This window comes from Callithrix jacchus, chromosome 2 (assembly GCF_049354715.1).
Source record: "Callithrix jacchus isolate 240 chromosome 2, calJac240_pri, whole genome shotgun sequence".
NCBI classification, from domain to species: Eukaryota; Metazoa; Chordata; class Mammalia; order Primates; family Cebidae; genus Callithrix; species Callithrix jacchus.
Genome location: NC_133503.1, coordinates 53,260,089 through 53,716,243, shown reverse-complemented (window position 1 = coordinate 53,716,243; position 456,155 = coordinate 53,260,089). Strand labels below are relative to the sequence as shown.

The following is a 456,155-nucleotide window of genomic DNA, read 5'->3' as shown; positions in this document are numbered from 1 at the left end:
CGGAACTTGCTCCCTGAGTGCTTCCCAGGCCTGAAATCTGTGTCCATACTTCCCATCTCAGAGACCTGGTTCTGAGCAGGACTCTGGGAGGTAGGCAGCAGGAGGACTGGGGAGGTCAATGCTGCCTCCCATACCCTAGTGCCTCTGCCCCTGAAACCAGAAGCAGGGATGCAGACAGGACTCCAGCTCTGAGGTTAGCCGCGGCTCTGTATTCCACAGGCCCTGTTCCGGGGGAACCTTCTGCCAGGGTCGCCAATCCTCTCCTGCTTGCTTTAGCAGCCTGAACCTGGAAGGAAGCTAGTGGAAGGTTCTGGCCCTGACCTGATGGGTAACTTCAGGCAGGCCCTTTACCTCTCTGTCTTCAGCTCTGACCTTCCTGGTATCTAGGAAATGCTGCCTCAGTGGGTCTCAAGGCAGCAGCAGGGTTGCCACGGTGACAGGCTAACCAGCTCCTGCTCCCAGAGGCCTCTGCCGGGGTTGCAGTGCCCACCAGGTAGGGCAACAGTGCCTCAGCAGGGCCCTTTATCAGGAGAGAGCCTGCCACAGCGGCCTACAGAGGGAGTGTGCTTCACCCACAGGAGCAGGCCCGGCTCGGGTTGCAAGTCTGGTTAATGCCTTCATGCATTAGGCCTGTCGCCCGTTGACAGGATTTTTTGTTTAATTGGAGGTATAAGAAAACAATAACATCTGTCGGCATGAGGAGGGCTGCAGGAGCACGGCAGGGAGAGCTCTTAGCGAAGTGGGGAGGGGAGTCTGTGGCCTGGGCGCTGCCAGGCTGGCTGGGTATCCCCGGGCAGGTCTCTTCTCTGTGGGTTCCAGTCTCACCATCAGCAATGAGCAGGTTGGATGCACAGCTAGCTGACTCAAAGTGTGGTCCAAAGAACACTCTCATCAGAATTTCCCAGGGTATTGACTGAATGCAGATTCCCAGGTCCTGTCAAGCTCCTCTGACCCAGAAAGAGGCTCATGAATCTGCTACCACGTACTAAGTGTGTCTTGGCAGGACCTACATCAACGAGTGAGAGCTGGCCCTGCCATTCCCAAGCATTCAGCACAGGGTCTGTCTCACAGGAAGTATTAGCTGTTCCTAGGAGGAGGAAGTTAACAGAATATATTACCAAAATGTTCATGGTGCATATATTTTCCCTTTTTCTTTTTTATTTATGAGCACTTGCTGATTTTCCACAGTGAACATGTATAGCAGTGCAATTGACAAAAATAATTGTGGGGGAAAACGAGATGGCTCTACAGTTTGGATGATGCCTTGGTAGATGCTTATGCAATATGTATTTAAATTGTTGTCTTAATTGGAGGCCAGGTGCAGTGGCTCACACCTGGAATCCCAGTACTTTGAGAGGCTGAGGTGAGCAGATCACTTGAACCCAGGAGTTTTAAGACCAACCTGGATAACATGGTAAAACCCTGTCTCTACAAAAGACAAATCGAAAAATTAGTCATGGTGGCACGTGCCTGTAGTCCTAGATACTCAGGAGGTTGAAGTGGGAAGATGGCTTCAGCCTGGTAGGCGGAGCTTGCAGTGAGTTGAGATTGTGCCACTGCACTCCAGCCTAGGTGACAGAGTGAGACTATCTCAAAAAATAGTAAAAATAAAAATAAATTATCGTTTTAATTGTACAACTTTCAGACTACAACAGTGTTACAGGCTTACTAAAACAAGTAGAACAATAAAGCATAAGTGTGTGCACATGCCAAGTTCTTATCTCACCCCACAGCCGTCTGACCGTTGTTAACAGCCCAATGGCGATTATTCCACATGATTTCTCCCGCTGACACCTGAGATTGACATCCTTCTGTATGTCAATCTGGGCCTTGCTGTTATTGCTGGTGCTTTTACTGAAGTCAAATCAGCTTGTACTCTCTTCTGCAACTTGTTTTTCTTTCTCGACAATATATCATGGACAACCCTAGAGATAAACTGTATCTCATTTCTTTTTAGACTTAATAAATATTTGATTTTTTGTGAGCTGGCTGTGGTGGCTCATGCCTGTAATCCCATCACTTTGGGAGGCTGAAGTCGGTGGATCACCTGAAGTCAGGAGTTTGAGACCTGCCTGGCCAACATGGTGAAACCCTGTCTCTACTAAAAATACAAAAGTTCTGTGAGTAGACGAGGACAGAAAAAAAAAAAAAGAAAGAAAAAAGAAAAATACAAAAGTTAGCTGAGAATGGTGGCACACAACTGTAGTCCCAGCTACTCAGGAGGCTGAGATGGGAGGATCACTTGAACCTGGGAGGCAGAGGTTGCAGTGAGCTGAGATCACACCACTGCACTTCAGCCTGGGTACAGAGTGAGACTCTGTTTCAAAAAAAAAAAAAAAGAATTTTGATTTTCTTTCTTACCTCTACAAATGGAAAGAAATGAAAAAGCAAGTTACTAACTTCAGCGTTCCAGTTTGGAATTTTGAGCTAGATCATTCCATACTTATCCCCCTCCCACACACATGCACCTGCACACACACACACACACCCATGCCCACAGGTATGCGCACATGTATGCACACACTCGCCTTCTTTCCTCTCCTTTGTATTGTTGGTGAACATGAAGTCTCAGCCCATGAACTCTTACCTCTGGTCAAGAGCAGGCCTGGGTCTCAGTCACCTTCGATCCTCTTGGCTGCTCAGGGCTCAACTCACACTATGAACTCAGACCCTGCTTTCTAAATGGGCATCTCCATCTTCAGAACCTGGAAGTCAATTATGTGGTGTGGCAGAAGGGTGGCTTTCACTTCCTTTTTTTTTTTTTTTGAAATGGAGTCTCACTCTGTTACCTGGGCTGGAGTGCAGTTGTGCCATCTTGGCTCACTGCAACCTCCACCTCCGGGGTTCAAACTATTCCCCTGCCTCAGCCTACCTAGTAGGTGGGATTACAAGTGCATGCCACCATGCCTGGCTAATTCTGTATTTTTAGTAGAGACAGGGTTTCACCATGTTGGCCAGAATGGTCAGCTTTCACTTTCACACAGCAACCATGTAAACCAGCGCCTCTGACCCATAGGTGCAAACTGAAACCACATTCAGCCACATATGTGTTTGGTTTGACCCAATCAGCATTAAAAATGTGTTTGAAGTTAAAACATTTGAAAACTGGGAGTTTGATATAATAACCTAGATTCCTGGCTTTTCCTGAAAACTCACAGGATTTGGCAGCTCTGAGCCCACATTTCCAAATGGCCACAACTAGCTTGGCTGAGCACTGCCTTCCAGCTTGACCTGCTCCAGTCAATCACAGCACCTGCCTGACCACCGCAGGCCTGCCCCTTACGATGTGGGCCACCTGGAGGAAAGACAGCACACGACAGTCCTTGCCATGGGCTTCCTCTGGCTACTTCACTGGCTGAAATATGTCCCAAGCTAACCCTGTGTGACAGGAAGTAACAACACAAGAATAATGAATAACATCTAAGTTTATTGAGTACTTACTACATGCTGGGCACCAAGCTAAGCAATTTACTTTTAAGACCTCCTTTAATCCTTTCAGCAATCCTGTTTAGGCACTTGAACGAATTAAGAAACTGAGGCTCAGAGAACTTAGGTAACTTGCCCAATTGACACCATTAGCAAGTGACAGAGCCAACCAAATGCTAAAGCCCAAGTACTTAGCCTTCCAGGCCCACTGCCTCTGGGAGCAATGGCAATCTGCTCACGGGCATATTAACCTAACACAGAGCGGGGAGTGGAGTGCTGTGGGCCACAGCAGCTTACTCTTCCCACTTGAAGATAGCACATTGGAGTGGTTAAAAGCCCAGTTTTGTTATTAGACAGACTTGAGCTCACAGCCCAACTCCTAGTAATACAATTTACTAGCTGTGCTACCTAAGGCAAGTGACTAAACCTCTCTGAGGCACAGCTTCCTCTTCTGGGAAATGGGGAAAATAACATCTGCCACTTGGGGCAATTAGAGCGTTGAAATATTGCATTTAAATGCTGTATCTTTACATTTCTTTGGTGGCAGCCATCAGAAACAATTTGGCTACAAGGTCAGCAAAAAGGGATATTGTCAGAGAACAAGATATGGAATACATAGAGAATCCCAAGAAAAATTAAAAGAACCAGGGATGCTCCAGGAATCAAGATAACAGGAATAAGGAATAACCTTGTTGAGAGCTACCACCAGAACAGTAAGGTTTCAGCCTCTTTTACTTCCTGTCTTTGATGCAGTTTCCTCGGAGACTGGCCTCTCTTGGGTCACATTTCCACCTGGGTTATGGCAGTGTCTCCGGAAGCAGAGCTTGAGACAAGGATTCTTGTGCAGTATTTTGCTGAGAGTGTTGTCAGGGGAAGAGGAGGTAGCGGAGCAGGATTGGGCAAAGGAAGAAGAAGCTGGTCAAGGTGTGGTTTTGGGAGGAGTCTAGTCTCTCAGCCTGATGCTGGGGTAGGGTGAATTGCACCCTTGAGTTTGTCCCACCTACAGGCAAGAGGGCTGGGTTTACTCCACATTAGTTAGTCATTGACCCCAGGCCACTCCCAAGGGAAGAGGTGTAACCTTTCAGGTAGCCCTGGGTAAATCACCTCAGGCAGTTCTCCAAGGAAGGAGGCAGCTGTGAGCCATTGGCATCCAACATTTGCAGAATAAAGGGTATGTGGGCAGGCCACCAATGACCTCTGCTACATCACCCATTACTGAGTGTCGCAGCCAGACACACACAATCAAGGCGAGGTAATCACCTAAAAAAGAAATCAGGGTGCCATTTGCAGAAGAAGAAGAGATAGATACAGAGAGCTGAAAAAAAAAAAAATATTCACAACCAATGCTTAGACCTGAGCCTGCCCTGTGTACAGCAAACATTAAATTAATGATGGCCATTATTATAAGTGTAACAAGATATTAAAATTGAAACATCAGCCTAGAGGTCAACATAGAAGAGATGCCGCATTCCAGAGTAAAGAGTAAAATCATGGTACAAAGTTTACAAAATAGACAAAGATTGGCTGCTCTCAACCCCTATGGTGTTGTGTGCGGGTTGGTGTTGTTGTTTTGAGATGGAGTCTCACTCTGTCGCCCAGGCTGGAGTGCAACGGCACTGTCTTGGCTCTCTGCAACTTCCACGTCCCGGGATCAAGCGATTCTCCTGCCTCAGCTTCCCGAGTAGCTGGGACTACAGGCGTGCGCCACCACACCCGGACAATTTTTCTATTTTTAGTAGAGATGGGGTTTCGCTATGTTGGCCAGGTTGTTCTCCAACTTCTGACCTTATGATCTGCCCATCTCGGCCTCCCAAAGTGCTGGGATTATAGGCCTCTGTGTGGGTTTTAAAAGGTTGGAAGTAGTTGGGGATGAGGGAGAAATATCTGTGTGTGTTTTGTTTGTTTGTTTGTTTGTTTTGAGACAGAATTTCACCCTGTCATCCAGGCTGGAGTGCAGTGTCATCATCTCAGCTCACTACAACCTCTGCCTCCCTGGGTTCAAATGATTCTCTTGCCTCAGCCTCATGAGTAGCTGAGATTACAGGCAGGTGCCATCACACCCGACTAATTTTTTGTTTTGTTTTTCTTTTTGTACTTTTAGTAGACATGGGGTTTCACCATGTTGGCCAGGCTGGTCTCAAACTCCTGACCTCAGGTGATCCTCCTGCTTCAGCCTCCCAAAGTGCTGGGATTACAGGCATGAGGCACAGCACCTGGCCAAGGGAGAAATATTTGAAGAAGCAGTTGATGTGCTGTGAGTCCCACCTTCTCTCAAAAACCAGCAATGGAGGATGCTTCCCCCACCTCCCACTTCGTCTCAAAGGAGAACAGCTCTTTAAAGTGACCACTCCGAGCTCTGCTATGGTTCAAATATATGTATCCCTCCAAAATTCATATGTTGGTTGGAACTTAAGCCCCAAGGTGATGGTCTTTGAGGTGGGGCTTTTAGGAGGTGATTAGTATGAGATCAGTGCCTTATAAAAAGTCTGGAGGGAACTAGCTAGTAGCTTTTTTCCCATGTGCCTTCCACCATGTGAGGGCACAGTATTTGTCCCCTCTGGAGGAAGCAGCAACAAGGTGCCATCTTGGAAGCAGAGACCAGGCCACCACCAGACATTGAAACTGCTGTTCCCTTGATCTTGGACTTCCAGCCTCCAGAACCATGACAAAGAAATGTCTGTTCTTTATAAATTACCCAGTCTCAGGTATTTTGTTAGAGCAGCAGGAATAGACTAAGACAAGCTCAAGGTGTGTCTCCTGTGTTTTGGTGGATGCTACCTGTTGCTATTTGACCCTGCCTGTTCCTTTTAGAGGGCAGCCTTTGTGCTGACCAACTTCTGTAACAATGGCGCAGAGGTGAAGTGGCTGCACTGCTACTCACCCCCAGAGCTTACTAGAGCCAGAAATGTGGATTTCTTGTAAACTCATGTGGGACAGCTAGAGAGGGTGCCAGCATGGGCTTATCTTAGGATTTGTCCACGAGTGACTCCTGGAGGGGCAAGCGGACAGCCGAAAGGAGCTGGAGGTCTTGCTAGACAGATTCGTAGGGGCTGAGGCAGGAGAAAGCCACCAACTAGAGTAGAAGTATATCCACCTGGCAAAGGACCTGCAGGCAAGCAGCTTCTCTAACTCTTCTCTCACTCCAGAGCTCCAAAGCTGGAGAGTCAGAGATCAAGGCTGTCAGATTCTTCAGGGAAGGATGCATGCAGGGGACAAAGAGAAAAGAAGCCCAGTGTGCCCTTCCCTGACAGGCTTCATAATTTCCCTGCAAAAAGTTCAAGCTGGGGATGGCGGGGGCACCAGCAGGGAGAAGGCTCAGCTTTAAGTCAAGTTTGCAGGTTCGATGATCTGGAAGGAGGGATGAACTAAGACTATAGTTAGTGCCTGGAAGTGGTTGTAGGACTTTTTATTATCTACGGTGACCAGGAAACTGATGACTCTCCCCACATTTATACATGTGGGCAGGATAACTAGCCTCATAAGATATACAAAAAGGGACAAAAGGAGGCTTCTTTCACATGAAAGCCTATATGTTCTGTGTGTTCAGATAATGGCTATTTGAAGAAAGACATTTGAAACCACATTGTAAATATATGGTCTTGGCAGATTGGGGCCTGAGTGAGTGCTGGGCCTGAAGGTCTCTTAGGAAAACTAGGCCCCACCATTTTGGGGTTTGGTGAGCCTGAGCTCAAGGTCACACTGTGTTATGAGACTTAGACTCCAGCTTGGGCCAAACTGTCCCAAATCTGTGTAATGCCACCTCCAAAGGATTTAGTGCGTTTGACACATGTCACATTCCCCAGGCGAGAGAAGGAAAGGTGTCTGCACTGGCAAATGATGTATTCAAGGTTTCCAGGTTGGATTGAAGAGGTTTTCTGGCTACCCGGGCTCCTGAACCTGGATTCTCTTATTCTGGCCATGACATTATGGCTCCCAGTGGGACTGCTCTGATGTAATCAGCTATGAGGGAGGCCTGTGGGGTTTCTCAGAGCTGGGACAGGGTGCTGGGGATGACATACCAGGCTTCCCAAGGATGGACACTAGGTGTTTATAAATGAAGTGAGAATCTCATTCTGGAACCAGTGAACTATCCAGAGCTGGAAGGGTCCTTAGAGACATCAGTCTCTTCACCACATTTTATAGATAGGGAAACTGAGGTGCACGTAGGGCCTGGGACATACAGGGACTCAGTCTAGGCTCAGGCATAAGTAGATTTTAGCCCTGGCCCTTCCTCTGGAAGTGTACCTAGGAGATGCCTTTGGGGCAGAAGGAAAGGCTCCCCTGAAGGAGCCAAGTAAGAACAGTTTAGAGGGGCACAGAGCTGGGTTAAGGATAGGTATTGTTCTTTTTGGCTTTTACAGTAGGGTGTGTGCAGGGCAGATAAGGCTCTCAGGAAGGTGGCTGAGGACCTGTGATGAAGAAGGTTGGCTTTCATGCTGTGGAATCCCACATCACTCTGCAGGCAAAGGAAAGTTCTCAGAAGGGGCAGGGTGATGGAGAGTTGTAATAATAACAGCAAATATTTGATGAGTGTTTATACTATGCTAGGCACTATTGTAAGCCCTTTGTTTTAATTTTTATTATTTTTATTTTTAGAGAGGCAGTCTTGCTTTGTCACCCAGGCTGGGAGTACAGTGTTGTGATCCCAGCTTACTGCAACCTTGACTTCCTGGGCTCAAGTGATCCTCCCACCTCAGCCTCCCCAGTAGCTGGGACTATAGGTATGCACCACTATGTCTGGCTAACTTTTAAAATTTTTGTAGACACAGGGTCTTGCTATGTTGTCCACGCTGGTCTCAAAACTCCTGATCTCAAGCGATCCTTCCACCTTGGTCTCCCAAAGTGCTGGGATTACACGCATGAGCCACTGTGTCTGGCCCTATAAACCTTTAGGTGTATTATCTCAATTAATCTTTACTCAAGCCTGTGAAGTGAGTTCTGATCTTAAACATTCATTTAACAGATTACTGAGGCAGAGAGAGAGGTTAAATCATTTGCCCGAAGTTGCCCTTTTGTTGGAGTCAGGATTCTGGCCCCCAACATCTGCCTCAAGAGCCCACCACACTAAAGCTCTGCCTTGCCGCCTGTGAATGTTGTAGGAAGAGCTCCCTGGTGGTCAGAGGTGCAACATCACAGATGAAGATCTGGGGCAGGAAGAATGGCTAGAAGCCGGTGGAATCTCCCTCAAGAACTAAGGCAGAACTACAACCAATGAGAACCACACAGAGTTTGCCAGGATTTCCTGAATCGGAAAAATGACACAATCACATAATCTGCTCATTTAACGTCTCATGTTTATAGGCGAGAACATTGACGCTCAGAGAAGCAAGATGAATTGCCTCCAGGGACAAGCTGATTATCTAGGCTTGAATCCAGATGGCAGGACTCCAGGGACGGGAATTGATTTTAAAATATTAATATGTTAGGCTAAGCACGGTGGTTCACACCTGTAATTCCAGCAGTTTGGGAAGCCGAGGTGGGTGGATAACTTGAGCTCAGGAGTTTGAGACCAGCCTGGGCAATGTGATGAAATCTCATTTCTACCAAAAATACAAAAAAATTAGGTATGGTGGCACACACCTTTGGCCCCAGCTGTTCAGGATGCTGAGGTAGGAGGATCACCTGAGCCTACGAGGTGGAGGTTTTAGTGAGCCAAGATTGTGTCATTGCACTCCAGCCTGGGCGATAGAGTGAAACCTGGCCTCAAAAAATTTTTTTAAAGGCTGGGTATGGTGGTTCACACCTGTAATCCCAGGACTTTGGGAGGCCAAGGTGAGAGATCACTTGAGGTTGAGAGTTCAAGACCTCCCTGACCAACATGGAGAAACCCTACTTCTCCTAAAAATACAAGATTAGCCAATTGTGGTGGTGAATGCTCATAATCCCAGCTACTCAGGAGGCTGAGGCAGGAGAATTGCTTGAACCCAGGAGGCGGTGTCATTGCACTCCAGTCTCAGCAACAAGAGTAAAACTCCATCTCAAAAAAAAAAAAAAAGGTAACAATACTTTCTGGGGACAGTGTGAAATTCTGTGTTTTCTTTTCTTTTCTTTCTTTCTTTTTTTTTAAGCCTTTAAGCCAGTGCAGTGTTGTGCACCTGTAGTGTTAGCTACATACAGGAACCGAGGCAAAAGGATCACTTGAGCCCAAGAGTTCAAGTCCAGCCTGGGCAACATAACAAGACCCTCTCTCTTTGAAAAATAAAAAAGTGTTTAAAATAAGTATATCTTTTGGTACTATTAGGAATTTTTCCTAAAGAATATGTTACAAAGACAATATATTTTATTAACAAATTAATAAAAAATTCCCAGCAATAAGGAGATTAGTCAAGTTAATTATGATATATCTACCCAAAAAATACTATGTAAACTTTAAAAAAGGAGATTATGTTATAGGTTAGGAGCTCTTAACCTGTAATACAGCAATGGGCTTCAGGGGACAGAACCGCCTCAAATTGTGGGTATGATATGGAAAGGTGGATTTGTACGGAAGTGGATGTATAGCCAAGATTTTCAAAGGGATCTGTGATCAAAACAGGCTAGAAACTACGATTAAAGAAGAATATTGAAAAAAACCTTACGTTAAAAAAGGAACATGAAATAGTGTCAACAATTACCAATTCATAGCCAATCTTGTTTATCTCCATTCCCACCCAATTCCCCCTCCTGTATTATTTTGAAGGGAATCCCAGATATCATTTTACTTAGAAAAAACTCAGAATTTGTCTCTCAAAGGACTCTTTTTTTTTCTCATTGAGAACTATTTTAATGCAGTTATGAAAAGGGGAAAAAGTGTCTAGCTCTTGATTTCTCAGATATTGAAGAAGAGGTAGTCATTTCATTTATCAAATATAAGAAAAATTATTCACCATTTTGAAGCTCATCCTAGACTATAAAAATTATTATCACTGCAGAGCAATTACTTTTATCATTATCTGAAGTTATCAGTATATATCCCTTGTCATAGCATGCACCTCTCAAAAAGCCTCGACTCCTTTCCATCACATCTGTTATCATCATGAATCTTTTAGTTCACTTCCAGATGCATCTTTTTGTGTTTTCTAAAGCATTTGATATTATCTTCCTTTCTGACCCTCTTATCCATATTTCTAAAAACAGGCACATTGTTGAGATGTACCTTTTTGGTTAATAGATATATTCTTAAGGAGCTTTTGATTGCTTAAGCTTATCTTTCAGGAATAATCATCGCTTTAACTTTTCCTTAGATAATATATTTTGAATTGTTAGAATAATTTTGTTGCCTTTCTCTGAGATCTAGTCTGTTTCTCTTCATTATTTAAAAATGCTAAAACATAGCTCACTTTTTCTCTAATACTGATTTAATATCTAACAAGGCAGAAGCAACATTCATTCTCCTGGTCTTATGTATACATTTAAGTATTAGCTTTCTCATAATAACAACCTTTTATTACTATTCTAGAGACTACACTACTGACACTGTGGACCAGCCACCAGCCTGATCACAAAGTATAACATTATAAAGTTAGTAAGGTAAAAACATCTGTGAGGGAAAATCCAGTTAAGAACCAGAGAATTTGGTTGTCATGTTTATTTAAGGAAGGGAATAGGTTTTGTAATCTATCATTTTAGAAATTATAAAACTGGCAAATACAATTTAATTCATATTAGTAACATCTCATGACCACTGACTGCTGAAAGTTCTAAAAAGAGTTTCTGTTGTGTTAAAAATGCACATTTAAGGGAGATTCACTCCCCTGTCTTATGAGTAAAAACAGACTTCACTAGGTGACCTAAATGAAACTTAGTGGAGAAAAGTTGCCATGTTTGGACAGAGATAAATGATAGTCACACTGTATGGTTTTAGAGATAAGTGATAGTCATACTGTATGGTTTTAACATATTAGTACATTCCAGAATGTAAAAGGATTAATTTAAACTTTGCAATCTACATCAATATTTTGAATATGTGAATTTTTTATGGGAGAATGCATTACATTTTGCTGAAATGAGAGCAAAGTAAAGAGAAAGGGCAAGAAAGCAACATTGCTGATCTCTCTAATATGACAGATTTGGAGAGAGTGTGGCAGTATATGTAAAGGAAAAAATGTAATTGTGTTGATTATATGTATTTTTTGAGATGGAGTCTTGCTCCATCTCCCAGGCTGGAATGCAATGGCACGATCTCAGCTCACTGCAACCTCTGCCTCCCGGGTTGAAGTGATTCTCTTGCCTCAGCCTCCTGGGCAGTTGGGATTACAGGTGCCTGCCACTGCGCCCAGCTAATTTTTGTATTTTTTAGTAGAGATGGGGTTTTTGCCATGTTGGTCAGGCTGGCCTCAAACTCCTGACCTCAGGTGATCCACCTGCCTTGGCCTTCCAAAGTGCTGGGATTACAGGTGTGAGCCACCATGGCGGGCCATCATACTTAAAAATAGAATATATTAGAGAACTATGATATGAAAGTACTCTGCTAATGTAAAAAATAAAGCAGGTGCAATTCTTTTAGAATATAAACTTTGATCCGAAAAAAAGAAATAAGAATAGAATATGAAACTTGAGCATTCTCTGCTGAGCAGTTCCCAAATTAAGTACAAGGAATTTTTATTCATTTTCTGCAATATACTGTATGTGATAGGGAATACCCAGCTAAAACGATAAATACGTAGAATATAGTGGTAATGGCTTTCACCTTTTTATAGCATGACTTACTTCATGCCATTCTTGTAGCTGTCCACTCTTAGAAACTTTGGGGGCCTTCTTTCATCTAAACTTAAAAGTAATTAAACTTAAATTTAAAAAAAAGAAACTTTGTTACCTAATATTGAGGATGAGGCTTTAATTTCTTTCATTTGGCAGTGTATGTCTGTAATGGAGCATGAAATTGTGTGTGCATTGCTATTGCCTGCTGAAGTTTCTCTTCCCTGGCTCTTCTGCAATGGCAAGTTGTTCTCTTTCTCACGAAGCTCCTGAGAAAACTATCTATTTCCATTTTTCCTTCCAAGAAATCTTCTGCAATATTATCAGGTTCTCCCTTAGCTTTGTGTGCAGCTACTTTCAGCGTTGCCTGGAGGGCACTGGCACTACAGCTCTCACTAAGTTCTTGCTGCTTTTGCTTCTTCTTTCTGAAAGTAGACTCCGTTTGTGTAAGTGATTCATACTTACCTAAAACAGTTTGTCTTTCTGCTTCCAAGCTGGGCTCCAAAAGGAGATTTTTTTTCTTGCTAGATTCTCAATACCTTTTACTAACTCACCTTCGTCAGTAATAATTTGTTTTAGTTGAGGCAAAGTCAGAAACTGTTCTAGTAATACCTTCTCTTATTCATTCATATCTGTGGGTTGTGACACACCTAGTTCTGAGAGTTCTGGAAATGCATCAGGGACATCTGGCATCTTGTAACCAAAACCATTTTGGCTTGTTGGTATTGAAATGTCCATTGTGGGAACAGGTAACGGCAGATCTGAAAGGATGCCAAATGAAGGAGGGGCGGGCTTGGCTGTGGTATGACTTGTTGTTGAAGAAGAAACAGTGTTAGCAACAGATAAAGAAGAGATACTTGTGTTTGCTTCTTGTGGGGGATATAGAGGAAGAAATGGAAAACGAGAAGCATAAGAAGGCATCCCACTTGGGTTACTGTAGAGGTAAGGAAATGCTGTTGAAATAGGAGCTAAAACTGGAGGATTCTTCCAAAACTCATTCAACAGACTAAATAATTTTTCCAAGATCTGAGTGCATCGTAAAATTGCTCCCTAATGGAGAGGTAGCATACACTCCTTGTTTATGCATTAAGTGATGTCGTATTGGTGGATAAACACTGATCAATGGTTTTTCCTGAGGAAATTATGGAGGAAGCAATATATGAATGTTAATTGTCAGTCTGTTTATGGCGAATGGCAATCTGTATTCCACATCTTTCTGTATTTCAGCTATACTGGAGTGTGAGTTACAGAAGGACTCGATCAGGCACTGCTTCTTCTTCTGGAGGCTGGCGAGGCCACCGGGGGACCCAGCTGTGGAGGAGGAGGTGCTCTTGGTGGTCAGGGGAAAGAACCAGCTCATCCTCCTAGGTCCCTGGGCCCCAGGCCCTGGAAGGCTCTGGCCTGCTTCTCCCAGCCGCTAGACCCAGCGGTTGTCCAGCAATAGAGGAGTGGGCTGAGACATCCATGGCCTGAGCATTGGGGACCTCGTCTTCTCTAAGCCAGCCCTGCTTGTGCTCCCCACTTCCTGGGGTTCTGGGGGACATGCTATGAATGGCGGGCAGCCGGAAAGGGGAACTTGCCACTCAGAACAGGCAGTCCCACCTTCACGGTCCAGACGCCCAAGCTCAGCTGGACAGTCAGGCAGCCTGACCACCCGGTGCTCCACCACCCTTGTCACTGTCTCTAAAAGGGCTCTTTTTTCCCCCCCAACCTACAGACAATGGGTACTTCTGAATAAAAGGACTCTTTTTTAAAAGCATGGGTACAATGTTATTATCACACCTTTAGAAAACCTAACAATAATCAATAATTATCATCAAATATCTAGGTAACATAAAGCAAATAATATTCATTGACACCCCCACCCTGGAAAAAAAAAGCCAACCACTCATTGCTAAGTGAGAAAAGGAAAACAGAATAGACTCTGACCCTATTTTGGCAATATACACATCCTAAGGTAACAGTGATTTGGGGTTAGAAAGATTATGGATGCTTTATTAATCCTTAAGTTCTCTGTATTACTTTTTGTTTGTTTGTTTTTTTGTTTTTGAGACAGAGTCTTATTCTGTCACCCAGGTTGGAGCACAGTGGTGTAGTCACAGCTCACTGCAGACTCAACCTCCTGGCTCAAGCAATCCTCCCACTTCAGCCTCCCAAGTAGCTGGGACTACAGGGGCACACCACTACATCCAGCTAACTTTTTTATTATTTGTAAAGATGAGGCCTCCCTATGTTGCCCAGGCTAGTCTCCAACTCCTGGGCCCAAGCAATTCTCCCACCACAGCCTCACAAAGTGCTAAGATTACAGGCGTGAGCCACCAGGCCCAGTCCATATTACTTTTTGAATTAAAAAATAATGCAAAAGGAAGAATAAGATGATAGACTTCTTTTTCAAAGTCGAAATCCTCTGCTTTATGATTTTAGTATTAAGGATTTATCCTGTCCCATCTTGAAATGAAGAAGACACAGCCCCCCAGAGAAGTTAAGGGTCTTGGCCGTAATCTCTGAGTAGGGGGAAGGCTGTGAGGAGAGAGGGGTATCCTGCTGGATTCCCAGACTCTTGGAGGAAACAGAGACAGAGGCCCTGGGACACCTCTCAAGCTCTGGTCCCTGTTGTCCCACTACCTTCACCCTCTTACCTTCCCATCTTTATCAAGCCTCACACATTTGGGGCACTTTGCTGCTGGAGTTGACAGACCAAACGAAACGGTGGGGAGGCAGATAACCAGAGCCCTTTCTTGCCACACCTAGTCCTGTTGGCTTGTCAGGTCTAGAGGAGAAGGCATCTTGTTTCCCCAACACATTCCAGAGTCATGTCCCCCCGGCTGCCTGGCCTCCAGGCCAGGCCCCACCAGCCCCCAAGACTTTCATGGTTGAGACAAAAAAGGAATGAAAGACTTGACATTGTTACACTCCTCTCTCCAAAGTCCCAGTTTTGCTGTGTGCCCTTGGGCAAATCCCTCTCCTCTCTGGGCCTGTGTTTCTGCACCTTGACAGAGAGGTGGCTGGGATAGACAATTTCTGAGACATTCACCCTCCTTCTCCACTCAATTCTGATTTCATTCAGAGTTTTAAAATCTAAATCAGTTAGGAAACAAATCTACCACACTTCTAAATGTCAGCTCAGAATCTCATGGCTCATGCCTGCAATCCCAGCACTTTGGAAGGCCGAGGTGAGTTGATCACCTGAGGTCAGGAGTTTAAGACCAGCCTGTCCAACATAGTGAAACTCTGTCTCTACTAAAAAAACAAAAAATAGCCAGATATGGTGTCAGACCCCTGTAATCCCAGCTACTTGGGAGGCTGAGGCAGGAGAATCACTTGAACCTGGGAGACAGTGGTTGCAGTGAGCCGAGATTGGGCCATTGCACTGCAGCCTGGGCTACAAAGTAAGACTCAGTCTCAAAAAAAAAAAAAAAAAAAAAAAAAGAATCTCATGGCTGTCACTGGCCACCGTGTGAAGGCCAGTCACAACTTTTCTGATGGAGAGGACATGAGGTAGACATTTTACCTCAAGAGTCAGTATACCCCCTACCCCCTACACACACATGAAATAATGTACCCTTTCTTCATAAGATGCACTCTGATAATTTTTATTTATGTTTTTTTAGTTTCTGATTGCAATCCATTAAGATTTTTCACAATCCACAAAACAGCCATCACTTGCACTTCGAAAACACTGATTTGTGTAGCTACACCCCAATTTCTTAGCAAGGTAATACCAGCTGATATAAATACAAGTATGTATATATATAATATGTGTGTGTGTAAATTATTTTTCCCAAACAGATTCCATATTAACTATCTTGGCTTCTCAAACTTGAATGTGCATATGAGTCCCTTGGAATGTTTTTAAAATGCAGATTCTGATTCAGTAGGTCTGAGATGGGGCCAAGATTCTGCGTTTTTAACTAGTCCCCTGGGTGAAGCATCCCAGACATCCATTTCACTGGTCTAACTATTCTCACTGATGAAACAATTTTTTCTCATATCTTTCTTTTCTCTCTCCCTCTTTTCCCATTTTTCTGTAACTGTGTTTGGAGACTTAATGGGTTCAAGTTGCAGCTCTGTCCCCTACCAGCTAGGGAACCTTGAACAAGTTACTTAAATTCTCTGGGCCTCAGTTACTCTACCTGCAAAATAGGGGTGATAACTGCACTTTCTCCTGAAGCACTCTTGAAGATTGAATGAGATAATCCCTGTAAATTACTTGATGCATTCCAACAAATATTTATTGAACATTCATTACCAAATAAACGCGGCTGTTGCTGCCAGCATTTGTTGCCTTGTCCTAGGCACTTTTCCTCATTGACTGTCTCCTTTCAGAGGAGTTATATTTTAAGCTGTATATTTAGTTTGAGTATAACTTTATTTTTTAATTATAAAAATTAGCGTCACAACAAGCGAAATACAATATGACAATAAGTTTAGAAAATGTAGGAAAGACAAAAATATTATCGATAATCCTGCCATCCCAACATGCCAACAATTGCTTTGGGTATCTTCTTTCTTTCCTATTCGTATTTTGACAGAGCTGTAGCAGCCCCATGTGTTGAATCTGTGGCCTTCCCTTTTACTTAACATTAGATCATATTCGTTTTTCTCCCAACAAGTTTACTCTAAAAATACATATGGGAATAGGTGCAAAGTATGAATTCTGGAATCCAAGACTCATCATCCCAGTGAATTTGACTGAGGTCTGACTCCGAGCACTGTCAGCACTGGCAGTAGGCACACGACTTAGGACCTCACAGATGACTTAGGATTACACAAACCCCTAGAACATTTTCTCCTTGGTAAGTAACTTGGGTCACATAATGAGGGCACACAAAGCTGTGAAAAGCTTTGGCCTTCCTTATGAAGGAGGCAGCAAGGAACTTAACTAAGGTGGAGAATCTGTTTTTCTTCCATTTTGCTAATTTGGGTGAGACTTTTTTTTTTTAATTCCTGCAGCTGATAATTGGGAAAAACATCAGCTGGTCAAAGGTGATTTTTTGACCATGGTAGAATCAGCTTGGCAAACATAATTGTGCTCAATGTGAAATGGTTTCCTGGATTGCTTCCTCACACAGAAAAGGGGCGTAAAAGAAAAAACTGGTGACATCTGAATAAAGTCTAAAGTTTATTTTAATAGTATTGTATTAATGTTAGTATCTTAGTTATTATAAATGTACCATGGTTGTGTAAGAAGGTGACCTTAGAAGAAACTGAAGGGTGAAGTTTATACAGGAACTCTCTGTATTATCTTTACAACTTTTCTGCATAGAATTACTGCAAAATAAAAAGTTTTTTGGAAATGTATGCACTTGATGTGAATTATATCTTAATAAAGCCATTACTAAAAAATGTATTTACAATGATCAAACAATGAATATGTGTATTAAGCATCTATTATGTCCCATCTCTCCTCCTAAAAGATTATTCCTTCCTAAGCACCCACCAAGTGGAAGGGTTGTATTGTATGATTGACTCCTGGGTGACAATGTTGCCAGTAGCATCTCCCCAGAATTGTTTGTATCAAGCAAGTTACTGTTCACTTATTCAACAAACATTTATTGAATGATTTCTCTGTAAAAGTATTGTGCTGGAGGTACATTAGTCAATAGAACAGACTCAGCTCCTCTCTTTATGGGGTTTATAACCTCATTGTGACAAGTCAAATAGATGCAATGTGATGAGCAACTGATGCTACTATTAAAACTGATGAACACGGGCTCACATAGCAGAAAGGATTTTTTTTTCTTTGAGAAAGAGTCTTACTCTGTCATGTGTGATTATAGCTCACTGTAGCCTTGACCTCCTTGTCTCAAGCTATCCTCCCACCTCATCAGCCTCCCAAAGTGCTGGAATTACAGGCGTGAGCCACCGTGCCAGCTGCAGAAAGGATTCTTAGGATATAGTGTTTGTGATGAAGGAATAAAACAGAGCACATTGTTTGGGTGATAGGTTCATATCTTCTTTAATTATTGTTGTTATTTATTATAACATATTTATAATACATTATTATGAATAAATATAATAAATAATAATACAATATAATAAATGTTATTGGCTGGGTGCCATGACTCATGCCTGTAATTCCAGCACTTTGGGAGGCTGAAGCAGGAGGATCACCTGAGGTCAGGAGCTTGCGACAAGACTGGCCAACACGGTGAAACCCTGCCTCTACTAAAAATACGAAAATTAGCTGAGTGTGGTGGCAGATGCCTGTAATCCCAGCTACTTGGGAGGCTGAGACAGGAGAATTGCTTGAACCTGGGAGGCAGAGGTTGTAGTGAGCCAAGATCACACCATTGTACTCCAGCCTGGGGGACTGAGCAAGACTCCATCTCAAAAAAAAAAAAAGTTATTTATCATAATTAATTATTGCTATGATAATATTATCAGAGAATTTAAATTTTTTTAGCATTTTAATTACCCCCCCCACACACACACACCCTTAATTGTAGTGGTTGAAAGCAAGAACTTCAAAGTCAGGAAGACTTGGGTTTGAATCCTGTTTCTCCCATGTCCTTGTTGAGGAAACTCAACATTAACTCCGTATCTGTAAAATGGCGGTAAAGGCTGTGATGATGAGATAAGAAATGTTTGTAAAGTGTACCACACATAGGAAGACCTTAGCCAGCAGCTGTCTTTTAGTGAACTGTGAGGCAGAGTGGGAGGTTTCTTCAAGGCTTTGGGAAAGAATTACACATTTGTGAACTGAAAAAGCCCAACTATTCTGTTTCTGGTTCTGCCTGCAATTTTGCTGGAGTCTGAAGAAACTGACTCAGACTGTTCTGTTTGGTACAAGGTGGGGACTGCCCCACTCAATTCCAACCCATGCTGATAGCTGGGCTGCCTCGGGCAAGGACAACCCTAAACTATTATCAGATAGAACAGGCAGAAAGCTGTCAGATCAAGTGACAAGACATAGAGAAAAAACATATACATGTTTGAATGTCAGGAGTCCAAGTGACAAATATATCTGAGTTTGTGCAATTATATATTTTTTCTTAGAGCCGAGAATGAAAAACAGAGTATTAGGGTTGATGGCGACTTTAGAGGTCATGTAATCTCAGTGTCACTTAACAATTGTTTCTTTCATCAAATATTTGTGTAGGCCCTACTATGTGCTAGATAGGTGCTGGGTGGTAGAAGTAGGACAGTGAAGATAGAGCTGCTCCCTCTAGGAATCTGTAGGCTTTGGCAGAGAAAGCTGGAAAACTGCAGCCCAGAGAATGTAAATAGCTTGTAAAGATCAAGGAAATTTTCACTTCCTTCCTATGTTTCTCTGTATTTTCTAATTTTTCACAATAGTCATGTATCATATTTAACTATGTATGTATATTGGCTTGGACAGAATGCCACAGCTAACAAGGAGAAGAATTTTCCTTGGTAAATAGGCCACTCTTGAGTACCGACTAAATCTATATAAATCATATTCTCAGAGGCATGGTTCCTGCATCAGAATCTGCTACTGAGCTTTCTTGAAAATGCAGATCTCATGCTCACTCCTCACCTACAGGGGTTCCCTGCATTTGAAACATGTTCCCCAAACATGTTCCCCATGTGACACCCACTAAAGTTGGAGAACTAACACCTATTAGGCTAATGGCAAAGAAAGCAGCAGCGACTTAAAACTGGTCTCAGAAATTTAAATTAATGAACGAAGTTAATGAAAACAAACACATTTATCTTTTATTAGAATAAAGCCAACTCCTACCTTTTTTCTCTCTAGTGCCACAGCTAATTGCATTCATTATGTGTTTTTAACAGGTGCTATAAATCAGTGTGCCCCAGAGAGAGGGAAAAGCACTGAGAGCCTGGAGAGAGTGGTGAGGGGGAGGGAGCATTCTCCATCTCACAAAATGAAATGCAATACAAGTGGCATATTTCCTTGAAGCAAGCAGCCCAGAGCTCCTGTGGCTGAGCACTTCTCCGCTCCCGCTCGATCACTTTCCAGGCCCGTCTCCCAGCCACCCCGCTTGCCGTGGGTTGCATAACAGTCTTTTCCGGGCCCTACAAATCACAGCCCTGTCCTAATTCTTGAGCAGGCGCTCTTTACACTCCCCAGCCCCACAGCCCTCAGCATTTTGTAACCTCTCTTTTTTCCAGGTTATCATCATCTGTCAGATCTGAACTTAAACAACAAAAAACATGTCAGTTGAGTGGCTGGGAGAGACACTTGGCTGTTTATGAGAAATATTCCATTACAATCTGATGCAAAATGTTAGGATGCATCTGCCAGCACCCAGGCTCCATAGATCTCCTCCAGGCTCAGAGAGGGTCCCTTCCGCAAGCAAGCTGATTAGTGTGTGGTTCCAACCAATGTTTATCCTCTCTGACTCCGTGGCAAACGCCCTTGGAAAAACCTGGCTCCATTGATGCCTGGTTGACTGGTACATTCAGACTCATTCAATTAGAATACCCAGTTTGAGACATAATGCATTTTGGCGAGCTCCATAGACTGATTGGTTTTTATACACATACACAGAAAGATTTGATTTCCTCTGCGGAATTTATGGCAGGGGAGAAGAGGTAATTACATTAATTTCTGGTCTGGTTTCTGGGGCTTTCCTTTCTGTTCTCTCTTCTCCTGCCACCTTTTTTTTTTTTTTTTTAATAGACTTTTTTTGGGGCCTTGCTTGTATAGATGAAAATGAATTCAATAACCTCCAACAGTTGGTTTGAGTTTGAGGCTGAGTTCCACTCTTACTTCTTGTTCTTCGAGCCGTGCTCTGGGTAGGTTTTAGGAAGCTAATGAGAACAATCTTGTATCCTCTGGTGTGTGTGGGTGAGGTGATGGGGGTATCCATGTGGCTAGGGAGCAATGCTCACACTGGGAAGAGTTGCTTAAACCCAGGCTTTCTGGAAGGGAACTTGCTCTAATAGTTGATAATGAAGTGAAAACCGAAGTGTGCTCCCGTTTCTTCAGTCCCCATTCATGACACTTGTTTTTCCTAATTTCTGGTTTTTTCTGTCATTCACCTCTCTTTACACCCTTCCCTTCCAGAGCAAAAATGAGCTGCAGTGCAGAAATCATAAGGAAGAAAAAGGCTGAAATCCAGAAAGGTGCTGGAAAGATCGACCATGGTAATGAAGAGGATCAAAACAGTTTACCGAGCTTGCAGGGTTCTTACTCCACTCTCGTCTCTCTTTCCCGTGCTGAGGCTCTTCTATCCATCCTTGACTTTTTAACGAAGGACTTCCCCCATTAAACTGAAGAGACAAAGGAGACTCCTGAGGGATTTAGATATTCAATGGAAAAAAACAAAACAAAAAATAAACAAAACAAAAAAAACCCACCTCTCAGAGCACTTAACTTCTCTCCCAAAAGACCAGAGAGCCTGCCAATTCACCAGCAATGCCAGCATTGCTAAGCATTTTCCCAGTGTCAACATTAAATCCCGTTTTTGTTTTTGTCTTTTAAAGTGTGTTTACAATTGACCATTATGGGAAAGATGATGGATGTGGCCTGGCCCCATTTTAAATAATAAGGCTAATAATGATATAGTTGTTTCTTGCACACGGACTGTTTCTGAAAGCCTGTGAGCAGAAGGAAAGGGTTGAGGAGCCCAGTGTTTTCACCATTAAATATAGCCAGCCACCAGTCCATCCCCACAACCCATTGCTAGTAACCCTTATGCTCTGGCAGACTTCAGAACTGCTTGGCTCCCCCGCATGCTCTTTTGGAGAAAAGAGCACAGAAGTTTGAATGAATCTCCAAACCCTGTTCCTGAGATAGCAGGACTTGGATGGATGAGTCTGGAGTAAACAGCTTGCCTTGTGCCCCATAGGAACTCTGCCAGAGAAACGCATGTTCCTTAGCAAGCAAGACGGAGATGTGGCTCAGTCCTACATTCCGGGAGAAAGTAGACTCAATGTTTGCTCATGAAGTCTCCGTGTGTCCAGCTCTGCTCGGTGTGTCTCTGGCAAAGACTCCCCACCTATGTGGCCAGCAGCATCTGTCCTTGGATAGCCATCCCAGCTCTAGCCTTTTCCCAGCCCTCAGCTGGCTTCTGCTCACAGGAGGCTCCAGGAGATAGGTTAAGTGGGTTGATTCAGGCCTTGATGCAGAATTCAGATTAGACTAGGAAAGGAAATAATTCTCCTGGCTAGGGATGCAACAGTCAGGCAGTGAAAATGACCTTTATGACACTGAGTGGAGATAAGCCTCTTGGCATGAAACGGCTCGGCATGCAGTTGATCAGTGGGCTAGGAATCGGCTACAAGCCACTGGACCCGACCCGGGGAGCAACCGAGCCCCAGGAAACTAACCAGCATTCAAGGAACCAAACACCTCCCAATATACCTAAAACAGCCTGGTGCACAGCAGAACTTCGTTAGCAGGTGGCCTGAAACTGAGTGCTGTGAAGCTGACCAGAATGAAGTTGCCCTGAAAGCAACGGGACAGGGTAAAAGAAACCGGAGTAAAATCCACCTGCCTGCTACTGACTTCGCAACTAACCATTGTGAGGGATGGGAGCAGGGAGGGCCTAAGAGGGCCGCAGGGTCGACGGGGCGGATACGGGTCTTTTGGTGTTCTGAAGAACCTGATCAAGCTGCTTCGGAGACGGGGGAGGGGGGTGTTCAGTGTTTTTTGATTTACAATCGCCGCTCCCCAAGCGATCCCATAAATTTGGGGGCCGTTTTCACCAAAACCGTGAGTTACGATTTTTCAAATAAATACATTTTCAAATCAGACCGGGTTCTGTTTAGATTGAACGCGTCCCGAAGCAGACATCTCTCTGTGCGGAAAATACACAGAGGAGGAAACGGAGCCGGGACGAAGCTCAGACGACATAAAAACTTATGTAAACACATTGTCATTTACGGGCTTCGGAAGAGAAAGAGAATGGGGGAAGGAAGACAGAAAAAGTGGGGGAAAACACATACATGTTTAATTCTCCCTTGAATCCTCAGGTCCCAGCCCAGAGGGAGGATAGAAACTTTAATATTCTTTTTCCATAAGCTTGATGTATGTTACTCATTGGACAATGAGCAGCAGCAAGTTTACCTTAAATAGATTTTGTGTTTTTGAGGCCTGTTAAAGAACTAAGAATGAGTACAATTGTTCCCCGCCCCCCCCCCCACACACAGCCACACACACATATGCACAGGCACTCTCTTAATTTTTCTTTAGGAAAGTATGGGGAGGAGGTAAACCAGAATGAATTATTTTGGCAGTGGAGGGTCTTTGATTTCTAGCTGTGTGCCCTTGGGCAAGGCCCTCCCCATCTTCTGGGTCTGTGTTTTACCAGTAATATGAGGCCACGGTTGCGAAGAAAAGCATTGACACATAATTCTGTGCACAATGGCAGGAAGCTCAGGAACCTCCTAGCCAAAAGGCAAAGAACGTCACTTTCTGCTTGGACCCTCTCTGGCCTGACCATATATCTCAGGAAAGAAGGTAAAAAGGGGAGACAGAGATCGCTGTTCACCCCTGGTCTCTGGAGATGTGGGCTCCAGCCGCGCGTCTGCCACCCATTGACTGTGTGCCCTTTGGAAAGTTCCTTCCCCTCTCTGGGCTCGTTTCTGTCTGCAAACAGAACCTTGGCACTCCCAGAAACAATCCACTTCGTGCCTATCTCTTCCCTGCCCCGACTGTCCACCATCCAGGGGAGCAGGCTGGGCCAGATTGGAAAATCCTAGGTCCTCTTTAGATACGGCAGAGAAATGTTTAAGGGATTTGCGCGCTCAAGCTGCGGGGTAAATGGTCCGCGGGCTGATTTATGGCGCGTTACTGCGCGACGCGATTCCCCAAGACAGCGAGAATATTTTACACCGCGCTAATATAAACAGGCGGCCGGCCGGGTCCTTTTTATGGAGTTCCTGTAATTACCCGGGCCTTGACAGGTCCTTGATTTACTGCCCTATTTAGATAAGGGGTCCAGTGCGGGGATTGCCCGTGGCGTCAAGGTCACGGGACGCGGCGGGAGAAGGTTTTGCGGTAGGCGCCGCGGCCTGGGCTCCTAGAGGCCTGCCAGTCGGGGGGTCGCGGGTAGGGGCGAGGGGAGAAGAGGGGAGAGGGCAAGAGGCGGACCTCACCACTGCAGAACGTCCAGGCTTGAGGGACCTTCGCCTTGCCGGGGTACAGCTGTCCCACTGTTATGGATGAGGGAACTGAGTCCCGTAGGTGGCCAGACCACACCCCCCACCAAGTCATTTAGGGAAGGAAATGAGGGTGGAGGGTGGAATCTGGAACTGGAGTTCGGGTCTCTGGCAACACAATTCCTACGCCTGGTGCCTGGCGACATCTCTCTACCTCCAGCCTTACGATGGCTTGTACAAGGTCAGTAGGGAATGGGAAGGACCCTAAGGCAGTCGGAAGCAGCTAGGTCAGGTGAGAACAGAGCCCTGCAAGGAGGATCACTGTCCTGGTCTCTTCTCCCCATCCAGAGCTTTGTAATCTTGTGGCGGCATGTAACTCGGTTTCCACCCCTGTGAAATTAATATTCCTAAAAACGGAGCCACCATTTATCCAGGCAACTGTCACTGGGCTGAGAGCCTTGTGCTTAGTCTTAGGCCAGCCCTTTACAGAGATTATTGTCCTCCAATTTACAGAAGAGAAAACTGAGGTATAGAAGCTTCACAGAGGGAGGAATAATGTATCCAGCTTTAACCCACTGGGCCCGATTCCACAGCAAGGTGGAATGTGCTTTATGTTTGTAAGCCCTGTACTTTGTAAAGCAGGGTAAAGAAGAGTTCCCCCGCCTGTCTCACCAGCACAACTGGGGAAGAACGGAGAAGCCTCCATTTGAAAATGTTGAGAAGACCAAACCTCCTGAAGGCACTCTTTAGGTGAGCAAGGTGGGTTAAGGGGAGGCTGCAGGTGGGGTGAGGTGTGGGACTAGGACCCTGGAAGTGCAAGTCCTTGGTCTGTTGAGATAGGCTAGAGGAAGGTGGAGTCCTCCTGTGGGGACCCCTGAGCTGAGCGCTAAGTCCCAAGAGGAACCATGGCAGGGTCCCTGAGACAGTGGGGAGCTGGGAATTCCAGACTATCAATCCTATTCCCTTCTTCTGCAAATGGGGAAACTGAGGCTCAGAACTGAAAAGGAACAAAGTGAAGTGCTAACTAGGCAAAGCCTGTCACATCTTGCCTGTCACATCTCTTGTCTGTCATCCTAAAGCAATTTTAGCTGAAATTCTATGTCTCAGACCTCCTCCTACACTATTGCCTGGGGTAGAGATAGGCAACAACCTTACAGGGTCCCCACCTTCCCGGAAGTTCTGCTGCTGTCCTTGGACTGGAGTAAAGCATTTTGGGGTCTCCCAAAAGGCAGAGTCTAGAGCCTAGCTGTACTTCAATCTCCCCCAAGGTCATCCTGCTAGGGGTTGCCCAACCCCAAGCCTCAGGAGGTGCCTTACAGCTGAGTTTCTGGTGGGGGCACTGCTTGAGAAATGGCACTGAATCCTTCTCTGGGTTGGGGAACAGTGCTTTGCACTTCACTGCTAGCTGGAGACACTCTGCTCTTTAAGACCCCTGGAGGGCTGCCGGGTCATCTCAGGGGCCCTCAAGGGGTCTCATGGGATTGGGACTCCTCACCCAGTACTGATAATGCATTCCCCACCAAGCTAACCAGGCCAGATATATGAGGGGTGTATACAACCTTGAGTGATCTGTGTAGTATCATGAAAGCAACTGGGACTCATATCGGTGGGTGCGTGGGCCACATATTTGTATGTGTGTTATGTGTGAGAATGTGAGATCCTCTATTTGTGAGCACCTGTGCATATTCAGTAGAAATTGTGGCTGTGTATGTGTGTACTGAAGGCTTAGTGGTGACAATGAAAATATACAATATGTATCATGGGATTTTGGAAGTTTGTGCTGTGAATACAATTGTGGAGAATCTTAGGAAGATACAAGCTGGTTTTAATTGTGACTATGAGATTATGTGTAAAGCCCTGCATTTGTGTAGCATTCAGAATTTATGTGTTTTACGACATAACTTTGGTCTCTGTGCATGCCTGCGTGGAGGATTGGGAATAGCTCTTAGCTGTAACACATCTGAAGCTGATGCGTATGTACCCTGTGGGTGACAGAGAGACAATGTTTAAAATCCTAGGAATGCATGAATGCTGTGTGTGCTGTGAGTGTGTGTATTATTGTGAGTATACACATACTTTTGGGCGTCTTATGAAGATATGGGCTTTAGTGTATGGCGGCAAAGTTGTGTGAGCCCGGGTGCATGCATCTGTGTACGTTTAATCAGAGGGCCTAGTGTGCCTCTATGAGAGGCAGGGTTGTAGATTGTGCTCTGATTAGGACAAAGACTGGGTGTGTGTTGAGGACTGCGGGTCGAGGTCCTTCTCTCGATAGTGTAATTACTCTCTCTACATGCGCTCTCTCTAGGGGCGCCTCTAGGCCGGCTAGGCTCGGGACCCCGCAGAGCCGCCGTAGCAGCGGGCGCCCAGCGCTCCCTCGCCGCTTGCCTCCTGCTCCGCGCTCTGCCCTACCCCAGCGCTGCTGGCGCCAGGCGCCGGGGAGAGCGGGGGGTTTCCAGCCCGCCTAGAGCAGAAAACCAGGACTTCCCTGCACCCCGGCCCCATGCACCTCCAGGGCTCACTCACAGCCCTGCTGAGCTCCCACAGGTGGAACCAGCAGGCTTAGGCATTTGTTCCCGTCTCTCCGTGTGTCACCCCCCACCCTTCATTCACTCCCTTGTCCAGGAGTGGAATTCCACTCATGCACTCCCTACCGGACCTCGAGGAAAATCACTCGTCCTCTCTGGGCTTCACTTTCCATATCTGTTCAAGGAGAGAGTGGGTCTTTCTCCCTCAGCCTTTTGACTAGTAACTTTGCCAGGCACATAGTAGGCGTCAATAAATAATTGTTGCATGAATGGATGAATGATTTGCCCTCTAAAAAGAGCACTCACATAAACTTCTCTTTTCCCCCGCTCCCCTCGACTTTGCTTTGGAGAGAGGCACACTCCGTCTACCCCGCCGAGGGAGAGGAGCTAAGAAACGTTGAGAGAATGAGGGACCCAGGTACGTGGACAGCAGCCGGGAAGGAAGCACAGCGGGAGGTAAGACAACGACGCAGCCTGAAGCGGCGCCACCCCGGGATTCCCAGGTTCCCACGTGAATCTGGGGAAAGCCCCCAGTGGGGAGAGTCGGGCCGGCAGGGAATGGCCCTACCCCCAACGTGAAATCTCGGAGGGTTGGCTGCTAGGGTGCAAGAGATATGCCGGACGTTGCTTTTGCCTGTACGAGCCTCGAGGATGCTGTGCAAGTCGTGGTCCCCTCTGCGTGCGTCTACCGCCGAATGCCGGTGTCTAGCTGTGTGAGCTTCCGGGCCGGAGTCTTTAAAGAAACAAAGATTCTTACGGAGTGATGATGATCTGGGTAGGGTGGCTTGACCTAGCCGCGCTTCCAGGTCTCGGTGCGAGTCTGGGGAGAGACCAGAGGAGACCTGCCGGTCAGATGCCCCGCGGCCAAGGCGGACGCCAGGCTGTCTCTGCGCCAGCCAGGCTGGCCTTCGGACTGGATCAGGCACCTGGGAGGCCCGAGTGGATCTCAGGCCCTCAAGCCGGGAACAAACCGGTAGGTACGCAGGGGCTTGGAGTCCGCCTCCTCCTTCTCTCCCCACCCTTACCCCTGCCTCCGAAAGGCTTCTTCGCTGGTCAGTAGCTGTCAGCCTGCGGCTTGGTCAGAATTGGCGGGCTGTTAACGACCCCATGCACAAGCGGCTCCCAGTCTCGCCATAAAGAGCCGATGACTAAGGGGTGGGGGTGGGGGGCTGGAAGGTGTTTGGGAAGAATGTTAGGGGCCTATCCTGCCTTCTGCAGCGCCCTCTCGTCTTCTATCTCTGACGCCGAGTGGGGCAGTCGGAGCTCGAGACTGGGAACTGCCGGAATTCCTATTTAGACTTCTAGAGTCTTAGAAGCAAGAACCTTTCTTTTCCTGAGCCTCAGTTTCCTTATCTGTAAAATCAAAGGTCGTGCTCTAGAGGTAGGCCTCCTTTTCGCTTGGTGATTCTGGATTCCTTTCCTTGGATCCATGGGGAGGGGGTGGGAGCAACAGTCCAGGGCGTTGGCAGGCCTTTGCCTCAAGTATGTAGTCCCCGCGCCCGCGCCCTCAACAACCTCAGCCGCCCCCCCCGCCCCCCACGCCCAAGCAGGGAACTGAGTGGGAGGGACAGAGGCGGGGCCGGTTCCCTGTCCCCGCTGGCGGACTAGCGTAGCTCAGGCTGAGCGTAAAACCTGGGACAGCCACCCCCCTTTTTTTATCCCCGCCCCCCTGCCATTGGCTCCCGGGAGAGGTTGACATCAAAGCTGCGGTCTTATATAAGCCAGATCCTGCAGGGGAGTCCGCAGAAGGGTTAAACAGTTCTTTGGGCATCGGCGTCCTCGCCCACGACAGAAACCGGCAAGAAGACTGTGGGCTGCGCGTCTCATCTTCAGCCTTGCCCGGACTCTCCCAAAGCCGGCGCTCAGTAGCGCGCGGCTCTGGAGCCACAGGTAGCCCCCGGCAGTCTTTGGGGCGCATGGAGCGGTGTTAATAGGGCTGGCGGCGCAGGCCTGGAGCCACTCCAACATGAACCTCGTGGGTAGCTACGCACATCATCACCACCATCACCACCCGCACCCTGCGCACCCCATGCTCCACGAGCCCTTCCTCTTCGGTCCGGCCTCGCGCTGTCACCAGGAACGGCCCTACTTCCAGAGCTGGCTGCTGAGCCCGGCTGACGCTGCCCCGGACTTCCCTGCCGGCGGGCCACCGCCCGCTGCCGCTGCCGCTGCCGCCGCCGCCGCCGCCGCCGCCGCCGCCGCCGCCTACGGTCCTGACGCCAGGCCTGGCCAGAGCCCCGGGCGGCTGGAGGCGCTGGGAGGCCGCCTGGGCCGGCGGAAAGGCTCAGGACCCAAGAAGGAGCGGAGACGCACGGAGAGCATTAACAGCGCATTCGCGGAGCTGCGCGAGTGCATCCCCAACGTGCCGGCCGACACCAAGCTGTCCAAGATCAAGACTCTGCGCCTGGCCACCAGCTACATCGCCTACCTGATGGATGTGCTGGCCAAGGATGCACAGTCTGGCGATCCCGAGGCCTTCAAGGCTGAACTCAAGAAGGTGGATAGCGGCCGCGAGAGCAAGCGGAAAAGGGAGCTGGTGAGTCCTGCGGCTCGCACGCTCCAGCCAAGGGTGCCGGCGCGGTGAGCACCGTCAGGCCATGCATGCAGTCGAAGGAGGCTGTGTTGTCGTGTGTCCGATTTGGAAAGGCTGGCAAGAGTTCTGAGATGGTCACAGTGTGCGATCTTGTGCGTGGAGGGAGTCAGATTCGTCATATAATTCATTTGTAGTATGGGATAAAGTTTGTAATACTGAGTGAATAATCTGTTTGGGGCCTCAGACCCCCTCCCCCACCAAAAGCCACACACCACAGATTTTGCTTCCAATTTAGAGAAATCCTGATTAATTACTTGGCTCTCCTGGAAGCCAAGTTAAGAATATACGTTAGAGTTCTTTACTTGGAGTGTGAATTTATGTGCCCAGGCTCATTTCCTGTTTTCAAAGGGCCTTTGCTGGACAGGTTTGTTTACTTCCATCACTGTGCAAATAGGGTGCTTCAGGACATAAAGAGCACCTATCTGAGGAGTCTGGGGTGGAGCTAAGGTAAAACAGATCGGGTCTTCTACTCAGTCCAGAGCGCGTTCCACTCCCACGGACTGGTTCTGAGGACAACTTCAGTGGCTTTGCATGTAAATAAGAGCCACTTCTTTTAGCTTTGGAGATCGCAGTGTCGTCTTGGCCTTCTTGATCCTTTCTAGTTAGGATGACACTTCCTGGCACTCGGCTTGGGTGTCCCGGCCTGGAGGCCTCTGAGCGCTGGATTATCAGGCTGGCCAATTAGTTTCTCTAGGTTGGGGCCCTAAGGGCCGCAGCGGAATGGAGCCAACTGAAGCGCCCCGCTGGGTTTTATCTAACTTGTGAGGGTCTGTGGTAAACTGAGGAAAGCTCATCCTGGGACCGGGGAAAGACAGATAGGCATCGAGCTTCTGAAAGGCTGCGCCTGCGCCGGACTGGGGATGGTGCAGGCCGGGCGGCGCCTCGACACTCGTTGTTATTGGGCGGATCCTGATCCCCCACGCGTCGTGGCTTCCTTTAAGTAGCAAGGCTTCGTTCCTGCTGAAAGAGCGGGAAGAAGGACGCTAGGCCGGGCCGACTTTCCGCTCTTTCGCTTCTTCATCTGAGGCTCCCAGCTCCGGCTTAGGGGCCCCAAGCCTGCATCCCAGCACCGCTGTTTAAACCAGGTTGGGAGGCTGGCGGAAGTGTGTTGGGGGCAGCGAGAGCGGGAGATGCGTGGTTTTTCACCCCTCCCTTCCAACCCCCAGCGATTCTCCCTTAGGTTTCCTAAAGCCAAACCAGCGAGCGCGTCAGTTTCACCAGACGCAGAACATTCTCCTTACCAAACGTTCCGAAACTGCCCAGCACCATTCCGGGTCCCAGGAACTCCGCGCATAAAGGCAAATTTACGAGCCTGTTTGCCTATTTCGCAAACAGAAATCCGTCACTTATTTAAAGACTCCCAGTTACTGCTCCCGACACCTTCCCCCCGCCCCTCATCTTACCCCAAGCCGGGCGTTCGGAGCAGAAAAATTAAAACTTGTCTCTCCCGCCTCTTTTCTTGTGTGTGTCCTTTGGCAGCAGCAGCACGAAGGCTTTCCTCCTGCCCTGGGCCCAGGCGAGAAGAGGATTAAAGGACGCACCGGCTGGCCGCAGCAAGTCTGGGCGCTGGAGTTAAACCAGTGAGGCGAGGCCCGCGCTGAGGACCTGGCCAGGCTAGCCACCCCTGGAGCCCCGGGAGGAGAGGAAGGCAGCGGCGAACGCCAGGCTCTGGGCTCTGGTGGCTGGTGCCATGCATCCCGCGGAGCCTCTGCTGAGCGCCGGCAGGTCTTCGGCTGCAACCACACACTTGGATCGCACGTGCAATGTCCTTTGAAAAATTTTAAATACATTAAGAGAAAGAGAAATTTATATATATCAACCCCGCCGAGGGCGGCTCTTGGCGACACCTTGCCAGAAGGAGGGACTGCCGAACCCCAAAGCGCAAAAACGCATTCTTCCGCCCTTCTGGGGCGAATTTAGAACCCCATCCCCACCCCCATTTCCCTTTCGGGCTCTTTCTCTGTTGTCCCTCCGAAAGATCCGCCCGGACGCCCCCTCCTCTAATTAAAATGCAATAAGAAATCAATTCTTTTCTGCCTGGGAAAGAGAACCAGACGTAGGAAGATGAAGGGCTGCCCTTTGTTGTTCTTTGAATAGTGGTGGTTTTATTTTATTTTTCTTTTTGTCGCTGCACTTCCTGTTTAGTTCCAATGGAAACGCTTTCTCTCTTTTCTTCCTTCTTTTCCTTCCTTTTTGTTTCTATCTAAATAAAAGCTTTCCCTGTGTTGGAAAGTTTTTATGTATTTAAACTACCTACCATGCCTGTTGTGCTCAGGTGTTTGTTCATCCTGCGATCCCCAACCCCTTTCTACCTCAAGTCTGTGTGACCGCTCACAGCTCCCTCCCTTCGCCAAAGCAGTATCCATGCTCTTGACTAATAAAACATTTTCTGAAATCATCTGAAGCCTGTGTCATGTATCAGCCCGGGTCACTCACGGACTCCCTTGGTTTCTACTAGGTGGAAAGCCTTCTGGTTCCTGCTCCTCTTCTTTTGATAAATACCAAAACCAAACTTCAAATCAAGGGAAGCGGGCAGCTAAAGAATGTATTTCAAGAATAAAGAACAAAGATTTTTTAGACTGGAACGGCAGGTCGGGATAACTTATGGGAACAGGGAAGAACAAAAACTGGAAACGAATTAGTCCCAGAGGGCCTGGGCTCAGGTTTTTGTGGGTGGGTGTTCGTGCTTGTCTGGGGGTTAGTATGCACACTGGTGTCTGCAAACAGTGGTTTGGAGGGGTTATTGGGAGGAAAGGGGGCCTAGCACACAGAGGAACACTATGCCTGGGGCAGGGTAGCTTAGAAGCGGGGGTTGCTCTGGAATACGTTCGTGTATGTGAAATTCTGAACATATAGATGTACATGTGGCAGTGCAGCAACTCATACGGAGCCCCAAGGCTGTGCAGGGGCTAACGACGGTCTGCTTAGTACAGCTGCAAGCACATAGCAAGGACTTGGCAAGTCACGGCAGCTATTATTCTTTTCTACCTGAGTAAAATAAGTTTGTGACTGCTTGTAGGTTAAACTGAGGGATTTAGGTTTTATCTCCAGCAACAAAGCACTCAAAACAGTTGTGAGAGCATATGGATTTGTGCAAAGGGATGGGGTGTGTGTGTGTATCCGTGCTCATTCGGGCGCTTGTGCAGGAGAGCCAGTCTTAGTGTCTTCACATGTGCAGCCATGCCTAGGTGTGGTGCGTATAAATTCGGTGTGTTTGCCAAGGGTCTTGGATGCGTATTGGGCTAAACTGGGGCGGGCAAATGCAGTCGTTTACAGGTCCAGGAATAATTATGTACGAATACTTTGGTTTGCGTGCAACTGTGTGCTAGGCACTGCGCTAAGCACTTCCGTGTCTCCCAACAGCTCCCACGGTTGCCCAAGGGAGCGCACGCTCTGCAGCGCCTGCAGGTCTGCGGCGCTCACCGAGAAGGAGGCGGGGAGACCAGCGCGGATCTCCTGGAGCTTTCGCTCTCCGCACCTGGAGCTTGAGCTCTCTGCCTGGGAACCAGAAAGGAGACCCCGGGCAGCTCCGGGGCAGGGCCTCTCGGGGCACCAGGCGTGCCCCAGGCGCCTTGTCCCAGCGTCGGGGTGAATATGGGACCCCATTAGTCTTGACTGTAAACACCGTAGCAGGGGCTGAGAGGCCACGCGGGCCTTTCCGGACGCGAAGGAGTTAATAAAAGGTGTTTTATGGGAGCTAGGAAACAGTGGGGAAGGTGTGACCTTCTCCCTCTACTCTCGCCCCCTACTTTTTTCTTTTTTCCCTCTCGCCACCCGCCACCAGATCAAACAGGCCCGCGATTTAACTAGGGCAACACTTGGCCGTAATGAGCCTGTCCGACGCACCCCTTCCCCGGCTTCGGTACTCCGCCCGAGGCCCCAGGGCCCCTTGGGAGGAGCAGAGAGAAAAATCAGTTTCTTTTTCTCTTGTTTTTTTTTTTTTTTTTTTTTTTTTCTTTTCCTTCTTTCTTTCCGTTTCTTTCTGGGAGTCCGTTTAGAAATTCCGGCGAGTGGCCGAGTGTGGTGGCTCACGCCTATAATCCCAGCACTATGGGAGGCCGAGGCTGGTGGATCACAAGGTCAAGAGTTCGAGACCATCCTGGTCAACAAGGTGAAACCCCGTCTCTACTAAAAATACAAAAATTAGCTGGGCATGGTGGTGTGCGCCTGTAGTCCCAGCTACTTGGGAGGCTGACGCAGGAGAATTGCTTGAACCCAGTAGGCGGAGGTTGCCGTGAGCCGAGATCTTGCCATTGCACTCCAGTCTGGGTAACAACAGCGAAACACCGCCTAAAAAAAAAAAAAAAGAAAAGAAAAGAAGAAAGAAAGAAAGAAATTCCGGCTAGCTTAGAGAAACAGATTCGGGGAGTGAGCCGATCCAAGCCCCACAGCACGGAGGGAAGTTTATCTGGATTCGAACCCAGGTCTCCAGCTTCGCTCACACACAGACTGCTGGCTATACACAGGTCCCAGCCCCCGGGACTATTTTTAGCACCGTGAAGTATCCTAGGCACGGAAAGAATGCACACCCGCGTCTTGCTTTCTCATAGTCAGGGAAAGAAGAGGGGGTGCTGAGGGGCACCTGTCCGCGGCTACCACAGCCAGATCTGGCATAGCCAGGCCTATTCAGAAAACCCAATCCTCCTGGCCCCAGGAGGAGAGCCTTGGAGCCCTAAACTCAATCTCAGAAACGTCCAGCCCCAATCCCAGACCCTGAACCTGGGAGCTGAGACGGAGCCGGTGCCCATTGAGGGGTCACTGGACAGTCTCCCACTGTCCGCACGCCTGACTCCAGCGGCCTCCCACGCCTACCTACGCTACATCCCCAGCTCCTGCGGCACAGCTGGAAAAGCGGACTCTAGAAAACGTCTCCAAGCTGCCCCAGGTTTCACAAACCATTCTGGGCCGAGGGTCTGCAGACTCGGGGTCCAGCCCTTCACGCTGCCACCCAGCTCTCCAGGCTCCCACCCCATCCGTAGCCCTCCTCTCTTTGAAAACATCTTTAGAGCTTGACCTTTACTTCTCTGCCCAGGTTTCAACGAGGTTTGTCAGACACCCCAAATCAGCTGTGGCAGAAGCAGGGTCATTATTATTTTTGAATTAAATACGTCTTTTTTTAAAATGGGAAAAATAGAATGATGACCAATTAAAAGTAAATTCCGAGTTTATTGCAAGGAAACATTGATGTTACAAAATGTTAACTATAGGACTATTCTATTAAAAAGTGAAACACAGGAAAACAGCACTGGCTCAATAAAGCCATCAGTACAGTGGGTCACAACTCAGCCATTAGAAAACATGTGGCAATTGACATGGAAATTGTTCATGATACATTAAGTGGGAAAATCTCCTCCCATGTTACACTAAACACTGTCCATTGTGACCCTCTTTATGTAAAAATAAATAAATATTATTCGTGGAGAAAAATTAGAAGAATATACATGAAAACCTTCACACCTTTACCTCTGCCTTGTGGGAATAAGGGTAATTTTAACTTTTCCTCTTTCCTCTTGCTTAGCCATATTTTTCTTAAATGTCTTATAATAACTATTACTTTTGTAATAAAAAATTAAGCTGCAATTGCCTTCTAATTTTTTCTGTTGACAGTATACTTTCAATACACCATTTATTTAACATGTATTTATTGTGTGCCCACCATGTGCTAGGCACTGTAGGTATAAATTTAATGAATAAGGTCCTAATTCTGATCAATTAACATACAACAGAAAATATTTGTCTTGAAGAGTTTATTATTCCTTGTACACACCAAATACAGTCTTTTTTCTTACATTTAAAGTCTATTGATGAATGAAATAATAATGGCTAACATTTGGAAAACAAAGTATTTAAACTCTTAGCGTGCATTATTTCATATAAGCCTCGCAGGGTTCTGTGAGGTCAATACCGAGGCAGCTGAGGCTCAGAGAGGTGAAGAATTTTGTTCAAGGTCACATGGATGGCAGATTGGACTTGTATCAAAGCGCAAGCATGGCTGCCTCCAGAGACCTGGTTTTCCCTACATCTCAGAGCGCCTCCAGAGACCTGGTTTTCCCTACATCTCAGAGCACCTCCAGGGAGTGTGTGTGTGTGTGTGTGTATACACACATATATGTGCCCAAATACAGCTTCTCTCAGTCTGATCTTCCTTAGTTCCCAAAGCAAGGTAGAGAAAAAAAGAAGGAAGGAGTTATGTGAAAGGATCTGGGATTCTAATTCCAGCATTCTTCTGGAACCCTCTTCCCCTATCAGGGCTCTGAGTGGATCCCATCTATAATATGAGGAAGAGAGTGGGCTCAAGGTGCTTTCCTGTCTGTAATATTCTGATTCCAGGAATCCACTTTCTCCTGGTGAAGAATTCAGCATGTTATTCTTTGCAGTAGCCTCTGGTGTTCCCATGGCACATTTACCCTACCCAGGTACTTCCACTTCTATAGGCACATTTTCCTCCCCATAATCTGGAAGACAGCCAAGGCAGGAATAACGCTCCCCATGGACAGATGGGGGACAAGCAAACCCAGGAGAGTTGATGTGACGAGCTCAGGGTCACACAGCCAGTCAAAGGCTCAGTCTGGATTAGAAGGCATGCCTCAAACCCAGCGTTCTTAGGGAAAAGGCACTGGATACTTTCTCTCTACGCAACCAGCGGTTACGCTTATAGTCTTGCTAAATCTTTACAAAAGAAACGAAACTAAGAAATCAGCCAGTCTCATTTTAAATTAAGAGTGACTGAGAAGAAAAAATATGCACGTTCTAAAGTGTCTGAAACCAGCCTCCTGATTTAAACCCAATTTGTTAGAAACAAAATTTTTTTAGTTGAGAGAGTTTTTACAGCTGAGCTCTCCCAAACTCATAAAAAACTAGGTTTATATGGGAAATTGTGAAAGACTCTTAACTATAATACACAGCGTCTAATGTAAGCAGACATAGACACTATATAAAGCTCCTACAAATGTTATTAAAACAAACAGAAATGCACATTTATCCCCACAAAATGGACAATGGAAGGCATCGGACTTCAGAGGAGTCCTGGAAGGCTTCTGTTCACTGAGATGTGAACGCACTCCATAACACTGAAACCTCAAAGGTCTCTACCCACCATCCAAGCATTTCCCTGATTTACAGAAAGAGACACTGAGGCTCACAAAGGAGAGGGACTTGCCCAGGGTCTCAGAGAAGTTGTACTCTTGTTTTCCCTTTGTTTACTTAATACCTTCTACTTCTAGTGGAGGGGACAGAACAACACAGGGGCCAGGAGCCCCTGCCCAAGTTACTGAACATTTCTCAACCTCAGTTTTCTTATCTACAAAATGAAAGCAATCATTGCTCAAACTTCCTGGGGTCTGTGAGGATGGAAAGAGATAAGGCGTGCAAAGCACTTAGTGTGTTGCCCATGGTAGAGCTATTTTTATTATTTTATTTAATCCTCACAACAGTCTTGTGAGATGCTGAGGGTTTATTTTGGTTTGTTTGCTGGCTTTGGAGATGCAGGGCATATTTCCAACAGATGCAGAAGATTTCAGTGATGTTCTCAAGGACACATAGCCAGTGCGCGGATTCCAGATTCAAAGCCCTTATAGTCCACATCATTAAGGTAACCCAAGGAGTAGGCAGGCTGGTAGCCATTGAATTTCAGAAACTGTTTTAGGCAGCACTGTACAGTAGAAATATCATGCGAGCTGTGTGAGTCACGTGGGTAATTAAACATTTTCTAGTAGCCACAATAAAAATGTGAAAAGAAACAGGTGAAATTATTTTTAATAATATATTTTGTTTAACTTAACATATAGAAAATATAATTTCAACATGAATCCATCTACAAATTATTAGTAAGATACTTTACATTCTTTTTTTCATACTAAGCCTTCAAAACCAGGGACTTTTTTTTTTTTGAGATGGTGTTTCACTGTTGTTGCCCAGGGTTGCAGTGCAGTGGTGCGATCTCGGCTCACTGCAACCTCTGCCTCCCAGGTTCAAGTGAGACTCCTGCCTCAGCCTCCTGAGTAGCAGGGATTACAGGTGCCCACCACTACACCTGGCTAACTTTTTGTATTTTTAGTAGAGACAGGGTTTTACCATGTTGGCCAGGCTGGTCTCGAACTCCTGACCTCAGGTGATCCACCCACCTTGGCCTCCCAAAGTGCTGGGATTACAGGCATGAGCGACCAAGCCTGGACAACCAGGGACTATTTTATATGATTTTATTTTAAGCATTTTATACTTCAAGCATATCTCAGTTTGGATCACATTTCAAGAATTTCGCAGTCATGCATGACAAGTGGCTGCCACATTGGACAATACAGGTCTAAAGGCCCATGTAGCGGGAATATTAAACATGGAGTGTGTTAATCATATCAATAAATAACCACATTTTTACCTGAGCATTTACAGTGTACTAGGCAGCAGTGCTCAACATACATGGGTTCATTTCTTTCTCCTAACAGGCACTGAGGGTGAGTTATTTATTCAGGCACATAATCTTTTTTAAATTTAATTTAATTTTTAAAATTTTATTTAGACAGAGTCTCGCTCTGTTGCCCAGACTGGAGGGCAGTGGTGCCATCTTGACTCACTGCAACCTCTGCCTCCTGGGTTCAAGTGATTCTTCCGCCTCAGCCTCCCTAGTAGCTAGAATTATAGGTGTGCACCACCATGCCTGGCTAGTTTTTGTATTATTGGTAGAGATGGGGTTTCACGATGTTGGCCAGGCTGGTCTCAAACTCCTGACCTTAAGTGATCCTCCCACCTCGGCCTCCCAAAGTGCTGGGATTACAGGCCTGAGCCATAGAGCCCGGCCCAGGCACATAACTATTAAATGGCAGGGCTGGCTACAGACCTAGATGCATCTGACTTGAAAACCTGCCCTTCCAGTCACTGAGTTCCATGACTCCTAGAGACATAGGGGGCCTGTAGCTGGGCAGTAAGACGTGGAGTGCCTTTTGGGCACTCCAATTCCAGTTCCAAGTCTACTATGAGTCAGGTGACCTTGAGCCAGTCATCTCCTTGTGCCCCAGTTTTCTAATCTCTAAGATGGGCTAACAATATCCTTCCTCCTCCCAACAGAACTCTTCTCATGCTCAAGTGGGAAAAGGTCTTTGAAAATGTTTTGAAGGCTGAGCACGGTGGCTCATCCTTGTAATCCCAGCACTTTGGGAGTCCAAGGCCGGCAGATCACAAGTTCAGGGGTTCGAGACCAGCTTGGCCAACATGACAAAAACCTGTCTCTACTAAAAAAATACAAAAATTTGCTGGGCACGGTGGCCTACGCCTGTAATCCCAGCTACTCAGGAGGCTGAGGCAGGAGAATCGCCTGAACCTGGGAGACGGAGGTTGCAGTGAGCCAAGCTCACTTGGCTGCACTCCAGCCTGGGTGACAGAGCAAGACTCCATCTCAAATATATTCTTAAAAAAAAAAACAACAACAACAAAAAAACGGAAGGCAGAGTTGCTTCCAGAGGCGTTTTGAGGATCCAGTAAATTAGATGATGATTGGGAAGCTCAACCTGGCCTGGAGTAGGCAGGTGGTAAACAAGAGCTGCTGTTCTTGCTGCTGTGGTGGTTCAGGCTGAGCTGCTGGGCCTGCTAGCTTCGTAAACAACAGAGCATGCCAGGGAAGGGGAAGACAGCGTGGCCCTTCCGGGCCCACTGAGACCCATGAGGCGTGGGAGCTGTGGCTAGAAGTGCAAGAAAAGCTGGTGCGGCAGGAAAAGCACTAGCCCCAGAAGCCAAGAGGAGGTTCAGTTTGCTGTGTTACTTTGGGTATTTCCTTGCCCCCACTGGACTCTGAAAAACAAGGAAGTGGGACCAGATCTAAGTCCCTTTCTGCATGGACTCTCTAGGATTTTTACAATGGTATGAATCAAAGTTTTCACCAAATAAAGCGTCTTTATAGGCGACAGAACATTCCCCTAGAAGCTTCCCCAGTGGCCGGGGGCTGCCACCGATTGAGGAAAGGGCGCCACCTGGTGGCCATACTCCCTCCTCTGCACTCCTGGTATACAGAAACCAGACAGGATCCTAGATTGCAAGGTGAGCCCCGAGCCATAGGACTCCCTTTCTTTAACTTCCTCTGGCAGTTCAGGGGTGCAGAGAAGGGGCTCAGCAAGTTCACAGAACCAGGAGTCCTGGGTGTGAGGCTAACTCCTGAGGGACGCTGGGGTTTTGCAACCCAAGATCTCTGAGGCCTTCTTCCCTAAAGGTACCTTAGGGACAGGGGTCTGTGTTTCCTTACTATATGAAGCCTAAAATGCCCCACACTTTTTTTCCTGTCCCTTTGAATAGAAGCCACTAACAAAACATAATCCTCTCTTAATAACTCCAAATATTTCTGCCACCAGTACACTGGGCTAATGAAACACAGAGGGCAGTTTCCCACTGCACTAAATACCCAGGTTGCTGGGATCCTGAGTTCTTCCAACAGCTTTTACCACTCTTCCATCTCCCCAGCATGGTCAATATTCCACTTCTCTCTGTGGTGCAGGTTGCATGGTGCATGGGGGAATGAGACTGATATAGGTTCAAATCCCAGTTCACTGTGAGAGCCTAGGTAAGTTACCTGACTTCTCCAAGCTGCAGTTTTCCCATCTGAAAACTAGCAATGAGAATAGCTTCTTTGCAGGTCTGAGTGAGGATTAGGATCATATATAAAGACCCTAGCACAGTGTCTATTTCTCAGTAAGTACTTACAAATAATAGCTATATTTCTGTAGCTGTGCCATTCTCACCATCTTTTCATATCCAGCTTTGGAAATATTCCTTGATATAAATATGAATAGCATATGTTTGAAAATGATATTAGCAACCAGAAAGAGAACACCCTTCGTTGAAGATGAAGGTGCCTCCTTGGAACTGTTTAAATGGACTCAGCCAAGTTTAACTTCATCTAGTTTAGATAAACCCCAGTAGGCAGGCTGTGGTCTTGTCAGTAATTGATTCCCTCAGTCCTCATTCTTTGGGCTTCAGTATGTTTCATTAGATATACAGTTTCACTTTCTGGCAGTTGCTGGTGGATGTGGCTAAGTCTGAGCTCTGCTGAACCTGTCCCAGCACAGCTGACTGGACGGCTCCCCGTGAAGCCTGGTCTACTCCTGCATCCCCCATCACTTAGGCAGGAGAGGCTCTGGTTGGGCACAGGTGCCCTCCCACTGCTCACTTAACAGAGGCCAATCTTGCTGGTGGCTATGAGCCCTCAGGAAGTCTCATTTAGCTGTCTTAGCTTAATTAAGCTCATTACATTTGCTAAGCCTCATTGGCTTCTCTAAGACTTCAAGAGCCCATTATGCACTGCTCCTTCCTCAGAAGTAGGGTTGGCACAGGGCTCCAAGCTTTCATCACAGATACTATAATTTTAGCAGTATAAGAACTACTTCCCACTCCTGTCTGAGTCTTAGCTCCTCTGAAATTCTCAGCTCCTGGAGGACAGAGTCCATTTCCTTTGGCACCTGGCCACAGCAGATACTCAAATATTCTTTTGACCATATTTCATTGATGGGATTCTTTTAAAAAAAATAGCAGGTTTGGTGACTCCAAAGTTCAATGTCCTCATTCCAGAATGAGGCGTTCTGCTCCTCATTCAGAGTCACATCAGCCTGGACTTCCTTTCACTCTCATCTCTTCAAACCTGTTGCCTTTAAGGACTTGCTTAGGCGCTTCCTCTTCTGGGAAGCTCCCTGCTTTTCAGAATGCCTTTTCCTTGGTATTTTCCTCTTACTCTGAATCATATAGATAGAGTGTGGCTATACATGGAGTTAGCAAGTAGACGCTTTGACTTACCTATAAATATGGTCATAGCAGGGCTGGGCATGGTAGCTCATGCCAGTAATCTGGGCTCTTTGGGAGGCCAAGGCTGGCAGATTGCTTGAGCTCAGGAGTTTGAGACCAGCCTGGGCAACTATATGGTGAAACCCTGTCGCTACAAAAGATCAGCCAGGCGTGGTGGTGCAGGCCTGTAGTCCCAGCTACCCTGGGGGCTGAGACAGAAGGATCGCTTCAGCCTGGGAGGTCAAGGCCACAGGGAGCTAAGATCGCACTGCTGTACTCCAACTATCTGGTGACAAAGTGAGACCCTGTCTCAACAGAAAAATTATATATGGTCATAGTTGCAGATATATGTGTATAAATATACATGTATACTATACATGTAAATATATCTATACAGATACCTATTCCATATAGCATGTATACAGATACTCTGTATACATATGTTTACATATACAGTATGTCTAAGCTGATATGCATATCTATGTCATTAAATATTTTACAACTATGACATACATATATATATAATGCTTTCAAAACCAGTCTCCTATTAGTTAATATATAGGTTGTTTCCTTCTTCACTGTTCTAAACAATGCTCTCGTGAAATACTATCTTACTCAATTAGTAGGCAGCCCCAAATTGTGGACCCTGGAAACTGCTGGACTCATCCCCACCACTTTCTGGTGACATTGGGCAAGCCATTTCACCCCTTTAAACGAGTTCTTCATTTGTAAAATGGGAATGATAATAGTACTCATCTCAGAGGGTTGTCAAGGCAAGTACAGTGCTTACCATTGGGCCTGTCACATTGTAAGGGCTCAATGAAAAAACGGTACCAATTTGGGAGGCAGAAGATGAGGATTTTCTTTGGCTTTTCCACTACCAGTGGTGACTTTGTATATCACTGTTTCATAGTGTGTGACAAAAACCGACAGCAGTGATGGATGACAGCGCTGTACAACACAAGTGCTTCCAAATTTAAGATTGCATTGTCGTTTCTCTATTTTCTGTATGTCTCAGGAATATGTACTGTAAACTATGCAAGCAGGTAGTAAGTGCTTTGAGGGCACTTAAAAATGCTTTGTTATTTTACAGTTATGGTAAAACTGATTCGTGCTCATTATAACCAGTTTAGATGATACAAAGAAAGCACAAAGAAGAAAGTCAAATTTACTCCAAAATCACCAACCAGGACCAACCATGGTTGCTATATTGTCTTTTTTTTACTTGGTGCCCCTGTGGTACCCAGGGCAGAACAGGGCAGGCTTTAGCTGTTTAATAAATGCCTGTTGACCTCAACCAGATTGACTGTTAACAGCAGCATGCTCCAGTTCTGTCCCTCAGCCAACCTCTGACAGTTTCATTAACCCCATTAAATCATGCAGGTGCCTTTACACCTCCTGGGCTTGTTAATCTCTGTTCACCTCCGGTAAGTTAAAACCTGGCTAGAAGGTTGGATGTACCTTGTTAACCTCCATTAAACCCTATTAAATTTCTTAACTAGAGTCCTAGTGATTTCTCAGAATCCCTCATTAAAGTTTAGTAAATCCAGTTGACTGGGACAAGGGTAACTGCTGTGGCCGCACTGCTTCAGAGCTTGGCATTCTGAGTTCTTTGGCAGTGGGGTTGACAGCGGTATCCCTGGAGCCAGACAAGCCTTGAGGATCCATCCTGGGAGTGCCTTTAGCTCTTTAGCTCACACTGTTACTTGGGTGAGTTCCTGACCTTTTCTGAGACTGTATTTACACCTGTATAAATTGGAGTTCATAGTTCCTACTTTATATGATTGCAGTGAGACTAAATTAATTAATGCATGTAAAACTATTAGCCATTGTCTGTCTGGCATGTGCTCTGTATTTGATTCCTGAATGTGGAAGATCTTTGTAGACAAAAAAACTGCTGAGTAGATAGAATACTCAGTCCCAGTGCTGTGTAAATACGGTGTCCTCCTCCTTGTCAGCTTGGGCTAGAATGGTGGGTTATTTTCATTCTGGTTTTATGCGGAATGAAGATCATCCACTTGAATTATTTATCTTTAACAGTGTCTTTGTGGCTGTGCATGTCACTCTGTTTGCTCAGACTCTGACACTTCTGAGCTGTTTGGTGCTGAACATAACATAGCTGTAATACTTTCTTGACCAAGGCCTTAGGGGGTGACTCAGTGGTTCCTAAGCCTGGATGTGCAAATAAATTTCCAAGAGGATTTTTTTTTGAGATAGAGTCTTGCTCTGTCACCCAGGCTGGGGTGCAGTGATGCAATCTCAGCTCACTGCAACCTCCGCCTCCCAGATTCAAGTGATTCTTCTGCCTCAGTCTCCCTAGTAGCTGGGATTACAGGCACGTGCCACCATATCCAGCTAATTTTTTTTTATTTTTGTATTTTTAGTAGAGACAGGGTTTCGCCATGTTGGCCAGGCTGGTCTCAAACACTTGACCTCAAGTGATCCGGCCTCCCAAATTGCTGGCATTACAGGTGTGAGACACTGCACCCAGCCTCCAAGATAATTTTATAAAAACATAGTTTTCTGGGCTTCACTTGACAAGATTCTCATGAAAGAGATCTCAAGGGGAACTTTTAACTAGCATTTTTTTTTTTTTTTGACACAGAGTTTCACTCTTGTTGCTCAGGCTGGAATGCAAAGGCACAATCTTGGCTCACCGCAACCTCCACTTCCCAGTTCAAGCGATTCTCCTGCCTCCTGAGTAGCTGGGATTACAGGCATGCACCCCCACACCCAGCTAATTTTTGTATTTTTAGTAGAGATGGTGTTTCTCCATGTTGGTCAGGCTGGTCTTGAACTCCTGACCTCAGGTGATCTACTCACCTTGGCCTCCCAAAGTGTTGGGATTACAGGCTGAGCCACCATGTCCAGCTTGACCAGATGATACCGAAGCTGTTCATCTCTGCACTGGGATTCGGAAACCTCTGGACCAAACTGATGCTCCTCAACTTTATTGAGCTTAACTCTTATCTGGAGAAATTTTATTACTGAGACTTAGCCCCTGAGCTTTTCATTCTGAGGATCTGGAATGGGGTCCCAGGAAGTGGCACTGCAACAGAGTGCATAGGGGGTTCTGATGGGGATAGAAGGTGGTAAGTGCCACACTTTCAAAAACACTGGACCTCAGAGGATCTGATTTTCGATATCCTAAAGCTCTAATTTGAAAAGAAAAAAAAGGGTGTCAGGTTCCTAGTGAAACTTCTGTTCTAATAGCATTTAACATGTGGGGTCATCTCCACCTTTCCATTAAATTAGTATCTGTGGATCCTCAAGGGATGTTTACTTCAGCAAGGGGTCAGTCAGGTTTGGGAAGCATGGGACAAAGCACCCCTTTGCCCTTCAGTGTGTGAGGAGTTTGGAGACAGCAGGCAGGCCCTCGTGGTTAGATATCGTATAAAAGAATGGGAGGATGGCAGAGGAGGTGAAGCAACTGCTTATGCTAAGAAACATGGTATGAAAACTGGAACTGCCTTTGCTTTCAAAAGCAACTCAGGGACCTGTAAACGATGGTGTCCTTCAGCTACACTCCAGCACTAGTTCTGTGAGCTCCTTGGTGAGAACCAGGACTCCCTGTCCTCCCAAATATCTCATGAAAAGCCATGCAGATCGCGAGGTCAAGAGATTGAGATCATTCTGGCCAACGTGGTGAAACCCTATCTCTACTAAAGATGCAAAAATTAGCTGGGCGTTGCCCAACTGTAGTCCCAGCTACACTAGAGGTTGAGGCAGAATTGCTTGAACCTGGGAGGCGGAGGGTGCAGTGAGCTGAGATCACGCCACTGCACTACAGCTTGGGGACAGAGCAAAATTCTATCTAAAAAAAAAAAAAAAAAAAGCCACCCTCCACACTCCTTACAGGGGAGTGGAATGGGAGAGGAGGATGTGGGAAGGGGAGGATCTGTACTTTAAACATTTCTGCGAGGGTTAAAATTTTAGAGCTAAGATGTATTACTTCTATGGTACTCATGATAAAGACAGATATTCATTGTACTTTTCCATTTTCATTCTGCTGAGGACAACGCTGTGGTAAAGTGGCACTGGAGATAGGTTTGAAATGGGAGGCCTGAACTCGAGATTTGCCTTTGCTCTTCTCCAGCACTGTGAGGCCAGGTGAGCGGCATCATCCGGTAGGCCTTGGGGATCTCCACCAGTAACATGCAGCCATACTGCCCTGGCTTCTCAAGCTGTAGTATCCCTAGGGAATGTGCTACTATGCAGATTCTGATTCAGTAGACTGCTGGCAGGAGGGGCTGTGAGATTCTGCATTTCCAACAAGTGCCCAGATGGTGGACCAACTTTAAATAGCAAGGCTCTACTTTAGGTGAAAAAACTCCAGGTCACATGCTGTTAAGAATGTCTTTGAGAAACTTAAACATTGGGATGTTTACATGCAGGTCTGGATTTCCAGCTCCTCTGGCCAAATTGCAAGACCTGGTCACACAGGGCTGATGGGCCCACGAGGATACAATAACGGAGAGCTGGGTAGTGGCTGCCCTTAGAAGGGACCGGAGTTTTCCAGTTTGCAGCTCACCCTCTGCAGATATTTCAATGTGCAGTTAATTCCCCATCCAGTTTATTTAGGTGGAGAACTGAAGACCCAGCAAGATAACTCTGTTTGCCCAGGGCATTACATGGAAGTTGAGCTCAGGACTCAGGCTGTTGGACCCAGTCAGGCTCTTTCCAGGTGAGCGAATGGGATAGCAGGACTGGAACTTGGGCTTAATCTTCTGGGATCTAAACTCAGTGTACACTGGGAATGTAGGTGCTAGTATTTGGAGCTGGGAGGAAAGATCACTGTCATTAATCACTGTAATATGCTGCCAGAGGCCAAATGTGGAAGTGAAAGCATCTGAATTCTATATAGAAATTCAAAGGGAAGACAGATGGTCTCTTACTCATTCAGATTGTTTATTAAGAGCAAAAGTTGGGCCATCCCATCTGTGTGATATTGCAACATGAAAAGTCACATACATACTAAGGAGACCCCATAGACTCGAGAGCCTTTCAACAGTACAGAGCCATAGATTACAAAGTTAAAATACAAATGATCCCCCAGATTTGGCAGGAAGCAAGTACAATATGAGGAGGCCTGGAATGGAAGGGCACTTACTTTTCAATAAGGCAGTTACAAAATGGAGGGGGAAAAAAAAACCCAAAACCTCATACCCCAAAATATACTCTGATGAGCATAGCAGACAAAAGAAATGTAAAAGAGGGATCCTGTACAACCCTCTGTCATTGGCAAATGTGTTCATTAAGTGAAAGCAACTGAAGGGTTTGTGTTTTAAGATGCAAGCTAGATAAAACAACTGACCGTACACATTTCTACCTCAAGAAAAGTTCTTATCTTGCACCAGGCTGGATTCTACCTCAAATCACCAAACCCACTTTACCATTCCTAACCATAAACTTGGAAACAGTCTATAATACAATGAAAGGAATAAAAAGGCACCCCTAAAGCACCATGCTTCCCAAGGCATGCTCTTGAGCTCATCTGACCTTCAGTTTAATGGCCCAGCTCAGTAACAGGGACCAGGAGCCAGGGCCAGCTGCATTACACAACCTCAAAGGATCACCTGGAAGGCAGATCTGACCAAGAGATCACAGATCAAGCCCATTTCATGAGAATTTAAATGCCAGGACAATACTACATTTCCCACTAGAGCTTTTGAACCCTGGTTTTAAATTACAGGCTAGATCTATTTTCCCTAATCACTCATTTTGCTAAACTTAACTGGCCTGATCATTCCACTCAATCTTGAGTTCTGCAGGTTGGTCCCTGAAAGCCAGGTTGGCCTTGGGAATTTCTGCTCAATTATAAGTTCTCAAGAATTTGAGGGCAGCTGATTTAGACTGAATTAGAGTCATCCTGTAAGTCAGAAAGAAGAACGCTAGACAGGCCAAGAGGGCCAGACGTTGGTTCTGGTAATGCCATATGACCTCAGGCACATCTTTTTGAGCTTTAGTTTCCCCATCTCTAAAAATGGATGACTGGACAACAGCAAGCTTAAAGGTCTTTCCACCTTGAAAACATAGCACTTTTCTGACACTGAGACTGTTCTCTCAGGAAAAACAGTGTGTGAAGTCCGTACAGGAATCTAAGGTACAAGCTCTGGGCAACCATGAGATCTTTAAACTTCATGGAAAGCAGTAAAGTTATAAATCATCCAGCTGAACTTTTTCCTGATGAGCATCCATTTTTGTGGGGCAAGCACAGAACTGAGTCCTCATCTATCTTGAGGTTTAGCAGGCTGCTAACATCACATCCCCTTCTCGTCCCCCCACTGCTTTGGCAAGAACAAGCGAGCATAAGCGAGCCAGTAAGGTTTTCTCAGCATTCTCCAACAAGGAAGTGAGTGAACTAATACTCGGGTAAGGACAGGACACCAAAGTGTCCACGTCCTAGCACTGCTTATTTCCAAAAGGCAAACGCTATGCCCTGGGACAGTGCCAGCAATTAGGTGCTTTGCCAAAAAGAACTTGTCCCACATGGCCCCCATGGGGCAGAGACTAAGATGGAAATTACAGAGAACATAGAAAAGCCAGAGGTTTACAAAGAATAGGCTTCTCCAGGAGGTAGTGGGTTCTCTATCTTCGGAGGTGTTTAAGTCCAGACTGCTCAACCCCTTGGTGGGGCAGTTGTAGGCAGAATGTCAGCACCTATGTGGAGCCTAGACTGGGTGATTTAACGGCTCTTTCCCAACTTTTGAGATTTTGTCATTGTAATGACTGACAGTGCCTGACTTCCATGAAGCACTGCTCTGAGATCTACACCAGGTGTAGCCTCCCTCAATAGGCAAGGCCTCCAGCGTAAGTTCCTTCTCCCACTCTTTCCCTCCCACCAGGCAACTGCCCTGCAGGCTATTAACAAAAAAACTCCCACCAAATAAAGAGCCAAAACACCAAAATTAGATGCAACACTGCAGCTGCAAACAATTGTTACTATCTATTCTCTGAAAGGCTAGCAGTGACTATTTAGCTATGACAGGAACATCTAACGACTTGGCAGCTGTAACACATACGTAGTAAAATTTCTCTTCATTTTACAACACTGGTCTTGAATCCTTTGGTTTTCAATCTTTTATGAGATTCAGCTATGTATGATCTATTTTACATGCTGTTGCCAACCTACGAGTTTGTTCCTTGAAGTAAGAAGTTTGTCCATTGGTTTTTAAAAATCTTAAAACAACATGAATGGTAGGTTATTGATGTTTCCATGTGAGAACCTTCAGGGCATATCAAAGACCCACACCAGGCTGGAACTGAGGCAGGAACCATACTCTTTAAGAAGACAATGCCAGTCCTGGATTTCAAATTCCAGTTTTGCCCAGGAGCACCAAGAGGAAAGAAGGCAATGTTGCTATGTCACAGGTGGAAAGAAGCTCGAGTCCTTGATGGGTGGTGTAAAAATGCAGCAGCCAAGATGAACACTGCTTTCCCCACACCCCACTGCTCCCTGAAGCCAGACCCCGTTGCTCTAGAGGGCCTGGCCACTTCTCACAGGCAGGAGTCCCTTGCCCAAAGATAAAGCCACCAAAAACTGCAGAAGAGGCTAAGGCAGGTGGTTTAGTGGTTTGATGAAAGAACAGATTTCTGCACATAAGAAAAACATAGGTTCAAATAGCTTTGTCTTTTCTCTTACCTGAAGTGTTTTAAAAGGTTGAAAGGATGACCACAACCTCCACTTTCCACAAGCACCTCTCCTTAGAGGAAAGACAATGACACAGCATCTGGCCGAAGGTGAAATATTTCCCCAGGTTTAGATTTGGAACAAAGATTCTTTCAGATATGCTTGAACAGATGGATCCTACCACCACATATTCTTGTGCAGAAGCTATTGTCTCTCTCAACTGGGAAAACAGATTTGCTGCTAAAGAAATAGTGGTATGACCTACATGCCCACAATTCTGGTTTACATATCAGAAAAATACACTTTTTTACTCATTAAGAAATGGACACTTCCATGGAGCAAGTTAATGATGCCTTAACCTGCAGGCCCCATGTGCCCCTCAACTCTAGCCCCTGGAGCCTTCTTGATCAGCATCCTTCAGCTGTAAGCAGGGAGAGAATCTCTAAGCACACAGTGAATGTGAATGACTGAAAACACTCACATGGAACATGCCATCCACTGCCAGGAGGCACACCAAAATAGGATCCCCTCCAGTCCAGAGCATATTCTATATACACTCATTTATACATATTTAATTAAAAAGGCTGCAATCTGCTAGACATGCATTTTGAACACAGGCGAAAGCTTTGCTGCAATGGAACATACTGCATTTTAGTGAGAGTGGTGACCCTGTCCCTATTCCACAGAAAGCATGGTACTCTGCTCCACAGAACTGAGACCTTTGGAAATTTTGCCACCCTGCTCAATAAGGGGTTTAGTTCTGACTTCTCTCAAACGGTGCTCAGATTAAGCTATCTGTGAAACTCTCTGCCAGGCTAGGCTGTCTGTCCATTATTCTTTTCATTATTTAAGGCTTAAGAAATAACTCAGAATTGAAACTGAGTAGGAAAATGACATCTTTGACCATATGTCAAGATGGTCATAAATTAGAATCTAAATCCTTTTCTTCTCTTTCTCCCACCCTCCTACCTCATACCCTCTGTCCTCCATTAAACTGATTAGAGAATTTTGCAAAAGGATGTTTTTGGATATAAAGCGTTGTTTTCACAGGATACTTTGGCTCTGATATAATTAGGTTGAGCAGTTCAACTTTTTGAACAACAAATTAGGTCTTTCTAAAAGTTATTTTAGCATTCTTTCTCTCTAAGAGGGAGGGAGGCAAATTGTTCACAAAAATGAGCATCGGATGGAATTGACCTTTGCTGCTCAACCTCATGATTTGCTCATGACCAGAGCCCAGGGAGTCAAGGCCAGCCAGACTTTCAATCCTAAAGTGGACTTACAGGCAGGAATCACATGGCCCCTGGCAGCTTGCATGGTGGTTGTGAACTTAGGATGAATACTTCTGAAAACACTTGCCACAGACTACTAAATATGTCAGTGTGTCAATGCATTTATTGCCCAGGAGCTTGGCTGAAGTAATAGTATCTAACTGTACCCCAGAGAGTAAAGCATAAGGGACCGTATCTTCTGTGAGGGTCTCTATATCACTGTTTCTGGAACCTCAACGAATACAGTTTTGCATATACAACTGTCCTGAAATCCTTATCTGATCAGAAACTTCCTTGTTGGTGCATCAGGATTTCCTCCACATTCTAGCAGTTAAGTAGTGAGCAACAGAAATGGCAGAGGTCTCAGTAATGAGAGGTGTGAAGCAGATGTTACAAGGCTGGCACTATTAGTGACAGCTCAATTAGCCAATACATACTGATTGAGTGCCTGTGTACAAGGCACAGGATGAGAGGGGGACCAGTGTCAAACTGATCTGCTGATAAATGACAAAGCTTGCAATGAAGCTGGTGGGATATCTATATCGCCGGCAGGCAGCATGCAAGTCCAGACTTCTGTCTGCTCATGCACTTCCACTGTCAATTGCACTTTGCTGCTATTCCAAGCTACGGCTCACATGTGGAAGCCTGGTAGATAAGGTGATTACCAAAGTATTTCTTATCCCACATTTCCAGTAGAATTGACTTAATGCTTTGCTGAATGCTGAAATACATAGTTTTTAATTCTTTTAATGATCCTGGTTTTTTAGTCCAGTTATTTTAAAAGAAAGTCTTTCTATACACATGCTAAATCATGAGAATATAATCCTCCTGGCCAAAAAGATTTACAGTATTCATCATTCAAACTTTTTTATTTACAACAATATTTAACAGTCTTTATGGGCTTAAATGTAGCAGATTATCACCTGTGCATCAAGCATTACACTTCATTCCTTTAAGATGTGCTTCATCCTCACTCAAGCTGCTTGCCTCCTTCCGATTTCTGGTCCAGTCTACTCTTGTTACTCTTCACCATGTAGATGAAGTAGGCAAGGGTCTCTTTTTCATTCACAGGTATGTTCCTGAAGTGTCGACTCACAGTCTATGTGTGGGGAGGGGGGAAAAACCAAAGTTCCTTAAACCATGCATAAATCACACTGCAAATTCTACATTGGATAAATAAGCGAACAGGGAGTTGCTTGCATGCTGTGGTGGGAATTACAACTGCTGCAGAACTTCCTGCTGTGCAGAACTCAGAATGCCCTTTGCCTTTCCTCCCCAGGGATGTAGGTGGTTTAATTTCCAGGATCCAAAAGTGGCTTTTTAACCCACAACTCTTCCAAGGTGCACTTCTATTTTAGTGGCAGCCAACCACCTGTCATGACATGATTTCACGGTCATACTCATGGAGGAGAGATGGGGACTGCTCTGGTTGGCTGGCTGCTACCAAATCCCTAAGGCCTTGAAAGTGGGCAGAAATGTGCTCTTAAAATTGTCAGGCAGGCATGGTGGCTCACACCCGTAATCTCAATGCTTTGGAAGTTAAGGAGGGAGGATTAGTTGAGGCCAGGAGTTTGAGAGCACCCTGAGCAACTTAGTGGAGAACTCCTCTCTACCAAAAAAAAAAAAATTAGCCAGGTGTCGTAGCATGCATCTGTGGTCCCAGCTATTTAGGAGGCTAAGGTAACAGGATCATTTGAGCCCAGGAGGCTGAGGCTGCAATGAGCTGTGATTGCGCTACTGCACTCCAGCTTAGGTGACAGAGTGAGACCCTGTCTCAAAAACATAAAAATTGCGTTAGGTCAGGCGTGGTGGCTCACACCTGTAATCCCAGCACTTTGGGAGGCCAAGGCGGGCAGATCACCTGAGGTCAGGAGTCTAAGACCAGCCTGGCCAACATGATGAAACCCGTCTCTACTAAAAATACAAAAATTAGCTGGGTGTGGTGGCAGGCACCTGGGAAAGGTGCCCACTTTCAAGGCACCCCCGCCACTTGGGAGGTTGAGGCAGGAGAATCACTTGAACCTGGGAGGCGAAGTTGCGCCGAGTTGAGATCATGCCACTGCACTCCAGCCTGGGTGACAGAGCAAGACTCGTCTTAAAAAAAATTGTGTTAAATGAACAGCCAAGTGAGCAAATTGAACGGAGGTATCTGAACCCCAAAATTCCTCTAAATAGTACATAATTGCCTCTTGAAAGACACACTGGATTTGAAGGAAAATGCATTATTTACTACATACTCCTAATACTTCATTCTGTAAGTAATGAGAATGCAGGTTCCTCTTGCCCCACCTCATTCTTTCCCTTCCACCAGGGAGAATACTGGCAAATGGGTGATGTTATCTTGAAGCAGGAGAGGCTTGTGACCTCCTCTGTGTCATCTGGACACTGTTGAAGAAGCTGTTTAAGTGACAGCTGAGCAAGAAACCTCTACAGGAAAAACCAAAAATGAAACAGGCTGGGAGCCTTTCAGGAAATCTCAATGGATCAAGGTAGTTGTAAGAGTTAAGACAGTACTAGACATAAAGAGTGGTTATCTCTGGATAATAGAATTATGTATTTTTTTCTCCATTTTCCAACTTTTCTACAATAACAGGCAGAAAAATACACTAAGAAAAGAGTGATTAAGAAAGAAAAGAGGGATGAAAGAATACCCATACAAATGCCAAGGATGGAATTATCAAGCCAGGCTGTTCATGTATTTAAAAAGTGGCCAATGGAGCATTTCCCCCTACTCCAGACTGTGTTAAGAACTCAGGGCAGGAGAAGACTTTCTTGGGTGCCATTCATTAAAATACTTTCATTACCAACACCAAGGGGAAATCAAGGAAAAAAAGAAAAATAGCTCTTGCAGAATGTCAGGAAAGTTTTGGAATGATTAATCTGATACATCTGATGTACAAAAATGATCATATCTATAAAGAATCTTGCTAAGCCAGGCACAGTGGCTCACGCCTGTAATCCCAACACTTTCGGAGGCTGAGGTGGGAGGATCGCCTGAGCCCAGGAGAATCATTTGGGCAACACAGTGAGACCTCATCTTTACAAAATAAACAAAATTAGCTGGGTATGGTGGTGTGCACCTGTGGTCTAAGCTAATCTAGAGGCTGAGGTGGGAAGGATCACCTGAAGTTGGGAGTTTGGGGCTGTAGTGAGCCTAGACTGTACAAATGCACAAAGTCTGTCACCAAAAAAAAAAAAGTATATTGCAAAAGATTCAAACAAATGAACACTCAGGACTTAGAATCTGGAGTCATGAGATCCCAGGCTCAATAATTCTGCTATCAACTTCTTGTGTGATTTTTTTTTTTTTTTTTTTTTGAGTGGGAGCCTTGCTTTGTTGCCCAGGCTGGAGTGCAATGGCACAATCTTAGCTCACTGCAACCTCTGCCTCCTGGGTTCAAGCGATTCTCCTGCCTCCAAGTGATTCCCCTGCCTCAATTTCCTGAGTAGATGGGACTACAGGTATGTACCACCACACCAGGCTAATTTTTGTATTTTTTTAGTAGAGATGGGGTTTCACCATGTTGGTCAGACTGGTCTTGAACTCCTGACCTTGTGATCCACCTGCCTTGGCCTCCCAAAGTACTGGGATTACAGGTGTGAGCCACCACGCCCAGCCTGCTGTGTGATTTTAAGCAAGCCCTTTCCTCTTTCTGTACCATGGTTTCTTTTCTGTAACTGAGGACTTTGCAGGTCTAAAGCTGTGGGGTTCTAAATTGTGCCAAAGAGGAATACAGAGTTGCTTCCAGAATTCTGGAGATTACACTTAGCAGACACATATAGTAAGGGAGAATCAGGGTTACCATCAGAAGCAGCACAATGCTGGCTCTTTTTAGAGGGCAATTTTGTCTACCTACTTCTGCTAACTGGGCCTTATTGAAGCCCGGTCTGGTCTGCAACTTGTAGTGTCGTTTATAACGTCGTAAGGTATTCACCTGCAGCTGGAACAGATCGACCTACGGAAAAGAGGAGAAAAATGTTACCCATTACCTGACCAACCAGGACTTACCAAGAGCCCACTATGTGCCTAGCACTATACTTGGTAGGGGTGAGGATGGGGTGGGCTACAAAAGAGGCCTTAGGTCTATTAAGGACTAGTAACTGGCTAGGAGGGCAAAAATAACAGTGGAACTGGCTGGCGTGGGCTGATCTCACAAAACTGGTGGCAAAGGTGAAGCTAAGCTAAGGAGAGGCAGGGTCTGGTAAGGCACTGAGAAACAAGATAGGGAATGAGGGAGAAAATCAGAGCACAGGCAGCTGGAAGAGGCATAGGTGGGCCAGGGGGTCACAGGCAACTGAGATGGGTTTAAAAGGTGAGACTGGATGGTAGCATGTCTAGAAAAACAGAAGGAGCTATCACAGAGGGTGGAGGGTGATAGTGCAGGATGGTTCTGGTGGTGGTTGTTGGGAAGACTGATGAGGGGATACAAAGGGAGATGCTATAGCAACAATCAGAATGCGATGAAGACGTTGAGCTTTGGAGGGGCAGTGATGCTAGACGGGACACCAAAGATGGAGAGTAAAGGCAAAACCAGAGACATCCTGGAGAAAGGCCAGAACGAGGCAGTGACTGGATAGAGGGGCACAAATGAGGGCAGTGAGAAACTGTAATCCTCAGATAGGTCTTTCCTAGGCCCAGCCTTCAGGTATTAGAATCCTTAACCTCCCTCCAGAGAAAGTTCAAAAGCTACTGTAGTGAATATGCAAACCAGCAGGTTAGGGTTGGGGTGTTTGCAGATGACTTGATAACAGAGGGGAAGGGACCCCCCCTTTTTTTTCTAACAAAGGAAGAGAGGAAAGCTGCATAGTCATGAAAAATTGAAGGCCCAGAAAGTTGGGCTGCCTTTACCTGCCTCTAAAAGAGCTGTTCTTGCTTCAGGCAGGTGGAGAGCACTTAAAAACAAAATGAATGATCAATATGAGGGGCCAAAGTCCTTCATTCTTTTCAAAACATTCCTCAAAACCTTTTTTTTTTTTTTGTGAAAAGCATTTAGAAATCAAATACATCCATTTCTTTATAAAATAACAACAACGCTAAAGGCAACAGCAAAGATTTTGTAAACCAATGTTGGAAAAGGGGACACAGGGAGGGGCAGAGGGAAAGGGCCAGATTTTCAAAGGTTTCCTCCACATCTGCAGACAAAGGCCCGCCTACTCTTTCTATTCCTACACAGTCATTTTCACTCTGAGTGCTAACAGGCGGTTGCCTTATGAAATATTCATGTGTCAAATACTCAATGTACACTATAAACAGTTCTTCTTTTGCCGGGTCTTGAGTGAAAACAATTTAGTAGAAAGAAAATCCAATATTCTTTCCTGAATCCTCACTTAATAGACACCGGCACCTGAAGGGAATGTAGCCTTCCGGTTTGAGAAGCCTAGGTCTCACAGTTTATCGCAGTGGTTCTCAACACAGGACGATTTTGTCTTGCAAAGGATGTGTGGCAATGTCTGGAGATATTTTGATTATCATGACTCAGGGTGATGGGTAGAATCCCACGAGGGGATGCTGCTGAGACATGCTGTTAAATATCCTACAATGCAGAGGACAGTCCCCACGACAAAAATTATTTGGCCCCAAATGTCAACAGTGCTAGGGTTGAGAAAACCAGGTCCAGTTTAACCAACTTTGAAATGGATCCTTGCAAACAGTCTGGACTAGGCGTCAAGAAATCATTGAGAGAAAATCAGAGTTGGTATGAACTGACGACTTACACCTTCATTTCACAGAGCAGAAAAAAGAAGGGAAGAGACTTCTCCCAAACCATTATACACTCTCTAAAGGCATAAACAGGGCTTCAAAAAAAGGTGACACTATGGTTGTATTTACGCATTGGTCAGGGGTGTCTTGCAGAAAAGCAGCGTGGTCTACTGGAAAGGGCCCTAGACTAGAGCCTCCAAACTATATACATGACCTCGGCTCTCTATGCCTGTCTGTAAAATGATGGAGCAGTCTGACCAGTTGGTGTCCATGCTTTTAGCGCTCAGATTCCCTATTACTAGAATTCACTTTTCAGATAATAATCCACAGCCAAACAAAGGAGACTAAAATTACTTCTTAACACAAAAAGTAGACCCAGGCCAGAGGTGAGGATCAGATTAGAATCCATTGTTCCAGCTTCTGCAAACTGATTTCTTTGACCTTTACCTCAGGAATGTCAGTGTCATGCTCAGGAGAATCTCCACCATCGTCACTTGTCTTCCTCTTCCTTTTATTTCGGACACTCTGGATGAAATTTTTGTGAAAATCACAGATATACAGGTGTCTTACCTAATGGAAAGAAAATCAAAGTCAGAGTTGGCCAATTCCTTGGAAACAGTAACAGGTATCTGTTAAATTGTGGGCTTTCTTCCACTGGAAGGCATTGGAGAGATAGATGGAAGACAAGATGTAGGCCACAATTCCCAGAAGCTCACTACTGAGGTGCAGAAGAACACAAAGTGGATGCTAACATTACACTTGGCGGTGTATCATACTCAAGCCTCCAATGCATCGTGAAGACAGTAAATGATTCAGCAAAGGAAGAGATTCCTGCAACAGAGATGTTCAGGATGAAGGGCCTTGACTAAAAGACAGGACTTTTTAGGCAGACAGGAAGCATTCCAGATGGGTAGGAGACCCAAGATTTAGAGTTTTCAATGAGGATGACAGAAAGAATGAGTGGGGAGGCCCAGAGTACACAGAGTCAGTTGGGTGGCATGTAAAAGATTATGAAAAAGTGAGGCATCCAGGGGTGGGGGAGGGCATGAGAACAACTTAGACTTTCCTTTAGATAAGAAAGAGTCCCTCAAGGAAGCAGGGAGTGATGTGACATTTTTAGAAGGCCTGTAGGAGTCATGAACTTACAGTAGGCTGGAATGCATTGTCCTGGGGAGGAGGAAAGCAGAAAAGAAGGGACTGTGGCAATGTATTTGGGAGACCGTATTTTTATACTGATAAGAGCTACTATTGTAGGATAATAACTCTCTGAAAAACTTTGTTTCCATGTGTCATAATTCTTGTATTACCTCACATCTGATCCACAAAGAAATGTGGAAAAAGATGTGGAAATTCTTACAAGGTAGAACCACATAAAGAAGGTGGATACTACAGATTTTCTAATGCAAGCTGGAGGCACACTAGTAAGTGAAGGTGGCGACAGCAGCTAAAACATGAAGAATCCTCCAGGGCTGGCTGGAGGAACCACTAAAAAACCCTTACAGAAACTGAATGCCTGGTAAATGAATTGGGGTTGTTGATACTGAAACAGCTGTTGCACAAATATTCTGCGGAGACTTCTGAATTTGAGTTTATTCCTTAAATCCTTCAAGATAAAAGTAAGCTGGCAGGAAATCGGCATCAATTAATTCAGACCTTTTCATGGAGAAAATAATGAAAATTGTTTGTTTATTTAATCAGATGAATGATCACTTTCAATGTGGCTGGATTAGTGAGTCATGAGTACTTTTAAGTTTATACTGGATGGTGTCTTGCAGACAACAGGTACTCGACAAATGCTGATGCACCAATATAGGCAGTCCCCTATATCTAAAAGTGGCTTAGGCTAATGAAAGCCACCATTTACATGATTACAAATTGGGATCGCTTTGCCAGATTCAACTCTGTCAAAGGACTTTAAAACAGCACATGCCACGGTCCCAAAGAATCCCACCTAGCTGATGTATATACTACTGGACATGCTTTTCTCCAGGAAGAAAGCACAACAAAGCACATTCTGCATCCCTGAGAGGAAGCTGTCCACTCAGATCAACTGCTCAAGTTCACATTAACAAACTTTATAACAGAACAGGGAGAATAGGTGGCTTCCAAAAGCTTTGGCTGGGAGATTTTAGATCAGGACAAGAGAATGGAATCTTAGCTGTAAAAGAACTTAGCAATCATAGTGCAATCCCATTGACCCCAATCCCATTTTCTAGATGGGTAAAATGAAGCCATCCAGAGTGACGAAATAACCTGGTGAAGGTCACCCAGGCCTTCTGCCCCCCCAGTACATGTCTTTTCTACCCCAGCATTTTCCTTTATACTATTCTCAACTTCCATTTTTCTCCAGAAAAAAAAAGCAGAAATATGTTAACTGGAGGTATATTAATATTTTAATAGCTCACAGAACACTGCCAAAGTCTACATAAAATGAGTTAAACAGCCTGAGTTGAATTTTTGGTGCTGTTATTTTAAAAGGTTCTCTGCTAGACTCTCTTACAAGATAAATAATCATCTTCTCCTTAACCATTTTCAACTACATACTGGTTTTCAGAAATTTCAGAGCTCAGTGGCCTTTGGGAGTGGGGTAGGGGCAGGAGAGTGGTAGCAAAGCTCTAGTGGTTTTTTTTTTCCTTCACTTTCTAACAGCTAAAAATTCTTGTAACACAGCCGTTACTTGGATTTGAATTCCTGCCCAAGCCTGTGAGAAACAGAATCCCTTTCAGAAATAATGACTTCACACCACCTTAAAACAAATTGTGAGTGATTCCACCTGGAAACCTGACTCCTTCAGAAGTACTTTTGGGAACACTAGTGCTAGGCTCGGGCTGTCTTTCTTCTAGACAGTGTGTGTGAAATGATCAGCATAGCTCAACACAGGTTTTCTAGTAGAGTCAATGGGTTAATAAAAGGAACCCCAGTTGCAGTAGCAAAATCATTCAGATGGGAAGGGATCTAGTGGTCTAAAAGGGATGGAAGATTCTATTTCTTGGAAAATATTATTGTAAGTTGATCAAGTAAAGCAGCTTCTAACAATACACAGAAGGTAGGCAGTGTTACGAAGAGGATGAATTCATTGCCATATTTCACCTCAACATGTGACCTAATGAGGGACCACCTTGGTGATTATTTTTAGGTAATCACCATTCATGCATCCATCGATAGAAAGCTGTAGTAAGAAAGTCATTAACTTTCTCCCAAACACTTAAAAATCGCACCTGTCCATGCAAGAGCTGCAAATGTATTATAACGATCAACTTAAAATGGGTTAGGAGGGAAGAGTCTGAAGAAAGGACGGGGGCTAGGCACAGTGGCTCACGTCTGTAATCCCAGCACTTTGGGAGGCCTATGAGGGTGGATCGTTTGAGGTCAGGAGTTCAAGATTAGCCCGTCCAGCACCGCGAAATAAAAAATAAAAAAATGAGCCAGGCATGGTGGCAAACGCCTGTAATCCCAGCTATTCAGGAGGCAGGGACAGGAGAATTGCTTTAACTTGTGAGGTGGAGGTTGCAGTGAGCTGAGATCTTGCCACTGCACTCTAGTGTGGGCAACAGAGTGAGACTCTGTCTCAAAAAAAGAAAAAAAAAAAGGGACCGGAGATTTTGTATTTAGTAGAGACTTAATGAAGAGTTATGTATAGGGCTTGGAAGTAAATCAGATAATATGTTTAAGAAATTAACCAGCCTCTTAGGTGCCCTTTGTATCGGACACCCTCACTTCCTATCTCGAGGCCTGTTTCAATCCTAAAATCAGAGAGGAAAGGTGCACTCCTTTTCAGTTTAACAAGCAGTCTCTGATTTCTTCCAAGTGTGGAAAAATTTTGATTCTAAAAGAGAATGGATGTTAACCACCTAAGCTCTTAGTCTGCCTGAATATTAAATACCCCCTTAACTCATTTCCAGTTCCTAATCATGAATCAATCACTTAAGGCTTGCAGCAACAGATGTCAAACTAAAAAGTTCTTAATTGGCTGACAATAGGCACAGCTTCGGAATTGTTAACTACAAGTGGAGAAATCACAGGAGAAGTTTCCTATAATAAGGCACAAAGAGCAGGGCAATTCTATTTAAATCTAATTCTCCACCCTCTTACTTCAAAAGAAACTACCACTAAGAAAACTGATGACTTTTCTTCCCCCTCCAGTCAAATCGACTACAAGAGCCATTTCCCAAGACCTGGCTTTGGCCTTATTTCTGCCACATCCTAGAAAAACCCACTTCCAAAGCTGCCTTGGAAGCAGCTAGCTCGGTGACACTCTGCAGATGCCGAGGCTGCGGGAGCCAGGGAAGTAACTGCCACCTTTCTCTGTCTGAAGGAATAACAGGGTTCCTAGAAGGAGAGAGAAGTTGGAAAAGAGCTGGGTATCTTCACCCCCTCTCCTATTCTTGCTCCTTCAAGGGCCAACAAAATTAACCCACCTCTCCCAGCTATAAAATCTAAACCAATAAAACAAGTTGGAAACTGCTGTCCAATCTTCCCAGGCAGCAGGAGTCCCGAAGCCCCCGCCCCCATCCTCCCCGATCTGGGCAGAATCACAGTCAGAGCATGTCAGCGCCGGAGCGGCCTTTGAAATGCCGAGTCCAACTCCTCAGTTCTGCAGACCCGGGGCGGCGAGGCCCACGGCGAGGAGTGCCCAGGGAGTCCAGACCGCAGCCCGGGGCAGCGGCCCGAGAGGGTGGGGGGCGCCGGGGCCCAGACCCGGGCGGGGGCGGACTCACGCTCTTGTCGATGTCCAGCTTGAGTTTCTTCTGCGAGATGCTCTTCTGGACCCTCTTGCTGAAGGAGGCGTTGCCCGCGGGCCGGACGCAGCGCTCGCCGTCCTCGATGAGGCAGCAGCTCTGGCCGTAGCCCGGGGCGGCGGCGGGGGCGGCTGGGGGCCCTTCGCGGCTGTCTTCCTCCGTGCTGAAGCCGTTCATCTCCCCGCCCCGGGCCGGTTCCTCTGGGGGAGGGTCCCCGGTAGGCCACTCCGCAGCTGCGCTCGCCGCGGGGCAGGTCGCTGAGACCCCCGCACCAGAGGGTCCCAGAGTCTGACTCCAGCCCGGGCGCTGCCCTGCCCCGCGACAGAGAGGCCCGGCTCCCTCGGCCCCCGGCCCTCTGCCTCCGGAAGCCCCCTTCCTCCCCGCTCGAGGCCCCGGGGTCGGCTCCCGCGGCTCGCAGGGCCCCGCCGGGGGTCACCCGGAGGCGCCTTCTGCCGGGGGCCCAGAACCGTAACCCTGCAGCGGGGGCGTCCGGGAGGGCGTCCCAGGAAGCAGCCGCTCCCCAAGGACTCCGGGCCCACGTTGCCAGGGGGTTTCGAAGGCCCCCGCCTGCTCCCGCCTTCTTTCGGCTGCGGGGCAAACTCGCTGCCGGGCAGCTCCCCAGGGGTGGCGCGGCCTCCTCGCGCGGGGCCCGGCCTCGAACCCGCGGCGCCCGGGCCCCGCGGCTCGTCCGGCCCACTCCACCCCTGCAGCCACTAGGCTGCTCCCCGAGTCCCGCGGCAGCCCCTGGGCCGCCTGGCCGCCGCCAGCCGAACGCGCCGCACCACAACAGTTCGCTCCCCCCGCCCTCCGCGGGACAGCGGAAGTCCCGCCTTCACGAGGCCATTGGCCACATTTGCTCTCTGGGCGGGGCCGCCGCTGCCGCTGGCGCGTCCCATTGGGTGTCGCCGCCGCCAGTCTCCGGCGCCAGGCTACTTCCTGGACTCTGCTGGGATGGGTTCAAAGTAGAGAAAGTGGAAGAGGAAAGAGTTACCCCGGAGAGCACTGGGAACCGGGCCGCAGACTCTCGGGTCCCGGGGAGGGATGGTGAGCAGAGGCCTGGCTGGACCGAGGGCCAGACTCCAGGAACAGAGGAACACATTCGGGGACAGACAGAAGTAGAGACGCGGGCGGGGACGCTGAGGGACACACTTGGAGGAGCGGCATATGAGGGGACCTAAAGGGGATAGAGGTGCTCACGAGAGGGGCGGACGAATAAAACGAAAGGGCCAGGACCAGAAGACTCGCAGACACATGGGAGGGAGGGTGGTGAAATAGGACGAAAAGCCAGTCATGGCGGGAAAGACAGAGGGACAACCCCATACAGATAACGCCGAAAGACATGCGGAGGAGGTGATGGGGGATCTTGCAAGGTAGTCGCAATATTGGCGGTAGCCGAGAACTTCCAGACTGTGGAGACTGGGACTAGCTTGGAAGGCACGGAAAGAAAAGGAGAGTGGGAAAGGAGACCCGAGGGGTTTGGGCGACCCCTCCACTGGGAAGAGTGGGAAGTCCGGATGCGGTCTGTAGGGTGGACTAGGTGAGCCGCGGTCAGGAGGAGGGAGCTGCAGGGGAGATAGAGAGAAGGCTGAGAGTGGGGGCCAGGGGCCAATCTCGGGATCGAGATGGGGAAGGGCTGCGGTGTCTTGGGCCCTCCCTGGGGCTCCAAGCTGTAGTTTATTGCTTTGATCCCCCGGGTCTGTCGGCGAAGGGACTGCGCCCTGCCAAGCCCCTGCGCTTGGTTTCGGCGCTCAGGGCACCACCTTCCCTCCAGGAAGGGCTGCAGGGGATCCTCTGGTCCAGCACTTCAGTCATACCACTCTCCGACTGGGCAACATGGGGACAGAGGAGGTCCGTAGGGCGATAGGACTAGCCCAGGATAGTGTAGTCATTTAGGGCTGGGCAGTGTTTTGTGGGCAGGGAAGAGCGGAGGTTGTGTTAGGTGACAGGTGAGCAAGTGTTCCTATATTCATAGTACTAGAGGGTATAGAAGGAGCTTCGGGTTTGTGTCCTGTTGAAAAAGGGAAAGCTACTAGTTTCCTTGTTTAGAAGCAGATGCCTGGTGATCTTAAGTTTTGCTCAGTGGCCATAAACACATATTTGTAGCATCTAAACTGGTAATTTCACACCTGGGACAGCCATCGTCAGAAATAGACCTACCCGGGATAAATGAGGTACAGTGATGTTCATTATGAGATTATTTATAATAGGAAAAATAAAATAGAACCTCACAGTGCCAAAAGGGAAGTAGTTAAGTAAACTACCTAAAATCTTCAGAAAGAGATATTGTACAGTTAGCATTTAAGGTAGTTTCAATATCAATGTAAACAATTTCTGTAGAGAATAACTCACCATTAATTCTTAAAGAGTTAAAAAAAAAAAAAAGCCTACAGCACCCAGTATTCCCAGGTGGAATTCCATCCCAGTACTAATCAGGCCCAACCCTGCTTAGCTTCTGAGATCAGACGAGATCGGGCGCATTCAGGGTAGTATGGAGAAATGCTTTTTTATAAGGAAAAAAATTCAGGATATGAAATTGTATCTATGTTTAAAGAAAAAATAAAACACAAAACTATTGGTATCAAACATATACCAAAATAGTAATAGTGATTATTTCTGGGTAGCAGGATTATGGTTGATATTTCTCTCCTTTTGTTTAACTTTGTATTTTCTTTAATAAGCATTATTTTTGTTTTTACAGTAAAAAAAAGACTAAAAATTAATAGAAAAAAGGCACAGATTAATAGGAGTCTTCCTTCAGAGTTCATGTTCTATTCAAAAGTAAATTGTTGTTGAACTCATAGGGTTGGCTATAGGAGGAGGATGAAACATAATCGTTGCTCTAAAATGATATCTCCCATCTGGGGTGCTCAGACATATATGTAGAAAATAGATGGGTATCTGTGCCAGGCACTGTGTGATGTTCGTTCTAAAGTTAGTTGGTATAGATCAAACCTCCTTGTTTCCCATATTTTTCTAAACCGCATTTGCATTCAGTGTTAGGCTACTGGGGCACACACAGCTCTTTCTGCACCAACTTCCCCTGGCCTAAGGGGATCTGGGACCTTTTCTTAGGTGCTCTATCTCAGTCCTTTAGGTAGTGGCTACTTCTTATATCTGCTATTCTTGTATTATTTAGCATTCTTTTTTCTTTTTACTAGGTATTTTCTTATAACTGTAGGGGACTACAGTCCCCTATTATAATTGATACATGTTTATATTAATATTTTCCTGTTCAAATTATTGTAGTGCTTACTCTTTCTTGATTACACCCAGACTGATACCCCCAGCCAACTTCTGTGTGTGTGTGTGTGTGTGTGTGTGTGTGTGGTGGCGGGGAGGGGGGGGCTCATGCTTGTAACCATTCTTTTTTTCTTTTTTGATACTGGGTTTCACTCTTGTTGCCCAGGCTGGAGTGCATGGCACTATCTCAGCTCACCACAACCTCCACCTCCCAGGTTCAAGCGATTCTCCTGCCTCAGCCTCCCGTGTAGCTGGCATTACAGGCATGCGCCACCACACCCAGCTAATTTTGTATTTTTAGTAGAGATGGGGTTTCTCCATGTTGGTCAGGCTGGTCTTGAACTCCTGACTTCAGGTGGATCCGCTTGCCTCGGCCTCCCAAAGTACTGGGTTTACAGACATGAGCCACCTCGTCCAGCCAACTTGTAGCCATTTTTTATGTATAATTTTGTAGTCTTTATTCAAGGAATACTTTTTCATAATCTTTCCCCATATTACTACGTACTTTTGACAGTTGCCGTTGTTCATGTAGTACAGTGCAGTTGCTGTAGTACAGTACCCTGTGGTGCTAAAGACAGTTGGCTTTGCTGTCAGAACTGGGTTCAGATCTGAGGTCCACCCTTTACTTGTTATAATATGTTAGCAAATTATTTCACTTCTTAAGTCTGATGAAATGGGTGGTGACAAATTCTTAACACTGCCTAGAACATCATAAGTGGTTAATAAATGTTAGCTATCATGATTACTACCATAGTTACATTTGCACCCCCTAGTAATTGGATATTTTTTTTGTGTGGTTCTGTGTAATTATTTTTGAACATAAAACTTTCTATTATTTAGGATTATTTTTTTTTTCTGGGTGCCAGAGCTAGAATTGTGGTCAAAGACCCAAGGTTTTCCAGGGTCTAAGGGCCAAGCTCACTGACTCTTCCTTTTTTTCTTTTTCTGTTTTTTCTGCCCCATGTCCTCCCCACCCTCACTCCTTCCATCCAGTCAGTCAGTCCCAATTGAGAAGTTATCCCCCACCACGCCTTAAAGAATCAGAGTGGGACACCTTGGCCAAGCAGTAACAGTCCTTCAAAAGCTCTTTCCTCTCCTCCTTCTCTCCTCTTTTCCCTTTTGGGGGAATGTGGCATATGGCTCTGGGAGTGATTTCCAATGACTGCCTTTCTTTGGGAACAGGTGGACATTTATGTGTCCAGTGATTGGGTTTCTAATCTGTGGGTGGCCCCTGATTGTATAATAGTGGGTATTTGCTGGGTTAAGCCTGTGGTTCTATCTGTAGTGGTCAGTTTCTCTCCAGCAAATCTGTTGGTAGGAATTGACAAGTGGTTACTGGGAGTGGTTAGAGCAGAGGCACTTATGGTGGGTGCTGTCTCCTGTGCTCCCCAGGGCCTGGTAGTTGAGCTTGCACTTGGGTTCCGTAAGGTACTCAGATATATTGGTGTAGACCAAAAGTATCGAGACAGGTCTCAATTTAGAAGGTCTATTTTGCTACGGACTAAGGATGTACCTGTGATACAGCCTCAGGAGGTCCTGACTATATGTGCCCAAGGTGGTCAGGATACAGCTTGCTTTTATACATTTTAGGGAGACATGAGACGTCAATCAGTGTGTATAAGATGTACGTTGGTTCCATCTGGAAAGGCAGGACAGCTCGCTGCTGGGGCTTTGAGGTTACAGGTAGATAAGACACAATTGGTTTACATTCTTTTGAGTCTTTGCTCAGCCTGTCACTGAATATACAATTTACATGTCGGGAAGGGGTGAGGTGGGTGGTAGAGGAATAGTCATTTATGCCTTTGTCCCTGTGAATCTGCATTTTTACATCAAGAATAGAGCAGAGGAAGCAACCAGATATTCATTTGTCTCAGGTGAGCAGAGGAATGACTTTGAGTTCTGACCTTTGTCTCACACCTATGAAGATAAGCTATCCATTTACATTTCCAGGGTGAAAGTCAACAGAACTGTTTTAGGGTAAAGATCTTTAGGCCCACAAGGAATTTCCTTGTGGGCAAATTGTGAGGGATGTCTATAGCTTTTTTTTTTTTTTTTTTTTTTTAATCTTTGTAGTTCTCTAATTTAGGAATAAAATAAGAGGTAGGTTTGCTTAATGCAGTTTCCAGCTTGACTTTTCCCTTTGGCTTAGTGATTTTGGTGTCCTGAGATTTGTTTTCCTTTGACATTGTTTGTCCTGGCAGTGCTGCAAGGACAAGGAACTGTCTATATAGTTCATCATAGTTTCGAGTGCCCAGGACTTGATTCATATTTGTTGAATGGATAGATAGATGGATGATGGATGACTTGACCTCTGGAATCAAGAGGCAGTACAGCATAATGGTTGGGATAAATCCAGATGTAGTCAGTTTATGCTGGAATCCTGGCTCAGCCACTGACTAGCCTGGGAGCCTTGGGAAAATTACATGTCCTTAGTATGCATTGGTTTCCTCATCTGTAAAATGGGGATCATAGCAACCTCTCAGGATTGTTGTGAAGACTGTCTGAGTTATTAGATATAAACCAGTTATTAGATATAAAAGTGCCTGGCACATATTGGGTACTCAGTAAACATTAGATATTATTATTGGCTAAATTAGACATAATTAGGTTTAGGAAGTAACAGAAAACCCAAAAATAAGCTTATATTTTTCTCTCATCAGGAATCCTAGAGGTTATCAGATTGTTTTCCTCAGCATCAGGGGCTGAGCAAGGCTTCTCTTTGGTTGGTTTGCCATGTCTAGCTTCCATTCCCAAGGTTGCATCACTGAGCAAGGTGGCTGCTGGAACTCCATCTACTAAGGCATTCTAGCCAAGAGGAAGGAGGAAAGGCAGAGGAAGGGCTCACCCTTGTTTTTTAAGGATACTTCCCAGAAGTTGTAGGTGAGCCTCCCACTTTGGCCAGAATTTCGCCATACCTAACAGGGGGAAGGGAACATTGGGAAATGTAGCCCTTATTCCTGGTGACTGTATGCCTAGGTAAAAACAGAGGGTTCTACTACATGTGGAGATGGGTGGAATATATATGGGGCTCAACCAGCTGCTCTGCCATACCTCTTTTTAGAATTTCCCCATCTCTTAAATTCTGGGAGTGTGTCTTGGTTAATTTTGGTTCTCTTTCTCTAGAGAACTCTGACTAATGTGGGCTGCTAAGACCTGTGGTTTTTGATTCAGGGACCACTGCAGTTTTGGCATTTTGCCATTTGTCAAGTTTCTGAATCTTTCTTTTATTTTTTTTAAGACTGAGTCTTGTTCTGTTGCTCATGCTGGAGTGCAGTGGTGCAATCTCAGCTCACTGCAGCCTTCACCTCCCAGGTTCAGGTGATTCTCCTGCCTCTGCCTCCTTAGTAGCTGGGATTACAGGTGCCTGCCACCACACCTGGCTAATTTTTGTATTTTTAGTAAAGACGGGGTTTCACCATGTTGGCCAGGCTGGTCTCAAACTCCTGGTCTCAAGTGATCCACTCTCCTCAGCCTCCCAAAGTGCTGGGATTATAGGCGTAAGCCACTGCACCTGGCTAAGTTTCTGAATCTTAACAGTGTTCTCTGCAGCTTGCATTGCAGGAACTGCTACTGTCTCCAACAGAGTACCATCCAGTCTTTATGGGAAATATTTCCAGGTTCCAAACCTAGCTCTACATCACAATCACATGGGGAGCTTTAAAAAAAATTACAAAAATTTCAGGCCTCATCTCAGCCCTCCTAAATAAAATCTTGGTGGAAAGAGTATGAGGCTCTAAAATCTATGTTTTAAAACACATTAATCTATGGATGATTTTTTTTTTTTTTTTTTTTTGAGACAGAGTTTCGCTCTTGTTACCCAGACTGGAGTGCAATGGCACGATCTCAGCTCACCGCAACCTCTGCCTCCTGGGTTCAAGCAGTTCTCCTGCCTCAGCCTCCTGAGTAGCTGGGACTACAGGCACACACCACCACACCCAGCTAATTTTTGTATTTTTAGTAGAGACGAGGTTTCACCTTGTTGACCAGGATGGTCTTGATCTCTTGACCTCGTGATCCACCTGCCTTGGCCTCCCAAAGTGCTGGGATTATAGGTGTGAGCCACTGCACCTGGCCATTCTACAGATGATTCTTAATGTACCTTAAAGGTTAAGACACCCTGCTTTAAAGGTTAAAGTGTAATAAATCTTCATTGGAGGCAATTATCTCTTCTAGTGTAACTAGCCTACTCATTTTCTTTCAAACATATGTATTTTCTTATGTCTACTCTTTTGCTTTCAATGCTCCCTGACTTAGACTCACTGGCTGTTGGACTCAGAAAGGGTCTTAGGAAACCAATCCTTTATTTAAGCCTGTGGGATCTGAGTTCAGCAAGGTTAAGCAACAAGTCCAAGCACACACAGTGATTAGTGGCTATTAGCATTGAAAAGGTATATGGTGGCAGCATTTGCTGGGATTATCTTTAAAATCTCCCTTTCCCCAAATTAAGAGGCCATTAAGGGGTTATACACAATTTATTTGCCAATTTAGGGCAGTTCCATCTATAGCCTCCACATGCTCCACCCCTTGACTTCAGGGCTGGGTACACTTGCATTCTCTTGATATCCTTTCCCTAGATGATACTAGGTTTCCTTACAACCATATGTTAATGTCTCCTGTCAATATATATCCGAAGACTTTTGCATAAAATGATGGATTTGAAAGTGAAATAGATGGCTGCCATTAGCAATATTTGGGAAAAATTCTAGTCTCTTTGTTGGGGGAGTAAATTTGTAACTCCAGAAAGGAAATAGGAATACATATTCAGGAATGAAGAAATGAATACAGCACAGAAGCTTCTATGATCCTGTTCTGCTTTGTGTAGGATTTAAGGTTCTTGAAATAGCCAAGTGAATCTGAATTGCTACATTTATATGTTTAGATAATTAATTTACAACAGTTGCTTAAATGCTTAGAAAGATTTTGCTTTTAAGATTTGTAAGTCTGCTCTATTGGGCATTTAAAGTGTTTAAGAAAATCAGGCATATTAAATTGATAATTGTAGTTTTAAACATCTAAGGAAATTTGATTAATTAAGGAGGTTAGTCTATTAAATGTTAAGGAGAATAGAATCTACTAAACTTAAGAATTAACTGTAATCAAAGAACAAGTGAAAGTGATTGTTCTTATCTTTATACAAGAAATTACTAGATTTAAAATGGAATAACAAGATTTGTAAGTTGAATTTCAAGTCTTTAAGAAAAGCTAGGTTTTTAAATGGGCAACTTGAATCAGTGACTAAGATTCCTGTCCATACCTAAACCTACCCCCAGATATTTAAAGCCACAGGTCAGTAACTCTCCGTTTTATAGTTCGAGCTGAGATCTCTCCTTTGAACTCCAGACAGCAACATTCAGCTGCTTGCTTGGGGTGCTCCAGAGGCATCACAGACCAAGGTGTTCAAGTTGAAACATTCTCTGACTCCAAATCCAGACTCCAAAAACTGTGCCAGCTGTACCACCCTTGATTCCCTCTCATCACACCCTGAGGCCACTCATCATTGAGGCCATTTTCTTCCACCATAGATATATTTAGAATCTGTTTCTTTTGCTTCATTTCCCACAGCTAGCAGTCCATTCCAGGCTACCATCATCCTTTTCCTGAAGTGAATGCCTCCAACTTGGTCCCTAAGCTGCTCTACCCAGTGAGGTCTACACAAGCCAGACCATGCTCCCTCCCGCTTAAAGCCCCTCATAGCTTCCCAGTGCATTCTGACAGTGCTCTCTGTGCCTCTTTGCCCTGTTCCACAAGGCTTGAGCTTTCTTATTCCTTTTTTTTTTAATGAGACAGAGTCTCACTCTGTTGCCCAGTCTGGATTGTAGTAGTGCAGTCATGGCTCACAGCAGCTTTGACATCCTGGGCTCAAGCGATCCCTCCATCTCAGTCTCCTGAGTAGCTGGGACTACAGGCATGTGCTACCACACTTAGCTACTTTTTTGTAATTTTGGAGAGAGATTTCCCTGTGTTGCCCAGGCTGGTCTGAAATTCTTGGGCTCAGGTGATCCACCTGCCTTAGCCTCCCAAAGTGCTGGGATTACAAGGTGATTCACTTCTGGCCTTTTTTTTTTTTTTTTTTTTGAGACAGGTTCTTACTGTGTTACCCAGGCTGGAGTACAATATTTATGATCATAGCTTACTGCAGTCTCCAACTCCTAGGCTCAAGTGATCCTCCTGACCCAGCCTCCCAAATAGCTGGGATTATAGGCATGTGCTATCACGCCCAGCCAATTTTTAATTTTTTTATATAGACATGGGGTATCCCTATGTTGCCCAGGCTGGTCTCAAATTCCTGGGCTCAAGCAATTTTTATCCTACCTCAGCCTCCCAAAGTGCTGGGATGCTTGGGGTGAACCACAGCACTGGGCCTACCTTATTCTTCCTTAAATTTCTCAAGCCATCCTCTTTCCTACCTCAAAGTCTTGCATTTGCAGTTTCCTTGGTCTGGAATGGTTTCCTTCTTTCTGGCTCCATTCTTCAGATTTCACATGTCACCTCCACAGAGCACCTTATCTGATTAAAAGGAGTTGGATCCCCACCTCCACCACTATTCTCTATCCAGTGTCTTTTCTTATTAGCATTTATCACAATATGCAATTATTCTGTTTGTTTTGTTGTTCTGCAAGTGTTTCTCCTATTAGAATATAAGCTCCCTGTCTCAAAAAAAAAAAAAAAAAGTGCTCATTGCACTTAAAAAAAAATCTTATCTTTGGAGACTGGGTCTCACTCTTTTACCCAGGCTAGAGTGCAATGGCACAATCATAGCTCACTGCAGCCTTGACCTCCTAGGCTCAAGCAATCCTCTTGCCTCAGCCTTCCTAGTAGCTGGGACTACAGGGGCGTGCCACTACATCTGGCTTATTTTTATTTTTGTAGAGATAGGGTCTCGCTATGTTGCCCATGCTGGTCTTAAACTTCTGGCCTTAAATGATCCTTCTGCTTCCACCTCCCAAAACACTGGGATTACAGGCATTAGCCACAACACCCTGCCATGTGGTACGTTTGAGATTACTTGAGGATGTGCACATGCACAGAGTGGCGAAGAAAATTTGAGTTGTCCAACATGCATTGTCACAGACTGAATATTTATGTCCCCTCTGAATTCATATGTTGACATCCAAATCCCCAGTGTGATGACACTGGGAGACAGGGCCTTTGGTAAGTGATTAATTCATGAGGGTGGAGTCCTAATAAATGGGATTAGTGCCCTTATAAAAGATACTCTGCAGAGCTCCCCTCCTTCTCATCCACCATATGAGGACATGGTGAAGAAATGGCAGTCTGTGATCCAGGAAGTGGGCGCTTACCTGACAGTGACTCTGCTGGCACCTCGATCTTGGACTTCCCACCTTGCAGGACTGTGAGAAATAAATTTCTTTTGTCAACCAGGTTATGTTATTTTGTTATACCAGCCTGTAGACATACACGTTCACAGCTAAGGTTGAACCAGAGGACATCTGCCTTCTTGTTTCAGCACTCATACTGTAAACAGGTGTCCGTCCTTTGGTGGTTTATTGAATGCCGCATTTTTCATATTTTTATGCTTTTTTTTTTTTTGGTGATTTTGGTTTATACGGTGCCCAAGCATAGGGCTGAAGTGCTATCTAGTGTTCCTGAGCACAAGAAGACTGATGTGTCTTATAGGGAAAATATATGGGTTGGAGAAGCTTTGTTGAGGCATGAGTCATAGTGCTATTGGCCGTGAGTTCAATTTAATGAGTCAGTCATAAATATAAACTAAGGTGTCTCTAAATAGAAATGCATATAAAAAAAGTTATGTCTTGATTGCTTGATTAAAATGTGATCAGAGGCTTGCAGGAATGTAGCCCTGTACTTTCCCTAGGGGCGATAGTTCAGTATTGTGTTCATGGTGACTTACAGAACATAACTACTATGAATTGTGACAAATGACCCTTGTAATTGTCATCTTACAGAACATAACTACCGTCAATTGTGATGATTGTAAGTCAGGATACGTGCCATGCGAAGAGTTACAGAGGTGCTGAGATTGATGACGTATGCCTCTGCTTGACAGGCCAGTGGTGTGGGGTAGGTGCTTAGCTCTGGGCTCTCATAAAGGTATACCTGCCATCCTCTTCCTCCTGCCTCCAAGTGGGAGCTGGCAGGAGATCAGATGCTACTTGGATTCCAAGGAGCTCATGAGCAAAGGATGTAAAGTTGCTAAGAAACCGCCTTTCTGAAAGTTCATCATGTGTTTTTTTGTTTCCGTGGTGTTATGTGTGAGTGTGAGTACATCCAGGGCTGTCACTCTGCCAGCCCTGAGTGAAGTCACACTAGAAGGGGAGAACTTCAGGCTGCTGTGTGGCACTACCACGAACCCTATGTGTTCCTAAGCTGGGCAGACCAGGCATTGAGGATGACAAAAGTGGAGCCAGCTGCCTGAAGCAAGAGGTTGGCAGAGCTGTGTGCAGCTGCAGCAAAGAAGCCTTGGATGCTCAATGTTGTACCTACTTACAGCAAAAACCAAGAAGCCCTGGGTTGGGAGACACCAATAACAGAACTGGGAGGGAATCCCATCCCTACTCCCCAGCTGAGCTTGGAAAGTAAATTCTTAACAAAAACAAGTCATTGCAAAATACAAGATGCAAGATTTATAGAACTCTTGAGTCCAGGCTGACCATTATCTAACTTGCCTCCTTCTCCCTATTCTCATGTAGAGAATCCAAAGCCTAGGGAGGGGAAGGAATTTTCTCAGTGGGATACAGCATGTAACAAATGCAGGAACTCAGTCTATCAGAAGACCTATGTGCTGTGAGTGGAGGAAAAACAAGACATGGCATGTATCTTAAACTGTAGTACTTATCCATTTGTCCATTCATTAAGTATTTATTGAGCCTCCACTAAATTCCAGGATCCCTTAAGCCCCAATTCCAATCAAACTTTGAGCAAAGCAGAACCCCAAACTTTGAGCAAATCTCCAGCTTCTCTGATTGTTTCCCAATAGTATGCCACTGCCAACCACCACTACCACCACCACCACTACCACCACCACATCAAAGCTCCCCCTGTCTAGCTCAGCATGTTAGATACCTCGGATTCTATTCTCGTTTGCAGTCTTGAAAGGAGGAGGAGCTAAAATGGGCGAGAAATGTAATACCTCCTCCCACTCTTCCACCAACTCAAGGAAAGAACCTTGCCCACCCGCCCCAGTGGTCAGTGTATTTGAGGAGGAGGGCCATTTGCCCTGGTTCACTCTGGGTACCCATTATGTGCCAAGCAGAGGAGTAAGTCGCTTCCTGGCTCCAGAGATCAGTCAAGGGCACATCTGATAATCTTACTGTGCCCAGTTTTAAATCTTTTAATGGTTCCTATTCTCTTAAAATACACATCAGAGTCTCCTTAACATGGCCCATAAGGGCCTATGGGGCTGGCCTCTGCCTACCCTCTCCCTGTTCTCTTTCCTTCTCGCTCGCTGCTCCAGCCTGCCTGCCTTTCATGCCTGAAATACTCCCTCCGTGGGGTCTTTGCACATGCAGGCCCCTGTATCTGGAATAATCTCCCCCTTTTATTTCCTTCTTTTTTTTTTCTTCCCTAGTAAAAGAGTTTAATCTTTTTCAGAAAATGCATAAACATTTTGGAAGTAAATATAGATGAAAGTTTATGTTATTCATTGGTGGAAAAGTATTTTTAAACAAAACACAGTTACAAAAGAAAATATTGATACATTTGGCCACATAAAAGTTGTTCAAATAAACTTAACAAATACAAATATAGTACAGGGCTTTAACATCTACGTATAATATAACATTATTGTGTGTTGACAATAAAGGAACTAAAACTTTAAGAAATACATAGTGAAAGATAGAGGCCAGGCTCACACCTGTAATCCCAGCATTTTGGGAGGCTGAGGCAGGCAGATCACTTGTCAGACCATCCTGCCCAAAATGATGAAACCTTGACTCTACTAAAAATATAAAAATTAACCAAGTATGGTGGCACATGCCTGTAATCCCAGCTACTCAGGAGGCTGAGGCACAAGAATCGCTTGAACCCAGGAGGCAGAGGTTGCAGTGAGCCAAGATTGAGTCACTATACTCCATGCTGGGTGACAGAGCGATACTCTGTTCCCCAACTCCCCCCCCACCCAAAAAACAGCTAAAATTCACATACCATAAAATTCACTATTTTAAAGTGTACAATTCAGTGGTTTTTTACAAAGTTGTGCAACCATCACCACTTCTTTTTAAATTGCTTATTTGTGTAAGTTTGTAGAGTAAAAGTATCATTTTGTTACAAGCATAAGTTACACAGTGGTGAAGTCAGGGCTTGTAGTGTATATATCACTAGAGTAATATACATTTTGCCCATTAGGTAATTTCTCATTCTTCACCCCCCTCCTAACTCCCACCCAATGGAGATCTGAGTTTCCATTGACTATTACTTCACACTCAATTTCCATGTGTACACATTATTTAGCTCCCACTTATAAGTGAGAACATACAACGTTTGTCCCTGTGTCTGACTCATTTTATTTGAGTTAATGGCCTCTAGCTCCATGTTGCTACAAAAGACATTATTTCATTCCTTTGTATGGCTGGATAGTATTCCATTTGTGTGTGTGTACGTATACATATGCACACACACACAGTGGAATACTAGTGTACGTATGTGTATACATATACACACAATGTATACATGTATATGTATACACACAGATGTATACATGTATATGTATACACACAGATGTATACATGTATATGTATGTACACACATGTATACACATATATATATACAAACATATGTATACACATACACACAGCACATTATCATTATTCAGTCATCTGTTGATGGACACTTAGGTTGATTCCTATCTTTGGTATTGTGAGTGGTGCTGCCATAAATATACCAGTGCAGGTATCTTTTTGATATAGTGATTTCTTTTCCATTGAGTAAATACTGTTTTCTATAAAGGTTATAGTAATTAACATCCCCAGCAACAGTATATAAGAGTTTCCTTTCTTGGCCGGGCGCAGTGGTTCATGCCTGTAATCTCAGCCTTTTGGGAAGCTGAGGCAGGTGGATTGCCTAAGGTTCAGAGTTCAAGACCAGCCTGACCAACATGGTGAAACCATGTCTCTACTAAAAATACAAAAACTAGTCAGGTGTGGTGATGGGTGCCTGTAATCCCAGCTGCTCAGGAGGCTGAGGCAGGAGAATTGCTTGAACCTAGGAGGCATAAGTTGCAGTGCCATTATACTCCAGCGGGGGCAACAAGAGTGAAACTCTCTCAAAAATAGACAGATAGGTAGATAGATAGATACTTTCCTTGGTTCTACATTCTGGCCAACATCTGTTATTTTTTTTTTTTGTCTTTTCAATAACAGCCATTCTAATTGATGTAAGACGATCCTTCCTTCCTTCCTTCCTTCCTTCCTTCCTTCCTTCCTTCCTTCCTTCCTTCCTTCCTTCCTTCCTTCCCTCCCCTCCCCTCCCCTCCCCTCCCCCCACCTTTCCTCCCCTCCCCTCCCCTCCCCTCGTTGTGATTTTAATTTGCATTTCTATGATGACTGGTGATGTTGAATTTTTTTCATATGCCTGTTGGGCATTTGCCTTTCTTCTTTTGAAAAATGACTTCGTATCCTTAGCCCACTTTTTTTTTTTTTTTTTTTTAATTTTTTATTGGATTATAGGTTTTGGGGTACATGAGCAGAGCATGCAAGACAGTTGCGTAGGTACACACATGGCAGTGTGCTTTGCTTTTCTTCTCCCCTTCACCCACATTTGGCATTTCTCCCCAGGCTATCCCTCCCCACCTCCCCCTCCCACTGGCCCTCCCCTTTTCCCCCCAATAGACCCCAGTGTTTAGTACTCCCCTTTCTGTGTCCATGTGTTCTCATTTTTCATCACCCACCTATGAGTGAGAATATGCGGTGTTTCATTTTCTGTTCTTGTGTCAGTTTGCTGAGGATGATGTTCTCCAGATTCATCCATGTCCCTTCAAACGACACGAACTCATCATTTCTGATTGCTGCATAATATTCCATGGTGTATATGTGCCACATTTTTCCAATCCAGTCTATTATCAATGGGCATTTGGGTTGATTCCAGGTCTTTGCTATTGTAAACAGTGCTACAATGAACATTCGTGTACATGTGTCCTTATAGTAGAATGATTTATAGTCTTTTGGATATATACCCAGTAATGGGATTGCTGGGTCAAATGGAATTTCTATTTCTAAGGCCTTGAGGAATCGCCACACTGTCTTCCACAATGGTTGAACTAATTTACACTCCCACCAACAGTGTAAAAGTGTTCCTTTTTCTCCACATCCTCTCCAGCATCTGTTGACTCCAGATTTTTTAATGATTGCCATTCTAACTGGCGTGAGATGGTATCTCAATGTGGTTTTGATTTGCATCTCTCTGATGACCAGTGACGATGAGCATTTTTTCATATGATTGTTGGCCTCACGTATGTCTTCTTTCGTAAAGTATCTGTTCATATCCTTTGCCCACTTTTGAATGGGCTTGTTTGTTTTTTTCCTGTAAATCTGTTTGAGTTCTTTGTAAATTCTGGATATCAGCCCTTTGTCAGATGGGTAGACTGCGAAAATTTTTTCCCATTCTGTTGGTTGCCGATCCACTCTAGTGACTGTTTCTTTTGCCGTGCAGAAGCTGTGGAGTTTGATTAGGTCCCATTTGTCTATTTTGGCTTTTGTTGCCAATGCTTTTGGTGTTTTGTTCATGAAGTCCTTGCCTACTCCTATGTCCTGGATGGTTTTGCCTAGATTTTCTTCTAGGGTTTTTATGGTGCCAGGTCTTATGTTTAAGTCTTTAATCCATCTGGAGTTAATTTTAGTGTAAGGTGTCAGGAAGGGGTCCAGTTTCTGCTTTCTGCACATGGCTAGCCAGTTTTCCCAACACCATTTGTTAAACATGGAATCCTTGCCCCATTGCTTGTTTTTGTCAGGTTTATCAAAGATTGTATAGTTGTATGTATGTTGTGTTGCCTCCGGTGCCTCTGTTTTGTTCCATTGGTCTATATCTCTGTTTTGGTACCAGTACCATGCTGTTTTGATTACTGTAGCCTTGTAGTATAGTTTGAAATCCGGTAGTGTGATGCCCCCCGCTGTGTTCTTTTTGCTTAGAATTGACTTGGCTATGCGGGCTCTCTTTTGGTTCCATATGAAGTTCATGGTGGTTTTTTCCAGTTCTGTGAAGAAAGTCAATGGTAGCTTGATGGGTATAGCGTTGATTCTGTAAATTACTTTGGGCAGTATAGCCATTTTCACGATATTAATTCTTCCTAACCATGAACATGGAATGTTTCTCCATCTGTTTGTGTCCTCTCTGATTTCGTTGAGCAGTGGTTTGTAGTTCTCCTTGAAGAGGTCCCTTACGTTCCTTGTGAGTTGTATTCCAAGGTATTTTATTCTTTTTGTAGCAATTGCGAATGGCAGTTCGCTCTTGATTTGGCTTTCTTTAAGTCTGTTATTGGTGTAGACGAATGCTTGTGATTTTTGCACATTGATTTTATATCCTGAGACTTTGCTGAAGTTGTTTATCAGTTTCAGGAGTTTTTGGGCTGAGGCAATGGGGTCTTCTAGGTATACTATCATGTCGTCTGCAAATAGCGACAATTTGGCTTCCACCTTTCCTATTTGAATACCCTTTATTTCTTTTTCTTGCCTGATTGCTCTGGCTAGAACTTCCAGTACTATATTGAATAGGAGTGGTGAGAGAGGGCATCCTTGTCTAGTGCCAGATTTCAAAGGGAATGCTTCCAGTTTTTGCCCATTCAGTATGATGTTGGCTGTTGGTTTGTCATAAATAGCTTTTATTACTTTGAGATACGTTCCATCGATACCGAGTTTATTGAGGGTTTTTAGCATAAAGGGCTGTTGAATTTTGTCAAATGCCTTCTCTGCATCAATTGAGATAATCATGTGGTTTTTGTTTTTGGTTCTGTTTATGTGGTGAATTACGTTGATAGACTTGCGTATGTTGAACCAGCCTTGCATCCCCGGGATGAATCCTACTTGATCATGATGAATAAGTTTTTTGATTTGCTGTTGCAATCGGCTTGCCAATATTTTATTGAAGATTTTTGCATCTATGTTCATCATGGATATTGGCCTGAAGTTTTCTTTTCTCGTTGGGTCTCTGCCGGGTTTTGGTATCAGGATGATGTTGGTCTCATAAAATGATTTGGGAAGGATTCCCTCTTTTTGGATTGTTTGAAATAGTTTTAGAAGGAATGGTACCAGCTCCTCCTTGTGTGTCTGGTAGAATTCGGCTGTGAACCCGTCTGGACCTGGGCTTTTTTTGTGTGGTAGGCTCTTAATTGCTGCCTCAACTTCAGACCTTGTTATTGGTCTATTCATAGTTTCAGCTTCCTCCTGGTTTAGGCTTGGGAGGACACAGGAGTCCAGGAATTTATCCATTTCTTCCAGGTTTACTAGTTTATGCGCATATAGTTGTTTGTAATATTCTCTGATGATGGTTTGAATTTCTGTGGAATCTGTGGTGATTTCCCCTTTATCATTTTTTATTGCATCTATTTGGTTGTTCTCTCTTTTCTTTTTAATCAATCTGGCTAGTGGTCTGTCTATTTTGTTGATCTTTTCAAAAAACCAGCTCTTGGATTTATTGATTTTTTGAAGTGCTTAGCCCACTTTTTGATGAGATGATTTGTTTGGTTGTTGTTGAATAGTTTGAGTTCCTTGAAAATTCTGGATATTAGTCCCTTTTGGATGTATAGTTTGCAAATATTTTCTCCCACTCTGCAGTTGTCTGTTCACTCTTTTGCTATGCAGAGATTTTAAAAGTCCCATTTGTCTCTTTTTGTTTTTGTTGTCTGTGCTTTTGAAGTCTTAGTCATGAATTCTTTGTCTAGATCGATGTCTAGAAGAGTTTCCCCTAGTTTTTCTTCTAGTATTTTTATAGTTTAATGTCTCACATCCAAACCTTTAATCCATTTTGAGTTTATTTCTACATGGTGAAAGATAAGGGTCCAGTTTCATTCTTCCACATATGGCAATCCAATTTTCCCAGCACCATTTATTGAAAAGGGTGTCTGTTTTACAGTGTATACTTTTGTTAATTTTGTCAAAGATGAGTTGGTTGTAGACATGTGGCTTTATTGCTAGGTTTTCTATTTTGTTCCATTGATCTATGTGTCTGTTTCTATGTAAGTACCATCCCGTTTGGTTATTATAGCCTTGTTGTATAATTTGAAGTCAGGCAATGTGATTCCCTCCAGCTTTGCTCTTTTTGCTTACAATTGCTTTGGCTATTTGGGCTCTTTTTTGGTTTCATATAAACTTCAGATTTAAAAAAAAAATTCTGTGATGACATTTTTATTTTAATGGGATTGCACTGAATCTGTAGATTGCTTTGGGCAGTGTGGTCATTTAATGTTATTAATTCTTCTGATCCATGAGCATGAGATGTTTTGCCATTTGTTTGTGTCATCTACAGCTTCTTTCATCAGAGCTTTGTAGTTTTCCTCATAGACATCATTCGTCTCCATGGTTAAATATAACCCTAGAATTTTTTGATTGTTTGTAGCTGCTGTAAATGAAATTGTTCTTTAGATTGATTCTCAGATTGTTATTGGTGTATAGAAATCCTACTGATTTTTGTACATTTATTTTGTTTCCTGAAACTTTGCCAAATGCATTAGTGAAATCTAAGAGTTTCTTTGGTGGAGTCTATAGTATTTTCTAGGTATATGGTCTTATTATCAGTGCATAGAGATGATATAACTTTTTCTGTTCCTATTTGGATATGTTTCATTTTTTTCTCTTGCCTGATTATTCTGGCTAGGACTTCTAGTACTATGTTGAATAAGAGTGGCATCATTACTTCTTAATTCCAGAACATTTTTAACCTCAGAAAGAAACCCATACTTGGCCGGGCGCAGTGGCTCATGCCTGTAATCCTAGCACTTTGGGAGGCCGAGGTGGGTGGATCACCTGAGGTCAAGAGTTCAAGACCAGCCTGGCCATGATGGTGAAACCCCATCTTTAAAAAAAAAACCATACTTATTAGTAGTAATTCCCAATTCTCTCCTCCCGCTATTCCTGACAATCATCAGTGGCCTTTGTGCCTGGCATCTTTCACTTAGTGTAATGTTTTCAAGGCTCATCCATGTTGTAGCATATATTAACATTTCATTCCTTTTTATGGCTGAATAATATTCCACTGTATGGACATATGACATTAATTCATACATTCACCAGTTGATGGACATTTGGGTTGTTTTCACTTTTTGGTTATTATGAATAATGCTGTGAACATTCCTGCACAAGTTTTGAGTAAATGTTTTCATTCTCTTGGATTATATACATAGGAGTAGGGTAGTTAGGTCATATGGTAATTCTGTGTTTAATTTTTTGAGTTACGTCAAAGTTCAGTATATCAAACTGTTTTCCATAGCAGTTGTACAATAGTACATTCCCAACAGTAATGTGTGAGGTTTCAGATTTCTTCACTTCCTCACTAACGCTTATTATTTTACATCAAAATAAAGTATAGCCATCCTAGTGGGTGTGAAATGGTATATCACTGTGGTGTCAATTTGCACTTCCTTAATGCCTAATGACATTTGAGATGTTTTTATGGGCTATTGATATATATTTCATGGCTATTTGTATATCTTCTTTGAAGAAATGTGTGTTCAAATCTTTGCCCATATTTCAATTGGGCTATTCATCTTTTCATTGTTGTATTGCCAGAGATTCCTTTATATATTTTGGATACCAGAACCTTGTCAAATATGATTTGAAAATATTTTCTCATTCTGAGTTTTCTGTTTTCTTTTCACTTCTTTTTCCTTCTGCAACCTCCACCTCCCAGGTTCAAGTAATTCTGCCTCAGCCTCTTTTCTTTTCTTTCTTCAAGGCAGAATCTCGCTGTGTCACCCAGCATGGGATGCAATGGCATGATTTTGGCTCACTGCAACCTCTACCTCCTGGGTTCAAGTGATTCTTCTGCCTCAGCCTCCAGAGTAGCTGGGATTACAGGCGTGCACCACCATGCCTGGCTAAATTTTGTATTTTTAGTAGAGATGGGGTTTCACCATGTTGGTCAGGCTGTTCTTGAACTTCTGTCTTAAAGTGATCTGCCTGCTTCAGCCTCCCAAAGTGCTGGGATTATAGGAGTGAGCCACTGTACCTGGCCTCTTTTTACTTTTTTAATAGTGTACTTTGAGACACAATAGATTTTAATTTAATTTAAACATTTAATTTAAAAATTAATTTTTTGGGGGGCCGGGTGCGGTGGGTCACACCTATAATCCCAGCACTTTGGGAGGCCGAGATGGGTGGATCACGAGGTCAAGAGATCGAGACCATCCTGGTCAACAAGGTGAAATCCTGTCTCTACTAAAAATACAAAAATTAGCTGGGCATGGTGGTGCGTCCCTGTAGTCCCAGCTACTCGGGAGGCTGAGGCAGGAGAATTGCTTGAACCCAGGAGGCAGAGGTTGTGGTGAGCCGAGATCGTACCATTGCACTCCAGTCTGGGTAAGAACAGCGAAACTCCGTCTCGAAAAAAAAAAATTATTATTATTATTTTTTAGATGGAGTCTCATTCTGCCGCCCAGGCTGGAGTGCAATGGCATGATCTTAGCTCACTGCAACCTCTGCCTTCCAGGATCAAGCAATTCTCTTCCCGCAGCCTCCTGAGTAGCTGGAATTACAGGTGCACACCACCATGCCCAGATAATTTTTGTATTTTAGTAGAGATGGGATTTCACCATGTTGCCCAGGTTGGTCTCAAACTCCTGACCTCAGCTGATCTGTCCACGTCAGCCTCCCAAAGTGCTGGGATTACAGGTGTGGGCCACCACGCCTGGCCCAATTTATTTATTCTTTAGTTGATTGTACGGTTAGTATGTATTTAAGAAACCATTGTCTAATTTAAGGTCTCAAAGGTTAATTATTTATGCTTTATTCTATCAATTTTTTAGTTTTCACTCCTACACTTAAGTCTTTTATCCATTTTAAGGTAATTTTTGTATGTAGTGTGAGGTAAGGGTACAAATCCACTGTTTTGTATATGGATATACAATTGTCCTAGTGCCATTTGTTTATTTATTTTGAGATGGAGTCTCACTCTGTTGCCCAGGTTGAAGTGCAGTGGCACAATCTTGGCTCACTGCACCCTCTGCCTTCTGCGTTCAAGTGATTCTCCTGCCTCAGCCTTCCATGTAGCTGGGACTACAGGTGCCCGCCACCATGCCTGGCTAATTTTTATATTTTTAGGAGACAGAGTTTCACCATGTTAGCCAGGCTAGTCTTGAACTCCTGACCTCAGATGAGCTGCCTGTCTCGGGCTCCCAAAGTACTGGGATTACTTACAGGTATGAGCCACCATGCCTGGTCTGTCCTAGTGCCATTTTTGAAAAGACTGTTCTCTCTCGATTGAATGGTTTTGATACCATTGTCAAAAAGCAATAGACTATAAATGTGTGGGTTCTGGACTCTCAATTCTATTCCATTGATCTATATGTCTATCCTTATGTGTGTAGCACACTGGCTGCATTACTGTATCTTTGTTGAAAATTTAGGAATCAAAATGTGTAAGTCCCCCAGATTTGTTATTCTTTTTCAAGATTTTTGTGGCTATTCTGGATCATTTGCATTTCCATATGAATTCTAGAATCAACTTGTCCATGTCTACAAAAAAGGCATTGCATTTTTTTTTTTTGAGACGGAGTTTCGCTCTTGTTACCCAGGCTGGAGTGCAATGGCGCGATCTTGGCTCACCGCAACCTCCGCCTCCTGGGTTCAGGCAATTCTCCTGCCTCAGCCTTCCGAGTAGCTGGAATTACAGGCACATGCCACCATGCTGAGCTAATTTTTTGGCATTTTTAGTAGAGATGGGGTTTCATCATGTTTTCCAGGCTGGTCTTGAACTACTGATCTTAGGAGGCCGCCTCCAACTCCCAAAGTGCTAGGATTACAGGTATGCACCTGGCCAGCATTGAAAAGTTTGATGGAGAGGTCACTGAATCTGTAAATTAGCTTGGCAAGTACTGTGATTTTTTTTTTTTTCTGGGACAGAGTCTTGCTCTGTCACCCAGGCTGGAGTGCAGTGGTGTGGTCTTGGCGCATTGCAACCTTTGCCTCCTGGGTTCAAGTGAGTCTCCTGCCTCAGCCTCCTGAGTAGCTGGGATTACAGGTGCCCACCATCATGCCTGGCTAATTTTTGTATTTTTTCGTAGAGACGGGGGTTTCACCATGTTGGCCAGGCTGGTCTTAAACTCCTGACCTCGTGATCTGCCCGCCTCGGCTTCCCAAACTGCTGGGATTACAGGCATGAGCCACTGCGCCTGGCCAGTACAGCGATCTTAATATTGTTTTCTGGTTCATGAGCAGGGAATGTCACTTCTTAGATCTTCTTTAACATCCTTCAACAATGTTTTGTAGTCTCCAGTCTTGCACTTATTTGGCTAATTTTATTCCTAAGTAGTTTATTCTCCCCAATTGCTGTTATTAATGAATTTCCCTTTTTGTTTTGTTTTTTGAGACAGGGTCTCACTTTGTCATCCAGGCTGGAGTGCAGGGATGTGATCTTGACACGCCGCTGCCTCAATCTTCTGGGCTCAAGGTATCCTCCCATTTCATCCTCCCATTTCATCTGTAGCTGAGACTACAGATGTGTACCATTATACCTGGCTAATTTTTTAATTTTTTTTTTTTTTTTTGTAGAGACAGGGTCTCACTATGTTGCCTATGCTTGTTTTGAATTGAGCTCAAGTGATCTACCTGTGTTAGCCTCCTAACGTGCTGGGATTATAGGCGTGAGCCACTGCGCCCAGCCATAATAGATTTTCTTAATTTTTGTTCACTGTCAGTGTAGAATACAGCTTATTTTTTCTTGGTCAGTAATACAACTTATATTTTCTTGGTCAGCCTAGCTGAAAGTTTGCCCATTTTTGTAGACAACGCTTTTCAAAGAACCAACTCTTGGTTTCATTGATTTTTTTTTTTTTTCTATTTGTCTAATCCCTTTAATTGATTTCTGTTCTAATCTTTATTACTGCCTTCTGTTTGCTTTGGGTTTCATTTGCTCTTATTTTTCTAGTTTCTTAAGGTGGAAGGTTGGATTAACTTAAATTTTTCTTAAGTGTAGGCATGTATAGCCGTAAATTTCCCTCTGAGCACTGAGTTTTCTACATCCCATAAATTTTGATATGTCATGTTTTTATTTTCATTTGTCCCACATTATTTTCTAATTTCCCTGGGAATCCTTTTTTGACCCATTGGTCATTAACAGTGTTTGTTTAATTTCCTTATATTTTAAAATTTCCCCCAATTTTCTGTTACTGATTTCTAATTACATTCTATTGTGGCTGAAGAACATATTTTAGTTCAGTTTTTTTACAATCTACTGAGTCTTGTTTTATGACCTAGCATGTGATCTATCCTGGAGAATGTCTGATCTGCACTTGAACTCTGTTGCTCTATTCTTTCTTCCTGTTTGTGTTGTATATGGTATTCTGCCGTTGATGGGTGGAGTGTTCTATAGATGTTAGTTCTAGTCAGTTTACAGAATTAAGTTTTGTATTTCCTTACAAATTTCGTGATTTTGTGTCTACTTGTTCTATTCATTCTTAAAAGTGGGGTACTGTATTCTGCAGCTATTCTTGTCAAATAATTATTTCTTCTTTCAGTTCTGTCAGTTTTGGCTTTACGTGTTTTGGGTTCTGTTGTTAGGTGCACATATATTTTTAGTTGTCAATTCTGGTTCAGAATGTTTAAAATTCAGAATTAAATTCAACATAATTTCAGTTGTAGATGGCAACTTTGCTCTTATATGGCTCTGTCCCTTTCCTCCTCCTCTTTCTTGTTAGTTATTGACATATAAATTACATCCTTATACAGTGTGCCCATTAGTAGATTTATAATTATTGATTTATGCAATTTGCTTTTAAATCATCCAGGAGAAAAAAGGAGTTACAAACAAAAAAATCCCTTATCTATACTGTCTTCTATATTTACCTATATAGTAATTTTGACCAGTGCTTTTCATTTCTTTATGTGAATTTGAATTACTGGGTTTACCCAATGGGAGGCAGTGAGTAGCAGATGACTGGAAGGTAGAAAAGGAGAAAGGACAGGGTATGTATTCCTCCCACCTCCTCTGGTTTTGGCAGTAGCTGCAATTTACTACCTGCAACTGCAGATCCCACTGGGAAGCCCCTGTACCTGGCTACAGCCTTCTCTGCATTCTAGAAACACCACTGCTTCTTGCCTTTTCAGGCTTAGGAGTAGTAACAGCTTCCCCTTTCTGCTAGTCCTTAGGTGCTACACCATCCTTTGTTGTTTCCTTAATTCTACCCACATTTGTCCAATAGTTCCTTCATTAAACTCCCTTCTGTTACTCTAGGATGGGCCATATCATGACAAGATCTTAGCTGATTCAGCATGCTCCATGACCTCCTTTGCTAAGGTCAAGTTCTTATAACATAATACCACATGCACTTCTCCTTTGCAGAACTTACACAGTCCCTAACGATACACTTATTTAAATGATCATTTATTTAATGTCTATTTCTCTAAGGTCAAGTTCTTATAACATAATACCACATGCACTTCTCCTTTGCAGAACTTACACAGTCCCTAACGATACACTTATTTAAATGATCATTTATTTAATGTCTATTTCTCTAACTAGATCATAAGTGCCTTGCACAATCTTTTTATTTCTAGCAGAGTGTCTGGTATATAGTAGGCACTTGATACATTTTTACTGAATGAATAGCTAATAATTTCTCTTATCTATTTCATGGAATTATTCTGAGAGTCTAGGGGGACACAAGTATAAAAGGCTTTAAAAATGGAATCTGAGCCAGGCACAGTGGCTCACGCCTGTAATCCCAGCACTTTGGAAGGCCCAGGCAGGTGGATCACAAGGTCAGGAGTTTGAGACCAGTCTGGCCAATAAGGTGAAACCCTGTCTCTACTAAAAATACAAAAATTAACTGGGTGTGGTGGCAGGTACCTGTAATCCCAGCTACTTGGGAGGCTGAGGCAGGAGAATTGCTTGAACCTGGGAGGCAGAGGTTGCAGTGAGCCGAGATCGCACCACTGCACTCCAGCCTGGGCAACAGAGTGAGACTCTGTCTGAAACAAACAACAACAACAACAAAATAAAGGAATCTCTCCCCATGTCGACAAAGCCGTAAGGTGTTCTTGTGTGAGGATAACACGAGAGTGGGGATACTGAAAACCTAGACTTCTTGACTGTGTCAGTCACTGCCATGTCATCTTGGGTCACGGGTTTCTCTGGACCTCAGTTTTATCTGCAAATTTAAGAATATGGAACAGTATTTTGAGGCACCAAGGACCTTTTAAGAAGATCCTCTCATTCCAGGGCTCAAACCTGCCTGCCAAATAGGCCAAATTTCCCCTTTCTGTTATTCAGCCTTCTTCAAGCCATGGTCCATAGCACCCTCTGGTGGGCCCTGAGTGACAGTATGAGGGGGCAACTTCCAGCTTCTGTTCATTGTCACCTGCAGCCCCCAACCAAGATTCAATCATAGGACCACAGGTGGAGCTGGAAGCAGCATGCAAAAACTTGTCATTTTACTTTGGAAAATAGGCCTAGTTGGAAGCAGCATTTGCCCAAGATCTGAGTTTTTTTGCGGAGCTGGGCCAGACAGTGCTCTTCCTACCACATCTAATACCCAATAGCATCAAAATGTTCTGGTAAATAAGTACTTGCACCTGATGGGTGAGCATCAGAAATGAGTTACAGCTGGGTGTGGTGGCTCATGCCTGTAATCTCAGCACTTTTGGAGGCCGAGGCAGGAGGACTGTTTGAAGCTAGGAGTTCAAGAACAATCTGGGTAACACAGCAAGACTCCACCTCTACAAAAAAAAAAAAAAAAAAAAAAATTAGTTGGGCATGGTGGTGCATGTCTGTGGTACCAGCTACTAGGGAGGCTGAAGTGGGAGGATCACTTGAGCCCAGGAGTTGAAGGCTGCAGTAAACTATGAGTGCTGCTGTACTCCAGTCTGTGTGACAGAGGGAGACCATAAAAAAAAAGTTATACTTATATCATATTGTCATTGCCCTCCTGAGATCCTCCACACCTGGGTGTGACACTCTGTGGGATACCCCACATAACTCTTCAAGCTCACCTCCTTCTTCACCTCCAACACAGGAACTTCTACTTACCTCAGGCCCTTTGCACTTGCTGTTCCCTCTGCCTAGAACTGTGTTCCCTGAAATCATCTTGATTCACCCTCCTTCATGTCTTTCAGCTCTCACCATTCTAGCTAACACTGACCCCCACCCCAGTCTCTAAAATATCATGGCTTTATATCCTTCATGGCCCTACTTGCATCTGAAATCATCTTGGCTGTTTTAGGTCTGCCTTCTACTCTAGAATGATGGCTGTTGGGAATTAGTTTTTAGTGCCCAGCAGAGTGCCTGAGTCCAAAGTGGGTGGTCTACGTGAAGAATGACGGAAAGAAGAATGACACATGAGAAGGAAGAAGGCAGAGACTGCTTTAGAGAAAGACGAGGTTTTACTCAACATTCACAATCACAATTGTACATGGTAAGTCAGTCCTTCACAAAGACTCACTTTTCCAGGCAGGAGGAGAGGCCAGTGGTCTTGAGCTTTCTGCATGGAATTCCAGTCTGAATTTCCAAATATTCCTGCCTGCAACCCCTTTGGGATCCTAGTCTTCAAACCAGTAACAGAGCAGGAGTGGACCTGTTCTGTTGCCTGGCATGGCTGAATCAAAGCCATTTTGGAAGCAGATGTTAAGATGAACTTGTCACTTGCTATGTAGTTCCAACTCCCACCCCAGAGGTGGCAGTGGGCCTTGGCTTAAGATCAAGTTTGAACTAAAATATTACTTGGATTTTTCACAAAGAGCATCCGTTGAAAGCAATAAAGAATTCCAGAACAGAACTGTACTTCTTGACCCCCCTCACAATTACAAAGCGTCAAAAAACATTAAAAATGCATTGCCTCCTAGGAATTACAAAAGATGACCCAACCTGTACAAACTAGATATCACTGAAGCAGGGAATCTGATTTCTCAGTTAGTACTGTAAAGTGCATTGCCACTCTTTTTGAGACTCCAGAGACTAGGAAAATGGAGATGCACAGAAAGACATATGGAGCTGTTTTCAAAGACATCATCTATTTCTTAAGGAAAAAAAAATTCCAGTGGTGGGAAGTTTGAAAAGTGAATGTTATGTAGACTTTGGAAATCCATTTGCTACATCTTCAACAGAAACTGCTCTTTCTTTCCTGGTAACATGCTCTTACCAGATTCCTCCTGCGGATATACCCTGTTCTGCCTGAGCAGTTTTTCCTAAAGGAAAGAATCAATAGTTCCTGACTGAAAAGCTGAAAGCTCCAGCTGGAGGCAGAAGATGGGATGCCTGCAAGTTTAGCCATCTGCAAAGGCCTTGAAGGCTTTGTACTTAAAGCAACAGTGCTCTTTGCATTATGAAATGTTCCTGGAGTTCCCCTTCGGAAAAGCTGCTGGTGGGCCACATGGTCACGATACTTTCTAGTCACACCCTATTTTGTGACCTCATCCTCAGAGTAAAGGCTTTAGAGGAAAAGGGACCCACAGTCTCACCCATCACCTGGCTGTCAGCATCTCTACAGGCTCCTGGTTGAGTTGTATTGAGTATCAGCTGGGGATGTGAGAGGAAACCTGAATCCTTCAGACAGGTGGTTTTCAAAAACGAAGCCATAACAATGAGTGGTTTAGTATTAGCAGTTAATCAGTTGTTCCAAGAAATGGAGTCAATCAAGTTCAGTTCTTCCTTCCCCTCCCACATGCTTTGTCAGGTCCCAGGACCTACTGATGTGGGCTCAGCAATGAAAATGGCCAGAGTGCTGAGAGGATGCACCCATCCCTTTTCAGGTGAGAACCCAGACTATAAAGGAGAACCAAAGGCAGGCTCGGGATGGCTTGCTGCTGCTCCTGCTTTCACGGGAATCCTGGTCATGCCAGGAATACTGCTGCCCACTTAGGGCAGGACTATGTGGAAGTCTAGCTAGTGCTCTGTACCCCTTAACCCCATGACGAGAAACAGGACAAACACTCTGAGGGTTCAGAGGGTGAACTGCAGGCATGGCCCCCAAACAGGTCCTAGTGAGGTAATAATGCAAGACCTCCTCTTGGGGGCTCATGAGGCCTTCTAGGCCACAAACTAAATGCACTGCCCGGCCTTTAGTTTGGAATGTGACTTGCACTGACTGGAATAAATCTGACCTCTTACCCTTGGGGGCATCTCAGTCTCAGATCTTGCTCCAGGCCTGACATCTGGTTGAATTAGACATTAAGAAACACACACTCAACCAGTAGGAACTGCACACGCCACCAAAAATGTTCCCCTCCCCACAACCCTGCCCCTTTACATTTGTCTAGCAAGGCACTAGGAAATGGTTCAAGTTTAGGGATTTGCTGTATATTTGCATTTTTCTTTTTAAAAGGCACAGTTTTTATTTTAATGACATTGCATTACTCTCTGATGATGAATCTTAATTCAACTCCTCAAATGGTCAACACTCTTGTTATCCGAGATTCTAGAAGGGGCCTCATCTTTTGACTTTTCTCCAGAGGGCCGCTTCTAAAGCTGCAGGGGCCACCTCTTGCAGACAGGTGGCCAGAACAGGGTTTGTGCTGGGCCAGAAGTGGAAGTAATTCTTTGCCAGCTACACATTCAGTCTGACTGGTGGATGGTTGGGAGTGTTTGTCCCTCCCTCTCCCAATAATTGATGGCCTTGAGATCAGCCAGCATCTCAAAGGCAGATTCGTGGCTCTGTTCCCAGACTTATGTCTTATTTAATTGGTAAATGTGACACAATCAAGAGACCCAACACTGATTGGAATGCTGATTTCAAGTATTTCCTGGGCTAGTTGGTGGATGCCATAGACTGTGGAATGTGATTTCCATTTCTGAATGAGTGGGTGGCAGGTTGGTTACAGAAATGCTTTCTATTAGTCTGGAGGCCCTCTAGGAGTCTGACATGTAATTAACAAAGCAAAAGGTAAATATGAAGGGCTGGCATGGAGCTGGGTGTGTATCTGGCTGTGGGACAACGGTTTCATTTCTCCACTGCAAATGAGACTGCAGTTGTGACGATGGTGGGAGGTCCCAGGGGTGCAGGTCTTCACCAAGGACCATGTCATACCACAGCCTCTGCTTGGAGCTGAGGGACACTCTCGTCCCCCGGCTTCCCCAACACCACCAACTTTGGATTTCACAGATTGTCTCTAGGCTGGGGGCTGCCTTGACTGTATTACACCTGGCTGGCTCCTTTAATCACAGCATTCTAGAAATCCATATTGGATGCTGGAATACCAGAATCCTAGGTAGCATTCTAGTTTGCAATCCAATTATAGAGTTCTTTTACTAAATGAGAACCAGAACCATGATGAGGTCAGAGGCAGGCACTTTGCCCACAGTTGATCCTGGAGGCCTCCAGACTCTGTGAGGTAAGCACCTCGCAGCACCTCTGTTTCTCTTTTGAGTCCAGTAATTGCCTGGGGAAGAGAGAAGGGGAAATGGAAGCATGGATCAGGGAAAATTAGCCAGCATTTCTAGTTTAGAGGTCTACATGGCCTTTTCCATAGGCTCAAGGCCATCTGAAACACTGCCCTGAAAAGCTGGTGGCTGGACTGTCCTTGTGCCTGGAGAGTGCTAAAATGGACATTTTAAATACCCAGAGAGCAGGGGGAAATATCCCACATGTTCATAGCTGCAGAGAAATGTCTGGGTGGGGGGGTCCCTCTTCTGACTCCTTGACCAGCATTCGGTACTGAACATTCTGAGGGCCCCAAGGATGGCATATGACCAGACCAAATCACCTGGGGTTGCGACAGAGAACAGAAGCTGGGCAGTAACTGCCATGTCCCCACCAGGAGCGCAGAAATCAAAAAGCCCCAAAAAGACTTCTTTCCCTTCTGCCGCAGATGAGTGGCATCGGTACTAAAAGCTGCCCCAAATGGAAATTTTACTTTTCTTTCTAAAGTACCATCATGTAGAAGAGCCACCTGAGGGCTGGGCAACCTTGCAGGACTCATTTTTGGGTGGTCTAGGCTACCCTGGTATTTCTCACATAATGCTCAAGGGGATGTAGTGACAAAGCTGAAAAGGCCCTGCTGCTTTTCTGTGATGCCGGCAGGGATTAAAGCAGGCTCTGCTCCCTGTGGGGCTTCTTGTGGGATCTGCTCTTCACCCTATGCCCCCAGCTCAGGGGCTCAAGGACCAGGCAGACCCCAGCCCCTGATTCAAGAGTCCTCTTCACCCTGAACCATTTGGCCAGCACCTTTCACACCCAGTGCGCACAGAGGCCCTGCTTCCCTTAAGAGGATGGCTGCTGTGAGTGCCAGACCCTGTGGGGCCTGCCAAGGGGACATGAGGGCTCAGTTCCTATTGAATTTTTCCAAGACTGTTGAGTTGGTGTGTTCAAACAGCCACTGCTGGGTGAGAGAGGATGGATTGCAGGTGTTCATGAAGATCCTGTGGTCACTTTCACTGCAATCCATGCAGCTGCCACTGACAGGGTGGTACAGGGTCTTGTCCTACAAAACATGGAGGTAATAAGCCAGACAGCACTGGAGACACATGACTAGTCAAATCACAGCAACAACACCAGCAATGAGAAAGTGAGGAAGTGGCTGACTAGCTGTTCATACACCTGTTGATTTCCCTCCTGAGCACACAGCCTGATGCTGCCCAGCCTCCCTTGCAGCTGCTGTTGCCATGGGACTGGGTTCTGCCTGCTGGGATGTGGCCAGAAGTGATGCTGCTTCCAGGCCTGGGACCTAGACACTGCCCATGTCCTGTCAGGCCTCACTGGTCCTTATGATGTGTGTGCATGTGTGTGTGTGTGTGTGTGTTTGCGTATGCACGCTTTCATTTTTTTTTTTTTTTTTTTTTTTTGAGACAGGTTTTTGTTCTGTCGCCCAGGCTGGAGTGCAATGGTGCAATCTTGGCTCACTGCAACCTCCGCTTCCTGGGTTCAAGCGATTCTCCTGCCTCAGCCTCCCCAGTAGCTGGGATTATAGACACGAGCCACCATACCTGGCTAACTTTGGTATTTTTAGTAGAGACAAGGTTTCACCATGTTGGCCAGGCTAGTTTCAAACTCCTGACTTCAGGTGATCCTACCACCTTGGCTTCCCAAAGTGCTGGGATTACAGGCATGAGCCATTGTGCCTGGTCATGCTTTTCTTTTTAAATGGACTCAGTTGCCTAGATTTGGGGATTTCACAGAGAGGTCTATGTTTCTGATTGATCTTGAATGACTGCAAAATTTGGCATGGTAGGTTTGTGGCACAAATGAATAAGTGGATAGGGTCTGTTGAAAGAAGGGGTGAGGCACTATATCTCCTTAAAAAAAAAAATCAAGCCGGTGCCCTGCTCCCCCCATCCCATCTTACTTTGCGGTATTTCCACAGCTGGTTGCCCTTCATGCTGTGGCAGTCATAGAGCGTGACAGGGCTGGTATGGGAGATGGCATCAAAGCAGAACTTCTTGGTGTGCTGGGGGTCTCCAGGCCGGATGTCCTCTCTCCAGGTGAAGGTGAATACCTGTGCACAGGGGCATTATAAATAGAGACAGCAAAGCCAAGGACTTTTTTTCCCCATTTTGTAAGATTATGGAACATGTTAAACTCAGAGGTCTAAAAAATAATATATTAACTGTGCTTCCCATTCTAACCACCTAGCTTTAAAAGTTACCAACTTGACCTGGTGTGGTGGCTCATACCTGTAATCCCAGCAGTTTGGGAGGCCAAGGTGGGTGGATCACTTTGAGGCCATGAGCTTGAGACCAGCCTGGCTAACATAGTGAAACCCCATCTCTACTAAAAATACAAAAATTAGCCAGGTATGGTGGTGTATGCTTGTAATCCCAGCTACTCAGGAGGCTTAGGCATGAGAATCATTTGAGCTTGGGAGGCAGAGGTTGCAGTGAGCTGACATCGCACCACTGCACTCTAGCCTGGGGTACAGAGTGAAAAAACAAAGTTACCAACTCAAGGCCATGTTGGTGCAGCTTTACTTCCACCACTGTCCCTACCCTCACATTATTTTGAAGCAAATCTCAGATCTCATATCATGTCAGGTATAAACACTTCAGTAAGTGCCATTATAACATCTAAAAGTAGTTACTACAAAATCCAAAATGCCATCAAATACCCACAGTTCAAGTGTTCTTGGGATTCCTTTTTTTTTTTTTGAGATGGAGTTTCACTCTTGTTGTCCATGCTAGACTGCAATGGTGCAATCTTGGCTTACTGCAACCTCCACCTCCTGGGCTCAACCAATTATCCTGCCTCAGCCTCCCAAGTAGTTGGGACTACAGGCGCATGCCACTACACCTGGCTAATTTTGTATTTTTAGTAGAGAAGGGGTTTCACCATGTTGGTCAGGCTTGTCTTGAACTCCTGACCTCATGTGATCACCGACCTCGGCTTCCCAAAGTGCTGGGATTACAGGCATGAGCCACCGAGTCTGCTCATGATTCTTACTGATTTCTTTTCACAGTTACTCTGTTTGAGTCATGATCCATTTGGTTGATAAACTTTTTTGTTTCTTTTCAGTAGCTTTACGGAATAATAACTGGCATACAATAAACTGCACACATTTAAAGTGTACAGTTTGATACAGCTTGACATACATTTACATCTGAGTAATCGTCATGATAATCAAGGTAATGAACATACCCATCACCCCCCAAAAGTGTCCTCATGCTCTCTTGTAATCTCTTCTGCTGTCCCCATCAACCCCCACATCTTTAGGCAGCCACTGATCTGCTTTCTGTTTCTAGTGATTAGTTTGCAATTTCTAGAATTTTCTATAAAGGAATCATACAGTATATATTCTCGTGTCTCCTTTCTTTCCCGCAATGTAATTTTGTTGAGAATCATCTGTGTCCTAATAGCATTGATCAATAATTCATTGCTTGTTATTGCTGAGTTTGCATTCCAGTTCCTTGCTATGGGACATCTTGGTGGTTTCCAGTTTTTGGCTATTACAAATAAAGCTGCTATGAACATTTGTGTACAAGTCTTTGTTATGGACATATGTTTTCTTTCTCTTGGATAAATATGTAGGAGTGGAATGACTGGTCAACTTTCTAAGAAACTGCCACACTGTTTCCCAAAGTGGCTGTGCCATTTACACTCCCATGAGCAGCATGCAGGTCCAGTTCATCCACCTCTTTGCCAATCCTTAGTATGGTCAGTCCTCTTAATAGGTGTGTGCTGGTATTTCCTGGTAATTGCAATTTCCATTTCTCTATTAACTAATGAAATTAAGCATTATGTCTATTTGCCATTCATATATTTTTTTTTTGGTGACATGTCTGCCTACTTTAAAATTAAAAACATTATTGAGTTTTGAGAGTTTGGGTGGATACAGGTCCTTTCATTTATATATTCTAGATACAAGTCCTTTATTAGATATATGCTTTACAAACATTTTCTACCCATCTGCAGCTTGCTTTTTTTTTTTGAGACAGAGTCTTGCTCTGTCACCAGGCTGGAGTGCAGTAGTGTGATCTCAGTGACTGCAACTTCTGCCTCCCAGGTTCAAGCAATTCTCCTGCCTCAGCCTCCCAAATAGCTGGGATTATAGGCACATGCCACCATGCCCAGCTAATTTTTGTATTTTTAGTAGAGACAGGGTTTCACCATGTTGGCCAGGATGGTCTTGATCTCTTGACCTCGTGATCTGCCCGCCTCAGCCTCCCAAAGTGCTGGGATTACAGGTGTGAGCCAGTGCACCCGGCCTGGCTTGTTTTTTATTCATTTTGAATTAGTCCAATTTATCAATTTTTTTCTTTTATGGATTGTGTTTTTGTTGTTGTATCTAAAAAACAATTGTTTAACCCAAGGTCACTCCACCCAGGCTGGAGTGCATGGCACAATTACCCTAACCTCAAACACCTGGCTTCAAGCAATCCTCCACCTAAGGTTCCCACAGTGTTGGGACTGCAGGCATGAGCCTGCTTGTCTGGCTCTTCGTGCAGGCTGGCTCACCTTCTGCATCCCACCCATCCTACAGTGAGGCTGACCATGCCCCCAGGCTCCAGGAGTCAAGGTAATGAACATATCCATCACTCCCCAAAAGTGATGGCTCTGTCCCCATCAATATGAGGAGTTCATCTCCTCTTGTATAATCAGCTCAGGGACACAATTCGTGGGAGCCAGGGCTTTTCCAGAACTCTTGGAAGGAGCATTCCTATCCATGGGGCTGCTGATGGCCACATCTGCTATTATACAGGAAGAACCAGGTTGAGAATGAGGCCCACAGAGAGGGAAGCAGTCTCTTGAGAGATCCAGCAACATAAGGCTTTTCAGTGACATGAGCCAATAACCCTCTTTTTGTTGAAGGCCATTTGGGCTGAGTGTCCATCATTTGTAACCAAAATGGTCCAGACTGATGATTTTACTGCATTGTGAAGGAATCCCCTTTCCATGGTGTTCAGGAAGATCTTGAAACGCATCCCCGGGGCTACTCTTGTCACTTATCACTGACTCATGCCTCTCCCTCCCGGCTGGCCATGTGAGTACCCCAGGCTGCAGATGTTTCAGGGAACCTGGCTGCTGGTCCCTGAGGGGCGGCTCTTACCTGCATGTTGTTCCAGGCGGCCTCCCCACGGCCCCGGACACAGCCCTCTAGCCTCAGTGGGGAGCCCAAGGCCCCATGCTTTGTGTCTGCGCACAGCCCTGTGCCCACATTTCGGATCTGAAAGAGAAAAAAGGGAAGGAGTGGACCACTGACTAAGGTGCCCACCAGGTTTCTGCCAGATGAAAGGGGAAACCAAGGGGGAGACATTAGCTGGATTAAGCTCCAAATTGTCTTGATAAAGCTTGCCCTGGGCTGTTGGAAGTGCCTTGAGCCTCTCCATAAAGGAAGACTCAGTCCACAGAGTGTAATCCTAAGGACTGCTGTGTTTAGAGCATGTAGAGTCCCGGGTTGGTGGTGGGGAACAGGAGGTGAGGAGTTGAACCTGTTGGTTCAACTTCTCAGGGAGTGGGGCCAGGGAGTCCTGGCCAAATTTTAACCAAATTTGATTTTAACCAAGGGCTGTGCTTTTGGCCAAAAATTGAATCAAATTTTACCCCCATTCCAGGTGACGCAGGTGCAGGTGGTCCAGGGACCATACCTTGAAAGCCCCTAGAAAAGGACATGAAACCTTTGCTGTATGTCATGGGCTCTCTGTCCCTTAGAGCAGGTGAATGGCAAGAGGTGGCAGGAGGCCTCCTCACCCCCTACTGAGATCCAAAGAACAATAGTGGCCTTTTACCCTTCAACCATGAAGATGGGTGTGGTGGGAAGAGCGCGGGGCTAGGAGTCTGAAGCCCTTGGCTGCTCACTTGCTTGGCCAGCAAATACTGATTGGGCACTTACTGTGGGCAGGCCATGGTGCTAAGTGTGTGGTGTCACCTATAGTTCCTACCTTATAGATATCAATCCTACTTTGTCTGAGGGGTAGGAAGCTGTGGTGGTTATGAAAATGCACCACTCAATTTCCTGTTGCAGGGAGTCTTATTGCACCAGATCCTGTATTCTGAATCTACCACTGTGTCCACCCACAGATGGATCCCAGCCAATGAGTGAGGCAGACCCACCCTTGTGAGAAGCTGAAATATTCTGGCTGGTGATTCGGCTTGGGGACTCTTCATTAACTTGGTTAAAGCTTCCTTACAGCTTTACTGCAGTCTGGGACTTTTCCTACCATGGCCTTCCTTCCTTCCCTCGCCCCTTCGCAGAAGTCAGACCAGCGTCCTGGTCTCATGGCTCTCCTAGTCTCCCCAAGCATCTTCATTTTTCCTCTCAAGTGTTTGACCCATAAATCTTCTGTGCGTCTAATCCCACTGTGGCATCTGCTTCTTGGAGGACTTGAACTAACACACGTGAGAAAGCCAACAAGCTGGTAAAGAGCCAGAGAGCCTCATGAGGGAAGTCCACACAGCAGTTTCTGGAAACTGGAAGTGAAGGGGTAGGTGAGCCAGGCAAGGGCTCTGCGATTTACTGTAAGAATTTGAGCCAATCATACCTGGTGTTCCCGCCAGCCCACCATGCCTCTCCCCTTCCTCTGGTAACACCACCCCAACTTTCCATGGAGCTACTGTTCCTCACCCACCCTGTGGCCAGCCTGAGTGTCCAGCCTACCCTGCTTTCCCTCTTCCCTGACGGCCCCAGTGATTGGTACAGGATCCAAGAATAAGACTTGATTCCTGTACCTTTACTGATTATACTGGGGAAGAGGTGTTTATTTTATGCTGGGTTGGCCAAGCAGGGGTGTTGGTCAGCCTGAAGCTTCTGGAAGCCATTTTGATACCTTCAGCATGAGGCCAACATAAAAGGAAGCTAAGTTCAGCAGGAAAAGGAGACTGACATCATTTGAACCCCCGGATCCAGGTTGTCTTGAGCCATAGCTACCCCAGGCTCCTATGTGATTCAGTACACAATTTATTCCTCCCATTTAAAAAAAAATTGGTCTTCTGAAAGAGCCCCAACTGTTATGCTTCCCTTTTCCAAGCTCCAACAACTCCATCTATGAATGGGTAGGTCCTCTCAGCTCGGAGACCCAGCATCCTATGATGGCATGCTCGTCTGCCTGTGGAGATTAGTCTGCCTTGGCCAGCAGGTGCTTCATAGACTGCACCATGTGCTGCTGCACAGGGCTCCATGCTCAGGAGGGCCTGGCTTGGTTTAGAGCTCTGTCGCTGCTTTCTTGAAATTCTGAATAATTTTATCTTTGACCTGTTTTGTAAGTGAAATCTGATGGGACAGTGGAGCATGTGCATGAACAGAGAAGCATGCTGTTCCTCTCTGCCTTGTCTGCATGCAGCATGTGTGAAGACACTAAGTGGGGGTGCTGGTGGTCCCAGAGGCCAGGCTTTCCCTTCAAACCAGAACTTGCTCTGGGTGCACTAAGAAGGGGAATGGCATCCTAAGAAGCAGGAACAACCAACAAGTCCTGTCCTGTCCTTTTTTACTTGGCTCTACTGCCCCGTGTTAGCCAAGAACTTTCGCAGGAAAGGCAAAGACAGGGCAACCCCTAGTTCCTTTTCTTTTTTGAGGCAGGGTCTTGCTCTGTCACAGGTTGGAGTGCAGTGGCATGATCACAGCTCACTAGAACCTTGACCTCCTGGGCTTGAGCAGTTCTCCTGCCTCAGTCTCCCAAGTTGCTGCAACTACAGCACGTACCACCATGCCTGGCTAATTTCTTTTCTGTAGAGACAGGGTCTTCCTGTTTTTCCCAGGTTGTTTTCAAACTCCTGAGCTCAAGTCATCCTCCTGCCTCAGCCTCCCAAAGTGCTGGGATTACAGGCATGAGCCACCACACCTGGCCCCTTAGTTCCTTTGCTTTCTAGCCCTTCCTTACTCATCAGTCAATGGGTGGTAGAGAGTGTTGAAAAATATGTACATTATCAAGAAGTGAAGTAAGAACAGCTGAGTTAGTTTTGTGCCATGTTTAGACTGTTCTGGCAAGAAGTATTTACGCATGCAGCAGGTGGGAAATACAGATCAGGTCATTTCACCCATTCTGAACATAGTTACATGCTGTTATTTTGCATTTTAAGCTGTATAATGCAAAGCTGAAAGGTAAGATTCATGCAAATAATTTAAAGTTTTAATTTTTCTACACTGAGAACACTAACCAATAAGTAAAAATACACCGTGACAAGGCGAGAGAGAGACCAGGAAAGAAAGGAAACAGTTTTATATTCATGCCTTTCCTCCCTGCCTTGTTTTCTGCCTTTTGAACATGGGGTCTGCATTTGCATTTTTGCACGCCCAGCAAATTATGGAGCCAGCCCTGCCCTCCAGACTCACCTCTCCCCAAGCTGCAGCTGGGGGCTCCACAGGTGGGTAGAACTTGGGCAGGTCCCAGGCTATCTTCATCATAAACCACTTGAAACTCTTGCAGTTAAGTGAGCTACGGAGCTTTTTCTGGGCAGTGACATCCCCAGCGGAGAGGTGGCGGTATTCAGGCCGGCGCTGGTAAATGTACTCTGCATACTCATCCATCCACACTTCTGCCACCCGCTTAAGGTTCTGTGGGGCAAGAGGCAGTAAAGGGGTCAGTCTCTCTGAGAAGCCAAAGCCAGGCAGTGAAGAGAAAAGGGTGCTGGCAGGTCGAGGTCAACCCTTCTTATTTTCTGTTGCATCAAATATCCCAGCCCCACCGTGTGTTTAGGCTTTCTGTGTTTCTAGTTATCTTAATGCATGTTTTAAGGGCTTCACAGCTTACAGTTGGCCAATAGGCTGCTATTGTTTTGCCTACCCATCTTCCATCCCCTTTTCTTCTAGCAAGAGCCCCCACTGATTGTCCTCTGGGCAGCCACTCTGTCTCCCCGTCAGCTCATGCAGCGAGAGGAAAGGCATGGACCTAGCCTGGCTAATGTGAATACAGGTGCCCTTGGTGCAGGGACTGCTCAAATAGCAGACACATTCCCTAAGCCCTACCAATCACAACCAACAGGCATCAGCCTTGGGATTTTTGTGGGAACTATTGGAAAAATCGCTCTGTTTCTGCTTGGATTGCTGGGTGAGACAGGATGCCAGCCAGAGCTGCTGGGCCATATGGCCTCCATACAAGGAGAGCATGTCCAAGGATGAAATCAACCCAGAATGAAGCAGAGTGGAGGGCTGGATCCAGGAATGCATTCTTGTGGTTCACTGTCTAACCTGCTCAGTCACAGAGGCAATGAGGACGGCTGTAGTTTCACTCCAACTGAAAGCAAGTCCGGCCACTCTGACCATGGCCAGACTGGTTAAGAATGATATTGAAATTTACCAGTGTTATTCTTAAAGGATTGAATAACATCTATTTTAATTCTAATTGTAATTACTGCATAATTGTATTTTCCAGACATAGCTTGATAAGCTCTTTCTCCAAGATTTTGAACTTTTTTTGCTACAGTTCACTGTTTGCACCAAAGGAAATGATTTTACACTTATTTCTCATGCTAATTCTGGACTATTACCAGAATCCAGCCATGTCTAAAGCCAGAGCTACCTCGGACTTTCCAGTTACAGGAGCCCATATATTTTCTCTTTGCTAAACCAATTTGATTTGGTTTTTGTCATTTTCAACTAAGAGTTTTGACCAAGTTATATGATAAAAGCAAATTATAATTTGAAACCAAAAGGTGTAATTCCATCAGCAGCTGGAATTTCCAATAATCCTTTTTTTTTTTTTTTTGAGATGGAGTCTTGCTCTGTTGCCCAGGCTGTAGTGCAGAGTCTGAACTTGGCTTCCGCAACCTCCGCCTCCCAGGTTCAAGCAATTCTCCTGCCTCAGGCTCCCAAGTAGCTGGGATTACAGGTGCCTGCCACCGCACCCAGCTAATTTTTGTATTTTTTTTTTTTTAGTAGAGATGGGGTTTAACCATCTTGTCCAGGCTGGTCTTAGAACTCCTGATCCCAAGTGATCCACCTGCTGCAGCCTCCCAAAGTGTTGGGATTACAGGCGAGAGCCACTGCACTCGACCTCTAATAATCTTTTGAAGTGCAAAGTTTCCTGCTACTTTCATCATGAAGCACAAAGATAATCAATTTTAAAAAATGACATCCACATGACTGGCAAGCAGAGGCAGCAGGTGAAGAAACCATTAATGAGTAAACCTGGGGACAGAGGAAGAGGGAATTCTTGTGTGTGATGAAAATTCCTTATTCCATCTGCAGTGCAGACACCACCCAGTGAGAACTTCTGGTATGTGACGTATCTGAGAGCAAAACTTCAGGGTTTAGGGGAAATTCTCTGCTCCAAAACATGTTTCTTCAACCCCTGGTGTTCCCCCATATCCCCCTTTTAACTCTTCATGCTTTACCTCCTTCCTAAGTTTTTTCCCTATTGCAATCCAAAATTTCCTCTGAAAGGTAAAGGGGAGTTAGCACTTTAAGCTGTTATCAGTCATCACACCTCAGTGTGAAGGACTGCTCTAGGAGCAGGTCAGGCAGGGGTCCCAAATGTTTAAACGTCTTCTATAAAGAGCCAGATAGTAAATACTTAGTCTTTGCAGACCATATGGTCTCACCGCGGATGTAGTTATAAAGCAGCCATAGACACCATATAAATGGCGTGGCTGGGTTCCAATAAAACTTACGGACACTGAAATTTGATTTTCATGTATCACAAAATCTTCTTTTGATTCCCTTTCCCTCTAATGATTTAAAAATGTAAAAACCATTCTTAGCTCACAGGCCATACAAAAACAGGCTGCTGACTCTTGAGTAATGGGGAAGGAAGCCAGGGAGGCCCCTGTACTGGAGACAAAATTCACCAGCTCCTCCATTTTGCTGGCTCTGAGTTGGGGACCAGGAAACAGCTGAATTTCCTTGTCGCTACCTAGTTCTTCCTGATGCTGAAGGGTCCACAGTGGGTTAGAAAATAGTTCAGGAACAGTGTTTATCCCCACCAGGCCCCTGCAGAGCAAAGGCTGTGTTTAATTTAAAATGTGCTAGAGGAACACTTTAAAACATGATATTTCCTCTGCTTTTTCAAGTATGCCCACCAGGGTCTTTTGGCTCAGTCTAACCTGCTCAGTGACAGGTAACGAGGAACTGCTCCAGTTTCACTCCAACTGAAAACAAGTCCGGCCACTCTGGCCATGGCCAGACTGGTTAAGAATGATACTGCAATTTACAGTGTTATTCTTAAAGGATTGAATAACATCGTATTTTAATTCTAATTACTATTTTAATTAATATTGCATAATTGTATTTTCCAGACATAGCTTGATAAGCTCTTTCTCCCAGATTTTGCACTTTTTTTTGGCTACAGTTCACTGTTTGCACCAAAGGAAGTGACTTTACACTTATTTCTCTCACATCTCCCCTTGTTAGAGACATAAAAAGGACCTTGGGATTTTAGTGGGCGTTGGGCTCCTCAAACCCCTACTCTCAACACCTCCCTACTTCTGAGTCCCAGTCCCGTGTGAGGCCCAACTGTACTTCTGCTTGGATTATAGAGATTTGCCTGGGTCCTTGGAGTAAGTCTCCATTTTTCTTTCACCAAGTTTGAGTAGTTTCTATTACTGCCTTCCTTTTTTCCAGAGGCAGAGATAAGAAAGATTTCAGCAAGTTTAGTAAACAATGTAAGACTGGCTACTTGTTCCTGAGGCAGGCAAGCTGGTGGACAGCTCGTCCTTCCTAAACTGCTGCTACCTCAGGGCTGTGAGAGAATGTATTAACTTCTCTTCCTAGGTTCACAGGGGCGTGGTTTCAAAGGCAAGAACTTCCCAGTGACATGCCTGACCTGCCTTCCTTCATGTCGCCATCCAGGAGCCTAGAGTTCTTTGTCTAACTTTCACTCACATGGGAAAGGTAGACTGCCCAGGTGAGCTTCCTTTGTTTAGAAAGCCCGGGAAAAGCTATGGGAGGAAAAGCTATGGGCCGGGCAGCCAATCCAATGTCAACGTCAAAGATAAATCACTCAGTGGAAGTTTGAAGGAACTCCTCTCATGGGACAAGAACTTGCATGGGGCGGGAGTAACTCCCAGATTAACAGACCCCTGCCCCTCACCTGTGCGGACTCCATCTCTGGATCCCCTCCCATGACAGTGTGGCCTTCCCTTTCTTTCTCCTTCCTCTCTCTTTCTCTCTCTTTCTCTCTCTCTCTCTCTCTCTCTCTCTCTCTCTCTCTCTCTCTCTCTCTCTCTCTGCAAAACTCTTTGGCTCCAATACTTACTTAAATGAGCCCACTGTACCTCCAGGGACTCTTCCCCATTCCTGGGGCAGGGGATGCCAAGAACCTGGAACACCCAGTTACATCTGTCTGGCTGTTCAACCTTCCGGAGTTCATACAATCTCAGTTTCTCTGCCTGGCTCTCTCAGAGCTTTTAGGACAACTCTTAAATCTATCAAGATGACCAACTAGGAGACATGCTCCAGAAGGCTTAGGATGTGGTTGTTAAAACACTGAGCATATATATATTTGAGACAGAGTCTTGCTCTGTCACTCAGGCTGGAGTACAGTGGCATGGTCCTGACTCACTGCAACCTCCACCTCCCAGGTTCTCTTGCCTCAGCCTCCCTAGTAGCTGGGATTACAGGCAGGCACCACCATGCACAGCTAATTTTTGTATTTTTAGTAGAGACGGGGTTTCACCATGTTGGCCAGGCTGGTCTTGAACTCTTAACCTCAGGTGATCTGCCTGCCTTGGTCTCCCAAAGTGCTGGAATTACAGGCATGAGCCACCACGCTCGGCCCACTGAGCAAATATTTTAAATGTGATCTGTAACTAACTGAGCGTTGTTAGTCACCATAATAAAATGCCACACCTGAATCAGGCATCTCTGTGGTTCTGCAAACGTACACATAGTCAGACCTAATGGAGCACAGGATACCTGGGGAAGAAGCCACGGGGCACCACTCAGATTGTTAAGTGGTTTAAAGCCAAAAACAGGATGCTGCTTCAGTACAGACAGCTAAAAGAGAAACCCGTTAAAATGCCTAAACACTGATTTTAGATAAGACTTTTAAATACACGTTCCAGTCTTTATTGTTAATATTGATGCTGACACTAATAATAGCAGTCATTGTTTAAGGAACAATTGCTATGTGCCAGGCACCTGTCAGACCTGAATTCTAGAGGCTCTAGTTACTTGATGTTTCTATTGCCAACATCACATGTTTCATGTTCCCCATCATGTTTTAAAATGGGGTTAAAAACAAGTGAGAATGAAGCGAGATAAGTAAAATGCTGTGCATGCCTGGCTCAAAGGGAATTTTTATAAGTGTTACTACAGTTAGCTATTATCCACTGAATTCATCTATAATAATGGTTCTATAACAAGCAGGAGGTGGTAGTATCTCTTTATCAGGTCGGCCTTTAAAAAACAAAAGCAAAGAACAATTTTGGAGATATGGTCTCGTTTTGTCACCCAGGCTGGAGTGCAGTGGCACACACAGTTCACTGCAGCCTCGATCCCCCTGACCCAAGCGATCTTCCCATCTCAGCCTCCTGAGTAGCTGGGACCACAGGCACACACCACCGTGCCCGGCTATTTTTATTTTTAGGTGGCCCTTACAATAACAGCTCTGCAGAGGAAAAGAATGCTTTGCGGTTGCTCCTGGTCTGGAGTCGGAGTGTCCCCATGGTCCCTTGTGGCCAGGAAAGTCGCAGTCTTGGGAGGACCGAGAAAGCATGGGCTCTTTGCCTGCCTGGCACCTTCCTCAGGGATCGCCAAATGGCCTTTAGAAGAAGGCGATTCCTGCTTCAAGGGGCTGAACCTACCCACACCCCCCGCGTCGGATGGGGCTGTGGGTAGCGCGGATGGCTGGTGAGGGCGTCGTTAGGCTCTGCTGCCACTGGAGGGCACTGCCGGCTCTCCTTTCCCTCCACTCGGCCCCTGACCCTTCGCGGAGCTCAACTTCCACACACGAATGGCGCTCAGGGAGACGCGCGGCCTCTTTGAGCCTCTCAGTTTTCCTTGGAAGTCACAGGACAAGGCTCGTCCAGGACCCGGGGGGCTACAACTCTGCACATCAAGGCTGTCAGGTGAGGAGGGAGGAGGCAGTGCCCTGGACAGGAGGCAGTGCGGTCTAAAGCCAACCCGGCCAGCCGGGCTCACAGGCTCCGCGGAGGGAAAGCTGTGCAGGGCCCTTTCCAGCTTCCCTGAAACCTCCCAGAGGCTCTTTCCCCCTCTGGGGACCCTCCCTCCTCTTCGTTTTTCTTTTGTGGTCACCTGGATTTATTTAGTTTTTCAATACATTTACTATCAAAAACAAAAAACAAACTCTGGCTAACAGATTTCCATTCGCAGTCAGTGGCCAATTTAATTGAAGCAATGATTGATTCAAACCATTTTAAGGCAATGAAACAGTTTGACATGCGGAGGTTTTGACAGTGAGAGTGGACAGGGGTAGGGAGGAAAGATACTGACATGTATGAACCCCACCTCCCCTCCAGAAACTTAATACACAGGCTTTCCCAATACAACACGCCACCTGTGTTAATATTTATCTAACATGTTTCTTTCCATCACCTCTGGTCTAACTTTGCACCTACTTTAGCTTTACATTAAGTAATAATATCTGTGAAATTACAAGTTAGCTACCCGAATACACACTAATTTAGAATCCACATTAAACACATGAACCAGAAAAATGTTCCTATGTCTGCTGCCTAAGACAATCTTATCTGTCACACTTTGGGAAACAATACCATCTTAATTCTCCTGGCAATGCTGAGAGTTGGAAAGAATTAGCTATCTTTAAGCCAAAGAAGGAAACACAGGTTCAGGAGTTAAGCAAGCCTCCTCAGGTCACACAGCCAATGAAGGGCTAAGTAAGGATTTAAGGAAGCTCTTTTAAATTGGATTTCCCCTGGAGAATGGGGGCACATCCTCAAACCCAGGGATCACACAACACAGTCCTGGGCCCCCAGGAGGCCTCAGTGCAGCTGATGGTCCTAGGCCAACCCCTTCTCCCCCCACCAGGAAAGCCACCACCTTACCCGGGCCAGGCTGACTCCAGCAGGGACCTTGTAGGGCACATACTTCCTGTAGATATGGCCCACTCTGGAGCAGGGGATGTCCTCCATGCGGCCCCCACACATCCACACCTGTGTGGCAAGAAAGGGAGAGACGATGACGTTTCTGCTTCCAGTTCACCATCCCATCAGGCCAGCACCCATAGTGCACTCAGCAAAAGCATCAGCCTGGATTGTCTACTGAAGCCTGGATCACAGAGCTAATGACGTGGGGAAACGCAGTAATATAATAACAGCAGTAAAAACAGCTGACAGCACTGAGTGCTTACCATTGCCAAACACTATGAAGATGGTCACATGTACAACCACACTTAAGCCTCCTCAGAAGACCTATAAAGTAGGTAGTAACAGAGCTCCATGTTACAGATGCTGCAATGGAGGCTCAGAGAAGCTAAGAAATGTGTCTAGGGTCACAGAGTAAGTAATGGAGCCAGAATTTAAACCCTGTTTTAGCTGACTCCAGAGTCTGAGCTCTAATCCGCTATGGAGTGGTGTGTTGAGAATTCTAGGATGGCACTGGAGGATCAGTGAGAAAGACCATGGTGATCACAAAGTGGTATCAGCCACAATAGGAGGAGTCAAGGGGCACACAGGTTCCACGGATTTACATTTGTTTTCCTCCTGGATCTGAGCCTCTGGCTGGGTCTTCCTGAGCAGTTCGGTCAGCCTCCCTGCCCTGCCTTCTCTGAGTCTGCCTTGCCAGGCTGTGCAGCTGGGTCTTGCCACAGTGTGGGATCTGATGTTTCTCCTTGTGTCCCTCTCCCAGGGAGGAATATCTGACATCACAGAGAGCTCCTAAGTTTGCCTGCTGGTCTGACAGCAATTTGGAAATCTGAACATGTAGTCAATACTGACTCACACCTACTGAGGGACCCAGCCTACACGAACCCTCCTTGGCAGACCTGGTTTCGAATCCTGGCTCAGCCACTTACCCATTTTATGACTTCGATCAAGGTACTTAACTTCTCTTGGACTCAGATGAGATACTGTGTGTAAAAGGGCTTAGCACAAGACCTGGCGCATACTCAGGACACAGCAGTGAATCAGTCAGCCGAGGTCCCAGACTCTGAGGTGGCCTCACACTCCCTGTCTCCTACTATTTGTGCCCCTGTGTAGATGCCTCCCATTGAGTCACATGAGGACTGACCTGTGTAACCCACAGGATACTGCAGAAATGATAGTCAAAAAGATGCCATGGCCTCTACCTTTCTCTGTGGGACTACTGGCTTTGGGGGAGCCAGCTGCCATATTTCAGTACACCCAAGTTGTGCTATGGAGAGGTCTATGAGGTGAGAGCTGAGGCCTCCTGCCCACAGCACTAACTTGCCAGCCAGGTTAGTGAGCCACCTGAGAAGCGGAGGTGATGGTCACAGACAAGCCTGCAGATGACTGCAGCCCTGGCTCACAGCCTAACTATTTCCCTATGTGAGACCCAAGGTGGAGCCATCGAACAAAGCCACTCCCAAATCCCTGGCCTAGAGAAGCATGGCCGTCATTAACTGTATGTTGCGTTAAGATGGATTCTGGCATAGGTTGCTAACATGGGAGATGGTTTCAGGTGGCGATGGCAGAGCAGGGCCATTGCATAGACTCATGGGGGTGTATGGGATGTGAGGCATGCTACTTTATGCTCCCCAGTCAGGGAAAGCCTCACTTCGGAGGGGATGTTTGAGGTAGAACTGAGAAGGTCAAAGTAAAGGCAAGGGAACAGGTGAGAGAAAAGAAAGCAGAAAGGATTTTGGCAGGACCAAGCTTGGTGTAATCAAAAAGAGAGCCAGGCAGGAGGAGAGGAAGAAAGGGGAAAACAGATGGGAGGGAGGCCAGAGAGGCAGCAGGGCTCCCACAGGGGCCTCACCGGCAGAACAAGGAGTCTTCACAGGTCTTCAGTGAGGGAGACACACAATCCACTTACATCTTACAAAGATGACTCTGCCTGTGGGGTGGAGAAGGGCCTGAAGTGGCCAGCCTGGGAGGCTCTTGAAGCTGTTCTGATACGAAGCTGTCCTGGCCCTGGGTGAGGGGCGCTACGGCAAATCGGGGGGACACAGCTGGATTCAGGACATTATTATTAATCTTGCTACCATATTCTCTCATTTGTGGAATGGGGACATCTGCAACCCAGATTCTGTGCGAAAGTGCTCTTTTCAGTTGGAACTGCTTGATGAGGTTGTGGGGATTGGGCTTCACATCTTGATTAATTCAGGGGCTCTAGAAGGGCTGCTTTTCCACTGGCTCCTAAAAGGTCCTTTGTCTCCCACTACTTCCTGCTATCTCCATCCCCAGCCCAGATGTACTCTGGCCCTCCTGAGAGGGGATATGCACGGGGCTGCAATTAGTGGAAGTGCTGCCTGGAGAAATGCAATTATATTCTGATCTTGGGGGAGAAAAAAAAGTCCAGTGAGTCAATAGAACAGAACGTTGGTCTCGAGATAATGGGCTCCTGATGGCAGATTAATGTCAAGGCCAAGCCAAGAAGTTTATTTTCAAAGCAGGAGATATTGATCAGGCGCCAGCATCCCATAACAATAACTCTTCCTTTATACAAAGTGATTGATGTGGAAGTGATGCTTTTGTCTGGAGATATTGCCCAGGTTGCTGTTGGGCTGCCTCCTGCCTTCCAGGTGGTACAGTGCCACTGAGCAGGTGGGACACCTTACCATGCTCTATTTCTGAATGTCTCCTGGGCAGCTGACCAGGCTGGCATCCAGCTCCTTGTCTTCATATTAAACTCACATTAGCTAATGAGGCTGCGTGTTCTGCTCTGCCTGGCACAGACACCTAACTTTATGCAGGTGGATGATAAAGTTCCAAATCCTTCTCTTCGCTGTGACCTCTGGTTTCTTTGGCCCCAATTATGCTGGCCATCAGCCTGAAGGTTCCTGAGAGACCACGGTGACCCTGATATGTCGGGAAGCTTGAGGCGTCCAGGAGGCCCTCATATTCGCGGGATGTCTGGAGGGTTTGGTCAGTGGGTTGACTCCATGGCTTCCCTGGCCAGGACATGATGCTGGTGGCCGACTCACAATGTGAACTACCCTCAGGAAGACAAACATCTGTTCAGATGAACAGATGTTCAGCTTCGCTCCTGGGTCCTTTAGGAGCACCTCAGTGCAGGCCACGCCCATCACTTCAGAATGTCCTGTGGCCTCACCAAGGGCCCAGAGCAACCCTCCACCCTCACCTCAGCCCAATCACCTCTTGCTCATTACACCCACTGAGTCCTCCCATAGACCTCCCTCTGCCTGCCTACCTCCTACTCATCCTTCAGGTCCCCTTAAGAGCCACCTCCTCAGGGGCTTCTTACCCTTTTATACTTACACATGGCACCTTGCTTCATTGCTTTTTCCAGAAGTGTGATAATAAATTATTCACAGGATTATGTCCCAGGTCTAACCTCCCTGTCATGGGCATCTGTTGTTTTTGCCTATCAGTGCACCTTCTCCCTATCAGGGACTGTCCTCCCAACTGCTCCACCTGGGGCCTGTGACCCAGGATGGCCAGCTGGAGCACCCAATGTCCTGGGCTCTGAAGCTGGTATAGGGCAGGGCCATGGGGTATATTTAATGGTCACCACACGTGCTGGTGCTTGATATGATGGCCACACACTTTCTCTAGGGTGGAGAGCAAAGGGGACAATGCAGGGCAGCTGCCAGCAATCACCTCCACACCACACAGTAAGGGAAGGCCTGTCCATGAATGCAGCAAGGGCAGAGTAGGGCAGTCCCAAGAGAGGAAAAAAGACACCTGTTTGAGCACCTGGAAGCAGACCTGTTGAAGGCAGCCTCCCACCGTGCCTTTTCTTTGCTATAGTTTAAGATGATTTTGTCACTTTTTGATTTTCTTTATTTATTTTTGAGACAAGGTTTCCCTCTGTCACATAGGCTGGAGTATGGTGTCACAATCACTGTTTACTGCAGCCTTGACCTCATGGGCTTAGTGACCTTCCTGCCTCAGCCTCCCAAGTAGCTGGGACCACAGGTATGTGCCACCATGCCTGGATTTTTTTTTTTTTTTTGTAGACATGGGGGTCTCCCTATGTTCCCCACACTGGTCTCGAACTCCTGGGTTCAAGCAATCCTCCCACCTTGGCCTCCCAAAGTGCTAAGATTACAGGCATGAGCCACCACGCCCAGGCTTTCTGTCACTTTTAACATAAGAGCCCTTACCAACCCCTCTGTGACCTGCTAGACTCAGGGCCAGCATTGGCAGGGGTCTCATCTGTTGTATTTGCCACTGGACCCCAAGTGCCTAGCATAGTGCTTTGCCCATAAAAGGCACTCAGTCATGAAGGAGGAGGTGAATCAAGACTAATTCAAAGTCTTGGGCATAGGGACTTGACTAAAGAGAAAGACACTCATTTTGTCATCCATTCTTCAGTCACCGGCTCCAAGGATTCACTGTCTTTCTTTGCTTTCAGTAATTCTGGCAACAATTAAGTTATAAGCAGGGAGCCTGAGGTTTCCTTGTTTCTCAGGCAGAAGGCACCATTTCCATATCTTTCGGGCCAGATCCTGGCTGGGTTTGTCTGGGGTGAAGTGGGACAGACATAGGAGGTCAGAGAGAGCATCGCCATCATGCTCCTGGCTTGCTCACCTCCCTCTTGTGACAAACAACTCTCAACACTGCCATGGAGAGACAGGATCCCAAAACAGGAGGGGACTGTCCTTCCAAGGACCTGCTGGGGTAGGGTGCTTGCCACAGATCCCAGGCGCTGTGGTTCTGCTCATGGCCCAGGTCACTTGTCCTTTGCATCTTTAGGCCCGTCCCTTCCTTCACAGCGGAGGCAGTGACCATCCAAGACCCAGGCAGACACCACAGACACAGCAGCCTGACTCCCCTTATGCCAGTCCTCACACCACCAATGCCTGCTATGGGACCTCCTGCAGGTCGCTGAACCTGGGAGCCTCAGTCTCCTCATCTGTGATGTGGGGATGATGATGCCTGTTGAGATGGCACAAGACAGCCTGTGAAAGGCTCTTAGCTTGGTGCCTGGCTCTTAGAGAACCAGATGAATGTCAGTCATTTCTACTTGCAGAAGAATGAGAAGTACCATCACCCTGAAGTTACAGAGCACCCGCCCTCTGCCCAACAACATCATGTATTTTCACCCTATGGCCTGACTTTCCAAATGGAGAAACTGAGGTGCAAAGAGAGGAAGTATTTTTTCTTAACTAACTTAGTGGCAAAATCTGCAAGTGACCAAGAGTGACATTGTTATTAAACTTGCTACCATATTCTCTTATTTGTGGAATGGGGACATCTGCAACCCAGATTCTGTGCAAAAGTGCTCTTTTCAGTGGAAACTGCTCGATGAGGTCATGGGGACTGGGCTTCACATCTTGATTAGTTCAGGGGCTCTAGAAGGGCTGCTCTTCCTCTTGGCTCCTAAAAGGTCCTTTGTTCCTGCTATCTTCATCCACAGCCCACAGGGCCAGGTGGGGTGGGGAAGAGTCACTGTATACGATTTGGAGCCTGGCTATCCAAGAGCACTGTCCTCTCACCCAAGAGGCAGGAACAGAGTCCAGCTGGGGGCAGAAAGAAGGGGAGCTCCAGGGATGGCAGCAGCTGGATTGTGTTGGACCGGGAACCCATCTTGTTCGAGATGGGGACAAATACAGGCCAACGGGATGACATTTTACAGTCCCTCTCCTTGTGTTGCTGTCAGCTTTCTCCCTGCCCTGCCCCTTTAACTCCCACCCCTGTAGGGGGGATGCAGCTGTCTGCTCTGGGTCCCTTGTTGCTCCACCACAGGAGTTCCCAGCACAGGAATTCCCAAACATACCCTGCCAGCTTGTTTCCAGGCCCCTTTCACTGCCCCTGTGGAAGTCTTCTCACTAGAAGCACCATGCCTCTAGACAAGTACAAATCTAATTGTGAAAGCCGGTTCTCCATTCATTTTCATTGCTGCTTTGATTTATTTTATTAGCAAACTTCTTTTGTGTGATGACAGGCTTCATTACAGTGTCTATAAAAGACAATTACTCTCTCTTATCTCCTAAACTGAGGGGGAAAGAAATGAGTGGTGATGTGCATTGGGAAAACACAATGGGATCCAGAGACAGTGCAGTGGAAGGGCCTGTCCATGAGGGTAACCTGAGAGGGCAGAGGCTGGGGCAGAACCTCTCTCTGTCGAGGAAATGGCTGCCTGGAAGCCAACCAGGAATGGCACGGCACCCGACCTGCCCAGAGATAAGGAAAAGACTGGCAGCCAGCCATGACTTTTGCTGTTGGCATCTCAGCTGTGGACCCCTATGAAGTTTAAACCCTAATCAGTTGCCCTTGGGGGAAAGACTATAATAATAATTGCCACCAATCATTAGGCATTTACCGTGTGCTTAGGAGGCACATGGGGTAGCGGTTAGGAGCTTGGTTCCGGAATTAGAACCGAGGTCTCACCCAAGCTGTTAAGCACGTTTTATAAATCTGAAAGCCTCAGTTTCCTCCTCTGAAAAATGGGAAAAATTATGGTGCCTACCTCCTTAGGGCTGTGGTGAGGCTAAAATGAGGTAATATAGAAGCTCAGAGGACACTGTGAGCTATCCATATGGTGTGTGGGCACGTGGCCCATCACTACTGATGGAGGGTGTTGCATGAATGCTACACAAATCCCCACTGAAAAGAAACTCATGTTGTTTTGAATGTATTGGTTTGTTTTCAACAAGATTCTGTTTCAAGAAGTATCATCACCATGAAAGGACAACCTCAGTCATGCTGGTTTTGGATGGTTACTGGATGCAGTTGGTTTAAAAAAAAAAAAAGTAGAAAAGAACAACTTTAGTTTTAAATTTACTTCTTAATATAAACTGTATAGGTTTTTTTTTTTTTTTTTTTTTTGAGATGGAGTCTTGCTCTGTCACCCAGATGGAGTGCAGCGGCACAATCTCAGCTCACTGCAACCTCCACCTTGCGGGTTCAAACGGTTCTCCTGGCTCAGCATCCCGAGTAGCTGGGATTACAGGCACCCACCACCATGCCAGGCTAATTTTTATATTTTTAGTAGAGACTGGGCTTCCCCATGTTGGCCAGGCTGATCTCAAAATCCTGACCTCAGGTGATCCATCCACCTTAGCCTCCCAAAGTATTGGAATTACAGGCATGAGCCACTGTGCCCAGCCTAGTATTTTTATATTATATGGTTTTAAACATATGTGCATCTAAATTAATAAATATATGACTATTTCAACAATATCCCTAAGTGTTTATATTTAGCTACTTCCCCAACAAGGGGGAATGGTTACTTTACATTAGGTTTTGACTCAGATTTGGAAATACAGCAATCTCACAGCATCCCAGTGAGGGAGGCACGATCATATCCTTTTACACGTGAGGAAACCGAGATTTACTTAACACTTTCCCCAGGGTTCCTCAGTGCATAAATGGCAGAACCCAGAATGGAACCCAGGAGTGGTCCACCAGAACTAGGCAGATCTGAGAGCTCCATGGAGACTGTGCCTTCCTAGGATCTGGACCGACCCTATCACGGTCTTCCTCAAAGATACCTAACAGCACTTGTACTGCCTGCAGAACACAGGGGTCACACATGGTTTGCAACCAGGCCCTCTGCCACCTGCTCCCATCTATCACCTTCTACCCTCTCCATACCCACTGGACTCCCTGTGTGGACGCTGCTGACAACTGGCCGCAATGCACTCACTTTTCTGCCCCAGGATGCTCGTGAATTTTTCCATCTGTGACTTTGAAACCCCAAACAAATATTAATTATCTAATTCATTCATTCATTCATACATGATCTGGTCATTGGTCAGGTTTGCTCTAAAGACTGTGAAGAAATGGAACAGAAATGAGCTGCCAAGGGTGGACCAATGATATAGAGCCTTGAAAGCCGGTGAAGGTGCTGGAGCTTGTTGGCTAACCTGCCAACCAGCCTGCCCATTTACTCTGTCCTTCCACACCCACGCCTGAGCATCCTCTCTGCACAACCTCCCACTCATTCATTAGAACCTTGAGCCGCATCGGAATCACCTGGAGGGCATGTTAAAACACAGCTGGCTGGACTAGGCAGCTGCGTCTGACTCAGCAGCCTGGGGCAGAGCATTTGTATTTCGAGCAAGTTCCCAGGTGATGCTAAAGCTGCTCATCCAGGGATCACACTTAGAGAGCCACAGCATACTGGAATGGTGACAACCTCTCAGGTGATTCTGCCTGCCAATTCACACTATATTTCCTAACAGCCCTGTGAATTTGGGACTATTAGTGCCCCTTTGTAGATGGGGAAATAAAAGTTCAAGAGAAAGGGCAGATGCGTCCAACGTCTCACAGAGAGTTTGCTCCAGAACTGGGCCCAGAGCCAAGACCTTTTGACCTGTTTGGCCAGCCTCTTTCTACTCTTGTCTTCCTGCATCCACAGCCCGATCACAATGACCACAACCATGCTGACAAGAACAGCTATCATTTAGTGATCATTTATTATGCCCCAGGTACCGAGCTAAGCTTTCAATATATTTTGACTAAGAGCATGCTCACAACTGCACTATGAAGTAAAGATTATTCTATCCCCTAAATAATATAAAGAGGAGAGGTTAAGTCACTTTCCCAAGGTCACACAGCAGCTAGCTCTTTGAATTTGCACTAGAACCCAGGCAGTCTGATGCTGAAGCTCATGTACGTAATACCGTGCTGTTTTGCCTCCTTACCAGAGGGTATGGTCAGAACAGCTGCCACTTACAAAGTGCCTCCTCTTTGGCTGGCTCTAGGCCAAATCAATGTGTCGTCCCATTTAGTTCTTACAACAAACTTTTGAAGAAGTTATTTTATTACCATTTTTAGGGATGAAAGAACCAAGACACCAAGAGGTAGGTGTGCACTGGTTAGGGAGTAACATACAAACAGGTGACACTTGGGCCTTTGAGCTGTCTCCTTAGAGGAGCAGTGGGAGAAGCAAACTCCGCAGGCAGGGACACTCATGGAATTTCAAATGGCTTGCCGAGAATCACGAGCAAAATGCCTGCCCTGTTTCCAGCAGACGGCTCTTGCAAATGGGCGTATGTGGCCCCAGGAGGAAAATGCTGCACGTATCTGAGCATATTCCCAGCATTCTTCGATAATAAGGAAGGAAGAAATGAGGACCAGGTTCCTGGCAGCCATGCGGCAGCTGTCTGAGGCAGAGCAGGAAAAAGGATGGGGAAATGCATTGCCATACAGGTGCCCGATGTGGCCCTGGATCTCCTTCTAGTGCTTGGGCTGGCTTTTGGCAATCATTTCTCCCTCCCAGGTGGCAACTTAACCCCTTTCAGGGTTGGTCCTGACCTCTGGGCCCTTCCTGTAACAGTGGCCCCTCTCTAGAGTAGATACACCTTTTCTCTACTCCTCCCATCAGGTGGAATGAGATGAGCACTGGGCTTGGAGCCAGGGCATCTGGGATTTAGCCCTGGCACTGCCACCTTCAAGTGGAGGGACCTGCCCAGTCACGTAATTGCTCTGGGCATATCGTATCGCAATGTCACCCTTGCCCACCTGGATGTGTCCTGCCTTCTTTTCACATGCCTGTTTCACTTAGTCCTCTTGACGACACTTGAGTTTTATGGAAAAAAAAATCAGAGAGTTTTTTTTTTTTAAATCTATTCAGGTAGCCTGGTACTAGGCTAGCCTTTCAGTAACCTTATCAGTATCACACCAAGCAAACCCCAGTCTCCTGAGTCTTCATTCATCTACCCAGAGAATGGATTTTCCTCTCAGAACAAGGCTCAAAGACCTTCCTGACTTCTTCAAGTGGAGGATGTCCTCCCCTCATACCCCCACATGGCTTTCCATCACTCCCTTGCTCCTGCAAGCCTGCTTCATGGAACCCTAGTGCCCGTCCACATCTCGCCAAGGACGGTGGGCTCACCTCTGCCTCCTAGAGGAGACCCTGCAGAATTGCTCTTGAGAGCCTCAGGCCTTCTTTGGGAGTCTCCCCATTGCTGCTGTGTGCAGAATCTCATCTCTGAGCTTGCAAATGGCCCAAATAATGTGCTGGAATGTATATGGATAGGGGTAGGCTGGGAGTGCTGAGAACACAACATTTTCCTTTCTTCTTGTTTTTTTTTTCCCTTGAGACAAGTTCTCACTCTATAACCCAGGCTGGAGTGCCGTGTCATGAACATGGCCTACTGCAGCCTTGACTTCCCAGGCTCAAGGAACCCTCCTACCTTAGCCTCCCAAGAGCTGGGACTATAGGCATGGAGTGCACCATCATGCCCAGCTAATTAAAAAAATTTGTTTTGTCTCACTGTGTTGCCCAAAGCTTGTCTTGAACTTTTGGGCTCAAGCAATACTCCTGCATTGACCTCCCATGACTAAGAAGAAGGAGCCAGGTGCAGTGGCTCATGCCTAACAGTGACTTGTCTTGTTGCTGTTGCACAGGCTGGGGTGCAGTGGTGCAATCTTGTCTCACTGCAACCTCTACCTCTTGGGTTCAAGTGATTCTCCTTCCTCAGCCTCCTGAGTAGCTGGGATTACAGGCATGTGCCACCATGCCCGGCTAATTTTTTTCTTTTTTTTAGTAGTGATGGGCCTTTGCCATGTTAGCCGGGCTAGTCTTGAACTCCTGATCTCAGGTGATCCACCCACCTTGGCCTCTCAAAGTGATGGGATTACAGGTGTGAACCACCGCACCCAGCCAGAAGTATTACGTACTTATAATGAACACATTCAATGTTACAGACACACATTAGGTAAAAAGAGACAGCTATACTTTGAAGCCTTCCCACCCCAATGGCCACCAGGAACAGAAAGGCTTAATGTCATTGTGAGTCATTTTCACAAGTGAGATAGGCTGGGTGCAGTGGTTCATACCTGTAATCTCAGCATTTTGGGAGGCCGAGGCAGGAAGACTGCTTGAGGCCAGGAGTTCGAGACCAACCTGGGCAACATATAGAGACCCCATCATTACAAAATACTAAAAAATTAGCTGGGAGAGGTGGTGTGCACCTGTAGTCCCATCTACTTGGGAGGCTGAAATGGGAGGACTGCTTGAACCCCAGGGTGCTGAGGCTGCAGTGAGCTCTGATTATGTCACTGCCCTCCAGCCTGAGCAACAGTATGAGATCCTATCCAAAAAAAATTGTTTTTTTGAGATCTCTAACTTATTTTATGTAATATTTTATTGTCTAGATATGCTCTAACTTATTTATCCCCAAAGGATTTGCATTTGGGTCATTTTCAGTCTTCTGCTATGGTAAGTAACACTTCAGCAAATAAATATTTGCTCATCACCGTCTCTCTTATATAAACTCCTAGGCATGGGATTTCAGGTCAAAGAATGTACTTGCTCTGAAATGTTACGGATTTTGCCAAATTGCTACTCACAAAAGATATAGCCACTTACAATGCCCCAAAGCCTACATTTTTCTCACTCTAGTTTGGTCACATTGTCCTGCTTGGATACTTTCTCTGTCCTGTATCTCATAGTTGGAGATATCCTAACCGTGGCCTCCTGGGGACACTGTGCAGTTTCCTTTCCGCTCATCCTGCTGCAACCACCCCTAATCCAAACAACCTCTCATATCTGTGCATGTCAGAGGCCTTTCCCCATAGCATCTCATTTGATCCTATCTTGTGGGGTAGGAAGGAAAACCGTATCAGTGCCGTCTGCGATGTGAGGCCTGGAGGTCAAACAACTGGCCCAGGGTCCTAGATGGAAGGAGAGCCTCCTGCTTAGCACCCTTCCCACCATACGCCATTGTCCAAAGATGGCCTCTTAAGTCTGGGAAGGGCAGTGCCAAGAAGGTTTATCAGTTGGAGTGATGCCACTAATATGCTAACAGTTACCGAAAACACTGATATGGGCCAGAGACTGGGGACTGAGAGGTGGACAAAACCTTCTTCCTGCCTCCAGGGAGCATGTGGATATGGGAGTGCAACGTGGGGCGGTTCCCAGGCAGCATGTGGAGCCATCTACATGAGCTGAGATTGGAAGGATGAGTGTGGGATGGCCAGACTAAGGAAAGGCATTTCAGGAGTGGACAGTGTGGGCCTGCAGAGAGGGGCTGGCCCATAAGCCTGGGTCTTACATGCAGTCTTGTCTTGACAGTTAAGGTAGACATCTATGGTTTGCTGTACCCCACATCCATTCTCCCTTCTGGGCACAGCACCTGGAATTTCCTTTGGGTAACTAGCCCATCCCCATCTTCCTGGCTCCAGGATGGGCATGTGACTGCAGGTGACCAATTACAGTGTTGTCCAGGGATGGGACCAGCAGGCCAATGAGACTCAACCTGGGGACTTGTATGAGATGATGGGAAGAGGGACTCTCTTTCCATGGGCTGCTGAAGATCTCCATGAAAAAAAGCGCACCTGAAGGGAAGCCAACTCAGGTAAAAGTAGGCATTGAGGGAGACCTAGCCCAAGTGAGATGGGTCAGTCCCTGCATCTGGCCCGGCCTTAGGGTCTACCCTAAGGAATTTCAGTGGTGTGAGCCTATCAATTCCAGCCTACCTGGAATTTCAGTGGTGTGAGCCTATCAATTCTGGTTTTTGCTTAAATCAGATTGACTATGGTTTTGGGTATCTGTAACCGAGAATCCAGATGAATGCAATGGATAAGAGGAAAAGGGGGAAGGAGAAACCAGCAGGGCCAGCTCATGAAGCTAGTTGGAGCCTAGGCTATGGAGTTAAAGACTTGTCCACCCACTAGAACTGGGAAGATTCTGATTTCCACATGAGAACGGTGCTCTGCTGAGAGAGACAGAGAGAAAAGGAGGGAGGGAAAGGGAAAGTCAGTGGCTCTTCTAGAAATTTCAGAGCTGTTGGAACACTTTTTGGGGGGGTTTTCTCAACAGGATAGACAGTCTAGTCTGAAATCAGCCCTCAGCCCTCAGCCCTGACAGTACATGTCGATTGATCTTAATTTCTGAAAATACACTCATGCCTTTCAGACTGGGCTCTTCTCTCTGTCACCAAGAAAAGGGATCTTAGCAGAGATGAATCAGAGGGAATTTGGTCCTTTGTAAATGCCTGGCTCTGGCTGAAAGAGAACACCTGAATTCCAGCAGGGAGCTGCCAGGGGTGAATGGGCTCGCCTGGTCCCCTCTGCCCTGCAGGCAGCCTTTCCATGGGGGCTTGGGAGACACTGCCCTGGCAGATGGGCTGTTGCTGGCTCCAGGAACTCTCCTTCTCCAAGCCAGGAGAGAGAAAGCCAAGGGAGAAAACCTCAGGAGCCTCCTCATTACACCATCTCATTTCCTCTGGACAGTGGCAGACATAATTGGATCAAATGGAAATGTAAGCCAGCCTCCTTCCCCCTCCCAGATGAGAGACTTCCAATATGGCTTCATTACCAAGTCTATTGTAAATAACTGTGTGGAGAAAAATGCCATTTGTTCTGCCATAATTGCCTGATGAGCATCAGTAGATGGGTCTTTGAAACACACAGAATGAAATCATTTTGGGTTGCTTTAGAAATTCCTTTGTGCAAATCTTTCTCCATTCACTGTTCTCCAAAGAGGGTTTTCTGAAGGGGGTCTTCTAGACCAAGGAGCCAGTTAGGAGCTTGGAGGCTGACTCCGGCCAGGGACACACTTGCTTGGAGTATTCAGCCAATATTTATTAACTGCTGTCAACTAAAGAAAAAAAATGAAGCCTTTAAAGGATTAAAGTTGGTTTTATTTAGAAGTCTTATCGAGGACTATAGACCAAGGCCTGTAGCCTGGGAAGAGGCTTTTAGAAAGGTTCTCTCAGACTCCTCCAATGTAGTATTTTAGTTTACACATGGGTGGTGAAGATTTAGTATGTGTAAAACTACATTAAGGTTTGGGTGTTACAGTACATCTGGTTATAGATTACAGAAGCATAGTTACTAATCTTGTCAAATGTTATGAGTAGAGAAAGGCAAGGACTAGGGTCATTTATCTTTGATGTAATGTAGTGACTCAGGTGAGAGACATGGCATTCTATCCTATTTTGCCTTTAAAACATCTTTCCAGAGAGCTGCATGGTGTCACAAAGTCAGGGGCTTTGTGAAATTCTCCTGGCAAAGGGAAATGGGCAAACATGGTCTCTTACATTTGCTACTTTGTTCCATAAAATTTTTGGTCATAAAATAATTGTCTGCTTGTGTTGATAAGACTAAGGTCGATTGTCTTCTGTAATTAGGAGGTCTCTTGTTTAGGAAGGTTGGTGGCTGGTAATTTTTAGTTGTAGTTGTATCAGGCCCAGTGTGTTTTTTTAGCCTTTTCTTGGAAAGCATGTTTTGGATTGAATTTAGTTCTCATTATTATGATGAGGGGTTTTTGGATGGTGTCTATTTTTGTAATTAATATTTTAATAGGATTATTATGAAGATGTTATATATTCTATATAGTAATATATAGTTAATAGTAATAAAGTCTGTTGTAGATTAGAAAAATATATTTAATAACACTGGAATATATATTTGTATATTTTTAATTGTATTGTTTTTTGTACTTATATTTATTAGCGTCTTTATGAAAGGCAATGCTGGACTAGAGTTTATATGTCTTTAGAGAAGAATTTAGAATAATAATTTTAAATAAGTGACAAAAATAGAATAATCACAGTTAAAATTTGCTAAAAGTTTTTAATTGATATGGATCAATTAAAACTAGTAAACTAGTAACTCCTTTACCGCTCCTGTCAGAAAGCTTCTCAAGCCTGTGAGTGGGTCAAGTAGGTTACTCACTGAAACTTTAACAATTTCTACCAATTATTAATTGCTGGTCACGTTCCCAGGTTGTGTGTTAAGCACTCTGTAGACATTATCTCATTTAATCTTCACGATAGCTTTGTAAGCTAGGCAGTATTATGATTCCCTGATTTCGGATGAGGAAAGAAAGCTCAGGGAGGTCATCTAATTTGCCCAAAGTCAGATAGCTACTGATGATGGGGATGGGATCTGAATCCAGGCCTTTGTGACTTTAAAAATAGAGCTTGTGTTCACTGGTCTTTGTCAAAGTCCTAGAGCAACAGATACAAAAGGGAAAACGAGAGGTGACCGAGAGCACTCCTCTAGGCCTACATATCCTGTTTGGCCTTCTTAGCTTCTCTGGCCCACTGCTGATTTGCTGGACATCTCAATCTCAGACCCACCATCTTGAGAAGAAGCAAGACCTTATTCCAACGTCTTAAGAAGACACAAGGCAAATGACAGAGCTGTGGTGAAGACCATCCTCTGGCTGCTGGAGGGTATTCCCTTGACCTCCCACACCTGTCGTACAACAAGGAATGGCCCAGGACCCCTGTCTTCTTCACCTGATGGGCAGAGGGGCTACAGAACCCTGAGGCCTCCAGTCTTTCCAAGCTCAGGCACCTGTCCCCTACTGGGACAGGCACCCAGGATGCTGTGCCAAGAAGGGGGCATCTGGAGGGCTGGCTCACCTTGAATGAGATTTCATATTGCTCCCCTCCCCAGATCTCCAAGCCAGGGTCATAACCGCCCAGCTCCCAGAACCACTTCCGATCCACAGCGAACAGTCCACCGGCCATCACGGGAGACCTGTCAAGAGAAGAACATGGTGTGAAGGTGCAGATGTCCTGGCCGTGTGCTCTCATGCAGCCTGATAACACCATTTCCCCAGTGATGGTGTTCCATGCTGCTCCCTGAACACAGCCCAAGTGTCTTCCAGGGAATCCAAGGCCCTTCCAGGTATCCCCCTTTCTTGCCTACAACTTCCCTTCTAAGAGCTACCTTTTAACCAAATGGGACCTGAAGTTCCTTTACACGATTAACACCTAAGAATACTTGTGAATGAAATCACAGTACTTGGTTCACATGGGCCCTGCATCATACATATGTACATATTAATCTTCCCACTAGTTAATTGGTCCAAACTGGGTCTCTCCACGCCTGTCTATGTTGCAGAATCTCTTAGAGAGGTGAAAAACATATAGCTTGCTGGGCCCCACCTCAGACCTGCTGAAACAATCCCTGTGGGAGGGAGCCTAGGACTCTGTGGTTTTGGACATACTCCTTTGACGATTATTACTCAGTAGGCCTGGCATGGATGTTCTGCTGTGGTGTTTACAGAAGAAGTCACCGTCTCTGTCCTTTCAGTTAAACTAGGAGGTAAGATTAACTCCATTCATTCATTCTCTCCTGAGTCTGTTCATCACGTGCCAGCTGTGAAGCAGGTGCTAGAAGAATCTCAAGGTAAATCAGAGTCCTTCAAGGGCAGCCCCCTCAGGACAGAGGGTGCATAACGGACCCTGGGAGGTACACAGAGTATTACAGGAATCTGAAAGTAGTGTGTCTGTTTCCAGGTTTTGGGGTGAGGAGGGTGGCTAGGGCAAGGGTCAAGGAATGAGACTCAGGGGAGGTGGCATTTAAGTGGATTTGGACAAGGGGAAGTTTGGTGGAGGGAAAGGAACCTGGAAAGATAAAACAACGTCAGCAAGCACACAGAGACGAAAAATCATGCAGTACCCACAGGCAAAGGAAGTCCACCTGGCACTGCGCTAAGTGAGGAAACTCCATGCTGCTGACTGCTGACGTCCCCCAGGGTATCTTGCACAAGACTGGCACCTGGTAGGGGCCAACCAGCGTTTGCTGTGTGAAAATCTATCAGAGAGTTGGCTGCATCCTTGTCTGGCTCCAATGGAAAACTCCAAACCCTCAAATCTAAACATTCCAGCAGCAACCTCCTTTCCCCCTCTTGGCCCCCAGAAGTACAAGCTCAGGGGAAGTGGGCTGATGGAAAAAGCCCTTAGTCAACCCACAAGCTGCCCAAGCGGCTCCTCCTTCCAGCAGCAGATGGACCTTTACAGCACAGACAGGACTCCCATAAAAGGGGAGCCCCTTAAATATTTACTGAGGGCTTGAATATGCCAGGTGTGATATTGAACTAATTTATTAATAAAATGAATTTACTCTTCACCTCGACCTTATATGGCAAGCCTCATTATCATCACCATTTTACACATGTACAACTGGAGTGCAGGCAGGGAGCTTGCTCAAGGCCCCAAGGCTATGAAGCAGCACCGCTGGGATGTGAATCTCCAACCTACGCCACAGGCCACACCCCTCTCCACCACAATATACTGCCTCCAGGCAGGCAGGAACACTCGAGGACAGGGCGTCAGAAATTGGGAACCTTCACTCTCATTTCTGCTCTCCTTAACCTGCTGTGTGACCTGAGATGCAGTGTTTAACTGTTAACCCTGTGCTGCCCAGGCGGCAGCCACTGGCCACCGGTGATGACTCTGCATTTAAAATGTGACTGGTGTGAACTGACATGTGCTGTGAGTGTGAGATACATACCAGATTTCCAAGACTTAGGATGAAAAGAGTATAAAAAAACTCATTAATACTTTTAAAGTGTTGGTTACATGTTAAAATAATATTTGAGATATACTGGTTTAAGTAAGATTTATATTATTAAGATGAATTTTACCTGTTTCTCTTTACCTTAAAAAAATAATATCACACATGTGGCTTGTATTATATTGGACAGTGCTGATTTAACCTCCTTCAGCCCTGTTCCCCATCTACACAATGAAGCGATAGCGATATTTCCTATCCCACCTTGCTAGTGATATGGTTTTGCTGAGTCCCCACTCAAATCTCATCATTTTATTCCCAGTGCATTTAAGTTATATTTACAATGTAGTCTATTCAGTGTGCAATAACATTACATCTTTTTAATGTATATATCTTAATCTGAAATTATTGCCAAAAAAAAAAGCTGATGATCATCACAGCTTTCATCGAGTCCTAGTTTATTTGCTTGCAGACCCAAAGAACTACCAATCAAACCTCATCTTAAATCGTAGTTCCCATAATCCCCAGGTGTTGTGGGAGGGACCTGGTGGGAGGTAATTGAATCATGGGGGCAGTTACCCCATGCTGCTGCTCTCATGATAGTGAGTGAGTTCTTATGAGATCTGATGGTTTCATAAGGGGATTTTCTCTCTTTGCTCAGCACTTCTCTCTCTTGCCACCTTGTGAAGAAGGATGTGTTTGCTTCCCCCTCTGCCATGACTGTAAGTTTCCTGAGGCCTCCCCGGCCATATGGAACCGTGAGTCAATTGAACATCTTTTCTTCATAAATTACCCAGTCTCAGGCAGTTCTTTATAGCAGTGTGAGAATGGATTAATACAGCTAGAATATTTCTAAAGTACCCAATACTATAAGAAGGTAAGGTGTTGCTAGTATCGACTCCCCTTTGTCTTCTGAAGATTGGGGGCTCCTGGATTTTTTTGGTGGGAGCCACAAATCTACTGCTTGGAAAGGCTGAGAGTGTTTCTGACTTGGTGCTTCATGGGAGACTGAACTCAAGGCTTTGCACATGAAAATCAGCCTGGGTCAAAGCAGGGGCAGGGGCTGAGGAGCTGTGCGGAATAGGCAGGATATCAGTCATAAGGTATTTGGCTTTGCCTCCAGAGAGAGGCCTCTCCTCCCAGGCTGTTCTGGTTTCTACTGTATTTGGCAATACCAGCAACAGTCTGAGTGTCCAGTGTCAAATATCTTCTTTCAGACAGAGATATTTGAAAATCAGAAATTTTATATAATCTGCTTATAGTAAGTGGATGAACTAGGACTGAAACAGGGGTCTGCCATTGAAATCATGTCTTTTAAACATCCTTGCACCACGCTGTGCTTGTAGATTGCCCACTTGCTGGGCACTCCACCATCAAGTGGGAAGGTGGGAAGCTGTGCAGAAAATGACCAAGATTTCTCTAGTGGCCACTTCCTAGGGTTCTGTCCAAGTTAAAAAAAAAAAAGAAAAAACAACAGAAGAGAGACTTCTGGGAAGAATCATGGGAGAGGATGGAGGGGCCCTCAGAAAGCATCTAGGCCAGTGGCTGACAACCATCGCCACACATCAGCATCACCTGGGAGCTTTAAAAAATGATAACTGCACCCCACCCCCAGACTCCAGTGTGATTGCTCTTGAGGGAAGCCTGGATGTTTTTACAAGCTCCCCAGGTGATGTCAATGTGTAGTCAGGGTCAAGAGCCAGTGTTCTCAGATGAAGCCAACCACTTTGATATCCAGATGAGGAGATTGAAGCCCCAGAAGACACGAGCTGGGCCTTTGCTACTAGCCAGCTGTATGACCTCATCTTAACCTTTCCCTACTGTGCAATGAGGATGATGACGGCCAAGACCCATCCTTAAGTACCTTTCAATGAGTCTGCTTATTGCAAAGGTTCAAACAATAAAGGGGGTTCTAATTACTCCCTTGGTTACCTGAAAATTCCATTTTCTGGAGTGGCTTCTGCAATCAGGTCATCTCAGACCAGACTTGTTTCTTTTCTGAACCACAAGGTCTCCATCAGTCAAATGAGGGTAATTCTACCTACAGCTGAGGATCCTACATTATTGTGAGGATCATACACAATATTGTCAGTAGAAATTGCTTTGCCAATGTAGGCCAAATGTTAGTTACTTCTGGTGGTGGTATTCTACAAGGATTTAGGTCAACTGAGGACTGATTCTGAGGTATATGGAAGGTGGGGCAGACTGCATGAGGTCTGGGATCAAATAGTAGTGACTGATTGCGTTTAAGATAAAGGTGGCCAAGAGAAGACCACAAATGTCTGACCTGCTGCTGGAGACATGGAATCTACTCATGCCCTCCACTGTTGGCTCAGGCCAGTCCATTGTCCTGGCCGCCTTTCATTTCCTCAAAGAAGCCCAGCTCTTCCCACCTCTGAGCCTGCCCTGGGGCCCACAGTGTTAGGGGTTCCTCTCAGGAGCCCTGGGTATACACCATGCCCATGAAGATGGCTGAGCTTCCAACACCCTTGCTCCTCATGGGGGGAGGGTAAGGCACAGAGAAGTGTCGTTCATTGGGGGCCAAACTGTAGTGAGAGGTGTGAATCCCCAAGTACGTCCATGTCTGAATCCCCAGAACCTGTGAATATGTTACCTTATGCTGCGAAAAAAACTTTGCAGATGTGATTAAGGTTAAGGATCTTGAGGTGGGGACATTATCTTGGTGAGCCTGATGGAATCACGTGTCATTAATGTAATCACAGGCTTATAAGTGAAAGAAGGAGGCAGGAAAAGTCAGTCAGAAGGAAATATGATGAAGGAAGCAGAGGTGTGAAGGAAAGCAGGGAGAGGGAAAGGGAGATCTGAAGATGGTATCCTTCTGGTCTTAAAGCTGGAGGCAGGGGCCATGAGCCAAGGAAGGTAAGCATCCTCTAGAAGCTGGGAAAGGTAGAGAAATGAATTCTTCGGAAAGCATCCAGAGGGAAAGCAGCCCTGCCTACACTATGATTTTAGCCTAGTTAGACTCATTTCAGGCTTCTGACCTCCAGAGTTTTAAGTATAAATTTGTGTTGTTTTAAGCTTCTCAGTTTATAGTAATTTGTCACGGCAGCCACAGGAAACTGATACAGCAGGAGGGCTTGGAGCACCAGAGAGGTGATGGGCTCTATCTCTCTTAGGCACTCACAGAGCTCCTCCTTCTGGAGACTTAGTTCTTCATCTGCAAGGGGCTGAGTTCTTCATTCGTAGGTTCCTTCCATCCTTCACATTCCAGGATGCTATGAGTCCAGCCCATCACCCTCTGCCAGCCTGCAAACTTTCGCTGTGGGACAAACTGTTATTTCCCTAACACTTCCAAGTGAATATAGCAGAATGATGGGAAAATTGGCTCTAGAGACAGACACAGACCTGCATTTGTACCTAGCCTTTGCCACTTAATAGCTGTGTGACCTGGGCACATTACTTAGCCTCTTGGAGCATTGGTGTCCCCATCTGGAAAACATGGATAATAATTGGACCATATATAGTTGTGGGGTGTTAAATTGGATCAGAGTGCAATGTGCTTAGTACTGGGCCAGGCACTTGGTGATGGTGATGGTTACAATTGTGTGCCAGGCTTGAGGAAGAGAGCATGAGAGACCCACTCACCCGTTGGCAATCCTGGAAAACTGTGCAGAGGTAGGCAAGGTGGAGGTGACCAGCCTGGTGGGCCCATGAGCTGAGATTGTCGTTACAAGCTGGGAGGGATGGTGCTTCTACACTTGGCACTAAGTAGGGCTGGGAAGCTGGACCCTCTGCATTGGGCTTTTAGGGAAGATAGTGATCCTGAGTTGTGTGTGTATTGGGGCGGTCATTGAGTAGCCACTGGGACTAGCCAGTGTTGTTCATACTTACTCAAATGGGTCACTTGGGTCAGCTTTCTGCAGTTCTGGAGGGATCGGGATCCGTTTGTAGTACATCTCCCAGTCAAAGGCTCCCCGCATGGCATCCCCTGCCTGCGTCTCGTACCGAAAGTCATCGTGGTCAATTACATCAATCATCGGGCACACAATGGTCTTGCGGTTCCGAGCAATGCGGTCTGAAGAAGCCAACAGATGCCTATCAGGTGAAGCAGGATGGGGGAGCAGCTAAGTGCATCGTCCTGTTCTGCAGCTCACTTGTGTTTTTAACATCTCTGAACCCTCAGTTTGACAATCCATGGCTGGGAAGGGAGAGTGCAAGCTTTAAGCACAAGGGACCAGACTGGGGCTCTCATCTCAGTTCTTTTATTCTAAATGCGGCCCTGAGGCAGCTGCACAAATAATATCTTCAAACCCCAGTGTTCTCCTCTATGCAATGGATTAAGAAGAGGCTCTGCCTCATGGTTATGAGGATTGACACAGTATGTCTGAAAATGCTTAGCATATGTGCCTCATTATTAGCATAATGAGCAGTACCACCATGGACAAAGATTGATTTCCTTCTGGGAAGGTCCCTGTTCCAGTCCTACGAGGCTCCTCATTCAGAGTCCTGAGCTTGACTCATGGGCCAAAGCAGTAGGCACTCCAGCACTTTCCTTCATGGCAGACTGCCTGCCCCTGACAGCTCACTGGCACCCCAGGCTGTAATCAGTGAGCAACTGGACCTTCTTGCAAGAATTCAGCTCAACTTTTTCAACCATCGGAACCATGGATGGGTGAATGAACTGCCCCAGGGAGTCTGTGTTCCTCAAGACTGGAGGTATGTAAGCAGAGCCTGGTGGACCATCACCCTGCAGGGATGCCATAGGCTGGGTGATTCCAAAGGTAAATGGGATCTTCACCTAGATGGCTTTATGGTCCCTTTCAGGCCTGGGAGAAGCTGATTCTATAAAATTGAGTCTCTGTTCAACCTACCAACATAATTCCAGCTTTGGTTTGCTCTGTCCTTCTTCCTTGTGCCAAGAAGCCCTGACCACAGCCAGGGGCTACCAGTGAGCTACTGGATCAGACAATCTGCTGTGGGGGACAAGTGGGCTGTGCTCAGTGCCTGGCTGCTTTGGGCCAGAAGTCAAATTCAAGGCTTAGAAATGGAAGCCTGGTAGGGGCAGGGCAGCCAGCAGCTTCCTGGGGCCCAAGGTTCCTTTGTCAAGTGACTGTAGATTTTTCTTCCAGGAGAGAAAACAGTATTTTTGCTTTTTTTCTAAACTGCAAAGCATGATCCGTAGGTGGGGTCATGAAATTGGTTGTGTGTGTGTTTGTAATAAACCAAAAAACAATACTAAATATCAGGCTGCATTCCAGGTGATAAGGGTTACTGTGACAGGTGATACTCTTTCAGAAACATGCTTCAGTCATACTGCATGAGTGTGTACATCTGTGTACTGGATTGAGATGCCCAAGGTGTTTCTTACTGGGGCATATAGTTTAAAGAGTTTGAGAAATACTGTTTTTGGCAGTGTACCCCTACAGGTGGATCAGGGGCCATCGGTGCCAGATGGACCTGGGAGTGTGTTTAAAAAACTCACGTGCCTGCCCCGACCCAGGCCCACTGAATCAGAATCTCTGGAGGTTGACTTGGATTTCCTTGTGGACAGATTCCCTGGGGATTCTTAATGAAGCTTAAGAATCTCCTCCAGGGAAAGATCTAGAATAGGGCCTTCCATTGAATCGTTCATGGCCAATCAGTGGACTTCACATCCAAGGAGGGCTGGGCCTGAGGACATAGTGGTCTCCTGGCTGCTGGCTGACTGTGGGAGGCATGAGGTCAAGGTAGCTTTGAAAGGCAGTGTTCTAAGGCACTGTGCCCACCTGGGGACAGAATGCCCAGGTTCAAATCCTGGTTTTGTCACCTCTTAGCAGTATAACGTTGGATAGGACTATCTGATGTCTCTGAGCCTCTGTTTCCTTGCTGACAAAGGGGAGGAAGACAGCACTTATCTCAGGGGGCCTCTGCGAGGTCCGAGTGGGATGATGGAGCCACAGTGCTCAGTGTAGCCTCTGGCACACCATCAGCACTCAGTGATGCTCTCCATGACCAGGATAACTAAGGGCAGCTCAGAAGCAGGAGTGGAAGGCTGAGCATCTCTCTTACTCTTTGCCTCTCAGTTTTCTTGTTTGCAAACAGTGGATAATAATGCCTGGTCTGCCTGCTTTACCACGCAATGGTCAAATTTAAATGTCAATGTGGCTGAAAAAGTGAAGGAGTTATTAGAGCCATGATAATGATGATGATGATGATCAACAGTGGCTTTCCACTGGGGGGCCGAGTCCTTCTCAGGCTCAGAAATGTGTATTCTCCAAAGGAGGCAGAGTGAGCTATGCATGGAGGTGTTAATGGTTTCACAGACAAAAGCCATGATGTGCTGTCAGCTTCTGATATTAGCAGGGACAGACTTTTAAATTTACACCACTGGTTCACATTTCTATTGGAAGAAGCAAAAAAAAAAAAAAAAAAAAAAGAAACCAAAAAAGAAAAAAAAAACCAACAAGGGGATGTTTCTTCCATGTATGTCTGCAGATGATGATAACTGCCCTCATATATTTCCATAGAAACAGAGTTAAGGGCTATTTAGACTACGAGCTCAGCTTCTAGCCCTAACACTTCATTCTCTTTATGAGTTACTGAATGACCCTACAAATGGGTTGTTCCTTCAGGACTATAAATTAGGCAATTTATGGTGAGGCTTTTTTCTTTTTTTTTTTTTTTTTCAGTAATGAGAGGCAACTATAGAATATCTCTTGGTTTAATTAAATAAATTACCAGAAATTCTGGGTTATATCCTTTTCCTGGCCCAGTGAAATCCTGACCCTTGGGGTCAGAAGCACAGAATCTAATAAGAAAGTTCCTTGCTGATCTGGGTTACAGATTTGCAGGATTATCTTTCTGTGTGTTTGTGTGGGTTCTGCTTTCTGTTCTCACCCCTGAATGGTGGCATTCCATAACCAGTGCTTCTCAAACTGTGGTCCCTGGACCAGTAGCACTGGCCTCACTGGGAGCTGGTTAGACATGCAACTTGCGAGGCTCCACCCCAGGCCTCCTGGATCAGAAATTCTGGATAGGGGCCAGCATCTGTGTTTTCACGGTCTTTCAGGTGATTCTGATGCATGCTCAAGTTTGCCCTAAACTTCAATCCTCTTTGTTCCCTAAGCTTTCTGTAGTGGAGAGCTTACCCATCCCTTCTTCAGGAGTTCATTTTTTGCTCCAGAATGGTAACTCTTCCCTAGTCTGCCTCCAGCCCTGGCTGTGTCCCTCACCTGACTCCCAGTCTCAATGGGACAGTTCCTTTTGTGTGTTTGCCTGTCAGGACCAGTATACTGCCTTCATCAAAACCCAACTCCTCAAGATTCAGGCCTCATTCCTCAAGCAGCTATGAGGCATGTTCCACCCAACCTCCAGTGCTCCCATCTCCCTTCTGTCTGCAGGCTGTGGTAGAGGGCTCCTGGATCATGCTGCCCTCTGCACAGCTCTTCTCTGATATCTGTCAGGAACTTTTGTCTAAGACGAAGTGAATACAGGGAGGCAATGTAGAGCTGTGAAGAATAGACTTTGGAGCCTGACAGATGGTGACTTTGACACTTATAGCCCAAGGGGACAAGCAAGTCATTCAATATCTCAGAACCTTAGTTTCTTTGACTACATAAGGGGTATACTTTTGACCTTGCATGATTTTGTGAAGACTAGAGATAATGCTTATAACTGCCTGGCTCACAGTGGCAGCACAATCTATGGCAACTCTTCTAAGCTGACATGATGATGTCTCCCACAGTTTGGCTATTAACAGCAGACAGCATGGGCTTGCTTTGCAATAAAATGAAGTAATTTGAGGTAAGCAGTCATGTTACTAGATGCTCATGTGCTGTGTGACTTTGGGAAAGTCACTTCCCCTCTCTGAGTCTTAACTTCTCTGTGAAATGAAGGGAAAGGACTGGCTGGATTTTAATTTTGAGCACTCCTGAACTTCTGAATCCCTTATGACATCTGGCATTGTGCTGGGGGCATCTGGAGCAGGCAAAGGAGGCCTCATGGATGGCTCCCTGCAGCAGGAGGGGCCACTGGCACTGGCTCATTGCAGTTTGCCTCCAAGTGGGAGGGGCTGTCCTACCGAGTAAGGGGGGAAGCCAGTTGACATTGGCCTCACAGTGTGAATCCAAGAATGTGATGACATCCCCTGTTGCCACTGAGGCCCCCAGCATTCGGGTCCTTATCAGCCCTTCCCGTTTCTTGGTTCGAAGAATCCTCACGCTGGGGAAAAGGGCCATGTAGTCTTCAAGTGGCTTCTTCAGGTGCTCTATAAGACAGAAGAGGACAGATGGGTGAGAACAGGTGCTTAGCAGTCATTCTTGTCACTCCTCCCTCACATGTGAACTGCACTTCACAGTCCAGACACAGCTTTCCTGTACACTGCCTCACTAGACCTTTCAGACAGGGTGAAGAAGGGCAGGGATCATTATGTGTGTACTACAGATGGAGAAATTAAGGCTCAAAGAGGTCCAGTGATGGTGCCCAGACCTGTAACAGAGAGATCTTCTGTCCAAGGGTGTAAGTATTTGTGGTTTATGCCTGACTGGGACCCATTCCCTCATCTTCTGGTAACAATATTTTTCTTTTTCTTTGGGACACTGCCCCTTCCTTTCCCAGTCCATCAGACTTTGTTGGTGCTGACTCCATTCCCTGGGGAATGACAGACCAATCAGGGCATTCCATTCCCTTGGGCACGGTGATTGTTTCAGGGATAGCCATGTGGCCTTAGTTGGTCCAAATAATGGGTGCTGAGAGTGTTTTTCAGGATTATTGAAAAAGGAGGCCGTTTCCTTTTGCTAGTTAATTGGCTGTAAGTTTGGAGCCACTCGTGACATCTTTGGTGAAATGAGGTGATGAGAGGTGGTAGGGGAATATATTGAGACTAAAGCCAACCTATAAAAATAAGAGTCAAAGTATGAAGAAAGAGAGACATTGTCCTGATGACATTTCAGTTCCTTAGACCTGCGTGCCTGAAGTAGACAGACTCCTAGATGCTCTTATTACACAAAACAGCAAATTCCTCTCCTTGCTTATCCTAATGTGGGTTGGATTTCTGCCCCAAGCGTGGATAAGTTGTTTTGAATAAATATCAAAGACAGTCTCTTTCTCCTAAAAGTTTCAGCCTCAGCACTGTTGTCTCTTGATTTTAATCAGGCTTGGGGTCCTTTATGAAGACTCTAGAATGGCTGCAAAAGAAACCTACAGCATATATCATACTTAATGATGAAATGTGGGATGCTTTCCTCCTATGATCAGGAGAAAACTGTATGCTTTCACAACATCTATTCAACATTATACTAGAATTCTTAGCCCGTGTAATTGGTAAGAAAAAGAAAAGGCATAAGGATTGGACATACAGCCAATAAATTCCTGGGTTTGCGGTGGAAACATGACGGTTTCCTTCTTCCAGCTGCGTTTCCTCAGTCTCTGACAATCATATACTACCATCTTGATTTTTGCTGCATTCATCTACTTTACTACAATTTACTTGGTTGTTTTAAAAATCAACTCACTTTTAAAAATTAAGCTTTTCATTAAAATTATTTTAAAAGGAAACTTTAAACACCATAGATGAAAAATTGGTATAATTTCTAATAAAGAGCTAATAAATAAAAATCTCCACGAAATAAAAATTTGTTGTAAGATTTTTTATTTCTACCAGATACTCCTGCCTCTCCACAACTATGAGCTTACAGTCTGCCCTCTCTTTGTCAAGCAGGAAGCTATGGAAAACCATTTGAGGTGATCAAAAGAATGAAAGAAAATTGAAAAGAGAAAGCTTTTTCTCTACATTATCCAGTGCTACTTACTGCAAAGTCTCTGAACCACCTGTAATCATCTTAGGTGTGACTTAAAATCACTTTTGGGACAGGCACTGTGCCTATAACCCCAGCACTCCAGGAGGCTGAGGTGGGGGGATTACTTGAACTGGGGAGACTGAGGCTGCAGTGAGCCATGATTGAGCCACTGCACTCCAGCCTGGATGACAGAATGAGACCCTGTGTCAATGAATAAATGAGTAAATGAATGAATGAATGAATGAAAAAATGACTTTTGCGCTGGTACACTTAGGGAAACACTGCTTCCAGCACTTTGATTTTTGTCACCAAGGAACTTCATTGAGATGATGTGTGTTTCTTGTAGGCAGGAGAAATTCGAATACAGAGAAAAGACGATCTACATACATAGAACCAGAGGCTATAAGGCTAAAAAATGTTCCAGGTCTCTTCTTGCTTGTGCACAAAGATTAATATGGCTTCTCTCACCCTTTCCCACTTCTCTTTGGAACAGTGACTCTGTAGAAAGCAGAAATCAATTTGCCCTAATTGAGGGACTAAATCTTTCCAAAAGAGACTTTCTTAGGCAACAAGACAAGATAGCAAGAGGCATGATCACATTCCAAATATGCTGCTGTTTGGGCAGGAACACTATCTTCAAAAAAAGAAAAAATCCATAATCACTCTCTGTGACCACCACTTCTTCCTGGCTGGGTTCAACTGGTAGGTCATTACAACGAGAATGAGATAATCTCTGTACCACACACCACTACTCCCATCAGAGGAAGAAATATCACCCCAGCTGGCTCTAATCATGGAGGGCCCGGCTTGGGCAGAGCCCCATCACTAAATCACCCCGAATGCAGATGGCCACAGCCATTACCGAGTGACCAATTAAGGCCTTCTGACAGCTTGTGGTAAAGTCAGAGCAATTATTTAGGGGCAATTATGCTCCTCCTGTCCTTATTAGATGGTGCATTTACATAAAATCAGGGCCGTTGCCCTATTTTACCACCCTGTCTTCCTGGATGAGGACATTTCATAAAATCGTAGAGTTTTAGAGCTGGGGGGGACTTTAAATGAAGATGATGTTAATTATGATGACAATTACAGGGAACAATTACTGAGCCCCTGCTCACATACATTATGTCTGACACCCACAGCACCACCACAAACTGGGTCTTACAGAGGAAGATACCAAGGCTCAGAGTGGGTGATGTGACCTGCCCAGGGAACATAGTTTATAAATGATGATGCCACGGTCTAAGACACCCTGCCTGATTGAGAAAGAGCAGGCTCTTCCTACTGCACCAAACCTCGTGTCTGCCTTGCTTTAGTCAGTTTCTCCTCAGAAGAGCAGGGAGAGCCAGAGAAGTTAAATGTCTTACTTAGAATCATACAGTGGGTCCTTGACACAGAAGGGTTATAACCTAGCTCAGAGCTTTTTCCATGCTCAGATTTCCCCCAGCTTCATAAGTCCTAAGGCAGGCTGGCAACCTGGCTTCATCAAAGTGCCTACACTGATGGGTTTGAAATGGACACCTAAAGCTCTGTTAAGAAAGATTCTGAAGCTCTATCCTGGCTCAGTATGAAAGCTCCAGGACTGAGAAGAGATGCCTCAGCATCTGACACAGAGTCCTTAATGCCACATACTCATCATCAATATTCTAGGGGCTGCCCTGATTGTAAACAGCACAGAAATGTTTTTGTCTTTATTATCCCTAATTTAATAATGACTCAGAACCATCCAAAAGACACTGAGGCTGATTCTGAAGGTGGGAGCGCCCATCATTGTAAGGCTTTATGCAGGTGTTAGATGAGCACTTATCAGAGAGGTGACAGATGGGTTCTGTGGCACATGCATCTGGTGCCCCACCCATACCCCCTCTGCATTTGGTCTCACGCCTGCCTGCCTGCATGCCACCTGCCAGCATCTGCCATTCTGCCCCAGGGGCTGCCTAGCTCCATGTATCGGACCTCGCCCAAGGACCCCCTAGCTCCCTCGCCCCTCAGGTGGGATGACCCTGAGCACATGCTCCATGCTGGCTTCCAGAATTCCCAGTGGACCATGCAGAGCTGCCCGCAGTGCTGCCTGTCACAGCCACTCTTCCTGGTGCCCCCACTTTCCGTTCTCACTTCCCTACTTCCTTCCTGATATTTCCTGGCATCTCCTCCCAAATAAACTATTTGCACTGTCCCAGGATCTGCTTCAGAAAACCCAGACTCAGATTCCAAGTAGCAGGCATGACTTAGAAGCTCTCCAAAGCTGAATGCGTGATTCCATGAAGCTCACAGTGATAACTTGAGCACAGCAACATGCAGTGCTTTGGTGCCTACTTTCTCTAAACAATGGCTAACGTTTTTAGCACTCCCTCGAACCACAGCCCCAGAAGCTTTACACCTGTTTAATCCTTCAATAGTCACAAAAACTCTATGATGCTAGTCACTAATTAATACCCTCATTTTGCTGATGAGGAAACTGGGGGCACAGAGAAGTTAAGTAACTTTTCCAAGGTCCACACAGTAAGTGACAGGATGAAAACCCAGGCAATCTGGCTCCAGAGCCTGTAGTTTTCCTCATTAAACTTTCAACATTAAGAATAACTGCAAACATATTTTTAAAAAGTAGAACAGAATGATGAACGTCCCATGGACCCATCCTTCATCCTGGTGTCTCTTGTTTCATCTCTGTCCCTGCCCATGGGATGACTCAGAAACAAATGGAATCTGTACTTGTAACCACCAAGCAGTAAGAGAAGAGCCCAGGAGATTAACGGAGAAGGATATAACAACTTCAAATCGTATAACTCTTGTTCCTCTCCCAAGAACACTCTCAGTAAGTTATCTCAATGTTGGGTAGGCAGTATCTTCTCAGGAAATACTTGATTAACCCTCTGAACCCCTCAGAGCTGATGCAAGGAGGATGGGGCAGGCAGATAGCATCACTTCTGATATTACTGGAAACTGAGACCTAGGGAAGGGAACCCCAACTCTTTCAGCTGGTGAGGTCTGAGTGAGGCTAGAACTCAGGCCCCACACTTCCCACAGTCCTTTCTCTATACGCTGCCCTGAGCGCGCACACACACACACACACACACACACACACACACACACTGTGGCGTGTCTGGGGCCTGTGGCTCTCTGAGTTCCTGTCTTAAAATGGACACACACACACACACACACACACACACACACTGTGGCGTGTCTGGGGCCTGTGGCTCTCTGAGTTCCTGTCTTAAAATGGACACACACACACACACACACACACACTGTGGGGTGTCTGGGGCCTGTGGCTCTCTGAGTTCTTGTCTTAAAGTGGAGACACACACACACACACACACACACACACACACACACTGTGGCGTGTCTGGGGCCTGTGGCTCTCTGAGTTCCTGTCTTAAAATGGATACACACACACACACACACACACACACTGTGGGGTGTCTGGGGCCTGTGGCTCTCTGAGTTCTTGTCTTAAAGTGGAGACACACACACACACACACACACACACACACACTGTGGGGTGTCTGGGGCCTGTGGCTCTCTGAGTTCTTGTCTTAAAGTGGAGACACACACACACACACTGTGGCGTGTCTGGGGCCTGTGGCTCTCTGAGTTCCTATCTTAAAATGGACACACACACACACACACACACACACACACACACACACACACTGTGGGGTGTCTGGGGCCTGTGGCTCTCTGAGTTCTTGTCTTAAAGTGGAGACACACACACACACACACACACACACACACACACACACTGTGGCGTGTCTGGGGCCTGTGGCTCTCTGAGCTACTGTCTTAAATTAGAGCCTCTCCCTCCCATCTGGTCTGAAGGGCTCTTAGGATTCCAATGATGGTTCTACCAAGTGGGTTGTGGCACAAGGAGGAGTTATTGTGGCTTGAATCATGTCCTCCCAAAAGATACATTGAAGTCCTAACCCCTGGTAGTTGTGGATGTGGCTTTATATGAAAACAGGGTCTTTGCAGATGTAGTTATGTTAAGATGAGGTCACACTGGATTAGGGTGGGCACTCATCCAATGACTGGTATATTTTTAAGAAGAGAGAAATCTGGACCCAGACACACAGGGAGGATACTGGTGATGATGGAAGCAGAGACAGGAGTAATGAGTCTACAGGCCAAGGAATGCCAAGACTTGCCAGCAATACCAGAAGCTGGGAAGAGGCACGGAATCCTCTCGATCCTTCAGAGACAGGAGGACACTTTGATTTTGGACTTGTAGGAACTGTGAGAGAATGAACTTCTGTTTTAAGCTACCCAGTTTTTGGTTCTCTGTTACAGCAGCCCTAGGAAACTCAGATTGGAGCGGTAAGATTCTCATGCACTGGCACTGTGACAGTGACCTGGATCTCATGCACCGGCAGGAATACAGCCCACTTGCATCCTCTGTTGTGCCTGGTCTGGAGCATTCCACGGCCTACTGCATTAGCCAGGGCTTACCCCTCGGCAGTCTAGTCTGTTTGTTTGCACAGTTCAAGTAGTCTTTAAAAGGAGCAATACATTGCATCTTGTCACTCTTCTACTCTCCTGCTTAAATTTAAACCCTTCTCGCACCTGTAATCCCAGCACTTTGAGACTGTGGCATGCAGCTCACGAAGTCAGGAGTTTGAGAACAGCCTGCCCAATATGGTGAAACCCCGTCTCCACTAAAAATACAAAAATTAGCCGGGCATGGTGGTGGGCACCTGTAGTCCCAGCTAGTCGGTAGGCTGAGGCAGGAGAATTGCTTGAACCCAGGAGGCAGAGGTTGCAGTGAGCAGAGACTGTGCCACTGCACTCCAGCCTGCGTGACAGAGTGAGACTCTGTCTCAAAACAAACAAACAAACAAACAAAAAATTAAACCCTTCAATAGCTTCCCCCTGGCTCTTGGAAGAAGGTCCACTATCCTTACTAAGGGTCGTACGACAAGTTGTGCGTAGTCAGTCTCTGTTCCTTCTCCAGCCTTATCTTGACCTCTCCCTCCATGATGCTCCTTCCCCTACCACCTTCTTTCTGGTGTTCAAAAGTCCCATGATGTCTCCCTCAGCCTCAGAGTCTCTGCCCATGCCAGTCCTTCTGCCTGGATTGGTGGACATCCCAAGGCCTCCACCCGATTCCTCCCAGTTAACTCCTGCTCATCCTTCAGATCCCAGTGCAAACTTCAACTCCCCACAAAGCCTTTCTTGATGTACCCAAACCACAGCAGCTTCCTGCATCAGCCCCTTGCAGAGCCCTGGAACTCATCCTTCAAGGCGCTCAGCTCAGATCACGCCGCATATCTGTGGAATTCATGTCTCACTCAACCCTAAGCTTATGAGGGCAAGTTCTGTGACTGCTCCTCTCACCAGGGTGTCCCTCGTGCGGAATTCATCTCTCATTCAACCCTAAGCTTATGAGGGCAAGTTCTGTAACTGCTCCTCTCACCAGGGTGTCCCTCGTGCCTAGCGCCCATGCCAAAGGCATCTGTGAACCTTCATCTCGTCTGATTTTCAAAACTCTGTGAAGGAAACAGGTCCCAGTTCAACACCCTCACTTCAAGACCAGAGACGTCAAGTCCAGAAAACACTTCTTGTCCAAGGCTACCCAGCTAACAAGTTATATGCTGAAGACAGGACTCAGATATAGTTTGGTTTGTTCAGGAATTTTCACTACTCTCTGTAATCATATTAATTCCCAAGTGGAATATTTCAGAGTTTCAATCTCTGATGGCACCGAGCCTTGCAAAAATACCAACGGAGGAGCACCAGAAGTAGAGGAGCTCTACTGTCCCTGTAAACCTCCCAGATGCTCCGGTATACTGGCAGGAGAGCACCACATGGAGCGGCCCAAGAGGGAAGAGGAGGAGCAGCAGAAGGGAAGCGGGGAGGGGGCCACCAACCAGATGAGTCAGCAGCATCCCTGGTGTCGGTCTCAGGCTCCTGGGGTGCTGCCAACCATGCAGAGGCTTGGGCTGGCTTTGGGGCCTGTCGGTGTTCTGGGCTTTGTCATGTCTTGGTTCTGCTTGGCTTCTGTTCTTAAAGTGCCATAGAGTTCATCTGTCTCCTGGGATAGATTTATTCACTTGTAAATCTTGGTGTATTACAAGGTACTGGCAATCCACTTGGAGAGAGAGGAGGGCACATGTCAGTAAACAGCAGCATTGTCCTTTACCCTGTTTTGATACTCTGGTGATTCAAGCCAAATGAAATGTTAAGATGAGGTGGGCCCTCACCTTTATCACCCTTGTCATGATTTCTGTTGGGTGCTTACCATGTGCCTAGGCCCTGTGCTGTGTGTCATACACACTGCCTCATTTCATACTTTATTTTTTATTTTTTTGAGATGAGGTCTCACTCTGTTGTCCAGGCTGGAGTGCAGTGATGCCATCTTGGTTCAATGCTGCCTCTGCTTCCTGGGTTCAAGCAATTTTCCTGCCTCAGCCTCCCATATAGCTGGGATTACATACCTGTACCACCCTGCCTAGATAATTTTTGCATTTTTTGTAGAGACAAGGTTTCATCATGTTGGCCAGGCTGGTTTCGAACTCCTGATCTCAAGTGATCCACTTGCATCAGCCTCCCAAAGTGCTGGGATTATAGGCATGAGCCACTGTGCTTGGTCTCATTTCATTCTTGTGACAACTCTAGGAGGCAGCCACATTAAGACTTTCTTAGACTGGGTGTGGTGGCTCATGCCTGTAATCCCAGCACTTTGAGAGGCCGAGGTGGGCAGATCACCTGAGGTCAGGAGTTTGAGACCATCCTGGCCAACATGGTGAAATACCATCTCTACTAAAAATACAAAAATTACCTGTGGTGGCTTGCACCTGTAGTCCCAGCTACTCAGCAGGCTGAGGCAAGAGTATTGCTTGAACCCAGGAGGTGGAGGTTGCAGTGAGCCGAGATTGCTCCACTGCACTCCAGCCTGCGCAACAAGAGCAAAACTCTGTCTCAAAAAAAAAAAAAAAAAAAAGACTTTCTTAGACAAAAAGAAACTGAGTCTCAGAAAAGTTCTATGTGAATCTATGTTCAGACAGCTAATAGGTGACAGCTGGGAGTCATACCAGGTATTTCTGATTCCAAAGCTGTTATTATTAACCATGCAACTACACCACCTCTCAATGCCCTTGGTCTCTCTGTCCTGCCTAGCAAATACCAGTTTCCAATCCTAATCCTCTAGGATGTCCAAGGCTTTCCCTTGCTTGAAAAACTTGTAGACAGGTAAATATAAACAGCAGGAAAATTAAAAAGACAGGTTGGGAAGGAAAGCTATGTTTATATGAGGATGGGTTTTAGCAGGTGAAAAGTACAGGCATTTAAGCATTCTTTACTGTTTGGAAAAGGGAAACAGACCAGCCCTTCAGGAAAGACATACTTTTTCTGGATCAGAGCCCCAGGAGGAATTTTAGAGAGTGGCAGAGTTGAAAGGAACTTCAGAGTTCAACTAGAAGACCTTTGTTTTCCTTTGATATGAGTCCACTCACAAGACAATCTCAGGCATAATAGACACTTTTGATGTGCAGCTTGGAAAGCCGATTATTTCTTTTTTTCCCTTCCCTCCCTCCTCCTCTTCTTTTTGATAACAGCTTTACCAAGGTAATTCATCTATTACGCAATTTGCCCGTTTAAAGCATACAATTTGATATCAATCAGCCATTTCTTGCACCAGAGCGAGAGCCTCTCTGCTGAGGAGAATCAGTCCAGTTTAACCAGGAAAGCATTTACTGAGCTCCTGCAGTGCCAGGAGCTATGTGGGGGTACATTCCTTTCTGGTGATCTCACACACCGGTTTTCACAATGTGGTTCCAGACTGGATGCATCAGCATTATTTGGGAATTTAGTAGAAATGTCCATTCTTAGGCCTCACCTTTAAACCTACTGAAGCAGATGGGTGGGGCCCACTGAGCTGGATTTTAACAAGCCCTCCCCCGATTCTCAGGCATGCTAAAGTTTGAGGATCACTGATGTGACATGCAGAAGATAAGTTCAGAAAAATCAACCTAGGCCATCTTGATCATATTAGGAACTCTAAATGATCAAAACCAGAATCCCATGTTTCCTGCCAGAATAATGGAAAAACTGAAGTTCTGTAAGGAATCCAAGACTATTCTGCCTCCCACCCCAGCAAATCTGTGAGCAGGTGGGTGCTGTCTGGGTGCCCTCCCATCCCTCCTCCTGTCTCTGAGCATAGCCCTCAGGTTCCCACCAGTTCCCACCTAGCCTGGCTGCTCTGTTTCCCTCCTCTTGCCTTCTAATGAGAAAAGGTCTGACAAATGAACACATCTCCTGATAGGGCTCAAAGCAAAGGTTCTCAAACCTCAGCCCTAAGAACCTCCAGAGAAACTGGTTTTCACACAGATACTGAGGTAGTGTCGTAGATTCTGACTCTATATAATCTGGGAACAGTGGCTTTCAAGCCTTTGACTGTGACTCATAGGAAGAAATACATTTTACATCGTGACCTGGAACAAATTCATACAAATGTATACACACACATATAACTGAAATACAAGGCGTGATTCACTGGGATACATTTTTTTTTCTATTCTATCCTCTTGCATTCCATTTTTGTTCAAATCCTAGATATGATGACCGTATAAACAGATTTTATGACCTTCTAATGGGTCTATTCCTACCATCTGAAAAACGCTGGCCTAGGGCACAGCCCGGAACCTACAATGTTACAAGGTGGCCCACTTGATCCTGAGACAGGTTGTCCTCTGTCATGGCCCCTGACTCAAGGCTAGTACTCTGCATGACATACCATGGTTACCATTGCTATTGGTATTGGCTTTCTGAGAATGGACAAAAATGTGCCCAGGGTTCTATAAACAGGACTAACATTGCATTGCTTACCTCAATAGATCATTACCAGAATTATTTTCTGTTGACTTGAGATCTCTGAAGTACCAATAGGTGGAGGAAGTGGTTATTCCCAAATAGCCAATTTCCTTCTCCCAAAGATTCCAGAGGGCCTAGTTTAGGTGTCTTTCCTACCACCATAAGAGCTGCCAGGAAAAGGTTGTATCAGAGCTTTTGGTATCTGTGGGCCTATTATCTTAGCAGCTGGAAAACATCAAGGACACAGCAGATTTGAGGGATTTGGACCTAACCCCCTTTGTCAAAGACCAACATAGATTCAACATCTGGCTGACTCACCCTCTAATTCAGGAGTTTTCTTTTCTTTTTAAATTTTTATTTTTACTTTGTAGCTCCAGTTCAAAGGAAAATTCAGGCGTTTTCAAGCCTCCCTAACTCAACACCCCTTTATGAAACAGCTGTTTTGTATGGTACCCTTTAATATCTTAAAATAAAATTAATAAATAATATAGCCTGCCTAACACCCATTTCCAAGAAATTTTAATAATGACCCAACTGTGATGTAAAGGAGAAATAATAAAATCATGTGCATTTCAACACAAATGCTTAGGCTGACTGCAAGAAGGCAGAGAAGCCAAATGCTCATACTTGTAAGTACCATATATTTGACTACACATTATTTTACCTAACAGACACGGCTGGCAGCTCAAGTATCCTAAGCAGCACTGCTGTTGATGACATGATTGTCTAAAACAGCCAACAAATGCTGGTGGAGTTTCAACCAAAATGAATACAATCTGCTCTTGATACACGTGCTTTCCTGGACAAGTCAGTGCAGTGGCAAGCCTGCGAGGAGAGAGCAAAGAGATGGAGACAATTCCTTTCACTGGAGTGCGGCTTGGGAAGAATAGTGTATTGCCTGTAAGTGGTTTTGGGTAGTAGCTGACAACATGGTAAGAGGAGTTTGGGTGAAATGCTAACTAATGGGCATGTTCCATTAACAAAATAAATTTCGGTGGGGGGGAAATTTAGGAACAAGGAGAGAGGAACTAGTAAGGCTGAGTGTTGTGTGGATGGAAGGGTGAGAGGGCAGACAGTCCCCAGCAGTGTGGCCTAGGGGGCTTGGGAGAGCGGGACTGTGTAGTGAGATTGTCAGTGGGCTGCTATAGAGTATGTGATGTAAACATACTCTATGTATGTAAACACGTACTCTATATGTCTTCTCTGCCTCTTCCAGCAAGTGTTCAGTTAAGTTGAAAGTCCTCCCTGATGATGGTTTTGTGCACGTGGGTTCTTTCAGGGTACTCTAGATTACTGCCAAGGTCAAACAGCTCATAGTGGCTTCTCTGGAATTCAAGCCCCAGTCAGTCTCTTTTCACCACCCCTTAACAATCGAGTCCTCCTGAACTGATGGCTTAGATTAACATGTTAAGTTTATTTCTCTAGCCCTTTTCCAAAAATGAATGATTGGAACGACCTGCAACCTAAACAAAGACTGTACGCTTTCCCCAAACATTTGCTTTGAAACCACAGGCCCCTCTGTTTTTAGGCATCATGTTACAAATTAGCCTACTCCTCGGGGTGCAGGTATTTGGCCTGAACATGCCTTTGGTGATTTTAAGAATGAATTATTCTTCTTCAGGCAATCACATCCACCAGCCAGCTCCCAGAAATAGAAAGCACTTCATCACACAAATTAACTCCTCTCTCCTATTTTGCAGAAGATGAGTAATCTATTAAAAAAGAGATCCTATTATCTAAACAGGCAGCCCTGTCTGCACTTTTAATTTCAACTAAATGCCTTGGTCCCTTTTCAGCGGTGGGCAGGGCCATAAATCTGTTTAATAATCAGACGACGAATAAAACACTCCAGAAACCACCCCTATCAAGTTAATTACAGCCACCTCTGTTTTCTGAAAGTGACTCCCCACCAATCAGCTAGAAAAGAGAAGAGAAGACTAGGCCCTTTGGACTCAGCCCACTTCACTTTTTCACCCAGTTGGAGCCCATCCAGGGGAGCAGATTCATGGGCAATTCCAGTTGTGGGCTTCTGGTAGCTGCTCTTAAATTATATCAGGTTGTCAGGTGTCAGAGAGCAACAAGTGTTTCATTTAGGATGCTGGCTTCCAAGACTATCATTTAAGGCGTTATTAGAAAAGAAAAAAAACCCCTTCCACTTCAGCAACAGTGTCAGCCTGTCAGTTTCATATTAGTTAAAGGGCAAAAGTGTTCTCCTGGGGGAAATTTTCCTGCTCAGTGCACAGGAAGAGAAAGCTGAACATATGTCAGAACTTTCTTTACCACCTCCTTCAACCACCACCGCCCCCTCCCCATGTAAAACACCTCAACCCAATCCAACACCAAATATCTTGAAACCTCCCATTCAAGGTCTCTTCCCTTTGCTTCTGCATGGGGATCTTCAGCCACTTACAAAATGTCCACACCGGCGGGCGCGGTGGCTCACGCCTATAATCCCAGCACTTTGGGAGGCCGAGGCAGGTGGATCACGAGGTCAAGAGATCGAGACCATCCTGGTCAACAAGGTGAAACCCCATCTCTACTAAAAATACAAAAATTAGCTGGGCATGGTGGTGGGCGCCTGTAGTCCCAGCTACTTGGGAGGCTGAGGCAGGGGAATTGCTTGAACCCAGAAGGCGGAGGTTGCAGTGAGCCGAGATCATGCCATTGCACCCCAGTCTGGGTAACAACAGCGAAACTCCGTCTCAAAAAAATAAAATAAAATACAAAAAAAAAAAAAAATACAAAATGTCCACACCTGGGACTAATCTGATGTGCACAGGTCTTCTGGCTTCTAATCCCTCACCTCTCATCCCATCCACACTACCGGTGCTACAGCGCAGGTCTACTCATGTCATGTGGTAACATTTCAGGCCTCTCAGGGATGGCCAGAGCCAACCTTTCCAGATCCATCTCTCATTTCAGCCATGCCCTGCCCCTGATGTATTTTCTGCTTTACTAACTTCCTTGCTGTCACTCTTTTACTCCTGCAAATCCCTCAGCTCAGAGCATCCCTCTCTGCTTCTGTCTCAAGGAATCCTATTCTTCCCTTCAGGCTCAGTGCAAAGTGGTCCTGAAGCAACATCTGCATGCTCTGATTCAGGACTTGTGTCTATCTGCTTGGCACAAGCTTCTTGAGGGCAGGACTCACAGTGATTGATTTTCCTCACAGCACCTGGCATACTGTAGGGACACACAGATGTTCCATCATAACTTAACGTATTTTGCTTGTCATTTGCTGCTTTTATTTTTTAAAATCCATATAAACGATGTGCTTCCAAAGACTCAACATGTCACCTAGGGGAAGATATAAAGATATAAGCATGTTTGGGAGGCCCTGTCACTCAGGTATTCACTTGTGAGTCTCCAAACATAGGAGGTAGCATCAGGAAGCAAATGCTATCATTCTGGCGGGGTATTTATCAATAAAATGACCACTCATGAAGTTCCCACTGAAACCTCACTCCCCACTTAATAGCATCTCTGCCCATGACATGCAAGTGTGTTTGTGGAGGGCTGTGTTTCAGGTGTGCCTGCCCAGTTAATATAACACATGCAGCAAATGCAAAGGCCCTGAGGCAGACTGGGCAGGACCTAAAGCAGCCACTGATTTTGTTGTTGTTTTAGATGTTTGGAGCCATTTTTTACAGATAAATACTGGCACAAAATCCTTTTGGGATATGCCTTGAACATTCAGACATCCTGCTAGGAAAGAAGTACCACAATTGATACAGGTGGTCTCCATTTTTGGACATAAAATGTTCTGGATATTTCATCTTTTGCTTTCTAAAATGGAAAGTCTTGACTATTTTTTGTGATTCTAAATATGATACATTTTTAAAAAATGTTTTAACCATCTTGGCAGAATGGAACATCTGAGTGACAAGCTGTGCCAGTCACACCTACCAGAGATGGCCACTCTTAAGATTGCTCTATTTCTCACCCAACTTCCCAATCTTTTTATGCTTCTTTATTTCCTCTGAAACCTGTTTTTTTTTTCCAGTTGACAATATGCCAAAATCATCTTTCTGTATCAGTATATACGGATCTAACATGTCCTTTTTTTCACTATCTCGCTTTGTCCTCAAATTAACTGAAGCCAGGGAGGTAGCCCCACTTTGACTAATACAAAGACTGAGGTTGGGAGAGATGGAGTTCTTTTGCTCAAGTGACAATTGGTAGGTTACATTGAATCATAAGCTGATTCAACAGCTTATGCCCTTGCCCTGACACCATGCTCTCTGCCTCCAGAAGACAAGACTAGAACCAGAAGACACACTTTGCAAAGAACTAGAGTTCAGCTCCATGTAAGGAAAGAGCCTTCTAATAAGAAGAGCTGTCTCACAAAGGAATGGGATACCTCATAAGACAGTGAGATGTCCATCACTGGAAGAATTCAATCAGAGGTAAAACTTACTATGCCAACAATTAAAAAGACTCAAATGTTGGAGAAATAGCTGAACTGTGTGGCCTTGAAGACCCCCTTCCAGCACTGGAACTCTGATTTTTCAAGATGTTATATCTCTCTGCAATTGGTTCTAGGAATGGTGAAAATCCAGCTGAAGACTTAGTCCTTTAACCTGATAGCTCCTCCTGAGATGCATTAGGAATTAGCATAGAGGGAATGTGGTTTTCTTTTCGTAATCTCTAGCCTACTTTATCTACCCCTGTAATTTTCTCCCTACCCTACCTGTGAGTGACTTTTACTTTTCAATGTGTTGTCAAAGGCCCAAAAGCACACTGAATGCTGCCTCTGAGAGAACTCCATAATGTGGGTGTATGTGAGGCAATGTGGGCTGGGAGGTCTGTGTGTTCTGAACTCAGATCAGTGATGGACAGAAAGACTGTCCAGTCCTCTGGTTGTGTATGAGCTGCTCAATGCCCAGGTATTCTGATTCGTTAGCACGTGCTCAAACACAGACATGAACAAACACACACACACATGCCAATGTCCATTCTTGAAGTGAGGAGGACACTTTTCACCTCCTGCTGGGGTGCCCAGTTTAAACAGAAGGAGCTGCTTAGATTTGGGGTATGATAAGCCCAAAAGCAAACAAGGAGCACTGTCCTGGACATGCTGTGGCAAAACAGTCTCAGCCGTGGAGAGGCTTGTTCCCATGCAGGGACCCAGATGGCTGTCTGGGTGGAGCCATCAATGACCCACATCACCCAGGAGCCAGGTGGTTTGAGCTGAGGCTTGTCAGCAATGCTGTATGGCTCCTCAGTACCTATTCCATTTGAGTCTGTCACAGCACCTCACCTTCCACCACTGGTTACCCTATTCTTGTGGGTCAATACTGCCTTCCTCTGGGGGGCATTAAGAAATTATACAAGTCATACTAATATACATGTTCATTTTAGAAATTGTTGAAAATCAGATATGTAAAAATGAATTAAATACCACCAACTAATCCACTGTCTAGGTGACCTCTTTTAATACCTTATGGTCTGTTGGAGCTTTCACGTTCCTTTAGCAGAAAATCCCTACGGACAAAAAGGTCATCCTTCCTTATTCCTCATTGTACAGTTTAGTACAAAATAACATTTAACTGATGCTCCAATATGTGTCAGGAATGGAATGAGTCGATCAGAAACCAAAGTAACCAAGCTCGGGTCCCAGAAAGAACTTGTTTTGCATGAGAACAGGAGTAACTGACACATAGTAAGAGTACTCTGTACCAGGTATGTACTAAGCATCTTCCATGTGTTACCCCCTTTAATGCCCTTGATGATCTTACAAGGTGGGACTGTCATCCTCATTTTAGAAATGAGAAAATTGAGGCTTGGAGAGTTGGAGGATCTTATTGCTGGTAGGTGGCAGAGCAGGGACTGAATCCAGGTCGGGCTGACCGCAGACACTGTGCTCCTTTCTAACCATTGTGCTTTCCTTTAACAATGGAAGTACATGCAAAGATCAGCAGCAGCTTTCTAGGAAAGGACTAAATTTGGGGAGCGGGACCAAGGGCGGTGGAAGTCTGTTCATTGAAACTCATCAGGGTGGACATTCTAGACAGGAAAAAACAACCCATGCAAAGATACAGAGTTTTAAAACATCTGCGTACACAGGGAATTAGAGTCCCATATCTTCTCACTAACAATAAATCTTTTTAATAAACAATGAAGAAGTAATTCATAATTTCTTTCAGTTGAAAGGGTGCATTTCTTAAGTATGCCTAAGTATCAAATATAGACTTTGCTGAGGAACCAAAATTTAGCCTATAAAGGATTAAGACACAAATCTCCTGCTTGGAGGGGAAGATGTTAAATCTCTAAAACCTCCTGGGAGATAAATTCTTGGATCAACCGCTTCTTTTCTTCAAGATAGTACCGTTTCTTTAATTAAATGAGAAATACATAAACATATTCTCCTTGTAAAAAGATATAAAACGTTATAAATAGAAGAGAGGGTGAAGTTTCCTTTGACCACAATCTTTAATCTGGGTTGGCTCCCCTGTCTCATAGGTAACCACTGTTAGGACTTCAGAGTATATCCTTCTGTGTCTTTTTCTCATTTACACACATATTCTATACACTGAAAACATATGGTATTGGTTGTATTCTGTGCTGTGTTATATAAGTAGTTCTGCAACTCACTTTTTTCACTTTATAATACATCTTAGAACTCCACTTATGTCACGTAGATCCAGAGCATTGTTTGTTGGTTTTTGAGACAAAGTTTTGCTCTTGTCACCAAGGCCAGAGTGCAGTGGAGCGATCTTGGCTCACTGCAACTTCTACCGCCCAGGTTCAAGTGATTCTCTTGCCTCAGCCTCCTGAATAGCTGGGATTACAAGCATGCACCACCATGCCCAGCAAATTTTTGTATTTTTAGTAGAGATGGGGTTTCAGCATGTTGGCCAGGCTGGTCTCGAATTCCTGAACTCAGGTGATCTGCCTGCCTTGGCCTCCCAAAGTGCTGGGATTACAGGCCTGAGCCACCATGCCCAGCCCAGTGCATTGTTTTTAATAGCTTTATCACATTCCATATTAGAGATATGGCATCGCTTATTCCCCTTAGCCCACTGATAAATACTGAGGTTGCTTCTAATTTGGTACTAGTACAAACAGTGCTACAGTGAGCATCCTTGTATATGCCCTTGGTATGAATAGTGAAGAATTCTCCAAGATAGACACTGAGAAGTGGGATTCCTGGATGATAGCATAGGCACATTAAACTTTTTTTGATACTTCCAAATTGCCCTCTGAAGTGGCTTTCCCAATTTTAGCCCACCACCAAGCAGTTCCTATTTAGAATGGTGAGAAGAATCTTGGGAGGGAAGGTGGGGTTGAGTAAGAAATGAGGCTGTATTTTAAATGGCATACATGATGTAATAAAATAGAAAAATAACTACTGTTTTCATAATACAAACTAGACAGGCCTCCAGTTCTACTTTTAGAGCTGGTCAAATCTTGGCTTGGGGTGATACATAAAAGGTTGGTTTCTCTTAAGGAGGAAGCCATACCCTAGCCCCCACAAGAATCTCTGGTGGGGCAATGGGGAAAGGATACAGGATTTACAAGTTTTTAGAAAGGAAGATTTCTCTCTCTCTCTTTTTTTTAAAGAAAGAAACAGAGCCCCATTAGGATCTAGGCAAAGGTCACTGACGTAGGGCCTGGAAGAAGAGGCCAAGTAGGTAGCCTTCACTCTTCTCCTAGGCCTCCAAGGCCACCTTGTGTTTTAGGAGGCAAGTCTGGTTACCATCAAAATCAGGGGCTGAGCATGAATTCCCTGGGGCCAGCAGCAGGACTGCTCCATCGACCTCATAAATCTCTCCAGGGTCAAACACTCCTGCCCAGCTGCTTTGAGTGGAGAGGGCTTGTTTAACTCAGACAACCCAGGATTTCAGGGGCAAAATATGGTTCTAGCAAAAAGCTGCATTTGTGGATGGCTGTGGTTAGGAAGGTGTGTTTACCATGGTGTTAATGATACATGAAGGAGGAGACAGCCCTTCAGGAGAGAGCCCTGCTCCGCTCCAAAGTGTGCACCAATTAAGATGATTACTGGTTTCCTTACAACACAAATACTAATGGCCTGTCACACTCTGGCATATTTTTCTTGGTAACCTTCAACTCCGAATGATTAACAAGGCTCCTGTGGCAAGGCTCATACACACGCAGGCAGAAAACAGGGGGATAAAATAATACAACACTCTGACGAAGACACATTCAATGAGGCAGGGGTTTGTGAAAACAAGCCCTGAAGGACCGTAACTGTTTGGGAAGCCACTATCGGTGGGGAGAGTGTCCTGAGAATGCTCTGAGCAGTTAGGCTGAGGATGAGCCATGTGACCCCACAAAGGTCACTTTCCTGCCCTGGCCCTTGGCATTGTGTCTGTTGAATGGGGCAGTAACCCTCTCCTGCTTGCCAGGCAGGATGTTTGCACTGAAGGGTGTATAAAGATGCAGAGGGTGGGGGCCCAGTCATTATTGGCAGTGGTGAAAGTGGAAGAGGGCACACAGGAGGAGTGGGAGCATAGCACAGTGTGTGGGAGAGGCTCTAAGATCAAAAAGATTTAAGTGGAATGTCTACTTTTCCAACAGACCAGCAAGCTCTGCCAAGTTACTTAAATTTCTCTAAGCCTCAGTTTGCTAATCTGCAAAGTGGGAAAATTAATAGAAGCCTTTTACACTGGGTGTTAAGATGATATAAGGTGATATCAGAATGCTCAGCAGGTCCAGTGACTGAGAGAGACTGAGCATTTATATTTGTTGGTGGCGATTGTTGTTGTTACCCTAAGCCAGGAAAAATGGCATCAGCTTTGGAGTCCCAAGGAGACCCTATCTTCCCAATTTGCATTTACTAGAGACCTTTCCCCACCATGCAGAACACTTTGAATCCCATTCCTTCCCCTTATCAAGGTAGAAGGAGAAGGCCTCCAATTGTCCTATATGCAATTCCTGCCCAGTGTTCCATGAGCTTTATTTAGGGAGAAAACGGTAAAGACTGTTTTCCACTTGGCCATTTCAGAAATGTGAACTGCCGAGTAGAGGTACCAACACCTCACTGATGTTTTTGTCTAACATTCAGTAATTATTGAGGATGTCGTCTGAGGAGGTTCTGCCTGATTGCTGTTTTTTTCCCCCATTCATTTTATGCAAAGTACCGTGCAAAGCCTTCTCTTCCACCCACTTGCCATCCCTAAACCCTTCCCATGAAGAAATTTTGGAGCATGCTGCATCTGGGGTAAGTCAAATGCCCACCTCAGCTCACATGGACAGCCGTCCCTATGGGCTGTTTAAGGGGACCTCAGGTTGGAGGGCTGGGAGTCCTGACAGCAGAATAGGGGCTCACACACTCCCAGGGCCAGGCGGGTAAGGGATATGTAGGAAATGGGCCACAGGGAAAGCTGCAAAGCCAACTGTAGCTTCATGGGAATGAGGTCTCAGAGGTGATATCAGGAGAACTGGAGAAGGAGATTTTTATAGGAGTTCTCACATTGGCAATTCAATCAGATTTTAAAAAATTATTTTGAAGGCCAAATAAGGAGGTTGATGGGGCTGTTTCCAGCACTTTGAAAGGAACATAAACTCTTCAAAGCCAGAAGTTTACGACCTAGAGCAAAGGAGGAGTAATTCACCAAATGGAGTTCTCTAAGACCAAAGGCGTTTAATAGATTGGAAAAAAGAAGACAATAAAAACCACCTGTAATTCTACCACCTAGACCACTATTAACATTTTGATATATATACTTCCAAGCATTAAAAAAAATCCACATATATACCCATAGTTAGAGATGTTTTGCCTGGTTTCTATATTTCATAGGAATGGGCCCAGATATACATCTCCATCTGTAGCCTTGGCTTTCCTGCACTTAACCCCTACCTTGCAATCATCTTTGCAGGCTGCTGTTTTCTGGCAGCTCTCTTGCACTAAACCCTCCTCGCTACCAAAATCTGCTCACTCGGCAGGTTTTCTGGGATGGGCTGAACCAATGTTTCCCAAATTTAAGTAATAAACAGTCCCCTTTAAAAGATAAAAAAAAATTGTGGTCTCTTCCATAAACATACCCAGGAATGTATCTAAGAAATACTAATCAAAGAAACCAAGGTTTCTGTCTTTTAATTGTGAATTTTCACCACAAAGAGGAGTATCATAGTTGGTAAAAGAATCTTTTAAGACACTAAAAATCAAAATAAAAAGACAGGTGAAATTCCTGTCTACCTCTTGGGTGCCATGAACCCTCATTTGAGAAGCACTGATCTAAGACATGATAACGGGTCCCTCAAAACCCAAGGTCCTTGTTGGTTCAGCCTCTGTAGCCCTGTTTATCTAGGGCCAGCCATGCTGGCCCTTCCTCCCTAAGGAGGCACCTTAGAAACTGCACAGGTCACTGGTTTGTATCCTGTATGTCCTGGAGCCCTGGAGTGCAGCCCAGATTCTCCCACAGTCTCCCTTCTTCCACCTTCATGGGGAGCAGACATCCTTTACAATTTTTTTCTACATCAGGCTCTTGGGTACTATTTCTTTTGAAAAAAGTTTTCACCCCCATTAAAAAAAGGAAAAAAGCTAGAAAAGCACAAATGTAGGCCATTCTCTTCATATCTCAGATGGTAAGATTATGATCCAGAGAGGGCAGGGCTTCCTGGGCCACTAGCAAGTTTGTGGCAGAAAGGCCTGTGACTTGGGGCTCCCTCCCCCAGGCCTGCCACACCTTGGGTCCCTCTCCCAGAGCCTTTCTTATACCCAACCCCCAGCCCTCACAGTATCCTGCTTCACTGTCTCCTTGCTTTCCCCAAAATAAGCATCAATTTTTAAGAGTTCCCTATGTATTTCCTCTCACATGCAGATGGGAAGACACAAAAGCAACGGGTGCAGAAGTCTCCAAATTGGATCCTGGCCTCATCCCAGAGCTGCGTATGCTGAAGGGTCTCTAGCACACAAAGAGAGGAGTTGATGCAGTCGGCAGATCTGTAATTGCAGACGTAATCTCTTTAGCTGGAGACACCTTTATGATTCCACTGAAGATGAAATGAATTCAATTTGAGAATTCATCCCCATTTTAAATACCAGAACAGAGACTTTCAGGAAATGAAGGCTCTCTCCATCCTGGAGCCAAATGTCTGATAGTGGCAGCCAGGTACTGGATCTGTGACCTGGAAGAGGAAGGGGCTGGGAGGTACAGGGTGGGAGGTAGGTGCCTTGGTGTAGACCTGGCTTCTAGGCCTGGTGGGCCTTGCCTCAAACTTGCCATGTGACCTTAGGCTACTCAGGTATCCTTCCTGTCAATTTCCTCATCTCTAAAATGTGTTCGCTGGATTGTAGTGAGAACGCAAATGATGAATGGTACCTGGAGGCAGGCTGATGTGTTTTGTCACCTAGCCCCAGCATGTCAGATATCTCATCTGCAAAATGGGAGCAAACAAATTTACTAATAGGGAGGGAGTAATACTGGGGTCAGAGATTCTCCATAAACAGGAAGGATACCAAAAAAATCACTTCTTTCTTTGACATGCAATGGCAGCTGCTGCCTCAAACATGTCATTTTTTGGTGAGTGCTGACATCACCAACGAGCTCTAAGGCATGCTTATTCCTGCTGGACCTGGCCCTGGTCCTTCCTTGGCTCCCTCTTGAGCTGGAGAGGCAGGGCCAGACCTGCAATGGGAGGGAGAGCAAATAACGAGGGGCCAGTCATTCAAGCTTTAGGACCTCCAGGGAAGAGAGGGCTGGGCCAGATTATCAGAGAAGACTTCTCAGAGGGCAGAGGGCCTGATCACCCTGGGCCTCGGGGGTGAGTGGCACTGTCAGGAGGCAGATAAACAGATACACATCGGACCATGAAAGCATGTGTGATAATGAGAGGGTGATGGGGGAGGTGCGGGAGGGGAGTTTGGACGGGAAGGTGGGGCCCTGTGCCTCCGTCTCCTGACAATGTCAGGCCTGACCTTGAGAGGGCAGACACCGGGCCCTGTCCTGTAGCAGCACCCACCCCTTACCTGTCCCACCCCAACTCTACAGTGCGAGACAGACAGCATGTGTGTGATACATTTCAAAGGAGCATTCTACATCTATCATGTGGATGTCATAATCCAGCACAATGCACAAACAGTACAATGACTTGACAGTCTGGTTGGGGCGATGAGAATTAGATAAGAAAAAGCAATATCCAATGTATCAGATGGCCTTGGAGCTGAGATGAAAACACATATGACGGATGTTCACAAAGTGACAGGATCACACAGATATACCCAGGGTCATGCGCAATTTCCATGCCCAGAGCTCTAAGAGCTATAATGCCATCTCTTTTTCTTCCACCCAGTAAAGCACAGGGCACAGTAAATGTGTCCGTGTCATGATATGAGGACACACTAGACACAAGCTGTGTACCTTCTGCAATTGTCCTTATCTGTCTCCTCTCCCCACTAACACCCCCAACCCTAATCCCCAGCATCCTACCCAAATCAGTTCACAGGGATATTTAGATGAAACATCACACACTACACTGGAGTGTGGGATGTGGCTTTCTGAGTAGCCACCAAAGGGCTGATGACACAACTGGGAAGTCAGTTTGAACTCTGACCAATGGGAAGCAGGAGATGAGAGAAAATCAGGTAGAAAAACTTCCTCTTCCTCTCGTCTACATACTCCTCCAAGATGCTGTTCCCCCTGGCGAGCTACTGGAGCAGCACCCCATGCTGCAAGAGCACAACTGCTAGGTGTTCGTATGACTGTGAGGAGGAAGCTGCAGTCACCACTCCTGGTGTTTTCCTGACTCACTTTCCCTTTTATTCTCACCTTCACTGTCTCAGGCTCACATTCCCCTCCCTTAAATAAACTGTCAGTGACTTAATCCTTGCTTAGGCTATATTTTCTAAAAGACATGGGCTTACGTATGACAAAGGATAACCATATATTTGATCTGATTTGTAAGATAAAAGTAAGTCATTCACAAACACTGATGCTTTTGGAATGGTCACAATATTACTTGTGACAGCCTTACAGCACATCCCAGCCCACAGTGTCTCTGGACCACAATGATAGGAAATGGTAGTTTAAAATACAGAGTGCTGGTGGGCTACAATTCAAATACTCAAAGGTAAACTTGTACCTATTCATTAATGCAACATTTCATGATGTTGCTATGTGTCTGGCACCATGGCGAGTACAGGGACACAGAAGTAACTAAGACATGGTCCATAGGAGGGTCAGCATGGAAGTGCAAGGGCAGGTGCCACATGAGAGCTGGGAGTCAGGGAGGGGGAAGAGAGAGGTAAGGCTGCTCCCTGTCTGAGGACAAGAGATGGAGAAGGTGTCACAAAGGAGGGGACTCTTGCGTTTGGTCCAGAAGGACGAACAGGATTTTGCCAGGAGGAAAACGTGAGTGGGAATGAATCACTCTTATATCTGAACCCCCTCTGCCTGTTGTTTATTCTCTCACAGTGTAGACTTCATTTTGCTATAGAATCTCGGATCCTCAGGGCAGGGCCCTTGTCTTCTTGTTCATCAGGGTATCCCTAAAGTCTAGCCCAAAACCTGGTTTGTAGCAAGGGCTCAGCAGAGGACACAGACAGCCCAGATCAGTGGTCTAGCCCTCCCTTCCACCCAATGAGCCCTAGGGACGTTGCTCATTCCTTCCCACTGGCCACAGTGACTCCAAGGAGCTATGCTTCCCATGGAAGGTGAGGTGCTGAGGAGTGACAAAAGCCCTTTTCGCAGCTTTGCTCCACTCCTCTGGGTGGGTGGAAAGTGTTTCCCCTGTGAGAAGCTTAGTCAGGGGTTGGCTAAGGATTAAATTGAGCATGGTAGGATAATATTTGGAAGGTTGTTTTGGGGGGTGGTGGTGTCATCGCAATCTGTTTTTGCTCATAATTGCTGCTTCACTCTCTCCACCATACCCCAAAACAAAAACAATTCACCTTGAACTCCACTGCCCCCAGAGAGGAAAGCCATAATCAACATCAAAAAATAAAACAAACAAAAGTTTTCAGCGAAAACCAAGGTCCTGACCCAGCAATCCATGTGGAGGAGCACCTGCTGAGTACGTAATCACCCCATGAGGCCTCATCAGTACCTGGACTGCAAACTCTCCTGGGCTTGGGGAGTGGGCAGTTACCAGAAAAGAGAGGGAAGAAGTCGGAGCTGGTGAGAATTCTTGGATCCAAGTTCACCTTCAGATGACACAGACCTTGAGACAGAAGGAAATTCTATTCTATGTAAAATGTTTACATCTTTGACCTGAGTTGGGCACCCTGTGAAAATTTCTTCCCTGCTATAGTCATGTCCTGATGCAAGACTGTGGGGTGGTCAAGGTTTCTTAAACAAAAATAAGTGAACGCAATTTCCTAAGCAGCTGCATTAAAATGCTCAGGCACTTGGAAGGGCTCACCTTCTTCCATCTGGCCAAGCTTCCATTGGTACACCTGCCGGCATCTTTGCTGTTCAAAGTGGGCTTTGCCCAATCAACACAACTTCAAAGGCTCTGTATCATTACAAGCTACTAAATGAGCCTCTGCATGAACAAACATGCAGTTGACAAAATTTTTAAAAATGGCACGTGACAGGGCCAGGTCCAAAGGCCGGTTCCTCTCTGCCTGAATGACAGGCAGGACCTCTGGAGGCAACATGGTAGAAAGCAGCGGTAGGGACCTGGGGCCCACCCAGCCTAGGGAAGCTCCCAGCTTCCATTTACTAGTGGTGTGATCTTGGGCCAATTACTTAACCTCTCCCAGCTGCAGGGTTTCATGGGCAAAATGGGGATAATATGATACCTCCCTTACAGGGCTGCTATGAAGAACTACTGAGATGTGAAGGTAACTCACTCAGAACTGTGCCTGGGACATAGTAAGCACCTTATCTAGGGCCAGGATCCCCAGGTGAAAACCCAAATTAAACAGGCAAACTTTATGTCCACTTGGGGAGGGGGTGTCAGCACTGTTATTCCCACCAGTGGGCCATGTTGAGTTCGGGGTGTGGAAGAGTGGTTGGAGCTGGGGGTGGCTGAGCAAGCATTCCCTTGTGAGCCTGCCTGGGAACAGTCCCTGAGGCCCAGGTCAGAGGGCTGGGTGCAAAGTCAGGCCAAGAATGGCCAATGCTAGAAACTCAGATATCTGGTGAACAGATGCAGAGCAGGTATTTCATAAATATTTCCTAGGTGAATCAATGGGCTTTAGAATCATCAACTGGCTGTGCATGCCTAACATGGCACATAGCCTTTCTGGCTCTCATTTTCACCTCTATAAGGTGATGATAATGTCTTCTTGTTGTTGCAAAGTTAAAATGCAGTAAGTAAAATACCTGGCACAAAGTAAGTGTTCAATAAATGGCAGCCATTGAATTACACTGTGAACTAGGAGCAGGAGCCAGAAAATAAATAAGTCATAACTGAAGGGCAATCACTCTACTTAGGTATGTAACCTCAGGCAAGTCATTTTCCTTTATTAAAGACTCAGTTGCCTAATCTATAAAGTGGAAGCAGTCAGATGGCCTAACCCATAGGATTTCTGTGGGGATCAGGCAAGGTACCCCATAGTGAAAACTTCATAAAGTCTAAAGTGGTGAACAGATGCTAGTGGCTGAGCAGAGTCAAGCTGGACTGTGGGTAACAGAGCAGTGGAAGCCATTCAAACCAAAGGAGCCAGAAACAAGGCGTGTACACAGTGTGCCAAAGTCACAATGGCCTTTCCAATTTATCATGCTTACCATGTTAGATATTTTTTCTGATTATAAAAATACTGCATTGTAGAAAATTTGGAAAACACATAAAGCAAGCAGTAAAACACAGAAATCTTCTGTGATTCTATCACCTAGAAATAACCATGGGTATTTGGTCGTGTTTCAGCGTGGCACTGCCCTAGGTGAGCCCCAGGTAAGCCCCAGATGAGTGGATACGAGGCCATACACCGGAGTGGTTTGAGGGCAGGCCCTGAGGTCAGCTGCCAAGTTCAAACCCTGTCTCACCTCCCACTAGATGTGTGGGAGAAGATTCCTTACTTCTCTAAACTCAGTTTCTTTGTATGTAAAATGGGGTGACAATAACATTACTTTCTTCATAGTAGTGAAGAATAAACAAGGTAATGCACATCAGTTGCTCAGCATAGCACTTGTCACATTAAATGAATTAAATCAGTGTAACTGATTTTTATACATACATATATACTCAGAAAACGGGATATTTTTGGTAATTAACATGTCATCAAAGTTTCTTCTACAACAGTAATTCTCGAAGTATAGATTCAGGGACAGCAGGATCGGCATTTCCTGGGAACTTGTTAGGAATGCAAATTCTCAGCCAGGCTTGACCTGCTGAATCAGAAACTCCAAGTGGGGAAACCCAGCAAACTAGGTTTTAACGAGTCCTCCTGGTGATTCTGGTGCACACTCAAGTTTGAGAACCACTGGCTTACAGCATATTTTTAATGGCTTCACAGAATTTTCTACCACGATTTACTTACTCGGTCTGCTTTTTTCAGACACTTAGGCTATTTGCTAGCAGTGTGCAGGAGCAAGCTTGCACAGGCTCACAAGAAGCAACTGTGAACATCTCTTCCCAGCTCTGTTCCATTGGTAGCTTCAAATCAGCCAAGGTGAGAGTTTTTACATCACAGAAATCAACAAATCCAATAAACCAGGGCTCCTCCCCTTCACTACAGCTTGTTGTTAACTTTTACCGGCATACTACTGGCTATTTCTATTGGTTTTTGTATGATAAACAACATTATGATAAATAAGCCTGCACGTACATCTATTTAAATATCTTCAACTGTCTCCTTAGAAAAATCTCTAGAGACGGAATTGCTAGATCGAAGAATATGCTCATATTTAAGGTGTTTTTATACAAACTGCCAATTTGGCTTGTCATTTTATACTCCCACTAGCAGAGTAGGAGTTTATTTTCCTGTACTAGTTGCAATGGATGTTTGAGCTATGGACTGTGGACCCAGGATCCTGCATCATGTCCCAGCCATGCTGAAGAACAGAGCAAGTCCTGACATTATAGAACAACCACTGCCCCCTACCCCATTCTCAGTGCCTCCAGGCCTATGGAGACTACATTTTTTTTTAAGGGAAAGCAAGTTTATTAGAGAAGTAAAGAAACAAAAAAATTGCTACTGCATAGGCAGAGCAGCCTGGACTAAATGTTAACGGCTGTGGCATGTGCTCTACACTTGTCTCTCTAGAGTAGGGCTGTCCAACAGAATTTTCTGTGATGACCTGTATCTGTGCTGTCTCAGTTATATATGGCTATTGAGCATGTGAAATGTGGCTTGTGTGACTGAGGAACTGAAGTTTCAATTATATGGAGTTTTAATTTTTTTTTTTTTTTTGAGACGGAGTTTCGCTCTTGTTACCCAGTCTGGAGTGCAATGGCACCATCTCGGCTCACCGCAGTCTCCGCCTCCTGGGTTCAGGCAATTCTCCTGCCTCAGCCTCCTGAGCAGCTGGGATTACAGGCACGTGCCACCGTGCCCAGCTAATTTTTTGTAATTTTAGTAGAGACGGGGTTTCACCATGTTGACCAAGATGGTCTCGATCTGTTGACCTCGTGATCCACCCGCCTCGGCCTCCCAAAGTGCTGGGATTACAGGCTTGAGCCACCGCGCCCAGCCTGGAGTTTTAATTTAAATGTGAATAGCCACATGTGGCTAGTGGCTACCGTAACAGACAACACAGCTCCTGGAATTCAGGAAGGACCAGGGCTTATGGTTCTTCTATAATTGATAACCATGGTGACCAGACATCCTGCATTACTGGTATCAGCTCTAATTTCAAATAGTCTCTTCCTACAGATCCATAAACACTAACATATGAAAAGTTCAAAAAAATTTTTTTTTTCAGAGATGGGGTCTTGCTATGTTGCCTAGACTGTAGTGCAGTGGCTATTCATAAGCACAACTCCACTACTGATCGGCACAGGAGTTTTGACCTGCTCTGTTTCCAACTAGGCTGGTTCCCTGCTCTTTAGGAAACTTGGTGGTCCCCTGCTCCTAGGAGGTCACCTTATTGATGTCTAGTGCAGACACACAATCAGCATAGTACACTAAAGCCCCAAACTCCCAGGCTCAAGCTATTTCCCACCTCAGCCTCCTGAGTAGCTGGGACTACAGGCACATACCACCTTGCCCAGATAAATTTTTTAAATGTCTGAAAATTCTGATATTTTAGAATTTAAATTATATTTTCCAGACTACCCTTTCTACCTGGAATCCTTTGTCAGATTAGGTGTCCCTTGGGGATCAGGAAATAATCTTCAGGCTCAGCAGGGAGGACAGAGGTATAGTAACTCAAGAGGTACAGCCTCCTGACAATCACTGCATAGGACTGAGTAACCATCTGCCTCTGTGCTTTTACTTATGCTGTTCCCTTAACCCAGGGAACCTCCTTCACTAGGCAATGACACCTTTCTAGGAAGCCTTTCCTGATTATTTTTATTTAAAATAATATAAATAAAGGTTTCACTGTCTCTGTGGCCACTAAACATGGCTCATAAAGTCTAATCTCAAGTGAGAGCCTTGAGCCACCCACTTAGAACCTATTTAACCCCTACTTTAGATAATACTTGAAAAAACTAATAATTGGATTTCTTATTCCAAAGCTGAATTGAAATAACAAATTAGAAAGGGTAAAAAGACCTAGGGACAGACATACTGGAGGTGACAAGAAGTAAACATCATCTAAGAGTTATATGCAGTAAGGGAGAAGATTCAGAAAAAGATATAACTGATATTAAGACATCTAAAAGGCATCATTTATAACTCTTAAACTCTGGGGAAGAAGTGAAGAAAGTCATCCTAGGGTTCTAGAATTTAAAGTTTGACAAGATCTTAGAAGTCATCCATACTTTGTAGATGCAGACATTGAAGCACAAAGAAGTGATGTAATTTGCTCAAGATCGTAAAGCTATTTATTTACTGGTAGGGCTGGAACCAAAGCTTCTCTACTTGTTCTCATACCAAGACCTAGAAAAGTTACTAATGGATGTTTTACTCCACAATGCCACTGAATTGACAAGGTATTTATAGAGGAAAAATAATAATTCCCCACCTCTCTACACAAAGATATTTTCTCTTATCACTGATGTCAAACTCTGGGAAAGAATACCTCTCCATAGAGAAACAGGTGTCAAAAGGAAGAATAAAACAATAGTTGGCATTTATAGCTTATGATTAATATGATATGAATAGTGCAACTTGGAGGTAATATAATATTTGAAAGGGCATTCTCTAATTGGGGTAATTAATATCTAAGGTGGTATTACAAATGGACAATGTGACCGAAGGCTGTAATAAAAATGAAATTCCTCCAAACATATGGCTATCCATCAAAATGCAAACAACTGATGATATACAAATGATTCCAATGCTCTCAACATCACCAGTCATTTATTTTGGGACTTGAGCCATGGAAGAAGAATAATACAATTGATCGAAGGCAGTTATGAACCACCACTGATAAATAAATATACATCTTCTGGCTCTATGCAGGAACAGGTATTCAGAACAAGGTGGTACACACAGACCGATAGCTCTTTAAATGCTACCTTGCAATTACATTACAGCCTTCCAGCAGATAATAAACCTTCAATATCTTGAATAATTTAAAATTTTGCAGTGGCATGAAGGTTGAAGGGAAAGAAAATCACACTCTGCTTTACAGGGCAAAAAATTCTCAGTAAATCAACCATGGAGATTGATAACCAAGTAGAAAAATGTCTAGTTTTTCATTCCTTCTCCTCATAGGTGAATATTTTGTCTGGCTCAACCTGGTCCCTGATTTTCAAAGTCAAAGTGCCAAAAGTGAATGGTTCTATGAGAAATAAATGAGGAGAACATAAGGCATTAAATCCTTAGAAGTAGGTCAGGTGTGATGGCTCACGCCTGTAATCCCAGTACTTTTGGGGGCAGAGGTGGGAGGATCATCTGGGCTCAAGAATTTGAGACCAGCCTGGGCAACACAGTGAGACCTTGTCTCTACTGAAAATTAAAAATTAGCTGGGTGTGGTGGTGCATGCCTGTAGTCCCAGTTACTCAGGAGGCTAAGCGGTCTGGGATGACTGCTTGAGCCCAGGAGTTGGAGGCTGCAGTGGGCTATGATTGCATCACTGCATTTCAGCCTGAATGACAGAGCAAGATCCTGTCAAAGAAAAAAAAATCCTTATAAGTTATTCCTACTATCACATAGGAGGTAAGAGGAAGCAATACCTAATAGTGTATCACTCGTGATCCAAATAAATCTGAGTTTGGATTCTCAGTTGTCCAGTTCACACCTTCCTAATCCTAATCAGTTTCATCTCACTGAGTCCTGTGAGGTTGGCACTGTTGTATATCATCAGACAATGCCAGACAACAATGCCAACCTCACAGGACTCAGCGAGATCATAAATCAACAGATCTGGGCACATAAAATGGTGACATTTATTTTTGTTCTCATATATTATTATCAATGATGGTTTAAGTTTGGGATCTTCAATGTGGAACTAGAAAGGAGGATGAAAGAAAAAGAAGGGATGAGTGAATGCAGAATTTCTTAGCAAGAAATGTTATGGTATCAAGGTTGATGGATGCTCTCAACCAGGCACTGTTCTAAGCTCTCTACACAAAATATGTCAATTAATCTGTAAAACTCTGAGACAGTAGCCCAATTTTATTCAAGCAGCCACAGAGAGGTTAAGTACTAGCTCAAGGTCACTCTGCTGTCTGACAAAGCTTGTGTTCTAAGAACACAAGGATTCAAAGCCCAAACAACTTAAGGTTTAAATATTGCATTTAACTTCTTTTTAAAATAAAATTTTGCCCAAGTGTGATTTACACTGTTATAAAAGCAGCACTACCTATAGGAGAGTTGCTGGTCATAACATTTGGTTCATGGTACTACCAAGGTGGCTTTTGTAATTAAGTTAGCGATAGACACAGCACATTGAGGTAGGTCCAAAAAAGTCATGAGACGAAATGCCTTTGTTAGATGACTAAATATGTTGTTCAGTCCTGCTGAAAGTATGTACTACATGTGTTGTGTTAGCAATTAGCTAAAATGTTAAGACAGGGCAGAACCCTGAATGCACTAGTCAAGAAATATACTTGAGAATGAGCTTTGGCTCATATTTTCCATACGGCCATTATGGAAAACAGTATGGAGGCTCCTCAAAAAGTTAAAAACAGAACTACCATATGATCCAGCAATCTCATTTCTGGATATATATCCAAAGAGAATAAAATCACTTTCCTTAAGAGTGATGCCATGTTCACTGCAGTGCTATTCCCAATAGCCAAGATATGGAAACAACATAAATCTCCATCAAGAGATGTATAAAGAAAATGTGGTATATGTGTATATAACACACACACACACACAGACACACACACACACACACACACACACACAAACACACGATTATTCAGCCTTAAAAAAGAAGAAAATTTCAGGCATGGAGGCTCATGCCTGTAATCCTGGACACTTTGGGTAGCTGAAGTGGGTGGACTGCTTGAGCCCAAGAGTTCAAGAGCAGCCTGGGCAACATGGTGAAACCTTGGCTCAACAAGAAAAAAAAAAAAAATTAGCGGGGTGTGGTGGTGCACGCCTGTAGTCCCAGGTACTTTGGGCAGCTGAAGTGGGTGGATTGCTTGAGCCCAGGAGTTCAAGACCAGCCTGAGCAATATGGTGAAACCCTGGCTCTACAAAAAATGCAAAAAGAAAATAAGCCAGGTGTGGTGGTGCATGCCTCCTAAGGTGCTACTTAGGAGGCTGAGGTGGGAGGATTGCTGGAGTCCAGAGAAGTCAAGCCTGCAGTGCACCATGATTGGGCCACTGCACTCCAGCCTGGGCAACAGAGTGAAACTCTGTCTCAAAAAAACAAACAACAAAAAAAGGAGGAATTCTGCCTCTTGCGACAACCTAAATGAACTTGGAGGACCTTATGCTAAGTGAAATAGGCCAGACACAGAAAAGTAAATACTGCATGATCTCACTCATATGAGGAATCTAAAAAAGTTGAACTCATAGTAACAGAGCAGAATGGTGATTTCCAGGGGCTCAGGGTGGGGGAAATAGGGAGATGTGGGTCAAAGGGTACAAACTTTTGGCTATAAGATGAGTAAGTTCTGGAGACCTAATGTGCAGCATGGTGAATATAGTTAATAATAATGTATTATGCACTTGAAGTTTGCTAAAAAAATAGACCTTAAATATTCTTACCACAAAAAAGGTAGTATGGGAGGTGATGGACACATTAATTAGCTTGATTGTGGTAATGACTTCACAATGTATACATATATTAGATCATCACATTGTAGACCTTAAATATACACAATTTTCACTTGTTAATTATCCCTCAATCATATGCAGGGGTTTTGGGGAGGATAAATTTTGATGCATCCTTGGCTCATGATATGTCAGCAAAGGAACAAAAAAGTACCCCACTAGACTGTCCATACCTGCTGCTGGCAGACTTGCCTTCTGAGCACATGGACAGTCATGCCACTGCAGCATGCCCACTGGGGACAGCCTGGACTGTGGCGGGCTTGGGCTATGACTGTGGGCTTGATTTGTGAAGGGGCCTGGCACCTTGTCAGGGCTATGCCTGGCCAGCAACAGGTGCACTCTGAAGGTGGAGCAGGACTTGTATGACCAGCTGTATGACTTTAGGAAGTCCCTAAATGTATATACTCATCTCTAAAATGTACAGGTTGGGTGAAGATTCCTGAAAACTGTGGAGAAATTCCCTGAACTCTGAAGTCATGCTGCTTGGGAACACTTGGCTTTCTACCATCAGTGGAAAGCCCTGATTTCTTTTAGATTTAAAAATAGACTTTGTGTGTGGGTAACTTGCAAACACCTGAACTTGAGGTTTTGCACATGGAGGCATGCTAAGAGATAGGATTCGTAGGAGTGTAGAAGAAATATTTAAAAATAAAGGTTGAAATGTGAATAGAAGTGGAGTATTTGTTCTTAAACTCACTCTACTACCACCTTTGTTGGAAATTTATTTTGCAGTGGAAGGAACTTGGGGACTGGGATATAAACAGGGTCTTCTAAAACCTGGAGGTAGTCATGGGAAGATCAGGGCAGATGCAGACCCCATTGATGAACTCTGCAAGGAGCATGATTCTAATTCAATTTGAGGAAACGCCTTCCTAAGAGCTGCCCAGTTAATCATGACACAGCAGGACAAACGCACACAGAGGCACAGAGGTCGTGATCGGGATCAGTGACCTGGCCTCAAATGACACTTGCAGCAAACCCAAGCCAGTGAGTACTCTGAACTGAAGAAACTGGTCTGTCCTGATTTCAGTTTTCCTATGTCCAAAGCCACAAAAATATGAGAAGTGGGCTCATATGGAGGAAGTATTTTGAGGGCAAAAATATTCATGGGTGAGTTTTACATGTCCCAAGAAAGGCCAGAAATCCATGTGCTGGAGAGCAGGGGTTTTTAACCAGGTACCCTGAGGTTGGGGGAGATGTGATCTACCCCCAGAATTCATAGGACCAGGCAACAGAAAAAGGAAATTTCTGACTGAGGAACAGGCAGGGCCTCCGCACATTCTTCTATAAAATATTTTTTTATCGGACATTTCAGGAGGAATTTATTCCATGCCGAGTGAATTTAGAGTTATGGGCTTGGTTGAGGCCTCAAACAGGTGATTGTGGTAATTTAGAGAGAAAGGACTAAGCCATCTCTGTCACAAGGCCGGCCCAACCTGAAAATAATAGTGCCTCCTTGTATTTATAGAGTGCTGAATACTCTCCAAAGTGCTTTCTCATCTATTATCTCATTTGTTCCTTACAATGGGCCAGAGATGTCAGCTGTGTCTCTGCCGTGGGGCTTTGAAGGAAGCTTTCCCCTCTCTGGGTGTCAGTTTTCCCACCGAAATGTAAGGGGACTGTGCTCATCACTCAGTATTTGTTCTCATCAAATATTCCTTGAGAGCTCCTACCACCAGCACTAACATCTGAAGGCAGAGTTTCTCAGCTCAAGGTCTCTGAACCAGCTGCATCATAATTCTCAGAAAGCTGGTTACAACACAGATTCCTGGAGTCCACCAGGACTGAGGACCTGGATACTCACAGGGCCCTGGGAATCTGCATGTTAAACATTCTTGCCAGCTGATTGTTATGCACACCAAAATTTGAGAACCTCTGCCCTCATATTTCATAACTCCTCAGCTTTGAGATCTTGTCACATAAAATACACGTGGGAACTGAAAAAATCCTAAAGAAGTATAAAATTCTGATGAGTGGGGAGAAAACAGTCTAGTGTTGGCTGTCTCTGATCATCCAGATAATAACAGCCTCTCAAGGATATAATTAGTGCCCTCAAAATTGGAATATATGACTGTTTAATAATTTAAGTGAGATCATCAGGATTAATGAATAGCAGCTGAAATTAAATGTGAGCCCATAAATCCACACAGGCCTGTTATACCAAGCCAATTATTTAGGACAAGACATCCTGGAAAACAGAGGTCTGGCCAAGGCTGAAGGCATCTTAACTTACATCTCCTCCCATGACCCCGTTCAAAGACATCACTATCCAAATCTATCATAAAGCACACTTAGCAACCTGCCATGACTGTAATCCTGTGTTTTCCAAAAGTCTGAGAAGCTTTTCACCTCTATCAAAATAATCTGAGATGTCTGTTAAGAATGCAGATTCCCGAGGCCCACCCTAGAACCACTGCATCAGAATTTCTATGGGTGCGCCCTGGTAACCTGCATTTAACAAGCTCCTCAGTGATGCTGATAAGGAGAAGAGTTAAGAGCCATTGCTTGAACCCAGATGACCTAGAGACCACGAGGGTATACTCCAGGTTTGGGATGTCTGCTTTGAAGGTCACTTTTTTCTTGGCTACCAGACTAGAAAGTTCTCAGGGTTCTTTCCTTCTGTGGAAATCAGCACCCTCTTGTATGTCCTCATGGTACTGTTTAGCTCATTAATCTTGCATTTCTAATTTCATCTCATTCCCATAATGAGACTTTGAGGTACATGGGGTAGCTCAGCGTTTCAGTTAACTAATAATAACAAGCATCACCATAACAACAGCATCATTAACAACAACCACTGAAGGAATGAGAGCCACGTGCCGGGACCCGCCACAGTGCAGTACCTCACTCAATCCTCACACAACCCACAAAAGGGAAGACAGTAGTTATGGCTTTGGGGTTGGAAGTGACAGAAAATCAACTCCAATGAGTTTACACAGTAAGAGAATGTACTGGCTCATGGGATGAGGAAAAGACAGGGTGGAACTGGTCTGAAGCACATCTGGACTTAGGACCCAGATATCACAAGGATTGGGTGGGAGGTGAGGAGTGGTTCCCCAAACTGACTATGTTCTCCATCTCCCCACAGCTTACAGGGGGAATGAGACAGGGTTTTGTGTCTACTACAAAAATATTCAGTGTCACTCTGCTCAGGAAGAAGGTCTATTTATAGGTCATTTTCATTCCTTCATGAGTTCAAGTTCTGTCATATGGTAGCAGAACGTGTATCCTGGGAAAGGTAAGGGTTAGTCTTTCTTCCTACCTGGTTAAAACCAATCTGCTGGCTGGTGTGGAGGCGCTGGGAAGGGAATTGTTAGTTTGAGTTTTCTATTAACAGAGACTGGAGTGGGGTTATTATTTAGAATATTCTAAACCGTAAGTTCTGACAGCATACAGGAAAAAAAAAAACAATTTCTGAGAAGACTGGACAGAAAGCATAGCCTTATAATTCCACTTGCTTTCACCTTCACTGCAGATTATTAGCAATGCCCAATAAATCTCATTCATTAACAAGCCCAGGAGTGGAGGACAAATAGGAGATGACAGGAAGTTATTGGTTATTTTGAGGTTCCTGGTTGCTTATAAATAAGGTGTGCATCTCTGAAGAGGTCTGCATTTATAAAGCAAATAAATAAAATAATTTTATTATTCTAGGAGGAATTAGCATTTTGGTCTTTTAGGCTAAGGAACTGAGTGAACATGAGGATCCCCAAAGGTTAGAAAAGGCAGCCTGCATCTGTGAATACTTTACAGGAACTGACATCACTAAATCACAAGAGAGAAAGGGATGTTACTTTGTCCTTAACACATGTCAATTTCTTTGTTCTGTATAATGATGTAAAAATTCCATTCTCATGAGATTTCTGTATTTGAGACAGTAAAACAAGAGAAAAAGAGGGAAAAAAGAAATTAAAATTTTAATACCCATGAACACTGTATTAATGTACAGTGCTGCAATTTTTAATAAAAATTGGAATAAATAAATGATATATAAATGTGTATATTTCGCCTCCTTGATCCTCAGAGCTGTCAAGTATCACCTATTTTTAGCTATGAAAATTGGTAGCATTTTAAGCCTCTGATGTAAACAGTTCTAAAGGTGCCTCCAGATTCAAATCAAAACAAAATTGACTCTGGTTGTGGCTGTCTGATAAAGATGTGCTTGAAAGCTTCAGGGGCAGGAAGTTCTGTAAGGAAATTGGGAAGAATCCCTGAAGAATCTGTGTTTGCAATGGGTTCACTTGGAGGCTGCCCGTGGGTTGGGTGTCAGGCAGTAGGTCAGAACTAATGCCTACTTTTTGGCCGATCTGCTCTATTTGCCTGCTAGAACCAATATTATTTAGAGGATTTATAATAAATGAAAACAGCAGAACATACAGAACACACCTATTAGACATATAGAGAGGTACCAAAGGTCACGATGGAGCATTTCATATCCGTTAAAAGTTTCTGTTGTTTTATTTAGGAGGTGGGGGGCACACAGAGAAGGGGAATCTCTTGGACTTTGGTTTGAATGCTCTACTAAACATGAATCTTCCCTTTAGGCAAATGTCTACAAAGAGGCTTCCTATAAAGTGAGATACAATGTGTTTAAGTCACTTACAACAGCGTCTGGCACATAGTAAGTGCTATATAGGTGCTGTGTCACATTATTATTATTGCTATAACCGCTTTTTCCCCTCTGCAATGCAGGCAAATGAGAACCTTCAGCTCCCCACTTACTGAGCTTGAGTATGTGAATGACGTGAATAAGACTTATCTGGTATGCACTAGACCGGGTTAGTATTAAGGAACCTATTGGGTTGGTGCAAAAGTAACGGTGGCATTTCCTATGAAAGGTAATGGCAAAAACCGCAGTTGCTTTTGTACTAACATAATACTTTTATTCAGCTTCAGATCTCATCTCCCTTCAAACCCTGAGTAAATAACTCACATCAGACCTCAGCGGGTGGAAAGGCCCAGGAGGTTTCTGAAGAAAGACTATGCCAAAAGGGGGTAGCTCCTCTGTCCTCTCCCTGGGGACATTATCGAAGGATCCCCAACCTTGTGTTTCATTGGCCTTTACTCACCTTTACTATGTTTTTAAGGAAACACTAAAACAGTAGAAAAGGCTACACTTTGATCCTAATAAGAAAATCAGGAGAATAACTGTGATTTACCACATTCTTGCTGCACCAAGTTTTTAAAATGTAGAAGGTTCACCCGCATCAACAGAAGCATCACCTTTCTGAAAATATAATGCAGCTATTTTCCACTATAGAAACAATTCTTTCCCAGACATCGAAGCTTTTGATGCTTCAGATGCAATCTGAGTGATTTATTTGATTTTTTTTCACTTTCTCAGTAAGTCATTTATACAGTGCTTAATTCACAAAATCCTGGATTTTCTTTTTAAAAAGATGCACGAAATATCCCACAGATATATTGGCTCTTGCATCCTGTATTTCTACCAGATATCCACCAAAAGGTTTATAGATTTCCCTTATTATAAACTAATTGATATTCTGTAACAGTTTTAATCTTCTTAGCTGTTCTCTCCTTTGGAGTCTGAGGGAGAATCGTTTAGGATGTCAAAGATATGAAAGGAGAAGAGAATCAAGAAAGCCTGTGGATTTCCTTAGTTGGTAAGACACCCTGGAGATTGATACTTGAGATGTGGGATTCTTAAGATTACTGAGGGGAACGATCCAAGATGGCCGATCGATAACAGCTCAGGATTGCAGCTCTCAAAGTGCAGAGAACTAGAGGACACCATACGTTCAGACAAATTCTGGTCGCTCACGGAGCAGAAGATCCCCAGTGGAGGACACACGGGTCGCCAGAGCGACTCTTGTGGCTGGCGCAGCGGGTTCGCAGGCACCTCGGCTGGGCAGCTCTAGGAGCAGAGTAAACAGGGCCGGCTCCCCTTCTGACCGAGGTTTGGAGGACCCACACGGGTCCCCAGCACGACTCCTAAGACCGGCACAGCAGGTGTGATGGCACTCAGCGCGGCAGCTCTCGGCACAGAGTAAACGAGACTGGTTCCCCTTCTGACTGAGGTTTGGAGCCCCGGGAAGGCAGAGTCGCCCATTACAGACACAAGAAGGAAGCCAGACTGGAGATTTCTGGGCAGAAAAGCACCATCAGTCTTAACGCCGCCGTCTGGCCCTGGGAACTAACAACTTGTACGTCCAATCAAGAGACCTAATCTGAAAGTTGGTAATTTCAAAGACCACAGGAGGATAAATTTACAATGATGGGAAGAAACCAGCGTAAAAAGGCTGAGAATACTCAAAATCAGAACGCCTCTCCCTCTAAAGATGATCACAGTTCCACATCAACAATGGAACAAGGCTTGATGGAGAAGGAGTGCATCCCAATAACAGAATCACTCTTCAGGGAATGGATAATAAGAAACTTCTGTGAGTTAAAAGAACATGTTGTAGCCCAATGTAAAGAAACTAGGAACTTTGAAAAAAGGTTTGACGAAATCCTATTGAGAATAGACAACTTAGAGAGGAATATAAGTGAATTAATGGAACTGAAGAATACAATACAGGAACTCCGAGAAGTATGCACAGGTTTAAACACTCGAATTGATCAAGCAGAAGAAAGGATAACAGAGGTCAAAGTCCAACTTAATGAAAGAAAACAAGAAGACAAGATTAGAGATAAAAGGATAAAAAGGAATGAGCAAAGTCTCCAAGAAATGTGGGACTATATGAAAAGACCAAATTTACGTTTGATAGGTGACCTGAATGCGACGGAGAGAATGAATCCAAGCTGGAAAATACCCTTCAGGATATTATTCAGGAAAATTTTCCTGAACTAGCAAAGCAGGTCAATATTCAACCCCAGGTAATACAGAGAACACCACAAAGATATTCCTCAAGAAGAGCAACCCCAAGGCACATAATCGTTAGATTCACCAGGGTTGAAACGAAGGAAAAAATACTAAGGGCAGCCAGAGAAAAAGGTCAGGTTACCCACAAAGGCAAGCCTATCAGACTTACAGCAGATCTCTCAGCAGAAACTCTACAAGCCAGAAGAGAGTGGGGGCCAATATTCAACATCCTCAAAGAACAGAACCTTCAGCCCAGAATTTCATATCCAGCCAAACTAAGCTTCACAACTGAAGGAAAAATAAAATCTTTTATGAACAAGCAAGTACTCAGAGATTTTATTACCACCAGGCCTGCTTTACAAGAGCTTCTGAAAGAGGCATTACACACAGAAAGAAACAACCAGTATTAGCCTTACTAAAAATATACCAAAAAGTAAAGAGCACCAACATAAAGAATTTTCATCAATGAATGGATCAAACAGCCAGTTAACATCAAATGGCAGTAACCCTAAATTTAAATAGACTAAATCCCCCAATCAAAAGACATAGCCAAAACCCAACAGCATGTTACATCCAGACCTGTTTCACATGCAAGGAAACACAAAGACTCAAAACAAAGGAATGGAGAAAGATTTACCAACCAAATGGAGAGCAAAAATAAATAAATAAATAAATAAAAAGCAGGAGTTGCAATTCTCCTAGCGGATATAATAGATTTTAAAGCAACAAAGATATAGTGGTAAAAGGATCAATGCAACAACAAGAGCTAACGATCCTAACACCCATATACATAGAGACTTAGATTCAATGAGACAGAAAATTAATAAGGATATCAAGGACTCGAACTCAGATCCGGAACAAGTAAACTTAATAAATATTTATAGAGCTCTCCACTTCAAATACATAAAATATACATTCTTGTCAATACCACATCACACCTACTCATAGGTTTAAATGAAACATTGATTGGCCATTATTAATACCCATTTTTTTTTTCAGAATAAAGCAATATTTCCTTTCACCCTCCCTCTCTCTCTCCCTCTTTTTTTCTCGCAAAAAAAGAAATCAACTTGTAAACCTCTAGATCCAGGTCGGCAATGTCTCTCTCATTGCTTGAATTCCTTCCTTCCCTTCCCTCCCTCCCTCCCTCCCCCCTTCCTCCCCTCCTTCCTTCCTTCATCCCTTCCTTCCTCCCTCCCTTCCTCCTTCCCTCCCTTCCTGCCTTCCTCCCTTCCTCCTTTTCTCCCTAAAAGAAAAAAAAAAAGATTACTGAGCCCATTGTGGGGAAGATCAATCCCTCTGTCAATGCGATTCCCAATGAGGAGGAGATGATTATGAGGGCAGGTAAGCAGCTGAGGCCACCTCCCAACCATCTCTCCAAGCCTCAGCTTCCTCATCTGGAACAGAAGTCACTTCCCCTGCCCTTGTACTTTCGTAGCGAGAAAACTATTTTGCCTCTAGGGAGGTTGTGGAGGTGAGGCCGGACAGGTGAAGTAAAAATGGTCACTGTGCCTGCACAGCTGGCTTTACCTGTCCTCCTTGTGCCATGCTTATTGGCACAGACCCTGTCCTATCAGTGAGGCCATGGTTCCAAACCTGCTAAACCTGTCCCTGGGTCAGTCAGTTCAGAAGGAAAGGGGTACAAAGAGTTTCATGTTAGGTTCTCTGGATCAGCCTCTACAACAATATAGCTGATATTCTGGTCTTGCTGGACTCCTGTTTCTGTGTCACCATTGTCTCAAAGAAGAAAAGATGGGTAATCATTTCATAATGACAAGGGGAAGGGAAAAAGGTAAGTGAAAGAAATCAGGATGCAAAGTTATATACGATTGAATGTTCACTCCCTAAATGTCCATAAAAAGGAACTAAATGTAGCTTCCTACTATGGAATATTATCTAGCTATTAGAAGACAAATGAGTTTGCTCTGTTTCTACTACTGACCTGAAGGATGGCTGTGATACATTAACAGAAAAAAAAAAAGTTGTAGCTTTCTGCCCATGGACGCCACTGAGGAAGCATCATTAAAGTCTCTCTTCCCACTGCTATCATGTTTAAGTCAGAGTCTCCTAAAGAGCCCGAACAGCTGCTGAAGCTCTTCATTGGAGGGCTGAGCTTTTAAACAACTGATGAGAGTGTGAGGAGCCATTCTGAGCAGTGGGAAATGCTCACAGACTGTGTGGTAAGGAGAGATCCAAGCACCAAGTGCTCCAGGGGCTTGGGTTTGTCACCTATGCCACTGTGGAGGAAGTGGATGCAGTCACAAGTGCAAAGCCACACAAGGTGGAGGGAAGAGTTGTGGAACCAAAGACACCCGTCTCAAGAGGAGATTCTCAAAGACCAGGTGCCCACTTAACTGTGAAGAAAATATTTGCTGGTAGCATTAAAGAAGACACCAAAGAACATCACCTGAGAGATTATTTTGAATGGCATGGAAAAACAACTGACTGAAATCATGACTGACCGAGGTGGTAGCAAGAAAAGGGGCTTTGCTTTTGTAACCTTTGATGACCATGGCTCCGTGGATAAGACTGTCTGTCAGAAATACCATACTATGAGTGGCACAGCTGTGAAGGTAAGAAAGCCCTGTCAAAAGAAGAGATGGCTAGTGCTTCATCAGCCAAAGAGGTCAAAGTGGCTCTGGAAACTTTGGTGGTGGTCATGGAGGTGGTTATGGTGGGAATGAAAACTTTGGTTGTGGATGAAACTTGCAGTGGTCACGGTGGCTTTGGTGGCAGTGAGGATGGCTATAATAAATTTGGTAATGATGGAAGCAATTCTGGAGGTGATGGAATCTACAATGATTTTGGCAATTATAACAGTCTTCAAATTTTGGACTCATGAACGGAGGAAACTTTGGAGGCAGATGCTCTGGTCCCTATGGTGGTGGAGGCCAATACTTTGCCAAACCACGAAACCAAGGTGGCTATGGTGTTTCCAGTACCAGCAGTAGCTATGGCAGTGGTGGAAGATTTTAATTACTGCCCGAAAACAAAGCTTAGCAGGAGAGGAGAGCCAGGGAAGTGACAGGGAATACACAGGTTATATCTTATTTGTGAACTCAGCCAAACGCAGCGGTGGCAAGGCCCAGTTGCTATGAAGAAGACATGTTTTAGACAAATACTCATGTGTATGGGCAAAAAACTCAAGAACTGTATTTGTGACTAACTGTATAACAGGTTATTTTAGACTCTGTTCTGTGGAAAGTATAAAGCATTCCAACAAAGGGTTTTAATGTCGATTGTTTTTTTTTTTTTTGCACCATGCAGTTGATTGCTAAATGCAGCAGTCTGATCATGATGCTGAATAAACGTGTCTTTAAAAAAATAGTTATAGTGCTTGCTTCGGCAGCACATATACTAAAATTGGAACGATACAGAGAAGATTAGCATGGCCCCTGCGCAAGGATGACACGCAAATTCATGAAGCATTCCATATTTAAAAAAAAAAAAAAAGTTATAAAGTAATGTGTACAGTATGATCCCATTCAAAGATGGCGAAAAAGCATGTGAAGCTTAGGAGTAAAGGTTCTGGAATCAGAATGAATGATTTCAAATCAAATCTCTGCCTCTTTGAGCTAAGTACACATCAGCAACTTACTTAACCTGTGTTCCAGTTTTATCATCTGGAAAACAGGGACAAAAACATTAAATTTATAAGTAGAAAAACCAGGTCTGATATCATTGAGGCTAGTATGGTTTTCACACTGGGCATGACGGAACCTATCACAGTGCTGTGATAATAAATGAGTGAATGCACCTAGCACATAGTAGAAGCTTAATAAATATGAGTTCTTCTTATTACATGTTGTTACATATTAGTATGATTATGCAGAATGGTCTGGGATGATATATACCAGACTTCGAACATGAATTTCCTCAGTGGGCTGGGACTGGAAGGGAATTGGCAGGGTATGTAAAAGAAAAGAGAAATGACAAAACACTGAGAACAAAAAGAAAATTTACAAATGGCAGATAAACATACAAAAAGATGCGCTATATCATATGTCATTAGAAAATTCAAATAAAAATAAAATTGAGATACCACTAAGCAGCTATTAGAATGGCAAAATCGAAAACACTGACAGTATCAAAAGCTGGAGAGGAGGTATTTACCTAAGTGAGCTGAAAACTTATGTCCACACAAAATCCTGTACACAAATGTTCATAGTAGTTTTATTAATATTTGCAAAACTTAGAAGCAGCCAAGATGCTTCAGTAGGTGAATGGATAAACAAACTGTGGTATATCCAGACAATGGAACATTATTCAGGACTAAAAAGAAATGAGCTAAAAAGACATAGAGGAAACTTAAGTATGGATTAGTGAGTGAAAAAAGCCAATCTGAAAAGGTTATATACTGTATGATTCCAACTACATGACATTCTGGAAAAGTAAAACTACAGCGACAGTAAAATGATTGGTGGTTGCCAAGAGTTAGGGAAAGGGAGAGGTGAATAGGTGGAGCACAGAGGATTTTTAGGGCAGTGAAACTACTCTGTAAGATGCTATAATGATAGATACATGTTATTATACACTTGTCCAAATCCACAGAATGTACAACACCAGAGTGCACCCTGATATAAACTATGGATTTTAGGAGAAGATGATGTATCAATGTAGGTTCAGTGACTGTAACAAAGGTACGACCATGGTATGGGATTTTGATAGTGGGAAACTCTCTGTACTTTCAGGTGACACTGGGTATGTTGAGGGTAGTATGGCCACGGACCTACCTACTTTTAACTCAATTTTGTTGTGAACCTAAGCTGTTCTAAAAAATAAAGTCTATTAAAACAAAAACCACTAGGAGAAACAGCCTAAATATTAATAATAATTGCCTCCAGGTGATAACATGGACAGGTCTTTCTGCACTTCCCACATTTTCTCCTCAACTCCCAGCCTGCCCTTGTCCTGTTCTTTCTGCCTAAAACATTATTCCCTTCCCTAACCCTAAGGAGTAATATCTACAACCCTTTGGATTAAATTTCACTGGAATTTTCTCTAGGAAGTCTGCCCTACTGTCCTCTGTACTCTATATTGCCTAGACTTTCACCAGGTAACATGTATTTCACAGTTTCACAGTCTCACAGTCTTACAATTGCCCCTTACCTCCTCTCTGCATACTGGAGCTATTTCACAGTTTCACAGTCTTACAATTGCCCCTCACCTCCTCTCTGCATCCTGGAGCTGTGGAGGGAAGCCTATTTGATTCCTCATATCATAGCACAAAGTACAATGTCTGGCACAGCGTCGTGTCATGAATACTGCTGAATACATGAACGCGAATTACTTTGATAAATCAGAACGGACATATAGAAAAACAAAATAAGCAACAAAAAACTCAAAAAGGTGAAAGAACCCAAGCAATAAAATGTAGACGGGAAAGGGCCACTCCAAGAAGTTGTGGTGGTATCAGAAGCAAACTAAGGCTGCTGGAGAGAAGACAAGAAATGGAGAAGAGATGCTTCTCAGGCAGTGTCAAGAGTGATGTGTTGAAATGCAAAGAGAGGCGGGGCAAAATGGATTTCCATGATGCGTTCCCATGACTGACATGGTATGAGAGTGCAGGTAAGAGTTAATAAGTCCGTCATAGAAAGAGGACTACTGACCCTGGCCTCATGGGCAAGGTGAGCTCACTACCATGTGAGTAAATGGGCCCAGCATCGTCCATACTCCTTCCAGCACCAATCATTGCCAATGACCTATCAACAGCTCAGCAAACACCTGCTAAGAGCTTCTATTGGGAACCATTCCCTATATTTGTTTGTAGAAAGGGAATTTAGCTGGAGAAAAGGCTGTCAATGAGATCATACCACAGCCTGTCACTTTTGTACTATATAATTCCAGGCAGCCTGTAGTTAATCCAAACACAGTAATTCTTTCCATTACCACGTATCTATTTTTTTCTGGAAAAACAACACTGTTTGAAAGTGGAAAGGCTAAGGAGAACAGGAAATAAAAACAAACAAATGAACAAGACCTCTCTTGTTTTTCCTAATAAAAACATGCCACCCAGGCAGTACAACCCAGGGACAGGTCTGCCAGCCTATACCCCATCTTTCCCTTCCACATGTGCAAAAATACCTCAGTGTCCTCCTAATCCTCGAGCAAAGCTCATACATTTGGAGAGCTTTTGGACACCCCTGGCAAACTGTAGTGTTCTATTTGTAAGTAGGGCCAGGATTATTCTGGTGTCAGTGTCTGCTTCCACTCTAGTCCCTGATGCTGCCTGCACAAAGCTCTGGATCTTATTTTGAGAATTCATTTGCTCCAATTTTGTCTCCTACCCGAGGTCTCGACCCTTAGCTGAATTACAATTAGTTGCCCTGAGGATCCTAGAGGAGATTCATTTCAGAGGAAAATCCCTTCTGCTAGGCAGTGCCAATCTAGGTTGTAGTTAGCATCTATGAGTTTCAGCTCTGAGAACAGAGTCTGCTAAGGTAGCCCAGAGAAATCTGTCTTGTAGGATGGTCCATATTTGCCATACTTTAGACAGGCCTCTCCATAATTCTGAAATTGTTTCTCCCAAATCTCATTTTTAAAACCATCACTGCTGAGAAAGTTTTCCTACAAAGCCACCTTGAGAATTTCTTCTTGAAACAAGAATGATTACTTTTCTGAAAAATGCAGGTTGCAAAACATGACAGCAGAGGTGCAAGACTGAAGGGCGTGAGGTGGGAGTTCTCCTCTGGTCTGTGTGCTTGATTGGTTAAGAAAAAAGGGGCAGTAATAGGGGGTCTTGGTTTTCATTCTCATCTGTGAAATGGGACAGTATTATTTTTCTTCTCTATCTTTTTAGGATTTGGGAATGGCACTACATTGGATTAATATTTTTGATCTCTGGAGAAACAAATGCACTTAAAGAATGACCTTGTTATGAAGTGGTCATATCTTTTCTTTGTCAAGATTGTTATACTTTTTATGGGGGAGAGGGGTTATTCTGTTATCTTTACCACTGGGTACAACACTAAGGAAACTGGTATATTTAGAGGTGCAAACCATTATAGATTAGGACTAACATGTTTGATGATGAATTCTTTTTAGCAAAAAGTATGCACCTTAATACAATGGGAAAGTAATTTATTAAGAAGTGCCCTTGAAAATAGAAAGGAATAATGCATTTCTGCAGATGTGTCACTTAACTAGCCGAGGTGAGAAGGCACAAGGCTGCACTGCAACCCAGATATGGGGTCTTGTCCCTCTTCTGCAACCAGCTAGTTGTGTCCTCCAGGCTAAATCTGCCTACTGCTCCAGGCCTTGGGCCTCCCATCTGTAAAATGAGCAGGCTGTGTTACACAGTGGTTTTCACATATTTTTTTTTAGAGTGGAACTCCCCCTAGTAAACACTTTTTCAGAAAGTAAATACAGACTATGCCAGGAGAGGCACCTGAACCCCACTTGTGCCTATGAGGTTCTCCATACTCTCACAGCATTTCCTGAGACTTCTCTGAGGCTTCTGCTGCTTTGAGGAGCAGGCACAAAGTCACTGACCTCGAGGATCTTGAAACTCTTTTCTAACTGAACAAGGAGAGATGCTTGTTTTGAATCTGGCTGATGTCTGATTTATTCCATCTCTGGAGGACGGATGCCCTGTGATGCTTAGAGGTGGATCCTGCTGAGTGTTGCAAGCCCAACCCCAGGGCAGCTGATACTTCAGAAAAACAGGTTACAGGGATCTGAGCCTGAAAACACAGGCGAAACTGCAGTGTCTTCCACAGCCACATCTGTCTTGCTGGCTGAAGACGGCCCTGCTGCTGGTGATGATTTTCTGTATGCGTGGGTAGCTGCCATACATTTCCTTCCTCCCTCCTTATGCGTCTATTCACTCATTCACAAATATTTATTAATCACCTCCTTCTAGACCCCCACAAGTGGTCTCGTGGGGGAAGACTGACAATGAATAAACAGCTCAACAGATAGCCATGTAACTGTGCATGCAGATGGTGAATAATGGTAGTGGTGGGGCCTAAATGATGATGGGATGAGGGTGGCCAGCCGTTGGAAGAGCTGGGAAGAGGGTGTTCAAGCAAAGGAAGAGCACAGGATCCCAAGGCAGGACAGAGCATGGTGTGTGCTGTGCTCCAGGACAGAGAGCTCTGCTATGGCTGGGTCTTTGCAGGGAGTGAGAGAGTAAGTACAGCCCTCACTGCCACTGCTGTGGCCCTGAGAAAGAGTGCAACAAGGAGCCTGCTCAGAGCAGGCAGCCCCTACTTGAGGGAAGGCCAGGTGTTTGTCCCCAGGTGGTGGAGGCTGTTTATGCTGCAGAAAATCAATTAATCCCCTGAGCAATTTGCTCATTTTTTTCCCTTTCTACTGCCCGGCTGTGAGCCCATGGCCTGTGGGTGGCAGCCATGCTGGGGAGAAAGATGAGGTTGGAAGAGGAGACTGGGAAAGGGAAAGCAGAAGAGAGGGAGCAAGAGGCAGTAGTGGAGCCAGGGCCTGGGTGCTGAGTTCACAGGCCTAGGGGTGCCACTCCATGGCCTGTGCTTTTGGGCAAATTACTTAGCTTGGGCTCCTCATCTGAGACAAGGGACCCCAAGGCTTCCCTCAGACTCTGCTGTCAAGAATAAATGAGAGAATACGTGGGCCTGGCATATTGAGGTTCTCCCTCAAATGGGGGCTGCTATTATAAAGAGATGGGTGAAGGGACAAGGAGATAATTTAGGCTGAGGATGAGACCAGAGACCATTTGCTCAGTGTTTTATGGCTTGCAAAAATCTTCTTTCCTATAGTAAGGAAAGACGTACCTACACCCACACATCCATCCTGTGCATGCTCCTCTGTACACTCATCCCTGACTCCCTTTCCTGCATACCAATCATAAGTAATGTCTACAACAGAAATGATACCAAGCTCAGATGTCTATTTTCAATGTTCATTCTGTGCCAGGCACTGTCCTAAGCACTTGATAGACCTCTATTAACTCATTTGATGGTCACAGCCACCTAAGAGGTCATAGGTACTATTGTGATCCCATTTTATAGATGAAGGAACTAAAGCTCAGAGAGGTGAAGTGACTGGGTCAAGGTCACAGAGACAGTATGTGGCAGGGCCAGGATCAGAGACAGCCATTGTCAGGCTCTCTGCCCAACAGCTGGACGAGGAAGGCACACCCTCACTGTCAGTGGGTTCACAGTCCTCACTCTGCGGATATCGATAAATCTCAAATAGTGTGCTTGAGGCTTACCGTCAGTACTTCCAGGGTGGAAGTACTAAGAAAACTGAAGAACCGAGCTCTGCTCATTCATCAAACATGTATTAAGCACCTACTGTATGCCCAAGGAGCTGGGGATCAGTGGTGAACAAGACTAATATGGTGGTCCCTGCAATCAGAATAGACAGTCTAGTAGGGGAGACACACAACACACCAGTGTTCACACAAATACGTATTTTAATTCCACCTGTGATAAGTGATAAGAGAAAAAAAGGAAATGTAAAGGGTGGCATGAGAATGAGTATATGTCAAGAGTTAGGGAAGACTTTAGAGATAAGGTAAGAACTGAGTTAAATGTCTACACATACTTTCTCTCTCTCTCTCTCTCTCTCTCTCTCTGAGGCCTCTGTGCTAAAGGCATGTAATCACGAGTGTGGTATTAAAATGGGGTGATGGGCAGGTGAGCCGCTCCTGAAACTGTCACATGCAATTTTTTTGGAGTGCATGCATACTCCCTCTCTTCACTGCTTATTAGTGCCTCTGCAGGAAGGTGAGAAGAGGAAAGGGTTTCTCTTGATTTTGCTGCAATTGAAGAAAGCTTTAATGCAAAGAATAAGCTAGAGGCCATTGGATGAAGGACAATTTCTTCTTGGATTTCACTTTTAGCCCTATCTCTGCATCCCAAGGCGGAGAGTTATTCCACAGAGTGAGACTCACAGCTAAGAGGCTCTGTATATAGCTAAGATCACATGCTTGGGGCCAGACACACAGGTCACCACATTACCATCTGAGAACCAAAGGTAAGTCGCTTAACTTCTCCGAGTCTCAGTTTTCTCACCTGTAAAATGGTGTGGCAGAAACTGCAATCCCAGGTGGGCTTACTTGACATCTCCAATCCATTTCTCCCATTCCTAACTCACCAAAGAGGCCACAAACAAGAACACTCACATTCCCTGCCTCCCTTGCAGGGAGTGGTGCTCAGACGTCAGAGATCTGGCTGATAGTCTAAGGGACACTTTCCAGAATTAGAAGGCAAAGCCTTGACAGGTGAAGGCTTTGTGCCCTTTGCTCTCCATCCTTCTTCCTGCCTGAAAGGGAGACTTGCCAGAGGTACCATTTTATGACCATGAGGATGAGGAAGCAGAAAGAAACAACCTGGTTCTTGGATGACAGCCCTGAGTAGCCAGTTGTACCAGTCCTGGATCTCTTGTTATGCAATATTTAACAAACAGATAGATAGAGACAGATAAGTGAATGAATCCTTACACTTCATTGAGCCATGTTTGTCAAGTTTTTTTTTTTTTCAGTTAATGCATTTCTAAATGGATACACAGGGGATAAATATAGCAGCCACTTCATGAGTTGTGAGGATTAAATAAGAGAATGTGTACACACTGCAAGGTCCAAGCATTCAGCCAATGATGGCCTATATGTTGATGCTGCTAAAGAAGGGAAAACCTGCCATCCCTTTGTTAGTCGCCAGATGAAGTGCAGTGGGTGTGAGGCTGGGTGGGTCAGATCCTACCTCGATCACTGAAGTCGTCGACCAGCACAATCTCAGCGACCAGCTCTGGGGGCGAGCGGTTGAGCACACTGTGGACTGTGCGGAGGAGGGAGGACCAGCCCTCGTTGTGGAAAGGGATGATGATGCTTGTGTTGGGAAGTGTCTCCAGGTAGCGCTTGCTGTTGCAGCTAGAGGGAAACACAAAGGGAGGCAGAGGGCAGGGTCAGCTCTCATCCTGCCAAGAGAACTCAGGCACAGGTTTGGCTAACTACAAATCCCACTTCCTCTCCAGACTTTAGGGAATGAGTTAAATCCAGGGAGACCTTGGTAACACAGAAACTTCTACAGGATGTCCCAAAGTCCCATCTCCAATCTCTGCATATACAGCACCCAGGGATATGTATAAAATACCTTCCTGATTTTGAATAGTCATGATTTCATGTGAAGGACAGCTCTTCAGTAACACTCTGGCCTCTCTGTCCAGCTGTGATATTGTGATTTATAATAAGAACTATAGACTTTGGTCTTTTTCCCTGGTTCCTGGCACAGAGCTTCTAAAATGTGTCATTTCCTAAGCAATAGGGGTGCTAGGAAAATCTTACGTTCTAATTTCATCTTTCACCCCAGTTCCTGACACAGAGCTCCTAAGCCTCTTGGCATTTTCTGGGTGATAGAGGCATCTTTTGTTCTCATGAGGTGACTCTTGATGGGATCCAGGAGGCAGGTTGGTCACCAGAAAGAAGATGCCATGATTAGAAGCTCGGAACTTTCAGCCCTACCCTACCATTCTCCAGGAAAGGGACAGGAGCTGGGGATTGTGATAATAATCTATCATGCCTGTGTGAAGAGGCCTCCACAAGAATGCGGGAGGTCGTTCCCACAGACCCTGCCCTATGCAACTCTTCATCTGGCTGTTCATTTGTATCCTTTCTAATATCCTTCATAATAAACTGGTAAACGTGTTCCACTGAGTTCTGTGAGCCACTCAGGAAGACAGTCAAATCCAAGGAGGGCGTTATTGGAACCAAAAAGCCGGCCAGTCAGACTTAATCTGAGGTCTGGATTTGCAAATGGCATCCGAAGTTGGGGGGTGAGGGATGATCTTGTGAGACAAAGGCCTTTACCTGTGAGATCTGACTCTAACTCCAGGTAGGTAGTGTCAGAATTGAATTGAATCACAGGACACCCAGCTGGTGTTGGAGAACTGCTTGTTGGGGGAGCCCCCACTCCCTGCCCCACACATTTGGTCACAGAAGTGTTCTGTGTTGCATGTGTGAGCAGAGAGGAAAAACAGTGAGTTTGTTTTTTCCTATTACACCTTCCTCTCCAATGGAGGAGAAACGATATATCCCTAAGTTTGGAAGAGTAAACTGAGCTTCAATGGCTTAGCATCCTCTTTCCCTCCCTGGGTTCTGGTCTCCACCAGCCCCACGGTAAGCTTAGAGATGCAAGGCCCTGCCCCTTGTGTGTCTTTCCTACCATTATAACACCCAGAAGAATTAACATTGTTCTTTAATATCATCAAATATCTAGTTGGCATTCAAATTTCCCTGATCTTACGTCTTTTTATAGTTGGTTGGTTTAAAACAGGATCAAAACAAGGTCCACATACTACATACAGCTCATGGGTCTCCTAAGTCTCTTTTATACATAAGTTGCCCTCCTTTTTTTTTCCCCTTCAATTTGTTTGTTGAAGAAACTGGGCCATTTATCCTATAGGATTCCCACGGTGTGCATTTTGCTGCTTGCATCTCTGTGGTATCTTTTAAACCATTCCTCTGTCCTCCTTTAGTTCTTGTAAACTGGTAGTTAGATCTATAAGCTTGACCTAATTCAATGAGCTATTCTGACAGCCTCTTCATAGGTGGTGGTGGAGGGATCCCTTAGGAGACACACTGTGTCCAGTTGTGTTTCCTTTTGTGATAATCGAGGCCCAAATATTTTATTTCATCAGGAGTTTGAAAAATGATTACATTCTAATTCTATTACTCTGTCTTCATTTGCTAGCTGAAATTCTTCTCTAGAGAAAACTTTACCACATCAACTATTTGTTCACCCCAAAGTATAGGAAAGGCAGGGTAAGTTCTCAATTCTTTACAAGTCTTTAGAATGAGTTGGTTCCCTAGCATCCTTCAAAGATGGTCAATTATGTTAACTTATAAATGGAAACATAATTAATGTGTTTCAATCCAATGCAGTTACTACTCTTACTGGTTCCCAGAAAACCCATCTTTAGCCAAAAGGAGTCTTCTCAGGTTGGCTCCTACGTCGTTTGGATATAATCAGAGTACTGATAGCTTCCTTGTTTTCTGATAAAAGATATGACAAGATTCCCCAGACTTAACTCACACATTTCCTGCCCTAACCTGGAATCAGCCATTCTGCCAAGGAAACTTTAATCCTTAATATCATCAATATCACCATGCAGATGCTGCAATGGTGACACTGCAATAAGCTCTAAGGGTGTTCCTTACTACTAACTTGGTTATAGTTTCTATGCCTTTCCAGTGGTCAGACTACAAATATATTTTAGTTTTTATTTTTTTGAGAGAAGGTCTCACTCTGTCATCCAGGCTAGAGTGCAGTGGCATGATCTTGGCTCACTGCAACCTCCACTTCCCAGGCTCATGCCATCCCACCTAAGCCTCCTGAGTAGCTAAGACTATAGGTGTACACCATCACACCTGGCTAACTTTTGTATTGTTTGTAGAGATGAGGTTTTGCCAAGTTGCCCAGGCTGGTACAAATATATTTTAAACAATACATTATGAGTTTTTTGGTTTTTTTTTGAGAGAAGGAAAGAAAATAAAAGGAATGAAGGAGAGGAAGAAAGGAAGAAAAAGAGGGAGAGAGAACGGAAATGTTGCTTTATTCTAAAAAATGGGTATTAATAATGGCCAATCAATATTTCATTTAAACCTATGAGTAGGTGTGATGTGGTCCTGACAAGAATGTATATTTTGTGTATTTAAAGTGGAGAGCTCTATAAATATTTATTAAGTTTACTTGTTCCAGATCTGAGTTCGAGTCCTGGATATCCTTATTAATTTTCTGTCTCATAGAGTCTAAGTCTCTATGTATCTGGGTGTTAGGATCGTTAGCTCTTATTGTTGCATTGATCCTTTTATCACTATATCTTTGTTGCTTTAAAATCTATTTTATCAGATGCGAGAATTGCAACTCCTGCTTTTTATTTATTTGTTTATTTATTTTTGCTCTCCATTTGGTTGGTAAATCTTTCTCTATCCCTTTGTTTTGAGTCTTTGTGTATCTTTGGATGTGAAATGGGTCTGGATGTAGCATACAGTTGGGTTTTGGCTGTATCTTTTGATTGGGGAATTTAGTCAATTTAAATTTACGGTTACTGCCATTTGATGTTAACTGGCTGTTTGATCCATTCGTTGATGTAAATTCTTCTTTATGTTGGTGCTCTTTACTTGGTGTATTTTTAGAAAGGCTAATACTGGTTGTTTCTTTCTGTGTGTAATGCTTCTTTCAGAAGCTCTTGTAAAGCAGGCCTGGTGGTAATAAAATCTCTGAGTTCTTGCTTGTTCATAAAAGATTTTATTTTTCCTTCAGTTGTGAAGCTTAGTTTGGCTGGATATGAAATTCTGGGCTGAAGGTTCTGTTCTTTGAGAATGTTGAATATTGGCCCCCACTCTCTTCTGGCCTGTAGAGTTTCTGCTGAGAGATCTGCTGTAAGTCTGATAGGCTTGCCTTTGTGGGTAACCTGACCTTTCTCTCTGGCTGCCCTTAGTATTTTCTCCTTTGTTTCAACCCTGGTGAACCTAACGATTATGTGCCTTGGGGTTGCTCTTCTTGAGGAATATCTTTGTGGTGTTCTCTGTATTACCTGGGGTTGAATATTGTCCTGCTTTGCTAGGTTAGAAAAATTTTCCTGAATAATATCCTGAAGAATATTTTCCAGCTTGGAGTCATTCTCTCCGTCGCATTCAGGTACACCTATCAAATGTAAATTTGGTCTTTTCACATAGTCCCACATTTCTTGGAGACTTTGCTGATTCCTTTTTATCTTTTTTTCTCTAATCTTGTCTTCTCATTTTATTTCATTAAGTTGGTCTTCGACCTCTGATATCCTTTCTTCTGCTTGATCAATTCGAGTGTTTAAACCTGTGCATACTTCTCGGCGTTCCTATATTGTATTCTTCAGTTCCATTAATTCACTTATATTCCTCTCTAAGTTGTCTATTCTCATTAGGATTTCGTCAAACCTTTTTTCAAAGTTCTTAGTTTCTTTACATTGGGCTACAACAGGTTCTTTTAACTCACAGAAGTTTCTTATTATCCATCTTCTGAAGCCTGATTCTGTTAATGGGATGCACTCGTTCTCCATCAAGCCTTGTTTCCTTGTTGATGAGGAACTGTGATCCTCTTTAGAGGGAGAGGCATTCTGATTTTGAGTATTCTCAGCCTTTTTACACTGGTTTCTTCCCATCATTGTAAATTTATCCAGCTGTCATCTTTGTAATTACCAACTTTCAAATTAGGTCTCTGAGTGGACGTCCAAGTTGTTAATTCCCAGGGCAGAAATATGAGCAACCCACCGCGCCGGCCAAAACAGTGGTGTTAAGACTGATGGTGCTTTTCTGCCCGGGAATCTCCAGTCTGGCTTCCTTCTTGAGTCCGTAATAGGCGACTCTGCCTTCCCGGAGCTCCAAATGTTGGTCAGAAGGGGAACCGGTCCCGTTTACTCTGCACCAAGAGCTGCCGCGCCGAGGTGCCGGCAAAACCACTGCGCCGGCCACAAGTATTGCACTGGCAACTTGTGGGGCTCCTCCACTGGGAATCCTCTGCTCCGTGAGCAACAAAAATTTGTCTGAAAGTGTGGCATCCTCTCGTTCTCTGCACTTTCATTGGGAGCTGCAATCCCGAGATGTTAAAATCAGCCATCTTGGATCGTTTCGAGAATCAATACATTGAGTTTAAGCAGAAATTTTATATTTAACATCTGGAATTACTGAGTTTTACTGAACTTGAATTTTATATTGTATCTCCTTTGTATTGAGATATCATTCACATACCATAAAAGTTACTCTTTTATAATTTAGTTCTTAATATATTCACAGAATTGTGCAACTGTAACTACTGTCTAATTCCAAAACATTTTCATCACTCCCAAAGAAACCCTTTGTGTACCAGTGGTCATTCCTCATCTTTCCCTCCTGCCAGCTAGCTGCTAGCAATCTCTAATCTGCTTTCTGTGTTCATGGATTTTCCTATCCTGGACATTTTATATGAACAGATTTATATTTGAGGCTTTTTATGTCTGGCTACACATAGTGTAATGTTTTCAAAGTTCATCCATGTTATAGCATGCATCAGTGCTTCATTTCTTTATCATAGCTGAAAAATAGCCCATTGTATGAATTCACCACATTTTATTTATCCATTCATCAATTAATGGATATTTGGGCTATTTCCTGCTTTTGGCTATTATAAATAATACTGCAATGAACATTCATGTGCAAGTTTTTATGTAGACATGTTTTCAATTCTATGGGTACATAGCAAACAGCAGAATTGCTGGGTCAAAGTAATTTCATTTTCAACTTTGTAAGGACCTGTCAAATGGTTTTCCAAAGTGATAGCATCATTTCACATTCCCATCAGCAATATGAAATGAGATTTCCCATTTCTACACAGCCTTACCAAGTCTTGCTATTGTTCATCTGTTTGATTATAGCCATCCTAGTGAGTGTGAAGTGGTATCTCCTTATGGTTTGATTTCTATTTCCCTAATGACTAATGATGTTGAGTATCTTTTCATATGCCTATTGGCTATTTATACATCTTCTCTGGAAAAATGGCTAGTAAATGTATATTTTATTTTCAGATTTTTTTTTTTGCTAGTCAGTGTACAGAAATACAATTGATTTTTGTATCCTGCAATCTTGCTGAGCACATTTGTTAGTTCTAATAATTTTGTATGGATTCCTTAGAATTTCCTAAGTACAAGATAATATCATCTACAAATAAAGAAAATTTTACTTGTTCCTTTCCAATATAGATGCCTTTTTATTTCTTTTTCTTGTCTTATTGTCTTGACTAGTGACTCCAGTACAATGTTAAACAGAAGGCAAGAGCAGCCATCCTTATCTTCTTCCTGATCTTGGGAGGAAAAGCTTTCAGTCTCTCATCAGTAGGTAAGATGTTAGTGCCGGCTTTTCACAGATGCACTTTATCAGCTTGAGGCAGTTCCCTTCTATTCCAATTTGCTGAGTGTTTTAATCCTGAAAAAAGAAGTGTTAGATTTTGTCAAATTTTTTTTTTTTTGCATCTACTGAGATGATCATGTAAGTTCTGTCCTTTATTTTATTAATATGATGTAGTTCCACTGATTTTCATATGCTAAACCAGTCTTGCATTCCTGCAATATCCTACTTGGCCATGGTGTATAATCTTTCTTACATATTGCTGAATTTGGTTTGCTAGTATTTTGTTGAGGATTTTTGCATCAGTACTCATAAGGGTCTATAGTTTTCTTATTATGTCTTTGTCTGATTTTATTGTATCTCTTTTGCTAAAAATATAAATTCTTAACATTAATATAGCTACTTATTTGCTTTTTTCTACAATATATAATAGTTTCAGAGAACAATACTAATATTATGGCTAACAATATGATTACAGAAAAGTTAAGATATTTGTCTCTAGCATGTATGGAACTAGGAATCTACAGTCAAATTTTTATGTTTTTAAGCCACTTCAAATAATTCCTCTCTGTATGGTTAAGCCACTAACTCACACACATTGGGCTCATTTATTTCATTTAGCTCTTTATTTTTAGGGATTGCTTTCTGCATTTAATTTTGACTTAATCTTGCTTTTATAATTATATTAAATATTTACATGGTTCCCAAGTCAAATCTAAAAATCAGGTAATTCAAAGATTTCTGGCTTTTATTTCTATATCCTCCATCTGTTTTTTCCTTCCTTCTAGGACTGTGTTTTATTTTATGGTTGATTTTTGCATTCTTTCTTTCTAAGTAAGTCTATTTGGTCACACCAAGACCATTTGCTTTAAATAAGCTCTATGATTTAGCCTTAGGAGGGAAGAGGAATAAGAGGAGGGCAGCAACTTACTGAGTTCTAAAACAGTGATTCTGAAAGTGGTAGCATCACCCGGGAGCTTGTTAGAAATGCAGATTCTCTGGTCACCCCAGACCACTTGAATCAGAAACTCTCAGGGTGGGGTCCAGCAATTTTTCTTTTATCAAGTTCCTGGGGTGACTTTGATGCCCACTCGAATTTGAGAATCATTACCCCAGAATATTCACATTCATAACTGGTAGCAATTGGGTTCCCTGGGAACAGATCTTTAGGTGAAAAATTGTATTTTGATGGCTTCTTCGGGAGCACTCTGGGAGATTCACCTGTAAGGAGGTGAGAGAGGCAGAGAAGTGAGGATGAAGCTGCCCCCATGTGGCTGCATTTGAGCACCCCCCCCCCCCCCCCCCCCCCGCCTATTTTACCAGGAACTCTATAGCTGAGAAGGCCTTTCGCAGTGGTCCTAGAGTGAGACAAGGTGCCTGGCCTTTATATCCAAGCCTCAATTAGTCATTGGGAGGGGCAATAACCTTGAGCAAGGCTGTCTAGGGCAATTCCCAGTGGGAACCACAGCTGTAAGATGCCCACTGCCCCACCTGCCAGCATCTGGGGACATTGCATCTGCACAGAGTGCTGCTTTCTCACTCCAACATTGACAGAACCCCAAATGGAAGGCATTATTATCTTTCCCATGTTACACACAATGAGCCTGAAGCACAGAGATGGCATGGAAACGTAGGCAGTCATACAACTAGCAACAGTAGGCTCCAAACCTGGTATTCACCCCAGAACCTGCCCTCTCAACCATGAGGCTGACAGCCACTGGCCACTTTCACATCCAAATTTTCACAAGAGCCCCAGGGAGCGGGCAAAGCAGGGCTTCCATTCCCATTTCACAGAAGGCGCTGAGGCTCAACGCAGAGGAGACGGCCCCCCAGGGGAAGGTGGAATTCCCAGTGCTGCAGTACTCCACAGTGGAACACAGCTCTGCCCCTGTGATGGGGCTTGAAGCACCAAACATTGGAGGGGGTGGTAGCAGTGTTCTGCCTGCCACATCTGTTTTCAGTAACTGACAGGATCTCAGGTAATGCTCAAAACAAGCCTGTGAGGAGGAAGAGACACAAGGAGGCTCAGCGAGGCGAAGGAACCTGCTGAGGCAGAGAAGCACCAAAAAATGGGCCTCCTCTTGGTTCCCTGAATGTGAGCAGGGCTTCCCCTGACTTCCCTGTCCACATCTGCCCCCTCAATTACATCACCTGACTGCCTGGCTGGCTGCTCCTCATACCTCCACATCCTAGCTTGAAGGTTGCCTCCTCACAGAAGTCATTCTCAGCCCCTGCTTCCCCAGCTGTAGCTAAGTCCCTCATGATATTCCATGGCAAAGATTAACCAAAACTACGGTCCAAAGGCCAAATCCAGCAGCCTGTTTTTGTGTGACCCTCAAGCTAAAATGACTTTTACATTTTTTTGTGATGGGGTCTTGCTCTATTGCCCAGGCTGGAGTATAGTTGTGCTATCATAGCTTACTGCAGTTTTAAACCCTGGGCTTGAGTGATCTCCCACCTCGGCCTCCTGAGTAGCTGGGACTATAGGTGGGTGCTAAGATACAAATCAAAGTAAACTATGCAATAGGGACCCCACATGGCCCTCAAAGCCCATAATATTTACTACCTGGCCATTTACAGAAAAAGTTTGCTGAGCCCTATTCTGTCTCCTAGCACCCTATTCTTTTCTTCATTGCATATATATATATATATATATATATATATATATATATATATATATATTCATCGCACAGAGAAGGTGTTTACTTCTCTACCTCTCTGCCTTCTTCCCTAGAATGTAAGCTCCAGACGAGGGAAATTCCCCCATTATGCATAGCCTAGCACAGTACCAGGCACACTGTCTGTGACCAATAAGTATTTGCTGAATAAATAAATGACCCCGGAGTTCACCTTCAGTCTTTTTATACCATACCCCAAGTTCTTTTGTCTACATGTCTCTTGCTTTGTAGCTGTAGGGCAGTTTGATTCTCCTGCAGGAAATGCTCCTGCCCTTGCTGCAGGGAGGCCAGAGTCCAGGCTTGAGGGAGTGTCTCAGGAACTGCACCAACACAGTGAGCTCTGGCTAAGGACATTGACTCCTTTGCGAGGATAGGGGATTTTCCCAGGGCCCAGAAGAGGGAACCTGAGGACCAGGCAGGCTCAGAAAGAACAACTGGCCACCTGTGTCTCCAGTCAGAAACCAGGTGTGGCAGGCAGAGTAGCAGCCCCCAAGGATGGCCACGCCTTAATCCCCAGACCCTGTGAACATGTTTACCGTACAAAAGGGTCCTTGCAGACATGACTGACGTTAAGGACCTGGAAATGGGTTTGAGGAGCCAGGATTATCCAGATAGGTCCAATGTCATCACAAGGGGTCTTTAAAAGCAGAGAACCTTTCTGTCTGCATTAAAAGATGAGAGAGAAGAAGCAGAGATTTGAACTATGAGGGGGCTCCACCCACGATTGCTGGCTCTGAAGATGGAGGAAAGGGGTCATGAGCCCAGGAAGGTGGGCAGCCCTTAGCAGCTGGAAAGAGTCCTCAGCTGATAGACAGCCAGGGAACAGGAGCCTCAGTCTTCAACCCAGACAAGCAAAGTTCCCCTAGAGCCTCCAGAAAGGAAGGTGACTCTGCCACTGACACCTGGATTTTAGCCTGGTGAGACCCATGCACGTTGTACTTTTGACCTACAGAACTGTGAGAATACCTTTGTGTTGCTTAAAATGGCAAGAATACATTATGTGTTGTGTTGTTTAAGCTTCCAGATTCATGGTAATTTGTTATGGCAGCTATAGAAAACAAATACATGAGGGGTCATCCTTGAGACCCTTTTTGCCCAGGGTGTAAACATTGTTTGCAAACATTTAAAAAGTGGAGGATTACACACAAAACCCCTCATTTCTGGTTTTTCTTAATCTTGGGAAACACTGACTTCAGAGTCTCATGTAACAGCAGTGGGCTGGAGGTGACAGTGGGTGCCCCTCTCTAGGGCACAGGTGCTCTCCAGATACTTCAGTTCTCCACACTCCCCACAACCTCACACCCAGGCAGCTTCAGCTGTTTTATTCCCTCATGTTAGCTCGCAGGTCCCTGGAGATGCTGAAATCTGAGAGCCTGGAAGTAAAAACCACCAATGGAAGGGGCTCCAGAGACTGGTAACAAGGTCTGGAGGTGGCCAGGTGCAGTGGCTCAAACCTGTAATCCCAGCATTTTAGGAGGCTGAGGCAGGAGGATCACTTGAGCTCATGAGTTTGAGACAGCCTAAGCAATATAGTGAGACCTCATTTACAAAAATCAAAACAAAAAACAGCCGGCTATATTGGTGGGCACCTGTAGTTCTAGCTATTTCATTTGAGCCTGGGAGGCAGAGATTGCAGTTAGTCAAGATCGTGCCACTGCACTCTGGGTGAGAGAGCGAGACTGTCTCAAGGTGAAAAAAAAGTTTTGGGGAGAAACTTGTGACATCTCAGGGCAATATATGTAACAAGAAAATCTCTTTGTATGCCACTGCAGTCTACTGTTCAACTGCCAAAATGGGCAGGAGTCTCTCTGCAACTTAGTTTGAAATGCAACAAAAAGTATAGTGGATTGAGGGGTGGAGAGGGCTGGATGGAGATGTAATCAAGTAAGTAAACCAATGCTAATTATGGAATCAACATGGTGGAAATGTGGGTGTTTACCATGTAATTCTTTCAACTTTCCTTATGTCTGAAAATTTTCAGAAAGAAATGTTGGGGGGAAAAACAGGTCAGAGTCCAAAAACTTCCTAGTTTTTGTACCTCTTCTAGAGGCACCAAAGGAAACAGTGGGAGGTAGATATGACCTTGCCCTGACTTAACCCTTGCAGTCCTGGCAGGAAGGAACCCTTGGCAGTCTGGCAGAAAGCTCATTCCATCTGTGTGAACAAAACTCCCCTGATTCCAGTGGTCCAGTTCTGATGGAAAAGTCAGCCTCTCTCCCTTTGGGACCTTCCAGACTTCCTTCACATCCTCTCTTGCTCTTCCATCTTGCTGGCCTCTTTTTATCTAGTCCCGACACAGCCCTCCTCTGCCTCCTCCCCTCCTCTCTAATCCTTTTAATCATTTCAGCCAGCATTCTCTGGGAACCTGCTCCAACTTCATTATGTTGGCCTTCACAAATAAATGAAAGCACCCCGTCTTAAAAATCCCCTTTCCTTAACTCGGTTGAATCCTTTGCAGCCAAGAAAGACTGGTGATATCGTTTTCTACAAAAGTTCCTGCCTTAACATCTAATTTCACAGGAGGCTTGCTTGATTGAAGCAGGGTTGGGGGTGGGGGGGCCGGTGTTAGCTGTAATAAATTGCCTGGGGTCCACAGGTGAAATACAATATAGCTATTACACAGCAGAAAGCCCTTACTCACTCCAAGCCCAGAGCCAGGCTCATAGCCTGCCGGTAGACACACAAACACCATCACGCATTAAGGGAAGTAGACAAAACCACAATAGACTAAATTCACTTCTAATTTAATTCAATCATGGAATTAAAGATTATTCAGAACTCAAATAAAAGGCTCAGCTTGGATCACAGCCCTGAACGTGTGCCTCTCTTTTTAAGTTTTTTTTTTTTATCTCTCTTTCTCTCTCTCCTCTATCCAGCCATTCATTTTCTAAATAAACATAAAACTTAAATTTGACTTTTGCCATGAGCACTAGTCATTAGTTTGGTCCCAGCTTAGTAGAGTTTCTTTGATTAAATAAAAACTTGTGTGACCTGCTCAAATTAATCTCTCCAGTATCCAGCAGGGTACCTGGTTCTAGAGACCTGCCCACAAGCCACCTTCCAGTTGAGAGCCTAAGCAAAGCCCCTTTTCTCTCCCTTTTGTGTGGCTGCAGATTACAGCCGACAAAGGGGACCCAGGGACGGCACAGAATAAAATAGCCGCCACTCATACCGGTGGCGCCCTCATCTTAGCGGCCCCACTTAAGACTTGTCTACTTGTTATGTTTTAGGATCTCAACACTGGATGGTGGAGTGTGCCCTGTTCTTTTGAGTATGATAAATGAGAAGCATCCTTTTGTCCATGTCTTCAGAAAGCAGCCACAGGAAAAGGGGCCTAGGGCGCTGCTCCTATTGCAAAGAGGCTGGGCATGGCTACCACTGTGGGCCAGGTAACAGTAACTTTGCTTCCTCATGGCTTATCATGCCTGACTGTTTAGGGAGCACTTTTCCTTCTCTCTCCTCTAATCTGTGTCATATTCAAATGAGGGAGATGAAGCAGGGAGTGTTAACCCCATTTTCCAGATGAAGAAAATGGAGCTCGGGCAAATGACTTGGATTCAGGCCTCAAATCCAAGTAGTATTTATTTAAAACAATACTTTTTTAAAAATTTCAAAAGTGATCGTTGCACAAAAGTCTGGAAGACATAGAGAAGTTCAAAGGAAAGCTGACAATAGCAAACATACTGCCCTGCCACTGACATGTGGGGCCGACCTCTGCTCAACATTCGGGATGTGTCCTCTCTGTGTTCTCCTCTGCATGCATGTATTTGTTTTTACAAGATGGTATGCAGCAACAAACTCTTCTGTGTCCTCCCTCTGTTCCCCTCACCCCAGATGGTACCCAGGTCTTTATGAGCTTCTAGATGCAGCGTGGCCTCCTGAGGTGCTTGGAAGAGTCTCTCTGGGGTCAGGACTGGGCAGAATGATGCCTCAGCAGAGGGTCAAATAATAACACTCTGAAATTTCCATCATATAACCTCAGTGTGGAGGCCCTCTTGAATCAATACTTCTAACCCCAAAAGGTACTGTGAAAAAAGAAACTTCTGTGGAGTTTAGAATCTTACAACTGAGAGTTGGTGGAAACCTTTTCTCTCTTGCAAAAGCACTTTCACTGCCCTTTGGTTTACAGTTTGATTGGGTCCCAACCTTGATTAAGCAAAGCTTAGTGAGAGGTGTACAGCCCAGGGACAGAGACACAGTTGGGGATGTTCACTGACACACGTTGAAATAGTAAAAAGAACAGAAACAGTGAATGTCCACCAAAAGGGGAAGATTAAATAAAGGATGAAAAATTCAAACTATGGAATACTGATAAGCAGTTAAAAAATAAGGCAGAAGGTGACAATGACAATACTAGAAAACATCTGTTGAGGATTTCCAATATGCCAGACAGTGCTGTAGGCACTTAATATGCATTAAGTCATTTAATTGTAAAAATAATCTTACATTGTAGGGAATATAATTCTCATTACAAAGAGGAAGAAACAAGCTAGAGAAGAAACTTGCCTATGGTCAAATAGCTGGTAAGAAATGAAGCCCAGATTTAAACCCATCTGTCTTTAATATATATTAGTATTTTATAGGGCTAATTTACCAATCCTGTTAATTGTATCAGCAAAAAATAAGAATGACTAGGTAAAAACCAAATATTGAGGAAACTAAGTAGGTCTTGGAATTGGTGGCTTCTAAGAGCCTTTGCTCTGCCATGCAACAATCCAAGTCAACAATTCATGCAACTGAGGTCCAGCTGAGACCTCAGTTGGAAATAGCTGAGGGATATAACTCAGCTACTGAGGTCTCAGCTGGACCTCAGTTTCCCTTTATGTCAATGAGGGAATGGGCAAGTCTGTATTCTTTCTCTTTCTCTTGGCAGCAGCAACCTGATTTTCCTTGGGGAATCTCCTACACCTCACCTGTGTAGGGCTGGGGTAGAGCTGACTCCTCTCTTGCCTTGAGTGTGGGCAAAGGAGCCTGGCTTAGCCAGACACAACATCTCACCTCTCCAGCCCTCTTACAGGTAGTTCTAGGAAACGTACCTGTAAATCAGAGAAGGTGTTTGCTGAGACAATTGGGAAAGACGTAAGCTCTTTTCTGTTGAGATTGAACATGGGAGGATATACATCTGGTCTGCCTGAGGCAACCATGTAGACTGTTCCTTGCCTCAGAATGAAGTTTACAGAGTGGAAAACAAAGCCAAGAGTTGGAGAGAAAGATTCCTAGTGGCATCAGCTGGGGACCTGGATACCTCTATGGTTGAAGCCAAGGACTATTCCTGGCCTTTTCAATTATATGAACTGATACATTTTCTTAAGTCAGCTTGAGTTAGGTTTTTGTCACTTGCAAGTAGAAGAATCTTTGCTGATATAAGTAGATAATCTCTAGGTACATTCAGTCAAATGAATCTGTTTTGGACCCAATGATGGCTTCTGAAGAACAAAGAGGTACAACTGTTGCCCAGACGTTACCTCTGATCTGAAGTGGGCAGGCTCTCTCTGCTGTAGGGGAACTCTGCTTATTCACTGACCAAGAGAAAGTGACCTGGGCCGAGGGCCATAATGGGATTAGGAGGAAAGGGAAATAACTCAGCTTGTTTGTGACCCAACAGCCCCTAATTTAACATTCCCTAAAGGATTCTGAGATGTTGGGACACAAAGACATATGTAATATACTAAGATGTACCACCAGAGGTTAATGCTGGAGCACTAGAAAATAAAGGTCAAAATACAAGAGAGGCATTTCTAACATCTTCTCTCCCAGTTAACTTTGAAATAGAACAATCCAATCATTTAAAAGGGAACAACAAACATTCAGTTCTCTAGCATGGGATACCATCCAGACCAAACTGAAATGCAAGTCACTTGAACGAACCCAATATTGTATGTGCCTAAGGGAGTAAGAATGCTCTGGAACTGGATTCAAATCCTGACTCTGCTCCTTTGCAGCTGTGAGACCCTGGCAAGTTCCTATGCCATGCTGAGCTTCAGTTTTCTTATCTAAGGAATGGGGATTGTAACACCATGAGAATGTCATGAGAACCAGGTGAGACAGTACATTTAAAACAGCTATGTGGAGGGATAAGTAGCTGGCTGTTCTTGGGGATGGGTAAATGCGTAGGACAACTCACAGCAAAGATTTGACAGCTCCTAATTTCAGTTCTCTCAGAATCAGAGCTGGCCACCCAGGAAGGGCATGGGGCTTTGGTAAGGCTTCACAGAAGAGTTCTGCTGTAGTAGACAAGAATCCCACTCTTGGTACCTCAGGCTTTGGCCAGCTCATGACTCAAAACTTTCTCATTAGCTTACTCCCTTGCATCAGGTACTCAAGAAATGTAATATACTGAGCACTTACCTTGTGACAGACACCATGCTAAGCCCTGGAATTACAATGGCAGGAAACAAGCTATATTTCCTGTCCCGTGGGATACAGAGTCTAATCAGGGTTGTAGGGGATAGGCAAATAACAAACAGTAATAAATTATGATAATTTCCTGTGTATGGCTGTGAGGTAACAGCAAAATGAAAACAGCCTAGAAAGGCATGGACTGAGGTATTATCAGTGTCACAGCTTCATGCCCAGGCCTGTGCCTTGCCATCAACAAGCAGGCCATGAGTAGTTCCTGGGTTGAACTGGAGTTGGAAGGGGCTTCATCCAACTTTTGTGTTTTCCAAGTAAGGTAGTGAGGCTTAGAGGAGCTGCTTGGTGATCCAGACCACACGGCCAGCTGCGAGGTGGACCTGGCTCCTCAGTTTAGTCCCAACACAAAGAGAAATCTTTTGGAGACCCTGGATGTAAATAACAAATCTAAATCAGACACAGTTTCAAGGAACCAATGTCTGCCATCATGTTCCAAGTGCTGCCTGTTGGCTTGGCAAGTCCATGGGGGGCTGACCACACAGCCTAGAGAAGTAGAATCTTCAAGAAGATTCTATGAACTTCAGCAACTAAAAACTCCCACTAATAAAAATATGGATGCCTTGGGGAGGGAACTCAAGATGGCGCGGTGAGAACAACCCAGGATTGAAGCTCTCGGTGAATGCGCAGAGAGGGTGAGTCAGGGCAGCATTTCCAGACGGATCTTTGTTGCCCACAAAACGGGGAAATTCCCAGGTATAAAAGAAACGTGGGACGCCAGGCAGAGGCTTTGGCTGGTGCAGCCGGCGGCCGGCGCTGTAGCGCAGTGACGCTACACAGTGCTCCGCACAAAGCGCACTATTCCGGGTGCCCTGTTGAACCAGCATTCTGAGACTTGAGAGGGCTGAACTTGAGACTGAACGGGACTTGGACAGTGAGCCAGCAAGGAAATTTCAGGGAAACAGCGTTTGGGGTAGCGCAGTGGGACAAACAAAACGGCGATTCCAGACGCTCCGGGTGGAGAGGTTCCCTGAGGGCACAGCTGAACCCAGGACGGTGCAGCTCCGTGGGGGAGGGGCGTCCACCATTACCGAGGCAATCCACCCCTACTGAGGTACACGCCCATTGCTGATGCAGCCTGCCATTGCTGAGGCAACCCGCTGCAACAGAGAGACTCCGCCACAGGGTGTAGCCCGTGGCAGCAGGGTGGAGACCGCAGCAGAAGGGCAGAGCCTACAGTAACAGGGTGAACATCACACCAGCAGGGCGGAGCCTCGGCAGACAAATAGTGACTAGACTGCCTCCTAGCTGGGCAGGACAGCACAAGGGACACTCACAAAGAAAGCCCAAACCGCCCCAAGACAGAGCATCTGAGAAAAAAAGGGTTTTTTTTTATGAGTTCTGCTGCAGCAGAATTAAACGTAGCAGCCTAACAGCCCTGAATGAACAACAGAGCTCACAGCTCAGCGCTTGAGCTCCTATAAACTACAGACTGTCTCCTCCAGCAGCACACTGACCCCTCTATATCCAAAAGACTGACATTTGGCAGGCATCATTATGAGACAAAGATAGCAGAAAAAGAAACTGGTAGCATCCCTCACTGTTCCGCAGCTGCTACAGGTGCACCCCAGACAAGCAGGGCCTGGAGTGGACCTCAGCAGTCATACAGTGGAGGGGCTAGACTGGTAGAAGGAAAACCAAGTAACAGAAATACTTCATCATCAACAATCTGGGCGTCCACTCAGAGACCCAATCAAAAAGTCAGCAACTACACAGATGACAGGTGGATAAATCCACAAAGATGGGAAGAAACCAGTGCAAAAAGGAGGAAAACACCTGAAACCAGAACACCTCGCCTCCTAGAAAGGACCAAAACTCCTCACCAGCAAGGGAACAAAGCTGGACGGAGAATGACTGGGATGAAATGACGGAATTAGACTTCAGAAGGTGGATAATGAGAAACTTTTGTGAGCTAAAAGAACATGTTTTAAATCAATGCAAAGAAACTAAGAACCTTGAAAAAAGATTCAAGAAAATGATAACAAGAATGGATAACTTAGAGAGGAATATGAATGAATTAAAGGAGCTGAAAAACACAATACGAGAACTTCACGAAGCATGCACAAGTTTCAACAGCCGAATTGACCAAGCAGAAGAAAGAATATCAGAAGTCGAAGATCAACTCAATGAAATAAAACGAGAAACCAAGATCAGAGAAAAAAGCACGAAAAGGAATGAACAAAGTCTCCAAGAAATGTGGGACTATGAAGAGACCTAACCTACGTTTGATAGGTGTACCAGAATGTGACGAAAAGAATGAATCCAAGCTGGAAAATACTCTTCAGGACATTATCCTGGAAAATTTCCCCCACCTAGCAAGACAGGCCATCACTCAATTGCAGGAAATACAGAGAACACCACAAAGATATTCCGCAAAAAGAGCAACCCCAAGGCACATAATCATCAGATTCAACAAGGTTGAAATAAAGGAGAAAATACTAAGGGCAGCCAGAGAGAAAGGTCAGGTCACCCACAAAGGGAAGCCCATCAGACTCACAGCAGATCTCTTGGCAGAAACACTACAAGCCAGAAGAGAGTGGGGGCCAATATTCAACATCCTTAAACAAAAGAACTTTCAACCCAATATTTCATATCCAGCCAAACTGTGCTTCAGAAGTGAAGGAAAAATAAAATCCTTTGCAAACAAGCAAGTACTCAGAGATTTTGTCACCACCAGGCCTGCTTTACAAGAGCTCCTAAAAGAGGCACTACACATAGAAAGGAACAACCAGTACCAGCCATTCCAAAATCACACTAAATGCTAAAGAGCATCAACATAATGAAGAATCTACAACAACTAATGGGCAAATCAGCCAATTAGCATCAAAATGGCAGTATCAAATTCACACATAACAATATTAACCCTAAATGTAAATGGACTAAATGCACCAATCAAAAGACACAGACTGGCAAATTGGATAAAAATTCAAAACCCATCAGTGTGCTGTATCCAGGAAACCCATCTCACATGCAAGGATACATAAAGGCTCAAAATAAAGGGATGGAGGAAGATTTACCAAGCAAATGGAGAGCAAAAAAAAGGAGGAGTTGCAATTCTCATCTCTGATAAAATAGACTTTAAAGCAACAAAGATCAAAAGAGACAAAGAAGGCCATTACATAATGGTAAAAGGATCGATACAACAAGAAGAGCTAACGATCCTAAACATATATGGACCCATTACAGGAGCACCCAGATATATAAGGCAAGTTCTTAATGACTTACAAAGAGACTTAGACTCCCACACAATAATAGTGGGAGACTTTAACACTCCACTGTCAATATTAGACAGATCAACCAGACAGAAAATTAACAAGGATATCCAGGACTTGAACTCAGACCTGGAAGAAGCAAACATGATAGACATTTACAGAACTCTCCACCCCAAATCCACAGAATATACATTCTTCTCAGCACCACATCACACCTACTCTAAAATTGACCACAGAATTGGAAGTAAAGCACTGCTCAGCAAATGCAAAACAACTGAAATCATAACAGTCTCTCAGACCATAGTGCAATCAAGTTAGAACTCGGAATTCAGAAACCAACCCAGAACTGCACAGCTTCATGGAAACTGAACAACTGGCTCTTGAATGTTGACTGGATAAACAATGAAATGAAGGCAGAAATAAAGAAGTTCTTTGAAACCAAGGAGAACAAAGACACAACATGCCAGAATCTCTGGGACACATTTAAAGCAGTCTCTAGAGGAAAATATATAGCAATAAGTGCCCATATGAGGAGAATGGAGAGATCCAAAATTGACACCCTATCGTCAAAATTGAAAGAGCTAGAGGAGCAAGATTAAAAAAAACTCAAAACCCAGCAGAAGACAAGAAATAACTAAGATCAGAGCAGAACTGAAGGAGATAGAGACACGAAAAACCCTTCAAAAATATCAATAAATCCAAGAGCTGGTTTTTTGAAAAGATCAACAAAATACACAGACCACTAGCCAGATTGATTAAAAAGAAGAGAGAGAACAACCAAATAGATGCAATAAAAAATGATAAAGGGGAAATCACCACAGATTCCACAGAAATTCAAACCATCATCAAAGAATATTACAAACAACTCTATGCACATAAACTAGTAAACCTGGAAGAAATGGATAAATTCCTGGACTCCTGTGTCCTCCCAAGCTTAAACCAGGAGGAAGCTGAAACTATGAATAGACCAATAACAAGGTCAGAAGTTGAGGCAGCAATTAAGAGCCTACCACACAAAAAAAAGCCCAGGTCCAGATGGGTTCACAGCCGAATTCTACCAGACACACAAAGAAGAGCTGGTACCATTCCTTCTGAAACTATTCCAAATAATCCAAAAAGAGGGAATCCTTCCCAAATCATTTTATGAGACCAATATCATCCTGATACCAAAATCCGGCAGAGACCCAACGAGAAAAGAAAACTTCAGGCCAATATCCATGATGAACATAGATGCAAAAATCTGCAATAAAATATTGGCAAGCCGATTGCAACAGCAAATCAAAAAACTTATCCATCATGATCAAGTAGGATTTATCCCGGGGATGCAAGGCTGGTTCAACATACGCAAGTCTATAAACGTAATTCACCACATAAACAGAACCAAAAACAAAAACCACGTGATTATCTCAATTGACGCAGAGAAGGCATTCGACAAAATTCAACAGCCCTTTATGCTAAAAACCCTCAATAAACTTGGTATCGATGGAACGTATCTCAAAGTAATAAAAGCTATTTATGACAAACCAACAGCCAATATCATACTGAATGGGCAAAAACTGGAAGCATTCCCTTTGAAATCCGGCACTAGACAAGGATGCCCTCTTTCACCACTCCTATTCAATATAGTACTGGAAGTTCTAGCCAGAGCAATCAGGCAAGAAAAAGAAATAAAGGGTATTCAAATAGGAAAGGTGGAAGCCAAATTGTCTCTATTTGCAGACGACATGATAGTATACCTAGAAGACCCCATCGCCTCAGCCCAAAAACTCCTGAAACTGATAAGCAACTTCAGCAAAGTCTCAGGATATAAAATCAATGTGCAAAAATCACAAGCATTCCTCTACACCAATAACAGACTTAAAGAGAGCCAAATCAAGAATGAACTGCCATTCACAATTGCTACAAAAGGAATAAAATACCTTGGAATACAACTCACAAGGAACATAAGAGACCTCTTCAAGGAAAACTACAAAACACTGCTCAACAAAATAAGAGAGGACACAAACAGATGGAGAAACATTCCATGTTCATGGTTAGGAAGAATTAATATCGTGAAAATGGCTATACTGCCCAAAGTAATTTATAGAATCAATGCTATCCCCATCAAGCTACCATTGACTTTCTTCACAGAACTGGAAAAAACCACCATGAACTTCATATGGAACCAAAAAAGAGCCTGTATAGCCAAGTCGATTCTAAGCAAAAAGAACACAGCGGGGGCCATCACACACTACCGGATTTCAAACTATACTACAAGGCTACAGTAATCAAAACAGCATGGTTCTAGTACCAAAACAGAGATATAGACCAATGGAACAAAACAGAGGCATTGGAGGCAACACAACATATCTACAACCATCCAATCTTTGATAAACCTGACAAAAACAAGCCATGGGGAAAGGATTCCCTGTTTAACAAATGGTGTTGGGAAAACTGGCTAGCCATGTGCAGAAAGCAGAAACTGGACCCCTTCCTGACACCTTACACTAAAATTAACTCCAGATGGATTAAAGACTTAAACATAAGACCTGGCACCATAAAAACCCTAGAAGAAAATCTAGGCAAAACCATCCAGGACATAAGAGTAGGCAAGGACTTCCTGACCAAAACACCAAAAGCATTGGCAACAAAAGCCAAAATAGACAAATGGGACCTAATCAAACTCCACAGCTTCTGCATGGCAAAAGAAACAGCAGAGTGAATCAGCAACCAACAGAATGGGAAAAAATGTTTGCAGTTTACCCATCTGACAAAGGGCTGATATCCAGAATTTACAAAGAACTCAAACAGATTTACAGGAAAAAAACAAGCCCATTCAAAATTGGTCAAAGGATATGAATAGACACTTTATGAAAGAAGACATATATGAGGCCAACAATCATATGAAAAAATGCTCATCGTCACTGGTCATCAGAGAGATGCAAATCAAAACCACATTGAGATACCATCTCACGCCAGTTAGAATGGCGATCATTAAAAAATCTGGAGACAACAGATGCTGGAGAGGATATAGAGAAAAAGGAACACTTTTACGCTGTTGGTGGGAGTGTAAATTAGTTCAACCATTGTGGAAGACAGTGTGGCGATTCCTCAAGGCCTTAGAAATAGAAAGTCCATTTGACCCAGCAATCCCATTACTGGGTATATATCCAAAGGACTATAAATCGTTCTACTATAAGGACACATGCACATGAATGTTCATTGCAGCACTGGTTACAATAGCAAAGACCTGGAATCAACCCAAATGCCCACTGATGATAGACTGGATTGGGAAAATGTGGCACATATACACCATGGAATATTATGCAGCAATCAGAAATGATGAGTTTGTGTCGTTTGTAGGGACATGGATGAATCTGGAGAACATCATTCTCAGCAAACTGACGCAAGAACAGAAAATGAAATACTGCATATTCTCACTCATAGGCGGGTGATGAAAAATGAGAACACATGGACACAGGGAGGGGAGTACTAAACACTGGGGACTATTGGGGGGGAAAGGGGAGGGCCAGCGGGAGGGGCAGCTGGGGAGGGATAGCCTGGGGAGAAATGCCAAATGTGGGTGAAGGGGAGAAAGGAAGCAAAACACACTGCCATGTGTGTACCTATGCAACTGTCTTGCATGTGCTGTACATGTACCCCAAAACCTAAAATGCAATAAAAAATTTAAAAAAAAAATATGGATGCCCTAAATATCCTTGCTCATGCCCATTCAATGTTTTTCTCTTTTCTCAGAAGTAGTTTGGTGTGGACTTGGAGCCAAAAAGACCAAAGGTTACTATCTATATAACCTTGGGCAAGTTATCAAACAGCTCCTTAGTTTCTTCCTTTATAAAATGGACATGTAGGTTTGAGCTGAGAAGTGAATAAGAAAGAATATGTTGGTGCTCTGTAAACATGAGAGTCATCAGGTGCCATCTTGATACAACAAGGAACATAGAAGCTGATTAGACATGATATCTTGCCCATGCCTTCCCTTCTGACAGAAATGGCCAAACCCACAGCCCTGGCTGAAGAAGGAGCCCTGGGTGTGCTCTATAACTGCCCCTTACCTGGCCACAGTTGCTTAGGGTAGAAGCAGAGTTCTGACAGGCAGCCAATCCATTGACTTGCCAGGGGTCAATGGCCTTGCAAGAAATCTGTGCCTAAATGAGGCCCACCAGACTACTCAAATTCTCTTTCTTGAAGACACAATCTTGATGTATGGAAAGGGTGTCACAGAATTAATGAGGGGAGTAGACAGAGCTACACAGAGGAGAGTTAAGGCCTCTTAATGGTGGAATCCAGAAATTCCTGGTGCTGAGGAGATCATATGAGAACCTGGAGGCCAGCCTTGGAAAGGTCTCTCGTTTCAGGCACTGGGAGGCCTGTCTGTGCTGTGGTTCCACCTCCTTCCCTTGGAGGCTTGGCATTGTGGCCTTTCTCACATTCCACCTACACAGCATTCCCATTTCCCTCGACTGCCCATATGGGATGCCCCATTAGTTGAGGTAACCTTGAAGTCAAGGAAGTCTGTTCTATCTCTAGATCCATTCCCTGAATTAAAAAACCAAGAGTAAGCTTCCAAAAGATGTAGTAAAGCTGAATTAATTATTTTTATTTTTTCTTTTTTATTGTGAAAATAATTGGATTCTTTTAGAATTAAGATTTCTAAACTTCAGAAGTATCAATAAAAGGAAATCTGGACTTCCAGGTCATAGACAGTGAGACTACTCAGACACACTGTTCTACATGATTTGCAGTGCCCTATCAACACTGAACCAACTGGGCCACCATGACATTAAGAGCAATTACTTGTAGCTCACAGCACTTCACCACCTCTATGTTCTCACATTGTGGCAAATTACTCTTCAGTGATTACAGGGGTTAGTTGTTTTTGTTTTCGTTTTTTTTGAGATGGAGTTTCGTTCTTGTTGCCCTGGCTGGAGTGCGATGGTGTACGATCTCTGCTCACTGCAACCTTCACTTCCCAGGTTCAAGTGATTCTCCTGCCTCAGCCTCACAAGTAGCTGGGATTACAGGCATGCACCCCTACGCCCGGCTAATTTTGTATTTTCAGTAGAGATGGGGTTTCTCCAGGCTGGTCTTGAACTTCCGATCTCAGGTGATCTGCCCACCTCAGCCTCCCAGAGAGCTGGGATTACAGGCGTAAGCCACTGCGTCTGGCCTAGATTTTGTTTTTTTAAGGAAATTATCATTTTAAAAAATCACTGTCGAGTGACTCTTGTTTGAAAGCTTTTTAGTGTTTGGACTCCTAGGTAAACAATCATGGGCACCACTTATCACTTTCTCATGGTAACCAAATCCAGCATAGCCTCCTTTGCCAAGCAGATGACAATTTTGGATTTTTCCCCTAACCAGATGGAGTTGATTGGGAGCTGGTTTGTATGTTGTGGGAGGCAGGGAGGCAGGTAGGTAGAAGCCAGTATCTCTTTAGGTTGAGGATCAAGGCAGAAGGCCAACTACCATTCCCAGGCCACATACACAGCTTCCACCTGAAAGGCCAATCAGAAGCAATGAATATTAAGTCTGAAAAGCCTGACTCTCATCTCGTTTGTGCTTCCTTGGTTTAAAGATGAAGGAACTGAGGCCTAGAATGAGGAGGGACATTCCCAGGGTCACAGAATGAGATAGCATATCCACATCTCAAACAGTGGCCCTCGGTCCAAGGGCAATAATTCTAGGAAGGGCACTTCCTTGGGATGCAACTACAGGTGTGGTGATGGAGCAAATAGGCTGAAGAGACACTTGGATCTGGGTTCAAATCCCACGTCTGTCACTTGGCAGCTGGGTCACGTTGGGAAAGTCATAACCTCCCGGAGATGTATTTCTCCTTGGGTAAAATACATCCTTCTTATTAAGGCTATCACAAGGAATGAAAGAGGTGCCACATGTGAATGCACCTGGTACAGCATCTGGCATGTAAATTTAGTTTCCACTTTACAGAAGCCACAGTATAGGTCATTTTCTAGAAAATGGTATAAGTTCAAAATTCTGGGATTTTTTTCCTCTCTTCTACGAAAAGGACATTCCCCTAAAATATAACATTCTTAGAAAGACTGTGTCCAGTGGTCTTGGAGCCACCAAGAAAGTGACTCAGTGGAAGTCAGAGACAGCTCCACCAGAATAAGAGGCAGAAACTGAGTCTTAGTGGATAGAGTGTGAAAAGCCCCTGTTCCCTTTCCCCATCCTCCTCGTGATGCAGACCTATGTCCTCTCTTGACATTGTAAGCCTGATTGTAAGCCTCTTTTTGCAGCTCAAGGCTCAGCTCTCCAGTCCTTCTCTACCCTCCTCTGGGGGATGAGAGAGGCACCAGCTTTCTCTTTAACACACTCTGGCTGGAATCAGAGGAGCCAAAAGATTACTGTGACAACATGGGCCAAGACTGACATCTTTATGAAGGCCCTTTGCCATTCAGGGGAAGCTTTGCCGAGAGCCAGCCAAACCCACCTGCTAGTCCCTCTCTTCAACAGACAGCTAAGAGACATGCAGAGGTTTATTCTTATTATTCATATTACTAACTATAAACCTCAGCAGTATCAGTTTGTCACTAGTTGTACACCCTCTGACTAAGACCAGAAATGTCAGATACAAGGAGTGTTTAAAGAACCTTGGTTTGTGCTGTCTTTTCCTTCCTTTTGAACTTACATTTTGGGAACTGTTTTATTCAGGTCAGATTTAGTTTAAAGATGATTATAAAAACAATAACTTTTTTTTTTTTTTTTTTTAGCTAGAGTCTTGCTCTGTCACCCAGGCTAGAGTGTGGTGATATGATTTCAGATCACTGCAATCTCCACCTCCCAGCTTCAAGCAATTCTCCTGTCTCAGCCTCCTAAAGTAGCTGGGACTGCAGGCGTACGCCACCATGCCTGGCTAATTTTTGTATTTTTTGTAGAGATGTGGTTTCACCATGTTGGCCAGGCTGGTCTCAAACTCCTGACCACAAGTCATCCACCTGCCTCAGCCTCCCGAAGTGCTGGGATGGCCACCCAAAGTGTTGGGATTAAAGGCATCAGCCACCTCACCCAACCTAACAATAATATTTTTGAAATATCTGTAACGGTTTTTTTACACTGCTGTCCCACATGATAAAATGTTCGGTCCTCCTACAGATGTACAAGCAATATACTCTACATATTCAAGCTTTGAACCAAGGATGAAAGCAGGAAGGAGGAACTCTGGTTAATGAATATGGTATGCAAGGCATAAAATAACCCTAAGGACCACACCTCACATCCCATTGAGGAGCCAGCTGCCAGCTGCGAGGCAAGCATTCCTTAGAAGGAAATGGACTTTGATATCAAGTTTCTTGACGATTCAAGAAAGGACAAAAGAAGAAATAAAAATGTAAAGATACGTGTTCCAGGATGTTTTTGCCACACCATTTCCAGAAGCAAGGACCTGTAGATGACCTGTATGTCTGTCTACAGAGGAACTGTCGACTAAACAATATTCCTGTGGAATATTACACAGCTATTAGAAATATCTTAAAATGCGACCATAATATATTAAGCACTTGTAGAATAAAACACAATAGTACAAACACATTATTATAAAACCAAACTGAACCAAACCCTAAGCCCCATTCATATGTCTCTATATATTGTATAAGCAATGAAAAAACTATAGAAAGTGATACACTAAACTGTTACCATTCACTACCTGGGCAGATTTAGGATTGGAGTGTAAAGTGCGGGGATAGAGAGGAGAGAGGAACTATTGATTTCTTACTCTGAAAGATGTGGAGAAGGAGGCTTACAATCAAGAGAGAATTATGTTCTCTTCTATGTAACAGTGCTCCTAAGCTAAGCTGTTCTACTTGTCTTATCATCACGCTGCCCTTGATACCATGTTAATGAAGGAGAGAATAGATGATCACTCTTATCTTCTAGTCATTATTTTCTTTTTTCTTAAACCCTTTCAAGGCCAACACCACTTAGAAATCAAACTCATCTCTGTAACCAATTTTGCTGAATGCTATTTATCTGCTCCTGGACAAGAACATATTACCTTCTGCATGGTGAGTGCCATGCATGCAGAAGAGTCTGCTGGTTGTGTCTGCTGGATTTATATAGCAAATCCCACTCCCTAGGCCTTGTCCAAGTACCTTCATGGACAGAGCATTCCAATTTAAAAATGTCTCCCTCTGCTGGGTATGGTGGCTCAAGCCTGTAATCTCAGAACTTTGGGAGGCCAAGGTGCGCAGATCACTCAAGGCCAGTCGAGACCAGCCTGGCCTATATGGTGAAACCTTGTCTGTACTAAAAACACAAAAATTGGCCTGGTATGGTGGTGTATGCCTGCAGTCCCAGCTACTTGGGAGGCTGAGCATGAGAATCGGTTGACCCCGAAAGGTACAGTTTGTGGTGGGCAGAAATCATGCCACTGCACTCCAGCCTGGGCAACAGAGTGATAACCTGTTGCAAAAAAAAAAAAAAAAAAAAAGTCTCCCTCCTCTGTGAGACAGGGGTCTCAGGTCTCAGGTTTCAGGTGTCAGGTCTCAGTCTGTGTATGATGCAATAGAAAAAAACACAGGCTTAGATCTAGGTCTGCTTTCTTTGCCTTCTACTAGCTGTGTGAACTGGAACAAAGGGCTGAGGTTCTCTGAGGTTTAGTTTGTGCATCTGTAAAATGGAGCTAATGATGGTCCCCATCTGATACAATTTCAGAGAGGCTGGAACCACAAAATAGTTGTAATAGTTTGTAAACCAGTGTTGAGTGTAAAGGAAATAAATCATCATTGCACAGCAATTCAGAACAGGAACAAGTAACATACAGCTGGCAAGGTGTTCAGCACAATGCCTTGCACATTGATAAAAAATAGAAGCACTTGACAAATAGCACATTATTAATGGAGAACACAGCATCGATTTCTAGAAGACTTAGAAGATGTATCTAAAAGATTTGCAAAAATAATAAAAAGAAAACAAACCACATATCCAGTCATGTAGAGGTAAGTGGCTTTTATCTAGCATAATTTTTAGGGGGTAGGTGCCCATATAACTTTTAGTTGATAGGCAGCCATTTTTGCTGATAGATTATTTATCTTCAGATTTCACCCTGAGGGATAAATTCACTGAACTCTTTTAAAAATTAAAGAAAAGAAGTCAATGTGAGAAATGTTATTGGCTGCCATTTTATTTTAAAGCATATGAGCACCTTTAAATCCCCATATTAGGTCCAATGGATCAATAACTGTTATCTTAAAAGAAACACCATTGTTCAGAAGGGTGTCTTTTAGTTTCAGAGGAGGGGAGCTGATTTAAGTCTTCTAAAAAATCAGTGATGTGGCTGGGCATGGTGGCTTCACACCTGTAATCCCAGAACTTTAAGAGGCTGAGGTGGGTGGATCACCTAAGGTCAGGAGTTCCAGACCAGCCTGGTCAACATGGCAAAACCCCGTCTCTACTACAAATACAAAAATTAGCTGGGTATAGTGGTGTGCACCTGTAATCCCAGCTACTTGAGAGGCTGAGGCAGGGAATTGCTTGAACCCAGGAGGCAGGCGGAGGATGTAGCGAGCTGAGATTGCACGACTGCACTCCAGCCTGGGCAACAGAGCGAGACTCTGTCTCAAAAAAAAAAAAGGAAAAGAAAAAAATCAGTCACGCTTAAAAAAAAAAATCCTAGAGTTTTTCCTTTCCCAGCCTATAAATCATTCCATCTACAGGACCTCCTCGCCCACAACAGCCTTGCTAACAACCTGCCAAAATGGGGAGGCTGCATTGCTCTTGAATCCTGAGTATCTCTGCAGCACTAATCTTATATTGAAGTACTCCATTATAAAGGCATCAGGCGAGCTTGCTCTACCACATGAATCATGATAAAAAGGGTAAAGACTGCTAATAAGTACTAAATACATCTTCTAAGCCTGTCACTGTTCTATGGAGGGTCTGACAAACGGCTCTGCACCATGGGGTGGGGGTGGGTGCAGACTCCTGTTATTCATTCCCAACAAAAAGGGTGGAAGGTTATGGGCACCATCTTGTCATGACCTGAACGCTGACCATAAACTCTATCACACTACATGCCACAGACCACAGCTGGTCTTAGGTCATTTTTAGGCTTACTATCTGTCATGCCTCAGGCATTTCTTGCTATACTGGGAAGGTGAGTTAATTAAAACCACAATAAAAACACAACTCAGAAAAAAATCCTGTTATCATTTCTATTTTTCACAACACAAATGGCATCAGTTATTCAACTGCCTACTTGACATTGACATTTGGATGTGAAACAGTGTAGCAAATTTGTCTGCAATCAAAATCATGATTTTCCCCAAAACCTGCTCTTCCCAAAGTCGTCTCCATTTCTGCAGATGGCAACTTCATCTCCCCAGATCCTCTGGCCAAAAACCTTGGCATTATCCTTGGCTCCTCTCTTATTCTCATATCCACATTCTTGTAAGTAAATCCTGGCACTTCCTTCTCCACCTTCCAAGTATGTCTAGAATTCAGCCACGGCTACTCCACTACACCTACCGTGGTCTGACTCACTCTCGCGCTCCCCTGTCTTGCTGTAACACACTCCTAACTCGTCTCCCTGCTTCCATCCTTGGCTGCCTACAGTCTATTCTTAAAATAGCAACCAAAATGATCCTTTAAAAATGAAAATCAGATCATGTCACTCTCTGTTCAGAACCCTTCCGGTGGCGTCCCGTCTTACTCATTTTGGGAAAAGCTCCAACCCCACCACAACCCCTGATCACTACCCAGATACCTCTCCAGCCTTACTTCTCATCACTCACATCATCAGGCCCCAGCCACACTGGCTTCTACAAGCCAGACATGGTGACCTCAGGGCCTTTGCATCTGCTGTTTCTCTGCTGCAGTGCTCTTCCCCCAGTTAACTGCCCTGCTAGGTCCCTCACCACTTCATAGCTCTGTTCATATGCCATCTTAACAGAAAGCACTTCCCTGATCCCTGACATAAAATCTACCCTATTCTTATTATTTTTTCTACCCTTTATCCTGTTTATCTTTTTCCCCTATATCACTTATTGCTATATAAAAAATCAATCCATTTATTTGTTTGTTTATATTATGACTCTTCCACCCCTACCCCCAGTAGAATGTTAGCTCTAGGAGGGCAGGAGATTTCGACTATTTGCTCATTGCTTTTCCCTAGGACCTAGGCCATACAGTAAGCACACAACATAGACACTCAACAAACATTTCCTGAATGAATAAATGGCTTTCAGAGACAGTTTTAAGTAACTAATAGGCATGAAATCTCTTCAAGACAGAAGCTATCTCTTGATCATTTTAGTATAATAAGCCAGAGTAGGAGCTGGCTGCATTTCAGGTGAGCTGCAGACTGGGGGCAGAAGGGTAGAAAAAAGCCCATAACACACACACAATTACCGTACATAAAGTTCCCAATTTAGTTAGCTCTGGATACATCAGTTGGGTGGCCATGCAGGACAGGAGCCCAAGAGCACAGGCAGCAGCTCTGCCAACAGCCTCCCTAGTTTTCAGGGTCTCCAACAGGGATGTACAGCTGGTGATGCCACCTGGGGCAGGAAAGCTCAATTCTTGTTAAATCCCTGCCCTTTCTTGCCCCAGGCTTACAACACCATTCGGGAAGACTCCCTTTCTGCTATAGGAATAGTTATGAACACCAAGTTTTCCACTTCTCAGGCCAAACTCAGCAGCACCAAGGCCACATTATCATGGGGCAGGTGGGTGGTCCCCAAATAAGACCTCAGCCACCAGCTGTGCTGGGCCCAGGATGCTATCTCTTCACAGTCCACTCCCTCCTTCTGATTCCCCACCCTTTTATCAGTGTGTTTTTAATGCTGCAATGGTTAGCAAACCATGACAACAAATCCATTTCCAACTGCACTCTACTCCACAGTCAATTATCTTTTAAAAGATTTAAACAATAGTAAAATAGCATATATTTACCCACATGGCTACTATTTGCAGTAATCTTTCTTTGTGAATAAAGATCTCTACTTTTATCTGGTATCTTTTCTGTTTTGGAAGATATTTTCACTATAGAATTCTAGGTTGACAGGTTTTTCTTTTCATATTTTATTGTTACTATTTTTTCACTAAACATACAACCCTGCCCAGGGTGTACCTGTGTGACTTTGGCACACCTCTTTATCCTTTGATTCTTCTAGTTGCTGACCTGAAAAAGGGTGAATATTGATGATGATACCACCTGCCCAAGCCATTCATGAGGGATATTGGTCTGTAATATTCTTTTTTTGTAATATCTTTGTCTGATTTTGGAATCAGGATAATGCTGTTTTTTCAATGACTTGGAAAGTATCCCATCCTCTTTAATTTTGGGGAAAATTTTTAGAATTATTTCTTAAATTGTTGAAAGAACTCATCAGTGAACTCATCTGGGCCTAAAGTTTTCTTTATGGAAAGGTTCTTAACTACACCGTCAATCTCTTTAGTAGATAAAGGACTATTCAGGTTGATCGTTTCTCCTTATGTGAGCTTTGGCAGTTTGTGTATTTGAAAAAATCTGTCATTTCAGCTAAGCTTTTAAATGTTTAGGCACAAAATTGTTCAGAATATTCCTTTATTATTTTCTTAATAATTACAGAATCTATAGTTATGTAACCTCTATCATTCCTGATATTTGTAATTTTTGTCTTCTCTCTTTTTCTGTTTATCAGGCTGGTTAGATGTTAATCAATTTAATTGACCATTTCAAAGAGCCAGCTTTTGGTTTCCTTGATTTTCTGTTTCATTGATCTCTGCTTTGACCTTTTTCACTTCCTTCTGTTTACTGTGGATTAATCTGCTCTTCTTTTACTAGTTTCTGAAAGTGGAAGTTTTTGTTTGTTTGTTTTTTGAGATGGAGTCTTGCTCTGTTGCCAGGTTGGAGTGCAGTGGCGTGATCTCGGCTCACTGCAACCTCTACCTCCTGGGTTCAAGCTATTCTCTTGCCTCAGCCTCCTGAGAAGCTGGAACTACAGGTGCGCGCCACCACGTCCAGCTAATTTTTGTATTTTTAGTAGAGACAGGGCTTCACCATGTTGGCCAGGATGGTCTCGATCTCTTGACTTCATGATCCGCCTGCCTCAGCCTCCCAAAGTGCTGGGGTTACAGGCGTAAGCCACCACACCCAGCTGAAAGTGGAAGATGATATCATCAATTTTAGACCATTCTTTTTTTCTAACATAGGCATTAATGCTACAAATTTCCCCTTATCTACTGCTTTAGTGACATTCCACAAATTCTGACATATTGTGTTTTATCATTCAGTTAAAAATGCTTTCTATTTTTTGCCTTGATTTCTTTTTTGACCCACCTTTTATATGTAAGTAATATATTTTCTAATCTTTTGGAAAGTTTTAAAGGATTTTTTTTATTGATTTCTAAATTTCACTGTGGTTGTTTTCTGGCCCAAAAGACAATCTATCTTGGTAAATGTTTCAAAGCCACGTGAAAAGAATGTGTATTCTGCTGTTATTGGTTGAGTGTTCTATAAGTGTCAATTAGGTCATGTTGGTTGACAGTGCTGTGAGAGTCTATTATATCCTCACTGATTTTCTGTTTACCTGTATTACCAATTATTGAGAGACAGGTTTTAAAAACTCATAATTGTGTCTTTGTTTATTTCTCCTTATAGCGATTTTTTTTTTCTGAGATGGAGTTTCACTCTGTCGCCCAGGCTGGAGTGCAGTGGCATCACCTCCGCTCACTGCAGCCTCTGCCTGCCAGGTTCCAGCGATTCTCCTGCCTCAGCCTCAGTAGTTGGGATTAGAGGCACATGCCACCATGCCTGGCTACTTTTTGTATTTTTAGTAGAGACAGAGTTTCACCATGTTGGTCAGGCTGGTTTTCAACTCCTGACCTGACCTCAGGTGATCCACCTGCCCCGGCCTCCCAAAGTGCTAGGAATAGAGGCGAGAGCCACTGTGCCTGGCCTCTCCTTAGAGTTCTATCGGTTTTTGTTTCATGTATTTTGAAGCTCTCTTAGTAAGTATATAAACATTCAGGATTGCTATGTCCTCCTTAAGAATTACCTCTTTATTATCAAATAACTTTCTTTGTTCCTGGTAATATTCTTTGTGCTGAAATCTACTTTGACTGATATTAATATTGCCACTGCACCTTTCTTTTGACTTGCATTAGTCTGGTATATCTTTTCTATCTTACATTTAACTTATTTGAATCTTTATGTTTAAAGTGTGTTTCTTGCAGGCAGCATATATTTGAATCTTGTTTTCTTTTTTTTTAATTTGTTTTTTCTATCACATTTTAGCTTTTGGGGTACATGTTCAGGACATGCAAGATTGTGGCATAGGTACACACATGGGAGTGTGATTTGCTGCCTTCCTCTCCTTCACCTATATCTGGCATTTCTCCCCATGCTATCTCTCCCCAACTCCCCACCCCCCACTGTCCCTCCCCTATTTCCCCCCAACAGACCCCATTGTATAGTGCTCCCCTCCCTATGTCCATGTGTTCTCACTGTTTGACACCTGCCTATGAGTGAGAACATGCAGTGTTTGGTTTTCTGTTCTTGTTACAGTTTGCTGAGAATGATGGTTTCCAGGTTCATCCATGTCCCTACAAAGGACACAAACTCATCATTTTTGATGGCTGCATAATATTCCATGATGTATATGTGTCACATTTTCCCTGTCCAGTCTATCATGGATGAGCATTTGGGTTGGTTCCAGGTCTTTGCTATTGTAAACAGTGCTGCAATGAACATTTGTGTATATGTGTCCTTACAGTAGAATGATTTATAATCCTTTGGATATATATCCAGTAATGGGATTGCTGGGTCAATTGGAATTTCTATTTCTAGGTCCTTGAAGAATTGCCACACTGTCTTCCACAATGGATGAACTAATTTACACTCCCACCAACAGTGTAAAAGTGTTCCTATTTCTCCACATCCTCTCCAGCATCTGTTGTCTCCAGATTTTTTAATGATCGCCATTCTAACTGGCGTGAGATGATATCTCAATGTAGTTTTGATTTGCATTTCTCTAATGACCAGTGATGATGAGCATTTTTTAATATGTTTGTTGGCCTCATGTATGTCTTCTTTTGTAAAGTGTCTTTTCATATCCTTTGCCCACTTTTGAATGGGCTTGTTTGTTTTTTTCTTGTAAATCTGTTTTAGTTCTTTGTAAATTCTGGATGTCAGCCCTTTGTCAGATGGGTAAACGGCAAACATTTTTTCCCATTCTGTTGGTTGCCGATTCACTCTAATGACTGTTTCTTTTGCCATGCAGAAGCTGTGGAGTTTGATTAGGTCCCATTTGTCTATTTTGGCTTTTGTTGCCAATGCTTTTGGTGTTTTGTTCATGAAGTCCTTGCCTACTCCTATGTCCTGGATGGTTTTGCCTAGATTTCCTTCTAGGGTTTTTATGGTGCCAGGTCTTATGTTTAAGTCTTTAATCCATCTGGAGTTAATTTTAGTGTAAGGTGTCAGGAAGGGGTCCAGTTTCTGCTTTCTGCACATGGCTAGCCAGTTTTCCCAACACCATTTATTAAACAGGGAATCCTTTCCCCATTGCTTGTTTTTGTCAGGTTTGTCAAAGATTGGATGGTTGTGGATATGTTGTGTTGCCTCCAAGGCCTCTGTTCTGTTCCATTGGTCTATATTATCTCTGTTTTGGTACCAGCACCATGCTGTTTTGATTACTGTAGCCTTATAGTATAATTTGAAGTCTGGTAGTGTGATGCCTCCCACTTTGTTCTTTTTGCTTAGAATTGACTTGGCTATGTGGGCCTTCTTTTGGTTCCATATGAAGTTTAAGGTGGTTTTTTCCAGTTCTGTGAAGAAGGTCATTGGTAGCTTGATGGGGATAGCATTGAATGAATCTTGTTTTCTTATCCAATCTGACAATCTCCACCTTTTAACCAGAGGGCATTTACATTTAATGTGATTATTGATATGGTTAGGTTAAAGTCCATCATTTTGGTATTTTCCATTTCTTCTTCTTCTTCTTTTCTTCCTTCTTCCTTCCTTCCTTCTTTCTTTTCTTCTTCCTTCTTTCTTCCTCTTCTTTCTTCTTCTTTCTTCTTCTTCTTCTTCTTCTTCTTTCTTCTTTCTTCTTTCTTCTTTCTTCTTCTTCTTCAAAAGATGAGGTATTGCTGTCTCACTAAGGCTGGAGTGCAGCAGCATGATCACAGCTTACTGCAGCCTCAAATTTCTGGGCTCAAATGATTCTTGCATCTTAGCCTCCCAAGTAGCTGGAACTACAAACATGTGTCACTATGCCTGGATGTTTTTTTTTTTTAATTTAGAAATGGGGTCTTTCCTAGATTAATCTTAATCTCCTAGGGAAGCGATCCTCCTGCCTCAGCCTCCTGAGTAACTAGGATCACAGGTGCAAGTCACTGCACCCAGTTCTATTTCTCCTTTCTGATTTTGATTCCCTTCCCTGCTTTTTCTACCCTATTTTGGATTTTTTTTTTTTTTTACAATTTCATTTTATCTTCTTTGTTGGCTTATCAGCTATAATTCTGTTTTGTTACTTTAGTGCTTGCTCTAGGGTTTATAGTGTATGTTTTTAACTCATCAGTCTACCTTCAGATGGTATTATATACTTCATATGAACTACAAGAACCTTATAATAGCAGATTACTATTTCTCCCCTCTAATCTTTATGTTGACACACATTTTATCTGACATACATTTTAAACTCAATAATGTTACTATTTTTGGTTACAAAATCAATTATCTTTTAAAAGATTTAAACAATAAGATAAATAGCATATATTTACCCATATAGCTACTATTTCTAGTGATTTTCATATTTTGTAAATAAAGATCTCTATTTCTACTATCTTTTTAAAAATACATATTTTCACTGGGTACAGAATTCTAAGTTGACAGAGTTTTCTCTTTCCATACCTTACATTTTTCTTACTAACCATAGTTTACTGACATTTCCATACTTTAAAGGTATTGCTACATCATGTTCTTGTTTGTATTGCTTACAACAAGAATTCTCCTGTTGTCTTATCTTTGTTCCTCTCTATATAACATGTTTTATTTCTCTGGCTGCTTTGATATTTTTTTCTTCATCACTGGTTTTTAGTAATTTGATTATGACAGGCCTTGATATCATTTTCTTTGAATTTCTTGAGCTTGGGTTTCACTGAGTTTTGGGATGTGGTATGATAGTTGTTATCCAATTTGGAAGACTTTCAGACTTCCTTACACACACTCTAATTACATGAATATTAGAATTTTTAAAGTTGTCCCATAGGTAATTGAGCCTCTTTTCAATTTTTAAAATTCTTTTTTTGTGTGTGTGTTTTAGTTTGAGTAGTTTCTTTTGCTACACCTTCAAGTTCATTAATCTTTTTTTTCCAGCAATATCTATACCATTAATCCCATCCAGTACACTTTTTTCATTTTAGACGCTGTTGATTTCATTTCTAGAATTTTGATTTTGATCTTCTTATAGCTTCCATATCTCTACTTAACTTTTTAAACATATGAAATACAGTTCTAATTAACTCTGTTAATTCTAATATCTTTGTCAACTCTGGGTTGGTTTTGATTGAGTGATAATACTTGTCACTGTGGGTAATGTTTCTCTACTTTTTTGCATGCCTGGTAATCTTTGACTGGGTTTCACATTGCTTAGTGCTGAATATTTTTGTATTGATATAAGTATTATGTCAAGCTTTGTTCTGGGTGCATTATGTATTTGGAAACAATTTGATGCTTTTGGGTAATAATTTACGATTTTTTAAGACTGGTCCAGAACACCATTTAGTCTAGGGCTGATTAGAACCTACTAAGGCAAAATTCTTCTAAGTACTGTACCTGATTCCCCATGAGTTATTAATTAGGAGGTTTTCCAGTCTGGGTGGTAGGAAGAGGCACTATTCTTAGTCCTGAATGAGCACTAGGCACTGTTTGCTATATCCTTTTAGGGTGTTTCCTTTCCCAGCCTCAGAGAGCTTCCTTATAGCATGTGCTGATCAATAATCCACTGAGAAGTTGAGAGGACTCTGTAGATCTCTGCAGTTCTCTCTTTACACAGCTCTCCTATCTCCAGTACTGCATCCTCTGAACTCTAGCCTCCTTGATCTCCTTGGGCTCTCAGCTCTATCTCCTCAACTCAGGAAGTCTTCTGGGCTCTATCTGGGTTTGCTCTCCCTGCACCATGGCCTGAAAATTCTCCCAAGGCAATAAGCTGAGGCAACTATATATAGGGCTCACTTCATTTGTTTCCCATTTCTTAGAAATTATTGTTCTTTACTGCCTGATGTCCAGTGTCTTAAAAACCAGCATTTTATGTATTTTGCCTGTTTTTTTTTTGGTTGTTTTAGGCAGGAGGGCAAATTTATCTGGTCCCTATTACTTTATCTTGGCCTAAATGTGATTTTATACCTATGTTTATGTTCCAGTTGGGGCACTATTACATTATTACTGCAATAAATGTGGTTGACTTAAATTTCCTTTGTTGAGAAGTTGTCATTTTTTTCAGGGTATGTATTTAATGCATGTTTGTCAAAGGTACTAGGTGATAACTCCCTTCTTGCTTCTTTATACTTTGTAAGCTGTTAGGGATGTAAAGGTACTCAGTAGAATACTGGGCTATTATAGTAATATGAGCTTACAAGTTCTTTTGAAGAAATTCAGTTTATCTCATAAATTAACTGTGTTAACAAAAAAGGGAATGGCAAAAAGGAACATGGAAGTAGGAATCTGGTAGACTTGGGCCTTTTATTGCAACAAAGGTTCATTCATTAGTAAAGGTAAAACTATGGTTTTAGTTTTAGGTCAGGATTGTAGGCTGCTTTCATTCCCACTATGGATAATCTTTGCATGGAAGAAACTGACCACCTAACACAGGGTTTGCATAGGAAACTGCGGATCCCAGGCACTTCAGCAGTTGGGTCTCTGTTGTGCCACCAACCCTGTGCTCTGGAGGGGCCACTACATTCAGTTGCCAAGCAGCCCAGCAGGGCTCCCAGGGAGTAGGGAAAGTGGGCCAGCCCACCAGCTCGCCAGTATTCACGCTCACTTGGCAGAAGGTGCAGAGGGCAGGCCCACTCAGAGCCAGCTGGCAGACTCCCATTTGCAGGTCCAGTGAGTCTGGGCCAAACTGCCTCGCTTTCGTTCTCTGGCTAGGCGGTCCCCAGTGCAGCTTCTGGTGGAAGCAAAGGCAGCTGGCACAAACAAACAGCCCCTCAATCCTGTTCTTGACATGCCGTTGCCAAAATTCACTTTGAGGGAACAAAAGGCAAACATAAACCTCAGCTCCTGCTGGAGAAGTTAAGCTAAAAGAAACCAAAAGGAGTGAGCAGCTCAACCACTCTAATTTACTATCACATTTCTGCTGTCAAACTGAGGGAAAGATTCTTCTCTGGAAAAAAAGGAAACCTCTTCAAGACATCTGTCAACTCATTTCTGAAAAGTCAGCTTCCATAATTGGTGGCTCTAAAAAAAGGGGGTGTCAGGAGCGCTGGCAGTAGTGACATCTTTTGCAGTTAGTAACTTGGATGCTGGCTTGCTGGGTGGGTGGGCTGGTGACAGGGGCTTCCTTAGCTCCACTCCCACCCACCTGGAACAGGAGTTCCTCAGCTTATTGATGCCAAGGGCCCATCTGCCAGGCTGGGGAAGCCTATGGACACTTCTCAGAGCAATGCTCTTAATACATAAAATAAAATGTACCAGATTTTAAAGAAAATCTCAATTAGACTGAAAAATAGTTATCAAAATTTATTCAAAGCCAAGCGTGATGAAGTTTTGCCCGTAATCTCAGCTCCTTAGAAGGCTGAGGCAAGAGGATCGCTTAAGCCCAGGAGTTCGAGACGAGGCTAGGCAACATAGCAAGACCCTGTCTCAAGAAAAAGAGAAGGAACAAGATCTGATGGTAAAAGAAATGATAAATCATTGAGGTGATAGATTTCCCAATTACCTTGGTTAGATCATTACATATTGTATGCCCATATCAAAATATCACATGTATCCCATAAATATATACAACCATTATATAGCCATAGTAATTCAAAATAAAAAGCAAATATCTAGGAAAAAAAGATCTAGTAGTAGTTCTAAAAACTACCCCCATTTCGAAGTGGTGATGAGTGTCCATGGCATTTCAAGAGGTCTGTAGGTAATGTGAAAGTAAATGCTTTCCTTGGGGGACAACATCACAGGGCTTTGTTGACTACATGCACAAATTAAGGGAACAACAAATTTCAGCTAAAGGTTAATTTTTTAAAAATTCAATGTTTTTCTCATCCAACTTGACAAACTCCCCTGAATTCTAGTCACATCTGTGAATCCCAGGACTCTTCAATGAAGATGTTTCTCGCCCACCTTGGTCTCCCAAAGTGCTGGGATTACAGTGAAGCCTGTCTCTACTAAAAATACAAAAATTAGCTGGGTGTGGTGGCATGCACCTATAGTCCCAGCTACTCAGGAGGCTGAGGCAGAAGAATCGCTTGAACCCAGGAGGGAGATGTTACAGCGAGCTGAGATCATGCCACTGCGCTCCAGACTGGGCGACAGAGTGAGACTCCAACTCAAAAAAACAAACAAACAAACAAACACAAAACAGAAGACGTTTCACATTTCGTTTTCTGGACTGTCAGGAAAGAGCACTACAATGCGAGACAAAGGGGCTAGGTCCTCATTTTGGCTCCACTTCTAACTCCTAAGCCAGAGACCATGTGCTGTATTGCCTGGTGGCCTCTGGCCAGGCCACTCTCTCTACCTACAATGCTCTTCCTCATCCCCACCCCCTGGCTAGCCCCAGTTGCTCCTTTAAGAGGCTGTAGATAGCACCCCTTTGAAAGGCCTTCCTAGCTCTCAAAATGTTGGCACAGAATCAGGGGTATCCTCTGTGGTCCCAAAGCACCCTATGCCCAACTCTATTATTAATCTTCTCAACTACGGTGCAACGATCAGCTCACGCCGTCTGTCTCCACCCCTTGCACAAAAGTGGGAGTTCCTTTGAGGCAACACTAATGATTCATTTATCCTTGTGATCCTGGGGTCAAGCACGGGGTTTGGCACGTAGAAGACCATTAATATATATTTACTATGAATAGATGATAGAACGGAAGAAAGCTGTGACCATATACAGCCTGTCTCTCTCTCTCACTGCAGAAATATTCTTCATTTCACACCAGTGATTCTCAATCCTAATTATATGTGAGAATTGCTTTTGGAGATCTTAGAAAATACTGAGATCCAGGTAGCAACCTCAGAGATTCAGATTTCAGTGGCCTGGAATGGAGTCCTGGCCTTTGTATTTTAAAAAACCGTCCTGGTGTCTGGGCATGGTGGATCACGCCTATAATACCAGTACTTTGGGAGGCCAAGGCGGGCAGATCACAAGGTGAGGAGTTCAAGACCAGTCTGACCAATATGATGAAACCCTATGTCTACTTAAAAAAAAAATTAGCTGGGCATGGTAGTGCACACCTGTAGTTCCAGCTACTCAGGAGGCTGAGGCAGGAGAATCACTTGAACCCAGGAGGCCAAGGTTGCAGTGAGCTGAGATTGCACCACTGCACTGCACTCCAGACTGGGCAACAGAGCAAGACTCTATCTCAAAAAAAAGAAAACAACCATCCAGGTGCTGCCACGGTGAGAACCCACAGTACCACAAGAACAGCAGCTGTGGTGAGAGAACAATAAAAGAACACCCCAGGTGAACTTCTTTCCTAGACTCAGAAAGATGAAATTAGTGCAGAATTTGGAACTCTGCAAGGAACTAAATATATACATTGAATTTCTGACCCTCAGAGTCAGGTTACAGTTCCAAATCCAGTAATGTCTATGATAGCTGAAATACAGTCTAGAACTTACATGAAAAAATCTGGGGCCTGGCCAGGCATAGTGGCTCATACCTGTAATCCTGACACTTTGGGAGGCTGAGGCAGGAGGATCACTTGAGTCTAGGAGTTCAAGATCAGCCTAGGCAACAACATAGTGAGATTCTGTCTCTACCAAAAATACAAAACATTCACCAACAGTGGTGGTACACACCTGTGGTTCCAGCTACATGGGAGGCTGAGGTGGGGAAATTGCTTGAGCTCAGGAGGCAGAGGTTACAGTGAGCAGAGATCGTGCCACTGCACTCCAGCCTGGGTGATAGAGCGAGACTCTTCCTCAAAAAAAAAAAAGGAAAAAAAAAAATCTGGGGTTTGACAGTGAAAACCATGAAACAAATGGCAAACCCCATGGGAAAGCACACTAAGGCCCCTGCTCTGTTTCCTTGCTGTAAGACATCTTTGGAAAAAGGGCTCAATCCTAGATGACCGCACATCTTTTACATCTACAAGGTAGAGACGATCACAGTAACACTAACCTCAAAGTACTACTGTAGGAACTAAAGTAGGTAATGGGGATGAAGGCATTTTTTTCTTTTTTTTAATTATACTTTAAGTTCTGGGTTACATGTGCAGATTGTGCAGGATTGTTACACAGGTATACACATGCCATGGTGGTTTGCTGCATCCATCCCCCCATCACCTATACTAGGTATTTCTCCTAATGTTATCCCTCCCCAATCTCCCTGCCACCTGCTATCCCTCCCCTAGCCCTCAACCCCCCAACAGACCCCAGTGTATGATGTTCCCCTCCCTGTGTCCATGCATTCTCATTGTTCAATACCCACCTATGAGTGAGAACATGCAATTTTTGGTTTTCTGTTCTTGTGTCAGTTTGCTGAGAATAATGTTTTCCAGCTTGGATGAAGGCATTTTGTGAGTTGCCAAACATGTTAATAAGATGAAGTCTTTAGTACTACATTCTGTTGATTGAGTTCTTATTTATTTATTTATTTTTGAGACAGAGTTTCACTCTTGTTGCCCAGGCTGGAGTGCAGTGGAATGATCTCAGCTCACTGCAACCTCTGCCTCCCGGGTTCAAGTGATTCTCCTGCCTCAGCCTCCCAAGTAGCTGGGATTATAGGCATGCACCACCACACCGGACTAACTTTTATATTTTTAGTAGAGACAGGGTTTTACTAAGTTGGCCAGGGTGGTCTTAATCTCTTATGATCCACCTGCCTCGGCCTCCCAAAGTGCTGAGATTACAGGTGTGAGCCTCTGCGCCTGACTTGATTGAGTTCTTATAGGTGGAAGGATCTTTATGGCTCAGTGCTTAAGGCCATAGATTCCAGAGCCAGACTCCCTAGGTTCAAATTCTGGCTCCATCTCTTTTTAGCTATGTCATCCTATGCAAATGACTTAATCTTTTTGTGCCTCAATTCCTCTTCTGTGAAATGGTAATAATAACAGTATCTACCTCACAAGGATTTTGGAAGATTTGACTGAGTTAATATACTTAAAATATCTGGAACAGTGGTCCTCAAATGCAAGCATGCATCAGAATCTCCTGGAGGGCTTGTTAAAACACTGATTGCTGGACCTTCCGCATAGCTTTGATTCAGTAAATCTGGGCTGGGGTCCAGGAATCTGCATGTCTACCAATTCCTAGGTGATGCTGATGTTGCTGGTCTGGGAACAACACTTTGAGAACCGCTGGCTTAGAAAAATGCCTAGCATACAGTAAGCAGCTAATAAACGTTAGCTTTTATTATCTTTTCCTGGGCTCTATTTTCTTGGTCCCTGAGCAAAACACTTTATGCTCCAGTGCTACTCAGTACTGCCTTCATGTGGAAGCAATTCTGAAATCTACTTGCAGTGATTCTCAAAGTGTAGTTCCAAGATAAGCAGCACCAGCATCCCCAGGGAGCCTGTCTGAAATGCAAGTTCTTGGGTCTCCATCCAGACTTACTGAATCAGCAGCTTTGAGGCTTCAATATCCTGTGTCCTAACAACCCTCCAAGTGATTCTAATGCACCTCAAGTTTAAGAACAGCTCTACCAGAAAATCACCATCATCACCACAATGACCCTTATTGAAAATGTACAGGGAAGCAGGATAGCTTAAGGTCCAGAGTATAGTTTTTGGTTAACTGGAGTCTAAGGCCTGGCTCAGCCTGTTAGTCACCTTATGGCCTGAAGTGAGTTATGAACCTCCTTTATGCCCCAATTTTCTCACTATAAAATTGGCATCATTACAGGACCTACCTCACAGCAACCTGAAATGATACAAATAAAGTGTTTGGCACATACCACTGGTTCGAAGAATGTTAGCTGCCATTGTTTTCATCTTTATAATCATTCTGATACGTCTGCTCTCAATGTGATTAGAGATGGTTTATAACAAAGACACAAATATAGAGAAAGATTAAAAAAAAAAAGAAGTAAAAACATTACACAGAAAGTGAAGAGAATGAAAGTTGAAAAAGTCATGACAACTTGTCCTCTGCACTGGGGTCTAAACTTCCCTTCAGCCCAGAGCAACAGGGGAAATGCAGAGACTACAGAGTTCTAACTCCCCGAAAAGAGGAAGGAGGCTGGCTCTTCTGGAGAGACAGTATCATCCCCTACCCCTCAATACCATGAACCTTTGCACAAATGCCTGTGTAAGAGGAGGCAGTCTCCATCTGCAAGGCTCCATGTACCTGCTTCTTTCATTAATTCTCAACAGGAGCCAGGAGCAACATCCTTAGATCGTAGAATTTGAGAGCTGTTTCACTCACTTTGGGTGCCGGATATCTGGGAGAGAGCGATTCAAGGAGATTTTATCACTGACGTAGATGTTAAATCCATTTTCTCGGTACGCCTGATCCACTCTCTCAGCATCAGTCATGGGGTAAGGTCTTCCTTGTTCTCCATTTCCTAGAAGCAAAGAGCAAATTTGATGTTGCTAATAATGTATGGGGGTACTCTATATGGAGTGGGGGAAAAGGATGCAAAATATGATTAAACCACCAAGATAAAACTTGACTCGGATATAGAGCATACCTCAAATTTTCAGCAGGGGAAGTGCAAAGAGTGGGAGGGGAGCAAGCATTTATTCAGCCACTTTGCACATCTTGTTCTCAGGTAATCACAGTGGCCCTGTGGGGTGGATATGAGACCCCTCATTCCATAGAAAGATAATCTGAGACTCAGAAAGGTTATCAAATCAGGAGTATGGATTCCAAAGCCCATGCTCCCCTCACTCTGTCAGGAGCTCCAAAGACCCCTGCCCTCGGAGACCAGTTACTGGACGGCTAGTTCCACTATCTGTGAACTGATCAACCTCGGGCCAAGTCCCATTAGCTCTCAGAGCTAAATCTCCCTCCTCTGATACCCACAGCACTCTTGGGAGAGAAAATGAGAGTTGCCCATTTGAAAGTATTTTGTAAACTATAAAACACTTCATAAACATGAGGAAAGATGATTACTCTAGGTAAGGCCAACTTTATATGTAAATCAAAATTGGCATAAATGATAAAGGATGCCTTGATTTAATTTTTGTTTTTAGGCCAGCAAACAAATTAAGATTTGCCTACTCTAAACCAGGAGCGCCAGAAAAGTGTTGCTTTGAGTCGTGGATTTGGGTGGGTTAAAGTGCTAGCTTTCCTCCCTGCACAATTCATCTGGAGAAGGAGTCTGATATGATACTCCAGGAAATTTTTCTCTAGGATCCCAGGGTGCATAGTGGGAATGTCCACATCGACCCCTGCAATAGTAGCTCAAGAATCTGTCATTGGTGAAATCTTGAAGAAATGGTAATAAAACCAGCTGGTTAAAAATCATCTTGCCTTCTGGAGCTTGTGGTCTGAGCAACACCTATTTACTCTGCAAAGTAAACATTGACACATTGACAAAGTCAGATTGCCAGAAAAGTGCAAGCTGAGAGGCAGAGCCCAAGGTCTCTGACTAAGGATTCCGTCACTACAGCTTGTAATGCTTCATAAGACATCAGTGATTAGACCCCAGGACAGATAACACAAGGGACCCAAACACAGTAAGTAGGAGACCAGAAGTGTTTGCTTAGGGAGAGAAGGTTCAGGAGGGCAGTACAGGAGACAAATTCAGAGTTCAGGCCCTGAAGCCGGGCGGAGTAGGGTTCCAAGGCCAGCCCTACCCATCCCCAGCTGTCATCTTGGGCATGCCTTCAGCCTTTCTGAGTCTCAGCTTTTGCCCTTTGTATTAATTAGAATGAGAAGGTTCAATGCGAATGATGTGGTGATTAAGGAGGTAAAGCAGGCAAGATGCCTGGCACATAGCATTTGACAAATGCTGGCTATTCTTCTTAATGTCTCCACTGCTGGTTACTCTTGTCTGGTTGGCTAGCCCAATGTTCTAACAATTCTGGTATGTGGCAAATTAGCTCTTTCCAATAGTTTTCTTTCTTAATTGAAGCAGCACCTGTAATTCCAGCACATTGGGAGGCCAAGGCAGGCAAATCACTTGAGGCCAAGAGTTCCAGACTAGCCTGGCCAACATCGTGAAATCCTACTAAAAATACAAAAATTAGCCTGGCATGGTGGCATGGGTCTGTAATCTCAGCTACTTGGGAGATTGAAACAGGAGAATCACTTGATGGGAGGTAGAGGTTGCAGTAAGCGGAGATTCCACCACTGCATTCCAGACTGGGTGACAGCGCAAGACTGTCTCAAAACAAAACAAAACAAAACAAACAAACAAACAAGTCAGCACTCATTCCCCCTTCTCATTTTCTGGCATCTCTAGATTTCTTTTATCATCAATTAAGTTATTGTGGTAAGCTGGTCTTGTCATAATGTAATTTTAAAAAATCAATAGTGTGAGTGCCTTTAATGGAGATAAAAAATGATAAAATACTAATACCAATACCTTATATTTCTATAGTGCTTTCTAGTATTGCAAAGCTACTACAAACTCATTGCTTTACTCGGCACACTCACAATAACATCCTGAGGTTGTCAAAGCAGAAAGCAAGAGTCCCACGGACAGACAGAACAACTGAGGGTACGGGAGTATGGACTTTATCTGCTGATTAGATGGCTGTAAGTGGCATGAGAGCTACTCTCCTGATTCCTTAGTCCAGGCTGCCTAGAGCTGATTCTCCACATAATTTCTGTACCATCTTACCCCAACACTTCCCAAGTCTCCAGTGTAAACAGAACTGCTCCCAAGACTAATTAGCCAAAGAAAACTTTAGCTGAAGCCCTCTAAGTTGACTCAGTCTCATGGCTGCAGTGTTAAGTAGGAAACAACTATGCCTTCCTTCCAGACCTGGGTTCAAATCCAAGTCTGTCTCTTTCTCTTTGTGCAACAGTGGGCAGATTACCACCCCTCTTAGAGCCACAGGTCCCTTCTTATTAAATGGGCCATAAAGGTTGATTTGAGGTTTCACAGAGGATATTTCCAAGTACAGAGCATGGATCTTCCTCACTATAGGGGTTCAATAAATGTTGGTTCTTATTACTACTGCTCCTTGTTTTAGTTGCAATCTCGTGTGGGGGAGACATTTCTATCCTTTAAAAATAAAATACAAAATAACCTATATAAGGGAAACATTTTCTATCACCCAATAAAGGTGTAGGCAAATTCCTGCAGGCAGCAGATCTGGTGATGGGAGTGGAGAAAGGGGTCAGCTAACAGGTAAAGAGGGGCATATAGGAATTGCGGGAAGGGATGGTAGCTGACAGGGAGGGAGCCAAAAGGAGGTCCAGATACCCTGCTAAATACATACATGTACACATACACACACACACACACACACACACAAGTATGCATATGTGCATATGCGCTTCACAGAGCCCACCCATGGCCAATCCTGCCCTCCTTACCTACACGCTGAGCGTCCCTCCCGATAGCCTCCTTGTTATGCCAGTCCTTCAGCTTCTGCCCATCTCCCAAGAAAAACGTCTTCTTTTGCCGACTGTGTGGGCCCTTAAAAAAAGACAAAAACTATGAAAAACAGAAAACAGCAAATAAGTTCAGTAACACAGACCCAGGAGCTACACTGCCTAAGGGAGCTTTATATTGACCAAATGCCTGTCATCCTGTGTTCATTTATCCACTCCCTCAGCACACTTTTGTTGGTGTCTTGCCATGTGCCAGTTAGGTGTACAAAGGTCAGCATGATGACAGAAGTGCAGCATCCACCTTTTGGGAACTCTCAAATCAGTGGTGGAGAAAAAAGATAAACACATTCTTTTCACCCAAGGGAGAAAGTGTACAGTGTGGTGCTACCCAACAAAACTATAACATGAGCCACATATATAACTTGAAATTTTCTAGTAGCCACATTTTAAAAAGTAGGTAAAAATTTAAAAATAATATACTCTACCTAAAATATTACCACTTTAACATGGAATTAATGTAATACATTAATTAAGGTATTTTATATTCTTTTCTTTTTTTTTGATGGGTGGAAAACAAGGTCTCACTCTATTGCCCAGGCTAGGGTACCATGGCACAATCATGGCTCACTGCAGCCTTGAACTCCTGGGCTCAAACAATTCTCCCTCCTCAACCTCCTGAGTAGGTGGGACTACAGGTACATGTGACCATATTGGCTAATTATTTTTTGTAGCAATGGGGCCACACTATGTTACCAAGGCTGGTCTTGAACTCCTGCTATCCTCCCACCTCAGCCTCCCAAAGTGCTGGGATTACAGGCATAAGCCACCATGCCTGACCTACATTCTTTTTTTGTACTGCCTTTGAAATCCAGTGTGTATTTTATCCTTGTGTTTGTCACAATTCAGACCCATGTCAAATGCTCAACAGTTGCATGTGGCTGATGGCTACATAGGGCAGGGTCTCAGAGAATGCACTACATGTGTTCAGTTCCACTGGGGATGTTGGAAACAAGAGCTTGGAGTCACAAAGAAAATGAGCACTCAAAAAAAGGACTTCTCAGCAAGGCAAATTTACTTTTGCAGAAGGGTGCTGCTCACATTTTTGGCTGCTATGAGAGCACACTGAACAAAGGAGGGAAGGGGATTTTATCCCTAACACAGTCAGTCTCTGTTTTTGTGTCCTGTCCCCATTGGCTGGAGTTCAACATGCAATCTAAGCCGACCCAATTGGCTACTGTTTAAAATTGGATATGGCTAATTAGGCGGGAAGGGAAAGGCTATCCATTATGGTACAAGGCATGTCTGGGCATGTCAGGGCATGGCAAAGGAAGGAAGGGTAGTTTTGGCAGGAACAACAGTTACAGACTGGGTAGTTAAGGGTGAAGTAGACTCTTTTCAAACAAGGAACAGATGTAGGTCACAGATTAGGAATGGTGGGAGGAGTTGTTTATGAAGTGGGTAACTAGGAGCAGGAAAGTATAAGTAAGTTGATCTTAAGGACAAAGAACAAGGAAGTTAAATAAGCTGAACCTTTGAAGAGGAACTTACTGCATCTAACATTGAGAAATGGAGAATGTTTCATGGACCTGAGAACATTTGGGCTGGGCCTCAGACAGACCAACAGGAGAGCCAGGCAAGTCAAACATCCTGGGCATTGACTTGTGAGGTTTGGGTAGAGACAGCAAAGCTGTGTGTGGCCCAAGGAGAAGCAGTGCTGCAAGCATGAGCAGAAGGCAGGTCCTGGTCATCTCTATGGTCGGAGGGCCCAGTCCCAAAGAGAGTGAACACGTGGCAAATGGGCGTGGACTGTATGAACAAGCAATTGAATGGCTGATATATATATATATATATATATATATATATATATATATATATATATATATATATATATGCAGCAACCCTAAGAGGGCAGCCCCAGCAGGGGCTGGGCTCTGACAGCATTTATCATTTACCTGGGGAGGTGAGCCCATCCTCATGGGCCCATTATGAAGCAGTTTCCCTAATTAAGGAGGCTGCATTACAGTGTCTGGGGTCAGCAGAAGGAACCTGATACTTTCTCAAGTATAGTCAAATATAAAGGCCAGGTAATGCTGCACCACACAGCTATTTACCTATCTTCCATGTTCATGTAAATACTTTCTGAATCACCTTGCCCATTAAAAATCTTGCAGACTTGTTCTTGCCACCATGGCAGGCAGAATCTAATAGTCCTATGTCCTATATAATTAACTTCAAAGGCCCTGATGTGTGGCATGCTGGACATTAGTGCTAACAAGAAGCCCCCTGAATCTCTGGTTGATCCTTGTTAGCAGGTTTTCCACAATGGCTCAACATCTTTATAACAGTTCTAGTAATAATAACAATCCTTTGTATTCGCCCTCATATAGACCTCTCTGAATTCCAAGAAGATAGTTCTGAAAGTTGGTGTGCTACATGTCTTGGTTAGAGAGGGGAAAAAAAACTACAAAAACTAAGGCTGCATGCTTTCAACAATTCTCAGGTTCTAAGAAATCACAGAAGCTGAGCTGGAAGGTCCTTATGGAGCCATCTAATCAGTTCAGGATACAGTTCTACAGGAGGGACCCCCTGCCCAGCACTGCCTTGGGAAGAGGAAGGCTGAGAGTAGGGGCTTGCTCTGCCCGCTCTTCAATCAGAGCAGCAACACATCTGTTTTATGTACTGGGGTTCCATGTGGGATTTCATTTGAAGACAGTTCTTCTAAAAATAAAGAGATATCAAATCTCCTATACAAGCAAACAAATATATTTGGAAGCTGAGCTAAGACGACTTTTCTATACCACAGACAGAAAAACCAAGCATTGGGGTAGGCCAGGAATCTACCCAAGGTAATATTCTGCTTCTATGATGTGAGGGTTATCAGTTAGGGGCTAGTTAACTCTCCTTTCTCCAGCCCTCCCTCCCAATCTCTTTTTCCTCTCCTGCTGCCACAGCCTGGAGACTTTGGTTGATTACTTCAGCTCACCAATGGGACTAGAGGCTCTGCAAACTGAGGCTCCTTTAATGGAAGGCACAAAACTAAAGCCATGGTGCTCAAAGTGTTATACCTGAAGGGGACAGGATGTGCAGCACCTGGGAACTTGTCAGAAATGCAAATTCCCAGGGTCACACCCTAGACCTCTAGAAGTAGAAGCTCTGGGGATAGGGCCCAGCAACGCGTGTTTTGGCAAGCCCTCCAAGAGATTCTGATACATGCTCAAGTTTGAGAACTTCTGGTCTACAATGAAGTCGATGATAATCCTGTCTGATCTATGTTGATCACATCAAGTTGAGCAGATGATGATCATAGAAGGTTGCAAGACCCTGAGGCCTGTGGGCCAAAGGTGGTCACTGGCAAACAAGCTGGTGGCTTTCAAGTTGCTTGTTGTTTTATCTTGTTTTTCTTAATTCTAGTGTGAAAACAGGGAGATTTCATATTGTTTTATCAAGATTTTTGGCTTCTCTTGAAAACCTAAAAGATATGCCAGTACTGGGCTGACTTCCCTCAGTTCGTCAGCTGGGCTGTTTGGATGGGGCATGTCTCCCCAGTTTGCCACAGTCCCTACCAATCCTTATTGCATTTCACTTGCCCCTCATCACTCACTTGTGTTACCTGCCTGGCCCTGGTGAGATTGAAATAAGCTGGGATATTCAGGAATGTATCCTGGTTGGGAAAGATTAGAAACTGTGAGGACTAGGAAATAAGAAGCCCTGAAGTTATTTTGGGAGAAGTTATTTTGTTCCGTGAGTCCTAAGGCTACACTGAGGGCCAATGGTAGATGTTACCGAATGATTGAGGGGCCTCAGACAGAGAAGAAATTCCAAAAATTGGGTTGCTGCTAGGATGAAACAAGACCATTTGGAAAAAGATATTAAAAGTGGCCAGGAATAGAAAGATTGAGGGTTCATCAGGATGTGAAGGAGAAAAATCAAGTGCAGGGCTGGGACTAGCGCTTCTCAAATTTTAATGTGCTGGGGAATCACGTGGGGATCTTGTTAATGCTGATTCTGGTACAGGAGGTCTGGGGTGGAGCCTGAGATTCTGCGTTTCTAACAAGAACCCAGATGATGCTGATACTGCTGGTCCACAAAAGACACTTTAAGTAGTAAGGGTTAGGCAATCTTTAAAGGGCACTTCAAGAGCCTAAATTCCATGAAAGGTACTATTTCTTTTATAAGCTTGTGAACGTCTTCCAGTGCTACTGGGAATGGGGTACAGTAATAAATCTCACTGTTTTGGTCTCACAGAAGTAAGCTCCTAGAATCTTGTTCTCAAAATGAAATGCCAGATTGCTAAACTGATAGCATTGAGAATTAAGGCTCCAAAATCCTGGGAGTTTCATAACTAACTACACTGTCTTTGCCTTATGATGTACACTGCTCCCTCTATCCCTCCTTCCCAGAGTCTGCAGAGACGAACTATGATGTTTTAGGTCTCATTGGTTCTTATATCTTCCCTAAACCAGGAGGTCTTTGGAGCCTGCTGACACAGGGAGTTCTGCATGTCTAAGCACGCAGCTGCTAGAATCCTCAACCACTTCAGCTAAGTGGCTGCTCAGAGACAATCAGTCTACCTCCACTCATCTTACAGATAAAGGAACTGAAGTCCAAACAAGCCAAACTACCCAACCAAGGCCTCACAGCAGGCAAGAAGATAAAAGCCATGTCCTTTGAGTCCCAGGCTACTTTTTAGTGGGAAAGAACCCTTGAGAGTGACCTTGTACAAGCCAGAGGAGTCACTGGTACCTCAGTTTTCCCACCTGGAAAATGGAGATAGCATTACCTGCCCAAAAGGTGCTTTCAGATGAACTGAGACAATCACAAACAGTATAGCCTGAGCATTTTAATAATTTACACATGGATTGTGAACACTGACTCCTTTAGGATTTTAAGAATCTATTGTAAATTGACATCTCACCAAATGATGTAGATATAGAACTCAAATTTTACTGTATAGATTAAAAAGTATTCCAGTAATAGGTCTGAGTCTTCAGTAGGGTGGAAAACTACTTTCAGTCTTAAAATTATAGAGTTGGCCAGGTGTGGTGGCTCACAACTGTAATCCCAGCACTTTGGGAGGCCAAGGTTTGTGGATCATTTGAGGTCGGAAGTTCAAGACCAGCCTGGCCAACATGGTGAAACCCCAACTCTACTAAAAATACAAAAAAAAGAAAATTAGTCGACTGTTGTGATGCACCCCTATAATCCCAGCTACTTGACAGGCTGAGACAGTAGAATCACTTGAACCCAGGAAGCAGAGGTTGCAGTGAGCTGTGATTGCACCACTGCATTCCAGCCTGGCCAACAAAGCGAGATTCCATCTCAAAAACAACAATAAAAAAATTACAGAGTACATGGAGCCCAGAAATCCCTAAGAATCCTATCCAAAAACCTTAACAGAAATTGTGGTCAATTTCAGGTGGTTTAGAAGTCTCTGAGGATAATTCATGAAATTTCTAGAGATAGTGGAGATTAAGAAACCCCAGATCATCTGGTCTATCACCAAACTTTTATTGACACCTACTCTGCACAAAGCAGTGTGCCAGGCACCAGGGATGCAGGTGTGACAGCACAGATACTGTCTAGGCCTAATAAGGTTTACGGAAAGATCAGTCTCTCTCAAAACGTGGTTCTTGGAGAACCTGGGCCCTAATTATAGATGCAAATTCCATCCTGAACCTACTAAGTCAAAGTATCTACAGATAGGAGCCCAGGAAGATGTCTTCTTTAGAAAACATATTCTCCATGTGCTTCTCAATCACAATAATGTTGGAAGACATTTTGTCTAAATCCAGCTGCCTCATTTTACGTATATGAAATCTGAGGCTAACAGAGTAGAACAGACTTGCCCTAAATCCTATAACTTGTCAGCCCAAGGACCAAACCAGAGCTCACAGTTCTCTCCCTGAAATAGACCCTAAGCTTCTTGAAGACAGGGGCATTATGCCACTGCACATTCCTAGGCCAATATCTGACTTATTTTAGGCCCTTGAAAAATACCAGCTAAATGAATGAATGAATGGTCATCAATGGGGTGGGTAGTCTAGTTTAATGACTCAGAACATTCTGGTTTCAGAGTTAGAAAAACCTTGGTTTCAGTTCCTGGGCAGGTGGGCCCCAGTTTCCCTGACTAATAAATGAGAGAAAACTAACAGAACAAGAGTATCTGTTGAGAGAATTAACTGAGTTAATCTGGGACAAAGTGTCTCAGTGTTTGAAACAATGTTAGGTCCTCTCCTAGTAAAGGAGAGCTGCTATCAATACATTATTTTTAGGGAAAGTTCATGAAAACACAGTATGTTCCAGTGTTTGTGATGGCCATGTTTGGAGGAATAGGAGAGCGAATGGGAATCTAATAAGAAAAACTGTGGGTCCTGCAGAGGCAACCTATCTAACACCTGATTCCATTCAACTGGCTCTTGCTGATAACAGGATTTAGAGTTTCCTCATTAACAGGATGTCATATGCCCACATTGAAACACAGTGTTCTTCAAGGAAAGAAAAAAGTCTTAGTTAATAGCAGCATTCTATAATAGTAAGAAATGCCACAAGACCTTTAACAACAGAAAAGGCAGGAACATTGCTTCTCAAAAGACAGCAATGCTTATGCAATAGCAATCACTTAATATTATGTAAAAGAGCACGTCTGGATTTTTCAATCCAGAGGTAATTTTAAGTTTCTTTAATTCTGTAGGCTCAAAGATTTGTCTACAAAAGCTGTGATTATTTTCCTTCAACAACCATCTTTTGCTACTTTGCTTCCCCTTGGATTCCAGATGTCCTTTTGCTATGGGAAGCAAAGGGGTAGGAAGAAACACAGCAACAGAAGTAACAGAGAGTGTGTGGAGGAGACTGGTAGAATCAATGTGAAAATCACATTAAATAATAAATTGAAAATGGATTTTGACTGGCTGCTCTAAATAACTGCTTCTGCTATCTGCATGCTTTTACTTAACATTCCACTAAAAGAATCGATTAGTGTTCAGACACACACACACACACACACAAATGGAATTTTAATCTTTGTTTAATCACTATTTAGCAGGCCTGGCAGCCTTTGGAAGTAAGAAAGAATGGTGGTGAAGCAAGCCAACTATATTCTGCTCAAGAAGGAAGATTTGTTAAAGTGCATACTCTAATCCCAAGACTGCAGACTTGGCAAAGAGCATCTCTGGCCCAGCTGGCTAGTCTTCAAAACAATGGAAGGGCTGTATGCTCTCAAACAGCAATGCTGGAAAGAAAGCTGAGCAGGTCATCTGCTTCATCCACAGTCTGAGGCTGTGTTTGAGACCAGATTCAACTGCAAATTTTAGAATGTTCCCCCCACCTTCCTCTCAAAGAACCCGCCATGGCAATGAAATGACTTTGCTCTGAGGTTTAAAAAACTATATAATTTCAAAAAATTTATTTATCATGTAGATTAATAAACTTTCTCTCTCTCTCTCTCTCTCTCTCTCTCTCTCTCTCTCACACACACACACACACACACACACACACACACACACAGAACAAAGTAATCTGTTCAAGATTACCTTCAAGGTTACCTTCAAAGAGGACCAGGAAGGGCTTAATTTAGCTCAAAGCATGAAGTTTAAACAAGGGAGTTTGGACAATTAGATAAATGTACTTTCTTCATGAGTTTTGAGGACATAAGCTGAATTGCTTTTATTAATTCATTCATCCTAAAAATGATTATTGAGGGCCTACTATGGCCAGAGACCTCTAGGCGAGACAAAGATGAACAAGGTAGTCCACGGCCTACACAAACAGGATAGCTATGAGACAAGTATATAAGGAAGGAAAACACACACACACACACACACACACACACACACACACACACACACCTATAACATAATGCCTTGAAAGCTGTACAGATAAATCCGATAGGTATTTACAAAAGCCAAAAATTAAATTCTACCTGGGATGATTGGGGAAGAATTCCTATAGAAGTAGAGTTTTTGTCAGGAACCTGAGAGAAGGAGTAGGATTTTAACTGGTAGCAGTTGAGGGGTGGGCGTTGGGGGTGGAATCCAGCTAGAGGGAAAGTATGTGGAAAGTATGGGAGTTAGAAAGTTAAGGACATATTTACTTAATGGCAAGGGGCCTGATTTGGCTGGAGTGAGTAGGATACAAAAGAGAGTCACGAGCAATAAGACCAGGATGTCTGGACCGGAATTAGAGGGCCTTACATTTAAGCTGCTTGGCAGGTGGCAGCCACAGTAAGTCTTTCAGCAAGGAACAGGCTGAATTAGAGCTCCAAGAATAAAATATGTTACTACCTATCCACTTTCAATTAATCTCAGAATCCTCCTCTTCCCATGGGAAACACAAAGAGAAAGATGATTTTTGTTTTCATTCAAAGAAAATGCCCCCTTTTCATAGGCTGAGAACCATTCCATTCTGGCACCCCACAGTCAGACTTAAGTGAGGCTGACCTAACCCTAGCCCCTATCCAGTAGGCTGCTGTTTTGAGAAAACTTAACTTTCACTGTAACCAGGACCAAGTCGTATGAGAAAACAATCAAACCTAAATGGCACTATTTATGAATGGAAGGAGACACTACAACACAGCAACCAGGAGACTAAGTCTGCTGGGCCCATGTCAGGCAAGTCCTGCTGTTCCAATCAGCAATCGGGCTGTGTCTGTCGTCCCTGCTCCTGTAACTCCACTGTCTCAACACCAGGATGTTGGAATCTGAAATCTGGCCCTTCCCTAAGAGGGGAAGGTCACTCATAGACAGGAGCCATTGTTTCAAAGGGCTGATCCTGTGTTTCCAAGGACAGAACCATACCAACCCTCCAATTCCTTTGTTTGGTGTAGATGGCTCTAGAAAAGGTCATTTGCTACATAAGGTGTGAAAACTCATTAAAAGACTTCTTAAACAGCAGGGAGAAAAAAAAAGGCAAGATCGTTTGGAATGTCTGTTAACTAAAGGGCAAACACAACCTTCAGTAGCTTTTCCCTTCCATTCTAAAAGAACAATTTCAACACTTTCTTCAGATTAAGTACTCAAATGTTTTATCACTGGGTGAAAAAAACAAATGGACTCTGATTGATAATTTGATAATGTTCGTCTGAGTCTCTTACCTATCAATCCATCTGTCCATCTGTCTGTCTGTCCATCCATCTATCCATCAACTTAAGTTATGATGAACACAAGTCAGGCCTTGTGCTAGGTGCTGAGGACATACTGGTGAGGAAAATGAACAGGGGCCCCTGCTCTCATAGAGCTTACAGAGAAGTATGTGTGGTGGTGTGGCAGGGGCAGGGGTAGTGGGGAGTAGACTTTCATCCAAAACTACAGGTAAATTTTTAGAAGCTACAGTGGTAGGCCATAAAAGGGGGGTACATGGTACAAAGAGAGTCCCTTTCTTTCAGATCAGATTGGGGGGATCTAATCCAGCCCGCAAGGCTTTCTTGAAGAAATTGGATTAGAGGTTAACTCAGAAGAAGGAGTAGAGCATTCCAGACAGAGGGAAAAGTAAAGACATACAAAGACCCTGTGGCTGAGCAAACATGAATCATAGGAGGGCCTGAAGCAGTGTGTGTGGTACACAGAGAAGCAGGGAAAGTCTGGTAGGAATGACAGGAGGGCAAGGGGGAGGATTCTATCTTTCCTCTAGGAGCGTTTAGAAATACAAGTGTTTTATATAAGGAGGTGATAAGATCAGGTTGCATTCGGAAAACTCTCTTGTAGCTGAGTGGAAAGGGATTAGGAGGCCAAGAGGAGGGGTAGAGGCTGGGAAGAAGGCTATCACAGTGGTGCAGGCAGAGATAATGATAGCTTGTGCTAGGACGGCAGAAGTGGGGATGGACACATGTTTTTTAAAAGTAGGGTTACTAGGTTCCTGTGGGCTTGAGTCAAGAAATGTGGCCTAAGAGCTTGGACAGTCAGGTGAGAAGTTCATCTGTAAGGTCCAGATATCCACAGTACCACAGATGCAGACAGGACCCACCTGGGACCTGAGCCCAGCTCTCCCCTCACCTAGCCTGGTGTCTGTTTCATCACATTACTTTTCAGTTTCAGTATTGTCCACAGAACGCCAAGACAGGAAATCAGACCTAATAAGATTGAGTTCCATATCTATTTCACCTTCAAGAATTCAGTGACACATAGTCAAGAAGAGAGAAATCCTAGTGGGGTGGTGGCGAGCCTCCCATGCTCATGCTGAGTGTGTCTGTGCCCTCACAGTGTCCCTGGAGACCCCAGTTCCCTCCGGCCCCTGGGAGTGTGAGCGCTCTGTGCTAAGGGAGCCTACTGTAGGAAGATAAGTATTTTCATTACCGCAGAAGGCACTGTGATGATTTCAACCAAAGAAACAGTCACTGGTGTTCATGCTAGAGTTACAACTGCCTAAATCGGACTCGAGAGGTGGTGTGTCCTCATATTCCACAGGTGATTGTCCAAGGTGATTCTGATTTTGTGTTATTTTCACCTTAAGTGGTGAGTTTATTATAGCCTAACTTGTTCATGAGATTAGACTTGACTATATTATTATTGTCATTATATCCACTTTGTAGATGACAAAACTGAGGCTTGGAGAGAAAATCAATATGAAAGCATTTTGCAAACTGCTAATCACCACCTGAGTGTAATCATCACAGCAAATAGTACCTACCACATGTACCTCCCCATTCCTTCCCAAAGCTCAGTATCTAGAAAGGCTGCAGGAACAAAGTTCTCAAGTGAGGAAAACATGCTGAGGTGAATCATACTTCTGTACCGAGAGGGCAATTCACAAGAGGTTTTGAAAATCTCAGTCTAGGTGATGTGTGATCAATCACAGAAAAGCCCCTTAGAAAGTGCTCTTCTTAGAGGCCTGACGGGCTGGGTGTTAAGAGAAGGCTGTGATATTGCTCTGCACAGCAGCTGTGGATGGGTAAAGAGAAAAACAGGCAAAACGGGAGAGCTCAGCAGGAGGCAAGTAACTACTTTTCAGAGAGAGACTGAAAAATGACTATTAGTCTCCTAGCTGGGTAAGTAGGGTTGAGCCACCCAGTAATAAAGCAGTTGCTCTAATAACAGTACTAATTATAATCACAATCCCCTACATTCTAAAGACAGCAGACCAAAGTGTATAAGACCATTTGCTCTGGTGTTGGAAAGGCCTAGGCTGTGCCACAGTTCTGTTTATTAGCTCTGTGAGCTTGGGCAAATTGTGCTATTTTTCACAAGCCTTGGTTCCCCAACTGTAAAATGGGGGGAATAATAGTATCTAACATAAAGGTTATGATGAAAATTAAACGAGATGCAGCAAGTATAGCTCTGAGCAGTGTCTGACATCTAGGAAGCACTAGCAATGCTACCTACCATTATCAGTTATTATTTGGTAGTATTTTACAATTTACAAAGCATTTTTATATTTATGCCCCATTTCTTCTTCACAATTGCACTAGGGCAAAAGCAGACATCACCAACCTATTGTAATATTCGTCCTTGTGGATCCCAGACTCTGAGAATCTTTCTCAACACTGTGTTCCAAGCAGTGCTTACCCATCAGCTGGCACTGGTCGGGGGACAGGACCCATCTGCCACAGGTGCCTTAAGCTAGAATAGTGAATTTCCCAGTCTACCTGGTAGACAGTGACCCACTGGTTGATTTCTACAATCTTGGCTCTTTGGGCTGGCTGGCTACTCACTTCTTGAAAAGGTCCCCCAAGAGGAGGGAGAGGGGCAGGGGTGTGGGGAAACAACAGGTGACTGACGGTAGTCTCCCTTCTCTTTGAACTCTTTCCTGGCCCAAGAGGAAAGTCTCTGTCTGGACAATGATCTTGGCCTCCTCCATCTCCCATCTTGGAAGCTGAGAACTCTCTGAACTCTTCCTCTTTGTTTCTCTTACTGTGGAGGCTACAAAAGGCTCTGAATCTCCTGGGTACTACTCAGCCCCTTACCTCTCCCACCTCACTCTCACTCTGTTGCTCTGTCATTCTTGTTTTTATTTTTTTTAAGAGATGGGATCTTGCACTGTTGCCCAGGCTGGCTTGCAGTAGCATGATGATAGCTCACTGCAGCTCCAGCCTCAACCTCCTAGGCTCGAGCAATCCTCCTGCCTCAGCTTCCCAAGTAACTAAGACTACAGCTACATGCACCACCACACTAGGCTTTTTTTGGTAGAGATGAGATCTTGTTATGTTGCCCACGTTGGTCTTAACCTCCTGGCCTTAGGCAATCTTCCCAACTGGGCCTCCCAAAGTGTTGAGATTACAGGCATAAGCCATCATGCCCAGCCTCTCTTGTTCTTATATAATGATGTCTTAGACATAAGGTGTCCCACGCAGGATACGTGAGGTTCAACCACAAGAGAGCTCACAGGACAGTCTTCCCAGACCACAGCAAACTGCTATGAATGCAGATACTCCCACAGGAATCATCTAACCTCCCAGGCAAACTTCCCTGACCCCTCTAGCTAGATCACAGCCCCTGATATGGGACCTTAGAACATCCTCACTTCTCCTTTGTGACTTCACATTCATTTGGATGATCATTTGACTATTGCCTATCTCTCCTCAAATTGCGAGCTCTATGATAAGATATCAATTTCTGTTGAATGAATGAATGAATAATGAATGAATGAGTGGAGACACCTTTTATCTTTCCAGATGAAGGAAAGGTCAAGCATGGATTAGGCACGTCTAATATAGTCACAAAGATTTAATACCATAAAAGGGTTCTGAGGATTAACTTTATCCTATGACAAAATTGCTTCGGGTCAACTTAATAGGCTACAAAACTCAAAAGAGAGCTGGCTCACCTGATCCTAAAATAATTTTTAAAAAGATGCAACAGGCTTTGAACTCTTCTACCTTCTTCCTTCTTTCATTTTCAAACGGTTTCCTTTCTGGATTCCTAACTACAGCTTGTGGCAGAAATTGCTGTATATCCCCCAGGAACTGTTCTCCTTTTCTTCCACAGTAATAAGAATTTTAGCTGGGAATATGATTGCTCAGAATAAAGATGATATTTTTCTGACATCCTTGTAGCTAGATGTGGCATGACTGGGTTCTGTCCAATGAGAGGTGAGTGGAGTAGCTGCATGATAGCCTGCTATGGTTTTAGCACGTTCCCCAAAGTTCATGTGCTGGAAACTGAATCCCCAGTGCAACAGTATTGGGAGGTGGAACCTTTAAGACATGATTAGCTCATGAATGCTCTGCCCTGATGAATATGATTAATGGAAAGCGTGGGTTACTTACTGTGAGAGCAGTGTCCTTATAAAGGATAAATCTGGTCCCACCTATCTCTCTCACCCATGTGATTCCTTCTACCAGGTTATGATGCAACAAGAAAGCCCTCACCTGATGCTGCCCTTGATCTCGGACTTCCCAGCCTTGGGAGTTGTGACCAAATAAATTTTTTTTCTTTACAAATTATCTAGTTTCTGGCATTACAGAATCTGTTATTACAGCACTGTTATTACAGTCTAAGACACAGCCTCATGGAACTTACCAGAAAAAATTACTGTGTACCTTTGCCTTTCTTGTTTGTCCCTTCCTCTGTCTTGCTGCCTAGAATGCAAATGCTACCATGATGGACCACGAGATGCAGCTCCATGCCCTAGGGATGGTTGCGGTCATCAGTAGGGAGTACAGGTTGTTGAGGACTTCATGGGGCAGAACTGGGATACAAGTTCTGGACTGCAAACCTCCAGACTTTGAAGTGAGAGAAACATAAACTATCTTGTTTGAACTATTCAAATATAATCATAACTGATATAAGCTTCTTCTTTCGAGGCTTGAAAGACTGAGGAACAGCTTAGTGTGTGGAGAGATCCTTGAAGGAGGCCCCAAAAGACACAGGCTTCAGGTCCCGGCTGTGCATTTATGAAGAGTAGGATCTTAGGCAGGTCCCCTTGTCTTTCCAGGTCTCCATTCTTTGACAGTAGAATGGGGATCAAAATAATACCTGCCCATGACATGATTATCTATATAAAAAATGCTAATGAATCTACAAAAAAAGCTAGTAGAACTAATGAGTTTAGCAAGGTCACAAGATACAAGGTCAGTATACAAAAATCAATTTTATTTCTAAATACAAGCAATGAAACATTGAAAACTGAAGTTAAAATATGATGTACCATGGTGTCAAAAATATTAGTCGAGATACATTCAACCAAATATATAAGACCTATACACTGAAAACTATAAAACACTGCTAAAGAAATCAAAGATCTAAATAAATGGAGAGATACATCATGTTTATTGGTCAGAAGACTCAATATTGTTAAAATGTGAGTCCTCTCAAAATTGATCTGTTGACTCAAGGCACTCTTTATAAACTGATATTCAACAGAACTGGAAAAATAGCCAACATAATTCTTTTTCAAAAGAGGGGCTAAGTTGGAAGACTTATATGTCCTAATTTCAAGGCTCTCCTGGGATACAGTGACCAAGAGAGAGTGGCCTTAAGGTGAGGACAGATATGTGATCAATGGAGTGGACAGCCCATAAATATATGCATTCAGTTGATTTTGAACACAGGTGCTAAGAAAATTCAATAGGTAAAGGATAATCTTTTAAACAAATAGTGCCTAATTAGATACTCATATGTCAAAAAAATACACCTCACTCTTCCTCATACCCTACAAGACATAAACTTGAAATAGATCATAGACCTAAGCATAAGACCTAAAACTATGAAATTTGTAGAACAAAGTATGTGAGAATATCTTAGCGATTTTGGTTTAGGCAAAGGTTTCTTAAAGAGGACACAAACAGCAATAAAATATGGATATGTTAGAATTCATCATAATTAAAAACTTTTGTTGCTTAATGGACAAGCCGTGGACTGGGAGAATATATTTGCGAAACATGCATCTTTTAAAATAATATTTTTAATGGACACATAATAATTGTACATATTTATAGGGTACAGTATGATATTTTGATGCCTGCATATAATGTATAATGATCAAATTAGGGTAATTAGGATATCAATCACCTCAAACTTTGATCGCTTTTTTGTGTTAGGAACATTCAAAATCCTCTCTTCTAGCTATCTGAAAAAATGCAGTAAATTATTGTTTACTATAGTCATCCTACAGTGCTACAGAGCAAGAACTTAGTCCTCCTATCTAAGCCGTAATTTTGTATCCATTAACCAACCTCTTCCTATCTCCCCCACCCCTTCCCTTCCCAGTCTCTGGTAACCACTATTCTACTCTCACTTTTATGAGGTCAACTTTTTTAGCTCCCACATATGACAGAGAACATGCAATATTTGTCTCTCTGTGCCACGTTTATTTCCCTTAACGTAACTACCTTCAGTTCCAGCCATAATCTCATCTTTTTATGGCTGAAAAATACTCTATTTTATATATGTACCACTTTTTCTTTATCCATTTATCTGTTGATGGATACTTAGGGGGATTCCTTAACTTGCTGCAACAAACATGGGAGTACAGATGTCTCTTTGACATGCTGATTTCCTTTTCTTTAGATATATACCCAGTAATGGGATTCCTGGATTAAATGGTGATTCTATTTTTAGCTTTCTCAGGAACTTCCATACTGTGTGAAAATATATTTGATTAAGGACATATTCAGAATGCATAAAGAACTCATGCCAGCCTGGACAACACAGTGAAACCCCATCTCTATAAAAACAAAAACAATTTTTCAGGTGTGGTGGCACATGCCTATAGTCCCAGCTACTTGGGAGGATGAAGTGGGAGGATCACTTGAGCCCAGGAGTTTGAGGCTGCAGTGATCCAAATACACAATGTTACTGTACTCCAGTGGACAGAGTAAGACCCAGTCTCAAAAAAAAAAATTATTGTAATTCAATGTTACTAGTCATTAGGGAAAGGCAAATCAAAACTCCCATTAGGCCGGGCCTGTAATCCCAGCACTTTAGAGACCAAGACAGGTGGATCATCTAAGGTCAGGGAGTTGGAGACCAGACTGACCAACATGTAGAAACCCCATCTCTACTAAATATACAAAATTAGCTGGGCATGGTGGTGCATGCCTGTAATCCCAGCTACTCCAAAGGCTGAGGCAGGAGAAGCACTTGAACCCAGGAGGTAGAGGGTGCAGTGAGCCGAGATTGTGTCATTACACTCCAGCCTGGGCAACAAGAGAGAAACTCCATCTCAAATAATAACAAAAACAAAACCACTACCATTAAAAATCATTTTACACCTGCTAGGCTAGCTATAATTTAAAAAGTGGAAAATAACAAGTGTTAGTGAGAATGTGGGTGGAGAAATTGGAAACTTTGTGCTATGCTGGTAAAAATGCAAAATGGTGCAGCTACAGTGAAAACGTTTGGTGGTTTCCAAAAGGTTAAATGTAGAAGTACCATATAATCAAACAATTCCATTTTAGGTACGTATCTAAAAGAACTAAAAGCAGAGACTCGAACAGACATTCCTAGACCAATGTTCATAATTGTCACATTACTCATAATAGGCAAAAGGTAGCAACAAACCTAGTGCCCATTAACAGATGAAGGTAGAAACAAGATGTGACATATATATATATATATATATATATATATATATATATATGCAATGGAATATTATTAAGTCATAAAGAAAGGAATCTTGATATATACTACAACATGGATTATGCTTAATGAAAGGAGCCTGACACAGAAGGTCATAGGTTGTATGATTTCACTTACATGAGGTATCTAGAATAGGTAAATTCATAAAGACAGAAAGTAGAATAGAGGTTACAGAGGAGTAGGAATGGCGATTATCGTTTACAGAGAATTATTGTTGGGAATCATTAAAAAATTAGGTATAGATAGTGGTAATGGTTACATAGCATTGGGAACATATTTAATGCCACACAATTGTATACTTATGAATGGTTAAAATGACAACTATTATATTTATTTTAGCACAATAAAAAAAAAATACCTCCAGTCTCCTCCCCTCTAAAAAGCCTAATTCGTCTCATTTTCAGCTCTTACATATTCTAATATCCTTCTGGTGATTCATAGGTATATTAGCATATTAAAGGCTCTTTTAAGTCCCACAGAAAAGAAAGCTGTCTAACTTTGTTTAATCCAGCATTTCACAGATTTATTTGACTAGAAGTCCACCCCCGACCACTCGTCTTACTCCCACCCACTAGACAATGATTAACACCCTAGGAAACTCACAGACTTTTCTGATGCTTATAAGCATTGGGTTGATGAGGGAGAACACAACATGATTCCTCCCCTTGACAATGTGCAATCCAGTTTTGTTTTGTTTTTTAACAGCACATAGACATGAAACAACTACACCAAGATTTCAAACGGACATACTAACTTGGAAGGAGGGAAATAAAGTTTTACGTTAACATTTTCCAAAGGAAGGTTTCAGTCCATTTCTGAAGAATCTGCCACCCATCTGTCCACTCATGCATCCATTCATTTATCCATCTATCCATTCATCTAATACATGTTTATTGTGCAACTACTATATTTTGGGCTTAGGTTAGGTACTCCAGGGAATATCATAAAAGACAATGATTTATGTCTATGATACAGGCAAGAATGGAGATCGTTTCACTTCAAAAATTGCTACTGGGACATGGGAGAAGAACCACAAATTCTCAGAAGCCAGATGAATGGTTCTGGGAATGGTTTTGCAGAGGGGTGCTGGGGCTAGGTGTTGAAGGATGAGTATAACGTGGCTGGTGGAGGAACCACATGAGTAAAGGTAATAAAGTTGCCCTGAAATACTCCTCTTTTGTCTTTTACTCACAAACAAGACTGTAGATTATTTTATAAGCCTGGTTCTTACAAGTCTGGTTAATGGATCACTTTACATTTTCCAAACAGTTTATTACATGTAGATTTCTCCGAAAGCCTTGACTTAGCTTGTGAAACAATGCATTTGAATTTCTTTCATTCTAGAGAGTTTAGGTAGATTTCTCAGGATGACTATAGTAGATTGTGGAAGTGGTCTCAATCCTCCATTCCAGGCCTTTTGCAATGGGATTGTGCAGCTCCTCCCATCAAGAGTGGAGTCTGTTTCCCCACCTATTGAAGTTGGTCTGGCTCTGTGACTTGCTTTGGCCAAAAGAATGAGGCAGAAGTGACAGTATGCCGGCTTGAGTCTAAGCTTCGACAGATTTGTACTCTTTTGCACTTATTGCTTGTCCTTCTGCCTCCTCCATGAGAACAAACCCAGCCTAGTATGCTAGAAAGATGTTACAGGCAAGCAGAAGATGAGATATGTGGAGAAGAACTGAGGTTATCCTAGACAGCTGACAGAGGGCCAACCCCCAAGGATATGAGAGAGCCCAGCCAAGCCCAGCAGAGCTGCCCAGCCCAGCCCCAGTTGACAGCCAAGTTGACATGCATGAGTCAGCACAGTCAGGGCCAGAGAAACCACCTGACTGGTGTGTAGTCCTGTGAGCAATAATATATGGTTGTTTGAGGTCACTGAGCTTTCACATAATTTGTTATACAGCATTGTTTATGGTAAGAAAGAATCAATCAAATGACCTTAGAGAGGATTCAGTCCCATTCTGCGTTTGCATGCCAAGGTTACAAAATAGAAATAGAACTGTTTGAATCTCGTCCTCCCACCTCATTTTTAAGATCCAAGTAACACCTGTCTTCCAAGGCTCAGTCAAACACCACAGCTTCAAGCAGCTACACTTCTATCCCCCTCCACTTACAAAATAATCTCCCCTCCCCTGACCTCTCACTGCACTCTCTCTCTCTCTCTCTCCCTCTCTCTTTTTTAGAACTTAGCACTTAAAGTCTTAAACTATAGCCATTTATATACATGTTATTCCTCTTACTGGACTCTAAACTATGTTTTTAAACTATCTATAATGAAGAACCACTTCAATTTCTAATTCACTGTGAATGAAACCATCTATGGTGGCAGAATTCTAAGGATGACTTCCAATGACCTTCATCCTCCTATAATCCCCTCCTCTTTGAGTGTAGATGGAACCTGTGAATATGATGAGATATCATTCCTGTGATTACATTACATTATATGGCAAAAGGGAGATTATCCAGGTCGATTTAACCTAATCACACACAAAAAGCTGAGAGCTTTCTCCATCTGGCAGTACAGAAGGAAGTCAAAGTGATTCCAAGAGGGAGAAGAATTAGGAATGGTATTGTTGGTTTTGTAGATCAAGGGGGCCACGTATGCGTAGCCTCTAGAAACAGAAAACAACCCTTGACCTGCACAAAAACCAGGGGCCTCAATAACCAACTGCAAAAAACTGAATTCTGCCAACACCCTGAATGAGACTGGAAGTGGATTCTTCTCCCAAGCCTCTAGATAAAAGCCCAGCCTGGCTGACATCTTGATTTTGGCCTTGTCAGATCCTAAGCAGAAACTCCAGTTTAGTCAGCTTAGTTAGACTCATGACCTATAAAACTCTCAACTAATAAATTCATATTGTTTTAAGCCACTAAATTTGTAGTAACTTTTACACAGCACCAAGAACCTAATATACCTCTCAGTAGTATAGCAGATATATTTTCAAAAGCTGGCTGCAATAAAATCTTCTGTCCCACGTGCTCTTCTAGAACCTTTCCACAAGCTCACTGAGAGGTGGAATTTCTGTCCTCTGCCTTTGAACTTGGACAAACCCTTGTGAATATTTCAATCAATAGAGTTTGACAGCAGAGATGCAACGTGACTTCTGATTTCTACGTAACTAGGTCATAAAAATGCCAGGCACGTTTTCCTTGTTCTCTTGGGACACTCACTCTTGGATCCCAGCCACCATGCTATGAAGAAGCTCCCCTATGGAGAAGCCGACATGGAAAGAAACTGACAGCCAGCACCACCTTACCAGTCACGTGAATGAGCCATCTTGGAAATGAATCCTCTGGCCCCTGCTGACCCACCTGGCAGGCGCTGTGTGTAGCAGAGATAAAGTGTTCTGCAAAGTTCTGCTCAAATTGTAGATTTGAGCTAATGAATGACTGTAGTTGTTTTAAAGCCATTAAGTTTTGGGGCAATTTGTTAAGTACCAAAAGTAACTGAAACAAGTATGCAGCCTACGCCACATGCAATTCACCACCCGAGCTTGACAGCATGTGAACTGCTCTATGTCTATTCAACAAGATGAGTCTACTGAGCATGCACCTGGCTGTCATAACAATATCAAATTGCAACAACAGTTTCTGAACACCTATCCTCAATTCCCATATCTATCTCACTGTGAACTGGTGCTGGTCTGCAGACTACATTTTGAGAGGCATTGCTGTAAAACATCTCTGGGCCAGACCCATTCTTATTTATCTCTGTATCCTCCTCCCACATGCCTTTTAGAATTCCTGGAAATAGGAGCAACTGAGTAAATGTTTATGAATAGAAGACCCAAAGAAAGCTGAGGCTGGAAGCTCAACTCACTTGTTTCATAGATGGTGATATATGGTAGTCCAGAGAGGTGAAGGAATACACTCAGAGTCATGGAATGAGCCAGTGGTAGAACCAGGAGAAAGGCACAGAATTCCTAAAACCTTCCAGTCCAGACTTTGGAAACCCAGCTGTGTATGTTTGTTGTGAAGTGGGACTGGCCAGGTGTAAGGCATGCAGAAAGATGATGGCTGGGGAAGAGGTAAGTGCATGCATGCCCATGCGAGGCGCAGCTGCTACCCCAGCTCCAGCCAACCGTTGCCAAGTGAGGGCCAGTGGAACTAGATGTTCATTTTTCCAAGAGAAGCTGTAAAATTCAGATTTCTAGGGACTATTTCTTGATTTTTAGTTTATTACACTGGATAAACAAACATGTTTGCAGGCTAGATTTTATCCAGCAGTCCACCAATTTGCAATTCCTGAGCTTGTTTGAGTACCTCCAACTTACAGATAAGAAAAAATGAGGTCCTGAGAGGTTACAGATTTCACCAAGAACGTGTAGGAAGAGGTGGCAAGGCCACTTTCTGACTTGTCCAGGAATTTGATGATGATGATGACCCACATTTACTGAATTCCTGTCATAAGCAAGGCGATACACCAAGCACTCAGACCTACAGTCTTATTTAATCTTTAACAGTTCTAGGAAACACACTAGTATTTCCCCTTTTTACAGACTCCAAGAAGTTAAGTAACTTGCCAAGATCACAGCATAAGTAAGCAGCAGGTCTGTGTTCATAAGCATGTTTTTACAAGGGGAATGGGTTTTCTGTCACTTCACACCACTTCTATGTCTCTTTAGCATTTTTACCTATCAAAGCCCTAGGTTGTTTTACCTAGAATTCTTGCAAAAATCCACCTTCTAACATTGTCTATCATTTCAACCCAGGAGAAGTAAATCAAGGTTACCTATTTCCTGTGCCCCAGAGTCTGAACAACATTCAGCCTGTACACAGCTCATCCTTCCCAACTGTTGACTCTCCAAAGGGCCAGGATGTGTCTGCACCTACTGCAGTACAAGCGGCAGCGTAGGCATTCTAATGCCCTAGCTTCCTTTGCTGAGTAGAAGGAAAGCACAGAATTGAAGAGGTGAAAGGGGCTCCCAAGAAATCATTTAAGCCTATTATTTTCAAACTACTCTCAATGGATCTCTGGAGATGCAGCAACCGGGAGTTGAAGGGGGAGCCCAGCAAGAGGGGCCCCTGTTTCTTCTTTGTGATATTAGGCTTTCAAATAAGATTATGTGAAAAGTGTTAAAAACAAAGTTTGAAAACCAATGATCTAATCCAACCCCTTCACGGCATTTTTAAAATGCCAAACCCTATAATTTGATTTGCAATTATAAAAATAATAAAGGTACATGGTGAGAGGTTCAGCTGAAAGGGTACAATGAAAAATAAAAATTTCTCCCTTCTTCCAACCCTTACTCTCACCCCCTAGAGATAACCACTATTAACAACTGCTTGTGTATTCCCTCCAGATTTTTTAATAAACAAACTGAGCCCCAGGGATTGGCTTGTCTGAGGTTATTTGGCAAGGCCCAGGGCTATTTACTGGACATTATGCTCCTGGCAATCCTCTCTCCTTTCATAACTTGCAAAAGTCTGAAATGTTTCCACAGATTGCAAACTCTCTCACCAATCCACTTGCAGCATGAGAAACCATGCATCATGCATCTGCTGGCCTGACTCCCTGAGCAGGAAGCTTACATGTCTTTTTCATATGACCTTATTTCTCCATGATCTTTGTTTCACATGGTGGAGAAACCACCAGAATCAGGTTCTCAGTGCTGGCCAATGTTCAAGCCAGGAGCAGTAGCTATAAAACTACATGCTCAGCAAGTGATCTGGGCCGCTGGACAGATCACTGGAACTCAGGCTTGAACCAAATTTCTGCAAGGGGCCACACCTCTATATCTGTGACCTCAGAAGATCCTCCTCTAACAGCTCAGGTTTCTCTCTGGGTACAGCTTTAGCCTCTCCACTCCCCTCCTGGCCCTCAGGCCACTCTCTCCCTATTCCCAATCTTCCTGCCTATCTTCTGGGCCTCAGTTGACCCCGCGCCCTCAGCATTCCCATCTGCAACCCCCTTTTCTAACCAACAAAACCTGCAGATCCATCTCCAGGCTGAGCCCATTTCCTGCCTGGTAGTCAGAGGTACACAATTCAAGGTTGCAGTGAGCTATGATCCGACCACTGCACTCTAGCCTGGGTGGCAGAGTGAGACCCTGTCACATAAGAATACACATAAGACAAAGCACCCCAAGCCTCTTTCTCCCATACAGAAGACATGAAAGGCTAACACTTGTTGGACTCTCTATGTTCCAGGCTCTGTGCTAGGGAATTTCAAGTCCTTATCTTCACCACAAGCCTGGAGGGTGGCACTATTATTATCATTCCTATTTTATATATGAGGAAACTGACATAGAAGTGGTAGCTGGGATAGGAACATGGAGCTGGCTAACGTAAGGTTCAGGAGGGATTTGCTCAAGTTCCTGATGCAGGTGAGTGAGTGGTGCTGACTCCCAGGCCTCTGATGTCAGGCCTGCCCATCACACTCCACTACACTGCCCACAAGGTGTTCCTGGAGGGACAAAACACCCACAAGTAATCCTGTCTGACTGTTACCAATTCTTCTCCTCCTGTTATCCAACAGCCTGGCTCCTTCTTGAGGCCCTTGAAGAGGACCCTGAGCCTAAAAGAAGGCCATAGATCTGGGAAGAAATTAATCCCACATTACTTGTCAGCAGTGGCCCAGACTCCCTGCTGTTGCCTAGGTTACCTGACTGGAGTTTAAGCCACTACTGAGCACTCCCCTATCTACCTTAATTAATCAGATTGGCATAGCTCCCTCTGGAGGGGTGCTCAGACCACCTCCCTGTGCCCCTGGGATAAACGAGGAAGTTGGGGATCATTTCTTGGCAAAATGACCTAAGAATTGCAGGGAGGCAGCCCTGGAGGCCAGGGTGGGTAGGAACACTAGAGCCACTGCCTGCACCAGGTGGGACAGAAGAGGCTCATTCCAATGGTGTTTACTTGCCAGGAAATTTCAACTATCACTCAGAAAGCAAAAAATACGCTGCCAGGCAAAGCATAATTACAAGCTGTATTATTCGAGCTATTCACAAGGAAGGAATGAGACCTGAGAAAATAGCTGTCTCATACATGAAGGGCCTCATTTCATTTTGCATGCTTTAAAAAATTATGCAGGAAGGAGACAGAGCAGCAGCCAGGCGCAGGGGGAAGTCTTTCCTCTGCATACTGCAGAAGGCTTATTTTCTAAGAAACACTCTATTGGACAACCTGAACCTCAGTGTGGACTCCACCTGCATTTCTGGTTTTCAACTCTTTCCTCTCTAGGTGTGTATTTTAGTTTCCTGACTCACAGACGACTGGACATGTGGCATTCACTGGGACACTGTCTGAAATACGTCAAGGCTCAAAAGACGCAACATTTTTAGACATACTGACTTCCGCTTCTTCACCAGATAGAAATGAACACGTAATGAGAAGGATAGACAGATAGACACATTCCCACACAACTCCTTGGACTTTGAAAGCTTGCATGTAGTAAAATCATCTAAAGGAAGCTTTGGCTCTATTATTAAACCCTTATACCAAGCACCGCCGGCTCTACATACACAGCCCCAGCCTCACTTACAGGACTCAAATATCTGTCCAGGCAATGGTTTCTTCGGACATACCACTTGTCCATTTTAGCCTTTTGTAAGGGCATGCAGTGAGCCACACGAGCAGGTGAATCTCAACTGGGCACTTGGTATCCCAAGAGTTCTAATTTCTTTTTTTTTTTGAGATGGAGTCTCCCTCTGTCATCCAGGCTGGAGTGCAGTGGAGTGATCTCAACTCACTGCAACCTCTGCCTCCCAGGCTCAAGCGATTCTCCTGCCTCAGTCTCCAGAGTAGCTGGTACTACAGGTGTGCACCACCATCCCCAGCTAATTTTTGTATTTTTAGTAGAGATACGGTTTCAACATGTCGGCCAGACTGGTCTTGAATGCCTGACCTCAGGTGATCCACCCACCTCGGCCTCCCAAAGTGTTGGGATTACAGATGTGAGCCACTGTGTCCAGCCAGGGGTTTCAATTTCACAAGTGACCCTGAACATGTATGTAATGATTAGGCCTCAGTCTCTTCATATGGAGAAGAAGGAGGGTTGCCCAGGATACTTCATCCAGCTAACTGGAGGATCAAAGGACAACATGCATAGGAAAGCATTTTGTAACATGAAGGACTACGCACATAGAAGTGGTCATCACCGTCCTCTGAACTGGGTAACCCATAACACCAGCAGTCTCATGTTGTTCAGCTAGGGATGCAGAAATCACTCCATTCGACTCTTGTTCTGTAAAAAGCCTGTCAAGCACGTGGGTCCAGGCCATCTCGGCCTGGCCCTGCCCTTGTTCTTATGCAGAATGATGCTAACTTTAAATATATAACTGGGTATCCAGTCACACACTAGTATGCATGAAGAATGCCTACTCTACTGTCCCAACTTCCGGGAACATCGCAGGAAATAGACAGATGTATGGGTATAGGCTAAAAGATGTGAGATGTAAGCTTTTGTTGGGCAGTAGTTTTTAGGAGCTCTGGTTTGGAGTCAGATAGCTGACATGCATTTATCAAGTATAGTCACACATGGATGAGTCAAATATGTCCTCAAAGTTGAGATCCTCTTTATCCTCACTAGGAGCCTCAACCAAGCCACTTGGCTTTGAGGGTCAGTCTGGCTTTTGATAGGAGAAAGAGTAAGACCTCTGGATCCGAGGTTGTGGGGCTCAGTATCCCTGTTTGGGACTTGTTCCACTAGCTTCAGTGTCCAGACTCTTTCCTTCTTCCTTCAGACAAGGGCCCGACCTTTACCTTGGTGTCACTGTGGGCTTCCCCTTGGTCTTCTGACTCAAGAGCCCAGTCCCTCCTACCCTCTGCCAGTCCAGACCCTAGGTTCCCTTCCCAAGTGCGTCCCAGACTCTCTAATGTCCTGTCTGTCTCAACCATGCCAGGCACCCTCCACTGACACTGTTCTCTGCCTACCAGCCTGTATCCACTCACCGTCAGAGGCCTGAAGGCAACCTTGCTTGGGCTGTGGAAGCCAACATAGTTTAGCAGGCCTGCCAAGCCCACTGGCCTCACCCACATCCAGCTGGGCCCAGCTCTGGTTCTGACAGTCGCACATTTCTGAAATACGTCAGGGCTCAAAGGACACAGCATTTATAGACATATTGAGCCAAGCTGCTTTTAGTGCCCTTCTGATATCACATGGAGGAGGAAGCACATCAAAATAGACCAAGTGGTTCTGGTATATTACAGGTTCTGCTTTCAGAACACCAAATGGAGCAATAGGACTTTTTTGCGTGTATTTTAAAAAATTATGTATTCACAAAATCCAATAGAGACTCAATAATGTTGGGATGTAGTATAAAATTCTTGGAAAGAAATAATAATAGCTAACATTTATTAAGCTTAAAACTTTTTAGCAGCACCTGCAGGCTATTAAAAATAATTTTTAAAACCCTGCTTAAAATTCTCCAATGGCTTCCCATTGTTCTTAAGATGAAACCAAACTCCTTTCCAGGCTTAGAAGGTTGTACTCAGCCTTGCCTCTGCCCACCTCACCAGCCCATCCCATGTCATGCTCCCATGGCCTCAGAACTCCAGTGACTTCTGTAAGTTCTTCAAATGCACCTCACTTTCTCCTACTACAGGGCCTTTGCACATGCTATTTCCTCTACCTCAAACACTCGTCATCCTCCATTTCCACTCCACCAAATTTCAGCTCAGAGGTCATTTCCTCTAAGAAGTCTTCCCTGACCTCTTAGTCTAAGCCTCTGGCAAGCACAGTATGGTCCTTCCCTTCAGAATACTAAGCCAGTAGACTTTTATTTAGAGTGACTGTTACACGAATGCAGGTCTGTGCCTAGACTATAAGCTCTAGAAGGGCAGGGCACTATCTGTTTGGCTCACCATACACCTGGCTTACTAACACTTAGCACTATACCAGACACATATATAGGTGCTCAGTAAATGTTAGCTGAATAAACTGAATAAATGGATGAATGGATGTCTACTACGTGCTGGTCCCTGGAATAATTCCTTCTCAAGCACTAGCTCGTTTTATCCTCAAAACAACCCCATGAGGCTACAGACAGTAGCTAGGAGTTTACAAGTGTTAAGTAACTTGCTCAATGCCACACAGATGTAGCAAGTGGTAAAGTTAGGATTTGAACCCACGTCTGCCTGACTCTAATGCTTCTAACTCTTTACTACATAAAACTTGACCCCAGCCAAACAGTAGAGGAACATTTATTTTTCCCTTTTGTTCCAGAGTACAAACTATGCCAGAGGGGTGAGCAGAGAGGAAGGGAGAGGTTTTTTTACCTCTCCCACATACCTGGATTTGAGCCACAGTGAGATGGGGCCATCTCAGATTCTTTATATTTTCCAAAATAAATTGTATTTTAAAAATAGAGATGGGGGTCTCACTATGTTGCCCATAATGATCTTGAAGTTTTGGCCTCAAGCAATTCTCCCACCTTGGCCTCCTAAAGTGTTGGGATTACAGGCATAAGCCACCGCACCTGGCTCAAAAATGAATTTTAATATTAATAAATTCCCTGGAAACTTCTTGAGAATTCCATTTCCTCTTCCTTCTCCCTTACGGGGTGTGCGTAAGACCTAAGCCAGAGTATAATTTAAACTTTATTGAATGAGAAACAAATCTGTGGTGTTGTAACACTGGTAATTCAGGGTTGATCTGTTATACCATCTAACATTACCAATAAGAATTCAAGTCCAAAGTTACACACCAATACACTTCCTTGAATAGATTTTTCTGAATGAGATTTAATATGCTTTTGCCACCTTTATGAACTTAAGGATATCCTAAATTGTTGCTCAAGTGTGCATGCTGTTTATCCAAACCTGTCTGCTTGATTGTCTCTTCCCCTTGGATGTTGTCATCTGAGATTCTTTAACTCTAACGTGATGTTTAGTCTGGGTGAGAGCCTGAAAGTACAGCTACCTCTCTCGAAAGGAGCTGCTTAGATGCTGTCTGGTTGAATCTCTTTAGCCAACCCAGGGAGTGTAACCTTGCATGGTGGACTCGTAGGAGTCTGAAGCTCCATGAGTGGGTTGGCCCCCTAACACTGTGGTATTCGGAGAACTTCAGTGTCAGTGGACTATGCTGTGCCCAATATTTAAAATAACATCATGGGTGAACTCCTCCTGGATGAGGACTTGCTCCCTTGCAAGGTGCTTGGCTAACTCTGCTTTGGTGATGGAGTCTGCTAATTGCAAGCACCATCTGACCTTGCTAATAACTGCTCAAGCTGCAAACCTGCTTCTAAAGTCACCATGTAATAAGCAATTATTTGGCTCTGTGCAAAAATGTTAATTTCATGCTTTGTAAACACATCTCTTGTAAAAGACCAACCTGCCTATAAAATCTGCTTTTGACATTCCCAACATAATCTTCAGGGTAAAGGAAAAAAGGGGGTATCCTGTTGATCAGTTTCTACAACCTTCTTTTCCTCGAGACTTTTTTGTTTTATGGCAAAAGAGGAGTCGACATCAAGGTTCACTGAGGAGGCAGAAAAATACCCAAAGTGAAGACTGACATCTAAGGATGCTTAAATTCTTGCAAGCTCATTGTGCACTTTCAATTAGGTGCAAGGAGTTTGGGAAATCTGGGAAAATCACATGCTTTGGGCTGATTTTTGGCTAGTGTCTTAGAGTTAGAGGGCTCTTAGCAATGATTTGGTCTACACACCTCATTATGCTGGCAAGGAAAAGCTGACCCAGAGATGAGACATCCTGCCAGGCTTACACAGAGGTCAGCACTGGGGCCAAAAATTGAACTCAGAGGCCTTAATTTCTAAGTAGCGTATTTTCCAGCGAGACATGAGTCCTAGGGCAGAGAGGGGAAAACCTGAACCGTTTTTTAAGAAATGAAGGAGAACTTCAATTTTCCTCTTCTCCAGTGATTTCCTGTAGTGCTCTGTGTTCCCTGGCATCCTGCTGGGCAGGGACAACAAAGCAGCTGAAGAAGCAGATCACTTCATTCAATTCTAGAGGCATGTCTGGGTCACCTACAACAAGTGCTTCTCACATTTTCTGCAACCCCCTACCCCCTAACCACTTTTCCCAAAGGACACGATGTGCTTAGAGCAGAAGTGTCTGGGAGGCTTTTGGCCCCAAGTAGCTACAGCTACTTTGCTTTACTTAAATACTTGCCCCATATTGCAAATCTCACTTATCACTCCAAAATTTGGAAGTTTTATTTTAATTTTATTTTCATATAAAAATGTGTTTCTCTTCCTGTCTTTTCTAAATAGTTTGGGAAGTTCCACCTTCATGCTTTTGGAAGGAATGTTGTGATTATCCAGCAGGAACTCACTGTATGAAAGACCATACATAGGCATGGGATCCAATTAACTCCAATATTAGCAGAAGGTGCTAAGATCTACAGGGGACCAAAGCCCAGGTAATGGGCTATGGGTACACAGGGAAAGGAGAGATAATTAAAATTTGGAGCAAAGCTCTCCAGAAGGATGAATAAGTTTTGTTTGGTTTAGAGGGTCTTGCTCTGTCGCCCAGGCTGGAGTACAGTGGCACAATCAAGCTCACCGCTTCTAACTCCTGGGCTCAGGCGATCTTTCCACCTCAGCCTCTTGTATAGCTAGGACTAAGGGCAAGCACTACCATGGCCTGCTAATATTTATTTTATTTTTTTTTAAATTTGTATAGAGACAGGGCCTGGCTACCTTGTCCAGGCTTATCTTGAACTCCTGGCCTCAAGGGATCCTCTTGCCTCAGTTTCCCAAAGTGCTGGAATTAAATGACTTGAGTTATCAAACCTGGGCAGTTTTTTTTTTAATGATAGTCTTTAATTTTATTTTTCCTGACTGTAGATTGTTTGGAAAAGAGAAAAGCACAAAGGAGAAAATTTAAACCCTCGGTGGAAAACTAGTTAAAGGGTTCATAGGATCTCCCCATAATTTTTCTTACAAGTGCATATGGAATCCATAATTAACTCAAAATAAAAATAATTAAAGAAATCCTCCATAATCCCACCACCTAATAATCATCACTGCTAAGAATGTTGTAGCTCCTTTATTTATCTCGTTTCAATGCATGCGCCTGAAATCGGAACTCTGAAGACCTAATTGGAGGTCTGGAGCCTGCTTTCTTCACTCATCATATGTCAAGAGAAATTTCCTGTTATTAAAAGTTCTTTGAAAGAATTTTCAAAGGATGTATTATATATGAATACATGGAATATCCTATTCCCTAGTGCTGGATATTTACTTGCTTCTAGTTTCCTATTAATTTTTTTCATGATACATATATTTTGCCACAATACAAAAATTTCTTTAAGTTTCAATAAACATTCTATACATCTCACATTTCTGATTATCACCTCAGGCTGGACTCTCAGAAGGAAAGTTTCTGAATCCGTTTTTTAAAGCTCTCACTGCATGTTAACAAATTTCTTTTCTGATGGGAGTGGAGGAAGGTGGGCAACATTTTTTTTTTTAATGAGATTGAAATATGTCTCAATATAAAAACTCCAGGCTACTGCAAAGTGCCTAATTGGCGACTTTCAAATGCAAGGCCATCTGGGAGCCGGGTAAGAGGGTCCAGAAACCCAAAAACCCACCTGCTTGCAAACTGGATAGGTGCTTCATCCAGCTGTCATGCTTTTCTGACATCTCAATGCAAAATGATCTTTGAAGGGAGAGGCACTAAACCAGGACATATGGGACTGTCTTTTGTAAAAGGAGGCTGTTCACTCTTCTCCTAGGAGGGTAATAACTTGGGAAATATGCATAAACCATTGCTGCTAGGATATAAACAGCATAAAATTATCCAAACTTGGAGCCATTAAACATGCACATTGTGAATTTAGAATCAAAACACTCTATAAATTCATAGGAAATCTGCACATTGAAAACTCAGTCTGTACACTGTAAAAGCAGTAGTTGGTTTAAAGACTTTGCAAATGCTCCTGAGCGTATTTCCTGGGCAGGCATGAGGTGTGAAATCAGTGGGCTTCTCTTGTAAAAGGCCTCGTCAACATTAGGAAATTGAAGAAGTTCTGAGGTCCCTTCCAGGTCTACTGTTCTTGAGTACGGTTTCACTGTTTGCTCTGGAAGGGATGTGTACAAACTTTCCTTCAAGTCTAAAGACTGTCTGATACTCTGCCGATTGTTTGGAGGAAGGGAAGCAGGAAACTAAAGTCTTGACATGTTATCACAAGGCTCCCTACATCCCTTCCCAAACTATAAATACTGCAAGAAGGGGAGAACGTGTAAGGTTTAGAATACTCATCAAGAATCTTTCTCTCCAGAAATTACACTCGCTGGCTATTTTAGTGTTTCCCTTAGAGACTGGTAAAGAAAGTCTGCCTCACTACCACCCCTGGGATGATCCTGGAATGAGGTCAGGAAGGGAGCTCTGACTGGTAGTCCCATTGACCATAACTTCTGGTCCACTGGAAGTCATTAAGAAAGCCCCCTCTTTTGACAGCTGGCATGAAGAATCCACCGTATTGGGCTGTAGGTTTCAGGCACTCCCTAAGAACTGCTAAGTGGGGGTCTGTACTGCTAAAAAATGTAATTTATTTCATCCAAAGAAAGAAGAAACAAGTGTTTATTTATCCTTGTCTTGGACACAGACCAAAGCATCAGTGTAGACAGCCGAAAGCCCTTTGACTTATCTCTGTATCTTGGTATTCTAAAAATTCCACTTCGTTGTCTTGTAAAAATACTATGTGTCAGCCTATGATTTTGAACAATTTCAATAGAAAAGTTTTAAGAAGAGTAAAAAGAACACCTTCACTAAGACTTACCAATTGTTGATATTTTACCGCATTTGCTTTCTGCCTATCTATATATTTTTTGCTGAGTCACATGGAAGTAAATTGCAGATATCATAATGCTTGGTCACTAAGTACTTCAGCATGCATCTGTCAAGTAAAGGAACATTCTCCTATATAACCACAATTCTGTTATCATATTGATGTAAATTATTACCTAATACATACTCCATATTCAGGTTTCCCATTGTCCCCTAAATCACTTTTTTTTTTAGACAGAGTCTTGCTCTGACACCCAGGCTAGAGTGCAATGGCACAATCTCAGCCCACTGCAACCTCCACCTCCCAGGTTCAAGCAATTCTCATGCCTCCACCTTCCAAGTAGCTGGGATTACTGGCATGTACCACCATATCTGGCTAATTTTTGTATTTTTTGCAGAGATGGAGTTTTGTGATGTTTGCCCGGCTGGTCTTGAACTCCTGGCCTCAAGTGATCTGCCCACCTCAGCCTCTTAAAGTGCTGAGGATTACAGGCACGAACCTGTAATCACACCTGGTTTTTTAATAAAATTAATATATAAATCACATAACACAAAATTTACCCTTTTAAAGCATACAATTCAGTGTTTTTTAGTATTCTTACAAAGTTGTATAAACATCACCACTATCTAATTCCAGATTATCTTCATCATCCTAAAAGGAAACTCTGTACCCATTATCAGTGCAATGGTGTGAACGTTTGTGTCCTCTCCAGAATTTGTATGTTGAAACTCAAATCCCAAAGTAATGGTATTAGGAGGTAGGGCCTTTGGGAGAGATTAGGTCATGAGAATTTAGATTAGTGCCCTTAGAAATAAGACTCAAAAGAGATTGCTTGTCCTTTCTACCATGTGAAGACACAATAATAAGTCATCATCTATGAACCAGAAAGCAGGCCCTCATCAGACATTGAATCTGCCACTGCCCTGATCTTGGACTTCCCAGCTTCCATGAATGTTTCTGTTTGTGGTAAGCTACCCAGTTTGTGGTCTTTTGATATAGCAGTCTGAATAGATTAAGACAATCAGTCACTCCCCTTCTCTCTTCCCTGAGCCCTTAGAAACCACAAATCTACTTTCTGAATCCAGGGATTTGCCTATTCTGGACATTCCATATAAATGGAATCATAAGATATGTGGCATTTGTGTCTGGCTTCTTTCATTTAGTATAATATTTTCAAGGTTCATTCATGTTGTGGTGTGTATCAGTACATTCCTTTTTACAGCTGAATAATATTCCACAGTAGGTATATATGCTGTATTTTATAAATCCACTCATAAGTAGACATTTCAGTTGCTTTCCACCTTTTGTCTACTATAAATAATGCTGCTATAAACACTCATGTGCAAGTTTTTGTGTGGTCATATGTTTCCATTTCTCTTGGGTATATACCTATGAGTGGGATTGCTGAGTCATATGGTCACTGTATGTTTAACCTTTTAAGGAACTGCCAGACTGTTTTCCAAAGTGGCTGCACCACTTTACAGACCCACCAGCAATGTCTGAGGGTTCAAATTTCTCCACATTCTTGTCAACACTTGTAATTGTCTGTCTCCAAATTGCTTTATAGCTCATTTTTCCTCAGACCATGATCCAATCGGGAATTCTGCATTGTATTTAGTTATCATGTCTCTTTCATTTTCTTTAATCTGGACCAGTTCACCAGTCTTCTTTTGCCTTTCCTGATGTTGACATTAAATGAATAAAAATGGGTCTAGTTCTGAGGATTTATTCCTGATTCTGATGGGATCATAAAGCACCCTCCTTTTGCCCATTGCACTGACAACTTGAGGGTCCTGAGGGTGCAGCCTCCAGGGAAATAAAATGAAGCCCAGCTTAGTGCTGAGCACAATGACCTAGTGCCTCTTACCTGGTAAACGCTTCTCAATCTCTTAAGGCTTCTGTTCAGCATCAATAGGAAAGCTCAGGGGAAGGACAGCAGGTCAGACTGAGGTGGAGAAGAGCATGTCTGATGAACACTAGAGAATCTGGGCACCCACCTTAAGTGGCCCTTGGTGATGCATGCCTGGCTGGACTGTCTTGAGTGCTGGAGTTAATTTGGGTCACTGAACTACAACGGGGACCAGCCCCACTGCAGTAATGAGTGCTGACATATATCATATTTCAGACTATAGCTAATTAAATACTCCACAGCTTCTCCAATAGAAATGAAGATTTGAAGCTTTGAGCTGAGAGGGACAGAAGGAGGGGTACTGTGACTTAGTTCTGGCTTAGCCAAATTTCCTACATGATGCCAGGCAGGTAAATCAACCTCTCTGGGTCAATCCCTAATCTATAATGCAGGGGGAAAGAATGCACATGAGGTTTCTTTAAATGTTAGGGTTCTCCCGTTCTAGGCAGAATACTGTCAGTTAATATTACTGAAAATAACTCAAATATACTCCTTGTCAAAGGAAAATTACAGGAAGAGCTAAATGCAATACAGCTAAAGCCTACAATGTAATACCACCAGTAACCCACATGAACTGCCACTTCACCTTTATGGAGTATCTCATGGCTCATCCATATATGCTATCTCCTTCATCACCAAATATGGCAGCTAGGTGTTATCATTCCCATTTTACAGATGAAGGTTCACAGATCCAAGGTTAATTAATTCATTCTGGAGCAATCATCATAAAGCATCCACCAAGTGCCAGGTGCTATGCTAGACCCTGATGGCATAATCGCAAGCTAAATAGGTGGGGATTTTGCATTTTTGCTGTAGGTTTTCAATTGGGCAGGGAAGACAATTAATAAGCAACAATAACAGGTATGCACCACTCTCCTAAGGGATCTATAGGGAGTCCATGTGTGGGGCCCTACGTGTGGGCCCTAACCTTGGCTAGGGATTTGCCTCAGGTGTCATTCACAGAAGGTATGAGACCTCTGGTTCCCGCCTTCCATTCTACCAAGGCAGCAGGAGATATATGCCTCTGGTAGTAGAAATAAAATTCTCACCTGGGGCCTGCTTAGGTGGCGGAAGAAGGGAAATGGAACACACTTTCCCTTGTTTGGTGCTAAACACAGAATGTGGAATCAATGCACTTTCGTGTCCAGGAAGCTCATCTCCTAAAGCAACAAGTCCAGATAAGACTCAAGGGATCTTAGAGTTTGAGTAACACCCCTCAGGTCTTTGACCTCACCAGCAGCATGTAGTGCCACTGGACAGTGTGGAGAAACTGGGTCCCAACTTGCTCTGAGGCTCAGTTTCTCCACCTGTAAGGTGAATAGGTTGAAATAATGCTGTTTTGTTTTTTAGGTTTTTTTTTTTTTTTTAAGCTTCAACCTGCTTATAAGCCATCAAAACTTTCTCTTATTTTTTCCATCAAAAGCCAAAGACAAGGCATGATTGATGAATTTCAATGATGTCTCATAAAATGAAATTAACAGTGTGAGAAATCTTTATTGACCTCTGAAGTCAGACTCTCCAAGGTCGATTGGCTGGACGCAGTTGTTTAATAATGGGCCTTCCCACCTCCCCATGACCAGCCGAATCTCACACTCCTTTCCAGTTAATAGGACCATCCCATAACTCATCCCAAGCAAGTGGAGACAGAATGGCCGGTGTCTACACTTTCTGCAGAGGCTGGTTCATAAAGCAATATTTATACATACCCTTTAACCTGACATTGCATTAGATCTATTACCAGTTAATTAAATTGTAACCATTTTATACATAGACTTCCAGTTGTGATCAGCATCTAAATGTACAGATCCATGAGGTCGCATTGACTCACGTGAAGAAGCTAAATAATATTCACTTAAAAGAGCGTTAAATTGTGCAGAACCATCATGAGCAGTCAATAAAGGCTTCATGTTAAACAGAATTTAAAGGGATGGTATTTGCTACTTTACTCCCTTGAGAAACATATGCTTTCAAAAGTTATTTCCTACCTCTGAATTCCCTGCAGCTAGAGTGGTTTTGACAATTTTCTGATTTGTTTAAAATGAATGATTATAAAACTTCATTAGAAGCATTTGCATTCATTTAAAAGAGGGTGCCTCCTGAATTCTGCCACTGTCATAAAGGGAAAAGAGACAGGAGACTAATTAAGTAACAAAGGCTCAGCCAGAAACTTCAGTTCCAGAGGCATAATCTCCTTTGCCAGGCACAGGGCAGATGACTGGCTGCACACTTGCTCCAGCCTTCTTGGCCTAATCCTCCCTCCTCAGCAAGAAGCATTCCGACAGTGTCTGGAATAATAATGTAATTATGGATGGCTAAAACACCTCATCCATGAAGGGCAAGGATTTGGATACTTTCAAATATGGGAAAGAGAATCAAAGGCACCAAAGGGTGGGTCTTCTTTGTGAGGGTTGGGGGAGTGGTTGGAACTGTCTCTCTCTTTTATTTTCTGCTAAGGAATACAGGTTTCTCAGAAGAAACAGTGCTTTGATCATGACATGACAGCCATTTAGGCCAAAGTGGCCCCTGCACACAATCAAAAAAGAAACAAAAACTCTGCAAGTGTATTTCCCTCCACAAAATCAATCTGTTTGTTTGTTTTCTACTTTCATATTTCTTCCTTGGGTCTAGATTATAAAGTCCTCACTGTTCTGAAAGAAAAGATGTAGGATTGATGGGCAGAGATTGTGTTTTATGAATTTTATATTCCCTAGATTTAGCACAGTGACTGGTATACAAAAGGTGCTAAATACATGTTTGCTGATCAGTTATACTTCGTGTTGTTGGTTAGATCTAACTTTGCTAATTTCAATTTAGAAGAAAACCATTCTGTAGAACATTTTGAGTGCAGAGGCCTATATGTAAGAATTGTAACAATCAAAAGCCAAAACCAACACCTAGAGTCTGATTTTCAGCCAGCATTCCACGGAGACTTAGGGGCTCAACAGAAGTGACTCAGTGATTGTTTTAGGGGAGGAGGTGGGGAGAGGCTGCTGGGCTGCTGCCCTGTCACATGCCTATTTCAATCAACAAAACTCACTTCTACCTGTTTTCTTTGCTACACTTTCACATAAAATATCTTTTGAAGAAACAGTTTCTGCAACTGGATTTTATCTCAAAATATGTCCCAAAAAGATACCTATTAATTGCAAAGAGAAACATGGTAACTTTACGCGGGAGAAACAGGCAGACATCACCTTAACTAAGTGATCAAAGTTATATGATCTGTAACAAGACATTAGTACTATACCCTGATATGCACGGGGAAGGTAACATCTCACTTCTGTGTTATTTTTCCCTAAATGTGTCAAATTAATCATGAGAGAACAACAGACAAAGCCAAACTGCGGGACATTCTGCAAAACAACTGGCTACTGTTTTCAAAAGTGCCAAGGTCACAAAAAACAAGACTGAGGAAATGTCACAGATTGGAGGAAACCAAAGAGATTCAACAACTAAATGTAATGGGTTTAATGTGTTTTAAGAAAAAGAAAAAAAGGTATCAATGGGAAAAATTGCTGATATTCAAATAAAATCAGTACATAAGTTAATATTGTTTCAATAATTTCATAGTCTAGATAATACAGATAATAGATAACTATGCTTATGTAAGATGTTAACATTAGGGGAAGTTGGATAAAGGGCAAAAAGAATTATTTTTGCAAATCTAAAATTATTTCAAAATAAAAGTTTTTTTAAAAAATTTCTACAACTAAAAAAATGTTTAATCACCATTCACAAAAAACACAATTGGACTTTTGTTTGGATTGACCTTTAAATATGGCAGAGACAAGCCTCAACGGGGACCAAAAATAATTCAGCCTCATGATCAAAGCCATGAGTTTCATGAATAGCCAGGTCATAATACCCTGCACCTGCCTGGAGGGAAAGTCCAAAGAGCAGTAAATAAGAATCATTTACAGTGATGAACAGGCCAACCATTCTACACTAGTGTCAAGAAGCATAGAAAGCCCATATCCATAAAAGTGACAAAGGCACACAGGATAGAATCAGTGACCAGGCCAGTAGATGCTCCATTTCTCTGTGATCAGAATCCCAAAGACTTCACCAATCGCTTCCCAGTGTGAGTCCTCTCTAGATAAGTCACACAGCCTTGAATTTATTTTATAGAAAAAGAACAGAACTCTTATCTTGCCAAGTCTACTGATTTAGGTATATGTGTGTGGATTTTAATGTTATTCATTTAGAAAGTTTGACTACCTGGTTTCCCCTGGCAATGCCCAATTATCCCCTAGCATCATGTAAGGACTAAGAAGTGATGGAGAACTGCTCAAGACAATATACACTGAATAAGAAAAAAAGCACTGTAGTTTGGAGACATAGCCTTTCAGTATATTCTGGGTCTACTTTTCCCTAACGGCTCATAGATATGGAGAAAGGTATGGGAGAGAAGGGAAAGGTAGAATACTGATAGTAGCCTGAATCAATTCTAGCTTCATCACAAAAATCCCTAAGAATTTTGTATTCTATTTCATAACATACTCATGTTTATTTTTATAAAAAATTATAATCCTTCCTAACTCAGGTCTTGAGAAGAAATGCCGTATTTATTCTGTAGATTTTCACACCTGCTGACATATACCCTAACTTCTAGAAGCATGATGTAAAAAGACTCAGAAAATGTTAATTTATGTATTGTAACAGCATATTCTGGTAGTACAAAAAAGTGTTTTAAGAAAGATTTTTAAAAACAGATTTAAATCTTAACAGCACAAACATATCTGCAAAATCTATTCATCCAGAAAACCTCACTCCCTAATGATGTCAGCTAAATGAAGCATTGCTTTACTAGGAAGCTATGTTAAGACCCTAGGAAATCTGTATTGTACATATATTAGCCATGCATGGGAAAATAAAGCTCACCCTTTCCTTTTCTATTATGAAAAGTGTGAGTACAGCAAATGTCCCAATGGTCTCTTTCTTTTTAAAAGAGAATATCTAAACTGCTGACAACAAATTACCTGTTTTCTGAAGTGGTATTAAAATTCTGTATTTGACCACTTTGTCTTCGAAAGCAAGGATCCTTATTAAGGGTGTCATTTTGGTCCTTGGGGCTCTAAATAAACATTAAAACATGTTTTTAAATTAAAAAGCGGGTAATTGTGTGTCCAACCTTCATCCCTACCTTCTCCTAGACCCCATACCCTAATGATGGAGAACCATAATTTTCCCAACTGTTAGTCCAGGAGGTTTAGGGGAGATGGCATCTGTCTCTGTTCCATGAGTGGAGACTTGACTCACATACCAAAGAGCATAGAATTCTCCTGACCACTATGACAGGTGTAGAGCATGGCTCAAAGACAGCACAGAAGACTGGCCCAGTGACTCTTAACTGAAAGTATCAAGAAAGAGCCTTTTCTTGTCTGCTGGGGCTGACAAGCTGGAGGAAGGAAGCCTAGAGCAGCTAGAGGTCTCTTATTGCCATGAGGGGGCAGCTTTTCTGAGGAGATAAACAGTACCAAACAGAGGTTACTGAAGACATCTAAGCCTCTGGATCCAGCCATGCCTGAAGGCAGCATATTCCCCATCTTTTCAGTTACAGAAGCAAATGAATTCCCTTTTCCACTTATAGCACTTTGAGATGAGTTTCTGTCACTTGCAACTGAAAGAGTCCTAATACAAATGTCTTTTAAAAATAGAAAACATAGGAAGGCAGAGATGAACTGGGTTTTTCTAATCTCTGAAATTCAACTTTAAGATCCAGGGTCAGGCAGCTTTGGTCAAATAAAAGTATAATCACAAGGACATGAAAATATGAAGGAGTAAAAGACACACTGGTTTCAGTGTCAGCCAGACAATTTCAAAATGGATTCTGCAACTGGCTAGATAAGTGGCTTTGTGCAATTGCTAAACCTGAATCTCAATTTTTTTTAATTTACTTTTTATTTTTTTGAGACGGGGTCTTGCTATGATGCCCCAATTGGTCTCAAACTCCTGACATCAAGCAATCATCCCACCTTGGCCTCTGAAAATGCTGGGATTACAGGAATGAGGTTACCCATAATGCCCAGCTGAGCCTCATTTGCTATACCTCTAAAATAAGGGTGAAAACTTCACTGGGTTGGTATGAAAACCAAAGAGTTAATGGATGAAACAGCTAAGCACAGCTCAATCAAAAGAATCCTTTCTCTCCTTTGCTGGGGTACATGATAAAACGGGAGGAGATGGAGTATGCATGCACTGTTTAGAGAACATCTGAATTTGGGGAGACATATGCTGATGCCTGTATAGAAGCACTAACAACAAGAACATTGGCCATTGACTCTGGAACAAGGGGGAATATCAAACCATCTCACCCAACACTTTGACACTGTTTGAAGAATATGTGAATCAAACATTTGATTATAACTTCATCACAAGCCCTCTCTCTCTCATGGAATTGCTTACTCCTAATATTTAAGAACACAATTGTATTCATCTTATGGACCTTCAGGGGAATTATCCGGTATTAGGTTTTTAAAAGCTAGCTCCTGTGACACACCTAGAAAACCCTACTCCCTAGTGATACAAAATAATAAATGAATGAGTGAAATGAATGAAGATAGTTGAAACTGAATGAGAGAAATCAAACAATGAAAAAGAGTCTCAAACTGCAGGTCTAAGGTCATCCATCTATAAGGGACCACACACAATACATATATATTTTTAAATAGCCTATGTTTAAAAATCCACAAAGTTCTCTTAAGAAATCCAAATATCCAGCTTCTTTCAAATAACCAGAAGACCTGGCAAGCCAAGTCCTGTGTCCCTGCATGACAGCAGTTGGCAGGAGCTAAGTTAGCAGAGATGCCCCTGAGGATGGTGGGCATGTTCTCCAACTCATCCACCTCCCAGTTTCTTAAATAGGCAGATGCCACTCATTCAAGTGGCATACCCAAAGCCCTGTAAGGAACTGTTTTTGTCTACCTTGAGAAGGACGATCTGGGAGCTCAGGGAGCCATAACTAGACTTCTCCTCTGTCAGTCTTCCCACTCTAGAGGCAAAGTTATATGGTTACTTAAGAAAGTTATACTTCACTGGTAATGAATGCACAACTCTATGATATACTAAAAAACATGGAAATGTGAATCGTATCAATACAACTATTATTTAGAAGAAGAGAGGGAGGAAGGAAGGAAGAAAAAAGGAAAAAAGGAAAGAAGGAAGGTAGGCAGGCAGGCAGGCAGGCAGGCTTCCTGTAGGGTAAGGTTAGGTTTTGTGACACCAAGGCCTACTCTCAGTAACCTCCTAGTTCCCATTTTAGTGCCCTTTGCCTACCTTGGGAGAAAAACCTAGTTTCCAATGGCTACTGGCGTGGGAGAGTGGAAGACATACTAGACCTGGAGGCATGAAACCCTGCTTTGTCATTTTTTTTTGCTCCGTGACCTTGTACAAATCAATGTGCCACTGTGGGTCTCAGTGACCCTAATATAAAATAAGGAGTATAACCTTTGAGCTGTTTAGGTCAAGGAGTGTTGACCAACAGTAGAGATAATGTCTGTGAAAACATTCTTTTAACCTATAAAAGGTCCTATCAGGTGCAACAAATACATGACCTCATGACACCACATCTCTGTCCTATGTCTATGGCAGACGTAGTTAATCAATCACAACACTCCTTCTCATTATACCCAGCACTGCAATTGTTTATCCAAGAGCCATTTTCTCATTTTGCCATGTCAGTAGGGCCCTGATTTTCACATAGGTACCAGATTTTCCTCACATAACTGAGAGATATATCTTGATGAGTCTGCACCAATCTTGGTGGTCCCATTTTCCTAATTATTAGGGATCAGTTCAAGGATAAAGCCAATTGAGGGAGTCTGTTTGGAGTTAGAGACAGGGGTTAGGGAAAGGATTTTCTCACTAATTAGAAGGTAATAAAGAGGCTGGGCATGGTGACTCACACCTATATCCCAGCACTTTGGGAGGCTAAGGTGGGAAGATTGCTTGAACCCAGGAGTTGACCAACCTGGGCAACATAGTGAGACTTTGTCTCTTAAAACAACAACAATGACCTTCTCTGCTTCTGGTAGAAACTTCTACAGGAATCTTACATCTCTGAAGGAAAAATGCAGACATGTATAGGATTATAGCAAAGAAAGATGGAAAGGACCAGGTCCCTGATGACATTATTGAGCTGCTCAATTACCCAGCTCTGAAGCTGCCCTGCCCTAAATTTCTTGTTGTTTTAATATATTCATTGCTCATTGCTCTTAATGTTTTGGTCATTTTGAATAGAGTTTTCTGTTACTTGCAGCCAAAAGTATGCTACTTTATATACATAGCAAGCTGCAATGTGGCCTTAGATGCCTTCTTAATAAAATACTTCAGAAAGTCATTATCAATTGATCAGAATTACCATTTGGCAAAAAAGTATGCCTGCCTTCCTGGGGCTGTAGACTTTTTTCAAAGAGGTATTGATGCCAGTAAAAAGATTCCTGATTTGATGTTATCCCTCTTTCAGGAATTCATTACTAATAAAAGTTACCTGAAGACAGAAACAAAGCAAAACAAAAAACCTCTACGGGAATTCTGAGACCAAAAGAACTGCAAAAAGCAAAACATCTCTGAGGAAACATTTCTCTGCCAACAGGAATGATTCTTCAGTGTAATCTCAATATTTATGAGCATCTACTATATATATAGGCACTGGAATAATTAAAGGGATAAAGAATTTGAGGCTGTGGAAGCAACAAAATTCTTCAGTATCTCTGAATCCCCACAGAAATACATGCAAAGCAAACAGAGAGCAAAATCCACAAAACAACATATACAACCAAATTTGCTAACAAGGCATCCCTATAAACCCTATACAAGTGGGTGAGAGCAAACCACCACTAACCATGAGGCTTCCATGTTACCAGCACCTGTGTGGGAGGAAATAGGAAGCAATGGGAACAGTGGCTGCTGATCCTGAGAGCAAATCACAAAAACAGCCAACATTCTCTGGGGGAGCACCATGGGCTAAGGTAAGAACTGCAGTCAAAACTGGGAGAATTTCTGCAGAATGCAGTAATGGGTGAGTGTAGAAGGTCCAAAGTGAGCAAGTCTTAAGTGGATGGGGCCACCTAGCACCTATGAACTTTTAAAGCTGATCTTCTGGGCAGACCAAGACCTGCACTGAGGTAGACCTGCAAAGAGGGAAGCCCAAACTGAGCAGGACAGGAACAATGGAGACAAAGGAAAGAGGAATTTTGGATAAAAGTAGGAGAGAGAAACAGAGCCAGGAAATTTAAGAAAGCAAGCCACCATATTTTTTAACATTACACCAAAAAAAAAAAAAAGAGGCTTTATAATAGAAAAGCTTTCCTGAATCCCACCCTCTTCTGAAAGTTCAAGAAAACTAATTTCACCAAAAAATCGACAACTGAAAAGTACTGATGTCAAATCCCATACTAAATTGTTATTTTTAAAATGAATACAAAGCAGAATATTCTCTATAGACAATGAAAGCATGCCTAAAAGACATGGTCACAAAACAGAACAAATTGCAACCTATGATTTCAAAATTAGTTAAAAGACATTAAGAAAATAGTCTAAGATATACAACATAAGTTAAAATTAGAAATGAGGCAACAAACTCGGCAAAGAACTAGAAATAAAAGAATCATTTCACAAATGAAGACTACACTAGAGAAAATAAAACACTAAAAAAAAGAAAAAGTAAATGCCGCCAAATAAGTGAAAGGAGACAAAAATTTTAAATCAAGAAGAAATGCAGGAAAAAAAGAGGTAAAGACTCAAGAGAAAGTGGCTCAAGAGAAATACCGAAGAATGGTAATGAAGATCTAACATACAGATAAGAGGAGTCCCTGAAAAAGAAAACCAAAACAAGGTAATAAGAAAAAAATATGAAAAACTAAAATTCAATAAAAATTTCCTGAAATTTAAGAGAAAAGAAGATTTGAAAGCACAAACTGAATGAGCCCAGGACATAACTAAGAATATCAGCCCAGGCCAACCAACACTAAGGCATCAATTTACTGAAAAAGAAGAAGGAAGAAATGAAAGAGGAAAGGAGGGAGTATCTTTTTAGATATCTAGAAAAAAAGAGCAAGGGACTTATAAAGGAAAAAAATAGATTATCATCAGACAAGGTAATAGTAGAAAACATCATAATGCCAGAAGAAACTAGAATAACAAGATACACAAGGGAAGAAAAAGTGAACCACAAATTTTATATCCAGCAAAATTGACTTTCAAGTATAAAGGGCAAAACTGTTACTCGCAAAATATTGTTCCCACTAGCACTCCGTAAGGAGTCTACTAGAGGTAGAGCTTCAGGCAACCAAACTGACTGGAGAAACATCAACATACAGACTGACGGTGAACATTAACTATATACTCACCTGTAGAAGTAAGTGGGAGTTAAGAGGGAGACAGCGGACAACTATAGAAACAATGGGGGAAATGGGAGAGCATATGCAAAAAATGCTGTCTAGTGTTTTCCATAATCATATCAGTGATAGTATTAGTATTGCTCTTCTGATATTACTGTGTATATAATATGGGTAAGACAATAATTTAATTTTACTATCTCCTGTGTCCTTGAAAACCACGGTTCTTGCTGTAAAGAAAGGAGCCACAGAGATATAATCGAGAAAAAAATCTACAGTCTTTAATTTAAAGTAAATATATATTTATGAACTCACAGGGTTTTTTCTCTTTAAATCTAAATAAAATACAACTATAAAGATATTTATAATTCCCCCCCACACACCCATCCAATCTCATGGGAAGAAACAAGCCCAGTAGCAAAGAGCATCCCTAATCCCCAATTTGTGGTCTTAAAATATCATTTCCCACTAAAAGAAACCAAGCAGCTACTTAGAGAAATGACAAATCTAGGTCTGGTGAAGGGAATGTGCCAGATGGATCTAGAATATCTTAATGTAGCAGAGAGCAAGGCAGTCATCAAAGACTACCGAGGTCATGTCACAAGGACTTGGGTCCAATTTGAAGAGGATACCAGAAGATGTAATGTGCCTCCTGATGTAAAAACATGGCATCCCCTAATTCTTGCCAGAGGGGTCAATGCCAGTATAACCAAGTCTCTGGCTCCACTGCCAATTTGCATAAAGTATAGAAAACTGAGGAATATGTTAACATGAACCACAAGAGTAAAATCAGCAAAATGCAGACTGTGGAAAACCTGATAGGCCTGTGTTGTTCAACAGATAAATTGTAACGAAAAGCAATAAATGAAGGAGAAACCTGTAGATTGAGACTTTGTTTTTATTTTTATTTTTTTGAGATGGAGTCCTACTCTGTCACCAGGCTGGAGTGCAATGGTGTGATCTCAGCGCACTGCAACCTCTGTCCCCACCCCCACCCCTGAGTTCAAGTGATTCTCCTGCCTCAGCCTACTGAGTAGCTGGAAATAAAGGCACATGCCACCCATACTCTGCTAATTTCTGTATTTTTAGTAGAGATGGGATTTTGCTATCTTGGCCAGGCTGGTCTTGAACTTCTGACCTCATGATCCACCCACCTCAGCCTCTCAAAGTGCTGAGATTACAGACATGAGCCACCGCGCCCAGCCAGACTGAGACTTTAAAAACATCACACTTTAACACTTAAAAATGGATAAGATGGTAAATTTTGTGTTATGTGTATTTACCACAATTAAAATTTTTTTAATAAAGAGGAATGACTAAAAAAAAAATTAAAATTAAAAAAAAATCACACTTTAAAATGGATAAGGCTAAACCAATAGGGGTGCACATTTGTGTGATAAATCTATCGTTTAAGTGAAAGGAAGGGACTGGTATAGAAGTAAGGTTACTATTAAGGGTAAAGAGGGGGCTGTGACCAGATAGGGTACAAGAAGCGGTTTCTGGACAGACTGGCAATGTTCTACTTCTTGGCCGGTGTGGCTGCAAAGCGGTTCACCTGATAATAATTCATTATGCCTACAATTTTGTTTAGCTTTCTGTATCTTGTATTTTATTTTGCACTAAAAAGATTGTCTAAAAAAAGATAAGGAGAAGAGGTAGAAGAGAAACTCTGTTTTTATCCCGGTCCCTTGACATTTTGTGTTGAGAGACAGAGACCATGAACAGAGTGCATTCCAGAGATAGGGCCCAGCCTGAGCAAGGCAAGAAGCAGAAATGAGACATGTAGCAAATTCTGGCAATTGCGAGTATTCCTATTAGGCTGTGCAATGGCTGTATGTGGAGAACATAGGAGAAAATAAGACTTAGGAAGTGAGGGCATACTGTAGAAGTTAAATTATGTCAGGACAAGATGTTTATAATCTTTTAGGCAGTAGAGAATGGGTAAATGTTTCTCAACAAGGATTGACACCTAGATTGAGTGACTCCGATTGTTATTTCTCACTCCAACCCCTTCCTCCTTCCTAAATGAACTCTGATTTTGTCCAGTGATTCACCCTGCGGGTTTCTGTGTCTATGTGTAATGTCTGGATCTGCAGCAGTCATCTTGGGGCAATGAGAAACTTTAACCTGGGGAGTACATGCTGAGTGTGGCAGAGCAGAGAGGTGGCAGGAATATGAATCTTAGATTATGCTGCTGAGCCACTGAATGAATTAACCCCATAGTCACCCTTGTGCCAAGATTCATGATAAATGAAATAATAAATCTCCATGTCATTTAAATGAGCCGGGTCTTTCATCACTTTCAGCTGAAGCAGCCAAAATGATGCATGGGCGTTATGGAAAAATAATTTAAAAGAAATGAAAGGGAAACCTAGACACTCAGAAGTAAGACTCCAAGAAATAAATACCAAAATGCCTTCAAACAGTTCTCATGCCATCACTGGTCCAAAGGACTGACTTATCAGTTGCCCTGAACAATCTCCCAGTTCCACAGAAACACACAGAGGGCTCCAGCAGCCAGCTAAAGTTTACCACTTAATCACACAAGTCTAGCTGGTGTCAAGCTCTTAAAGGAGTTGATCCCCAGGAACAGGGAGAAAAATGAAAAGGAAATAAAATTGAACAGTTGCCTACAGAGAACAGCAGCTGTGCACGATTGATTTCCATGTTATCTCCATTTGTCTCCCTGGAATTTCTTCATCAGATTTCTGGCACAGGGTCAGAGGGAGGCCTGATGCTGCTCATGCCTAGAGCGTGGTCAAGAAAAACAACATTCCCTTATATGCCCCTGTAGGCCAAGAAGGCCAAGATGGGTGATCTGTGGGGTAGCAAGAGAGAGAGAGAAGCTTTTCTGCCACTTAGGATAAAGGGCAGCCCTGCAGGCTACTTAGTAGAAGTTTTGTCTCAAGCTGGTGAACTCCTGTGACCTGGGGAGTCTGTGCCTGTCTTGGGTATCTTCAATCTATCAACTGCTTGGGGCAGGTGTCCTAACCCTGACAATAGTTGGTATGTAGGACTCCTCCATGGACCCATCTATCCTGAAACCCACAAAGGGAAACAAGTTATTAAAGGTGGTTTTGCTTGGGCTTACTGGTGGTAGGCATAGGATTAAAAAAAGAGTAGAAGAGAATGAAAGGACAGGATGAATTGTACCCTGTTGTCATTTCAAAGTTCCACCCGTTTTGCTTGATTTGTGCGGCTTGCCTTGGACTGAATGCCCTCTGGTATTAATATTGGTGTGTGCATTTGGCTACTTTGTCTCTGCCCACTGGAATGGAGCTCACATGCTCAAAAGGAACAGAAAGAGCACCTAGGACAGTGTGTGGTCCCCAGTCCAGCAGCATTAACATCCCCTAGAAACTTACTGGAAATGCAAATTCTCAGGCTCCGCACCAGGCCTACTGAATCACAACTTTGGGCTTGGGGGCCAGAAATCTGTGTTTGAACAAGTGCACACGAAGACTAGACCAGGAACCTCGTTATGTGAAAGGAAAAGGGGCGAGCCCAGGAACTTACAGTAACTTACCTAGGATCAGACAGCTGGAAAGTAGCAGAAACTAAACTAGAAGCTGGGTTTGACTCCTAATCATTCTCATTGCATCAGAAAAGGAAAGCAAAGCTGCAAATCTACTGCGAGCTATTTTAAAACCACTCTTAACCACTTCTAGTATCTCTATATACATTCCAGCAACTTAACTGGAGCCTAAAATGCTGCCATTCCTAATATGGGACCATAAGATTAGGTCAGCCTCTCTCCCTCTGACTTCTCTGTATGACCAGCATGAAAGAAAAGTACACTGATTCCCTCAGTAGCCTAAGCTAGAAACCCAAGGAACGGTGGGGCACAGCAGTTTAAAGCAGGAGCTCGGAGTTCCCACTACATGACTCATTCACTGTGACCTGCAGACAAGTTTGAACCTTTCTGATCCAATCTTCTCAGCTGCAACATGGGTAAAGCAAGCTTACAGAGATAGTACTCACTGGTGAGGATAACATGAGACCAGCCATGTCAGGTGCTTAGCATGCACAACAGTTGTCATTGCTAGCCCCAACATCACCTGTCCCTCACCTCCCCATATCTAACTGGTGACCAAGCCGCGCTGACTCCACCTCTTGGACTCTTCTGCCCCCTCATCCTTGTCTTTGCATGCCCATCTTCACTGCCACCATTGTGGCTCTAGTTGTCATCTCATCCCCCTGCACCACCACACAAGTCTTCAACAGCTCTCCTGGCCTCCAGTCCCTTCCAGTCTGCTTTCCAGGCTGACAGCCCAGCGAGCTTTCTAAATTGCAAAGCTATACAGCTCATTCTGCTCCATGAGCTTCCAAAATCCCTGCGGTGGCATCCCATGGCCTTCAGGATTGAATTCCAGCTCCTGGGAAGAACCCACAGGCCCCTGGTGATCGGCACCCCTAATCTCTATCTAACATCTAGGTCCCGCCTGCAACTCCATGCTCTACACCTAAGTAGTTTTGAGACCACCAAAATCGGTGAACTTTTCATAATATGCTTCATTCTTTCTGCTGGGAATGTCACAACCTCCATCTGCCTGGAAAACACACATTCATCTCTGAAGATGTACTCCAGCAGTGATACCTCCTTGAAACCTAGTTCCAGGTGGCAGTGGCTGCCCCTGCATTTTGCCCTCTTTGGCTGCTGCCTTTGCTTCTCTCACAGCACCTGTTCCACTTTACTGGGCTCATGTGTTTTTACATCTGCCACCCTTGCTGTCTGCTGATTATCACTCAATCCTGGGCACTCCTCCAGCATAGAGAAAACACTCTAAATTTACTTATTAAATGGGTAAGCACTGAACTTCCCCAATCTCACCAGTCTTAGCTTTGCCCTCTGGGCTCACAGAACAAATTTGATCCAGCACTCCCCTAAAAAAGCCTTTCATATGTTGGAATCTCATCTTACTTTCAAAGCAGGTTGAAATAACTGTTTGTTTTCTAATTTAAAAAATTTTTTTGTAGGAACAGGATCTCACTGTGTTGCCCAGGCTGGTCTTACACACCTAGCCTCAAGCATCCTCCCACCTGAGCCTCTGAAAGTGCTGGGATTACAGGCATGAGCCACCAGACCCAGCCTCCTGAAATAATTCCTAGTATTATACAAATGTGGCTGTGGCTATGCAGGGAATAATGCAGGCCTGCATATTACATGACGGCTATCTAACTATGTAATCTATCCCTTGCTAGGCGGTCACTCCATTCCCAGCAGTGGCAAAGCTCCCGTTTGGGAAGAGAATGAACCTTCTCATCCCCTGCAGGTTGTGGAATGTGGCAATGAAAACTAAGTGATTGCTGTCATGGTCTGAGCCCTGGCCTAAAGTCTTGGCTTCTGGTTCCTGGTGCTGCTACGCACTCACTGAGTGACCTGGGCAAGCTTCCTCCCTGTCTGGGCCTCTTCTCCTCATGTGTAAAATGAGGACTATGGCCAAGAAACTCTCTAAGCACCCTTTAGAGCACGAACATCTCAAGAATTTAAATCCTTATTAAGCTTCTGGTGGCTGAAGAGACGAGGACCAATTTATAATATATGTCGAACAATGGCTTAGAGGAAGAACTCTGAGCTTTCAGACCAGCTCCCCTAGCAACTTATTGAAATGCCTTTTGACAGCAATACTCCCTCCCTAAAAGATCTTTGCAAGAACATAATAATAACTTTCATCAAGGGCTTACTCTGTGACAGACCCTATTTCAGGAATTAACTGTATTAATTACTTTAATCCTCATGATGGCCACATAAGAAAGAACTATTATTGCTCCTCTTTTACAGATGAGAAAACTGAGACACAGAGTGGTTAAATAATTTGCTCAAGGTCACACAGCTAACAAATCGCAGAACCGGGAGTCAAATCCAGGTAGTCTAATTCTGGACCATGCATTATTAACCACTATGTAATACTGCCATTTTGGTTAAATTTCCCCCAAAAGGGAAAGTCGCTTATGTGGGAAAGTATACCCAGGTATTCCTGGCAAGCAGTCGCAAGTTAAACAGTACTTAAATGGAAACAGAAAGAGTCAAATAATTTGTTCAACAAATATTGCATCTCTCTTCTGTCTGTTATGGAAACTGCAAATGCTCAAAAGTGGGTGGGAGTAGAAAGCAAACAAGCAGTTCCTATTCCCAAGGGAGGATACAATAGTATTATCAATGACAGTAACAGTGTACCAGGCACCCTGCTAAGCGCAGTCATTCCTTATTTGAGATAATTTGAGATCCCATCTCTAAAAAAGTTTATAAGGTGTGTGCTGATGCTATCCCATTTTTCAGACAGAGAGAGGAGGCACAGAGATGTGAAGTCACCAGCCCAAGGTGGCACAGCTTGTAAGTGGCAGAGCTGGCCTGTGAACCCAGATCTGCTTATATTCCATGGTCTGTGCTTGGAACAGAACTGACTTACTAAACTCTTAGGAAAGTAATTCAAGCTTTGCAGAATCAAAAGACATGCCAAAATAGAACAACTAAGGAAGCTGTAAGAGACCAGGGCTGAAAACAATAACTAGACAAGGTTAAAGCACGTTAAGGGGTAGAGGCTATTGTACATCAAGGAGACCAATCAAGAGGAAGAAGGACTTTTTAAAATGCATGGGTTACATCTGGGAATCTGGGTTGAGGGTAGGAGCTAGAATAACCTCAGATGCTTTATGCAGACAAGGTCAGCAAGGCTGAGCCAGGACCATACTGTCACACAGAGGAGGGCTCTGAGTGCTTGGGCATAATCCCAAAGTGCCCAGAGTCACTGAGCTCTTAAGAGAGTGACAGGAGGGAAGCAGGGATTTAGGAGCTTTTGCCTGGCCACTGGGACCCTCTGCAGGAAGGGTTTAGGCCTCATGGGTTCACAATTACTAACCCCGGAATAGCTGCCTGGGCAGATGCACCAAAAAATATTCAAAGAGCATCATAGCAGGAGAAGCAGGGAGAAGAAAAGTGCCCAAGGGACCCAACCAGTGGTGCAAAGGGTCCAGGCTCAGACCAGCGATTCTCAAACCATAACAGTCACCCTAGAACCCTGTAAAATGCAGCTTTCTGGGCTACCATCAGAAAAGTGCTGCCTCAGGAGGTCTAAAGTGAGCCAGAGAGCTGCGAGTATGACCTGTACTCCGCTCAAACAACATGGCTATCCTGCAGAAAACCCTGGACCAACCTAAAAAAAATAGATTTATCATCAAAAGACTCATCGAATTAGACTGAGTTGAGTAGAATCTGGTCATCATTATTTTCTAATTGTGCAACTTTTGAGCAAGCCCCTTAAAAGTTTTCTAATCTGCAAAATGGAGATGCCTTGCCCTGCCCACTTCACAGAGCCAGACAAATGAGACAAGGACTGAAAAACTTTTGTGACTCTGAAGGTCTGGGCACTGTGAGTTACTGTGGTGGTGATGGTGATGAAGAATAAGAAGACTACTCCCAAACTCCAGCATCCTTTCTCTTAATGCCACTTCCAAGCCTTGCAGTGGTGAAAGGGAAGAAAATGAATTCAAAAAGCCTTATGACGGCTCTAATTCTAAGGATTTTTACTGAGGAAATAACTGAACAAACAAGCCAATATATGTTGGGGAGAATGCCCACTGTGTCTTGTTTATAATAATGAAAAACTAGAAATAATCTAAATGCCCAAGAACATAGAAATGGTTAAAGAAACTAGAATTCATCTCCCAAAGAGGAATAATAGCTGGCATTTTAAAATGATGAGCCACAACTCTATTTCTTAACATAAAATAATTCCTACTCACAATATATTATGTAAAAAAAGGCTTGGCTTTAATTTTTAGTTGACACAATAATTATACATATTTATGGAGTACAATGTGATGTTTTGATATATGTAAAAAAAATCTTATTAACACAAACCTCTCTATTATTTCCTTAACAACATATAAATTGCATGCTAAAAATGTGAACAGATATATACAATGCAAGTCTGGTTATTTCTGGATGCTCACAATTACTGGGAAATTTCCTTTTGTTTGTGCTGGTCTGCATTTTGTGAACTTTCTATAATGAGATTATGTTGTTGTTGTCCCCTGCCCCCTACCCCACTCTGCCTCTTTCCACATTTCAGCAACTCTGAATTGGCTAATCCTGCAGCTCTGCCCCTCAGCTGGGGCCCAGAATTCTAAGGAACTGCCAAATCCCAAACCCATACTCCTCAGGAATGGGCTGGGGTGGGACCTCTCCAGAAGGCCTCAACTAACTGGCAATAGCACATTCTTTCCATAGACATTTCCAGAAAACCCCGAGTCAAAAGCGAGAATAACAGGAATCTGAAATAGACCATCTATCAGGCAGAACTCCATGGGGCTCCAAATCTCAGCAAGAGGCCCCCTCAAAACAACACCTCCAGCCATTTACTGAGCATTTAAGCTCCATTCCTCACTGGAACGCTGTACTAAATGCATTCTGAACATTACCTTGTTTGATCTCCACAATTCTGCAAGGCAGATATTTTTTCCTTCAAAATACATATGAGGACACTTGAGGCTCTGCTATACCTTGCCTGGGTCACGTAGCCAGGAAGCGGCTGAGAGGGCCTCAACCCCAGGTCTAACTCTGCTCTGCACCACAGTGAAATAGCACCTTCTCATTGGTTCTATGTACCTGGCCTTGAATTTCTCTTTCCTTATCCAGAAAACTGGACTCTTATCAACACTCTAGATTCCTAAATAAAATACTTTCAGCTACACTTGCATGATTTTCCCCAACTTCCTCAGCCACAAAATATAATTGTTGTTTTCAATCAACTAATGAGCATTTATTAGGGGTTGAGTACACATCCATCTTCTGTGTGCTAGGGAGGTTCATACTCTTAACCTATGACACAGAAAACTATCAGAAATGATCCATGTCCTTAAGTATCCAAAGGTCTCATCGTAGCTCTAAAACAAACAGACTGAGAAGTCCAGAAAATTGTATCAAGCTGACCCGTTACTGAGTACTCTAACCTGGGATTAGGACCTCACTAACACTTGCAGTCAGTGCTACTGTGTATCAGGTCTCCCATATACTAAGGGCTTTATGTGCTTTCTCTCTTCCACTCTTTATCATAATCCTGGGACATAGGTTTTATTATCCTCATTTTACAGGTGAGGACACTAGGGCTGAGAGAAGTTACAAGACTTGCCCAAGTTCACTCAGAAATAGGAATCGCCCTTGTAGTGTCTACAATCAAATTTGAGGGTTATTTTTGTGTCCGTCTGTCACCCCACCAGATGGCAGGCCCAGAATAATAGTGATGTGCCCCTCACTGACCTGGTCCTGCACCTGATGTATGGTAAGTGTAACCCTGTGTATGCACAAATACATACTCTCATATACACATGGGCAATACAAAAAGGGAAGCAACCAAGGTAACTCAAAAGGAAACCTCTGGATTCAGGCAGATCTGAGTTTGAAAAGCAGCTCTGCCAAGTCCCAAATATCTCTTCTTAAGCAATTCAGTCTTCTAAGAGCTCTGGTTTCTTTACCTGTTACATGGGGACACCAAAAAACTCACCCACTGAGGCCGGGTGCGGTAGCTCAAGCCTATAATCCCAGCACTTTGGGAGGTCGAGGTGGGTGGATCACGAGGTCAAGAGATAGAGACCATCCAGGTCAACAAGGTGAAACCCCGTCTCTACTAAAAATACAAAAATTAGCTGGGCATGGTGGTGCACGCCTGTAGTCCCAGCTACTCGGGAGGCTGAGGCAGGAGAATTGCTTGAACCCAGGAGGCGGAGTTTGCGGTGAGCCAAGACCGTGTCATTGCACTCCAGCCTGGGTAACAACAGCGAAACTCCATCTCAAAGAAAAAAAAAACAAACTCACCCACTAAGGAGAAGGTGAGGAATCAACAAGAGTCATAGATATCAATCTCTGAGCAGAAGGTCTGGCATGTGGGAGCTGCTTATTAAAACACAGATATCTATTACTGCAAGGCCAGAAACAGAAGTGCCCAATTAATGGGACATCTAGAACTCAAGGTGCTCTCTTCCCTCAGTAGACTCTGAGCTGGTGGAGGGCAGGAATGGGCTGTTCACATCTGTAATCCCAGCACTAGCCAATAAATGCTGTTCAACAAATGGCTGATAATGGAAGAGGCCTTATACCAGCAGTCCTGCAATCTCTTTGGCACAGGAACTGGTTTTGTGGAACACAATTTTTCCACCGATGAAGACAGAAGGTCTAGGGGTAGGGGAAGCACATTACATTTATCATTAGATTCTCAGAAAGAGTGCGCAACCTAGATCCCTCGCATGCACGTTCACCATAGGGTTTGGTTCCTAGGAGAACCTAATGCCACAGCTGACCTGACAGGAGGCGGAGCTCAGCTTCACGTGCTCGCCCCACTGCTCACCTCCTGCTCTGCTGGCAGGTTCCTGACAGGCAGTTCGTGGCCTGGGGGTTAGGGACCCCTGGCCTTATACAGTCTTTTCTGCCCAGGGTAATGACTGAACAGTGCACAGAAGGATGGGTAGGAATAAAAGAGGCAAAAGAACCTCCTTCAGCTGCAGCAGAGGGCTCCTAAGCCAGTCCCACTGTAAATAAAGACAGTACCTACCCTGCCAAGCTATAATGAGGCTAAACAAAAATATTCTCAGAAAGACTTGTATTCCCTAGAGACCAACAAGAAGAGGAAGGAAGATGTGAAGATACAGAAACAAAGTGGGCAGTGAGGCTGGGAAGGCATTGAATGGTGAATTAAAGAGAAGCATTAAGAGGGAAGGCTTTGGAGCTATATGATTAAGAGTTCAAAGCTCAGCTCTGACACTGACCAGCCTTGAGATTGCCCCTCCCTGAGACCTGGCTTCCTCAGTTCTACAAGAAAATAACAGAGGCTTCCCCACAAGGCTGGTATGAATCAAATATAAGGTTTGCTGAACACTTGGTGCATAATAACAGCACAATAAATGGTAGTCTTATTATGAAGGATATACTTTTTTCTGAAGGTAAAAGCCAACATCCTCAGACAATAACAGCCAAGAAAGAATTCAGCTTAGTGCAACTAAAATAAAAATAGGAGAGCTGAAACTGTTTCCCGAGGATGACTATTTATGAGGCCAATTTCACTTTCCCAGTGCTAATGAATCCCCCACAGCAGCCTCTGTGCAGCTCTGCGTCCAGAGAGCAGGGACTTGCCTTCCCTGGAGTTCTTCGAAGCACCACAGACACTTCCAGTGCTCAATCAGCATTTAATAATCACAGCAATAATCCTAATAATGACCTGGGTAAAGTGCAGGGGGAGAAGGAGAAGATGCAGGTGGGGAGAAATAACACTTAAGCTATTTTGCTTCCTCCAGACAAACTTCTGCCTGAAATAGATTAATTCAATCTGCATATTAATGTGGATTACTAATTAATGACTAAAAAATGCTTTCAACAGGGAAAGTGCTATGCAAATGCTTAAAAAATAATATCCAGGAGTCTCAGGATAACTATGGAAAGGAAATAAGCTAGGCTTTTGGCTTTTTTTTTTCTTTTTGAACATTTAAAACTTTATGGTTGAAGGAAATAGAGGGCATTAAGAAAATTCACTTAAAGCACAAAAACAGAAAACAGAAAAGCCTGGTGTGAGGCAACTTCCTTTCCATGCCTGTGGGAACTTCTCACTGCACTCCCCTAGAGTTGCTGTAACTGTTGCTACTTGTGTCTGTGTTGCCTTCTAGACCCCAAATGCCTTAAGGGCACAGGCCATGTCTTATGTGTCTCCACAACCCTAGGACCCAACACTGGGCTGGGTATGCAGGCAGCAATGTTTAATAAAATAAACAAAAGGCCCCAAAAGCCTTGTCAAAAGAGAAGGCCAAGGGCAGCTTATAATGACTTCCTTCAAAGAGTACAATATGAAAAGGAAGAAAACATGAGTCATGGTGTGGTGGAGAAATCTAGCAGACACTATTTTCACCATGGATCAGGGTCAACATGGACAGTGATAAGTCATGTTAATCGTAGGTACTTTGATGTGATGCAATAAAAATGGCACTTTACCACTGTAATCTTGCTCCCAAACCCATTACCCCCATCTACACATCAGAAAAACATCAGACAAATCCTAACAGATTCTTAAAAATGCCTGACCAGGGCTTCTCAAAAACAAGGGAAGTCCAAGAAATTGTCCCAGCCCAGAGGAGCTTAAGATGGCATAGCAACCTAACTTAATGCAGTGTCCTGGAGGGATTTCCCAGTGGGACAAACAAAGCTAGTGGGAATGGGATCTGTCCAAGATCTCACAGAGATAGCCAAGTCAGGACTCGGATCCTCACCTCAGATTCTCCTGGTAGACCGATTCTCACAAGCGTGTGGATGCATTACAGTGGTGGAGATAGTATTCTTTTTCATACACAATGAATATCTTGGATTTTTTTTTTTAAACCACAGCTTAAACGCAGTTTCTTGTCTCCTCTCAAAACCCTCAACTTCTCTTAACCAAAAATCCCAAATAATTTCAGTCAAGAGGCATCTCTCTGAAATCAAGAGATGGGCTGTAAAAATGGTCCTCAGAGCTCACCAAAATCAAATCCTCCCATTTAGCAGAGGAAAAATTGAAGCCCAAAGTGGGCAACAATGTCCTGCCTGTTGCCAGTTCCATTTGTCAGTGTCACACTTAACTCAAGCTTCCTTACTTGCAAGATCCCAAACTCTCTCTGCTACCTGGGACACAAGGAACCAGTTTAGGACCATGGAGGAATTCCTGGCAAATCCTAGCTCTATCTTTGCCAGTCTCATGGCTGTAAAGGGCATCCACATGGAAAACGATTTTGGTATTTAGCTTTTTGCCCCAGACCCCTAGCCACTGCCAAGCAGAAAACCCAGGCCCGGCAGGCTAAGGCCAGAGCCACAGAGATAGTTTCCTACTGGGATGTGTGGAAAGGGCATAGTGCAGCCTGGCTGGCAGGCCACACCCCTCCTGTGCGGCCCCATCCATCAACCACCCTGGGGGTCTCATTTTCCAGCTCGGCATAGGGTACATTTTCTAAATGTGACCCTGTTTCTGTTATGAGAATCAAAGTGCTCCAACTGCAAGATCATAAATACTCAAAAGTGACAACTAATGGCAATGGCAGTTTGCAAAATGCCAAATGGCAGTGAGAAGTGGACACCATAAATCACATCCTGACTCCTCCAAGCACACTGAGGTGTTTTGTGGGTTTTTAGTGATGAGATCTGCTTTCAAGTGGATTTACAGGGGCTCCCCATGAATTCAGGCAGAGCTTTTAAAAATACTTCTAACAGATGCTAAAAAGAAGACCAGAGGAGCCTACAATCTAAACCTAAAACAAGTTTGTTAAAAATGTGTTTAATGTGTAATGACCAAATTATGGAAAGTGGCTCATTTAAAGATGGATACATTTAGTGTGAATGTGCTAATAGTTATTATATAACACTAACAATGACAGCTAAGCTGTATTGGGTCAGGCATGGAGCCAGGCATCTTACATGGATTACCTCATGGAATTCCTCCAATAGTTCCATGTGGTAAGTACTATGGCTGTCCTTATTTGCACATGAGAAAATTCAGGTTCTGAGAGGTTAAGCCATTTCTTCAGCTGGGGAGTGACAGATTGGAACTGTGAACACAAGGGATCTAACTTTAGACCCCAGGTTTTGACTCCTTCTGCTAGTCTCCCAATCTAAGCAGACCTAAGATGAGCACATTGAGGGCTCCCCAGACCTTAGTAAACCATCATTGTGCACAAGAATGGTCTGGGGACAATGTAAATGTTAAGTTGTGGGAACCTGGCACAATGAACAAAAGACAAACTTTTAGAAAATACAAAGGATCCCTATTATAAAATTATCAACTTCTAGGTCTGGCTTTGCTTCCTCCTAAGTCTTTAGCCTCAGTTCCTTTATCAGTAAAATGAGGGCAATATGACTTCTTGCGATTAAGAAAACTGGTGAGATTACATACGTGAATAGCTCTTTGAAAACCCCAAAGCACTATCCAACTTGTGCTATTAATGGAAATTGCTAGATAAAATTTTTCAAGTACTGACATTAATCCTCTCATACCTCCTTTACAGAGGTAGAAATTGAGGATCAAAGCAATTAAGTAACTGGCTCAGGGTCACAACATTGAGTTACTGGTACAGCCATAACAGAAAGTCTAGAAGGTCATAGGTTCCTCATGTCCTCAATTGCTGGTCCCCCAAAACACTCAAGCACATATACACACACATGGGTTCCAGAGAAAAGTCTGAGAACTCCTGGGATAATCAACCTCTAAGGCCCTTTGCTAGTACTGAAGCTACAAGTCCCTGTTCAGCTCTCCAGGTGGTAGGGAAAGTCTCTGCAAAGACTGCAGCCTCATAGGACAGGAGAACTCAAGGTCTCAGATGAACCCCATCTGTGCTGCTGTAATCACGATATTTCCAGCTGCTGCTGTGGCCAGTGACCCATTGGTAGAACCTGCAGGTTCACTGAGACCAAGAAGCCCCCGCAACTGAATGCTCATTTTATTTATCTGTGGCTAGTCAGAGGTACTTCTGGTGATAATGGAGAGAGAAGCAGATTTTCATGGCAATGGTGCTGGGCTTTGAATGGACCACAGCTCAGCGCCATTGCTAGCAGTCCAGGGAAACATCCAGGTTCCTTGTCCTTCCGCAGATTTCTTTCCTTTGGGAACTGCCCCACTTTCTCACTAAACTCTGTGCACTAGACTACTTCCCTCAGGCCCTGTTTCCTCTATTTTCTGACTTTCTGTAAAGTTGTGGAAGGGAAAGTCACAGAATCCTAGAATCTCAAGGCTCAGCGAATCTCAGATGCTAAAGTCTGTCTAGTTCAACCTTCTCCTATCTGGCACTTAGGCCTCCTCTAAAGTATTACTCTCAAGTGTTGTCCAGCCTCATCTTGAACATCTCCCAGGCTGGGGAACTCACTAGTTAATAGGGCAGCTTGTACCATATTCTGCATACCATCAGAATAATGTAGTGAGAGGTAAGGAGCACAGGCCCCATCAGGACCAACCCTGTATATGCAGGGCCTCTCTCAGGGCAGGGGCCTGTGCAGATGCACTGGTCACATGCCCGCCTGGCCTGATCCTGATGCCAGACTCAATGGATTTGAATCCCACTATCAAGTTACTAGATCTCACTGTATCTTACTTCCCTCATGTGTAAAATGAAGGTAATCATATCTATTTCACAAACTTGTTTCTGAGAATTAAAGGAGTTACTATGTAATGATGTGCTTAGAACAGTGCCTGGCAGAGAGGAAATGCTATCGATTTTGTACCCAATTTATATACCAGGAATAGATAAATATGCTTAGTAATCTCCATGCAAGCCCTTTTGGTGCCTGCAGACAGCTCTTGTAGCCTGTGAGCCTGCTCTTCACCAGGAACAAAGTTGCTGGTTCCTGTTACCGCTGCCAGCCACTAAGACCCCAGGTAGGAAAAATCAAAGCCACCACAATGGGCAGATTTGGTTTTGTGGGATCTGATGTTGATGCTTTGGCAGGTGGGGGTGAGGACAGACTCTTTAAGAAGAATATGAAATTAAAGCACTTACACAATGCATTTTTTAAGTGCTGTTAGATGTATCCCAACTCAACTTTCCCACCACAGAATCTTAAAAATGCCTGTGGCCACTCCACCACCAGAGAGGAGGAGAAGTTAGAGAGACGAGAGACAGTGGTTGTAACTGACCATAGTTAAATGCTCTTTTGCCAATGTTAAGAGGACTGAGGACCATGGACCACATTGCTAGGGCCCCTCCCAGAGCCTTGGAAGGAAGGGCCTCTGAAGCTTCATGGTGAATCTGATACCGGCCACCACCATAGCTCATGATGTCTGGTCAGATCATAAGGAGAAAAGTAAGTCCAGGAACAGCAATTCTAACCCTTGAATGTGCTCCCACAGCATCCTCTGCTTGACCACCAAAAGCACTTCTGTCACCTTTCTGCCATTACAGTCTCCCAGCAAGACTGTCAGTGTCATGAAGGAGGCCCTGTCTACCCTGTATCCAGAGGGCCTAGCACAGTATCACAAATATGGGAGCCACTTGACAACCATGTGCTGTGAAATAACTGTTTCAGAATGCCAAGAGCAGAGGGTTGGGGTACAGAGACCACTGCCACCACTAACCTGTTGGGCACCCCAGGACAAGGCCTCCACCCACTGGTTCCTCACCTTGGTCTCTTTTCAGAGATCAGAATCTGTTCATAACACAGTGCTGCCTGCAGAAGCCCACTTCTCCTTGCAGAGACAGCACAATGAGACAATTTTCTTTTTGCTGAGTTTCCCACACACAGAAATCTTGCGGGAGCAGCCTGACTTCAGAGCCCTTCATTTATTATTCATTTATTTCCTTTTAATATCATTTCCACTGCATTCGAAGGACAAGCCCTAGAACAGGCTTCCCACCTGCAAGTTAACATTGATTCAACCCAGCTACAGAAAATCTTGTCTGAGAGTATCCAATTACCAACAGCCAAACAGGCCCAGGGTACAAAGAACCAACCTGGAGTCAAGACATTCTCATTCCCACTAACAATGCCCTTTAAACATTCCAACCATTTTCATATTTATCATTTTGTTAAACATTGTTTATAACAATCCTCTGAAGAATGGAGCTCAGAGATTATTATCCCCATTTTACAGATAAGGAAACCGAGGCCCAGAAAGGCTGAGTAAGTTGTCCAAGATCAGAGAGTTTATAAGTGGCATAGCTGATGTGAGCCTGGGGCTAACTGACTCTACAGTCCATATATACGCTGTAACTGATCTACAGTAATTCTCCCTTCTACATTCTAAAGATATTTTTTAAATGATTTTAATATCCAGAACATATCTGTAAATTAATTTTGTTCCCAAAGACAAATGAGCTTGAAAAACAGGAAGAAATGCATGAAAACAAGTTGTAGCTACTCAACACTTTTTGAAATTGACCACATTTCTGTTACTTATCACAATGCTCCTACCACACTGCACTCTTTATAGTCTTCAAGCAAGACAGCACTTTGTAGCCTCATGGCCCTTCTACCTGCTGAGCCTGCTGGCTGGACATTCTTTTCCAGGCTTCTTCCCAGTCTTTGGATCACAACCTGACCCTCATATCTTCAGTGAAACCTCTTCTAACTTCCTCCCCTGACTCTTATGCCAGCCTATTTATTTCCTTCATAGCACCTATTATCATGGCCTTATTTATTTGTTTGCTTGTTTATTGTCTGGTTTTTTTTTTTTCCTCTGGAATGTAAGCTTCCTTAAGGCTAGATCTGGTTTTCTCACCACTACACAGAACTATGTCTGGCACATAGCAGGCATTAGCAGCAAGGGTATTGAATAAGTAAATGAATCCTATTTGCATTTGACCATTATCAAAGCCCACAGTATCTTACTCATAATAACCAAAGCACATATAATAGCCAAATAACCTTACAATAAGCAACTAAAAGGACAGATAACAGCATTCTGTTTTTATTAAGTATGAAAATAAAATAAAAGACCTAGAGAGGTTAAGTGGCTTGCCTGGAGCCACATAGCACTAAGAGATAGAGGTGGGCCTTAAACTCACCTGTGGGGTAGCTTTCTAACTCACTTTCTATAAAAATCTGCTTTCAATCTCTTTCCTTTCAGTTTATTCTCACTGCCTTAAAGGTTCTCATAGGTCACTATTTAGTAGTTTGCTGAGCTCCTGGCTCTCTCTCCCTGGAGGGCAGAGAGCCATCCATGCCTGCAGCATTTCTTTGAGCTGATACACAGCAAGGGAACGTGACTTAACAGGCTCTCTGGCCTGAAGCTAATCCATGTATGGAATGTATGCAGGATCCTGTGCAGAAAAGCTGATGAACCCAAAAACCTGGGTTTGTAGGATTACCAACGAAGACAAGTGTACAAGTGTCAAAGGACTTTTCTGTATCCCAGAGAGTCAGAAAGGTACACAGAGGTAGAGATATGCCAGCAATAAAAACTCATGTCAACTCATGACCTACAAACATGTATAGCCTTGAGATAATAGACCAAGATGCTGTCCCACAATGGCCTCATTACCCCCACAGGAGGCTGGGGTTCACTCTAATTCAAACTTAGTATTCCCCAAATGACTTGATATACTCCTGGGCATAGAGAGGCACTTGATAGTTAACTGGACTAAAAAAAGGGCTGAGGCAGGGGTTTGAGCATGGTAAAAAATAAAACCAAAAATAAAATAAAACCCAAACTTTACAGCCAATAAGAACAGGAAAGTGTCTCCCATCCTCCCCATAATCCATACATATATCAGAAAAGCTTGAGGCTATCCAATTTTGAAGTAATCTAAACTGGCATTTCTAACTTCTGAATTCAATGGGCTTTAAAAGATTTTCCCCAAAAAGTGGTGTTGGAAAGAGACAATGTTACCAGCTTTGTATTCTGTGCAGATGTACATTCAAGCCAACCAAAAAGGCAAGCAACCTGCCGTCTGCTATTACTACTATTTTATAAAATAGAGGATGCATTATACCAACTTGGAAAGATGTCCGCTCAGGATCAGTAACACGTAGCTTTTTGAAAAACTCACAATTCTCTCCTCATTTTTCCTTGGACAGGTAAAAATTTTAACCACAGGAAAAAGTCTGTGGACCAGTGATTGGAATCACAGCTCCAGCCAATTTCTCTCATCTATATATAAGGACAAGAAGGCCTAGGGAGGGCAGGCAGCCGACATTCACAAAGCTTGGTAGTGGCAGGTCCTCAGAAGCCACAGGGGCCTGCCTTGTCTGGTGTATGCCTTGACACCTCTGTGAAGTCACACGCACAAAATATGTCAAATAAGCTTGACTTTCTTTTATTTACCAAATGGTACATTTGCTCTTCCTAGGCTAGGTCAGACCCCAGGACGGGCCTGGGCTCCAGAATGAGTAAGAATTGTGACCTGGATTAGATTCAAGGTCACTGACCTTTGGTTTACTCCAGAAACTGCCGTAAGTGGTGCAGAGGAAGGGCACAGGAGGAAAGGATGCTGTGGGCACACACAGCTCCTCTCTAACTTGTGTCTTCTCAGAGGCACATCTTGGGCCGAGGAATGTAGGTGGTCCCAGGCAAGAGAGGCTCACAAGTCTGAGAACCACAGAACTGTGGGCTGGTTACCTGCTATCTCTCTAGCCTCATCACACCTAGAAAACAACTTCTAAGACCATAAAGCTGCTACTCATAAGCCAGACACAGAAGCCTATGGTGCAGATTTGGGGCCTTGAAAGTCTTGCTGCCTACCAAGGGGCAGTTTCCCCTTATCTGTGCTCTGTGCTACAGGGCCCAGGAATTATCTACTTGTGTCCACTTAGGGCTTCTACAGGCAGGCCCAGTGATTGCTGTCCACAATCTCCACACTCCCTAACTAATAAACTCCCTGGGAACAGGAACTTATGTTTTTATTTTAAACTTAGCATTCCCCAAATGACATGATATACTCTTGGGCACAGGGAGGTACTTGACAGTCAACTGGATTAAAGAGCGGTTCGAGACAGGAATTTGAGCATCGCATGAGGTGCCTACCTGAGACTGTTTCTGGGTCAGAGAACTTTAGGTACACAGGATTACAGTATTTAAAACCAGGATAGCTGATCAATAGTGAGGTTCCACCCCCACATTAGTCTATTCACAACACAAAAAAGTTTATTATTAGAATATGGATATTCCAATAATGGGAACACTGCCTTTTTTCCACTGGACTGAGGATTCCTTGAGGGTGAGACTTGTGTTTTACTCATCTCTGCATTTTTCAAATGTGCCCAGCATGGAGACTGACACAGAGTAGGGCTCCACAGATGGCTGCTGGACCAAACTAAGTTATCACAGATGTCTGCTTCCTCAATGTACCCTGACAAACCCTGTCATTCATTCATTCATTCACTTTGTCTATCAAATGCTCTTTATATGCCAGGCACTGTGCCAGAAAGTAGGGTTACTATGGGAGGTGTAAGGCTGGAACTTATATTCTCCGATTGCATGGAACTTACATTCTTTGTAGGGAAGGTTAAATCCAATAGTCATACAAACAATCACATTGTTTAAATTATATTAAATAATCTAAAAGAGATTGCTTACAGCCTACCGCGAGAGTAGATAAGGGATTAACTCTAGATATGGTTTAGTGCAGGAATGTTAATCACACTAAAATAAAACTTCAACTTAGTTGGCAGATGATTTAGCAAAGCCCAGGAGTTTATTACATGATCATAACACCACAGTGTACAGAGACCACCAATACAGGAAAAGTAAGTACCTTCCTCCCCTGGTTCTCTAGTGTTTACCAAAAGAAATGGAAACAAAAACTAACCAAAATGCAATCAATCCCACATTACCAGGGAAGAAACAATTCCTAACAATATAAAAAGACTGAGACCCAACCTCTATTTCCAGCAGTGCAGTAGAATACCCTGGCCGAACCACTAGGTGAAAACAATGAAAACGGCAAAAGCAAAAGCAAAATATCATTTTTAAGACGCATGGACAAACTTGCAAGAAAGTAAGAAATAATCAGAAACCAAAAACCAAATGAAAACAAGAACCCAGAGTTAAGTAGAGAACTGAAACTGGCTTTCATTTTGAGGGCATTTACTAAACCAGGTTAACCTAAGTGTGGATTTGCACATCCTCTTAGAACATAGGACACAGAGAACAATGCCCAGTGTCCACACAAGACGGGAGTTTGGCAGGAGTTCACTTGATACCACCACCCACATATAATTGGGACTCCCTACATCCTTAGTATAAGAATGAGTGAGAAATAAATCCCCGAATTCTGGCAAAGAGTAAGTGGGATGGGAAGGAATCTCTCTTGAGAATTTGTTACTATGCCAGCTCTCGTACAGGTTTTTGGTCCATAGTCAGAGTACCTGGGAGATCTGACAAACTTCAAGCTGAAAATTTAATGTAAAGTGATCCCATTATGCACATGGCAGAAGCAAATGCCAATCCTTCCTGGAAGAGCCTGCCTTTACCCAGCCCTTGAAGGATACCCAGAGAAAAGTTTCTAAGAAATACGAGTTCATATACACACGCATACATGTGCAACTAATTTTTGACAAAGATGAAAAAGTAATTAATAGAGAAATGACAGTCTACTCAACCAATGATACCAGAACAATCAAATATCAGGAGAAAAACAAAAACTTTGATCCATACTTTATATCACCATGGTAGGCCATTCTTGCATTGCTATAAATAAATACCTGTGACTGGGTAATTTATAAAGACAAGAGGTTTAATTGGCTCATGGTTCTGAAGGCTTTACAGGAAGCATGGTGCTGGCATCTGCTTGGCTTTTGGGGAGGCCTCAAGAAGCTTAGAATCATGGTGGAAGGTGGAGGAGCAGGCACATCACATGGAGAAAATAGGGGTGAGAGAGTATGGGGGGAGGGGAAATGCCACACACTTTTAAACAACCAGATCTTGCAAGAACTCACTATCATGAAGACAGCACCAAGCCATGAGGGATCCACCTCCATGATCCAAAACACCTCCCACCAAGCCCCACCTCCAGCATGGGAGATTACAGTTCAACATGAGATTTCAGTGGGGAAAAATATCCAAACTATATCAACCCCATACAAAAATTAACTGAAAATTGATCCTAAATCCAAATGTAAAGTCTAAAATTACAAAACATCTAGGAGAAAACAAGAAAAAAAAGCCTTGGAACTTTCAGTTAGGCAAAGACTTCTTAGATACAACACCAAAAGCATGATACATAAAAGAACAAATTGGTAAATCGAACTGCATCAAAATTTAAAACTTCTGCTCTTCAAAAGGCACTATTAAGAGAATAAAAGACAAGCCACAGGCTGGAAAAAAAAAACTGCAAAAACATTATCTCTGATAAAAGACTTGTATATAGAATATAAGGGACTCTCAAAATTCAATAATGAGACATCAACAACCAAATTTTTTATTAAATGGTCAAAAGGTATTAACAGACACATCACCAAAAAAGATATACAGAGGGAAATAAGCATGCAAAAAGATGCTCAACATCATTGTTCCTTAGAAAAATATAAATTAAAACCGGATTGAGATATCACCACACCTACAAAAAGGCTAAAATTTAAAAGACTGATCATACTGTTGACAAGGATGTGGTAAAACTGAAACTCTCATAGACTGCTGCTGAGAATATAAAAATGGAGTCACCACAGTTAAACACATGCATAATCAAGCTATTCTACTCCTAGGGGTAGAATTTCTACTCCCAAAGAAATAAAAGCATATGTCCAACACAAAGGCTTGTACATAAATTTCACAGTAACTTTGTAATAGCACAAAACTGGAAATAACCCACATGTCCATCAACAGGTAAATGGAAAAGTAAACTGTGGTATAACTACACAAAGAAACATTATTTCTCAATAAAAAGGGAACAAACTACTGATACATGCTACATGGATGAATCTCAAAATAATCATGGTCGCTGAAAAAAGCAAGTTTTTTTTTTTAAAGTACATACTGTATGATTCCATTTGTATAAAACTCTAGAAAATACAAACTAATCTATAGTAACAGAGGGCAGTGATTGCCCAGGATTAGAAGAGGGGCAGGAGGGGAGGGAGAGGTTACAAATGCAAAGGGACATGAGGAAATTCTGGGGAATGATGGATATAATCATTTTCTTGAGGTGGTGATGTTTTCATGGGTTTATAGATATGTTAAAATTTACAAAATTGAACACTTTAAACATGCAGTTTAATTTGTGTCATTTATATGGCAGTAAAGCTATTTTTAAAAATCTACGTCATAGTGAAAGTACAGACACTAAAAACAGAAATAAAATCTTAAAAGTAGTCAGATAAAAGACAGATGTCATTTACAGCAATAATCATTAGATGACCCCTGACTTCTCAGCAGCTATAATGGAAACCAGAATGCAGTAGAATATATTGATGTACTGAGAGTAAACACTGTCAACCAGAATCATATACCCAGCAAGAACAGAAAGGAAATAATATTCTCAAACAAACACTGAGAGTTGGTTATCAAGAGCCCCTTGCTGAAGGAAATTTAAAAGGATAAGCTTCATGCGGAAGAAAAGTGATTCCACTTGGAACCACTTTTGGAATTACTGTAGAAAACAGTAATATTACAGTCTTAGGAAATTAAAAAATATAACTAAAATACACGACAACCATAGCATATAGATCAAAGTATGATATGCTTATCAAAGCTGATATGCTAAGTTCCCTGTATCAGCTATTAAAAACTCATACTTTTAGATTCAAGAATGCATGTTAAATTTCTTGGTTAACTATTCAAAGTGGAGAAACAATACAAAACTCTTTTAGCAGAAGAGAATGAAACAGTAAAATGAGAAAAAAATCCAAAAGAAGGCAAGAAAGGAGAAGAAAAGGAACATTAAAAAGTGAGACAAAAAGAAAATCCAAAAGATGATGGCAGAACTAATCCTCCATTAAAATGTGAGCTTTGGCTGCACATGGTGGCTCACACCTTTAATCCTAACACTTTGGGAAGCCAAGGTAAGAGGACTGCATGAGCTCAGGAATTCAAGACAAGCCTGGGCAACATAATGAGACCTCATCTCAACAAAAGATAAAAATTGAAAAAACAAATTAGCCAAGTGTAGTGGCGCAATCTGTAGTCCTAGCTACTCAGGAGGCTGAGGTTAGAGGACTACTTGAGCCCAGAAGGTTGAGGCAGCAGTGAGCCATTATCATTCCAGCCTGGGTGACAGAACGAGACCCTGCCTCGAAAAAAAAAAGGGGGGGTCAGGCCAGGTGTGGTGGCTCACTCCTATAATCCCAGCACTTTGGGATTACAGGCGGATTGCTTGATGTCAGGAGTTCAGGCCCAGCCTGGCCAAAATGGTGAAACCCTGTCTCTGCTAAAAATACAAAACATTAGCCAGGTGGGGTGATGCACCTAGCTACTCAGGAGGCTGAGGCAGGAGAATTGCTTGAACCGAAGAGGCAGAGGTTGCAGTGAGCCAAGATCGTGCTACTGCATTCCAGTCTGGGAGATAGAGCAAGACTCCATCTCAAAAAAAAAAAAAAATGAAATGAGCTCTTCTTGTGGACAGAGACTGTGTTCTGTTGTCTGTTACCCACTGTATCTTCAGTATCTACCACAATGTCTGGCACATATTAGATACTCGATAGCTATCAAATGACTGTTTACAGAGTGAATAAATGTTTGGATGAATGAATGGTAAATGAATCTTATTAGCTTAATGAATGAATAAATGCATGTACAAATAGTATAAAACTTCATTTTAGCCCAAAGTTTCTGCCTTCTCCAGGAACCACCTCATTTATCAGAATTAGCCAACAAATTACAAGCTTGACAAATTGAGTTTCTTTCTTCTCCCTGGCTACAACTGAGAGCAATGAAGTATGCAAAATACAGATGGTCAAGGAAGGAGGAGGAAGCAAGAGACTGGGTCAAATTAGTCCCAGATTATAGAAAAATTGATAGAATACAAATGATGAATGGGGAAGGTGGCTACTACTTTTGGATTATGTATTTATCCCTTCTTGTCCATTTCTGTGGCTAATGCCCTAGTTGGGGGCCCCAATACCTATAGTGGGGACCACAAGATCCCTGACTGTTCTTTGCACCTCCTCTACCTCCTTGTCCTTCTGGGACACACAACCTTCTACAATACTTCCCCTCCCCACTGCTCAAATGCTTCAGTGGATCACTATTGCCTCTGGAATCAAATTCAAATTTCTGAGCCCAAAGTTCAAGGCCTCTTGAGAGTAGATTTTAATTCCCTATTCTATCACTGTTCTCCTTGAGGAAAATGAGGCTTTAGTCAACAGATCCCAGAACCATTCCCACCTCTGTGTCCTTGCTTATGCTGCTTCCTCCAATTTATTTTATTTTATTTTATTTTTTGAGACAGGGTCTTGCTCTGTCACCCAGACTGGAGTGTCGTGGTGTGATCTCAGCTCACTGCAACCTCTGCCTCCCAGGCTCTGGTGATCCTCCTGCCTCAGCCTCCTAGGTAGCTGGGATGACAGGCCTGCACCACCACGCATGGCTAATTTGTTTTACCATCTCATGGTAAAACCTAGAGATGAGGTTTTGCCATGTTGGCCAGGCTGGTCTCAAACTCCTGACCTCAGGTGATCTATCTGCTTCGGCCTCCCATGGTGCTATGACTACTGTGCCCGGCTTGCTCCCTCCAATTGTTATTCCCTTTCTGTCATCTTTGCTGCTGAGGTTATGAACATCCTTCAAGGTCCAACTCAAATGCCAGCTCCTTCACAGTGGTTTCTGGCACAAAGCCAAAAATTAATGTTCATTTCTTACTCCACAGTGCTCTGTTTATAACTCACTTATAGTTCCTTAATACAGTCTCCCTTATGCTATACTTGGGAGGCAATTTAAGCCAAAGGTTAAGGATGTGGCCTTCGAAGTCAGACAGTATTGGGATTGAATCCAGGTCCCCCATGCCCTAGCTGTATAAACTGGGGAAGTTACTTAACTTCTCTAAGCCTCAGTTTCCACATCTGCCAAATAGGACAATCTACCTCAGAGGGTTGTTCTGAGGATTATCAAGCCAGTAAAGCAGATCATGCATGCAATAATGATTAGTATTACTATGCATGTTTTAGGCCTCTCCCTCCACAGATGTGGGCCTCCTGAGAACAGTGTCCATGTCTGATTATGTCTATACCTTTCTTTCCATCTCTCCTAGCACCTAGTATGGTACCCTACACAGTGTTTTTCTCAAATTATGCAAAATAATATCCAAATTAAGAGTTAATTTGATAAATATTCATGTTGGTACCACATTCAGGTTCCACAGGATTCTTAAGGTTTACTATATTTGTTAAATTTCAATGTCTTACTTATCTCTGGAAACCCCATATGCTCCAGATTTTCCCGGATGATACTGATACCTTATTAGGAAAACAAAAAAGCAAGCCACAGATTGGGAGAATTTAATCATAAAACATATAACAGACAAAAGACTTGTAGGCAGAATATGCAAACCATTCTTGGCTGGGCGTGGTGGCTCACGTCTATAATCCCAACACTTTGGGAGGCTGAGGTGGGTGGATCATGAGGTCAGGAGTTCAAGACCAGCCTGACCAACATAGTGAAACCCCGTCTCTACTACCAATATAAAAATTAGCTGGGTGTGGTGGCAGGTGCCTGTAATCCCAGCTACTCAGGGGTCTGAGGCAGGAGAATTGCTGGAACCCGGGAGGGAGAGGTTGCAGTGAGCCGAGATTGTGCCACTGCACTCCAGCCTGGGCAACAGAGCAAGACTCCATCTCAAATTTAAAAAAAAATTTTTTTTAACTCTATAAGACAATCCAATTAAAAAATGGCAAAAAATTTTAACAGACACTTCATGAAAGACATAAAATGGCCAATAAACATGTGAAGAGATGCTCTTCACGGGAACATGTAAATTTCATGTAAGACATGAAGATTTCACTTCTTCACAACTACCAGAGTGGCTAAAATTAAAGACTGACAATTCTAAGTGTTGGTGAGGATGCTGAGCAGCCAGAACTCTTATACACTGATGGTGGGAATGCAACATGATACCAATCATTCCATTCCTAAGTATTTACCCAAGAAAAACAAAAACATATATATACACAAAGACTTGTACAAATATTCATAACAGCTTTATTTGTAATAACCCAAATAAAGCTAGAAACAATCCAAATGTCCATCAACAGGTAAATGGATAAATGAATTACAGTCTATCCATGTAATGGTCTACTACTCAGCAATAAAAAATATTCTGTTGATACATAAGAGAACATGGGTGAATGTCAAAAATCATCATGCTGAGCAAAAAAAAAGCCAGATGAACAGAAACACATACTATATGATTCCTTCAATACAGATTTCTAGAAAATGTAAACTCATCCAGAAAGACAGAAAGCAGGTACGTGGTTATCAGGAGACGCAGAGAGGAATAGGTTACAAAGGGGCACAAAGAACCTTTTGGAGGTGATAGAAAAGTTCATTCTATTGCTGTGATGATGGCTTCAAAGGTTTACACATATGTTAAAATTGATCAAGTCACACACTTTTAAAATGTGCAGTTTATTGTAATTCAAATATACTTTAATTAAGCTTCATGGGAAAAAAGCACTAATACTTAAAAAAAAAAAAGAAAAAAACTTTAAACAAACAAGCAGGCAGTCCACTGGCAAAGTAAGCAAAGCCTCGAGTTGGTCTGAAAGCTGCTACTGGAAGTGCAGTGCCAGCATAAAGAGTGGCAGGAAGGCCAAGAAGCAGGAAGCCAGGCAGACAGGCCTCAAGTCGCACTGGGGAGTGCTCTCAATGTGCCTTGGAGATGACTGGATTTTTGAGGTTGCTTTCATGGCAAAACGAATTTATTCAGTGCCCAAGTCCTGACAGTCCAATACTTAGAGCCTGAGACAGATGTCAGGTTGCATTCCTGTGGCTTTTTTTCTTTTCCTGTGTTCACTGTGAAAGTGATTCCTGGATCCCGAAGCTTTCCCCCAAAAGCAGGCTTGTAATAGTGAAACTTCAGGCACGGCCAGAGGCCTAAAGACACAGATCCTTGGGGGATAGGAGCAGCCGAGCTTTTAGAATGGCTCTAGACAGGAGCTCTGTGCAGAATGTGCAGACTGAGTAAGGCACATCACAGGGGCACCCTAACCCCTGAAGCAGTACAGGAAGGATACCCCTCACCCCAGAGCCCCTAGGACACAGAATTCCCTGCTCCAGTCCTACAGGAAGTAAGAGGCCTTCCCGGTGCTCCCTTCATTAGATGTTATTTTAAGAGAATAGCTAAAAAAAATGAAATGTCAGTGGAGCTACATACCCCGATTCTAGCCCTATTCTGTTATAATGTTACCTTGCAGTGAGTCTATCTAGAAGTCCCAGTGTCCTGACTTGCCCATCTATTGAATGGGAGGATAATCCCTACCTATTTCATTTTTCTCACTTGTGAAGGGCAAAAGTGTGCATAAACCTGAGAATCCTAGAACAGAACAGTCAAAATGGCAGGCCACAACCAAGACCCTGCAAACACAGATGGCTTTATTTGGCCTGATGATATTTAAAACTCAGGAGCATCCACATTTTCAAAAATCCGCAAGTCTTGATCTGGCCTTGCTGGACCCACATTCCCAAGCAATAGGTTGGGGCTGAGTAGTGAGCCCCACCTGACTCATTCAGGTCACTGGCTTGGCCCTGTGGGCATTTGGGTTTGCCCCACAGTCCATCAGAAAGGTACCCAGACTTCATCTATTCCAGACTGGCCGTCACCCAGGACATTCTGTGATGGCCCCATCAGATGGCTCCAGCTTTGAACATTTCTCTTGCTATGGGAACTCACTGCCTTTTAAAGATGCTTATTTGCAGGATTCCATTTGCTGGCAAGTTCTTCCTCATATTCCAGTGGAAGGTCTTTCCCTCAGGTCCAGGTCTACTTTCCTTGCAAGCCTCCCCACACCTATTTCAGCACTTCAGGCATTTACAGCCACTGAGTTCCTCTATGGAAACCCAAACGCCCAGTTTCTTCAGCCCTTCCCTTGAGTCACAATTTCCTGATCCCTTGGTGTCCCAGTGCTTTCCTTTGAACATGCTCCACTTTATCTATGTCACATGTGAGTTCTTCCTTCCCATTTTTGTCCCAGAGAGCAGGTTGAATTAGTTAGTAACTCATGTTCCGGCATGGAGGCTCTCCGGCGGGCTTCAAAGGGAGGCAGTGTCACTGAGTACTATAAGCAACAGTAAATGTGTTGTCAGTTTTAGTCTCAACATCCCAATGATAAAAATAGATCTCATGGCATCAGACAGGATAATTCATCTTCTCTAAAACTCATTTCCAAAACAAAAATGAAGCATCAGGGATTCCCATGTTTAAAAAATTATGTATGTCTTGGAGTGAAAGTAATTGTTAAAAAATAAGTAGTTCATACTCTGAGGCTAAGAACTTTTTATGGAAAGGAAATAAACAATATGTGAAGATTCACCAGATCAGATCTGTTTAGGACAAAGGTTAAAACAAAGACAAAAAGTCTCTTTCCTATGCCTCCCATGGTTTTCTCGAAAGTCTACTTTGTGGGAGTGGGAAGAGCATTGGGTGTTCATGTCATCTCACAAATGAAATCTCTCTCTCTCTCTCTCTCTCTCTCTCTCAAATCTGTGTGTGTGTGTGTGTGTGTGTGTGTGTGAGAGAGAGAGCTTGAGATCTTACAGATGTCACTATTTATCTCTGGATCAGTTACCTGTTTTGTAAAATGCATTATATGCATTATAATCATCTGGGTGTGCACTTGTTAAACATGTAGATTCCTGGGGCCACCCATAGAAATTCTGAATCTGGATTGCTGAAGTGGGACCAGGAAGCTGTTGGTTGGCAAGTGCCCAGGTGATTCTGATACCCACGGGTTTCTGAGTCTGGTGGTAATAGCCCATGTCCATTCCTCCATCCATTATTTGGCATGCATTGTGTGGCAGGAGGTGTGCTAGGTGCTGGGGGATAGAACAGTAACAGGTCACACGGGCACAGCCTGAAAGGAGCTCATGCATCTGTAGGGTAGGTGAGGGGAGGCCACCAAGGACATAGATGACTGTCCTGGGATACGGCTAGGACCAAGACATCCATAAGCACAGGACACCACAGGAACTCACTTGGGCTGAGGAAGGCAGGGTGGTCAGGGAAGGCTTGCTGGGGGAGGTGATGTCTCAGTAAACACCTAAAGCATGCAGAGGACCTGGCCAAGAAGGCCAAGACTGGCAGCACATCAAGGCCTGGGGACCCAGGTAGAGCACGTGTCTGGGGAGTAGATGGGCTACACTGGGAGCCAAAGGTGAACAGGAGGGAGAGCCAGGGACTATGGCTAGAGAAGCGGTCAGGATCCGGAGCAGCAGGGCCTGAACAGCCACAGCAAGAACCTGGATTTTATCCTAAAGTCTAGGGGAGCCAGGGAAGGGCTCTGGGCAGGGTAGGAACATGACCAGATGTGTTTTTGGAAAGGTCACTCCGGTTGCTGTTTGCAGAATAAACTGTAGGGAAAAGAAAGGACACAGGAAGAGAAGAGGCTTCAATAAACAAAGACTTAATACTAGAGGTGACCAGTATGGTGAATGGCCTTGACTCTCGAGGAAAGCCAAGGCCATGTCTTCTTATCCCAGGTTCCACAGGTATGATTACCTTTTTCTTGCTGGAGAAACTTGGGAGTTACAGAATAGGAACTTCTTCCTATGTATACGCTATCCCCCTAGTTCTGTCTGGGCTGCTTGTTTCTCAGACTCAGAAAGGAAAATAGGACCTGCCAGTTGGTTTTAAGGTATTAAGTAACAAAAAGCAAGAACGTTCTAGAAATGGCTCAGAAAAGAAACACCTCCCATGCTTACCCTTTGGTAACATAAATTCTATCTTAATAATAACTTACTTGGGGTTAGCACTCCACAGTTTACAACACTTTGATCTCCGTACCTTTTAAGACTCCCATTATGCCTGTGAAATAAATATTCCCATTCTAGAGAGGAGGAAACCAAGACCCTGAGGGCTTGAGTGACTGGTGCAAGGTCACAGAGAGAGCTGGAAACAGCACAGAGGCTGGAATTCATTCCACGGCTCTTTATTGCTATTGATCCCTGAGCCCATGGGACTATAATTAATTAAAACGTCTATCCTCAGCACTGGAGACAGCAAACTAGAGAATTCAATGAGAATGATCTGCCCAGTGTGGAAGTGTTTCATTTTTGAAGTCCTGGGAGGGCTTTTAAAATGAGAGAGGGACCTATGAAGTAGGGAGGGAGGAGATGCCACAGGCTTGTTAGGGAATGTCAACCGTGCCTGAAAATGCCCACTCCATGAAGGTGGAGGCTGTGCATCCAAGCCCTTCTCTGCTCTTGGGAGGTGGGAATAATCCTGGTCTCAGTTGAATAGGAGTGCCTAGGCTGGGGTGGGGAAGCAAGTTGGCAGGAGAAACAGAAGGAAGAAATCACATGGAATGCTTCCCTTTCTTCTGTCCCTATCCCAACATTTTTATCCAGGTACAATCAGGAAGTTAAACTGTACAATTTATTTATAGAAAGTAAAACAGTCTCCAAACACCACTGTTACCAAAACATTAATAGTTATTTTTGAGCTCTTACAATGTGAAAGGCACAAGCCCTCTCTATACCATCTCCCACTTATTCTTTAGCATAAGTCTAAGCGTTGTCGTTAAGGTCCACATGGCTGTTACAAATGACAAACCAAGATTCAACCCAGGCCTTTCTGACCGCAGGGACTGAGCTGCCCTGCTTGAGAGGGCAGGGGACCCTCACCACACTTGTTTTGGTGACAGGAGTGTGGAGGGGAAGAGGGATGCATCTGACTCTGTGGATGTGGGAACTTTCGTTGATTTTAATTCATTTGGGAGGCAAGCTGGAACTCTCCATTTGTTCCACCACCTGCTTTCTTGGGATGAGAAAGGAGGGAACAGATATACCAGCAGACAGGGGACACAGTACTGAAGAGTGAAAGAGCTCAGAAAACAGTTGCACAGAGAAGAGGCAGCAGAACCTCCAATTCCCACAGCACTCAAGTGTTCCCAATCACCCTCTCACTGTCTCTCTTGCCCCTGACAACAAAACCTGTGAGGCAGGAAGGGAGATGTAAAATTCCCATTTTCCACAAGAAAAGCGTGATCTGCTAGGGGTCATGGAACACACAGATCTTGGAGCTCCATGGGCATCTCTCAGAGGGCAGACAGGGCTTTAGGTGGAAGCCACTGTAGTGCACAAAAATTCCGAAGGGTGGGAGTGGAGTCAGAGAGGTCTAGCCAGAGGCGAGGGTGGAAAAGAGATCTAGTGAAAGGAGGAGGGAGGAAGTGGGGGCTGCCTGACCTCAGAGGTAGAGGGATGATCTAATTTATCATCCCATGCTTTCAGTAGCTGCTGGAGTGATTTTTATGGGCAAATTGCCCAACAAACCTTTAAGCAGGCAGGAAACAACTGAACGCAAGATAAAAAGTAACAACGATCTTATAATTAAAGTAGGACATCCTGGGGTTGGGCAGAGGGAAGAATTTCTCACTCTGGAGAATAGGAGAGGAGAATTGTTTTTTTTTTTTTCATAAATTGATACAATCTACAAGAGAAAAATCTGCAAGGGTCTACTCACAAGTAAAAAGAAATTGCTGAGAGGTTAACATGAAAATATAAATGTTCTTACCAACAGGTAGGCCTTCTTGTGCAAATACCATCTTGTTACACAGTCCACCTGGAACACAACTTAATGACTAAACAATGATGGACTTGAAGAAGTTCCCAAACAACTGAGGAATGCCAGTTCCATGTTCTCTGAAAAGCTGGTAGGTTTTCAGTGAGTGAAGTCTTTCAATTGGTAAGACCTAGAGGTACATTTTATGATTATAAATTTCTAATTTTCAAATTAATAACATTTATTTACTATAAAGTTAACCAATGAGGGCAATGAGGCTGTTCTAATCAACACAAATAATTTGAGCTCAGGAATTGGAGACAACAGCTTGCAGCTTACATCTGCCTAAAAGTAGAGTTTTCTGTTTGGTTTTAGTTGCCCAGTGCTAAAAAAAAACTTTTTAATTTAATGGAGAGTGGATGCATCTGATGAATAAGTAGATACATTAAAAAAAAAAATACAGCCTACCCTATAATCTCAGGATTATCTTCAATTAAACAGATGCTGAAAGAATAAGCTGGTGACCTTCAACATGTAAAAATGCAGTATATAACACATGTGAGTATTTTTTAAAAATATTATTACAACCTTAAAAAGAGCTAACAGAATATGAAACAATGTAAACACTGAAGCACCCACATGGACTTCCAGAGACAGTTTGTAAAGTGCCGGCTGCCATAATCTCTGAGATCCTCCCGACCCTGGTCTCTGCCTCCTCCTTCTCTGTGACATCTTGAAGGGAAAGCAGTGAAAATGTCAGTGGCAGAAACTGGCATGAAACAAACAGGTTTTGCCTCCACTTCAGAGGGGAAAGAGAGGAGAGAAGAGAAGATAACAATTACTGCCACAAACTATCTTTTAGATAAATCTTTATACACCTAAAGCTAGATAAACCACCAGCTAAAAAAGAGAAAGGTATGCAGTTGCTCAGAGCTAAGAGGGCCCTGCCAAGTCCTCCTCCTGCCCCAGGGCTGAAGCCTTAGCCCTAATAACGCAGTAGCTTCTACTACAAAGAACACCAGATCCCTTGAACAAGCAATTCAAACACTTTGGAGACTGGCTAACGTGCCTGCAGCAGTGATGCATTCAGATGGCAGAGCTGCACAATGCGTGCCGTGGCACGTTTATTCATTCTTAACCATGACAGTATTCTTTTGCTGTCTATCTTCAGGAGAAGGAAAATCACCATTATATCTTAGATCTAGAAGAACTAAAAGGCCGGGATGATTAGGAAAAAGAAGAGACAGGTGGTGACCTCCACATCCCTGGAGCTATTCAAGCTAATACCTAGATAACACCTTTGAAGGCAACTATAGAGAAGACGCCTCTCCAGGGTGAGATGTCGTAGTACTAAATGATTCTTAAGGTTCCCTTCCAACTCATACTCTGTTTCTAAAAATAAAAGCAACCCTTTTAAAATTAATTTTAAAAATCACACAAGTTATACATATATGCAATCATATCTCAGTACCAACAACAGCATAATGGAATTTACAAAGCATTTTCCCCATGTGTATTTTCTCAGTTAATCATTGCCACAGCCCTGCAACATAGCTATTACTGTTATTATCCCCATTTCAGAAGGGGGGCAGGGGCTCTGAGTTTAAGTAATTGCTCTGAGGTTAGGCAGTTGGAGAGTAGAAATTGCTGACAGCTCTAGGTTTCCTTGTGACATTTTTCCTCCTCCTCTTCCCTTATCTTCTCCCCTTTTTGTCTTCTGAAAAGTATAGTTTCATAATGAGAAAATGGAGGAGAGAAAGAGAATGAGCCGCCTGTACAGGTAGCTGACTGATTCCCCTCCTGTCACTTTGTACCACAAGATGATTCAGGGAAGACTTACTCATAACCTTGGTGTGTAATGAATATACTGAGTTGTGCAATAATTTTAAAAAAAAATGGTTCATGCCTATCTGAACCAATTTTGAAAAGAAAAAAGTGAGTCCCTTTTTTAAGTTTAAAAAAGGAAGCATTTTAGTCTAAAGTGAGGAAATGAAAGGGAGGAGGTTTTGGGTTTTTTTTTCCTTTTTCCAAAATAGGCTCTATCATTCCCACCGGTGATGAGTTCTCGCTGCTTCTGAGATCACAATGAAACATGAGGCTGAATTCCATAATGAACCAGCACAGAAGACAAATGCCAATTCATTAAAGATGGAAAAAAGATTAATTCTAGAAGATAAGTCCCCCAGGTTGGTTATCAGTTTTGAATTTTCAATAGGAAAACCACCTGCTTTTTTATTTTGGAGGCTTGAGTTTTGGAGGCTGTTTTGGTCCTCAGAATTCAGATCAAAACCCATTTTTCTCAAAAATGTTTTAGCAAAGATGTGGGTGGAAGTGGTTAGGGAGGAGTGATTCCCATCAAAAAGCCTTTCAGCATTCCAATTGCTTGAAGAAGCCAGATTTCTCAAATGACTGGAAGGAACTGAAGAATCCTGAAGCCCTGCACTAGAGTTGAACAGTTTCTATAATATACCCTCCCAATCTTCCTTCTGATGGAGAACTCTGGAGGGGAGAAGTTGCTATATCCTTTTTGCAGAAGAGGCTCTTGGGGCCCAGAAAGATTTAGTACAGTCTGGGCAATGGTTCATGCCTGCAGTTGTAACGCTTTGGGAGACCAGGGCAGGAGGATCACTTGAGGCCAAGAGTCTTAAGACTAGTCTAGGCAACACAGTGAGACCGCCTGTCTGTACAAAAAGCACAAAAACTAGCCAGCTGGTGGCACCTGCCTGTAGTCCCAGCTAGTGGGGATGTTGTAGCAGGAAGATCACTTGAGCCTAAGAGTTTGAGGTGCAGTGAGCTATGATCACACCACTGCTCTTCAGCCTGGGCCACATAGTAAGGAAAAAAAAAACACACACACACGGAGTACAGACTTGTATCCTAACTGATATCCTGTGATATCATGATTTATATCCAAGCCAGTGTCCCTTGCCCCTCAAGATATAAAGCACTTCCAAAGAAAGATGTCAACTTGAGTTCAGCTTCCTGAAACCCAGCTTAGCCCCTATCTGTGCCTATACAGAGAGGAGAATTGCCACGCATCCCTCAAAGCATTAATATATTCATGGACGTAAAGGAGAAACTGGGAATGGCCAGAATCTGTCATATAAGACATCTGGGAATGTTCAGCATGGGGAAGTTGTTTTTCTTTTCAAATTCTTAATCCCTACAAATGAAGAGTGGTAGCTGTAGTTACCACTTGCTTCTCTCATCTCAACCCTTTGCAACAAACATACAAAGAACTTGAGGAGAGCATAGCTGGGTTTGACTGTGAGCTGATAATAATAGCAACAGCACCTGATGCTCATCGCATGCCAGGCACTATGCTGAGAACATTAGTTTTATATGCATATTACAGAATAGGAAACTGAGGCACAGAGCAGTTAAAGCCACCTGCTCAAAGCTCTAAGTAGAAGTGTTGAAATTTAAATCTACAGATCTGACTCTGGAGCCTGTGATCTTAACCACTCAACCACTTACAAGCTGTGTCATTGTGCTTAAGTTACTTGATTTTTCTTTCTTTTTTTTTTTTTTGAGATGGAGTCTGGAGTGCAGTGGCATAGCTCACTGCAGCCTCCGCCTCCCAGGTTCTTGCAATTCTCCTGCCTCACCCTCCCGAGCAGCTGGGACTGTAGGCGCATGCCACTACGCCCATCTAATTTTTTGTATTTTAGTAGAGATGGGGTTTCACCATGTTGCCCAGGCTGGTCTTGAACTCCTGAGCTCAGGCAATCCGCCCGCCTCAGCCTCCCAAAGTGCTGGGGTAACAGGCGTGAGCCCCCGCGCCTGGCTAGGTTACTTAATTTTTCTAAGCCTTATGTTTGTAATCTGTGAATTAATCTCTGTTGTGAAGACAAAAAGAGAAATCAGATGAAAATGTGAAATGGGGATGACAGCAAGTCCAGAAGGTAGTTCAAAGCACTAAATGCAATAACATAAGCGAAGTATTAATACTTAACATCAGTATGGTCTCACTGCACAATTCCAAGGATGTTATTTATACACAAAGATGTGCTACAAGGCAATCCTGCCTGGCGCAATGCCTGTCATGGTAGAAATGTGCAAATGCTACATTATTCATTACCATTGTATGACAACGTCAATAATCGGGGTTAAGAACCAAGGGAAAAGCTGCTCATCCATGAAGGCAGTGTCAGCTCCTTCCAAGAGCTCTCCTTTGCTACCATCTATTCTGATTTCTGCTTCCTCAGAACCCTGTCAAGCCATCTCCCATGGGACATCTTGGTTCTTAAGAGCAATTTCAGAGCATGTCTTACTTCCTAAACAGATGATATAAACTTCTGGAGGGCAGACACTGGCCCATGCCTTGGAAAAGCAAAAGGCTTTCAGGAACTATGGTGACTTTCTTTTTTTTTCCTCAGGCCCATACTGGCTGAGACTTTCTTTCTTTTTTTTTTTTTAATATATTTTATTGAGTTTTAGGTTTTGGGGATACATGTGAAGAACATGCAGGATTGTTACATAGGTACATACATAGCAATGTGGTTTGCTGCCTTCCTCTCCATCACCTATATCTGGCATTTCTCCCCATGTTATCCCTCCCCAGCTCCCCACCCACTGCTGTCCCTCCCCTAGTTCCCCCCACAACAGACCTACGCACTCCTCCCTTTGAGAAGTGGAGTTGAATTCTTTTTTGGCACATAGGTTGAACTTCATGACTCACTTCTAATAGGACAAAATGTCTATGATGATAACTACTTTGGAGACTAGGTCCTGTAAGGACTGCTTGCTCTCTCCTATTCTCTCCCCTTCTCTCGGATGGTGTGCTCTTGGTAAAGTGAGGTGAGATGCTTCAGGCAGCTTCAGGGACACTAAGGCTTCCTTATGAAGGTCTTGTGTTGATGAAGAGCGATCTCTTGCTGGCAGCCACGGAAGTGGGCCATCTTGGAAGTAGATTAACCAGCTCTGGTTGAGACTTCGGATGTCTACAGTACTGGCCAATATCTTGATAGCAACCCCATGAGAGATCCTCTATCAACACCACCCAGCTAAGCCCAAATTCCTGACCCACAGAAACTTCAAGACAACAAATGTTATTGTATTATGTCATCACATTTTGAGATAATTTGTTATGCGGCAATATAAAACCAAAACAGGAAATGCTTGCTGAGTTTAACAGCAAGTAGACAACAGGAAAGTCACAGTTTCAGGGCAGACGGAGTAATCTGCATACTTGGATGAGATTTCCCCTACTGTTAAGACAAAAGAGAATTAGATGGAAGACCTGAGACAGACTGGCTTCATGCAATCAGACTGTGGCTCAAAAATCACTAAGGGAAAAAGAGAGAGGAAAGTATGGATGAAGGTTGACTGAACAGTTCAGTACTGTACTCCTTCCAGAGAGGCTGTAGTGGGGGCTCCAGCTCCATCCCCTCCTGGCCTCCAAGTTCCCCAAAGGAACCAAGCCCTGTTCTACCCTCTTGCCTTTGCACCGGAGGAATCCTCCTCTCCTAGCATCCCTTTCCTCATGTATTCATTGAGTTTTTTAAAATTTTTATTGTAAAATAATTTCAAAGTCATAGGAAAAAAGCAAGACTCGTATACAGAATTCTGTATATCCTTCATCCACGCTGTTACCATTCTCCACACCTGTTTTATCATTCTCTCTCTCCCCCAACTACCTATATCTAAAATTTTTTTCTAAGCCATTTGTGAGAAACTTGAAGACATGAGAACCTTTATTCCTAAATTCTTCAGTGTGTATTTTCTAAGAATACAGACAACAAAATCAAAAAATTTCACATTGATAGAATACTATTATCTAATCTACAGTTCATATTCAAATTTTGCCAGTTGTTCCAATAACGTCCTTTTTGTCTAATTTATTTTTTTCTGGTTCAGGATCTAATCCAAGATGGTTTATTCCTTTTCTTCACTCATCAAACATGTCACATGCCAGGCATTGCATAAAATAGTGTGGGGAAAAAACAGATACAGCCACTGTCCTATAAGACATACAGTTTAAAAGAGACATGTTAATCAAATAATCACTTATTACAAGTCTGTATAATCACAAACTAAGACACATGTTTTAATGCCTGAGTAGGCTGAGGGTTGGGGTGGGAGTCACAAAGTTATCTTGGAGTTGGGACACCTGAGCTGCCATTAGAAGGGTGAGGCAGGATTAGCTAAGCAAACTGTGTGTGTGTGTGTGTATGCATGTGTATGCATGAATGTGTCTGTATGCATGTGTGTCTATGTGCATGTGTATGTGTGTGTGCATGTGTGTATGCACGTGTGTGTGCATATATATGGATATGCACATGCGTGTGTGTGTGCAAGTACATGTGTATGTGTGTGCATGTGCTTGCGTGCACAGTGTTTAACTGGAAGAGTGATCCAGGTAGTGAGAGTGACAAGTGCCAAAGCTCTGCTGCAGAAGGATACATGGCTTGTTGGAGGTCAGCATGGTTGGAGGGCAGAGGTGGGTAAGGGCAGAGTAGGAGTGGAGTTTAGTTTTTATCCTGGAACAGGAAGCCACTTAGGGTTTCCCAGTGGCATAATTTACATTTCCAAATGATCTCTCTGACTGCTGCGTGGAGAAAGGTAATGAAAATAATGCAGGTCAACCATCCTTTATCCTCAATCCCAAAGTCCAAACAGCCTTTTAAAATAACTTTTAAAAAGTAACTCATTTAGTGACAAAGCCTGACTTGAATAGACATGAGGCTATTTATAGTCTTTATTTATCCTCTTACTAGGGTGAATACATTTTTGCTACAGAAAAAAATTTGTTTGATTATGGGGAGCACTTTAGACCCCACTAGAGCTATTACATAATAATATATGCACTGTATTAACATTCCTAAATGAGAAAGACTCTTCTGTCAGTGTTAGAGACTGACTGTTGTGTAGCCCCAAAACTCCTATGTTGAAGTCCTAACCCCCAAGGGGGTGGTATTATGAGATGGGACCTTTGGGAGGTGATTAGGTCATGAAGTTGGTACCATCATAATGGGATTAGTGCCCTTCTAAGTAGAGACATGAGTGCTTGCTCTCTTTCTGCTCTCTGCCACGTGAGGTCAGGGCAGGAAAGTCGCTGTCTATGTACCAGGAAGAGGGCCCTCAGCAAGAACCTGACCATGGTGGTAACCTGATCTCGGGCTTCCAGCCTCCAGAACTCTGAGAAATAAATGTTTCTTGTTGTTTTTGTTTGTTTGTTTGTTTTTTGAGATGGACTTAATGCTCTTGTCGCCCAGGCTGGAGTGCAGTGGCACAATCTCGGCTCACTACAACCTCTATCCCCCAGATTCAAGGTATTCTCCTGCCTTAGCCTCCCGAGTAGCTGGGATTACAGGCATGCATCACCATGCTTGGCTTGTTTTTCTTTTAATAGAGACAGGGTTTCACCATGTTTTAGTCAGGCTGGTCTTGAACTCCTGACTTTAGGTGATCCACCCACCTGGCCTCCCAAAGCCAGGCGTGCATCACCATGCCTGGCCCAAATGTTTCTTGTTTAAGACACACAGTCCCTGGTATTCTGTTGTAGCAGCCCAAACTCACTGAGACAGTTATCAATGTATTGCCTCTCAGCTCCAAACCCACCTTCATGGCCTGCTGTGCAAAATGGTTCTGGGCCCTTAAATATGTTTCCCTTGCCAGCTAACATGATATTAACAGTAGTTAGGAGAAGATGCTGGAGAGACACTGCAGGAGGAAAGGCTGTTTTCACCCTGGTTCTGGTGTGTTCAGTAGGCAGGTAGCCTGGGTGGTGTCTCCGGCACTAGCCTCCTGCACAGCCTCTCCATGCCTAGCTCCTGCAGTACTTGTAGCTTCTCCACTGCCTAACTCCTGCAGTGTGCAGCAACCACCAGCATCCAGCAACCAAGTGCTTTTCCCAACACCCATTCTCTTAGGTGGTTTTGTAGCAGAATGTCTTCTATGAGATACCTCACCATGTGTTTCTTCCTCCAGCACCCTATCAGACAGATTTCCTGTGAACTTTGCTGGGGTGGCACTATAGTGACTGCTCTACCACTCAGTAAGCATAGCTGTGCCCTCTCCAACAAAGTCAGGGCTTCAGCCTGTGGGGGACTCTTCCCCGGGTGCTGTATCTCAATCCTAGGGGTAGGAGCTGCTCCTCTATCTGCTATTCCTATATTCTTTAGAGCGCTTTTCACTACTTACTAGTCAATTCTTCATTACTCTAATCTCCTGTCACAGTAAATAATTATTTATATTAAACTTCCTGTGTTCAAATTACTATGTGGTTTCTCTGTCCTGACTGAAACTTGACTAATAATTCTGAGTGCTAAAATGTGCCTAATACACAGGGTTTGGGCTAAGAGATTCCAGACCTGTAATCCTAAGGGTATCTATGTACCACTTTTTAAATGCCGGGCACTATTTCAAGTGTTTTGTGTATTTGAATTCCTTTAATCCTGATAACTAACCTATAGTAGGTACTATTATCAGGCCTATTATAAAATGTAAGAAATGAGAGAAAGAAAATAAAAGATTAAGGAAATTTCTTGAAGTAACACAGCTAGTAAAGGGCAGAGCTGGGTGAGATTCAATCCTAGGCAAATCTGTGGCTTTATAAGCCTGGAATGAGTGGGAGGTGCAGGTAGAGGTGACAGCCAGGAAGCCAGTGTGAAGGTTAACGTGAATCCTTCACTGTGCTCTCAGGCCTGTGCTCACTCCACCTACGGCATGCATCCCACTGCCCTGGAATTATCTGTCTAATGGACCAGTTGGTCCTCAAGGGCAGAGACCATGTCCTTTCCTCCTAGAATGTCAAGTGCTTTGCAGAGAACCAGCCTGGGGCTGAGCTGGGGCTTGTGCACTATTCAGTCAAAACTGCTGGATACATGACACATTGAATGAAGAAGAACTACAGACCCAAATGCCAGCTACATGGCAGGCTGAGCTTTCCAGGTCAGGTCCTGTGCCTGGAGTGCCCTGGCCCCTTGAGAGCTGTCCTGGCAGTACCTCTGCCTTACCTGGTCTGGCTGCAAACATCTGACAGTGGTTGACAACATGGCCTCCTGGTCTCTTTCAATAACTGAACTCCAGGACCCATCCAAAAGCAAATCTGGTTGCCCAAGTTCTCTGCCCAACACCCTTCATGCTCCTGAGAACTGGAGGATAGAGTCTAGCTCGTGACCTGGCCCTACCTGTGTTTCAGCCTCTCCCAGCTCCACTCCTGGCTTTACTTTTAGGGGCCAGCAATATTGAACTTAGGAGATGCTGCACACTCTGTGCTATTTACCCCACTCTGGACTTTTGACTGTGCTTTCCCCTCTATCTGGAATCCTTTCACTACCTACCCTATGCCCAGTCATCCCTGTCTGGCTAAACCATCCAACTCCCCTTAAAAGACTTAGGTCAGGATTCCCTCCTTCAGGGAGCCTTTTCTGCTCAGCCACCCTGCCCCTCTAGGTTCACTGGCTCTCCTATGTGCTCACATAGAACCCTGTACCTATAGCTACCAAGAAAGATCTAATGGTACTCTGACTTGACCTGTTTAGTGTGTGGAGTGCAGAGAAGTGGCTAAGGCCTAGGACTCTGCAGGCCAGTCACAGCACCACCAGTGACCAGCTATGTGACCTTGGGTGAAACATGTCATCTCCCCTAGTGCCTTCATCTATAAAATGGGGATAATTATAGTGAGTATGTTATTGGGTTGCTGTGAGGATCAAAGATGATAATGTATGCAAAGTGCTTAGCATCGTTCCTGGCAAAGACAGTCTGTAACAATAGTAACACATTCCTTAAGCTCAAAGACTGCACATTACACATGTTGGTGGCCTCAGAACTTAGCATAGCACCTGGATCACAGAAAGGCACAGTGGACGAATGAATGGATTCATTCTCTCTCCACCCCAATAGCCTCCAAACTGGTCTCCCTGCCTCCTGTGGCTCCTGCGTTGCCATAATTACTTTTCTGAGGCCTACCCCTGATCAAGTCGTCCTCTGCTCAAAAACTACCCATGGCATCCTTGCCTCCCCGGCCTACCCATCGGGACCCTGTGACCCAGCCCTTACCCACTTTTCCAGCTACTCTCTAACAGACACATAAAGTTTCAGTGACTCTGCCTTACTCATTGTTCTGGAAACAGGCTCCCCACTTCCTGCTGTCTGAGAGGCCACAACCCTACCATGTACACTCTCCTAAGTTTTAACCTTCTTCAGGACCACCTTTAAGATCACCACCTTTCAGAAGTTCTTCCTGACCTCAACCAGGGTGCTCTCTTCCTCCTGGCTTCCCACAGCACTGGCTGATCTCTTGCAACACTCATCATGCTCTGCCCGACACACTGCATCCCTGTGAACTTGTCATCACCCTTTTTAGACTAGGAGCTCTCTCAAGGCAGCAGCTGCTTTTTGTACCTATCACACAGTAATCCCCCAAATCAATTTAGTGAGGACCCAGAACAAAAATACATTAAATTGCTGAGCTCAGAACAAAAAGATAATACAGCTAAGTGAAAGGCAGTATGTATCATGTGTTTATTCACTAGGATTCAAGGCTAATGGCTCAGATTTTTTTTTAAGAGGTTGATCTCTTAATAAGCAGAGTGGCTTTAGTTAAAAACATATATGTGCAGTGTAATATGCTAATCTTCCATAGAAAGAGGGGATCTTTTCCATGAATTAAAAAGAAATGTAAGTAGCTGGAAGAGAGTAAGACAATTATCCCTGCCTTTGCAAAGGTGTTTTATCTATCTCCCAGAAAATATAATATACAGACACACTCATGCACACACAATACAATCTGATGTGAAAATGGAAAATGGTCCATGTATTAGTTCCCTAGGGCCTCCATAACAAAGTAACATAAAGTGGGTGACTTCAAACAACAGAAATGTATTATGTCACAGTTCTGGAGGCTTGAAATTCAGAATCAAGGTATTGGCAAGGGCTATCCTGCCTCCACATCCTCCAGGGAAGATGCTTCCTTCCTCCCCTTCCAGCTTCTGGTAGCCCCAGATGTACCTTGGCTTAAGGCAGCATCACTGTAGTCTCTGCCTCCAGCTTCTCATAGCCATCTTCCCTCTCTTTGTCTCTGTGTCTCTTCTCTTCTTATAAGGATATCAGTCAGTCACACAGGATTAAGGCCCACCCTACTCTGGCATGACATCATCTTGGTAAGTTCAATTTGCAACAACCGTGTTTCCAAATGAGGTCATATTCTGAGGTATTGTGAGTTAGGACTTTGCCATACCTTTTTGAGAGACACAATTCAACCCATGAGCCAATTAACCCACTTACTGGGAGCTGCAGTCCTTGGGAAAGCCTGGGGCATGGGCCAGCAGCCCTCTTCCTTAAGACACTCCCTATAGCCTGCAGGGACGCTCCTCACAAAAGAAGCAAGCAGAAGTCCACCCTTATATTTTCCTCCTAACAACCAGGGGGAAAATATAATCCCAGACAAGCCTTAATTCATATTCTAAAGACTGTCTGGAGGGAGAGAACTAAACGGGTCCTCTTCCAGAGATACTACCAATGAAGCCATGTGGACTGAGGACAGGGACTGCTTCTGATGAAAAGGTCTCAGAGGAAGTGTCCTTTGACTGTTGTCCTAGGGAGATAACACTTTGAGGCCTTCTGATCTCAACAGGGGAGAAAGAAGTCTGTTTCTTCCCACACTATGAGAACACAGCCCCTTAGGGTGAAAGTGTGCAATTTCCCACAACACCAAGAACAGACCAGCGTCCAAACAAAACACAGAGGAGTGATGAGAAGAAACGTGGAACAGAGTCCTAGCTGTAGGATATCTGGGAACACAGGCATGCATGCATTCATTCATTCACTCATTCGACAAATATTCATTGAGAACCTGCCACGTGCCAGCACTATAAGGTACAGCAGTAAATAAAACACACAACGTCCCTACCCTCATGGTGGTTAGTATCTACTAGAACAGAGAAATAAACAAGTAAATAAATAAGCAAGGTGACTCCAGACAGCACTAAGTTGCTGTGTGGACATCTGACAGTTGAACAAGTCACAGAGTACAAAGGAAAGAGGTACTTCAGATGATATATTGACTGAAGGCCTCTCTGAGGAGGTGACTTTGGAGCCAAGACCTAAAAGATGAGGAGGAACTAGTCACGCAATAATCTTTGGGAAGAGTATTCCAGGCAGGACCACATGCAAAGGTCCTGAAGAAGGACCACGCTGGATGTGTAAGAAGGGTAATGCGGCTGCAGTGTAACGACTGACAGGAGGGGACACAGTAAGCCTGGAGGGTAAGCGGGGCCAGATGAGACAGGGGTTCATGCTGTGTTTCAGTGTAGCACTGGAAACCACTGAAGAGTTTTAGGCAAGAGGCAGAAACCTCAGATTTACCCTTGCAGATATGCACTTGGGCTGTGCATAAAGAATGGACTATGATTTCAGGGTGGAGCTGGGAGAAGAGCCAAGGAGGCTATGGCAGGAATCCAGGTGAGATGTGATGGGCTGGTGGGAAGCTAGAAGAAAATAGGTGGATTTGGAAACCGTTTCAGAGATGAAGTCATCCAGCAGAGAATTCAGGCCTCACTGAGTGTCAAAAGCTGGAGGGATCCTTAGAACTCATCCTCCCAATTAACACAGCTTACACAGGAGAGAATGGAGGCACTGCTGAGTCACGGACCCAACTAGGGTCACAAAGCAACTCAAGGTGGCTCCTGACCGAAAACCCAGGGCTCTTTCACCATGAAAAGACTAGAACAGGGTCAGCAAACTATGGCCTGGCAATCCAGCTTGTGGCCTGCTTTTGCAAATAAAGTTTTATTGGGACACAGCACTCCCATTGGTTTATGTAGAGTCTGTGGCCACTCTCATGTTACAAAGACAGATTGCGTAGTTGTGGCAGAGACTATATGGCGTATAAAAACCTAGAATATTTTCTGGACTAAAAGATCACATAAAACACAGTGGCCAAGTTTGGGAATGGAACTTTTCGAAAAAAATAGAAGCCTAGGCTCACAAGAGAGAGCTCTGAGATCTTTTCTTCCCCACTGGAGCCTCATGCAAGGGGGTGTCCTGCTAGGAAGGCTCCTTCAACATTACATTCCTCCGCCTAGGGAAATGGCAGTACAAGGCACTATAACAGTCATGCCACCACAGTTGTACAAATTAAATCCTGTAGACATTTCCAAGAGACAGATTAATTTTAACTGGAAAGATCCGGGAAGGCTTTCTGGGAAGGGAAAGATTTGAGAGGTGCCTGAAAGGATGGGTAGAGGGCACTCAAGAAATTCTTAGGTCACCCCAGAGCCACAACAGACTACCTAGGACTCTGCTGAGCTGAAGAGAGTGAGTTCCCTATCACCGGGGGTGTCCAAGCCAAAGACAGTAACCATTTGGCAGGGATAAGGTTGAGGGAGACTGAATGTAATAAGATACAATTCCTTGAAATTGCGGATTCCATCATGGTAGACTTATGGATTCTTTAATGTAATTTCTCATCATATTTGCTAAGAGAGGGACACACAGCATAGAGACTATGGGTGTTGTAGGGGGAGGTGGAAGAAGAGACAGAGAAACACACACAGAGAGAGGAGAGCGTTGAGAATGAGAATAGGAGATGGGTGAAAGAGTCATACTCACACCCAAAGTCAGAGAGAGCCCATATAAGCTACAGAGGGAGAAAACCCACACCCGGGCTTTCTCCCACCTAACTGCTACAGAGAACAAAAGAAAGCAAAAGCCTGACAATTAGAGTTAAAACTAATCGAATGTCCCTTTAATACCTCTGGCTTGGCACTTGGCAGCCTTCTTAATGTGCCCCATTGTTCCCTGGCAGGGCTTTGGAGGCGGGAGCCCTCAACTGCCTCTGTTGCTGCCAGGGGAGAGTGCAGAGTAGCAGGCAAGTGGGGTCCAGGCTGCAAAAGGGAGAAAGGCACACCCCAGGCTGACTCTGCTGGGAGATACCACTCCCACAAGCAGAGGGGCCGCACCCTAGTGGGAAAGACAGCTCACACCACACCAGTATCTGACAACTGCCCCAAGGGAGGGATGGCAGGAAGAGTTATGGCTGGGAAAACTGACTCTGCTCCCATGCCAAGAAGGCATTATTCCTACTTACAGGTGAGGAAATGGAGGCCAAAAGATGTCAAAAGATTTGCCCAGAGGAGTCGATAAAACATGGTAGCTGAGAGCACAAGTTGGAGAGTCAGAAATCTGAGTTTGAGTGCCACCATTTGTTTCTTGAACAGGCCTGGGAAGTGACTTAAGTTTCCTGAGCCTCAGTTTTCCCATCTGTAAAATGACAATAGTAAGAGCACTCACCCCCTGGGACTACAGCACTGATGAACTGAGATGGGCACAGCCCACAGCATGCAGTAAGAGCTCAGTAAACTAACGATCGTTGTTTCTGTGTGGAGTCAGTGCTCAAGGACAAAGCTAACTCCTGGTGGCCACACTGAGCTGTGCCCTACACCCCATGCCCCACTGCCACACCAGCAGCCACCTGGAGTCTCCAAGGGAAGATTCTTGAAATGGCAGGCAGAGGGGCCCCTACTCCTGCCCTGGCAATGAACCCTATTCTCAAAGACATGAGTGGCTGTGTTCAGCTGCCTCTGGGGGGCCGAAACTGTTCTCATCCAGGCTCTCTCTTTTCCAGAAACCTCCTGGGTGCCTGTGAGGTCCCCTCAGACCAGGAAGTGTAGCATGTACCATTTCTGCTGGGAAAGCTGTCTTCACTCTATTTAATGATCCTAACACTCCCCCAATATTAGGAAGGTGTATTCTGGGGTTTCCTGACAGGCCAGGAAGCATAGGCAGAAAACAAGGTGAACTCTGTTCCTACTTCATTTCTTTTTTTTCTTTTTTTTTTTTGATGGAGTCTTGCTCTATCACCCAGACTGGAGTGTAGTGGCGCGATCTCAGCTCATTGCAACCTCCACCTCCCAGGCTCCCAGGTTCCCAGGTTCTGGTGATCCTCCTGCCTCAGCCTCTCGAGTAGCTGGGATGACAGGCCTGCACCACTATGCCCGGCTAATTTGTGTATTGTTAGTAGAGATGAGGTTTCACCATGTTGGCCAGGCTGGTCTCGAACTCCTGACCTCAGGTGATCCACCCGCTCGGCTTCTCACAGTGCTGGGATTACAGGCATGAGCCATCACGCCCAGTCTGTACCTACATTTTTAACAAATCTAGAGCAGCCCCTGACATGACTGGAAAAAAAAAAAAACAACTTTATTAGACAGGGTAGACCTGAAATTCAGATACCTAAAGACAGAGAGAAGCAAGGCAAATGGTTTCTTGAGGTGAGTAGTGCAGGAATTATCTAAATGTAAATATAGGTGAGTCTGTCAGAGTCTAAGGTTTATATACTTATACTTCCGGGTAATTATTATTTTTTCTCTGAAAAGTACCTAAGTCTTAGAGACAGAAGGATTAACCTACACTTACTGGCTTTGTGACTAGTCATGTCACTTATGCTCTTTGAACTTCTGTTTTTGCATCTGCGAAGTGGAGTCCATAAGCCCCGCCGGACCCTGCCTCCACAATGATAGAGAACAAACTGGGAAAAGGCTGTGAGAAAAGTTGTAGATCATAAGGGAGGGCTCCCAAGTTGAATGTCTCCTGCAGCCCAGCCAGTTGCGTGAAAGGGTGAAGTGCTCAGGTTTTAGACCACTAAGTGTAGCAGGGGCAGTGGCCAACTGGAGAGCTGGGGTCTGTCTAGAGGGGACAGCTGCTCCTCACATCCAGCAAATCCTTACTATACTTGAACCTGAACCGAGCTGCTGGACTTTCTGATTTTTCAAAAAAAAAAATTAGTATAGAATTGTTTTAAAATATGAAATATTCTAATGTTTAGGTACTGGTAACATATGAACATTTAAAAACAAAGAAACCCTGTTATCTATGGGCCAGCACTGTTCAAGGCACACAAAACATATCTCTGGGCTGCATCAGGCCCACAGGCCACCAATCTGCAACCTCCATTAAAGTATACAGGTAAGGTGACATAAAAATACATAAAGGTCAAAGAAATTAATAAAAGACACTCTCTGAATGAAACAGCCGTTAAGATTTATTATTAATAAATAGCCACAAATCCAAACCACAGACCCTGGCTCTTCTAAGAACAGAATTACTAACTTTTCACTGAAGCTAGGTACCAAATTTAGAAACTGGTTATTTCACAAATAGGCACACACACACACACACACACACACACACACACACACACATTTTAACTGTCAGCAGCTGACTCTGATCAATACTCAGGAGGAAACATGCAAAAAATAACAGTTTTCAGTTGAGCACATACAATGTGCTTTAGCAGCAGGAAGTAATTTTCACACACACACCCCTGCCAGATGTTTCCAACCTGTTCCCTCAAAGAAACCCCCTTCCCTCCAGAAGCCCCTGCCAGGCCCCTCTGCTCAGCAGACCGCCTCTCAGAGGAGGCTGACATTTGTAACTCACAGGGGAGACCCACACAAACACGTACAACCCTGGAACTGGGCCCTTGGGAGGCTGCCCGAGTGCGGCATCCAGGCGGCACGTGGGACCTGCTATAATCCCTGCCCTGGCACAGCTGCCTGGGTATTCAGCTAAAAGAAGAGCTTTCTAGAGCCAACAACAACAAATCCAAGACCCAGGCTCATGGGGCCTTCAGCGATAACCTCTGAGGCCTCCTCAAGTCCCTGTGAGAGGGGGCGGGGTCCACAGACTCACCTAAGACCATCCAGTCAGTGGCTGGCACAGGCAGTGGAAGGAAGCACCCCAGCTAAGTTGGAACCCTGTTTCCATCACTTCCTAGCTGTGTGGCCCTGGATATGTTACCTGACCTCTCTGCACCTCAATCCTCACAACTTTAATTTAATTTAATATAATCATCACCACAACACTAAGAAGCAGTGATGATTTTGGGATTCATTTTGGGAGAAGGAGCCAGAAGCCCCAGAGGTCAGGCACAGAGCTGGGAAGTAGCAGAGCTGGGCCTGGGGATCAGGTCACATTGGTTCCCAACTCCACACTCTCTCCTCGGCTCTCTCCAGTACACAGGGTCTCCACAATACTAACCCTTCCCAGGAGACCCCTAGTTCAGCCCATCACCCACTTACAAGCACCTTATCTTTGCCCATGGCAGGAAGGCAGAGCACTCATCCTGCAAGAGCAGCAGACTATGGGCATCAAAAGAAAACAAAGTTCTAGGGCCCCAGCCAATCCTCTCACCCCACAGGAGAGGGATTTCAAAGTGCACTTCCCATCCCTGTCCTACATTGGAGCCTGATCTGCTTGCATCAGATACAGTGCCACTGCTAAAAGCACCACAGAGCTCCCCTATGGGTACTGATTGACAACTTGGGAAGCTGCAGATAAATAAAATCCCCAGGAATAGAAGTTCAAAGGCTGGTTCCGAAGCACTCCTGGGGAGAATGGAGTGGGCCCCTGGGGAAAGAGAGGTCTGTCTCCTGTCAGATGGGTGGAGAGGAGTTCCCTGTTGGACCCTCAGTAGAATTTGTTAAATATGATCCTTGGCTAAGCCCAACACAGCCCCATCATGCTCCTTGGGTATGGAACCTGGTGTCACCATCTTTAACATGCCCCCCGAGGGATTCTGAACCACCCTAAAGCTCAAGAAGAACCTAAGGCTAAGCTTCCAGCACTCAGCCAACGGTTACTGAGGACCAACCATATTTTTCACTCACTCACTTACTCACTCACCCCCCTCAGCCATTCAGCAAATATTTTAGGCAAACAAGAGGGATCAAGGGAGAGGTTAGTTCCTGCCTTTAGGAAGCAGACAGTCTGGACAGATTAAAAAAAATTACAGCATTGCAGGACAGATTTATATAAAGGGCTCTGGGCCCTGGAAGGAAAGAATGTTAACCCAGGCTGCCCCAGCAGGGGTTAGTCAGGTCTAGGTACAAGGCTGCAGGGAAGAAGGATGTTAGAAGTCTTCCTTGAAGAGTTTCTTATCTAAGTAGGGAGATGAGAAAATCAAGGCTCAGAAGAGCTAAGACCCTTGAGCAACCCTTGGGGGCTGGAGTGACCAAAGAGCACTTCCTAGAGGTGGCAGGCTATAAGCTGAATCTAGAAGGATACAGAGGGTCTGGGATGTCTCCCAGGCTGGGAGTCAAGACAGTACCCCAACAATTGCTTTGCATACCAAAGTTTCAGGGAGAGGGTACCAAGAGCAGCCTCTGCATGCACAATTTCCTCCCTACCCCCAATAATCAGAGGCTGCACTCACCTGGCTTCCTCCACTTCTTCTGAACCCTGTGCTATCAGGCCAACCACTTATCCTCGAATTGCTCACCTTCCAGACAACAACAATGTATGCAGCCCTCCCTATCCCACCAAAGGGAAGCCACGGAGAATTAAGTCCCTGCCATAAGCCAGGCACTTCACAAAGATAGCAGCATCACCATGTTTACCGAGCACTTGTTCTGTACCAAACATATTGCCTGGGGTTTTGCCCAGTGACTCACTGAACCCCCAAGAGAACTCACTGCCATAGGTAACATTACTTCCATTTTACAGACCAAGAATTCCAGGCACAGAGTCAAGCATGCCCAAGCCTAAGATTTTGAATCATGCAGTGTAGCGCCAAAGCTAGAGCACTATACACAGCCCCACATGCCTCAAACCAGGAGGAATGGGGACATGAGGAGGCTGAGGTAGAGGTTTCTCTTCAAGGGCACACCACCACCACATGACCCTATGTGCTCCACTTTGGCTACTGAAGAGGTTCAGTCTTAGGGCAATGGTCTCTCTCATCTGCTCAGATGTCTGGGCTTGCAGGAAGGGCTTAAGGGGCAGGGGTGGAAGACAGGTCCTTTGTCTTGCTCAGATATGGAGGAAGTATGGTGGTTAAGGACTCGGCACTAGGTCAGAGCGCAAATACCAGCTTCATCGCTACAGGCTGTGCATCCTTTGGCAAGCACCTGCCACTCTATGAGCTTTGGTTCCCTCCTTCTTTCCTACCTGGTTACAATTATATTTAACAGACGTACAGGTAAAGGACCTAGCAGAGTGAGTAACTCTATTGGTATGGTAACTGCTATTACTACTATTAACATTATCAACCTCATTATCAACCATATCATCATCATTCTTCAGATCAGTATTATTTTATGCTGTGGCTTTCATCACCTGAGAAAACTAAAGAAAATTTAGTATCTGAAGCTCAGCATTCTCTTAAAACCAAAGGGAAGGAAAAAATAGACCTGCTTTTTTCTTTTCTCTCCTATCTACACTCAGCAGAGGGCAGCAAACAGGAACCATCCAAAGATAAGAGAGAGAGAAGAGACACATGGAGAGAAAGCTACACACGCATAAATACACACCCACCCACCACAGCAAGCAGAATTGTTTAGCTTCCTCTAGCTTCCAAAGTATGAACACTCCACCTCCTCCAGCTAAGAGGAATAGGCAGAAAAAACGTGGAAGCTGCAGAGACAGAAGTTCTTTTTCAGCTTGAGAGAAATTTTCAATGAATTGACTTTTAGTGTGTATGGGGGCAGGGGAGACAGTTCTCGGGACGTCTGTGAGGGGAATGGAAGGCCGCGGCAGAACTGGTAAGTAAGATTCAATAAAGACAGCTTTCAACTGCTCTTTATCTCCACCCTCCACTGTGTGTTGGCAAGCATTTGCACCCAAGCCCTTCCTCAGCAACAAACTGAGGCCCACACAGCTAATCATCTCAGCCAAAGGGTGGCAGGCCTGGCGTAAGAACACAGACCATCAGACTGCAGGTTCGGTGCCCAAAAATGGGTCCAGGGTGGCAAAGGGCTTTTCTCTCCAGGACCAAATCTCATCCCCAAGAAGTGATTACTACCTCGAACAGTGTGTCAGCAGGACTCTGGAGTGAATATTTGTGGGTTTCTTCTCTAGATATCTGTCTCCTCTTCTAAAAAAAAAAATCACCTAGAGTCTTCTCTAGGGAATTGCTCTTCTTAGATCTGGGTAACCCAACTCCACTCCTAGCTCCAGGGCAGGTTAAGTCAATCAATAGAGTTTATCCTCCTGAAATCTGTGAATGGTTCAGACAAAATTCCAAAGTGGACCAATAAGACCTAAAGGAGATCTTGCTAGAGCTTACAGAAAAAAAAGGTTTTCTCTCTTCTGTAGAAGCTGCCAGAGGAGACAGACCCTCTCCTCTAGCATCTAGGTGTGGATCTGAGGTCTAAAAGAGCTACCAGCATTTTTTGCTGCCATGGAGCCTCAGAATGGAACAAAGTTAACACACAGAGAAAATCAGAACCAACAGAAGCCAGAGGAAAGGAGACTGAGCCCTGACAAGGCCATAAACCTCTAGATCACACCATACCTGAAGCTAACTACAGTTACAGGGACCAATATATTCCCTTACTCATTTCAGCCCACGAGGCATAATTTGTTTTGTTTCTTGCAACTGATAGAGAATCTGAGGTGGCTCTTAGGCTCAGATTCTCTCTGTTTATCAGGGATAGCAGTAACGGTGTCATGTGCTATGTGACCTTTAATTCCTCTATTCCTAGCCCTTTGCCACCTTAAATTTCAATCTGTTTTAGTTACTTTTAAAACTATAAAATGTCGGGAAGAAAATGTACAAAAATGGATCTACAAAAACATAGGCAGATAAGTCCCAGCACTGGCCTCCAAAATTTGGAATGATAACCTTGGTTCCTGAGAGAAATAATGGTAGAAAAGGATCAAATATTAGGTATATGGAGGGAAAAATTTATCATGGTGAAACAGAACAAGAACTTAGAGAATGGATTTTGATCTGCATTCCTCCCTAAGGGAACTTTTTAAATTTGTTTCCCCTTTTCTCCGCCTCAGTTTTCATACCGCCAAACTGAGGGGACTGGATGACTAGATGACTTTTGAAGCCTCCTGCATGCTCTGATACATTTCAATCATTCAGCAAACACATCTTGTCTACCAAGTGCCAAATCTTGTGCTTTGTGCTAGAAGAGGATGTGTTCCATTTCCAGCAGGGGAGGCCACCATGCACTTCTTGCCATGGGAATTCAGGTGTGTATGAGCTACCTCCTTTCCCCACTCCACTGGGCTTGAGGACAGAGGTTCTCTGGAGAAACAAGACTCTTATTCAAGGCCTTCCCTTACCAGCTCTGACACACATATGGGATGCAGAGGGTTAGATATATGTAAAACACAAGAACCTCTGCAAATACGGCATGAGCATTTAGCTGCCATGGGGCTTAATTGTAACTGCTAGGTTTGCCTCAAGGTGCTTTTGATTCAGTGAGGAGATCCTGATGCCATCTCTGTGTAAGAGCTAACTGTGGACAAGGTACTATTAGCAAGCTAGATGGTTATCTTTTAAATGGGCTTTTGCTTTTCATTCCTGATTCCATTATCTGTTACCGTGTCACTGGAACCAACAGATCAAAGGCAGAACATCCTTAGACTACAGCCTGAGAAAAGACATTCAAATATGAACATATGCTTAAGTTGTGGCCTCATTACAAGTTAGATACAGAGGCCTGTTTAAACATACTACCACTATTCAGACGTGCTTCCAAGCATATTCACAGACCCTCAGGATGTTAAGAGTTGGAAAAGCCCTAACAAAATATTTATTCCCTACATTGCAAATGAGTTTCTGTATGTCATTAACTCTACTTGAGTAGTCCTGCTGAGAAACAGTCTCAGCCCAAGTCTGATATTAGACACAAAAAGATTGATTAGCAATGTCTGCCCTGGCCATGGGAGGGGAAGCATCCTTATAATACGCATTTGCCTTTTCCCTTCTGTATCTAAGCCTCACTTAGCAGACGATGAATCTATGGCCCAGAGAGGTTAAACCTCTCTTCTGAGGTCACACAGTAAGTTTAGGGCAGGAGAAAAGTCTAAAAGCCAGATCTCTGTTCCCAGGCCTTCCTCAGCTGGGCTCCTTGGTAGACTGCAAGCCAAGAATGAGAGAAAGAATGTGGGGAGCCAGATTTGTTCTGGCAAATCAACAACCCTTCCCTAGTGGCGTCAGATTTCACCTGGGCATGCAGACAGAGGAGTGATTAGCAAGCTAAAGAATACTAACCCTTCTGTGGAAAATTAAGGAAATCATTCCAAGGCTACATTTCTATGATACTTAACTTTCTGATGGGCAAGGCTTCTGCCACCAGGAAGACTGAAAAAAGAGAAAAGAACATATTGATTTCTGGATGTTCTAAGAATAAAGGTCAGCTCTAACACAATGAGAAAGAAATCCTGATACTTGAAAATTAGTCATTGGTATTCCATTATTCCACCAATTTCTATTCCACATAAGCTATTATCCAGTGAAGTCATTTTTCAATAAGAGATTATGGCTCAGAAATGAGGAGAAACTACACTGAGTTGCCTTACTTGAGCTTTTAATAACGTGTCCCAACCCTGAAATATGAAATAGACTGTTGAATTAAACCAAGATGTTAAACAGATTGGGGCTTGGAATGAGAGCGATCCACAAATTAAAAGGAAGATGACTTCAAGACTGGCTTTTCTTGCTTGGTTTTGCAGCTTTCCAAGAAGCCAACTGTCTGACCAGATGACTGCCGAAATCCTAGAAGCATTATGTGTCCTTTATAAATCAGCTATCCTACCCAGCTTCAGAGGTATACCCAGGATGAGCTGGCATGACAGTTTTGTTGCCATTCATTCTAGACGATAAACACTCTTAATTTGAAATTTCGTGTTCTTTAAGCCAGTGGAGAAATCAGGAGTTAGAGAACCACTCGAGTAGTGGATATGTTACTTCCAAAGAAACTTATTTCGAATCCATATGGAACACATTTTTCATTTGGATAAAGTCCTGTCAGACTTCCCTCCCGAGCCTCTGCAGTTATTTCTACCAGAAAGATCAACGAGATGCTCAAAAATGACTCTCAACAATTGTTAAGAGTGACAGGCTGAGCTCAGAACTGGTCAGCCCTGTCGAAAAAGCTCTGTATGCTCAAGATGCCAGATTTCCCAGATAGCAGCCTGGCGTGTTACGTGTATGTTCCAGTACACTGAGAAGAAGGATGGAACGCCATCACTCCGAGAAGTCAGCCTCTTTCCTCAAGGCCAGCTGACATTCAAGCAAGGGACTGGGGGCCAAGCCCAGTGCTCTGCATCTGTGGGAGAATGAAACAAAAAGGGGCTGTGTGGAAATTTGGCAGGGCGTTCTTGAAAGGCAGCAGATGAATGCTGAATCCTGTAGCACCTAGAAGAGCTTATCATTGGGGAGACAGCTCCATTCTGCTGCTCCCAGGAAGCAAAGAGATTTTCTTTAAAGCAAGAATAATCAGTTGGTATTCCCTCTAACCCCTCAAACCCCCTTCACTACTTCTTCCCCCTCTCCATGCTATTCCAGAGAAAATGAAATGAACAAAAACTGGATCTTCCCAGATGAGCCTGTCTATCCATTTCAGTTACAGGTTCTGAGCAGCACCCAGCTGTTGCTCCCCTCTCTCCCTGCCCAAAAGGCTGCCTTACTCTATCAATACCCTCTTGCAAACGTGAGTAAACTACTTTGAAAGCTCAGACCAAACTGGCAGTTAACCTTGACCTTCTCTACACATCTGGGTCTATAGAAATGAAAATCAGGACGTCTTTGGCATCTACAGCAAATGAAATATGATGGCTTTCTCCAGGCAGAGGCAGAATGTCAAGCACTATTTTAGAATGGGCTACAGCTATTCTAAAGGAGAGTTTGCCCTAGGGTATGACACTCCCCCGTGACCTGGGGCTGTGTCCAGTACGGAGCCTCCACAGCTAGAGATGCTACAAAAAGAACTCCTGACTCAAGACAGAAAAAAAGAAGTGACCACTGTATTCCTCATTGATTAACTGATAGTATCACAGAATGTTGGAGCTGAACCAATATTTATGGTTTAAAGATCAAGAAAGTAAGGCTTGGAGAAGGAAATGAAAGGTGATCAAGGACACACACAGTAAGTTAGTGGTAGAGCTGAGGACAGAACCCCCAAACTCCTGACTCTGATGCTGGTACTGAATAGGAACAGGGGAAAGGAATTTCATGAAAGGAAACCCATATAGATACAGAATTTTAGGGAGAGAGGTCTAAGCTGGCTATCAGGGTTTGAACCAGGGGTTTAGGAAACATATGGAAACCTTAGTTTCTAAACAGTAAGCTCTACCAGAAAGATCCATGAGAGCCTCTGGGATGGTTTGCAACAATTAACAGAGTGACAGGCTGAGCTCAACTTGGTCAGCTCTGCAGCAAAGGGCCTTCTGTGCTCCAGATGCCAGACTGCCTAGACAGCAGTCTGATACTGGGAAGAATAAGGAAAACCATCAATCTCAGAAAAGCCAGCCTCTTTCGTAGAGGCCAGCCAACAATCAGTCAAGTCTGATCCTGATACACAAATTATCTACTTCTCATGGGACTAGGGAAATCCCGTAAGAAAGCCTGAAATGTTCCACTGTATCAAACAGTTTAAGCAGTACACTCACTGGCACCTACTGGGAGGGTGGGAGTGATGTGACAGAGCTTCTGCTATCAGGGAGCTGCTAGTCTAAATGCATGCACACACACATACACACAAACACACATCGGAAAGTTCAAAAGAGGCAAAAACCATGCCAATCCCAGTTTTAGCTGCCATAAACACTACAACTAATCAGACTAGACAAGTTTAGAAGAGATAGGGAAGGCATCTGGTGTTCCATCCTCAGGACACTGGGCCCCAATAGCTTCTGGGACATTTCGGGTCCCCCCACCAGAGCCCCACCTCTGGACTCCCAGAAGGTCAAAGGCAGCAGGTCCCTTAAGGACCAGGAGCTCACCCCCTTCTCCACCCCCAGGGGCCTGAAGCCTCAAGGGGAGCATGATCTTTACATTCTTTAAGGAATCCACAGGATCTGAGAAAGGAAAAGGCTAGAGTTGTTGGGGGGCGGGGGCGGGTGTTGAATAAATGGGGAGAGGAGGAAGGCCCAGGTGTCTCATTGGGCAGATGGGAAATCAGGAAAAGGGCTGACCTGAGCAAGGAACACTGGGATCAGCAGGTGGGGGTTGTGGGTGGGGGAAGGGGGGGTCGGGGGGACGCCAGCACACCAAATACTGGACACGAAATAGAAGAACCAGAATCTTCATTCCTATTGGCAGAAGGCAGGAATCATCCTGGGATACAGGGATGCACATAGGATCCTTCAAAATAGATCCACGGGAAGAGATCAAGGAATAACAGACGGGGACAGAAAGGTGGTAACGTGTGGTGAGAAATAGCGTCCTGTGGTCTAGTTCGGACTCAGTCTCTGACTGGTGTAGGACCCTGGACAAGTCCCAACAGGACTCGATTTTCCCATCCGGAAAATGGGAAGAGCTGAAGAGTCAAAGCTGACTCTGAGGAGGCAGACAGCGGAAGGTGGCGGAAGAAACCACAGGCTAAAAGTAAATTCAGGGAAGGGGTGTTCCCGGCCTGTGGCAACGGGGGGACTCACCTGTCCCGCCGCCGGGGCCACCGCCGCCCCCGATCCCCCAGGGGTGCCGTCGGGCTGCCGCTCGCGGTACAGCGCCCAAAGCCCCACGTTGGGCAGGAGAACCAGGGCCGCCAGCACCAGCGCCACCGCCTGCAGGAGCCGCTTCTCCTTCCGCCTCATCGGGGCCGGTCAGCCCCGCCGCACCCCGCCGGCCCCGCCGCGCCGCCCCCAGCTCCGCGCGTCCGCCCGTCCGCCCGGCGGCGGCAGCAGCTCAGGGAGCAGAAGCGGCCGTGGCGCCGGCCCCGCTCCAACTCCGCGGCACTTCCGCCGCTCGCCGGCCAGGGAGCCGGGCGCCGCCACAGCGCCGCCGCCACGGGGGCGTCGCCGTAGCCGCTACCGCCCCCCGGGCCCCGCCGAGCCGCCCGCCCCATGCCGCTCGTCCCCGGGTCGGCTGTCGAGTTCCTGCACCTCAGGCCTCGGCCCTCTGGCGGAGAGTCTTGGCCCGCCCGGGCGCGGCAGGATGCGGGGCCGGAGCGCTTCCCCCCTCTCGAGCCGAGATGGTGCGTCCCGCTCCTCGGTGGCTCCCCCGCCCTCCAGAGCTTTGCGAAAGTCCCGGAGTTGGCGAGTTGGGCGCTAACTGGTGCGGGCTGGGCACCGCTGGGTGGGGTGCGTGTCGGCGCGCCCGGGGACCCTGCCGCCCAGCCTGGCAGCCTCCGCTGGGGACTGCTGCCGAGCGTTTGCTGCTTCCCTGGGGATATGCAAATAGTGCTGGGGCCCCGCCAGGCGTTCTGCGCCTGCAGCCCGCTGGGGCTGTCGCTTCCCGCCCACCTAGGCTCGGGCCCCAACTCCTGAGGACCTATATTTTGACCCAGGGGACTCGGTGTTCCCGGCCATGAAACGGGGCCGCAGCCGTGCTCCACGCTAACTGTTCCACGGGCGGGCTCTGGTATTCTTCCTCTAGGAGGCCCCTGGCGTTAGGTGTGAACGCCCTCTGGCAACTGTGGGGAGCTGTACCCTCCCGCCGCCCGTCTGTAGATCCTGCACACTGGTGGGTAGGTGACCGTAGCCTCTCTGCAGCACCTTTCCTCACGCAAGTCAAACCCCCTTGGAGTTAGAATGCCTTGCATTCTCACGCGTGCTTCTGGACCCTCAGCGCACTGAGCCCTTCCCCGAAAGCTTTTGACGTTTCTCGCATTCAGACACTCAGCGAACCGTTGGCAAGTGTCTACCAAGTGCCACTCTGCCAGGCTCTGGGATGAAATGAAAACAGACCTGAGCCCTGATGTCTGGGAGCTGAAATATGAAACACGTAATTGCGCTAGACCAGGCAATGTGTCTGCAACTGTGGCGAGGGCTTTGACGGAGCAGTCGGGCTTCTGGGCGATTCGGAGGGCCGCAGAGCTAGACTCAGACGGTGATGCCGGCAGCTCCTCCTCGGGGCGCTCGACCCTGGTCACTTAACTGCCTCTTCCCTGATGAGAAGGAACGGAACTCCCCTTTGGCTGCCTTCCTCTCTGCCACCCCCACATTCGTCCTCTTGATTCTCTGCTTCTCTAGCTCAGCCTCTGACCCCCGTGCCTAGCTGCCCCCAGTCCTTGAACAGCGTTCTGCTAACTCTTGCCTCCTATTTCTTCCAACTCCAGGCTGAGCGATGGGGATTCAGTTTTCTGACATGACAGCTCAGATCTTGATTTCTGCAGCAAAACCTTCAAGGCTTCCATCACCTCGGCTCTAGGGTCCACCACCGTCCTCGCCTGTGATCTGCTAGGGCTGATCAAAAGTTCTGTCTCCTGCTTTGCCCTACCCTGAGCTTCGCTCAGCCTGTTGCAGGCCTTCTATTTTCCTTCACGTGCTGTTCACTACGCATCTCCTTGTTCATCCTTCCATGTCTAGTTGAACTGCCACCTCCTCCACGAAACCTTCTAAAACTCCTCCTCAGGGAACTGTTGTCTTTCTTTGGATTTCCATCACAATAATGCTTACCTTTTATTGAGTGCTTACTCTGTATTAGACACCGTGTTAAGCCCTTGACGCATTACCTCTTTAAATGCTCACATTTACCCTGTGAGGTAGGTGTTTTTCTTATACCCATTGGCGAATGAGACTCGGATTAAAGAATGCAGCAGCCAGAATGATCTCATTTTATCCAAAGTTAGATTGTATCACCCCTCTCTCTGCTCAAATCCCTCCAGTGGCTTCCCACCTCCCATTAGGTTCCTAAGGAACTACAGGATCCTACAAGGCAATATATCATCAGCCCTCACACTTTACTGTCCTTATTGTGCCCTACTCATGTTGGCCTCCTCGCTGTTCCTCAGAGCATGCCAGGCACAGTCCTGCCTCAGGACCTTTGCACCTGTTGTTGCTTCTGCCTAGAATGGCCATTTTTCTATTTCTAGCTCCTGTGTCTTTTTTAAAACACATTTTTTGTGATAAATATACAAAAAACTTATCACTTGAACTATTTTAAAGTGTACAATTTCAGCGGCATTATGCAAATACACATTGTTGTGCAGCCATCATGGCTATCTATCTCCAGAACTTTACCTCAACACAACTGAAACTCTGTACCCATTAAACACTAACTTCCTATTACCCTTTCCCCACAACTGCTGACAACCACCCACCATTGTACTTTATCCTTTTTGAATTTGACTATTCTAGGTACCTCAAATAAGTAGAATCACAGCATATTGGTTCTTTTTTCCAGTTTATTTCACTCATAATATTTTTCAGATTCACCCATGTTGTAGCATGTATCTGAGTTTCAGTCCTTTTTCTTTTTGTTTCTTTTTTTTTTTTGACACAGAGTCTTACTCCGTTGCCCAGGCAGGTGTGCAGTGGTGTAGTCACTGGTGCAGTCATAGGATCTTAGCTGGCTGCAGCCTCAAACTCCTGGGCTCACGCCACCCTTCCACCTCAGCCTCATAAGTAGCTAGGACTACAGGCCCATGCCACCACACCCAGCTAATTTTTAAAAAAATCTTTTGTGGAGACCAGGTTGTGTTGCCCAGGCTGGTCTCAAACTCCTGTCCTGAAATGATTTTCCCACCTTGGCCTCCAAAAGTCCTGGGATTGCAGGTGTAAGCTACTATGCTCAGCCAAATTCCATTTCTTTGTAAGATTGAATACTATTCCATTGTATGTATGCCACATTTTGTTTATTCATTCATCCATAAATGGACATTTGGGTTGTTTCTACCTTTTGGCTACTGTGAATAATGTTGCTATGAATAGCCCTATGTCTTTTATACTGCAGTGGATACACAGTATTTATGTAATTAGATAATGTTGCAAAAATATTTTATGTGCCTCTACAGCACTGAGCACAATGCTGGTAACAGAGCAGCTAGAATATTATTTTTACAAACACAAGGCTAACTCTGCTGCCGGGACTTGCCCATGGCTTCTCTTCATGTTAGAATATAACTATGAAGCCGGGCATGGTCGCATGTGTCTATAGTCCTGGCTACTCTAGAGGCTGAGGTGAGAAGATTGAGCCCAGGAGTTCAGGCTGCAGTCAACTATGATCACATAATTGCACTCCAGTCTGGATAACAAAGCAAGACGAAGTCTCTCAAAACAAACAAAAACAAACCCACAATCTATGAGAATCCTTACTACAGCCCATAAGAGAATCCTTACTACAGCCCATAAGCCCTACATGATTTGACCCAACTTCTAAGTTTGGCCTTCTTTCCTCCTCTTCTATAGCACTGGTTTTGCTATAGTCCTCAAATATACCAAGTTGATGATTGCCTCAGGGCCTTTGCAAATTTACTGTGTCCTTCTCTAGAAATCTCTTTCTTTACACCTTTGCGTGGGGTCTCTCTCCAATTTCTCTCAGGAACCAGATCAGAGGTCCTGCCTCAGAAAGAGCTTCCCTGACCAGCTGATTTAAAATATCAACTAGCACCACCATCATCTCCATTTGCTTAATTTTTCTTCAGAGCAGGTATCATTCTTGGTCTCCCTCTCTAGAATGTGAGTTCCAAACAGACAGGAACTGTGTATTTATTTGCCTTCTATGGTATCCCCTGCCTCTGTCAGCACATAAAATCACGTACTGTTCAACAACATATCAGTCCACAATGAACTGTATATACACGATGGTGTTCCCTTAAGACTATAATACTCTATTTTTACTGTACCTTTTCTATGTTCAGATATGCTTAAATATACAAATACTTACCATTGTATTATAGTTACCTACAGTTCAGTACAGAAACATGCTGTACAGGTTTGTATTAAGAGCAGTAGACTATACTGTATAGCCTAGGTGCGTAGTAGTCTATCCTATCTAGGTTTGTGCAAGTATGCTCTATGATGTTCTCTATGAGAAATCACCTAATGACACATTTCACAGAATGTATCCTTATTGCTAAGCCGTGCACAATTGTATTTCCCTTTATTGTGAATCAGAACACTGGTGCTTCTTCCAGGCAGAGGAACTTATAAAAGGACCCCTCTCTTCTTGTGCTAAAGCAGCTAGAGCAGAGCCAAGGTATGTGAATTTCAGCTCATATTCCTACCCAGCCACACAAACTAAGCTGTGGCCTTTCCTAGGTTTGGCACACAGTAGGTGTTCCATAATCAGCTGTTGAGTGAAGTACTGTATAGTAGTGGAGATAAGTACTGGAGGGAAGATACTCAGGGTCTCTCTCGCCCCATCCCCTTTTGTAGCTCCTTAGAAGATTCTGCACAAAATTGGATTTGACCTTTTTCTCATGTCACTTGTTGATCAAAGCTGCATGCCAGCCCAGTCTGGCCCCAATGAGGACTCTAGCCCAAGAACCCTGCTTTAATCCAGGGACTCTTTGATCACTTTCTACAGTATAGGATGCACCAGGCGGGGGGTGGACTCCTGGGGCTTTATTCCACTCACTGAGACAGTACCATTGGAGACATGGGCAGTCTGTTAGCTCTGGCTGCTTTCCTGGGAGGACTGATCTGGTCATTGACTGAAATTGAACAAGAAATGTTACTTTCAGACTGAGCCCTCTAGGCCTACTGTGGGTGTTAAATAAGATAATGTGTGTAAAGGGCTTACTGCAGACCCTGGTCTAATGTAAGCACTAATAGCTGGGTGAAATAAAAGCTCAACAACATAGGAATGTTGAGAAGGATGAACAGAATTTCAGCTGTCAGGCAAAACCTTCTGCTCTGGCCTCTACCTCTCTGTTCTCATCTCCTGTTACTCTCCTCATTCGCTCCAAAGCAGCCACAATCTCCTTCTTCCTGATCCTTGAAGGCCCTGTGCCCATTCGAGCCCCAAGACCTTTGCATTAGCTCTTGTCTCTGCCAGCTGTTTCTCCAGATCTTCCTCCATTGTTGGCTCCCTCTCATCCTTCTGATCCCAGACTACATGTCACCTCCTCACAGAGACCTTTCTTAACTACCCAGGCACTCTCTCCCATACCTTATATCCTGCCATGTTTTCTTCACAGTGCATATCCCTCTTTGCCATAGTCTTATTTATTTGTTTATTTACTTGTTTATTATTGGGCTTTTCCAAATAGAATATCAGCTGCATGGGGCAAGGGCCTTGTCTGCTTATTGCCTGCTGTATTCCTCCATCCTGGAACATTTGTGCCTGACACACAGAAAGGGCTTAAAACATATTTGATGAATGAGTAGCTCCTCTCCTTCCCCTTCTTCCCATGTTTACTTCTTTTGTTTTGTTTTTGAAATGAGCTATATATTCTCTTGCTCACTCTTTGGTTTCTCACCTTGTCATCAGTAACAAGCAGGTCTTTCAGTATCTCCCCGGAACACACTTCAACAAGAAGGGTCAACCAGAGGAGAGGTGACAGGTGCAGGCCTTCAACCTCCCTGATGAGGATACGAAAAGTGTTTGTACTAGATGTCCTCACCTTGGCTTTCTTAGGGTCCCTTGTTCCTAACCTCATTTGTCAAGAACTTTACCCTCAGGCTGGTCTGGACCAGCCCTGAGCTAAGAAGGTATATAAAAGTAGAGTGGGTCAGTAGTCAAGAGATGTGTTGGTCTGCATGTCGGTCTACCTTTCTTTCACTGTGGCCAAGTCCCTTAGCTGCTCAATTTCCTCATCTGAAAAATGGGAATAATTATAACTCTTTAATAATATAATTTCCAGGTTGACATAAGAGAGGTCTGCTTGACTGCAAGCAAAACCTGGAATGCCATAAGTGTTGGACTTCTGTGTCTCCTGCAAGTTTAAAGCCTTCTTGCTTCTTCGCTCATTGGCATCATCAAGCTCAAATGATACATTCTCAGAGAAGCCTGCCCGATCTCCCTGAAGCTCCCCAGCTGTAGAACCTCTTAGCAATACCTTTCCTTAACAGTCACAGTGTTTACAGTTAGTGGGTCATTGATATCTGTCCCTCGCACTTGCCTGTAAGTCCCATGAGGACAGAGACAGACCACGTTTGGTTTTGGTATTGTTTGTTTTTACTAGGTTTTACTTTTTAGAGCAGTTTTAGAGTCATTGCCAAATTGAGTAGAAAGTACAGAGTTGTCACATATACCTCCTGGCCCCACACATGCATAGCTTCCTGAATTATCAGCATCCCCCACCAGAGTATTATATGTATTGCAATTGATGAACTTACATGAACATATCATTGTCACTCAAAATCCATAGTTTACATTAGGGTTTACTCTTGATATTGTACCTCCTATGGGTTTAGACAAATGTATAATGACATAGCCACCATTATAGTATCATACAGAGTAGTTTTGTTATTGGTGGAGGTTGTTGGCATTTTGAACAAAGAATTGGACAAAATGCATAAACAAAGCAAGGAAAGAATGAAGCAACAAAGGCAGAGACTTATTTAAAACAAAAGCACACTCCACAGGATGGGAACAGGCCAAGCAAGCAGCTCAAGTGCCCAGTTACAGAATTTTCTGAGGTTTAAATACCATCTAGAAGTTCCCCTTTGGTTACTTGATATATACTCTAAATGAAGAGGCTGAAGTGAAGTTACAAAGTTATTTACTTGGTGCACACCCTATGCAAATGAAGAGGATGTTTTCTGTCATAGCAGAAGTAGAGTTAGAAAGTTATTTACTTAGTCTTAGAAAGTTAGAGTTTTTCAGTTCAATTCAGTTCTAGGAAGTCCTTAAGGTCCCTGCCTCCAGGCCCTATTCTTCTGCCTGAGTTTTACTGCCCTAAAGATCCTCTGTGCCCATTTATTCATCCTTCCTGCCTCCAACCCATCAACCACTGATCTTTTTACTATGTGCATAGTTTTGCCTTTTCCAAAACGTCACATAGTTGGAATTACACAATGTGGAGTAGCCTTTTCAGATTGGTCTCTCTCACTTAGCAATATGAATTCAAGGTCCTTTTGTGGCTGGATAGCTGATTTCTTTTTAGTGCTGAATAATATTCCATTGCCTGGATGTAACAGTTTATCTGTTCATCTACTGAAGGACATATTGGCCCTTCCAAGTTCTGGCAATTATGAATAAAGCTGCTACAAACAGCCATGTGCAGGTTTTGTATAGACATAAAGTTTTGACCCCTTTGGGTAGATACCAAGGAACTCAATTACTGGATATATGGTAAGGGTTTTTCTAGTTTTTCAAGAAACTGGAAAACTGGCTTCCAAAGTTACTATACCATTTTTCATTCCCATTAGCAATCAATGACAGTTTCCATTGTTCCACATGCTTACCAGCAGTTGGTATTGTTAGTGTTCTGGGTTTTGGCCTTTCTAACAGGTGTGTAGCGGTATCTCACTGTTTTAATTTGCATTTCCCTTGGGCACATGTCAGGACTTCATGAGGCTGTGTCACGGGCATGTCCTTAACCTTAGCAAAATAGACTTCCTAAATTGATTCAGACTTCTCACAGATACTTTTTGGTTTACACAAGCAAGCACATTCAAAAGATACTCCACATCACATGTCATTGGGGAAATGCTATCTGTGTGGGAACAGAATGGGAGGCAGGTTTTCCCTAAGCAGTTCCCAGCTTGACTTTTCCCTTTGGCTTAGTGGTTTTGGGGTCCCGAAATCTGTTTTCCTTTCACACTTGCTATGTATGTTTCTGTTCCCTGGCATATCCCCAATACCTAGCACAGTACCTATACCAAAATAGGTGCTCAGCAAATATCCAGGAAATAAATGAATCAATCAGTCAATTAATTAATAATCAAGCACCCACCTCTTTAAAATCTGCATTCAGGAAACTCGTTAACACTAGTCTCAGTGACCCAAATTTCTATCTCTACCATGTTGGTCATTTAACAAGGCTCAAACTTAATACAGAGGAAGAGAAAAAAATTCCTGGAGCTGGTTCCGGATTGAGGGCCTTGCGCCGAAGCTGGATCCGGAGGAGATGAAACGGAAGATGCGCGAGGATGTGATCTCTTCCATACGGAACTTTCTCATCTACGTAGCCCTGCTGTGAGTCACTCCATTTATCTTAAAGAAATTGGACAGCATATGAAGATGGGAGATCACATATGAATGCATGATATGAAGAGCCTGGTTACAGTTTCTACTCTTCTCTGCAAGTGAATAGGCCCAGAAAGGTGTAAGAGATTCTTTGAATGGACATAAAATGTCTGCTTATTAAGAACAAGTTCGGGTCTGGTAACTGACCTTCAAAGCTAAAATATAAAACTATTTGGGAAGTAGGAAAAAAAAAAAATTCCTGGAGCTGAAATTTCCCCACCTACATCTGGTCAGCCTCAATCAGTCCAGACTTTGCTTCTAGCTTCCCATGTGATCTCAGATAGGTCACTCAAATTCACTGAGCCTCAGTTTTATCATGTGTGGGTTTGTGAGTGTATGTGGTAGCAGAAATGTCTAGATAAACACAGAATGTAGTATAAAATAAAGCAGTTGAACCAGATGCTCTTTCAGGTCTTTTTAAATTTCAAAATCTGTGACTAAATCATGCAAGACAGGATGGGAAAAGTGGGGGCAGACATGGGACACCACTTGGGATTCAATCCAGTCTCTGCATCTAGTGGCACTTCAACTCCTATTTTGAATGCAAAGAAAAGGTTTGCAGGGATGCCTATGTAGGGGTGAACGGAATGTCTCCCTTCCCTTCTAAAAATGTGCATCTTTAAGACTCTGAAATAAACTGGTAATAGATAAATTAACAGGAGAAAAAACCTACAAAATTTATTAATGTGTCATTTGCATGGGAGCCACACAGAATACAGAACTCAAAGAAGGGCCAGATGCTTGAAGCTTAAATAGCCTCTTCCATAAGAAAGAATAAAATGGGGGACGTAGGCAATTTTAGAAGATGAGTACATGATTTTTAAGGGAGATGAATGGGCCTGAAGAACAGACAACAACCTGGGACAAAATTCCTCCGGGCTCTGAAAAGAGGTAGTGACAAGTTATAAAAGGCAGGGGTGGGGGGGTGCGGAACTACACTGTGAACAAAGATTGTCTTATTATGCAGATACAGTCTCTCAGGTAACAGCCCTCAGAAGAATAGTTGAAAGAACAGGTGAAAAGTCTATCTGTGTGTGGTATCCTGGGCTTGGAGACTTTTAGTTTCCTCTCCACAAAAGGAGCTACTCCTCTCTGGTTAATACAGATTTCAGAGAAAGAGTCTAAGACATTAATTCCTCTACTTCTGAAACTTATTTCTGAGGCCTTTCAGTCGCCTTAGTTCAAAACATGCCAAAGTGCCATATCTTGAGGTGTTCTTTTCTGAGCCCCAACACCTATTTGAAATGACCTCTAGATGGGAACTGCCTGTCTCCCTTTCTTTTTCTCCCAGAGCCTACTTTATCATTTCCACAATGAGATGCCAATTAAATAAATCCTGTCAACTATAAAAGAACGCCACTGAATCAAGACAGTAGACATCGAAAGTACCTCAAGTAGTTTGAAAGAGCAAACAGAGAAGGCCACAAATCTCAAACAAAGAATAAATATAGTATGTCATTGGGTGGATGCATCTCAAACAGAACATTAGCCAGTAGGGTCAGATACAAACATCAGGCATATAGGGAGCCATCCCCCTCCTGGCACTGCTATGAAAATATCAGGGCTTGGTAAACGAGAGTGCTTTCTGTTTAATTACTTTTTATTTTTGTACAAAAGAACAAAAAGGTATACAAAACACAGATAGAGAGGTGGTGGGGCACAAGGCCAAAGGGGGCTTCCTAGGAGTTTGAGACTCTTGGACAAATGGCTTCAGTCTGTGGGCACCTCTGTAAAGTAAGAGGATTGGATACTCTATAATTTGATAGTCTGAACCTTGGCCACACATTAGAATCACCTGTGGACCATTAAAAACTCTGGATGCTTAACCTGCACCCCAGGCCAATTAGGTCAGAATCTCTGGGAGTCAGACTCAGCGATCCCTACCTGATTGCAGTTTGTAGCCAAGTTTGAGACCACTGCTGCAACATGGCTTTCAGGGCTCTACAACCCTGCTAAGGTTTTGCTGTCCAAGCAGTAGGTCCTCTATTGTTCCACTAGGTGGCACCTTCCAGCAAACTTCAGTGGGCCCAGAGAAGTCGCATCTAGTCTAAACTGCAAGAAATGAATTCGTTAAGCAGGGCTTGGTGGTCTTTACTGCCAACGAGGGGTCTGCACTCCTGACATGAAGACTGAGCTTGTTTAACAACTTTCTGGTGCACCCTGGAGCCACAGATGGTTGATTCATCCCTATTTAAAAAGATGAGGCGGGGCTGGGTGCAGTGGTCCACACCTGTAATCCCAGCTACTTGGGAGGTTGAAACAGGAGAATCGCTTGAACCTGGAAGACAGAAGTTGTGGTGAACTGAGATCGTGCCACAGCACTCCAACCTTGGCGACAGAGCAAGTCTCTGTCACAATAAATAAATAAATAATAAAATAAAAAGGTGAAGCTTGAAGAGGGATGTCTCCATCTCTTATGACTAGGTTCATCTATTCATGGATGCACTCTGGTCTCTTCCCCCACCCCCACCCGTCTCTCCAGCAGGATTGATAAACTCCTCTCAAAAGTTCTCAAGGAGCCCCATTATGTGCAGTAATGGACACTTGTTCTGTTTATCTGATTAGTTAACAACACCCAGATTTTCTTTGAAGATTCATCCTCCATCTCAGAACTTAGCCAATCTGAGCAGTAACTCCCCTTCAGGTACAGTAATTGGCCCAAGGATGGAATCTGAACAATTGAGGTTCATTTCCGTATAAAGGCTATCAATAAAGTAGTGGCTTCTTCCAGTGGATTGTTGTGAGTTGGATGTGAGCCCCACCATGAGGCATGTACTGGACCTCTTGCCTTGGCTCCTCCACACCTTCTCCCCATTCCAGGGAGGCAATATAGACTACATCAATGGACTTCCTTGCTCGATGTTTTCCTGTTGGGTTTAGCCCTGAGAAGCCAGGGCAGGATTTCAGAAGAAGGGAGAAGAGCCAGGTCAGAGTGTTTCTTTCCCCTGCTCCCTTGCTGCAACTTTGCTACAGGCTTTGTCCTCCACTAAAGTCCATGGCTCTCATCACGCAGGCTTCTTGAAACAGTCCTCCCTTTCTAGATTCCAATAACTGCCCCTTTCCTCACCCTTCAGGACTAGGGCTGGACAGCACACACTGTTTCTGGTCCCAGGGTACTGTGCTGTCCCTCGTGGTTACACTATACCCTGCCCCGTTGTCTTCCTATTAAACTCTCTTCAAATATTCCAGTGTGAGAGTGCCATTCGTTTCCGGGAGACCCTAACTCAATCAAGGGAAAAGCTTCTTGAGAACCTGAAAACAGTCCTAACACAGAGGAAAGTAGAGCTGAGAGATCATCCAGTTACCCGAGCCAACCCCTGATGTCATCCATGCCTCCAGTTTAACACCCTCCCACATTCAAACAATTACCTAATAATGCTGGTTTTATTGCCTAATAAATTTTAAATGTATCCCTTACCCTCTAGGCCTATTACATGAGACATATTTCAGGTGCCTGTAAGATGAATTCCTGATGAGAAACCTGCTACCTATAATGACTCAGTTTTCCATTTTTTTTTTTTTTGAGACGGAGTTTCACTCTTGTTACCCAGGCTGGAGTGCAATGGTGCAATCTCGGCTCACTGCAACCTCTGCCTCCTGGGTTTAGGCGATTCTCCTGCCTCAGCCTCCTGAGTAGCTGGGATTACAGGCATGCGCCACTATGCCCAGCTAATTTTTTGTATTTTTTTTAGTAGAGACAGGGTTTCACCAAGTTGACCAGGATGGTCTCGATATCTTGACCTCATGATCCACCCACTTCAGCCTCCCAGAGTAATGACTCAGTTTTCTACCTTGGGGGCACCCTCCACCCTCATCTCTGTGCTGGTCCTTGACCTATTACTTGCCTGAACTGTTGTAAGGCAAGTTCAAAAGGATGAGCTGAGCCATTCAGACTCTGTCTCAGAAACTGGAATCCAGTTAGCCAAAGGGAAGAAGGCAGTTGGTGGTGGCCTCTGACGGTGGCAGTTCAGGTAGCATGAGGGCAGAGACTACTCGTGGGTCACACTCAAGGAGAAGATATGGGAAGGCAGAAACCAGGATTAACAGAGGAAGTGCTTCAGTCAGAAGAAGACAGCACATCCCAAGTGTGGGAAGCAGGGATGCTGAGAGAGAAAACTGAAAGAGAACCGCCTTCGCTCCTGGTTTTCCAGTTCCAGTTATGGTTTCTGGGATGCCAGACTAGACTGAAGCCCCTGCCTTGGGGTTTATGTGAGGTTTCCCCTTTCCTGAAGTTATGAGTGACTCTGTCACTTACAACCAAAGGAGGCCTGGTCTTGATACTTGATAGGCTTATCTCAGAGTCCAGGTTGTAGCCATTATCTTCTCTCACTTGAATTGCTGGAACTCTTACTCCTAACTTCTCTGCCACCGCTGTCCTGCGTTCCCTAACATTTATCCTCCCCACTGGAGTGACCGTTTTGGGATGTCAACTTGCCATGTTTCTTCTTCCTGGAGGTTTATTGTCCTCATGGTAAAGTCTGAGTTTCTGGACTTTCGCTTTATACAAAACTGCTAGTTGCTCATTACCTTAATAATGCTATTTTTCACCCCCATTTCCTGCTGTCTTCTCTTCCGGGAATACCCTTCACATCCTCTTGTGCTGATGAATTCTTACTCAGCTTCAATGCCATCTCCTCTTTCATTACTTCTTCACTTTCCCACCTGGTTTGACTAAGAACCCCTTCCTCTCATACTACTGTTTATATTCCTATTTTAGCATTATGTACTAATAAAGATGAGGATGATGATGTCAGCTATCATTTGTGGACCTCTTATTATATACAAAATGCTAAGCTAGCACCTTACAGATGTCATCTCTTTTAATTCTCACCGAAACCCTATGAAGTAGTTATTTTATTACTCCTATTTCTCAAAAGAGAAAACTGAAGCAGAGATGTCAAGTAACTTGCCCAAAATCACACAGAATGTGGTTGACTCAGGTCTGTTGTTTCTTTCTTTAAAAAAAAATAACAGTTTTATTGAGATATAATTTGCATGCCATACAATTAATTCACTCATTTAAAGTGTACAAGTCAGTGTCTTTTAGTATATTCACAGCTGCGTTCAATCATCAACATAATCAATTTTAGAACATTTTTATCACCACAGAAGAAACTCATACCCATTGATTACTCATTGTTTTAATGCTGCTCTTAGCAGGTGGTGTAGTACCCAGCACATGGTGTCTGTTCAACCAGCACTTGCTGAAGAATGGATAGCTACCCTATCTTAGAAGGCAGGGGAAGGTGCAAGAGAGAGGCTTTTCATGCAATGATTCTGTCATTTCAACACCCATTAAGAGATTTGTGGCCGGGCGCAGCGGCTCATGCCTGTAATCCCAGCACTTTGGGAGGCCGAGGCGGGTGGATCACGAGGTCAAGAGATTGAGACCATCCTGGTCAACATGGTGAAATCCCGTTTCTACTAAAAATACAAAAAATTAGCTGGGCATGGTGGCACGTGCCTGTAATCCCAGCTACCCAGGAGGCTGAGGCAGGAGAATTGCCTGAACCCAGGAGGCGGAGGTTGCGGTGAGCCGAGATCGTGCCATTGCACTCCAGCCTGGGTAACAAGAGCGAAATTCTGTATAAAAAAAAAAAAAATGAGAGAGAGAGATTTGCCTGATTCTTCTGTTTATTTATTTTGCACTGTTTTTCTTCCTTCCTTTTTTTTTTTTTGAGGCAGAGTCTCACTCAGTCCTGTTATGTGACAGTGCAGTGGTGTGAACAAGGTTCACTGCAGACTTGACCTCCTGGGCCCAACTGAGTCCCCCGTCTCAGCCTGCGTAGCTGAGGCTACATGTGCGCATGTCACCATGACTAGCTAATTTTTTGATTCTTTTTAGAAACAGGGTCTCACTTTGTTGCCCAGGGTCATCTCAAACTCCTGTGCTCAAGCAGCCCAGCTGCCTCAAACTCCTAAAGTGCTGGGGTTACAGGTGTGAGCCACTACACCTGGCTCTGTTTTTCTTTAGTAACAGCCCCCACTTATTGGGTATATACATTTTTCTATATATAGATTTATATAGAAGATATAGATTCTAGATATAGATTTTTCTACATACCCAATGCCTGGCTCTATTTTTCTTTAGTAACAGCCCCTGCTTATTGGATTGTGGATATAGAAGTCTGAATCTCTTACCATTTGCTCAGGGTTTTTTCACATCTCTGTGGCCCCAGGGAATTTCTCATCCTCAGATTTGAGTTCTGGGTTATTGCTGGTGATAATCCAGGTGCTGGATATTTGATTTTGGTTTTCAGTGGGAGAGAGTAAAGCCAAATTGCTTCTACTCCACCATTTTGGTGACATCACTTTCCATCACTGATTAAGTATATTTTAGGTGTGAAACCTTACAGCAAGTGATCTGCATATATTATTAGCTTATTAAGCAACAAAACCTGGAGATAGGTATTATTGTATCCATAATACAAATGAGGAAACCAAATGTCTTAGTTCATTTATGTTGGCATAACAGAATACCCAAGACTGGGTAATTTGTAAAGAACATAGGTTTACTTTGGCTCAGGGTTCTGAAGGCTGTACAGGAAGTGTGGTGCTGGCATCTGTTCCTAGTAAGGCCTCAGAAAGCTTTCAAACATGGTAGAAGAGAAGGGGAGCTGGAGTGACACTTGGCAAGAGAGAGAGGGAGGAGGAGCCAGGCTCTTTAAACAGCCAGCTCTCTTGTGAACTCATTACTGTGGGGAGGGCACCAGTCCATTCATGAGAGAACTGCCTCCATGACCCAAACACCTCCCACTAGGCACACCTCCAGCATTGGAGGCCACACATTCAAACTATATCATCAAGGCTTATGGATTTCGTTTGTCTAAAGTCAAACAACTAGTAATCAGCATCATCCTAACATTAAGTAAACAACTACTACCTGTAAGTGAACATTTCACCATGCTTAGATACTATGCTAAGTTCTTTATGCACATCACCTCATTGACTCATTTATTCACTTAACAGGTATTTGTTGAGTACCTACCACACCAGGCATTGTAACAGATGCTAGGGATTCAGTGGTGGGCAAACAGATGTTCACCCATGACTCACAGTCTAGTGGTAGAAAGGCTCTGTAAAAAGGAACACATGAATAACAACTACATTAGATGGGAGGAAGAAGAAAGGACCTGTTGGCTGTTAGGGGAAGATCTGGTATTAGAAGCTAATACTGTTCTAATCCAAGTCCAATACTTTCTGCAAAGTTAAACCAGTGTGATTCTTCTAGGATGTTTCCCTAGTGGGACATTGGGTTTGCCAATGGCTCTCTGAGCTGCTTGTCCCTGTAGGAAGTTCCTGCCACCTACTGAATGCGTGTTCATATGTACACATACACATACACATACACTCAGTGGGAGCTCCACTGCCCATGTCCCTGTCTGCACTGCTTGCCTAGGGAAAAACCACTGCTGTGGGCTGTGCAAATGTCTTATCCTCAGCTGGGGGATTTGCATTTGGAGAACACTTCTCTGTATACTGAGCTGTGTCTTGCTTTTATTACATAAATGATCCTGGAGATCACTTCATATAAATACAGAGAGATCACTCCCATTCTCTTTTTCAGCTGCAAGTACTCCAGCTGCAAGTGTGAATGAATCAGGTCCAGTCTCCTATGGATGGACATTTGGAGCTGTTTTTAATCTTTGGCTATTATAATAACATCATAATGAATAATCTTGTGTGCAGCTTGTTCTGTAGTGTGGAGGTGAATCTTCAGGAGAGATTCCTAGAAGTGGAAGTTGCTGGATTAAGGAATAAACACATCTTTAATTGTGAAAGCTATCCTTTTGCACTCCTACAAGCAGTGTAGGAGAGTGTCTGGTTCTTCACAGCCTGGGCCCACACAATATTTTTTAAAGCACACATTTTAAATAAAAATTCACACTCCTGGTTTCTCTTAAAAATTGCAAGATCTATAAAAATTACAGATACGCACACACACACACACACACACACACACACGCACACACACACTGCCAGCTCTTGTGACACCAGGCCTGTTTTCCTGCATGGCCATAACAAGCTAGGGCTGAGTGGTCGCCACAGCTCTGTGAGTCTTAGACATTTCAGCTGATCTGATTCAGTCCTTCATTATGAAGATAAGAAAGGTCTACAGATTCATAGAGGCAGCTGAGTGGAAGTTAACTCCCAGTTTCCTGCATCAAGTGACCTCCAGAGTAAGTACAAAAGGGATGAGTAGCAAGGGAGGGTAAGTGTATAAAAGCACTGACAATTCAGCTTTAAAATTGGAATTGTTTTTACCATTTACTGAGCTCAGTAAATGCATTACACCACCTTATAGTTGGTTAAAGTACAAGGACTAATCCACATAGAGCAGAGTAACAAATTGGTTTCTATTTCTTCTGAGCAACCATAAAGAGGGCTAATGCCACAGCAGGAGGATTCGGGTTATGTATTCATTCACTCCCTCATTCATCAAACACGAACTGTGTGCCAGCCCCTGATCTAGGCACTGAGAATCCAAAGAGAAACAAGCACTCCAACACAGGGATCTGAACACACATATGGAAAGAACTTGATATAATGCAATAAGTGTTTTATTGGAGGAATGTACAGCCTGCTATTAAAGCCTAAAGAAAGGAACTCCTAATTCTTCTAAAGGGCACATGGAAAAGGTTACAAGGGAGGTGATGTTTGGGAGGATCCTAAAGGATGCATAGGAGTTTGCTAAGGAGAAAAAGGGGACATGGGAAAGACTTTCTTGAAGACAAACAACGTTCAAAGAGAAAAAGTGACAGAAAATCAGCTCAAAAAAGATTTGGACAATAAAAAATAAAGAGAAAAAGGATGACAGATATTTGCTGTCTTACTTAATTGAAAAGTCCAGGAACTTCAAGTATAGTGAGCTTTTGGGTGTTCAAAGGATGCCATCAAACCACAGACTCTCTCTCTCTCTCTCAATTCTTCTTCTTCCTCGTGATTTTTGCCCTCAGGCAGGCCACTCTCCAGTTGACAGGCATCTGCCAGCAGCTCCAGGTTTACATTACCCCGACAGCTAGCAATGTCATGGGAAATAACTCTTTCTCAATAGCTGAGTTACACTGGCTAGGTCACTTGCTTATCCCCAGAGTGAGGAGTGAACTCTTATCTAGGTCTTTGAGTTCTGACAGTAGGGCAGAATGAGTCCCAAAGGAAAGTTAGAGTCCTGTGTCCTCTGAGTAGGCAAAATCATTAGATCCGGAGACAGTGGTGGATTGAGGGGGCGAGGAGTCTGTATCTAATGGGATTGTACACACATTGCCATTTGTGAGACCAGAAGACAAGAGCTAAAGATTCCTAGATTGGCAAAGATTGAGGAAGCAAGGATTAGGCTTTGAGTCTTTTAGGACAAACAACTTCTTCATTTGCAAAGGAGGAAGCTGAGTCTCAGAAAAGGGAAGTGACTTATCTACAGTCACACAACCTGCCAGCAGCAGCGTCCAGGAGGAGTCCTGGTTCCCTGAATATGAATTCCAGGACCTACATGCAGTGAGCAATCCTTTATCTGAGAAGGCAAGGGTGCCTTGGAGAGGTATGTGGGTGCTTCCAGGAATCCTTGGAATCAGTTGCTCTGTGGTAGATCCATCAGCCTGCAGGCCCAGATGTAACACCATCTACCCCAGACAACTGCCTGATATTTGGCCTAGGCCTTATAATAGCATTGCAACAGGTTCCTGGGCCTAGGGGCTGAATGACTCAAGGGCACCAAGCCCTACTTGGAGCAGTTAAGAGTGGGTTACAAGACAATGGAAAGTAAGGAAACAAAGTGGGGTGGTGAGAAACTGAGGCTGAAGATGGGTCAAGGAAGGGGAAGGAACTTTGAATGGGGCAGGAAAAGAGATGCTCAGACCAGAAGAGTTCAATGTCCTGTTCTCTATAGTAGTTACCCTGTTCGTATGTATATTTTAAAAATTATTTTTTGACAGTGTCATATGTGCCTATGGTTATACAATTAAATAACTAAGAGAGCTTATAATAAAAAGCATCTGTCTTCCCCCTCTGCATCTCTGCATATCCTGTTCCCCAGAAACCACTGGTTTTCAGTGGTTCTGCTTTTAGCTGTGGCTAATATTTATGGAGCACTTGTCATGTGCCAATCCCTTTGTGTACATGATTTCGTTGAGTGTTCCCACACTCTGTGAGGTATGTATCATTATTATGCCCATTTTACAGATGTGAAAACTAATGAGAAGTAGGTGATCTGTTCAAGGTCACACGGCTGGTGAACAACAGAAATGGGATTTTAGCCCAGGGCGTCTGACTTCAGCCACCAGAGTGGTCTTCATCATCATACTCTGGTGATTCCTGTCAAAGCTTTATTAACTCTGTTCCTTGATTTGTCTACTCTAGATATTATCTATTGACTTCTTAGTATGATTGATGAGGATTTAGCTCACTTAACGCCCACCTTCTGTGCACCAATTTTAACTAGATGTGTCACAATATTTAGTTCTGTTATGGGAAAGTTTGAAGCTTTAGTTGATACACTTAAACCTCAATTTCTAGTTCCTACTCTACATACATTTGTTGATTGGTTATGTGGGGTCACCTGAAAGGTGGTAGGCCATCCCAATTTTTTTTTTTTTTAATATCTATCCCTAGTCACTGTAGCCTCCACCTCTGTGCCAGGCAGACAGCAGATGTTTGATAAATACCTGTGCAATGGAAGAAATACAAAAAAACTTAACGGTGCCAAACTTAGGAAATGACCAAGAAATCTCAGGCAGGCAAAAGGCATGGTAATTGCAGCCTGCAATGTCAGCCTGGCTTCTTCAGAGATACAACCTCCCGCTGAGGAGGGAACACTGAGCTATAAAATGAAAATTGAAGGAGAATCGCTTCAGAGCAGCTGTCAGGAAGCACTTCCCCCAGTGGATGTGCTGAATGTCCTCGTAGCAAGGTTGTCTTGGCTCACACACCTGAGCCTGTTTCACCAGCCTGCAGGGAGGCCACCAGGGAAGAACTCCAGGCAGGCCTCTGGCCATCTCCCCAATGTGGGAAACTTGGGGCATCCTATTAGCACCAGTTCCAAAGTGGGCTTTCTGAAAGGAGTGTCCGGGGCTGCTGTCTTCTACCATGGGCTGGAGACCCCTACCTGCCTAGGAAGAGTCCATTGGATGATGAAGGCTACCTCTTCTCCTGCTGTAGGTTCTTTGTGCATGCTACGCCTCAGCTTGTAGCACCCTCCTCCCTTTTAGCTCCCACCCTTCCAGCTAATTCTTATTCAGCCATGCCACTGTCTAAGGGAAGACTTCCAAAACCTCCAGACTGGGCCACATTCCTTATTATGTTCTGTAAGTATTTTCTGCCTCTTACACTTAGCACAGTTGTAGTTTTACAATTATTACAGTCATTACTTATAGAAAATTGGCCTTACCCACTAGACTGGAACCCCCATGAAGGCAGGGAGTATGTCTGCTTTTCTTTATCACTGAGTCCCTGGGGCAAGGAAGGGGGAGGAACCCAGCACATAATAGGTGCTCAGTAAACATCGCTAGAATGAATGGAGTTTATCAAGCCCCTTTAATCAAATCATTCATTTGTGTGAGCTTTGACTTCCTCAAAATCCAGTACATCTTTTGCATTTAAAAAGGAGGGGATGATGCTTTCTGTTCTTGACCTCTCCAGTCAAGGTCGTGATTTACCTTGTGAAAATGCACTGACTAGCCTCTCTGATGACTCACACAGACTTCTGGGAGCACCTTCCCCTCCCCCACCACAGCCACACAAACATTCTTTCCTTCCTCTCCCCTTTTTGCCCTCCCCTGACAATGTCACTGAGCCCTTGCTCTTTGCCTTTGACCTCAGTGACTCTCAGTCTTGGCTGACGCTGAATGATTAGGGAAGATTTTTAAACTGTTTCTTGAGTTTGATTCCAGAGTCCTGATAGGGCCCTGGACAAGTGTATCTCTAAAACAATTCAGAGGTGGTGCTGATGTGTGACCCACTATCTGAATTGATCTCAAAGATGTTTACTTCCCTCCAGCCACCTTCCCTACTCCAGTCCTACCTACCACCTCTTCTCCCCTGGGGAGAGCAGCCTCCTTCCGGGTCTCTCAGGACTCCAAGCTTGGGCTCCCCAATCTAGTCACCTTGAGGCTGTCTACCAGAAGAATCTTTCTGGGATGAAATCCTCATCATGTCACTCTTCTGCTTAAAACCTTCTCCTGTCTTCAGGAGAAAGCCCAAGTTCCTGGAGAACCTTGCAAAGCCCCGGCTTACTTCTCCATGTCCATCCCACCGGGGTTGTTCCTCAGCCACCTCGCTCACAATCTGCTTCTCACCTGGGAGCCATTGTCAGGGCCTGTCTGAGCTGGTCCATGTTCTTTTCTTATTCTGGGCCTCAGCACACCACACCCCTGTCCAGTGTTAAAGATTTATTGTTAAAATAAAATGTTAATAAGGCTAGGCCCGGTGGCTCGTGCCTGTAATCCCAGCACTTCGGGAGGCCAAGGCAGGTGTATCACCTGAGGTCAGGAGTTCGAGACCAGCCTAACCAACATGGAGAAACCTCATCTCTAGTAAAAATACAAAATTAGCCGGGCATGGTGGCACATGCCTGTAATCCTAGCTACTGAAGAGGCTGAGGCAGAAGAATTGCTTGAACCCAGAAGCTGGAGGTTGTGGTGAGCTGAGATAGCACCATTGCACTCCAGCCTGGGCAAAACTCTGTCTCAAAAACTCCATCTCAAAAAAATAATAAATAAATAAAATGATAAGGAAGACTTTAATCAGGGCTATGGCAATAGAGATGTTGCAATAGGCGAGAGAGATTGGACTCAACTCTCAATAAAACAAAAATGGCAGGGGATGTACAGGCAAGGAGCAGAGTGAGAGCTCAGAAGATAGGAAATCAGTAAGAGGAGATATTGGGGAGAGAGATCCAAGATGGCTGATTAGTAGCAGCTCAGGATTGTAGCTCCCAGTGAAAGCACAAGGAGAGGACGCCACACTTTCAGACGAATTTTTGTTGCTCGCAGAACAGGAGATTCCCAGCGGATGAGCCCCATGGGTCTTCAGTGCGACTCTTGTGGCCAGCGGGGGGTTTTGCCGGCACCCCAGCGCGGTGGTTCTTGGTGCAGAGTAAACGGGACTGGGTCCCCTTTTGGTCGATGTTTGGAGCTCCGGGAAGGCAGAGTCACCTATTCAGCTGATTGAAAAACGGACTCAAGAAGGAAGCCAGACTGGAGATTCCTGGGCGGAAAAGCACCATGAATCTTAACACCGCTGTTTTAGCCGGCGCAGTGGGTTGCTCAGATTCCGGCGCTGGGAATCAACAAGTCAGACGTCCACTCAGAGACCTAATTTGAAAGTTGGTGATTACAAAGATGACAGGTGGATAAATTTACAATGATGGGAAGAAACCAGCATAAAAAGGCTGAGAATACCCAAAATCAGAATGCCTCTCCCTCTACAGGGGATCACAGTTCCTCATCAACAAGGGAACAAGGTCTGATGGAGAACGAGTGCGTTCCAATAACAGAATTAGGTTTCAGAAGGTGGATAATAAGAAACTTCTGTGAGTTAAAGGAACATGTTCTAGCCCAATGTAAAGAAACTAAGAACGTTGAAAAAAGGTTTGACAAAATTCTAACGAGAATAGACAATCTAGAAAGGAATATAGGCGAATTAATGGAACTGAAGAATACAATACGAGAACTCTGCAAAGTATGCACAGGTTTTAACAGTCGAATTGATCAAGCAGAAGAAAGGATATCAGAGGTCGAAGACCAACTTAATGAAATGAGAAGACAAGATTAGAGAAGAAAGAGTGAAAAGGAATGAGCAAAGTCTCTGAGAAATATGGGACTATGTGAAAAGACCTAATTTACCTTTGATAGGTGTACCCAAATGTCATGAAGAGAATGAATCCAAGCTGGAAAATATTCTTCAGGATATTATTTAGGAAAACTTTCCTAACCTAGTGAGGCAGGACAATACTCAACTCCAGGTAATACAGAGAACACCGCAAAGATATTCCTCAAGTAGAGCAACCCCAAGACATATAATCGTTAGATTCACCAGGGTTGAAATAAAGGAGAAATTTTTAAGGGCAGCTAGAGAGAAAGGTCAGGTTACCCATAAAGGGAAGCCCATCAGACTCACAGCAGACCTCTCAGCTGAAACACTACAAACTAGAAGAGAGTGGAGGTCAATATTCAATATCCTCAAAGAAAAGAATTTTCAACCCAGAATCTCATATCCAGCCAAATTAAGCTTCATAAATGAAGGAAAAATTAAATTTTTTGCAAACAAGCAAGCACTCAGAGATATTTCATCACCACCAGGCCTGCTTTACAAGAGCTTCTGAAAGAAGCACTATACACAGAAAGGAACAACCGGTATCAGTCATCCCAAAAACTTACCAAAAGGTAAAGAGTAACTCCATAATGAATAATCTGTATCAACTAATGGGTAAAATAGCCAGCTAGCCTTAAATGACAATATTAAACTCACAAATATCAATATTAATCCTAAACTTAAATGGATTAAATGCCCCAATCAAAGACACAGGCAAACTGAATAAAAAGTCAAAACCCATCGGTACACTGTATCCAGATCCACCTCATAAGCAAGGACGCATAAAAACTCAAAATAAAGGGTTGGTGGAAGACTTACCAATCAAATGGAGAGAAAAAAAAAAAAAACAGGAGTTGTAACTTTCGTCTCTGACAAAATAGACTTTAATAGTAACAAAGACTGAAAGAAACAAAGAAGGACATTACATAATGGTCAAAGGATCAACACAACAACAGGAGCCAATGATCATAAACATATATGCACCCAATATAGGAACACCCAGATACATAAGACAAGTTCTTAATGACTTATAAAGAGACTTGGACTCCTGCACAATAATACTGGGAGACTTTGACACCACATTGTTAATATTCGACGGATCAATGAGATAGAAAATTAACAGGGACATCTATGATTTGAACTCAGACCTGGAACAAGTAAACTCAGTGAATATTTATAGAATTCTTCACCCCAGGTCCACAGAACATATATTTTTCTCAGTATCACATTACACCTATTTTGAAAGTGACCACATAATTGAAAGTAAATCACTCTTTAGCATTTGCATAGCATTTCACAGACTTAAATGAAATATTGGTTAGCTGTTTGTTTGTTATTTTCTTCCCTTTTTCCTTCCTGTCTCTGCTGTTAAGCAAAATTATTGGCATAAAAGAGGTTTTTAATACCTATTTTTAGATTGCATTCCAGCCTGGGCAATACAGCAAGACTCCTGTTCTCCCTCCCCCTTACTCTTTCTCTTTCTTTCTTTCAAAAAAAAGGAAAAAATAAAGAGGAGACATTGGGAGAGGGGGATTCTTTCTAAATTGGCCTAATGAGATTCTTGCTAAAGGCAGGTCAGAGGCTTACACATCAAGAGTGGGGGGTGAGGAATTTGATTGGATCTCAAGGATGAGGAATGACTTAGTGGATTCTTTGCCAAGACTGAGCTAGGCAGACCAAAGACAAGATGGGGGCCCAGGTCAAGGCCTAGTTAAAAAGAGGGCTCAGAGGAGTCTGACTAAAGTTTGGTCAAGGATAGAGACTTTGTCACCAAAAACACTTCACTGAGCTGCCTCTAGGAAGTCAGCTGATACTCCTCCACCCACAGCACCCTCCATCTGTGGATGTTAGCACTCATCACATCCCAGTGTAGTGATCTGTTTACTTGCCTGCTCCTCTGCTTGACTATGAGCAACTTGAGTCCAGAGACTGGATTGTGAATCCCCAGGGCCCAGTGCAGTGTTTGGCTCTCAGTATTGGATGAGTACATATTGATGAGCATGACTCTCATGGAATTGCTACTCTGCTCTGAAATAATCAATAACTGCATCACTTGTATCAGCGGTTCTTGGAGTTCAGTGTGATCAGAGTCATTGGGAGGGCATGTTAAACACAAATGCCTGGGCTCCACCTCCAGAGTCTCTAATTCAGTAGGTCAGGCTGCGGCCAAGAATTTGCATGTCTAACAACAGGTGATGCTGATGCTGCTGGTCTTAGACTGCACTGTAATAATCACTGACCTGTAGGATTACAGCTGATATCATCCCCAAGTAATATGTATCATAATATTTTTTAAATTTAAAGGTTATAAGATTTAATAGGCAAATTTCAGGTGGTTGGTGAACTAGATATGATCTCATGATCTAGGTCACCTCCTTCCCTGCCTAAAGTATATGATTCTCCCTCGCTCTCATTTGCAGGCAAGAGTAATAGCTCAAGACTGCGTTTCCTTTCCCTGTGCTTCATTTGCTGTGGGAGGGGTGGCCTCCCAGCCCCTTCTGCCAGGCTGGGTGCCAGGCTGAGAGCAAGGCCCCAGGTGGCTGAGTGGCATTCTAATGCAGGTGGCTGGAGGACCTGCAACATCCTGAGCCCTCTCTCCTCTCAGCCCTCATGATGAGCTGTTAGTACAAATAGATTCAGAGGGCAGAGATAGGCAGACAGTGGCCATGGCTGGAGCAGGCAGGGCAAGACAGAGCTTTCCAAAAATGACTCATCCTAGCCCGAAGGGGGCCAAGATTCAGCTGTTTGCAGGGCATGTGGACAAAGCTGGGATGTGCAGGCTACAGTATTCACATGTGTGCCTGTGAGGCTGCGGGGAGGAGTCAGAGTTGGAAAGAGAAGGAGACAGTGCCAGGAGCCAGAGCTGGAGGCCAGTTCTCCCTGCATTTGCCACATTCTAGGGAGGAGTGCTTTCAAATTCTAATTTGAATTTGACTCTTCCAGGCCATGATGAACGAATATTTGTCAAGATAGGAAGATGGAACATGTATTATTTGCAGTGTGCTATCTTAATTTAGACAGGTGAAATATGGGCCTCTATTTGTACTCTTGCTCAGGCCATGCAAATGATTGGGGTGGACCTGGGAGAGTGACCAAAGGAGAGGAACAGCCTAGGCAAGCAAGACTGCTACTTAAGGATCTATGCTGCTCTTTGGGGTAAGAACCACCAAGTGGAACCCCAGGTACCCTGCTTCCCTGGGGACCGGCTATACTTCTCCGGAGCACCTGGTGGGATTCTCTTCTGGGAGGTGAGGGTGAAAACTTGTTCCAATGTCAAATGAAAACAACTTTGCACCTGCTCATTTGGAACAAAGGAAGAAGCCTGAACCTTAGGAGGTTTAAATCTGGGGTCCCCAGTGCAAAAGGAACATAAAATCTTGGGACCCTAAGCTCACTATGCCAAGGAAAAAGTTAAGTTTGGAAAGTAAGTCACATAAAAAAACACAAAAAAACAAAAAACCTCTTTTCCTTTTGTTCCTAAACAGATAGCTGCAAGATAGAAGGCCACATTTCTCTCCAGGTGGCCTTCCTCACCCTAACAATGTAAATTAACAGCTTATCTTAAGGGGAATGGGACAAGACAAGACTAGAATTCATCCCGGGTGTGCTTGCTTAGGGCAGTCACATCAGCTCTGTAAACCTGTTTCCTTATGGGAATGATTGTAGTGCTTACACATGGAAGGATCATGCCAAACCCTTTGTACTGTGTCTTCACAGGTGGGTTCTTAGTAAGTGATAGCTGTTGTTTGTGATTTACTGGTAGTTTATTTCTATTTAATGTGGCTTATTCCCCAGTCAGCCCCATCCTTGGTAGAGTTTGACAAGTTGGAGAACTTAGTCTTCTGGATCTCTAGCCTTCCCTTTGATCATTCCTGTCCGGCTTGTGGACACCTTTTCAATTCATTATGGGGGCCCCCCACCCCTACAGATCTTACAGATTAGGCATCCTGCATTGATATGCAGATTCCTGGGCCCTGCATCAGAGAGCCTGCTTCACCAGAATGAGATCAGGCCCAGGAATCTGTATTTTGATGAGCTCCCCAGATGATTCTCATACCTGCAACAACTCTTGGAGAAATATTGTGGCTGAGAAAGCAGTTTGGCAGGCAGAACCAAGAGCAGGGGCTGAGAGGCAGATTCCTGTACAACCTAAAACAAATAGTCTTAATTTTCTTTTCTTTTTTTTTTTTTTTGAGATGGAGTCTCACTCTGTTGTTCAGGCTGGAGTGTAGTGGTGTGATCTCCACTCACTGCAACCTCTGCCACCAGGGTTCAAGCAATTATTCTGTCTCAGCCTCCTGAGTAGCTGGGATTATAGGTGCCTGCCACCACACATGGCTAATTTTTGTAGTTTTAGTAGAGATTGGGTTTCACCATCTTGGCCAGGCTGGTCTTGAACTCCTGACCTAGTGATCCATCTTCCCTGGCCTTTCGAAGTGTGAGCCACCTAGGCTGGCTCCTGAAAGAATTTTCTAAGGGTCAAAGCTTCATAAGAATGAGTTAAGTGGCCCTGAAAAAGTAGTGAGCCCCCCGTCAAGGAAGGTATGCAAGCAAATGCCAGATGGAGAAACCTTAGTTCAGGAGTTGGATTTTATGACCTTGAAAATTTTTATGATTCCACCTTCTTTCTCCTTTATCTCTTGGGAAACACTTTGTCTCTTCAGAGAGATTTTTTTATTCAAGTCTCATGTTTGAGAATGGAATAAATGCTTTTGTGTCCTAGGACAGAAAGCTGGTGATGAAGAACATTTCAAGCTGCCCCATCTAATTGTGTCAGCAGAGGGGTTTCTCCCACCCTGGCCTCTGGGGAAGAGGAGTCCTGCTTCCAGCTTTCTGTGCACCCCTCCTCATTCCTTCCCCATGCCCTCATAAATAACTTATAAAATGAATTGGAAGCAAAGGAGGCTGTAGAGTCTGAGACTGTACTCAAGAGGGGACTTGGAGCAGCCATGTCTTGCCATAACTGTGCCTAACGTCTCGTGTAATCACCACCATGTGTCTCTGTCAAGAACTTGAGTAGGCTTCAGCAAGGTGCCTGGAAACTCCCCAGTCAGGACCCTCTGGGCGGGAGACAAATGGGTAAATTAGGACAGTGATAAATTCTGCTGTCCTTCTGTAGTCATACCCCCTGCAGCAAACCAGCTCAGCAGGGCACAGGAGGTAAGCAAACCTCAGGTGTGAGATTGGGGTGTGTGGGTGCTTTGCAAGTACATCTCCCTCTCTGAAAGCGGCCCCTGGCCAATAATTTGTTTGAGTTGATGGGTTGACATGCCAGTTGTTAAGGATCTGAGAAAGTAGTTGGAGGGAATGGAAAGGGTTGTTTTTTTTTAACGTGTAACTTCACTAATCAACAGTGAGGGCCCAGCCTTCTCTGCCCCTAGGCTGGCATCTTCCAGATCTGAACCTGGATAGGTTTCTTTTCACTTGTATTATAAAAGTCAGGAGAAAGCATCCCATTCCACACCAAGCCCCAGAGCTATCCTTGGAGACCCAACTCCTCTGAGCCTAACGTGAGCATTTCCTCCTTGGACCAACCCCCATCCTCATTGAAGGGCATTAAATCTAGCACTTCAGGGACCTGCCATTTTGCTCTTCAAATAACAATTTTAAGAATGGTGGTCACATGTCGAGCACCTCCCATGAGCCAGACACAGTGCTAAGAATGCCACATGTGTAACCTCAAATGTTCATAAGCATAAAATTACTAGTTCCATTTTACAGATGACAAAAGTGAGGCACAGGGTGGTTAAGTGACTTGCACAGGTCTGTGTGACCTAATATGCATAACTGTTTGGGTTGGAGGGGAGAATAACACAATGAATGTGGACACTGGATCAGACCCCTTGGTAATGAATCAAGTCTTTGGCTCTTACTAGTTATCAAAAAGGGTACTGTAACTTTTCTAAGCCTTAGCTTTTTTCTTTATAGAGATAAAAATAGCCGGGAGTGTGGCTCACACCTGTAGTCCCAGTACTTTGTGAGGTTAAAGAGGGTGAAACACTTGAGGTCAGGAGTTCGAGACCAGCCTGGCCAATGTGGCAAACCCTCATCCCTACTAAAAATACAAAAATTAGCCAAGTGTGGTGGGGCATGACTGTAATCCCAGCTATTCGGGAGGCTGAGGCAGGAGAATCACTTGAATCTGGGAGACAGAGGTTACAGAGAGCAGAGATTGCACCACTGCACTCCAGCCTGGGCATCAGAGTGAGACTCTGGCTAAAAAAAAAAAAATGTTGGGGGGATAATAATAATGCCTATTTTTTATTTGTGGTAGGCAAAGTAATGGTCCCCCAAATATGTCTACATCCTAATCTCTGGAACCTGTGAATATGTTACCTTACATGATCAAATGTAAGCATGAATGTAAAGGTGCTTTGCATGTCAGTAATAACAATAATAGTAACCGGGATCATCACAATTATATGCCAGACACCGTTTTAAAGACAGCCATTGAGAATGTGACAGAATCTGCCAAAAGTCTCCCAACCAGAAGACCCCTCCTGGCCACATTTCCTGTGGAAGTTGTTCTCTCAACGATTCCTTTCTTCTTCCTGGTCCAGAGATAAAATAACTCACAGGCAGCTCTCCAGATGAGAGGAACATGAAGAAGGCAGTGCTTATTACAACATAAAAAGTACCAGGCTCTGTTTACTCAGATTGGGAAACAGATTCTAGGAACAATGTGTCTGCTCCAATGTAATTATCCTGAAAGTGGTCGGCTTTACTCAGCTCCAAAATTCATAAAGAGGCTTCAAAGAAATACACTGGGGACTGTTTTATCAAAAGGGACTTAAGAAGGGTAAAGTTTTGAGATCAAACTAAGCTCTTAATTGAAAAAATTTTGAAAGGGAGTTTTGTGCAAAAATTTTGGATATGTAGACTGAAAAGAAAAGAGAGAAACAGACCCAGATACCTGGCAAAATATCTCTGCGCTGTTGGCTAGTGTTAGTGAGAGGAGAAAGAAATGAAGTTATTGGAATCATAAACCCCTAGCTCAGAAGAAACATGGAGCTTCCATCTGTTCCATCCTTTTCACTTAATTCACTTATATTTAATTCAACATATCCAGTCATTCATTTTTCAATAAATGAAGACCAAGCACCTGCCAAGTGCTGCTGTGTTACACGCTGGGGATGCAACGGAGAGCCCAATGAGTCCTTCCTTCCAGGAGCTTAGGGTGCTCTAGCTCCCATGTTCCCATCTTAGCAGGAAGTCTCTAATCCTACCGTCTCCCCACCCCCATGCTCCACTTTATTTTTCCATGAACATCTTATGGGGCTTAGTAGCATTTATACTCCAGCCTATTTGCCTTTAGAACCAGATGAGTTTGGGATTCAGAAGGCCAGATCCTGGTCCTGTTTCTGCCTCCTAGTCTCTATGCGATCTTGGAAAACAAAATTCTATTCATTCATCGAAGGAAACTGAGCTCGGGGAAGACTTTCCTCCTCTTGCTCCCCCAACCCCCATGTTATGTTCAAATCTTGGCTTCCCCACTAACAAGCTGTGTGCTCATAAGCAGGTTGCTTAACCACTCTGTTCCTCTGTTTCATGGTGTTAAGATAGGATGTTGGAAGTTTTGTTAAAATAAATGTATGTGAAATTGTTAGAAAAGTGTCAGGTATATAATAAACATTTAACAGACATTAACCGTTATTATTAGAGCACTGTGGACCTATAGATCATTTTTTTTCATATTAATCACTGTTTGATATTGCATATTTGAGTGATTATTAGATTTAATCTCCCTCCTCTCATTAGACGGTAAACTCTGTAAAGGTTGTTTTACCTATTCTCAACAGCTGCTTTTCCGTGACTGGCATATAATAGGAGCTCAACAAATATTTGTTTAATGGGTTAATGAATGAATGAATTTCTTCCCTAACCCATCTCAGATTGCAGAGGAAAGAAGAATCTAAAGAGCTGCCAGAGCATCTGTTTGAGGAGGTTTTTTCAAACAAGCTCCAACAGCTGTTTGTGCTAGAAGCCACCATAAAAAGCATTCTTAAAAGCAAGAGGGAAAGAACAGCAGTAACGAAGAGATCTATGGCCCAGCTGGGATCCTGGATCTATGGCTGCAGCAAGGCTCAGGGGAGGGAAGTGGGAGGGCAGGAAGGTAGAAGCAGGGGCTGAAGAGAGGCAGGCAGAGGAATAATTTTGAATCAGAGACAGAGATACTCAGTGAGAAAGACACCCAGAGAGGCAGAAACCGGCATTGAGAGGCACTCTGTGGTTGACAGAGACAAAGATGGAGTGGGAGAAGGAAAGGAGAGAAGACAAGTGTTTGAACTGGCAGCTAATTCCCCAAATCCTTGAGGGGTTTTGAGAGATAGAGACTAATGCAGGCTTCAGCCTTGCCTGGTTGATTTATGGCCAGCGAGAGTTGAGCCACAGTTGAGCTAAGCTCATTAGGCGGCTGTGTGGCCTGGAACTTTTTGCAGTCATGTCTGAGACTTCCCCAGAGCAGATCAAGGATGGGGAGCCTGTCTGCTTTAATGGGATGTGAACAGTTCTCAGAATCAGGGAAATCATGGCATGGAGGACTTATACCTTTGTAATTACCCACCATTCTAATTGGAAGCCCCACGAGAAGTTTTTTTTTTTTTTTTTTTTGAGACGGAGTTTCGCTGTTGTTACCCAGACTGGAGTGCAATGGCACAGTCCTGGCTCACCGCAACCTCTGCCTCCTGGGTTCAAGCAATTCTCCTGCCTCAGCCTCCCAAGTAGCTGGGACTATAGCCGCGCACCACCATGCCCAGCTAATTTTTGTCCAGCTAATTTTTGTATTTTTAGTAGAGACGGGGTTTCACCTTGTTGACCAGGATGGTCTTGATCTCTTGACCTCGTGATCCACCCGCCTCGGCCTCCCAAAGTGCTGGGATTATAGGCGTGAGCCACCGCGCCCGGCCAACACACAAGAAGTTTTGATGGGAAAGACTGATCCCTTCCTTTCCTCCTTTTTTCCTCCTTTCTTCCCGCCTCCTCCTTCCTTCCCTCCTCTCTCACATCCTTCCTTCTTTCCTTTCTCATTTATTAAGCATTCAGAATGTATGTACAAGGCAACCAGGGATATGGTGATCAGAGAAGACAAGATTCTTAAGTTTCAAAGAGCTCTCAGTGGCACAGCATAAAGAGGAGAAAATTGGGAGGCCGAGGCGGGTGGATCACGAGGTTGAGAGATCGAGACCATCCTGGTCAACATGGTGAAACCCCGTCTCTACTAAAAATACAAAAAATTAGCTGGGCATGGTGGCGCGTGCCTGTAATCCCAGCTACTCGGGAGGCTGAGGCAGGAGAATTGTCGGAACCCAGGAGGCGGAGGTTGCGGTGAGCCGAGATCACGCCATTGCACTCCAGCCTGGGTAACAAGAGCCAAACTCCGTCTCAAAAAAAAAAAAAAGAGGAGAAAAGCAGGCAGTGGAATAATAGGTACAGTGTGATACCATTTATATAAACTACTTTTGTTATTTTTACTTGTTCATGATACATGTATTTAATGGATACATGTAACTATAAAAACAGATTAGGCAGAAATAACCTAAATTTATATCTGAGGTTCCTGGGGGGTGAGGTAGGGAGGAAATGAAACCTGGAATGGGAACCAGGGGATTTCATCTTCGGATGAGTGAGATATTGCTTATTTTATTAAAAAAAAGAAATCTGACAAGTTTTTTGAATGGTCATTTTTATATGGTGGTTACATAGGGTTATTTGGTATACGCTGCTCTTTAAAAATTTCTCAGAATAAAAAAAATAAAGCTTAAGAAATTGAAACATTTACTGTAATTCACTGAGACAAGTCACTTTTATAGATCTCTTCTGCATTAATTCCAGAAGGTAGAAGCAGCAAGATGATCAGAAGGTGGAACTTAATCCTTCTCTCTCTCACACCCCAGTCCATCTATTCCCCAGTCCATATTTTCAGGAACAAATTCCCCTACTACATGCTAAGTCAAAAAAAATATGACTCTCACCTTCTAGAGATCTCCAAGAGTCAGGAACTTAGGTTGTTAAGGCAGGGAGGGTCTGAGAATTAGAAATCAAAGTGAGTAGACTTCTGAGCATCTGTGGAAAGGAGGCACTGACCATCCATGGTCTCTGTCTTCTTAGACACCGTAATTTGTAAGCAGGTAAGAGCACAGGCTTTGGAGTCAGCCAGATCTGGGATAGGGGGGCTCTGTAGTAGCTATGTGACCTTGGTCAACTTACTGAGTCACTATGAACTTTAGTTTTCTCATCTGTAAAATGAGGACAATAATATTTCTCAAGGTTGTTGTGAGGTTTAAATGACCCAGTAGAAGTCAAGTGACAACAAAGCAAACAATGGAATATCAGCATGGGTTAGTCTCTTCCTTCTCAGGGCTAGGATTTCCTCAGTGGGACATCTGAAATATGGCTCCATAGTTACACTTAGTAAAAGACAAGAGTCACCAGGACTTCCTTGTCTTAAAAAAATCTTTTCCCATGGAGAAAGCAGCAATTTAAGTGGCAAAGATGGTGTAGACCCTGGGTCTAAACAAGTCCTGTGCCCTGGGGGAGGCAGGAGTCCCAGGATCGTAGAACAACAGAGCTGGAAGGGACATCACCAAACCTTGCTGCACAGCACCTGGAAAAAATCACTCAGATCCTCTCTCTCTCTCTCTCTTTTTTAAAATTCTCTTTTTCGAGACAGTGTCTCACTCTGCCACCCAAGCTGGAGTGCTGTGGTGAGATCTCTGTTCAGTGGGTTCAAGAAATTCTTCTGCCTCAGGCTCCCAAATAGTTTGGATTACAGGCGTGCGCCACCATGCTCAGCTAATTCTTTTTTTTTTTTTTTTTTGTATTTTTAGTAGAGATGGGGTTTCACTATGTTGGCCAGGCTGGTCTCAAACTGTTGACCTCAAGTGATCCACCCACCTTGGCCTCCCAAAGTGCTGGGATTACAGGCATGAGCCACTGAGCCTGGCCAAATCACTCAGATTCTTAAGCCTCAGATCAGAATGGCCAAGACTGGGGTGCAGAAATCTTTTCTTCCATGAAAACTCCCCTCAAAATACATGTTAAAAGAATGACATATCATTTTTCATCCATAATATGGCAATCAAAAATTTGATAACATCAAACATTGTTGGAAAAATGTGTGCTCTTAACCACTGCTGGTGAGTACAGCCACTTTGGAGAGCAATTAAAATTGTCCCTATTGTCCTGGATTCATCCCATGAGGCTTTGTACAAAGAGGCCTGCCTGGGGATCCTTGTTGAAGGATTGTTTGAAAATAGTGGAAAGTTGAGAACAAACTAAAGCAGAGAGGAATGTCTCCATAAACCATGATACACCTGTATCTTGAATAGTATGCAGCTAAAAATAATTAGGTCAATCTCTAAATATTGGTTTAGAAACAGCTCCAAGAAATACCATGTTCTGAAAAGGAAACTGCAACATCATATATACAACATGACTTTTATGTAAAAACAATAACAAATAGGTAGGACTATATATATTCTGTGGGTATATTATATCTATAAATGTACAGAAAAAGATCTGTAAAGATACACACTAATCTGATAACTGGAAGGACAAAGGGATAGAGAAAAAGGATAGTTTCACTTTAAATATAATGTCTTAACCTTTTACCAGGAGAGCATATTTATTTACTGCTTATGCAAAAATGATTGAAACAGCTTTATTGAAGTATTACTGACACATAATATATTGCACATATTTAAAGTATGCAATTTGACACATGTGCACACCTGTGAAACTATCATTATAATCAAAATAATAAAGATATTTATCAGTTGCACCCAGAAATTTGCTCATGTGAGAAAATTCTGTCCAATGAGATATAAGTGTAATTCTGTGGAGAGACTTCTAGAAAAGCCTTCCTTGCCCTTACATAGAGACACACAGGAAGAAAAAAAAAAATCTCTTCTTTTGCTGGAGGTTTTTTTTTTTTTGCCTGAGTGATGCCTGGAATAGTGTAAGCCAGCTTATGATTCAAGGGAAATAAAGGCAACTTGGGAGCAAAACCAACACACATAAGGATGGTGGAGGGGGAAAGTGGAAAGAACCCGGGTCCCTGGTAATGTTGCTGAGCCACTGAATTAACTAACCCTGGAGATACCAGGTGTGCTCCTTTGGAACTTCTGGTTAAATAAATGGAATAAAATGTCTATTTTGTTTAAACATATTTCATTTGGGTTTTCTGTTACTTACTTATAGCTAAAGGCAAGCAAAGAGATGTGTTTTGAGAATTAAGGGAGAGCTGGCATCCTGGCTTTGGAAAGGGAGAAAGTCAGAGGTTAAGCAGAGGTTTGAGGAAGTCAGAGGTGACCAGTAGAGGAACAAACATGCTCAAAATAGGATGTGACATGGGAGAGCCAGGAGGGACTACTAAAACATTTAAGTATTCTTCCTGGGTACCCATAGCATCACTGGGGGGGATGTGTAGTGGACTTTCCGAAGTCAAGGGAGAAGGGAGCTTGAATTGTTGTTACCTGGGCATTAAAGAAAAGTGAGGTTGTTGATGATTAAGGAGGTAAGGGCACCTGGGTGCCCCCTGAACACCCTGATTTGCAGTTTTGCCATCTGTAACATGGGTATAATAGTTCCTTCCATGTCTGCCTACAGGGTCATCATGAGAATGGACTATGATCTGAGATAAGGTAGAAAGAGCAGCAGAAATCAAACACACAACACAAAGCCTCATCCCTACCGTTTGCCTTCTACCCCTGTCAGAGCAACTCTATTGAACTATAGCCTCTCGGTGTCTCTAGGGAGCTAATATGTACAATTTAGAAGCCTTATCTACAAGAAAGCCAGAATGTTTTTGGAAAGACAGATTCTTCCTTAGAACTGTTGGTGATAGTAAAATTTCTTTCCATGTTTGGGTATGTGTATAAGTGCCCATGTGGGTAGAAATGCAATCACTTATATATGCATGATTGTAGGATGCATCTGTGTGTGTCTGTGTCTGCATGTGTAGGGATAGCAGGGTGTTGGTAAAGAATAATCAGAGCCAGGAGCACCTGAGAGCTAGTCTCAATTCTGTTACTTCCCAGCTTTGTGACTTTGAGGAAATTCTTCAACATCTCTGAATCGCAAGTTCTCTGTCTATAAAATGTGGCTGCTATGACTTACAAGGAGACCATGAACTTGAACACTGAATCTGAAAGTTGTCTGGCAAGCAATAAGGAAAATATATCTGAAATGTGTATGAATGAAGCTGCATACGTAGTGTGTGTTTGAATGTGTGTGTGTGAGGGGCATATATATAAATAATATATGCGTAGGAGGTGGATATGTGGGTGTGTATGTTTACATGCATGGGTGTTATGTATAATCATGGGTTAGTAAATGTATGAGAGAAAGGGAAAGAGAAGGATAGGAAAAGAGGGAGGGAGGGTGGGACGGAGGAAAGGAAGAGTAAGGAATTAGTAAGAAAGGAAAGGCTGAAGGAAGGAAATTAGGAAGGAAAAAGGAAAGAAGGGACTCAGACACATGAGCCCAGATCTTGCTGTTCTTTCTGGAAGCCTCTGCCAGCTCCAGTAATGCAGACTGGGATTGGTTCAGACACCTTGGGAACTCTCTCTGGAGCCAGTCTATCTGCTGGCTACTCTGTCCCAGGATCACCTCTTGATACTTTCCAGGAAGCTAGGACTGAAGAAGGATATGTTCAGAGCGTCAAGGTGCATTTCCTTGGTACTCCAGTGTCGAAGGCTGCTCAGCGTCCAGGTGCTTTGCCTCATCTGCACCTGACCTCTTGGGCCACCCATGAAGCCAGGCTCACCTCTGCTTGCTCCCCAGATTTTCACAGCAGCATCCTCCTGCTGCCTCCCCACCCTGGTCACTCTGCACGCTGCCACTAGGCTTGGCTCATAAGATGTAGGATGTCCCCTTACCCCGTGCATGGCTGGTCCCTCTGAGTATGCAAGTTGATTTCAAATAGCCTCTTTTCCGAGAGGCCTTCCAGTCTACAGCAACTCTGTTCTCCATGCCCAGCTATTCCCTTAAAAAATGTACTTCACTTTTAGCTGCGAAAAATAACACACCTCAAAGTACATATAACATGGGTGTACAGCATGGTGGATGATTATAAACCAAACACCCATATAACCACTCCCATCCCCCACATTACTGTAAACCAAAAATAAAATTCTAAGCTCCACAACCATCTGAATGGACCTCTTTTCTGGGCTAAGGGAACTCCAAAGTTAACCTGAAAAACTAGTTCAGGATCTGACGAAAAGCTGAGTTCAGACATGTCTCATTATAGCCTCCTCCCTTTTGGAATTCAGGAAGAGCCAACCAGCACTAACATCAACACACAGACTTTAACTCTGATAAGAAACGTTTACAATTTGTTCTCTCTGAGGCCGGCTACCTGGAGGCTGATAAAACACTGGTCTCCACAACCTTTCATTATAACCCAGACGTTCCTTTCTATTGATTCCAGGTCTCTAGACAATGACTTAACTCTTTCAACCAATTGCCAATCAGAAAATCTTTAAGTCTACCTATGACCCGGAAGCCCCCATTTCGAGTTGTCCTGCCTTTCTAGATGGAAATAATGTACATCTTTTATATATTGACTGATGTACTGTGTCTCCCTAGTATGTATAAAAGCAAGCTGTACCGCAACCACCTTGGGCACACGTCATCAAGACCTCCTGAAGCTGTGTCATGGATGTGTCCTTAACCTTGGCAAAATAAACTTTCTAAATTGATTGAGACCTGTCTCAGATACTTTTCGGTTTACATTACAAAATAAAATCTTGCCTGCATCTGAGGAAGAAGAGCTCTGCTCCATTCTTAAATGTTTTTCCTTCCAGGTACACCCTCTTCCTCCTTCCCGAAGGTAACCATTACTTTGACTTTTCCGTAATCACTCTGCGTTGGCTATTAAACTATTGTCTCCAGGGTTGAAGCCCCATGGTTCTAATCCTTGCTTTGTGATGCTAGAGGCTGAGGCCCAGCAAGCCACCTTCCTCGCTTCCAGCTGCCTTCCTCTTACATTCTGCCTATAGGGGGCGCTATAGAGGAAGGAGCTTAGATCAGGATGAAAGGAAAGAAAGCTCTACCCTGTTTGTGTACCTCTCAGCTTCAACACAAAAAAGCAGTTTGTTTCATAGTAGAAGTTGGTTCTAATTGTAGTTTTCCCAACACTCAGAAACAATCTTATGGTGCCCCTTCAGAGACACCAATACCTGACAGCCAGGCTGAAGCCCCTTTCAGAAATTCCTGACCCAGCTCCAAGTCTTGAAGTTTTAGTAATTTTGACCTCCTTCCTCTGTCCCCGCTCCCTTAGCTGCTTCCTGCAATTACTACCTCTGTGAACTCATTTTGCCTTTTTAGTTCTGTAATACCTGATAATTTTATATTAAATTCCTCCTGTTGAAATTGCTTGTGTGATGGTTTCTATCTCATGAATGAACCCTGTGTCACATAATTTGCTTGTTTTTCTTTATACTTTTATCACGTAAAGATCATCCCTAAACCCTAAAATGTGGTTTTACTAGCATTAAACGTCACCTAAATGAAACCATACAGTACACTTTGGTGTACAGCTTCTTTCATTAAATACATTTGTTGCATGTGTTGTATATCTATTTCTATTGCTGTGTGATTTTCCATTGTATAGATGTATGCCAATTTATCCATTCTTCTCTTGATAGACATTTGAGTTGTTTCCAGTTTCTGGCTCTTATAAGTAATAAATACTGCAATGGACATTCTTTTTCTTTTTTCTTTATTGCATTTTAGATTTTGGGGTCCATGTGAAGAACTTGCAAGATTGTTGCATAGGTACACACGTGGCAGTGTGATTTGCTGCCTTCCTCCCCTTCACCTATATCTGGCATTTCTCCCCATGCTATCTCTCCCCAACTCCCCACTCCCTGCTGTCCCTCCCCTATTCCCCCGAACAGACCCCAGTGTGTAGTGCTCCCCTCCCTGTGTCCATGTGTTCTCATTGTTCAACACCCGTCTATGAATGAGAACATGTGGTATTTCATTTTCTGTTCTTGTGTCAGTTTACTGAGAATGATGGTCTCCATGTTCATCCATATCCCTACAAAGGACACGAACTCATCATTTTTGATGGCTGCATAATATTCCATGGTGTATATGTGCCACATTTTCCCTGTCCAATCTATCATCGATGGGCATTTGGGTTGGTTTCAGGTCTTTGCTATTGTAAACAGTGCTGCAATGAACATTCGTATGCATGTATCGTTATAGTAGAATGATTTATAATCCTTTCGATATATACCCAGTAATGGGATTGCTGGGTCAAATGGAATTTCTATGTCTAGGTCCTTGAGGAATCACCACACTGTCTTCCACAATGGTTGAACTAATTTACACTCCCACCAGCAGTGTAAAAGTGTTCCTATTTCACCACATCCTCTCCAGCATCTGTTGTCTCCAGATTTTTTTTTTAATTAAGATTAAGTTTTGCTCTTGTTACCCAGGCTGGAGTGCAATGGCACAATCTCAGCTCACCACAACCTCTGCCTCCTGAGTTCAGGCAATTCTCCTGCCTCAGCCTCCCTAGTAGCTGGGACTACAGGTGCACACCACTATGCCCAGCTAATTTTTGTATTTTTAGTAGAGACGGGGTTTCACCTTGTTGACCAGGATGGTCTCGATCTCTTGATCTCGTGATCCACCCGCCTCAGTCTCCCAAAGTGCTGGGATTATAGGTGTGAGCCACCGCACCCGGCCTTCTCCAGATTTTTTAATGATCGCCATTCTAACTTGTGTGAGATGGTGTCTCAATGTAGTTTTGATTTGCATTTCTCTAATGACCAGTGATGATGAGCATTTTTTCATATGTTTGTTAGCCTCATGTATGTCTTCTTTTGTAAAGTGTCTGTTTATATCCTTTGCCCACTTTTGAATGGGCTTGTTTGTTTTTTTCTTGTAAATCTGTTTTAGTTCTTTGTAAATTCTGGATGTCAGCCCTTTGTCAGATGGGTAGACTGCAAAAATTTTTTCCCATTCTGTTGGTTGCCACTTCACTCAAATGACTGTTTCTTTTGCCGTGCAGAAGCTGTGGAGTTTGATTAGGTCCCATTTGTCTATTTTGGCTTTTGTTGCCAATGCTTTTGGTGTTTTGGTCATGAAGTCCTTGCCTACTCCTATGTCCTGAATGGTTTTGCATAGATTTTCTTCTAGGGTTTTTATGGTGTTAGGTCTTATGTTTAAGTCTTTAACCCATCTGGAGTTAATTTTAGTGTAAGATGTTAGGAAGGGATCCAGTTTCTGCTTTCGGCACATGGCTAGCCAGTTTTCCCAACGCAATTTATTAAACAGGAAATCCATTCCCCATTGCTGGTTTTCCAGGTTTACTAGTTTATGTGCATAGAGTTGTTTGTAATAATCTGATGATGGTTTGAATTTCTGTGGAATCTGTGGTGATTCCCTTTATTGTTTTTTATTGCATCTATTTGGTTATTCTCTTTTCTTTTTTTATTAATCTGGCTAGTGGTCTATTTTGCTGATCTTTTCAAAAAACCAACCCCTGGATTTGTTGATTTTTTGAAGGGGTTTTCGTGTCTCTATCTCCTTCAGTTCTGCTCTGATCTTAGTTATTTCTCGTCTTCTGCTAGGTTTTGAGATTTTTTGATCTTGCTCCTCTAGCTCTTTCAATTTTGATGATAGGGTGTCGGTTTTGCATCTCTCCTTGCTTTTCATGTGGGCACTTATTGCTATATATTTTTCTCTAGAGACTGCTTTAAATGTATCTGAGAAATTCTGGTATGTCGCGTCTTTGTTCTCTTTGGTTTCTAAGAACATCTTTATTTCTGCCTTCATTTCATTGTTTATCCAGTCACCATTCAAGAGTCAGTTGTTCAGTTTCCATAAAGCTCTGCAGTTCTGAGTTAGTTTCTGAATTCTGAGTTCTAACTTGATTGCACTGTGGTCTGAGAGACTGTTTGTTATGATTTCCATTCTTTTGCATTTGCTGAGGAGTGATTTCCTTCCAATTATATGGTCTATTTTAGAGTAGGTGTGATGTGGTGCTGAGAAGAACGTATATTCTGTGGATTTGTGGTGGAGAGTTCTGCAAATGTCTATTAGGTTTGCTTGGTCCAGGTCTGAGTTCAAGTCCTGAATATCCTTGTTAATTTTCTGTCTGGTCGATCTGTCTAATATTGACAATGGGGTGTTAAAGTCTTCCACTATTATTGTGTGGGAGTCTAAGTCTCTTTGTAAGTCATTAAGAACTTGCCTTATATATCTGGGTGCTCCTGTATTGGGTCAGTATATATTTAGGATCATTAGCTCTTCTTGTTGTATTGATCCTTTTACCATTATGTAATGTTGTTCTTTGTCTCTTTTGATCTTTGTTGCTTTAAAGTCTATTTTATCAGAGATGAGAATGGCAACTCCAGTTTTTTTGCTCTCCATTTGCTTGGTAAATCTTCCTCCATCCCTTTATTTTGAGCCTTTGTGTATCCTTGCATGTGAGATGGGTTTCCTGGATACAGCAAACCAATGGGTTTTGGCTTTTTATCCAATTTGCCAGTCTGTGTCTTTTGATTGGGGCATTTAGTCCATTTACATTTAGGGTTAATATTATTATGTGTGAATTTGATCCTGCCATTTTGATGCTACCTGGCTGTTTTGCCCATTAGTTGATGCAGAGTCTTTATTTTGTTGATGCTCTTTACCATTTGTTGTTTTTGGAGTGGCTGATACTGGTTATTCCTTTCTATTTGTAGTGCCTCTTTCAGGAGCTCTTGTAAAGTGGGCCTGGTGGTGATGAAATCTCTGAGTACTTGCTTGTTTGCAAAGGATTTTATTTTTCCTTCACTTATGAAGCTTAGTTTGGCTGGATATGAAATAGTGGGTTAAAAGTCCCTTTCTTTAAGAATGTTGAATATTGGCCCCCACTCTCTTCTGGCTTGTAGGGGTTCTGCCAAGAGATCTGCTGTGAGTCTGATGGGCTTCTCTTTGTGGGTAACCTGACCTTTCTCTCTGGCTGCCCTTAGCATTTTCTCCTTCATTTCAACCCTGGTGAATCTGATGATTATGTGCCTTGGGGTTGCTGTTCTTGAGGAATATCTTTGTGGTGTTCTCTGTATTTCCTGGACTTGAATATTGGCCTACCTTGCTAGGTTGGGGAAGTTTTCCTGGATATTATCCTGAAGAGTATTTTCTAGCTTGGATTCATTCTCTTTGTCACATTCAGGTACACCTATCAAACGTATATTAGGTCTTTTCACATAGTTCCATATTTCTTGGAGACTTTGTTCCTTTTTTTTGCACTTTTTTCTTTAATTTTGCCTTCTCATTTTATGTCATTGAGTTGATCTTTGACCTCTGATATCCTTTCTTCTGCTTGGTCAGTTAAGCTGTTGAAACTTGTTCATGCTTCGCGAAGTTCCCATGTTGTGTTTTTCAGCTCCATCAATTCACTCATATTCCTCTCTAAGTTGTACATTCTCATTAGCATTTTGTGAAATATTTTTTCAACGTTCTTAGTTTCTTTGCATTGCGTTAGAACATGTTCTTTTAGCTCACAGAAATTTCTTATTACCCACCTTCTGAAGTCTGATTCTGTCATTTCTTCACACTCATTCTCTATCCAGCTTTGTTCCCTTGCTCATGAGGAGTTGTGATGCCTTGTAGGAGGAGAGGTGTTCTGGTTTTGGGTGTTTTCCACCTTTGCTGGTTTCTTCCCATCTTTGTGGATTTATCCACCTGTCATCTGTGTAGCTGCTGATTTTCAGATTGGGTCTCTGAGTGGATGTCCAGTTTGTTGATGATGAAGTTATTTCTGTTTCTTAGTTTTCTTTCTAACAGTCTGTCCCCTCTGCTGTAAGACTGCTGAGGTCCACTCCAGGCCCTGCTTGTCTGGGGTACACCTGTAGCAGCTGCAGAACAGTAAGGGTTTCTACCAGTTTCTTCTTCTGCTATCTTTGTCCCAGAATGATGCCTGCCAAATGTCAGTCTGATCAGTCCTCTGTGAGGTGACTCTTTGGATATAGGGGGTCAGGGAGCTGTTTGAGGAGACAGTCTGTTCTTTATAGGACCTCAAGTGTTGAGCTGTGAGCTCCATTGTTCTTTCAGAGCTGCTAGGCAGGTACATTTAAGTCTGCTGCAGCAGAACTCATAAACCCCCTTTTTTCCCCAGGTTCTCTGTCCCAGGGAGTTAGGGCTTTACTTATGAGTTTCCATTGTGCTGCTGCCTTTTTTCCAGGGCTGCCCTGCCCAGCAAGGAGGCAGCCTAGTCACTGTTTGCTGGCAGAGGCTTTGCTGAGCTGCTGTGGGCTCCGCCCTGTTGCCATGTGAACTTCCCTGCCGTTCTGTTTATATGGGTGTGGTTAGAACTGCCTCAGCAATGGTGGGTTACCTCTGTAATGGTGGACTCTCTCTGTAATGGCGGGTTGTCTCACCAACAGCGGGCTGCCTCAGCAATGGTGGACTACCTCCGTAGGGGTGGAGTGCCTTGGTAATGGCGGATGCCCATCCCCACAGAGCTGAACCATCCCCCATTCTGCCGTGCTTGCTGTGAAACTCCCAACCCAGAGCGTTTCCAATTGCTGTTTTTGTGTGTGGCGGGGGGGACCCACCGAGCGTGATCACCTGGTTCCCTGCCTTGGAGCATTTTTTTATAAGTTGAACAGTTGACTCTCTCCTAGGTGTTCCAGTCACCTACTGAAAAGCCTCCTGGATTTGTGTGATTTCCCATGTGGCGACCCACTGTGCCGGTGCTGAGATTCATGGCACTTTTTTGCCTGGGAATTTCCTGGCCTGGCTCCCTGTTTCAGTCCCCTATTTAATCAGATGAATGGGTGGCTCTGCCTTCCTGGACCTCCAATTGCCAGCTTAAAAGGGCAACCAGACCAGTGTATTTTGTACAGAGAACCGCCGTGCTGGGGTGCTGGCAAAACAGCCGCGCTGGTGACCCGTGGGACTCCTCCGCCTGGGAATCTCCTGGTCTGTGAGCAATAAAGATCTGTCTGGAAATGCGGTGTCCACTCACCCTCTGCGCTTTCACTGGGAGCTGCAATCGTGAGATGCTCCTAAACGGCTATCTTGGATCTTCCTTCTGCAATGAACATTCTTATACATATTTATTGATACCATTATGCACACATTTTTTGGGGACATGTATGTAGGAAAGGAATTGCTAGGTTACAGGGAATATGGTCAAAAGTTTTCCAAAGTAGTTGTACCAATTCACACTCTCATCAGCAAAACATGATAGTTTCTATTACTCAACATTTTCACTAACTCTTTGTATTGTAAGTCTTTTTAAGACTAGCCATTTTGGTGGATACACAGTGGTATTACATGTATACAGCTGTACATGTGTGATACTGTAGCAGGACACACCACAGAGAAAACCTTTTGAACACCAGCTTTGTGAAGGAAGTGGCTTTTTATTTTGCCGGTAGTCTTAGCAGACTCGTGTCTCAAGAACCAAGTTCTCCGACTAGAAAATCCTGGGCTCTTTTAAAGGCTCACAATTTTAGAGGATACATGTGAGAGGCTCGTGATCAATGAGGTAAAGGAGGGGTATGTACTTAGATGGGGGTCTAATAGTAATTAAGCAAGGACAATGCCTTTCAGGGAAGATTCCTCCAGACGATGCCTGTGATCTATAGATAGGATAGGAACTAGAGTGGGGGGTTTGATCTTTAACCTCCAGGTTCTGCTAATGGTACTGGTTTTGTCTCCTCCACTGACCTTGTGCCTTCTATTTTCAACTTTCACTTCTCCCTTTGAAATGCAATGTAGAAGACTAAGTGGAAGTGATAGAAGCTTAAGAGGAAGGGGTCTCCTTCCTCAGTACAATATGCAACCTTTACAACCTTTTGCAATAGTAGATAGTGGTATTGAATTATTTTAATTTGCATTCCCTGATGATGAATGAGGTTGAGAACCTCCTCTTTTGTGAGGTTCCAGTTCAAATCTCTTCTCTGTTTTCCTACCGAGTTGTCCTTTAGTTATTGATTTGTAATCATTCTTTATACATTCAGAATATTGCCAGTTACAATTTTTATACATATTTTCTTCCATTCTGTGGCTTGCCTTTTCATTTTCTTATAATATAATGAACAGTTTAAAAATTCTAGTGTAGTCAAAATTGTCCTTTTTTTCTTTCACGATTACTGCTTTTTCCGTGTACCGTTTAAAAGAATTTCTCTCACATAGAAAGTTCTTCTATGTTGTCTTTTTAAAGCACTATTGTTTTGCCTTTCAGATTTAGATCCTTGATCCCCTGACATTAATTTTTTGAGTGACTGATCAATGGATCCTCATGAATTCTTTTCTGTAATCTGATATCCAATGCAAATAATGATTATTTCATTTTTTTTGCTTTCCAGTCCTTCTGCCTTTAATTTTGTTTTGTATCTTATCATATTGGCCAAGATTTTCAGTATAAAAATGAATGGAAGTGGGAATAGCAGGTTTTCCTGTCACATTCCACATCTCAAAAGAAACATTTCATTATTAAGTAGGATGTTTGCACTAATATGCTTTCCTAGATACTTTTTATCAAATCAAGAAAATTTTCTTTGATGTCTGGTTTCCAAGAGTTTTATGTTGTGACTTGATAATGAATTTTATCCTATGCATTTTTTCTTTTTTTTTTCTTTTGAGATGGAGTTTCGCTGTTGTTACCCAGGCTGGAGTGCAATGGCGTGATCTCGGCTCACCGCAACCTCTGTCTCCTGGGTTCAGGCAATTCTCCTGCCTCAGCCTCCCGAGTAGCTGGGATTACAGGCATGCACCACCGTGCCCAGCTAATTTTTTGTATTTTTAGTAGAGACGGGGTTTCACCATGTTGACCAGGATGGTCTCAATCTCTCGACCTCGTGATCCACCTGTCTCGGCCTCCCAAAGTGCTGGGATTACAGGCTTGAGCCACTGCGCCCAGTCCCTATGCATTTTTTATACCTATTGAGATTATAATTTGATTTTTCTCCTTTATTCAACTAATGTAGTGAACTATACTAATTTTTAAGCTTTATACTAACTTGGCATCCAGGAATAAAACCAATTTAATTAAGATACATACCTAATTATATATTTCTAGAATAATTTTTGCAATATTTTTGTTAGGGTTTTTGCATTTATGTTCATGAGTAAGATTGCTTTTGATTTTCCTTTCTTATATTATCCTTGTCAGGGTTTGGTATCAAGATTATAGCTTGTCTTATAAAATGAGTTGAGAAGAACTTCATCTTTTTCTATTCTCTGTAAGAGTTTGGTATACATTTTGTAGAATTTGCCTGTATATGAATTATGAATGGACCTGCTGAAGTTTTCTATTTCTTCTTGTGTCTGCTTTAGTAAGTTGTGTTTTACTAGAAATGTATTCATTTAACCTAATTTATTTGAAATTCATTGATGTAAAGAGTTAATACTATGATTTTATTATATTTTAAATTCTAATTAAAATTATGTGTTTATGTAGGGTATTTCTCTCTTTGTTGGTTATTTGTTTCTACTTCTACTTCCTTTTTTCCCCCCCTTGGTAACTCCAGCCATTTATCAATATTATCAGTCTTTTCAAATGACCTACTTTTGACTTTATTGATTCAGTCTATTGTATGATCTTTTTTTTTTTTTTTTGAGACGGAGTTTCACTCTTATTACCCAGGCTGGAGTGCAATGGTGCGACCTTGGCTCACTGCAACCTCCGTCTCCTGGGTTTAAGCAATTCTTCTACCTCAGCTTCCCAAGAAGCTGGGACTACAGGCTGTGCCACCATGCCCAACTAAGTTTTGTATTTTTAGTAGAGATGAGGTTTCACTATGTTGACCAGGATGGTCTCGATCTCTTGACTTAGTGGTCCACCCGCCTTGGCCTCCCAAAGTTCTGGGATTATAGTTGTAAGCCACCGCGCTCGGCCTGTATGATCATTTTCTATATTATTAAATGCTGTTCTTATTTTTATTTTCTAATTTATTTGGGATCAATTTGTTATTTATTTTTCTATTGTTTTGAGATAAATACTTTTTCAGCCTTCTTTTCTAATACGTGTAATTTGAGACTATATATTTCTCTCTAAGAAGATTTTAAACTATATCCTAATGTTTAGATATGTCATATTTTAATTAAAATTCAATCTGAAATAGTTTCTAACCCCCATTGTGATTGATACTTGAATCTATAAAATATTTAGAAATCTATTTCTTATTTTCAAAGTTAAAATTTTAAAATTTGTTACCCTTTTTTTCTGGTGAATTGAGCCTCTTATATTAAGAAAAAACCCTCTTTATACTGCCTTTTGACTTAAAGTTTACTTGCTATAAAGAAAGCTGCACCAGCTTTTTAAAAATTATTTGCATGGTATATTTTTATTATTATTTTCTTTTATTCTAAACCTTTCATATTTTAAAATTTTAGCTATGTCTCTTGTAAGCCACATTTCTTTGTTGTTGTTTTTAAAAATTCAGGTGGACAATCTTTGTTTTAATTGAAGCATTTAATTTATATCTAATGTCTAGATTTATGTCTCTACATAAATTTATATATAGATATGTTTCTGACACAGCAAGAAACTCAGAATGTGTTAACTCCATTAATCTCTTTCTAACTTATATGCCCTACTGTCCTGTATTTTAATTCTATGCACTGCATATTTTTTGCTTTATTTTGTTTGAGACAGGGTTTTGCTGTGTCACCCAGGCTGGATGTAGTGTATATTTAAATACTGCTAGAATGCTTCCTTTTTTAAAAACAGCTTTACTGAGCTGTAATTCACTTGCATGCCTTACAATTCATCCATTTAAAGGGTACAATGCAATGATTTTTAGTATATTCACAGGTGTGCAACTATCTCTACAGTCAATTTTAGAACATCCTGATCTCTTCAGAAAGATACCTCATACTCATTAGCTATCATTTTCTATATCCCATCCCCAGCCCTAGTCTATGAAACCATTTATCTACTGTTTTTATAGATTTCCCCGTTCATTTCACTTTCACATGAATGGAAGCCTCATTATCTTGATGTAGTAATTAATCAGTTTGAGTTTGCCACACATTTACCATTTTCATTCCTTCTGACTTCTCTTACCTTCTCTGTGGGATGATTTCCTTCTACCTGGGAAAACACCAGTTACTATTTCCTTTAGTGTAGGTCTGCTGGTGAAAACTTCTCTCAAAAATTCAGTGTGTACAAAATGTCTTTATTTTATATTCATTTTTAAAGGATGTTTTTGTTAGCTTTAGAATTTTATTTTAGCAGATGTTCTCTTTTATGATTTTAAAGACATCAATCTATTGTTTTCAGTCTTCCATTATTTCTCTTGAGAAGTCAGTTGCGAGTCTAACTTTTGCTCCTTTGAAAGTAATGGGTCATTTTTCTTGGGTCGCTTTTAAGGCAAAATCTCTAACATGGGCTACCGTTTGCTTCTGGGCTGGTTTGCTTCTGGCTTACCTATATTTCTGTAATATAGCTATTTCAAGCTCCATCCAGAAATGAGAGGTCCTAGACTTCAATTTTTGTCTTCTCAGCCTTGAGAGATGATCAAAAGAGGGCTTCTCAATCTCTCATCTGCCTCATTTTGGAGAAAATTCTAAACTCACATGTACAAATCTCTGCCAGCCCCCAGTCCTGTTCTAGTGATTCTTCACTACACTTCTTAGCCCTTTGATATACTCAATGAGATTTGAAAAAAAATTGTACACCTTTCTTATTGTTCTCAATTGGAAGGTTGCTCTGAATTCCTCAGTTCAGCATTGCTGATTATGTCATATCACCTCATTTTTTATAATTTGTTTTTCTTTTTTTTAATTGCATTTTAGGTTTGGGGGTACATGTGAAGAACATGCAAGATTGTTGCATAGGTACACACACGGCAGTGTGATTTGCTGCCTTCCTCCCCTCCACTTTTATCTGGCATTTCTCCCCATGCTATCTCTCCCCAACTCCCCGCTCCCTGCTGTCCCTCCCCTATTCCCCCGAAACATACCCCAGTGTGTAGTGCTCCCCTCCCTATGTCCATGTGTTCTCATTGTTCAACACCTGCCATTGAGTGAGAATATGTGGTATTTCATTTTCTGTTCTTGTGTCAGTTTGCTGAGAATGATGTTCTCCAGGTTCAACCATGTCCCTACAAAGGACAAGAACTCATTATTTTTCATTGCTGCATAATATTTCATGTTGTATATGTGTCACATTTTCCCTGTCCAGTCTATCATCAATCGGCATTTCGGTTGGTTTCAGGTCTTTGCTATTGTAAACAGTGCTACAATGAACATTCGTGTGCATGTGTCCTTATAGTAGAATGATTTATAGTGCTTTGGATATATACCCAGTAATGGGATTGCTGGGTCAAATGGAATTTCTATTTCTAGGTCCTTGAGGAATCGCCACACTGTCTTCCACAATGGTTGAACTAATTTACACTCCCACCAGCAGTGTAAAAGTGTTCCTATTTCACCACATCCTCTCCAGCATCTGTTGTCTTCAGATTTTTTAATGATCACCATTCCAATTGGCGTGATATGGTATATCAATGTAGCTTTGATTTGCATTTCTCTAATGACCAGTGATAATGAGCATTTTTTAATATGTTTGTTGGCATGATTGATGTCTTCTTTTGTAAAGTGTCTGTTCATATCCTTTGCCCACTTTTGAATGGGCTTGTTTGTTTTTTTCTTGTAGATCTGTTCTAGTTCTTTGTAAATTCTGGATATCAGCCCTTTGTCAGATGGGTAAATTACAAAAATTTTTTTCCATTCTGTTGGTTGCTGATTCACTCTAATGACTATTTCTTTTGCCGTGCAGAAGTTGTGGAGTTTGATTAGGTCCCATTTGTCTATTTTGGCTTTTGTTGCCAATGCTTTTGGTGTTTTGGTCATGAAGTCCTTGTCTACTCCTATGTCCTGAATGCTTTTGCCTAGTTTTTCTTCTAGGGTTTTTAGGGTGTTAGGTCTTATGTTTAAGTCTTTAATCCACCTGGAGTTAATTTTAGTGTAAGGTGTCAGAAAGGGGTCCAGTTTCTGCTTTCTGCACATAGCTAGCTAGTTTTCCCAACACCATTTATTAAACAGGGAATCCTTTCCCCATTGCTTGTTTTTGTGAGGTTTATCAAAGATTGTATAGTTGTAGATATGTTGTGTTGCCTCCGGTGCCTGTTTTGTTCCATTGGTCTATATCTCTGTTTTGGTACCAGTACCATGCTGTTTTGATTACTGTAGCCTTGTGGTATAGTTTGAAATCCGGTAGTGTGATGCCCCCCGCTGTGTTCTTTTTGCTTAGAATTGACTTGGCTATGTAGGCTCTCTTTTGGTTCCGTATGAAGTTCATGGTGGTTTTTTCCAGTTCTGTGAAGAAGGTCATTGGTAGCTTGATGGGGATAGTGTTGAATATGTAAATTACTTTGGGCAGTATAGCCATTTTCACGATATTGATTCTTCCTAACCATGAACATGGAATGTTTCTTCATCTGTTTGTGTCCTCTCTTATTTCATTGAGCAGTGGTTTGTAGTTCTCCTTGAAGAGGTCCTTTACATTCCTTGTTAGTTGTATTCCTAGATATTTTGTTCTCTTTGTAGCAATTGTGAATGGCAGTTTGTTCTTGATTTGGCTCTCTTCCAGTCTGTTATTTGTGTATAGCAATGCTTGTAATTTTTGCACATTGATTTTATATCCTGAGACTTTGCTGAAGTTGCTTATCAGTTTCAGGAGAGTTTGGGCTGAGATGATAGGGCCTTCTAGATATACTATCATGTCGTCTGCAAATAGAGACAATTTGGCTTTCTCCTTTCCTATTTGAATACCCTTTATTACTTTTTCTTGCCTGATTGCTCTGGCTAGAACTTCCAATACTATATTGAATAGGAGTGGTGAGAGAGGGCATCTTTGTCTAGTGCCAGATTTCAAAGGGAATGCTTTCAGTTTTTGCCCATTCAGTATGATATTGACTGTTGGTTTATTGTAAATGGCTTTTATTAATTTGAGATACGTTCCACCAATACCGAGTTTATTGAGGGTTTTTAGCATAAAGGGCTGTTGAATTTTGTAAAAGGCCTTTTCTGCATCAATTGAGATAATCATGTGGTTTTTGTCTTTGGTCTGTTTATGTGATGAATTACATTTATAGACTTGCATATGTTGAACCAGTCTTGCATCCCCAGGATGAATCCTACTTGATCATGGTGGATAAGCTTTTTGATGTGCTGTTGCAATCGGCTTGCCAGTATTTTATTGAAGATTTTTGCGTCTATGTTCATCATGGATATTGGCCTGAAGTTTTATTTTCTTGTTGAGTCTCTGCTGGGTTTTGGTATCAGGATGATGTTGGTTTCATAAAATGATTTGGGAAGGATTCCCTCTTTTTGAATTAGTTGGAATAGTTTCAGAAGGAATGGTAACAATTCCTTTTTGTGTGTCTGGTAGAATTTGGCTGTGAACCCATCTGGACCCAGGCTTTTTTTGTGTGGTAGCCTCTTAATTGCTGTCTCAACTTCAGATCTTGTTATTGGTCTATTCTTGGTTTCAACTTCTTCCTGGTTTAGGCTTGGGAGGACACAGGTGTCCAGGAATTTATCCATTTCTTCCAGGTATACTAGTTTATGTGCATAGAGTTGTTTGTAATATTCTCTGATGATGATTTGAATTTCTGTGGAATCTGTGGTGATTTCCCCTTTATCATTTTTTATTGCATCTATTTGGTTATTCTCTCTTTCTTAATTAATCTTGCTAGTGGTCTGTCTATTTTGTTGATCTTTTCAAAAAACCAGCTCCTGGTTTTATTGATTTTTTTGAAGGGTTTTTCATGTCTCTATCTCTTTCAGTTCTGCTCTGATCTTAGTTATTTCTTGTCTTCTGCTGGGTTTTGAGTTTTTTTGATCTTGCTCCTCTAGCTCTTTCAATTTTGATGATAGGGTGTCAATTTTGGATCTCTCCACTCTTCTCATGTGGGCACTTATTGCTATGTATTTTCCTCTAGAGATTGCTTTAAATGTGTCCCAGAGATTCTGGTATGTTGTGTCTTTGTTTTTGTTGGTTTCAAAGAACTTCTTTATTTCTGCCTTCATTTCATTGTTTATCCAGTCACCATTCAAGAGCCAGTTGTTCAGTTTCCATGAAGCTGTGCAGTTCTGAGTTAGTTTCTGAATTCTGAGTTCTAACTTGATTGCACTGTGGTCTGAGAGACTGTTTGTTATGATTTCAGTTGTTTTGCATTTGCTGAGGAGTAATTTACTTCCAATTATGTGGTCAATTTTAGAGTAGGTGTGATGTGGTGCTGAGAAGAATGTATATTCTGTGTATTTGGGGTGGAGAGTTCTGCAAATGTCTATCAGGTTTGCTTATTCCAGGTCTGAGTTCAGGTCCTGGATATCCTTGTTAATTTTCTGTCTGGTTGATCTGTCTAATATTGACAGTGGAGTGTTAAAGTCTTCCACTATTATTGTGTGGGAGTCTAAATCTCTTTGTAAGTCATTAAGAACTTGACTTATGTATCTGGGTGCTCCTGTATTGGGTCCATATTTATTTAGGATCATTAGCTCTTCTTGTTGTATCAATCCTTTTGCCACCATGTAATGTCCTTCTTTGTCTCTTTTGATCTTTGTTGCTTTAAAGTCTATTTTATCAGATATGAGAATTGCAACTCTTGCTTTCTTTCCTCTCCATTTGCTTGGTAAATCTTCCTTCATCCCTTTATTTTGAGCCTTTGTGTATCCTTGCTGATGGGTTTCCTGGATACAGCACACTGATGGGTTTTGGCTTTTTATCCAATTTCCCAGACTCTGTCTTTTGATTGGTGCATTTAGTCCATTTACATTTAGGGTTAATATTGTTATGTGTGAATTTGATCCTGCCATTTTGATGCTAGCTGGCTGTTTTGCCCATTAGTTGATGCAGATTCTTTATTTTGTTGATGCTCTTTACCATTTGGTATGTTTTTGGAGTGGCTGGTACTGGTTGTTCCTTTATGTGCATTGCCCTTTTCAGGAGCTCTTGTAAAGCAAGCCTGGTGGTGACAACATCTCTGAGTATTTGCTTGTTCACAAAGAATTTTATTTTTCCTTCACTTATGAAGCTTAGTTTGGCTGGATATGAAATTGTGGGTTGAAAGTTCTTTTCTTTAAGGATGTTGAATATCGGCCCCCACTCTCTTCTGGCTTGTGGGGGTTCTGCCAAGAGATCTGCTGTGAGTCTGATGGGCTTCCCTTTGTGGGTGACCTGATCTTTCTCTCTGGCTGCCCTTAGCATTTTCTCCTTCATTTCAACCCTGGTGAATCTGACGATTATGTGCCTTGGGGTTGCTCTTCTTGAGGAATATCTTTGTGGTGTTCTCTGTATTTCCTGGACTTGAATATTGGCTTACCTTGCTAGGTGGCGGAAGTTTTTCTGGATAATATCCTGAAGAGTATTTTCCAGCTTGGATTCATTCTCTTTGTCACATTCAGGTATCAAATGTAGATTAGGTCTCTTCACCTAGTCCCATATTTTTTGCAGATTTTATTTATTCCTTTTTGCGCTTTTTTCTCTAATCTTGCCTTCTCATTTTATTTCATTGAGTTGATCTTTGACCTCTGATATCCTTTCTTCTGCTTGGTCAGTTCAGCTGTTGAAACTTGTTCATGCTTCGCGAAGTTCCCGTGTTGTGTTTTTCAGCTCCATCAGTTCACTCATATTCCTCTCTAAGTTGTCCATTCTTGTTATTATTTCCTCAAATCTTTTTTTTGAGGTTCTTAATTTCTTTGCAATGAGTTAGAACATGTTCTTTTAGCTCACAGAAGTTTTGCATTACTCACCTTCTGAAATCTGATTCTGTCATTTCATCACACTCATTCTCCATCCAGCTTTGTTCCCTTGCTCATGTGGAGTTGTGATGCCTTGTAGGAGGAGAGGTGTTCTGGTTTCGGGTGTTTTCCACCTTTTTGTGCTGGTTTCTTCCCATCTTTGTGGATTTATCCACCTGTCATCTGTGTAGTTGCTGATTTTCAGATTGGGTCTCTGAGTGGATGTCCAGTTTGTTGATGATGAAGTTATTTCTGTTTCTTAGTTTTCTTTCTAACAGTCTGTCCCCTCTGCTGTAAGACTGCTGAGGTCCACTCCAGGCCCTGCTTGTCTGGGGTACACCTGTAGCAGCTGCAGAACAGTAAGGGTTTCTACCAGTTTCTTCTTCTGCTATCTTTGTCCCAGAACGATGCCCGCCAAATGTCAGTCTGATCAGTCTTCTGTGAGGTGACTCTTTGGATATAGGGGGTTCAGGGAGCTGTTTGAGGAGACAGTCTGTTCTTTATAGAACCTCAAGTGTTGAGCTGTGAGCTCCATTGTTCTTTCAGAGCTGCTAGGCAGGTACATTTAAGTCTGCTGCAGCAGAACTCATAAACCCCCTTTTTTCCCCAGGTGCTCTGTCCCAGGGAGTTTGGCCTTTACTTATGAGTGTCCGTTGTGCTGCTGCCTTTTTTTTTTTAGGGCTGCCCTGCCCAGCAAGGAGGCAGCCTAGTCACTGTCTGCCTGCAGAGGCTTTGCTGAGCTCCACCCTGCTGCCCTTGAGCTTCCCTGTAGTCCTGTTTATATGGATGTGGTTAGAACTGCCTCAGCAATGGTTGCCCACCTCTGTAATCTTGGACTCTCTCTGTTATGGTGGGTTGCCTCAGCAACAGCAAGCTGCCTCAGCAATGGTGGACTACCTCCGTAGGGGTGGAGTGCCTCGGTAATGGTAGACGCCCCTCCCGCACTGAGCTGCACCTTCCTGGGTTTAGCTGTGCTTGCTGTGAAAGTCTCAACCCCGAGCATTTCCAATTGCTGTTTTTTTGGTTTGTTTTTGTGGGGGTGGGACCTGCTGAGGGTGATCACCTGGCTCCCTGCCTCAGAGCCTTTTTTTTTTTAAGTTGAATGGTTGACTCTCTCCTAGGTGTTCCAGTCTCCTGCTAAAAGGGCTCCGGGATCTGTGTGATTTCCCATGCGGAGAGCCACTGCACCTGCTGAAACAACTGTACTGCCTGAGAATCTCCTGGACACCTGAAAAGGGCAACCAGACCAGTGTATTTTGTACGGAGAGCTGCCATGCCGTGGCACCGGCAAAACAGCCACACTGGCTAAAACAGCCCTGCTGTCCAAAACAGCCGCGCTGGTGACCCATAGGGCTTCTCTGCCTAGGAATCTCCTGGTCTGTGGGCAATAAAGATCCATCTGGAAATGCAGCATCCACTCACTCTCTGCGCTTTCACTGGGAGCTGCAATCCTGAGCTGCTCCTAAAAGGGCCATCTTGGATCTTCCCAATTTGTTTTTCTTTTCTTTCTTTCTTTTCTTTTTTTTTTTTTTTTGAGATAGAATCTTGTTCCATCACCAGGCTCTAGGCTGGAGTGCAGTGGTGCAATCTTGGCTCACTGCAACCTCCTGGGTTCAAGCAATTCTTTTGCCTCAGCCTCCTGAGTAGCCAGGACTACAGGCACATGCCACCACTCCCAGCTTATTTTTGTAACTTTAGTAGAGACGGGGTTTCACCATGTTGGCCACGATGGTCTCGATCTCTTGACCTCATGATCCACCTGCCTCAGCCTCCCAAAGTGCTGGGATTACAGACATGAACCACCATGCCCGGCCCAGTTTTTCATTTTCTTAGCCACAGGGGTTTGCTCTGTCACTCAGGCTGGAGTGCGGTGGCACAGTCATAGCTCACTGCAGCTTCAAACTCCTAGACCCAAACAATCCTCCCACTTTAACCTTCCAAGTAGCTAGGACTATAGGCATGTGCCACTACACTCGGCTTATCATTTCATTTTACTTTCTTTGTAGCTTTTACTGACATCTGAAATATTCTTGTTTATTCATTTGTCGGTTTTTTCAATAGTCCTAGTAGGCTGTAAACCCCACAAGATCAGAGACCTTGCCTTGCTATCTGTTGAGACCCCAGCCTATAGCCATGAACAGGCACAAATTAGGCCTCTCTCTTCAATGTCTTATACTACATTCTTCTTGCCATCTTTCTTTCTTCCCTTCACTTGCCTTCTTCTAGTCCTTGTTTTCTTCTAGTCCTTCTAGTCCCATGCCCTCTCACTACAGGGCCTTTGCATATGCTGTTACATCTACCTGGAAAGTCTTTTCCTTCCTACTTCACTTAGTTAACTCCTCAGCTCTATATAACTTGTCAGGAAATTCATCTCTAACTGCCTTTCCTTGGTCAGTTGCCACCATTATATGGTTCCATAATACTATACACATATCATTTATTGCACTTTCTACAGTTCAGACATTATACACATTTGCAAAATAATTTTATTGTAAGGTCCATGAAGGAAATTTGTCTGTTTTTCTCACTACGATGTTTCCAGCACTTAGAACAGTGCCTAGTTCTCAATAAACATTTCCTGTATGAATGAATGTGTCAGTCCTTACACATTTATTCTTGTATTATCCTTATTTTTTCCTTATTTTATGGGTGAGAATGTGGGAGAATTAGAGTGTTTTAAGTTAGATGTCAGCTGTACAGAGACATGTACAGTATCCTTTCTCTGTGTTTTGTGGGACATAAAGCAAGATTTTTAGGTTTCTTCACCTGTGAAACAAGAATGACAATCCAAGCCATTCTCATTGGATTATCCATAGAATCAAGTGATTTTTTGTGCATAAGAGCCTAGCACATTGCACATGGTAAGTGGTCGTAAAACTGTGACAGTTAATTTGTCATTGCTGTTATTATTGTTGCAAATAGTTCCTGTTCCCATTGGAGACCTTCTTTCTGCAGCCTGGCTATTGGGAGAAAGGAGCAAAGGTCGCTTGGATCCAGAGCCTTTATAGTGGTGAATTTTCGCAGTGGTGGGAGCAATGATCAGCCAGATACATAATCAGAGACAGGTGAGGAATTGAGGGTCAGGAAGAGACAAAAATCAAAGAGCAGAATGCTGGTGACAAAAGAGACCCAGCCAGCTCTGTCTTCCTAGTGTCAGCTGCAAATGCTGTCTAAGAAAGTCCTCCCATCCTTTCCCCAGGGACCTCCAGTGTGCTTTCAGCAGATGAGGTAGCCAGCTAGTTCTCAAGACCTGATTACATTCAATTTACTTGAATTTTTATCAGAGTGCCAGTCAGCAGTGTTCTAGATAAGCTGCCCCAAATCCAACAGAGGCCAGTGAGGTCCTGCCTTAAGCTCTTGTCTTAGGCTCTATCAGTGACTCCCAGGGGACCTACAGAGTCCTGGCCCTGTCAAAGCGCAGTGAAAATTAGCCAAAGAAGCCTGAGATCGGCCATAGCTTTAGCAGAAAAAGTAGATAGGCTCTTTATTCTCTGCTTTTTATTCTCGAGAGTTTCTGTTGCTGTTCAGAGGACAAAAGCAGCAGTAAATGCCTAGGCAGAGCTGCACCTTATGGCAGTTTGCTCTGAGCAGTTGTCCTGAGCAGTCCTGAAAGCCAAGACTGTGTAGCCCAGAGTCCAAGTGCAGTTTGCAACTGAGGGTTGGTCATCCCAAGCCTGGCCCACAGGGCCAATGGCATCCTCTGCATCTTTAGAATGATTATGGGCCCATACAGCAAGGATTGCTTCCTTTTCTGGAGTACTGAGCTGCATTTATCAAGTAAAGGAAATGGTTTATCAATAACAGTAACAATTTACACTCAGCAAACTGATATTTAACCGCATGTTGATTTCATTAAGGCAGGATCACAACAATCATCATAATAACAGTGTGTGCTTTCCACTTGCCCTCCTAACAGTGAAATGTTTCAGAGCCCAGCCCTCACTTAGTGGGCTGATACTGAATTTTGGATACAAGCTTGTGAACAGGAGGAAGAAAGGAAAAAGGGTTGGGGAAATGTTGGATTCAAAGAACTTACTATTGTTACTCAGATCAATTAATTAACTAATTTATTTGCCAAATACCTTTGAGCATCTACCATGTGCCATGTACAGTAGGCCTTGTCCCTCTGTGTCCACAGGTTTTGCATCCACAGATTCAACCAGCCGCTCATTAAAAATATTTTACAAATAATAATACAACAATAAAAAAGAATTCAAATATCAACATACAGTATAACTATTTACAAAGTATGTACATTGTATTAGATATTATGTGTAATGTAGAGATGATTTAAAGTATACGGGAGGGTATGCATAGGTTATAAGTAAATACTGTGCTTTCTTCCTCCCTTCCTCCCTCTCCCTTCTTCCTTTCCTCCCTCTTCCTCCCTCTCTTCCTTCTTCTCTTCCTTCCTTTCCTCCCTCCTTCCTTCCGTTCCTCCCTCCCTCCCTTCTTCCTTTCCTTCCTTCCTGCCTTGCTGCCTTCCTCTGTAGTCCCAGATACTCTGGAGGCTGAGGTGGCAAGATGGCTTGAATCCAGGAGGCAGAGGTGGCAGTGAGAGAGATTGTGCCACTGCACTCCATCCTGGGTCATACAGCCAGACCTTGTCTCAAAAAGAAACAGAAAACTGTTAGTGCAAAAAAGACGTAGTGATTATCTGGTCTACTGGTTCTCAGTCTGGACACAACTCAGAGAACCACCCGAAGAGCTTTATAAACCACTCATGTCCAGGCCCACCCTGGAGACTAAGAAGAATTGGTCTCAGGCGGGCCCGGACACTGGCACGTCTAAAAGCTCTCCAGATGATTTTGATGCGTGGTCAAGGTGGTGGACGACTGCTCTGGTCCAAATTATTTCATTTTATATGTAAGGAATCTGAAGCTTAGAAAGGAAATAGGCTGGCTGCGGTTGCTCACACCTGTAATCCTAGCACTTTGGGAGGCCAAGGTGGGCAGATCACTTGAGGTCAGGAGTTCAAAACCAGCCTGGACAACATGGTGAAACCCTGTCTCTACTAAAAAATACAAAAAAATTAGCCGGACATGGTGGTGGGCACCTATAATCCCGCTACTCGGGAGGCTGAGGCAGGAGATTTGCTTAAACCCGGGAGGCAGAGGTTGCAGTGAAACTAAGATTGTGCCACTGCACTGCAGCCTGGATGACAGGGTGAGCCTCTGTCTCAAAAAAAAAAAAAAAAAAAAGAAAGAAAAGAAAAAAAATATGCAGCTCCTATTTGGTGAAACCAGGGTGTTGTGTATGGAGGTCACTGAGGCGGGAGTATAGGAGATCTGTTTCTGCTGCTAGGAGGTTTCTGTCCCTTTCTCTCTTTAGGACTCAATGTCTCTATCTGTAAAAGGATATGAGACAGCAATCTCAGAGCCCCTTCTAATACTGACAATTCTCTGATTCTATTTGGTTAAGCACCAGCTAGATATTAGCAGCCAACCTGAAACTGGCACCCAGCTGTCTCCATTATGGGCTGTGTCATTGGAAACCAGTGATGTTGGGGACCATGGCCAAGGCCCTTCTTTGAGTGAGGCTGCCTTATAGACTGGATGTTCCTGAACATGCCCTTTTACTAAAGATGATTTTGTCTAGTGAAGCATGTAAGAAGTTCACCCAGAAGGATGCTGCTCTGGCTGGGTTTAATCTGCGATGTGCTTATTAGGATTAGGGTTTTAATTAAAATTGACATTTCAAAGACTACCTATGAGGAGACCCAGCTTTAATGAAAAGCAATTTGTAATAGCATAGGTAACCTTCCCGCGTGACTAGGCAAGTGGCTGTGGAGTTCAATTTTCTTCTCTGGCTACATTCACCCATTACCTCCTGGTGTTAGTGGACCCATCTGTGCTGAATCATCCGCAAGGTAGGGGACAGGGACAGAGACAGTATTATTCTGGCACTCTAGGGACCTGAACTCCCTTCTAGCTAAATGTGTTGAGTTTTGTCACAGGTAGAAAAACTGCTTTAAAAAAAATTTGCTCAGTACTTACTCTGAGTTATAACTCTCAGTCTTCCTCCTTGTGGGATTCACACAACTGGGGGTGGGATGGGTGGTATGAAGCAGAGGCAAGAAAATCAAAGTCCAGCAAGGCCCTATCTCAGTGCCTGGCACATAGGAAACTCTTGTGATATTTATTGTGTCCAGATGCTGTGGGAGCCCGGAGGAAGTAGCTTGAAGTCACATAGGGATGGAAGAGGTGGATAAACCATGCCTCCCAAAAGTATGGTCATTAACTAATTCTCCAGATACTTAACTGAGCACTGATTATATGCCAGGTGATGGGGATAGAGGGGTGAATAAGGCATTGACAGGGACCTCATCTTTACAGAGCCTACCTTCTCATGGCAATAATAGTAATGGTAATGGTAATCGTAGCAACAATGGGTTCTATTTTAAAAGTACTTCCTCACTAACAACCTTATCATACAGGTACTTTTAATATTTTCCCCTTTACAGATGAACTGGAAGCTCATAGAAGGGTTGAGCACCTTGCCCGAAGCTGCCCAGCTAGGAAATGGCAGAGCTGGGAATACATGCCTGGCCTGGGTGGGAGACTTAGAGCCTGAACCCTGACTAGGACAGTATAGGATTGCAGTCATTCATAAATGGTGGAGGGGTTAACCCATTGTGAGAACATATATGTGTAAGTATGTACATGGGCATGTACACGTGTGTCTGAGAGATGGCATGAGAGGAAGAGAAAATACACTGACCAGCCGCAGTGCTGTTCCCAACCAAGTCCTCCACACAGCCCCAGAAGATGCCCTCTCCTCACTCCACACTACACTTGGTGATGTGAAGGGACCAGTCTTTTAAGACATCTGAAGCGTTAGCCAGGTGTGGTGGCATGCACCTGTAATCCCAGCTACTCGGGAAGCTGAGACACAAGAATGACTTGAACCTGGGAGGTGGAGGTTGCAGAGAGCTAAGATCACACCACTGCACTCTGGCCTGGGTGACACAGTGAGACCCTGTCTCAATTTTTTGCCATCCCTCAAATAAGGGAAGGCAGCATCTTTCCCTTCAAGTATCTTTTTGAAGGGAAAGACATTTGAAGGGAAAGATGCAGCCTTCCCTCATCTGAGGGACGGGAAAAAAATTAATGGCAGCTTATTAAGGTGAAATCTAAAAACAGAGAGGGATTCAGCTCATCAAGAAGCCCAATTGGGCCAGGCACATTGGCTCACGCCCATAATCCCGGCACTTTGAGAGGCCAAGGTGGGCATATCACTTGAATCTAGGAGTTTGAGACCAGCCTGGGGAACATGGAGAAACCCTGTCTTTACCAAAAATACAAAAAGTAGCCAGGTTTGGAGGCATGCACCTGTTAACCTAGCTACTTGGGAGGCTGAGGTGGGAGAATCATTTGAACCCAGGAGGTTGAGGCTGCATGAACCATGATTGTGCCACTGCACTCCAGCCTGGTTAACAGAATGAGACTCTGCTTCAAAAAAAAATAAATCCCAAAAAGCCTGGGCCTGGTATCCTTCCTCAGCCCTCAGTGACCTTGCCTGGGAATGAGGCAGAGTCGGGTTGGGATGTGTCCTAGGGGAGGCCATGGTGCATGGACCAGAATCACATTCATGAGTGACAAGGTCAGCACTGGAACCAAAGTCCCGCTCTTCACAACTCCAGATTGAGACTCTGTCCTATTATTCCAGGCGAGCATGACCCCAGGGCATGAGAGGTGACCACTCATCAGAAACATTAGAGAGCACTCAAGCATGTCATGTGAGCTAAGCCACATATAAAATGTTTTTTTCCCTAAAATTAATGAGTTAATTATTTTCTGAACATTTATTACTTCTCAGACACCCTGCCAAGCATTTTTAAAACATTGCTCATTTGGGTGGCAAACAGGTGCCAGACAGTGGATATACCGCAGAAAACAAGAGAGATAAGACTTCACCACACAGCCATGCTTATTCTGTTCCTTATTTTACAGATAAGGAAACTGAGGCCCCAAGAGGATAAGGAATGTCCCAGAGTCATAGAGGTAGTAAGTGGTAGAGCTGAGATTGGAGTCCCAGTCTGCCTTCCCCATCTCAGCGTTTGGCCTCTCCTTGCAGTCCCCAGAATTTACTCAGAGTAGTTTGGTTTGGTTCTTTGTTCCTAAAGCCAGGCTCCCTCAAAGTGTTTGCCCATATTCCCAGGACCCAGCCAAACATGACCTTGTTGCCACCACTCAGTCTGAGGGCAAACTTTCCAGATCTTTTCCTCCTGCCTGTACATCTTTTCCATTTCACTCAGGCTGTTGTGAAAAACCACACTTAGCACCACCCACAACACTTGTTTCTTCACTCTTCCCTTTCCTTTTCCACTTCAGAATGTCTAGTCATTCTTTGAGACCCAGTTCAACTTCCCCCTCCTCTGGAAAGCCTCCCCTGATTGTCTGAAGCAGAGACTGTCCTTGGTGCTACCCCAACACCCACCCCCATTGGAGCATTTCTCATGAGTGTTGGCATATTCATGTGCGTGTCTGTCTTGCCCATTTGCCTGTGGGTTCTTTGAGGAGGAGGACCACCCATACAGCCTTAATTGCTGTTGTGTCCATAGTTCCTGGCACACACTATGTGCTCAGTAAATGCTCATGGAATGAATGAATGCATGAGGAGAGCACAGCCTCTCTGTCTTCTGGTCTACAGCCCAGCTACAGACCTCCCATAGTCCAGCTCTGTTCTCCCTTTTTATCCTGGCTGCTGACTGTGGGCTTAGGCCTTAGATGCTTCATTAACTAATAATAATGAGTCACTGTACCAGCCTTGGGAGCATTGTAAATGATACAGTGTCAGGAGAAGGCGGTGGGATGTGGAATTTCAATAAGGCTGGAGTGGTTCTTGAAACAGAGAAAATGTCACGTGCAATCTTTTTCTCTGTGATAGCTCCCATACGCCAGGCTTCAAACACAAACTTAGAGCTCTTTCATTATTTCATTCCAGTTCTAATTCTAGGCTGATTGTAGGGATTGCAAATTAGCACCACATGCCAGGTGTGGTAGGCTGAATAGCAGTCTCTGAAAAGGTGTCTATGTCCTAATCCCTGGAAGCTGTAAATGTCACCATATGTGGCAAAAGGAACTTTGTAGAGTGATTAAGCTAAGGATCTTGAGATGCAGAGGTTATCCTGGATTATCTCAATGGGTCGTAAGTGTTCATCATAAGGTCCTTTTAAGAGGCAGAGGGAGATTAGAGGACAGAAGAGGAGAAGATGATGTGATGATGGGAGCAGAGATTGGAGTGGTTTGAAGAGGGAGGACGGAGCCATAAGCCAAGAAATATAGTAGGCCACCAGAAGCTGAAAAAGGCAAGGAAAGAGATTCTTTCCTTAGGGGCTCCAGAAGGAATCAGCCCTGCCAACATCTTGAATTTAGCCAAATGAAACTGCTTTGAGACTTCTGACCTCCAGAAGAGTTAAAAGAGTAAATTTGTGTTTTAAACCACACATGTGTGGTAATTTGTTACAGCAGTGACAGGAAAGGGGTACATCGGGCAGGCTACTACTTTCTCCCCTGGAGAACCTAATAGAATGCTGTATTTGTTTGTGGCTGTAGCCTCAGAATTATTCCTAATGTAACGGATCTGGTGGTCACTAACAACTGATCAGAGTTGAAAAGGGCAGATGGAACCCATTTGCTATCCCTGAACAGGTCCAAATATTGCCTTCCATGGATAGGAAGATGGAAATCTAGGAGGTGAAGCCCAGAGCCCCTCAGTGGCAGGACTGTCTTTTGCAGGCAAGAGGATTTTCCCTATGGCAGCCCCTCAGACGCCTGGGTTGGTAGCAGAAGTACCAACGGCGACACAGCATTCTGGGCTGGGTGCAGCTCCCCTGCAGGAATAATTTCTTTTTCCCCGAAGCCAGGGCTGCTTAAAGAAATGATTCTTCTGGGACTTTTGTCTGGCTCCACTGTCACCTCCTGGAAGGCCAGGCTCCACCGCACAAACTGGGTAAGATCCCTAGAGTCTCATGACAGGCTTTGCCAGCAACTGGCCTATCAGGGTGGATTTAGTCACCAAAGCTCTGGATGGAGGTTCCAGCCGCCTCGCTAATGAGGTACCTGGGGAATCTTCCTGCTTTGCTCCAATCTCTCCCTCAGGAAATCTGAGCTTGCGAAGTGAGTCTTTAGGAAAGCTGAGAGAGCTGTTATCTGAGAGGTAGAGATTCTGGGACATTAGCCTCCCCAGCAGGTGGTAAGGTTACAACCTCACATAAAACAATCACTTCTTTACTCAGATTTATTAGGCAAGTGTTCTCTAGGGGCTCAGCCTCTGGCTGAGCAGGTCATCTTCTGCTCAAAGACCCTCAAAGGCTCCCCTCTGCCTCCAGCAGTTTGCTCATGGGGACGTTCCCAGCTCTGTTTCATTGGGCTGCACCCTTCCTTTCCAGCCTTATTTTCCACTATTTGTCCTCTAGTACTACTGCTACTGTCAAACTCACAGTTCTCTAAGGGGGAAATGGCTTGCCCATTAGTAGCAGGGCCGAGGTCAGACTGAGAAGGCCCAAGACCTGGCCATGCTTATTTTTCTTCTTTCAACACACAACCAAGCAGGAGACAAGACACTAATCACATACAACATTCCCAAATTCAAGTTGTAGTCTTGATTTTTATGAGTATAAAATCCCATCACAACAAGTCGTATTATTTGGCTCTGTCGGTACCATAGGCTAAATATAGAAAAAAGGTTTTGCATGTTGAGGTGAGAAATCTGGGTTTTGTTTCTGTCCCTGCCCTAAGAAGACTATGTGACCTTGGGTAGTCTCTCCATCCACCCCAATCCATTTCAGTTCTGTGCAATCAACAGGCTGGATGACACGGTCTGTAAGTCTCCTCCAGGAGACATTTCTGTTTCCCCAACAGCCTGGACATGAACTCTACAAACTAGTAAGGAAGAATTCTCTCAGGGTGGGTGGTAACTGGGCAGGCCTGGTGAGGAATGGCCAGATCCAGGAGTTTGGCTCAGCAGGAAGAAGGGATTGTTAGCAGGCTTGCAGACAGGACTGGAAAGAGGAAGTGGAACTGTAAGTGTTGGCAGAATGTGAAGTCAGCTAACAGTGAACTCAGGCCATTTGTTCCCAAAATGTTCATGAGCCCCACTCTGTGCCACTGAACTAGGTGTCAGGGATATAGCAGTGGGTGAGATGGAAAGGGTTCTTGATCTCAAAAGGCACTTTGGGTCAAGTGGGAGAAGGTGGGTATTTAAACAGGCAGTCACCATACAGAGTGATGGGGCTGGGAGAGGAGACACACAGGGTCACAGGAACAGTTGAAGGGACCATGTTGTGTTGCAGGAGGGGCCAGAGAAGGTCATCTGGAGGACTCTACCCTTAACCTGAGATATTTAGTCATTTGTAAATGAATAAGACAGAAAGGGTGCTCCAGGTAAAGGTTCAGTCTAGGCAGAAAATGACCTCCAAATCTTGGAGCTACGGATAGAGGAAGAGGCTGCAACTGAGGGCTGGGCCTGGAACACAGGTAGCTGCTTTTTAGCTAGAGTCAGAGATGGAGCTAGAATAATGGGCAGCCATCTGCCTGGCCCTTTATGGCTTACCAGTATGGCTGTAAATACGGGCTAGACTCTGCAGCCTGAGCAGAGGGCAGGGGTTTGAGATCCTAAAGGCACAAGACTGAAGCTATAGGAGTTGAAGAGCTGAAGGTTGAGTGAGGGCGACAAGGCTAACAATAGAGGAAAGAGAGTAGCAGCTGGGTGCCATCGAGGGAAGGGAATGAACCCTCACTGGAAACTTCATCTGAAGCTTGGGGCTTAGCCTCAGTTTTTTTCATCTGTAAAATGGGGCTAGCCCACAGAACTATGGTAAGAATCAAATAAGATAATATATATTCAATGGTTAGCATGGAGCCTGACACATAGTGGGTTAATAGGTCATAGCTACCTTTATTACTATTACATGTACATCATTCAACAAATATTTATTGGGTGCCCTCTATGTGCCAGGCACTGTTCTAGATGTTAGAACAGTGTTCTTGATAAGTGAACAAACCAGACAAAAATCCTTTTTCTTGTGGAGTTTGCATTCTAGTGCACCCTCATTTCATACTTATAACCCTATGAAGTGGGTCTTTTTACCTGACTTATGGATGAAGACTGGACATGGACAGGCTAAGGAACTGGTCCAAGGTGATAAGGCTGGCAAACAGCAGAGGTAGGATTGGAACCCAAGTCCATTGTGGCAGCACACCCAAGGCTCCTTCCATCACCCAATCCTACCTCTATCTAAAAGACAACATAGAAATAGCTATTGCTTGTACAGTATCAATTATATATTTTCAACCTGATTTTCTGGGATGGTTCAGAATTTAAACCCTCTGTCTCCTCATTCCCATAAGATACAGGTATGCATCAGGCCAGGGTTGGGAGTGGGAAGATGTGATTGCTTTACTCATTGAACCTACAGAAGAGGCCAATGTGAGCTGGAGTAGTGGGGAAGGTTTCCTGGAGGAGGCTATACTTTTGGGAACAGGAAAGGGAAAGGGCGGGTGAGGAACTGGCATGAGTTAAATAAGAAGCCAGACTGTGGGAAGGTACAGTGTGCGGTGCTCTGTGTAGAAATGACATAAATATTTGTATGAATTGATTGCTTCAACAAATATTTACTGAACACCTAATATGTCAGATACTGTACTAGGCATTGAGGAATCACAGTGTAGGTGTACTGGGATTCCTGCCCTCATGAAGCTTAAAGTGTGTGGAGGAGGAAGGGAAGGGAGGGAGAGTAAGGTGAAGAATAGGAATGAGAGCCATTGGGGGCTCTCACGAGTGCAGATAAGGGCATTTATCCCAACAGAGACCCATTTCCTTGCATTTTGCCCCCCCCACCCCACCCCGCAGATTTGCCTCTTGGTTCTGTTCCTCCTACTCATGGCTCTGCCAGCCAGAGGGGAAGCACAGACTTCTGGAAGCTGCTGATGGGCTCAGGGAGCCCTGCATGCCAAAGTGGAGGTTTCATTGAGAGTGAGGCGCCTCAGCTTATCCTTTGGGTGATGTTCCCTTTCGGTGTGGGTCTTTTATCTGCTGGCTCAGTGCAGACAATTGATGCTAATCCAATCTTCTGAGACCAAATGAAACAGCCTGCATTTAAAGGGCTGGAGCTCTCTTTTCTGATTACCAAGCGACCTACATAATCACTCTCACCGTAGTCTGCCTGGGAGGGTACTGATGTTGACAAAGCCCAACCAGGCACTCGCTCTGCTGGGAACTGGCTACAATTTCTCCTGAGCTTGCCAAGTAGTGAGGAGACTCGGGCAGTGGGAACCTGGCCAAGGATTCCAGAGGCCTGCTTCTCGCCCCAGAACTGCAATGAACTTCCCTCTGTGACTTGGGAATGTCTATTCCCACTATTACCATACCACCACCCCTCAAGCCTCAGTTCCCCCCATGTTTTTTTTTGTTTTTTGGAGACAGAGATTCACTCTGTCATCCAGGCTGGGGTGCAGTGGCACTCATAGTAGCTGAATGCCTGGGCTTAAGCAATCCTCCTGCCTCAGCCTCTCAGGTAGCTAGGTCTACAGGCCTGCTTCACCATGCCTGGCTAACTAAATAATAATAATAATAATAATAAATTGTAGAGATGTTGTCTTGCTATGTTGCCTAGGTGGGTCTCAAACTCCCAGCCTAAAGCAATCTTCCTGCTTTGGCCTCCCAAAGCACTGGGATTATAGGCATGAGCCACTGTGCCTGACCAGTTTCCCCATTTGCAATATAAGGAGGTTGAACGAGACCATCTCAAAGGTCCTTTCCTGCTCCAAGATTCTGGGTCATTCAATAACACAGCTCATACATAGTACCACAGCCTAAAAGTCTCCAGGACAGCTCCAGAACCCATATGATGGGTATGAAAACTTATCGTGATGGTTAATAGCATAGGGATGCGTGTGTATATTTGAACATTTATAAGACATATTAAATTAAAAAGTCAAGTTACAGGATAGTTTCTATGCTGTGATATCACATACATATATGACATATATACTTTCACATATGCACGTGCATAGAATATTCACATATTTCTGGAAGGATACATAAGAGCCTGGTAACCTTGGAGGAAGGGAACTGCATGTCCAGGAAGGAGATTTAAATTCCACTGTACCTTTTGGTACTTTGTGATTTTTTAAACCATGTGTGCTGCTTTAAAATTAATAAGTGATCTTAAAAATAGAGCACAGACTTTGCCATCAATTCATTTATTCATTTAAATATTTATTGAGCATCAACTATGTAGCAGGTACTGATACAGGCAATGGTAAATAAGGTAATCTCTGCCCTTAGGAACTAGATAATAACAACCAAATGAAGAAATAAATAAATATGTAGTATAATATTGAACAGGGATAAGAGGTATGAAATACACAGGGCAGACTTGAATGTGAAGCCTGGCTCTGCCACTTACAAATTGTATGACCTTGAATAGGTTACTTCACCTTTTTGATCCTTAATTTTTTTCCTCTCTCAATGGGGTTAATAATAAGTCTACCAAATGGGGTAATTATAAGAATTAAATGAAATGAGTAACAGTACTTGGGACATAATATGTGCTTAGTAATGTTGGTTATTGTTGTGGTTAAGATTACCGGGGGAGAAGTCTGGAGGAGAATGGCCATGGCCATGAGCTTTGCAGGGACTTGAAGGAGGTGGGGATGGGCAGGTACCTAGGAAACAGAGCAAGGGGGTGGATCTAGGAAGAGGCGACCAAACTGGGCTGGTTGAAGGGAGGGGTGGTGATACATAAGAAACAGAGGGGTGTAAGGGACCCAGCCTAGGAAAGAGAAGTGTGTTCAGAGCCTTATCAAGCGCACAGCCTCATGCAGCTCCCCCAGAATGCCTGGTCTAGTCAGAACACATGGGGCACAGGTTAGTGAGGTGGGAAGCCCATTTATCCCATCTTTAGAGCCCAGGGACAGAGTCATCTAAGTATCTTGGCAGGTCTGGGTGCCTGATTTAAACACCCAGGAGTTAAATAAAACAATTATTGTAATAATTGTTAATAGTCTTTGAATAAAGTCTGCCTGTCTTTAATAAGTTATTCTAAATATATATATAATAATATATACTATATATATATAAAACACACACACACACACACACATATATATATATATTTTTTGAGTTGGAGTCTTGCTCTGTTGCCCAGGCTGGAGTGCAGTGGCACGATCTTTGCTCACTGCAACCTCCGCCTCCCAGGTTTCAGCAATTCTCCTGCCTTAGCCTCCCAAGTAGCCTGGGACTACAGGAGCACATCACCACACCCAGCTAATTTTTTGTACTTTTAGTAGAGATGAGATTTCACTGTGTTAGCCAGGATGGTCTTGATCTCCTGATCCCTGCCTGCCTCGGCCTCCCACAGTGCTGGGATTGCAGGTATGAGCCACTGGGCCTGGTCCTACTAATTATACATTATTATATAATATTACAATAACTTTTAAAGACAAGCAGACTTTATTTAAAGGCTACTACAATGGGGTTTCACCGTAGAAGAGATAGAGCAGGCTCAACTCCCAATACAACAAGAAGTGGGCGGGGTCTGTGAATGAAAACTTATTAAGAGGAAACATCAGGGCTAAGGGGGATTCTGACTAAACCAACCTAACAGGATTCTCACTGAAGGCAGGCCAGAGTTACCAGACATCACCTGGGGGTGGTGGAGGGTGCGGAAGCTGATCAGATATCAATCAAATATTGAGGGCAGGAGATTCTGGTTTAACTGGCTTAGCAGAATTCTTGCTAAAACTGGGCAATGTAGAGACAAACAAGTCAGGGGCTAGTTGAGAAGACAGTCACGAGGAACCTGAGTATAGTTTGGTCAAGGAAGAATCTTTGTCACAAGTATCTTCATGTTATGCTTCAAATCTTTACCCCATCCTCTATGGTGATGCCAGACTCCTCACTATTAGAGTAACTACCTGTGTGCAGGGCGGGTGACAGTGCCTGGGTGACACTATGTCAGAAGGTCTTCACTAAGAATCTAGGTGCAACCTAGGAACAGAAAGAGTAGGTTTTCCCCAGTTATTCTCAAGCCTGGCTGGGCTTCAGACTCTCTGAAGGAGCTGGTTACGACATAGACTCCTGGCTTCAGTTATTGAGTGCTGGCTCAGTAACATGGGTTGGGGACTCACTAATATCTCCTTGGAGGCCACACTGCGATGCCCAAGTGAATGATATGTGCTTCTCAGGCATATGGGCTTGGGAGTATTTCCTTCTCACTCAGCCGGATTTTGCTATGGGCCAGAGTCAAACCATGAGATCTATATGTGATAGATAGAAACAACATGGTCACTTATTCAGTGATTTAAAACTTGTTGGGTATATGTGCATTTATGTGTGTGCGTGCATGCATGTGTGTTTATGCAGGTGCATGCATGTGCCTATGTATATTTGTGTGTGCATGATAGGGAGTAACATTAAGGGCACAGGAAAGGAGCACAGGCTTGGTGGAGAGAAACAGAGAAGTGAAGTGTTTGCATCTCAAGAGAAAATGAAATTCAAAGAGAAAATTATTGCCCTGGGGGACTCGGTAAATTTCACCTGTATTCAGTGAATCTCAGTGAATTTCATTCAGGGAAGCTTTTTATGTAAATCCACACAAACAAATTCTGGGCTCTGCTTGAAGTCCTGGGAGAGTTGACTTCATTTCAGGAGGTGTGGGGGGAGATGAACCTAGCAGGAGGCCCCTCCTGAAAGCTGAAGATAAGAGGCTGGCCATGGCCCACAGGGCTCATTTGATGCTTCCTGGTGACAGCTTCTTAACTGCAATATATATGTGTGTGTGTGTGTGTGTGTGTGTGTGTGTGTGTGTGTGTGTATATATATATATAAAATATTTTATGTTTTGTGTATATATATATGATATAATATATATAATATATTTTATGTTTTATGTATATATATATTGCTTTCTAACACAAACCCAAAACGTCAAATTTTTTTCAAATTATTTTTGAGCGGCAAGATCCCCTTTTGCCCAAAGGAAGCTTTAAATGGAGCCCTGACATAAAAAAGAGAAAAAAAGCAAGTTGCTTCTGTCCAAGGGTGAAAATGGGGACAGGGTCACTGTGGCCCATTCACTCAGATAATGCCCACCTCCCTCACTCATACAACAGAGGTAGCAGCACAGATTTAAAAACCTTGAGCTCCTTTGTCTTCCCCACTTTATAATGGGCAACCTTCCTCAGCTCCTGCTGCAGTCCCTACATAGCAGTCCTTTGTACTCATCTGGGGCCATCTGGTGATCAGTCCTGCCCTAGGCTGAAGGACTAGTTCTTCCTGGGAAAAGGAACATTAGAGGTCATGGCCAGCAGCAATGACTTGCTGATTCTTGGTCCTATGCCTTTGCCCCACTGCCAAGGGCATAAACTTTGAAGTCAGTGTTTTGAATCCCTGCTCTATCACTTAAAGCTGTGTGATCTTGGGCAAGTCACTTAACCTCTCCGAACCTCTGTTTCATCTTCCATAAAATGAACATTGTTTTCACATCTCAGGTTTGTTTAAGGAGTAAAGGGGTTACTAAATGGCAGGAGAAGCGAAGGCATGTGCCTCAATGGCCCTGGAAAGTTATAGAGATGAGTGATCGCTAACTGGTGGTAAATAAGGGAGCACAGTCTTGAAGAGGAAACCACCGCTAAGTTCTAGCCGATTGTTCGTGGAGGGAAGTCAGGTTCAGCAAATGCCATTTCCCCAAATTTCCAAAAAAAAAAAAAACCAACCACCAAATTCAGAGTTGTATATAAAACTAAGTTTTAGACCTTGAAAACTAATTTCTAGTTTCTAAGCCAAACAAAATACACTTGGAGGGCCAGGGGCTTGTAATCACAGATGCCAAGTGACAATTGCTGGCACCTAGGCGTGCACGAGCATGTTTTCTCTACCTTCTCCCCTTATCACTCTCTTCTGTCTGCCTGGTGAGCTCTGAGTTTTCTTCTGGGAGGAGGAAAAGATATCTGCAATCATGCCCGGCTAAACCTAGGTCTCCAGCCACAGGTGCCCTGACCTCCCCCATGCTCTGGTGTGTTTCCTTTTGGATACTTCCTTCTGCTCATGGATGTCTGTGATAACTCTCTACAGGTGGGGTAAAGGCAGCTCAGCAGCTTCAGGGTTTGTGGGTGCTGGTAAAGAAAGGAACTTCAAAAGTGACATCTCTACTTATTGCCTCTTAAATTCAAAGCCAGACTCTGAAGGAGTGAAAGGTCTTTGCTCTGGGTGCCTGAACTGTGTTGTAGCAGGATTAATCATCCTCTCAGAGAGGAACTCTCTGGGGCCCCAGCAATGTCTTTGGAAGATATGTGTCTGGAGTTGGTCCAGCTGCCTTTCGCTTTCCTGTGCTTGTGTGTGTGTGTGTGTGTGTGTGTGTGTGTGTGTGCGCACGCGTGCGCACGTGTGCCCACAAGGCCAGGTTAGGGACACAAGGAGATTGGTGTTTATTTTTTTCTTCCTTCCTCCTTCTCTTCCTCTTTTTTTTCCCTCTAACAAAAGTCACTAGGCAGAAATGATATATACTCACTGAAAAAAATTTCACTCAGAAAGTTTAAACAAAGTAAGAAAAAAGCAAGAACAAAATGAAACAGAAAACATCTATTCCCAGAAAAATTACTGACAACTCAGTTGGTATCTTCCCAGATGTCTTTTTATATATAGATAAACTGATACAGAAATGAGTATTTAATTTTACATAGCTGGGCTCATAAAATATCTGTGCAGTTGTGCAATATGCTGTTTTTGTTCAAACTGCATGTTGGCAGTGTATTCAGATCTGCACTATGGCTGTGGTTGCAGAATCTTTCAGAGATGGGCCATAGATTTATTTATCAGGTCCACTGTTGTGAAGATGCACACACTTGCTCTGTCTGTCCCCAGAGCTTCTCTAGACTTAGAACACATCATCTCCCATGCATGGACATTGGGACAGCTTCCTAACTGGCCTTCTGGCCTCCAGGCCTACCTGAAAATCCATGTTCCACATTGTAGCCAGAGCTGGCCATTAACCATGCACATCAGGTCATGCCACTCCTCTACCTAAAACCCTGGGATCTCCTCACATCACTCTGAAAACCCAAACCTGTAACCATAGCCTAATATGACTAACAGTTTCAGGTTCTGGGCCTCCCTACCTGGCTTCCTCAAACCTCTTCTCCTGCCAGTCCAAGATCATTCATTCCTGCCTCAGAACATCTGTGCTCACAGCTCTGCTAGCAGGCTTTCCCCCAGACCTTTGCTAATTGGCTTTTTCACCACTCAGGTCTCAGCTCCCAGGGTTCTTTCCTCATTCGATCAATGCCGATCCTCTTCTCCTTGACAATCATTGTGCCATTACTCTCTTTCAAAATTTTCTTTAAAACACTCACTTCTATGTGAAATTATCTAATTGATTCGTTTCCATGTTTATTGGAAACAAAAAGTTTGTTGAACTTTGATTACAATTGATAATTTATGTTTCCTGGTTATAGTCTCCTTTTTTGTTAGATCACATATTTAATAACTTTTAATTGTATGATACATATTGTGGATGATTTGACTAAAGACCTAAGGGGACCCCACCCACCAATGCAGATTGCAGAGCTCTTTCTATGCACAAGTCCTTCTTGTCTGGTACCGAGACATGCAATTCTAACTAGCTTAGCAGCCTTGAACTCTAATCTGTGCTTGCTCGTCTCTGCAGAACTATGCTCTGCTTGAAGTTCCCCTCCCTGTGTGTGTAGTCTGAAGCAATGCCTTCTAGTAGAAAGCACAACTGCAATGTTTAAAAATAGTTTATATATATGATATGTGTAGGTATATGTGTGTATACATATATATATACACACACACATATGTGTGTGTGTGTATATATATATATACATACATACATATGTGTGTGTGTGTATATATATATATATATATATATATATATATATATATATATTTATTTATTTATTTGAGATGGAGTCTCACTCTGTCACCCAGGCTGGAGTGCAATGGCATGATCTTGGCTCACTGCAACCTCTGCCTCCCTGGTTCAAGGGCTTCTCCTGCCTCAGCCTCCCAAGTAGCTGGGATTACAGGCATGTGTCACCATCCCTGATTAATTTTTATTATTATTATTATTTTGTATTTTTAGTAGAAATGGGGTTTTACCGTGTTAGCCAGGATGGTCTTGATCTCCTGACCTCGTGATCCCCCTGCCTGGACCTCCCAAAGTGCTGAGATTACAGGTGTGAGCCACCGTGTTCGACCCACTTTACATATTTTTAAATTGTGGAATGGCTGGTCCAATCCTAGTTGTCATAGCATTGTTTGAAGCAGAAGTTATATTTTTATTTTTAGGAATCTCTTTTTGTAATTTAAGTTTGTAATTGTATTAAATATTTACATGATTCCAAGTCAAATCTACAAAACGAGATTATCCACAGAAGTCTAGCTTGTAATTCTGTACCTTCCATTCTATTCTCTTTATCTCTTTATATGTAGCAACTTAAAATAATAGTTATAATTTTCTTTCTTTCTTTTGTTAATGTAAGGTGTGTGTATGTTTCTATTCACCTTTACTTTACTTACACAGTAGTACACTGTAAATACTTTCCTATAACTTGCAGTTTTAAATATAAGTATTCTGTTACATTTTTAAATATAACTAACTGTTATTTAGTTACATTTTTAAATAGTTACATTTTAAGTATAGTTAAATTCAAACTATTCTGTAAGTACTCCAATGACCACTCCACACTAGTATAAAGAGATAGCGCTCATTCCTCCATTACAGTTGCATAGTCCTCAGTTGTAAGAATGTCTAACTTGTCCTGGCTTGCCCAGAATTTCCTGGTCTTAGCATTGAAAGTTCTGATAAACCAAGTAGGTTGGTTGCCCAGTCATTTTATGATATTATAGTTTGTTCAATTAGTCTTCCTTAGATAGAGATTTATGTTGTTTTCAATGTTTTAATACCACAAATTCTTCTTCAGTGAATAGCCTTGTGTATACATGTTTTCATACTTTACCACTGTATTTTTGTGTTATATTTTTTAAAAAATAGGATTGCTGGTTCAAAGATAAATGTGTGTGTAATTTTTCCAGATATGTCAAATTCTTCTCCATAGGGATTGTATAATTTTGCATTTATACCAGTAGATCTTGAGAGACTATTTCTTCAGAGATTCACCAGCAGAGAATTTGTCCAACTTTTATTTTTTTCCAATTGAATAAGTGAGAGGTTATGTCCAATATATAGTTTTAATGCGCACTTCTCTTATTATGAGCAAGTTTGAGTATATGTCTTAAGGTTAATAGCCACTTGAATTTCTTTCTCTGTGGACTGTTAGTACAATTCTGCAGCCTATTTTTACATAGGATGATTGGACTTTTTTCCTCTCCAATTTTAGAAGCTCTTTATATATTAGATGTGGGGGATTGGTCAGAGTTGTGGGAAAACTGTAGGGAAAGAACACGAAACTTCTGAAAGGTCAGAAGGTTCTGCAGAGCCCCAGGAAAGAATAGCTGAAGGCTGCTGTTCTATAACCCTGAGGCAGAGGGCAAGGAGTAGGTAAAGGGAGTGTGGGGAAATTTATCTTAAACAGGCTTGTTTACTTATGTTGACGAGGAACTGACCTTTGATCATCTGCGCCCATGACTGTTCCCTGAAAGGGGAATAATAAATTTTAATTACCTTCAGGTTGTGTTGGCTCCAGGTTTTTGCCATTGTGCCTGCGCTGAATAAAAAAGCAAGTAGCTCCAGCTTCTTGGGGCTGCTGTCTGGCCACTAGCGCCAGGCAGTCACCTAGCTGCTTTTACACTATGGACTTGTGTTTGAGTACGCATTTCATCCATTGGCCAGGGTCTGTAGGACAGACCGGCAATAAGATATATGAATTCTTTCTCTGGGACATAAGCTGTAAATATTATCCCCAGTTGGTTATTTATCTTTACCCTTTCCTTCTACCATCTTTTGCTATGCAAAAATTTTTTGAATGAAATCAATTTATATTTTCCCTTACTGCTTATAGATTTTGAATATAGTTAGTAATAATTTCTTCATTCTCACGTTGTATAGGAAGCCAACTATGCTTTCTTCTAGTACTTGTACAACCTTCATGTTATTACACTTACATTTCTGATCTATTTGGGATTTATCCTGGTGAACGACATGAAGAATGAATCAAATTTTAACTTTTTCTATATGACTGTTATGACTCTAATTATCTAAATATCTAAAAGTCTATTATTTTATCACTGATTTGAGCTGTTGCCTTTATAATATATTACATTTGCACATGCAATTGGGTCTTTTTCTGACTTTCCTATTCTGTTTCATTTCACTTATAGAGGCTTTATATCATGCTTTAGTATCTGTTAGTGTAAGCCTTTCTCTTCCTTCTGCCTTTTTGATTTTCCTGACTATTCTGATTTGTTGTTCTTCACAATAAACTTTATAATCAATTTGTTCTGCTGCAGTAAAAAAAAATCTGATGGTATTTTCATTGGGTTTGCCTAGAGTTTATAAATCAACTTAGAAACAATTATCATTTCTGTGATGTGAATGCTTTCCATCTAAGAACACAGTATCAGATGACATTTTTTATGACCTTACCAGATCAGGGAGTTGATGAAATGATCTGTGTAATCATGCAGCCAAGCACCACTGGGTCTTACAAATCCTCCTGAACCCATCCCTATGCTACCTCCTCCAGGTAGCCTGCTTGGTTTTCCAGGGAAATGATCTCTCCATTCTCTACATATCTTATGGTTCACATTCACAATTTTGACCATAGGTTCTATCTGCATATATGCATACTCTATTATCCCTTCTGGGCTAAGAGTTCTCTGGGAACTGGGTATGTATGGTAATCACAATAATACTAATAAATGCTAAGCTAAGAGTGGGGTCTCCAAGCAGGGCTTTTCATACCCATTTTCTCACAGCCTTTCCCAGTTATCTCATAGCAAAAGCTAGCCCATGTGCTTGGTCAGCCTGGAAATTAAAAAAATTCCAGTTTAGTTGCCAACATTTGAAAATTCTGAGATTTAACCCCAAAATATAAATGTTCAGATTCTTTAAATGTTAAAGAAGTTTGGCTGGGCACAGTGGCTCATACCTGTAATAGCACTTTGGGAGACCAAAGTGGGCTGATTACTTGAGCCTAAAAATTCAAGACCAGCCTGGGAAACATAGCAAAACTCTGTCTCTATAAAAAATACAAAAATTAGGTGTATGTGGTGGTGCATATCTGTAGTCCTAGCTACTCAGGAGGCTGAGGTGAGAGGATCAACTGAGCCTGGGAGGGCAAGGCTGCAGTGAGCTGTGATTACACCACTGCACTCCAGCCTGGGCAATAGGGAGAGCCTGTCTCAAAAGAAAAGAGAAAAAAGAAAGAAAAGAAAATTAAAAGAAGTTCTGACCATGTTGGGCCACATTTTTACAAGGCAACAACCAGTTGGAGTTGAGTACAAGCATAGGTCAGAGATACTGTGGGTTCACTTCCAGACCACTGCAATAAAGCAAATATTTCAATAAAGTGAGTCAATATGAGTCTCACATTTTTTTTTCCAATAAAGAAGTTATATTTATACTATGTTGTGTAAAAAGTTATGTTTATACTATACTATAGTCTATTAAATGTCCAATAGTACTATGTCTAAAAAAAGTACATACCTTAATTAAATACTTTATTGCTAAAAAATACAAATGATCATCTGCCCTCAGCAAGTTGCAACCTTTTTTTTTTTTTTTTTTTTAATATACTTTAAGTTCTGGGATACATATGCAGAATGTGCAGGTTTGTTACATAGGTATACATGTGCCATGGTGGTTTGCTGCACCCATCAACCCATCATCTACATTAGGTATTTCTCCTAACATATCCTTCCCCTTGTCCCCCACCTCCTGACAGACCCTACCTAGTATGTGATGTTTCATTCCCTGTGTCCATGTGTTTTCATTGCTCAACTTCCACTTATACTTGAGAACCTGCAGTGTTTGGTTATCTCTTCCTGTGTTAGTTTGCTGAGAATGATGGTTTCCATATTCATCCATGTCCCTGCAAAGGACATAAACTCATTCTTTTTTATAGCTGCATAGTATTCCATAATGTATATGTGCCACATTTTTCTTATCCAGTCTATCATTGATGGGCATTTGGGTTGGCTCCAAGTCTTTGCTATTGTAAATAGTGCTGCAATAAACATACATGTGTATGTATCTTTGTAGTAGAATGATTTATAATCCTTTGGGTATATACCTGGTAATAGGATTACTGGGTCAAATGGTATTTCTGATTCTAGATCATTAAGGAATTACCACACTGTTTTCCACAATGGTTGAACTGATTTACATTCCCACCAACCAGTGTAAAAGTGTTCCTATTTCTCCACATCCTCTCCAGCATCAGTTGTTTCCTGACTTTTTAATAATTTCCATTCTAACTAGTGTGAGATGATATCTTATTGTGGTTTTGATTTGCATTTCTCTGAAGACCAGTCATGATGAGCTTTTTTTCATATGCTTGTTGGCCACATAAATGTCTTCTTTTGAGATGTGTCTGTTCATATCCTTCACCCACATTTTGATGGGGTTGTTTTTTTTCTTGTAAATTTGTTTAAGTTTCTTGTAGAGTCTGGATACTAGACCTTGGTCAGATAGATAGATTGCAAAAACTTTCTCCCAGTTTGTAGGTTGCCTGTTCATTCTGATGATAGTTTCTTTTGTTGTGCAGAAGCTCTTTAGTTTAATTAGATTCCGTTGGTCAATTTTGGCTTTTGTTGCCATTGCTTTTGGTGTTTTTGTCATGAAGTCTTTGCCCACGCCTGTGTCCTGAATGGTATTGTGTAGGTTTTCTTCTAGGGATTTTATAGTTTTAGTTCTAACATTTAAGTCTTGAATCCCATCTTGAGTTAATTTTTGCATATGGTGTAAGGAAGGGGTCCAGTTTCAGTGTTCTGCATATGGCTAGCCAGTTTTCCCAACACCATTTATTAAATAGGGGATCCTTTTCCCATTGCTTGTTTTTGTCAGGTCTGTCAAAGATCAGATGGTTGTAGATGTGTGGTGTTATTTCTGAGGCCTCTGTTCTGTTCCATTGGTCTATATATCTCTTTTGGTATAGTACTATGCTCTTTTGGTTACTGTAGCCTTGTAGTATAGTTTGAAGTCAGATAGCATGATGCTTCCAGCTTTGTTCTTTTTGCTTATGATTGTTTTGGCTGTATGGACTCTTTTTTGGTTCCATATGAAATTTAAACTAGTTTTTTCTAATTTTGTGAAGAAAGTCAATGGTAGCTTTATGGGAATAGCATTAAATCTACAAATTACTTTGAGCAGTATAGCCATTTCATGATACTGATTCTTACTATCCATAAGCATGGAATGTTTTTCCATTTATTTGCATCCTCTCTCATTTCCTTGAGCAGTGGTTTGTAGTTCTCCTTGAAGAGGTCCTTCACTTCCCCTCTAAGTTGTATTCCTAAGTATTTTATTCTCTTTGTAGCAGTTGTGAATGGGAGTTCACTCATGATTTGGCTATTTGTCTATTATTGGTATATAGAAATGCTTGTGATTTTTCCACATTGATTTTGAATTGTGAGACGTTGCTGAAGTTGCTTGTCAGCTTAAGGAGTTTTGGGGCTGAGATGATGGGGTTTTCTAAATATGCAATCATGTTATCTACAAGCAGAGACGATTTGACTTCCTCTCTTCCTATTTGAATACCCTTTATTTCTTTCTCTTGCCTGATTGCCCTGGTCAGAATTTCCAATACTATGTTGAATAGGAATGGTGAGAGAGGGCATCTTTGTCTTGTGCCAATTTTCAAAGGGAATGCTTCCAGCTTTTGCCAATTCAGTGTGATATTGGCTGTAGGTCTGTCATAAATAGCTCTTATTATTTTGAGATATGTTCCATCAATACCTAGTTTATTGAGTGTTCTTAGCATGAAGGGGTATTGCATTTTATCAAAGGTGTTTCCTGCATCTATTGAGATAATCATGTGGTTTTTGTCATTAGTTCTGTTTATGTGAGGAATTATGTTTATTGATTTGTGTTTGTTGAACCAGCCTTGTATCCCAAGGATGAAGCCAACTTGATTGTGGTGGATAAGCTTTTTGATGTGCTGCTGGATACAGTTTGCCAGTATTTTATTGAGGATTTTCACATAGATGTTCATCAGGGATATTGGCCTAAAATTTTCTTTTTTTGTTGTATCTCTGCCAGGTTTTGGTATCAGGATGATGTTGGCTTTATAAAAGGAGTTAGGTAGGAGTCCCTCTTCTTCTGTTGTTTGGAATACTTTCAGAAGGAATGGTACCAGCTCCTCTTTGTACCTCTATTTTGCTGTGAATCCATCTTGTCCTGGGCTTTTTTTCATTGGTAGGCTATTAATTACTGCCTCAATTCCAGATCTTGCTATTGGTCTATTCAGGGATTCAACTTCTTTCTGGTTTAGTCTTGGAAGGGTGTGTGTGTCCAGGAATTTATCCATTTCTTCTAGATTTTCTAGTTTATTTGTGTAGAGGTTTTTATAGTATCCTCTGATAGTAGTTTGTATTTCTGTGGGATCCATGGTGATATTCTCTTTATTATTTTTTATTGTGTCTATTTGATTCTTCTCTTTTCTTCTTTATTAGTCTGGCTAGTGGTCTATCTATTTTGTTAATCTTTTCCAAAAACCAACTCCTGGATTCATTGATTTTTTTTGAAGGGTTTTTTTATGTCTCTATCTCCTTCAATTCTGCTCTGATCTTAGTTATTTCTTGTCTTCTGCTAGCTTTTGAATTTGTTTGCTCTTGCTTCTCTAGTTATTTTAATTGTGATGTTAGGGTGCTGATTTTAGAACTTTCCTGCTTTCTCCTGTGGGCATTAAGTGCTATAAATTTCCATCTTAACACTGCTTTAGCTGTGTCTCAGAGATTCGGGTACATTGTATCTTTGTTCCCATTGGTTTCAAAGAACTTATTTATTTCTGCCTTAATTTTGTTATTTATAAAGTAATCATTCAGGAGCAGGTTGTTCAGTTTCCTTGTAGTTTGTGGTTTTGAGTGAGTTCCTTAATCCTGAGTTCTAATTTGATTGTACTGTTGTCTGACAGATGGTTTGCTATGATTTCCATTGTTTTGCATTTGCTGAGGAGTGTTTTACTTCCAATTATCTGGTCAATTGTAGAATAAGTGCGATGTGGTGCTGGGAAGAATGTATATTGTGTTGATTTGGAGTGGAGAGTTCTGTAGCTATCTATTAGGTCTGCTTGATCCAGAGCTGAGTTCAAGTCATGAATATCCTTGTTAATTTCTGTCTTGTTATCTGTCTAATATTGACAGTGGTGTGTTAAAGTCTCCCACTATTAATGTGTGGGAGTCTAAGTCTCTTTGTAGGTCTCTAAGAACTTGCTCTATGAATCTGGATGCTCCTGTTTGGGGTGCATGTATATTTAGGATAGTTAGCTCTTCTTGTTGCATGGATCCCTTTACCATTATATAATGTCCTTCTGTGTCTCTTTTGATTTTTGTTGGTTTAAAGTCTGTTTTATAGGAGACTAGAATTGCAACCCCTGCTTTTTTTGCTTTCCATTTGCTTGGTAAATGTTCCTCCATCCCTTTATTTTGAGTCTATGTGTGTCATTGCACATGAGATGGGTCTCCTGAATACAGCACACCAATGGGTCTTGACTATCCAATTTGCCCGTCTGTGTCTTTTAATTAGGTCATTTAGTCTATTTACATTTATGGTTAATATTGTTATGTGTGAATCTGATCCTATCATTATGATGCTAGCTGGTTGTTGCTTGTACTGGTTTTTCCTTTCCATATTTAGTGCTGCCTTCAGGAGCTCTTGTAAGGCAGGCCTGGTGGTGACAAAATCCCTCAGCATTTGCTTCTCTGTAAAGGAGTTTATTTCTGCTTCCCTTATGAAGCTTAGTTTGGCTAGATATGAAATTTTCAGTTGAAAATTCTTTACTTTAAGAATGTTGAATATTGGGCCCCACTCTCTTCTGGCTTGCAGGGTTTCTGCAGAGAGATCTTCTGCGAGTCTGATGGCTTCCCTTTGTGGGTAACCTGACCTCTCTGGCTGCCCTTAACATTTTTTATTTCATTTCAACCTTGGTGAATCTGACGATTATGTGTCTTGGGGTTGCTCTTCTTGATGAGTATCTTAGTCATGTTCTCTGTATTTCCTGAATTTGAATGTTGGCCTGTCTTGCTAGGTTGCTGAAGTTCTCCTGGATAACATCCTAAAGTGTGACTTTCAGGTACCAATCAAATGTAAGTTTGGTCTTTTCACATAGTCCCATATTTCTTGGAGGCTTTGCATCTTCCTTTTCATTCTTCTTTCTCTAATCTTGTCTTCACGCTTTTTGAAATTGAGTTGATCTTCAATCTCTAATATCCTTCCTTCTGCCTGATGGATTTGGCTATTGATACTTGTGTTTGCTTCACAAATTTCTCGTGTTATGTTTTTCAGCTCCATCAGGTAATTTATGGTTTTCTAGTTGGCAGTTCCTGTAACCTTTACCAAGGTTCTTAGCTTCCTTGCATTCTGTTAGAACATGCTTCTTTAGCTTGGAGGAGTTTGTCATTACCCACATTCTGAAGCCTACTTCTGTCAATTCATCAAATTCATTCTCTGTCCAGTTTTGTTTCCTTGCTGGCAAGGAGTTGTGATCCTTTGGAGGAGAAGAGGCATTCTGGTTTTTAGAATTTTCAGCATTTTTGCACCATTTTTTTCTCATTTTCATGGATTTATCCACCTTTGATCTTTGATGCCAACTGCCTTTGGATGGGGTTTTTGTGTGGGCGTCCTTTTTGTTGATGTTGATGTTATTGCTTTCTGTTGGTTTTCCTTCTAACAGGCAGGCCCTTTTTCTGCAGATCTGCTGGAGTTTGCTGGAGGTCCAATCCAGACCCTGTTTGTCTGGGTATTGCCAGTGGAGGCTGCAGAACAGCAAAGATTGCTGTCTGCTCCTTTCTCTGGAAGCTTTGTCTCAGAGGGGAGATGAGACATCTGCCCAGATGCCGGCCAGAGCTCTCCTGTATGAGGTGTCTGTTGACCCCTGCTGGGAGGTGTCTTCCAGTCAGCAGGCACCGGGGTCAGAGACCCACTTGAGGAGGCAGTCTGTGCCTTAGCAGAGCTTGAACATGGTGCTGGGAGATTCACTGCTCTCTTTAGAACCAGCAGGCAAGAATGTTTAAGTCTGCTGAAGCTGCACCCATGGCTGCCTCTACCCTCAGGTGCTCTGTCCCAGGAAGATGGGAGTTTTCTCTAAAAGCCCTTGACTAGGGCTGCTGCCTTTCATTCAGAGATGCCCTGCCCAGAGAAGAGGACTCTAGAGAGGCAGTTTGACTACAGCAGCTTTGCCCAGTCTGAACTTCCCAGCAGCTTTGTTTACACTGCGAGGGAAAAACCGCCTGCTCAAGCCTCAGTAATGGTGGATGCCCCTCCCCTGACCAACCTAGAGCGTCCCAAGTCAACTTCAGACTGCTGTGCTGGCAGCGAGAATTTCAAGCTAGTGGATCTTACTTAGCTTGCTGGCTCCATGGGGATGGACTTCACTGAGCTAGACCACTTGGCTCCCTGGCTTCAGCCCCCTTTCCAGGGGAGTGGATGGTTCTGTCTCACTGGCATTCCAGGTACCACTGGAGTATGAAAAAAACTCCTGCAGCTAGCTTGGTGTTTGCCCAAACAGCTGCCCAGTTTTGTGTTTGAAATCCAGGGCCCTGGTGGTGTAGCACCTGAGGGAATCTCCTAGTCTGCAGGTTGCGAAAACTGTGGGAAGAGTGTAATATCTGGGCTGGATAGCACTGCCCCTCACAGCACAGTCCCTCCGCACAGTCCCTCATGGCTTCCCTTGGCTAGGGAAGGGAGTTCTGTGACCCCTTGAACTTTCTTGGCGAGACCCTGCTTCGTGGGCAGCACCCACTGTCTAACCAGTCCCAATGAGATAAGCTGGGTACCCCAGTTGGATATCTAGAAATCACCCACCTTCTGCGTTGGTCTCACTGGCAGCCGCAGATTGGAGCTTTTGCTATTCAGCCATATCTTGGCAGATCCCCAGGTGAACGTGCTCGAGTTGTAATCTTTTTACTGGTAGAGGGCGTTGCCTTGGTATTGATGCTGACGGATCAGGGTAGTGGTAGCTAAAGGTTGGGGTGGCTGTGACAATTTCTGAAAATAAGACAATAATGAAGTTTGCTGCATATGTCAACTCTTCTTTTCATGAAAGAGTTCTCTGTATTGTGTGACACTGTTTGACAGCATTTTACCCTCAGTAAAACTTCTTTCAAAATTGGAGACAATCGTCTCAAACCCTGTCACTGCTTTACCAACTACTTTTATGTACTATTCTAAATCCTTTACTATTATTTCAGCAATGTTCATAGCACCTTCACCAGGAGTAAACTGTAACTAAAGACACGACTTTCTTTGTTCATTCATAAGAAATAACTTCACACTTTTTCAAATGTTCTTATGAGATTGCTGCAATTCTTTCACATCATTAGATTCTACTTCTAATTCTAGTTTTCTACTATTTCTACCACATCTGTGGTTACTTCATCCACTGAAGTCTTGAACCCCTCGAAGTCATCCATGAGGGTTGAAATCAACTGCTTCCAAACTCTTATTAATGTTATTTTAACCTCCTTCATGAATCATAACTGTTCTTTTTTGTTTTTGTTTTTTATTGAGACAGAGTCTTGCTCTGTTGCCCAGGCTGGAGTGCAGTGGTGTGATTTCAGCTCACTGCAACCTCCACCTCCTGGGTTCAAGTGGTTCTTGTGCCTCTGCCTCCCAAGTAGCTGGGATTACAGACATGCACCACCATGCCCAGCTAATTTTTGTTTTTTTTAGTAGAGACAGCGTTTTGCCATATTGGCTAGGCTGGTCTCAAACTCCTGGCCTCATGTGATCCACCCACCTCAGCCTCCCAGAGTGCTAGATTATAGATGTGAGCCATCATGTCTGAACTGTTTGCTTTTTACAAACTTGGTCTCACTATGTTGCCCAGGCTAGAGTGCAGTGGCTATTTACAGGTGTGATCATAATGCACTATAGCCTTGAACTCTTGGGCTCAGATGATCCTCCTGCCTCAGCCTCCTGAGTAGTTGGGTCTATAGGCATGTACACTGTACCCAGCACAATTGTCCTTAATGCCATTTAGAATGATGAATTGTTTCCTGAAGGTTTTCAACTTGCTTTGCCCAGATCCATCAGAGGAATCACTACCTATGAGTGCTTAGCCTTATAAAATATATTTCTTAAATAATAAGACTCGAAAGTCAAAATTATTCCTTGATTGATGGCTTGCAGAATGGATGTTATGTTAGGAGGCATAAAAACAACATTAATCTCTTTATACATCTCTATCAAAGCTTTTAGGTTACCAAGTGCATTGTCAATGAGCAGTAATATTTTTAAATGAATCTTTTTTTCTGAATAAGTCTGAACAGTAGGCTTAAAAGATTCAGTAAAACATGATGTAAACAGATAAAATGTCATCAGGGCCTTGTTGTTCCATTTATTGAACAAAGGCAAAGTAGATTTAGCATCATTCTTAAGGGCATTAAATTTTTTGGAATGGTAAATAAGCGTTGGCTTTAACTTGAAGTCACCAGCTGCATTAGCCCCTAACAAGGGTCAGCTTTTCCTTTGCAGGTTTGAGGCCAGGCATTGACTTCTCCTCTCTCACTATAAAAGCCCTACACCATCTTCTTCCAATTTAAGACTGTTCCTTTTACATAGAAAAGCTGTTGTTTAGTGTAGCCACTAACAACAATTATCCTCGCCAGATCTTCTGAAAAACTAGCTGCAATTTTATAACAGCACTTGTGCTTTACCTTGCACTTTTTTTTTTTTTTTTTTTTTGAGACGGAGTCTCACTCTGTCACCAGGCTGGAGTGCAGTGGCACAATCTCAGTTCACTGCAACCTCCACCTCCTCAGTTCAGATTCTCCTGCCTCAGCCTCCTGAATAGCTGGGACTACAGGTGTGTGTCACCACACCCAGCTAATTTTTGTATTCTTAGTAGAGATGGGGTTTCACCGTGTTGGCCAAGATGGTCTCAATCTCTTGACCTTGTGATATGCCCACCTCAGCCTCCCAAAGTGCTGGGATTATAGGCATGAGCCACCACCCCCAACCTACCTTGTACTTTTATGTTATGGAGAGGACTTCTTTCTTTAAATATCATGAACTGACCTCTGCTATCTCCATTGTTTTCTTCTGCAGCTTTCTCGCCTCTCTCAGCCTTTACAGAATTGAAGAGAGTTAAGGTCTTTCTCTGAATTAGACTTTGGCTTAAGAGAATGTTGTGGCTGGTTTGATCTATTGAGACCACTCAAACTTTCTCCATATCAGCAATTAGGCTGCTTTGCTTTCTTATCATTTGTGTATTCACTAGAGCAGCACTTTTAATTTCCTTCAAGAAGCTTTCCTTTGCATTCACTATTTGGTGCAAGAGGCCTATCTTTGGCCCAGCTTGGCTTTTGACGTGCCGTCCACATTAAGCTTAATTATTTTTAGCTTTTGATTTAAAGTTAGATGTGCAACTCTTTCTTTCACTTGATCATTTAGAGGCCATTGTTGGGTTATTAGTTGGCCTAATTTCATGTTCTTGTCTTTCAGAGAATAGGGAGGCTGGAGGAAAGGGAGAGAGATAGAGGAATGGCTGGTGGGTGGAGCTGTCAGAACACAAACAACATTCATCTGTTAAGTTTGCCATCTCATGTGGTTGTGACTTGTGCCCCCAAACAATTTAAAGTAGTGACCTGAAAGATCACTAACCACAGATCACCATAATTAATATAACAATAATGAAAAATTTTGAAATACTATGAACATTACCAAAATGTGACACGGAGACATGAATGAGCATATGCTGTTGGAAACATGGCACCAATAGACTTGCTCAATACAGGTTTGCCACAAACCTTTCATTTTTAAAAACCACAGTACTTGTGAAGTTCAGTGAAGTGGAGAGCAACAAAACGAGGTATGCCTGCACCTGCTGCCTCCTTCAGACCAGGAGTACACCATGTGGTCTCCCACCCACCTCTCATTTCTGTCACCTGCTTGGGCCCTGAAGGGATTTGTGTCTCACTTTTCTTTCCTTAAACCACTGGAAAAAGAAAGAATAAAATCCCTGGACCTGGGACACAGTGAGTACTCAGCAAATATTTGTGGAATGAATAAATCCCCACTTACCAATCAGGTTCTGAGAGTTTCGCTGACTTAGCAAAGGTCACATGATCAGTGGGTGGCAGAGAAAGGGATGCAAAGAGGTTCTGCCTGGCTGCACAGCCTAGGGAAGGCATTTGACAACAGTCCAAGTGTAGCCCACATGTCCTTTCTCACCTATTAGCTGGTTAATGGCCGCAGACTTTTTTCCAGCCCTTAACTATCTTGCTGCTCTCAGTTGGAACATTAGTAACTGCCCCATTAACACAGGCCTTCAGGAAGGAGGCCTTGGGCCTTGGGGAATAAATGGGCCCAGCATGACTTTACAGCGTCAGAGTCAGGTTTGAGTGTCTTTTCCTTTTTATTTCTCTTTCCACATAGCTCCCCTAGGCCTCATCAAATCTGCCTACAGCTAGCACAGGGGAGCACTGTGAGAAGGCAGAATGAGGGTCGCCCTAAGCTAGGTGGGGCCTCTGCACCCATCATCCAGGGGCACTTTTACCTCTTTAGGGGGAAGAGCAGGGGCTCCGGACTTCTTAGGCTTCTCATTCTCCCAGAATTGAGATGTTTTATTGCCTTTAAAAAGAACAGCTAATTGTTTTTTGATTCAACAAACAAGTATTGAGCATCTCCTCTAAGCTAGTGCTGAGGGCTGGGGAGAATTCAATAGACATGTTCAGGTATTCTAATGGAAGAAGCAGAAAAGAGAGTCTGCAAGAAAAAGACCTTCTCACAGAAGGAAGGTGCTGTGGGAATGCCAGGTGGGAGGACCTGAAGAATGCAGGAACGGGCAGCAAGGGCTCCCCTGGTGATGTGGCTTCTGACTTAGACCTAAATGATGAGGGGGAGGTGGCTCGTGAAGAGGAGGTTGGAGCAGCATCCCTCAGGGAGAGGAAATGGAATGTGAGAAGACCCAGAGGCAGATCTGAGGAGCTGAAAGCAGGTTAGTGGGCTGGAGCGCAGAGTGGAGGTGGCAAAGGAAAAGGCAAGAAGGCAATGCACATACCTCATCAAGCAGCTAACAGCTGAATTGCCCTGAGCACTTACTATTTGCTGTATTAAATATTTTCTCCACCTAACAGAATGTTGGGGTACCTCATCCTTTACTCTGAGATACAGGTACCTAGTTCTGGGCCAGAGGATCAAGAAGTGCTGCTTTCACCTTCTTCTGATGAGGATTGCTAGCAATAGTGTCTGGAAACATTCCCCAGGGAAAGCTGGAAGGTAGCAGAATGAGTCCTATCACCCTGGCCAGCCCCTAAATTCTTCTAATTCCGGGCTGCAATATACTATGATCATGCTTGTGAAATAGTCACTGCACTCCAGCCTGGGTGGAGGCGGGGAGAAGAAAAGGAAAATTAAGAAGAAAAGCAGAATTGTGGCCAGGAACCAGCAGTGTTCCTGGTCAGTTTCCTTCCATCTCCCTCCCCAAACCGCATATCCTTTCCTTCAGTGAGTCAGAGAGTGAGGGTGTATGGTAGGGCTTCCAGGGAGTCTCTTCTGCAGTTTGAGGGATCCTGCAAGAAGGGGAAACTGGCAAGTCACTCTCAGCTGGACATTTGCTGAGTGGTAGAACCTGTAGGCCCAGTTATGCTGTCCTGGGAATTGAGTGTGGTGAGTGAGCTTAGCATGTGGGTCCCCTGCTGGGCCTGGGTCCCCTCCTCAGCATGGGTCCCCTGAGGTTTGGGAGTAAACATGGAGACTGATGCTAGGAAGGAAGGACAGCTGGAGCTTCCTGGGCCAGCAGGTGAAGAGGGAGCTGGCACATGGTGTGTGGCTGAGGACCCAGAGGACTGAATGGTCAGGGGTTTCTGCAGCTCCCTGTGAAGGAGACTGGGGCTTCCAAAAGAGGCTTTGATGGGCTGAGGAAGGCTCAGTGCACCCTGAGAAGAGAAGGACTAGCATGGGCTGCCCCGCTATAGGTGGTCCTTAGAGGTGCTATTAAACTAAGTTAAATGCTACCCTCAGAAAAAGTAGATACAGCACCAATACAAAGACCACCGCACCAGCATAGGCTACCAACACCATGTGGAAAGACACTGGCCCTTTGGGAGGCAAGGGACACCTCCCTACCACCGCCAGTGGTCAGATGTGTGACACACCCACTGCCTACCTTGGATACTGGATGCTAGAGGAGGAAGGAGAGACCTAGAACAGAGGTGAGAGGATGTAGACATTGCTTTGAGATGCTAGGAATGAGGGAGTAAATGAGCAGGCCAAGCCGCTTCCCCACTTCTGGCCCTGTTTCTTGAGCCATGAGTCCAACCCACACTAGGAAGAGGGAAGACATGAGGTTTCAATTAAGCAGTTTTAAATTACACTGGACTTTTCATGGCCAGAATGTTTTGGCGTCTGCTGAAATCATCATTACCACATGGGTAAGGTAGTGGATTTGACTGGGTACAATTAGAAGTAAAAATAAAGGGAAAAGGGGGACATTGCCTGCCAATGGCTTAATAAATCAGTTACCTGTTCATTATATCACTGAATCCTCAAAAGAATCACATAAGGCAGGTATTGTGACAGTGCTAGTTTTGGAGATAAGGGAACCAAGGATCCAGAGGTTATAGAATTTAATCAAAACCACAGTTAATAAGTAGCTGAGCTAGAATTTTTTTATTTTTATTTTTATTTTATATATTTATTTATTTTTAAGACAGAGTTTCACTCTGGTTGCCCGGGCTGGAGTGCAATGGCATTATCTTGGCTCACCGCAACCTCTGCCTCCCAGGTTCAAGCAATTCTCCAGCCTCAGCCTCCCGAGTAGCTGGGATTATAGGCACAAACAATCATGCCTGGCTAATTTTTTATACGTTTAGTAAAGATGGGCTTTCTCCATGTTGGTCAGGCTGGTCTCGAACTACTGACCTCAGGTGATCTGCCCACCTCAGCTTCCCAAAGTGCTGGGATTACAGGTGTGTGAGCTAGGATTTTAACTTACACTCTTGCACTCTAAAGCTAAATGACTGAACAGCACCACTTCCTCAGAGGGGAATCTCAGCTGCTGCCTCATGCAAGCATTACCTCTCTCAGCTACTCTCTGAGTGAATCCAGTGATGGGAGACTTACCATCTGCCCAGACATCTTATTCTGTTTTCAGATGGCTATTGAAATGATCACTACTTACGTTTACATAGGGCTTTGTAGTTACCACATATGACACTCATCAGTAAATATTTATGGGGCACCTACTACTGTGCTGAGGGCTGTGCAAGATTCAGATCTCCCACCCATTCTGAAGGCTCTGGAGGCAATTCTTTAATTTTTCTTCTGTGTATGAGGAAAGGGAGGCATAGAGAGAGTGATGACTAGCCTAAGGTCACACAGTGCCAGGCCCACCACCACCAACTATTTCTTGGAGGTTTAGCATGTACCAAGAACTGTGCTAAGTGCTCTACACAGTCCTATGGGGCTTCAGAAACCTTGTCCAGTGCTCCTTCCTCTGCCCCAGCTGGCTTTCCTACACTTTCATTTCTGATCCCTGATGGGCCAGTGGCACAATGGATAACACGTCTAACTATGGATCAGAAGATTCATTTCTGACCTTTACTTTTCTGCATGGAGTCTCTGGCCAGAGGATTGGGTAGTGGAGAGCCTAGGAGTGGCACAAGTCATAGAAAGAGGCAGATAATTTGGCTTCCTTCCCTAGCCCCAGCTCATCCACACCTGCTGCTGTAGGCCAAGGTATTGACAGCTCCAAAAACGGGCCCTAGATTAACATCTAATCATCTATAAATAAGTGGGTAAAGACACTCTGCATAAACAGCTTCACTGCTTCCTTTGTGTCCATTAGTGTTCCCCTTGCCTTGGCACTGGCCTCAGGCTTTATCACTTCAAACTTTCAGCCAGACTCTGTCAAACTCCTTAGCTTGACAGTGGGCCCCCTGACCTTCTGGTCTAGCTGAGCTGTCTTCTCTCTGGACTTACCAGTTGCCTATACAACTGGTAGCCAGTTTACCCTGAAAAGGCATGGGTTCACATCCCAAATCTGCCACTTTTGGCTTTGTCACCATAGATGAGTTACTTAACTTCTCTGCCATATAGAAAAGGGATGATAAAAATAGTCTATATCCAGAAATTTACAGCCCGGTTGGGAAGACAGACACTAAACAAGTAAGCAGTCGGAAAAAGGGGGTTTTCAAGATGGCGCAGTAAGAACAACTCGGGATCGCAGCTCCCAGCGAATGCTCAGAGGGTGAGTCAAAGCCACATTTCCAGATGGATCTTTGTTGCCCACAGAACGGGGAAAGTCCCAGGTGTAGGAAAGACAGGGACACAAGTGCAGCCGGTTCAGCTGTTGTGGCTGCTTTGGCTGGCGCTGCAGCAGCACAGGCACTCCCCAACAATCCGCACAAAACACACGGGCCCGGGTGCCCTGCTAAACTGGCAATCTGAGATTTGGGGGGGCAGATTAGCATATCCATCTGGTTAAACGGGACTTGGACAGTGAGCCAGACCAGGAGATTCCTGGGAAGTGGTGTTTGAGCCAGCGCAGTGGCTAGCTGCACGGGAAATCACACAGATCCTGGTGCTCTAACAATGGGCGACCGAAGCACCTGGGAGAGAGCCATCGGTTCAACATCAAAAAAAAAAAAAAAAAAAAGGTGCTCTGAGGCAGGGAGCCAGGTGAGTGGGCTCGGCGGGTTTCATCCCTACAAGGACAAACAAAACGGCAACTCGAAACACTCCGGGTGCAGTTTTACTACCAGCACAGCTGAACCCAGGACAGTGCAGCTTGGTGGGGGAGGGGCGTTCGCCATTACCGAGGATATCCGCCCCTACGCAGGTACACTTCCATTGCTGACACAGCCTACCGTTGCCGAGGCAACATGCCATAACAGAGAGACTCCGCTGCAGGGCGGATCTGGTGGCAGCAGGGCAGAGCCTTCTGCGGAGCCCGCGGCTGCAGGGCAGATCCCGCAGCAACAGGGCCCACACCACATCAGCAGGGTGGAGCCTCGGCAGGCAAATAGTGACTAGACTGCCTCCTAGCTGGGCAAGATAGTGTCACGGATACTCATAAAGAAAGCCCCAACCCCCCCGAGACAGAGCTTCTGAGGAAAAAAAGGGGTTCTAAGAGTTGTGCTGCAGCAGGATTAAACACACCTGCCTAACAGCCCTGAATGAACAACAGAGCTCACAGCTCAGCACTTGAGCTCCTATAAAGTACAGACTGTATCCTCAAGCAGCTCCCTGACCCCTGTATATCCAGAGTCACCTCAAAAAGGACTGATCAGACTGACACTAGGCGGGCACCATTCTGGGACAAAGATAGCAGAAGAAGAAACTGGTAGCATCCCTCACCATTCTGCAGCTGCTACAGGTGTACCCCAGACAAGCAGGGCCTGGAGTGGACCTCAGCAGTCGTACAGCAGAGGGGCTAGACTGGCAGAGGGAAAACCAAGTAACAGAAAGACCTCATCATCAACAATCAGGGCATCCACTCAGAGACCCAATCGAAAAGTCAGTAACTACACAGACGACAGATGGATAAATCCACAAAGATGGGAAGAAACCAGCGCAAAAAGGAGGAAAACACCCAAAACCAGAACACCTCACCTCCTACAAAGGACCAAGACTCCTCACCAGCAAGGGAACAAAGCTGGACGGAGAATGACTGGGACGAAATGACAGAATTAGACTTCAGAAGGTGGGTAATGAGAAACTTCTGTGACCTAAAAGAACATGTTTTAAATCAATGCAAAAAAACTAAGAACCTTGAAAAAAGATTTGAAAAAAGATTCGAGGAAATGATAACAAGAATGGATAACTTAGAGAGGAATATGAATGAATTGAAGGAGCTGAAAAACACAATACGAGAACTTCACGAAGCATGCACAATTTTCAACAGCCGAATTGACCAAGCAGAAGAAAGAATATCTGAAGTCGAAGACCAACTCAATGAAATAAAACAAGAAACCAAGATTAGAGAAAAAATCATAAAAAGGAATGAACAAAGTCTCCAAGAAATGTGGGACTATGTGAAGAGACCTAACCTACATTTGATAGGTGTACCAGAATGTGACAAAGAGAATGAATCCAAGCTGGAAAATAATCTTCAGGATATTATCCAGGAAAATTTCCCCCACCTAGCAAGGCACGCCAACTCTCAAATTCAGGAAATATAGAGAACACCACAAAGATATTCCTTAAGAAGAGCAACCCCAAGGCACATAATCGTCAGATTCAACAGGGTTGAAATAAAGAAGAAAATACTAAGGGCAGCCAGAGAAAAAGGTTGGGTCACCCACAAAGGGAAGGCCATCAGACTCACAGCACATCTTTTGGCAGAAACTCTACAAGCCAGAAGAGAGTGGGGGCCAATATTTAACATCCTTAAACAAAAGAACTTTCAACCCAGAATTTTACATCCAGCCAAACTGAGCTTCATAAGTGAAGGAAAAATAAAATCCTTTGCGAACAAGCAAGTACTCAGAGATTTTGTCACCACCAGGCCTGCTTTACAAGAGCTCCTGAAAGAGGCACTACACATAGAAAGGAACAACCAGTACCAGCCATTCCAAAATCACACTAAATGCTAAAGAGCATCAACATAATGAAGAATCTACAACAACTAACGGGTAAAACAGCCAGCTAGCATCAAAATGGCAGGATCAAATTCACACATAACAATATTAACCCTAAATATAAATGGACTAAATGCACCAATCAAAAGACACAGACTGGCAAACTGGATTAAAAAAAAAACCCATCAGTGTGCTGTATCCAGGAAACCCATCTCACATGCAAGGATACACAAAGGCTCAAAATAGAGGGATGGAGGAAGATTTACCAAGCAAATGGAGAGCAAAAAAAAGCAGGAGTTGCAATTCTCATCTTTGATAAAATAGACTTTAAAGCAACAAAGATCAAAAGAGACAAAGAAGGTCATTACATAATGGTAAAAGGATCACTACAACAAGAAGAGCTAATGATCCTAAACATATATGGACCCAATACAGGAGCACCCAGATACATAAGTCAAGTTCTTAATGACTTACAAAGAGACTTAGACTCCCACACAATAATAGTGGGAGACTTTAACACTCCACTGTCAATATTAGACAGATCAACCAGACAGAAAATCAACAAAGATATCCAGGGCTTGAACTCAAACCTGGAACAAGCAAACCTAATAGACATTTACAGAACTCTCCACCCCAAATCCACAGAATATACATTCTTCTCAGCACCACATCACACCTACTCTAAAATTGACCACATCATTGGAAGTAAAGCACTCCTCAGCAAATGCAAAACAACTGAAATCATAACAAACAGTCTCTCAGACCATAGTGCAATCAAGTAGAACTCAGAATTCAGAAACCAACCCAGAACCGCACAGCTTCATGGAAACTGAACAATGGGCTCTTGAATGTTGACTGGATAAACAATGAAATGAAGAGAGAAATAAAGAAGTTCTTCTAAACCAATGAGAACGAAGACACAACATGCCAGAATCTCTGGGACACATTTAAAGCAGTCTCTAGAGGAAAATATATAGCAATAAGTGCCCATATGAGGAGAATGGAGAGATCCAAAATTGACACCCTATCATCAAAATTGAAAGAGCTAGAGGAGCAAGATCAAAAAAACTCAAAACCTAGCAGAAGACAAGAAATAACTAAGATCAGAGCAGAACTGAAGGAGACAGAGACATGAAAAACCCTTCAAAAAATCAATAAATCCAAGAGCTGGTTTTTTGAAAAGATCAACAAAATACACAGACCACTAGCCAGATTGACTAAAATTAAAGAGAGAACAACCAAATAGATGCAATAAAAAATGATAAAGGGGAAATCACCACAGATTCCACAGAAATTCAAACCATCATCAGAGAATATTACAAACAACTCTATGCACATAAACTAGTAAACCTGGAAGAAATGGATAAATTCCTGGACTCCTGTGTCCTCCCAAGCCTAAACTAGGAGGAAGCTGAAACTATGAATAGACCAATAACAAGGTCAGAAGTCGAGGCAGCAATGAAGAGCCTACCACACAAAAAAAGCCCAGGTCCAGATGGGTTCACAGCCGAATCTATCAGACACACAAAGAGGAGCTTGTACTATTCCTTCTGAAACTCTTCCAAATAATCCAAAAAGAGGAAATCCTTCCCAAATCATTTTATGAGTCCAACATCATCCTGATACCAAAACCCGGCAGAGACCAAACAAGAAAAGAACACTTCAGACCAATATCCATGATGAACATAGATGCAAAAATCTTCAATAAAATATTGGCAAGCCGATTGCAACAGCAAATCAAAAAACTTATCCATCACGATCAAGTAGGATTCATCCCAAGGATGCAAGGCTGGTTCAACATACGCAAGTCTATAAACGTAATTCACCACATAAACATCCCAAGGATGCAAGGCTGGTTCAACATACGCAAGTCTATAAACGTAATTCACCACATAAACAGAACCAAAAACAAAAATCACATGATTATCTCAACTGATGCAGAGAAGGCATTCGACAGAATTCAACAGCCCTTTATGCTAAAAACCCTCAATAAACTCGGTATTGATGGAACGTATCTCAAAGTAATAAAGGCTATTTACGACAAACCAACAGCCAATATCATACTGAATGGGCAAAAACTGGAAGGATTCCCTTTGAAATCTGGCACTAGACAAGGATGCCCTCTCTCACCACTCCTATTCAATATAGTACTGGAAGTTCTAGCCAGAGCAATCAGGCAAGAAAAAGAAATAAAGGGTATTCAAATAGGAAAGGTGGAAGCCAAATTGTCTCTATTTGCAGACGACATGATAGTATACCTAGAAGACCCCATCGCCTCAGCCCAAAAACTCCTGAAACTGATAAGCAACTTCAGCAAAGTCTCAGGATATAAAATCAATGTGCAAAAATCACAAGCATTCATCTACACCAATAACAGACTTAAAGCCAAATCAAGAACAAACTGCCATTCACAATTGCTACAAAAAGAATAAAATACCTAGGAATACAACTCACAAGGAACGTACGGGACCTCTTCAAGGAAAACTACAAACCACTGCTCAACGAAATCAGAGAGGACACAAACAGATGGAGAAACATTCCATGTTCATGGTTAGGAAGAATTAATATCGTGAAAATGGCTATACTGCCCAAAGTAATTTACAGAATCAACGCTATCCCCATCAAGCTACCATTGACTTTCTTCACAGAACTGGAAAAAACCACCATGAAAATGAAATACCGCATATTCTCACTCATAGGCGGGTGATAAAAAATGAGAACACATGGATACAGGGAGGGGAGTACTAAACACTGGGGTCTATTGGGGGGAAAAGGGGAGGGCCAGCTGCGGGGGGAGCTGGGGAGGGATAGCCTGGGGAAAAATGCCAAATGTGGGTGAAGGGGAGAAAGGAAGAAAAATACACTGCCATGTGTGTACCTATGCAACTGTCTTGCACGTTCTGCACATGTACCCCAAAACCTAAAATGCAATAAAAAATTTAAAAAGAAAGAAAGAAAAAAAAAAACAAGTAAGCAGTCACATGCATTTCCATCAGTGATGAGTAATATGATTGAAATTGATTGAGAGTGGTCAAGAAGGGCCCTCTGAGGTGGTGATAGTTAAGCTAAGACATTAACCATGAGAAAGAGCTGGTCCAAAGAGGATTTAACAGCAGTGGTCTCCAGGCAGAGAAAGAACAGGGAGTGAGTAGGAAGAGGGAGCCAGCCTCTGGGCCAGCTCTCTGGGGTCCCTGATGCTAGGAGATGGGTGAGAAGATTGTCCAGGCCTCTCAAAAGGAGCTTATTGAGGGGAGATGGTGTCCCAGAGGTTGTGTTGACATTTATAAGTGATTAAATCTGAAGAATGAGGAGGAAAGACTGTGGGGGACACTGATGTTGTCAAGAGGCCCATAGGCAAGTTTCTAGGGGCTGGGCCTTGGCAGTACCTTCCACTGAGAAGTGGAGGGAAGGTGGCAGATCCTGCCTTCCTCTCCCCAGGTCCCACATCTTATCTCCCCTTCCTAAGTTTAGCCAGTTATACAATGGTGTGCTGATAAGAGTTTCACAACTGGCTTCCCAAGCAAACATAAAAGGCACTGATTTATAGCTATTGCCAATCGTTGTGGTGTAAACATTCCCACCATGGCCAGTTTTAAGCTGCCAATGTAATGTCTGTGATGGAGGAGTCGGGAGAGATGTGCACAGTGAGATCTGAGTAGCTGGTGCAGGCTGGCTCCAGCACACCATTGCATTTACGTCTGAGTAATAATTTATACCATGTATACACTGAGTAAGAATGACCAGCACTTGTGAAGCACTCACTGTGTAACAACAACAGTTGTGAGCACTTTATACCTGATAACTCACAATAACCATATGAAGTAGAAGCTCTTAATATCCCCATTATACAGAAAGACAGTCTCATACATTCAACAACTTGCCTAAGGTCATGCAGGGAGGAAATAATGGAGCCAAGATTAAACTCAGAGAGTCTGACTCCAGAGCCTGTGCTCTTCAGTTGAATTTATTTTTTATTGTGATTTTTTACGGTTTAAAACTTTTAAATTATAGTATAACTTACTTAAAGTGAATGAATCCTAAGTGTACAGCTCAAAGAATGTTTACATATATATACGTTCTTGTAACCAAATCAGGTTATAGAACATTTTAAGTCCCCAGCTGGCTCCTTCATCACTCTCCCCTGTGACTATAGGCACCCACCACCAGACCTGGCTAATTTTTGTATTTTTAGTGGAGATGGGGTTTCAACATGTTGGCCAGACTGGTCTCAAACTCCTGACCTTGTGATCTGCCCACCTCAGCCTCCCAAAGCGCTGGGATTACAGACGTGAGCCACCGTGCCCAGTCCATGCTTTTTTTTAAACTTTTTCCATACCCAGGGAAAGACATAAACACATTCTCATGTCTTCCCTTTCTCTTCCTTTCCATCTTATGGCTTCTGGACCTTTCATCCAGAATATCTTTGAAACCTTGGTATTGATTTTCCAGTCACCCCAGGTCATACCCTCCAACTTTCAATCTTCCTTTAAGGAGAAGTTTGAAAACCCAATTTGAAAAAAAGAAAAGATTGCCCATATCATTTCAAGGGCTGGGCTGATGGAGTAGCTCCTTCAGGAGGCAGAGTGCAAAGCTCTTAGGAAGAAGTAACAGAGATGCCCTGATTACTCAGTTCTGATATGAGCACACCTGCTCTTTCATTTGCATTTGAGGGCTGTTCAAGCCACAGACTCCCAATAGGTATTGAAAACAGAAAGTGGGAAACAAAATTGTTTTCTTTTTTTTTCAAACTGGAAGTCTGCTTTGTTGGAAAGTGAACCAGCAGCTTGTTGGGCCTCCATATTTTCTAAGAGCCAAGCAGTTGATCTTTCCCAGCTGAAATCTTGTAGCTAATCACCTCTTCCATCCATGCTTTCGTTGATATAATCATTTATTAGTATCCACTTATTCAGAATTATTCAGCACAGGATAGTTAGTGCATGTGCTCTGAAGTGAGATATTCATTTGATAAATGCTTTTTAGGCATTTATTCCATGTTGGGTACTGTGCCTGGCACTGGGGACAAAATAATACAAAACAGACAAGTGGCCTGGCCTGATGAAGCTCGTACTGATGGAGGAGGCAGATGGTAATCACATAATCGCACAAAACATGAAATTAAGGACTGTGGTAAATACCATGAAGGAGAAATTGGGAAGATTGTGAGAGCTTATCACAAGAGGGTTACTTTGTTTAGGGGTTGGGAGAGTCTGTCTTGGGTGAAACATTTTGAGCCAAGATCTGAAGATCTAAAATCATAATTAACTGGGTGAAGAAGGGCATGTGATGCTACAAGGGAAACTGCTCAGGTAAAGGCCCCAAGGCAGAAGGAAGCCGAAAATGTTGAGGACTTTGAAGAAATGCAGAGAATGAGTGAGAAGGGTCAGGCACGAACACGTATTGGGAAGTTTTGAATTTATTTTAGTTTAATATTTTTTCTGAGACAAGATCTTGCTCTGTCATCCAGGCTAGAATGCAGCTATACAAGCATGGCTGCAGTAGCAGCCTTGACTTTCCAGCCCCAGGTGATCCTCCCATCTCAGTCTCCCAAGTAGTTGTGACTACAGGTGTATGCCACCATGCCCAGCTAATTTTTAAGTTATTTTAGAGATGAGGTCTCTGTATGTTGCCCAGGCTGGTCTCACACTCCTGTGCTCAAGCAATCCTCCTGCTTGGATTCCCAATGTGCTGGGCATGAGACCAGGCATAAGCCATGGTGCCCTGTCTGCATTTCTTAATTCTGCAATAAAATCTGTGAACAAGTTAACCTTCAGTGTTCTCATCCATAAAATGGGTACAATGATGCCTTCCTTGCAGGGTGGCAGGAGAATTTACTGAGATAGACTATGTGAAGTGCTTAGCCCAGAAGCTGGTCTATGGTAATCTTTGAATAAATGGTAGCAACTAGTATATGACTGTGTGCAAGGTGTGCTGTTGCTGAGATGTGGGGAGGGGAGATGAATCAGACTGGATCCATGCCTTTGAGCAGTTTCTAATACAGTCAAGGAGATCAGCAATAGAAATCTGAGTTCATGCTATCAGAGTTCATCTGCTGAGAATATTGTGGGAGTCAGGCTCAGAGGAGGGAGTTCTGATCCTGTGGGGAGTCAGGAAAGACTGGTTGGAGGAAGAGGCATCTGACTCATACAACAAACATGAAGCATGCATGGGAAAGAAAGGAACGTAGGAACGTCTTCCTTCCTTTCCTTTCTGCAGGAAAGTAAGGGGCCTCTTCGTCTCACTGGGAGCATCTGGGAAGCAGAGAGAGAAACAGCTGTGTTCCCCGCCCTCCTGTCGAAGTGCAGGAACTCAGAGGTGTTGCTTCTCTTATTAATCCAGCTGTGAGCATTTTTTAGGCCAGCTGTCTTCCCATCCCGGAACCCCTAAGGAATGAGGAACAGAGCTCCAAACAACATCATTAAAATGCTTCCCAGGAAGAGACTGAAGCTGATTGGGTGAGAAGCTGAGTGGGTGAGAAGCTGACAGCAGCACTGAGCCATGCCAGTGGAGATAGAGGCTGAGCTGAGGCAGGAAGTGATTCCTGTCTGGCTCTGCACCCTCTGGTGAGCCAACCTTGGATCCGACCCCTCACCTCTGGGCTTTGGATTTCTCACCTGTAAAATGAAGATTGGCCTAGATGAACTCTGATGCTATTGGTTGCCCTGACATTCCATGTTTTTAAAAGGAAACTATGAAATGGCTACATTTCAATCAATCCTTTCTAAGATTTGGGGGACCATTTTTCTGATGGAATATAAAAGAAAATGGAATGGAGGCAATTCCCCAGGTAATTCTGGCTCTCCTCAAAACCTCTTTTATGCAAAATCTACACAATTGCAAGCTCAGTTTGATTGGGAGAAAAACTATACCTGACTAGCTAATTCACTTCACTTCCTCTTCCTAAATGTAGCCCTAGCATTGATATTTCTAAGAAATATGTGATCATGGGCAAGTCATTTAACCTTTCCAAGTGTCTCCTTCTTAAAATGAAGACATTTAACGAAATCATCTTTTTGTGGCCCCTTCAGCTCTCATTTACTCTGCTCCTGTTTATTCATGGCTTTGGTCCTTGTGCCCCTTACTTATCTCCAGCAACCAGTGAGATATGGAAAAAGCAACCCAGGTGGGCTACCGTCTCCCTAAATCTCCTGTCGTGATCTCAATACAATCACGTGTTTAATGGTGACTCTCACAGACCAGCAGAATTGCAAAATACTTTATAAGCACAGGCTTTCAGGCAGGCAGCCTAGGATCACATCTGGTCTCTGCCACTTCCTAGCTGTGTGGCCTTGAACAAGTACCAATCAATGTGAAGTATGTATAAGCTTCCTTATCTGTAAAATGGGAATTAGGATGGCCTATTACTGTCCTAATGAGAGTTAACTGCATATTGCTAAGAGTTGTTAGGAGGATTAAATATGTCATGTTTTCCAGGAATTTTCTATCTACTGTAAGAGAAAACATATTTCTGATAAATTTGCAACTGACCCTTGGTTAGGGAAAGAGGAAGTGGTAGGGATTGTAGCCAAGTAGAGAGTGTATATTCCCTCCAAACAGGGTGGCTTACTCCAGCCACTATAGTATTGTAGGTCCCAGTGTTGCCAGGTCTAATTTTTTCACAGGAAACCTACATTTTTATGTGAAATTACCTGAGTTTTATACATTGGCTTGCATTTTTAAAAAATATTATGCAGGACAAATTAAGACACAACCGTGGCCAGGATGTGGCCTGCAGTTTACCGGTTTGTAAACTTTAATAAGTGCTCATTGAGCGGTAGGAAAAACCTTGATAATCTATTTTAGCTTTCTCAACAACCCCATTTTACAGATGTGGAAACTGAGGCCAAGGCTAAGAGAGGTGAGATGACTTCCCCTGTATTTCACAGCTGAATTATATTAGAGCCAGGATTTTAATTCTGGTCTTTGGACTCCCAGTCTGGTGCTCTTTTTGCTAAGCTACGGGAATCCTTCTGGAAGATCATACCCTTGATGCTAAGCTGCCTGGAACTGTCTAGAAGCCTCATGGAAACTCAGGGACTGGAGACACAGTTCTCCTCACCTCTTTTCTGCATCTTTTCCTACAGTAATTGCAGATAACAGTGGGTTGAGATTATCCACAGACCCTCAACTTATGTGCCTACGTGTAACACCTGCAGCCCAATAGTGGCTCAGGACAGAGTGTTGGGGGATGGGGTGGAGAGGGGTGGTGATTCAGAGCTTTCAGGCACCAGAACTGTCTCAGCAGTTTCTCTCACCCCAAGCCTGCTAGCTTTGCCCACTTTCCCTGAGTTAGAATCACGAAATGTCTTTTAGTTGCAAAGCATCTTAAAAGGTTACAGGACAAAATAATCCTCAATACAATATAATTATAACATATAATCTCCTTTGCATTTAAACACTTGAGCTTTAGCACATTTTAAGCTAAAAATGGGTGATTGCTTATTTTTAATGAAACAAGATTAGCAAATGAAAATACACTATCATTCTTATTAGAAAGAGCTGAGCACCACTGGGCTGGGGAACTCCTTTGGGGAGCCTGATATGTCTTTCAGAATCTCCCACTGGGCCCCAAATCTCAACCTTCATTTCCTTCACTTTAAATTTCAGTGCAAACCAGCCCAGCCCTCCCATCGGCATTTCCCGGCTCTGACAAGCTCTCTGCCCATCAGGAACTCCTCTCTGCTCCATTCTAAGAACCTTGTTAGGGGGACTAGGATGTGTAACGCTGGCAAATCGCTTCTGAAAACACGTTTCCCGCTTTGGCAGGAGATGGAACGGGTACTATCCTGCTGGGGGAATGGCATGGCTTATCAGCCTTAGCCCCAACTCCATGTTCTTTACTGGGGTTTTCATAATTTCTTTTCCCTCAATTGCTTCCTCTCAAAGACATTTGCATTTAAACAAGGGTTTGCTCCCCCGCTGATTATTTTCCCCTTCTTTGATCCCATTGCAAAGGCAGCAGAGTTGCTGGCGTGTTGATGGCTGGCTGGGCTCCATGGCAACAGCCAGCGCGTTGAATGGTGTGAACTTCACCTCCTTCCTTTTGCAGATACTATTGGCAGAGTAGGCACATTTAGGATAAATTTTAAGGAAGGGAAAACGGAACTATTTGTCACCTCTGGGTTTCCTGGGCCTGTTTTGGAAACCTCTAACTAGACTGAAATTCCTCAGGGAGGATAAATCTCTGGGAGTGATGTTTTAAAGCCAAATGCACATGGTTCTATCTGGGGAGAATGGTACAAGGAACGGAAGAACAAGGTTCTAGGGTCTGTGCTGTCACCAACTAGTGGCGTGACCTTGAGCAGACAGGTGATCTCTGATGAACTTGAGTGCTTTGCACACTGCTGAGTGAGCTTCCTGAGGGGCTTGGTTCACCCAGCACAGGAGCTCAGCATACTAAACATATGTGCTTTGTCATCAAAGCTGGTCCCAAACTTAGGTGCATTATATACAAGGCTTGTCACTTCAGACAAACAACTTGATTGTTTTAAGGATTGTTCAAGGAAATGAACTTGGCTTCTCCTAGAGGATAAAATGGGGCTGTAGCAGATGGAATTGTTCACAATTCTTCAAACCCTCTATCTTTCATGTGACTGTGCAGTCCATACATGTGCAGAGAAGTATATTTTCTCATCCAATAGATGTTGGACTTGGCCATGTGACTTGCTTGGGCCAATGTTATAAACTTGGTATGAGTAGAGGCCATGGTGTGCTTCCAAGGTTTGGTTTGGTTCTCACATCCTATGATCCACCATTGAAACAAGTACTTTACAGTGTCTGGTCTAAGGAGAAAGAAGACACACATGGAAGATGTGATGACTAGAAGCCAATCATCAGCTTGGAAATAACCTATGGCTTGAACCTGAGCCCTTCCCAAACTAACCTGCAGACCTATGAACTAGAAAATGTTTTTTATTGTAAGTCACTCTGGTTTGGGGGTAGTTTGTTATGCAGTATTGTTGTGGCCATAGCTGACTAATATACAGAAGCTACAATAGTGAGGATTAAAAGAAAATATGCAGACAGGGCATGGTGGCTTATGCCTGTAATCATAGCACTCTGGGAGGTTGAAGTAGGAGGATCACTTGAGGTCAGGAGTTCAAGACCAGCCTGGGCAACATAGTGAGACCCATCTCTAAAGAGGACTGAAAAATTAGCTGGGCATGGCGGCATGCCTGTAACCCCAGCTACTTAAGAGTCTGAAGTGGGAGGACCACTTGAGCCCAGGAATTCAAGCTTATAGTGAACTATGATTGTGCCTCTGCATTCCAGAAAGAGAGCAAGCCCCCTTTTCTGGAAAAAAAAGAAAGAAAGAAAAGAATAAAAAAAAGCATATGCATGTGTTACTCAGATGCTGGCTGTCTCCATGTGCCATTGCTTTGTTCAATCTGAATCAGCACCAAAGCAGGATTTTGTATTTGATCAACTCTCTCTGCCCCAATTCCCCTCAAGTGTAGTGCATGACCTTAAGAAGCAACATAAATTTTACTAAATATTTTACTGAGGAGATATAAAAGTCTTATACCATGCTGTGCACAGCAATTTACATCAAATTCCTTATACACTTCTCTTTTTCCCTTCAAAGACTGTCCTGAGCTACCATGTAGTCATTACTCTCTATCTGTCCCCAAGCCCCATGCACCCTCTGAGACCCTCCTCATCACTCTCTGCCTTCTCAAATAGAGGAAGTTGGGTTTAGCCTGCCCACTTCCAAGCTTGTGTCCTATGTCCAACACTTAATGTTGTCTTGAGGTATAGTATACCTCAGTTCCACAGCAACTGAGACTTCAGATCTTGTCCAGATCTATCCCCTGAAATGGTGTAGCAGGTAGCAGACATTATTCTTGCCTGAAGACCTCATGCAACCTACAGATGGGCAGGCCAGAAATGCTAGGTGTTGAATGCCACTCTATTGGGTGATGGATGGGAGTTGGTCGATAAATACCTGATATGGTTTGGCTGTGTCCCCACCCAAATTTCATCTTCAACTGTAGCTCTCTTAATCCCCACATGTCATGAGAGGGACCCTGTCAGATGTAACTGAATCATGGGGGTGGGTTTTCCCAAGCTGTTCTCATGTTAGTGAATAAGTCTCATGAGATCTGATGGTTTTATAAAGTACAGTTCCCCTGTACACGCTCTCTTGCCTGCCACCATGTAAGATGTGCCTTTGCTCCTTCTTTGCCTTCCACCATGATTATGAGGCCTCCCCAGTCACGTGAAACTGTGAGTCCATTAAACCTCTTTTTCTTTATAAATTACCCAGTCGCAGGTATTCCTTCATAGCAGTATGAAAATGGACTAATATAGTACTTTATTTTCCTTTTCCTTGGATGGGGCAACTCTGTGGCATGTTCTACACTGCATACTTGAAGATCCAGAAGATTTGAACCCCAGGTACTCACAGCAGTCACCCTCTCAGTAATATACCCAGTATCAGCTCCTTTCCCTTCCCTGTCTTTCTTAACCCACTCCCACTTCTCCAGATCACCTCCTAAGTAAACTACATGCATCCTGATCTTGGTCTCAGAGTCTTCTTTTGGAGAAATTCAACCTCAAACAGATGGTGTGTGTGTTTAAGTGTGTATACACACTTATATGTGTGAATGCATATAAGTGTGTAAATGATATTAAGAGTTAGTAGATATCTTTCTTGCTATAAATACTGGTTCCTTCCTTTCTTATTGTGGTGTAAGGCAAACAGTTAGCATTCAATACTTGGTAGCCATGATTATCATGATGGTGATAACTTTGGTGAGGTTGAATCTCGATGTACTAGTCATTGTCCCCCAGGAATCTTCTCCATAAACTCTTCTTGCTTGTTGCTTGAACATCTGAACTCATGGATACCTTTTTATTTGTACCACTGTCTACCTGCCCCCAAGCCCAATTCTCCCTAGGAGACCCTCCTAATCACTCTCTGTATTCTCAGATACAGGAAGTTAGTTGCAGCCTCTAGTGTATGGCTTTAGTAGTAATAATAACCTATAACTTCTAAAGGATATTTTAGAGTTTATAAAATTAGTTTATATTCATTCATTCACTTATTCATGTATGGAACTATTATGTTTCAAATGCCTACCACATGCTGGGCACTGGCCAAGGTTCTGGAAGAACAGCAGGGACCAACATTGGCAAGGTCTGTGCCCTCATGGAACTTAGGTTCTTGTGGTAGAGAGGCACACAACTTAACAGCGAATTAATTTAATTGATATTCTAAACAAGTATTTAAAAACACATATCTTTGGGAGGTCGAGATGGGCAGATTACTTGAGGTCAGGAGTTCAAGACCAGCCTGGCCAACACGGTGGAATCCTGTCTCTACTAAAAATGGAAAAATAGCTGGGCATGGTGGCAGGCACTTGTAGTCCCAGCTATTCAGGAGGCTGAGATAGGAGAATTGCTTGAACCTGGGAGGTGGAGGTTGCAGTGAGCTGAGATTGTGCGTGAGACTCTGTCTACAAACTAACAAATAAACAAACAAACATATCTTACAAACAAACAATATCAAGAGCTTAGACCATGGTAAGTGCTACACAGAAAACAGAACAGGACAGTCTGATAGGGAGGGTCTGGGGAGTACTTTTTAGGTAGGTGACCAGGGTCAGTGACTGCAGAGAGAACAAGTAGTTAGTGTTCAGGTATTTAGAGGATGGAGATTATACATTTCATCCTTTGTCTTTTTTTTTTTTTTTTCAGACAGGGTCTTGCTCTGTTGCCCCGGCTAGAGTGCAGTGACATGATCATGGCTCACTGTAGCCTTAAAATCCCAGGCACAATTATCTTCCCACTTCAGCCTACTGAGTAGCTGGGACCACAGTTCATGCCACCACCCACAGCTAATTTTTATTTATTTATTTATTTGTTTGTTTGTTTATTTATTTATTTTTAGCAACAGCGTTTTGCCATTTTGCTCAGGCTTGAACTCCTGGGCTCAAGTGATCCTCCTGCCTCAGCCTCCCAAAGTGCTAGGACAATAAGTGTAAGCCACCATGCCTGGCTTCTCTTCTTGGAATCTTAAAATAACTTTGGGTACTTATTATTCTTTCTTTCAGGCCTTATTTTTTCAAATAAGGAAGCTGTGGATCCGAGATATCTGGTAATTTTCCCGAGGTCACAGAATAAGGAACTGTCACAGTTGTTTGGAGTTTACCCAGATGCATAGAAGATCTCATATGAAAACATCAGGAATACAGATGATCTCTCTGTCCACCCCAACCCCAACTCCCAGTGTTGGGGATATGATCAGATTTAAGCCAAGTATCACTGATGACTTCTCTCTCCTGCCTGCTTAGTGCTCCTGGCCAAGACACACAGCAGGAGGAAGGCAGCCCTCACCAGTCTTTCCACAACAGAGCCAGATGGGTGCCTGGAGCAACAGCTGCTGCCTGGTCCACAGTAGGGGCCAAAGATGCCAGCTGCCACCTCACAGTCTTTGGATGATGCAATGATTCAGGGAAGTGCCATTGCTAACTCATTTACACCTCTGTGCTGCATGTGGCAGCCACAGAACCACAGTGAGGGTGCAGAGGTGGGCTTCCACTTCCAGATACTGCTGATGATGGGCAGTTGGCTGAGAAGGCTCACTCCTGCCTGCAGCCAAGCAGGTATGCCCTCCTTGATCAGGTTCTGAGCTTGGAATTCCATAGCTACAACTTTTCTGAGTTCACCACCACTCAGGCAACTAATCAGTGATGTCTGTTGTCTAAAGTTTTCCTTTATGTGGAAACAGGAAATCATTTGGACCAGGCAATGATTTGTTCATAGTCATTGCAATTATGAGCACCAGCAAGAACTTAGGAACTCTAATAAATTTCTGTCTTCAACCAAGTGTTGAGTGTCTGCTATGTGTCAGGCGCTGTGCTAGGTGCTGAGAAGCTCACTTCTACTGAGGAAGACAGAAACATAAATGGTGATGAGCATTGTATTAGAAGTGATGCCACAGGAATAGTGTGGGGCCTCTCTAGGGGGATCCTGAGGTAGGGAGACCACACTTCTCCAGTAGTGGAGAGGGCAGCAGACAGGGTATATGGGGTTTTGAAGGTCTGATGCAAAGGTAATGTTTGAGCTGTTCACTACTCTTTCCAATAAGTTATATTAGAGTCTTCCATTTATTTAAACTCATTTTATTTAAAATATACACTTATTTTTATTTTTAACTTCAATTTTAAATTTGAGTATTTAATCATGAAAAAAAGAAAAGCATTACCATCAACCTATGTGAGTTGCTGTATCAGGTCTCAAAATGTATCTGTGTCTCAATTTCTTCAGGAAGACTGAATAAGTTCAAATATATAAAGTACTTAGAACAGGGTCCTGCACTATGCTATCATCTTGCCTTCTCTCTCGGTGGACATCAGTAGGTAGAAATTGGGTGTGAACGAGCAACCGCAGCAATTCATGCACCTGCAAGCTCCAAATCCTGCTCCTGGGGGCTGCAGGTACTACCTCTGGCCTCAGTGAGCTGAAGTCAGGAATGAAGCCTACACCACAGTAAACTCAGCACTGCTGTTGTGAGGATCACGGTGGGATATGATTTCAGTGTATCAACATGGTGCTTCTCTCTCACTTTTTTTTTTTTTGAGACAGGATCTTGCTCTGTCACTCAGGCTGGAGTGCAGTGGCACAATGATGGTTCACTGCAGCCTCGATCTCCCGAGTTAGAGCATCTTAGCCTCTGAGAAGCTGGGATTCCAGGTGCATGCCACCACTCCCAGCTTATTTTTGTGTTTTCTGTAGAGATGGGGTTCCGCCATGTTGCCCAGCTGGTCTCAAACTCCTGGGCTTAAGCAATTTTCCTGTCTTGGCCTCCCAAAGTGCTGGGACTACAGACATGAGCCACTGCACCCAGCCTTATTGTTTCTCAAAGGACACACATGTGGCCTCTGGGTTTTTTGTTGCTTCAGGCTAGCATTTATTTCATTTGCTAAAACACACATACAAATAAACTGACAAAAAGCCCACAGTGCAAAGCATTCCTACTGAGAGGCAAGACACACATTTAGGCAAATAAGGGGACCAAAATGATCTATCTCAGTCATGTCCAGAACCTTCTGGGCTTGTGACTGGGCTTGGAGAGGTTCTGCACAAAGAAATGACACTTTGAAGTGGTGCTTGGGCCTCTGGTGTTTGCCGGGAAGCTTGCAGAATAAACTGCTTCCTAGCATCTCATGGGAGAGGCTGTCAAAGGCTATGATAGGTCAGCTGTGAGTAAAGGTTTGGATTTGAGAATGGAGCAGTAGATGGGAATTTAGTACATATTATTCTCTATAACTATTTAATATGCATATATGCAATTATATGTCATTTATTTACATTTATTGTTTATAAATATGTGCACATCTCTCTCTCTCTCTCTCTCTCTCTCTCTCTCTCTCTCTCTCTGTGCGTGTGCGTGCGTGCATGTGTGCGTGTGTGTTTCCTCACCTGCATGGAAAAATCTTGTTCCCAAAGAGGGTCTAGCACATTAAAGACCCATCAAAAAACATCTCGGACAAATAGCCAGCTGGTCCCAGGTGTTGGGGTGGCCACACACAAGCTGTCAAGGAAAACAAATAGCATTTGCCTCGTGCTCAGGATACAGAGTGTCCCCAAGTCCTCTTAGTGTTGGGGAGGCAGAAGGAACCTCAGGATCTGTACATGCCAAGGAAAAGATAACTTCCAAACCCAGTCTTGGGGACCACTGGAGAAGAGTAGATGCTGCAGCTGTTCTGTCTCTGTGCTTTTACCGATGTCATTGTCCCTTCCTTTCCCTGAGATTTTGTGTTTTAAAGAAGGCCATCTGCCTAAAGCTACCCTTTAAAACCCTGCTCAGAGTTTGTTAATTCAATCATACCACTGCTTAAAACCTTCAACAATTCCCCAATGCATAGGAATGGAAGTCCAAATCCTAAGCTTGGCACCCATAGTCTTCCCTAATATGGCCTTAAACCCACAGCTCCTCTACTCCATTTTTCAACCACAGCATGCAAACTCACCAGTATACACATAAGCCTGTATTTACCACTTTGGGACCTTTGCAGACACTATTTCCTCTGCCTGAGGCCTTCTTTTCTCTTCCTTTATCCTAACCTTGTCATTTATATGACAATATTTTATTTGACTGGTGGATCTGTTATATGCTAGACATTATTTGAGTGCTATTTGAAATGACCATAGTGGTAGATTGCAGGCAGGGCCACAAATTCTTCACTTCCCTGAATCCATGTCTCCTTGCCACGCCCTCCAATTCTGACTCTGGGTTTAGTCATGTGATTTGCTTTGGCCAGTGGGATGTTAGCAAATGTGATGCAAATGGAGGCCTGAAAAGGGCTTAAATTCTTCTTTCTTGGAAATCTTCTGTCACCATGTGAACGAGTCTGGGCTAGCCTGCTGGAAGTTGAGAAACCTTTCGAAACAGAGGCAATCTATCCCAACAGAGGGTTCTAGACCAATCAGCCCCAAGTTGACCTGGCATCTGTTCACAGATGCATGCCAGCCACAGAATCCTGTGCTAAACAAATGGTTGTTATTTTAAGTTACACATTTTGACTGGTTTGTTGAATGCAGTAGATAAATAATGCAGCCATCAGTCGTTTTTACCAATTTAATATCTCTTACTCTTCTGTTGGTAATAGCAAATATATAAACACCTTCCTCTGTTCTCATCTATGCTATATGCTTCTAGTGAATTTGATTTGAACTGCTGCCTCTGACTCCAGAGATGGCCAATCAGTGTATCCCTGGCTACCATAATGGGCACATGACTCAAGATGGTTCAATAAGACTAAGGTCTAGAATTTGTCCCAACAAGATTCTTGGAATAATGATGCCGTTTTCCTGCTGAGATGGCTTGGCTTGGAGAATATGAGCCTCAAGAAGCTGTTAGTAATCTTGCCACTGTGAGGTGAGAGCCTGCCTTAGGATGAAGCTAACCACAGAAGAGAGAAGAACTGAGAGACAGACAGTGGCCTTAAACCCACAGACATCACATGTGATCCTGGATCAGCCTATGCCTGTACTTCCATCTCTCCTTGGGGTTTTCACTTACATAACACAACAACAATAACAACAACCACAACAAAAACCTACTCCTATATTTCTGCTTAGGCAGGATGAATGGAATCAGTCATTTACAACCGAAAGTTTCTGATGTGGTTACACTGTTCAAATGCTACCTTCTCTAAGAACCTACCTTGTCTCCTACCAAGAATGGGGGTTCATACAGATTTTTTTTGCATGTGGTCAAGAACACTAATTTCAAATCAAAGACCCCTGAGTTCAAATCCCGGGTTTGCCATTTGCTAGCTGTGGATACCAGGCAAACAACTTAACATCACTAAGCCTGGATCAAATCGCTAGATTAATATTAGACACCATACAGGATTGTTGTGAAGGTTATATGAAGAAACTGCATGTGTAAATCACTTGGTACACATTTAGCAATTGCTATTATTGTGAAAAAAAATTAATTATTCCTTACTTCCTGATGGCAAGAATAGTGGCTTAAATAGTCCTTTTTTTATTCCTTGTCATTTTTTTTTCTGAACTTAGTGTATTTCAGAAAACTTTAAACACAGTAGGGACACAATCTTTTATATGTGGGTTTCTTGGGCAGGATAATACATTTTACATCCTTACATCAGAACAACCCTGATCACTTTCTTCCTGATTATCAATCAGCCCAGGGTTGGAAAATGATTGAGTTGGAGAAGGCATCAGGTTGTAATCTCAATTACCTAGCATAATATTCTGGTCTTCTCCTTTGGAACCCACGGGGAACATAAAATATTATCACTGTTAGTAGTATAGTATGGTCCCACAGCAGAAGCCTGATAAAGCCTAATGTGCACTAGTGATACACATGTAATCTTGGGAAAAACGCAACTGCTTGTCACCAGGGTGGCTATAATAGACATTGGTTTTAGTTGTCTGCTTGTCTCCTTTCCCTCTTTTGAAGCTGCAAGTCAAATTTTATCAGGAATCACCCCTGCTCCATCTCTCAACCAGTGCAATATTAGAGTGATGGGCTTTCCCCCAGCTCCAGCTATGGGTCCTTGAATCAGGCATGGCAAGTCAGTGCTTGTTCCGCCTCACTGACCCCAGGCCAATAGGTGTGAGTGCTGGGACTTTTGCTGGAACTACTGAGGCAAAGAAGCTCCCTTTCTACTGGGATTGCTAGGCTAGAAGGACAAGGCCAGGAGTTTGTGGTCTTTATCCTGCAACCAAGAGCCTATGTTGGTGTGTATGTATATACAGGGCTGGGGGTGGGGGAGGAAGTAGTGGAGATGGCAACACAGAGGAAAGCCATGGACTGTCAGGACATGTTTTAGTTCCTGTATCCAGCCATACCTGAAGACCAACTTACCCCTAGACTTTTGAGTTACTTCAGCTAATGTATTCTCTTTTTTATTTAAGCCAGTAAAAATTGAGTTCTGTCATGGAAAGAATCCTAAACAACCTCTCTCAGCCTCAATTTTGTCTTCTGCTAAGTGGAGTTTAATAACACCACTCCTACACAGATAAGATGTCTAACACAAAGCTGGCACATAGTAGTAACTGTCCTCCTTCCTCTGAGCTCTGGGAGTGAAGGTGACTATGCCCCTCTTTTTTACATGCAGCAGCTCACCTTTATTGGCCAAATGACTAAAAATTGCTCAGAAGGCTGACAGAAGGGCCAGCAGCCTTCTTTCCCTGATGCAAATAGCATCATTTCTTCTGGGTAGATGGAAGAGCTCAGTGGAATATGTATTTGTCCCTGAGCTCCGGTTTTTGATTGCCACCCAGATGTGCCCAACAGGTAGCCTTCTGTGTTCTGCATACCACAGTCAGATGATAAACCTTTGATTTTTGCTCCTCTCTGATTCTTGGGAATAATGGGGTCTATAATGAATTACATCCCCAAGAATAGCCATAATTGTAACAATGCCGCAGAGAGGGAGCTGGCAAATCAGCCAGTCCTGTGAAATGCGCCTACTTGGTTTCAATCACTCTCTTTGGAATGAGTACCATCCTTATTTGTTTTTTTTCTATCCCAAATTTCTGATAAGCATTAGGCTTTCTGTGGGAAGTGGAGAATAAAAACCAGACATATGGGAGGTTTTATTCTCAGTTTGAGTGCTTTATTCTCTTGTATGTTCAATTTCGCTAGGAATTTGGTTACAGGGAAAGAAGATTTCTGCACCACTTCTGCTGCCACCAACCCTATGTCATGTCAAGAAATTGACACCTCCGTTACCTGGAGATGCAGAATCATTTGTATGCTGTCCAAGGTGCTGATAAGTGGTATTCTCACGGAAATCGCCAGGGAGGCTGCTTGGGTCAGCTTAAAGGCTGTACTGTGCACAGTTAGGGAGCAGTATGGCCAGGGTTCCAGGCTACAGGGTTGGTAGGGAGGGGAAGCTCCAGGCCACCTTGAGTCGTTTCTTGTCAGCATGCCTTTTTGGAAGGCCCTATTCATCTTGGCTCTCTCTCAGACCCTGGGATCCACACAGAACCAAATAATGAGCAGTCCAGAGCCAGGATGGTAAATACGACTTTCTAATGCTCAACTGGAATGGCAGGTAAACATAAGCATAATTAGTACCAATTATGTGTAGTACTTGCCACTATTGCTCATGTATGATGTGCCAGGCACTGTGTCAAGTATGCTGTATCATTTTCTCATGTAATCCTTAAGACAATCCAGCAAATTAGGTACAATTATTGTCCCCATATTTTAGTCAAAAATCTTCTGGAACTTAAAAAGAAAAATGGTTTGACCCAGGGCAATAGATTGGTTTTGACCTCAGGTCTGCCTCACACCACAAGAACCCACCCTTCTAACCATTAGTGAATGTGCTCAAGAGTTCTAGAATCCATGGGAAGGTCAGCCCCTGACTCACTTGGTGATTAAGAGCAAGCCACTTACTCATGGAGCTTTAAATTCACAGCTGTGAAATTAATAGGTTAGCTCTAAGGCCCTGAATTAACTAGGTAGCCCTGTTTTAGTGGTGAGCTCCCTGTTCCTGGATGTAAGCTTGAAGCATAGCTAGGGAACCACATGGCAACAACATGACAGAGGGGATTCAATCACAGGATGGCAAGATGGGTCAACATGACCTTTATTGTTCTTTCTTCTATGAGAGTCTTATGCCAATTTGTCTTACAAATAGAAATTTTCATATTTTCAAATTGAGAAGGCCAACACTTGTGCTCCCTGGGACCTGATCTTGCCAATTTTGAGGCTGCTCTATTTGTCTGCTGCAATTTGCTATGGCAACTCAGCAGGAGGCAGGGAGGAGGCACAACAGCCAGAGCTCAGCCTTCCTCCTGAAGACCTTGCTTGGCTAAGGGAGGGGACACTGGGTGGGAGGGCCCCAAGATAATTGCTCTGAATATATTTGTTACTGATGTTCCTTTTGTCTTCAGCAGCCACCAGCTTTCCCCACCTCTAGCAGAGTTCTCACTTGGTTGAGCACCTGAACAAACGCCCATGGGGAGCTTGTCACTTTCTTATTTGAGGGAAATGTTTGACACAGAAGGGCAGGTACCACTTAAAATGTCAAGGCAGCATTGTAGCTAGCAGGTAAATTTCTGTGTAAAACTCCACTTTCTGCTTTGGAGAAAGGAAATGATGTTAGGATTCTTGTATGGCAGTCAGACGTGAAGATTATTTTCAGCCGGAGAGGAAGGGGTAGATGATCTCAGTAATCTAGACAGTTCTTTCATCAGTTTAAGATTCCATTGCTTACTCCCCCAAACTCCCAATATTTCTGGTCTTCATTCAAGTCACCCTCTTCTCCTTCCAAGACCCCTCTTCATGTTCCCCATTAATCAACACTTCTTCTGCCATTACCTCCTCTGTCTCTACTGCAGTGTCCACATTCCTCTCAAAATAATGTCCTAACTTATCTTCCTGACCGTAACTTCTCTTAATGGCAGTCTATTCTGCAGGCAGTCCTCAACAACAACTTCTCAGCAGAGAAAATTTCAATGGTTTTTGAGTTTTTACAGAAAACAAAAGACACCTCCCCCACAACCGCCAAACCTAACACTTATGAGTGCTTGCTGCATGATGCCAGGAACTATGCTTAGGCACTTCATGCATTAACTTGTTTTTCATAGCAGCTCTATGAGGTGGGTACTAATAGGTACATATTACAGCTGAGTAAAATGAGGCTGAGAAATTAAATAACCTGCTTAAGGGCTCCCTACTTGTAAGTGCCTAACCCAGATTTAAACCAAAGTGGTCTGCATTTTTCTCTCACTTTCTTTTATGATTACTATTCATAGACTATTTTTTAGAGAAGTTTTATGTTTACAGAAAACAGAGCAGAAATTACAGTTTCCATATGCCCTCTTATCCCCATCTCAGTTCTCCTGTTATTAACATTTGCATTAGTGTGGTTTATTTGTTATAAATAAGGAATCTACATTGACACATCATAGTGACCCAGTCCATAGTTAACACCAGCATTCATTCTTGGTGTTGCACATTCTATGGGTTTTGACAAATGTGTAATGAAATGTATCTACCTTATAGTATCATATAGAATAGTTTTGCAGCCCTAAAAATGCCCTGTGCCCCACCTATTCTTCCCCTCCTTCCTTTCCCCATACGCCTGGCAAACACTGATCTTTTCACTGTCTTCATAGATTTGCCTTTTCCAGTTGCCATATATTTAAAAGCATGCAGTAATATATGGCCTTTTCAGATTGGCTTCTCTCACTTAGCAATATGCATTTAAGGTTCCTCTGTGTCTTTCTGTGGCTTGACAGCTCATTTCTTTTCTTGTTTTTTTTTTGTTTGTTTTGTTTTGTTTTGCTGAATAATATTCTATTGTATGGATGTACCACGGTTTGTTTGTCCTGGTATATATTTTTAATTTTTACAGTCTACAGTCTCCTTGAAGGCAGATTACTTAGGCTGAAGTTTCAGGTATTTCCTAATCTGACCCTCACCTTTCTTTCCAGCTTTATTCTGCCCTCACTGTTCCCTGTATATGACCTTCATTCCTCCAAGCTGTTGCTCAAACCGTTCCTATTTCCAGGAATGTTCAAGCACAACAGCCATCACCCCACTGCCGTACAGCCGGTGGGGAACCTGAGACCAGACCTAAACCCATTACTGAATTACATTTCCCAGGGAATTGGTTTAGGAATGAGAATGTTACGTAGTGGGAACCAATGAAACCTGCATTGAGAGTTCATAAATTTGAAGTTGAGAAGTGTGAGGAGCAGTGGCAGTTCTACTGTGGCCCAAGGGAGAATCTCTCTGAGAATAAGGTCATTTATGGGAGAAAATAAAAAGAGAAATTAGGTCACAATGATATAATTTGCACCCCCAAATCAAACTGTACTCATGTGCTCTTATATAATATTTTTCATTCAAGCATATTTTGGTTGGGTTTCTGATATTTGCTACTCAAGGAACTTACCAATACAGGTGGAGAATGGTAGGTACTCTAAGAACAATATGGCTCACCTTTCCCAACAGACTATCTGTGGATTCACTATTCATTCAACAGACATTTATCACGCATCTATTATGTTCCAAATGCTGCACAGAGTGTTGGCCACTGGAAAGGACTGACAAGAGCTTTTTGAAGCACACAGATAGTGAATCCATGCATATGGGGGTCCCATCTGCACTTATAATCACATTTCTTTAGCAAACGTTTATTGTAGGAACATATGGGGTGGTGCGAGGAGTTTTTCTGGGTGGCAGTAGCTCAGTAGGCTTACTCCTGACCCAGTTACCTAGAGGCTTCCAGTAGTTTCTAGCTTCTTCCACTCCCTAGAAGAATAACGCAGGGCAGGAGTCAATAAACCCAGACCCCACCACCATCACCTTTGGTGGGAAGGGGTTTCTTCCTCTGTCCAAGCCTAATTCTGATTGAATCTGTGGGTGCCTAAAAATTCATCACCTCTTTGTCTGGTTTCACAGAGAATTCAGCCTAGTGAGCAGGTGATGGGATAGGGCAATATAGAGCTGTTGGGTCAGGGCTCACTCAGGCTCTGATGGGGTTGATAGTGCTTGCTGCATCTGCCCATGGTAAATATACTTGTGAGGACCGAGGCCCTTAATCCTCTTCAGCTTCTAAGGCCATTTCCTCTTCAGCCTTCTACATTGCATCTGAAAAGGAGAAGTTAGAAGTCAGCCAGAGGAGGGACTGGTAGGTTCTGCTGGCCAGGTTAAGGATAATACCCCTACTGCTAGGGACAATCCCATCTTTAGATCTTGGATATGGTATGAAGGAATCTTTCTGAAAGGCACTGTTTTAACTTAAACACAATCAGACCCCCACCTAAGTCACGTACCCCATGCCTACTTCATGGATCAAGACCCTTTCACATGTAATTTCTAGAGTTGTAAGCCTTTAAAAGGGCAAGGATTTTCTTTGCTAGAGAGCTCGGTTGTTAGGCATCTATGCCACCAGAGCTCCTGGCTGAATAAAACACCACTTCCTTCCCAATTCAGAGTTCGAGAGGTTTGTTTGTGACCCCTCCTGCTTCTCTTATAGCTCATTTTTCTGAAGAGCACTCCCCCTTAAATAAAATATGTGGTGCAGCAATTCTGAAACTTCAACATGCATATGGATTTTCTGGACATCTTGTTAAAATGCAGATTCTGATTCAGTGGCTCCAGGGTGAGGCTTGATATTCTGCATTTCTAACAAGCTCCCAGGTGACGCTGAGAGTAGCAAGGATGTAAGAAACAGAATCCGAATTTATCTTGGGCACACTGCCTGTTTTGTCATCAGGCTTGCTGTCTAATTTCCTTAAAATCTCTGATTGTTTCTTATGCTTTAGAGAAAAACTTGCACCTAGCTGAGTTCAATCGTAAATTTCACCATTAAGTAGGGACATTTTCAACCTGTAATATGCTTAAATGAGGGTACCTGAAATCAATAATGAGACAAACTATTTAACAACCAATTTATTCAGTAAATATCTGCTGAGCTTCTACAGAGTTGCTGGACAGTTGCTCTCTTTTGGGATAACAGCCATGAACTAGAAAGACAGGGTACTATCCTCTTGGGACTTCCAGTCTAGCAGTCAGGGAGATCAAAACTAAGCAAGCAGACAATCAAATACAATAATTTCAAGTTGTGCTAAGTGCATGGATGGACACTAATAAATGGTTAAGTTTGAGACTAATGATGGGGAAGGGAGTATTTTAAAATAATTAGTTGTATTAATTTCCTATTGCTGCTCTACAAAATTACCACAAACTCAGTGGCTTAAAACAACATAAATATGTTTTCTTACAGTTCAAAATAAACCTCACTGGGCTAAAGCCAAGGTGTTTCAGGGCTGCATTCCTCCTGGAGGCTCAAGCTTCTCTGCATGACATTCCATTCTGCAGGCAGTTCTGAGCAACAGCTTCCCAGCATGTAAAATTTCAATGGCTTCTTGAATGTTTACAGAAAACAAACAAACAACATCTCTACTCCCCCCGCCCCATCCCTAAGCCTAACACTTATGAGTGCTTGCTACAGGATGCTAGGAACTACATTAGGCATTAACTTGTTTTTCACAACAGCCCTATGGGGTGGGTAGAAAGTGACATATATTATAGCCAAGTAAACTAAGGCTGAGAGATTAAATAACCTGCCTAGGAGTTCCCAACTTGTAAGTGCCTGACCCAGATTTAAACCAAAGTGGGCTGCATCTTCTTTTTCTCTCTTTCTTATTACTCATAGACTTTATTTTTTAGAGAAGTTTAAGGATTACAGAAAAGGTCAGATTCTGGAGGGAAAAATTCCCTTTTCCAGCTTCTAAAGGCCACCCGAATTTCTCAGTTCAGGGCCGCTTCCTCACATATCATGCCAACCTCTGTATCTGCTGTTAAATCTTCTCTCACACTGCCTTTCCTACCCTCCTCTTGTAAGAACTTCTGCAACTACATCAGGCTCACCCAGACAATTCAGAATAATCTCCCCATCTCAAGATACTTAATCACATCTGCAAAGTTCCTTTTGCCATGTAAGGTAACATTTTCACAGGGTCTGGGAATTAGGATGTGGGCGTCTTCAAGACGGGAGCAGGCATTATTCTATTTACCACAGGAGTCAAGAAGGCCTCTCTGAGGAAGTGATATTTAAGCAAAAGGCTTAGTACAGGTCAGACATGGGCAGACTAGAGGAAATAGCTTTCCCAATGAAGGAAACAGTTAAGGGCAAAGGCCCTGAAGAAGGATGAGACTTTTTAAGTACAGGGACTGGAAAGAATGCTAGCATGGGGAAGCAGAGAGTCAGTCAAGATGAGGGTGGAGCACCAGGCAGAGGCTTGACCCTGCGGGCTATAGTGAGGGCTTTGGATTTTATACTAAGTATGACTAGGAGCCATTGGAAAGCCTAAGCAGGTTATTGGCATGATCTGACTTGTGTCTGAAGGGGTGTCTACTACTTGGCTCAAGCCCATTCTTCCCATTTAGGAATGCCAGCCCAGTGTGGCCAGGTCTTCTGACTTTTCAGGGAAAGGTACAAATCTGGATATTTCTAACATTAAACCCTCCATTTAAAATTATTGAAGCTGGCTCATGCTTGTAATCCCAGCATGTTAGGAGACCGAAGGGGGTGGATCACGAGGTCAAGAGATCGAGACCATCCTGCCCAACATGGTGAAACCCTGTCTTTACTAAAATACAAAAATCAGCTAAGCATGGTAGGGTAGGCCTGTAGTCCCAGCTACTTGGGAGGCTGAGGCAGGAGAATCACATGAACCCAGGAGGCAGATGTAGCAGTCAGCTGAGATCGTGCTACTGCACTCCAGACTGGAAACAGAGCAAGACTCTGTCTCAAAAATAATAATAATAAAATTAAATTAAAAAATTTAAATATAGCTGAGCATGGTGGTGGGTGGGTGGGTGCCTATAATCCCAGCTACTCAAGAGGCTGAGGCACAAGATTCGCTTGAACTGGGAGGTGGAGTTTGCAGTGAGCTGAGATTGCACCACTGCACTCCAGCCTCGGTGACAGAGGGAGACTCCATCTAAAAAGAAAAAAAAATGGAAGGTATATTGGAAAATTGTAAGGCACATACTCTGGTCAGGCTTGGCTAGGAGCTACAGGGACACCTTCTCTGAAGAGGCTCTGCTACATAGTTGCTGCATCATGTGGAGTGAATGACTGAAAGTTCTGAGTCCCAGGTTCCTGGTTTGTACAATGGAGAATAATGGTGGTTTTTACAGAGGGTTATTGTGAGAATTCAGAGTATATGGATGAGACAATATATATAAAATACTTAGCATGGTGCCTCAGTATGCACATATCTATGTATATGTATTTTTTAATTTGAGGGGATTACATGAAAATTGGAAAATACATGACCTTTAAAATTGCTTCTGGCTCTGAGATTCTAAAATGATTAAAAATGTCCTTATTAATCAGACTATATATTTAATAGCAGAAGTCTTGAGTTGCCTTTCCCAGCCTTATTTCCTAGGAAATAAGGATTTAATTTCATTATCCAGTATGCATTGTACAGATGCATCTTTGGTAAGATGACAATGGAGTCTAAGACAACTATGCTTGATGGCAAAACCCACTGCAGTGAGGAACAAAATTCTCTGCTGCTGACTATGTGTAAAACCAAGGCATAGAGCCCCAGTGATCATGTAGCTAGAGACCTAGCAACTTCCCATTTTGCCCTTTTCCTCAAGGACTTTGGGGTCAACATCTCCTGTGCTTCTGACAATCCATGTGGTTCTTTCCTCCTTTCTACCCAGTAGAGTGGAATCTGGGAAAGGAATGGGCTTGTGTAGCTCATTGCCTGGATGTGGGCAGGTGAGCTGGAAGCTTAAAGGCTTTTGATCAGAAGGGCATATTCTGAGAATCATGCTAGATATCTCTTACCTCCAGGACCCAATGCAGTAAAGTATGGAGCAGGATCAGAACTAGACTGATCCGAGGCAGAGCTCCAGGGAGGAGTGGTTGTTAACAGGCACTGGAGGATGTGCCGGGTATGAATCTTATCAACCAACAGCAATTCTTGCAAATCACAGTGACAAATAATTTGCTTGGCTTCTCGGAATACCACCCAAGGACATTTGGGCACAGAAACACACCCAAGTACACACAGAATTTTGATTTATTTGTCAATCTTCAAAGAAGTTGGAAAGATAAAGAGCCATCCTTGATACCAACACATTTCTTTCTCTAATTGAACATCCCCAACAGGAGTCTGAGTTCCCAGCACTAATCCAGATGGCCCCCAGACTTCTGAATCTCACCTTTCAATAGCTCTATTAGTGTGAGGAAACTGCACAGCACCATGCAAACATTAAGGCAGGGATTTAGATGTTACTCTTGTCCTGGGATGACATTCACTCAGTGAGCTTCAGTGTTCAAGACTGTCACTAGGCTTCTTTGTTAGAAAAAGGCAGACTAGCTCAAGTTAACTCAGGCCCAAAGGGGACCTGGTAGAAGGCTGTAGGGCTGACAGAATCAAACAGAAAGGCGGGTACCTCAAGCAGGGCTGGCAGAGGGATCCAGGGCAAGAACTGACTCACTCCCCAGGGACTCCATCTGGTGAGTCTGTGCCATGGTTTTCAGTTCCTCATCATTGTGCTCAGGATTTAAATCCCTGAGAGGTTCTCATGGCATGAATTAGCTCTCTCCTTGGCCAGAGAATGGCCAGCACTTACAGCCCTGCCAGACTGCATGCTATGGCAAAGACAATTTCTTCAGAGAAACATTGATGTACTATTACCAAAGAATGGGAAGAAGGAAGGAAAGCAGAAACAACAGGTGTCTGCTACAAAGGCCTTGCCCAAAAGAGGTTCCAGCCATCCCTGCTGTCCCAGGTCCCATGACTCCCAGTGCACACCATCCCCTCTTCTTTACTGTTAGGTTGGTGCAAAGTAATTGTGGGTTTTGTCATTTCTTTTCAATGGCAAAAACTGCAGCACAATCCTAATCTAGTCCCCCTTCCTCCAGTTCATACCCTGCACATACCAGGTTACCCCTGCTGCCTACCTCTGCATGGCCCCCAAGCCCATGTCATATGAGGTGGACCCTTCTGGATCTCAGCCTATGATGCATCATGGTTTGGTTTAAATTGATTAACATGGCGTAAGGAATAGGCTTTACTGAGGAAATGAAAAACTTACAAAGCTGGTGCTTCTATACTTCACAGGGAGGAGCCATTTCTAGGCCTGCAGTAAGGACCCTTGTTCTTCCCCCATTTGTGGGGGGCCTTGTTCTTCCCCCGTTTGTGGGCCAAAAGTGAGAAAACAGTCTTGGAAGAGGGTGGAACACATAGGCTACTTGGTGCTATCAGTTCAGGATTATGGGGCCAACCATGTAAAGAAATAATCTGGGGACACCAGCTGTCCTGCAATTGATCTTGGGGTACATGGAAAATGAGAGTCCTCCCTACCAGGTAAAGAAAACCACCAGTCCTGTAGAAAGCTGAGTTTGGGGTCAGCCCTTCTAGTTTGGAGAAGGAGGGGGGATCCCGGTCCTAGCTAACTTGTTTTTATGCAACCTAGGATGGACAATTCTTGCTGGGCTACACATACCCAACTTATAGTTCCCTCACTGGTACACACTCCCAAGCTTTAGTACCCACCAATTAGACATCTCCCATTTCCTGAACATCTTTTTATTTTTTTGAGAAGGAGTTTTGCTCCGTCACCCAGGCTGCCATACAGTAGTGTGATCTTGGCTCACTGCAACCTCCCCCTTGTGGGTTCAAGTGATTCTCCTGCTTCAGCCTCCTGAGTAGCAGGGACTACAGGCATGTGCTCCCATGTCTGGTTAATTTTTTGTATTTTTAGTAGAGATGGGGTTTCACCGTATTGGTCAGTATGGTCTCGATCTCCTGACCTTGTGATCCTGCCTCGGCCTTCCAAAGTGCTGTGATTACAGGCATGAGCCACCACACCCGGCTTTCTCTGAACATCTTCTTGGGGTTCCCTTGAGAATTTTCTCTGTTTCTTATTTTGGTCTTTATTTGTCTCCTTCTCCTCATACCCTAGATTTTAGATGTTCATGTTCCTGTCTTCTTTACTGGAGTGTAATTTCATCAAAGGCATTTCCCATATACCTCTTACATTTGTAATTTTGTCATTAAGTGTTTGATCCAAATAGGCCCTTCATACAACATAGAGTTGACGAAGGAGTGAATGAATAAATGCTTCAGCTGTAAGACGGAAATCTACTCAGAAATGAAATGAGGATGGATCATCCAAAGTAGCTCTCTAAGAAATGTGAGGAGGTGGTATGGATGACAGCACTAGCAGGAATGGATGAAAACCTTGTATGGTTTTGAGGGTGGAGTGGTAGAGATGGTGTTGTTGAAAATATTGATTCCTTCAATGAATATTGTTGGTCATTTTCTACAATCAGGCCTTGGGCAAATCCATGGAATATACCAGTGAATAAAGCGTTTAGGATCCTTAATCTGATAAATGTAACTGGATATTCTTTAACTTCCTTCAAACCCTGAGAATGAGTTTTTTTTGCTTCACTAAGTCCTTAATACTCCAAGATAAACTGGGCTGTCTCAGATCCAGATTTACTAGTGCATAACATTGAATCAGAGAAAACTGGACCAAAAAGTGCCTGTATTTGTTAAGGATTAAAAAAAAAAGGTATCTGTCTCTTTCTCTTTTTTAATCTGCACACATTCACATGGTCGGTCACATGGAAGTTGAGTCAAGATTTACCCTGTGCAAGCCAGTTATTATGTCAGAGGCACAGCAGGGGGTGGCATTGTTTTGACAGACTTGCAAGGCTTCAAAATGTAAATGGCTTAAATGTAACTTGTGGGCTCTGTGAGCTGTCACTCAGAAAGTGCTCAAACCATTCATCTGTCCAGAGTGGAGACTGATCAATGCTTGGGTAGGGGGAGGTCTGGCTTCAGGTCCATGCCTCTCTTATTCTCCAGCTCTGGGCTTGGGAGAGAGATGGGAGACAGAAGGCAGTGGATTATTTTGAAAACCTTAGCTTAATCACCAAGAATAAAGCTTAGAGATTGTAAAGCATAGGTCCCCTTTTTCTATAGATAAGTATGGGTCAGGAGCCTTATTAGTGCCTTCTCTAATCACTTTGCTGGTTCAGTTCTCTATGCACCCTCACTTTAGTCACCCATTTGGATTAAAGAGCCCCATGCCAGATATAGGTGATGGGGAGGAAGGCAGCACATCACACTGCCATGTGTGTACCTATGCAACAATCTTGCATGTTCTTCACATATACCCCGAAACCTAAAATGCAATAAAAAATTTTGAGAAAAAAAAAGAGCCCCACAGGAGGGGAAGCTCCTTTTCCTATTGGCCACTGACATACAGAGGGGAAAAGTGGAGCTTACACACACCACATGCCAGTTAGTTTAGGAATGCTGGTTTCTGTTTGCAAATGCATGTTTAAGTCACAGGTGTTTGAATGAGGATCAATAACTACACAGTTGATTAAGCAATTCATTTATTTTTAAAACCTAGACTCATCTTTCCTCATGTCTCAAACTCAGCATCTGCTCCTCTGGGCCCCACCCAGCCAGAATTTGCACTTGCTGTATACACCCACCCTGTGTGGTGTGTACTTCTGGAAAAGCATTTGCCAGACCTTACTGTAGTTGTTTGGAAGATCCTTCCATTGTTTGCCAGTCCATTGCCTTGAGAATGGGGAGCCCATCATATCCTTCTCTACATTCTTAGCACGTAGAAAGTATTCGGCAAATGTCTCACAAATGAAGGAATGGGCGCCTAATTATACAAGCACCCCATAGTATGATAGTTATGAGAGAAACAGATGGGAAAATTTGCAGGGGTTGGGACAGGAGAGTAGTTCTGAGAGCCAGAAGGAAACAGAGAGCTAGACAATGGGAACAAGAAAGAGGCACCGACAAAAGAAAGGGAAAGAGCAATGCTCCGGGAGGGAGACTCATACTTAGAAGGAAGGAGCTTTGGATGTGATTCCAGGAAAACATTGATCAGGCCCTGCTGTTCCCTAGAGCTTAGAACTGAGAGTGGATTCCAGTTATCACTTCTCTCTGAAGTGCTAATTAGAAGATTAGCTATTGTTCAGAGCTCTTTAGCCACTCTTTATCTCTCCCAGCTCCATTCTGAAGGGGTTGACTTCAGGGGAGCTAATTTTCTGTACTGCAGCCCAAAAGCCAGAATACTACTACAAGAGCCAGATAAAACCAGATTTGGCTCCTTGAGCTGGTTCACGGGGTCTTCTTTGCCTCTCTGGTTGAAAAGCAAGGTTTTTGCATCTACTTTGATCATGGATCTCATTCTCCCTACTCAACTACAGCTGTCAGCAAAGACAGAAAAAGATACAGAGAGAGAGAGAAAGGCAGAGGAAGAGAAAGGGAGTTTTCAGATCTTCACCACCCATTTACTAGGCTCTTACGGTGTCCTAGCCACGACTAGCAAGTTATGTGTATTGTCTTACTTAATCCTCACCTCAGAGGAAGGCATTTTTTATCATTTCCATTTACAGATGAGAGAACTGAAACTCAGTATAAATGACTTGCCCAAGGTCACATACCTGGCTTTCACTGCAGCCTGTATTTGAAACCGGGATGGTCTGACTCCAGAACCCATGCCATTCACCATGACCTTGCTGAACTATCACCTACCAAAAGACACAGGATCACTGGTGGGTGTGAGAGGATGATGATGATACATGGCAGCTAAACTGTTATTACTAAGTGTTTATTTTGTGCCCAACATGGCACTAAGGGATTCAAACACATTGTCTTATTAAAACTGTCTGACAATTCAGTGAGGTAGGTTTTATGACTTATTTGTAGATGAGAAGCTGGAAGCCTAAAGAGGTTTGGGGACCCACCCAAGGCTGCCCAGTGAGTTATGCAGTGGCTGAGCTCAGAATTAAAACAAAGTCCATCTGGCTGTAAAGATTAGGCTAAGGCTGGGAAGGGTTAAACCAGAGGATTTCTTTATTGACTGGAGTTCACTTTGATTTATAGAATCTTCCTGAAGAAAGGTTCTCCAGGGATCTTTGATTCACTCCTCTGTCTTTAGATAAATAAGCCATTATTATCTCCTTTAGATAGTTGCAATGGGGTCAGAGATTTTCAAGGGGGTGGTTCAAAGTCACTGAGCTTGGATATTCAGAAATGTGTTTGACATCTCAAGTCCTCCCATGGTTGTTGGGTTGTTAAAAGTTGTCTGCTCCATCTCTCTGTACTCTCTTGGCCTTTCTCCATTTCATTTGCCTACCTGGTGCCCAGTGTCCATTTGCTGTTCCTGGTGCCTGGGGCACTTCTGCCTTTGTAATTTTTTTGAATCCCTTTCCCTCATTAGAATTTATCCCTGCTGACCCTGTCAGGTGGCTGAGGTCGATTTGATCAAATTCATTTACAGTTAAGCATTAATGGCATATTATATTAATCCTTCTGGATAAGTGCTGCAATAAAAAATACCCCTAAACCCTGGACTAATGCTGTACACTGCAGCACAGTGGCAGGCAGCCTGAGAAATGGTTTGGTGAGGCTGTCTTGCAGGTTAGGCAAAGCACTTGACCTGCACATGAAGGCTAGTCTCCCCAACACTTAACAGTTTAGAAAGGTCTTTCCTGGCAGGGCTTCAGTTGCCTGAAGCAAACTGGCAAAATGGGGATGGGGATTTGTGCCTGGAAGGAGGACATAAGGTCTGCTGTTCTCTTGTAGCATTAAGATCAGTCTAATTCCAGAAATCTAATCTGGGAAGCAGAGGCTGTCAGGCAGCCAGCGAAATTAATGAGAAAATTGGAGTAAACACAACATGTGTCTTGTCAACTTGGGTTGGAAGAAGGTGACTCAGTGCCAGTCTGCAGTACCGGGACCTCCAGGGTGTGTACACTCGGTGTACATGACTCTTTGGAGGCACTGTGTCCTCCGAGCTAATGAATTCAAAGCCATGGATGAGGGCTTAGAAGAGAATGCCTCTACCTGGGTAGCTTCTGGAGAACCTTTCATTTACTTGAATCACATCTTAGATCTGCCCTCTGTGATCAAATTAATGAGGAGTAGCACACCACAAAGCCCCTCGGTGTGGGATAAAAAAGACATCATGCTCAATAGGAATGGCAAGAGAGAGAAAGCAGTAAGTGATTGAAGGGCTTCTGTGATTCACTGCCTGGGCATAAGCTTCACAAAGCAGGGTTTCTTCTTTTCTCTGCATTGGGAAATGGGAACAACAGGAATGAGAGAAAATGCCATTTGATTGAGTTCCTTGTAATGGGGGGAATCTTTTATAAAGGATGTACACAGGAGGAGCTGCCATTTCCTGACAAGCCATTTGCTTTAATAGATCAAATATTTTTATTCCTGGTTTACTCCTTTGAGGGGAAATTTGCTTGGCAGAAAACAGGTACAAGATGGGTGATGGGGCCTAGTCCACGGGGCTGTGCTTGAAAAGTGGGAGCAGAGAGTCAGGGACAGGTGTAATTCAGGGTGAGAGTAGTGCAGATGGTCTTAATCACTCTAGGGCTTTTAGTGACCTGGTAGGTGAATTAAAAAGGTGTGAGTTGCCTTTTTAATAATAAAGGAAAGGAATTATAACATAGTGCAAGGTCACAAATGCAATGTCCACAGGGGAAAACAGGCAGTGTAAATGAATAAATTGGGCTGTGAACAGGAAAGTCAATGGGACAAGCCTAAAGACAGAGAGTACTTAGTTTGCCTCAGTGTCTGAGAGTAATAGGGAATGGTGAGAACTGTGGGAACTACAAAGCACCTGTACTGTCAAGGATTAATCCCTGGGGAGTGGCTGAAAGAGCAGGCTATCAAATCAAAAACCTGGATTAGAATTCCAGTTTCCTTCGTATTGGTATTTTGAACTGTGGGCAAAATAACTTTATGAAGTGAAAATAGGAGGTCAAAAAACAGCATAAGAAGGATAATCCCTGCAGTAGCAAGTATAGGCTAAACTGTACTGTTGTAATAAACATCCAATGTTATGGGTTGAATTGTGTCCCTCCAAATCCATATGTTGAAGCCCTAATGCTCGGTACCTCAAAATATGACCTTATTTGAGAGTAGGGTTGTTGCAGATGTAATTAGTTAAATGAGGTCATTAGGGTGGGCCCTAATCAAATATAACTGGTATCCATACAAAATAGGGACATTTGGACATATGTGCAGGTGTGCATATGTACACACACACACACACACACACACAAAGAACGTCATGTGAAGGTGAAGGCTGAGTATGGCATGATGCTTCTACAGGCCAAAGAATGCCACACAAATTGCCAGCAGATTACAAGAAGCTAGGTGAAAGGCACAGAACAGATTTTCTTTCACAGCCCTTCGAAGGAACCAACCCTACTGACACTTTGACCTTGGACTTCTAAGCTCCAGAACTGTGAGACAGTAAGTTTCTGATGTTAAGCCATTCAGTTTGTGGTACTTTGTTATAGCACCTTTAGCAAACTAATACAGCTACTGAATCCCGATGGCTCGAAACAAGAGTTTGCTTCTTGAATATACTATATGCTCATTTTGAGTTAGCAGAGGACTCTGCTATTATTATTGTCATTGAGGTAGAGATGGTGGAGGAGCCACAATCTCAATTTGAAGCTTCATAGTCCACAGTAGCAAATTGAAGGTCTGGTATGCCCTTCTTCATACCAGATAATTATTTTAAATACACTACTCACATTTTATTACCCAAAGCAAATTGTCTCAGCATACCTAATATCCAGGAGGTGAAAGGAAATGTAGTTGTCTCATGTACCTGGAAGAATACCAGAACTAGATAATGAACACAAGTAATGTCTATCACAATTAAGAATATCTGCATAGAAAAAAAAGATTGGATAATAATTTTCTAAAAAGTACTGGTTGATGTGAGGGTGCCTGGATTATTGTATTTTTCTAAATTTTTCTATGACAGACACACATGCCTTTAAAGAAGAGAGAAGGCCTTTTCCTTTTTCCCTTTTAAGTAGAATAAAGGTTAGGTCAGTTATCAAAAGTTACCTAGTTAATAAGTGGATAGACGAGAAGAAACTCAACCTAATTTCCTTATTATTTTTCTTTCTTTTAAAGCAATGAGATAAAGTCAGCATTATGTGTAGTGAAATGCTGTTATCCAAAAACTTTACATGTAAGATGGACAGGGATACCACCAGGTTGAATTTACTGCTGCCTAGAAGACTGGTGATATCATTGACAGTGACACTCTCATTTACCGTATTCATGTCCATAAGACAACTTCCACAGGGAGACTGGTTCAGGAGATGCTGGGAGGGGATGTCTCTTCAGGGAAAGATATCTGTGGACATGGAAAAGAAGGTAGCTAATGGATGAAAAATGATACCTTAGGTCAAGTTCCCCAGAAGGAGATTCTAGAATGATACTGCATTTGCATGTGACTTATTAAGGGAGTGCTCTGAGGAAAAGCTGGTGAGGGAGTGGGGTAGCAGAACAGGGCGGGGAAGACGCCAAGCAAAGTGTGCTTTTTAAGACTCCATCCCAGTCTGATCCCATGGGGAGCTCTGGAGTGAAAATTATACCTTAGAGCTGGCTCTGATTTGATGCAAGCAAGCTGGGCTTTCATAGTCCTGCCCTTGTCAGTACTGGCTCCAAACACTTTCAGCTTTCTAAAAGTGAAGGCAGAGCAGATACAGCAGCCCCAGAATAGGCCTCTGAAGAAAGTCACAGATGTGAGCCATTAGGAGCAGAACACACAGAAGCTAGCAGAGGGATCACAGAAAGGGTAAAGGGGATCTGAGGGGCACTGGTTGGGGCATCAATAGTGCCCACTACAGATGGGGACTCCCTGAGGACAGAGGTTCTGGCCTTGCAGATAACTTGTGCTTCATAGTGTGTGCAGAGCCTGTGGGAAAGAATTTTAATCAAGACAGAGAACAGGCTCTTAACCTGCTCCTTGCTGGCAGTGGTGGCTTTTGGCCACAGATGTCTTCATCAGCTGTCATTAGGAAGGGCTGACAGAGGTTCAAATCTCTGTGGATGCCTGGGGAAGAAAAGTTGCTTCGTACTGACCATGCAGGAATTCTTGACACACACTGAGGAATGAAACATGGCAATGCTGAGCGAGGTCCATGCCCTTATGGTCTGACATGTGGGAGAAAATCTTGCCCCTTGCCTTCTCTTACAATCATCTTCTCTAGAATCAAGCCTGGCTGCATTTCATTCTTTCTTCTTGTTTCTTGATAACTACTAGAAGGCAATAAGGCAA

The 456,155-nt window shown here is 43.7% G+C and overlaps 3 protein-coding genes, 1 non-coding gene and 3 pseudogenes across 6 annotated transcripts; 3 read left to right on the top strand and 4 right to left on the bottom strand.

Moving 5' to 3' along the window:
- Positions 1–12,934: 12,934 nt before the first annotated feature.
- LOC100392380 (vacuolar protein sorting-associated protein 37A pseudogene) lies at positions 12,935–13,462 on the bottom strand (annotated as a pseudogene).
- A 14,940-nt stretch (positions 13,463–28,402) lies between these two features.
- On the top strand, positions 28,403–31,648 carry HAND1 (heart and neural crest derivatives expressed 1). 2 transcript variants are annotated; one of them, XM_009002904.5, is made up of 2 exons: positions 28,403–29,196; positions 30,736–31,648. In XM_009002904.5, the coding sequence occupies exons 1-2, from the start codon at positions 28,627–28,629 to the stop codon at positions 30,835–30,837; spliced, it is 672 nt and encodes a 223-aa protein (XP_009001152.2). In that variant the 5' UTR covers positions 28,403–28,626; the 3' UTR covers positions 30,838–31,648. The 2 variants fall into 2 exon arrangements, with proteins under 2 accessions (XP_009001152.2, XP_002751924.2); XM_002751878.6 differs by having other exon boundaries at positions 30,733–31,648.
- A 14,248-nt stretch (positions 31,649–45,896) lies between these two features.
- On the bottom strand, positions 45,897–61,136 carry SAP30L (SAP30 like). Of its 2 annotated transcripts, none has more exons than XM_008988582.5 (4): positions 60,331–61,136; positions 56,060–56,182; positions 53,769–53,867; positions 45,897–51,010 (listed from the first exon to the last, which is right to left on the bottom strand). In XM_008988582.5, the coding sequence occupies exons 1-4, from the start codon at positions 60,526–60,528 to the stop codon at positions 50,882–50,884; spliced, it is 549 nt and encodes a 182-aa protein (XP_008986830.2). In that variant the 5' UTR covers positions 60,529–61,136; the 3' UTR covers positions 45,897–50,881. The 2 variants fall into 2 exon arrangements, with proteins under 2 accessions (XP_008986830.2, XP_008986833.1); XM_008988585.5 differs by having other exon boundaries at positions 53,847–53,867.
- Positions 61,137–62,732: 1,596 nt separating this feature from the next.
- Positions 62,733–62,851, bottom strand: LOC118151821 (5S ribosomal RNA; annotated as a pseudogene).
- A 24,222-nt stretch (positions 62,852–87,073) lies between these two features.
- On the bottom strand, positions 87,074–327,729 carry GALNT10 (polypeptide N-acetylgalactosaminyltransferase 10). Its single transcript, XM_035289215.3, has 12 exons — positions 327,436–327,729; positions 226,549–226,651; positions 223,483–223,621; positions 180,510–180,676; positions 130,296–130,481; positions 126,128–126,311; positions 120,397–120,514; positions 105,029–105,136; positions 98,400–98,621; positions 95,181–95,297; positions 91,986–92,135; positions 87,074–91,124 (listed from the first exon to the last, which is right to left on the bottom strand). Exons 1-12 carry the CDS (start codon positions 327,592–327,594, stop codon positions 90,966–90,968), a joined length of 1,812 nt encoding a protein of 603 aa, XP_035145106.1. The 5' UTR covers positions 327,595–327,729; the 3' UTR covers positions 87,074–90,965.
- On the top strand, positions 171,879–172,928 carry LOC144581525 (heterogeneous nuclear ribonucleoprotein A1-like; annotated as a pseudogene).
- Positions 173,164–173,270, top strand: LOC118151777 (U6 spliceosomal RNA). Its single transcript, XR_004740187.1, has one exon. It is a non-coding gene; the product is annotated as a U6 spliceosomal RNA (small nuclear RNA).
- Positions 327,730–456,155: the final 128,426 nt, after the last annotated feature.

Coding starts and splice junctions, on each gene's coding strand:
- HAND1 (XM_002751878.6), top strand. CDS start 28,627: ATGAACCTCGTGGGTAGCTACGCACATCATCACCACCATCACCACCCG. Junction 29,197..30,732: donor GCAAGCGGAAAAGGGAGCTG/GTGAGTCCTGCG, acceptor GTCCTTTGGCAG/CAGCAGCACGAAGGCTTTCC.
- GALNT10 (XM_035289215.3), bottom strand. CDS start 327,594: ATGAGGCGGAAGGAGAAGCGGCTCCTGCAGGCGGTGGCGCTGGTGCTG. Junction 180,677..223,482: donor CCAGATATCCGGCACCCAAA/GTGAGTGAAACA, acceptor GTTTCCCTCTAG/CTGCAACAGCAAGCGCTACC. Junction 126,312..130,295: donor CTGGCTTCCCCCCTTACTCG/GTAGGACAGCCC, acceptor TGGCTTCTTCAG/ACCGCATTGCTCGGAACCGC.
- SAP30L (XM_008988582.5), bottom strand. CDS start 60,528: ATGAACGGCTTCAGCACGGAGGAAGACAGCCGCGAAGGGCCCCCAGCC. Junction 56,183..60,330: donor AGCTGGACATCGACAAGAGC/GTGAGTCCGCCC, acceptor TCTTTCCATTAG/GTAAGACACCTGTATATCTG. Junction 51,011..53,768: donor ATAAGGCCCAGTTAGCAGAA/GTAGGTAGACAA, acceptor CCCCACACATAG/ACTGTGAGTCGACACTTCAG.